This window comes from Lycorma delicatula, chromosome 12, assembly GCF_047948215.1.
Source record: "Lycorma delicatula isolate Av1 chromosome 12, ASM4794821v1, whole genome shotgun sequence".
Lineage (NCBI taxonomy): Eukaryota > Metazoa > Arthropoda > Insecta > Hemiptera > Fulgoridae > Lycorma > Lycorma delicatula.
The window spans coordinates 40,600,796-41,105,922 of record NC_134466.1 but is presented as its reverse complement, the minus strand read 5'-3'; the positions used below and the strand labels follow the sequence as shown (position 1 = coordinate 41,105,922).

The 505,127-nt window shown below is 31.1% G+C and overlaps 5 protein-coding genes and 1 long non-coding RNA gene across 11 annotated transcripts; 4 read left to right on the top strand and 2 right to left on the bottom strand.

Moving 5' to 3' along the window:
• Window positions 1-22,030: 22,030 nt before the first annotated feature.
• LOC142332955 (inactive ubiquitin carboxyl-terminal hydrolase MINDY-4B-like) lies at window positions 22,031-128,668 on the top strand. Of its 2 annotated transcripts, XM_075379674.1 has the most exons (11): window positions 22,031-22,368; window positions 57,031-57,181; window positions 108,700-108,788; window positions 111,699-111,910; window positions 116,087-116,252; window positions 117,782-117,847; window positions 120,708-120,778; window positions 122,539-122,686; window positions 123,716-123,918; window positions 125,986-126,138; window positions 128,380-128,668. In XM_075379674.1, the coding sequence occupies exons 2-11, from the start codon at window positions 57,043-57,045 to the stop codon at window positions 128,426-128,428; spliced, it is 1,296 nt and encodes a 431-aa protein (XP_075235789.1). In that variant the 5' UTR covers window positions 22,031-22,368; window positions 57,031-57,042; the 3' UTR covers window positions 128,429-128,668. The 2 variants fall into 2 exon arrangements, with proteins under 2 accessions (XP_075235789.1, XP_075235790.1); XM_075379675.1 differs by lacking the exon at window positions 57,031-57,181.
• Window positions 128,669-141,884: 13,216 nt separating this feature from the next.
• On the top strand, window positions 141,885-168,806 carry LOC142332886 (quinone oxidoreductase-like protein 2). Of its 3 annotated transcripts, none has more exons than XM_075379576.1 (7): window positions 141,887-142,252; window positions 144,597-144,693; window positions 148,320-148,522; window positions 154,701-154,892; window positions 166,486-166,667; window positions 167,449-167,598; window positions 168,449-168,806. In XM_075379576.1, exons 1-7 carry the CDS (start codon window positions 142,031-142,033, stop codon window positions 168,603-168,605), a joined length of 1,203 nt encoding a protein of 400 aa, XP_075235691.1. In that variant the 5' UTR covers window positions 141,887-142,030; the 3' UTR covers window positions 168,606-168,806. The 3 variants fall into 3 exon arrangements, with proteins under 3 accessions (XP_075235692.1, XP_075235691.1, XP_075235693.1); XM_075379578.1 differs by having other exon boundaries at window positions 141,894-142,042; XM_075379577.1 differs by lacking the exon at window positions 154,701-154,892 and having other exon boundaries at window positions 141,885-142,252.
• Window positions 168,807-200,857: 32,051 nt separating this feature from the next.
• LOC142332966 (uncharacterized) lies at window positions 200,858-433,920 on the bottom strand. Its single transcript, XM_075379689.1, has 13 exons — window positions 433,737-433,920; window positions 269,276-269,398; window positions 232,283-232,436; window positions 228,109-228,176; window positions 225,877-226,131; window positions 220,150-220,416; window positions 217,325-217,625; window positions 214,293-214,357; window positions 210,403-210,483; window positions 209,215-209,374; window positions 205,413-205,567; window positions 202,919-203,131; window positions 200,858-201,021 (listed from the first exon to the last, which is right to left on the bottom strand). The coding sequence occupies exons 2-13, from the start codon at window positions 269,346-269,348 to the stop codon at window positions 200,876-200,878; spliced, it is 1,938 nt and encodes a 645-aa protein (XP_075235804.1). The 5' UTR covers window positions 269,349-269,398; window positions 433,737-433,920; the 3' UTR covers window positions 200,858-200,875.
• Window positions 245,687-457,400, top strand: LOC142332967 (uncharacterized). 2 transcript variants are annotated; one of them, XR_012758458.1, is made up of 4 exons: window positions 245,687-245,803; window positions 364,396-364,540; window positions 403,504-403,780; window positions 456,242-457,400. It is a non-coding gene; the product is annotated as an uncharacterized LOC142332967 (long non-coding RNA). The 2 variants fall into 2 exon arrangements; XR_012758459.1 differs by lacking the exon at window positions 456,242-457,400 and adding an exon at window positions 436,439-436,580.
• Window positions 442,644-456,179, bottom strand: LOC142333309 (uncharacterized). The gene is made up of 5 exons (XM_075380333.1): window positions 456,136-456,179; window positions 453,772-453,871; window positions 447,050-447,151; window positions 446,793-446,841; window positions 442,644-442,813 (listed from the first exon to the last, which is right to left on the bottom strand). Exons 1-5 carry the CDS (start codon window positions 456,177-456,179, stop codon window positions 442,644-442,646), a joined length of 465 nt encoding a protein of 154 aa, XP_075236448.1.
• A 14,891-nt stretch (window positions 457,401-472,291) lies between the features above and the next one.
• On the top strand, window positions 472,292-504,251 carry udt (protein undicht). Of its 2 annotated transcripts, none has more exons than XM_075379543.1 (10): window positions 472,292-472,460; window positions 474,302-474,556; window positions 479,190-479,347; window positions 482,037-482,184; window positions 483,614-483,823; window positions 486,996-487,367; window positions 489,006-489,245; window positions 492,631-492,879; window positions 496,756-496,866; window positions 501,745-504,251. In XM_075379543.1, exons 1-10 carry the CDS (start codon window positions 472,391-472,393, stop codon window positions 501,747-501,749), a joined length of 1,818 nt encoding a protein of 605 aa, XP_075235658.1. In that variant the 5' UTR covers window positions 472,292-472,390; the 3' UTR covers window positions 501,750-504,251. The 2 variants fall into 2 exon arrangements, with proteins under 2 accessions (XP_075235658.1, XP_075235659.1); XM_075379544.1 differs by lacking the exon at window positions 472,292-472,460 and adding an exon at window positions 472,561-472,659.
• Window positions 504,252-505,127: the final 876 nt, after the last annotated feature.

The following is a 505,127-nucleotide window of genomic DNA, read 5'->3' as shown; positions in this document are numbered from 1 at the left end:
AAAATATAATTAGGAGATTGCATTCCTCTTTATTGTTGGATAATCTTTCAGCATATTGAACATTTCATTTTATTTAACTGAGTTTTGATATGGTTTTTATGTGTTTGTGTGATAATATTTCTGTTTACTCTTAAAAATTCAAAAAAATATTCATTCAGGTTTTTAGTTGTTTTTTTATGAATTTCATGGAAGGAAAATTTTACAAACTTTATAATTCGTTAATAAGTATGCATCATAAATTCATTCTGTAAATCCTAACTTTAGGCTTCTTTTATACCAAAAAAATACAGAAGCCTGAGATTTTTGATATTTAAGTTAGTAATTCCTAACCTCTTACTAATAAAATCATTTTTAAAGAATTGTTATGGTATTTATTTTTTAAAAATAAAAATACATCTTCAGTGAATTGTAAACTGCAAAAACTTCCACAAAGTATGTAAAAGTAGCTTTTTTTATTAAAAAGCTTGGGTAATGGAAGTTGTTGAATTAAGTAATGAGCTAATCAAAGAAAAGAATAATTGCTGCAGTTAAGAGGATTACTTACAAATATTCTAATACAAGATGATAAATCTACTTAATAACATTATGAGTTTAGATCTTAAGTTCTTCTGCTAACAAAGTAATTACTTAAGTTACTTCTCAAGGTCAAGCCATTTGATTTATTAAACAATCTGTAATAGTAGAAAAATGTACCAAATTGTATGAACTAAATTACATGTACATATAACTTATTAAATAATATGTCAAGTTTTGTTATCTGACATTAATTTCCTTTTTTAGGTTTAATGGTGGCCCAATACGATTTTGGTTTTTACATGAATTAGTTGTATTTCTAATAAAGCCATGCGATATTGAAATAGTTCTTAGTAATATGAAACAATTTAAAAAACCATGGCAGTATAATTTGTTAAGTCCGTTTATGGGTAAAGGGCTCTTTACTAATGATGATTATGGTACTTGGAGGTCTCATCGTAAAACAATAACACCTGCATTTCATTTTAATATACTTAAAGGTTTCATACCTATATTTTTTGAAGAAGCATCTATATTTGTTAAAAAGGTAAAATTATTTATTTAAGAAATAAATTAATTTAATTTAATAAATAGTTTAAGCCAGATTAATTTTTGTAACTACTGTTTTTAACAATAAAACTTTGTTATAGAAAATTTCAAAAGCTGGTTGTGCTTTTTTATTATTATGAAGATTGTCAGAATTCTTTCAAATTTGAGAATTAAATCTTTTCTGCAAGAGATTTAATGAATACTACTGATCATTGAAAATTTTTTTTTTTTTTATCTTTTACAAAGGAAATCACTTACTTGTTTTACTTATTATGCTTTTGGCTATTAGTGTTTGGTGATTGGTATTATTCAGATCATCTCAATCCATTTCTTGCTTCATTTGTCAAGCTAACAGATAAAATAATAATTAATGTAGCATTTGCTTCATCATTGGTAGTGACATTACCTGGCAGTCTGGCTCCAGATTACGTACTTTTGTAACTGGAGGTTGAAAAAAAGTCCTACTAAAAGCTGAGATGAACTAGGTAAGGCCAGGTTTCTTACTCCTTTATTATAATCTTGTATTTATGTTAAAGGAGGAATTAATAAATGTGGTTTTACTTAATAAACACAACCGTTAGGACTATGGTGAAGCCATAAAATAGGAAACACTGTTTGCTCAAGTCCAATGCAGCTGTCTATCTTCTTATTAGAACATTTCAAAATGCAGTAGGTCTACTGGTCAAATCATCTTCATCTTGGATTTATAAGTGCAGGTGGTCAGCTTACAACAGAGTTTATTGATGCAATTTTGTAGTGTAGTGAAGGGGGGGAGATCCCTATTTAAATTCAAACAGCAGAACAAGAACAAAACTTTGCGCCTTTTTTGAATAAACTCGATTTAAAGATTTTTGAATGGTTCAAGTAGCTTATTTGTATATCCACAGTCACAGCAGCAGCACCAACTGAGTTACGAGCTTTCCAGTCTCAATTGAGAGGTCTTGGTTTCGAGTCCCAGCCATTTTTTTAAAGTTTTATTCTCCTCTTACATAAAAATAATGCAGATTTAACTAATTTTAATTTAACTTTGGATTTTTATTATTTATTTTTTAAAGTGGCCCTTTAGGAACCAAGCCAATATCATTACTTTTTGTTTTTCTTCTTTTCTGTATTTCATTAATTTTCTTGGAGCACCTGTTTTTTCTTTTGCCATTCATTTTATTATATAGTATTTACAATAATAATATTTATAAGAATCTGGAAAAACTGTATGGATTTTATGTTTAGTGATTATGAATATGTGGAAATAGATGTTACATGGGGAATGAAGATTTATGAAATAGCCAATGAACAGATTTTGTTTTATAAAACTTGAACAAATTTTTAAAAAATGTTAATTTTTCAAATGTTATAAAATCAAATAACACTTTGATTTGTTATGTTAAAAATTGTTATATTCAAATAAAATAATAATCATTATTATTTATTAATCATTGTTATTTGAATATAACAATTTTTAACATAACAAATCAAAGTGTTATTTGATTTTATAACATTTGAAAAATTAACATTTTTTAAAAATTTGTTCAAGTTTTATAAAACAAAATCTGTTCATTGGCTATTTCATAAATCTTCATTCCCCATGTAACATCTATTTCCACATATTCATAACGATTTTTAGGTTAATAATTGTTACATCCAAATAAAATAATCATTGAACATGAATTGTTTATATATATTTATGTATCTTTCTAGAATTTTTTCCTGATTATTATTGTTATAAATAAATAATAAAAATCATCTACGTTAAATGTATGTGTAAGAAAAAAGTAAAAGTTGAAAAAACCTGTAGATCTCAATTATAAAACGAATGCTTGTCACTTGGCTACTGAAGCTGCTGTTACTTCAGATATATAAATAAGCGAGTTGATTCACTTGAAAATCTTTAAATGAAGTTACTTCAAAATGAAGCCATTTTGGATTAAAAGTAAGGACCTTCCTCCTAACACCTTATAAAAGGTCATCAGTAAACAAGATTCTAAGCTGACTGTCTGCCCTTGTTAGTGCTGAACTTCAACACACAGAACTTCTGAATAAGAATAAATGAAAGTTAAGATATTCTACTAAGCTAGACATCAAGTATAAATTTTTAATGGTACTGTTTGTACTGTATTTTTCAAATTATAAATATTTTTATTATAATTTTTTTACCTTTTTTTTAATAGATTATACCTGGAAAAGAAATGGATGTACATCAAATGACTGGTTTATGTGCACTTGATATTATTTGTAGAACTGCGTTGGGTGTTAAAGTACATTCACAATCAGGAAAAGGAAAAGATTTTGTAAATGGAATGGGAACTTTATTAGAGGTATCATTATTATTAATTTCTTTAAAATACATTGAGTGTGAATAAAATTGATGTCAATAAAGGATAGTTTAAAGCAGGATATTTCTCTTTTTTATAATAGTAGAAGTATTTATTTTAAAATAAAACTCAAATTTTAACTTTTTAATCAATTTAAAAATAAAATTAAGTAGTACTGCATTTTTTTTTTATTATTGTGAGATTTTTTAAAGTATTTTCTATTTTTAAGATTATTTTATATAGTGATGCAATTGATTAAATATTTTAATTCACTAAAGAAAGAAATATATCATTTAGTTATGAGGTCAGGATTATAAAAGTGAAATAGGAAAGAAAAAAAAACAATTGTCTGATTGATGATTGCTCATTCATGAGTAAGGACACAGAATAAATGAATTTGGAAGAGACCATTGAGATGGATGATTGAAGTACTATTTAGAAGAATAATTCATACTAATATCAACAGAATGTGAAGTGATGATGTAAAGAAGAATAGAAAGAGAGAGAGAGAGAGAGAGAGAGAGTGAGTGAGAGAGGGCAGAAAGAGGAAAAACTGTTATTATTTTATATTATACTAGCCGGTCTGTCTATTTTATAATATTTTATAATTTTATTGATATTTTATAATTATTATTTTTTATATAGAATTTTATACTCTTATTGATCTAGCAATTTCAACATTCTCCTGTACTCAAAGGGCTCTGTTCTTTGTCTGGCTATCACATTGTCAATATTTCATTGCCATAAGTTCTGCACTGGCAAAAATAAAAATAGAATAAACAATTTTCTGTTCAGCTTCCTTAATCTATTTTTTGATCCCAGCAGATTTTTTTCCATGAAAGCTCTTCCAGCTTGTGCAAATCTACCTTCAATATCTATTTTATTTTGTCCATCTACTGTAATTTATCTAATCTAAAAAAAAATAACAAAAAGGGGAAAATCTATGATTAAGGGCTAGTTAGTATAAAAGACAATAAATATAAATATTTAGAAAAATTGTTAATGAAAGTAATGAGTACACAGAAGAAGTTAATCAGGAATTGGACAAGTTAGGATAGTATTAAATAAAATGAGGAAACTTAGTTTATGTCCTAAATTCCAAATGTTGAGATGTTATGTTTTCTTGGTAATATATTTTGGGATGTAAGAACAGACAATTAATAAAGGTATTAGCAATTGATTTTTAAACATTTGAGATGGTCATATGGATGAGTCTTAAAATTGAGCTGGGTTGAGAAAGTTATAAACAATGAAGTTCTCAAGAGGGATGAAGAGAAATAAATTATAAATGTAATAAAATAAGAAAATTGCAGTATCTGAATCAATCAATAATTTTGGAACTTTTGATTTAAATGACAAAAGTCTGTAACTTTTTCTCTTTTATTTCCTCTCAGCTTTTTAATGTATTGTATGTATCTTTTTAATTCCTCATTTTGCTTGTTTTTTTTTTTTTATATTTTATTCACCCATTTTGCTACGGGAATTTTTTTTATTATTGTTCATTTTCTGCATTTGTATTTTAATTTACTGTAAAATTTAAATATGTAAAAAAAAAAATAATTAAAATTATACAATTTTGTTTTCAGATAGTTCATACCAGACTAGTGAGACCATGGTTAATAAACAATACTATTTTTTCATGGTCATCACTGAAACCAAAGCATGACAAAGCATGTAATGCAGTTTTGCAATTTACAGAAAATGTTATTAAAGAAAAAAAAAATAAAAAGATAAATAAGAATGTTGAAGGAGCTAATGGTAAATAATTAAATAAATAACTATTGTAATTTAAAAAAATAATTTTAAATTTAAATGGTGTACAAAAAAATTATTAGTGGATCCCGTAATAACTGGAAAAGCATAGAAGGAAAGCTGATTGGGGAAATTACCAGAATTAGGTGTAGTTGTAATTCATTTTGTTGATTAAAGATCAAGTTTTTTTTTAACATATTTTAGGAAGATAAAAATAATGTGAGCATAATATAACAAAGGGAAATTTGGTGAAATCATCAATTTTCTAAACAATCTACAATGGTAGTCTAAAAAATAATGGGATTACAGTTGTGGGACTTTATTCTGAATGTACATTTACATATTCCTTTTCAGTATACTGTTCCTTAAGTACAACACACTGCTTCCAGCATTTGATTCACTTTCAAACATGAAATCCAGGCTATCTTTTGAAAGCATTTTGCATTTTGCCTACACAGCTTTTACATCTAGATTTGTCTCAAATTTTCACTTTTTAGGTCTTTTTTCACCTGGGAACAGCCAGAAGTCACATAGAGCAAAATCTGGGCTGAATGGTGGGTGAGGAACCATTTTAATTTTTGCATTTAAAAATGCGTAGATTGTCTGAGCAACATGGGGGCATGCATTATTGTGATGTAACAGAAGGTCTTAAATTTTTTCCTGGGCATTTTTTTCTGAAGAGAATCAGCATTATCTTTAGCACACTGATGTACCAGAGAGTATTTACAGTTGTCCTTGTTGTTAATTGATGTTGGTAAATGAAACCTTCATGATTAAAAAAGATGATCATTATGACCTTACTTGCATTGCATGCAGCTTTCGCTCTTTTTGGAGGTGGTGAAAAAGTTGACTTTCACTGGAAGCTTTGTTGTTACAAAGGGTGTGTTCCTTCTTTCTTATAGCACAATTCTTTGCTGATAAGTATGCAGTATCCATTTTGTAAGGTGTTAAAAGCTGCAGAACCCAACAACATGAAACTCATTTCATATGCATTTGTTCACTCAGAGTACTGTGTGCATTGCTTTTTGACATGAGTAACAGTACCCAACTCCCACACATCATTGCAGTTATGTCTTCTTGAATGAAGGCATTTCTTGAGTATCCTCATTCAATGATTCGGAAGAATGTAATCCAACATGACATTAGTTATTCTTCAGTTAATAAATTCTTAAAAATAAATTTCACCCTTAGAAGCTTTACGAGAGTTTTCAGAAAAAAATTTGATTGTCATGTTGAATTTTGTGATATTATGATGCAAAAAATAGGCTTTAATGGAAAATTTTCTAATTCAATAATACTTATAGATGAAGTGTTAAATGTTCATGTGAACAGGGATAACTGTCAATACTAGAGCAATGAAATCCCAAATCGATGTTAGAGGGTCATATGCGGTACCTTGAGAAAGTTAACGTTTAAGCAGAAAATGTTGGTAATCAAATTGTAGGCCTTTTATATTAAATGGAAATTTTACTGGAGATTGTCACTGCAACTTTTTAACCAATAGGATTTTACCAAATATATAGGAAAATTTTGAACCACAATTGATAACTTATGGTTTCAGCAAGGTGGGGTGTCATCTCACTATTATCTAAGTGCAAGGAAAATTGCAAATTTAACATCTCCAGATCATTGGATAGTTATAGAAGAGCCACAGAATGGCCTACCAGGTCTTAAGATCTGTCTTCTCCAGATTATTTTTTTTAGTTACTTAAAACATAATGCATGCAAAACAAAACTTGCAAACATTGATAACTTGAAAGATTCATAATTGATGAATCTGCATGTACTGTGTTTATCACTAAACATGATACAAGTTCTAAATGGATATTACTTAGGTTTAGTACACTGCCAAGCTGTAGAGGGGAGGCATTTGAACATTTTTTATAGGATAGTATGCTTTCAAAATTTATTGTATTAAGTAATTTAGGACCAAAAACATTGAACTAGATTTAAAGTAATATATTTTTTTGTAAGGATGTAGATTCTTCTTGTTTTTACCACATAGTATACATCATTTTTAAATATGAAACCATTTACATACTTTAATATCACCTTGTATTTGTAATTACATTTTTGGTTGAAAGAGTCTGTGTACATTTTTGGGGGAATAAAAACTTACATGTATAATTATAATATTATACAAATTGTTGTAAATTTATAAATTACTCGATTTGTTTTAATTCATATTTTTTATTGTTATTTTAGATTCAGAACAGAGAGATACTGGTACATTTTTAGATATGATGCTCGGAGACGGTATTGAACATAATTTAACTGACCTTCAGTTAAGAGATGAAACTATTACTATAATAATCGGTGGTCAGGAAACAACAACTACCGAAATAACATTTACATTATTAATGTTGGCACTTCATTTGGACATTCAGCAAAAGGTATTACCATCTTGTGTGTAGTTCATCAGTGTTCTTAAAAAAAAGAATAGTTCTTAAATTAGACATAAATCTTTGTATTTATTTTCTTATTTATTTAAATATAAATGTATTAAAATAAATATATAAAAATATGTAGATTACGTCATGGGCGGGTAGGTATTCTATTCAGAGATAAAAAAAACTGTCCCAGCATGTGGTTGATGAATCAAGGGATATTCTGGTAAAACCTTGATTAGAGCAGTGTCACAAATTGTACAGTTAATTATAATATAAAAAATAGAACTTTGTTAAGTCCATATTAAAATTTACAATAAAAGGTGTTGAAATATTTTGTAATTTATTTAAAATGCTAATGAAAACATAATAAGATCTTTCACATAAGCTGAAATATTATGTTAAGTTACCCAAAAAGAGTTTTGTTGTCTTGCTTGATGAAGATGAATATTATTATTTTTTAAAAATAAGTGACTTGCCTTTAGTAAATATAAAGTGCACATTATTACAAAATTTAATTAAACACTAAAGTTTTATTCAATTTAAAAAAAGAGATTCTCAGTCCAACCCATATTTTTTTATTTTCCTGGTGAAAGTAGCTATAGTAGCTAATTTAAAAGGGAAAGTATGGTGATGATGATGTCAAAAATGGGTATGAGTTTTTTTTGCAAATGTTTACATTTTAAGGTACAACTAATTCATCTAGGCCAAAAAATTACATGTATGTGCATATGTATGGTACATATATCTGTTGCATTTGGCCTTAAATATCAATGTTAACCACAGTGATTTTCTTTAAATTTGGCCCAAATATTTTTATATATGGGACATTGATCATTTTAACTTTTTCAAAATTCATTAACAGACTGGGGAGATAATTTAACCCACTGGGTTGGTCTAGTGGTGAACTCATTATTGCAAATCAGCTGATTTCGAAGTCGAGAGTTCTAAGGTTCAAATCCTAGTAAAAGCAGTTACTTTTGTATGGATTTGAATACTAGGTCATGGATACCAGTATTCTTTGGTGGTTGGGTTTCAATTAACCACACGTATCAGGAATGGTCGACCTACGACTACACTTCATTTACATTTATACATATCATCCTCTGAAGAAATAATCCTTTATATACTTATAAAGTATATCTTTATAAGTATATCTTTAAGGGGGAGTTAAGATTTAGAGAAAAATTTACTTAAACAAATTTGTTAAGCTTAACTTATAAATGAATATTATTAGAAGACTTTTTCTTAAAATTTATTCCCTACCTCTGAAAATTATATTTCCTGTTTATTGAATCTCTTAACCTTTATTAATGAAAAAAATTAATGTTTCTTTTTCACTCTAAGGGAAGTTAAAATTTAAGTAGTTTTGGTCCCTATTATATACCCCAGATCAAAAATAAGAAGCAATATTTTCATTACTGTTATAAAAGTTGTATTTTATTTTTTCAGTATCTTTAAACAATTCTTTTTTTTCATTAGGATCACTTATTTATAAAATAATTTTTACTAAATTGTCCCCACAGAGTAAGGAAGGACCCTAAAAATCAGAAATATTTGAAATTTGGAAATTTTGATGCTTAAATTTTTTTTAATCATTATAATCAATAAAAAAAGCCTAATGGATTCAAGGATCCCAAAATTTAAAAAAAATTCAGAAAATTTGAGTTTGTTGTTACTTTTATTTAAACATTTATTGTGAAGATGAAAATAATATTTTTAATGATTGAATTACAAAGAAAGAAAAGAAATTGGAAAGAAAAAAATTGCAAAGATTTTAGATTGAAAAAGCTGTGCATCATATTGTATAACTTGACTGGGATAGCTTTTTTCTTGAAGTTAGCTTTTTTTTTAAAAAGTTTGGTTTGGTATGATAAGTATAGTGAAATTTTTACAGCTGAACAAAAATCAAATATTCTATTAAAAAAAAAATTAGAAATACAACCAAGTGTAGATTATTTTTTATATATATCATTTTTTTTAGATATTATGGGCATCAACTGCTATGATCACTTACATCTAATGGGAATTTGTAGAGTATGAGAAATGCACATGCCTGATCAGAATTCTAGTCTGGATGAAAAAAAAAGGCCAAGATACTACTACTCCACCACAAAGATCGAAGGAGTATTGTTATTAGTTAGCCTAGTATAATAAATATGAGTATACATATCTGAATAAAATAAAATATACTTTTATCTGGATTTGAATTAGGATTCTTTAACGTCATTAAGCAGATGAACAATAAAAATGGTAACTGTTTATAACCAATGTGATTTTTAATGTGTGAAGTTGTTTTAATGATTATGTGAAGTTTTTAATTTTATATTATGAATTAAAAATTGTCATTCGTTTTATTTTAAGGTGTTAGAAGAGATAGATGCAGTATTTCAGGGTGATAAAACTACTACAACAACATATGAAAATTTATTACAGTTAGAATATACTGAAAGAGTAATTAAAGAAGTAATGAGATTATATCCATCTATACCACTTTATGGTCGAGTTCTGGATGAAGATATCAATGTCAATGGTTACCTTTTACCAAAAGGTAATATTGTTATTCTTTTTATATTTTACATAAAAAAATGTGCATCTATTTAACAGCATGGAACTATACTCTATGTTGCTTAATTTTGGTGATCTAAGAAAAATTTATTTCATAATTTTTTTGATGATATAAATAATATTAATTTGATTAATTATTGTTTTTTATTTGTCCACATTATTTTCTTTCACCTAATATCTCAACTTCATCTGCTTAGAAACAACAGATTTGGCTACAATAGAGGAATGATGGTTGTTAGAAGTGACATGGAATCTCTTTTGACATTATAATTAAGACAATTACTGTTTAACATTGCTGGTCCTAACTGAAGTTATGTGGGGAATTTTTGAGTCAACAAAGTATCTAAAATTAACTGCTAGCACTAATTTTAGTTGAAATCATATTAACGGAACGGAACGCAAGGATGTCAGAGGGTCCAATACCCTCCTACTTTTCGCAGTATACGGGCTCACGGGCTGCTGGGTGATTCTATTGGACTGGCGGATTATTAATAACAGCTGGCGTTGATTCGGTTTGTGAAGTTTGGATTGCGTTTCGATCCAATGGAGGGTTTATCGGTAGGGACCCGACGGAACGATGTGCTAATAAGCTTATCTTCCGAGACGCGATCCATTTCAGCCTAGAATGGGCTGAAATCCTTTATTTAAGGGGTCGTCCTATCTTAAGGAAAGGACGCCGGAGGCGATTTTGGGCCTAAACTTTAACATTTAATTAAATTTGTTTAGAATTAAAAGAAATGAGTTTGGATGGATTGCTCTGAGACTTTGTGCCCCAGAGCTATCACGGTCGGTAGGAGAGTGGATTCGGGATGGATGTGATGGATATTTGTTGACGTGTCTGTCTCTCAAATCTTCATCTTAACCTTGTTAAAATCCAGTATGTTCCGGAGAGAAATAGACTGTCGAGAGACAGACTGTTGTCTTCTGTTCTTCTTCTTTTCTTCTTTATTCGCTTCGTTCTTCAGTGGATGGAAGGGAAGCCAGAAGGTTATTTGGGATCGTGGTAACAGCAGTTTTGGCGTGGGTGTTAGTAGTATTCGGTTTGACTAATCTAAGCGCGATACATCTCTATTAAGGATTAGATGTATGCCCGCCTTAAGGGCTGGCAGGAGAGATATATATAACGCAGGTTGTTTTCGAGCGCCCGTGCGCCGGGGTGGTGACAATTTTGAATAAGACCCCCTCCTATTATATGTAAAATTTGATTTGTTAAGGATGTTGGTCAAGCCCTACAAAATATAATGGTCCGTGGAGGGTTTGGGAGGTCTGGTGGTGTTTCGGCCAAACACGCTTTCTTCTAGCTGTCCTCGGAGTTCTTCGACTTTCACCTGAAAAACAAGTAAGGCCAAGCGCACAGCGGATTGAACTTTAGGAAGGTGGTGAAAAAGTAGGTTATGGAAATGGAAGTGAAATTGGGTAATGTGTCCGCAGAAATCATAGAAAACAACAGTTACGCTGGTATCACTGATGAAATGATTTTGATTCAAATTAAATTAAATTTGGTTGTTTGTCATTAGAAGGTGCAACCATATCGGAGAGGTATCTGTTGAGAGCCAGACTAAGGAATGATTCCTGAAAGAGGGCAGCAGCTCTTTCAGTAGTTGTTAGGGGCGTAAGTCACAATGACTTAAACGGCCATATCAACATCACTCAGTCCTCTGAGTACTGCGCAGCTGAAAGCAATGGAAAACTACAGCTGTTTTTTTTTCCAAGAAAATGTGGCTCTGCATTTTCAAAAGCAATAATGGAGGCGCCTTCCTTGGTAAAATATTCCGGAGGTAAAATAGTCCCCCGTTCGGATCTCCGGGTGGGGACTACTAAGGAAGGGGTCACCAGAAAAGTAAAAAATAACATTCTACGAGTCGGAGCGTGGAATGTTAGAAGCTTAAAAAAGGTTGGTAGGCTAGAGAATTTAAAAAGGGAAATGGATAGGGTAAACGTGGATATAGTAGGAATTAGTGAGGTTCGGTGGGAAGAGGAAGGCGACTTTTGGTCGGGTGACTTTAGAGTAATTAACTCAGCGTCAAATAATGGGCAGGCAGGAGTAGGTTTCGTGATGAACAAGAAAATAGGGAGGAGAGTGGAGTATTTCAAGACGCATAGCGATAGAGTCATTGTAATAAGGATAAATTCAAAACCTAAACCGACAACGATTGTTAACGTCTATATGCCTACAACAAGCGCCCATGATGATGATGAGGTAGAATGTGTATACGAAGAGATTGATGAAGCAATTAAACACGTAAAAGGAGATGAAAATTTAATAATAGTTGGAGATTGGAATGCAAGCATTGGAAAAGGCAAGGAAGGAAATATAGTGGGTGAATACGGGCTGGGCAAAAGGAATGAAAGAGGGGACCGACTTATAGAGTTTTGCACGAAGTATAATTTAGTAATTGCCAACACCCAATTTAAAAATCATAGTAGAAGAATATACACTTGGAAAAAGCCAGGCGATACTGCAAGGTATCAGATAGATTATATCATGGTTAAGCAAAGATTTAGAAATCAACTCGTGGATTGCAAAACTTACCCTGGAGCAGACATTGATAGCGACCATAATTTGGTGCTAATGAAATGTAGATTGGGGTTTAAAAACCTGAAGAAAAGGTGTCAGATGAATCGGTGGAATTTAGAGAAGCTTGAGGAAGAGGAGGCAAAGAGGAATTTTGTGGAGGACATCGCAAGAGGTCTGAGTAAAAAAGATAAGGTAGAAAATGTAGAAGAAGAATGGGAGAATGTTAAAAAGGAAATTCTTAAATCAGCAGAAGCAAACTTAGGCGGAATAAAGAGAACTGGTAGAAAACCTTGGGTTTCAGACGATATATTGCAGCTGATGGATGAACGTAGAAAATATAAGAATGCTAGTGATGAAGAAAGTAAAAGGAACTATCGGCAATTAAGAAATGCTATAAACAGGAAGTGCAAACTGGCGAAAGAAGAGTGGATTAAAAAAAAGTGTTCAGAAGTGGAAAGAGAAATGAACATTGGTAAAATAGACGGAGCATACAGGAAAGTTAAGGAAAATTTTGGGGTACATAAATTAAAATCTAATAATGTGTTAAACAAAGATGGTACACCTATATATAATACGAAAGGTAAAGTCCAAAGATGGGTGGAATATATTGAAGAGTTATACGGAGGAAATGAATTAGAAAATGGTTTTATAGAGGAAGAAGAGGAAGTTGAGGAGGATGAAATGGGAGAAACAATACTGAGATCTGAATTTAAGAGAGCATTAAAAGATTTAAATGGCAGAAAGGCTCCTGGAATAGACGGAATACCTGTAGAATTACTGCGCAGTGCAGGGGAGGAGGCGATTGATAGATTATACAAACTGGTGTGTAATATTTATGAAAAAGGGGAATTTCCGTCAGACTTCAAAAAAAGTGTTATAGTAATGATACCAAAGAAATCAGGGGCAGATAAATGTGAAGAATACAGAACAATTAGTTTAACTAGTCATGCATCAAAAATCTTAACTAGAATTCTATACAGAAGAATTGAGAGGAGAGTGGAGGAAGTGTTAGGAGAAGACCAATTTGGTTTCAGGAAAAGTATAGGGACAAGGGAAGCAATTTTAGGCCTCAGATTAATAGTAGAAGGAAGATTAAAGAAAAACAAACCAACATACTTGGCGTTTATAGACCTAGAAAAGGCATTCGATAACGTAGACTGGAATAAAATGTTCAGCATTTAAAAAAAATTAGGGTTCAAATACAGAGATAGAAGAACAATTGCTAACATGTACAGGAACCAAACAGCAACAGTAGCAATTGAAGAACATAAGAAAGAAGCCATAATAAGAAAGGGAGTCCGACAAGGATGTTCTCTATCTCCGTTACTTTTTAATCTTTACATGGAACTAGCAGTTAATGATGTTAAAGAACAATTTAGATTCGGAGTAACAGTACAAGGTGAAAAGATAAAGATGCTACGATTTGCTGATGATATAGTAATTCTAGCCGAGAGTAAAAAGGATTTAGAAGAAACAATGAACGGCATAGATGAAGTCCTACGCAAGAACTATCGCATGAAAATAAACAAGAACAAAACAAAAGTAATGAAATGTAGTAGAAATAACAAAGATGGACCACTGAATGTGAAAATAGGAGGAGAAAAGATTATGGAGGTAGAAGAATTTTGTTATTTGGGAAGTAGAATTACTAAAGATGGACGAAGCAGGAGCGATATAAAATGCCGAATAGCACAAGCTAAACGAGCCTTCAGTAAGAAATATAAGTTGTTTACATCAAAAATTAATTTAAATGTCAGGAAAAGATTTTTGAAAGTGTACGTTTGGAGTGTCGCTTTATATGGAAGTGAAACTTGGACAATCGGAGTATCTGAGAAGAAAAGGTTAGAAGCTTTTGAAATGTGGTGCTATAGGAGAATGTTAAAAATCAGATGGGTGGATAAAGTGACAAATGAGGAGGTATTGCGGCAAATAGATGAAGAAAGAAACATTTGGAAAAATATAGTTAAAAGAAGAGACAGACTTATAGGCCACATACTAAGGCATCCTGGAATAGTCGCTTTAATTTTGGAAGGACAGGTAGAAGGGAAAAATTGTGTAGGCAGGCCACGTTTGGAATATGTAAAACAAATTGTTAGGGATGTAGGATGTAGAGGGTATACTGAAATGAAACGACTAGCACTAGACAGGGAATCTTGGAGAGCTGCATCAAACCAGTCAAATGACTGAAGACAAAAAAAAAAAAAAAAGTTTGTCATTAAAAGTAATTATTTTCTAATACAGGGTCCGGCATATAAATCTGACGATTTTGTAGTAATTGTTATGTTGGCACAACTGTCAATGAGAAGGCGGGAGTGTTGTACATCGACAGGTCTATTCATGCTATTTCAGTAGCCAGTATTTCGTGGTCGGGTGAACAACGAGCGTTTGTGATTGAAGCCTATTTTAAAAATAATGACTCGGTTATTGTAACACAGCGTTTATTTCGCAGACATTTCAATTTAAATCGACACGCGTCTATTCCTAGTAGGAATACGATATTGTTGCGAGTGAAGAATTTTAGGAACACATCGTCTGCTTTAAAAGTGAAACCAACAGGACGAAAACGGATTGTTAGAACGCCTGGAAACAATAATTCTGTAAGGTTAGCTGTTACGCGGTCTCCACGACCTTCAGCAGCGAGATGCTGCTGCGCTAGCAAGTTATGATCGAAGTGTACGACGAATTCTTCATGCCGACCTGAAATTCTGATGCTGTTGGATATTGTGTTGTTGATGTTTGAGTTGGGTTTTTAAAGATCTTGTGATTTGTTTGAAGGATGAGTGAAATTTAAAGTATATTTATTTGTTTAGAATGTTTTTTTTGTGTAGAATGAAATACTTTTATGTGTTTTTTGTATTTTTCTGACATTCTGAACCTGTCTGCCCTATGTAGAACTTATTCCAATATGAGCAGTCAAGTTTTTGTACTCTAGTTGAATTATTTTACTGATGTATAATTTACTTAACTCGTGTTTCTATACGTAAAAAAATAATTTTTTTTCAGGTGTCATTGCTGCAGTGTTTATTTATGGAACACATCGTGATCCAAAATCATACGTAAATCCAGAAAAATTTGATCCGGATAATTTTCTTCCAGAAAGATGTAGAGGTCGATCACCATTTTCTTATCTTCCGTTTAGTGCCGGTCCAAGAAATTGTATCGGACAAAAGTATGCAATACTTCAAATAAAAACAATTATTTCAACAATATTTCGAAATTATACTGTATTACCTGGAGGAGGTATTAAATGTTTTGATGATGTTAAAGTAAAAATGACATCTTCGATTAAAAGCCAAAAACCTGTTAGACTTATTTTTAAACCTCGATAAATAAAATTATGCTATTTTAGTTTTGTGTATGTATTGCAGGTATTATCATAAGATTGTGTAAGTTAAACAATTATAATAATATTGATTTAACATTTATTACTAGTTAGTTTGTAAAAAGTAATGAAATGAATTTTGTACTTTCTCGTTGATTTATTGATGCTATGACGCAATTGTCTCTCTTCATTAGAGTCTGTTATTCCATTAATCAATCCACCTGCATAGTTAGCCTTACTGCATTATTTTCTAATGTATTAGTAATTCATTACTTATTAACTTCCATGCTGTATCTACATTTTGTAAATAACCATTTATATTTATCACAAACTGTTATAAAATATAAGGTTTAGTTTTTAGTTTTAACTGTTATTTATACATCAGGTATTATTTTATTTGCAATTAACATGAAATTGTAAAGTTCGACCTGGTATAGAGAAAATATATGTATTAGATATTTTGAATCTATATCGCTGTTATTATTTTTTTCTGGTTGTAATGCCCTCAGATCATGTTATCAACTGATAGTTAATTGATATTAATTGTATCATAAATTATAAACCTTCTGTAGTAGGTTTATTATAGGCTGAAAAACAAAATGCTTTTAAATAATGTGAACTAATTCCTAAATTTCAAAGTGTTTTGATTTCTATTTGACAACGTACACATATAACTATAAGTTGTAGTCTTCAATTTACTAATTAGTAAATTTGGAAAACCTAAATTATTTGATTTGGAAAAAAAAAATTATATGAGGTCTGTTCAAAAAGTCTGAGCATAATTCATAACAAAAGTAGTTTACTTAGTGGCTTCCAAATCTATTTTCCTTTGAAGTAGTCCCTTTATGGCTCCATACATTCAACCCAGTGGTCCTTCTATTGCCGGGAACATTGTTCATAATCCTTTTTTTGGAATGGCTAACCAGCTGTTCTTCGCATTGTTCTCCTGATTGTCAAATCTGTTCAGTTTCATCTTTATCTTGGGGAACAACCTGAAATCATTAAGAGCTGGGTCTAGTGAGTAAGGAACCTGGTAAGCATGAGTAATGCCATGCTTGACCAAGAAATCCTGGATTATTCATGACAAACGGTTGGTTGTATCATTGTGATGCAAGTGCTGCTTGCATAAGTCCTATAGGTCTGGTCTCTTACACCTAAATGCATCATAAAGATGACATAGAACTTCCAGGTTGTATTATTTGCTGACACTTTGGTCTTCTGGTCTGTATTTGTGATGCACAATTCCACAGTAGTAGAAAAAAACAATTAGCATGACTTTAACTTTATGCCTCACTTGTCTTGCTTTCTTTAGCATTGGAGATGATGGGGTTTTCCAGTGTGATGACTGAGGAAGCTCAGTTGTCAGGTTTATGGAACATAAACCCAAGATTCATCACCATTTATCATGGTTTAAGGAAGCTAGCATCATCAGTGATATGCACCAGCATTTCGTGTAGAATATTAAAATGAATTTCTTTGAGTTCAAGCTTAAGGAGTTTTTAACAAATTTTGTGGCTACCTCTATATACGCCTAAATAATTTGTTAATATTATTTATATGGAATTATTACTAATTCCAATATCACTTTGCAATTTCAGCTGATGTTTTTTTTGCATTATTAAACTAATATTGTTAATGATATTTGGATTTCAGCTTATTAGTTTACAAGTACAATAATCACTCTCAACTAGAATTCAGCCGTTTTAGAAACAGTTATTCTATTGTTTAATTTATATAATTTTCATAAATCTGTTCCTGAAAGCCTGCTTATTTGTAAAAATTATTACGGTTTTTAGTATCCAAGGTTGAATTAGTTCTTAAACAATGTATTACTCGTAATATTGTTCTGTCATTATGTACAACATAACAATGCGATAAACAAAATAATAATGTGTACATTAATCTGTTACACAAATGCACACAATGACTGCTGGATAACTGACATGCTGCATGAGGTTACAAAAAGCATGCATGCACGTGGCTAGATACTATTGTTGCGTCAGATTTTATTACTTTGCATTCAAAATCTTTCAAGAAAAAATACGTGGTTTGATACTTTTTGAGTAGCTCTCATCTTAATTTTCTAAGCTTCATAATATTACGAGTATATCTATATAAAATTAAAAAAATGGGATCAAAATTCTGAAAGATATAGGGTTCTTAAATGTTTGTAAAAAATAAATACTGTATCTATTTAAAATATCTTGATCCTCGAGATGCCCAAATGAAAGGGATCTGGATTAATGGACATGTAATTTAACTTTATGTGTTTGTGTGTGTGTGTGTGTATTAAAAAAACAACAACTTAACCACCAAAACACTGTAACAGAAAAACCTAAAAACTTTCATCGGATCCTGCATTATCAGTCGATACACAATTTTACAATTACATCAAAGAGACAAAAAAAAACTTAAAAAAGATTTTTAAGCTTTTATTTTTTTTTATTATTTGTTATTTGATGTAATTATAAAATTGTGTACTGACCGATGATGCCGGATACTGCGAAAGTCGACTTTAGGTCTTTATGTAACCGTGTTTTGGTGGATAATTTAGATTATTTTTTTAATTTAATTAGCACTGTGTTAAATATGTCGAAGAAATATTTGAGTTTTCAAAAAATATTATATATATATTATATATATATGACCAACATATTCTTTTATTATTAATAAAAGAATAAGTTAACCACATTAAATATATTTATACTTAAAAAAGTAATAATAAATAAAAATCAAAGCATGAGATGTGATGCATAACACTTTACGCGTTAATATCTATATAAAGTTTTACCATTTGTTTTATGCAAGGAAGTTATGACAAGGGGTGAGAAACCTTAAAATGTGTTTAATATTAACAACAGTAGTAAGCTGTATTGTGTTTGTTTGTGATTGTTATATGTTATATCTGCAAGTGGAGAGGGAGTTGGTGATGTTCATGGAGGGGGAATATATTGTAATCAGTACAAAGTTAGGTTAAATCCATCGTTGGAGTTAAATGGACTTGTTTTTCTAAGTTGCTTTTTGAATGTATGTATGTAAGTTTATAAACTCTGTTTTGATTATTTATTTATTTTTTTTATTATTATTTAACAAATAGAAAGCAATTAAAGAAAAAAATTATTTTTTAAACAAATTTTATATATTTTTTTATTATTTAACAAAAAGAAAACAATTAAAACAAAAAAAATATTTTTTAAATTTATAAATTACTCTCAGCATTGTTTATGCTATCATTAATCACTTTTTACGTAATAGTTGTTTATTCAATCACTGATTTTAGATTTGATGATTATAAAAGTAGAAGGGAAATGGCTTAGGTTTAGTAATAAATTCATAAAAAAATGATAATTTTCAATAATTTGATTTTTTATTTTACTCTAATTTTAATACGGTATTTAGTTATTTAAAAAAAAAATATTCTTTACCTTATAAAGTTAAGTTTTTGTATAAAAATATAACTTATAGAATTTTTGTAATGCATAGAATGTTTCACACTTGAACAGTATCTGAATCTAGAACATACTGCTTGTAAGATTTTTGGATCTAATAAATGAACATATTTCATGTATTACTGGTGAAAATGATATTGCAACTCTAACCTCTGTAATGGAGCAGTAGTGATTTTGCTTTTCATTGTAGGTTCTGGATTGCTGGATTGGAATCCCAGTCAGGTTGTAAATTGTTACGTGTTATAAAATTCATTTACTGTTATAAAAATGTAATGTTGGGTATTAGATTATTGTTTTTAAAGAAAAGAAATAAATAAATTTTTGTACGATATTACACAACCTTGAAAATGATTTTGTGTGATACTTTGAATATTTTTGCATGTAATTTTATAATTCAAATGGATTTCTGAAAAATAATGGATGATTTTTTTCCTAATCTTTGGTAAAAGGAGGTAAAGTTTGCTAGGAAGCAATCCATCATCTGGGAAATCTTTTGACATGTTGTTTAACATTTTTTAGACTGGGATTCTCTCTTTTATATATATATATATATATATATATATAAAACAATACTGATTTTATAATATTAATAATTATATTATTCTCATCCAGAATCATTTTTGACATTGTAATTTGAGTTTGTCTTATGAATGAGGTGTTTTTATATGAAAATATAGTAGAGAAAGTTTAATTTTCATGACGGCCAATTCCTTTTAAGATATAGATTTTCCTTACTATTTTCTTTCCACTTATTTAGATTTTTCCAAAGTTTATTGAATCAAATTCAAATTATGTAATACAACAGCTTCGCTAAATCTCATAATTACAGGTTAAATTATTTATGAAATATAGAACATAATAGAAGCCAACACACACACACATATACAATCTGTAAAAACTTGAAGTTTCAAATCAACTGACAATATTCCATTTTTGGGGAATTATTTTTTTTGTAAATTATATATTGGGAATTTTAATTTTTTTTGTAAAGAATATATGGTCTTTTCTTATCTACAGATGTCGATCATGGTTAATTATATCTTTTCCTATAAGTATTAGTTTTCTTTGTATAATTTTTAGTGATTTTCAAATATGCTTTTGTTTGCACTTAAAATCCGCTATTTTTTTAATTTATTTTTTACTCATATTGTACATTGATTATCACTTATCCAATTGAAAAAAATAATTTGATTGATACCTGCTTAATGAAACAAAGTAATTCATTCTTGAGTCAAATAGTAATAAAAAATCATATTATTTCAAAGCATTACCCTTCTTGTAATGTAGTTAGATAAAAGAAAAAAAAAATTGATGAACTTTTAAGTAATAAAACTCTTAAATCCATTTCTGTTCTTGATTTTTGTAACTTCTTTATTTTCTAGTTTCCTATACGTTTTTTTAGATATATCTTGTTAAAATTAAATCAACCAATCTGGGTTGTTCAGTATTAATGTCTTGGTCGTTCAAGAATGACCAAGACATTAACACTTTGTAGGATTTTTTTAATTGTTTTTTGATTTTGGTAGAGATCAAATTGTTTTTCAGAATTTCAATTTTTTAGAGTATTAATAAATCTCTTTTTATTTTATAAGCAGTGAATATTTAGAGGAATCGGTGTTAGCATATTTGTATTAAGTGAATCAACCGAATTAGACTCTAATTCTGTTATCAAAAAGGAGAACTCTTGGTAAAAAATTCCCAAAAAAATTAATTTATCTAAGAAAATGAGCAGGGTACCCATAATTGGGTTTAAATCTGTAATTACTATACAGAAAAGTAAATGATACGAGAGAGAGAGAGAGAGAGAGAGAGTGAGGAGAGAGATATTATAAAAGGGGGGGGGAATTATTCCTGTCTTTAGTATTACTAAATAGTAATATATAAAATCTTTTGTATAATAAAATTTTAAAATAAATATTGTAATATTTAAAGTAAATAAATTAATTTCAGTTGATACAGCCATTTAATTTGTTTTATGTTATTAATTATTAGTTATTCCTTTTTATTATCATCAATATTATAGTACTGTTTAAAGCTCGTTATTATATGGATTATGTTTGTAAAATGCACTAAAATTGTACATGCAGCGCGTTTTGCGTCGTTTTATTGTTAACACGATTTTTTCCGTCGTTGTAAATTTGAATGCTTATAATTCGATAACGAAGTTATTAACAGAAAAATGGATTTTACCATTGTTTTTCTCGTAAAATTTTAAATCGAAATCATGTATCATATGTCCACCTTCCTATTTAAAAAAAAAATAAGTTTGATTCAATACGGCGAATCCAGGATGCCGGACAAAAATTAAAAACCCACAATAATGCAGATTTTTTTTTCAAGTATGTAGAACCACATTTCTTTCCGCCTCCAAATATATCTCAGATACGCAGTATAAAACTGTTTCCATACTTAAATATAACCAGGTGTACACACACACAATGTATGCGCGCACGCGCGAACACACACATAGTTTTACAGTATACAATTTATATTCTTATAACAGAAGAATATATATATATATATATATAAACGTAAAAGAGATTTAATGTATGACGTGCATGTGTACGTAAAGAAGTGACGTGTTAGGCAGTTATTAGGGAGGGCTGTTATAGCTGTACGGTCGTCAAATAAACAAGGCAGCAGTGTGTTGTATGATACACGCAGAAGTGCGTACCTAAACAAAATCTTGTTTAATAGCACAAGTCAGCTTAGCACTATGGGAACAGTTATAAAGCTGAATGTTAGGTTATGCTTATTGTCTTTATTACAAAATATTACTATATTAAAAAGTTTATTTACTATATTAAAACACGTATATTTTTGTAATCTTGTGGTTTATAAAACGTTGTTGTTTTGTGTATAACTATTTTTATATTTTGATCTGTTTAAAAAATAAAATGAAACGTTTAAATGCTTAAATATTATACAACTTTAACGAATTTACTGATGTTAGTTAATCAACTGTTTTTGTAGTGTAAAAAGTCATTTAACATCGTAATCTGTAAGTAAAGATATTTATTATTTAAAAATATCTGTGATGATTTAATGTTCAAAAACTTAGAATAATAGACAACTAATAAGAATAATGTATGTACTTACATTAAAAAAATCCTTACAACCGTGTCTATTCAGAAATGTTTATTAGTTTTTAATTATAAATCTGCTGTATTGGTTAAACTTAGGTTTAAAATTTTTGTAGGTTAGACTCTTGATAATTAGTATGGATGTTTCAATTGCATTATCTGGTATTTGTTTGTTATCCAACCGCCACTTTTTCACTTTTTTATGAAACTTCTTTGTCAAAAAAACTAACTTATTAATGTATTAAACAAAAGATATGTCTGTTACCGTAGGCTGTTTTTTAGATTTCGTTGATTCCGTGAGTGTACAGATAAATCTTACGAATATCAAAATAACATTAAAAAATAGCATATATTTAACGTTAATTAGACGAGGTTAGCTAGTAAAGTGAGCGTAGGTTATGATAATATGCCGGCCCTTGTGGCGCGAGTGGTTGAATCCCGGCCTTTCACCCGGAAGTCCTGAGTTCGAATCCCGGTCAGGCATGGCATTTTTCCACACGCTAAAAAGCATTCATATCATCCTCTCCGGAAAAAAAATTGCTTAACTGCGGACCTGGAGGTTAAAAAAAAGGTTATGTTATTATATATATGATTTATTGGTACACGGTCAACATAAACTAAAAGTGTTTTGTAATTTTTATTTTTCGTTAAAAAATGTACTTTTTCTACTTTAAATAAAAGTTATGGTACTTAACGTATTAACGCCACCGCAGCTACAGCTTTATTTAAAAACAAAGTAGTCAGTCGGATTTCGGTGGAAAATGAACAGTCTCTTTATTAATTTTAATAAATGGTTATTTATATTTATTTATTTTATAAATATAATTTAACCAAACTTTACCTTGACTAATTAACACCGTAATTTTTTGAGTATTTATTTAATAAATTCAGTAGTTATTGCAATTATTTATTATTTAAATAATCAAAACACTCCTGTTAAATTATATTTATAAATATAAATAACCATTTATTAAAATTAATAAAGAGACTGTTTTGAATCTATGTTAAACTCTATATCGGCCCATTTCCCACCGAAATCCAATTGACTACTTTGTTTTTAAATAAAGCTGTAGCTACGGTGGTGTTAATACGTAAGTACCAAAAAAGCTATTGTAGACATACAGTTTTTGAAATTTTACACAAATAAATAAGTATAGAAGCACCATTCGTTTTGTTATGAACAATGTATATAATACATAATATGTAAATATATTAATCTTTTTATTTCATTATATTTCTGTCACCATGGCAAAAGAAATATAATTAAGTAAAATTACAAATATTTTTTTTAATCAATTTCTGTAAAATATTTAATAATCTCACAAACATGAGGATACGAACGCGTCGTGGGTCCAGGGGGCGAAGTCCCCTGACCGGCTAGTATAATAATATAAAAGAATATTTTTTGCCTTAAGCGGTTTAAAAGATGTAAATTTAAAAATTATTTTTTAATGAGCATTGTCATGTTATATCGATACCGATGAGTTTTGAAAAATTTAATAACTCAATCCATGATAACTGTAAATTGTATAGCATAATTTTCTAATAGCTTTTGCTCCTAATCTGTACAATATCACATTTCATTATTGATATTTGTTTTAAAAAAGTTGAAAAACTATACAAACTCTTTTACCTAAAATTTTATGCTGTTGGTAATATTATCAAACATTTTTAAACACAAATTGGTTATTAAAATTTATTTTTAGTTATGATTGTGAACTATTACGATTTTTTAAAATGATAAATTTCGATTCATTAAAGTACGCTCGGTAAATTAACGATACAAATTACAATTAGACTTTTTACTTTCCCGTCTATAGCAAAACTATAGCTCTAGAAGGGAAAATACTGTAATAGGTCAAATTTGGACATTGGGGTTTTCACCGGATCTTGACGTTTTGACACCAAAGGAACCCGAAAAACAGGATGGAAATTTTCTGGATGTTAATGTTCGTATGTGTGTGTGTGTTCGGTGGGTTTGGGGTGTGTGTTGGCCTTTAAATCACCTTATATTCCCAGAACTACTGGATTTTGACCAAACTTGGTCAGATTACTTTTGTATATGGGGCAACTAAAAAGGTCAAAGGAGTAAGGCTGTAGAGCAAGGTCACCCTCAGTATCTCGAGATTTCGTGTAATTAAGGTCATATATTTTTCTTAGGCACATTTGTTAATTAAAAAATAACTATCTGAAAAAAAATATTTTTGCAAAATCGCATCCCCCAAAAATGCTATTATTGTTGTCTGCTATGTTGTGACGTCACAGGTGAACGATATAATTAAATAAATGATTAATACTTAAAGTGTATTAAAGTAACTCTGTCTGGCGTGGTCCCGAACTCGATCGGCCGGTCGACTCGGTAGCTAGTGCGTTAAGCCTTGCGGCTACACTAGTCTGCCGACCTTACAAGCAAAATTTATTCTATGTAAGTTGTGATATTACATTAGTTTTGTACAGTTAAACCGTCTCCTCTGGTACCGCTCCACCTGTGCGAATTAAATACGGTATGCGCGCGCTATTTAATTAGAATCATTGAATTAAATGAACGAAAAAATATTATATTTAAATAAAATAATAAATATTTTAAATTAAGTTGTGTGTGTAAGCCGTGCATCAGAAACAACCCACAATTGTAGGATATTCCCGGAACGCGGCTTTAACCGCGTGACGGGAGAGTCCTACAGCTGTGTTGTCAGCTTTTTAAAAATCTTTTTTAAGTTATATATGATGGGTATTTATAAAACAAAAAAATAACAGTGAGAAATTTAACACAAATTTTGTTTAGCGTGCATGATAAACAAAATCGTACGTAATAATCTAATAAATTAAACGAACATATTTTTCATTACAATGATAGCGTGTTACTATTCTTATCAGAGATACGGTGTAATGTATAAACCAATTCAAACTGTAAGAGATGTTTTACTACTACAAAGTTTAATTGTGAATTGGTAGGATTAATGAAATTTCCCATTCCCTCCTGTTTTACGACACAGACACACACACACACACACACACACACACACACACACACACACACACACACACAGAGAGAGAGAGAGAGAGAGAGAGAGAGAGAGAGGCGCGCGCACCCAATAAATATACAGCTTATATTTAAGTATGGAAACAACTATATACTGCATATCTGAAAGGTATTTGGAAGCGGAAAGAAATGGGTTTCTACATATTTTTTAAAAAATCTGCATTATGGCGGGTTTTTAATTTTTGTCCGCCATATTGGATCCGTTATATTTAATGAAACTTCATTTTTTTAAAGGAAGATAGACATACGACACATGATTTCGATTTAAAATTTTACGAGAAAAACAATGGTGAAAACCGTTTTTCTTTTAATGTTTCGTTATCAAATTTTCAATGACGGAAAAATCGTGTTAATAAAACGAGGGGTAACGAGGTAAACGCGCTGCTTGAACACTTTTATTGTATTTTATATACATAATGTATACAATATCGAATTTTAAACTGTACTATAATATCAATAATAATTAACAAAACAACAATAAATTAAACGGCTATATCAACTGATATTAATTTATTATTTTAAATAAATGTTTTCAATCGTAAATTACTAATGAAATAAATTTTGAAAGCATACCCTTCTACAACAAATGTTCAAAATGCTTCCGTCTACAACTTATATATTTCCTAATGAGTAAGGGTGCTTAATTGTACGATGTCGAACCCTTTTTTATGTTTTCCTTTATCAATTTTCATCATTCAAAAAAAAATTTTTACACAAGAGGTAAACAATATTAAATACCTAATAATCCCATTCCCAGATGCCGCCCGCCAGGAGGGCCTAGCTGGGGAGGTGTGCCGTACCAGCCTTGCAGCTAGTTCTACAATAAGTGTTCAAAATGCTTCTCCTCTACAGCTTGGCGGTGTGCTAACCTCAAGTAATATCCGTTTATAAATTGTTGTATTGTGTCTGGTGGTACACGAGGACATTCGTCAGTTACTCTTCTTTTCGCTTCGTCAATGTTTGCAGGTTTTTTTTTTGTAAACATTATGTTTCAGGTGCTCCCAAAAAGAGTAATCCAGAGGAGACAGGTCTGGGGATCCGGTAGACCATTCTACGGCTCCTCTACGACCTATTCAGCGACTTGGAAATTGTTCATTTAAAATTTTCCGTGCCCGTAGATAATAATGAGGTGGTGTACCGCCTTGCTGAAACCGTGGGCACGGTTTCAGCAACAATTTCCCGCATGTTTGGTAAACTTCTATCGGCTAACAAATTGCAGTAAGTATCTCCTGTAAGACTGTCATCTAAAATAAAAGGCTCTACAAAACGATGACCGACGATTCCCGTTTAGATGTTCACTTTCTGAGGGCGCTGTGTATCAGTTTCCAATATCTATCTGGGATTATTATCGATCCAAGGTCGACAGTTTTTCTTATATCGAACTTTTTGAAATGTAAAATAACTGATTTCATGTTGGATAACAGCTTACGAATTGACGAGTGAGGATCTACATAAAAATCTGCAATACATTAATGAAATTTCATTAGCTGTGACAATTCTTAGTCTACTGTGCGAGGACGATTCTTTCCAGTACAGGTTTCTTCAAATCGCTGTACTATCTTGATCACAGTCGATTTACCTATCGGTCTTCTGTCTGAAAATCTATTATTAGATAAATCACATACCTCTTGTAAAGGCTGAACTTGTCATCACACCCGAACATCATCTACAGAGTTGTTTTTTCGGTTTCACGTAAAGAAGGCATTGTTATTTGAAGATCAAACTAATAAAACTAAATAAATGAACGAGGAAGCTAATAATAAACTTTCAAAAAAAAAACTTGAACCGCTAGGCCTGCAAATTAATTTTTACTAGATTTTTTTAACTGTGTAGAACCCCATTTCTTTATGCCTCCAAATACCTCTCAGATATGTAGTATACAGCTGTTTCTTTCATATATATCGAGTGATTCACGAAGAATGTGAAAGATTTTCAGGACGGGTTCTACAGGTAAAAATAAAAAAATAAAGTACGTATAAACATATTTTTGGAAAACTTTGTTAGCTAGAATCGGCTGGCGAAATATTTCACCTTGATTTTTGCGCCTTCGGTAAAATTAAACCAGACTGTAATTCTTGGCACCTAAATTAAGAGATAAATTTAGTGGTTTTATATGAATTATGACTGAAAAATAAAAATGAAATGAATCCTAGAAGTGTATTTTTAATAGTTTTCGAGAAATCTGCAATAAAAGAAAAGATATTTTGGTCGAAAATACATTATTTTATGTTTAACGTAAGATAACTTTGTTAAACGGGTAATAACCATATAAAAGTTTTAAACAAACCTTATAGAAAATTTGATTGGGAGTAAAATAATATAAAAATCCACAAAAATTATACAAAATTTGGAAGTTTATTAAAAAACAAAACATATCAAAATGTGACAAATTTTAATTTGCTAAACCTATGTACTGTAACTCAAAGTTGCCATCATTGGGATCTCAGAAACTTTAAAAAAGCAACCTTTTTAGAATTTTTTTTACATTAAAATAATAGTGTTAACATTTTTGAGATCTTCACAATTTTTCTAATATGGCAGCCAACTCTATTATTTCAAATGGAAACAATGATATCTGAAACCTGACCAGTACAGTATCTATCTTGGATAAAATATTACTTTTTAATCTATTCTAAAATTTTGGCCGTCATATCTTTCCTTTACATTGGACTAAACTTTATTTTTTCATCATGGTTCTATGGTGATATAACTCATAATTTCCATATAAAATCTAAGGAAAAAATCGATGGTGAATCGCGCATTGATATTTTTATTCATTTTCAAGATATTATCTAATAAAAATCTAATTGATTGAGGATGCGTCTTTGATCACTGTGATGTAAAAAAATTAAATATAAGTAAAAAACAATTAGATTAATGGAAACGTATTTATTTATTTTATATTCATTGATTTTCTTTTAAATCTGTTTGAACTAAATCGTCCGGCATTTACGAGGATTATTTTTTTTCAAGATCCGATCGGTCACGAAATTAAAACCACAGTGAAAATAAAAAACATTTTATTTGCAACAAGTACTTACATAGTTACGCTATTTCTCTACATAGTCGCCACTCCGATTTAGACATTTGTCATAGCGTGGTACCAACTTTCCAATACCCTCGTCATAGAACGGAGCCGCCTGTGTTTTCAGCCATGTTTCTATGCTGGTCTGCAGCTCGATGTCTGTGCCAAAATGTTGTCCTCCTAGCCAGCGTTTCATATGAGCAAAGAGGTGAAAATCGGATGGATTTGTATGGTGGGTGATCAAACACTTCCCAACGAAAACGCTGCAGGAGCTTCTTTGTTACAGCTGCAGTGTGCGGCCGAGCATTGCCATGGAGAAAGACAATGCCTGATGACAACATTCCTCTCCGCTTATTCAGAATTGGGAACCCATCACGCACACAGTTTGCGGTACTGAAGTCTCTCACTCACAATGGTGTAGATAGTTGACCTTGAAATTTCAGGAAACTAATCACTCAATACAGAAATTGTGAACCGACGATTTTCTCGAATTGACTCTTCCACTCGCTCAACGAGATCATCGGTTGACACTCGCTTCCTTCCCTGACCGCCTTTTTTTTCTTTTTCCTGTTTAGCCTCCGGTAACTACCGTTTAGATAATTCTTCAGAGGATGAATGAGGATGACATGTATGAGTGTAAATGAAGTGTAGTCTTGTACATTCTCAGTTCGACCATTCCTGAGATGTGTGGTTAATTGAAACCCAACCACCAAAGAACACCGGTATCCACGATCTTACACGGATTTGAATACTACAAATCCGTGTAAAAATAACTGGCTTTCCTAGGACTTGAACGCTGTAACTCTAGACTTCCAAATCAGCTGATCTGGGAAGACGCGTTAACCACTAGACCAACCCGGTGGGTTTCCCTGACCGCCTGCATCATGAACATCTGCACGTCCTGCTTTAGTTTTTTTTAAAGTTCCTGCACCATTGCCGCACTTTGCGGCAATTCACCGTACACATTACAAATTCGTCGATGAATTTCAGCCGCATTACACCCCTCAGCCTGAAGAAATAGAATTACCGCGCGCACTTCACACTTGGCGGGAGATGCTATTGTTGTAGACATGATTACGTGCTTGCTGCGTGTTCAGAACAAAACAAAGTGACGCGGCGTGATTGAAGGCCATACTAGAGACGCTGCGCAACACATATGCGGAAAGGACATCCGATATTTGCGCGGGTTTTTATTTCGCGACCGATCGTACCTTGAAAAAAGATAACCCTCGTATATTATCTAATAACTTAATAATGTTGAATGTAGACTTGTACGAAATGTTTAACACTTTTAGTGCATTTTTGAAACAAAGCATTCTGGAATTTGTTTTTTTTTTTTATTAAAAAAAAAAAACAGAAAGAAAACTTGTTATTATTGGTGTATGCTTGAATTACAGTTAAAATATAGTGTATGCTTGTTTGGTAGTTAACAAAAATTCCGATTGGATACATTAGGAGAAATTAATTAGATTTATAAGTCTGATAATGACTTTGACTTGAAGTCGGATAATGACAACCCAAGATAACTAGTCAAGGATTTTTGTGTATTGTTTATAGATCGCATTCCTGAATTTAACTTTCCTTAATACGTCATATTTATTTTTGTTATAAAAATAAAAGCATAAAATAGTTTGTGGTTTTTAAAATGTAAAAAATAAAAACATTTGGTTGATTGACAGAGTACCTGTCAACAAATAGTAGTTGTTGTATATAATAACATACTTGTATTTTCTATACATGAAAGAAAATGAAACAAGGTATTTATTTCTCACGCAAATACTCGTATTTTAACCTTTAAAACGATAGAATTTTTTACATCTTTCTTTTCGTTCAAAATTTAGTTCTTAGTAAACTGACAACACGTCAACAGTACTGAGTTCAGTTCGAAAAAAGAAAGATCTATTTTTTAGTTTATTTCATATCTAAATGAAAGTAAAAAATGGGTTTTATGTTTTGTTACATCTATTAATAGGTCAGTTATTTATTAATTATAATAGATCAGTATTAAATATAGTATTTATATATACTAAAAAAAAGGGCATACAGCCCACCGCGAAAATGTTACATGGTTTATGTTTCATGATTTTGTTAAATGTTTTTGTCAACTGTAACAAAATAACGTTCATGAATTTAGCGTACTAACAAAAACTTTTACGCTGAAAAGCTTCAAATTCTTGAACATTTTTAGTTGTTTCTTGAGTTGTGAATTTTTAAAACATCTCTAACCACAATGTTTTCCTTTTTTATCATCAAAACAAAAATATAATTTTAAATAAATCGTTCGAACGAATGAATCGTTGTAGAAGAATAAATTGTTCAAACGAATGAATCGTTTGCGTGCTGCGCGCAGCTGCTCGGCGCACCACGTGGTCCGCTCTGCGCCAGTACAGCTAAAATAAAAATGTGAGCACATACATCAAACAAATTAACTAACTAACAAACTAATAGATTAACAAAAAAAAAAACAAACCCACGTACAATCCTTTTTTATGGAAAATTAAACCCTTTTGGGCACATCTTACCTCTGCGAAAGGGATTTTCGTCTGTGGTTGAGCTAAAAACCAAATATAGGAATCGTCTTTTATCACTTGAAATTAATTTATTTTCGTATATTTCTAACACTGATCCATATATGGAGAATCTTTTAAATAAAAAAACAAATACAACCATTTCATTAATTTATTTTCTTTACATGTGAACTTGTAAATATAAGTAAAATAAATGATTTTTTCCTCATAAAATAATTTCATCATTGTTTACGCGTAAAGTTGGAAGATAATTTTGTGACCCCCTTTTCGTATCACCGCGATAACCCCAGGTTGAGAAACGCTGCTTTAGAATAATTAATATAAATTCTCTGAAAAGTCCCATTGCACGTTTTCTACTTACCCGAAACTTATATTTATCTTTTTTTTTTTTTTTTAAATTGTCTTTCTGTTTATAAAGTTCCATTTTTAACGTTATCCTAGTGTTTTCTAATTTTTTTTTTGTCTTCAGTCATTTGAATGGCTTAATGCAGCTTTCTAAGATTCCCTATCTAGTGGCAGTAGTTTCATTTCGGTATACTCCGTACATCCTAACAATTTGTTTTTCATATTCCAAACGTTGCCTGCCTGCACAATTTTTCCCATCTACATGTTCTCCAATATGAAAGCGAATATTACAGGATGCCTTAATACGTGGCCTATAAGCCTGTCTCTTCTTTTAACTATATTTTTCCAAATGCTTCTTTGTTTATCAATTTGTCGTAACACCTCTTCATTTGTCACTTTATCCACCCGTCTGATTTTTAACATTCTCCTATAGCACCACATTTCAAAAGCTTCTAATCTTTTCTTCTCAGGTACTCCGATCGTCAAAGTTTCACTTCCATATAAAGCTACACTCCAAACATATACTTTCAAAAATGTTTTCCTGACGTTTAAATTAATTTCTGATGTAAGAAAATTATATTTCCGACTGAAAGCTCGTTTTGCCTGTTATTCGGCATTTTATATCGCTCCTGCTTCGTCCATCTTTAGTAATTCTACTTCCCAAATAACAATCTTCTTCTACCCCCATAACCTTTTCTCTTTATTAAGTATTAAGTAGTCCATACTTTATTAGAACATATTACTACATTAACACAAAACATCTGAATGTTATACAACTTAACATTTAAATTTAAGGCAGCTAATTGAAAAAGTAGGAAGTTATATTTGTATGCTTGAAGCTTATATAACTTTCATTTATAAAAGGGGAATTTATTGGTAAATGTTTGGGGTCAATATTTCCAGGAGGGAGGGTAGATAATTTCTTTGGATTCATTATTTCAAAATTTTGCAAACATATTCCCATTTTATATTAAGCTCAGTACATGGGTACACGTTTATTTTACAATTTAAAAAAGAAATTTGCCCCTTAATTCTCCCTCTTTCCCAAAAATCGAAAAATCTATCTTTTTACTTCCTTGTATGAAGTAAAGGAAGTATTGTGATAGAGAAAAATTTTGGTTTTCAGATTTCAACGAAAATATCCATTTTGATAATTCCTGAATCCATTTCGACTAGTTTTGGCGTGACGTCTGTACGTATCTCGCATAACTCTAATACGATTAGCCGTAGGATGTTGAAATTTTGGATTTAGGACTGTTGTAACACCTAGTTATGCACCTTTCCTTTTAATTGCAACCAAAAGTGTCCAAAAAAGACCAAAATCCAAAATAAATTGGATTTTGGACTTAACTGCAGTAATAACCCCTCATTGAGAGATTTTTAACTATATATCATAAGTAGCACTTATTTTCATTGGTTTCAAAGTTATAGCCAAATAAAATTTTAATTAATGAAATTTTTGGATCTTAAAATGGGAAGGCACATCGATTCGAATCAGAATTCATCTTTTTTTAAATTTAGTTATATAGATTTATTAATAATTATTAACCTCTGATTGTAAAATTTTTACGATAAATTAGAATTCAATAAGTTATTAATGAAATAAGATTATATGTACTTTTCATTTAAAAAAAAAATTTGTGTTGTAATTTAATAGGCGTTCAAACAAGGAAGTCATGTGGTGTCCACATCAGATGCGTTTAATAGTATACATTATATTGTAAAATATGAAATTTAAAATTTACACTTATAACAAAAATAAAATACACAAACAGATAAAGAATTCTTTTATTAATTTTCATATGTTACTTTTTAAAATTATTCTTTGGGCCTGAGCCGAAAACAAAAACATAATTTGGGAATAAAGAAAAAAAATAATTTTTTTTCAAATATTCATGCATAAATTAAGCTTAATAGAATTGCTTAAATAAATTTTTCTCTAAATTTAACACTCGTTTAATAAAAGGTAAAATAAGAAAAGTAAAATTTTCTGCATTTTAGGTCCAGGGTCTATAATTTAAAAAAAAGAGAATTTAAAAAAAAATTATTTATATATTATACGCATTGTAGGTAAAAAATTTGCCTTAATAAAAGTTTTCTCTAAAGAGCCTCTCAAGAAAATCGAAATTGAATTTTTCGCAATAACCCCTCAACGAATTTAAAAAAAAAAAATTAATACGTTGCCTCATGTATAGAAATATGTGAGCCAAATCTGATGAAAATCGGTTCAGTTATTCCTGAGATATAAAACTAAAAGCAGTACGACAAACACACACAGAGAGAGTATGTACATATGTTTTTAGTTTCCCATTTAGATAACGCTATAGCAGAGCTACAGCTTTAGAAGGGAAAGTATTGTAATCGGTCCAATTTGGGCATATGCGGTTTTCACCGGATCTTTAAGTTCTGGTATCTAAGGAACCCAAAAAACCGGATGGAAGTTTTCCGGATATATTCGTATGTATGTGTGTGTCGATCGCGTGGTCGACTCGGTACTTGGTGCGTTAAGTCTCGCTGCTACACCATCTTGACAACCGTACAAGCGAAATTTATTCTATGTAAGTTATGAAATTACATTAGTTTAATTAGTGCCGACCATAGCCTCTAGTACCTCCACACTCGCGCCAATTAAATACTGTGTGCGCGAGCGTTTTAATTCAAACCATTGAATTAAATAAACGAAAAAGTATTATGTTTAAATAAAATGATAAATATTTTTAATTAAGTTGTGTGTGTGTGTGTGTAAGCCGTGCATCAGAAAAAAAACCCCATAGTTGCAGAAATTTCCCGGAACGCGGCTTTAGCCGCGTGACGGGAAAGTCCTACATCTGTATTATCAGCGTTTTTTTAAATTTAGATGAACTATTAGGATCTTGAACGTAAAAATTTGCAAAAAAGATCGGGTGGGTCTGTGTCGGGGCGCACGGCCATTGGTTTAACGAGAAACGTTACAGACCTTGGATGAAGTTCCTCCGAGCTACAGACCGGCCAATAAGAGAGCCACCATCGTATTATTTTTAACAAAACTGAACGATTCTAATGAAAAATTGTAATTCCATTTGGCTAACTCTACAGATAAATTGGTCGGTCTGTATGTCAGCGAGTCATCTTTAGTGTATCGTATTGAAATAAAAACGAGATCATTGACTGCGTATTAAATTTAATTTTAACATGAAACAGTCACTAAATGGTACATGATGTTTATTTTGACTAATATTCGACGATAATTTTGTTCTACATTGGTCTTTGATATGAAAAGTAAGAGATATAAGACATAATAAGCAGCGGTAGGGGAGCGCGCCGTGCCAGCTTTGCGACGCTCCCGAGTCTTGCTCGCTCGGCACCGGACATTGGGATAACTGTGCGTGGCTCATAACCTTCCCTTTCCAACGGTATGCGTAAGTTATATTTCCGGCTGGCTTTTGCGCGGGCTGAGGCTGATGTATTGAATTTTTATATTCTTTTAGATGTTTACTTTATTTTTTTACACGTAATTATTGTGCAAAATACACTTATTATTACTTAAATCGATCTATCTCGACAAACTCAACACAAATACATGAAACAGCGCGCTATCACATCTAAGTCGTGAGCTTCACTGAATGGAAATGAGCGAGAACGCCAGTTTTGGCCGATCTGCGCTGTGCCCCTCCCCTCGATAACCGACTCGCTTAGTGATGCATAGTCAAAGTCGTATCGGCGAGCCACTGCATTTTTATCTTTGAGGCTAATAGTTAGAGAGTTACTAAGGTAAGGCGATATAGACCTTTTCGTTACGCTGCAAATTTCTGTTCTGGTATTCGTATGTTTCGGTGTGATTTTAAAGACGATTCACATCAAAAATCTGATACCCCATTTTTGACATGATCACCATATTTTCTCCCTTATTTGTGACTATCTTCGCCGGGAAAGTAAAATTTTTAATTTAATATTTTATTTAATAGAATTAAAGAAAAAAAATACGATTTTTTCCCCTAAACATATCATGTACAAAGGCCATATTATAATTTTTTTCTTCGTTATTTTCACTTAAACATAATTCATGCCAAATAATAGTAATAAAAAGTTATTTGAATAAAAAAACAAACAAACAAAGAAACATTTTATTGTTTAAAAAAACAACTAAATCCGTATTATAGTTTTTAACATTGACACTACGGACTAATCATGGGATTTTGCCATTTGTTCATTACATGATTCTGCTACATTGTACGGAATCTTAGATTATAACTGTCTTATATTATTACAAAATATGATATGTGTTATAATATTTTCAATTTTTCAAAAAAGAGTTGCATGTGACATAGACATGCAATATAAAATCGGTTGTACGTGTTGCGTTTCTTCTACCTTTAACTTAGCGTCTATATCATTTCAGTTAATAGTATTTGTTCTTGTAAGAATCATTCTCCTTACTGTGATGGATTTACACCGAGATATAAACGTGTGACATATTATTGTAGCGTATTTGTAGGATAATATTCCTTAGTATTTATTTTTTTTTTTTAGAAAATATTTCATAATAAAATTCGCTTCAAAATTACTATATTATTATAACACTATAATGTTTTTATGGGTAAGTGATTTTATTATTATAATTATTATTGATCAAATATTTCATTTTGTAAATAAAAAACATAATTAAAATAAAATAGATAAATTTAAATAATAATCAAAATGATTCTTATTTCGAAAGCGGATATATTTCCTAAATTTCTATTATAATAGTAAAAAATCTGATGTGGACATCACATGACTTCTTTGTACGCCTATTAAATTAATTATACACATTTTTTTACAATCAGAGGTTATTATTTTTTTTTTGTTTGTCATCAGTCATTTGACTGGTTTGATGCATCTCTCCAAGATTCCCTATTTAGTGCTAGTCGTTTCATTTCGGTATACCCCCTACATCCTACATCCCTAACAATTTGTTTTACATATTCCTAACGTTGCCTGTCTGCACAATCTTTTTCTTGTACCTGTCCCTCTAATATTAAAGCGACTATTCCAGGATGCCTTAATATGTGGCCTAGTCTATCTCTTCTTTTAACTATATTTTTCCAAGTGCTTCTTTCTTCATCTATTTGCCCCAACACCTCTTCGTTTGTCACTTTATCCACCCGTCTGATTTTTAACATTCTCCTATAGCACCACATTTGAGAAACTTCTAATCTTTTCTTCTCAGGTACTCCGATCGTCCAAATTTCACTTCCATATAAAGCTACGCTCCAAACACATACTTTAAAAAATATTTTCCTGACGATTAAATTAATTTTTGATGTAAGCAAATTATATTTCTGACTGAAGGCTCGTTAAGCCTGTTCTATTCGGCATTTTATATCGCTCCTGCTTCGTCTATCTTTAGTAATTCTATTCCCAAATAACAAATTCTTCTACTTCCATAATCTTTTCTCTTCCTATTTTTACATTAAGTGTTTACATTCAGTATTTTTACATCTTCATTATCTCTATTACATTTCATTACTTTCGTTTTGTTCTTGTTTATTTTCATGCGGTAGTTCTTGCGTAGGACTCATCCATGCCGTTCGTTGTTTCTTCTAAATATGTTTCTCCTGAGCTAGAATTACTATATCATCAGTAAATCGTAGCAACTTTATATTTTCACCGTACACTGTTACTCCGGATCTAAATTGCTCTTTAACATCATTAACTGCTAGTTCTATGTAAAGATTAAAAAGTAATGGGGATAGGGAACATCCTTGTTATATTTCATTAATTGAACTTTTATTTGGCTATAACTCTGGTACCAATGAAAATAAGTACCAGTTTTGATATATCGTTGAAAATTTGTCAATGACAGTTTATTACTGCAGTTAAGAAAATGTCCAAAAACCAATTTTTTTTTTTTGATTTTGGGCTTTTTTGTACAATTATGGTTCAGTCGATTGCAATTAAAAGGGGAGGTGCACAACTAGATGTTACATCAGTCTTAAATCCAAAATTTCAACATCCTACGGCTAATCGTTTTTGAGTTATGCGAGATACATACGTACGTACAAATGTCACGCCGAAACTAGTCAAAATGGATTCAGGGATGATCAAAATGGATATTTTCATTGAAATCTAAAATTTTTGGCGGTCAAAGTACTTCCTTTACTTCGTACAAGGAAGTAAAAATTACTGATTCAGGACAAAAAAATAAAGAAAAAATTCGTGTGGACAAATTTCCTTATCTTTCTTCATTTTCCTTCTATCAGCCATTTTGTTTTTTTTTCAATCAAACTTTCTTTCTTAAAAACGGATTGAGGTATTTTAATAAAGTTTGTTGAACATTTACAAAAAAAAAAAAGTGTGACAAAATATAACAATTTTAATTTTAATAAATGTATATACATTTTATGTAGAAAATGGTTGGACTTATTTGATAAAATTTGGGGATTTTGTTAATGAAATGATTTGTTGCAGTTTTAACCTTACCAAGGACGTCATATCCTACTTTCGGGGTGGATACCAGTGCTAGATTGGGCACATGTCTAGTTTACATAACCTTTAACGATTAAGTAGGTTTCAACGTTTTGCTTTTATATTAATCTTTTATTATTGGTTGTATTTATATCAATGCATTAACAATGAAATCAGATTGTCATTGTAATTTATTCATTTCATTTCATTTCAATGTTTGACAACAAAGAAAGATTTTATACATACTCGTATATATTTTTAATTAAATTAATATTTTATTGTATTTTCTGTATGTATACAATTGTCAATTGATGATAGCCAATAATGAATTATTATTATTGTTACTTTTTTTTAATTCTGTATTTAATTCGATTTTTATAATTTAATGTAACATAAACATATGAAAATTTTATTTTCTTCTTTAGAATTACACTAAAGATATTAATTTAAAAAATTTGACAATCTTCGACTATTAGATTCATTTTATATTTTAATTTTTTAATCTTAAAATATTCGATATTAAATAATACGACACTGGAGACGCTAGTTCTATCAGTACCATTTCCTACGCGTGCCACTTCCAACGATTTTCAGATAGGAGGCTTTGACCTGTGCGAGTTTTCACGATTTAATGATGCAATAATAAATAATAAAACACATATTAAGTGATATTGGTGGTGTGTTAAATTTGATTTATATTAAATACTAATGTTAGGTTGAATTGAAATCAGTGAATATAGGAATGAGTTATGAAATTGCAACAATGAAAGCGATGAAGGATTTTTTCTAGTAAGTATAAATTTCCGGAAGTAATTTTCATTTTATGCTCGCTTCATGTAGTTCAAAGCAGGTGTTTAGACCTTTTTTTTGATTAAAGGAAATTAAGAGGTAAAGTGTTTAATGTTTGAATGCGTGGAACACTTCCTGTTAAATTATTAAAGGTATATAGATAATTTGGAAATAGCTACTGTTGTTATAGATAAAAAAAAAAAAAACTGGTTAAGTATTGCATGATTTTCCCGGTTATTAAGAATAGAAATTAAAAGAGGTATGGCATTAAAAAAAAAAAAACAAGACAGAAAAAATATTTTTTAGAGGAGGGGAATAATTTTACAAAAACATTTTCTAAAAATATATTCAGGTATCTAATGAAGAAACGGAGAAATTTTCAGGACGAGTTATACTGGTGAAAATTACGAAAAAAATTCATAAAAACATGGATCTGAAAACGCTTTGTTTTCGAGTTACGGGTAGCGAAATATTTCGCCCGAATTTCAGCTCTTCTAATAAAAACCAAGCTCTACTATAATTTTTGGGATTCAAATTAAGGAATAAATTTGGTGGTTTCTTATGTAATTTGAACTGGGAAATAGGATAGATCGGCCTGGGTTTATTCCGAGCGGCCCTCTAACCTGTAGCTGTAGTGGGAGATTAGAGGTTATACTCAGCTCTCGACGGACCAGACCTGAGGACCTCTGGGACTAGGTTTATTGTACTGGCTGTGCTCCAATCGCTTAAATTATTACGATTCCTTTGCGGTGACTGAATCTTGCAGATTGATATGCTGTCGTGGCATACTTGATGCATTTATGCACTAGGGGTGTAGTGTAGTTTAGGCTTATTGTGGTAGGCGCGGGGTTTTCTTTCTACCGCGAGTAGGCTTTTTGCTTAGTTCCTGAGGGCAACGTGGTAGCGTTAGGTGTAAGCTGTCTTCTTCGGAAGGCAGAGCTCAATACTATCTCTCGTGGCGGATTACTGATGTAGATGTCCCACGGGGCATCTGCATCGGTGGCATCTCACCGTGGCCGGGCTGAACACTGTGGAATGTGATCAGTTTGAGGGCAAGAAGATGTCCTCCGTTAAAGCCACTGCTGGCTCGGAACGGTGGGGGTGGTGTAGCGACCTGACACGCTACGAGGCGGGATCTTCTCCCCTCGGGGGGGAATTGAGATGGGAAATAGGATAAAACAGGTCCCATAACTACAACTTCAACAGTTTTTATGATTTTCGACGTAAAACAAAATTCGGTGTCGAAAAACAAATTTTTTTTAGGTTTGTAGTAAAATAGCTTTGTTAAATGAGTAAAAAATGAAAGATTTAGTAATCAAACTTGTAGAGAATTTAATTCTAACAAAATAAATGTAAATATAACCAATAAAAAGATAATAAAAACTTTGAAAAATCGTTTTTTTAATTGAAGCAAAATGGACGAAAAATAGACAACAAAAATCGTATTATTCTTTCTGTACCTAATAAATGTTCTTTTTAAAGAATTTTAAAGCCTTCTTTTTAAACATTCTCAATTGTGTCAGCATTTACGAACGAAGGGGTCATTTCCAATGTGTTCTTTTTCTGTTGAACCCCAAGTAAATCATTGTCTTAATGATGAAAATTATGTGATTCAACGCAGCCCAGGTACTAAACAAGATGAATTTCATGTCGCACTGGTTTGTTAAAAAAAAAGTGTGGCGCATCCTTCGGAAATAAAATCTTTATCCTTTTCGCTTGCAAAAGGTTCAAAATTTGCGGCCAACAGATTACCCCCAGCCTTTAAAATTTTGTCATTATCTTCTAGAAAACGCTGATAAGGTAAATTCAGTTTTATTTACCGATGAAGCAACTTTTATGAGAAACAGAGTCTTCATTTCTAAAAATAGTCATTTGTGGAGTAAAGACAATCCAGATTATACTCTGAAAAACTAGTTTCAAACATAGATTTTACATTCATGTTTGGCGTAGCATTATGACAAAATTCTGGGCTCATTTGTTTTCAATGTAAACCTTACAGGAGATGCGTGCGTTCATTTCTTTAAAAATAATTTACCGGCTCTTTTGGAGAATGCACCTTTAGAAAGTAGATTTCTACTAGAAAGTAGAAAGTAGATTGCAAAAGATTTTCCAGCACGATGGCGCAACGCCATATTTTTCTTTAGTAGTTAGGAATCAATTGAATGTTTAAAGTGGATTGAACGCGGTGGATCGATCGATTGGCTACTACGATCACCTGATTTAACGCCACTAGATTTCTTCTTTTGGAGCCACATGAAAACGATAGTATACCAACAAAACATGTTACTCATTAAAATACGAAATGCTAATGAATTTACACGAAACGATCCTGAGATGTTAACGGAAAGCCACCGGAAATATTTTACGTCGGGCAGAGTGTCGTTTGCATTGTGTAGGAGGAAATTTCGAATAATTACTGTAACTGAGTTTTGTTATTCTTGTATAATTTATCATTTCATGTATTTTATTTCTTTTTTTTCCTATATTAAGAATAATGTTTATTTTGTACAGAATAATATGATTTTCTGTCAATTTTTTCGTCTGTTTTTCTTTAATAAAAAACTGATTTTTAAAAGTTTTTATTTACTTTTTTAAATTGTTTTTAATTATTTATTTTTTTTTTTGGCTGTATTTACATTAATTTTACTAAGAATTAAATTCTTTACGAGTTTTTTTACTAAATCTTTCGCATTTATTAGACATTTAACAAAGCTATTGTACTACAGACTTAAAAAAAAAAGTTTTATGACACCGAATTTTGTATTTTACGTCGGATATCTTAAAAACTACAAAAGTTACAGTCATGGGACCTATTTTTCCTATTTTCCAGCTCAAATTATATAAAAAACCAGCAACTTTTCTCCTTAATTTGGGTCCCAAGAATTACAGTAGAGCTTTTTTTTTATTTCAAGAGCTGAAATCGGGGCGAAATATTTCGCTAGCCGTAACTCGAAAACATAACGTTTAGACGTATGGGTATATGAACGTTTTTCATTATTTTCATCAGTAGAACATGTTATGAAAGTATCTCCGTTGGACACTAGATAACCTTCACAAATATAGATTAAGCTTAAAAAATTTGCTTAAGTAAAGTTTTTTCTAAATCTAACATCGTCTTTAATAAAGGCTGAAGTAAGAAAAATAAAATTTTCAAAAAAACGTTTCTTCATTTTAGGTTCGGATTTATATTTTTTTAAAAATGTAGACGTTTCTTGATAGATCTATATATGAAGTATAAACTTCCAAAAACAAGAAGGTAGAACAAAATAGTAAAAAACATATATATATATATATATATATATACGAAGTGCTACAATAAAGTAATGAGACTGATTTTTCTTTGCAAGATGTGGCAACCCTGCAGCTTGCGTAGGCACACCATCTTTGATCTTGGTCTGTAAGCTACTTCTAGTCCAAGAGGCACATTGATGTAACTGCTCTGTCGTGAGTTGTGCTGTAATAAGTGAACACGTGTTTGTGTCTCTCGTCACAGAAATGAAACCGCAAAATATTGCGCAACGGTATGCCATTTCTTTTTGCGTTAAATTGGGTGAAAACGCGACGACAACTTATGGTAAACTTCAGAAGGCTTTTGGAGAGGAGGTTATGTCAAGAGCTCAAGTTTTTCGGTGGCATAAAATTTTTAGTGAAGGCAGAACGAAGGTTGAAGATGAAGACCGCAGTGGACGACCATCAACCTCACGGACAGATGTCAACTTGACCAGGGTGCATGAAATCGTACGATCTGATCGAAGATTATCCGTGAAAATGATTGCAGAAGAACTCAACATCGATCGAGAAACGGATCGTCTAATATTAACTGAAGATCTTGGTATGAGAAAGATTTGTGCAAAAATGGTCCCCAAAAATCTTTCACAACATCGAGAAACACGGAAAAATGTGGCAGCCGATCTGTTAGAGCAAACGGAAATCAATCCAGATTTGTTGAGCCGTGTTATCACTCGTGATGAAGGTTGGTTTTTTCAATACGATCCAGAGACAAAACGCCAAAGTTCGCAATGGTGCTCAAAGGGATCACCCAGACCAAAAAAAGCTCGCATGTCAAAGTCAAAAGTGAAATATGCATGCTTGTGTGCTTCTTCGATTCCAAGGGAATTGTTCATAAAGAGTGGGTGCCTCCTGGACAAACAGTTAACCGATATTTCTACAAAGAAATTTTAGAAAGACTTCGTAAACGAGTTCTTCGTGTCCGTGCCAACATTGCTGATAATTGGATTCTGCATCACGATAATGCGCCATCCCATACTGCTCTGTCAGTACAGCGATTTTTAACCTCAAAACAAATTTCAGTACTACCACAGCCACCTTATTCACCAGATATCGCTCCATGCGACTTTTTTCTATTTTCAAGAGTCAAAATGGCGGTCAAGGGACACCATTTTTAAACAACACAAGATGTCCAAAAAGCTGTGACGAGGGTCTTGGAGGATATTACAGAAGATGAGTTCCAGAAATGTTACCATCAATGGCAGAAGCGCTGGAATAAGTGTGTGTAATCAGAGGGGAAGTACTTTGAAGGAGACAACACTAAACATGACTAAGCAACATTTTTTTTTCACATCAGTCTCATTACTTTATTGTCGCACCTCGCATATATAATAAATTTTAAAAGGTGGGAGTTGATTTTTGAAAAAAAATTGGATTATTTTTTATATGTATTGTAGGTAACAAATCGTTCTAGTAAATCTTTCTCTAAAATGCCTCTGAAGAAAATTTTTGTATTTATTAAACAAATATCTATATGTCAAACATAAAATAATGTGTTTCGACCTCAATTTTTTGTCTTTTACTCCAAATTTTTCAAAAATTACAGTTCTGGGCCCTATTATTTTCAATTTTTCAGTTCAAGTCACATATAAAACCGTTACATATACACATTAATTTGGTTTCAAAAATTAGTCTGGCTTAATTTTAACGAAAGCGCAAAAATCAGGGCGATATCTTTCGCCAGCCACTCCAAACCTATGCTTCTATGAACTTCTTTTTTTTTTACCCTGAAGAACATCTCCTGAAAGTTGATTTAATACTTCGTGAATCATTCAGTATATATGAATAACTATAACTGAAATAGGAACTACTTGGAAAATTATCGAAAAATAAAAACCATTTTTTCCTAACAAACATTAATATTAGCGTAGATTATAAGGAAGGTACATTTTTTAAATAAAATAAAAATTAGTTAATAGGGCTATTTTAAAATGTTTTTTAAACGTTTCATGAACGTAAGAATGTAATTTCTTATTAGGTAAAAGGAATATTTTGAAAGAGTACTTTTCTTTAAGTTTTTGGAAAAAAATTTGCACTAAAATGAAATTATATAATTAACAGAAAACTGATTACGTAATAAAATAAGATCATTGTAAATCGCTCGTCAATATTATTTAAATGAGAAGCTTCAGTTTTCAAATTTGTTGGCAAAAGATATAACGCGACTTATGAAATTTTCTGGAGGGAACACTAATGTTGTTTGAAAGGTCAGTGATCTGAAACCATTATTCTTATATGAGTAATATTGTTTGTTACTAAATATTATTTAATTAAGTTAAAAGATTGTATTAAGTTTGTAATTATTTATTAAAATGAATAAACGAATAAAAATTGGTGTTTCGTAGCGGGATTAGGTGAGCTTAAAAAGGCTTTTACGTACATGGGGTACTATTTTGTTTGGTCAATAAAACAGAATTCACACCATATACACACACACTAAACACACACACACACACACACACACACACACACACACACACCGAAACGTTCGTAGACTTATTGTGAATTATGAAATATTACCTCTGTATAAATTTATATTATTATCTTTTTTTGTTTTTACGATATAATCACGTAACCTTGAAACTTGTGCGTTGTTATATAGAAATGGAATTTTTTAGCGTATGAAAACTGTCATGCCTAACCGGAATTCAAACTCGAGACCTACGGATTAAAGTGAAGACGCTACCACTCCGCCACGGATAGATTTTCTTTGTAATTCATTAATTCTATCATTTTTTTTTTTTTCAAGTAATTAATTAGAAATGAAGGAATCAATCTATTACTCTTATAAAAATACAAAAAAAAGAAAAGTAATTGTAAATGGTTTAAATAAAAAAGAATCCCGAATTTTACTAAATATAAATTTTGGGAAAAACAATTTATTTTTAATTTAAAAAAAATAACACAGGTCTATTTACAATAGGTCTAATTTGTTTTTATTTAGGGTTTTTTGTATGATGAATGAGAGATGAATTTTTGTAGCGTATGGAAAAATTCCAAAAACCAGAATTGGAAATCGTACACAGAACTTTTCAGATGTATGATGAAGATGCTACCACTGCTCAACAGAAATTAAAAAGAACAAAAAAAAAATAACTGTAATATAACAAAGAAAATGAAATACCCGAATCCCAAAAATTACTCTCTCTCTCTCCACACACACACACACACACACACACACACACACACACACACACACACGCGCGCGCGCGCGCGCACACATACACACACAAACACAGACAGTGATTTACAAGGTTATGCAGATACCTTCGCATAACGAGATACTTAACGCTGCGTTAACGAGTTACACCTGGTGGAAAAATTTCGCCCAGATACATAAATTCTTGGAACGCAAAAATCTAAGCTAATTTGATGGTTTCATATGAAATTTGATCTGAAAAATTGAAAAAATGAACTGTAACTTCAGTAGTATTGTAGATAACCGGCGAAAAATGCAAAAAAACGGGGAGTCGCAAAAAGGCACTTTTTTACGTTTGACTTGTAATAAATCTGTTAAAATTGCCAATAAACAGATAAAACTCTTCAATAAAACTTGCAGGAAATTTAATTCTAAACAGAATAATATAAATAAAGTAAATAGAAAGCGAATAACAGTTAAATAAAATGGACGTTTGTTTTCAGCAATACAAAGCTCAATTTGCCAACACACCGGGTTGGTCTAGTGGTGAACGCGTCTTCCCAAATCAGCTGATTTGGAATTCGAGAGTTACAGCGTTCAAGTCCTAGTAAAGCCAGTTATTTTGACATGGATTTGAATTCTAGATCGTGGATACCGGTGTTCTTTGGTGGTTGGGTTTCAATTAACCATACATCTCAGGAACGGTCGAACTGAGATTGTACAAGACTACACTTCATTTACACTCATACATATCATCCTCTGAAGTATTATCTGAACAGTAGTTACCGGAGGCTAAACAGGAAAAAGAAAAGAAAAAGCTCAATTTGCCGGCTTCCGTAGCGCGAGTGGTAACGTTTCGGCCTTTCATCCGGAGGTCCCGGGTCCGAATCCCTGTCAGGCATGACATTTTCACACACGCTACAAATCATTCATCTCATCCTCTGAAGCAAATACCTATCGTTAGTGTCCCGGAGGTTAAAAAAAAAGTTGAATTTAACTGGAAAATTATTTTATCGATAACCGATTTATTTTTCAAAACTGTGGAAAAATGATTAAAAAAAACTGAAATTTCTGGTTTTCAATAATAATAAAAGAAATTTCAAAATAAATTGTTTCATACAGGACAGTAGGCCTTCTGTATCAATGATCGTTGCAGTGTTTTTAAGTTCTGTTAAAAAAAAACGATGATTTTTGTTTAAATCAAATTAAAATAAGGAACCATTTTTTTTTGAGAAATTTTTATTTCATAAGTTGGCAATACAATAACAACTGTCCAACAATTAAGTTTTTAGAATTGTAATTGTGTTGTTTTGTAAGCGTATAGTCGAGTTTCATTTCATTAGTGCAATTTTCCTGTTAGTACAAGTAGACAGCTGTACTGCATAACCATTTTGAATCTGGTTGTTTATTAAAGTAATAATGCCATACTTATTTTCGAATGAAGAATATGCTGATATGGTTTTTATTTTATTTTTTATTTTTAAATTTAATTATTTTAATTATGATTTATTTATTTTTAATTTTTAATTTTAATATTTATTTTATTTTCTTAAATTGTGTGTGTGAAGGTAGTGCAAGGCTGTTGAAGAATTTCGACAACGTTATCCTAATCGCAGGATTCCAAATCCAAGAATTATTATTGGGACATTTAGTATATTTATTAAATTTAATTAAAGTAGGTTTACCCGTTCCTGAGAAATAATTTTTTTTCTTGAAAACTCCAAAATGGCGTCCATAAGGAAAGCAAAGCAAAATACGACTTATCTCGATATGAACGTTTTTGCTCATTTTGTCCTGAATTAGTTCCTGAAGTTCGGGTAATACGTCTTGCAACACTCCGTAAATAAGTAAAATAATTGTAATCATTTATGAACCATAAATTAATAATTTAATGAAAAAAATAATTCGTTTTCAGTCAGTTTTTTTTAACTTTTATCGTTACTACTGCATTTTCTTTTTTAATTTGTAAGAGAACAAGAAATCTGAATTTTTTTTTATTTGCCATTTGAAATCAACCTTGAGAATAGGGGACTTTATTCATTGTTAATTCCATCAATTAAAACAATAGGGTATTTTATAACTATACTTTTATTCAAATTTTCTTTCTTTTTTTAATTATATTTTTATTTAACAAGATATTTTTTCTAATTGATACGGCTTCTATAAAAATGATAACGTTATAAATACCAGTAAAATATCAAGTCACTTTTTATTGCATATATGGATGATATGGTGATTAAAATAAAAAAACATCCCTTTCGGCACACCGGAAGGCGGAGGTAGATTTCACTGATGCTAAGTAGAGGATAAAAAAGATTTCCACCTTAAAGTTAAGACTTCAAATTTACTCAATACGACAATGATTGAATGTGAAAAAAAGTTTCACGTGTTTAGCATACGACAAGCTCAATCTTCATACAATTCCAGCATCATTTTGGTCATCCTTTGCCTTAAGGGTTGGTCATATCAAAAATTGTTTCAGACAAAAGTATTAGGTAATGTTTAGAGGGCTAACGACCACTTTAAACCGATTGTGCATATTAAGGGAGGTATGATTTTTTGTTTGTTTTCGAAAACCCATTTTAACCACCCCCTAGACCGGTGAAAAAAAAACCCCTTGATATCAAAAAACTTTACTTACGTAAGTTTTAGGACCTTATCCAAAGAAAAGTAGGAACTTTAAACGAGTTCGATATTTTACTTAATAAGAAAGTTATAGCGATTTTTTTTTTCGAAAAAGACCTCCCCTTTTCATTCACATGGTCCGATTTTGCCCATTAACGAAATCGACCGAGATTTTGGGTCGTTTTATTTTATGTATTAATTTGAAAGTGATTGGGGCAAAATTACGGCAGTTATCGTGTCCACAAAAAAGTTAAATTATATATATATATATATATATATATATATATATATATATATATTTATTTATATATAAACTTTTGAACTGATGGTGGTTTTGGGGTCTGGGGGATGTGAAACGCGAAGATATGTCAAAACAATAAAATAACACAAATGGATTTCTACTTTACAAATGTGACACTTTCGGGATGTGTGTTGAGGATAAAGCAATGAAGTAATGTTTGAATTTTTCGGTCGGTTACAGAATATAGATAAATCTGATGTGGACACCACATGACTTCCTGGTATGCCTATTAAATTACATTTACACATTTTTTGCTGCATTTCATTTAAACTTATTTCATTTGAAAGCGAGATAAAATCCTCCAATTATTTAATAAAGTAGACAGTTGCACAAATGCTAAAATATTCGTTTTTATTAATATCGAATATTTATACAATTATTAATTCAAGGATAGAGTAAAAGTCCCTTTATTACTCTTTAAATAAATGTAAGTCTTATATCTATCTAATACTATGGTTTTTAAATTATTATGATGTAACCATGAACAAAATCAAAACAAATCAGGTGTTCCATCAAATCTGATGTGGATACCACATGACTTTCTTGTACGCCTATTAAAATGAAAATGAAATTTTTTTAAAATGAAAAGTACATAAATTTTTTTTCATTCATAACTTCTGACTTCTTATTTATTTTTATCATTAAATTAGTATTTATTGTAATTTTTTTACTATCAGAGGTTAATAATTATTAATAAATCAATATATTTAAATTAAAAAAAAAAAAAGAAAAAGACTTTCGCCGGTGTTTGTGCTCCAGGATTTAACCAAGCGCGGATTGACGCTTCGTTTACGGATAATACATGAAGCACCAGCTCTCATCCCCAGTTACAATTGTTTGAAAAAAAATTCGGGTCGCTATCGGCAGTTTCAACGAAGTCTTGAGCCCAAGAAAGACGCATCTATTTCTGTTTATTTAGTGTATATCAAAAATCGATATATTAAGCTTTAACATAACTCTTGAAACCTCTGCCAACTGTACATTACCCAATAGGCCAACACAGTTATTGATATCTACTGGAATAACATTCCCGATGGGACTTCCCCACTTTTCCAGTATGTTGCAGCTTCTTGTGAATTATCAGTAGTATTAATAATATAAACTCTTATTTGATATATCAGTCATACTATGATTATATTCATCGACTAATTAAATAGTTGGGAATATTCTTACAGAATTTCCATCTACAAATTCGTCTGTTAAAGGTTCCTTACTTCTTTTGAAAAGTATTTCCAATCAACCAGTTGTAACTTCGCCAAAACGCAAGGTATTTAATAAATCAATGAAATCCATGTCATTTTTTTGTCTCATATTTATTGTCAGTTTTAAAAATGAAAACCTATACCACAAATTTATTTCTGCTTCACACAAAGGAGGTTGAACAAAACATTAATGACCTGTAACTGGAGGCAGGAGCATTATAACACCAAAAAGAATCTTTTTAACCCCATTCAATAACTTATCTTTATTAATGAGACACAGAAAATTATGAAATAATTATTAAAAAAAAAAAAAAAAAATGGAAACGACATCAAAATGCGCTAAAATGTTAGAAATAATTTCGTTCGAATACTTAATTAATTTCTTAGACACATTTTTGAATCCGCGCCCAAAATACATGATCATACTTATGTGGTACTTGAATGGACGTATAGATGGCGTATAAAATAAAAAAACCAATAATCGCAAACGGAAAAGTAATCGAAGCACATAAATATGAATTCCACTGATGTAATATCGGTATTGGTTTTTATGAAGTATACGTGTATAGTATTTTAGAACAAATTTATATTTTATTTAGAAATTAATTTTGTAGAAGCAGGCGCCAATTCAAAAATGTGTATCAGGAATTATTAATTAAGTGTTTGGACGAAATTATTTCTTATTTTTTAACGTATTTTGATGTTGGGTCTATTTAAAAAAAAAAAATATATATATTATCTGTTTTTATATTGATGTGATCTATATATATTTTATTATGTTCTGGTCAGAATAAAATTTATTTATTTATTTACGAATATTTAGGCCCAACTTATGACATCTAAAACCAATTAACTAAAATAATTTAACTAATTTGAATAACGAGAAATAACGAACAGCTAAAATTTCTTAGAATTATTATCTTAGGTAATTTTCTTAGAAAATTATTGTAAATCTTAAAAAAGCTGACAATACAGATATAAGACTGTCCCGTCACGCGGCTAAGCCGCGTTCAGCGAAAGTCCTAAAACTGTGGATTGTTTTTGATGCACGGTTTACACGCGCAATTTAATTTAAAATATTTGTAATTTCTGGTGCATGACTTTTGATTGGGTCCGGCCGCTTGGTAAGGTTTGGGGCTCCCAATATAGTAAAGAATAATTTATATGCGTAATTAGACGATAATAAAAGAAATCACAATGAAAAATAACCATCATAAAGATCACAACAAAGCTTCAAAGTTTAAAGCATTTTGCAAAGTTTTGAGGTGGAAGTGAGATTTTGAAAAATTGTTTTTTTGCAAATATTGATATTTTTTAATTATTAACAAGTGTGCCTAAGGAAAATATGATCTTAATTAGGAGAAATATCGAGATACTGAGGGTGACCTTGCTGTACAGCCTCATCTCCTTGACCTTTTAAGTTGAAAATTTAATGGAATCAATGTCCCGTATATAGAAGTAATCTGATCAGATTTGGTCAAAATTGGTCCAGTAGTTCTGGAAATATAAGGTAATTTAGAGGCCAACACCGAACACACACGTACATATGAACATCCGGAGAATTTTCATTCGGTCTTTTGGGTACTTAGGTGTCAAAACGTCAAGATCCGGTAAAAATCGATATGCCCAAATTGAACCGATTACAGTACTTTCCCTTCTAGATCTATAGCGCTATCTAGATGAGAAAGTAACAGTAGTGGCTCGTAGCTAAAATTATTGGTGGTGCTGCTCCAGAAACTTTTTTTCTGAGCCTTTTCAAGGGTATGGTTAAAATTTTCTGTAAAATAAAAAAACCGAAAAAAATGAATCAAATAGATTAGCTGGAAGCAGGATAGTAATCTAATTCTATACTTTATCACATCCAAGAATATGGTACATGGGTTTTAAGCACATTGTGCTTAAAAACCGTATTCGGTTTAACCGAATAAATAATAAAATGTCCATACAGATAATATTTTTTAGTATTATTAGATAATAACTTAATAAAATGTCCGCTTAAAAATATTATATTCCGATGGTGCTTAATTTAAATTTCTATGTACACAGAAACAAATACATAATTAGTTTTTACTATTTACCTTCTCTTTCGCTTTTCCAGCGTGTTTTTGGACAGATTTGGCAATCAAAGAGCCTTTGCTTTACGCCTTCTTATGATCAGTACTGAAAAAAACAACTAACCGCTTTCATATTCCTTCCACCGACTAACATAGAAAAGGGAACGAACAAGAAACGTTCCATACACACGCGGAGTAAAAAACAACTTCCTTCCACCAGACGCCAGGGTCGGCACTGCGGGAGCGACAGTGCTCTCCTCCTTTGCAGCATCGCGTGCAGTTTCCTATATGCGCAGGCGCACAATAATCAAACACCACGCCACTGGAACTGTGAAGCGCACAGTTCCATACAAAGATTTTTGTATCTTTTTCATAAAGTGGGGTATGGTTACTCAAATTAAGTTTAAGGATTATATATTGTACGAGTATAAAGAAAGAATTAAAGAAAAATGGGCTCATTATATTAAATTTTATTGATAATATCAAGTGGAAACAGGCGTTGCTGCAGTTCTACTGGAAAGGGGGTACCTATACGCGAGTCACCACTGGAAAATAAGAAAGAAAGTATTGGGAGTTTAAAAACAGATTTTATTTTATTTTTAGATTTAACGTAACCTATCTTTAAATAAATTATTAATTAGTCTTATTTAATTAGTAAATAAATAATAACTCTGTAATAAAGTCTGTTGATATTTTTCTGTAACAATTAATGTAGTAAATAAATACAAAAACAAAAAATACATTTTAAAGAAGTCCAGATTTTATTTTAAAAAAAAAACAAACTATAACATGGAAAAATATTTAAAAATTGAAAATTATTTACATTAAACCAACTAGAAATTATAATTGTATTTACGTAATTAGACGTTATTTATTATTTTAAATTGCAGCCTGATTCTCAGTTTAAATAATAATATTAATCTCCATGGTTGAGTGCTACCGTCTCGGCTTTTTAACCGAAGATCCTGGGTTCGAATCCTGGACAGGCATTTTTCATTCAGTAAAAAATTCCAATTCATATCTCACGCACAAGCTTTTTAAGCTTATTTGGCGATATAAGCAAAAAAAAAATTTTTTTAATAATACTAAAAACTGTATAATAACAAAACTCTTTGAGCTCTTTCGATTATTTCGTCATTAGAGAATAAAACATTTAACATTCAGTAGAAGATAAAGGGAAAAAATTTCTTGTTAAAATAATTCAGTTAAAAATGGAACTAAAACGTTTACTACCACCTTGTATTTTAATAATTTTTAAATATCTCATACACGACGACGGTCATGATTCATGATGACGGCATAAATTGGCGAAAGCGCTTGAGATTTATTTTTTTATTTTTTTTATTGCACTTTATAGTCAAGGGGCTATTTTTAATTAATATTTTAGTATTATTTCATCATTAGAGAACGGATTATATGCAACGTAAAAAGCTTGAAATATGCATGAAAAGTGTCAAAATATGCAACTTTAAATAATAAAAAAAGAGTAACTTTTAGTGTTTTTATTTCAAAATCAGCATACAATTAGTAATTAGTTGAATAACAGATCGATAAATTCGATAATTAACAATTATTTAATGGAATGGAATGCAAAGTTGGCAGGAGTCTATTACTCCCTACTTTATCGCAGAACCTGGACAGAGTCCCTTGCTGCTGGATCATTCTAATCGGGCTTGGTTTTTAAAAGGGTTATTTTTTAATCTCGGATCTAATTTTTCAAGTTTTGTCTATTATTATTTTAGTGAATTTAAGACGGATTTAATTGCATTCCAATCCGTTGTTAAACCAGCGTTAAACCGACCGCGGAAGGCTAGGCTTATAAAGCCTGTCCTCCCGACGTAATTCCCCTTCAGACCGTCCACTGAAGTCCTTTCGGTGCTAACTCTTAATAGGCTAGCAGGAATACGCCACAACGGGGCACTAGCTATAAGGAGGGAGCAATGCGTCCCCTTTTACGGAGGAGTCGCGATTGCTGGGTTATTTTGTCTTACTGTAAGTTTTTTTTTTTAAAAAAGGAGAGGTTGTGTAGAAGCTCTTCATCCGCTTCTGGTATGGCTGCCCTTCAGGACGCATCTATGCTGGGCTCTGTTCCGGACTCCAGTCCGTGATGTTGAGACGAGTGGCTGGTCTTCCTTCTTCTTCATCTTCATCTTCTCCCTCTTCTTCTTCCGAAGACCTCTTCGTTCTTCTTTGGCCTGCACTTTCCAAGAATTGGTAGTAACCGAAGTTACATACCATTAACCTTGGAATACCCGAAGCCCCTAAGGGCTGAACGGGGGAAAGTGCAGGTTTCTTCGTTCTTCTATGCTGTCAGTGGCTGCTGGGCAGGTGACTGCTGGGCAGGTGGCTGCTGGGCTTGTGACTGCTGGGCTGATGGCTGCTGGGCTCGTTCCCTCTTTCTTATTTCTTGAAAGGAAAGGAAGGTAATAGGGAACTTACAATGGTGATACCTATTCGCGATCGCGATTTTGGGGCGGCGATTTTCTTAAAGAAGTAAACAGAAATTATTCACTCCACGTAATTATTAACCTTCAGACACACGTGTGTCTGAGAAGGGGTTGGGGGGACCGCGTGGCCGCAGTGAAGAAACCATTTGTTTTTGTGGTGGCTGTTGGTATCTGCAACAAAAGAAGCAGAACACATACACGAAAAAAAAAAAAAAAAATTTTTTTAATTTTGACCGCGTTTTTGTTTTATGCGCGACTTACCGTATTTGACGTCTTCAAACTATATAACTCGCGAAAACTATTCACTCGCGACCCCGGAAACGCGTCTGACGCACTATTCCGTTTATGGCTCATGCGATATGGAGGCCCCTAAGCCTGGTTTGTCGATTTTCGGCTACCGCACCGCACCATCACGGTGGTTCGTCCAGTACGGCGTGAGGCCGCCAATTATTTAACATTTTATTACTTTTGTAAACATAAACAATCAGAGGTACTGTTCCGCGGCTGCTAAGTACGCCCTAAGAGCCGTGCAGCTAATAGGTTTGTCCGGCTAAAACGTAAGATTTCATTTATTAACAAGGTACCCTACCGAAAAAAATATTGTAAATATAGCGAAAATATGCATCATCACTAGATATTAAGAAAAATATGCAATAACTGGTTAGAATGGGCTTAATATGCGGATGTACATGCAAATATGAAAATGCATATAATCCTGTCTGTATTCATCAGTATTTGGTGTTCTTCACGCTTTGTTGTCTCCACCCATTTCTGTCCCAAGCCTTCTCTTCTTTGTTCCCTTGTAGTTTTCAATTTTAACTTCATCTTTTAACTTTATCCTCCTTCTTTCTCGCTGCCTACTGATCCTTCCAATCCAATTACGTATTAATATTCCATATTCTCCAACCGCATGTTCTAATTAGGATCCCTTTCTTTTGTGCACTTTCGCATTAAGTGTTCATTCGTATTTAATCCTGTTCCTTACTTTTTCATTCCTCACTTTGTCGTTTATCTTATTTTCTCCATTCTTCTTCATAACCACACATCAAAATCCTCAATCCAGTTCATCATCTATGCTTCATTTTCGTAAAATAAGACACTTCATTCATAGCATTTGACTAATCTTAACTCTAAGACTACTTTTACTACCTAGTAATTTCCTTTTCTTACTAATGAATTTATTTTCCCATTGCGTTTTTCTCTGTCAATATATTCCTCAAATATTTGTATTTTTTACTTTTATTATTCTTCTTTAAGGTATTTTTACAACTAAATCCTCTTTGTTGTTTATTTCCATTTCTTTTCCTGTATTTATTTTCATTCAATACTCTCTCATTCCTTTCTCCAGGACTGTTCACAATTTTTGAAGCACGTCCGTGTCATCAGGTTGAACTACATCAGCGAAACTTATGTATTTTAATTTTCACCGTCTATTCTTATTCCTTCTTCTAATATATTTCTTATCATATCTTTAATATAAATGTTGAACAGTCCCGGTGAGTGGCGTATTCATGCTTAACACTAAGACCTACGAAGTCAACCACATTTTTACTTCGGCGTTGCGTCGTCAGTTTAATATATCGAGCAGCATTCGTGATGTCTTGGGCAATGATGGCAGGGTTTTGGAGCGAATGTTTCTCTTTTTTCATAGTACTGGGTTCTGCAAAGGATTTAATATACTTATATATGTTTTTCTGTAAGGAGAGTTTTTTAATAATTTTAATCTTTATTTTCGATTTGATTTTTTAGTTTTATGTGTTTAATTTTACTATCCGGGGTGGGGATTTTTGCACAACCCATCAGAGTTAGGTAAGTTTTTATACTTTCTTTATTCTATTATTTTATCTTTAATATTTTATCAACTTTGTCTGTGATATTAGTTTTGGGTTTTATTTGGCCTTCTTCGCTTGTTTTAGTAGATTTTTATTATATGATTAATATTACGTTTACACCTTGTGTAGCTTATTATTTTGGAGTTATATTACCCTTCAAATAATAACTACCGGGCGATGATAACGCCCAAGCGTTTTTTGCTCACAAACAAAAAAAAAAAAAAAAAAAAACATTTTTACTTATTTTAATTGTTATTGGTGCATTTATATTAACTTATTTACCTATGTTTGATAAAACGTATAATTCTGATTTATAATTTTTTTTACTTAACTAGCGTACCCTGTCGCGACTTCGCCCACAATATAGATGTAGCTTCACTCGCAATACTTTTTTAATAGCAAACTTATTTTTTTATAAATAAAAAATATTTAATCAACAATATTATATTTAGATTTTCATTAAATCCTCATAAAACGGTAAATAAAAGTTTTTACGAAAAATACTGAAGGATTATACGATAAACAATGAATTGTTGCCAAAACTTAAATAAAGGAAAACAAAAAAGGAAGATAAGAAAATTGTACAATATTTGTTAGACCAATCCATTTTATGAATGAATTAAAGTACTTTAATATAAAAATCCAATAAAGATAAACAAAAAATTAATATTACAATCCAAAATCTAGCATCCCCATCGCGGCTTCGCTCGTGCTCTATGGTTACTTGCGCTTCTCGTCACGATCAGAAGGTCATGGCTCGCTTCGATCTCCCTTCCCGTATTCTCCCGTTTCCCTTTCCCTTTCTTCCCTTTCTCCTTCCTCTTTTCTCTTTCCATTTATTTTCCCCGTTTTCTTTTTAAAATTTTTCCCTTTTTTCCTTTTACCCTCTTCCCTTTTACCTTTTTCAATTTTTCCCGATTCCCTTTTCCGATTTTCTCTTTCTTCCTTCTTCCCCGCGCGTAAATCGGTCCATTAGTTTTTTAGTCTATCGCGGACACACATATCAGAAACATTGCAATGGAATCGTAAAATATTTAGTATAGCGTATGTTGCTTTTACGTCCAACAGATAGCGCTGTTAACACGAAATTTAGTTTTTTATCGATTTGAACCACTTAAAAATTTAATTTCGCAAAATCCTTTCTTAGTGTACGCCTACTTAAAGAAACGAAGGTACCTTGAAAATTTCAGGTCTCTTCCTTTAATAGTTTTGGTTGTACGTTGATTAAGAGTCTGTGAATCAGTCAGGACATTATCTTTTATATAAGAGATTTTTAATATGCTTTTATTTAGTAAAATTCTTAATTATTAAAAATGTTATTTTACGTATACTTTTTGAGTTAATGAAATTATTCTTCACCACAGAATCTTTGGAAAGATTTTACTGGAATATGGAAGTGGAATTATGTAGCTTTTGAAAAATGCCATGCCTTACCGGGATTCGAACCCGGGTATCCGTATGAAAGGCTGAGACGCTACCACTCCGCCATGGAGATCGGCGGTTATATTTATAAATATTATTTATTTTATGTTTAAGGTTAAAAAGAAAATGTTCACTAAAGAAGAAGGTGAAGAAGAAGAAGAAATATCAAATACAGAAAATTCTTCGAGAAAATTTGAAATGCTAGCAAGAGCATTACAGATATCTGTTTTAAAAAATAATGAAAATCGTCACTTATCTACTGGCGGTAAGTTATTATGGTTAATTATAATTAGTTTGTGTATTAATAAAATTTTACGTTTCCACGATGAAAACATTACCTATTGATTTATCAGTCCAATAGTTTTTAGTTATTCTCTACTATGTAAAATAAAGAAAACGTCTATAAAAAAGGAGAACATGTTTCTTACGTAAGTTTTCTGTAATTTTCTTTAATATTTTTTTTTTATTAAAAACATTTTGAAGAAATAAAATAAATGATAGCACCATAAAGAAAACATAGTTTTTATATGTAAAAAAATGTGATATGAGCAGCACATAACTTCCTGGTACACCTATTAAATTACATTTACACATTTTTTTTCAAATGAAAAGTACGTAAAATTTTATTTCATTAAAAACATCTGATATTTTTTCATATATATATATATAATTTTTTTATAATGAGAGGTTAATAATTTTTGTAATAAATAATATATCTAAATAAAACAAAAAAGTTAAAAAAAAGGAGATGAAGTCTGATTCGAACCGATGTGCCTTCCCCCTAAGATCAATATAATATTTTACTTGGCTATAACTCTGGAATCAATGAAAATAATTACCACTTATGATATATCATTAAAAAGATCTCAATGAGGGCTTATTACTGCAGTTAAGAAAAAGTCTAAAATCCAAATTCTTTTGGGCGTTTTTGAACACTTCTGGTTCAGTCGATTGCAGTCAAAAGGGAAGCTGCACAACTAGATATTACAACAGTCCTAAATCCAAAATTTCAATATCCTACGGCTAATCGTTTTTTGAATTATGCGAGATACATACGTACGTACAGACGTGAGGCCGAAACTAGTCAAAATTGATTTAGGGATGGTCAAACTGGATATTTCCGTTGAAATCTGGAAACCGAAATTTTTCGCGATCGCAATACTTCCTTTACAAGGAAGTAAAAACGGTACAAACAAATTAAGTCAAATTTTCAGATATTTCTGTAAAGGTTAATATTTAATCATGTCTTCAAAAGTAATTTTCAGTGCATAAGCGTCAACCTTATTCTGTGAATTTTATTCATCTATTTTATTTCATTCTTCAATTTTATTCATCTATTCATCATCCGTACCAAATTAAATATTTTGCAATTTTATCCTTGAATTAAGAAAATATTTCGCTAGAAATTGGATAACTCTGTTTAATTTCAAGTTACATTTCATACGAAATCATTTAAGTAATTTTATAACAAAATATTTTTGGAGTATTTTAAATCTAAAAAAAAAAAATTACGTAAAACGATTCCTCAGCGCAAAACAAAAAATTGTTTTCCTGCCAAACTGGTATTGAACAGTATCCGTTCAGAACTACTGTTTTATTTCTAAACTGTTACGATTCGAAAATAAATAAAATTAAAATTTTTTTCTATTAATTCAAACCGGGAAGCTCATAAATCAGATTTGTTTAAATTTTTGTAACGACTGATACTAATTATTTAAGTACCTGAGCGGGCGCGTTCATATATTGTTACGTAATAAATTGTAGACGTTTATGAAATGAAAAATTGAAGATTGAATAATGTTTGGGAACATCATTCATTTTAATTCTCACAAAATAAATACCAATACATTAAAATTGATCGCTTGTCACCTTGTAAAAAGAATTTCATCTATATTGTGAAAATGAACTAACCTTAGCAATCGGGTCTTATACCATTGTTATTATAACATTGATTATACAAAACTAGTTTGGTTGTTTCCCCTTCTACATTTTTCATATACACGCACACATATATACTACCTTATCAATTTATTATTGTCATTTATCGTTTGTGTTAACTTATAAGTTCCTTGATTCAGTTTTCTGCTTCACCTAGAATGAGTAACTTGTGCTGTGTTGTGCGGTAGTAGAATTTGTGTTAAAAAACGATTTTTAAACGTGTTTTTTTTTTTACAAAAGAAATTTTATTTTATATTCACACATGTGTTAATTATTTTTAACATATATGAATTTTATAAATTAAAAAAAAAATGTTTATTAAAATTGTATGAACAATTAATATTTACATATTATTTTTTTTTTCTAGATTTATTTAAAATTGGTCGAAACATTGTTTGGAAGTTATCTGTAAAATATTTAATATATAAATACGAAAGATTGTGGCGACTCTGTCTGTTTACAACAGCAACACGCGAGAACCAAATGACCGATTATTAATAATTACTTTAAAATTTTTAGGATACATCCTTATTTTCCCAGGGAACATTTTAACCCATTGATGGAGGTCCTAATCCTGTTGGGGGTTGGTTTTTTCCTCTTGGTCGACGACCTAACACCGTTTTTGAATTTATTTTTCGACGTAAAACTATCATATATTCAGCTCTCGCTACCTTAACGCCTTTCGGAAGTATAAGGTAATGGAAAAGGGATATGTTGTCTACAGCAGAAGCTAACCAGGGTTCCTATGTCAAAAACCAGGAAAAAATTGGAGGAAAGGAAGCTTTTCAAGTTTTAATTACATGAGTATTATTTTCATAACTCTGAGGATTACGAACATAGCGGGGGTCCAGGGGACGGAGCTCCCTGACCGGATATATATATATATATATATTACTTGATTAATTATTATTAATAATTAGCCAAATAAATTTTTAATTAATGAAATATTTAGATCTTATAAGGGAAGGTACGTCGGTTCGAATCATACTTTATCTACTTTTCTTCTTTTTTTAATTTAAATTTTTTGATTTATTAAGAATTACTAACCCGTGTTTGTAAAAAAAAAGAAAAAAGTAGAAGTTATTAGTGAAATAAAATTTTATATACTTTTAAAAATGTGTATATGAAATTTAATAGACATTATTACATATATGTTTATATGTCATAGATTTGGTGAAACATCTGATTATTCAAAATTATAATTTGGAATCATATTATTTTTGGATTTTCTAATTTATTTTCTGTGTAATTTTATTTAATTATTCTGTAATTTCTGTTTAATTTTATCCACATTAAAGTTAACTACAGAGTGACTGAAAAATAGACCCTCATAATAGACATATACATTGAGGCATACCAGCCCGATCTTTGATAAATTGCAAAAATTTCTTATCTTTTAGTTCATTAGTCCTCTGATATTGTCGGACAATATTCTGCCTAAGTCGGAGTTGATCATCATTTCGTTTACTTGTTTTTTGCCAATCGTTTAATCGCTCTTTGGTTTGATATAATTCTTCTGATCTTAATTTATTTACACTTTCTCTAGTTTCAGCAATTGTATAACTGTCCACTTTATTAAAGAATTGAAGGATCGTATCTCACTTTCAAATGTAATAAGTTTAAATAATGTGCAGAAAAAATGTGTATATGTAATTTAATAGCCGTACAAGGAAGTCATATAATGTCTACATCAGATTTTTTATTCCCAAAACACAAATATAATTTTAGAACAATCGTTCGTATAAATCGTTCGAACGAATGAATCGTTCGTGCGCTGCGCTCAGTTTTCCAGCCCCCGGCGCACCACGTGGTCTGCTCTGGCCCAGTAACAGCTAAAATAAAAATGTGAGACATACATCAAACAAACAAACAAATCCACGCACCATCATTTTTTATACGGAGTGATTTGAATAATTTCACTTGGGATGAAAGATAAAAACGTTAATTTTTTTTTTTTTGTTATTATTTTATTTGATATTTTCAGTTTGGATCTACAGATTTTTATGAAATTTTGTGTAATAATTTCTAACTACTAATCATTGATATTCAGTTTTTGTTAACGGGTTGGAGAGATACGATCACCGTGAATCCCGTTTCTCAAAATCTTACTCAAAGAGTGGAGTAATTTTTTATTACATTAATTTTTAATAATTCGTATACTTTAGTTCTTCTCTTAATTAGTAGTCTACCGACATTCCAGAATTGTATAAATTTTCCCGGTTTTTTCAAAAGTATGACTTTTAAATTTCTTGTAATTATTTATTTTCTTTAGAAAAGATTACGGAGGTAGAAGAAGTGTTGTTTGGGAAGTAGAATTACTAAAGATGGACGAAGTAGGAGCGATATAAAATGCCGAATAGTACAGGCGAAACGAGTCTTTAGTCAGAAATATAATTTGTTTACCTCAAAAATTAATTTAAACGTCAGGAAAACATTTTTTAAAGTATATGTTTGGAGCGTAGCTTTATATGGAAGTGAAACTTGGACGATCGAAATACCCGAGAAGAAAAGATTAGAAGCTTTTGAAATGTGGTGCCATAGGAGAATGCTAAAAATAAGATAAAGTCACAAATGAAGAGGTGTTACGGCAAATTGATGAAGAAAGAAGCATTTGGAAAAATATAGTTAAAAGAAAATTGGTTAGCTGGCATCTCTCCCGCCACCACCCCATTCGGTCGCCCTAGAGCATAGACCAAATGTCCGTGCCAAAAAACGGCTACTGTGCCTCAAAAACAGATTTGCGACCTCGTATCCTAAATGCTCCTAATGAGCTCCTAACTAGCGTGAGCGGTTAAGCAGGGTGCCGTACAGCACCCGCTTAAGTGTCCCTACCACTCACTTGTCCACATTAAAACTAAATCGGGGAGGCGCACCCCTTGTTACAATTAAAACTATATAGTCATACAATAAGACGGTAATTTAAACCGCCACGCCGCGGTCGCTGTCAGCCAACTAGTGCCTGTCCACTATTTAAAGCGCTTGGAGCTTTTACTGGCTGGTGGCCAGCCATTATTTCGGATAAGGACTTCCCACAGCTCCGCTATAGGAATCAATAAATCCCATTTAAATTTAAAATCTAACGATGACGGTTGAACATCGCAACCTCATCGAGGAACCCTCACACGGTCCGACAATGCGGCTCCCGCCACATCGACTCGCCGTTTATGAGCGGCCAGTTTTCCCCCTAACCTCTAAGTTCCAGGGTGGCCCGGTCTCTGGCCCCTCCAAGAGCAGGGCAGTCAAACATCAAATGTTTGTTCGACTGGACCTCCCCGCAGACACACAACTCATCAGCCGCTAGGCGAAAAACCTGAACAGATATTGCATCAAATTCACATGGTTGGTGAGCACTTGGGCACCTGATGCCCTTAAAAATGAATTCGAGGCATACCATCCCCCCAGATCCTGTATAAATCTATTCAGGAATCTTCCCTTATTCTTGGTGTGCCATTTATGCTGCCATGCATCCATCGCGAGGCTCCATAGCCTCTTCCGCAGGCGGGAAATGGGCAACTGAACGAAATTTGGACCCGGTGCATTGTGATAGTCATTCCGCTCCGGTTCTAACCCGGCTCGAAACCGCATCCCAAATACCTCGGTTTCCCGACCTCTTCGCAACTTCCACATGGCTGCTCGAACTTTCACCACTAAATCGTTTGGGGGAGCCTTTCCCAATACGGTGGTAGCCTCGTTGGAGGTTGTTTTAAAAACACCAGTGCATACTATTAAGGCTCTGCGCTCGGCACTCCTTAAAGTTTGAAGCAGTGCTCTATTTCTATCCAACCTGTGCGCCCAAACTGGCGCCGCGTATGCGATCATACTCTCGAAGACACCTCGGTACACCAAGTACATTTGGCGACCCGACAGCCTGTAGTCTTTCTGAGCAATCCTTCTAAGTTTGTGCATCACAGAGAAAGCGTCCGTCGCAACTTGCTTAATGTGTTGCTAAAAAGCAACTTATCATCAAACAAAACACCTAGGTACTTATGAACCCTTACTCGGCTGATTACACAGCCTTTATTTTTAATTTGGGGGTTTCGACTGCATGATAATTTGTCTGCACCCTTCAGAAGCATAAACTTCGTCTTGGGCACAGAAATCTTTAAATTTTGCATGTCCATCCAGCCCTATGCCCGCAGGCAGTTGACAAAGCTGCCTGCGCTCTACTTTCCAGCTGCGGTCGTGAATTACCACGAACTAAAAGGAGACAGTCATCGGCGAAAGCCTGGGCCGTGACCCCTTCTGGGAATGTCAACCCCAGAAATCCATCAAACACCAGGTTCCACAGCAGGGGACCGAGAACGGAACCCTGCGGGCTTCCCCAGGTGACGGATTTTTCCACAACTAGGTGGGCATCTTTAAACAGTGCCGTACGGTTAGACAAATAGTCTCTTACCACGGCCTGCTGGGCTCTGAGAACATTACGGCGTTCCAAAGCATAGAGGACAGAACTCCAACACAAGGAAGGAAATGCTGCCTCTATATCAATAAAAATAGCCAAAACATATTTGCAGTCGGCGCTTTCCACCTCTGTAAGAGCACTTAAGATGCAATCCTCGGTGCCAACCCCTTTCATGAAGCCATATTGGCCTCGATTTAGAATACAGCTCATATCAATGTTTTCCTAAAGCCGTTCCACAACCAGCCTTTTAAGCAACTTGCCGAGAACCGGCAAGAGGCTGATGGGTCGATAACTGCCGACCTCACCGTGATCCTTTCCAGGTTTCAGGAGTACCCTTACCAAGGCCACCTTCCAGCAAGCCGGAAAGCAGCCCCAGCTTAGGCATCCCGTGAACAATCTGCCAAGCGGTTCTCTTATGACAGGCAGTAGATGGTAAAAAATATCCGGGTCAAGTTGGTCAATCCCCGGTGCCTTCTTCAGTGCCATTCGAGAAACCACTCGGTCTATATCATCGGGTTCCACGGTCCGAACGCCAGGGAATGGTGTTTCATCCGCCCTAACGCCGATTTCCGCTTCACCCTCCGGAGCATCTGGAAACAGAGTATCCAGGAACGCCCGGTAAGTCGCCACAGATGTTAAAGTGTGGTCACGACCACCTAACCCGCACCGAACGCTGGACAACACGTACAATGGTCTTGGCTTGTAACAAGTTTTTGCGAGCTGCCAGGGATCGCGTTGCAACTCGCGCATGGAGTCTTTCCAAAACTTGAGTTTGGCTTCCTTGATGGCGTGAACATATATGTTACGGGCACGCCGGTAGATCCGAAGACGCTCAGCGCGCACGTGGTTAACGATATTCGCCGTTAGGGGGCAGCGCTGGTACCTTATCCGCGCGGACCTCACTCTTGCGCGCAGCACTAAGGTCAGAGGTCCACCATTTCTTGCCGGGCCTCCGTCTGCCTTCCACAGACGACCCCCCGGAAAATGGGGTCATGACAGCTCCAGGCACGCTCAGATCAGCGGACTGGCTGCTTATGACGGGTCCGTCCATTGGCCTAGGCCGCCGTAGGACCTCGTCACAGCCAGTCTTGATGGCCTGGCCGATTAGCTCCGCCATCAATTCCACCTCCTCCCTACACTCCATGCGCCACTGCAATCCCTGCAGGGCAGCATCGCCCACACGCCTCAGCCTGTGTTGATCCAGGCCCCTTAGGTTGTAGCGACCTGGATTCGGTGCCCTAGGACCGCCTCCGTAAGCAATATCATAGGTTATAAGCCTATGATCGCTCACACTGGCTTGTAGTTAAAAGAAAAGACAGACATATAGGCCACCTATTAAGGCATCCTGGAATAGTCACTTTAATATTGGAGGGACATCTAGATGGGAAAAATTGTGCAGGCAGGCAACGTTTGAAAATTTAAAACAAATTGTTAGGGATGTAGGATGTAGGGGGTATATCGAAATAAAACGACCGGCACTAGATAGGGAATCTTGGAGAGCTGCATCAAACCAGTCAAATGACTGAAGAGAAAAAAACATTTTTTAAAAATATTTAAATGATAAGAAAAAAAAGTAGATTTAAAAATAATAGATATGTATTCTTTTTTTTTAACCTCCGGGACCACCGTTAAGTATTGCTTCAGAGGATGAGATGAATGACATTCAGGGTGTGAAAATGCCGTACCTGACCGGAAATCGAACCCGGGACCTCCGGATGAGATATATACTGAAGTAAAAAAAAAATTACATCAATTACATGTGTCTTTGATCAAAAAATGTCTTAATTAAAATAATTATTATTTTATACAAACATTTTTTTTCACCAGTCTCGTCTAAAACTAACCATGACCTAATACTATTTATGATTAGATTACAACCACAACATTCGTGCAAAATTTTGCATGTGTAAATAAATTAATCATTTAAATCTGTTCCTTCATGAGTTTTAAGATACAACAAACTTTTGGTTTATAGTTAATTACATAAACTAAGCGTAAATATAAAACTATAATAATTTACTATATAACTTGATATGTTTGCTTATTACACGTTTTTGTAATTATAAAGTTTTAACTATCGTGTAAAAGTAATTTTAATTAACTATAAACTTTTATAGTTTATACTGTAACATACTCGAATAACAAATATACTATAGTCCGTGATGTAAGTAACAATTTTATACAGTTGTATTTTATGTAATCTTGCGTGATTATATAAATGTGAGTATAACATGAAAATAGCTACATAAAAAGAAAGTAGTTGATAGTAAACGGATCAAAAAATTTTCGTAATCTTACAAAAAAAGTAAAAACTTTTATTAGATGACATAGAAAAATAAATAATCAATATTTATTAAAAATGTTAGAAAAAGATTTTGCGTGTAGTATTAAAACATTTATAAAGTTTTTTTACTTCCTTGTACGAAGTAAAAGAAGAATTGTGTATATTTAAAAGACTGGATTTATTTATTCTTTGGCTTTATAGATTCATCTAGAAATTCTGCTTTATCAGTATTAGAATTTTGATTTCCTGTAATCTGTTTCCATTCTTTTTATTTTGACAATCAAAAGGAACTGAAGCCAATTTTTAAATTATTAAAAGTACAAGTTAATTTAAACCAAGGTAATTTTTTTTTTTTTAATTATAAAATATAGAAAATCATAATTTATGTTCGAAAATGTTTATTTAACCTCAATTCAATGTTGAACCAGAAATTAGGGAAAATTGTTTGCTAACTTTAAATAGAAAATAAATCGTTTTAAATTCTATTTTTATTTTAATGCTTTTAATTTATTTCCACCAGTATAAAATATCCTAAATTTTTTCCATTTTTACTTTCTTGTACGAAGTAAAGGAAGTACTGTGATCGAGAAAAATTTCGGTTTTCAGATTTTAACGGAAATATCCATTTTGACCATCCCTGAATTTATTTTGACTAGTTTCGGCGTCACGTCTGTACGTACGTAAAAACGTGACGTCATCTCTTGTACCAGGTGCGTAGGTACCTCACATAACTCAAAAACGATTAGCCGTAGGATGTTGAAATTTTAGATTTAGGAATATTGTAATAGCTAGTTGGGCACCTCCCCTTTTGATTGCAATCGACTGGACCAAAAGTGTCCAAAAAAGCTCAAAATCAAAAAAAAAATCGATTTTAGACTTTTTCTTAACTGCAATAATAAACCTTGATTGAGAGCTATCATAAGTGGTACTATTTTCATTGGTTCCAGAGTTATAGCCAAATAAAATTTTAATTAATGAAATATTTGGAACTTACAAGGGGAAGGCACATCGGTTCGAATTCGACTTCGTCTCCTTTTTTTTTACTTTTTTCTTTAATTTAAATTTATTGATTTATTAATAATTATTAACCTCTGATTGTAAAAAAAATTACAATAAATAATACAATTATTCAATAATAACAATAAGCAAAAAAAAGGAAAATATCAAAGTTATAAATGAAATAAAATCTTATGTATTTTTCATTAAAAAAATATCTGTATATGTAATTTAATAGGCGTACAAGTCACACATCCTTGTAAATTGTGTCTGTTATGCAGCGTTGCGTCGGGTGTTTAAACTAGGGGGTAACTTCCGATTTTTTTTTTACTTGAATTAATATTAACTATCACAAATTATTTTTAAAAATATATATTTCGTTCAAATATTTGATAATATAACGGATGTCTTTCATCCGGAAGGTTCCAGTTCGATTCTAGATCAAACATGATATTTTTTTATCCGTTTAACATTTCCATACTTAATTCTTTCATTAAGGCTGGGATCAGGCCGTTAAAATCCTGACAAATTCCATTTAATCTCGGAAAACAACGGGACGATGTTATCGAATGTTTTACGATTTCTTTTGACCGTCCATTTATATTCAAATACTTGATTTTTACTATATGTTTCAGCTATTTATGCCACTTGGGGTATGGAATATGGTAATTTTATTGATTTAATTAAAATTATTAATGTAATATTTCATTGTGGTTTCATTTTGATTTTAGCCTACGTTATAGGCGTTCTCCATTTATGCTATTTTTTTATATTACTTGGTTTTAGTTTTTAATTTAATTTTTATCTGATAATTTTTAATATTTATTTATTTACTATTTAAATTTCGCATCCGGGGGCTGCTATCGTCCGCCCAGGAAAAAAAATGTTTTGTAGTTCTTGAAATCCATTGAATTTTTTTGATTTATGTCAAGAAATGTATTCCGGTCTTATGTTTCAATATCGGTGATGTTTATATCTTGTATATCATTATGGATGTCGTTGACTCATCTATTGTTCTTTTGAGTTTGATTTACATGATAATGTGTTTTTTGAGTCTTATGTCTTTCATATCAGAAATATATTTTTTTCAACCTCCGGGACCACCATTTAGTATTGCTTCAGAGGATGAGATGAATGACAAGTAGCGTGTGAAAATGCCGTGCTTGACCGGGATTTGAACCCGGAACCTCCGGATGAAAGGCCGAGAAGCTCGCACCACGGAGGCTGGCGAGAAATATGGCCGTGGAATTGGATCTTGCGTTTTAGGATTATATCAGTAGGATTATAAAAGTTTTTCTTGTCGCTTCAGAGTTTGTAGTTGTCATCAGTTTTTTTGGACCTAGGATTTTCCTAAGGATTTTTTTTGCGTTTAAATATTTGGATGTCACGTTTTTTTAAGCATTCTGTTGAAGACATGCATTCAGGTCGGATGAAGTTCTTGTAGTGGATAGATCTTGGCGTTGATAGAGATGTAGTTTTTATTGCTGATTTTTCAGATGAGTTAGTATGCGAGTTCCAGGTTGCATGCTTCTTTGTTCATCGCTTCTTTTTCACAGATATTAGGCGTGATAATATCCTTAAGCTGTTTGAATTTTCTGACTTTAGAGATTTGATCGTTGTCGATTCGAATATGATCGAGAGAGCTTTAATGATTCTAATAAATTCTGTTTTTGAAAGAAAACTTGGAGACCAGATTTAGTTGCGATTCTTTGAAGGGTCGGGCTACGATTTCTATGTTTTCATCGGTAAAGCAAGGAATTTGTTAAGTTTGTGCCGGACTCTGTGGCACGAATGATAGCGTCTCGGTCTTTCATCCGGAGGTCCCAGGTTCGAATCCCGGTCAGGCGTGTTATTTTTTTGATCTTTTAGATTTAAAATTTTATATTTTAATTTAAATTATGAGTATATTAGAAAAAAACTATTGTCATGTAAAAAACTTCGTAAGAAATGCAAAGGCGAGAATATGCGTCTTGATAAAAAGTTAACATAATGTGAAAAGTAACTTAAAGGACTAACCGTGAATTTGTTCATACTCACTGAAATAATGTTAACATTAAATTTTCCAATTAAGTTTCTTGAAATTTAAACGTAAATAATTTGAACATCATAAAATCTTCAGGGTATACATGTTATTCCTTGTGACTTCCTTGTGCGCCAATTCAATTTCATTTACACATTTTTGTAAAATGAAAAGTACATCAAACTTTATTTCACTAATAACTTCTGATTTTTTTCATGTTTTTTAATTGTTATTATTGAATTATTATTTACCGTAAAACTTTTTTACACTCAGAGGCTAATAATTAATAAATCAATATATTTAAATTAAAAAAAAAAGGTTAAAAAAAGAAGATGAAGTCTGATTTGAACCGATGTACCTTCCCCCTTGATAGATACAATTATTTCATTAATTAAAATTTTAATTGGCTAATTATTAATAATAATTAATTAAAATCCAAAGTGTAATTAAAATATAATATTTCATTATAATCATTTTTTGTATGATAGATTACCTATAACAGCAGTTTAAAGTAAATAATTTAAAACTATGTATGGTGCATACTGTTGTAAATGTCCTTGTATAATGAAGGGTGCAGAGTGGAGTATAATAAAACACTCCATTTGACAGTTCGGAATTTACTCGGTGTATATTTACATTTCCATTTCATGAAAAAAGTGCCTACTACGAATTTGTTCCAATATCCTAAACCAGATATCCTGAAATTTAATAAGAAAAAAGAAAATTATATGCATGAAGTTGGATGTAATCTGGAGAAAAAAATATTTACCAGGAAGATAATTCAGTAGAATAAATAATATTACCTTTTTTTCGTTCAATGACCCAACAAATATAAATAAATACATTTTAAAATACGAATAAAGAAACCTTGTCGATTTCGTGATCTTTGAATTATAGTTGAAAGTTTAATTTTACATTGGCACGATAAAAAAGTAAGTGTGAACGACACACCTGTTTAAGTATTTTATAGGTGACATTTTTAACACATCAAAAAATCGAACGATTGTACATCCAGACACGATTATGCTTAAAGGTGTTATAAATTTATAGAACACATATAACTTATGATATTACAGCGTTTTAAATTTGATTGTACTATGAAAAAGAAAATGTTTAATTTTACCTTTTTTTCCAACTGCAACTTTAATCATAAAAAGTACATTCGAATCGAATTGAAAATTTTATGATTAACTGATAAAAAAATAATTGAATGGCGATTAAATACTACTATAGTTTTAATTAACAGGATCTATGTTTTTTTGTTGCAAATTTAATCAACTTGAGATAATCAATTAACATTTTTTAAGGTAATAAATTTAGATATTATCACTTGAGGCTGTAAGGTGTTATAACCCAAAATCATATATTTAAAAAAAAGGGAATTTTATCGAATACTAGGAGACCCGGCAATGCTTTACTATTGCTAGATTTGAGTATATATATATATATATATATATATATATATATATATATTAAATGACCACAATTGAATGTTTGATAAAACATTAAAAAACTGAACATTACGGAACTTCCCAAATTTAACTTTATAAAAGTCAGAATGTAAATAAATCTAAATATTGAAACAACAGCACTACATATCGGATTTAATTCAAACCACTCTAAAAGTAGTCGGTGGAAAATAACTTTTTAACGAAAAGAAATATGGTTGCTAAATCAACACAATTAATACTGAACATTAAGAAACTTACAAAACGTTACGGAACTTCACAAAATTTAATCTTTCACTTAATAAAAGTCAGAATGTAAATAAATCCAATTACTAAAACAGCACTACCTATCGGATTTAATTCAAATTATTCTCTAAACACAGTAGCCGGTTCAAAATACTTCTAACTTACTTTTTACTGGTCTGATCGAGGATATTAACAGCTTTACCTTTTCCGGACAATGCGGACCATTTTCCAAAAACCCGCGCGTAAATAGGTCTAGTAGTTTCTTAGTTTATAGCGGACACATACGAACATTACCTTTTTTATATATATAGAAGAAAAGAGTCTGTTTGTATATTTTTTTTTTGTAAATATCTCGACACCGGCGCAATCTAGCGAGTATAGTTTTTGGGACAGTGTTTTTTAAATACAATTTTTCAAAATATCTCGACCCCACTAATGGAGTCCAACTAATTCAGAAACCTTTGCGGGCGTGCGCATAACAACTCACCAAAGTTTAATCGCAATCAGATGAATGGTATAGGAATGCATAAGGAACAAACAAACATCCATTTTTGTAAATATATAGATTAGCACTACCGATTTATTTGTTTATATATCCAGTTTATTTCTTTTAACAATATAGGAATGCTATTAAAAATTATATGCCTCGAACGGAAAGTATGTTTTCTTAGCACAATGACGTTAAGTCATCTCGGTATTTGTATATAATATATTGCATCCGGCTACCTAGAATAGATTCTCTGCGTTTATCATGAAAGAATTTTAATTTCGCTATCGATGTTTAACATGAATGCTTGAAATATACCGACTAACGAACACTATGCCATTGAATTCCTGCAACCGTATGGAATTCTACTGGGAGCCAGGACACATCGCAACGGTCATGCAATACGTCTTTACAAAATTTATGTACTGTATAACGTTGCAACAAACGTACTTGCCGATCGAAAGTCAATATGCGTGTTGGTACGTTGCTGAAAAATTCGAACCTCAGCTGTGTGACACTCATACGTTTTCTTTATAGTTGTGCGTTTGAGTTATCAAGACTTGTTGTTGAATCCGGTGTGGATCCGAATACACTAGTCGACTGGAATAATTTCAAGTGTGTTGGTTATGTTGAACAATACAGACAAGGTAAAACTGTGGTTATGGAAATCGATGAGACGGTATTCTCGAGACGAAAAAATCATGCTGATCGCGTCTTTACCCACAACAATGGGTTTTCGGCTATTGTTTCACTGCGAACGTTTTTGACAGACGATGTAAATTCTGCTGAATGCTATCAAAGATAAAGTTAATTACGGGAGTATATTAAACTCTGATTCCTGGCGTGCTTACCAAACCGATTCACTGGAAATGAAAGGGCTTCACTATTATACTGAGAATCATCGGAAACATTTCCTTGATTACATGGTCGTACTCAAACCATTGAACGCTTTTGGGGGTTGTAGAAATTAAGGAATAAAAAACACAGGGAAACTATCAGGCACCATGTGGAATCCTATTTCGCCAAATTCATGTGGTATAGGAGACGAAAATCCGTTAAAGAAAATACTTGGTACAAAAACGAACTCGAATAAGATAGGATTAGATTTCCTTATCCTTTTTTTCCCTGTTTAGCCTCCGGGAATTAATGTCACGTATTACTTCAGAGGATAAATGAGGATGATATGTATGAGTGTACACTTACACTCATACATAAATGATGTCAGGAAAATAAAATAATATTATAAAATAAAGTAAAAAAATTAAAATGATTAAGCAATCATGACTGTTTTCTTTCTTTTTCCTGTTTAGCCCCTGGTAATTACCGTTCAGATATTACTTCAGAGGATGATATGTCTGAGTGTAAATGAAGTGTAGTCTTGTACTCGTACAGTCTCTGGTCGACAATTCCTGAGACGTGTGGTTAATTGAAACCCAACCACCAAAGAATACCACGATCTAGTATTCAGATCCGTATAAAAGTATCTGCCTTTACTAGGACTTGAACGCTGGAACTCTCGATTTCCAAATCAGCTGATTTGCAAAGAGGAGTTCACCACTAGACCAACCTGGTGAGCTAGGTTTTCTTATCACAATGATGTAAATTCAACTCGGTATATCTGTACTTGATGTATTGCAGCCAGTTATCTGGAATTGATTCTGTGCATTTATCGTGAAAACAGTTTAATTTCGCTACTGACGTATGAATAATTTGAATTTGCAGACAAACGAGCAGGATTCTATTGAATTCCTCCAAATTCGTGGCATTCTACCGGGAACTAGGACATATCGCAATGGACATGCTACACGTCTTTATGAGAATGACAGTATTGTATGGCATTGCAACAAGTTTTTTTAATACTCGTACATTTGTTGCATGTCATTGAACGCTAGGAAGGTCGCTGAAATTCGAATAAAAGCACAGAGAAACTGCCAGGCATCACAAATGAATTCTACTTCGCCGAATTCATGTGGTAATTCGTGATGGGAGACAAGAAACCCGTTCCAGAATATACTCGGTGCAATAAGGGATAACTGGCTTCCGGAAGTTACAATGTAGCAGTCACTAAATAAATCTTTTGTGAAATTTAATTCGAATTGATGCAGTAGCCAGTAAATTGATAATAAATAAAAAGAAATTCGTTAAAAAAAGTTATCGATTTAAAGAGAATATGTGGTGGTGCCGGTATTCCATTAAAGTACGAAAAAATTTATACGATAAATCTAAACTAAATTTTGATGCGATGTACTTTAACAGTTGACTGATTTTTTTCTAGGGTTTCTCCTCAAAGCGCCTCAAAGATTATAATGAATACTTTTGAAAGTTGATAGTAGTATAGAAGTTGACTGTACTAAGTAGCAAGGTGGGAGAAATTACTACTACGGTATTCCCCTTCCACTTCGCACAGAAACTGCTTATATTCATCTCTTTTTTCTTTTTAAAAATTAATATTAACGAGTTGATTATACTTAATATAACTTTTACTTATTCCATTAAATCAGTTTAATTTTTTCATCAATTATTTTTGTAATAATACCTACCATGTAGTTTTATGTTGTACGTACATTAGATATAATGTAATGTTAAATGAAATTGAAAAGTCTGTACACCAGTAATTTAAGTTCATAACTTTTTTTTTTATTGAACTTTCTTTCTTTTTAATTTCCTTTGGTATCTGTCTAAACGTCATATCAGATTCTCTGGTAAACTATATATTTTTGACTTTACACGCGCCGATAAAAGTGGGTCAGATTCGTGGAATTCTGTCAAGTTGTGTTTTTTTGTTTTATTTCATTTTTAAAATTTTCTCGTAGTACAACATTTATACTATTGCGCTTAAAATGTGTTCGTTTGTTTATCATTTATATTCATTGTGAGTAGGCTACGTTGCTTTTATGTAGTGTTATAATACGTATAAATATATTAATTACTGTAAAATGAAATCGTTTAAAGATTTGTCTAAGGAACAAATTTTAAAAATGTGTCAGGATAATGGTCAGTTCAATTATTATTATAGCATATTTATTTATTATTTTATAAATTTGATTGTTTAAGTAGATCTTTCATAAATTTATTTTTTATTAATAACTGTCAGTTTTTCCGAATTTTCTAATGATAATTTTTTGTTTCAATTTTTTCTGTAAATGAAGATGATTTTGTATATATTAGTTATGTTATATCGTTACCGATGGCTTTAAAGTTTAATAACCCGTTTCATAATGATAACACTTTTATAGATTTAGTTTTATAGATCGGAAAAAAAATTAACGGGACAGAAATACCAATAAATTAATTTTGTTCTTTTTTGGTTGCTGAATCTAAAAATGAAATAAGTTTTTCTATATCACCAATCAGAAATTGCTAAATGATATGAAATTTTGAAAATGACCAAGTTTCTTGGGTAGCGTCTCGGCCTTTCATTCGGAGGCCCCGAGTTCGAATCCCGGTCAGGCATGACATTTTCAAACGCTATAAAATCATTCATCTCATCCTCAGAAGCAATACCTAACGGTGGTCCCGGAGGTTAAAAAAAAAAAAATGTGGCGGAGTGGTAGCGTCTCAGCTTATCGCGAAGGTCCTGGTTTCGAATTTTGGTCAGGCATGGTATTTTTCCATGTACTATAAATTTTCATTCTCATTGGTCAAAATGACCAAAGCACTCGATGCCTATCATCTCAAAAAAAATAAATACATAAAAAATATTTTGCTTATTAAATAAAAAAAACCTAGCTCAATTTTCTTGGGAGATGATTTTGGAGCTGGGGGAGCAGAAAAAAGTAAAAAATATAGATTTTTTTGAATTTTTAAAATTTTTTCTATGAATCATCATTATTTTTCCCCTATATATGAATAAATAACTAATGCCAGGAAAGTTTATTGTCAACTTTTTTTTTTAAGCTATGCCTAATTTCACAGAGCTAAATGTATTAGCGTGTTTATTATTTTGTTATAAAATACGTATACGAGATTCAAATGCTTATCTATATACCTACTAAAAAGTCGAATTTTTTTTAATGTTTAACTAGCAGTCTCGGCAATGCTTCACTATTGCTAGATTTGACTATATATATAGATTAAATGAACACAATTGAAAGTTTGATAAAACATTAACAAAATGAACATTACGGAACTTCACCAAAATTTAATCTTTCACTTTATAAAAGTCAGAATGTAAATAAATCCAATTGTCAAAACAGCACTACCTATCGGATTTAATTCAAACTACTCTCTAAACACAGTAGTCGGTTAAAAATACCCCTAACTTTCTTTCTCCTGGTCAGATCGAGGATTTCAATAGGTTTAAATCTTCTCCGTACAACCCAGACCATTTTGAAAAAAAAAACCGCGTGTAAATCGGTCCAGTAGTTTTTTGTTTATAGCGGACACACATACATAGCCTTTTGTATATATATATATATATATATATATATATATAGAGAGAGAGAGAGAGAGAGAGAAGATGAAAGACTGTTTTATATTTGTTTGTTTCGTAAATATATCGACACCGGTTCCACCTAGCGGGTAGTTTTTGAGAAAATGTTTCTTTTCACGTAACTAATTTATATTCTAATTATGAACCTTTGGTATTTTTAGCGTCTTATTTAGTATTTCAGCCTATCATCCGAAGGTCCTGGGTTCGAATCTCGGTCAGGCATGGTATTTTTCCATATGTTATAAATTTTTCATTCTGATAGGGCAAAATGACCAAAACAGTGATATCCATCATCTCAAAAAAAATTATTTCGCTTATGAAATAAATAAAAACCTTGTAGAATATAACTATCTGAAAGAAAACGTACGTAAAAGTTTTAATAACCGAAGTCATAAACGTCTGGCAGCCTAGTTTGTTTTTTTTAGTTCAACAAAAGATTTTGTACTAAAAATCACTATTTCTACTTTATTTCCAAAAAATAAAAATTCCTTTCGGCACGTCGGTAGGCGGAGATAGATTTCATCGGGGCAAATAGAGTAGGCGAACTTGGATTGTACGAGCTCGTATTAAACATTACTTTCCATGTTTTACGGACACAACGTTTTCTCATTAGACTACAAGCTATTGCTAAATTTATCAAGATTTCCTTATGATTTTTTCTGAACTGCTCGACAACCACCTATTTGAAGATTAGTGGGTTTTGTTTGTCTCTTTGTATTGATAAAAAAAAAGACAATGTTTTCAGAAAGTTTTATTTAAAAATATATATAAATGTAACAACAGCGATGATTTGAAAGTACAATAGGTCTACATTACCCACATAAAATATTTTTACATGCAAAAATTAAAATGTACACAATACTAAGTCACTGCAGTAAATGCGTTCACTTCAAATTCACTCAATACGACTGATAAACATATGTAAACAAGTTTCATATGTTTAGCATATCGGAAGTTTCTTCTTCTTAAAATTTCAACAATATTTTTGTTATCCCTTGGTGTAAGGGTTGATCATATCAAAGATAATTACAAACAAAATTTTTAGGTAATATTTAGAGGATTAACGATCACTTTAAACGGATTCAATCCTGTGCCTATTAAGGGAGCTATCATTTTTTTTGTCCTTGAAACCTTTTTTTTTTCCACCCCTTGGCCCTTATTCAAAGAATAGTAAGAACTTTAAACGAATTCGATATTTTACTTAATAAGAAAGTTATAGCGATATTTAGTTTTTGGTTTTGGTCATCCCTTGCCGTAAGGGTTAATCATATCAAATATTGTTTTAGACAAAAGTATTAGGTAACGTTTACTAGACTAACGATCACAATAAACCGATTCGATACTGTACCTATTAAGGGAGGTATGATGTTTTTTTGTCTTCGAAACCCCATTTTTTTCCACCCCCTGTATCATAATTATTATGTCTATTATTGCGAGAAAATTATTACTTAATTTGATACATACTAGAATTAACAAAAACAAATAATATTTAATCGAATTGAACGTAAAGTGAAGGACATGAAAACAGACACAAAATTACAACATTAATTTTCTGACAAAACTCGGCTATTTGTTAACCGATTTAAAAAAAATAAAAGGTCACTTTGTTCAAAATAAAAGACTTAATATTTTACCAAATAACATAAATTTTGATAAAACTAATATTTATGGAGATGTAACGGATTGAAAAATAAACATGGCCGCCATTTTGTATTTTGCTAAGGTATTTAATTCCTGATTTTAAAACTTTATTACCACGACAATGTGAATCACATTAATGTGATTCGTCTATTCGAACTTGAGATATAAATTTTCATATAAAAATAACAAAATGGCGGAAAGGAGGAAAACGAAGGAGAAATTGCCATTTTTCCTAAGGATATTTTTTGCTTAGGTTTACAAGTAGAATCCGAAAAAGTATAGCCAGCCCACGGTTTTAGAAACACTCTGTATATTTGTACGCGTGTGTGTATTGGGTGTGGACTGGAAACATAGCTTTTCATTTATGATTTCCTACGATTATTTTTGTTATCTTTTTATCATTCTACTAGCTTGTGTTTTTCTCACATTTTCTATCCATCATTACAAGGGTCTACAACTTATCTTTTTCCTTATTAAGATTTTAAATACTATTACATTTTATTCAACTTAATAAATTTATAATATATCTAATATTTTTTTTGTGCAGAATTAAAAATTATTATTTAAAAGAATTATTTTTATTATAGACAAAGACTAATTATTTCATGAATATTAAGAACTTTATTTATTTATCTATGTACAAATGTGTGAATATATAATTACGTGGTGAATCTTTTTAGTTATTATTGATAACGATTTTTTTTATTATATATAATAATTATGAAAAAGTATCAGAAAAATCTTATAGTTGGTACTAACAACGTCAGCAGATATGGTTATAAAAGAGGTAAGTTATTTTTCGTGGTTTTTTAGACTTACTAAGGGAGAAGCGGAGTAGAGAGAGAGAGAGTGAGAGAGAGAGAGAGAGCGAGAGAGAGAGAGAGAGAGAGTGAGAGAGAGAGTGAAAATCCACTTTAAAAGTAAATTAAATGTGTTTTTCTAGATCTTTCAGTCCTTAAATGATGTCAGGAAAATAAAATAATATTATAAAATAAAGTAAAAAAATTAAAATGATTAAGCAATCATGACTGTTTTCTTTCTTTTTCCTGTTTAGCCCCTGGTAATTACCGTTCAGATATTACTTCAGAGGATGATATGTCTGAGTGTAAATGAAGTGTAGTCTTGTACTCGTACAGTCTCAGTTCGACCATTCCTGAGATGTGTGTGGTTAATTGAAACCCAACCACCAAAGAATCCACGATCTAGTATTCAAATCCGTGTAAAAATAACTGACTTTACTAGGACTTGAACTCTGGAACTTTCGACTTCCAAATCAGCTGATTTGGGAAGACGCGTTCACTACTAGACGAACCCGGTGGGTTCATGGCTGTTTGCTAGTTGTCAGTATACTCCTTTTAATTTTTTGGCTTTATTTTATAATAAATAATTATCCTGACGATCGTTTAAGGACTGAAAAATCTAGAGAAACACATTTTATTTGCTGATAACTTGTATAGATTTTAATTCCCAAAATGGTGTAAGATAAGTTGAATAAAACAAAAAAAAATTCGAATTTTATTTACAAAAAATGCATTACTACCTTTGTCAGAAAAGTATTTACTTAATGTAATTTTGATGATGTGAAAAATTTGTAAAAACAAAATTTACTGTTAAAAATTTCTGATAAAAAATTTAAAAAATAGGAAATTACACAATTGTAAAATAAAAAAAAATAAATAATAATTTTTTTATTAATAACAAAAATACTTTTAGAAATTAATATTTCAATGTTGCCAATAAATTAACAATAGCTGATCAACAATGCGCAATGTTGTATTAGTGTTTAAATCATTTTGTATGGACACATTGATTATATCGGGTACTGTAAACTATTTTGTAGTTAGAAGTAATGAAGGCCATTGAAGTAATGCCGTACTTATTTGCAACAGATATATACATAGATATGGTATTCATTTTGTGTGTGTGTAATGGTAATGCTACAGCTGTTGCAGTAAAATATGAAATACGTTTTCCGTATCGCAGGATTCTAGATTCCAAAACAATTAGCGCGACTTTTCGTTATCTTCGGTGAAGCAGGTTCACTACTTAATATTCGTACTAGCTACGAACGATGTTCGTAGCTGTACGACAGCTACGAACATCTGTTGTCCCGCTGACATGCTACGTACAGCTGTTACTGTACGTAACAGCATCGTGCTGTTATCAGCACGATGCTGTTATCGATGCAATTCAGCGTAGTTCAGGCGTCAGTACCGACGTCTTTCTAAGCGGATCGGAGTTTCGCATTCGACGGATTGGAAAACACTTAAACAAGTAAACGATTTAAAAACGTTATTTGTACGTCAAACAAAAAAATTCAGGGTTTTTACCCCAATTTATTGGATTTTACCCCAGATTTTTCAAAAAATACTGCACTTACGGTTCTGGGACTTATTTTATTCGATTTTTCAGGTGAAAACCCATAAGATCACATCACTAAGTTTGCCCCTTAATTAACGTCCTAAAAATTCTAATCCTAAAAAAAACTTCCACTAGCTGTAACTCGCAAACGAAGTATTTTAGGATATATGTTTGTGTGAACTTCATCCATTATTTTCACGAGTAGTATAGGTTATGAAAGTCCCAAGAGAACTTCGTGATACACGTTGTATATCAACGTGTATCACGATACGTGTGTAATTATGATACAGGGGGTGGAAAAAAATGGGGTTTCGAAGACAAAAAAACATCATACCTCCCTTAATAGGTACAGTATCGAATCGGTTTATTGTGATCGTTAGTCTAGTAAACGTATATATATATATATATATATATATATATATATATATATATATATATATATATATATAGTCATTTTCTGTGAATATGTTATTCTTTCATGCAAAACCTACTCAACGGTTTGGGCAGAAAGTTTTCATGAATATAGCTTTTTAAATTGGGAAGAACATAGGATTATTATTGTTACGAATTGTTTTAACGTTTCAAGATGGTGCCCATTTTAATGATTTTCAGTAACAATCAAAATATGTTGCTTACTAATATTCAATTTTACTTTGGCCAAATTGTTGATAAAATCGAATTCGGAGACTACTTGCGATATTTGGAATAAAATTCTCTACAAAAGGTCTTTTTGGCTTTTTCGATATCTCTTCGGTTATCGATAAAAGTACATTTATAGGTTCGACGGTGAACGGCGCGACTGCTACAATATATTGTAACAGGACCAAGGTAACGGATTTCTTCCAATTAAGAAGAAAGAAAGAGAAAATAATAATGAAAAGAAGAACTCAGAAGGAACTAAAAGAGATTCTTTTCTCAGAGTAACAGGTCCATTTAACAAATTTGTTTTTTTAATGCAGATAATAAAGCTGTTGTTTGAGTAGAAGGGTTACCGGACCGGAATAAGAATTTATAGAAAAACTTAAGGGCGCAGACGATGAAAATTATTACGCTTCAACAATTAAAAGGGCGGGTACTGGTTCTGCAGGCCAGGAGATATAAATACTGCCAGGAACTAGCGGAGAGTCAATAGTTCTGTGAGGCCGTTTTCGGCGTAATCGTGATAAAAAAGTAGTTTCACAAGTTCGAGTTCGACGCGGTTGCGGTGACGGCAATATTAGTCAGCGTGTGGTAACAACAAATGAAGAGTACGTCACGAGAATTCCAGCGCGGACAGTGGATGAATGCAGGAAGTTGTTCGGTCAGTTATTTGTAATTAAAAGTGAAAGTAATATTATTATATTCATTCATAAAGTTAAGGTAGTTATTTTATAAACAGTAAAAGTAATAATATTTGCAGAAATTGAATTGTATGAACTTTTTTTTCTATATTTAAGCTTGAAGCTTGTGCGTGGGGCATGGAAATAGATTTTTGTAGCGTATGAAAAATGCCATGCCTGACCGGGATTCGAATCCAGGACCTCCGGATGAAAACCGAGACGTTACCACTCCACCACCGAGATCGGCTTTAGACTTTTCTAGTGTTATCTTGTTGTTAATGCAATTTTAAGTGTTAATATTGGGGGGGTCATTGTAACGTCTTTAGTAAACTGGATTGCTTTCTGGTTTTTATAATTTAGTTGTCATTAAATAAATCTTTTTTTTAATTACTATTCTTTATGTTATATCTATTTATTATTATTATTTATTTTGTTTTTTTATCTCTAGAGTAATAAACCGTATTTATAAGAAATTTTTAGTTTGTTAGTCTCTCAATATTCTGGTCGAACCACGATCATGCGACAATATTATCGGCAGCGATTTAACCTGAAGACATAAGAAATAATTATTAAACATAATAAGTAACTAAATAAACAAACAAATACTTGTAAAAATAAATCTTGAGTAATAATAAAATATTATTACTGCAGTTTAATTATATATTTCAGGAAAGAATTATTTTGTGAAAACAGATTTTACTCTATTGTAAGTTACGTAGGTAATAAAATTGTACGGTAGATGTTTAAACTTAAAAATACGATATCAAAAGGAAAGACATCTCAATAAAATTATTATTTATAATGCTAAGATTAAAAAAAAAACATAAAAGAAAAGAGAATTACTAGTTTTTATTTCATGACATTTCTTATTTATTTCTAACACGAAAAACAATAAATGTTTTTAATAGCTGTAAAATAATTTATGTAGAAATATTTAAATAATATTTTAGCACTCGTAAATTAAATATTTAAGCTCTTTCTTTAAAAAAAAGATAAAATAAATACTGCCAAAGAATTGGTGCAAGATAGAAAATAGACGAAGTTGACAATGAAGAAAATGAATTAAAAATATAATGGATTCGTCTTAGAATAGACTACAAAAAAAAAAAAACACAATAAGGATACTTAGTTTTAAATTTATTTTTATTTATAATATTTAAACAATTTAAAAAAATTAATTACTTTTAAAAAAATTTTGAATATATTTAAAGACTAGCCTGTGTAATGACCGTTTCAACTTTGAACTTGTTAAATTTTACCTCTTAACAGTACTCATTATTTTTTTTGTAATAATAAATTGTCTTTTACATAATCTTTGCAATTAAAACAACGAATATATTTGGCCGATACAGTTTGGATATATCAACTAAGAAGACAAAAGTATGGAGCTTCGTAGGAGAGAAACCCATGCGTACAAAGATAGTGATAAATAATGAGTTATTAGACTAAGTTACTAAATATGATTATCTGGATTGTCATCGGTTTTTTTTTTAGAATAAATAAATTTTGATAATAAGCTGCACAGATTTCAGAAGCTGCTAGGTACCATACAAACAACTTATCGGCAAAGTAAAAAAGGAAACGGTTATTAAATTTTACAAAGCTATGGCGGTACCGGCATTGCAGTATGGTCTGAGATTTGGACTCTTACTACACACGAAAGTCAAAGAATTGATTTTACTGAAATGAGATTTTTTCAGAGTGTTGGGTGTTTCATTGAGGGATCACATCAGTAGCGTCAGCAATCAGGAGTTGACAGCATTGGAAGCAGGATTGCAAAACGTAGGTAGCAGTGGATGATTCATATAGACAGAATAGATAGAAATAGGATTCCAAGGGTTGTGTGGGATAATACAGCATTTGTTATGAGAAAAATAGTACGGCCGAGGAAGATTGGAAGAATTGGAAGGAGCAATTATAAGACTTGAGATTGAGTTATTAAGTCTATGGCAATGGAACAGACTATATGACCTTACCCCATAGGCAAAGACATCCTCCATGTGACGGTTTTGGTCGCCACGCCTCCCCCTCTATACCTAGCCCTTATGGGCTTTACTGGAGGTCATCTTCAGAGATATCTTTCCACTGGAGGTGGCAATGACATCTTTCACTCTAGCCTGAGCTAGGATACCACTGATGAGAATGCCACAAGCGACGTTTTCATCGGTGTACTAAAACTCCAAACAAAACACGTCTAGCCAAGTCTCAAACAAGACTGAATCTAAGAACGAAGGAACTGAACTTTACCTACACGAAAGGCAAAAATGAGTTCGACATACAACGAATCATAAAACGCAACACAAAAACACTAACATAAAAGATAACTAACGAAAAACAAAATATCTATAACCAAACATATTGACAGTAACAGATTAGCAAACCATAAAACAAAATAACAATAAAACCAGACATAAATACAAAGAAGGAAAGTCTAAGCGAAACATCACATCCGTTCAACGATCCTTTCTTTCGGCAAATATGTGATAAAACTTTCTACGATCATTCATTCGGCTCAGTTTTTCCAGTTAACACGGAGATCAAGTGTCGATAATATCAAGTCGACAAGTGGTCTCCGTACTCATTAAGTCATACCTAGCCCATTCATATATCACATGATAAGCATCGTCTAATAATCCGCATTGCGGACACACATCAGAGTCCGCCAGGCCGAGTTTCTGTAGTCTGTCCAGAAAAGCACCATGCCCTGAAAGAAATTGCGTCACATACTTGTTCGGGTGTACCCAAGAGGCGTCCCGCAAACCAACAGCATCAGGGAAAAGGTCATGCGTATAACGCTCACACTCTGTCCCATCCCATCTGGCCAGCCACAGGGTGACATCATGCTGTTTTATCTCCTTTATTTTCTCCGAAGTCAATTCACCTGACTTGTTAGCAACATAACGTTGTTGCCTCTCAGACCCAATTAAGGTTATCGGTTTCACGTCTGCTATCAAAAAAATCGCCTCCCGTGATATTTTACGGTAACCACCCATTACCGTTAGCAATATAAGGCGTTGAGCCCTTAACAAAATATCCCGATAGCTTTTAAATTTTAGTCTATCCGTCCAAACAGGCGTCGCATATAGCATAATTGCCTCGCAGACGCCCTTATACAAGATATTCATGGTCTTAAAATTAAGACATTAATCAGGATTAACCACACGTCAAATTCCGAACAAGGGATTACTATTATGGCTAGGCTGTGTGATCTATCGATAACGTTCATGATGATGATGTTGACAACAAATAAAATAAAGGGCATGATTTAAAAGTACGATTTTGTTTAATCTTTTTTGTTGGATTGCACAATCGTATTCCACGATAACTAATACGTATATACAAGGCCTAGACAGCAATGTTTTTTTTCTCCCCTGCCTCCCAGAGTACCAGAACCCAAATTAAGCATGAACACGGTTCCGGAAGGTACTTTTGCCTCTAGTTGCCAGACGAGGGAAACGCCAGGCCCGTCTATGCCGTTCCCCGCCTCCATCACCCAGCAACCGGAACTCGGTCCTTTGTGCTTCGCATCTAACGGAGACACCCCTGGAGGAACGGCCCCGCCGGGATTCAGTCTTTTAGCTCAAAGGTTTGAAAGTTCCCGCACTTCATCACCACCGTCCACCCGTGCAAGCACGGGCAAACGGCAACTCCGTACGGAGCTGTCCCTCAACCCCTTGCTTCCCGATATTTCATTTGCAGTATTCCCGACACAAACCCACAATGTCGACGTCCACAATGTCGACGTCCACCGAACTGCGTAACATCGTTCCAGTGAAGACAGCAATGTACTAAGCCTACTACTTTTCGATAGTAGCCAATATTTTCTTTCTCTCTCTTAAAAGATTAATGCTTTATAATTATTGATGTATTAGATGCAGTTTTACAGAATCTAGATTTTAATTGACGTAAATTTTGAAAGAAAAATAGTTATGTTATTTTAAACAGGAAAGTGAAATATATATATATATATATATATATATATATATATATATAAACTTTTCGGGTCTGGGAAATTTGAAACGCGAAGATATATCGAAATTTTCCGGAAGTTTAATCATGTTTTGGTCATTAAGGTCGATAAACATCAATCAAAAAAGCTTCTGTTTTGTTAGAAATGCCTAAAACAAGTTTAAAAATATTCTAAAGCAATTTAAGTTTAAATTATGTAACTCAAGAATAATTTTTTTCAATTCACGAAGATGACTTTGATAAAATGATGGAATTTTTTAAGGAATTTATTATTTGTTGTGAAATAAATCTTCCCTTTTTCAGTAGGCTTAATGGTATGGTCTGATGAAGCATACTTCACATAAACGGTGATAATTATGTTAATTGTTTGTTGAAAATCCTCCACGTTGAAAATCATCCATTTTGGTTTGAACACAGATGTATTAAGTTCCTTAATACATCTGTGTTCAAACTTAAGGAACTTAATACATCTGTGTTCAAACCAAAATCAAACCAAACATGAATACAGATGCATTAAGGAACTTAATACATCTGTGTTCATGTTTGGTTTGATTTATATATATTTATTTTTTCAATTGATTTGTAGCAAATAATTCATATATAAGATAATTCTTGATCTAATTCTGATTCTAAAAGGTAATTCTTGATCTTTTGGTTTTTTACGAATAGACCATCAAAGGATCACGCAAATATCACTTTTTGACTTTTTTTCCCCCAAACGTTTTTCATCTATTCTGATTTAACCAGTTTTTTTTTCTTTTTCAGTCCTTTTTTATAATACTGGGTTTTTACTGTTCCACAAGAATGTTCAGATTTTACATGATCTTTCTAAATTCATCTCTGAAAAACTTTTCTGAGTTAGATTGAATTTTAGCATTTCAATTTTCATTTGTTTGATGTAATCCCGCTGGTTTTTATATTTCCTGATTTTTATTATCATTATCTTTTATGACCGCATAGAATCACTTTAGTCAGTCCTTTATCCAAGTGTCTTCTACGGGATTGTTTGAGCCTTCAGTCCTCCCAGTACTTTTTCATACATTCAGATCTTTATGTCCTTTCTGGTTTTGAAAATGTTCTTGTTGTGAAGTTTTTTCTTGTGAGTATAAAGCTAGTGTTTTTGTTCTTGATTTTCTTGTTTAATTTTATCTTTTCTCTAGTGTTTCTTAGTCTAAAGCCAATTTCCTTCAGATCCTTTCTTATTTCTCTGATCCATATTCATATTTTACGAGTAGAGATTGTACTGTACTAGCTGTTTCAGAAGTCTTGAATCTTGCATCCTCATGATACGTTCCGTTCAAAGAATTCTAGTCTTCTCTTACGCAGAGTATCAGTGATGGGTTCTAACTCTTTGTACAAGACTTTGCTAGGCACACCACTGTCCGTCTTTCTGGTTGTTTTTATTGATGCAGGTTCTTCTTTCGATTTTCTGGAATCTTTGATTGTTCGTTCAAGTGGAAGGTTGTTTCTTTTGCATAAGTTGCTTCTGCTTTTTATAACTGTGTAGTAGTGTCTTATTTTTGAGTTCATTGATAGTCATTTTTTATTGTAAGTGTACCAGATTAATTTTTGAGCTTTAGCTAGTTTGTTTTTTTCTGATTTGTGTCGAGGTTTTCGTTTAAGTTGTTATTTCTCCGAGGTGTTTAAATTGGGTTACTATTTTGAGTTTATTTATTTATTTTATTGATTTCCTGATTTATTAAACAACAGTTATTTTTTTTTTGCTTTTTTTTTAAATAGGCCTTGTTATGCAGCAAGATGGGGCACCTCTTCACTATGCTTTTCAACTTGAAAAAACTATTTACCTTAACCAAAATTTTCCTAAATGGATAGGAAGCCTAGGAATAATTGAATGGCTACCACTTTAATGTGATTTAATGTCTTGCAATTTTTTTTTTGTTCTGGCAAATCGAAAATATGTGTCATTTTCTTCATATTTAAATGACATGAACCGCCTCAAGTTGTCAATTTAAAATTCTGTTGATTTCAATCAGAATTAAAATCTGTTAGAAAAATTTGTAATTCAGTACGTAAATGTTGCCACAAATGCATAAGGACAAAATGATGACAATTTGAATACGTTTTGTGATGTAAACTTATTAAAAAAAAAGAAAATTTTTATGTTAATGGAAAAACTAACTTTTCCCTACATCTTTGTTTTCCTTAATTAAATATGATTATACAATTTATGAAAGTAACATTTCCTATTGTCAAGCATCGGTTAATCTCTTGATTATAAAACTTATGTTACTGTTTTATAAAACAGACCTTAAACAAGGTAAATAATTAGTACAAAAAATTCGCTGCTCAGAGATATTCAAAGAAACTGAAAAAGACTATTGCATGTTGGAAGTTAAATTGTAAGAAAAGGTGCATACATAAAACTGTTGTCGCGCGTCTACTGTAACATTTATTTATTTGTACGTTATATAAAAATAAAAAAGGGAAAAAATGAAATGATAAAACTTGTGACGTGGCTCAGAGAGACGAGTTAGTATATTGTATAACCTATACTGGTATCGGTTGTTGTTTATAGGGGGCGTTAGAGGTATTGTAAAAGTTCACGGGTATTACTGGTGAAGCGGTAAGAATAGGTTAGGTTAGGTCAGGTTAGGTTAGGTTAGCGGCAACAGTCACGTGATCGTATTCCGTTAAAATAGCACGAGTAAGGGGTTGGGGGAAGAATTTAAAACAGGGAAACATACTTCTCTCAAACACTTCTGGTACAATACGATATGTCTAATACTTCTAGCGATCAAGAACAAGAACAAGCAGGTCAGGTATCTCGTAAAATAATTTAATGTTAAATTTAATGCTTTAAATTTTATTTTTTATAAAAATTATTTTTCTTTATTATAAAACAATAAATTGTAGACTTATGCAAAAATTTATAAATTTATAATAATTAAGAATTTAGCTTTTATTTACGTTTATGTTAGGCCAATAATATTTTATATCTATAAATTAAAAATAACTCTACAGACAAATGACGATATTATTGTCGATCAATTTTAAAATCATTATGTTTTAATGCAGGGTGAAAGTTGAATTTTTTCAAATAATTAATTTACTTTTAATTGAATCTGTAAGTTTATAGTTTAATTTTCGTTACTGTTCAATTTACGGAACTGTCTCAGGACTTGATTGGATAATATCAACTACTGAATTGTAATCGGTAGTAAAATCCTTATGCAATGAATTAAAATCTACAAAAAATTTAAAATGAATGTTATTTGAACCTCATATAAAACTCCTAAACCGTAGAATGATTTGAATGATTCTTTTATCAGTGTATTTACTGAACTTTATAGATTTCTTTAGGCGTCAAATTATCCACATAATTGAATTAGTGTATGAGCAATAAAAATTATATAGAAATGATGTTGTAGTTTACAGCTTAATTTTTCCTATATTATTATTTTTAAATCGCTGATTAAACCAGTTCCGTAAGAGTTAGCTAAATCGTTTATGATGCCGTCCTTTATGGCGCGAGTGGTAGCGTCTCAGTCTTTCATCCGGAGGTCCCGGGTTCGAATCTCGGTCATACATGGCGTTTTCACACAAGCTACAAAATCATTCATCTCATCCTCTGAAGCAATAGCTAACGGTAATCCCGGAGGTTAAAAAAAAATCGTTTATGACAATAAAATTTATGAAAAAAATTTAAATTTTAAATCGGTATTTATCAAAATTGAGTGAACTATTTTTGAAATATCTTTATTTCATTTTAATATAAAATTGTTTGTATTGTTCCGTTATTTCTTTAGTAGAAGAGTAACGTAATTTATCGTAGCGAGTTATATACGAATACATACATATAATTAATGTTACGTCTGTTAATTTGTAAGATACATTTTATTTTTACACGTTTCATGTAAAACTGCATTAAAAAACGCTTTTACTTAAGTTGGTTTTGTTTATTTTAGTTTGTACTTATTATCTTAATTATTAAGAACTTTTTGTGTCTTTACAGAATTTTACATGAATTATCTGTATAAATGTAGTAATTTACAGAATTAAAATCTTAGTAAGAATGCTGCTATTTTTTTACTTAAAATGTATTTATTTTTACCAACGGGCCGTTCTACTTCGATTTTGTAATTTACTAGGTCAGGGGTAGTTCGGAAGAAATGTAATAGAAGAAAAACTTTCTTTTAATTTAGACTCTCAGAATGATGTTTGAAAAAATTAAGCTATGTAAATGAAAGAATATAGAATTTTATTTATAACTGAAATTAATTTTCTCTAACTTGAATAGACAGTTATATATGATTTACACGTTACTGATAAGTTTTATTAAATCATTTTAGACTAAAATTTAAGGAAAGTAATATTTTAGAGGATTTTCGTACGTAATATACAGTATCTCATGAAGAAACCAGTATACATCACAGGTATATTCCTTTCAAAAAAAATAATGAAAAAGTTCACATAAACATAGGTTTGTGAACTCTTCATTAACGAGTTAGCAAAAGATTTCGCCTGCAATTCTCCTCCCCCGGTGAAATGAGGTCGTACTGAAATTTTAGGACGTTAATTGAGGGGCGAAGTTAATTGTGCCCTATGATTTTTGACCTGACAAATTTAATAAAATAGGTTTCAAAATTTTTATGATATCCGAAGTAAAACTGAAAAATTAGTTGTTTGAAACAGTTTTTTACTTGCTTATACGAAGTAAATTAATTATTGTGATCGCGAAAAATCTCGGTTTTCAGATTGCAACGGAAATATCCATTTTGACCACCCCTGAATCCATTTTGACTAGTTTCGGCATGACGTCTGTACTTAAGTATGTATACATACTGTATGTGATATGTATGTATCTCGCATAACTCAAAAACGGTTAGCCGTATTATGTTGAAATTTTGGATTTAGAATTGTTGTAACATCTAGTTGCGCACCTCCCCTTTTGATTGCAATCGACTGAACCAAAAGTGTCCAGTAAAGGCAAAATCCAAAAACATCTGGATTTTGTACATTTTCTTAACTGCAGAATAACCCCTCATTGAGAGCTTTTCAACGATATATCATAAGTGGTACTTACTTTCATTGGTTTCAAAGTTATAGTAAAATAAAAATTTAATTAATGAAATACTTGGATCTTATAAGGGGAAGGCACATCGATTCGAATCAAACTTTATCACCCTTTTTTAACTCTTTTTTTTTTAATTTAAATATATTGATTTATAAATAATTATTAACCTCCGATTGTAAAAAAAGTTTTACGATAAAAATAATTCAATAATAATAATAATAATAAAAATGAAAAATTTCAGAATTTTTAATGAAATAGAATTTTATGAGCTTTTCATTTTAAAACCAAAAAATGTGTATTTCTAATTTAATAGGCGTACAAAGATGTCATGTGGTGTCCACATTAGATTTTTTAGGTTTGCAATACAATAACTTTATTAAATGACTAATAAATTCGTAAAATTTATCAACGAAACTTGGGTAGAATTTATTTCTAAAAATATTATTTTAAATAAAATATCAATGAAAATCAATAAACATTTAAAAAATCATATTTTACTGAAGAAGAAACAGAACAAAAAATAAATGAAATCACTTATCTTGGAAATTTTTGCGATCCATTAATTTATTTTTTTTTTAAAAACAGTTAAACTTGCATTTGAAATAAAAATCTAAAAAAATATTTGTTTGAAAATTAAAAATACAATTTTATTTCATTTATTTTCATCACTTGAAAGTTTTTTTAAAATTACCTCATACCTATTTAAAAACACGGTTTGTTGAAAGGATTGTTTTAAACCTTTGGTGCCCTTTGAAAAAAATATATTTGCAAGATATATTTAAAATTTTATTTTCATGAATTGAAAATTTTTGTTAAATGTTAACACTTAAATTAAACATTTTTACCGAAAGGAAAACCTATTTATTTTTTTAGAACTCTGTAAAACGCACTCGAGTGAGTAAATGCAAATATATTCTGAATGATTTATGAAAGATTGTAATAAATTTTTAGAACATATTCTACTGCTGAAAATAAAAAAGAAAATTCATATAAACAGGTTCGGTAATACTTCGTTAGCGAGTGTCGGCTGGCATAAGATTTCGCCCTGATTTTTACGCTTTCGGTAAAATTAAACCAGACTGTAATTCTTGATACTCAAATTAAGGGGTAAATTTAGTGGTTTTACTAGTTGCAGAGGCGTACCGTAGGCACGCCCTTCGGTCGGGTTGTCCTGGTGGTCGGCGTCTCGGAATGGGATTATTAGTTGTCAAAAACTGATTACCTCTTGTGTAAAAATTTTTTTTTTTTGAATGATGAAAATTGATATAACGAAAATTATATCAATTTATGGGACACCACGACTAAGTGAAGATTCCTGTACAAGTTTGTACGGGATCTGAGGGAATGGTGTGCCTCGAGTTCGTTTTTAAGGGCAACGGATGCCCAGGGTTAATTTGAACCAATATCTGTCGGTTCCGCCTTGCAGCTGATGTACTGTGCAGTCTGCGGGGAGGTCCAGTCAAATGAACACTTGATGTTTGACTGCTCTGCTCTTGGGGGAGGGGGGGCAGAGACCGGGCCACCCTGGAACTTAGAGATCAAGGGGAAAATTGGCCACTCACAAGCGGCGTGAGGGAGTTCCTTGATGCGGTTGCTATGTTCAACCGACCTCAATAGGTTACTTAAGGGAAAGACTCCGAACGCACTGCTGCGGGAAGCTAACCTTGAGATATATGGTTGACCACCAGCCAATTAGGCCTCTAAGCGCTTTAATATGGTGAACAGGTACTTGCTGGCATTCAGCGACCTAGGTGTGGCAGCGAATTGCTGTCTAGACAAAGTAAATTCTAATTTACGGATGTCATATATATTTTTAGTAGTTGACGGAGTGCGCCTACCCATTTTAGAAAATATATGACAAGTGAGCGGTTGGAACCTGTAAGCTGGTGGTGTATGGCACCGCTCTTAGTTCGCTCACGCTGTTAGGTAAACTCTAGGAGCTATTTAGGACACTGGTCGCTAAACTGTTTCGAGGCTCAGTAGCCGTTTGTGGCACAGACATTCGGTCTTATGTTTTAGAGCGACCGAATGGGATGGTGGCGGGAGAAATGCCAAGCAAACCAAATAACGAAAGTTAAATTAGAAATTTTATTTTGAAATTGATACTAACGAATCGGGATTTTCCGCTAGTGATCGGTACATTCCGGTGCCTACTTTTTGGTTATATTTCATTATTTTATGAAGAAAAACAATCACATAAATAAAGAAAATATATTATTAATATAATATATAATAATGTAACAAATATGCAACGTCCACCACGAAACATGAACTAATGAATCGGGGTTTTCCGCTAGTGTTCGGTATATTCCGGTGCTAAGCTAAGAGAGACGGACACGCGCGCGCGCGCACACACACACACAGCACACATACAAATGCCCTTTAGTAGGATAGGACGTTTGGAAATCTGACCTGAAAAATGAAAAAAAAAGCCCAAAACTTATTTTTATTAGTTAAACATGCGGTTAAAGACCGCATTTTAACCGTGTTTATTGGGATCAAGAAATACATTATTTTATTTTGACGTAAAATAACTTTTTTAAACTTATAGTAAACACATAAAATTTTTAAACAAGAGTTGCAGATTTGATTTTGAGTAAAATCGTAAATTGTTTCATTCATGTATTTAATGTTTCATTTTTTTAAATTTTGTTTATTTCTTTAAATATTTAATTCTTTTAATTTTGATCTTGAAAATTTTGTTACGTTTAATACGTAGTTAAAATCTGCCGATATGTTTTGTTTTTAATAATCTTCGAAATTGTTCTTAGTTTTTGTGGACTTCATTCTTACCATTTTCAATATGTTTTTTTCTGCGTGTAGGGGTGGGGGTGTTTTTTTATCGATATATTCCTTTTTTAATAATTTTATATTTTAATATTTTTTATTTAATTTTTATTAAAAATTCTGCTAGGTATACAAAAATAAGCCGAGCCTACGAAAAAGCAGTTTATAGCCTTTATACGAATTTTAAATATGAAATACCAGTGTCTTGACAAAAATAAAAGAAAAGGAATTCAGAGAAACTATAAAAAGAAATTGCTACAAAGTTTGAAGTAAGACTCTTTGAAATTTTGAAGTAAGTATTATTTTTCCTCTAATTTTTTTTTTTAAATTTCACGTGAAATATTTTATCATCAGACTTTATGGTTATTCCATATTAATCTAATACAAAACACAACGATCGTTTATTTAGATGACAATCTTTTACTAAAAGTAAACTTTCAGTTAAATTATCTAAAAAAAAAAACATACAACGTTCTAGAAGAATTTTTCTCCGTAAAAAAGTATCAAAGAAATTGATCCGTTTGTTGAAGTATTGATTGTATTAATTGAAGTTCGTTGAAGGCTTGAAAATACATGAAAAAAGATCTGAATTGAGAACCTTTCCTTTTTTGACGTTAATGAAAATGGTACCTCCAAAAAAAATTAGCACCTTATAACTATAATTATTTAAGATACGAGAAGTACTGACCAGAGTTGTTATCTCTGACAGTAATGATGTTCAGTATACAACCAGTCCCTGTGATAGAGATAAGGAATCACTTTAGGGTTAAATATCACCTCCATTTCAGTGGAATTTACATGCCTAAAGATAGGCAATTTATCTTTCACTTTCCCTGATTCACTGCCCAACAATGAAAATGTTTCGCGCTCAAAAATAACTTATTCTTATGTATTTCCATTTTTCCCTCCTTGTTGGAAAAAACAACAAGGAGGGAAACACCCCAAGAGCAACCGGCATCGTCGTTAGACCTAACATCAGTCGCTCTTGGGTGTCGTGTCAGTCGACTGCCCCCTATCTTCGTTCTCTGTTGGATGTTACCCGTCGGGGTCCCTCCCGCGTCAAGAGAGTGTACCGACCTCCTCTTCTGGACAGCCGAAACACTCCTCGGAGGGAGAACTATCCTACCCGTTCCAAATCTACCAGGATCCGGACATGCATTGCGCATATCCTTCACCCCACTACCCGCCCTCTTATATCTCGAGGGTCCCACCTGCTATTATCAGATACACTCCGACTTCTCCACTCTTGCGTGTAGTTTAGCCAGAGTATCCTAGGCGGATGGACTACCTCCCCGACCTATACGAAGCCACGTTTCATCCTTTTTTTTTAATAATGTAATGTTGAGCACATCTAAATAATACAAATACCAATGAATTACAATAGTAATCACACACAGTTCATTATTACAGTATCAATTATTCATCAGTTACATATCAATAAATATCAATTACAATTACAGCATCAATTACAATATATGTTATCATCATACAATACAACATGATCAGTACAATTACAAATAAATTACAATAGTCAATACAATTTCAATGATCATATCAATTACAGTCTATTCCAATATCAATTACTTTAAAAATATATATCAATTATAATTGCAGTATTAATTACAATATATGTTACTATCACTGTCAATTGTAATTATAGTTTCAATAACAATATAAATTATCATCATACAAAATACCATGATCATTACAATTAGAAATAAATTACAATAGTCAATCCAGAAAACAATAATTATATCAGTTACAATTCAATATGAAATACATATCAAATTGTATAAATACATATCAAATAATTTCTGAAATACTGAAATCCATACATTACAGTTACATAATATATACATAATATAATATATACAGTTACATAATATAATATATATATATTAAAATATGTATAGATAAACATCATACAATATACCATAATCAATATACTTACAAAAAAGAAAAATTACAAATAAATTACAATACAGATAAGTTACAATACAAATCATTTAACAATACCTGTAAGCCGATCTCATCAATTATGAGATGTGTTTCCATCTGCTGAATTCAAAAATTACCATAAAAATGACCGATTAGCTCTTGCTTTGAAGATACAATGACATGTCATTTTTTAACCGATCTACATTTTTATTTTGGGGAAATTATAAACATTATTACTGTTTCTGTGATTGTAACTTTCATATTGTTTGTGTTGTAATTTCTGGTTTTCGAGTGCTTTTGAAGTGAAAAATTTGTTAAATCAAAATGCCATGAAAATGCGTAAATTCAGTGAATAATTTTTGTTACATTTGTGGTGAAATAACATTTTCGTCACAGAAACACAATCTAACGGCTCTTGTGAAGACTGCCTATCAGCATTATTTTGGTTTGAAAGTAGGGGACCAGAATAAGTCATGGACTCCACATATATTTTGCAACTCTTGTTCAGTTATAGTACAAGAATGGCTGGAAAAAAATAACGATCTATGGCTTTTGCTCTGCCTATGGTTTGGCGGAAGCCAACAAACCATATAGATAACTGCTATTTCTGCTTGACTCCACCTATAAAGGCAGGATTGTCAATGAAGAAAAAAGGAACAGTTCAATTGACTGATCTTCCATCTGCTCTTCGACCTATTCCACACTCAGATAGTTTACCGGTTCCTACTCCACCCCAAAATTATGAGCTTGAAGTAGAAAATGAGGACAGTATGGAAGAAAAAGAACCCAACAAGTCTTCCACATCACATGATTCTGATTTTGACGAAAAAGCTGATAAACCGCACAGACTGACTTAAGTGGAATTGAGTGATCCCATTTGAGACTGATTTGTCGAAGGTGAAGGCAAAACTTCTAGGTTCAAGACTACAGCAATGGAATCTTCTCCAACGTGACGTCAGGGTCTCACAGTACAGATATCGTCATAGGGATCTGTTTTCTTTTTTTGAGAAGAAAAACAATCTTGTTGTTTGCTGCGACGTTTATGGATTGATGAAATGTTTGAATTATGGTCCAACTGATTGAAGGTTATTCATAGACTCCTCCAAGCTTAGTTTGAAAGCTGTATTACATAACAACGACAATCGTCTTCCTTCTATTTTGTTGGTCATGCAGTTTACATGGAGTCTCTTTTGCAAGTATGAAAATCCTCCTAGACTCAGTCAAATATGCTGAACACAAGTGGAAAATCTGTGGCGATCTAATAGTCGCCGCTATACTCTTAGAAATGTAACTGGGGTACACTAAATACTGCTGCTTTTTATGTATGTGGGACAGTAGGGTTAGGAAATTACATTATATTCAAGCAGACTGGCCTCCAAGAAATTTTAACATTTGTGAGAAAAATGTCGTTGCCGAGCCTCTTGTGGACCCAAAAGATGTTCCACCCCTACATATAAAGCTTGGTTTGATGAAAAATTTTGCCAAAAGTATGAACCGAGAAGGACAGGCCTTTAAATATTTAAGAGACAGATATCCTAGATTAAGTGATGCAGAAGTTAAGGAAGGTATTTTTGTTGTGCCACAAATTCGACAACTTGTAAAGAATCCTGCGTTTCACTATATTTTGGCGGGAAAAAAAAAGGAAGCTTGAGAAGCCTTAAAAGGGAGTCATTCATGGAATTTTGGACAACAAAAGGGATGAAAACTACAGTCAGTTAGTAAAAATACTTCTCCAAAAATACCATCAACTTGGATGCAACATGTCCCTCAAAATCCATCTTTTCCAGTCACGCCTGGACTTTTCCCTCCTAGTTGTGGACTCGTCAGTGATGAATACGGAGAAAGATTCCAGCAGGATATTCTTTTAATGGAACGAAGATATCATCAGGGTCGTTGGATGAAGTCAATGTTTGCGGATTACTGCTGTTCTGTGTGTAGGAATGCTTCGGAACTCACCTACAAAAGGAAAACCAAAATACATTGATCTCATGAAGCCATCACATGATTCTCTTCAGACCCAACCAACTGCCAGTTATTCTTCCATCAATTAAGAACTCTTAGAATGTAACTGTCATTAAAATAAATGTTAAATATACTTTCTATGTTGTTGGTATACGTAATTATCTCGTTTTCTCTTAATCCGTCAAAAAATAAAATATTTTCACCTACTGTATATCACAGAAACAAGAGCTAATAAAAATTTTTGTTTGTCTTCTTTTTTCTCAACCCAAAATTAGTTAAAATTTGATTCATGAAGTGAAGGAAACATTCAAAAAATAATTTTTTGTTGGGCAGTGTTATCCTGGCATAGAATCCCAGGGTAACCTGGTATTGTACCAGGATAGTGTGTTTTTTACCATAGTATTTTGTCTTTTATCCCAGATTTCTCGAAAATACTAAAAATACAGTTCTCATACTTTTTTGTTTTTCAATTTTTCAGGTCAAATTTCATATAAAATCTTAAAAGTTACCCCTTAATTTGAAAACTAAGAATTACAGTCTGTCTTAATTTTACCGAAGGCGCAGAAATCAGGGCGAAACCTTTCGCCAGCCGACATTCGCTAACGATGAGTTTTCGAACCTATGTTTATATGAACTTTCACCCTTATTTTCACCAATAGAATATGTTTTGAAATTTTGTTACAAACTTCGTGAATAACTGTATATGATATTGTAAAGCTGTACACTATAATTTATCTTAATTTCAGTATCACTTTGTGAACGTAATGATTAATTTTTTAATTTGTAAGATTTCTTTTTTATTTATAATTTTAGAAATTCAGTATTACTGTAGTTTAAATCAAAGTTGTCTTTTTCCCATTATCAATTTTCTACATACGCATAAAGAATAAGCAAACGAATAAACGTTTCATTAGTAATTGAATCAATTAAATAATAATTAATTAATTAATTAAATAAATAATAGCAATTAAATAATTAGTAATATAATTTTAACACTAGGATTCTGAAGAATCCTGAAGTAAATGAATCTCAAACGACTGCGTGTTAGTAATATTTTTCAAGGTCAACACGATAAACTTTTCTTTTTTAAATTAAACTGAATCGTTCTGATTACTAAATATTTTTATTTGGTAATGGAATAAAAAAACCTTTTTTTTTTTAATATCAATTTAAAGGGAAAAGTTTTTCAATTTACTCTAAGAATTAAAGTGAAATTGGAGATTTCATATTACGTGATAAAAAAAAAATCACGCAAACCTTAAAAAAGTAAATTATTACACTGTAAGCTATACAAATTCTTCTAATGAAATTTTTAAAATTGATAAACCTTGAGTTTATATAATTGTATTTCTTAAAATATGATGCACATTCTTTTAATTGAATTCACCGAAGATTGTTGTGCGAACTATATTTAACAGTATTTTATAATATTAAATGACCCAGCGGATCATGGTTCTATTTTATGAAACTTCATCTGTTTATTACACTTAGTTTTGACTACAGGCATTTTACTTTCCCGGCGAATATAACTAGAATATCTATATTTAAGGTGGAAGAATTGTGGTCGTATCAAAAATGGGGTACCGGGTTTTTTACAAATCATTACGTTTTAGGGTCCAATTGGTTCATCTAGACCATTCGTTCTCAAAGTGGGTGATAACACCCCCTTGTGGGCGCTGGAGACCTTCAGAGGCACGGTAGAAGGTCCACAGAAAATTGGAAGCGTTCAAATGGTCTAGGAAGGCGTTGGCTGTCCGCCTCCGTGGCTCGAGTGGTAGCGTCTCGGCCTTTTATCCGGGGGTCTCGGATTCGAATACCGGTCAGGCATGGCATTTTCACACACGAAACAAATCATTCATCTCATCCTCTGAAGAAGAAATACCTAACGGTGGTCCCGGAGGTTAAACAAGAAAAAAATAGGAAGGCGGTGGCTGATAAAAAAAAGGCAAAATTTATGTTTTCCTGATATTTCAAATTAAAATTAAATACATTAAAACAAAAAAATAAAGAGATACCTATATTTTATGATAAAAAATTATTGTATTTAAAGTACTTTAACTTTGCAACCGAGAGGCTTAGAGACGAATAAAAAAATATTAAAGCTTGAATACTCTACTTTTTGACAGTATACTTTAGATAACAAAAATCATCAAATTAAAAAAAAAATCCTTTAGCCACGCCGGAAGTAGATTTCACCTGTGCTAAGTGGGGTTAAAAAATATTTCTACCTTAGTTAAGAAAAACTTCAAATTTATTCAACACGGCAATTGTTGCATGTGAACAAAAGTTTCACATGTTTAACATACGACATGCCCCATCTTCTTACAATTCCAGCAATATTTTGGTCATCCCTTGCCGTAAGGATTGGTCATATCAAAAATTATTTCAGATAAAAATTTTAGGTAATGTTTAGAGGACTAACGACCACTTTAAACCGATTCGATACTGGCCTATTAAGGGAGGTATGATTTTTTTTGTCTTCAAAACGCCATTTTTTCCACATTCTGGGTTTTTTGATGATATCAAAAACCTTTACTTGGATAAGTTTCAGGCCCTTATCCAAAGAATCGTAGGAACTTAAACGACTTCGATATTTTAATTAATAAGAAAGTTATAGCGATATGTTGTTTTTTTTCGAAAAAGCCCCCGCTCCCTATTTTCACCCCAACGGTCCGATTTTAGTCGTTAACAAACTCGACCGAGATTTTGGACGAGTTATTCTTAAGGAACAATCTGAAAGTAATTAGCGCAAAATTACGGCAGTTATCGTATCCACAAGAAAATGAAATATAAGAGCGTTTCATAATGTTCTTAGGAGTTACAAAAATTCAGTGCAAAAAAAGTATTTCACTTACCTAAATGAAAGTTGTACGAGGTGATGCAGGGACTCAAACAGTTTTTGTTAAAATCTATAAATGTTCAATATGTGCTTCTCTGATGACACGGCACACATCAACACGAAAGTCTAGCTCTTGCCAAACTCGTTCTAACATGTCATTTTCGATAGAGTTGATTGCATTGATTATGCGATCCTTTAGCTCAGCGATATCGTGCGGCATCGGTGGGATAAACACCTTATCTTTCACGCAATCCCAGAGAAAGAAATCACATGGCGTGAGGTCTGGTGATCTTGGTAGCCACAGCATAATGTGTTGGTCTTTTTCAGACGCACGTCCTATCCAGCGCCGAGGTAATGTTGTGTTAAGGTACTGTCGAACTTCGTTATGAAAACGGGCAGGACAACCATCTTGCTGGAAAATGAAGTTGTTGAATAGCTGAGGCGTAAGCCATAATTGTAACATATCCAGGTGTATCATACCGGTTACTGTCATTTCCATAAAAAAGAACGGCCCATACACTGCCTCACGAGATCGCACAAAAAACGTTTACTTTCGGAGAATACCGAATGTGGTCCACATAACCGTGTGGGTTTTCAGTTCCCCAAACTCACACGTTATGACGGTTTACTTTGCCGCTAATATGGAAAGTAGCTTCATCGCTGAAAATTATCTTGTTTACAAAACCTTCATCTAATAACATCTTTTCCTGTAACTGGAAACAAAAATCGAGCCTACGTGTTTTACCTCCATCAGAAAGACGCTGGATTAATTGAAGATGGTACGGTTTGCATAATAAACGTTTACGGAGAACTCTCCACACTGATGTTTTCGGAATTCCTAATTCTCTGCCTGCAGCCGCAGTCGATTTTGACGGGCTGCAAATGAAACTTGCACGCACACGTTTGACATCGACTTCTGAGGTTGATGGACGACCGGTTGATTTTCGCTTGCACAAGCAACCGGTTTCACTGAATTGTTTATACCATGCACGAATTGAACTGTCACTTGGTGGCTCCTTATGAAATCTCAACCGAAACGCATGTTGTACAGAAATTACTGACCTTGACAAGTGAAATTTTAACAAACAAAACGACTTCTCGCTTCCCGTGGCAGCCATTTTCTCTACTGTCGACGCGTAGCGAGCAAATTGTTTACTAACTGCCTAGTATATGTGGAAAAAACAATTTGAAGTACTCTTTCGTACAGTACTTGTTTTATTCTTATGAATGAAATAGTTTTTTGTTAATGAATTTTCGAAACTCCGAAGAACATTATGAAACGCTCTGTATAAACTTTTAAACTGACGGTGGTTTTGGGGTCTGAGGGATGTGGAACGCAAATATATGTCGAAATTTTCCGGAAGTCGAATCATGGTATCCATTACAATAGGTAGCTTTCTTATGAAATCTACCTAAAAACGATAATAAATCGAACTAGGAAACAGAAAACAAGGTTCGGAAATAAAAGACTAACATCGTTATGCAATATTTAATTAAATTAATTAAGAAACTGTCTTATTTCAGATAGTTTTAATTTGTTTGAAAGTATTTTTCATGTTTTATAAATAGCCGTCATTAAAGTTGTCCAGTGATTAAGTTCTCGCCAGGTCTTATATCGGTAAGAAAATTTTGTCCTTCAACGAAAATATTTAAATGCAGTCGAAGGGATCTTTAATATAGAATAAGTACTATTCTGAGCTCTTTAATATAGGCCAATTTCTATTCAGAGCCCCCCGACTGCATTTAAATATTTTCGTTGAAGAACAAAATTTTCTTATCGATGTAAGACCTGATGAGAACTTAATTATTAGACAACCTTAAATGCCTGCTATTTTCTACAACGTGAAAAATATATTGGAACAAATTAAAACTGTCTGAAAGTTGATGATCACCCAATATTTTATTTAGTTAAATACTGCATAACGATTTTTAGCCCTTTATTTCCATATCTTGCTTTCTTTTTTTAGTTCGGTTTATTGTCGTTTTTTTTAGTCCAGTTTATTTTTCATTTATTTCTTCTTTTTTTTTAGCGATGTGTTTGTTAATTTTTGTAATTGTTTTTATTTTTTATTACTTTCAGTGACCATCGAGACAAATTTACGATTCCAACACTTATGGATGAAACGTATTTAACATACTGAGCCAAATTAGGAAACTGGAAATATTTCAATTTATTTATTTAGTTGGCGTATAACAGTCTAAACTTACTGATTTTTTTTCTCAAGTAATTGAGTTCTCCGAGAGACTTTTTATCGTGCGAATCACATAGCAATTTACTGGGATCCAAACATCCATAACTAGTTGATGGTGATGATTGATATAGCTTAGCACGAAGTGTTCGCGTCCTCTTACCACTCTAGCCTCACAAGCAGTACCCAAGGGAAGCCCATTATTATTAAACAGAATTATTAAAAATTTTTTTAATACTATTTTGTTTTATTTAACGTATATCTAATTTTATTATTTTTGCAATATTATTCATTCGATTGATTTGAATCATTCAATTCAAATCAGTGATAGGCTCACACTTCATAGTTCATTAATTCAAGTCATTAAAGTTTGTGCATCAACCGGCTAACACATATACATAAATATAAACTAGCAGACCCGTCAAGGTTAGCCAGTCAAAGATCGGTTCACTTGTCCTTCCCATCTAACCAGGAGGCTCTGCACCCTGGACCCTTCTGTATTCATTAAACTTATAAAAAATTAAAATCATTATAAAAAAAAGTATAAATAAATAATCTAAAACATCTTTTACTAAATTTAATGTAGTTGTGTATATCGAGAGATATCGTCTAAATTGATTATCATTTTCTATATCGATTATTGTTTATATCAATTTCGACTTCGTCATACAGTTATGTGATTAAATTTTTCTAAATGTTTCAACCTCAGCGCCACATGGCGGGTCCGCAAAAATATTTCTTTTCACGTAACTAATATACAAGTATATTCTGAAAATGAGCCAAATCGAACCATAAATGAAATTTATATCTCAACCTAAACGCCATCTAACGGGTTCAATTTTTTCAGAGGTATTTCTTTTCATGTAAGTAACACATATTCTGAATATGAGGCAAATCGGACCATAGATACAATTTTTCGAAATTTCTCGACCCCAGTGCCATCTAGCGGGTCCAAACTAATTCAGAAACATTCGCGGGTGTTCGCACAACAACTTACTAAAGTTTCAGTGCAATCGGATGAATGGTATAGGTACACATACGGGACAAACAAACATTCATTTTTTTATATGTAGAAAATATATATATACACTAGTACATATTTATGTAGCCTATGACACTCCCGGTAACGTAGGCATTCGAACGCTGGGTCGTACATCTAAATCGGTTCGGCCGTTGAGCTGCTATGGTGGAACAAACATACATATACCCTAAATACATTACACTCTGTTTTGGGCAGTCGTGTGAAAAGTGAGTTTTATTTTTCTTAATTAAATGGTTTTTATTGATCCTTTACAATTTATTGTGCTTTTTAGTAAGTTATTATTATTTTTTTTTTTTTCTTTATTGTGTCGGTTCTAAGTTGATCTCTGAACAAATTATCTAAGTAACATGTACAAGATGATGACACCTTCATTTTGTTTACTACACAATTTTTAATAAATATCATCATTACTCTCAGAGAAAGAAACCCTTCTAGAGAAAGAAACTTTAATGTAATCAATATATTAAGTATTCTATTGTGTGGGAAATAATTTATTATTATATAAAAAATAATGATGAATGGATTTACTTAATAGAGTGAACCAGCTGATTACTACTAACCCAGTTCACAACCTTTTCCCCTCCACAACTCTTCACCTTTTTGTATGTTGCTGAAATACAGAATTAAGTCTATTAAGTTTATTTTTATCTTTATCAGTGTTTAGTTATCTAAATTGGTTAATTTTTAACAGTTTTCTCTGAATTTATTTATTTTGTGATACAGTATTTACCTGTATTAGTATCAATGGAATGGTATAAAATACTAACACGATACATGGCATGCATTATACCAATAATGAAGTAATAAAATGTGTTAATAGATGGCATTGTATTGATAGCAGTTGAAATTTTATTTTAAATTAACAGTTTAGATAGAATTAAATTTATCACAGATATCACCAATCTTTATTGTTCTACTAAAGTAAGTAAATAGGTCATTATTTAGTTGTAAGAATAAATTGTTTTAAAAAAGATAAAATAGAAGTGTTGTTTTTGATTTGATAACATCAAATTGTTCTTTGTTTTTGTTTAATATTGATCGATTCCAATTTTCTTCTACCAGTCATTATCTCTATTGTGTAGTGTTTAGGTCTAGGCCAAAGTTTTTTTTTCTTTTTAGTAAGCCATTATAGTAAGAATATATCTGAAGTTTATAAGTTATTTTAAACTCTATTTCAAATTCTTCGGTAACCTAGAAAAACAAAAACAAAGAGGTATAAAAAGAAATGAAAACATAAGATATTTAGAAGAAAATTTGTTTTATAAATTTCAAGTAGCACGGTGTAACTGTTCACTTTATTTTAAACATGCAGAAATACATTTTTTTAAAGTCTTAATCCATGACTATTTTTAAGTAGAATTATATATTTTTTTTGTATTTTAAATGACATTGACTGAGATGGATATCAACCATTAATAAATATTAATTGCATTAATTAAAGTCATCATCATCCAACAAACCGTACTCAACATTCTTAACTTATACTGGAACCAGTACATTAAATGTGATTATGGTCATTAAAATTTTACTTACTCCACACCATTCAGTTTATAAGTTGTAGGATGTTACATCCTGAAATATTCTAATTGATCTAAAACAATTTGATCGCAATGAAATGCATGACGCATTCTTAATATCTCCCTACTATCAGATAATTGATACAGTCGTAATGAATGATACTTATCTTGTTTATAAATCTTCTAAATATGTGCGTTGCTGTAGAACTATTTTCTGCAAATTATTTAAACAGAAAATGTTTGATTGTCCAACATTATATTGGTCATTTATTTTTTGTTGTTATATTTTTCAGCAGCAAATATTTTTTCTCCTCTAACAAATGCCCTAATGAATAAAATTTTGTTAGGACTTTAAAATTTGTATAATTTAGTTTTTTAAAAAAAAACTTCTATAAACTGATTTCCATGATGGAGTGGTAGCATCTTGCCTTTCATATGGAGATTCTAGGTTCAAATCTCACTCAGGCATGGCATTCTTTATATGCTACAAATTTCCATTTCCACCCTCACAAGTTCAAACTTCTGTTATAAGTTAAATTAATTCGTCAGTTCAAAAAAAAATATTGACCTTAATTATTAGATCTTAATGTGGACCTTTAATATTTTCTTATAATACCATGCTTCTTTATTGAAAAAAATTCAATGTTTTTTGATATTATTTTGCTTTAAGGCCCATGATTGAACAATATCAGAAAATAGAATAAAATACCTATTATATAACAGTATGAAATATGGACGAAGGACATAGCAATTATAAAGAGCTTTTCTTATTATATTAAATAATAATTGTGCCATTTTAAAACAGCTTTTTATTACCTAAGTTGAGTCTCTCATTAAGCCAAATTCCTAGATATTTATAGCATATTAATGTAGGCTCTTAGTTGCCATATCTCCAATATTCGAAGGATTAGATGTTTCAATTTATGGTTCCAAGAAAGTAACGCTGATTTGTATCTCAAGTGCTTTGCATTCATTACAGCCATAAAAAAGATTGGAGTACACAACATAAAGCAGTATTATTAATATACCACTTTCATGTTTAAAAAAATACATAGTATTTTGAAGTATTTGACATAGTATTTTGAAATACATAGTATAGTGTTGAAGCAGTACACTGCTTCAACTCAAGGGAATAATTTAAAAATATGATGATTTATTAGAAAAGACTTTGAACATTTTTTTATTTTAAAACAATTTTTTAATACCATTGAAGGGACTGAGGTTCAAATCCTACTAAAAGTTGTTTACATTTTTATACAGATTTGAATCCTATACAGTTCAATTAACCATACATCGTACGAATGATTGGCCTCTTTCTCTTTTCTGTTTACCCTCTGGAACCACCGTAAGGTATTACTTCAGAGGATGGTGTGTATGAATGTAAATGAAATGTAGTCTTGTTTAGTTTCATGTCTACGATTCTTGAGATGTGTGGTTAATTGAAACCCAACCACCAAAGAACACCGGTATCCATGATCTAGTATTCAAATTCATATAAAAGTAACTGCCTTTACTAGGATTTGAACTTTAGAACTCTTGACTTCAAAATCAGCTGATTTGCAATGACAAGTTAACCACTAGACCAGCCCAGAGGGCTAGGAATGATTAGCCTGGATCTGCACAAGAGTATACCTCGTTTTCATCTCATACATATTATCCTCATCTCAGAGACAGAGAATATTCTAAATATACAATGAAAGTGAAGGTATTAATTATTTTGATATAAGAATCTGGAATATGACATTAAAAAAAAAAAAATATGGGCTTTACAGTCAGTGTACTCACAAGAAAAAAGGAAATAGACTGAAAAAAAATTGTGAGTGGGGGTCAATAGTGTTTTCATTCCAGCATTAATTAATTCAAAATAATACATACATTATTACATTATTTAGAGAATAATAAAAGAACTGTGCAAGAAATTTTTTTTTTTTTAAGTGTACCTACTAAATGTTTAGCTACAGTGAATGTGGATAAATACTGTACATGATTTTGTAACTTGAAAAAATCATTAATAAAAATTTAACAGAAAAGAAAATGGAAAATAGTAGTTAGGTATAGTGTAAGGGGAAAAGAGAATCCTGAAACAGGTTGAAGAAAGGAAATAGAAGGTATAGGTATACATCCAGACATAGGTTATCTGGAACAGGATTGAACTATGTGTGTATGTATTCTGTTCTTGAATTTTCTACAGCGCTAGATATAAATGTTAAAATTTTACCATTATACTAATCTAATACTATCAAACGTTTTATTAATTAGAAGGTTTTACCTTTTACATCAATTTTATAAGTTTTTATGGGTAGAAGGGAGGAATTTTTATAACTTTATATCCTTTGTGATCCTTTTCTGTTAATATCAGTACAAATGTAATGAAAACAATTGTTTTTATAAGATAAAATTTTATAATCTCAAGATTTGTGCCTGGCAATATGTAAAATTTATAATGTGAAAAGATTCTAACCCAAAAATCTTCAACCCAGTAATTTCAAGATGAAAGACAAAAATGTTCCTCTACAGAAGTTTTCTCAAATTATTTACAGTTCTTTCCTTCTTATGTTGTGCATTACTGAACTTTTCTTTTGGATATCAATATATTTATATTCTCTTATCTGTTAACTAGAAATAAAAGTATAGCCTCATCTACTTTACTAATCGAAGATTGCTGAAGGTCATACCCTTCCGTTAGGTTACTGACTGAAAAAAAAAGTTTTACTTTCATGTCTTCATATTGATTTAATAAAGTTTAATTAAAAATTATTGTAGGAAGTGTAACTTTCTTATTGTTCAATATTTGTGCCAAAGCTTTAGCTGACAGATGATTTCATTTAACTGTTTTATATAACAAAATGAATTTAGGGCAACATTCTGTAAAAAATATATTTATATTATTTATTTTTTTTACATTGTTTATTTACATTTAAGAATTATGCAATTTTTATTTTACTAGTTGATCAGCCTGCCAAAATTTATAACACTTTTTATAAATATTAAAAAAATTTTAAGAACTTGATTTCAAAATTACACTGAAATTGTACTTTTAAAGAATCTAAGTGTTCAACTTAAAAGAGGCTCCAAAAATAAATGCTTATTTTTGCTAAAATGCATATATTTGTGTGAGATGGGTAGAATATGTGGAAGATATTGGTACGACTAGAGCTGGAGTGAGGAGACTGTTTATTGCTTCCACATTTGAGTATTGCCAATCTGTGCGGACCATTGATTTTTGAACTAGGTTGCATAATTGTGTGTTGTTTGTTAAAATGTGATTAATTGTTGAAGAGCATGTATTTGTGATGGAGACTTATTTAGAGACGAACTGTCATGTTGTATGTTGGTGCAAGTTAAGGGAAAAATTTGAAAAGGAAATATCGTGAAAAGTGTTATTCAGAAGTTAGTTAAAAAATTTCATGAAACAGATTCGGTGTTAGACCAAAAATGTGCTCAACACAGGTCAGTCTTAACGATGCAGGTCATAAGAATTTGTAAATATTTGTGGAGACTAAGCTGGGAGAAAAACATTTCACTAGGTTCAGTCCATACTGCAGTGAGGAGAATGCTGAAATATTTTCTGTAATGAATGTAGGTTTTCTATGAGCTAACTAATAATATTGATTATGCTAAAAGGGTTCATTACTATCAATAATTCAAGAACTTCATTAGAGGCTAACTTAGCATTTTAGAATTATTTTTTACAAATGAAGCATGGTTTTACCTTGGTGGATATGTTAATAGTCAGAACTATCGAAGTTGGGGATACTGAAAACCTGCTTACTTTCTTTGAATATCCCCTACGCCGACAAAAAACAGGTGTATGGTATACAGATTCAAGGTGACAAATTATAGGATCCTTATTTTTTTTAAAAAACTGTGGATACTGCCGACTACCAAGAAATTATCCAACAGTTCATGGCTTTACTACAAGAGGATAAACGTGACTGCCGTTTAAAACAGGACAGCACCACTTGCAATACAGCTCACTCTACTAGGAGATGCTACAGGATTTTTTCAATTGAAAAATCATTTCCAAAGGATTGTGACCACTGAGATCGCCTGATCTGTCTAGTCTAGACTTCTTTCTTTGGAGTTACTTAAAAGAAATTGTTTATAGGAGCAATCTACACATTCTGAAGGAATTGAATGAACATTACCAATGCCACTCAGAAAATAGACAGGTTACAGCTAACAAGAGTAGTAATAGATACAAGAATAGTTAAAATATTAGGCCTGATGATAACAGTTTTATTAATATGTTTAAATTAAATTGGTAGATAATACAAAATGAAGTAAATTTTGACTTTTCTCATTGAAAAAAAATTTCACAAACAAACATAATGAAAAGTTAGATCTTCTGCAGTAGACATTTCTAGAAAAATACATATACTAACCGAACCTTTCTTTTTATTTTTTTTTTAGTCTCCAGGACCACCATAAGGTATTGCTTCAGAGCATGAGATGAAATTGCAGTTTTTTAGTGCCCACCAAGATTATCCCAACCCAACCTAACTTAATTCAACATTAATCTAACAGAAGTCTGGTTCTGTTATCTTGACAAAACAATCAACAACAAACTGATATCAATTAGTATTTATTTTAGTTGTCTTAATCAAAATGTATAACCATATTGTTTATTAATACACTGCCAGAAACATAAATACACAAACTATAGTTTCAACTTATACCTATTTTAAACGTTTGAGAAATGGGGCCATTTATTGCAGATCTGAAAAGTTAACAATAAGTGACATTATTTGAATATAACTGTAGTAAAATAATAAAGGCTATAAATAAAATTACATTTTTTTTAGTATTAGTTTTAATCTTTTATAGTGATACAATAAACGGTTACAAAATTAAACATTTAATAATTATAGATAAATTACATAATATACAATACTATGATATTTTATTTAAATCATTATTTTATTTTTCAGATCGTGTCATGTATCCTCGTAATGTCCAACGTGCTTTGTCTAGAACTGCTGTCTCTGGTGGTAATCCAATTACAGAACAATTAGCTTGTGTAAGTCTTTATATATCATATTTTATTTTATTATTCCAAACAAAAAATTAGGTAGAGCTTTGAATACAAAATGACATATCCATCAACAATTTTTTTTAATTTAAGTTGTTAGTTTGTTAGTTGTTTTTTATGGTGAATAAATATTTAACTTTAATTGAAAGTAGATAAATAACTAAATTTTTTTAGTTTTCTAAAATAGTTATTGCAATTTAAAGTTATAATAATAAAATGAATTGTAGCTGATCAAGTCTGGAAACACTCAGCTAATTCTTGACCGAATGAAACTCATGTCTCAGTTGAAGATTTCAGTCTATTTTACACCAAAGTTGTACAAAAGCTTTGCATTATGCTATATAAGGAAAAGTATCCTAATAAGGTAACATTTTGTATGTCGGGGTTTTTGCAGATCTTGAAATTTCATGATCCCTTTTAACCAAATAACACAATTTTAGCATAGAAAAATTCTTTAAAAATGTATGTGTACATTGTGTATATATATATTGGTCAAAAAGGCAGGAAGTTTTTGATATTATGCATTCCACTTTTCAAATTTTACTAAAAGGATAAGTAAATTTTTCACATCATTTAATCCCTTTGGTAACAAAAATACTTGTTTATTGGCCTCTGCTCTTATTCAAAACCCCGTAAAGGTGTGGGCAAAAAATATTTTTTAATTTTTCATCATTTCTGGATTCAAACTCACATTTTTTTCTAATTAGATGATGCCATTATTTTATTATATCAATTTTATTGAATATTTGCGCAGTTTCACTCAGGTGTACTGGATAATAAGCCTGATTTTTTTCATCAGTTGTTTTACTTGATATTTTCAGATTGAATTAACCAATTTTTATGATAGCTTGTGCGATGAATATAGATTATTAGTTTTGATCAAGGGGAATGGGCAGAAAGGTCAGCATTCTCAAAATCCTTCTGTAAATAAAAATTTAATGTTGTAAGCATTATTTTGTTTCTATCATTGTTTTATCACACATGTTATGTGATGTAATGCATTTAAAAAATGCACTTCTTATCTTATCTAAATATTATAAAATTTGAGGTTAGTTGATATAATCCTTATCTTTGTCATTTTTGTCAGTTTGTGTTGCTTCCTGCAAGTATATTTAAAACATATTATGTAACACAAATTAGAAGTGTGATGAAGTTCAAAATATTAATAAAAATTACAAATACAATACTGCTAACCCTTAAGAATATTTTATACATCCCATAACAAGGAACACACATAAGCAGCTATTAAACGATGTGGAAGGATTAAAGAAAATTAAACACTTTACTATTGCACAGCAAGAAGTTTATTCAAACAGCTTTTTGTGTATGTTCAGTGGTGATATATCTGTTACAGGTTATTGTTGTGGATATTGTAGCCTGTTGCTGTTGGCTAATAAAATAAGTTATAGGTCTCCCTCTCTCTCTCTCTCTCTCTCTCTCTCTCTCTATATATATATATATATATATATATATATATATATATAAAGTTTTTAAAATCCATTTGCAACATTTATTTTCATTAATACGTTCAGTTGGCAAAATTAGCAGTGGGGAGAAGATAATGGAAAAGAATTATTACTTTTATACAGAAATGAAACTACAAAAAACAGTTTGCAGTTTGAAAAGTGATAAGAATTATTTGTAACAAAAGTAACCAAAGTAAATTAAAATTGTAACCAAAACAGAATTGTGAATTTGTGACAATCATTTTAAAAGTAATTGTATTGTAAATTATTATATTGTAATTCTCTAAAATAAAACTACCAAAATACTTACAATATAATGATATGATGTGGGAGAATGAAGGAAACTTTTTTTTTGTCTCACAAGTAGTGTGTTTGCAATCAGTTCTGATCAAGGAACCTCAAGTAAGTGGCGTTATAAAAAAGCACATAAAGAACACCCTCAATAAAGTGCATATACAAAAAGTCTATATAAACAAACACACTCATATTAATTGGGATTAGAAAGATTCAAGAGATCACAATGGTCTAGTAAAAAACACAAACCAAGAATGAATTCCCAACATTATTAAAACATAGATATAGCAAACAATAGTATCAAAATGAGGAGCCTAATCTCCTCATTAAGGCTTATTAAAGATGTTTGTCTTATGTCTGACCAAACCAGTTCAAGTGTCACCCAGATATCTCAAGTCCAGCAAATTCTCGGTGTATATCTTCACTGTTGTCTAGAAAGTTCATATGACAGTCTAATCGTTGTCCGTAACTTTAAGTGAACTGTTTCATCTTATCACAAATATAAGGCAGTCCAAATTAATTGTGAATTTCTTCATTCCAAGTGAACCACGGTGCCTGTGCAATGGATCTTGCTAGAATGTTCTGAAACATTGCATAATTTTAATATTACTCTTGTACATTGTGCCCCATAGCTGTATGACATATGTCCAAATCATTTTTAGAATCACATAGTATATCAAAAGTTTATTGGAATACAACAGGTGCAATTTCCTTTCTATCAACCAATAAAGCCTTTTAAACTTAGTGTTAAGTTGCTTCCTTTTCTTTTTCACATGGTAATTCCACTCTAAATGATCAAGGTGAAACCCGAGGTATTGAACCTGGTGAGATGCGAGATGCGAGCTGATGACCTTGTCCAGATGGATTTTGGGACAACAGTCATCCTTCCTCAATGCAAACATAATATGACTTGACTTATTTGGATTTTCTTTTATCCTGCATTTTGCTAGCCACTACCAGTCAGGTCTAACACCAATTGTAGCTTCGTTGAGGAGAATGAAAAAAAAATGATAGAAAATTATTATCAACAGGTAGTGATTAAAGAATGAGATAAAATAGTGTAACAAAATCCAATAAATAGTTTCAACAATTGAATGGAAGTAATTAATTGTTGATCTATATTTTTTTATCATTTCAGGAATTAAGAACAATTGTTTTTGGCACATCTACAGCACCTCCAAGGGGAGAATGGTTAAGAACTGGATTTACCCTTAATAATCCAGAAAAAGAATTGGGTTTTGGATTAAAAACTACTAAAAATGGGACACGGGGATTAGCATCTGTGATTCAAGCATACATGATAAAGTTATTATTATTTGAGAAAAGAGAAACTACACTAACATCTGAGGAGTAAGTTTGTTTTTTATTTTCATTAAAACTATTAATTTTTTTATGACAACCTGATTTGAATACATTTTTATCAAATTTTTTAAAACTCATGCTGTTTTGCTTTCAGTAATTTTTGTGGCCACCTTCAGACTGTGCTGGTACTTTATTTTCTGGTCTCACTTGGTGCTGTTGTTAGTGGTTTCCTTGTATTAAGGAATTTGTACTCAGAATGTGGTTGAAAAGTATGTTAGATCTGAATTGTGTTGTTTATTTAGTATATATATATATAGTATATATATAGTATATATATATATATATATAAATTTCAGTATTTCTTGAGGTCTAGATAGTAATATAAATACTAAATTACTATCTTTGTATTTCATAATATTTAAAATATTATGTTATAGAGTAGTAATTTTTTTAAACAGATAGAATGCTAGTTTGTTGATAATTCAAGTAAAATTGTGATTTGCATCTATGAGGTAGTTGACAAATGTTTACTTTGCTATAGAGTGGTTTTATGAATTCATTTAATTATGTATACATATTTGAAGCTGTGGCCCTTTGTTCAATGTAAAATTTTGTGTTTTGTAATATTATGTAATATTATGTGTTTTGTTTTTTTTGGTGATTCTGTTTGCTATGTTTGTTTTGTCTTCTGTTCTGAAAAACTGTATTTATCAATATATTTAACATAAAAAACAAAAAGGTGGTGGATGTTCTTAATTTACCCACATTTTTTTCTTTTATTTACATTGAAATTGCATTTCACCAAATGAACTGACTTTTAAAAAAAAAATTCAGTTTTTTCTAGTGGAAGAATGGTAATTACAGAAAAAAAAATTAATTTGTTTCTAAAAAAGATATCAATATTAATTTCTATCAAAACAAAAACCAGAAATTTATTTATTTAGCGTATGGCACCAAAACACAACACCAATTATAGTAAAAAATTACAAACAAATATTTAAAAAATTAATATAAGCTACTAATTCTGGAGTTAACATCAGGAAATCTTCAGGAGTCCCTTCATAAGCTGTCCAAGGGCAAACATCTGTGATGTGTTGAACAGTTTGATTTTCACCACACTCACAAAGGGGCGTCGGTGTTTTCCCGCATTTATACAGGAAACAGGCACACCTACCATGCTGAGTTCGTATTTTGTTTACCATGTTTTACGTGGCAAGACAAAACCCGGCAGCTTTTGAGTAATACATGGGATTTGGTTATTCTGCTTTGTGATCCATTCTTGATGCCAGGCGTCAGTCAGTTAGGTTAAATCCTTCCTCTGTGGCAACAATTGCTGTTTTGATAGGTGGCTTTCTAGATCGAAGGCGACCATGATTGGCATCCTAAATGTCCTCATGTATTGGTAGGTTTCGATTGTCCATAACCTTCTTGTACTCTCTTATAAGAGCGTTCATACGTCACAGGTTTGGGGGTGGTATGTGGCTTAATACTGGGAGCCATTCCACAAGAGTAGACCTGATAAGCCCGGCAATCATTCTTCTAATGTTATTACGTTGAGCATCAATTCTATGTACATAAGGGCTGTTAAGCCACACTGGCGCACAATATTCTGCAGCTGAAAAGACGAGGTTCAGAGCTGATTTGCGCAAAGTGAAAGCCAATGCTCCCCATGTTGTTCTACAGAGCTTATGTGTAATGTTGTTTCTCGCTTTTAATATCTCTGCAGTTTTCATTTGGTGCTCCTTAAATGAAAGCGTTCTATCAAATGTCACGCCTAGGTATTTTGGTGTCTTATTGTGAAAGACCCGAATAGAATATTAATCTCCCTATTAGCGAACTTGTTATTAGATGGAAGCATGACACCTTTGTTTTACTAGCATTTGGTTGGAGGTGCCATCTTCAGAAATACCTTCCCAGTTTCTCCAGGTCAGCCATCAGTACCTCCTCCGACTCTTCAAATGATCTACATTTTGTTGTTAGCACCCAGTCATCAATGTAGCCATGCTTTTTTGATCTTGTCTGGTGTGTCTGCAACATAGAGGCTGAAAAGGATAGGCGCAAGTACCGACCCTTGTGGCAGGCCGTTCTGGAGTTTCCTTGGTGAGCTTATATTGGATCCCATGATAACGTGGAACATTCTGTTGTTCAACATATTATTAAGGAGGTGAGCTGTTAGTTTGCATGGGATTACACGGAGGACCTTACAAATCATGCCTTCTCTCCAGATAGTGTTGTAGGCCTCTGATAGGTCAATGAATGCAGCAGAGGTTTTAAGATTTCTTTGGAACCCCGCTTCTATGTGTGTTGTGAGCGAGAGAACTTGGTTGGTGCAACTTCGTTTTGGCCTAAAGCCTGCTTGTTCAATCAGTAAAACATCAAATATTCTCTGACAGATTCTGTTGTAAATAAGCCTTTCTAGTAATTTATATGTCACTGATAGCAATGCTATAGGCATGTAGCTCTTAGGTAAGTTTGCTGGTTTCCCTGGTTTTAAAATGGCTACTACCTTCGATTGCTTGAACTCTCTGGGTATGGTACCAGTCTGCATTATGTCAGCGAAGAATCTGGCCAGACAAAGTTTTGCATATTTACTGCAGTTTAATAAAAATTCCGGATTGATACCATCGAATCCTGGTGCTTTTCCAGGAGCGACATCTCTGACCACCGACTCAATCTCAAGTGTAAAAGGGTGAGTGTACTCACCTTTTTACACACCCCCTTTTTCAGGGGGAAGGCAGTCTCTCCTGCCTCCCTCCTCAAGTTTCTTAGTTTGCATTTTATCTCAATTGTGTGTGCCCTGTCTCTTGGTGCTCTGGATGTTGCCAGTATGTTGACGCTGTGGTGGGCATTTGCTTTTTGTCTTTGAATAGGAGATCTGCTTCCTAATTTTCTTAGCAGAGTCCATGCATGATGACTCAAGGTCTGAAAGTTCAGGCTTCCCACGTTTCTGACCATTTCTGTTGTCTTGCAGCATCGAGGCTATGGAGAAACTCGTTTGCTACCTCTTGATCGCCCATCTCAAGGAAGCTTCTTTAGAGAACTTCACTGTTCTGGGACCACTCTGGGATATAGTCTCTGCAAAACCCTCTAGGGATGCACTTCCACAAAACAGAAATATTTTAGTGCCACTCATCATCATCATCATCATCTACTTAGAAGCAGGTCCTTATGTCATTCTGTCTACATCCACTTCTGACCCAAGCCTTCTCTTTTCCAATCTCTCTTCCAATCTTCACCTCATCTATTAATTCCATTCTTCTTCTTCCTCACTTTCTTTTTCTTTCTACTCATCCTTTTAGTGTTGTCAAGATTCCACTCCTTCTAACCACATATCCTAACCATTTTCTTCCTTTTGTTGGTGTATTTTTTGCATAAATGCTCCATCTTCTTTAATCCTGTTTATTACTACCTCATTCCTTACTTCATCTGTTTATCTTACTTTCTCTACTTTTCTCCATAACCACATCTCAAAGTTCTCAATCCAGTCTCCCTACCACAGTTCACACTTCACTTCCATACAAGACACTACACTCCATATGTAGTATTTGTCAAACCTCTTCCTTAACTGTAGGCCAGACTTTTACTACATAGTAAAAGTCTAAACGCTTATTACTAAAGGCATCCTTTGCCATCACTATACTTCTTTTTATTTACTTTGTGTTCTTCCAGTTCTCTATTGCCATAGTCCCCAAATATTTAGTTTTTCTATTCTTCATTTACTTATTCTTAACTGTAAATTCTCTTTGTTGTTTATTTCCATTACTTCAATTTTTTCTATATTTATTTTATATTAACAACATTTGAATCATGTTGTGTGTGGTTGAGTGTAGCAATTGTTGAGTAGCAAAAAACATCTTAAAAATTGTTATTTTATTGGATAAACTTTAATTATTTATTATTTCAACATAGTTGCATTATTTTCATTTATAAAATAATTATTTTTATATATTAATATAGGTTATAACTACTTCATTTTTAATAATTAATTTTATACTTTGTATTGCAGTTCCAATTAAGGTATTTCCATAGTTTCTCTTGATCCTTCCAAGCAATGCTGAAGTAGTTCCTTTTTGTTATCATTGAGTATAGTTCCTCTACTATTCTTGATCCGATCCATGTAACATTTAGTTTGACAAAATATTTACGTTTTAATAATAATATATTTTCTATATTTACATTTTATGGTTTTTACTTTATTAACTATAATAAACATTTTTTTTTTAGGTTGTTGAAACCTTCTCGAGCAAGACAGATTGAAGTGATGACAACTGCTATGGCAGAGATATTATGGAAAATATCTGAACAATCAAGAGTAGTTGTATTATTACCACAAGAAAAGTGTTATATACAACATTCCCTTAACTATTTTCAGGATTCAATCACAGAAAAAGTAATTTTTGACTATAGAAAATGAAAATTAATTTTTTTAAATTTAATTGTGAGGTATATTATAAAACTAAGAGGGTTTTTAGGGAAAAAAAGAAATTGAAAATAATGAATCAAATGGCTTTAAGCTGCTGATTAGTAGATACCAATCATTTTATAAGTATGAGTAATTTGTTATTATTTGCCTTCCTGTGGCAGTGAGAAATTTTTTGTTTATTCTTTAGATGCATTTTGACACCAATCAAAATTTCATATTACTGATGAAAAACCTTATTATCAGAGAAGCTACTTACAGCTGATTAAATTCATACCTTATCAATCTTAAAGAGTCAGTTGAAATGTTATCTTCTAATGACATATAAAATATAGGTCCTCACTTTAGGTGTAAAATATGCAGTATCATAGTGAAATGTTTTTGGTCTTTTGTCCTTATTAGGAGTACACTGGTCTCAGAACATGCTGGAACGCAGTTCCAGTACTACTTTTTGGGAAAAATAAAGAATTGTTCTCTCTTTTAAACCTTTTTTTAACTTAAAAGACTAGGTTACTTTTTATTTTAATATAAAATATATAACCTAAATTATAAAAAAACAGGCCACACGAAAATGAGTCTTGCTTTTGAATATCTTTAGGCAAACAACAAAAAAATAAGTTGTTAAAAATCTAATTCACAAAAATCATTAAACATTTGACTAGAAAAAGATAAGTTATGCTTTTATCAATCTATACATCAAAAGGAATCTGCATCTTTCATAACATTGTCATGCAGCTAAACTGTGGCAGTGGACAATATTCTTGCGGCCTGCTATAATATAAAATCAAGTGTTATAGTACTGGGTGACTTATAAGTTTACCCCTGGTCCTTATTATTTTTTAATAATCTACCACTCAATCTTAAGCTTTTCATTATTAACCTCTTTGTAGATGTTACAGCTGTATCTAAAACTGAAGAAAATTATTTAAAAACAACAAGAAAATTTTGTATTAGCAATTATAGATTTTGTTCACTGTATGAATTTGTTATAAAAGATTAGCACTGGATGACTTTAAATATCAGTAAAACTATTGTATTGTACTTCTCAGATAGACGTAATGTTACAAAACCTATCTGCAACACTGTTACATCTGCAACAAAATAAAAAAAAATATTGTTTTGCTTTAAAGTTATCTTTGTAAAAAACTAGGATGACTTTCATTATTAATACTTATTTTGAATACGTATATTCCTATTTAAAATAAGATATTATCTCTTGGAACTGTATGTATTCAACACACAAAAATGTAATTTTTAAAATTTATATATATATATACACACACACATTTAATTTGCAGAGTTTTAATGTTTACTAAGAGAGTTAATTCCTAGGGGTTCATGTGCAAATACCTACACTAAAACTTGAAGAATTTAGACATTATTAAAAAAATTATTCACTCAACAAGAAGATCCAACAACAATTTTATATTTATATATAAAGAAACATATAAATTAAATCTACTTCTGCTACAGATTTTTTTTAAATTTTTTTGTTTCAGCTGCATGTATTTGAATTTACATCTGTAGAAGATATTCAAATATTTTTGAAACGTTATCTATATCTGGTAAGACTTGCTTCTTGTTTATATTCATTAAATTAATCATTGGTAGTGGATTTGCACTATTATATTTTTTTCTTTGAATATAAATTTTGATATTATGAGAGAAAATTAAGGACAGTTGGAGTTATAGATCCTATCTAAAGATATAGTTTTTAATGATCAAATTAAAACTAAGATTTCAAATTTTCATACAGTGGAACTTGGTGTCCTACAAGGTTCAATCTTAGGTCCCATTTTATTTTTGATTTTACACAAATGAGCTGTATAATTACTACTTTCTGAGCACATCTACTTCTTGTTATCATCCAGATTTTAGAGTCCTAACCAAGAAATGAAATCTGTTTGGCATCATTTTATTTTGTAATCCATTACTGGAGTTGTGTTTGTGATTATTTAGTAAATTGTTTTATTCATACATAAACATTATTTTATAATCACAGATGATTATTTATATTCCCATGACTTGCAGTTTTAAAGTTGCAAAAGAATTCGAAAAAAATGCAGATAAGATCAACAGCATAGATTTTTCCTTGAGTGGCTATTCTTTGATTTCCTGTAATAAAGTTATCAGATCTTTTTTTATGGTTAAGAGGATACTAAGATGAGGGGTCTAATTTCTAGGACTTATTAAGTAGATTAAATACATTTTACCGATACCAAGAACACAGCTATATATAATTCACTAAAGCAGATAACACTAGTAAGTATTTGTTCCTTCATGATAACAAATTTATTCTAGTAAAACTAACATATATATTAGATATTTACTAGAACACACAAATGAAGTGACTATAATTTGTATCTCACCAACTAAAAAACTGTGTAAAATCTGTATGCTTAAAAAATGAAAATGTTCATTATCTTAATCCTTTGCACTCCTGTGTCCTGCATTGCAGGCCATGGTGTTCAGTCAGTAAGCTCTGATTTGTTTGAGGGTTATCTGTACAGTCAGCTTTCATGTCCTGCATTGCAGGCCATCATTACAATTATTTCCTGCTCTTCTTTTAATTATTCTAGTTCAGCTGTACAACTCTGATATAGTTTTGCAACACATAGAACAACTGATTGTAAATGTCTAATTTAAGGTTCATGCTATTTAATCATATTTTAATTGAGTTATTTTAAAATGATCAGTTCTTTTAATTTGATATTTCTATTTTAAAATGATTAAAGAAATTGTACTATAGTTGCTATATATTACTGAAATAAAAATTATTAATAACCGCTGCCTAAAACAGGGTTTGGAATGAAAAATGGAAATATATTTGTTACAAATGAATTTAATGTTCTAGGTGGTTTAACAGAATTATTAAATTATTATTTTCAAAATATTAATAATAAAATCAGGTAAAAAAATAAAAAATCAATTTTAAAAATATACAAACAAAATTATACTTGCTAGGAAATTTAGATTCTCTCTCTCTCTCTCTCTCTCTTTCTCTCTTCGCAAATCAGCTGATTTTGAAGTCGTCGAGAGTTCTAAGGTTCAAATCCTAGTAAAGGCAGTTTCTTTTATACCGATTTGAATACTAGATCGTAGATATCGGTGTTCTTTGGTGGTTGGGTTTCAATTAACTACACATCTCAGAAATGATCGACCTAAGACTGTACAAGACTACACTTCATTTACACTCATACATATCAGCCTCTGAAGTAATACCTGATGGTGCTTCCAAAGGCTAAACAGAAAAAGAAAAAGAATAAACTTCATTATAGGTTACTAGCAGCTGCTGCACAAAGTTTATTTTTAACAACCAATTAGAAGTCAGCTTTGGAATAGCTCTTAGATTTAAAAAAATATGTTTGAAAGCAGTGACCTCTGTATTACCTTTTTAAAAACAAATATAAAATATTTATAAATATTTTAGTTGAAATGAGATACATTAACATTACAAATCAATATTCAGTATCTTATAATTGATAAGAAATGAATGTTTATTTCAGCCATAAGTTATCATTTGTTAATAAGTACAATAAAGTATTTCAAATAAATTGCAAATGATTTGGTTAATTTTACGTATATTACGATTTCACCCCCTCTTGCCATCGTGCCATCGGGTGCTGAAACCTAGCAGTGGCTAGGGTATCCACGGCAAACTATGGTTGCCAGACCATCACACCACTCTATGTCACAAGCTGCTCCCTTGAGCACTGTACGTAGCGTCTTCTAAGCAGTCTGCACTCCTACCTGACCCGAGGCAGTCGTATCCGGATCAATTCTTCTTCGGATGAACATTACTTTAAGTTTTATTTAGTTTATGTTTGCTGTCTTTAACGTTATGTTATAAAATTATTTTAAACCACCAGGACAGCATACAATTAAACAATCCTTCAATAACCAACACAGTGTTGTCTTCATTCATCACCTATGAACACATACAGTCCACCCTCGCTCTAAAATCTACTGCAACACTGTTAACCAAGGGTGTCCTATCGATGTTGCAAGTGTTTAATGTGGCAGTGTTTACAACTAATTTTCCCTTTTTTTCATTCTTTTAATGGTGGTCTCTTAACTGGATGGTTTAAGCATCTTAACTTTACAGGATCTATCTCTTAACACTTTACTGACCCTTTGTAATGATCATATGGACCTGATAATATATCAAGTTAAAAATGTGTAATTATTACATTTTTTTTTTATTTGTGTGTTAAAATTCTATTTTTTATTAAATTATTTTTATTTTATTACTTACTATTAAACATTGAAAATTATAAGGAAATATGAATTTGAATGAGCTCATAGAAAAGAAATAAAAAAAACATTGACAAAATCACAATTTTATTAATTTCTTTATATTATATGTATGAAATAAGGTACGTACAGAAGTATATGAAGATCTTATATAATGTAATATTTTCACAGTTTTTGGATGAGCCAGGACCAGGGTGTCTCTTATTTTTATACAGTGCTGTTGCAACTAGAGGTACAAGTAGGTGAGTACTAAGATGTATAACAGATAGATAGTATGATAATATAAGTATCATATTAAAGAAAATTAATGTTGAAAGATCAATTTCTCCAAGCATTTAAGTTCTTTTTTGACATTTAATTCTGAATTGTTATTTTTTTTTAATTCTAACTCTTGAAGTGATTGTAACTATAGAATGTATTTAAGGTGAGTGCATATGTGTCTTAGTATACTGTAACATTTTTTATACCTTATAATTAAAAAGTTTAGAACCTTCACTGTCGAATTTTGTATACCTATTTAAAATCATATTTAGATGTGAATAATCACAAAAAAATTATGTAAAAGTGTAATTGATGGCTTCTGAAATTATTTTATTGCATTACCAGTCTGATATGAAAAGCAACCATTTGGGAAATTAAATTTAAAATTAGGATTAAATTTTTAAAAAAATATATTTTTGGAGGAAATTAACTTAAATGGTTGTTGATAAATTTTAATAATATTTTGAGATATAAACAAATATAGGGTAGGTCTAACAAATTTTTCATTTAAACTTTTTTTAGAGTTAAAATTTACTCTTGTGTCATAATGAAAATTACTCTTATGTAGTATGACAGACAATTAACTAATAGAAACATTTGTTATTTTTTGAAAATAAAAAATAACAGATTGATGTAAATTGGGCCAAAGGGAGCATAAAGACAGAATAAGAGAAAATAAAATATTCATACTCAAGAACAATACAAATTAATTTGAGGTTATGTAATGGATTCTCATGTATTGGATATGTTGAAAATATCATAATTTATAAGCAAATCATAATCTATATTTTCCTGCAGTTTTGAGAATAGTAAAATCTGATAATTATTGCCAATTTCTAAGTTAAGCATAACTGGAAATTTGGAAAAGAAAATTGAATAAAAAAGAAATTATTGTAAGAACGTGGTCGTTCATGGTCACAATTTGTATGTCATATAATCTAACTTGGGAAAAAGTCGTCATTGATGAAAGCAAAAAAAAAACTCATTGGATCTTTTGTTTATAGCATTATCTTGAGTCAAATCAGTTAAGGGATTAGTATTCAATAAGTCATTTACATTTGATAGAAAAAAAATCATAAATATTTAGGTGTTGAAGGCATGAAGAAGAAAGTATGTTTAAGATCCATATTTATTAAAATAATGTTGTTTTTTTTTATCTAGACATTTAATAGTGAAATTTTTTGAATAGTAATTTATTTCAAAACGAGGCTATTTTTTTATTAGATTTACTTATATTTTGTTAACCTTGTTGCAACTACATGAGTCTTTTCAAAACCAAATCTTTAGCTAGTGTAAAATAATCTTATATGTAGCAATCATTTGAATAGTTTTATATTTAAATTTTATGCTGGTTTAAATTTTTTAACTAATTACTACCTTCAAGTAAGTAAAAAGTCATTACTGTTTTCATCAAAATATGACTGCATATTTCTAAACTAAAGTAACCACAGACAAAATAAACTGGATTGCAAAGCTTCAGTATCAGTTTTAGTCCCTAAGGAAGGCTACTCGTACTTCAGAAAATATTATTGTGGGTTGTTATCAGAGTGAGGGGCAAGTGATATCATATCTCCCTTTTATTTGGTAAGTCCTGAATAAAATCCCAACTAGGCTTGGCATTTATGATATACTGCAGAATTAATTTCTCTTCACAAAACAAATAACTAGGAGAATAGCTTGATTGGGCAAGAGCCTCTACTTGCCAGCGTTAAATAAATAATTTCTTCTTTTTTTTTTTTAGAATTGAAAAAGATCTAGAGGGAAGTAAAGGATATCTTGTAACAGCACAAGAAGAAGGATCAGAATGTATTGTAACATTATTATTGTGTGGACGAGCTACTCCTTATTTACATAATGGTGTTGTATATGTTGGTGATGAAGAACACTATGTAAGCAATTGTAAATACATACATTATTTTTTTTATATATTAAAAAAGTATATAAAATATTTTAATAGTTGAATTTTGATATCCTTTATTTCTTCGACAGTTCCTGGTTGGTAAAGTGTAAAGTTTTACTTCAGTATAATACCACTGGATACTCTTGCTTCATTTATTGTTTTTTATGTTTTTATAAAAAGTATATTCGTTACTGATAAGTAGTGTACTATAGAAACCCATTAACAGTAACATAAAAAATAAGATAATGGTAGGGAAAGCGATTTTGTCTTTACTAACCTAATGTATGTGAAATGAGAATGTGAATTCAAATCCCGGTAAGACTTGGAACTCTTTCTTCACTCACAACAGAATCCATTTAATCATATCATAAAAATAAATTGGGATATTTGTAATTGGGTACAGGCTTATTGTTACTGGTGAGAATAAATAAATAAATAGACAGTAACATTGAAGTTGATTGTAGTTATAGTACTTGTGAGTGGAGAGGGTGGAATATAGCAAAATGTCTTCTAGGTTAGACACAATTTATTTGTCTGTATCCATGAAAAACTGACGTGTAACATTTTATGCTCATTCTTGTGGCATACATTAAACATAAATTGGTGTAATATACATGAATGGATGATACTCCTCAGATTTATGATATCTGAGTTTGGCGATGTATGTTAATTGAGTTTCAGTGAGTTATGAAATCTGAGTATCCCTTAGAATTGGATGATGTAATAAATTGCTTTTAAAAATTTTCATGGACAGAAAAAAAACATAACCCAAGTAAAACTGAAATATTAAAAACAATAATAGATAATATGACTGAAATCCTTTTTTATATTATAAAAAATAAAGTTGAAAATTTGTTGGAGTGGAAAAAATAATTGGTCCAAATGAGTTCTGATTGGAATTATCAACCAGAAAACTCATTTGGGTTATTTTACAGTATTTAATTTATTTTCAATAATAATTTTATTTAACTTAATTATTTCAATTAAATTTCTTATATACCTCTTTTTACTTTTGAAGGCAGTGCCTCAGTTCGGAATTTTGAACAGGAATGAAGTTGGATTTTTAATATTTGAAGAAAAAGTGGATGAAGAAAGTAGAGTTCCAGGATCTAGACTTAAAACACCATCTTTGCCAGTCTGGGTGATTAGTTGTTTAGGACATTATGGTGTTATATTTAATACAAACAGGGAGTTATTACGGAATTATCATGCTGAACGAAGGTACGGTTGTTATTTTACAGTTTGTAATTTAAACAGTTTTTATAAAATATTATTCTAGGAGTTTTTTGAAACTATTTCATATATAAAACTAAATCTAAAATAATATATCTTCAATATATTGGCTCAGGAAATCCTTATACCATGATATTATGCTTTTTATATTAATTAAAGCAAAAATGTTAATTATCTTGATTTATGTTCGTTTGTTTTTGTATGATAAAAGAACAATTTAAATTAATTTTCAGGATGAATTAATTTACTCTACGGTAATTTTATTAACTCCAATAAAATTTATCTATAAAAATATGAATAACAGGGAGACTCAGCTCCTTTTGGCATACTACTTTATGTGATATATTTGATCCAGAAGCATTTTAGCAAAGGTTTCAAGAGCAAAAAACTGAAGCTAATAGAATTTTAAACAATTGTAATTCAATAAGAGCACTCATCCACCTGACAATATAAAAAATAGGCAAAAGTAAATTGATCAGTCAAGTAACTTAGCTTATTTTTTGCTAAAACATTACACTTTTTTTTATTTTTATAATGCATAGAAAATAATGGATATACCTCCACAAATATGAGTTCCAACACTCATAAATTCGATTAACTTGTGATGAACTCAAAATGAAATTTTGAAAAAACTATTAACTTACAGGATATGTTCAGATAATTTTCTGTGAAGTTTGACTGTTCACTTAAGTGCCACAACAGTTTTTTACTCCTTTTATTTTTTTCTACATCTAATGAACAATAAAATGTCAAATTCCTTTAATTTAATACCTATAACTAGTTTCTGATTTGTATCCTTATGATGTATGAAAGAAAGTTAAATAACATGAAGGTTCTATTAAAAGATGTTATTAAATTTAATTACTTTTTAGTTATTTTGTTTAATTGTTAATATTATTATTAATTTACAATGTTTTTATTTATAGTTTTATTCTAAATGTTTTATGAAGTTTCAGGACTTTATAGAGTGAAGGTAGGATGATAAAAAAAAAAATTATAAGTATATAGGGATTTTTATGACAACTTATAAAAGAATCTATTGAGTATCATTTTGTAGCAAAACAGATCAATTTTGACTCATGTAACACTATTGCACTAAACATCTTCATCAAAGTGCTGGTGGTCATACCATTCAAAATGGCTACTTCTACAGGTATGGAAAATGCAAATTGTTTTGATTTTCATGAAATACAACCTGTAAAAAATGTTAATGTAAATATAATTTTCACTCCCAGCATTATAAGGTTTATAATTTATTTTTGGCTATGAATATATTTTTATTTTTGGTTCAGAATTTTGTTGAGACCAGTTTTTCTTTTAAGCCTAAAACATTTTTACAACCGTATCTAAATTAAAGTGTATAGCCTATTCTTCTTTAGAAAAATGTCAATGGTATGATATTTTTTGATATGTTGAAAATGCCCTTATTCTAAAGCTTCAAGAAGGTAACTAAGAACAATTTCATTTCCAGTAAGATGATGATGATGATGATGATGCATCAGTGCATTTGCACACTTCTTTGTATACTCAGAATTCTGAGATTTCATTGATAATCTTTCTCTAATGGAACATTTCAGCAGAATTAACTTCATGACAGTCTTATTTCCCAAATTTGAAGTCACTTGATTTATTTATTCACTTTTATTAAATATTAAATATATGTACTGCCACTGCTTAGCTGAGTATGCAGTTTCAATTAAATCAGAAATTTTATCACTATTGTACACATAGAAGGGAGAGACCTGATAAGGAAAATTGAGAAAGTTTGGTGTAAATAAGTTTAGATGGAATATCTACTATATCACCAATCATATTTAAATTGAACCAAAATTACTGTTTCATGAAAAAAAAGTTTGTTTTGCTATAAAATTTATAAAAACAACTTATAAACACTTCAACACCTTATAAAAAAAGATTGTGATTACTGTAAACATGCTGTATGTGCAATGGTAATGTTCAATAGTACTAATTCCTTAGTACTAATTAGTTAAATACATTACTTTTGTGGCTGATAAAAAGTAATAACATATATATATTTTTATAATTTATCAATAGGTTTGAATTATATTACTATTCTTGCGGTGGTAGTTATTCTACAATGACAGTTGATACAAGACAGTCAACGGATGAAGCAGATGGATTGGAAGTACAAGAAGAGGAGTTAGTTATTTCAACAAATAATAACATTGAGAAAGTTATATTTACAAAGTAAGTAACATAATTATGTACAATAAAAACTAAAATAATTTAAATGAAAATCAATAAATAAAATTTATATTTAAAGAATCTACTGAGTGATAAATCTTGATGCTTTCTACACTAAGTATGAGAGATGTATGATGTAAGACTGAACAGAATTAGAATTAATATATTTAGATATAAATAAAATTTCAAGATGTAGAATTACTTAGAATGAGAAGAAACCTGTGATTAGAAAATAGCAAGATGTATATCACTTAACTTGCCTTATTATCAGCAAGCATTAATCTTTACTGCATGGAGGTCATTAGAAAGCCCATACCATTTGCCATAGTTTAAAATAAATGAATAAAATTATATAAGCAAAAAACAGAAGTTTTGTAGTTTTTTACAAAACTAATTTATTTTTTTAATTTTTAGTTTAGTTTTCTAGGTATGATGCTTGTTACAACCAGTTGTTTGTATTATTTATTGATAGAAGAAACATTTTTTCAATGATTTTATCAGGTTTTAGTCTTTGACTTAGAGTCTGAATCAGCATGGCTTAAAGTCATGGCTCCAAATAATGAGCAAAAATTCCATCCTTTTTTGTCACGAAATACAAAATTAATTATTAATAATAAGGCATAAGAATTTTTTTAAAGTTTGTTATCGGTTATCTGCCCTTAAAAAGGTTAAGGTTAGGTTAGCCCACCGGGTTGGTCTAGTGGTGAACGCGTCTTCTCAAATCAGCTGATTTGGAAATCAAGAGTTCCAGCGTTCAATTCCTAGTAAAGTCAGTTATTTTTATACGGATTTGAATACTAGATCGTGGGTACCGGTGTTCTTTGTTGGCTGGGTTTCAATTAACCACACATCTCAGGAATGGTCTGATACTGTACAAGACTACACCTCATTTACATTCATACATATCATTCTCATTAATCCTCTGAAGGTAATATCTTACGGTAGTTCCACAGGCTAAACGGAAAAAGAAAAAGAGAGGCTTAGATTAAGATAGGTGATTGGAGTAACTATTTACGCGAAATATGCGAGGATTTTCTATCATAAAAGGATGATCGAAAGATTGGTGGTGTTGGGAAAATAGTTAAGTTGGAATTCAATTCAATTCCTCAGCTTGTCCAACCATGAAGATTTTGACCAATAATTAAATTTGTTTGACCTAGCTGCTGAAGAATCTTGTGACTAAAGAAGATAGTCCAGCTCAGCAGTCATTTTATGTTCAACTGCTCTGCTCTAGCAGGGGTCTCCAGAGACCAGTTATCCTGGAATTTGAAGGTCAGGGGAAAATAACAGCACAGCTTTTTATCAAGAGCCTGTATGGGAATTTTTAAATGAGATTGTATATGTTCAACCATCATAGTTAAATTGGGAAATTGCTCTGTTTGTTATGGAGATAGATCTGATTATGTAGTATACAGGAAACTTTCTTTTAGGAGGAGGGATTTGTTGGAGGTCCACCTTATCCATTAGATAATTAAGCTTATTTTGCAACCATGCAGGAAATGCTTGGATTCCCAAGTTGGTCCAGAGACATTTACAAAAAGACAATTACAGTGCATTGACTACTTTTAAGGCCCCACCAATTTTTAAGTAGGTGATCTAGCAGTCATATCTACATCCACAGAACTGATACTGATGAAAAAGTTAATAAATTATAATAAAGAAATGGGTTAGTTGGTGAGAATGAATGATCGTCTTTTGGGATAGTTAAACCAAAAAGGTTTTACCCAAAACCAGTAGGCACTTATTAGTAGATGTGATCAACCAGTTCAAGATAAAATTTGAGTAGATGCTGCCCAGTCACACTGTTTATTGAAGGAAGTCTACCTCTGCATTATTTTATACTTATAATTAACTTAATTCATTCTTATATTGATACTACAATCAATATTGTTCAAGGTACAAAGGTGGTGGTTGTACAAATTGATTATTATGACCTAGTTGCTAATTTTTATCTACCAACTTAATTTTAGTTTTTAGTTTTATAATTTGCCTTGTTCATAAATGATTTTAAAATTAATAGAGTTCCTTGGCACACGTAGCCAAGTCTATGCTATTAGGCAGCTCTGAAGGGAGTTGAGGAAGTAATACCAGTAAATCAATTACCAATGTTTAAAATATGTGTAATTTTATCAAGAACAGAGGCAATTTACTGTTATTCATACCAATAAAATAGTACTCATTAATCTTAGTTATCATTTTTTAAACAACACAAATTAACAATTTTATTCCATTTTGTTTTTTCAGGTGGCAAGATGCAAATATTACTTGGCATGGTTCAGTTTTGTTTACTTAAATTATAAATACTAACATACATTATCAGTGAAGTAATTATATAAAAACAGTTCTGTTAAAAACATTACTATGACCAGGTTTAAAGTAATTCTTATACAGAAAGATAAAATATATACTGTAATGCTGTATAGTAATGTGCAGATTATATACTGCATAGTATGCAAAAAAAGTAGGTTTTCAATAATTTAAAACTTCTATTTACTTTTTAAATGATAGTTCAAGTACACATAGTAATAAAAAGAATCAGAAAAAATAAATTGTGTGCTAAATGACTTAATAAAAATTTGTTTAATATTTTATATTTAGGTTTCATTTCTTTACTTTTTACCAAAACATTTTATAATTAAATGTAAAGCGTTTTGTTATTTATTGTTAAATAATAGTCATTTTGTTATATTTTGATTTGTTAAATCTAAAATTTCTTGTTGTAAATGACACTAATGTAAATCTAATCTAATTCATTACAGAGCCTTGATGAAATCTGTTAGTATCCATTGTATCCATGTAAATCTGTTAGTATCCATTTTTTTTTTCTTATGAACTAATTTACCTCATAAGCTTGAGGATGAGAATATGGAAATCTAATTTTGTAGGATATGAAAAATGCCATGCTTGTCTGGTATTTGAACCCCAGACCCCCAGTTGAAAGACCGAGACGCTACCACTTTGCCAGGGAGTAAACTTTTCTAGAGAAGATTAATTAAAGAAGCAATTGAATCTGTTTTGAAGCACTTAAAATAGAGTAGGTAATGTTCAACAACTTGAAAAAATCTCAGAAAATTTTTAGAAACGGAAATTCAAGAACTGAGATACTTTCAGGCAGCTGATTAAACCTTATCAAGTAAAAAAATTCATTCTGTAATTAATCTTTTTTTGTTTTTTTTCATTTTGTAATGAATAAAACTGGATCATATGCAAATTTCATTATTTACATGCAAAACTAGAACTGAAAAATGGATTTTTAAGGGTTGAAAATCAAACCTTTTTTCTCTTTTTGATTAATGATCTTGTCATATAAGCTTGAAGTTTGATAGAAATGGAATTTTGTAGCATATGAAAAATGAAGCCGTGCCTGACCAAAATTCAAAATCAGGACCTCCAGATGAAAGGCCAAGATGCTACCACTCTGCCAGATGAGATCAGCCTTTCTTTTGAATGTGAACGTATAAAGAAGCATTTGTAGATGCCTGAAACAATTAATGTTTTGAGATAAACAAAATAACAAAAAAAATTTCAGACGAAAGTATTTTCAGATAATTCAAATTTTAACTCTGGTGCTCTCTAGAGAATTTAAATATAATTAAATTCTATTACAAATATAATTAAATTTAGACAATATATAAATAGTAATTTTGCTGATTTCTTGTTATTACCAAATAATTCAAATTTTGTAGGTAAAAAAATATTAAATATCAGATATATTATAAGAAATCAATAAAATTAAAAGAATTGCCACCATTAAATGTTAATGTTAATACATTACTCATATGATTTGCATAATATTTTTAATTATTTTCAGCCAAAACAAGCTTTTCTCCATTTATAATATACACATAAAAATGTAATTTCAGCCAAAAAATATCTTGTTCACAACCCAGATTTATTCAGACAATGTTCTGTCCAATTGACTGATGAGATCACTACATTTTAGAGCTGATTGAATTTTTTTTTAACCTCTGGGACCACCATTAGGTGTTACTTCAGAGGATGAGATGAATGACAATTTTTTTAGCGTGTGAAAATGCCATGCCTGACCAGAATTGAAATTAATCTAATGATATTTTTAAGGTTTTCAAGATTTGAGTTTATTTTGTACTGAATAATATGTCATTTTGAACGGTAATTTGTTAATCTTTTTAGATTATAGATATCTGTAAAGTGTTCTTGTATGAGCCAAGTAGTTTTTTTTTTAGTAGAATAAGTTGCTGGGACTGTATATGTTGCTTCTAACAATAAAGAAAGCCTGGCAGGAAGAGAGTTAAAGAAAAAGAAGCTAGACATACATGACCTAAGAAAGCTCTCGTGCTTCATAAGCCTAAAGAGCTAAAACGATTTCATGAAATTTATTATAAATTGGTTAATAAACTAGGCAGATATCAATTGGATGACTGTTTCATCCTTACCATATAAAATGGATAAGGCCTAGACCTACCAATTTCAACAAGAAACAAAAGCCAAGTGGTGAATATATGTGTAATCTTACTTATTTTTACCCATAGAAATTAACTGTAACAGCTTTTTATAAAAAAAAATCTGTACAACAGAGTTTGGTGTTAAACTACATTTAAAAATGTTATTTGAAGAGTGCATGCAGGTCAGGCGAAAATATTTTTAAAGTACATTATAAAGAAGAAATTTCAGGGAATTTATAAAGAAACTCAGAAGGACAGTCTCATTACAGTAGGAAGAAGTCCAAGAGGATGTATTTGAGTATAATATTTGTTTATTTTGAATAACAAATTGAAAACTACAGCAGTTATATAATGAGCTGGCTGATGAGAATATTCAGGTAAAGTGTTTGATTTTTTGAGAAGTGTAAGTAAATAAATTTAACATCCAACTCTGTGTAATTACATGTAGTACCTGTTTACTGAAAAAAACAAATTAAAAAACATGACTCAAATTCAGCTGAAAAATTGAAATATTTGGTTGAGGAAAAGACCAAAGACATAGAACTCAATCATTTTATAAATGTTTAAAAGATGTGCTTGATTCTATAAGTTATTCCTTCAACCTACAACAGAACCAGTTTCTAACAAAAACCGTTATACAAGAGGCATAATATGCCAGACAAATAACATTTTTACGATCGTACTATATTCAGTATCAACATAAAAGACTATATTTTTATACCTGGTGAGGGGAGTAATTTAGAAGTAGTCTCAACTACTTCACATAGTAAAAATAGATAGAATTCAGATTACTTAATGATGGTTGTATTCAACAAAAAAAAGAATGTAGTTCTTAGACCTTTTGTTCACTATCTCAAAACTATGTTTGTTTATTAGGATATGAAGGAAATTGGCCTTACATCAGAAGACACCACAGACAAGATAGTATTAAATAAAACATCAAGGAAAAACCATTTGTTTCACACTCACAAGAAAAAACTCACAACACGAACATTTTCAACCCTAGAAAGAGCACAAAGATCAGAATGTATGAAAAAGTACTGGGAGGACCGCAAGGCAAGCCCACACATTCCCATTGAAGAGACTTGGATAATGGACTGATTAAAGTGATCCTATGTGGTCATTAAATATAATATTAGTAACTGTCTCTTCCTCACTGGTATTTTTCAAAAGTTAATAAAATTGTGTTTAATAAAAAATATATTTGGTGAGCTCCTGAGCAAATTTTTCAATAGAACTAGTATTTGCCAGTCTCACAAAAAGTTGGTCTTACAGGGGAAATTACATACATACTTTGCTGCAGTGTAAGTGAAATTGGATATAACAGCCTATTCTGATTTATTTTATTTACATTCTTGAAATATTTTTTCTTAAGACTTGAAAATTCAGTCTTGCCACTTGGGAATAATTATCTTGTTTAGGTATTCTAACAGTTTTAGTATTTAAAAATTTTATCTAATAGGATATATTATAAATTCATAGGTTATTACGTGAATTAATCTTTTATAGAAGTCCTTAACATAGTAGTTTAATTATGTTATAATAAGTATTAAAAATTATTTTAAAAAAAGAAATAAACTGTAATTATATTATCTATAGATATTTTATTTAAAAAAGCTGGCAACATTTTGCACGATTTTCTGAATAGGCTGGTAAAATCATGATTACCAAAATAAGATTTAAGCAACAAAATTTAGAATGAAAGAATTCTTGATTTTAGTGGTTTTTCACTCAGTGTGGAAAATTTAGGAAAAATTTATTTGTAAAAAATGACTCGCTAATAAAAAAAATAAAAGAAAATTGTTTTAAAATATTGAAATTTTCAAAAGTTCTTCTTATTTTGGTCTGGAATATAATACACGTGCTATCAAAGCTGTTTTAATTTGAATAACACTTTAAATGATGTAGAAAAATACATTTTTTTTTTTTATAATAAAAATTAGTTATAAGCCAAAAAACAAAATATACATATATTTATATTTTATATATATATATTGTATTTTAGAGGTAGGAATAAATTTGAAGAAACATTTTTCTAAAAATATTCATATATACAAATGTTCTTAAGTAAAGTTTTCTCTAAATCTATCATTCCCCTCAATAGAGGTTAAAGATATTAGTTTTGAGTTTTATTTCACTTTTTTGACGTTTGTTTTAATAAATTTTTGTTATATGTTTTATATTAATTTTAAACCTTATAAGTTTTATTATTTTAGAGTTATTTTACCTTTTTATTAAAGAAAATAACGGCCGATGATAATGCACAGGCGTTTTTCGCCCCAAACAAGAAAAAAAAAAAATTAGAGGTTAAAATAAGATAAAAAATATTTCAAAAAGACATTTTCTAAAACCTTTCTCTAGGGAAAGGGTTAGCATCGAACAGAGTGCCTTAACTCAAAAACCTATTTTGACCTTTCGTGGGTTACCAGCAGACCAAACTTGCTTCACAACATTTTGATCGTCATTTTCTTGATACTAAACTTATCTAATATACTTACCCACTGGGTTGGTCTAGTGTTAAACTCATCATTGCAAATCAGCTGATTTCAAAGTTGAGAGCTCTAAGGTTCAAATCCTAGTACTTACTTTTCCTAGTAAGTTAATTTCATACAGATTTGAATACTAGATTGTGGATACAGGTGTTCTTTGCTTGTTGGATTTCAATTAACCACACATCTCAGGAATAGTCAATCTGAGACTGTACAAGACTGCTGCACTTCATTTACATTCATATATATCATACTAATTCTTCCTCTGAAAGTAATACCTTACAGTGGTTCTGGAGGCTGAACAGAGAAAGAAAAAAAGAATATCTAATATCTTTATTAAAATATGAACAAGATTGAAGGTGATCAAATAATTGCTCAGAAATTACCAAGAGGTTATCAGTGAATCATCTGAGATTTTTAGTAATTTTTTTTTCAGTGAATTTGAGATTATCAGACCAAATATATTTTTTTTAAAGCACACTATGTTTTTGTGTAGGTTAGGACCTACATTTTTATAGGTAGTCTTATAGAACACTACAATTTCAGTCAACTACAGTTGGTTAGGTATGACTTAAGTAACTATAAGCAACACCTATGATGTTATACTAAGCTTTTTTCCATGAATCATAACAAAAAGCAAGGAATTGTTCAGAATGCTTTATTGATCACAAAAAATACCTTTTTTTTTAACAGCGATAGAAATTTTTACCAAAATCATGTTTAACGTATGTCAGTGCATACGATTTTTTTTTTAAGTAGAAGTCTATTTGCATATTTTTTCAAGTAAGTTTTAAAGGATGAATTGCTATGAGGTTGAAATATAATTATATAAATTAGTTACACAATGTGTTTTATGAACAGGAATAAGAATGATTTAAGACAACTGGGAAATATTCTTATTTATGAGACTAATTTAAATTTTTAAGAATCAGTATTTACTGATTCTTTGAAAATGGAAGTAGGAATTTTAAAAATATCAATTTAATAATTACTTTTTATATTTTTGAATAAAATTCTACTTTTAAGTTCTAAGGTGTCAAAGGGAAACAAAAAGTTCAAATATCAACAAACTTTTTTATAGTTATTATTTAATTAGAATAGATCAAATATCTTGTTGGAAATTTTGTAAATAAAGAAAAGTTTTTGAATATTTTTATTATGAATTCAGAAAAATATGTAGAGCTGCAGATGTGTTTTCATACTTGATGGTATTATTTTATTAATTTTAATTGGAACTGCAATCACATTTTTGATATCTTATGTGGCTCTGATTTTATTTTTTTAAATATCACGTACTCTTTCTTTGGTTGGAAGATAAAAAGTTTTTAAGCTTACAGTTTTCTGTGAATGTGCCTTCTGAAGCTCAAAACCATTCTATATCTGTTATCATTAATCAATTTGAAAGTCATGTCAGTTTAAAGTTTGATATGTGATTTTAATGTATTGGCTTTCTAGTGTTGATATTTTGCCCTCATGCCTTTAAGTTTTAATGATATGGGTGTACAAATTTTAACTGCTTAGGGATGGTTTTAAGAGAGATTCTTAAATGTAGAATACATATTAGCTAAGAAATATTTTTTATTTTTTTTTTTAACATCTTGCCCACCTACTCCTCTGGAACGGATCTACACTCAAGTTTGACTCAAACCAGAAGAGTGTCTTTAACTCAAGCTCGCCTCCCCACCCACCGGCTATATGTCCGGCACGGTAGGTCAGCTTACCGGTTTGATCTTTTTTTTTTTTTATTTTATAGATGATCATCCAGTGAATCTGTTGATGTCTTCGTAGCAGGAACACCACTATAAATTACCCGTCGACAACGTTTACCTCTTTACATTACAGCATATTTTAACAAGGCTAAGAAATATTGGAATAAGTATTCCTAACAGATTTCAGTGTTGTATGAACTGGAGCAAGACATACTGTTTTGAAAAACTGGTGTGGAGCTGTTTTAATCCTATTACGCTAAGTTGGAGAAAAAAATCCGTTCTTAGCAATTGCTGTTAAACAGCAACATCCTTGCCAAGTTTCATTTTTCACCTCTTTCAGGGCTGGTATTCTTTTTTTTTATTTAACTCATAGTTATGAATTATGGTTATGTTTACTGTAGATCTCTTAAACAGCTACTCTCAACTTCTTGAGAAACAGAAAATTCATAAGTGAGTTAATAATGGATTTCACAGTTCAGAATTTATTAACAACCCTACAATTATTTATTAATTAGATATTATACAATTTCTTTGCATTACAAATAAATTTTGGATAAATTTTTTTGAAATTTTTGAATAAATTTGGAAATAAAGAGAAAGTTTCAACTTCTACATTTTCCATAAATTTCTTAAGGTAAATTTTTTAAAGTAAATCATGAATTTTCCTTTTCATCTGGATTGTATTAAGTGTAACATCATGGTTATTATAACATTGTGATAACCATATACTTAAACCAGTTATAATCCACACAAAAAGGAAAATTCAGTATTGCTAAAATATTTACAAAATTAACACTACCTTAAGGAATCTGCATGAAATGTCATAGATGAAGCTTTCTTTTAATCTCCAAATTAATATTTTGACCATCCAAAATATTTTTTTTTCTCACAAATTGTGTATTTACAATTGGTTCTGATTAAGGAATCGCAAGTAAATTAAATTACAAAAAGCCTTGAAGAGGGGTTTCCAGCAAACATCCTCAATAAAATGTATATGTATAAATAAATTTACATATACATAAAAAGTATATACAAACACACTTGCTTTAATTACAATCACTCAGATTCAAAGCATCACAATGGTCTAGAGAAAAGATAAAAAAAAAGAGAATCCACATTATTAAATAATAAAGATAAACAAAATATTTGCATAAAAAATTCATGGAAAGAAATAGAAGGATGCTAGTTCCTCACTAAGGCATAGAAAAGATCTTTATCATATGTCAGATTCCAAACCAGTTCAAGTGTCACTTAGATATCCCAAGTCCAGAATGTATTTGCGCTTTGTCGCTGGACATCTTCACAGTTGTCTAGAAGATTAACTGCTAGAAAGTTCACATGATTGCCTAATCATTGTCTGTAACTTAAACCAAACCATTTGATGTCGTTGTGAACATAAGGAGATCCAAGATAGTTGTGAATTTCCTCAATCTGAGTGAATCAGTATCTCTGCAATGGATCTCAACAGTTCCTTTTGAAATCATTGTATAATCTCAATGTTAATTTTATACATCATGCCCTATAGCTGTATGCCAGTATACTGCTGTATAGCTGTATGCTGGGTTTAGTATCACCTTGTATATAACAAATTTTATTGGACGTCAGTTTTGAGTTCAACAAACTTGAACACATTAAAAAGCAAGTAGGTTTATTTAAGTTGCTTCCTTTCCCGTTCACATTAAACAATAATCAAGATGGAACTCAAGTACTGAACCCAGTCAAAGTGCAGGATGACGATCCCAACCAGGAAGACTTCGAGACAGTCAGCCCTCCTCAATGTAAATGTAATATGATTTGACTTATTCAGATTTACTTTTATCCTCCAGTTTGCTAACCGCTCGCTGATCAGGCGAGCAGTTAGCCTGGTCAACTGCTCACCAATTGTTCAGGCAAAGTGCGGGTCTTCATCAATGGCCAGGATCGCTGTATCGTCCAAACAAGGCAATGGTGAGATCATCCAGAGGTGGAAGGTTCTTAGTAAAAATTGTTACAGGGCTGGTCCTAAGACAGAGCCTTGTGGAACCCCTGATTTAGTATCAAAGAATCCAGATAATTCATCATCACAACTGACCTGGCAGAGTGCTTATCAATATAGTTCTGCAAGACCAAGTAGAATGGATAAGGAAGGCTGAATTTTACTTTATGGAGCAGAGCAGGCAGCCAGACCTTGTTAAAGGCCTCTGTTGCTCATCCAATAAGGTCATCGAGCACAATTTCCTTTATTCAAGACACTGTGTGGGAACTTTAATAAATGTGTGCAATTGCTCAATGGTAGAATACCCACCTCTGAATTCAAATTGATGATACAGAATAACTTTCTCTTGTTCCAACATTGGTCACAGCCTTCGAAGAAACAGTTTCTCAAATAACTTTGACAGAATTGCTAAGAAGTTTATAGGCATATAGAAAGACACCCGTGCATAGGTTTACCTGATTTCAAAATCATAATTTCTTGAAACAGCTTCCAATCTGATAGGAAGCACGATCCGAAGGATACCATTGAAGATTTTTGTAATGTATTTGATGGCCTTGAATGGGAACATAACTAACATCCTTTGAATTACTAGGTCAGAACTTGGAGTTTTCTTTGAACATCCCTCTTGTTTGATTATACATAGCTACCTCCTAGGGTTTTTTTTGGGCAAAAGCGCTTTCGTCCGAGTAAAAAGTAACAAAAAAGCCCCTTTTCGAATATTAAAATATTAATAAAGTAAGTTAAAACTAAGATAGTAATGGAATTAAAAGGAAAATAATAAAAGAAACGTAACCATTAGGATAAAATATATAACACGAATAACAAAATAAAATTTATGACTGATTATTATTAAATTCTGCCCTCCGTGGCATGAGTGGTAGCATCTAGCCTTTCACCTGGAGGTCCTGAGTTCGAATCCTTGTCAGGCATGGTATTTTTCATATGCTACAAGATTGCATTTCCATATCCCATGCACAAACTTCAAGCTTATGTGTCGATATCATCAATCAAGAAAAAAGAAAATCTTATTAAGAATATTGATTCTTCTTAAAAGTAACAACACCCGGTCTAGTACATTCTTATCATTTCCTAGGATGTGCCGAGTGGCCCCGCATAATTTAAATTTGCGAAATAAGGCTGCATAACATATGCAGTTTCCAAGGATGTGGCATACAGTCAAGCAGCAGTCGCTTTATATGCATAGTGGTGCGTTTTCTGCCGACATCAGGCATCTGTGAGTAGTTCTCTTATGTCCTAATCACAATTAGCACAGGACTACTTCCTCTTGGCAAATCTTTCTGCATGAAGAGTCCCACGATAGCCCCATAGGACTCTTGTCGGCGACATTATTATCCGCTGTAGCAGTTCAGTCAACTTGTCACCTTCTTCGAAGAGTACATTTAATGGAATTAATAAAATTGGTAGTTGTAACTCAAGTGGTGAAAGACAGTTGGCTACATGCATCTTACCTGTTAGATTCATGTAACAGGGTGGTCTTCCACTCTGTGGTAACTGGATGACCTTCCCACCCATCCGGGTGGGAAGACTTGTGTGGAGAACAAATTATTATATATATGCAATATGTGATGAAGTGCTGAATTGGGAAGGCTTGAAAGCAAATACAAATGTTATCAGGTTCAGGGGAGGTCACATGAGTTTTTTAATGCATGTGTCAACTTGTTGAATGTAAAGGGAGTATTTAATTCACCAACCGAATCAGCAATTTTTAACAGTAATATTTCCATTCGCATCTTACATTTCTGAAATTCGTTAGTATATGATGAAGTTAGGGACACTGAACGAAAATAATCAGCTAGGTTAGTTGCAACTAGGTCACCATGTGGTCTAGTAGTGAACTCATCATCACAAATCAGCTGATTTCGAAGTCGAAAGTTCTAAGGTTCAAATCCTAGTTAAGGCAGTTACTTTTATACAGATTTGAATACTAGATCATGGATACCATGATCATGGATCATGGATTCTAGATCATGGGTTCTTTCGTGGTTGGGTTTCAATTAACCATATACTCAGTAATGGTCGACCTGAGACTGTACAAGACTACAATTCATTTACATTCATGAATATCATCCTCATTCATTCTCTGAAGTAATACCTTATGGTGTTCTGGAGGCTAAAGAGACAAAGAAAGGTTAGTTGCAACTGCAGAAGATGACTTAAGAAGTTCTCCTTCATGAATAAGGAGAATGATAGTCTAAGGACTATCCTTATTAGTCTAAGGACTGGATGGGTACAGTCTAAGGATAGACTGTTTGTGAGATCTGCAAATTGCACAAAGTTTTCTCCAGTAGATGTGGGAGTAAAGCGTGAGATAGTGTCTACATAATTTCTTCATGACTTCCTTCTAGTGTCTATGAATATGCGACGATGTACTGCTCTAGCTCTACAAAACAAATTCAGATGTTCATTTAATATAATAGGCTTACTATTAACATTTTGCAGTGCCCGCTGTTGCTTCCTAATTGCAATTTGGCAATCATCATTCCATCAAGGAGTGGAGGGACATCTAGGGTTTCCAGATGTTTGTGGAATGAATCTACTAGCATTAATAGCGCCAGCACTATTGTCATATTGTGATGGGAAGGATTTACTGTTTCCATTTGCTGTTTCAACAATCCATCTCTGTGGTATTTTGGTCACCATGCGATCAGTACCATAAGCAATGATAATTGATTTATGGTCACTGCTGTGAAAGTCCGTCACAAACAGACCAATTAATGTGAGAGAGTAAACTTGGTGAGCATTAAGGAGAGGTCTATGTTGGACAAAGTACCAGTAGATGATGACATAAATGTGTATGATCCATCATTCAGGAAACAGGTCCAAGTCCTGTCTCATTCTGCTTATGATATTTCCTCAAGGGAAGCAGAGTGTTGAGCCTAATGAAATATGGTGGGCATTAAAGTCTCCTACTATTAACGATGCAGATGAAATTTGAACGAGCGCATGGGGCAAACAAAATTTTTTCAGTAAATTGCATTAAAGTCATTTAAAAGCTTAAGACTTTAGCTTTAATTTCTTTTTTTTGTACGTCTCTCTACAATACAATTGTAATTTTTTTGAAAGCAGTTTTAATAAAAATACTTCCAAATATGATTAAATATGCGTTTTAATTGCTTTTATTTAAAATGTAACTTTCAACTAAGAAATAAGATATGCCATGTTTAAAAATAATAACTGAAATTGCTGTTTTTAACTGTGCATCTTAAAAATAGCAATTCCAATTATTATTTTTAACAGATTGTAAGTTTAAAAATTTTGGGGGGCACTAGAAAATGTTTGATTCTCAATGTGGGTAGTGGGCGAAAAAGTTTGAGAATCAATGCTTTAAGGGTATCTTAGTAGTGTGCTGTGCAGGTAGTGAAAAGGGAATTTTATTTGGCGGTGTAGCAATTAAAATGTTTTTCAGTAAACCACTGTTGGTCTTTCTACTAATAATACCCTTCTTCTTGCCTGTACTCTTAACTCTGAAATAGTTGCTGTGAGTGAGACAACCTGATCAAACAACATCTGAACAAGCTGTTTTAATTCACTGCAATTTCCACACTTTATTATGTGTATTTGCTGGGGCTTGGCTTGATGTAGCGGCAGCAAAAAAGACGTCTGGTTTAACCAGGTTTTGGGAGTTCAGTGTGTTTTTGTATCCTTTTCATGCATGCAGCTGTAAAAGATAGTTTCTGCTCAGTACAAATTTTGAGAATCACTTTTATCTTTAAAAGTTGGGCAATTTCACAAGTGAGCAGAATGCGATCCTCCACAGTTAATACATTTTTCTTCTTCCTGACAGTCAGTATCTTTGTAGCCTTCTTTAGCACATCTAGCACATACTGCAGTATTTGAGCAGGAAGTTGTGGTATGGCCATATCTTTGACACTGGAAATATCGCCGTGGGTTAGGGATGAATGGATCGTACTCTAACTGACAGATATCCTACTTTAATTTTCTCTGGTGGCATGGGAAAGTTGAACATTAAAATAAGGGATAGAGAAAGTTGTTCCGCCCCACTCTGATGTTTTATTCTCCTCATCTCTATAACACCTTTGGGACGAAGCTCTTCTGCAATTTCATTAACGTCCATCTCTAGAAGATCCCGGAAATAATTACTCCTCGGCTAGTATTCAAGTTCTAATGACATACTGCACTTATACCGCTCATACTGGTTAGACGTAAGAGAGTGATCGACCCTGCTCATAACTAAAAGTCTCTATCAGTATTGATCTGTAACCCAATTTTCTTGCATTCTTGGGGGAACTGCTTGAACTAGTTATTACCTTATTAATCAGGAAAGATCTTCCTAATTATTCCTAGAACTACAAATCTGACGTTTGCATATTGTAGGTGTGATTTGTCACTATTAAAATTATTATTAACTTCGGAACAATTATTGTCATCAGATAAAGCTGGTCTTTTCACAAGAATAATATTAGCGGTTTTTTCAGATGTATAGACGTACCAACCATCATGAAGTTTTTCTGTGGAGTACTAATTTTGGTCCCAAGTACCGGAGAAATACAGCACCACCTCTGCAGAGCCCACGCATACAGAGGCTAGAGCTTAATATAACTGGGTTCGCTCAGGTGACCAGAAGAACATCGTTCAAAACTCATTACTTAGAGCCATCCATCCATCGGCACAGTAGTTTTCACCTTGGGTTAGGGTTGTTTCGTAAGATGTCGCAACACCACCGAGTATAAGTGTAGGATGTTGTGTAAGGGTATATGTTGTAATTTGTGTACTGCATGAATGTAGTGTAGTATTCTGCAGCTCTGTGTTTAGTGGGACGAAAAGCTGTAGAGGCTAGGGCCACGGGAACACCAAACCCCAGTCTTAAAGAATAAAAATCCCTGTCGGGGACCAACCTAGCTGAGATGGACCTAATCGGAGGGTTTAAACGTATCGGCTGTCCAAGAAGTCAACTATATCCTTATCATCTGGACTCTCTCTCATGTAGGGCAAAACACATCGACCGAAATATAACCACGTTACATTTATGGTTATTTTGACGTGCCGTTGTTTTTGCTAGATACATCGACAGCTTTTTTCATCAGTACAATCGTTTAACAACCCAGTAATTACTTGTAGCATACTACTTCAGTAACTATCGATATACTGATCTGTTTTTCGTTCACCTTAACCTCCAATTATCGATATAGATTATTTTTGCGTTAGAAGTATTGTCATTTATATGCAGTGATGTCCTTTTATATTATTTCTCGTTAGAATTATTTTGACGAGTAGTAAGTGTTGAGAGGTTAATGTAAAAAATAATTAAATGCAAAGATGTCATTGCCGGTCAGTTATTTAATCAATGTTACTAGAAATATAGGATGTAGTTTACTAGAATATTCGGTGTTGAGAACGTTAAAATTCAAACGTTCTCCGTATTCAGTACATTATAATAATATTCGATCGAAATCTACATATAAAGCTGCTGTTTTAAAAGAACATAATAAATCGTTACAGATTGAAGAATTTAAACAAGTTCCTTTGAAAAAGAATCAGGTAGGTTAGTAAGTTTTACTCGGATCAATTCTTTTTCCTCACGATCTTTGATTTTATCCGTTGGTTTAAGATTATTTTTCTTCTGTGAGCTAATTTTTTACGTAAAAGTAAATTAAAGTTGAAATTGTGATTAACTACTTGTAATACTTTATTTAACTACAAGTAATTTCTTTTGTTATGTATTAAAATTATGACATTTTGCAAATCAACTTAAATAAACAGGTCACATTCTAGGACATCAAACAAATAAATTTTACACAAACCACACAAAAGCCAAGATGTCAATATACTTACTGTATGAAATTTACAACTACAGTTAATTGCTGAATTTAATATATTAAATTAAACTTTATTACATACTTTTTAAGATTACAACTTCATTTATAGTTTTTAAGATTACGATTTGAAGGAAATGGTGTTGGGAGTAGTGCTACTAAACTTTTTTATTTCAGATTTTAGATAATAGATATCTGCCTTACAGCTTTAACATTTAGTTTATTATAAAAGAAAAAAATTATGTGTATGACAGAAAAGAAAGTAGAATTTTTCTGTATATCATGTGGACCATATATAAACTGTGGTGACATTCATGACAGGACATTAAGTTGACACAATTTTCAACACATGATGACCACTCTTATGTATTTTATACACTTTACATAACAATTTTACTTATGATAACGAAGTTTTAGTTCTATTAAGAATAATATAAAAAAATTAAGTTCCTGAAGATTGAATTCATTTCCAAAAGCGTTTGAACACATAAAGAGATTTGTTGGTAAGTGGGTTTTATATTTTAATTATTATTGTGTTATCATATCAATGGGCCATATCTTTAATTAGTATACACAATTTATAACCTAATTATGTTTGTTACTGTTTATAATCTCCTTCATGCCATTAAACTATTTGATATTATAATATATTAATCTAAAACAAAAATTAACAATAAAGGAACATTTGTTTTAAGTTAAAAAATTATAAAAACATGCATAACTAACCTTAAAAATCATGTTTAAGAAATTTGAAAACATCTGTCCGAGGCAGTGTGTCTGGCTTCTGCTAGTGCTCATAACCTTTGTAAAGCCATGTTTTATTGCTTTTGGTAGGTTTGGATTTATGATTTATAGTCCGGATTGCATCAATGAAACATGAATTTGGCCAGATAGCTTAATTAATGAAGCTTTTGTTTACCATTACTAGGCACATTTGCTGGAATTTCACAACATTTTATTTCTATCATTTGCATATGAACTCCAGTGTCTAAATTGACAAAGTTTCCCAACTGGTTAACTGTTAGCTGGTTGTAACAACATTAGAATTGATAAGATCACCAACATTATATCTTTTTTACAGTTAGTAAAAAATATATACTTTTTACTGCTGTGCTAAATACCTCCAAAGATCCAGTTACCATCAGTCAGCTACCTCTTATCACAAAAGAAAGTAAATTGTAATTTGATTTTGTGTAATTTTATGAAAATAAAATTAACATATTTGCTTATTTTCTTTTGTTATGATGGATTTTTATGAAATAATGTCATCATCCATCATTTACCTCTATATTTTCTGTAATATATTTTAGCTCCATCTGTTTTTGCAGTTACAACTACACCATAAATCACTAAAGACTCCTGTGATAGAGAGTACACACAAACTTCACGAAAGTATAAATTCCAGCCCACACTTATATGGGAAGATATACCAATATCTTTACATAAGAAATCTTGATGTGGTTGTTTTATTGTAATAAAAAATGCAAAAAATCAACAAACTTGTGTTTCAGTTAAATTATGATGAAAAACCAAGTTTCTTTTATGAGTTTGTTTTGTCATATTGCTTTGTAACATTTTTCGGGTTAGAATCAATGATATTAATTCTATTGTGTCAACAAAACATCTCTTTTCTTAATTTAATTTCTGCAATATGGATATTTCTTAGAGTATGGTAAAACATTGTGCTCACTAGAAAGCCACACAAGGATTCACTATCTGCCAATAAAACAGTAAACTGTATTAATATAATCTTGCATCCACTTTATGAAAAAGCCTGATATCTGGACATGACCAAGTAATTCCAACTAAAATGTAACTGAATTACATGATCCTTGAACTTTGACCTTCAGATTTTCAATAAGTGTGTTATTACCTGACATTAATAATCTATTCAATCCTATACCTTTCTGTTCTTGACACCTCTTTCCTTATCAGTTGTAGACCATTTCACAGAATTTATCTCAATATCAAAGAATTTAAGAAGTTGGGGGAGATTAGTAAACAATTACCACTGCATTAATATTGTTAAGCTTTGTTACAATATCACTTTATTATATTTTCAATTTCAGGTGCGTATTGAAACCCATGCATGTGCACTCAATGCATCAGATCTTCTAATGTGTCAAGGAATTAGCAGGATACAACCAAATTTACCTTTTGTACCAGGTACATATTCTATTATATTGTGGTTTTTACTATACAGCTACCGATTCTGTTTATTGTCTTTCAATAAGAACGTCAAATATACAGTTCCAAACATACTGAAATGAATCTTAAAGGCATATTACTGAGTTCCTTAAGTTTTAATCTGATGGTTGTACTTAAGAGCGAAGTCACTTCCAAGAACAGTACCGATACCCTCAAGAATAGAAAGCATTCCACAACAGAATTACACAGGAAAAAAATGAAAAGCGAAGCAGTTTGCCATAGTTTCCTGACTGAGTTGAATATATTGTTACATGTAATTTGAGTCATCTTTATTACTTTAGATTCACACTTTTATTTTCATCTTTTATGACCCATAGGATCACTTTAGTCAATCCTTTATCCAAGTCTCTTTGAAGGGACTGCTCAGGCCTTGTAGTCCTACCAGTACTTTTTCATATGTTCTGATATCTGTGCTCTTTCTGGTGTTGAAAATGCTCGTGTTGTGAGTTTCTTTCTTGTGAGTGTGAAGCGAGTGTTTTTGTCCTTGATTTTTTGTTTAATTCTATCTTGTCTGTGGTATCTTCTGGTGTAAGGCCAGTTTCCTTCAGATCCTCTCGTATTTCTCTGATCCATCTGCATCCGGCCTTGGTGATTTTTGAGTCATGATTGTATCATACCACTGTTTCAAAGGTCTCAAATCTTGCGTTCTCATGATTTGTCCAAACAATCCTGGTCTGCTCTTACATATAGTATCAGTGAATGGGTTCTAACTTTTTGTACACAACAAAGCTGTGTACATCACAAATCTATCATTGCCATCTTCCTGGTACTTTTTGTTGATGCAGGTTCTTCCAGTTCTTCTTTTGATTATCTGGAGTACTTTGTCATTGATTGTTCATTCACGTGGAAGAGTGTTTCTGTTGCATTTATGGCTTTGGTTTTATAACTGTGTTATAGTGTCTTATTTTTGTGTTTATGGGTAGACATTTTTACAGTAGGTGTACCAGGTTAATTTTTGTGCTTTAGCTAGTTTGTTCTTGTTTGTATTCAGGATTTTTCGTTTAGGTTGTTTGTTATTATTTCCTATTTGAATTGGGTTACTATTTACTTTAATTATATTTAATAATTTCTGTCTTTTCGAATGATATTTTGAGACCAATTTTATTTGCAATGTTTTGATATTCTAATATCTGTATTTTAGCTTTGTTGAAGTCGGTTGCTAGAAGTGCCAAGTCATCAGCAAAACCAAGGCAGTTTGTTTTGATTTTTTGGCATATTTTTATTTTTGTGGGGGATTTTTTGAACCATTACCTCTTTACCATTTCCATAGTGCCATTGAATAGTAGCGGTAAGAGTCCATCGCTTTGGTGCAGTTCTGTTTTATTCTCAAATTGTTCTGGGAGTTTGCCTTTGAATTTCACTTTTGACTTGGTGTTTATGAGGATCAGTTTTATCATATTTATTAATATGGGATGAAGTCTGAGGTGTCTCAATTTTTAATAGGATTCTCTGTGGATGAATTGAATGCTGTCTTGAAGTCTACAATTGTTATTCCCATGTCTCTGCTTCTTTTTTTGTTGTAATCTATTTAGCTTGAAACTCATGATCTGGTCTGGACTGCTTCTCCAGGATCTGAAACCTCCTGGATCTGGTATTCTTCTAGTTCTTTCTCAAGTTGTAAACCAATCCTGTTGAGGATGATTCTTGAAAGTATTTCGTTTGTTGTACGAAGGAGTTAGATGTTAATGTCTGTTTGGTTCAGACATTAACATCTGTACAATTTTTATGTAGTTGGATGAGGCTTGTTGTCCACTGTTCTGGTAGTTCCTTGATCCAGATGTTGACAGGCTTTTGATGAAAGTAAGATTTTTGCTGATCTTCCTGCATGTTTCCAGATCCCTACAAAGCTCTGATCTTCTCCTGCTGCTTTGTAATTCTTCATCTCACCCAATGCTTAGTAGGGTTGATGTTTTTCGGTGTAGAGCACCTCGACATCATTGTCATTCTGGTGTCGAGGTTTATGAGTTACATCAGTTCTTCACAATTTAGGAGTTTCTTGAAATATTTAGCTAGGATCTCCACATTGTCTTTATTATTATGAGCCAAATTATAGTTTTTATCTTTCATTAGTAGGGTTGGGAGTTCATATTTTTGAAGGTTTTGTGGTAGTCTCTTGACTGCATTATTGTTGAATTCTTCTATTGATTTCAGTGTGTCATTATGTTGTGATTTTATTTTCCTTAGGGTTCAGGTGGTTTCTTTGCTGTTTTACTAGATTTTGGAAGGATATTTTGATTTTTGGAATTGTTATATTCATGCTTGATGTCTCTCCATTGTTTCGCCGCGTTCGCTGTTGCCCCATTGATGATTTTTATGTGGTTTTATTGAGGCCAACTCTTCTGTAATGTGTTTAAGGTTGTTGTCTAGGTCTTTAAATTTATCCTTGATTGTTTGTTTTTTGGTTCACCCTACTTATATTAATAAAAAAAATTTTTTTTTACTTTTGATCAAACTTTAATTGTACACTAACTTAATTTAATTCTTTAATACCATTTCCCTGATTTTTATTTTTTCCTACCTCATAAAGTTTATATAAATAAATAAATAAATTTTCAGTATCCATTTCGTAAACATTGTCGAATCATTAAGTTATTTAGCTGTGATATTCTGTATTGGCAGGTTTGGTCAGTGGGGTAACCCACCCAAGGTCAAAGTCTGCACTGCATTATCAGTACTCTAGTCTGTTAGCAGTCAGTTTTGTAAGTTATGGTGACCTGTTCTGATACTTATCCATTCTGTGGAGAGAGGTAGGGTTGAGGTTAAAGTTAGAAAGTTAAGATCATCATTAAATCTAAGAGTTAAGGTGAGAGTTTTGTGGAAAGAAGGATAAACCGTAAACTAATCTTAATAGTTGTCATAATCTGTATTTGAATCAGCCATTGAAGATGACTGATGGTGCTTTTCGTAAGGTGATCATCTGTCGTAGACATGACGAATACCATGGAACATGTGTAGTGTAGTCTCTCTCTGTAATGGCTATATTTTGTTAAAACATAAATTCGTCCATTGTCCAAGTGATGGTATTATATATTGCCATATTTAGTTAATTTATCCCTGTCCTTTCCACAGAAGAAACTGTAACTTTAATCTAACTCTAATCTTAATCTTAACCTTATCTCTAACCTCTTACCCAGAAGGATTAGTATCAGAACTGGTTGCTAATTCTTTAAATTAATTGCTAATTGACTGGAGTACTGATAATGTTGTGGGGATTTTGACCTTGTACAGTCAAACTCTTCAAACCTGTTTTCTGACATTTAAATATTGTGTTCTGATCCCTTAATTACTGCCTATAGAACCATGACCTATGTTAAATAAAGTTAATGTTTGAAAATGAAAATGTAAATTACATTTAGAACTGAAGTAATGTTTAGCAGTAAAAGTTTTCATCTGTGTAGAATTAATTATTGATTAAAATTTGGTAGGCGTAGTATGTTGATGATAAATAGTATATTCAGTCCTGAAGAAGACAATGAAAGATAATTTTATTTTTCACTTTCCTTAGTAGACACATTCTACATTTATTTTATGTTATATTGGAATGATATGAAGTAGTTTGTTTGTAAACTGTTTTTGAATTTCAGGTTATGAAATAGCTGGTGAAGTATTAGAAGTAAATATTGGTGATAAAAGTCAGAAGAAAAAAGATGAAGTTAAAAAACGTGAAAATAAGGATGATGAAGACGACGATGATGATATATTTCCATTAGCTGTTGGTGATCGTGTCATCGGTTTAAATAGAGAACGTCTTGGAGGGTTTGGAGAACAAACTGTTATTGATCTCAAGGTATTCTTTTATCTGTACCAAACCTCCTTTACTCCTAAATAGAAAATAGTAATTCTTAATCCAAAAATTATAAATTTTCAATAATTTTTACACATTTTTATATTTTAAAATAAAAGAATACTATATTGATAAAATTTCATACTTCTGCACTTCAAGAAAGCCATTAGTGAACAACTGCACTTTTCCTGTTAGGCCAGTCAAGTTATACAATATATATTTTTTTTATTTCTATAATTTTAAGCTTTCTTTGTTTCTTTATGATTAAATAATTCCTTTTATTTGAACACAATAACCAAAATTGTGAATTCCTTTTTTTAATTTTTATGTAAAGATATTTATTTCTACTTTTATGATATAGTTAAAATAAATATTTAAAAAAAACTGATTATTTCTATACTTGTGGAGGGCTTTGAAAGTTGAGCAGTGGGCTATATAGTTGACCTATTGATTTGTGTTCTTGAAAAATGATAAAATTTTTTTTTCTTTTTAGGGGCCTGTACTCAAGGGAAAGTATTCAGCTAAAATTAATTTTTAAGAAAATTATTCCTAAGTGATGATAATAAATTTAATGTAAGAATTTTTTTAAATTGTTAAAAAAAATTAGAGCTGTAATTTTAAATAAACTAATGTAATTTTGTAGTAAGGGGTGAACATTTTTTACTAATCTTTTTTTCAAGAAATACAGAAATACTTAAGGGTAAGGGCTATCAAAAAACTATGATTTTTACATTTCAAATGCAATTGGTAACTTGGGAGATAGATTTAACTTTAAAATAACTTTTTTAAAAATTAAAAAAAAAAAATTGTAATTGTTATTTTTGCTCATTGAGTGGATGGGCAAAAAACATGCCCATCCAAAAAACATGTGTGGTTCAAAGGCTATTGATGTAGAAATTATAGATTGAAAAAACTCCCATTAATGCATTTTCTGAAGCAAAACATAAATAAAAAAAGAAAAATGCATAGTCTTTTTTGGGAAGGAGTGAATATTAAATAAAACTTTTTGGTAATTTGTTATCTTGATTAAAAAAACTTAAACCTCTTTAAGAAAATTTTTTGCTCAAGTGCTCCAGTAAAGAAAAATTTGAAATTCTATTTTGGCTAAACATTCCCATTCCTTTCTTTCAATTTTTGCAAAAATTTATCTTTATACTTGAAAGCAATTTTGCTAAATTTCCGCACATCTCCAGTGGTCTGCAATGTATCCACTCATCATTCCAGTGATAGCTCCGATTAAAATTACGTAGTAACTTCTCACACAACTCCCCAGTCCTGCAATACTGATCAAGGCTATTTTGCTCCAATACTCCGGTTGCCTGCTCTGCAGGCTCCTATCCTTTGCATTTTATTTCTTTTGTACTAAATTATGTGTTCATAACATGATGCATTATATTTGGCCTGTTTAGAAATGACACAGCTATAAACCTTATTTGCTGTAATAAACAAAATTTTTATTACTTTAGAAATGTATGTAGTGTGAGCCACTATTTATGCCCTCAAGAGATTTGTTAGGATAAACATCGTTTAATAAATTTCATCTTTACTGACATTAATTTTTGTTTTTCTTATACTACATAAAATTCTCATTTGTTTGTAAATAAAGAGTATAGTAGTTTGCTATTTTGACATTCTTAACTTGTGAGTAATCAAAGTGTGAATAATATACTTTGGTAAATAATCTACAAGGGTGTGTTTTTTCTTATTAAAAAAATTATTATAAGTAAAAATGTGCTTTAGTATTATTAGAGATAGAGTATATATGTCTCCTAGCAAGTATAATTTTGTTTGTGTATTTTTAAATTTTATTTTTTTATTTGTATACCCGATTTTATTATTAATATTTTGAAAATAATAATTTAATGTTTTTGTTAAGTCACCTACAACATTAGAAAGTTCTAAATACCTACATAAAATTAAAAAATTGTATATTTATTTTAAATTTATATTACTTGTTTGTATATTGTTAAACTTGATTTTTTTACCCACGGTGAAACAGAGTCAGTATATATGTTTGGGGTAAGAGGATTGTGTGTATGTGTGTGCGTTGCACATGTCACCATTTTCCTCAAAACCTACTGGACTAATTTTGATTTTTGCATTACATAGGTATAACCTTGTTGCATGCATTATATAGGTACTACCTCAGAGCAGGTTCTTCGATTATTTTTATGGTTATAAGCTGTCAGGGGGCGCTGCAATAGATATGTTTCTTCAAAACGGCTTTGTTGGTTTTTAAAATTTCTTATTTTATATCACTTGTTATTTGTATTCCTGATTTTATTCATATTTTAAAAATAATTTAATGATTTTGTTAAGCTACCTAGAACATTAAAAATTTCAAAATACCTACATATCAGGCATTGAGTCACTGAGGGAGGGGCCGATAATTTGTATTTCGATTTCTCTGTTTTTATTCTTACTAAATTTTTGTATGACTCATTGGCCAAAAACATTGTATATTTATTTTAAATTTATATTACTTGTGCGTATATATTTAAACTTGATTTTTTATTTGTATACCTGATTTTGTTATTCATATTTTATAAACCACCTGTAACATTAAAAAGCTCATTTGTTATAAGTATATCCCAATTTTTCATTCCAAAACCTGTTTTAAGCAGCTGTCATTAATAATTTTATTTTAGTAACATATAACAGCTGTTCTTCTTTTTAAAATAGAAATATCAAATTAAAAGGATTGATCATTTTAAAATAACGCGATTAAAAAATGATTAAATGACTGAAGTTTAAATCAGGCATTTATCACCAGTTGTGCTCTGTGTTGCAAAAATAAATAAGAGTTGTACAGCTTAATTAATTTAATTAAATAAACAGTGGGAGAGAATTTTAATATTGGCTTGGAATGCATGACACAGGAGCTGACAAGATGATAAATGATCAATAAAATTAGAGCCTATTATCAGAACGCTGCGGTCTGCAATGCTGGACTTGGATTGCTAAAACTTAATACATTCTTTTCCCTTGAAGGTAGTACCTGTCTACCAACTTTGAAGAAAATCTGTTAACGGGATCCATAGTTATAAGACCAAATACAGGTGAAAATGCATTTGTGCATTGTGTAGATATACGTACTTACGCACAAATGTCTCTTTTTCTTTTCCTGTTTAGCCTCCGGTAACTACCGTTCAGATAATACTTCAGAGGATGAATGAGGATGATATGTATGAGTGTAAATGAAGTGTAGTCTTGTACAGTCTCAGTTCGACCATTTCTGAGATGTGTGGTTAATTGAAACCCAACCACCAAAGAACACCGGTATCCACGATCTAGTATTCAAGTCCGTGTAAAAATAACTGGCTTTACTAGGACTTGAACGCTGGAACCCTCGACTTCCAAATCAGCTGATTTGGGAAGACGGGTTCACCACTAGACCAACCCGGTGGCTCTACGCACAAATGTCTGTCTGACAAAATACATTTTTTGGACTTGGGAGTATTGGAATAAAGTTGTTTTAAAAATATCTCCTTTAGGCACAAACTTAAAAAATACAATTTTGTTTTTTTTTCAATCTGTATACTTTCCCATTATTGCTTATAGCGGAGTATGTATCACTAGTCAGAAAAGTAAAAATCTCATAGATAGCAAAGTATTCACCGGTGGATAAACCTTGCCACATAAATACCAATGACACATTTCTAATGGTCTCTACACCAGAAGCAGTGTTAAAGTTATCATCCACAGTGCATAACTAGTGAAGAAGAATTAGTCAGGTTTAAAGGAAAAGGGTGAATAATAATATGAAAGGGATGGTCATTTACCCAAAAAAGAACTTTAAATCAAGGCAAATAACCCCATCCAAAGAAGACTCCTGCAGTAAATATATTACCATATTACCCAACATCCACTGGCAAAATTAAAAGAAAAATTATTTTATATTTTAAACCAATAAATTCTTTTTTTTTAATTTGTAATTTTAATTTATGTATTAATCATTGATTTTAAACAGTTTTAATAATAAAGAAAATTGCTGATCTTCATGGTAGAGTCTCTGTATTTCACGTGGGGGGGGGGGGGGGGTCCCAGGTTCAAATCCCAGTTGTGGATAGCATTTTCATACTTTACAAAATTCCATTTCCATATTTCCACATACAAGCTGCAAGTTCTGTGTTCTGTGGTTGTGTGGTTTTTGATCAATTTAATTCATCAAGCAAAAACAAAAGTCGTCCTTAGTTCAACAGGAAAGGAAAAGTCAATCAGTATTAATTAATTAATAATTTTCAAGTTTCCTGTTTGAATTTATTCTGAAATTAAGATTAATGAATATAATATATAAATTCATTAGACAATAAAGGATGACCTACATGCATACATGCACGCTAATAGATGCTTATTTAATATTATGCAATTGATTTTCAAAGAAATTAATGCAGAAAATTGAAAAATTAGTTCCCATTTAAACATGTTAAAACCTAAAATAAATATGCAAAAAAAACAGATATAACTTGAAATTTTAATTTACCAAATTACTTATTGAAATTCCCAATATCTGTATAAATACTATGTCATCTCAAAGTATAATTGTTCAAGTCTATATTAAGAGGATAAATGTAATATTTACTTAATTTTTATCTTTGAAATAGTTATTTGATATATCTAAGGTTTCTATAATTTTTTTAGTTATATTTATATGCATTATTTGTAATCTATTTGGTAAGGTTTGCATTTTTCATTTAATTGTTTTTGTTGTCTGTATTGTATTCTCTAGTTCTGACACTGAATGAGTAGATAGGTCATTCATTAATACTACATAATTTGATGTGAAGTCAGGTTATACAGATATTTGTTATGTTTCTTTTACGTTTTTAACTTAAGGCATAGTTTATTAATACTCTTATTCATACGAAGGACATTCAGTAATTAATGAGACAAATTGATATAGAGAAAAAATGATTTATTCAATGACAATGAAACTTACACTACTTTTCAACATAGTCTCCAGCAATATCCTGTCCCACTGTTCTGTGAGCTTTCTGATTCCTGCAGCATAGAAATCTTTACCTTGCTGTTTGAAATATTCATGTACCGCTTTTTTACCGCTTCACTGAAGTCGTACTTCTTGCCGCATAAAGATTTTTTTGGGGTCAAACAAATGAAAATTGGATGGGGGAGGTCTGGGCTATAAGGAGGATTTGACAACACCTACCAACCCAACTCTCCAGTGTTTCTACCGTTCTCTAAGTGACGTGGGCGCATCCATGTCATGCAAGAAAATCACACCTTTGAGAGTGCTTTGATGTTTTCGCCTTATCATTTGTCTCATTTTCTATTGGATTATTTCAAAATAGCATTCATTATTCATGATATATTGTTCTTCTAAATAGTCACTAAAAATTGGGTCTTGTGAATCCCAGAAAATTGTCAGCATCACTTTACCGGCTGAGGCATGAGTTTCGAATTTTTTTTGGTGAGCAAATCCATATGTTTCCACTCAAGACTTTGCTGTTTGGATTCGGGATCAAAATGGTATATCCATTTTTCTTACATAGAAAGTCTTTTATGTAGCTGGAGACTATGTTACCTTCCACTTCAAACCGTTCTTTGAGCTCTGAACAAATACGAATCTGGGTGTCTTTATTTATGAGCTTAAGTCAACTGTTTTTGAATCCATCTCGATCACGTTTTTCAATAATTCAGTAATCATGAATGATTAAATGCACAGTTTCAACACTAATATTATACAAACTAGCTATTTGGGAAATTTTGATTCCCCTATCTTTGCGAATAAGATCATTTATGTGATTTTGCAGTACATTAGTCAAAACTTCAACTGGTCTTCTAGAACGATGGATATCAGTCACACTTGTAATGCCCAAATAAACTATTTTACATGTTACTGCATATTAAACACTTTTCACTATACTGTTTTAGCATTCTTGATTAAATTTCTCCCGGTTTCACAACTTCTGATAGAAAAAAAATCATCATTGAACGTTGCTCTTCCAGTGTACATGTTTCAGGTGGAGCTGACATTCTGATATCAACAAAAGAGGTTATGTTATGATTAATTATGATTGAACAGCTGACTAAATGTGTTCCCAAAATTGCCAGCTTAACCCTCAAAAAGTCTCATTGTCATTGAATGTACCATTTTTTCTCTACATTGTTTGTCTTGTTAAGAACTTCCCTCATATTATCTGTAAATTATTTTTTATTTTAGGATGTATGGCGACTGCCATCTTCATTAGATTATAAAACAGCTGTTGCTCTGGTAGACACATATGCATTAGCATTACTTGGTTTATTCAGAAGAGCTCAGATTCGTAATACTGATTATGTTTTGGTAACAGCTGGTGCAGGCGGCTTGGGTGTTGCTGCTGTTGATATTGCAGCTAATGTTTATAAATCAAAGGTGAGCTCATTTTGATTATTTAAGATTGTCATTTTTAACATCTTTTGTTAAAATGTCATTTTTTGGCTAGTCTTCTTGTCAGTTAAATTGTGTATTTACTTTTGAGTTAATATTTTATTTTAAATTACAAATTATGAAATGAATTCTTAATTGTATTATATTAAAATGAACGTTAACTCAAATTATTTTTTACATACCTCACAGATGTTCAATGTAAACCTTTGTAGATCATGATATTCTACTTTATCACATTGTGTGTGTGAGAATATCACTATTGATTAGTGTTCCAGTAGTAATGATTTCAAATTTCCATGAGGTCAGCAGGGAGTGGAGTTACAAAAACAATGTTCTTCTTGAATCCCAAAAGAAAAATTTATATAATACTAAATCTGGTGATCAAAGCATCTGCTAATAATGTATCTCATTATTTGTGTTCTGTCCATCCAATCAAAAGTTGTAAGAAATATTCGTAGAGATTCTGTCTTTATGGTAATAGAATGAACAGCTGTCTTGTAAATAGATGAAATTGATCAGTCTGAGCTGCTGTTTTCTACCATGTGTTGTTATGGAGAAGGAGGATGTTTTGAATCAGTTGCCGGCATTGTTTGTTGCAATAAGTAGCCCTGACATCATCCAACAACTGAGATAGTAGTATGCTGAATTTATTGTCCTTCGTTTGTGCAGGAATCGATCAGCAGTACACTTTTTAAGTTTCAAACATAGTTGTCAGAACTTTCCAGCTGACAAGCATTTCTTAGCTTTGACTGGTGTCCCTTCCCACTTTTCCATCAGTCTATACTTGTTCTCTTGCTTTCTGGGGGGCAGTGGTGGACTTACGTTTCGTTGCAGGTCACAGTTCAGTCCAAAAAATGCCTCTTCTTCCTTAAAGTGATTCAGAAGTCACTGAAAGATGTCTTTCTGGACATTTCTCTGTGCCTCAGTGAGAAGATGTGGAACCCACCTCATTGATACTGCAGTTGGCAATTCAGCATTTACGAATGAAAGGGTCATTTCCAACGTGTTTTCTGTTGAATGCCAAGTAAACCATCATATTAATGATGAACATCATGTGATTTCAGCATTGCCAGGATCTAGTACAAGGTGAATTTCATGTCACAGTGGTTTGTCAAAAAAACAAAGTGTGGTACATCCTTTGAAAAGAAAATCTGGTACTTGTGCAGTAACCGGCATGCATATTATTTTATATAATTTTAGTATTATTATGTATTTTATATTCTTCTAATGCTACTCGTAAAAGTAATTTAAAAAAAAAATGTTTAATTAAAGAGTTTATAAAATAATCATTTCATACTGAATCATTCGGGCCAGAAAATTGATATTACTTTCAGTATTTCTCCAAACAGTGCATTTTTTGGAAGTTTTGAAACATGAATTCAGCTCGGTAGGATTCCAAGTGTTGTTGAGCGGTACCCCAGTGTTTTTTGTTCCTCCACTTAGCTGAAACCCATATTCTTTCAATATGCTATGTATGTGATCCTGTGTCTGGGTCGATGAAATTATAATTATGGTTTACTTGTAAATGTGTGTAACCGGTCACCTCTTCTTCATCACACTGAAAACCACACCTACAGTTTGATACAACGATCAATCCTAATTCAACTTTTTCTGTAATAATTCCCAGGAATGTTTTTGCATAATGATCAGGAACTTTGATAATGAACATTTGGTTTAGTTCTTTGCAAAAAATCATTGTTGTAGAAGAATCCTGCCTGCATTATTTTTGTGTTGTGTAAATAGACTTTCATCAATCTCCACAACTACCATCATTAGCATATATTTCTTTTATGGACATATTCCAGTCGACGCACTGCATTGACTTATGTTCAATTGTTGATTTCAGAAGTCTGCTGAAGTCAGTTCCTTGCACCATAAGTGAATCGTATAACAGTAACTTTTTTTCATGTTTAGCTTCTGGGAATCACCATTAAGTCTTTAGAGGATGAATGAGGAGGATATGTATGAGTGTAAGTGAAATGTTGTCTTGTACAGTCTCAGTTCTACCATTTCTAAATTGTATGGTTAATTGAAATCTAACCACCAAAGAACATCAATACCCATGATCTATATTCAAATCCGTATAAAAGTAGCTGCCTTTACTAGGATTTGAACATTGGAACTCTTGACTTTGAAATCAGCTGATTTGTGAAGACCTGTTTACCACTAGACCAACCCGATGGGTTGTATAACAACTGTCAGAAACCTACTACCCTCCAGCCAATTTTCAACATGAAATTACTTAGTTTTATTACAAGTTCTTTTGTTACATTTCTACTTCACACCTTTAAAATATTATTTCATGTCGTGATCCTGTCTACATTTTCGAGAGTGTAACACTACTCCATATTCCTGTAACAACTGTACCGCTGCCCTTTCAGTATGTGGTAGCTGCCATAAATTTATTACTTGTACGTCTTGTTACAATGGAAGAAAACTGAATTACAAAAACACGACAGCTTAATAAAGTAAATAAATTTTTAAAAAATATACAATAACAGGCAGATAATGATAATAAAGTAACTTTGATAACAGCATGCACAACAAAAATAATGCGTAACAATAATGTATAATAGCTGTATATGTAACAAAAATATGCAGTTCATAAGGTTTTTCAATAAAAACCTTACGGGAGATGCTTATGTTCATTTCTTGAAAAATAATTTGCCTGCTCTTTTGAAGGATGTACTTTTACAAACTAGATTGTAAATAATTTTCTAGCACGATGGTGCAACGCCACAATTTCCTTTAGTAGCTAAAAATCATTTACATTGTGATTTTTTAAACTGGATAGGACGTGGTGGACCAATTGATAGGCCACCATGATCACCTGACTTAATGCCACTAGATTACTTCATTTCAGGCCATATGAAAACAATAGTATACTGACAAAGTGTTAATACTAATGAAGAGTTGCTCGTTAAAATATGAAATGCTGTTGAATTTATACAAAACAATCCTGAGATGATAAGGAAACCACCGGAAATATTTTATGACAGGCATATTTTACGCCAGCCCGGAGGACCAAAATCATCGATTCTTCAAAATTGCCGATGATAATTCTTCAGAATTTTCAAATTATATCCGAGGTTGTAGATTATTTCTGTGGTCGGAGGACCAGAATTTTTAGAAACTGATCCAAATTTTGTTTATAACACCTGAGGAAGAAAGTACTATGTACTGAAACAGCTGTCATGATTTTTTTAAAATAAATTTGTGAAATCAAATAACATATTTTGTTTGTTTTCTTTTGTGACTCATAATTGTATAAATTTGTTATTATTAATTGTTGCATAAATTAATCCAGTTAATAAAACTAGGCAGATAACTAGAAGAGTGGAGAACGTTACCGATTAGCTATTACATGATGCTGGATTCTAGATTAAAATCTACCTAAAGATACAGTTTTTTAATTGAATTTGAATGCCTATAACTATATATGCATATGAGCAGATTATGTTGAACAATAACAAAAAAGAAATGTATAATTCTATAATCAGTAATATGACAACAGCAAAGAGATATTTTACACTTAGATACATAATTTACTTTAAATTAAAATAATTGAATATTTATACATTAAATTTACAAATTAATACTTAAAAAATGTTTTCAGGTTTCAATTAAAAATAAGTAAAACAATTGGTAAATTAATTTAATGTGATGATGACAATCTAAAGTCATACTCTTACAAATTCCAAAGATATTCTTTTCATTTATAAATGTAATTTATATATATATTACTGCCCTAACACAAATGAAACACTTGTTATTTTGATAATTAAATCATTGATATTCACTTGTCTTTTAAATAAAAGAGTATTCCTACAAACTCTGATAATTAGCTTCCAAAGTGGTCTCCTAAAGTTTAACCTAAGGATAACATGTAAATTTATAAATTTAGGCATATCAAAAGCCTTTCTACCATGCATACATATGATCTTCATGTATGTGTATGGGTGACATGTACATTGTGAAAGAGGGAATTTCCAATAGTTACTGTAATTGAGTTTTGTTATTCTGTTACCATTTATCATTTTATTATTTTTTTTTTTTTGTTTTGCTATGTTAAGAATAATGTTTATTAGATACAGAAAGAATAATATGATGTTCTGTCTACTTTTATATGTTTTGCTTCAATAAAAAACCAATTTTTAAAAGTTTTTATTTACTTTTTATTGGTTGTATCTACATTAATTTTCTCAGAATTAAATTCTCTATAAATTGTGTTAATTAAATTTTTTGCAGTTATTAATCAAACAAAGCTATTCTACAAACCTAAAAAAAAATATTGTTTTTTGACACCAAATTTTTTTGTTTTATGTTAACTATCTTAAAAAATAATTGGAGTTATTACAGCTCTGGGACCTGTTTTGTCCCATTTCCCAGCTCAAGTAACAGTAGGGATTCCTTTTATAAGAAGAGCTGAAATCCAGGCAAAGTCTTTAGCCGCTAGCTGTAACTCAAAAACAAAGCATTTCCAGAGATCTGTGTTTATATGAACTTTTTCATTATTTTTACTAATAGAACATGTCCTGAAAGTTTCTCTCTTTCTTTATGGGATGCTGTACATCAGAGAAGTCAGTTAATAAAAGCCCTTGCTGACTCATTAATTCTCCCATTTTCCAAATAGCTAAAAAATTAAACAGTTGAAAAAAATTATTAAGAAAAGCAAGTGAAAATTATGAACTTAAGTAGATTAATAACCCTTAAGCATTAAAATAAAAAAGCGTGTTAAGACTAGAATAATTAGAAATGTGGGTGATCCTTTTAGGTAGTAAATTACTATAGCGGTCTCTTTCTTAACAGACTTTTGATGGTACCAGGTCATGGTTGGATTACAAAAAATCTGGTTAATATAATGGTAACTCACCTGTGACTCTTTAGAAAAAAGAATTAATTAAATTTGTAGCGAAAACCCACTTCATATCACCAAATTTAGCACATATTACAAAACTGGATAAATATTATATAGTGTATAAGCTGAGTAAATAAATAAACAGTTACGAACCCAGCGCATAACAAAATGAGTTTAAGATCTTACTCTTACAAAAATAAAATGTTGTCAGTAAACATGAATGACATTACCTTAATTATGCAAACAATTCAGAAAACAAGGCGTAATTTTTTTGCCCATTGGTTAAAAGTTAAAAAAATTTAACTTTTTAATTTTGAATGAATTATGTACTATATATTACAATTTTAGCCTAAACATTTTACTTTACTGTTCAGTTATGGTACAAACAGGTTACTTTGTACTGAATGTGGTGATTACAGGAGAATGTTAAAAATCAGATGGGTGGATAAAGTGACAAATGTATAGGTGTTGCGGAAAATTGATGAAGAAAGAAGCATTTGGAAAAGTATAGTTAAAAGATGAGACAGACTAATAGGCCACATATTAAGGCATCCTGGAATAGTCGCTTTAATATTGAAGGAACAGGTAGAAGGAAAAAATTGTGCAGGCAGGCACCAACAGGATGTAGAGGGTATACTGAAATGAAATGACTAGCACTAGATAGAGAATCTTGGAGAGTTGCATCAAACCAGTCAAATGACTGAAGACAAAAAAAAATTATACTGAACACTTAAAAAGGTTAAAACCTTCTTTTATGAGAAAAAGTGTAATTTTTTTTGTTTTATGTAACTCTTATGTTTGTCTGCTGCATAATCACTACATCTTTTCAGATTAAAAACATCTACTAGAGTTCAGATTTGCTATTGTTCAACATTTCAATATCATTTAATAATATTATATATTTTGTTTAGAGCATCTTTTCTTTCCACTTGAGAAATTTTTCTTTCTTGATCATCATCAGATTCATCCTCACTTTCATTATCCTCTTTATTATTCTTTGCTGCAGTAATAATTTCATCATCATAGTCATCCGTTTCTTTCTCCAGATTTTCTTCATTTAACAATTCAACTATTTTTTGTTCCTCAACAGCTTTGCTCCCAGGTTGTCTCACTATTGGTCTCAGGGCTGTCTCAGGGCTATTCATCTTCCTCAGGGCTGGTGTTATATTATTTGTGACAACCACTGGCTAAAAGTTTCACTGTGTAATGTCAAAAATTGCATTCCATATGATTTTGACTTTTATCATGTAAATAATGTTCTTGATCATTTTTTTAAAAATAATGTATTATATCAGTGTTAATGTCATCATTAGTATTTTGAAAATTGTAGTTGGTAACTTTTTTCATATAGTTTTTGTAAAAAATGATACAAAAAGCTTTTTACTTTGGAATCAGTAATATCTTGGTCTAAGAATACCTTGATCCATCAGTTGTATTAACATTGTAACATTTGGTGGCAAGAACATAGCTTTAATTTCATTATGTTTGAAGGAATCACTGATAGATGACTTGGAGCATCTACTTGACTGGAGCATCTTATGACTTGGACCTCTACTGTAAATTTTTTTGATTTCAGAACTGTTTTCACTTTCTGAATAAATTCAGTATCAAATCAATCTTGAAGTAAAAAATTGCAAAAAAATTGAGTTCAATAATAAGTAGGTAGAGGTGATAGAATATTTTTAAAGTTCTTAGGCTCTACAGATCTTTGTGTGACAAAAAGTGGTAATTTATGTAATCCTGAATCATTTGAACAAACATCAATACTAATTCTGTCTTTAGATAACTTATGACCTGATGCATTTAGTTTTGCTCTTCTAGCAAGTCTGTCAAAGCCATTCTGTAATTCAGGCCTGCTTATTGTCTATTATAAATCCGATCTGCCACTATGTTTTCATCAGTTATGATTTTTATGAACTAATTAGAAAAATTAGTAGCAGCCAATGGACCAGCTGATAACTTTTCTCTATAAATCCATAAAATGTGTTTACTCGTGTTGTCTTTACCATTTCATTTACCACCAATCACTACCCAAGGAATTCATATATATTTCATATATTAATATCAACAAGAAGATAGGGAGGAGCGTGGAGTATTTCAAGATGCATAGCAATAGAATCATTGTAATAAGGATAAAATCAAAACCTAAACCGACAACGATTGTTAACGTCTATATGCCTACAAGCGCCCATGATGATGATGAGGTATAGTGTGTATACGAAGAGATTGATGAAGCAGTTAAACACGTAAAAGGAGATGAAAATTTAATAATAGTTGGAGATTGGAATGCAAGCATTGGAAAAGGAAAGGAAGGAAATATAGTGGGTGAATACGAGCTGGGCAAAAGGAATGAAAGAGGGGACCGACTTATAGAGTTTTGCACGAAGTATAATTTAGTAATTGCCAACACTCAATTTAAAAATCATAACAGAAGAATATACACTTGAAAAAAGCCAGGCGATACTGCAAGGTATCAGATAGATTATATCATGGTTAAGCAAAGATTTAGAAATCAACTCGTTGACTGCAAAACTTACCCTGGAGCAGACGTTGATAGCGACCATAATTTGGTGATAATGAAATGTAGATTGGGGTTTAAAAACCTGAAGAAAAGGTGTCAGATGAATTGGTGGAATTTAAAGAAGCTTGAGGAAGAGGAGGTAAAGAAGATTTTTGAGGACATCGCAAGAGGTCTGAGTAAAAAAGATAAGGTAGAAAATGTAGAAGAAGAATGGGAGAATGTTAAAAAGGAAATTCTTAAATCAGCAGAAGCAAACTTAGGCGGAATAAAGAGAACTGGTAGAAAACCTTGGGTTTCAGACGATATATTGCAGCTGATGGATGAACGTAGAAAATATAAGATTGCTAGTGATGAAGAAAGTAAAAGGAACTATCGGCAATTAAGAAATGCTATAAACAGGAAGTGCAAACTGGCGAAAGAAGAGTGGATTAAAGAAAGGTGTTCAGAAGTGGAAAGAGAAATGAACATTGGTAAAATAGATGGAGCATACAGGAAAGTTAAGGAAAATTTTGGGGTACATAAATTAAAATCTAATAATGTGTTAAACAAAGATGGTACACCAATATATAATACGAAAGGTAAAGTCGATAGATGGGTGGAATATATTGAAGAGTTATACGGAGGAAATGAATTAGAAAATGGTGTTATAGAGGAAGAAGAGGAAGTTGAGGAGGATGAAATGGGAGAAACAATACTGAGATCTGAATTTAAGAGAGCATTAAAAGATTTAAATGACAGAAAGGCTCCTGGAATAGACGGAATACCTGTAGAATTACTGCGCAGTGCAGGTGAGGAAGCGATTGATAGATTATACAAACTGGTGTGTAATATTTATGAAAAAGGGGAATTTCCATCAGATTTCAAAAAAGTGTTATAGTCATGATACCAAAGAAAGCAGGGGCAGATAAATGTGAAGAATACAGAACAATTAGTTTAACTAGTCATGCATCAAAAATCTTAAATAGAATTCTATACAGAAGAATTGAGAGGAGAGTGGAAGAAGTGTTAGGAGAAGACCAATTTGGTTTCAGGAAAGTATAGGGACAAGGGAAGCAATTTTAGGCTTCAGATTAATAGTAGAAGGAAGATTAAAGAAAAACAAACCAACATACTTGGCGTTTATAGACCTAGAAAAGGCATTCGATAACGTAGACTGGAATAAAATGTTCAGCATTTTAAAAATATTAGGGTTCAAATACAGAGATAGAAGAACAATTGCTAACATGTACAGGAACCAAACAGCAACAGTAACAATTAAAGAACATAAGAAAGAAGCCGTAATAAGAAAGGGAGTCCGACAAGGATGTTCCCTATCTCAGCTACTTTTTAATCTTTACATGGAACTAGCAGTTAATGATGTTAAAGAACAATTTAGATTCGGAGTAACAGTACAAGGTGAAAAGATAAAGATGCTACGATTTGCTGATGATATAGTAATTCTAGCCGAGAGTAAAAAGGATTTAGAAGAAACAATGAACGGCATAGATGAAGTCCTATGCAAGAACTATCGCATGAAAATAAACAAGAACAAAACAAAAGTAGTAGAAATAACAAAGATGGACCACTGAATGTGAAAATAGGAGGAGAAAAGATTATGGAGGCAGAAGAATTTTGTTATTTGGGAAGTAGAATTACTAAAGATGGACGAAGCAGGAGCGATATAAAATGCCGAATAGCACAAGCTAAATGAGCCTTCAGTCAGAAATATAATTTGTTTACATCAAAAATTAATTTAAATGTCAGGAAAAGATTTTTGAAAGTGTATGTTTGGAGTGTCTTTATATGGAAGTGAAACTTGGACAATCGGAGTATCTGAGAAGAAAAGATTAGAAGCTTTTGAAATGCGGTGGTATAGGAGAATGTTAAAAATCAGATGGGTGGATAAAGTGACAAATGAAGAGGTATTGCGGCAAATAGATGAAGAAAGAAGCATTTGGAAAAATATAGTTAAGATTAGAGACAGACTTATAGGCCATATACTAAGGCATCCTGGAATAGTCGCTTTGATATTGGAAGGGCAGGTAGAAGGAAAAATTAGTGTAGGCAGGCCACGTTTGTAATATGTAAAACAAATTGTTAGGGATGTAGGATGTAGAGGGTATACTGAAATGAAACCACTAGCACTAGATAGGGAATCTTGGAGAGCTGCATCAAACCAGTCAAATGACTGAAGACAAAAAAAATATATTAATATCGTAGAAATTCATATAGAAATACCAGAAATGAAAAATTTATATGTTAATACCATTAAGTGAGTGATGTAAATGTTGCTGAATTATTGGGCCACTCAAAGGTATACCTTTATGTCTTTGTTGAACAAACCGCTATCTAAAGTTTCTAAGTTTGGTTTCCTCAATGTAAGTTTGTCACTGGAACAATAAGACTTGATTCCATTTTATTCCCGACCCTTTACTGTAGTTTCCCTGACCTCAAAGTCAAGCAAAATTTTTTTAACCAACCCGTTTTTTAAATTTTTTTCTCTAATGATGCATTTTCTTTTATCACCCATATTTCCATTATGAATTGTAATTTAAATTTAACACATGGAAGCTTAAAATGTTTCAATTTAGCTATAAATTGAACTATGATTTTTTTGAAAATGCTGTTAACTGCACAATGTTTATAAAAAAATTGATGGAAGTTAATGAAAAGTGGTAAGTGATTGCTTGTTGTTTTATGCTATGTTGATATAAGTGGGTGATACTATCAGACGTGACTAATTGCCAAGCATGAATAATATTCACTCTACATCATTTTCAAGACTCCAGCTTTAATCAAAATACTTCTGTACAATACATTATTATATATAAAATCTTTACTATGCTTAACCACATACTGTATTATCGTATTTTATTACGTATAATAATAAAATATTATATACGTACATGGTACATTAATGTTTATTAATAGAAAATTGTTAATAAAATATTTCATTAGGTATTCAATTTTTCCTTACTCTTGTGAAAGAATCTATTAATGGATTGGTTGATTCAGACAACGTTCATTGAGAGGCCATTGTACTAAGAATATGTTTTTCCTTACGTATTTATAAGTAGGTGAAACGGGAGTGCAAACTGATTTTTCAAACCCACTTTATATCATTTTGTTTTATTTTTTATTTCATTTTGGTACAATAAATTTGTCAGATGTTTTTACTTTGTTGGTATTCAAAGTAACATTTACTGTTACGCTTATTAATTTTCCTTAAAACCATACCTTAGAGGGTTAAATGGAACTGAAATTGTGTTCTCTAATCTCCATTCAATTTGTGAACTTGTCATATAACTGGCTGTAAAAGTAACAACAACAGTATAAAAAAGATTTCCTTCTAATTATCCCTGTCGTATGTACATTAGTAAGTCATTGAAATGAAATAAAAAATTCTGTAATAGATAGTAATGTATAATTTAAAAAAAAAAATTAATATTTCCTTTCAAATTATCTGTATAAAGACTAGATAAAGGGGGTTTTCATTTATATTTTATATTTTGTAAGTGAAGGAAACATTTAATTATATCATGTGAAGGACAAAACATTTAACTTGAGGTACCCAATCATACATTCCATTCATAGTTCTCAAATTTATTTGACTGCAAATTAAAGTATTTCAATTTGCAGTTACAAAATGTTTCTTGAGTTTTTGAGGAAAGAAAACAAGTAAATTTCTACATTTGGCTGTACAAAAAATACTTCAGCTTGTTTCTTGTTATATGTTGATACTTTCTTGTTTGTATAAATATTATTTATGCCAACACAAGTTTGGAGTTACTGGAAGCATATTTCTATATATATATATATATATATATATAGAAATTATATAGAAATATGTAATGGAAATAAATCAAATGAATCATTTTTAAGTTTCATTAATTTCAATTTTTTTTAAATTTTTTTATGAATTTATGACTTATAGTGAACATTAATTAATTTCCAAATAATATTTTAGTTATTTACTAATGGTTTTCTTCTCAAAACTAAATTATGAAATCACGTGTTTGCAAAGTATGTACTTATGTAAAACTTGAACATTTTTTTTTTAAAGTTTCATCTGGTTTATAAAATTGTATAAATTACTTTGCCCTAAAATTGTTTTGTAAAGTTGCTACCTTGTGCTACAATAGTAAATTTGGCATTGTGTTAGACAAATGATAAAGAAAAATGAAATATTTTCATTTGTGTATGTATTTTTTTTTTTATAGGTTATTGCTGCTTGTAATGCAGAAAGTTGTACAGAGGAGTTAAGAAGTAAAGGTGCATGGTCTGCTTTGAAATATACTGACAAGAAACTTAGAGAAAGAGTACAAGAAATTAGTGGTAGGCATGGAGCAGATATTGTATTTGAAACAGTTGGTGGGGATTTATTTGAGAGTGCAATTCACAGGTATTATAATTATTTTTCTGTATTTCTTAGTGCAGTGTGTGTGTGTGTATGTATGTGTGTGTGTGCGTGCGTGTGTGCATGCGCACCCATATATATATATATATATTTCTTCAATCAAATCATTCATTTGGCATCTGAAAGCTTACATTGTTATTTAGGAACTTAACCCTCTCATAATTAGAGTTAGATTAACCGGTAGACAAATGTCTACTGGTTAAACAAATGTCATTATTGTCAACTGCTACAATGTCTTTAATTAAAATACCATCTTTTCAAATATGATCTGTTGGTTCATCATTTCATACATTGTAAATTTATAAATATAGAATTTTTAAATGTATTCATTTTTTATTATTGTTACAAATTTACTAAATTTCAAAATTGTTTTTACAATCAGTAATATTATGCTTATATTGCAACAGATGGTCAGCCACATTAGACACACCTCTGTTTCTGTTTGTGTTTTATGTTCCATAAACCTTTTTTTGAAAGAATTATTAGTTTTACCGAAAATAATTTTACTACATTTAATTATATATGTATGTACAGCTTTAAAAATCATTTGATTTGGTATGTATATATATATATATACATAAAAGTATATACCAAATGTAATGCTTCACTCCAGTATTACATTCTTATGCGGTAATATTGGCATGTTTGTTATGGTAATAACAAACAAAAGAATACCTGTTTCACGGATTCAGCTGCCTGTTTTATTGCATCAAATTATTATTTTGTAATGTAAACACATTCATTCATTTTGGTTAATATTTTACAGTGTTGCTCCTGAGGGTAAAGTGATTATTGGTGGATTTGCTTCGCAACGTATACCAGATTTACAAATGTCTGAATTGTTGACTTTGCCTTCATTTAGTTTAATTGGAGTTTCTTTACGTAATTATCGTGAAACTAATTATAAAATTTATAGGTAAGTAAGTTTAAGGATAGCTTATTTAAGTATAAAAAATTAACCTTCTGTATTATGAAAGAGATTCTTTTGTAATGTATTGTTTTAAGTAAGGTAAAGGTAAATAAACTTTTCCTTTTTTGAAACGGCCTTATAATATTTATCTGTTTGCTAAAACATGATAAAAGATGTCTGTAACTTTGTATGATATTAAAAAATAAAAACATTACTGATTGAAAAATCAACATTTATTGATTTAACAGCATTTAAATAGGAAAATCTCCATTACTTAATTAATTTTACAATGCTGTTCTTATAATCCTTTGTAGTGCCTAGAATATGCTTTCCTCTTGCTACAGTAAACATTGCACTATGCTACTTAAAATTTTGTCACAACACTGGTAAGATTGCATTCCGTGATAGTCATAACATGTTATTTGCTTTGCATTTCATTTATAATTACCTTTAGATGTAGTAATTTTTTTATAGTAATATTCACGGATTTATTTTTAGTTGTTGCTGTTGGTACTAGAGGTATCTGCAAACATAAAAGTTTATATGATATAAACTTGTACTGAAGAGCTGTTCAACATAAAGTTGAATCCTTCTACATAATACAAATTAATTGGATAAATGTATCGAGATTCAGCTAATTTAGTTAAAGAAGAATGTTGCATGTAATAAGGATACATTACATAGTAGTTTTAACTGTTTTAATCGTGCTCTAATAAACATTAATATTTATTTATAAAATAAATCAAGATAAACACAAACAGAACACTGTTTGATTATTATTTGATGCAATAACTTCATTAAATGCAATAGAATTTTTAATGTAATAATAATTTTTTTGTTTTGTTCTGTTCAACAGGCAAATAGTGAGCGATGTTTTGGCTTTACATGAACAAGGTCTGATTAATCCATTAATATCAAAAACCTTTGAATTAAGGGAGGTTAATGATGCATTATTTTATGTTAAAGAGGCTGATCTTATTGGTAAATTGGTTTTACAGGTCAAAAATAATTAAGACCAATCAATAAATTCATGTGTAAATTTATTTGATTTAGTTTTAATTTTATTTATTTAGTTAATTATATTTAGAAGTGTAATCAAAGAAAATGTACGTAAACTGTTATTTTTTATTGTTCATTTTTCAGCAAATTATATTTGAATAACTTATGTAAAAATGATAAAATTGCTGTTATTTTTAATTAAAACATGTACAGTATTTTGTTTAGTATCTTTTTTTAAGAGTATCATTACGCAACAGTTGGAGTATATTTGGTTGAAAACTAACTTACATGGTCATTTTTTATAGTAGTGTATGTTATTTTAATTTTTGTATTGCCAAATTTTATGATTTCCTTAAATTCTTTAATCAATATCATTAAGCAATACTGGAATAAGTTAAGCGAGTGCAAAAGATTTTCTACAGTGAATTTAAATTTAGATGAAGATTATACAAACTTTATCTGATTCTGAACTGGCTTTTACTCTAAAAATTGCTTCAGAGACTGTCACCGAGAGCACTAGGTGTTTTCATGCCGTTGAATGCACCGCATTAACTTTTAAAAAAAATTTGTTGTTAGTGATGTGTTAGTTAAATATGCATAGATTAAATTGTGTTTGTTAGGTGAGAATATTATTTTATTTGGTTATATTTTTCAAATAGCTCAGGACAGGCTGCCGTTTTTGCTCTTATGTGTTTGTTATAAGATTTGCGTGCGTATGTGCGCACGCTTGCATGTGTAACTTGAAAATCTATTTCGTATAGCTAAAGGATGAAGAATAGACCAAACTTGAGCAACCCAAAATTTGCAAAAACATGATTGTTTTATTTTTTTAAATACAAACAACTTATAAAAATGTATTTCTTTAAATATTATCTTTTAGAAGTCGGCAGTGAATTAAAAAACTACAGTTATGAACAATACATTTTTCTGCAAAGTTTTGATACCATAGATTATCATAGAATTAAATTCTCTAAATAACTTTTAATCAAATTTTATTTGTTTATTAGCAATTTAATACAACAAATTTACATCAAACCTGAAAACAGTGTACTTCGAGCTGCATTTCTTTAGCTTTGTAATAATTTTGTTAGAAGCTACTAAAGACATTTTTGGGTCACATTTTAAAATTTACTTTAGATTAAAAGGCACGAGTTTTGTCCCATAACTTCTAGAATTTCCATATAGATTTATTTTACCACTTGAGTTGCAATCTGGGTGAAATTTTCACTACCCATAACTGAAAATAATGTTTCTGAACCAGTATGAACTTGTTTTAATCACAAGAATATAACTGAATGGTTTTACAGTCGCTTACCGAAACTCTCTTCATTCTGTAAATTAAATTTTAAGTTTACTTACTCCATCTAAAACAAATAATTTTCTGAATTCATTGAACCCACTACATTAAAATACAATACGTTACTTTTTTTATTTATTAAATATTTTTAAAAATATTTCATATTTTTGTAATTTTGTTATAGGTATTCTAAGATATTTGTATTGTACAGCCTTTGGTATATGTAGGACATCTTGAAAGTACAGATTATGAAATTATTAAATAAGTCAGCATTTTAATGAAACTATATAACTTTGTTTGTCTATGCAGTTGATAACAGCAAAATACTTTTTGTAATTCGCATTAAAAAGCTTTTTCCTATTCACAACCTTGACAGCTTCATTCAAAAATTAAGGTGGATGTTACTTTTACTAAGAGATATTCTAGAAATATCTGGAAGAATTCAATTCAATTCTGAAATTGTAACTGTGAAATTTGATTTATTAATTTGAAGATTGCCTGAAATGCTTACCATCATGCACATTGTCATAATTTTTATAGATTTTGTTCATCTGTTTTAGTAATATTTTACACAACCATTTGCCTATGAATTTAAACTTTATCATGTTTTGAAAGTCATAACTTTATATCAGTGTTTGTTTGAATTTTTTAGCGGGCAACAATGTTAATCATCTTACTTATTTTAAAACTTTATAACACATCGCAGACATCACATATACATGTGGCTGAATTTAGAATGTAATAAACAATGTCAATCTTAATTCAAGACTAAATTTTTCTTTTGCAAGGGAAATGACTGATTGTTTCTTTCTAAATAATTCTCATTATGTGTATGTGTGTATGCGTACACATGTGTATGTCTTATTCATCAAATATTTATGAATAGCTAAACATTTTTAATGATATTTGCACAAATTTCAATATTGGTCAGATTCAAACTTAAGTCATAAAAGGGGCAAAGATTGATGTATTTCAATTAAAAAAAATAGTTAAAAGTTCAAGCACATTTGAATTAATTTTCAAATTGGGGAAATTGAAAGAGAAATTTGATGTCTCATCACTTCATCTTTATAATGGTAAAAAAATTGTTTGCCTAGATATTTATTTTAATACTTCAGGGTAAGTTCTCTGACTGTAACTTCATCAGTACTCAGATATAAAAATGGCTATTTATCTATTTGACTTAATTTATTATCTGGTAAGGATAAAAATTGGTTTCAACTGTTATAAAAGAAGCATTATCAAAACCAAAAAGATAGCAATCTACAGCAAGGTTAAATTTTAAGATATTTTTAAATATCATTGTTTAGATATATCGTATATACTTTTGTTGTCGTGGAAACTTAAAAAAGTAAATTTATATGTTTTTAACTTATATGTTTTTAACTATTGGGTTTTGGAATCAAAATTTTAATGTTTTTTTTTTTATAAATGTAATTTTTTTTATATATTTAAAAATTGTTTGTTAAATTTGTTTATTTTAAATTGGTACACAGTTTAGAACAAAATTATTGTAAATATATTATAATGGCTCGAAGTGGTCCCTGTAAGAGAAAAAAAAGAACTAAGTATACAGGATTACGAAGAAGATACTGCTGTCCAGGTAAAAGACGTCCTAAACGTAAATGCAGTGGTAGTCGTACTAATAAAATATCATTATCAAATAGAAATTGGCGGCGAATAAGTGTTCATCCGTTTATCAATTTCTTAAGGTGTGTGAGATCTCAATTATGTTTACAAAAATCACCTGTATCTGACTTATTGTGCATTGGGAAAAAATTATGGAAAAGGCTAAGATGCTGCGAAAAACAGGTATATTTTGATGAAGCTAAACGTGCCAAAAAACGAGGTTATAGAAGTTAAAAAAAAAGGAAATTAAAAATTAAACAAGTTAAAATAATTAAATCATTTTATCCCAAAATTAAGTTGTGTAAATATAGTTTTTTTTTGTGAAAATTTCAGTAAAAAAATTAATTGTTATAGAAAAAATAATTTTACTTTGACATTAAAATTGATTACTCAGTCTCAAAAAATAAATGAATTAAATAAAATAATGAGTCTTTTTTAATCATCTGTAAGATACTTATTTTATTAATCTTTTTTTAATGTTTATTTAAAAATTTTATGTTTTGTTGGTGGGGGTCATAGGATTGTTTATTTCAGATAGAGCACATGTACAGATGTGTTTTTAGGTATAATTGACCAAAATAATCAAGTCATTTAAAATTCAACCACATAATTTAATTTTTTATCTACTGATCTTATTTGCATTGCTTACTGTTACTGATGTCATGTTTACAGATATCATTTGTCAGAAAAGATATTTATAGACCTCAAGTAAACATGATGTATTTATGACCACAGATTCCTTTTCTTTTTTTTTTTGTACCGTATATCGTAATTTACTGTGTTTCAATACATCGATATGTTGCTAGTAAGATAAGCTATTTTTGTAAATAATAAATAAATCCGTAATCCTTAGCAATTATAATACACCAGTCTCACACACACACACACACACACACACACACATACACACACACACACATACATACACACACACATACATACACATACACACACATACATACACACATACATACACACAAGCACATTTCTGAGAAAAAAAGTGGTCCATATTCTTTCTAGTCTAAATAAAACATTTTACATTGTATAAACGTTTTTCAAATTGTGTAATAAAACTGATTCCTTATGAATATAAAAAAAAAATAACAGACTTAGATGCCATATAAAATGATTTTGTAACAGCATTTTAAAACTGACGCCGTACATAACCAGTTCCAAGGCTACATGATCTGAAAAGGTTAATCAATCTTTTTCTTAAAAAAAAAATTTCAAATTAATCTCTGCAGACTACAGTTTGTCTTAATTCTTATACCGTACTATGTATCTGCTGCTTTTGTTAGTATGAACTGAATGTAAGACTGAAGTTATATCAGTATAAACTGTATGATTCTTTTTCTGCTGTGAGACGTTTTTATCTAATAGATTTATATATTCTGTTAAAGCTACTTGCCCTCTTCATCATTTATTATTTGTATTTTTAGAAGATTAGGAGTTCTGGTTTTAGTCAAACTGTAGCTACCAGATGGTAGATTAAACTCCTATTTGATCTACAGAAAGCCACTACCAGATGATACCAAGGATACACAGTCTCTAAAGATCTGAATATCTTTTCTACAGAATACTTAGAACGGTCAGAAGGAAGGGATTAAAGATAAGGGTAAAGGGTGTGTGATCTACTCTCAGAGGAGTCAAAGTATTAGATAGAAAGCTACCCTACTCAGACAAGCCAGTTATCATCTGGCAATAGATACCCATACCGCTCACTAAACTTTCTGAAATATAGACATATTTATTAAAAAGAGAATATTAGTGATCAATAAAACCTTGACTTAGATTTTTTTTAAATTGTATCCAATCTATCTGATGAAAAACAAATTTCATTTGATCAAAGTGAAGTAATAACTATATAGTTTGGGAGGGTTTTTTTATATTTTTATTTTTTTATAATATTTAATAGTAAAAATGATATCTTTGATGTTAATGATATAGGCCTAGGAATTCTTGCAGTTGTGGTAAACTTACTTTGCAATCAGTGGTTTAGGTCGTTAATCATTACGATTTTTAGACAGAAGTTTATTAGAATATTTTAAATCTCAACTTTTTATTATATTTTATCTAAGAGTAAAAAGAATACTTTTTTATTAATTTCTTGTAATAATTACAGTATTAAAACAGGTGAAATAGTGAATATTAAAATGATGAGAATTTATTATCTCATGTTAGTATTTATAACTTAATTGTTTTTTTATTTAACTGAATACAAATGTAGAATAAAAAAATATATGATTTGTCATACAACTGTTAACATGCAAGTAGGGGATTTAGAATATAAATTTAAAATATATTTTAAAAAAAATTGTAAACCGATTAAAACGTATGTACATATATATACATTAATATTCCATGCAAAAAAAAATTGTTGTTCTTTGGAACAACTTCATGAGAAACATATAAGCATTACAGCAGTGGCTCTAAGAAAAAAAAACTGGCAGTGACTATTTCATGGTGGAAGTTGATAAACTCAACTTTACGAACCAGATAAGTAACAGTAGATACTTACGATAGTGGATATTCTGTGAAATTTTAACCACAAACAAGAGTCCTTTCTAGAAATTATTCCTTACAAGATGCTTTGTAATGTATTACACCACTACAATAGTTTATTATTAACAAATCAATGTCTGTTATTATTTTCACCCAGTAATACATATACACAAAACATCAAAAAGTGATAAAATACAAAACATCTAACATCTTTAATCACTTAGATTTATATTTAGTAGTAATGCTGTTAGCAGTGTGTCAGGTACAAAACTTTCATAGTGATACTCTTTTTCTGTTTAACCTTTGGAACCACCATAAGGCATTACTTCAGAGGGTGATATGTATGAATATAAATGAAGTGCAGTCTTGTACAGTCTTAGGTCGACCATTCCTGAGATGTGTGGTTAACTGAAACCCATCATTAAAGAACACCAGTACCCATGATCTAGTATTCAAATTTGTACATATGCTGTTGTGGTTTTCAGTTCATCACTCGTGAGTGGTCTGTTACGATACACTGCTTGTTTCACTGCCCTCCATAAACGCTTATCTGGGTAAGTTGGATTAGGTGATGGTGCAAACCGAAAACATTTTGTAAAAAAATCATTGTCCTGTTAACTGTGTGCACTGTGGCACCTTCTTTTTGGAACAAACTGTGATTGATTTCCACTTCTATTAACTAAGTAATGAAGTTTGGTAATACAGCACGATAACTATCAATATTAACTTTATTTTCAAAAATGATTGAATTGAATCTGCAATGCATATTTACTCACACTGACCTAGACTCCAACTTTTGCTTTGTGTGAAGATTGTTCACATAATTCATGGGAATTAGTTGTTGACTACAGTTTTGTATTCTGTGAATTAATATATCCCCCCAAATGAAACCACACTTATTCTGTAAAATGCTTAATGTCGAGGATACCTACAGAATTTTGATCAATAAAATGTTTAAACCTTTAACAATAGTTTTATCTTTTGGCATGATCTATTTAGTTTCACTTCTTGAACACACATTACTTTGTTGTAGTAACTGAAACAAAAGTTTCAGTTTTTTTCTTACAGATTTATGGCAGTAGCATGTCTGATATCTTACTGCTGTGCTAACCTACACATTGATTTTGATAGACTTTTGGCCACAGCTTCTGAAATATCAAGCCGCTTCTGTTTGTTTAGTGTAGGTGGTCTTCCACTTTGATCAGTTTCTTCAACAGATCTGTTGTCTGAAATCTTTTAATAAAGAGTTTGAACTCCATTGTGGTGAGGAACATATTAGGAAAATTTTCAGAAAACTTGTACTCCACTAAATCAGCATACTTGTCATCTTCATGAAAGACATGTTCAACAAGAAAAATGCCTTTCTCTACTGAAAGAATAACATGTTTCTCTTAAGTATTAATTCCGATAAACGAAATAACACAAAATGAAATAAAGCATGTTCAATCACAACTCAGAACTGACATCTTGATTTATTACTGAGTAATGTCCAACAAACCTGCAGGGCAACCTATCTAATGTCAAAGAACAGAATATACCACATAATTCTAAAGCATACTGCACTGCAGTTTTCCAAACGCTCTATATTATCTTCATTACTTTTTCTTTTTTTTTGTGAAATGAGAAAATTTTAAGTGCGTATGTGTGTATTAATATACACACATATACTATACTATGTACTGGTTGGACTATACTATACTGGTTGGACTAATGTCCAACCAGTTTCCAGCTACTGCCCAAGTGTGTGTATATGACAAATCCAGTTACTGCTTCCGACTTGCAAGGTCCTGACATAGTAGCTGTAGATGTAGTGCAATGTAAGTGTAATGGAACAGACTCAGGTCAACCACCAAAGAACACCAGTATCCACGATCTTGCATTCAGATCCATATAAAAGCAACTGCCTTTACTAGGACTCGAATCTTAGAACTCTCGACTTCAAAAATCAGTTGTTTGCAATGACAAGTTTAACTATTAGATTAACCCGGGGGTTATTGAATATATTATAATTTCATGTTTGTCTTTTTAAATTTTTTATATAAACAATCTAATATTTTTTTCCATTAAAAAAATAGGTCAATTCTAAAATGGATTTCTTTTTTTTTTGTCTTCAGTCATTTGACTGGTTTGATGCAGCTCTCCAAGATTCCCTATCTAGTGCTAGTCGTTTCATTTCAGTATACCCTTTACATCCTACATCCCTAACAATTTGTTTTACATAAATGGATTTCACTCACAAAAATTTCTTCATGTTAATTTGAAAAAAATAATTGAAAAATACAATATTTTCAAAAGTTCAGTTTCATATTTCTAGTTTTTCAGAGGGGGTAGGTTTAAGCGATAACCAGTATGGTTTTTGCAAAGGTAGGTCCACGGTGCATGCTATCGACCGAGTATTGAAGCTGATCGATGAGACTGCCATTGGTTCCTGGCGTACCAAGAGGATTTCATTGGTTATCCTCCTGGATGTTGAAAACACTTTCAATAGCCTGCCCTGGTGAGTGATTCATGACAAAGTGGAGAGATTTGTGAATGTGTACCTCTGGCAGATCATAAATCAGTACCTATCCTGTAGGTATGTAGTCGCCTACATGGAAGGAATGCAAATTACCCACAAGGTGGAGTGTGGTGTGCTGCAGGACTCAGTTCTCGGTCGTCTGCTATGGAATATCGTGTACAGTGGTGTGTTGAGGATCGGGTATCCAGAAGGGGTCATGGCTGTAGGCTTTCCAGATGACCTGGGCATGGTAGTAGTTGGCAGTACAGAACACAAAGTGGCTAAATGGGACAATGCAGCAATTATCATGGCAAAGGATTGGCTCGAGTCAAAATTGACTTAAATTAGCAGAACAGGAGACTGTGGCAATGGTCATGGCTGGCAAAAGAAGGTTTGACCCCATCGTTTTCAGAATCTGTGAAACTGCTGTTGTGACCTCCACCAAGGCTAAGTACCATGGTGTTTGGTTGGACAGGCGATGGACTTTTCTTGAGCACATTCGGGAGGCGATTAGCAAGGCTAGGAGGACAGTTAGTGCCCTAGCCAAGCTAATAAGGAATCGTGGCGGCCCATCTACCAGCAAGAGGAGACTCCTTGACTCTGTGGCATTGTCAGTCTGTTTGTATGAGATTCTGATATGGATTAGAACCCTTACCACCAGGCGGGCCAGGGAGCTCCTAGATGGGCTGCAGAGAATGCTTGCCCTGTGGATTGCTTGTGTGTACAGGACTGTATCCAGTGAGGTGGTGTTTTGTCATTGCTGGAGTGCCACCCTGGAGTCTTATGGTGGAGGAGTGGGGTACAGCGATCAGTGAAGCGTGTGCATGGCTTTTCAGCCAGTGGCAGGAGAGATCGAGAGAGTCGAGGATGGGTGAATGGAACAGATCCCTCATCCCAGAAATTAATGTCTGGATGAGGAGGAAGTTTGGAAAGCTGTCTTATGAGTTGACACAGTTTTTGAGTGGCCATGGTTGCTTTGGAGCATATCTTCATAGGATTGGGAAGAGGGCAACTCCCCTATGCTAGTATTGTGGAGTATTGTTCTAGCGACTCACCCAGAACAATACCCCACTATGGTGTGGGCAGTGGCGTGATATAAGGTGCCCAGTTATGGATGAGTTTGGGGAGTCAAGGGTCGGGAATGTAGTCCCTAAGATGCTTGCCTTGGAAGCAGCGTGGCAGGATATAACTGCCGTGGTTAAATATATTATGTGTGGAAGAAAGGAAGAGGTCGGCGAGTAGGAGTACCTCGCACGGGTCATAGTTGATGTGCTCTTTTTCAGTTGAGGCTTGTGTTTTATTGTTGTGTATTTCATTATTACTCATTGTATTGCATATATGTAGTTGGGCGAGATTTGTTTCTGTATGTATTATGTGTATTGACTTTTATGTATATAAGTGATGTTGCATTGTCGGTATTTATGTGTGTATTTTGTGTATTTTATTATTCATGTATTATGTAGGCAAGTATTCGGATGGGGGCTTGTGTTGTGAATTTTATTGTTGCATATTATGCGCTTATCATAGTAGTTTTCAGTGTTATTATGTACAATTCCGTAAAAGGGTATTACCATTTTTTATATATAAGAAATTACTTTTGGGAATAAGTTAAGTAGTTAACCCATGCAAGGGAATAAAGTTTGAGCATAACATTGTTCAGTACATGAAAATTGTACTGAACAATTATTTGCAACTGTGTGGCTGAATATTAATCCATATATATATATATATGTAACTAGCTCCTTGTCACAGCTTCACCTGCACTATATGGTTACTTGCGTTTTCCATCGTGGTCAATTTTTTTTATTTTATGTTCTTTAGTCAAGTAACCAGAGGCAGGTGCTGCCAGTCCCATATACACTAACGGTGGCCAGTGACTGTGTTGGTTGAGCTGCTATGTCATATACCATTGCACCCCTTAAAAAAATTGGAATTCAAAAACATCTGAAAATGGCTTTAAGATATTTGAAGAATATTTGCTAGCCCAACTCTAATGAATATCTCGTTTAGTATAATCAGGATTGGGAAAATTTTCAATCATTGTTCAACATTTTTTTTACACTTCTTCACCCTTTTTCAAGATGGAATTTCAAAAATCTAGAAATTGGTTTATTCACATTAAAAGTACAGTCAAAAATTAGGGTGATATGTTCATTTGTTAAGAAATTTAAAAAAATAGCTGGGTTTTAAAAAAATGGAAAAATCCATTTTAACCTTGTATTTTCAAAAAAATTAATAATTGCTTTTAGATATTCACATAAAGATTACAAAAAATCAAGCTGTTATCTTCATTTATTACCGAGAAATGAAAAAATAGTAAATTTCATTGTTACTCCATTTTACTCCCTTTAAAGTTGGAAATTCAAAAAATCTTTTCTTAGTGTGTACTTATACCGTAAGAAGAAAGTGTATACAAATTTTCATCAATTTATTCTTAGTAGTTTTTGCTTGGCGTTGATTATGAATCATTTTGATATGTTATCTTCCACTTCAATAAGACCTCTATTGAAAAATATCTTGGGAGCAGCTCGCCATAAGAAAGGAGCATGAGAATTTAGCAACTCACCACCTAGCAGTCCAAATGAGAAGTGTGGTGCCATAACGGATTATTTATTATTTACATGTATTAGTAAGTAATTTTTTATTTTAAGATAGCTTATGACATTTCAGATTACATAATAAAGCTACTGTTAAAATTTGGTAGCGATTTTTTTCACAGTTCTTCAGATTTTTGCTAAATACAAAACCTTGCTAACAAAAAAAAAATCTTAATAATTAAAGAAGTTCATGAACTTTCGAAATAACTTTATAAAAGAGTAATGGTTGGGTATACATCAAGAAACTTCCCACAGGGTGTGGTCTTGTTAATATCACTAAACCTTGGTTTTATTGGCCTATAACTATTGCAATCTGGATACTCTTTTGGGTTGCTTAATACTACAGCAAAGAATTGAAGAAAGTTAATTTTGATTTTTAAAAATCCTATCCTCATTTAATTTTGCCCAACACTCTTCTAAGATAACTCATTTCTTGAGCTTGCAATTTACTTCTGCTCCTCTCTGAAATTGTTCAAGTCTCACTGGAATACAGTAAAGTAGAAACATTAAAGATAGTTATTTTAGTTGCCACATTCCCTCCTTCATATTCAAGAAGCCCCCGGGTAGCAAGTTATAAAGCCTGCCAACAGCAGCAGTTCTATTATCAACTGCCTCCATACTACCAGCTTAATATTTACTCCCAGATATTTAAAGCTGGAAACTTAAGTACTTGTCTATCAATGGATATTTTCATATTTTTGAACTCAGTTGGGATATCTATTACCTTAATCTTATTTAGGCTTATTTTCATCATTCTGTTGTCTATCTCTTTGGTTTTTTTAGGTACAAAGTTTAATAAAAACAATGTCCAATTGTTTTTTAGGTGGTAGATCTTTGTTTTCTTGTATTTTTTTTATAAAGGTAAATTGAGTTGTTTGTGCACCAGTACATAGAAGTATATAATGTAAGAAAAAAGTAGAAATGAATAAGAGCAGATATTTTTTCTGATTTTTCGTAGAGTGATAGGTGATGTTTAATATAGTTTGGGAATTTCTTATCATGTACAATACAATGGTGCATAGCAAAATGGTAGCTCTTTATCTTTCATCTGGAAGATTATGGGTTTGAATCTTGATTTTTCATATGTTACAAAATTTATTTTATCATAAAGCAACTGCACAGTAATTGAGAGAAAAAAAATTTCAGTTATTTGGTGATTATCATCTAAATGATATTCATCAAATGATTATCATCTAAAAAGGTTTTTAGCTTACAGTATGAAAATGTAACAAAAGAATTACATATTTTAGAAAATTAATTAATCAAGATTTTAAAAAAAATTAAAAACTCAAAAGCACAACTTATTACGAAGGATATCTCTAAATTAAATACCACTGGAAAATTAAGGTTGATGAACCTGTGTAGTTCGAGGACCTGTGGAGTATGAAAATGTGAAACCATTACTTAATCTTTTAAATATCTATAATTACTGACAGAACTTATATTGTTTATATATGAAGCAATAATCAACAGTAGGAAGATGGATTTTAAAAAAATCCACTGTCATGATTAGGATTTAAGTATGGAATAAGTAGCTTTATGGAGGTTTGTAGAATATCATTATTTGAATGTAAGTTATTTTTAAGTTTGTGGAAAAATTACCGTTTGACATTACTATTAGTAATGATACAAACGTTTTTGTAAAAAGTGTAATACAAGAAGTTTTTAATTTAATAATGATTTTACCCCCCCCCCCCCCCATTGAAGAATTACTTTCCACACCCTGTAATTACTAAGTGTAACTAACTACTGTGTAAGGTTTAGGTAATAAGTTAAAACTCACCATGACGATAGATACTATTAAATAAAAATTCTTAAAACATTTATATGTTTTTATTCTAAATGTTATTAAGATTGCAATAGTTTTAAACTTTTTAACACAGGGAAAGGTTTGAGAAAGTTTAGCTACAAGGGTGGTCATAATGATCCTCACAAAAGTTAAACCTAATAAGAATAAAATTACCTACATGACATTTATAGATATGGAGAAACCATTTGATAATGTTGATTGGCCATGACATCTTTAATTTTTTTTTCTCTAACAAATGTAAGGAAATAAGTTATTTACAATCTGTGTAACTCTTAGGTTGCATCATCCTTCAACAAAGGATGGTGAAAGTTGAACTGTGATTCAGAAAGAGGGAGACTAAGATATAATCTGATCATATTACTTTTCATCTTATACATAAAGGAAGTATACAGCAATTGGAGAGTACAATAATATCCAAGATAGAAGATTAAAAGATTAAGATTTACTAACTACATAAGGATGGATGATGTAGATCAAAAGCAGACTGAATAAGCAAATAGAGTTTCATGCAAAAAAAGAAGTCTACTAGTATCAAATACAGATCTAAAAATTCTAAGAGAATATAAAAAATCCTTGAAAATATTTGTGTAGTGCATTTTGTCAGTGAAACCTGGGAAATGATAGGGAAAACTTTTAAAGGAAAAGAATATAGAACTTTGAAAAGTGTTACTGTAGGATGTTGAAAATTAGGTTGGCCAGTGAGATTCAAAATGAAGAGGTCTCAAAAATGAACAGACTAGAAAAATTAAATGTGAAATCTTTTAAAGATTAACTAGGCTGATTGGCCATTATCAAAATATCCAGTTTTAATTTAGTTAAAAAAAGAGATTTGTACAAGGTAAAACCTGTAGAAGACAAATGAAATATACCAGGTTTGATCAAGAATTTTTAACTTTCTCCAAAAGTATTTATTCAATCTTCAGTGTTTATCCCACCCCCTTATGATATACATTTATGACAACATAGCTTCCAGTGTGAAAAACACTGGTGTTTTTCAAACACTTGAGCCCAAAGAAGCTCAAACGCTTCTTTGGGCCTTGAGCTTAGTTTGCATTAATACCTTTATTTCATTTATTGTTGAAAAACATTTTCCCCTGAGTGTCCTTTAAGATTGGAAAATAAGAAAAAGCCGTAGGGAGCCATGTCTGCAGAATAAGGTGGTTGTGGCCTCACAACAGTGTTATTTCACCATGAACTGTTGGATAAGAAAAGTGGTAGCATCAATGCATTTTGGTGCAAAATCCACGAGTTGTCTTTCTAAAGTTCAGGTCATTTTCTCTAGATTGCATCATGCAAATATTGTAAAGTTTCCAGCTGGTACACTGTGTTGACTTTTGTTATAATCTTTTAGTAGAAAAAGCCTTTATCTTAATGTCATAGCTATACATCCATGTTTCATCAACATTTATGACGCATTTGGGCAAGTCTGGGTTGTGAGCGACATCTAATAACTTTGTTCAATGATGGTTATGCACTGCTTTTTTGATGAAAATTTAGCAACTTCGGAACAGATTTGGCTGCTACCCTTTTCATGTTTAAAACAGAAGTAAAAATTGCTTCGCATGAGCCATATGAAATTCATATTTCTTTGATATCATCCTCTCTAATAGTAATTCTGTACTTAGCAAGCACAATCTCTTTAATTTTTTCTACATTCTCATCAATTATTGTTGTGCTAGGACCCACATCCAGACCTTGTGTCCTTTTCAATGTCTTCTCAGCCTTCCTGAAAGCATTTTTTATCACTCAAACTCGTGGTTGTGACATAGCATTGTTGCCAAAGACCTTTTTTAACATTTTAAATGCTTTATTCTACTTAATTCCATTTTTAACACAAAATTTCAGACAAATTTTCTGATTGACTTTTTGCCACATAAAAGATTGCCAAACACAGTAAAAGCACGTCTTGCTTTTTTGCTCGCCAAACATAAACTAAGTGTTGCAACTGAAAATTAACACCTGCATCACTGACAGTACTAGCAATATAGAAAAAAAATCAACTCAATTGATGAGATATAATGCGCACAATTAAAAAAATTTTCTCATTACTTTTTAATCAGACACACAAACCATAATTGTAATAGTATTTGGTAATTGTATTGAATTTAAAATATTATTAATCAGCAGTAAGGAATGGAGTATAAAATTAATCACTTAATTGTAGAAAAAATGCAGTAGACAGAGGGGTAAATTTTGAAATTTTTTGTTAATTAACCAAAAATAGTGTGATTTTATATACCTTATAATAAGTTTATTGAAATTTTAATAGCTGTTTACTGATTTAACAAATTGATCACATGACATATAATAGAATATTCCTGAAAAATGTTGTTTATAGCAGCAGAAACATTTGCTCAACATTTAATAATTCAGTTGGATATTAATATATTCAAACAGTTGTTTGGATTGATGGGATCTTTCTTAAGAAAATATGAATTTGTGTCTGGTGGCTGTTACGGAATAGCAATTTTTTGTAACATGTGAGAGCGATCTTGCCTATTAATTAGTTTTTATTTAAAAAGTTCATCTTATAGGGCAGAAGATTGATATTGTTTGCTGTATCCCTTTCTCATAATTTAACAATCAATTTTGACAGTTGGAGAAGTTCTAATACCAGTTGATTAAACCGTCATATTTTTTTTATCGTCGGGAACTTCCAATAACTACACCTTGGTAATTACTGTCTTTTTGTTATGAATTACACAAATTAAATACATTATTTTATTTATTTAGTTATAACGTAATAGTTATATTTATTTAAAGAAATTTTATCATTTAAATATTTCCTTTCTTACACATACATTATAATATATTACATACATCATTTCATCCAAAAATCTATCTTTTCTACATTATTACCTTATATACTTCCTTTTCTACACTTTTTATTTAATTAAATTTTACATTATTATTATTATTGCTATTATATACAAATTAATTAATTGTATACAAATTAAATTACACATTTCTAACTATTAAATTTTTTTTAAATTTTATTTTATGAATGTGTGTACTATATCATTATATAATAATATTATACAAGTAATAAATATTATAATTGATTATTAATGTTATTATATCAGTATTATTTTTTAAATCACATGAATTATAACTAAATTTATGTAGTAATAAAAATTATAATAATTATTATTTTAGACACCATTAAAATGATTGTTCTTATTAAAAAATGCACTTTAAACATTTTGAGGTATATCTGTTAATGCTAAATTATATTTTTATATACAATACAATGTTTCAGTATTATTAATGTTATATAAAATAATAAAAAAAACAACAGATTTCTTATTCTTTATTGCTTTTATATTTTTTTCATTTTCATTGTGCATAAATTATTTTTTTATATATATTGTATCTTTTTAAAAATATATACCTATACATACCTATTCTGTTTAGTAATTAATTATCATTTTTGCTTGCTAAGTTAAAAGAAATAATAGTTTGAATGATTGAAGAATGATTTTAAAAAAAAGATGATGGTTTTTTTATTTAACTATTCATGTTTAGAGAAGTTTGTAAAAATATTGAATAATGACAATTATTAATGAAAAGATGGATTTAAAAAAAGAAAAGTTATAGTATGTATTATAGGATTTAATAATTAATATACTTGATAAAAGAATCATTTTTTCCAGGTGTGCTGTTTATTCTACGCTGTGTTTAAAGTTTAATTGGAAAAGTGATTGTAAAGAATTGTTGTTATGTAGATAAAGGCTGTAACTTATTTGTGGGGAGTACAGTGGAGTTGAAAATTACAATGCAACATCTTTATTAAGGAAAGTGTAGGAATTGTAGATAAATGAAAAGAAAACAAAGGTAATAAGTAAACAGAGCTCATCGTTATTTAATGTGTAAGTTACAGAGAGTTTTTCTACTTTCTTAAAAAACATGCTGTCAGTTCATTGTTTGGTTTAGTTAAGTTTAAATCATATGCTTTCCTTTACTGAGTGGTGAAAGTGTATATAAATGCATTTTCCCCCCACAGAATTATTCACATCAATTTATTTCTTTACAATATCTGTCCCAGACCTTTTTCTTAACTCTGACGTACCTGAAATATAAATGGCACTACTCGAGTTGCTTTCTGTGAGACTAATAATGTTTATTATGTAGTCGGTTCCATTGTTTTATAGAGTAAAACTGTCATTTTTACGGTTGATTTATCAGCTATGTTTCACACGGCTTGTGTTGATATGTAAATAAAATAAATGAAGAAAACAATAAAAAAACACTTCATTTCCTACTTTGCTTAATAAGTCTTCCATGAAGTTCGTTTCTTTCTTGGGAATGGTGTATCATTTTTATGTTTGTATTGTTTGGATTACAGTATCTAACGTATATGTATTATTTCATAAATAAGTTAATAAGCTTTCCATGAATTTATATTTTTAATGTGATAACATTCAACTTTTAAACAAATCTTTTATTAAAAAAAATATCAAGCAATTTCTTGTTGCATTAAATAGAAAAAAGATGTATTTATCTTATGTAGAATAAAATGATGAGAAAAGGTATTTTTTCCTCCATTGCCATTATTAATAAACAACCTAACCATGTAAAAGATCTTTTGGAAAATATGTTTAAAATTAAATTATAATTTTTTTTAATCATCTGCTACCATAATTAATTCCAGTGTATAAAAAATGCCTTACATTTAGTGAAACTGTATCGATCATTTTTAAAGGTTGATTGTGTGTGATTAATGTAACTTAATTATTAAATAGGTCTTTGATCATTGAGACTTTATCCTTTTTCACATACTTCAATTTTCAGGATATTACACTGTAATACATTCAAAGGGTTTGTTGAATTATCAGTTTATAAAGGTTCAGTTTACCATCTTGCCCAAGATAAAATGAAAATGTTTATTATTAAAAAAAAAATATATAAATTTTTCTCTACTTATTAATTTCACCATTTTTATTTATTAACTTTTATCATTTGTGATACCGTTTGAATTGAAGTTATTCCTTATTTTAACTTTATTCATTGAATGTGAAAAGGATTCTTTTTATTGTAAAAGGTGCCTAATCATTCCTAAACATGAACTTCATAATATATTAGACTACATAGTTGTCTGAATAAAATATTTATCGTTACTTATAAGGAAGACAGAAGAAAGAAGCATAAGCGTAAAAAGGCAATTAATAAAGCCAACTAGTAAACTGGCTGTTTGGGGAATTGAACTTTTGGTTTTTTTTGAATTTGATGACTATTGACTAATATCTAGTGATAAATACATTGTTATAAAAGTTTTTGTACATGATGCCCTTTTAGTATTATTTCATTATTTATTGTGAGAAGTTATTGTTATTTTCAGAAATATATTAATAAATTAATGTAATCCAATTTATTTCTTTGAACTTTATTTATTTCTAAGCTGGAAAGAAGGATGCATAAAATTATAGATGATTTAGAGATTGGAGAGAAGAATTTTCTAGTACAAAGAGAATCATAAGAACAGAATGGTACAAAAACTGGAGGTGATTTCTCCAAAAAGGACCTGAAAGTTCAGAAAACAATAATGAATATATTGTTCTAGGCAGTTGGAGCATAAGTAATAAGTTATTTGTATAACATAATGGGTTAACAGTATAACAAATTAACCCAATTTGTTTAACTGTTTTATTCTGTTTTTAATGTTTAATAAAAATCTTTTTTTCATAATTTATCTTTAAGGACAAAATTTAATACTTTTGCCAACTACAGAAATTAGAAATCCAGAGAAATTGTAGTATTGTTGAATAAATCTCTATTTGACACTATGGTAGTTAACTAAAATTTCAACCGTATACCTAATTAAGATATATATCTTAATGCAGTGTTGTATTAAGATATGAAGTCATTGCTTACTTGAGATGAGTTTAATTAAAAATATTATTGTCAGCTTTCATCAATATGAACAGTGAGATTGTTATCATTGTATGGCCATTTTATGGAATTTTTGAAGTATTTATTGTCATAATTTTTCTTTACTTAAATAAAAATTTCATTTGATTCTAATGGAAATCGCTGTATGTTGTTTATTATTATTCTTTATCTGCATTCATAAGTTTATAATGTATTTTTCTATGTAAAAAAAAAAAAACAATTCCTTAATGCTTTTAAGAAGCTGTTACAAAACCCATATTGGTGTTCTGTGTTACAAATGAATGCAATGAGACAAATACGAGGCACAAGAGTATTGCTATCAGTATCAATGTTTTGGCTTTAATATAATTTAGTGTATATTCAATAAAAATTAAAATTGGCTAGTGATAACAATAGCATGTACCTTCCTTATTGTTCAGCAGTGTAAACTAGTATTTTTAAATATAATGCAATAAATCCATTTTTCATTAACCCTTTTAATTTTCTATCTTGTTTCATCATCATCAGGTATTAAATTCAGTTCTAATGGATAGGTATGTTATTTTAAAATTCTTAATTTTGTAGGGCTATTGATGTTAGATATTCATATATGGTTGGAGCATTTTATTTATGTACTTTTTTTTTACATCTCAATCTGTAAAAATTTTCACAATATTTCATATTTCCACTGGGATTATCATAATTGGTTGAGTGTTATTTTGTGCACTTCCTATCGTTGTCACTCTAACATTTGTAGTTGATGTGTTTCCAGATACCTCCATTCTCAAAATTCCTTTTAGTACTGAGTCTTCCTGAGTTGGGATTGTTGAATAAATAGGGATGTTATGCTCCTATCTATTCCTACTGTCATGGCCTCCTCTACATTGTCTTACTTGCTTTGTACCCTTCCTGGTTAGACCTCCTGCTTTGTATAATGTTAGAGCGGGAATTAGTTAATCTAATCTGTTAATTTTTCTAATTAATCTTTCTGTTTTGGGATAAACTAATAGTTTCAGCTAGAATCATAAGACAATAGTCGCTGCTGTGTGCCAAAAAAATTGACTGGGTATAGATAAATTTGAATCAGTTATTTTATCACAGAAAAATAAATTGTATCTAATTAGTGCTAACTTTTATTTACTATAAATCATTAAAACGTATCTTTTTGCTTCTACTTTTAACAATTATATTAAAAATATACAAGTGTATACATAACTCAGCAGAAAATTACCATGCAATTATAACATACACATTATTGTTAAGTTTTTCAAACTTGACTGATTGTTAATTCAGAATCCAAAAAGTTCAGAAATTCTTTATTATATTGATAATCTAAAACGATTGTAATCAAAATACATTGTCATATCATCACTAATTTTAAATTTCCTTTGAAATCGGCGTTCATTTCATTAAATTAAAGAAATTTACTACTGTAACTATTACATTTATGTTATAATAAATATTTCTAAATTGATTACATGCTAAAAAGTTTAGTTATTTATAATTTTAATTATTATTGTAATATATACATATATTTTCTGCAGTATTACACCAACTTAAGGAATCATAAAATCATCTCTTTGATTATTATTAATTAAAATATTAGTATTAATGATTTATTTTTAATTTATAATACATTATTTACATAAAAATATATTTTATTATAATTATTAATTGTTATAATATTATAATTATTGCTTTTTTATAGTTCATAACCTTATTATATCAGTATTGCATTAAACTTATTTTTATTATATTTTACAGTATTTTTTTGTTTTATTTCAGTTTTTTTCTATACATTTGACACTAACAAATAAAATAGAATATAGCTGATTCAGAAAGTTCTTGGAATTGTTGCAGCGTATATTTTACTTTTATGATCACGTGATGAATAATTGTTGTTTTTTGGTTAATTAAAATATTAATGCTTTTAGCATATATTTTATTTTACTACATGTTTTAGTGTATAACAGAAGGGAAAATATTATTGGAAAATGAAGAATCCTAGTTAGATTGTTTAATGGTTTAAGGTTTCTTAAATTCAAAAACATTAGAATCTTGTTTATAAAATTTGGTATGAATCAATGTTTATTGGTTTATTTGACTATAATTCAACATTTTTGGCTGGAACATTGAGATATGGTAACTTTTGATAACTTCTATTAAATCTTTGAATCACAGATGGTATAGTAGTTTGATACTGAAGAAATCTGAATGTCAGAGTTAGACTTTAAACAACCTATGTTATTGAATGATCACAAAAAATAATAATTGTCTTCACTTGGATCATAAAAAAATTATGATGAGTTAAATTTTATGAATCACGTGGTATTAAATCTTTTGCATTTATTTTTATATTTTTCAATCTATTTAAAGAAAGCCTATGTTTATTAACTAATAGTGTAATTTAAATATTTTTCTGTTGTGAATCTATGAGTGTGTTGTAAAATTTTTGAGAATTTACTTTCAGTATGTTGGTCATTTCCTAAAACTTGATATTTGAAATTTTCTCTTTTTCTGTCTAGCCTCTGTAACCATCATGCATATCTTCAGAGGATGAATGAGGATATGTATGAATGTAAATGAAGTGTAGTTTTTTTATAGTCTCAGTTCGACTATTCCTGTGATGTGTGGCTAACTGAAACCCAACCACCAAAGAACAGCAGTATCCACAATATAGTATTCAAATTCATATAAAAGGAAAATTTTTTACAGTGAAATATATATTATTGTTCTGAAAAGAGTTGTGGCAAAGAGTTCTGAATAAACTGCTGGCAATCATCTTAGAAAAGTATTGTCACTTCGTGTAAGAATAGAACACAAGTTTTATTCATCTGAGCAGGTGTTTTATCGTAGAACACTGTCAATTGGTTGTATATCATTTTAAACTGATTATCAGTTTTATTGGAAAATTTTTCTTTCCTTCATAAACTTATTTTCATCTTGTTGTAAATTTAAATTGCAAAAAAACTGTTGTAATTCGAGTACAGGACCTTTGATACATCATCAATCAGCTGTTCTAATAGCCGAGTTATTGAGACCACTTCTTGTTTATCATTACTTGATGTTTACCATTTTCTATTATTATGTGTTTTTGTAAGTTAAAACATCAACCAAAACAACAAATTTTTTATACTTGGGTATGTTAGCAGTGGCATATTAATTTAAAATTAAATTTAAGAATGACTAATCACAGATTCTAGAGGATTCCTTAATAATTTAATAGTTGTTATATTATTAAAAAAATGCATGATAATTTATTTGAAATGTGTTTGAACGCATGATAGAATATAATGATGTACAAATCTGGCTTCCAGCGCCTATCAGCAGTATCAAGATTGAAATAATATCATTTATTAGTTCAATTGTAATTATTCACAGAGAATGCTGGTTCAGCAGTTTGTTACAGTTGCTAATCAATATTGTATTTATTAATAAAACAGACATTCGTCTGCTGTTCATACAGATAAGCTGCTTTAATAAACATTAATTATAGTAAACTTTGAATTAAAAACAGTATCTTGTATCCAGCTTTCTATGTGAATGCCCATAACTGACAACAATTGGCTTGAAGTGCTGGAAACTAGCTTTGTGTATGAATGTACGTATCCTCATACTTTATTAATTAATCCTAACTTTATCCATACTTAATCCTAATTTTCACTTTAATTAAGCCTCTTAAGTTACAGTGGCATGTTATTAATAGCGCCTATGGTAAAATGGTTAGGAAGTCCATCTTCTACTGTAATTTAATAATGTATTTAATCTATATTGTGCTTTTTCCAGCTTTTATATTGATTTTTTCCAATTTAATGAATTTAGCAATTTACTTATCAATTTTTTTTTTTAACTGAATTTTGTTCTTGCATTTTTTTAAAAGGGACACTGAAAATTTCAGTTTATTGCAGAATAAAAAATATTTCTTTTAAACATTTCCAGGAAATTTCTGAAAAAAAATTATAGTTAATTGTTTATTTTTCTATTTTAACTGCAATAAATTAAGAATTATTTAAAATTATTGTACTCTAATGCAATGAATATTTACAATTTATGGTTCTATATACAGTTTAATCCTTTATAATATATATAATAATATTATAACAAAAAATCATAAGGAAATAATTAATTACAATTTGATATACTTTCTTAGGATTACATGTAGAAATATGTTACACATTATTATTATTATATATATATTTTTTTAATAAAGCAAACAGAGAATAATAATTATATTACTTTTTTCTTTTTTTTTGTAAAGTGATTGTATATCTGTAATTGCCTTCCATAATTTTATATGGTTAGTTTCGAGTAGTTTGTTATGTTTCATCTACAAGTTAACAATAGGCATTACAGTTTCTTTTTAGTTTATATTTTAAAAATTACTTTTATATATAGTATAGTAGCTTAATCATTCTATAAAAGCACATTCTTCACCATTTTTAACATAAGATTTACTTTAGATTGAGATTGGCCTTTAAAAAAAAGCCTGCAATTTTTTTAATGTAGTTAGTTATTTATTAAACATTAAAACTTCTTCAAAACCTGAATATCTCAGGGAAAATTAAAGTTGAATAGTGAGATAGAAGCAGAAAGTATTTACTTTATAAAAATTTGTTTTCTTATTCAATTTATTTCTTATACATCCATCAATTTAGTATGTGGGATTAAGAGATAAAAAGATGTAAATACAGTTAGATGTTACTAAAAATAAAATTGATAATGACACTAATGACTTTTAAAATTTGATATCTATAGTGATATTATGAATGACTGTATTAATCTTGATAATATTATTGTAATTGATTTCATTAACAGTAGTAGGTTGATGGCAACCAATACAGGTTGAGATGAAACAAAAGACAATCAGAGATGCACAAAAGTAGTTTTTTCTGTAAGGGAAATGCCAACATCTATTTTGGCCCAACCTTCACATAATTTCAATGGGTTATCTTTCAGTACTGAAGGAAAAATTAAAGTACCAGGAGCATTATTTTATACTTCTAGAAGGTAGTGGAATTTACAGTATAAAAAGACAAACTGTTATTATCGAGCGTATTTCCAAACATACACTCGATAATTGTTAATTACTGTCTGATGTTGCAATTGAGAAGATGAAATAGTTTATTGTTATTATTTTAAATGTAGGTAACCTTGTACTCAAGAAATGACTGGTCAGTTAATGAATTATTTAGAATCAGTTGTAGAATTATTTGAGAGAATCTTTCTAGAAATCATTTCTTTCCATGTGTTTTAGGACTGCAGAAAATCCTAACTGTGATCATCTGCGATATTTTTATTGACCGCAAAATAGAATAGTATTTGATTGTTTAAAATACTTCATATATTGACAGAGAACTTCCCATCAGTGAAGTAATTACTGATTTCAAAGAACAGGTATATTTTAAGCATTTCATGTTATAATAAGAGGAAAATGACTAGAATTTAAGTTTCTAAAAAGTAATTTGTGTAGCTAGATGCAATTATGATCAGCTTGAATAATAGCCATATGCTTGAGATGAAACTTTGTAGCCTTGTAATTATTCTGATAAGTTGGAAGAGGTTAATCGTCACCTTTATTTGAACAACTTTTCAGATCTCCATTATTCTTTCGATTCTAAATTGTAAATGTTCTGTGTACTAGAATATCAGCATTTTTAAGAACATTATTATTATTTAATTGCAGTAGTATTATATTAACATGTAAGTTATAATTTAAGTATTTTTACTTTCCTGACTAGTGCTATAGCAGAGCTTTAGAAGGGAAAGTATTGTAATTGGTCCAATTTGGGCATATGCAATTTTCACCGGATTTTGATGCGTTGACTTCTAAGGAATCCAAAAAATTGGATGGAAATTTTTCAGATATTGGTACATACGTGTGTATGTTCAGAGTTACCATCTAATCACCTTATATCTCTAGAACTACTGGATCGATTTTGACCAAACTTGGTCTGATTACTTTTTCATATATGGCACATTGATGCCAATAAATTTTCAACATAAAAGATCAAGGGGGTGAGGCTGTAGAGCAAGGTCATCTCAAGATTTCACCTAATTAAGGTATTATTTTTCTTAGGCACATTTGTTAACAATTAAAAAATAATAATATTTGCAATTTGTTGCTTTTAAGATTTTGTAACTTAAATTGCATCCGTTTAAATTTCTGTCGGAAATAGAGACGCTTAAATATCTCTGATTTCAGTACTTATAAAAAATCTAAAATATTTGAAAAAGATTTTTTGTAAACTTCTATATTTTTAAATTTTAACTTTATATTTTAAGGAGCTAAAAGTGAACATTCTCAAAAAAAACTGATACAAGCTTAAATTTATTATGTAAGATTTAAAACAAATTAAAAACTATTTCTAAATTAAAACAATCATAATATTATGTTCAATTTCTAGAATATGACTCCATTGTTTTTCTATTTCATTTGCATTCTAGAAATTAAACATAATATTATGTAGTATGCACATACAATTTGGTATACATGTTAATACTTAATCGAACGTTAAAAAATTTTTATTTATAATGTACCATCTAATTATTTATTATTTTATTAAATTCAATACAACACATACTTATTAAATAAAAGTACATCTTATTATCCCATAGTTATACATTTTATTTTTATTACAATCTAGTTAATCTTCCACTTAAATTAATTATGCAAGATCTAAAATAGCGATATTCTGATTCCAGTTAAGGTATAAATAACTGATAGAATGATTTTATTTCCCACTCGTTTCAAACATTAAAATGAAGCATTACATTATGAATAACATTATTTCCAAGCTGTACCAGCATTTAACCTTAATATTTATGCATCAAATAGCCTCAGAGGATCAGTGTTCAATTTCCGGGTTAGAGGTAGATAGTTTGTGGTCTGGATGAAGCAGTTACATTTTAATGCTAATTTATCCTTATTAATGTCTTCTAACCACCAATTCTGTTGTTTTGGTTCTATTTATTAGCACGTCCTGACCTGGTGTTGTAAATATATAACTTGCTACAAGTTACATGAATAAGATTACACTACTCTTATAACAAACAAAGTTGTCTATGAATCCTGAATCAAGAAAATTACTCTAGTTATCTGAAGATCTACAGAAAATCATGTCATTCTTATGTTAATATGACACTATAACTTTCACTGAACATCTGTTTTAAACAGTTTGGCTACACTATCCATAGATAAGAATAACATACTTCAAGTTTTTTTTAGTTTGATATATTAATTAACAAAAATGTTATTAATATTATAACCGATTTTGGATTCCTGATCAGAAATTAAGTTTTAAAGAATGGGTTTAGAAAATTACTGTTCCATTAAAATGGTGCTACTTTTTATCGGGATTATCCTGTAATACTGAGTGATCCTTAAATTTTATTTTACATTAATAAACTTTTAAACAGGAATTTTTAATGTGACAAACAGGAATAATATGGAAATTATAAAAAAATAGTTCAGGCATATTTTCTCACTAATTTTGTTTATTTCATCATTTTTAATAAAAAATATATATAAATTCATTAATAAACCTGTAATATAAAAAGAAATTAATTGGAAGCATTAAAATAATGAAAACATGTATATATATATTTTTTTTTATATCTAGTTTTCATGAAATGGGTACAGTTTATCTTAATCATAACAGACTATGTATATACGTATATAATTATTTGAATAAAATAAAATTTTATTTACTAGATGTTATTTTATAAAATAAACAAAACTAATTTAATTGAAACCAGTCACATGGGGTATCAAATAAAGACCTTGAAAGTGGTGTATATGTATACATCTACTCCCAACTATTTATAAGTGATTATTTGAATTGTGGCTTAACTGTGATTTACCTGGATAAAAAATGATTTTATTTAAAAGTAAGTTAAAAATCAAAAGTTCATTTTTAAGTATATTTTGTTTTACAGAAACATTGGAAAAATTCAAATTCAGTATTCTTACAAATCATGGAAAAAATGATTAAACATAGAAATAAAAAAATATAAATTTATTTACTCAATCTCTTTGGAATGAAGTAGAAAGTTATGGGTGGTGAAAATGTAACACAGGAGATGAGTGGCTAGAATTAAATAAAAGTGACCCAGCTATTGAGATTATGACTGGCAAAGAGATAATCAACAAATTCATGATTGCTGGAAGGAAAAATAATAACACTGAAACTAATGTTAAGAAAGATGAAAGTGAGGGAAGAAATGTAACATGGCACCGCACTCCAAGTACTCATAGGCCTTCTCAGTTATTTGAAATGTTAGAAAGACAATTCATTGTGCAGTATAATGAATTTTACTTTTGTTAGGTAATAACTTCCTTTGTAACTTTCACTATAACATTATAGTGTATATTTATACTAAAGTATATGGAATTAATTTAGTTTGGTTACTTTGTCATGATTTTTGGATTAGCTGATTTTGCTACATTTTGGTTTATCCAAATTCTCTATGATCATTATTGCATTTAATCAGGTCAGATGTGTATCGTTTATTAGAACATTTCTACAAAAGAACAGTAAAACATTTAAATAATTCAATTTTGATGTTAAGTATGTCATATGTATGAGATAAATTACCTGTTATAGGTAATTATTGTGTATTATCTATATTCATGTATATATATATATATATATATATATATATGCAAATTATTAAAAAAAATTGATTTTTAATTTCAGCAATATTTACTCCTAAAGCCCCTAAACCATTTCTTGTCTACAGAAACTTATCATAAAATAATCATCTGACATTACTTCTTTTATAATAAAAATAATTTAGTTATTCTTTTGATAGATGAGTTAAATAAAAAAAAAAAATTAGTTAAATATTATTTGCTAATTTTTAATATCCAGCTTGGTTTTAATTATAATTCTTATTTCTGAAAAAAAAAAAACTATAAAATAATTTTATGAGTATAATTATTTAAAATGTAAAATAAAATGGTAGAAGGTTAACTGTATTTCATTATTGATAATTAATTGTGTTTTAAAGTTGAACAAGGTATAAATTTTGAATATTTGTCTAGTTAAAATTACTATGTTCTGAATTTATCTTAATGTAAACAGTATGACTGTACTAATTTATCATTTCTCTTAAAGCTGTTCTAACAGCAATCAAAATTATAATAAACGAATTATAACCCCTCTGAGTAAGTATGTAATAATATTAACTAAAAAAAAAAAATGACCTTCAGTCTCTTAATAGTTGCACATTTCTGTATTTGTTATTCGGCTCCTGCAGTGTTTAAAACAATCTTACATCATTAACATTATTCTGGGCTGATACATAAATGGTTTTTTTTTTAATATTCAGTTAAATAATATAAAATTTCTTATAAATACACAGCCATCATGTTGTATCATTTGAAAAATATTTCTTTTAGTTTATTTTAATGGTTATAAGTTTTTCTTACGTTATCACAATTTTTCCTACTGCGTTTAAAAAATAATTAAGAAATAAGATTTTATAAATATAAAATAGTAGTCCTAACATTGTATTTAGTCCAAAATATTAACACTAAATTATTCTTAAAAATAAAAATTACAACACTCAGTACAATAGAATCACATATGTAAACCAAAGCAGTTGACATCAACAACAACAGAAACAAGACTTTATAAAATATCACAACTATGCTATATATGGAATATTTTAATTGTTCCTTTATCCCTATAGATTTACACCAGATTGCAAGTATTTGTAAAGTACTAAAGAAGATTTCATTCATTGATAAAATCAGACCCTGCTCAAATATAGCTAGGCAGTCATTTTCAGGGACTTCAAATTAATTTTTTAAAGAAATGAAATATAAGGGTATAAATCTTTGTTGCATGCTTATAGGGCATGCCAAGATTCTTTTCACAGATATTTACAGTCACTGGTTTCTAAGTTGTGAGAAGAAGATTGCTGTCTGGTTCTGTCTTTAAAATTCAGCAAATTGTATTAATCGGGTACCATAAGTTATTAATTATTAAACCATTAAGTTCAAGAAGGTGGAAAAAATAAAATATAATCATAAAATGTCATGACCAAATTCAAGTACATTGACGTTACATTTTTCATTCATTTCACTGGTGCTCTTGAAAAAGGTAATTCTATTTGAAAATGGTTAAGGTCACCATTGGATGTCCCCCTCCTATCCACAACTTCTGTAAAGTTATTTTTAATATAATGTCATTTATATTAATATAATATAATTTTACCTTTAATATAATGACTCTTTTTAATAGTTTGTAAGAGAAATAGCCTGGAATATGAATATTACATTGTATGATCTTCAAAAACATGTAACCCATGTTACATTATCATCTGTATAACACTATCTTTGATTGTTAGCTGTATAACCTTCAATCAAGTTTTAAGGTCATATGTGTGACCACATATTCCAATGTAAAATTCTCTTCCCTTTTCATTGGTGGGGTCAAAAATAGGTATTACAAATGCAATTACTGCTACTGGCTTGCCAGGACCTGACATAATAACTGCAGATGTAATTAATGGAACTCAGGTTGACTCAGGCTGATACGTGTTGTTAATTCAAACCCAAAGAATACCGGTATGCATGATCTTGTATTCAAATGCGTAAAAAAGCCTTTACTAGGATTTGAACCTTAGAACTCTCAACTTTGAAATCAGCCGTTTTTTGATGAGTTAACCACTAGACCAGCTTAGCCTGGTGGGCTAAGAAACTATGCCTGGCCTGAATCAGATCTCTGTTACTACAAATATGATGAATAAAAATTAATTTTCTAAACTATACTTATTTTTTATGAGTTCTGTTTATTTCCTGAGCGGAAATAAAATCTTAAATAAAACATGTTGGAGTTTAGTTTCATTCTAAAACAAGAATTCCAGTATTTTTTGTACCCTAAATAAACTATGGGAAGAAGCAGTCTGAAAAAATTCATCTTTTGACTGTCATAAATCTTACATTAATCAAGATAAAATGTTTATTTTAATGGCCTAAATATTCAAATAATTATTAAACAGACTGTATATTAAATTTCAAAAATCAGTGTGAGTAATCAAATTACAAATCATTTAAAATGTTAAACTGTTTTTTTGCAGTTTACTGTTGTATATACTGAAACTTCTCAACCAGTGGCATATCCTGGGAACTTAAGAGTGTAATATAATAATAAAATGCAATTTCCAAAACTACATTAAGCAGTCCCTGAAGATCATACAAAAGTTTAACAACAGGACTGGATCAACTTTCGCTGTATGCTGTTGATGCTACTTAAAAAGGTATAAATTTAAATACATTACTTAATATATTTGATAATTTATTCAAAAATAGGATTTTTGTAAATAACTGTTATAAAAACACAGCTCAGTTCTTCAAGGAATGTTATGATAAATGTTAAATATTTATTATATATAATGTTAAAAAATAGCTTACCAATATATTATTTGATTTCTTCAAATGTTTTCGGCTATTCTGCCATCTTCAGTTGATCACCATAGGATAACATTTTGTAAGTTTTTTTATGCATTTAATTTTATCATGTGAATTTTATATTTTTATATCTTTTTAATTATAAATTCCTCCTGATGATGGCAGAATAGCCGAAAACATTTGAGGAAATCAAATAATATATTAATAAGCTGTTTTTAACATTATATATAATTATATTTTACTAATGATGCCATGTTTGAAAAACTTAAGTTAAATATTTAGTTACAAAATAAACTCAAATCAATTATGATAAAGGGGTTAATAGAGGTGACCTTAGTAAAAAAAGGGTTTGATAAAGGTTGTTTTATATTATAATAATAATAATAATAATAAAGGAAAGACATTAAATCTTACGAAAGAATCGTATAAATATCACAAAATATTTTAAAATCTCGTTATATATATTTTTTCTGTTATTCATTTCCTTTTCTAAATACTTTAACTACTTTAAACAGTTTTCAATTTTCTTAGCAGTGTATATTTTTATACCTTACTTACATTCTACACTTATTGTACATTTACAACTATATTGCAGAAAGTAAATACTGTGTCTTAGATTATACTAACTTACAACTATACTTAATATTACATATTACATTACATTTTAGAGATAGAAATCACAATACTATATTCTCCTTCTATAGAAAGAATTTTATTTTTTGAGGTAATACCGCTCCAAAACATGCTGTAAGTCAAATTAAAATTCGAATGACTCATTAACGGTTGTCCAATGTTTTTAATTAAACCAGAACAGGTTTCACATCCAAATAAAATTATGTACTGTACTTTAAAATGGATTTAAACCTTGGTATTGTGGTATGCCGGAACAGATAGTCAGTGAATATACACTTAATTGTTAGAGTATTGTATATTGTCACTGCTATTGAGATTATTCTACTATGTTACTAGTCTGATACAAAAAGTCAGTTGGAAGATTCATTATTTTGGCCAATAATGTGCAGGATCTGAGCCTTGAGCTTTGACAAACAATACAGATGATGTTTATTTCAGCCAATACTTTGTGTCGACTCAGCCAATTATAAATCCATTGTTGTTGCATTCCACCAGCTATATAAAAACTGTGCTTGCATAATCTGTCTAAAATGCCCTTAATGAAATGACATCTAAGGAAAAAGGGAAAATGCTCAATGCAAAGGAACTTGGCTGCTTCACCATTGCTGACCACCCTCGTCAAGCTTCTGACTTTGGTGAATCAAAATGTTCTCTTCAGAATCAGTTAAAGGTTGAAGCCAACCTCCTAGGTATGCCTTACAGGCTAGATGCTTTTTTCAGGATCAGTCTATAAAAGAAGATCCAAGCAGCAAAAAAAAGTAGTCTATAAAAGTAGTTTGCCCTAGCAGCAAACTTAATAAATAGTCTTTCTCAATGTTCAGGGTGGTCCCTGTAATTGTCTAGTAACATTATTTATTTATTTAATTTCTTTACTTATTCTCTTAATAGTCTTTTTTACATTTAAAAAAAAGTATTGTTGATTCTTTTTGAATACCTTTTTTTAATATTATTATTATTTTTACGTTAAATCTTAAACAAGAACAAACTTGTTACATAATCTTTTAGTAATTATTTCAAAAATGTGCGTATCAAAAAAAAAGAAAAAAAATATTTCATAAGAATTTAATCAAATTATTTCAATTTTACCATACTGTAATATAATTTTTTTCTCACATCAGTTAAACCTGTGAATTAAGTTAATATTTTTCAATATGCTATAAATTTTCAAATATTACTTTATTTCATAATTAAACTATTAGATAGGTTTCATGGTAAAAACTTATGATGAAATTGAGGATCTGATGTTCAAATTCTAGTAAAGATAAGTTACTTTTATATAGATTTGAATACTAGACAGTGAATGATAATATTAAAAATGTTATATAAAATTTCTTCACTATTGGTTTAATCAACTATTGATATTAGGATTATACATAATATATCTTCTAAAATACTTTGAAAACCGTAATTTGAATCCAGCTATAACTATAATTGCTATCAACAGTAAAATTGTTGATGATCAATTGATGGCACGTCTCAAGAATAGTTGGCCTAAGATGGTTAGATTAGCTGCTAAACTACAGTTGATCTTATAGCATATTGTAAAGCGGTATAATCTCCAATAATGATTTAACAGGTTTCAAATTATGTATATAATTAAAAAATATGTATAATATTAAAACAATCTTTAAATGCAGTTATTTATCGCGGACAAAACAGAAATTTATAGCGGAGGTGATTGTTTGATGAAATGTGAATAGAATTGTAAGCGACAGTTATATAAAAAGAAGTACTATTAATAGGGGAATTATTTTAAAGGATAAACCTAGATCTAAATATCTTTATTTCTTCAATTCGTTTCTATAAAAGGATCAAATCCTTTAATACATTATCTTTAAAAATAACGATCAGTAACACATTATTTTACTGCTCATTATGTGGGGTTTAAAATATGAACATTATTATTGTTATAAATAATTCTAAAATATAATAATATTAATTTTAATCTGTTATAATAATTATACATTTTATTTATAATATAATGTAAATTAATAATTTATTTAATATTTATGCCTAATTAAAACCTGTATTAAAATCACCTGACCGGTAAATTATGATCCAGAAGAGTTACACTGTGATGATCTCTTTTAAATAATGTAAACATTAGTATACCTAACAGTATTAATATGTATGTTACATTAGGTGTTATGTGATGTGAACTGTTAGTTTCTGTACATTGACCTGTAAATAAAAAAACAAAATAGATTAGTAATACTTATTAATTTTTTAACAGGTTGAGTTAAAAAATTAACTCAACCTGTTAAAAAATAACAGGTTGAGTTATTTTTTAATAGAAATGAGAGACATATTTATCTCTCGGGGAACAAATCCAAGACTGATTATTCAAAAAAAAAATTTTTGGGTTATTTCTTCTGAATGTTTTTTTAAATATTTGAATTTATTGTAAAGTAACATTAATCAGAAATATGTAAAGTATTATTATTGTGTTTTTTGGGCTATTTATAATCAAAAAATGGCATGGTTGGCAAATACATGAAAATACGGTGTAGCACTCAACCTCTTATACTAAACAAATAAAAATGTAATCATCATGACATAATGATAAATTTATAGTAATTAGTATCTGAATATATATATATATATATACACACACACACACACACACACACACACACACACACACACACACACACACACACACACACACACACACACACACACACACACACAACACACATACACACATATATATATATATATATATATATATATATACACACACATACACATATACATATACACAAACACACACATATTTTGAAGTGCATGAAATATTAATTATAAACTATCATAATCATTTTTTCCCTGTTGAGTTTAGTGTTTATTATAAGTTATTTCGCAGTTGAAAGTAGTTAAATCAGATTTACTTTCTCTAAGATTTATGGTATTTATATTCAGTGATTTAATTCCAGTAATTTAACAAAGAGAATGTGTTACTTATAGGGGGATACCCTATAAGTAACACCTTTGGCACCCATCTGACATGGAATTTTTTATAGTCAAATTTTTTTTTTCAATTTTTTTCTTTTTAGCTTACATTAATAATTTTAACCAATTAAAAGTTGAATTTGAGAACTAAATGTAATACTAACTCTTGCTAAATGTTTTTGGTTATTGACAATAATGAACCAGTAATTATAGTTGTCAATCAGGTGATTAATAAAATTAAAGTCAAAAGTGAAAGAACTGATGTTAAAGACACACTAATTACAATTTCAGCTCATTAGAAACGCCAATAAAATTATTCAAAACACAGATAAACACCAGTTTATTGGATACATTGTAATTTAATTTAAATTTAATCACGTCATAATTACATATTAAAAAGCAAACTTAAACTACAAACATTTTCAAAAAAAAAAGTATTTCTCTTTTATTAGTGGAGATCAACTTCAAGAATTCCTGTTTGTTTTGATTTTTTTTTTTAATCATAAATTTTTAATTTTAAATGTTATTTTGTGTTTACTTGATTTATGTAAAGCATTTTTATTAATTTTGAATTTTTGATCTCAGGATCAAACTTGAAGAGTGCAATGTCAACTGTCCCTTAATATTATGCAGATAACAGACTAATCTTTTGCAAACCACATATTGCTCTGTAGGCCGTAGAAAATGTATTATCATTTACCTACCAGTGGTTATTAGAGATCTTTTGATGTGATTTATAGATTTAAAGTATGCTTTTATTTTTGAGAAGCAGTTTTTTAGAATTTAAAAAAATAGTCTATCTAATATGTACTTTTTATCTTGATTTCATATCTTCTTTATTTCTCTTCATTAGGGCGAATCTTTTTTGAAAAATTAATGTTGAAAAAATGATATCCCATCTTTGACCATAATACCATTGCCTATAAACACTATTTACATAAAAAAATTCAAAGTGTGTGATAAATTTGAAAAGAAGTAAATCAAATACAGTGTTGTGATGATTCATGTTGTTAATTTGTGCTTCATGTAATGTAGAATAATATTTCAGTAATCATAAAAAGTGTTAAAAAATTTTAATTTTTGTAAATTTATATTGAACTTTTATAAAAAAAAAAATTTAACAATTTACCTAGGCTAGTTATGTTGAAGGCTAACACACTACCAGAGCCAGATGAAATATCTCTCATACATGTATCTGAACTTGTTGAGAAACGAATTGTTGTAGCTGTGTTTGATTCATATACAAAACAGTATCTCCTTGCACCTCTTGAACTGCGACTTAGTGGAGTCGTTATGAGAAAATGTGTATTGTTTTCAGACCAGCCACCATGACATGTATACACTGTAAATAACATTTAAATATTAGTAATATGTTTGGTTAGTAATTTTATTTTATCGTCTATCATAAAATAACAATAAAAATGAAGATGACAGTGATTTAGTAATTAATGAATTTGTAATGTAGCATTCTAGTAGTATTTAATGATTATAATAAATAAAATAATATCAGTTACTGCTTATGTTTTCAAAAATTCTTTCACATGTGAAAGAATTTAGCAATTTATATAAATATTCATCAAATTAAAATAGATAATTTTTTATAGTTTTATCATAGTTCAAACTCTTCATAGTATTTTTCAAATATAATTCATTTTCTTTTTTTACTTTCCCCTTGTAATTTAAATTTTTTCTTCTTCTGTTTTCTAAAATTAATTTTGAAAATGACATATTTTTTGGTATTATATTCTTATTTGGTCATCATGATGACTGCTCTAAAATATTACGATGATTGTGTTTTGGCTTTTACATCATAACTAATTACCCACATTTCATAATCTTTATCAATATTATCATGTGCTCATAATTCGACAAGGATATTGAGATATAGCAGATATAAAATTTTTACAAGTACCATTTATTTACCTTTAAATAACTTGACAGTTTATAAAATAAGTCAATTGTAAATTGCAAAATACAGTTCTAGTTTTAATATATTCTTTAAATAGGTAAAGAAATTAATATAAAGTTAAAAGCAATTTTATTGCAATAACAAGTAAGATAATAACTATCACAAAGTCAACAATTCACTGTATGCAAAAATTATTTACTTTTAATGTTTACAAAAAGAAGCTAGCTTACACCTTTGTTAATCAATAATACTTTGTCCCCTCTCTTTTTTCTGTTTGGCCTCCACAACCACCATAAGGTATTGCTTCAGAGGAGGATGTGTATGAATGATGTGTAATCTTGTACAGTCTCAGGTCGACCATTCCTGAGACGTGTTAATTGAAACCCAATCACCAAAACACATCGGTATGACAATCTAGTATTCAAATCCACATAAAAGAAACTGCCTTTACTAGGATTTGAACCTTAGAACTCTTGACTTTGAAATTAGCTAATTTGCGATGATGAATTTAACTACTAGATCAACCTGGTGGGTTAATACTTTGTCCCCTGATCACAGCAAACTCACCAAATAGCTTCTCATGCCTAATCAGCAATAGTATCCTAAAACAAATACTTATGATGCACTTTTTGCTCATTTTTTACTGCACTCTTACTCTGAATGCTCCCGTATATTGTCCTTGCATTTATGGTAAACCCTACTCCTATTTAATACTGTACTGAACTGAAGTTTGGTGGCCTTCAGCAGTATTTATTCCTCCAGGCCTGGGGTTATCTATAGCAACAGCTATGAAATTATAATTTCTGAAAATTCAAAGCATAATTTCTGTAAATTCTTTCTTGAAAGGATTTCTTTGTTGATTCTTCTGGATCTTTCTTTTTCAATTTCCATACTTCATTTTCTCTCTCTTTCTTCTTCAGGTACTGTTGTTTGAAGCTTCTTTAACTGTTAACAATATTTTTCAAAAAGTTTCATCTCTCTCACAAATTCAAAAAATCCTGAATAGTAACAGCAGTCAATTTTTTCCTTTTGTTATTTGGTAGCCACAGCAATATAAATTTTGTCATAATGTATGTTTAATTTTCAAGTAATATAAACATTTAGTAATTACAATATATTCTAATTTCTGTTTTTTTCTGCACTAATGAACAGCAACAAAGATGAGATGCTATTAACAATCATTATTCATAAGATTGTGTATCTCGTAAAACACTGTACAATACTGTAAAAATTTCACAATCTAGTATTAGATCATGGATATTGGTGTTCTTTGGTTGTTGGGTTTCAATTAACCACACATCTCAGAAATGGTCAACCTGAGATTGTACAAGAATACACTTCACATACACTCATACATATCATCCTCATTCATCCTGTGAAGTAATACCTGATGGTGATTCCTGGAGGCTAAACAGGAAAAAAGTTAGATATATCTGGAACGAGTTTATGAAAGTTTCTAAAGGAAATGAAATTTAAATTTTATCAGCAAAGATTACTTCATGAAGATCATAATCATGGTGAAAAAAAAGTATATTGCACAAGGAAAATATATTTAAAATTAACTTTGAAAAAAAAGAAGAATAAAACATTTAAATTACAAGAATAAGGGTACAAAAAAAGACAATGAATTATATTTAATTAATTAGATAAGAATAAAATATTATCAAAAAAAGTGATTGTTTTAAAGAATAATAAATATATTATAATTGTTTACCAGAAGTTACTCTTGGTTTATTTGAATTATCACAGTCAGATCTAAATTCCATTGTATCAGTTGCTCCACATCCGACTACTAAAGTATTTACATCTAATGAGCATCCTTCAACAATATCACCAGTAAAACTGTGAAGTTCTCTTCTTTCCCTAAAACTAATCGGAAAAAATAAAAATTATAATCATAATAATTATTATAAATATTTATTTAGTTCTGATAAAAGTTACAAAACCTTTATACATCAACCTTCATACATCAACTTTATACATTCTTTCAGATTTGAAAATTACATATAATTAATAATAAAACAAAAAAATTATCCAAATAATGCATTTTAAATTAATTCATTGATTACCATAAAATGATGTTTATTATTAGGTGGTGTAAAAATTATAAGATTATTAGCTTTAATAGATTGCTTATTTCTTAACATTTTGATTGCTACAATTGCACTGATGTAGACAGATGTGATCAACTAATGGATCAGAAAGTTTGGAATGATTTGTTGGTTAACATACTTGAAAAATGAGTAATTTTATCATACTGTATATTGTGATGATTTGGTGGTGATGGTTGCAGGCAGATATGAGGACAAAGTTAGTGCAAGAGGAAACGAGGCCGTACAGTCCATTGACTAATGGCCAAGGCAAAATGGTCTTGTGCTGTCGTTTGAAAAATGCCAGTACATATTATTAACTGGTAGGCATAAGGTGCGGCCTATTAGGTTCGAGGTTGGTAACCAACTGATACAGAAGACGGCTATGGTCAGATACCTGTTACCTTTGACAGGTGTTTTTTGACACCTGAGCACGTAGTCAGAATTTGCGGAACAGCCGAGAACACCTTGGTGAAGTTGAGCAGATTGAGCCCCAAGAGCCTCCAAATGGCAGATAATTATGACAGCAATATCGTCTATGTTGTTGTATGCGGCACCTGCATTGACGAACACAATTAACATCAAGAGGAGTCTGGCTAGGCTCATCAAAATACGTAGAAGATGGTGTTAGATGGTGTAGATGGCTACTTGGTGTTATTGCAAGATATCGTATGATATCCTATGAAGCAGTATGTGTCTTGGCAGGAGTTCCTCCTGTAGACCTATTAATTATAGAATGAGGCCAAAGATTTACAGGAACCTCTAAAGGGGAGGTGAGGTTTAATATCACTCGCATGTGGCAAGAAAGATAGCAGGTAGGCAATAAGGGTGCCTGGACCAGGAAGATGATCCCTGACCTGGAAAGATGGAACAGCTGGAGTTTTGGGAGATGAATTTTTCACCTATCTCAAATGCTAACAGACATGGCTGTTTTGAGTCATAACTACATAAGATGGGTAGAAGGAATGCATCGTTATGCTTGTTTTGTCGGAAAATCGACACAGTTGAACAGTCCGTCTTTATATGTAAGAAATGGGATCAACTGAAGAAAACTGCAGGGATTGCGCTGGTTTACAGTCTGATGATTTGATTGGCTCCATGCTAACATTCGAAGCCAACTGGCGAGCTGTTGATGGATTTGCTACAACCATGTTGAGAAGGAAGACTAAAGAACATTGACTAGGTTTCTAGGACGTGAGATAGGGTATGGGTTGGACAACTCCAGCCAGGAGGGCTGGCATGCCACAGTGTGTTGATTTCATTGAGTGGCTGGGGACTCCAAGGGAGACCGCCATGGTGAAGAAGAAGAAGACAGAAAAAGAACAAGAAACAAAATAAAAAAGAAAAAAGGGAAACCAAAGAAGGGAAACAGGGTGAAAGAATTATAAGAAATAATAATTCAAAAGATGTAGTTGCGCCGGGCTGACCTGCCATGCCGGACATACAGCCGGTAGGCGGGGAGGCTCAGATGTGACATGGACACGCTCCTGGGTTGTGTATACTTAATTGGATGACTGACTCAGGAATGTAGGGAAGAAAACCTATTACAATAGTTAAATAATAGTAATAGTTAAAATATATATACTACATATATTAAAATGCTATATAAAATTTAATGACTATATCAGTATATTTTGGAAAAATTAGTATTTTATGTGCCTAAATTATCTAGAGGTAGATGTTTTTCATTTTTTATTCCTTGATCAGCATCTTACTTGATACTAGCAGTGTGCTAATTCTCCATTAAATTCCGTTCTTAACAATTCAGTATTGTGAGTTTAATTAACAGGAATATTGATCTGTTTAATGATAGTTTGTGATGGGTATTCAGAAGCATTGATGTAGCTAGTTGGTTTTTTGTTTCTTTAAGTAAACCATCCTGGTGTTTTTATAATTTTTTTATTTTCTTAATGCATTTCTTTTTTTTTATCTATTTGATTTTAGGTGTGTTCAAAAAGTAACGAGAATTTTTGTTTTTTGGAAAGAATTTTATTTATTTGTCTACATTAATGTTATCCCCTTCAAAATAGTCCCAATTAGATATTATATACTTATGCCAGCACTTTTTCCATTCCCCGAAACATTTCTGAAACTTGATCTTTGAAATAGCGTTTATTTAGCTCTTTGGTGTTTAACTTGTAGGTAATACTCCTTATTGATTGTTTGATTTGTGGCAAGAGATCTTGCCACATGAGATTATGATGCACTATACCATTAAGATTGAAGAACTCAGTGAGCATAACCTTCACATTCGACCATACTTGTCGAGTTTTTTTCAGTCTTGGTGATCCAGAATGCCTCCACTAGGATGAGACTTAGTTTCGACATTATATCCATAAACCCATGTTTCATCACCTGTTATGACATGTTTCAGTAGTTCTGCATTGTTGTTGACTTCATTTAGCAACTTCCATTTGCCATTGTTTCTGTTCGAAATTCAACAATTTTGGAACAAATTTTGATGTCACACGTTTCATACCCAAAACATCCAAAAACTTTTCATTGCATGAGCCAATTGATATCCCAACATCATCAGCGATTTTTCTTATTATGATTTGGCAATCATTCATAATCATTTCTTTCACTTTTTCCTTGTTTTCATGGGTTGTTGATGTGCTGGGGGATCCGGGGTGCTCGTCATCAACGTCTTCACGACCTTCTTGGAAACTCTTATACACCTTATGAGTAAACTCTTACTTTACTCATAGTAGACTCACAAAAAGCAATATTTAACATTTTTAAAACATTGCTATACTTTATTCCATTCTTATAGCAAAATTAATACAAATTCTTTAATCCATTATTTATATAAATAAAAAATTGCTGATCGTACCAAAACACGTGTTATCCTTTTGACAGCTGATAACAGACTAAACATCCAACATGGTTAAAAATGTACAGATACTTTTCAGATGTTTACCAATACAACAACGAAAAAATCCTGAGATTTGGACTAATATAACTCGTGAAATTTCAAAATTCTCGTTACTTTTTGAACACACCTCATATATTATACTTAGTACTTTTGAGAGAAACTGTATATTTGTTTAATGTTTGAAAAGGTACATTTTGGCTGATGCCTGTAACCTTCAAAATAATTGAATCCAAATAAAATTTTATTGAACCCCATAAGTCTTTTTATCTTTGATTACTATTTACCAAAACTTATAAGTATTATCTAATGTTGAAAAAATGGTCTAAATTGGCTTACCAACTATTATGTGGAACTTATTAATTACCAAAAAAGGTGATAAATTTTATACTTTAGCAGTTCCTTTTTTTTGCCAAAAAACACATTTTTCTGACTAATTAATTAAATAATTTGAGGCTACTTTTTTCTGATTAACAAATACTTTCAGCCAATCTTATTGGTTCAAAATTAATGTAACCTGTTATATTATTTATTTTATCCTGTACTCTACTCACTTTTGACTTTCCTGTAGTCTATGCGAAATAGTACCTATGAGATCAATTGGCTGAGAGAGATGTGGTTGATATTGTGATCTTGTGTGGCGCTCTCTACGAGTAACTCCACTAACTGAATATTTACCAAAATGTGGACATGTTCGTTGTTCTGGATTTGTTGCTAAAACAGAAAATAATCAGTTTTAATAATAGAGGAAAAGGTAAATAAAATGAAAATACTAAAAGAAAAATAAACAAGTTGGTGGAAGTATTTTAACATAACAGAAAAAATTAAACTATTCATGGTTAAAATTGAAATAATTAAACTTTTTTATTGAACTATTTAAAATTTGTCAAGTATCTCATAACTCTTAACCAGTGGTTCTTTGAACTGACCAGAAATAGTTCTAATTTACAAAAACAGTCACTAAACTTAAGTCACAATATATATATTTATTTTGTACGCCTACATACAATTTGCATACAGAACACTGTACTACCATAACTGGTTTATTATGGATTTCCAACCACTATGTAGAATTTATTCAGCACTAGTTAGGTATAAAAATTTATAATGTACTGATCAGTTCTATTCCTATCTCAGAAACAAATGTTTCCACTAACTGGTAAATTTAGTTGACTTAGTCAAATTTAGAGAAATCTCTAATTGCTTAATTTGACTTTATGGAGCAGCTCCATAGCTGCTAACTCTTTTTTCTTTTGTTTCAAGCAAAATTTCATGTTTCCAATCAAAAATACTTTAAACATTGTGTATAAAGCAAACATATTTAATATTTCTGCTGGAAAATTGTTCAAATCTTATGTAGTTAACAGATATTTTAGCATGTCAAAGATAATTGAGGATTTCTGTTTGAGAAACCTGTTCTGTTGTTGTTCTTCTGGCACATATATGACGAGGAAAAACATTATTTTCCTGATAAGGGAGTGGACAGTATATTTAATTAATACTTCAATTAAAATTGATGACATATCAGAAAAACTGGAGTCCTGTATCTCCTAAATTCTTCATGTAATTATGTTTAATAAAAACTACTTTAACATACATATAAGGTTAGATTTAGGTATTAATTGGGTAGTTTATTATCAGATAACTATTTCTTGCTGTATAAAAAATTTAAAAAGAAATTGCTGTAATCCAGACACCAATTTTAACATACTAGTGTAAATGTTTTAATACAATCTACTTACTGACTAATGTAATGTATGGTATTGATGCTCTGTCAAAATTTGTGTTCATACATGCTTCCTCAGGTCTTTGGGTTGGTAAACCTTTAATAAAAAAAAAAGAAATTAATAAATTAACAGATTATATAACCAAAAAAAAAAAAAAAAAAAAATAGCACTCATTAATTATTATAAATTATTAAATTTATCTTGATGAATTTTTTCTGCTAAATATCTTTTAAATATAAATTACAACTTCTACTAATTGTTCTTCTATAGATTGAGGTTTTTTAACCGATATTATGTTTTAGATTTAGGTCATAAGGTAATTAGATAGGACAAGTGAGTGTGCATACATCCATACAATGTTCTAAAACTGATGAAATTTTTTTTAAAAAAATCAGAGGGAACATAGTGATGCTTCTGTGTTACTTAATGATCCTAATAAACTGGTATGATTGTACAGTAGTGGTATGTGTGATTATGCTTTGAAAGAGTTACAGAATTTTTTTTAATTACATCCAAAGAACATATAAAAACTTAATTTACGATTAAAAAAATATTCCCATACATTTAATTTACATTTATTTAAGCTGTGTTTTCATTAAAGCTTACTTCATTTTCTATATACATGACTGTTTAAAAAGTTTTACTTTTGATAGCCTGTTTTTTGTTTATAAGTAATTTTTTTTTAAATTGGTTACCATAAACTTTATTTTTTAGTTGTAAAGATTATATAAAAATTTGACTTATATCTTAGTTAGCTTTTGTTCTATTTTAAGCTTTTTTAAATAGCTGTTGATTTGTGGTGTTGATGTCATTGTTTGAAATGGATTCAGAAAGATGTTTTTGTTTAAGCTATGTTCAAAGAGTATGTTTGAGATGATTTAAATTGTATTTATTCATTTAGAATCTTGTTTTTATATGTTAGTATAATTTAACTTTCATCTAATTTGCATTCTTCATTGTTAATGAGTAAGATTTTCATATGTTGATGTTGAGTACATTTAGTTTGTTTCAATGATGCGGTTTGTGAAAACAGATTACTGATTGACAAGATGCACTTCAGCGATTTGAAATATACAAAAAACATGGTCTAAATAAGCAAATCAAACTTTAATCACACTCACTATTTAAATCACATCACAGACTAAAAAATCGTTCATTATGCAATTCAAATCTAGTGCTACATCTACTGGCACCACAACATTTATGGCTCCTTGCATTGATATCTGAAAAAGCCTAACATTAAGCAAAAGCTAACATAACATATTTTTTTAATAATTGTTGGAGTAGAAGTTGAACTTTCTAGAAGTTGTGTTGTCGCTATGTTTTAAAGAACCCAAAATTGGTGAAAAATATAACAACAAAATAAAACGTAAAATAAATAAGGGCTTTTATTTCCATCAATTATTGGATTGGTGCTTATCAAACTGCTTTCTATTAATAATTATCAAAATTAATTTTTATTATGACTAATCAGGTAGTTCAATCAAAGGAAATCTTAAATAAAATATTTCATGAAATCAATTAATAAAAGTGTTTTAAATTAACATAGATATGTTAAAATTGTATATTTGTACTGTGAGATTACTTTATCATCATTTAAAAGCTGCTTTATAAATCAACAATATTTGTAATAAATCTATGTAAACAGTTAAATCAATTTGTTAAAGAGTTTTTGAATGCACTGTACCCATAATATTAAACCTTCCACGATGCTGGCAGTACATAAAGTGTCACTCACCTTTCAGTAATTTTTCAGAAGTAATTCAGTAAGTTACGATAAGAATGATATATAACTTCTGTTAATTTTATGCTAAAATTAAAAAAGAAAAAAAATTATGTTGTAATTAATAATAAATGATAGTAGTATAAAGTTGGAGTGACCAGTTCAGTCTTTTTTTTTCTAAAACTGAAAATATTGAACCAAGTTTTGTTACACGTACTTTCTGCATTTCTTACTTATAACATAATATAAACTAAAACGTATAACTGATAATTATAAATTGAATATAATGAAGTAACTAACATATTTTTTTAATATTGTCTCCCGAATCTAGAGAGAACTTAATAATTTTTTTAGATAAAAATTTATCCATTCTTATGTAGTGATCTCGTTTAAATCAAATTTCATCTTCTAAAAATTCCTTAACTGTCCTGAACAGGTGATAATCTGTTGATACTAAAGCTTATATAGGATGGACCACACTACTACATCTTCTCTAGCATTTCCAGAGTTAAAATGGCAGTGCGAGAGCAAGCATTATCTTGAAGGAAACAAACAAAGGATTGGGTAACTCTTTTCTTGGAAAAAATTAAAGGTTTCAAAATATGGAATTGAACAAAATGATTCTTTTTTGTTCTTTGAGAAGTTCAAAGTAGCATAATTCCTGTAAATCCTGAAAACAGATTGCCAATATTTACTCAGTGAAATAGTTTTTACTTTCTGTAGTGAGATAAGCTTTAGTGATATCACTATGCATTGTTATTTTGGTTCTATTGAAATAATAAACCGTAGGTTTTTCATTAGTTATTATAGAATCTAAAATACTTGTTTTTATTTTATTTTTTTTTATATATCAGAAGCTGTATAACAGCAATCATTCTTCTTTTACATGTTCACACTCCAAAAAATTCACTTTACTTAATTTTAACAGATCTCTCATTGTTTCTATTCCCAATATATTTACAATATATTTCATATATATATATATATATATTGTTTCTTTTCCCAGTTTATTTTATACAAGAAGTAGGCACTTCACGTTAAAAATAATCATTAACCTTTCGGTATAAGATGACATGTTTTATACATTCTAATATATTTTGGTTCATTGTCAAAAGGATGTTCTGTAGAATGGGTAGCATACACTTTATTGATTTCATCACCAAAATTTATATATATATTTTTTTAACGTGTTCTTTTTATTTAAGCTATTATCAAAAAGAAAAAATAGTGATTTTATTTTATGAGTAAATAATATTATTATTATTTTATGAACCATTTTTATGGATGGAATGAACCATAAAAGTAATTTGTTAAAATAAAATCTTTTGCTTTAATCGTACAATTGATTTAAAAATGACAAAGCAATCTCTATAACAATTGTACAGTTACACTACGGAGTTACAATTAAACATTTTTAAACCCCTTTTTAGTAGTATTGTCTATTGTAATCATTGGCACAAATAAATGTCAGTAAGGTTCTCAAAGAATTCCATAGTAGCAAGTTTCTGATTTTTGTGAGTAAATGCGTTATCTTCAAGTACGTAATCTTCATTGGCTAAAGTTCTGGGCTGATGAACATTTTGTTAATTTTCAACTCTCTCCCAATTCTCATTTTACATATTCTGGACTGAAGGAAGATACATACAATACGTGTGCGTGCACATATACACATACTCACACATACACACACACACATATACACACACGCACGCGCACACATACACATTACTAGATTGATTTATAACCTTCCTTTCTGGAATGTCCTTTCCATTTATCAGAAATTTAATAATAAGTTGATTTACAGCACTGTGTTGTATCTCCAATTCAGATATGTTGATTACAGTGACAGCAGAAAAGGCGCAGATTAAGGTATGTAAGTGTATGTCCAGGAATCTTGTGCAGGTTGCACTTATAAAGAGCAGAGAATGAAAATTCCTGTTTTTTTCTTTATAAAGAGACTATTTCAGCAAAAAATTTAATATAAATGAAATAAAACTTTGAGGAACCCAAGTAATGAGGAATTCAACTCAGTGAAAAAGATTACGGATGAATTTTCACGCAGCATACAGAGTTAAAAATTTGATTAGAAGAAGGTTATTGTTTATACCAGGATATATGAACTGTATCAGTAAACAGTTTAAGTCAATTAGTAGTATGTTAATGTAATATCAGTTTTACAAACCTGTCTGAAGTTCAATTACATGGTCATCTCTTTTATAAAACATCATACAAATGAATCCATTTTGACTGTAAACAAAAGTAAATTATAATTGAGTATTTTTAATTTTAACAGTATTATTTAAGATTGTGATAATTATAATTAATAATTGCATATTAAGTTATTTTTTTAATAGGAAAAGAACTTGAGAAAGTTTCCTGGTAAAGAAAAAAGCAAACTCTGTATTACATTTCTTATATTTATATTAATTTTTCATCATTTGATGAAACTTACAGTTTAATAATTAGTTCACTCAAATTGGGATGAATCATTTAGATGCTACCAGTGCTTGTTAATGCAATCTTCAAAAATATATTTTCTACAGGAAGTAAACATTTTACATTAAAAATAATCATTAACCTTTCTTTATAAGATGACATGTTTTTTTTACATTCTAACATATTTTGGTTCATTATCAAAAGTTTTGTGGGAAAAGGATGTTCTGTAGAATGGGCAGCATGCACTTTATTGATTTCTTCATCAAAATTTATATATATATATTTTTTAATGTGTGCTTTTATTTAAACTATTATCAAAAAGAATAAATAGTGATTTTATTTTATGAGTAAACAGTATTATTATTATTTTATGAACCATTTTTATGGATGAAATGAACCATAAAAGTAATTTGTAAAAATTAATTCTTTTGCTTTAATCGTTCAATTGATTTAAAAATTACAAAGCAATTTTTATAACAGTTGTACAGTTACACTACCAAGTTACAATTAAAAACGTTTAAACCCCATTTTAGTAGCATTGACTGTTATAATCATTGGCACAAATAAATGTCAGTAATCTGAAACTGCACCCATTACTGTTTAAAATCTTTGGTTATGTATGGAAATCAGTTTATTAATTGTGGTTTCACCATAATTATTTTATGCATGAAACACTTCAAACATTCTTTCAAGATATTACAAAACATCCTTTTCAGAATGCTATTCTCGAAGACATTTCAAGTGTTACATAATCAAGTCATAAAAATGCAGTATACCATCTTACTAAAGATCCTATTTGTTAATTATTTGAGGTTAGTTTACCATTTACAAATGTCCAGCTTGTATATTTTATAATCTAATATATGATCTCTTATTTCAGTATATCTACTGATTAATACTTCTTTTTATTCAAAATTCTTAAGGTTAAACTTTCATTGTTTATACACTATTGTCAGAATATTAAAAAAATAAAACGTAAAATTAAAGTAAAATTTTAGGAAATTCCATGCTTGTATTAGTATGTTGTTTGTATAGTTTGTTGCTAGAAAACAAATAGAATTGTTAACCTACAAGCTAACCATAAATATCATCTAAATTATTATTATTGTAATAAAATGAATACACTTTCCATTTTTAATTTCATATCAAACTTTAAACAAATTAAAATAGAAAGCAAAATAGTTTATTTGAACAAAGATTAGGTAGTTAATTTAAGATATTTACTAAGTTACAAAAAATTAATCAAAGAAAAAGTTTAATTACTAAAAAGAATTATAATTATGATCTAAATTAATAGATTTTTATTTATTTATTCATCTCCCTCTATGCCCAATTACACTTTCTGTATCCTAATAAATTTATCATCTTAGTTTTTTCAAGTACCTTGGAATTAAATCATTGTTATCAGAATATTGCAACTTGGATAATTTTTTTTTTCATTTTGACTAATAAGTATTTGAAAAGAAAGTAGTTTTTTTGAGCAAAATCTTGTTATTTGTAATTATGGCTAAAAAATACAGGAGAAATGAAACATTGACTTAATAAGCTGATCAACTATTGCATGACTTTCTTGGCTATTAATAATAAAAATTAAAAAAGTAAAAAAAAAAACAAAAAAAAACAGAATAAATTTTAAGAAAAATTTTTCTCTAAATCTAACTCCCCCCTCAATAAAAATTAAGATAATTTTAAAATCTTCAAAAAACTTTTCTGAATTTTAGGTCGGATCTACAATTATAAAAAAAATGTAGACATTTCTTGATAACTCTATATATGAAGTATAAAATTTTAAAAAATATTTGAAAAATATTTAAATTGAAGAGAGATAGAGCAAAATAACAAAAAACATATATTTCAATTTTAAGAGTTGGTGGTTGATTTTTTAAAAAAAACTTTTTTTGGTTATTTATATATGATTGCAGATAACAAATTTACTTTAATAAATACTGTTTGTTTTCTCTAAAATGCCTCTGAAGAAAATCAAAATTATTTTTTTCGCAATATCCCTCTGTCCCCTTATAAATTTTGAAATAAGTATGATCAGTGTGTCCCATAAATAGAAATATTTGAGCCATATTTAAAAAAGATTGGTTCAGTTAATCCTGAGATGTAAGGAAAAAGCAATGTGACACACACATACTTGTGTTTACATATTATGTACATACATATGTTTTTTTTTGTCTAGGTGAGCTAATTGGACTCTAAAACCTAAAGATATGGAAAAACTCCATACCCCTTTTTGACATGATCATATACTTTCCTTTTAATTCCTGGTTATTTGCCAGGAAAGTATAAATATTTTTACTACTAATTAATCCATATATCTTTTTTTATTAGGTCAGACTGATTTAATTATTTTACCTTTTTTCATATCTTACATTTGAAAAACATTTTTATTTAAAACATTAAATATTATTAAATACATGAAAACATTTTAATTTATATGCAAGTTAAAATATATTTAATTTGTAATTTTTGTATAAATAGCGGAGATACAAAAGGGAACAAATGTACTTGTCTTTTAGGAATAATCTGCAGAGATCTGTATGCTTTAGAATTGCACTTATAAACTGGTAGTTCGAACTCACTCCAAAACTGTTAAATTTTTATAACCAGTCACTTATTAGAATACTTCAAATTACATATAATTAATATACAACTTTTTGTAAGAAAACTACCTGAGAATATTTACCAGAGTGCAGTTAACTTGACTAAATATTTACAATAAGTTATGCATGGGCATGAGAGTCAAAATTTTAAATAAAATAAGTTACATACCAGCCCATTGTATAATGAGCAACCAGATGTGCTAAATCATTTGTTACAGTTTTAATCTCAGTACATACAACTCTAATATCTTGTTCACTATTTAATGCTGACAACTGTTGAGGATTAATACTCCCACTTCCTCCATTACCACCACTAGTATTATCAGTCGGTACAGTTGGTGCTGTTGTGTTGGCGATATGTAATGTCGTGTTACGATGATGAAATAAATATGTTCTTTGATAATCAAGTGTATGCCAATGGGAATACACAGTCAACCATGATGGAAATTTACATTTAAGTAATGTTGGTGCTGTAAATAAGAGAAAAGTAAAGATTAATAATTATTTTTAAGTAAAGAAGTTATTTAAATCTAGGGTAGTTTGAATATTTATTCAAGGAGTAGGATTTGTGCAGCAAAACATATATTACTTAGTTACTCGATAGACCTTTATAATTCTTGATTTCCTTCACCAGCCTATGCATTCTTCTCTATTACTTGCTATAAATGCCACTCTACCTTCTGTAATAGTTTACAATATTTTTATAAACTCATCGTTTTATCTCATTCTTGGTGTACTTCTATTTATTCTCTTCATTTCTTGTTACATACATAGGTTGTTTTAAGATATTATGTCTTTTTTTTCTGTTTAGCCTCCGGAACCACTATCAGGATTACTTCAAAGGATGCATGAGGATGATATGTATGAGTGTAAATAAAGTGTAGCTTGTAGAGTCTCAGATTGATCATTCCTGAGCTGAGATGTGTGGTTAATTGAAACCCAACCATCATAGAATACCAGTATTCACAATCTAGTATCCAGATCCGTATAAAAGTAACTGCCTTTACTAGGATTTGAACCATAGAACTCTCGACTCTGAAATCAGCTGGTTTGCAAAGACACATTCACCACTAGAACAACCCGGTGGGTTTAACATATTATAACTATCCTCATTGATTCTTACCACATGATCCATTATAGAATTAAGTTTAACAATTTGGAGAAAGGTTTTTTTATATAATTCTCTCTTTTTTCTTTTTTTTCATGTTTTCATTGTTTTCTTTCTTCATTTTGCAACAGATTGGAAATCTTCTTCAAAACTATTTTGTCTAATGTTTATAGTTTATGCACTATTTGTTTTTTATAATTGGTCATGTTGTGGTTGAATTTGTTAGAATAGGATCTTTGATAGTTTTGTTTAAGTATGAAACTGGTGTTAGTGGTGAAGTGAAGAATAATATTGCATATATGTACCACACATAAAATAATATATAAATTGTCACTCAGAATATTCACTTATACTATTCAACAATGTTGAATTATCTAGGGTATACTTGGCTGATCAGACCCTAATTATTTTTACATAGCAAGTTTTCACAGCAATACAAATTACACATACAAACACTGGAAGTTTTTTTACTACTTTCAGTTTTAAAAATTCTTTTGTAAAATTTACATGATTTTTATTTAAATTTGATGAAAATAATGGTGAAAACAATATTTTAATAACTTCTCATTTTGAAACATCAGCAACCAAAAATGCACCAACTGAAGTATGGAAAACATGTATTATGAATTTTTCTGTTCTCTTTTGTCATCAGATTGCTTTCCATAACATATTTCTTACAGTTAATACAATAAAATAACTCAAACATTAATCCCCAGTACCATCCAGATGCAGATTTAGCCAGCTGATTGTTTCTTCATTTTTGTAACATTTCCTTCATTTTTTAATAGCTACAGTAACTTTAAGATAATAAAAAAATAGGATTTTATGTTGACACTTTTTAAGATTTTATAAATTGTACTATTTAAAATATTTTTTAATTAATCTAATATATTTGACCATCACATCAACACTTTACTCTCATTATTCAAAATATATTAAATTAAAATTTGGCATTAAAACTTTTTTTGTAAAAATCATACCTCAAATCAGCCCTCTAAATTACTCCTTCAGAAATTCCCAGACTAAATTTCATTAAAACTAGAAAAAACAGTAAGATTGAAAACTATTGATCTGATTTTGATATGTTTTAGTGTTCAAATTTTTAACTCTTTAACACTGTAAAACACTTTTTTTTTGTTTTTTGTTTAGAGTTGTTCATCATTTAAATTATAATTGTACTTTTTTATATATATTATTTTACTGGAATATTTAATTTTTTTAAGATTCATATTATTACTACTCTATACTGTTAAATAATATTTAAATTCTATTAAATAAACCACCTGGTACAAAATATTGAGATAAGACATTTCTTATGTTAATTTTTCATGAAAGTACTTTTGCGGATCCTGCATCCTAAGTCATGAATGAAATAATTACATTATTGCGTAATAAAATACTAAAATAATGAAAATTGCATTTTAATTTAAATTAGTGCTGTTATCTGTTACAGTTTTTATAAGAATATCTCCTTCAAACATTGTCTAATGATTTATCAAATTGAAATTTTGTTTGTATTTATTTACATAATATTTTTCTGATATTTTAATTTTATGTCATCTTTACTAATTTCTAATATTTCTAAATTTATGTTAATATCAGAAATAGAATGTTTATTGTTTATTAAATTGTTTTCTATATTAGATAATCTTACCAATACTAAACCTATACTGATTTATACAAATGTAATTTTTAATGATCATTCTTGTTAAAAAAATAGCAAAACCTCCAGCCAGTTATGGTATTTCAAGATATGACCAAACAGTCCAGTATGTCTTAAGTTTTGACTTTACCTTCCACATAGAACAGCAAATGCCCTAGATAATGTATACCCTAAACAGACTCAAGTAATTAAATAGTTATTAAAATTTATCAAGTTATTTTACCTTTTTTAAGTGTCATTGTACGAGATCCTTCCATAGGACTAAAAAGTCCATTACAAGTCGCATCACCAGATTGTGCTACTTTATATTCAACATCATCAGCCCTTTGTTGTCTGATGTCTCCATCATATAAACCATTGATTGATACTTTTTCATATACAAAACACCTGTATCTTTCTTCATTTGATGTCGCATGACTGTGATGCATTTTACCAACAAGATATCGTAATGAACCTTCTTTCCATGTTGCTAGGCATTGCAGTTCTTCAACTGGAAAACAGAAAAGAATGTAATTTTGTTTTTTTAAATTTATAAAAAGTAGAATTATCAAGATAGTTTGAAAAGTTTCAATTCTGATCTTTAGTAGTAATAAACATACAGCTTACTTGTTTAAGTGCACTTGTTTCATTTAGCCAATCTAAAAAATTATGTATTCAATTGTGAAATTTTTTTTGTGAGTATCATGATGGAATTAAGGCTGAATTCCTTCAAAATTTACTGATTTAATGAAATATATATATATACATGTTAAATATTTTTTTTTTATAGTTAATAAAAAACCAATCTTTTTTGACAAAACCATGTAGATTTAACGTTTATGAATCTCTATACATGTTGATTTGACTCTCAGCTGAACACACTGGTACAGTCTGCTACTAACACAGATTCTTCATTAATTTTTAAAGGGTTTTTTAAGTATCTTTGACGTAAATCTGTCCACTTAACAGTTAATAATAATAATAATAATAATAATAATACTAATAATAATATAATCAATTTTTTCAGGTAATTAAAATCTGCTCTGATTAATAATGAAGATTAAAAAAAAATTCTTGTGTAGTTCTGCACAAGACCAACTTTTTGTTATTTTATTTTGTTTACTTTTGAAAAACTATCCATTCATTCTAATATAAAATTTTACAAAAAAAAACCTTTGATCCATAAGAAAATAGTTTCGCATCAAAAAAGCACTACAATAAAAAAAAAATAAGCACGAAATTAAATATAAATAATTTAAATAAGCATTACAATAATTATACTTCATAGTTTAATAAGAAATTCACAAAATTGAATTTATTTGTAATAAGTTTTATAAAAAATATAAATTACTACATTTTCTGAGAAAAATGTCAGTTAACTAAATGAAATAGTAATTACTGAAGGTCATGTAGTTAATTTAGTCATTTTATAAATTAATTTCATTAAAAAACAATCTAATTAATGTAAGTAATTGGAAATTATAAAGAGTTTATAAATTTGAATAATGCATAATTAACCAACGCATAGGTAAAAATTCAAGTGGCCTATACAAATGTATAATATACATATATACATACAGCTATATATTTATTCAAAATACATATATACAGCTTGAAAATGTAAATAAATAATGAATTTTGAATGCAAAGCTAAAAAATCCTTAATGAAAATGTAATAATCAATTTGTAATTCCAGTTTTAATATTACACATTAGTTTATAGCTCCGTAATGTTTGTACAACCTCCTTACAAATATTAATGAAGAACATTGTGGGTTTAACCAACATGCAAACTTGGCATTTGAATCTGAGCTTTCAACTTGTATTAAATTGCGGCTACTTTCATGTTAAAAAAAAAAAAAACATGGAAAGTTATCTATAACCATTTTTCTTTCCTGGCAAATAGGTAGAATAGTTATATTAGAGGGCAAAGTTTGATGATCATGTCAAAAATAGGGTATCTGGTTTTTTCTAATCTTTATGTTTTAAGGTCCAACAACTTCATCTAGACGAAAAAAAAAAACATGTACATGTATGTATGTATATATGCATGCATGTTCCGCCGCACTGTATTTGGCCTTATATATCTCAGGATTGACCAAATCAATTTTCTTCAAATATGTCTCAAATATTTCTACAGTAGAGTGTAAATTAATCTGAATTCAAAAATTTTTCGTTTATTTCTATGTTGTGTCTATACTGCTTGATCACGTCCATTTTTCAAGTTGTCTGTTAGTGTGAGGTTATTGTTGTTTGGTTAATTAGTAATTTTCATGTTATAGTGTTTTCTGAATGTTTATTTCTTTTTTTATTATAAAATCTTATTTTCATATCTTTTATTGTACGGTCTTGAATATATAATAATGGACATATCTCCAAGAAAGCGTTCAAAAAATGTTTCTCTTTCTGAACATACCAGTATGATACAGTAACAAATAGCTTCTGAGTGTGGTGTTGGACTAGGAACAGTGAATGCTATTTAAAAAAAAAAAAATTAAAGAAACTGGTTCCTTTTCACTTCAAAAGAAAGGAAAATGTAGCTATAAAAAAGAAACTTCTCCAACACAGGATTGGTTATTAGGGAGAAAAAGTAAATTTGATCCAAAATTATCTGTTTAGCAGCCAATGGAACAGATGCCATGTGACAACTGTTAAGAGCCGATTTCTTGCAGTTGGATGAAAAGCTCATTGACCGGCTGTTAAGCAGCTTTTAACACCTGCAATGTTCAAAAAAAGTCTCTTGTAAGCCAAAGCTCATGCTAACTAGACCAAAGAAGACTGGAAAAATGTTTTGATTTCCAATGAGTCACATTTTTAAGTTCAGGGGCAAAAGGTTCCACATGTTAGAAAAGCACAGATGAAATTACATCAAGCTCATATCTAACAATCAGTTAAAATCTCTAGAAAAGAATGTTTTGTAATTGTTTCACATTTGAAGGCTCTTGTTCATTACTTCTAGTAGAATATATCAAGATTCTGAAGGAAAAGGTTGTGAAGCAACTTCAAAACAAATTCCCACAAGGCATCGGTTTGTTCCAGTAGAATTTAGCGCCATGCCATATTGCCAAAAAAGTGGAAAAAGTTTTTGGAAAACAAAACATTAAAGTGCTCTTGTGTTCAGGCGACTTCCTAGACTTAAACCCAATTAAAAATCTTTGGGCAGTAGTCAAAAAACGACTCTAAAAATTGAACTGTACCACAGAAATTGACCTCATTCAAGCAGTAATATCAGTATGATTTCATGATGAAAAAATCAAAAGAATGTGTAGTACATTTGTTGAGTCGATTTCAAATTGTGTATGTCAAGTGATTAAGAATAAAGGAAGACATATTAATTACTAGATATACATAAATTGTATAGGTTTGATTTTTTTTTTTAGATAATGTTGCTTTTTTAAAATAACATCTGTGATTGGATTAAGTTGCTGCTGTTGTATATATGGGGCACTGATCATTTTTTTTTTAATTCGTTAAGGGGGATATTGTAAAAAAACCAACTACGATTTTCTTCAGAAGACATTTTAGAGAAAATTTTATTTAAAGCAGATTTGCTACCTACAATGTATGCATAATTAATAAAAAAATTTTCAAAAATTCAACTCCTATCTCTTAAAATTGAAATATATGTTTTTTTATTCTTTTGGCCCCTTCGGTTAAAATATTTTTCAAATTTTTTTTACAGTTCATATTTAGATCTATCAAGAAATGTCTACAATCTTTTTAAATTGTAGATCCTGGACCTAAAATGTAGAAAAGGTTTTTGAAAATTTTCTTTTTCTTATTTTAATCTTTATTGAAGGGAGAATTAGATATATAGTAAACTTTACATAAGCAAATTTGTTATACGTAAACTTTATGTAAATATGTTTAGAAAAAAATTTCTAATAATTATTCCCCACTTCTAAAATATATGTATTCTTTTTTTGGCTCTTTTTAATTTTTATGATTAAGAACCAGAAAAATCATGCAATACATTGCCAGCTTTTTAAAAAAAATATATGTACTTTTTTAAACCTTTCTAAAAAGTTATGATACAATTTTGAAGCTACATTTTTAATTTGTTAGCTTTTAACATTCGCAAAATTTTGAGTTAATTGCGTTTTTATGTTTATAAAAATGTCAGATTCAGTTTGCATTAATAATTTTTAAATAAATAAATTTAAAAAAAATATTTTTATAATATGCTTTTTCATAAATCATTTTGAAATTTTAGTTTAAATAATTTTGAAATTTATAAAAAAAATTTAATTTTTCTTAACTGCTACTTATTTACACAGTAGAGTTCAAAATGTTAAGGATTGTATTAAAATTCACATTTACAGACTATTTTATCATGAAAGGATGACATAAATTATTAAAATGAAACCAAAAAATCTATATAAATAAAAATGTAAATGTTCATTTGTTCAGAATCTTAAATCTCCAAAAGTTCTTCACCGATTGCTTTGAAATTTGACACAACATTGCATTCGAATACATGCATGATTTTATATACCTACTATTTATTTATATACCTAAGATGTCACACCTGTAACAGGTAAAAACATGGTTTTTTTAAAAACAGTGCTATCTGTTGGACATAAAAACAACACATGCTATACTAAATATTTTAATATTCCATTTCAATGTTTCCGATATGTGTCTCCGCTATAGACTAAAAAACTACTGGACCGATTTACCCGTGGGGAAAAAAGGAAGAAAAGGAAAAATTGGAAAAGGGAAAGAAGGAAAAATTGAGAAAGGAAAAAATTGAAAAAGGTAAAAGAGAAGAAGGTAAAAAAGGAATAAGGGGAAAATGGAAAAAGGGAAAAGGAAATAGAAAGGGGAAACGAGAAAAAAGAAAAGGAGAAAGAGGAAAGGTGAAAGGGAAATGAGGAGAAGAGATAGGGGAGAAGGAAAGGGAAAGGGGTGGAAAATGGGGAAATGGGTGAAAGGAAAAGTCAATATACATATGAAATAAATAAATAAATATATATATATTCAAATCTAGCAATAGCGAAGCATTGCTGGGTCTGCTAGTTATAAATAAAATTAAATAATGTCAATACTATGAGTATTATACTATATATCATATAGTATAATATATACTATATTGTATTACTTACTGTAAATACATACCTGTAAATACATGTTATCAGTATTTTATTATTTTACTACGCTAATTTTATACGTTGATTATGTTTGAAAATCATTAAAGTATTAAATTTATTTAATACTTTATTAATAATAATTCTATTAATAATAGTAATAATCATTTGCAAAGCAAGCAAATTATTATTACTATTATTTTACAATTACTAAGCAAATCTTTAATTTTAATTATCAAATTACAGTGAGAAAGTAAAAATGTTACTTTGTTTCAATTTCCAATACCTGATTGATAAACATGATTGTTTAACCATAAATACAAAACAAAATTTGCTACCTAAACTAGCTTTTTTTTCCAATAAAACCAAATCATGAATAATTTGTTACTTTTCAAAATGGTATAGCCATTAAAAACTTTTTTGTGATATATTTATTTGAAAACAAAAATAGCTTTTAGTTCTTAAAATATACATTATTTGTAATTTTCAAAGGAAAAATATTAAAGATATAAAGAAAAATTAGTCTGTTGATGTCTGCAATAGAACAGATTAGACTAGTCATCGTTTATATTTCATCAAGATATAACCAATTAAGTCTTTTATTTTATTTATGTGCTTTATATTAAAAGCTTGTTTTATTAGATATTGTAACACTTTTAAAATTTTAAGTCAAAACCAGTAGGAAATAAGGAGGGATAAATAGACACATGTTTAATGGGAACACTGTTGTCAACAGCGGTAAATGGGGAATTATATTATGAGCGCATATTGATGGAATAGTTTTGTTAGTGAATACAGTACAAAAATTTGTTGGTAAAATATATCCCTTACTAAAAATCACAAATTAGAGCTTAGGTTAATATATATGTAGCTTAAGTTTATTACCTGCACTTTCAGTAGAGTGTACATCAGGGCATGCTTGGTATCTTAAAAGAAGTCTAGAATCATGAGTACATGAATCTATTGTAGATAATGGGTATCTACATTCACCATAACCCCTATTATAAGTGAATGTATGTCCTCCACGAAATGGACATGGTACTGGTATTGCTCCTTCTCTGAACATAGAATATAAAAGAGCATCACCTGTGATCAGTGAACATAACGAGTGAAGGCTGTCTCTTGTGTGTACACAGAATGCTAAAACAAAAAATTAGAACAATTTATTATTATTTCTTTTTATTGAGATGATCCTCAAACATACACGTACACGTAACAATATAATTTTCATTCAAATTCAAAACAAAGGACTATTGTTTGAAAATTGTCTTATGTAAGGTCTACAGTTATCGAATCTAGGGGATAAAGATTCAAAATACTTTAATGTGTTTGTTTATTCAGTTTAAAATAAATAAAGAGTAAAACGAAGATAATAAAATATGATATAAAAGAGGATAATAAGGAATTAAAAATTAAAATAACTGAATATAATATACTGTCGGTTACAGAATTTTGAAATTTAGGAAGGAAAATTATGAAGGATAGACTGGAACCTTCAAGGAGATTTTTCAAGAAAAAAGAAATTGTTAACATAAATTACAGATCTAAGAAATAAAAACATACACTTAAAAATATCTGTTTGTAATGTAGTTTTATTAGTAGTGATATATGAACATTAGAAAAATTAGAACAGAAGGGATTAGAAAACAAAGATATGGTGTTAAAGGGCAATGTTAGAGATTCAATTGGTAGATAAAATTTGAAATGAAGTCAAATAAAAGAAAAAAGTTTATGGAAATCTTTTAAAATTATGAACCAGGTTGGCAAGCTATGTACAGGCTCATCAAAAAAAGATTACAGGAATTTAAAAAATCTAGAGATAATCACAACTTTTTTTGTAAATTCACAGACTCATGTTGGTTTTATTTACGTACTTTAGAATGTTTCAATTTGAGCTCCATTGGCTGTTCTGCAAATATCCAGCCAATAATCAATTTCTACCTAGGTTCGATGGATCAGCACAGGCGTAACTGTGACAATAGCAGCGATAATCGGTTGTCTTAATTGTTGTACATTTCTGATTTTTTAACGTATCCCCATAAAAAAAAAGTTAGAGGTGTCAAATCTGGGCTTCTCAGAGGCCAAAGCACAGAACCAGTCTTACCGATCCAATGATTAGGGAACCTTTCAATGAGAGTGTGTTGAACACCTAGGCTAAAGTGTAGGGATGCACCATCTTGTTGAAACATTACTTTCTTGTTCATCTTTCTTTTTTTTTCTATTTAGCCTCTGGAACCACCATAAGGTATTAATTCAGAGGATGATATGTATGAATGTAAATGAAGTCTAGTATTGTAGAGTCTCAGGTCGACCATTTCTGAGATTTGTGGTAAAGTGAAACACAAGCACCAAAGAACACTGGCATCCATGATCTAGTATTCAATTCCACGTAAAAGTTTACTAATCCATGTAACCTTTACTAGAATTTTAACATCTGAACTCTCAACTTTCTTGTTCAATTTGGTCAACTTGTGGGAAAATGTACACCTGTGTAGCACGTTAAATAGACATTCCCTGTGATAGTTAGTTCATGGACAAAGAATGGGCTGCTGAGATCCATACATTGTACAATTATGTCAAAACATTAAGATAACGAATCACCACTGCTATTTCCAAAGTTACATCTCCGATGATCCAGCATAAATCAATTATTGGCTGAATGTTTGCAGAGTGATTAACAGAGTTCATATTGAAGCATTTTAAGGTATGTAAAAAACTTTTGAGTTGGTGAATTTAAAAACAAAGACTCATCTGATTATCTCTAGTAGTTAATGAGATATGATTTTTTTAAATTACTGCAATCTTTTTCGATGACCTTGTCTATTAAGATAACCAGATTTAATTAATTTGGTAATAGAAAGATATATACAAAACTGTAGAGAAAAACAAATAATGGATGGAATATACATTATAAAAGAGATTATTGAAGATATAGGATGTAATAATTATGTTGAGATTAAAATATTTGTACAGAACAGAAAGGAATGGAAGATAGCATCAAACCAGACAAATAACTGATTATTATTTAAAAGAATTTTTATTGTAACTTAGTATGAATGCATTAATGATGTACTATAAAATCATTCAGATTCAAAAAATTAATAAATAGATACTTACTCTCTTTATATTGAAGAACATTTTCATGTTTTTCATGAATAACAACACATCTATAACATATTCCTTTACTGTAAAAAAAAAACACACACAAAAAACCAATAAATAAATATGAAAGGAAAGTATTACATATGTAAAACTTAATTAATTGTAAGTTAATTAAAATGAAAAACTCAATAGATTGTTTTCATAATATTGTTTTTCATTACATATTTTGTAGACCAAATGAAATAAATGAAAGCCAGCAGTAGAATTTTGTGCATGTTATAGTGGAATTTTGTGTATGCAATTATTAAATAACAAGAAAAATGAATTTCATTAAAATCAGTTTGAAATGTAATGAAAAATGCACAAAAAAAAATTCCAATTAATTCCCTTTAAATTTTATTGATTTATATTTTCACATTTTCATCACTATTTTTATGTACAAAAATTACAAATTTTCACAGTTTCTTGTTTTATTACTTTTGAATAAGTTATGCTTAGCTGATCAAGATTATCCGTAATTCTTTCAAGTATATGCTGAACTAGTTTCTTAGTTAATCTGTAAAATAGCACATACCCATTCCTAACATTATCCGTAATGAAACATTTTATACTTATCTGAATAAAACATTTGCTTATTACAATCTGTTTATCATTATCTGTTATTTCAGTAAAGAAATCTTTTGTTTTTAATAAATGGAAATTTCATAATACGGATCCTAATTTTACTTTAATATTATATGATATGGTGGTCATGTTTTTTTTCACAATAGGCCCCTATGATATATTTCATATAATGAAAGCAATATATACATTCCAGTAATTACAACCAGTTTTTTCTTATATTACCTTCACCTGTCAAGATTTTTATTTTAAAAAAAGTATTTTAACGTATGCATATATATTAACAATAAGTAAATTATAAAATAATTTTATTTAAAATGTAAAAAAATTTACATTATCAACAGATTAAAGAGCTAAGTAAAGTATTTTCACTGCTTTAAGAAATTATTAAAATGATGGCACGCTCACCAAGTATGTATGGAAAAATTTTTGGTTACCTCTAAAGATCAATTTTACTTAATGTGAAAGGAATGTGGTAATGTTGAGTATTATTTGCATTTATGAGGAATGTTTTCCTTTATTGTTGAATTCATTTTTTTTAACATATAGTTTTTAAAACAGACTAATAGTAGATTATTTGAAATACTAGTTATAAAAACTGTACTTGAGTGTAAGCTTGCTTTTATTTTAATCAAATGTTTTTAGAATTGTCAATTTTAATTTTAACTACTGTTTGGTGTGATGCTGGAATTTTTTTTAAGATGATTATTCATCACATTAACTCAAAAATTGTACATGAGCTTACAGAATAGAACTTCTTTTATGTCTGAAAAATATCAGTCTGATGGGGATTTGAAACTAGGACTTTCCAAATGAAAGACTGGTATGCTACCATTTTGCTACATAGTCATTTGAATCAGGATTTGTATAATCTTTGTTATTACAAATATGTTCAAATATTATTGATTTAGAAAATGGCCGTTTTTTTTTTTGACATTTATACTGAGTGAAAGGTGTTATGCACCAAAAGGATTATAACAGATCAATATGAATCAGAAATTTTGTAAAAAAAAAGAAGCATATTTCAATAATTGTGAAATAATTATTATGCCCATTTAAATATTTTTATGCAATAAATTCAAAATGTTTGTCTTCATTTTTGTAAACACGATTCTATTTTGAAACTGTGTGATTCCTGATTGCATTTACAGAGGAGTGTTTTCTTTGTAATTTCACACCAGTTTATTGTGATTATTGCGTAAAAGTTCTTGGGTGTTTGTGATAGATAACAGACTTCAGATGGCCCCACAATTAAAAAAATGGAAGTATAAAGTTCAATAACCTAGGAGGCTATTCAATAGGATATTGTCATTAAATCCATTTGTTAGGAAATGTTCTGTTAAAAAGTCTTGCTTAATGAAATCAAAATATTGGATACACTTTATTTTAATAGTTGATTTATTATGATAAATTCATAATTAAGCTTAACATAGTGTGTTCCACATATTTTGTAAGGTATATACCTTGTTTGTGTTATTTTGTATGACTTCTAATATATTGTGTATCTTAATATATAATTTCTAATTATACTTCTTTCTGACACATTTCGTTATCTTTGGTATACTTATTTAAAGAATATTTCTCTCCTAGGAATAGTCATGCTATTTAGTATTTCTTCTAATTCAGTTTTGATGTCTGGAAAAACAACATTGCCATCAGTAAATCTTATATCAATTTTCTCTCCTAGGGTATTTACTTTGTACTCAGATTTGTCTATTTCTTTTTTTTTTTGTAAATCTAAAAAGAATTGAGGTTGATAACATCTTTTCCTATTCCTTTCTGAACTTGTTTTTTACCTTATAACTGCTACCTAATTCTTATACAGCTAAATAACTCTTCTTTCCTTACATCAAAATTTTGATTTCTTTTAAAAAGATTTTATTCCATTCTACATTATGTTAAGAAATGCTTTCTTCAGATCTATAAATCCCATGTCTTTTTAACCCTGACCTTTAAGATTAGTCAGATGGCCAACATGGCCTTCCTTATACCATGCTCTACCTAAAACTGAACTGATCATCAAATATATCTTCTAGTTTGCATTCTTTTTGGTATGGTAACAATTATTCTGTTTTTAAAATCTGAGGATGTTTCCCATAAGTTTTGCCTTTCTAATGTGTAAAGTTTACTTAGTTCTGTTTCTCCCAGACAATATAGTAATTCAAATGATTTATCATTAATTCATACTGTTTTGTTCTTGTTTAAATCTTTCAGAGCTGTATGAAATCAAATAAAATGAAATCATAGCATACAGTCTCCTCTGAAATCATAAATTTCTTTTATGTTCTCTTGAAAATAATCAGATAATTTTTTTAATTGTTCTCCATCTATGTAAAGTAGGAAATCATATGTATTCTTTCCACTTAACTCTTTGATCTCTGTATCAAGAATTTTCCATTTGTATCTCTGATATTAATACATTTTGGCATCATTTTCCTAAAATTCTCATTTTTCTTCATGCTACATCTACTTTGTACTAATCATATTTTTCTGTACCTCATTTATCTCTCCTTCAGTCAGTTTCACCTTCTTGTTTTTTTCATTTTAATACTTTCAGTGTTTGTCTACAAATTTTAGTGCTTTTTGTTGGCTTTATGAATTAATTCATCATAGAAGCTCAAAGCTTATATGTGGAAATATGAAAATGGAAATTTGTAGCTCGTGAAAAATGCCATGCTACCGAGATTCAAGCTTGGGATCTGTGGATGAAAGGTCAAGATGTTACCACTGCCAAGATTGGAATTACTTATTTTCCAAAGTTCCCTATTTAATATCTTCTCTCATTTCTTAATTTCCTTCTTTATTTTATCCTTTGCTTAACTGAAGCTTCTGTTAGAGTAATTATATTTTCATATTTCTTAATTAAGATTTTTTTATTTTCAGGTAATAGAATGACTTAGTGTTGCAGTATATAATACTTAATTTCAGCTGCTGATGAAATGGTTGTGAGTAAAACTTAAAATTATATACTGTTATACCATAATTTATAGTTAAATTTTCAGTCATTAAGGGCATATTACAAATTCATATGTATATTAAAGTTAGATTTTATTTCATACTTTTTCATTTGGTTAAGATGTTTTAATTAATTTATAGGATGTAGCAATTTTTTTTACACGAATGTATGTTTTTGATAAGCTCTCTAAAAGGTACAATTTTATCATCATGTCTTGAAAATTCAGACCCTAACTAGGAACAAAAATAGGATATTAAGATATTAGGCTTATTGCGCAACTACTAGAACTGAAAATGGATTTTGTGAATCACTCAGTTTTTATCTTTTATTAATGGTGCACTGGTTCTTTGAGTCCTGGCATCTTCAGGATGAAGAACCTAGCATGGTCAGGTCTATACCCACTGAATCAATAATGAAGAAAAAGAAAAGGGATGAACAATAAGGAAAAGGGTGGTCGATGAGAAAAGGAAGAACTTTTATTTTTAGAAGATTGTTAGTAAGTGGGTTTTATATTAATTATTTATAACGGGCCCTGTTTGATAAAATTATTATAAAAGAAAGAACTACGTCACAGAATAGTTAACTATTTACCCAGAACCAATTAATACATACTCATCTATAACAAGAAATTTATCACCATCAGAAGCAAGGCATCGACCCTTTGTACTAATCCTATTATCTTGTACTATTATTGGTTGTCTAACACCGCTTTGGAACCAGGTGCCAGTCCACCTCTCTGGAATTTGACATCCTCCCACCAGTTCAACTGTAAAAAGAAAATAAGAAAATTAAATTGAATATTTGATTATTGGAAATGTATATAGTTTTATATTGAATATTATACCATTGTCATTATTATTATTATTATAAGTCTTTCAGTTATGAAATATTAATTAAGTGAATATAATAGGATATCACTTCGTTTCTTATTTTTCTTTGTAAATCTGCTATGGAATTTTTTGTTCTTAAAAATAATTATGACCTTTTTGGAAATGAGTTCATATCAGATTTTCTACAATAATTTATGATTATTACAACATACATTTACATATATAATGAAATTTAATTTATGAAATTAAAATTATTTGAAAGAATATCTGGAATTTATTATATCAAATGTTGAATATTTTTTAATATAATGTTAAATTTTTTTTCTTAATCATTAAACTGACAATGGACACAAATAAATTTGTAATAAAATATAAAAACTTTTAAAAATGTTATTTAGTATGTAATTTGAAATCTCTTTAGCAGATTACTGTTGCAGAGAGTCATATCATAAGAAATAATATGATTTTCTACTTTCTTTCATTTCAATGTAATTTTTTTTTTTAAATCCAAACTTTATCCTGACACCATTTTGGATATATACGTTGTACCAACTTTTTATTTCTACCATTTTTCTTGTCTTAAAGAAACGTTTAAAATATTTCAGTTACAATCCCTGGAACACCCCCTCCCCAAGAAGAGATTGAAATTTTATTTCTTGTCAAAATACAAAGTAGTTGATTGATAACTTATCCTGAAAGTTACAGTAATCTATCTAGAACGGTTTTAAAGTTGTTGAGGGTTCCCATACTTTTGACTCACTGTGTATGCCCCTTTCTGTGTGAAATATTGTATTCACAGTCTATATTCAGTAGGAGACAAAATAAAAATACAATTATAAAGCTGTTTAGATTGTGTAGACTTTAAAATTACGCAATAATTCTTTTCAGTATTTTACAGTTATAATTCTAAATTAAGATATTTTATAAATAGAATGTTCCTCAGAAAAGTGTAAGTTTAGAAATATAAAAGTACGAGTAGTGTGAACAGCCAATTTCTCCTTGAACTTCAAAATGCATATAAAATTTTCAAAATATATTAAAGATGACTTTGATCATAAAAAAAACTAGTTGGTGGAATTTTTTGTCATCTTTTCTATTAGCAATAAAATTTAAAATTCTATGAATAAAAACCAAAAAAAGAGATGTACTTACACTTTTAATGAAAACATATTGCCTATTTACAAAAGAAATACTCGTTATTAATTATTATTATTATATAAAAATATGTAAATAAAGTACAATACATAAATTTTATATGTAACTAGCCAGTCAGGGCTCGTTTCATTTGCTCTTCCAACTGAACCAAAAGGTCCATCCCCTGAAAAATAACAATTAATAAAAACTATCAATGTATTGAAATTTCTTCTCAGCAATAGTTTGGTCTATACAGGATTCAAAACTTTGAGTTATGTGAATTACGCGGGTTTCAGAATAGTTGGCTACCATCTTAAAAATAAGAGTTATAGCTGGTTACCCATCCTTCATACGGGTAAAAAAGTATTTTGCATGGTTCTTAATGTTACCGTACATTTATGTTACAAAAACCATAAGAAGGTGACCTTTGTTTCTCATTTTTAATCTTTTTGTTTTTGTTTTTTTTTATTTTATGTTTTTTAGTCAAATAACTGGAGGCAGTTGCAGAAAGTCACGATGCACACACAGTAACAGTAGCAGTGGCCGTGTTGGTTGAGCCACCATGTGTACACTGTCTTATTTTTAAAACTACTTTTCTTGATAACAGAAAGAGATTTCTAATAAGACAAATTGAGACCTTTTTTTGTAGAAGATTTAATTTCAATTACTAAAATTCGATTTGACCATCAGTTTGACCATTGTAAAGTTGAATATCGTCAAGGAACATAATCCAGTTGTTAACTGCAAGCCATTAAAATGGGTACCATCTTGAAATAGTAAAATATTTTGTAACAGCAATAGTCCTATGTTCTTTTCAGATATAAAAACTATGTTCATGCAAAATTTCAGCTTAGTTAGACGAATAGTTTTGCGTAGAAGAGTAACAGACTCACAGAAACCACTAGATTTTTATTTGCATAACATATTATGAATACAACAATTTTCTTATTATTATATAAAAATTCTACAAAATAAAAATACTATCTGTTAATATTTATGGATAAAATTATATAATTTTTTTTTTTATGTGAAAATTTTGAATGTATTCTAATGAGGGATTGGCTACAAAAAAGTATTTCCACCAGAATATGAAATAATAAATAAAATAACATCATAAGTTCACACACCCTACCTGTGAGTCATGTGATCATCTCTCCCTTCCCTTCCTTGCTTCGACCACCAGTTGTCTGTTTAGGTTGTCGGTGAGGCTGTTTTTTCGCGGCCCACTCTGAATTGTAATATTGTTTGATAATATTGATTTGTTATTTCATATAATAGGAATATTTGTTATGGAACAAGAGTGGGTGATAATGAAAACCTATCAAAACAGCTACAAAATTATTGATTTTTCATTAATTTAGTTCTGCAAAGTGATATAAATAATCTCATTGAATTGGCTCACCATAACCAATGAACTTCCAAAAGGTCAAGGTCATTTTTCTTAAAATATAACCTCTCTTTTAATATAAGAATACAGAATACTTTCCTAAATTCAGTTTAGTCCTAATGGTTATAGATGTTAGGCTATATTCTGTTAGGTTCTAAGTTTTACATTTCAAAGTGAAATCTGTAGAGATAAAGGTGTAATCATATGGATTTCTAGACTTTTCTATTATCTGCAAATGCATTTTACTGTTCAAATCTCTCATTAGGAGTCATTTAGAGTATAATAACACCATCTGGAACATTGAACATTCATACACTGAAGTACTTATTGAGAATATACTTCCAAACTGGTTTTATTTTAAATTTAACATCTTTATAAACTTAGTCAAGCCAGTAATCTTCAACTGATTGGTTTAAATCTTATTTAAAAAGAAGAATAACATATTCTAAACTACTATTTTTTTAACAGAAATCTTAATAAACTTTTTTAGTATTTTTTGTTTGATCTTTGCCAACCAGTTAAAACACTAAGAAATCATAGAATCATTGTGATTCCCATCGCTTCAAGACTCATCTTGGTACAAAGATCCACCTTGTATCTGAATAGTACCAAAAAGATTTTACTTTTGGTATGAGAATAAAAGTATTTCAAGTCAGAACTTAAACTTTTATTTAGGAATAATTAATTTATTATTTTCATGCCAATTGAACATATTTGTTAATTTAGTTCTTAAAATCCTACCCAAATGATTCTCTTTTAGTGATTTAGTTTTGGAATTACATTCTCCAACAACATGTTCATTATATTAAGGCCTATTAGCTATTCTAATGCCATGAAATTTTCCCCACCTAAGTTGCTAACTTTGCTTAAAAAATAAAAATATAATTTGATTGCAATATCATTGAAATACTGTTGGAAAAAATTTTCCAACAGTATTTTTTTTTTTTTGAAGAAAATTCATAAATGTTTTATGGTAGTAAAATCTTTGACTGGTTGAAAATTTAATTTCTTTTCAATTTTCAGGTTTAAAATCTTAATTGGTTAAAAAAAGTAGGAAATTCTCAATCTGTTTTGTATTTATTTAATTTTTTATAGTGCTGTATTACATTTTTCACTAAATGATTAAATTTTATTAATGACTAATTTTTTTAAAAATTTATAAATCAACTTCCAATTTCCTCTGTCGCTCCACATCATTTAAATGAGAATTTTTTTAAAATTTATGTAGACAACTTAGAAATTTATTTTTCATTCCTATTTTTATTTTGCATCACTGAACTATTATATTTTTTATAATATCTGGCCTGATGTCATTGTGTTATTTAAAGTGTTTTTTTTCTTTTTTTTGCAAGTGTTCAATAAAAGTAGTTGGAAGACTTAAAAATATACAATCCTGCATTTTTTTATATTGTTTCTCTGCATTTCTTTCTATATTTATCAAGATTTCTTGATTTTTCTTATGATTATTATCATTTTTTGTACCATTTTTTCAGTTTTCCTCAGTTTAAATAAAATTAAAAAAAGGTAACAGACAATAATCAATGTAAAAAATAAAAAGAATAATTTTAAAAAAATTTATCATTGTGAAATATCCTTGAAATTAAGAAGTAACCTGATGGTACAGTTGATATTTTTAGATTGATCCCAACCCTTTCAATATATAAAAAAAGAATTTAAATAATATTAATTTTTATATTTTACAGTAGTATTTTTTTGTTTGTTTGGTTGATGAATTAATTCACCTCAAAAGCTTGTATGTGGGAATGTGAAAATGGAAATTTATAATGTATGAAAAATACATATGAAACATTTTATCTTTGTTTATTTACTTTTAAAAAATTGTTTTAACTTATTAACCTCATGCCTGGATTTGCAGGATGGGAACAGTTTTCAAACTTTATCATAGAAAAGGATAATATTTACAATAATAATACTTAATTTTTTACTGTTATAACATTGATTTGAAAGTTTTTTATGATATTGAAACGTTTAATAAAAAATGGAGTTTTTACCATATTATTTAAAACATCTCCTGTCTGGGATTTGAATCTTAAATCTTCCAGATGAAAGATCAAAACACTACTACTACTCCATCACAGAGATCAGTGAGTGGATATCATATAGAAATGTTATCTACCAGATAATAGGTGTCACTAGATCATTGTAATATATGGCATATAATGTTTTTATTTTAATTTATTTAACTGAAAGGTTATTATAATAATAATAATCTCAGACAGTAAAGTGTTAATAAATATAGTATCAGACAGTTTGACAGTTTTTAACCCAGTAGTGACTTTTATTTCTGGCACAAGTTCATCTAACTGTTATTTATTTATTTTTATTTTGTTAGTGTTTGCTCCCTACTGTTTGCCTCTAATTTCTTTTTTTACACCTTTTAATGACAAGATGTTCATTCCCCTCTTGTATGTTTCCTCCTCATCACTGCTTTCATAGTTATTTACTGCGAAGAATTTACATTGTACCTCATAATATGTGTAGTCTCTCTCTCTCTCCCCTCTTTCTGGATGTGTGTGTGTGTTTTTGTGGAAAGTAGAGTGTGATTAATTAACTTTAAATATTTTAACGTTTAAATATAACACACATTCCAATGTTAACATTTTATATATATATATATATATGTATTTTTTTTCCCATTTATTTTTGTATAGTACATATTTTAGTAATGAGTTAAATGGTATAGACTTGACAGTTTAATAAATCTGTTCTGTTGATAGAATTATTGTTCATTATATATTCTTATGTTTTTTTTGTGTTATTTTTCTTCTTTAAATACTTTTTTTGATTAATGAGGTATTTATATTAAACATTTTGTTTTTTGTAAGATATTTCTATCTTGTATATGTTTTGTTTAATTAATTTATTTTTAATAAAATATTATGTTATCTTATAATTTATTATTTTTCAGGAACGGAATTATTTATTTAATCTCTTGTATATAAATAAGACTTATTTATATAAACTTATATCTGTCATTTTAAGAAAATGACATAATTCTTTTTTATAACCATTATTTAATTTTTATGTACGTTTTTAAAAAAGTTTCTCATTTACAAAATAGATTTTTATACAAGATAAAATATTATAATTGGATCAAAGTTCCTTTTTAAGATTTTGATGGATATTAATATATTAACGTACCTGTTTACCAGTGGAATTTGATTGTTTCTAAACACTGAATCACTTCTGATAAATATTTTATAAATTTTATATGCCCTGTTACTGATTTATGTCTATTTACTCTATCGTTTTTGTACCCTCATTTTAATTTATTTTTCTTCTCAAATAAATTTTCCCTTCTGAAGCATTTCAGTTTGTATATAGAGAAAAAATTAGTGAATTCTATTTATTGTGTTAGACATATTTATTTTATGCATTTTATTTCAATTAATTGTTCTAAATATACAATGCTGATGTCTGTAGTGGATTGGTAGCATCTTGACTTTTTATTTAGAGTTTCTGAGTTTGAATCCGTCAGGCATGGGATTTTTACTGCAGTACAAAATTTCCATTTCATATCCTTACAAGCTTCAAGCTTATTTGGTGAATCAATAAAATAATTATATACATATTTATATTTTTTTCTTTTTCATCTGTTAAGAAGATTCTGCCACAGATTTCTTTCCTCTCCTATTCTTCTTAAGACCTCTTCATTTTGAATTCTATTACTTACTTAATTTCTAACATCTCCTGTACCACCACTTAATGTTTAAAATACTGCTGCTTAATTCTACTTAATGTAATAGAGATGTGTGGTCTCTATTACGTTTCTGTTCCTTTCTGTTTTTCCAAATGTCCATTTTTTATTACCTTACACTTCACCCAAATATTTTCAAAAATCTTGTTCTAATTCTTAAACCTGAATTTTAAAATAGCAGATTTCTTTATTTCCTGCATGAAAGCCTGTTTTTTGTATCTGTGCTGGTGCGCTTTTGATGTCTGTTTTACTTTATTCAAGATTTGGAATTTTATTACTTTTTTTTCAGCTCCCCTGGGTTGATCCTGCAGTCAAGCATGTGGAATAACTCAACCCAGAGTTCTTCAATTCAGGCCTTCCTACCCACCAGCAGTATGTCCGCCATGGCAGAACGGCCCACCGGTTCTGGGTTTTTTCTTTTCTTCATATGCCTCCCTCTAATTGACAAAGCAGGGGTTAATCCAGGCCCGGCTATGCCATTCCCAGGGTCCCCACCCTACCAGCTGGGACTTGGTCTTGATTAATTGTTTTGCCTACCGCAAGCTTTGGGATGGGAGGTTTGTGCCTGGCTATGCCGTTTCCAGTTCCCGATCCATCATCACAACTTGGTTTTGATTTTTTTTTGCAATTTTATTACCTATCAAAAAACTTCTAGTTCTGGTATTTTTTTTTTTTTTTGATTATTTTTGTTTCAGTTTTATTTCATTTCTAACTTAATTTCTCCCTTAGCAATAAGTCCATTCCATTCAGTATTTTTTTTAATTCAGTTATGATTTCTAGTAAAGAACATGTCAGCAGAAAATCGTAATATTTTTATTTCTTTACCTTGGATGATTTTTCCATCTGAAAATTGTTTTTCCATTTACTATATTCCTTCTTCCATGTACAAGTTAAAATGCAAAAATAAAAATGACGTTATCTTATTCATTTATTCATTCTGAATGTTATCTCTCACTCAACTGGATCTTCATTACCTCCTGCAAATCAGTTTGGACTGTTCAATTTCACTATTGCTGCTTTATCTCATGGTCATAGCCATAAACTCATGATTATTTATCAGAAATTTGGGTTCTTTTAGCTTAGTGCAAACTAACACGATAGTGTTTTTATTCAATGTTGGTTAGATATGGAACAAATTTTATGGCAGTGTACCACACATTGAGCTCCTTTAAAAGAATTGACTGACATTCATTATATTGTAAGCATACAGTCCAACAAATATGATTCTTCTCTTTCAGTTTTGCGGGATGGCTGCACCGTTTTGATACATTTTGAGCCATGCTTTTAGTTAAAGAACAATCAGAATGTTTGTCATCATTAGTTAATTGTTAACTGTTTTTAAAATGCTTGTAGCAGCCATGTATTTGGATTTCACAAAGGGGTGACCATATTCCTAGAGAAGCATTTCCGAAGCCATATTGCCATATTTGATGCAAATTCATTACTTTTTAACGTCATTTCATTTCTCCATTGAAAAATAAAAAATTGTTGTTGAATATAGTTCCCCTAAATTTGAATCAGATTTTTCTTATAATTTTGAACTTTTTTTTTTATTTTATAGCCTAAATATTTATTTTATAACAAATTTGTTTTGTGTTTTGGAATTTGATCGAGATCTTCAGTAAAATGTGGATTTATTTTATGACATGAAAATAGACTTACCAGGTTTTTTTTATAAATAATAATAAACCATACCTGATTGAAATTACATACTGCTTATAATGTAGCAGAACTAAAAAACCGTTGGTACAAGAATACTAGAACTATTTAAGAACAATGAGAAAAGAATAGTTGTTAAGCAATGCATAAAACTTATTCATAGAAATTTCTTCTGTTTTGTATAGGCATAAATTCAGTTGATTAAAATGTATACATAAGCAGGCTACAGGTTATTTTATAAGGATTTGAATACTAGATTGTGGATACCGGTGTTCTTTGGTGGTTGGGTTTCAATTAACCACACATTTCAGGAATGGTCGACCTGAGACTGTACAAGAGTACACTTCATTAACAATCATACACACCATCCTCATTTATCCTGTGCGGTATACCTTACACTGTTCTGGAGGCTAAGCAGAAAAAGAAGAAGAAAGAAGATTATTTGAATAAAAATTTCAGATAATGATAAGAAATTTAATAAGAATACGGTATTGGAAAAGGAGAAGAAATAAAATAGATCCATCATGGATATTTACTATAATTATGAATTAAGCTATTAAGAGTATAAATACTGAATTCATGTCATATCATATTTTAAAAATTGAAAAGTTTTTAAAAATCAGTTATTGTATACTTGCATCTGGGCTATCTTTGATCTATGTCAATTTCTTCAGAGACTGCCACTATAAATACTTAACATTTTGATGCTATTGATTGTATTTGATTAATGTTAACACTAGACAAAATTCTAACACACTAACAAAATTCACAAAACATTACTTTCATTATCAAATACATAGACAGAAAATCTATCACAACTGACATACTTGAATAAAACTTTTTTAAATTATACCATACAATATCAAAACTTGCAACTCTCAGAATCATGCTAAAGATCTTGCAACATTCCACAAAAAAACTATCAGACTAAACAACAAAAAAATATTTAACTGAAGCAACTGCGTATAACAGAAAACTGATGATAACCTTTAGAAAAAAGACGAAAAAACAACAGATTTATAACAATGCATATTAATAAAAATACTGAAAAAATAGAACACAAATTAAAAAAAAAGTAGGCTAAAGCATCGCAATATAAAATCACAAATTATTTGACAAAAATTCAGACAAAAGATTCAAAAATTTTAATTTATATGGGATATATAATCTTAAATGTTCTGACTGTAGCAAATTACAGAGGATTCAAATTTTCATAATAATACAAAGAATACAAAATGGATAAAAGCACTTCACTCTGTAAAAGAATCTACATTCACAAACCACTTCATCATTCACATCACTTGTGCATAAATATCATCTAAATGAAAATCTTACATATCAACTATAAAACAATAAACTTAGTTCATTTTAGCAGCTCAAAGTACATAAACACATAAAAACAATATAATATACTAAATTAATAAATGCCAAAAAATTGCATTCAGTCCTTAAGACACATTAGAAACAAGAAACATTTTTCAAAACGTGATTCAAACATCACATTTCATCAAGTACATCACAACTCCAAGTGCCAGTCTCTGAAGAAGTTTACAACTATTTCTTTTAAATAAAATATATTGTAGTTAATTTTTAAAAACTTTTCAAGATTTATTTAGCTTGTAACTTGTCAGTAAATATATAATGTGATTAACACAATTCAAAGCTACAAGACTCAATTTTTAAGATGTTTCTAAGCTCATACTATAGATCTTGATAAAGTACTTATTTGTGTGAGTGTATGAATATGTGTATGTTTGTATGTAGATCTTTTATGCATTTAAGTTTTAGTCTTTGATAGAAGAGACAGAAATAATACATATATTAAAGATACTCAATACATTTAGTATTCCATTGCTGTATTGAATCTTTCCTTTCAACACTTCCACACCACCCATGAAATTTGTGCGTTATATGAAGTACTCGTGTTATGTAAATTGTAACCTTTGAAACACACGTTAACAAGTTACTTCAATGTAAACGCATTTATGCATAGTAATTATTATGTACGTTATTTGGGTGATGTTACAGCAACTATTAAGTACGGGAGATCTTTTGTTAAACTTCTGCAATGTGAATATTCAGTAATTTGAAATTTTCAATTACTGGAATTTATAGTATGATCTCTACATCATTTTCCCATCAAGTAATTAGGATATCACTTAAATTTTACGTAGACTTCTTTTTTTAATTGTTGTTTTTTTACAAAATCTATGTACTCAGGTTACCGAATTGAAAACAAAAATCTTAGTTTGATGATTCTTGAAATTGCACAGAAAATTATGTATATTAATGGACATCACTTCCCGCTAAAATACAACATGAAGGAATTTTTGCCATTACAAACGATATGACTCTTTGAATGACAATGTAATATCTTGGTGACATTTTTACAGAGTGTGATCATTTATGAATGCTACTCATTCTTGTACTGTCTACAGAATAAACTACAGTTCAACCAGAACTGTAATTTGTAATTAAGCAATTATATACAGGTAAGATGTTATTGTTATACATGAAACACTAATGTTCTTTTTTATTTGACTGGTGGATTAATTCACCACAGAAGCTTATTTTGAAGAAGCTTGTGCGTGGGAATATTAAAATTTTTAGAATATGAAAAATATCATGCTTGATCGGGATTCAAACCCAGGAACTTCGAATGAATAGTCGAGATGCTACCACTCCACCATGAAGATCGGCTCTTTAGTTTATTTATTTAACATATTAATATGTTATGTTTAAAGTTATTAATATGGTGTTTAACCATTTCTATTATTTATTTTGTAATTAATAGTAAATTTTTGACGCTGTTCTGATAAAGGTTGTTTTACAGTTTCCCTTGATTCTTCCAAGCAAGTATTGAGACAATTTTCTTTTTATCCTTGGAGTAATACTTACCCATTCCTGTCTGTTTTTATATATTCATCAGAATAAAATATTTATTTTTTCACCCGGGGACTTTCCAGTCTGGTGACTGTACAGAAAGGAGAGTTTATCGGGTAAATTCACCTCTTCAACTAATTAATAATTTTTTTGTGGGCATTACTTTATTTAAATTGACAATACTGAAGTGAAATTTTTGAATAAAATTTTTATACATAATACATTCCGAGGTGCACTAATGCTGGAACGCCGTTCCGGTACTATTTTTTGGGAGAAATAAAAATTGGACGTTCTAATGGCTTGTAATAACAACCGGATAGTGGCGGCTCAGGTATAGGCACTGTGGAACTGCAGAACTCCCTATTTTACTTGATATTATCGATAACATTTAATATGAGTCCTTTTTTCCTCTAATTCTTTCTTTATACTTGTACAATATATAATCTTTAAGCTTAATGTCAGTATCCATCCCCCAGTTTATGAAAAAGATTTTCATAAAAAAAATTCCAGCGGCGTGGTATTTGGCTGTTGTGCGCATGCGCATGTAGAAAGCTGCACGCGAGGAAGAGAGCACTGTCGCTCCCGCAGTGCGACCCTGGCGTGTTGGTGGAAGGTAGTTTTTTTTACTCCGTGTGTATGGAACATTCCTTGTTCGTTCCCTTTTCTAGTTTAGTCGGGTAAGGAATATGAAAGCGGTTTAGTTGTTTTTTCACTAGTGGTAAGAATATGGCGGAAAACAATGGCTCTTTAATTGCCAAATCTATCCAAAAACACGCTGGAAGGGCGGAAGAAGGTAATTAGTAAAAACTAATTATGTATTTGTTTCTGTGTACATAAAAATTTAAATTAAGCACCATCAGACTGTAGTGTTTTTAAGCGGACATTTTATTAACTAATGATTCTAAAAAATATCTGTATTAACATTTTATTATTTATTCGGTTAAACCGTGTACCATATTCTTGACTGTGATTAACTGTTATGAGTAACAGAAAATTGACTAAACAAATGTTTGATTTCTTGAAAAGTAAAAAAATTAAAGGCAAATGGTTCACACAAGTCGACCTAAAAGAATTGAAGAAATTATTAGCGAAAGAATATTAAAAAATGAAAATAAAAGGTTCCAAAAAGCGTCAAAATGCAAGAACAATTGAACTGAACTTTCTGAAGAACGAAAGAAAGAGATATCAGAAAGAATAAAGAGGTACTAGGCAGTTAGGAAAACGGAAAAAACGAACCAACCGCAAATAGATAAATGATCTAACGTGTTCCAAGCTGAACAATTCGGGGAAGGGAGGAGAAAGGGTTTTTATAGATCTCAATTTCTGACAGTTCATTATTTAGTAATCTTTTTTTAAAGAATTTTTTGTATTTTTTATAAAGTAATTTCTAAACTTAAAATTGTATTTTAATTTTAATATATTTTCCTTATAAAGCAAGACAATTATTGACAAAAAAAAAACAATTTTTAGCACTGTCGATAAGTTAAAAAAAGGAATTTATTTAAAAAAAATAAAATTATTGATAAAATAAATCTAAGTGTCCTTGTCTGAGACCTAACATTCTATCTTGCATGCGAAATTTCGATTTGATATTTTGTAATTGTCTAAATAAATATCTACCATCGAGTGCGAAAGCTAATATTAAAAAAGTGGAGTAATTTGAATTTGATTGTAAACGGCTTTTTCCAGTCACATTACAGTAACTGGTAGTTTGTGGTCGTGACTCACGATATTGTGAAAGAATTGTTTAGGAAAGGACTTATTTATATTTTCAAAGGGTTATATTCAATTTAATGGAGATTTTATATTTTCTTCCAATCCTTAAACCTGAGACGTTTAAAATGAGAAATTATCCGTTGTTGTACGATATGTTCAACTACCGTAATTTTGAATTTAATAATGAAATCCTTATGTTGTTATAAAATTAGGTGCGATAAAACCAGAAGATCAAATATAGTATTATATTACTTTACGTTGAAGCAATATTTAATGTACGGATTATACAATACTATACAGTAGTAATCAATAATGTTATAATACTAGGCCAGATGTGGAATGCAGGTTACTGGATAACTTAAACCAATTAGTAATCACACATACGCGTGCATTTATGTTTAACACGCATAAATAAAAGGTAATTAAAAATAATGAAATTTGCTCTTCCGGACTGTCAGAACAAGCAAAGGTTTTAATAAAAAATTTCGCATATTTAATCTTACGGTACCATGTGTCAAATCTTACAGTTATTTATTGGACTTTTTAAAACGGTTATCTTATTTCGTTCCTTGATTCAAATAAATTGTGTTTTAGATAACAAAAATAACAGTATTAAGTCTCTGTTATGTGCTGCCATCTTGTGATGATTTATGAAATATTACATTACCCAATGCTCACTTCGGTTGTTCATAGTCTCATCGTTTTTGTGTTTACATTCTTAATCTTTATAAAGTGATATTTCTTTTTTTGTTTTTAGTGAAGTGTGTTTATTTCTTATTTGTGTGAATTTTCTTGTTTTAAATGAGGTAAATAGATAGTGTTTAATCTTTTATTAATTCAATTTTTATTTAATGGAAGTATGTATAATTTTAGTATGTTTTTATACTTTGTTTTCGTTTGAATTCTAAGATATCTTTATAAAAGTGTTTACTTTCGTAGCTATGTAGCTATATTTAATTATACAATTTACTACAAAAGAGAAATTATGCTAATCGGATAACATTTTTCATGTCGAGGGTTTTGTAGTTCTTGACGTTCATAACCTCTTTTTAATAAAAAAAAAAAATTTCTTGAAAAATTCGTAAAGAATACTTGTAAACCCTACTGTAAGTATGTATGCTGGTCTATTTTTGCTTGATTTCTTCTAGCTAGATGGACCGATTTGGATGAAATTTGATATGAGAGGTACTGTTTAATTTTAGTCAGAATCGATAAAGGTAGCACGGAATTGGTTAGAACTTTGTCGGTAAGAGTCTTTTTTTTCTTCTTGTAAATCCCTGGACTACCTTTAGGTATTGCTTCAGAGGATAAGATGAATGATTTGTAGCTTGCGTGAAAATGCCATGCCTAACCGGGATTCGAACCCAGCACCTCCGGATGAAAGGCGGTAAGAGTCTTTTTTTCCTTTTTAGCTTCCGGTAATTACCGTTCAGATAATGCTTCAGAGGATGATATGTATGAGTGTAAATGAAGTGTAGTCTTGTACAGTCTCAGTTCGACCGTTCCTGAGATGTGTGGTTAATTGAAACCCAACCACCAAAGAACACCGGTATCCACGATCTAGTATTCAGATCCGTGTAAAAATAACTGACTTTACTAGACTTGAACTCTGGAACTCTCGATTTCCAAATCAGCTGATTTGGGAAGACGCGTTCACCACTAGACCAATCCGGTGGGTTAAAAATGGCGAAATCAACGAATGACGTTTACAGTTCTAAACATGATCTAACCTAACAGTGAAATGAAAATGGGAAAAAAATAAAATAAGCGTGAAAACATTACATTTCAGTTCAGTTAGATTTATAATAAACAATACTTTCAAAAAATACCTTGAATTTTGTTGGATAACTTTCCATTTGATTTGAATTTTTTTCCATTTGATGAACCGCGGGACTCGAAAATGTCATCATTCATTTTTTAATGTACCTTTACGAATTTCGTCGCTAGATAGCAGTAATTTAGTACTAGGTAGCATACAAAAACTTGATATGCAAAAGAAAATATACTACAGTTTGTTTTATTAGTAAATGCTGTTATGTAAATGAAAGTACTGAAGATGAAACATTTTTTTAAAATTCCTATAATTTCTTTCTTTAAAAAAAAAATTATTAAAAACGGAATAAATAAATTCGATTGGTAAAATCGAATTTAACGATAAAAATCGAGGGTTACACTTAAAAAGTAATAAGTGCAATATTACATCACGGATATTAGATTCGTGAAAGTCATACTACTTTTAATAAAAAAGAGAAATATGTGGTATGAAGTGAATGATATGACTATCAAAAAAAAAAAAAATCGGCTGTGAAATTCAATTTATTTGTTCTAGAAAGGCAATAAATTTTAATAATAAATCCTAAGATAACAGTAATTCATAAAAAAATAAAATAAAGAATAATTTAACAAAACGCAGTGATATCCAGAAAAATACAATGAAATTGTAAACCGTACGGTAAGAGTCTCGCAGATATTTCTTCTCAAACCCACCGGGTTGGTCTAGTGGTGAACGCGTCTTCCCAATTCAGCTGATTTGGAAGTCGAGAGTTCCAGCGTTCAACTCTTAGTAAAGCCAGTCATTTTTACACGAATTTGAATACTAGATCGTGGATATCGGTGTTCTTTGGTGGTTGGGTTTCAATTAATCACACATCTCAGGAACGGTCGAACTGAGAATGTACAAGACTACACTTCATTTACACTCATACATATCATCCCCATTCATTCTCTAAAGTATTATCTGAACGGTAGTTACCGGAGGCTAAACAGGAAAAAGAAAAGAAAAAGATATTTTTTCTCAAAAAACAAAAATTTCTGTAATATAAATAAAACTGTTTTTAACAAAACGATACTGTTATCAAAAAAGGTAAGACACTGTATATGTACACTACATCCGTCTTCAGAAATCCGTGTGTACAAATATATATTTATTACGACTCAATCTGTTATGTTTAAAACACGTGCTTAATCACTTAATTGCATTGAACGACTGATTGAATTAGACACTACACGCATGTACGTGCAAACTGATCCACCTTTTTTTTTTCTTTTTCTTGTTTAGGCTCCGATAATTACCGTATAGATATTGCTTCAGAGGATGATATGTATGAGTGTAAATGAAGTGTAGTCTTGTACAGTATCAGTTCGACCGTTCCTGAGATGTGTGGTTAATTGAAACCCAACTACCAAAAAACACCGGTTTCCACGATGTAGTATTGAAATCCGTATAAAAGTAACTGATTTTACTAGGACTTGAACTCTGGAACTCTCGATTTCACCACTAGACCAACGGGGTGGGTTCGAACACTTGAACTATGCCTTTGTAAAGACACTTCGTGGTGACTAATTGAAATGTGTGGGATAATAGAGATATTTTTAATAATGGGTCAATAGAGATAATTTGAATAGTTATATATATGTATATATTTAAGGTTTGTCAGTTTGTTTGTTCTCGTACGCACGAGCCAACACAACCGACCGATTGCTTTCAAATTTGCAGGATACATTCTTGTTATCCCATAGAAAGTTTTAAGTCATAGACCGTAGCTCCTAGCTCCCTTGAAGGTTAAGATATTAAAAATATTCATTATTTCTTCATTCCCAAGGAAGGTGAAGTTGTGAAGTAAAGATATTCATTAAAGAAGAAAAATATTAATCCGTTATTTCATTATTATATTTCTGCCACCATGGCAACAGAAATAAGTTATGAATTTTCATCGTTAAAAGGTAGTGTACTTAAGTTACCTTAGTTAATTATTATTTTCTCTTTTTTTATTTATTTTCTTTTTCATGTTTCTATTAAGGCTGAATACTTTAATTTTTATTTATCACTATTATTCTCACAACCGTGAGGATAACGAACAATGCGAGGAATCCAGCGGTTGGAGCCGTGGGCAGACGGGAATAGCGACCGAAGCGCCGGACCTCCTGGCAACACGAGAATGGCGAGCTTGCGGCCCTGGGGTAGGCTCCGAGGAGCCCCTGAGCTGGCTCCGAGGATTCCCTTAGCTGGCTCCTAGGATCTTCTGAGCCCCGAAAATGCAGATCCTGGCTAAACGGACTAGTTTTATATATACTTTAAATAGTATAATCATCTGTAAAACAATGTTCGAGTACGGTAAAAAAAAAAAGTCATTTGTTAGTATACCTGCCCGGCAACCTTATTAACCATAGTAAAAAAAAAGTGTTAACAATTATTTTAATATTTCTATTTCACTGTGAAGGTTGTTTTTCTATTTAAAGAATTTATTTTCATGGCTACTTAAGGCGATAGTTATTTTCATGGATAGATAATTGTTTCCACCCACTTGCATTTGGTAACTAGCTGTACTCACTTCACCATTGAGTTTGTTATGTATGTGGATTTTAGACGATCCCATAAAGGTTGAATACTACTCGTATCTTTACTCTGTTAAAGTCTTGGTTATAAAAAAGTAAATAGATTCCACACAGACATAAAAGTTGTAATCTGGCAATGATGCCGTCCTCCTTTCATATTTATTTCAAAATGTAATATACCAAATAAAAAAAATTGTAGTAAAATATATTGTCCATCGTAATTATGCTTTTATATTTAATTTATAACACTAATTTCGTAAATAAGATAATTTAAGAGCGTTTCGAATCTCTTTTAGGTTTAGTTTCGAATTATAAGAAAAGTAAGAAGGCCATAATTTAACATTTTTGATAGCTCTTATATAAAATACTGTATTTTAGTCAATCTTGGAGTATTTTATGTATTTATGGATCAGTCAAAGTAAAGATTTAGTGAACAGAACTTAAAAAAAATAATTCTTTTATAGAATAGTTTATTAAAAAACTTAAGTTTAAAATTTTATTTAAAACTTTAAATTTTAATTAAGTTTTAAAACTTTATTTAAAAGTAAATAACAGAAAATGTTTTTATAGGCAGTCACACATTATTTTTCCGTTTAGGCATTTTAGTACAATTTTTTGTTGTTATCAGATCAGGTAAAGGGATCTCGGATCGATCAACGGCTTTCAACCTCTTCGCATAATATAAAATATATAGTTACACTACAGGTTTAGTTCGGAGCAATAAGGTTCTGACCTATAGCTTTATAATCCAAAATAAAGAAGGTTCAAGGATAGGAAAAAATCGTAGTAATGAAAAAAGATTATCTAACCATACACACAGTACGAGACATAATCTCACTTAAAGGATTGGTCAAGCATCACTCAGTAGATACGTAATTCATCCATATTCCCTCGGGAGATCGGGCTTTTTTTTACCCTGGATTGAATGCATCCAGAAACACCTACCAAAAAATAATCCAATTTTCCCTTAACTTTTACTGCTTCTAAAGGGAAGCTATGTCAGTAAATCGTTTATTTATTGCTCTAGTTTAAAATAATTCCTTATCTAAACCTAAAACTTGAAGATTTTCCCTGTCCGTTTACATCGACAGATTGTTCATCTTTTTTACATATCATCAGATTTTACAGCTACTACCTGTAACAGCATCAGAAAAGCACGGTAATGGAAATTAAACTAAGCCCTCCCTTAAAATACTTTATCAAGATCAAAGGTTTTTATACAAGTTGTAACTTTTGAACTATCGAAGGAAGATGAACGTGTTAGATATTAACCAACGATTTTACGTTTATTATCTTAAATACAACTTACAATAAAAATTGCTTTTCTTCCGAAGATTATTCGGAAGGAAGTTACCCAGGATAACTTCCTTTAATCGGGTATTATTCTCGAAAAAATGTAGAATTCCTCAAGAAACATCATTCTTCAACCTTGGAATTATGTATTATGTACAGCTCATTTAGCTGTGTTTTAAACCTTTTCGTCAGACAATTCTGGAAGTTTCACGTATATTTAAAGTGTTTAATAAGAAAAGTCTTAAAAATGTCTACCCAAAACCGTAGTTTATCCTTATATTATAGTTCTTAAATGTTTAGGAAGTCTGATGATTTATGTAATTTACATGGAGATTTTTTAGATATTTGAAATAATTGCATTTTTTAGGCTTTTATTTTAATTTATTAATTCCACCTTAAGTTTCAGTTTTTTTACATTATTTCCGAAGTAATATTTTACCCAAATATTTCAAGTTTTACATATTTGAAATCTGAGCATGAAGAAGAGATTAGAAATTAAATGGACAAACATAATGAAAAGTGAACAAATTGTAATAAATGAGGAATAATTTTTAGCAATTTTAAAAGAATTTCAATTTTTTTCATACTTTAATATACCATAATAGTTATGCTTAGGATCAGAGAAACACAGAACTAAATGTAGGAAATTAGTTTTTTGGACAGTGGGTGACCCGTGCAAGGTCGAAGTCCGCGCTGAGTAATCTGTACTCTAGACCAGTGTTTCTCAACCTTTTTTTTATGGCGGTCCGGCAGACCCTCAGCTTAGATTTTTTGACGAGCAAAAAAATACTTATAAATCATATCTTTATTTTCTCAAGGGTGCAGACAAATTATCGTACAGTCGTAACCCCCATATTAAGTATAAAGGCTGTGTAATCAGCCGAGTTAGAGTTCATAAATACCTAGGTATTTTGTTTGATGAGTTGCTTTTTAGCAACCACATTAAGCAAGTAGCGGCGGACGCTGTCTCAGCGATTGCTCTGAAAGACTATGAATTGTCGGGCCGTCAAATGTACATGGTGTACCGAGGTGTCTTTGAAAGCATGATTTCTTACATGGCGCCCGTTTGGGCGCATAGGTTGGATATGAATAAAGCACTGCTTCAAAATTTAAGAAGTGCCCAGCACAGAGCCTTAATTGTATGCACTAGTGTTTTTAAAACAAACTCCTACGAGGCTACCACCGTATTGGGAAAGGCTCTCCCAATTGAATTAGAGCAACCGTGTGGAAATTGCGAAGAGGTCGGAAGGCCGAGGTATTTGTGGGATGCGGTTTCGAGCCGGGCCAGCACCGGAGCGGAACGGCGATCACAATGCACCGGATCTAAATTTCGTTCAGTTGCCTGTCTCCTAGCTCGGTAGAAGCTGCAGAACCTCGCGATGGATGCATGGCAGCTGGAATGGCACACCACGACTAAGGGAAGATCCTTGTATGAATTTATACAGGATATGGGAGGAAGGTCTCAAGCTCGTTTTTAAGGGCAACGGGTGCCCAGGTGCTCACCGACCATATTAATTTAAACCAATATCTGTTTCGGTTCCGCCCGGCCAGTTGATGAGCTGTGCGTCTGTGGGGAGGTGCAGTAAAATGGAACACCTGATGTTTGACTGCCCTCCTCTTGGGGGAGGGGGGGTGGCAGAGACCGGGCCACCCTGGTACTTAGAGGTCAAGGGGAAAACTGGTCACCCACAAGCGGCGAGTCAGTGTGGCGAGAGCCGTATTGTCGGACCGTGTGGGAGTTCCTTGATGCGGTTGCTTTATTCAACCGACATCAGTAGTTTACCTGACGGGAAAAGACTCCTACCGCACTGCTGTGCGAAGCTAACCTAGAGATATATATGGCTGACCACCAGCCAATTAAGGCTCCAAGCGCTGAAAATGGTGGACAGGTATTTGCTGGCAATTAGCGACTTAGGCGTGCTAGCGAATTACTGTCTAAACGAAATGAATTTTAATTTATGGATGTTATATATATTTTTAGTAGTTGACGGGGTGCGCCTACCCATGTTAGCAAATATATGACTAGTGAGTGGTTGGGACACGTAAGCCGGTGGGGTACGGCGCCGCACTTAGTCCGCTCAGACTGTTAGGTAAGCTCTAGGAGCTATTTAGGGTACTGGTCGCTAAACTGTTTCGAGGCTCAGTAGCCGTTTGTAGTACAGACAGTTGGTCGTATGATTTAGGGCGACAGAATAGGGTGGTGGCGGGAAAAATGCCAAGCAAACCAATATTTTGTTAGTAATAAATTTTCATATAAGTAATATTAATTAATATTATTTCTTTTTATAAACAACGAAATATATAAATGAAAATCAGAAAATAAATAATAAAAAATAAATGTAGGATGTTTTATTAAAAAATACGAACTACAAACAAATTATATAACAAAATGTAAATAATGAGTGAGAAACTAGCTGCAGGACGTGCCTACGGCACGCCCCCGCAGCTAGGTCCTCCTGGCGGGTTGCCCAGGCAGGCGGGGTCTTGAATTGAGATTATTAGGTGTCCAAAATTGATTATCTTTTGTGTAAAAATTTTTTTTTTTTAATTATGAAAATTGATATAACGAAAGTTAAATTAGAAATTTAACTCTAGAAATTGATTCTAATGAATCTGAATTTTCCGCTAGTGATCGGCACATTCTAGTGCCTACTTTTTAGTTATAAATCATTATTTTATGAAGAAAAACAATCACATAAATAAATAAAAACATGTAAAAGAATTTTTAAAACACCACTCTTAAATTAAACGCACTAAAAGGTAAAAAATAATTTTAGAACGGTACCTCAGAGTTGTTTTGACAATAAGCTTTGATATTGATATGTAAGATTATGGAAATTTATAGCTTCAGATTAAAAGTTTGATGTTTTTGACAATTTTTTTCTTATGCGTGTTTTATTCCACACTCATTAGATCATTCAACACGCATAAGAAAAAATTGGAAAAAACAGCTTCAAATTAAAAATTTGATGTTTTTTCCATAATGATTACTATCACATAATCTTACATATCACCATTAAAACTTGTCAAATCCATTCTGAGATACCGTACTAAAATAACTTTTTTTACATTTTAGTGCGTTTAATTTAAAAAGATTGGTGTTTTAAAAATTTGTTTGTTTATTACTTTTTAGTGCATTTAATATGAGTGGTTTTTAAAAAGGTTTTTTATATATTTTCTACATTTTAGTCTTCATAAGGCTATATTTTGCAGCTGCGCAAGTGCACAGGTTTGAGCGTATTTATCGAAATATCGGATTAGTACGTTTTACGGTGGGTGAGTGGAATCAAAACATAGGATTAAACAATTTAATTTCCGGATAACCAAGATCCGGTCGATCAAGAGTAGTATATCCAATGGGTTAACCCGTTAGCGCTTGATCTGCTGATACATACACCGTTTGACTCGAGAAAATCGGACGAGCGGTTGCTGAGATATTATAGTGGCACCCCATCTCCTTCCCAATTTCCGAAGTGCCTCGTGGGCACTTCAAAATATTATCATCCAACGGGTAGTACTGGGAGCGCATAGACATGTTGTTGAGGGGTTCGAAAAACATTTTCAGAGCGGTAGGATCGATCGTTTTCGAGATATTTGCGATTTTCGTTTGAAAATTCGGATCCGATTAAAAAGTATTAAATTTTCCCAAAACTTCGATATATATAACAAGTATACACCTTACCACCACGAGACATGTAATAACGAATCGTTATTTTCCGCTAATGATCGGTACATTCCGGTGCTAAGCTAAGGAGGGACGCACACACAGACACACATACAAATGCCGTTTAGTAGGGTTGGATTTGTTGTTGCTCATTTTGCACAATTGTTTCAATGTTGGGTTGTAAATTACTTAAACTTAATCGAAGAGATGAATTTATTGATAATCGATTTATTATTTTGATTATAATAAGTATCATACTGAGAATCCAGTTTTACACAAATATATGGTTGCAAAGGGAAGTAGCATTTTCATGGCTTTGTTTGGATATTCATTTTTTATTGCAATCCAAAATTTAATTAAATTCACAGTTGAAAATTTGTTTTTTAATCTAATATCTGGACTCAGTTCCAAGAGAACTTCTTGATCTTCGTTACTTAAATTTATATTATTGTAATTATTCTCAAAAAAAAAAAAGGGATTACTTATCCATAAATTCATCTTCTGCAAGTTTGTTTGTAGAGAAATATTTTTCAAATCCATCATACAACAACTGTAAATGAACTATTACCCTACTGGGTTGGTCTAGTGGTTAAATTCGTCATCGCAAGTTCTTCACTGATTGCTTTGAAATTTTGACACAACGTTGCATTCGAATACGCGCGTGTTTTTATATACCTAAGATGTCACACCAGTGACAGGTAAAAATATGCTTTTTTTAAAAAAAACAGCGCTATCTGTTGGACGTAAAATCAACACACGCTATTCCAAATATTTTACGATTCCATTTTAGTGTTTTCGGTATGTGTGTCCGGTATAGACTAAAAAACTACTGGACCGATTTACGCGCGGGGAGAAAGGGAAAAATCGAAAAAGGTAAAAGGGAAGAAGGAGAAAATAGTAAAAAGAAAAAAGGGGAAAACGGAGAAGAGAAAAAACGGGAAAAGGAAACGAAAAGGGAAGAAAAAGGAAGGGGAAAAGGGAAAGGGAATTTGGTAAAAGTGAAAATGGGAAAAAAGAAAAGGTTAAACTTTGTGAAGTTCCGTAATGTTCATTTTGTTAATATTTTATCAAACTTTCTATTATGTTCATTTAATCTATACTCAAATCTAGCAATAGCAAAGCATTGCAGGGTATGATAGTTTGAAATAAGAATTGATCTGATCTGATCTGATCTGCAGTAGAAGGTTCAAACATTTCATTGGAAACATCAATTAACAACGGTTTAATTAAATTTTCTCTGGTTTTGAACGATTTTTTTTTGTTTTGGCTATACGTAGTGCAACTAAATATGAACTTTTCAATTCCAATTTATTATAAATAAAAGTTTCTTTAATTTTTTTTTTTTGGAGATTAAATTTTTGTTTTTGTTAATCAAAACATTCCGATGGTTTCTTTTCTTGTTCGGGATGTCTTGATTTTAAATGTCGTAACATTTTTATCGGTTTCATGGTATCATTATTCTTAATTTCATTGCAGGACGTATATCGTCTTCCGTAGAATACGGCCAAAGTATAAAACTATGTTTCAAGTACTCATTATTGTAGTGTCTTGTGAAAAGCAAATTTATTGTTTGGTTGACATTCATTTTCTGTTTCACCCGGTTTTTCTATATTTCAGTTTCCTGGAGTAGAACTTTCAGATGCGGAAAAATGATGTAAAGTTCCTTGTCATATTTTTTAACTCATTTTATGAGGAATAAAAATTTGTGTTTTTTCAATAATTAAAAGTAAACCACTTCACTATAATACTAGTAGTAGACTGATTCTTTTCTTTTCTATTTAGCCTCTGGAACCACCGTAAATTATTACTTAAGAACGACGAATGAGGTTCTTGTGGATAGATAACAAACAGTACGTTGATTTCCAGTTATAAAAATAAAAGTAAACTAAAATTTTCATTAATCGTTTTAGAAACTCTCTGAAAGAAATTTAGGGTTGGGTTTTCTTCCTGATAATAGTTTTCCCGAAGGAATATCCCGTATAAGCGGTAAAATGTGGTAAAGGGTAAGGCCATAAGGTATTTGTAAAACTTTTGTTTTATTGATCTTGGTCATTATAATGTTAAGCGGAATGAGGAAGTTTTATATATAACAGCGATGTTATCGTTGCAGTTTGATCCGTAACACCTAGTTGCTTTCAAATCTCTCTCGCCACTCCCCTTATCGGATTCTCTTGTTCTGTACTCCCCCCGTTCGACTGTTTCATCCTATCTGTTGTGTATTTTAACATCGAGAACATGAATAATCAATTAACGTCCCTTCTAATTGAACCCTCACACCCTGTACCGTCTTTCTACCACAATTCAACCACTCCAGCCGCCCCACCATATAACGACTAGCACCACTAAACTTCTGAATTGTCAATTCTTACTCGACACTGTTAACTCTATTTTGTCCTGCTGCACATCAACATCGCACTCCCTTCGACCGCGACGAATCAGTACTCAACCGCTTATCTTCTTCCCTCTCTTACTAAGAGGGAGGTGATTTCCCTCTTGTCATTCTTCATCCTCTATACTGGTTTAAGAACTTTTGGTTCAGAGTATTAACCCCTTCGAGACTACTAATTCTGAAACTGGTGTTGCTAAACCTAAAACTAAACTATATCGAAACTCAGTAACCTAGGCTACGTATTTTTGTTAAGGATTTGCTTAAAATCAAAGGCAGTAGATTTTTTTACAACGCACATTAATCGAGTTTTTTTAATTACGATTTTAGTTACTATTCTATTTTGGCCACATAATCTTATTATTGATTACTTTGCTTAAATTATACGTTGTTCATTCGGTTACCCGGATAAAGTTTAGTTTTTCCTCCGATGAAATTTCTCGATAAAATCAATCCGTTGTTCACCAGAAGGATTAATCGATCGGTATCAGTGGTCCTGTATATATATCTATGTATATTGTAGTCTTTTCTACACTTTAGGTACGTGATCTATAATTTAAAGAATTGTAGATAATTCTTTATAGCTTTATATAAAGTATAAAAGTTCAAATAATATTTGAAAAATATTTAATTAATTTAATATTATACAATAATATATGTGATTGTATAATATTGTCTAATCAATTGTATAAAAAAGAAATACAAAGATCGCTCAAATTTTGCAAAACACATTTAATTATGCTCTAGTAGTGCATATGAAAATTTGATGAAGATTGAGTCGTTCTTCAATTACACTCATAATTATAATCCAAATAAATTCATAGAAGTATTGGATTACTCTAATAATTTTTATAATACCTTTAATCTAGAAAAATACCACATAGATAATGACAGTATCAAATTAATAAATGAACAGATTAAATTCGATGATGACATTTTATATAAGCAAATAATAAACTATTATTAAGTTGGCTAAACTGATTCTACAAACGATAGATATTTCATAACAATTGTGATACTCTTATAAAACGAGCGTAGTTACTTTATTTAACTTATATAAAATACCGATCAATTGTTATGTATTTAATTTTATTATGTGAATTTGACATTTTTCATGTATTTTAATTATAAATTCCTCCTGAAGATGGCAGAATAGCCGAAAGCGCTTTAGGAAGTCAAATAGAATTTTGGTAAGCTGTTCTTAAAATTATGTATTATAGTTATTTTACCAACGGTGCCAAGTTCGAAAAACTTAATTAAAATCTTTAAACTGAAGGGAAGTAGAATAAATAAACAAAAAATATATATTTCAATTTTAAGAGATTTTTTATTTTAATTTTATATATATATTACATAATTTATTTGAAGGCCTATGTATTAAAATCTGTGGCTCGAAAATCCTTAAAACTATTAGATCAGTTACGTTGAAATTTAATTTTGCTCTAGTAGTGTATTTGAAGTTGTGCATATGAAAATTTGATGAAGATTGGTTGAGTCGTTCTTCAGTTACGCTCAACTTAATGTCGAAAAACTTTAAGCGGGGTAAGTTAGAAGCGTAACCCACCGGGTTGGTCTAGTGGTGAACGCGTCTTCCCAAATCAGCTGATTTGGAAGCCGAGAGTTCCAGCGTTAAAGTCCTAGTAAAGCCAGTTATTTTTACTCGGATTTGAATACTAGATCATGGATACCGGTGTTCTTTGGTGATTGGGTTTCAATTAACCACACATCTCAGGAATGGTCGAACTGAAAATGTACAAGACTACTACACTTCATTTACATTCATACATATCATCCTCAATCATCCTCTGAAGTATTATCTAAACGGTAGTTACCGGAGGCTAAACAGGAAAAAAGTTAGAAGCGTAGTTCATTATAATGCTGCAAGTTGAAACGTTGGCGTTTCTTTATCTGCGGTATCTATTAGCAATATTGTTCGGCGTTGATTCAGGTTGAGAGTTACCTATTTTGAGGGTCATGATGACGTGTATTTGAGGGGTAAAATGAAAAAAAATTTAAATAACAAAAAGTCGGACTTCTTACGCAGAACTACGCAAAAATTTTTATTTAGATTCCAGTAACTCCTTAAGTAATGTAACTGTTCCCATATGTTAGATTGTATTATTGCACGATATTCTATGGAGGATCTCCTTTACTGTAACCTTATCTGTCAATATCTGGGTTTTTTGTTGTTTTTTTTTGGTTTTTTTTAAAACCGCGTATAAAGATACAAAACGAAACCACTAATTTTTGTTCATCAATTAAGTTTAATATATTTTTTATTTATATGTTGTAGTTTAGGCTGTCAATTAACAGCATTGATAAATGGGGATGTTATTTATCATTTTTACACCAAAAAATTATTTATTCTTATAAGGAAATCGTTTCTTTTTTCTGTTTAGCCTCTGGTAATTACCGTTCAGATAATACTTCAGAGGATGAATGAGGATGATATGTATATGAAGTGTAGTCTTATACAGTCTCAGTTCGACTATTCCTGAGATTTGTGGTTAATTGAAACCCAACCACCAAAGAACACCGGTATCCATGATCTAGTATTCAAATCCGTGTAAAAAATAACTAATTTACTAGGACTTCAACGACGGAACTCTCGACTTCCTAATCAGCTGATTTGGGAAGACGTGATCATGACTAAACCAACCTTTTGGGTTTATAAGGATATCCTGCTTTACGTAAAAACAACATAATTTCCAATTAGTTAAAAATGTTTTTACTTATATTCGATATTAAATCGGCGCTAATGATTGTAATTGGTAAATAAATAGATTTCAAAACAACATTATTGTTACTAAATGATTCAAAGAAATTTTGGGCTGTAACTAATCACTGAATTAGTTTGTTGTAGATAGTTACAAAAATATAGATTCAATAAACAGACATTAGATTGTTCGGAAATTTAATTTTTCAAGAGTGATGCATAGATTTAATCCTTTAATAACGATAGAATCAAAGAGGCTTTTTTCAATTTAAATTTATTAAAATTCTTTTAGTGAAAGTTTTAATTCATAAGAACATTAAAATTATTTCCTTATCGATAATTTTTTTTTATCCCTTTGAGTAGCTTTTAAGCCACTCGTGCTATATTTATTTTTCATTATATAAAATTTATCAACAAAAAAGATAAAATCGTTGAAAATCTGAATTGGAGGATTTTGCGGTTTAAATTTAAAAAAAAATAAATTTAACCTTCTTATTCGGATTGCCTTAATGTTTAATTTTTTTTTTACTTTTTAAAAAAAAAATTAAATTTCGGCTAAAAACATTTGTTCTCTTTTATTTAAATAATTTTGCCCGTTTTTTTTTATAGTACTGTTTGTTTAGTAATTAAAATTTATTTCTTTATATATATATATATATGTGTGTGTGTGTGTGTGTGTGTGTGTGTGTGTGTGTGTGTGTGTGTGTGTGATTCACAAAGATTGTAACGGGCTTTCATAACATATTCTTCTGGTGAAGATGGGGAAGAAACTTCATATAAAAATAGGTGAAAAAAATGCCGATCTCTGTGGCAGAGTGGTAGCGTCTCGGCCCTACATCTGGATGTCTCGGATTTGAATCCCGGTAATTCTTATACACCAAAAAATCTCCATTTCATATTCCCATGCATAGACTTCAAACTTATATGGTAACTTATCACCAAAATGAAAAAAAAATTCGGAAACGCTTCGTTAATGAGTTGGCGAAAGTTTCGCCCTGATCTCTGGACCTTCAGTGGGATTAAACCACACTGTAACTCTTGGCCCAAATTGAGGGATAAACTTATAGGTTTGTATGACATCTGACTTGAGAAATTAAAATGAATAGGTTCTAGAACTTTACGGTAAAAGACAAAAGATTGAGGTCAATAACGTACTATTTTATGTTTGACTTTTGTTAAACGGGTAATAAACAAATAAACGTTTCAAAGAAAATATTTAAAGAATTTGTTCTTAGTAAAATGATATGAATGGAAACTAAATACGAATGTAAGACTTAAAAATATAATTTTGGGATATATTATTTTCAATTTTTCAATCAGATTTCATATAAATGAAACAAACCACTAAATTTAATTTGGATCCCAAGAATTTCAGTTTGACTTAATGTTATTGAATGAGCAAAAATCAAGGCGAAATTTTTCGCCAGTTTAATGTCACTAACGAAGCGATTCCTAACTTTTGTTTATATGAACTTCCTTCTTTATTTTTACTAGTAGAACATGTCCTGGAAGTTTGTTACATTTCTCGTATATCACTCTGTGTGAGTGTGATATATATATGTATGTGTTTGATCACGAAGGTCTCCCGCGACTTCCATAACTCCTGAAAATAATGGAAAAAGTTCATATAAACATTTGTTCCAAGATGCTTCGTTTACAAGCGGCTAGTGAAAGATTTCGGTCGGATTTCAGCTACCTCGGAGAAATGAGGTCGTACTGAAATTTTTAGAAGTTAATTAAGGAACATAATAAGTGATTTCTTATGGTTTTTCACCTGAAAAATCGAATAAATTGGTCCTAGTACCACATCTGTAATACTTTTTGAGAAATCGGGTGAAAATCAATAAGTTGGGGTAAAGAACCCTGTTTTTTATGTTTGACGTACAATAACTTTGTTAAATGAGTAATGTAAAGAATTAAATTCTGAACAAAATAGTGTAAGATAAGTTGAATAAAACAAAGAAAAATTCGAAGTACAATATACCAAAGTTTGCCAGTTAATAAATGTTCAAAAATAAGCCATTTTCACCATATTTCTTGGTACGCTTCTTTACTGCTTTTGTTACTCTTTTTTGTTCTTCACGGTTGTCCTGCAGTTGCTCAGCCGTATCCACAATGCGGAAAATTAATTCCTCTCGAGAAGGTACTTTTGTTTTGTATAAAATAATTTTCAACCAACCTCAGACGCAAAAGTTTAAAGGTATTAGATCAGGCGATCGTGGTGGCTAGGAATTCACACTTCACGACCGATCCATTTCTCAATGAAATGATGATTTAAGTGAATGGAAACGGCACAAGTGAAGCGGGGAGGCGCGTCATCTTGCTGGAAGTACTCTTTGCGTCTCAGCGTTAGAGGAACATCTTCAAGCAGCTGCGACAATTCCTTTTTAAGAATGTACAAGTAAACCTCAGAATTTAAGCAATCCAAACAGCTGACTGTGAAAAAGCTCGCACCATACATTGATGCTAAATCGGTGTTGACAATTGCCTTCCACCTATTCATGAGAATTTACTTCTACCCGTAAGTTGTTGACGCCATCTCCAGTTTAATTTGCCTAATTGGTAAAGAAAACATACTTATTATCGATTTTTTACCATCAGTTACAAATTTCCAAGCGAAGCGGATCGTCTCCCGGGTATAGATATTAAACCGGCTATTGATGATAAGGATAAATATATTTTGTTAAGTGTCCTTCAAAACGTTGAATGCGAAACTGCGATCCGCTTAGATAGACGTCGTTTACTGACGCCTGGAGTGCGCTGATTAACAATGTCGTGTTGGACAGAGACATTTTCGTCCTGTTTCCCGAAAATTGTAAAAAATCGCGCTAATTGTTTGGGGATCTGGAATCCTGCGATTCGGAAAACGTATATCATATTCTGCTGCAGCAGCTGTAGCATTACTATTACATACCCATAATGAATACTATATTAGCGTATTCCTTTGTTGTAAATAAGTACGGCATTACTTTAATGGCAAACTAATCACGTTCAAAGGAAAATTCATAGTAAATCTTCGCTAACGACAACACAGTTCACAGTACTTGATATACTTAATGTACTTTACAGAATGATTTAAACACTAATACGATATTACGCATTGTTGATCAGCTTTTGTTATTTTATTGCCAATTTTGAAATAATAATTCTTGAAATAGTTTATTATATTTCTGTCATTAATAAAAAAAAGTTATTATCTAAGTAATTTCTATTTATTTATTTTTATTTTACTATTGTTGTTGTGTAATTTCCAGTTTTTTCTTTCTAATTTTTCAAGATAAAATTTTGTTTTTACAAATCTTTCATATCACAAAAAAGAATTTGATTTTTGTTTACATTAAACAAATACTTTTCTGACAAATGTAATAATGTACTGTTTTTAATAAAATTCCAATTTTTCTAAATTTTCTTTGTTTTATTCAACTTACACAATTTTGTTCAGAATTACATTATCTACAAGTTTTATTTAAAAGTTTCAAACAAGTTTTTGTTTATTATCTATTTAACAAGTAATTGTACGTAAAACATAAAAAATATGGTGTTTTACTTCAATTTAATGGTTTTCATTCCAGGTTTCTTAAAAACTACTGCAGATACGGTTCTGGGACTTTTTTCCATTTTTCGATTGAATAACCATAATAAATAACTAATTTTGACCCTTAATTAACGTCTTAAAAATTTCAGTACGACCTCATTTCACTAAAATAGCTGAAATACGAGCCAAATCTTTCACTAGTGTAACTCGCAAAGGTAACATTTTAGGATATATATTTATATGAAATTTTTGCATTATTTTCACAAGTAGAATAGGTATTGAAAGTCCCAGGAGAACTTCGCGGCGCACACACACACACACATATGACTAATAATCGAAAGGAATATCTATGTTTTTGGAGCGTCTCGTTTTTACTTCCTTGTACAAAGTAAAGGAAGTATTGTGATCGCGAAAAATTTCGGTTTACAGATTTCAACGGAAATATCCATTTTGAACATCCCTGAATCCATTTTCACTAGTTTTGGCGTGACGTCTGTACGTACGTACGAATGTATCTCGCATAACCCAAATACGATTAGCCGTAGGATGTTGAAATTTTGGATTTAGGACTGTTGTAACATCTAGTTGTGCATCTCCCATTTTGGTTGCAATCGAATGAACCAAAAGTATCAAAAAAAGCCCAAAATCCAAAAGAAATTGGATTTTGGACTTTTTCTTAACTGCAGTAATAAACCCTCATTGAGAGATTTTCAACTATATATCATAAGTGATATTTATTTTCATTTGTTCCAGATTTACAGCCAAATAAAATTTTAATTAATAAAATATTTGGTTCTTAGAAGGGGAAGGCACATCGGTTCGAATCAGACTATATTCTAAGACTACTTCTTTTTTTTTTTAACTTTTTTTTAATTTAAATATATTGATTTATTAATAATCAATATACATTACATACTCACATGATTGATACATACATACATTGATTTATACATTTACATTTGATTGTAAAAAAGAATTACAATAAAAAATATATGTATATGAAAAAAAATATCAGAAGTTATTAATGAAACAGGATTTTATGTACTCTTCATTTTAAAAAAATGTGTATATGTAATTTAATAGACATATAAGGAAGTCATGTAATGTTCACATCAATTTTTTAAAATTTATTTTTATAATTTTTTAGCGTAACTTTTTATTTTTAAACATTGCCTTTCATTTAGTTTAACACAGACCTTTAATTTAAGCCCACCAGGTTGGTCTAGTGGTGAATGCGTCTTCGCAAATCAGCTGATTTCGAAATATATTACAGTTTCAACGTTCAAATCCTAGTAAAAACAGTTATTTTTATACGGATTGAATATTAAATCGTGGATACCGGTGTTCTATGGTGGTTGGGTTTCAATTAACCACACATCTCAGGAGTGGTCGAACTGAGACTGTACAAGACTATACTCATACATATCATTCTTATTCATCCTGTGAAATATTATCTGAAAGGTAATTACGGGAGGCTAAACTGGAAAAATAAAGAACCCATAACGTAACCGCTCCAAAAGCTGATTTGGGAAGACAAGTTCACCACTAGACCAACCCGGTGGGATAAAATGATTAGTGTCTGTAGGTACTTTTTGTTTACAAAAATTTGTTATTATAGCAATTTTTATTTTAATAAAATTAAATTTCAGAATACATTAATATAGAAAATGGCGATCGACGATCAGACTTTTGTAATCATTATGTACGGTGATAATTCTGCGTATGTTTGTTCAGTTTATTTAATATTTAAAGTAATTTAAAAGATCGTTGGAATAGTAGTATTTAAACTACATAGGATTTATACGGATTTGAATACTAGATCGTGGATACCGGTTGTTCGGTTTCAATTAACAACACCTCAGGGATGGTCAAACTGTGATACACTTCATTTACATTCATACATATCATCCTCTGAAGTAATTTACCTGAACGGTAATTCCCGGAGGCTAAAAAAAAAACGAAGAAAATACGTTCCTATATTGGACAAGTAAATGTGGTGGGGAGAAAGTCTTCTTATCAAGATATATTGTTGGATGGACAAAGAGTGGATTAATATTTTATGATTATCAACTTGTATTTTATGACGTCATTGGTTATCGAAGTACAAACTGATAGAAAATGTTATTGAAATTGCGATATGGCGTAAGCTATAGAAATAAATTAGATTGATGTGATGATTAGATAAACGGATTACTGAATAAATTTAAATAAATGCTGATATAGAAGAAAAAACCAATAAATATTAACTGTAATACTATACATATTGTAAAAAAGTGTTTTAACTGGAGGAGAAATACTAAATTTTAAGCTTTTGTAAGTAAGCCAGCAGAGTTATAATAAAATATTACTTTTTTCAATTATTTTTTAAAAATTAAATAAATCCATACTATTTAGTTGAAAGCCATCTATTGTTTTATATGTGTATAAAACTATATTACTTGGACAGATATGGGTCATAAATAGTTGAAGGTTTTACAGATATTAATAATAAAGACTGTGCTACAGAAAGTTCCAATTTATTACTACAGAAATATGAAAAAATAAAATTTTCGTTAAATATTCATCTTCATTTCCTAAATACTACTCTAACCTATCTTGAAGATCTCTCTTACAGAGTCATACACGACTTTCTGTAAGAAATCCAATGGAATATCACCTATAACCTCTTGAATAGCTCCTTCAGTTCATGATGTTGACTGGCCGTATCTTCTAGACTTTTAAAAATATATCCAAAAGAAAAAAATCGCTGCCGAAAAGTCTAGTTTAAGAGCTGGTTAGTTAACATCACTATACTGCGACGAAAAAGGCGTCCAAAGAACTTTCTTCTTAATATGTACATGTTTTCAACGGCCTGTAACGTGTTGTCTCATTTTCTTTCTTTTTCCTGTTTAGCCTTCGGTAATTACCTTTCATATAATACTTCAGAGGATGAGATATATGAGTGTAAATGAAGTATAGTTTTGTACAGTCTCAGTTCGACCGTTCCTGATATGTGTGGTTAATTGAAACCCAACCACCAAAAAACACCGGTATCCAAGATCTGGTATTCAAATCCGTGTAAAAATAACTGTCTTTACTAGACTCGAACTCTGGAACTCTCGACTTTCAATTAAGGTGATTTAGAAAGACGCGTTCACCATTAGACCAAGCCGGTTGGTAGGGTTGCTTCATCTTGTTGAAAAAAAGTTTACGCCTTTAATCCATTGAAATGTAATCAAGAAATTTATTTAATAAAAAATTTTTTTAGAGTGGCGAAATAGTATTCATTAATTTTTGGTTGCAGAAATACCATCGTCTATTTTGACAAAGAAACGTTCGATAATCCGATGTGAAGTCTGAAAAAAATATTTTTCTGCTGTTTAGTGGCTTTTAGTGTTAATTGCCGAGGGTTATTCTCTGTCCGATAGGGAAAGTTCTGTTTGTTTACTATACTATTCAGATTAAAATGACTTTATCAGATTCGCAAGATAATCAAGCATGTTTAGATTTTTATTCATCGATGCTAAAAACTCTTCCCAAAAGTTAACTTTTGATATTTATCTCTCTTCATAACTCGTCAATTTCATATGATGAAGATTTAACTTACTTTAAAGAATACGGAGAAAATTTCGCTGATATTTCGATAAAACCTCGAAGATATAATGAATGGGAACTTTCTGGCAGAAAGGATCTAGAAACAGAAAGGTTGAAAAGTAGGTGGGTCTACAGATTGATCCCGGACCTTGGCTGTGCCGAAAATACGGGGTACGGGTTGACCCCGAGTACTACCCCAAGTACGAGTTGACGGTGTACCCAGTTCCTGACCGGTCACGGGTGTTTTAAGGTGCGTGAACGTTTTGATTCTCTACGTATGAGTTGACTTCCGAAAAGATTTGGGAAATCGAGCAACATAGTTATGATATATATTATACAGCATCTAGATGGGATGAGACTATTGATAGGCGATATATGTACGATCTCTTCCCAGATATTATATGCTTGCGAGGAGCCTCATGGGTTTCCCCTAATAAGCAAATAACTCAGTTTGTTACCGGTTACTTCAAGGGTAGACTGACTGGGTTCGGCCTGCTGGATTCGGGTCTGAGCTCGCAGTGTAGCGTGCAGGACGATGCCTTCCACGTATTGTATGAGTGCGCCAAATACGATCTGGAGTGCACCGCAGTAATTTTCCAACTGAATACCGTCAGAGCAACGTTTGAGATCAGTCTAAACTAGAAGGACCAGTTTGAATGGTCAGTGGTTGCAGAATTTATGCACTATTTGGGTACGGAACGGATTTCGGAAGGAATCTAGGATGTTGCTTGGTCTTGTTCCTACGTAATTTGTTTTTTTTTTACGGTTTCTTGTTAGTGTTGTTTTTTTTTTGTTAGTGTTATATCGGTTTTGGTTTTTTGTTATTAATTTTATTTTGGTGTTTTTCCGCGTTTGTGTCGTATGTGAACTCACTTTACCTTTCGGGTGTTTCAGTTCCCTCGACGATTATAGTTTTCAGTCTTGCTCGTGACAAAAGATGTGTTTTGTTATTTTTAGTACTCGTTACATCGGTGGGAATGTCGTTACATCGTGGGAATCCTGGGCCGAGGCGACTGGAGAGATGTCTTAGCCGAGGTTTATAAGTTGACCTCCGGTAAAGCCCATCAAGGCTAGGTATGGAGGGGATCAGGAATGCGATTATTACGAGAAGATTACCGCAGGACACACAGTAATCGTTTGGGATCGGATCCTGTAGCATAGTGAAGCATGCTGGAGAGAATTCGGCGTGCTTATTCCAAAGAACATCATTGGGAATATGCTGCAGACCGAACGATCGTTGCACTCACGCGGTGTTAATGATGTTAGTTAAGATCATCTCAACCAAGTTTGCGGAAGACATCCAGGGATGAATAACTCCTTCGAGTCTCCCTTGGAGCAGATACTTGGCTCCAATGTTGACTTTAAAAAAAAAATAAACTGCAGGATCCCGATGGGATCAAGTATATGAGGCCAGCAATGGAGATGCGGATGGAGACAAGGCACAAGGGGTGCTGTGATAATACCGTAAGATGGACCCAGGATCCCATTTTGTAGAGGGGAGGGGTTTTAGTGAGTAGGCCTACAATGGAGCGTCCCACACTACCATGGAGTTAGAAACCATATGGTGCCTTTAAAAGGTTTCCTCTCTTCCGACAAAAAAATATATATATATATATATATATATATATATATTGAGTTTCATGACGCTGACATCGAGCAAACCTTGACCGAATTTGGTAGCTTGCACACATACGGTTTACATTTTCAGGCGTACAGATTGATATATGACGTTTAGACGAGCTTACACCTTGCAATGACCCTTCTTTTTGTCATTTTTTAATCCACAAAAGATTTTCTTTAGGACACATTTCGCGTATTAAAATGTCTCCGAAATTCTCGCCGATTAGCTGTTACAGTGTTCGTTTGAACCAACAGATTTACGGCTAATAGATGTTCTAATACAGAACAACGTTCTATGGTGAATAATATCAAAAATGCACTCTTAGAAAATCAATATAACATACATTCGGCAACAAAGCGGCGGTCAGTAGTAATAAAACCCACCGGGTTGGTCTAGTGGTTAACGCGTCTTCCCAAATCAGCTGATTTGGAAGTCGAAAGTTACAGCGTTCAAGTCCTAGTAAAGCCAGATATTTTTACATGGATTTGAATACTAGATCGTGGATACCGGTGTTCTTTGGTGGTTGGGTTTCAATTAACCACACATCTCAGGAATGGTCGAACTGAGAATGTACAAGACTAACACTTCATTTACACTCATACATATCATCCTCAATCATCCTCTGAAGAATTATCTAAACGGTAGTTACCGGAGGCTAAACAGGAAAAAGAAGAAGTAGTAATAAAAAAACAATCAGCAATTTATAAGAGAAACCTACTGTTTACGAAAGTTATTCGTAACATTATTTCCGTTTACGGTTTATGAAAATTTTGATGAAAGAAATATCATATACAAGTAATCGTAATACAAACAGTTAACAAGAAATTGTATCGTTCCGTTTAATAAAAGCCCAATTTTGAATATTGTTTTTTCGAGACTGTTTTTAAGATGATACGAAGCACGTTTAAAATAAAAGCTTAATGTTTTTTTTTTTTTTTAATTTAAAATATCTAAAATTCTTGATTTAGGATATGAGTTTGGGAAATTATGGGTGAAAGGACGGTGACTTATTATTTTCCTATAGAAATATCTGTCGGATTTAATTTTTTCCTTTTGAAATATTTGATTAAAATACTTTTTTTTTCCAAAGTGGTGTTTCAAAACTCTAGAAAAAAACAAAATAAAAGATTTATTGTAAATTATTATAAATATTACCATTAGGTCTCGCACCTCTCAATAACGGTATCCAACACGCAATCAACAAGGAAGGTAGAGCCCAGCAGAGCATTCTGGTGGTCTAACTGCTAACTGGGAAATCTCCGTTGCTCCTTCACCATTCTAAAAAAAATAAATTAATTAAATTAAACACAAATATTTTTTTATTTTAAGTTTTATCTCTTATTTTCCCCGATTGTTTAGATAATAAAATACAATGCTATTAAGTCTTTGATATGTGCTGCTATCTTGCGACAATGTAATAATAACATTGTCTGAATTTTCACATCAGCTATTTGTAGACGTATTTGTGATTGTTTGTTTTCATTTTTACTGTCTATAAAGAGATATTTCTCTTTTGTTTTTAGTGTAATTTGTTTGTTTGTTAATCTTCTTGTTTAAAATGATATAAATAGATATTTTAAACCTTGTCAATTTAATTTTTATATGTTGAGTGTATGCATGTATCTTATTTTTATTGCAATTTTACATTCCCAGCTGTATATTAATATTGTATAGCTATACAGAATTCAAGAGAAAGTACCCTAATCTGATTGCATATTAATGTCGGAGTTTTTGTATATTAAAACGATTTCAAAACTCCCTTATAACCGCTAAATACAATTTTAGAATTGAAAAACGTCTGAGTGATGTATGTATACGTATGTTGGCCTGTTTTTCTTGATATTTCCAGACTGGATGAACCGGTTTGGATGAAATTTGGCACAATTATATATATCATGCATATATACATATCAATATATATAGCATATATTGATGCTATTTAATTTTGGTTACAATCGCTCAAGAAGGCAGGGAGGTAAAGATCTTACGAATACCGTTACGTAAAAGTTTATTCGAAGGGTAGGTAAATTTTTTCTAATTTAAATGCCTTTTAAATATTTAAAATACTTTCTGATTGTCTCTGACTGTCGTCTCAAAAACAAATTTTCTCTTTTTTGTAATTTCTGGGGTTAAAGTTAGATTCTTATACTAATTAGATTGTAATTATTTAGAAAGATGACGCGCGTTTAAAAGTCTATAAATTTTGTACACGTTGTTTGTTACCGAGCTGATTGTAAATTTAATTTAAAAAAAGCGTCAGTGTATTATAGTATTTGATTTATAAAAAATTTTAAAATCAAAAAAATCACATAAATAATTACGTAATTGGTTAAAATTAAGGTTAGGTTAGGTCAGGTAACTAACGATTTCGTATACTGACGTACGATATCATCAAAACGTAACGAATCCAAAATTCAAACTTTATCCCGCCGCCATTTTTGGTTCAGACATCATACGAACTTTTAATTTGGGCCTTTTTTCTTGTCCATTTCTCTTAAAAAGTATAACACAGAGAGCGTTACCATTTAAAATATTTGTTACAATCCCTGGGCCCTCCAAGAAGAAGTTGAAAACCTATTTCTCGTTATAAGGTGAAGCAATTAACCGATACCTAATCCTGTAAGTTAACAGTATTGTATCTGGAACGGTTTTAAAGTTGTTGAGAGGTTTCCATATTTTTTGACTCACTCTATATATATATATATATATATATATATATATATATATATGTGTGTGTGTATAAAAATAATTTCTTATCATACAACACTAGAAAAGTTTTTAATCTTACTTCTAACGTAGACAAGGCTGAATTTTTTCTTTCTACTAAGGTTTTAAATAATAAAACATATATTTACATTCTCTTTGAACTGAAAATGGCTTCAGGGAGGTTTTCTTTATTTGAAGCAAGATGGCGTTGAGGTCAATGAATTGTTTACAGGAGGATAATTTTTATACCTTTTCATCCTTAAAAAAAAATGATTCAGCTTGACTGAAAATCCTTTATAAAAAAAAGAATAATAATTTTTTTTAAAGAAACCGTAATAAAAGAGTGTTGTTAAAAGCCAGGCGCCAAATATTTTAGATCGTATCTGAAATTTATTCTTCTTTGGTTTCCATAACAGTCTTGCACAAAATTATTACTATAGCTATAACAGATAATTACAAATACTCTATTTTGAATAAATAAGAATATTTTTTGTATGTTTAGATTTTGTTGCATTGTAATCTCTAAAAATATTGTTGAGTTTCATGCATCCCAGTCCTAAGAAATATCATTCATTTTTTCTACATTTTATATATCTTGTAACATTTCCTTTTGTTTGATAACATCGCCACATAAGCTTGAAACTTGTGCGTGAAATATGGAAAGTGTAGCGTTTGAAAAATACCCATACCTGACTGGGATTCGAACCCAGGACCTCCGGATGAAAGGCCGAGACGCTATCACTTGCGCCACGGAGGCTAACATTTGAATGTATTTGAGAAATATGTTTTGTCTTCGACGGTAAACTAGTGGATTTTTGCACCCAAATTGGTGAATTTAGTGGTTACATGAAATTTGAACTAAAAATTTGAAAATAATAGTTCCTAAAAACGTATTTTTAGTAGTTTTTTGTTTAATATCTCGTTGAAATCTGGTAGATTTTAATATGATTTTTTTTTAATTAACTTTGAAATTTTAATATTTTTATTCAGTTTCTATAGACTTTATTCATACCATTTTACTCAGGATTTAATTCTCTGAAAGTTTTGTTTAAAGCTTTAATGTGTTTATTATCCATTTAATAAAATTATTTTATGCCAAATATAAAATAGTATATTTTTCGACCCCCAATCTTTTATCCTTTACCCCAGATTTCTCAAAAATACTAAATATTTAGTTCTGGGATTTTCTTTTTCAATTTTCCAGTTTAGATTTTATGTAAAATTTCTAAATTTACCTCTTAATTTGGATCCCAAGAAATCAGGACGGAGAGAACAAGAGTTCAGGACGAAATCTTTCGCTAACCGACACTCGCTAACGAAGTGTCTCCGAATATAGTTTATAGGAAATTTCTTCTCTATTACACGACTACAAAAAAAGGAGTATAATGTAAGTATTTTTGTTCCATCCGTAGCATCAACGGCTGAACCAATTTTGATGTATGACCCCGTGTTGGAATCATTACGTTACCGGAAGTGCCATAGGCTACATACATATTTAAATATATTTAAAAAATCTGATGTGGACACCACATGACTTCATTGTACGCCTATTAAATTACATATGCATATTTTTTTAAAATGAAAAGTGCATAAAATTTTATCTCATTAATATTCTTTCTTTTTTATTGATATTATTGAATTTTATTATCTACGTAAACATTTTTTTTTTACAATCGGAAGTTAATAATTATTAATATATCAATACATTTGAATTAAAAAAAAAGTTATAAATAGTACAAAAAACACAATAATAATACTTTAAATATTTCTGATTAATTGTTATTTTAAAATAAATTCAAATATTAAAAAAAAAAACATTCAGCAAAAATGACCCCAAAATTTTTTTTTTTGAATAATCAGTTTTGTATTTGTTCCCCGAGAGATAAATATGTCTCTCATAGCACTCAACCTGATTTAATTAAAATTTCATTTGGTATAACTCTGGAACCAATGCAAATAAGTACCACTTACGATATATCGTTGAAAAGCTCTCAATGAGGGCTTATTACTGCAGTTAAGAATAAAGTCCAAAATCCAATTTTTATTTGAAATTTTGGACACCTTTGGTTCAGTCGATTGCAATCAAAATGGAAGATGCACAACTAGATGTTTACAACTGTCCTAAATCCAAAATTTCAACATTCTACGGAAAATTGTTTTAGAGTTATGCGATATGCACGTACAGAAGTCACGCTGAAACTAGTCAAAATGGATTCAGGGATCGTCAAAAATTGATATTTCCGTTAAAATCTTAACCGAGATTTTTCGTGATCACAATTCTTCCTTTACTTTGTACAAGGAAGTAAAAATTTGAAAAAAATTATACATATACAAAATTGTCGCTCCACGCTCTTTAATTATTCTTTATTAAAGAGCAGTCTTTTTTTTTTTGCAGTCATATTTTTTAATTTTTAATATTTCTCTCTTGGTTTCATCAGTAGAACATTCTTACTTTGTACATAAAAAAAAACAAACAAAAAAAATAAATATTTTTTTGTAATTATTACGTCAGGATATTTTAAGTTTTTAATATTTTTTCTGTTGCCAGTAATTTATTATTTATAAATAATAATAGCTTATATATTTCCAAATTCAGACAGCTTTAGAAAATCTTCTCAATTTCATTATTTCACGGAGTTCGTTAGAACTTCGCCGTCCTTTTTTTTATTTTGCCTTTGGGTCCACCGTTAGGTATTGCTTCAGAGGATGAGATGAATGATTTGGAAGCGTGGGTGAAAATGATATGTCTGACCGGGTTCCGAACCAAGGACCTCCGAATGAAAGGCTAAGGATGCTACCACTCGCGCCACGGAGGTCGGCTAAGAGTATGCAGACGACAAAGTCAACGAACTACGTTGACTGTTCTAAACATGACGTAACCTAAAATTGAAATGAATTTTTTTTTTCTTCAGTCATTTGACTGGTTTGATGCAGATCTCCAAGATTCCCTATCTAGTGCTGGTGGTTTCATTTCAGTATTGTTTTTCTTTAATCTTCCTTCTACTATTAATCTGAGGCCTAAAATTGCTTCCCTTGTTCCTATACTTTTCCTGAAACCAAATTGGTCTTCTCCTAACACTTCTTCCAATCTCCTCTCAATTCTTCTGTATAGAATTCTAGTTAAGATATTAACTTAACTTAAGATCTTAACTAATTAAGATTCTAGTTAATCTTAACTTGAAATGAATATGGGGAAAAAATTAAAAACTAAGCATGAGAACATTGTTCAGTTAGATTTGTAATAAAGAATACTTTTTGAAATACCTCAAATTTTGTTAGCCAAAGTATTTTTTCCATTTGATGAACCGCGGGACTGGAATATGTCTTTTTTTTTCATTTTTTAAAATGTATTTTTACGAGTCGCGCCGCTAGACAGCAGTACTTGATATTACTAGGTAGCGTACAAAAACTTGATAATGTACTTGAAATAATGAAATGTAAAAGAAAATATACTACAGCTTGTTTTAATAGTAAATTCTCTAATGTTAATGAAAGTACTGAAGATGAAACAATATTTTTAATTCCCATCACTTCTTAAAAAAAAAAAGAAATAAAAGTATTAGTTCACAAGAGATTATACTAGTTTTATTAAAAAAGGAATAAATAAATTCGATTGGTAAAATCGAATTTAACGATAAAACTCGAGGGTTACACTTAAAAAGTAATAAATGCAATATTACATCACTGATCTTCGATTCTTTGTGAAAGTCATACTACTTTTATTAAAAAAGAGAAAAATATGGTATGAAATAAATGATAAGACTAAAAAAAAAGCATTGTCCGTGAAATTCAATTTATTTGTTCTAGAAACGCAAAAAAAAATGTAATAATAAATCTTAAGATACAGTAATTCATAAAAAAAAATAAAAGAATAATCTAACAAAACGCAGTGATATCAAGAAAAAAATACAATGAAATTGTAAACCGTAAGGTAAGAGTTTTGCAGATATTTCTTCCCCTCAAAAAAACAAAAATTTCTGTAATACAAATAAAATTGTTTTTAACAAAAGGATACTGATATCAAAAAAGGTAAGACACTACATTTCTATTATCAAAATCTGTTATTAATTTAGAATTTTGCTTAAAAACAAATACATGTTAAATATATGTAACAGACAATATACTATAATAAATAATAAACAATCTTTAAGCGTTTCCACATAATAAAAATTAGAAAAATTTGTTAATAAATTTTTCCCAGCCCGATCATTTATTAAAAAAAAAAATCATAGAAATTTCTGTAAATGTGATATGTATTACATATAAATGAAATCGGGCAGGTAAGAGTTTTGTTACAAATTTTTATTTTTTTTCTTCTTATTACATGGAACGCTTAAACACTGTTTATTATCTATTATTGTAATCTATTGTTTATTACATATACAGGGTGTCCCATGTAAAACCCAACCCAACCTTATATTGGTAGGTATTGAAATAATAAAAAGGCATGTAATGTAAATGTAATTTTTATTACCATCCATTACCTTACATTTAGAGTAAATGTTGGAAGTGGCCGCCATCTTCTTGAATACAAGATTCAATTCTTTTTACAGCGTTTCTTGCAACTTTTTTCAAAGTTTGTGGCTGAATATTTAATACAACTTGTTCAATATTGACTTTCAATTGTTCAAGTGTTCGTGGTTTGTTGCTGTAGGCTTTTTCTTTGAGGTAACCCCGTAGAAAAAAATCCGCCGCAGTCGAATCTGGAGATCTTGGTGGCCACAAGCCACCGATAACACGGTTACCAAAGAATTCCTCGACGAAATCAGAAGTTGAACCTGCGTAGTGCGATGTCGCATCGTCATGTTGTAGCCAGCAGTGTCTGTCTTCCTCTTCCAAGAGTGCAATGAATTGAAATAAACAACCCTGATGTCGTTCTGCATTAATAGTGTACTCGAAAAAAATAGGACCGATTATTTTCTTTCGCGATATCGCGCATCACACGACCAACTTCTGCAGGTGTAATTGTTTTTCGTGATAAACGTGGGGATTTTCAGCAATCCAAATTCTACTGTTTTGGCTGTTTAAGCAGCCATCCATATGAAACCGTGCTTCAGCTGTGAAAAATAACGAATCCATAACATTAATTCCCTCACGCAGAGATCGACGGAATCGTTAACAATATTGTAGCCGTTTTTCTTTGTCGGGCTCAAGAAGTCAATGAACCGTTTGAATGCGATAAGGTCGTAATTGTAATTGTTTGGTCGACCGATTAACAGTCGATTTAGACAAATTAATTTCAGCAGCAAACGTTTGATCGATTTATTTGGCGAGGCGAGTAATCGGTCTTTGATTTCAGTGACTTTATCTGTATTCAACACTGACGCAGATCTTTTGTGTTCCTTGTTATTAACAGAACCGGTCTCTCTAAATTTTTCAACTAACCTTAATACTGATATTTTGTTAAGAGCTGGTTTATCTGGGTACTTATGGCGAAACAAATGTTGCACTGCAACCACTGATTTCGTACTGAAGTACGACTCAACAATGAAAACTCGTTCATCTAGCGAAAACACCATCTTGTCTCTAGCAATACACTGAACGTTATGATTGAATTGTTGTTACTATCGGTAGTGTTCTACTGCGTTGCCGCGATGTTCAGATGTTGGACGAGTCCATTTCAGTAACGAGTAGCGGAGTAAGTTTGACTTTTGAAATTTCATGGATGAATGATGATTGATGGGTTGCGTTTAATATGGGACACTGTATTTAACATTTATTGTTTTTTAAAGAAAATTTTTAATTAATAACAGATAATAGAAATGTAGCGTCTTAGCTTTTTTCATATCAGTATCGTTTTGTTAAACACAGTTTTATTTATAACTCAGAAATTCTTGTTTTTTGAGCGGAAGAAATGATATCTGCTAGACTCTTACAGTACGGTTTATATAATTTCATTGTAAATTTTTGGGATATTAACTACTACTGTTACCTATCTGGAAATCATGGTAACTGTATAATTTGAAGAGTTTATTTTCGTTTAAATTAATTAAATTTAGTTTTCCTTTCAAAATTTGCGAATAGAGATATTTTAAATATTTCAGACAATTACGAATAACCAAATTTAATTTATATGTAAAAGTTTTAATAATAAATCATTGCGGCAATCGTTTTTTAAGAAGAAATATGTTTATATTGTTTCGTTGGCCGTGACCAAAAATATTGGGATAGGATTGTAAAAGTCAATGCATGAGAAAGGGATCCTGTTGATTGTTCATACAAAATTTAAATGAAATCGATTTCATACTGTCTGCAGTTTCCACGGACGGACAAGCGCTGTGAGTACAAACTAACATAAAAAAGTAGTTTCTTGGAGTAGGAGAATATTAAAATTTCAGAATCTGTCAAATGAAAATCTGATCATTAAATTTTAATAAGTTTTCTGTATATATATATATATATATATATCATTAAATTTTCTTCGATTATTATTACTATTTTTTTAATTAAAACGTTAAAAATATGATTAAAAAACAAGTTGTGACGCTTGCGTTATCGTCAATGAAATAATGATGTTAAGAGCAGAATGAAAAGGTTTTAAATGTTGAATAACTAACTTTTTAACGTATAAAATCCTTCTGAAATAATTAAAAACAACTTAATATTTGAAAATCTTAATGATGCTTGATAATCCTGATTATTTAAATATGAAGTTGAGTAATTTGTTATTATCCAATTAGATTATTTCAGTAATCGGTGTTTTATAAATGTACTGGTATTTTTATCGAATACTGATGTCTTTAATTATTATTTTTTTTTAGTACCCAATTTATTTCTTTTTAACAATACTAGGGTTCGCTTCGCTCGCCCGACCGTCTATCCAGAGGGCTCCGCTCCCTGGATCCTCGACGCATTATTTATAAAAGAAAAAATCTGATGTGGACACCATATGACTTCCTTTTTCCTGTTTAGCCTCCGGTAATTACCTTTCAGATAATACTTTAGAGGATGATATGTATGAGTGTAAATGAAGTGTACTCTTGTACAGTCTCAGTTCGACATTCCTGAGATGTATGGTTAATTGAAACCCAACCACCAAAGAACATCGGTATCCACGATCTAGTATTCAAATCCGTATAAAAGTAACTGCCCTTATTAGGACTTGAACGCTGGAACTCTCGACTTCCAAATCAGCTGATTTGGGAAGACGCCTTTATCACTAGACCAACCCGATGTGTTGAATAATAAATATTTAGAATAATTAAACCTAACCGAGATATTGAACCAAGGCGATATATTATTCGACAACTTCTACGCTATTTCATACTCGCCGATTTGGATTTGGGAATAAAGTGTTGGACCCTTGTCTGAACACATGTGATCGGGGTCTGACCTTTGCATCTTCATATTGTACGATTAAGTTGACTTCTGCATATATGATAGCTAAAAGTCGAATCTGGTTTTGAGATTCGTATGGCGTGAAAGAATTCTTAAAAAAACATATATAAGAGTTAAAAAGAATAAGTTTAACAACTGAACAAATTTAAATTTGGTAAAATAATTATTATTTAATATGTATTAATATGGAAATACAGAGTTGTTTTTTTAACATAAAAATACAAAAAAAAAAAAATAAATAAATAAATAAAATACAAAGATAAAATATATTCTCATTAATCAGAAAATATTATTTATATTTTGTTTTTTGTGTTTTTTTTTTTTGGAGGGGAAAGGTTTACAGTCTTCACGAATCTTCTAGTATTCAGAACCTTGCAATAAAAGTTATGAATATAAAAATAACTAGATCTGTTTCAATTAAAATTCAGTTAGATTTTGTTTAAGGTAATTATTTAGGTTTTTCTTTGTTTTTAATGAAACTGTGCGTGCATTTTCCCCCTAGTCGTTGACCCCTCATTTCCCACTAGTAGCTTTTGTGCTTTTAACGAGTCGAAGTTAATATTCTTTACCGTTAAAGGTTAACTTAGCGTAATCCAATGTGCGTGAACATTAATCCTTCACTGTGTAATGTAGACTATTTTATTACGTTGAATAGGGATTAATTGAATCAATCATGCTATTTTATATATATATATATATATATATATATATAATATTAATTTACATATTTTTTGGTCGTCAAAAGTATATTCAAAGATTAAATAAAAATCAAGACAGTTTTTTTGTTTTTTAATGTACGTCCACTTTGATTTAGAAAAAAAAAACGTTTACCATATTTCTCTTAAATATTTTTTCTTCAACCTTTCCAACCACCAACCAGAAATTCTACATTTAGTGTTCACTTTTCATTATTTCATAATGGCTCGCTGCTGTATAAAAATAATGTAGTATCCTTAAGAAAAAAAGAAAATAAAACTATAAATCTGAAACGTTTCGTAATAAGTATATAATTACAAGGGCCGTTTACTAACTAAAGAAGTAATGATAGAAGTGGAAAAACTGTTATTTAATAAATTAACTGAATACTGAAACTGTCTAAAGTACAAGTCGGAAACTTTGACAAAAAAAAAATAAACTTGTCGAAAAGAATTTTCGTTATTATATCCTCTTATGTTTATTTCAAAATGTCGGCTCCGTTTGAAACGTTAACAGTGGCAGTACAGCGCGTGTGTTTGTTTCTAAAAGTATAAAACCGGCCGAAATTCACTGGCGTAGCGTCTGGAGTCTTTCATCTGGAGGTTCCAAGTTTAAATCCCGGTCAGGCATAGTATTTTTCATTCGTTACAAAAATTACATTTCATATTCCTTAGCACAGGTTTCGGGTTTCTGTAGTGAATTTTTCAAGCCAAAAAAACCAGTTCAATTGCAAGTTTGAAAAATGTAACGATATTTTTTTTTTATTTTTGAATTTTTCAAAATCTGGGTGCGCATGGTGATAATGATTAGCCATTCAGTCGTGTTCGACTCTTGTTGATTCCATAGGCGAATTCTCTCCACGATTGTCCGAGGGATATCTCTAAAAGCCGCTGGGAAATTTGTCTCCTTAAGATTGGCGAACCTGTGTCGTTCATGGCCCCACTAGTAATGTACACACTGAATTGTTGTATGTAAGTTGTCTCGAAGTAGTATCTTTGATTAGTAGTATCTTTGAGTTATTATGTTATAAAGTGAATAGGAAAATCGATGTTGCCGCCGACTGTGAAATACGTGGAGTCATACGTTTTTTAAACCATCAAAATGTTCAGCCGGCTGAAATTCATTGGCAGTCAGTTGGTGTATATGATGATAATGTAATGAATGAAAGAAACCTCCCAAAATGGTGTGAAAGGTTTATAAATAACAGAATTAATGTGCACGATGAAGAACGTTCGGGGAGGCCCTCCATAATCACGGAGGACTTGTTAAAACGAGTCGATTAAATCAGAAAAGATCCTCGCTCAACGAGGACTGGCCCTGGCCCTTCTTTTTCCTGAGCTGTTAAGAGCTGTTAGCGCACGTCTTAACGGAATGTCTTCTTTTTCCGCTGACCATACTGAACAATTAGCGATTAGCGTCCATGACGTGGCCAAAGTATGTCAGTTCAAGTCTTGTGATTTTAACGTCGAGTGTAATTTCTGGTTTTATACGTTCGAGGACTTCTTTGTTTGTGATTCTGGTGATTCATGGGATTCTCAACAGTCTTCGTCAGAACCATAACTAGAATTTTCCGCCGTTCTGATTTCCTGAAAATCCAGCTCTCAAGATCGTACATGGTATTTCGAAATACTAGCGCCTGCACGAGTCTGCATTTTGTGTCCGGTCTGACATCTCTACTTTTCCGAATCTTCTGCATATTAAGCATCGCGGTTCGTTCAAGTGCGTATGGTGTTTAATTTTAGGTGTAGATTGTGCATCGCGGTGCCCATTGTACATGAATCTATACGGTATTTCACTTATTTAATAATCTGTACGTAATTCAAATTTTATTATGGCAAATAAAGATAACTCGTTACTTATACCTTTGTGTAGCATTATGTCATCATCCTGTAATATATTCTGAATGCACAAACTGACAGATCTGCTTTCAAACCTTAGTAATTTTTTTTAATATTCATATTATAGTACATATTCAAATAATAGTTTCGTATTATAGTACGAGAAAGTAAATATTGAAGCCGGAAAACATAGGAATCAAAAATTCCCATTCATCCAGTTGAATCAGCTGTCATGTGGTTACTAGTACAGACGGGTTGCAAGTTCTATTTTACAATTGTTCATGTATTGTATATGACGCATATAACCACGGTTTTTTAATATAGAAATTTGTCTCCGAATTTATTTTCAAAATTAGTGATCATTCTTTTTTTTTTACAAAAAAAGATTATTTATGAGCAAGTATGATTTTATCTATATGGGATTCTACGAAATCTTAAACTCTATCGAAAAAAAATGAAATCAAAACATATCTGTTAAGCTTAAACTTTCATTCGATTATTTTCGTGCTGCTTGAAGTTTCTTTTATATTTCAATGTAAGACATTTTTTCTACATACACCTCTATGCCTAAACATATTTATGTTGAGCTAATGTTTTTTTTTCAAACCATCACCTGATCCAAAAAACCGGTTGGAAATTTTCCGGATGTACGCGCGCGCGCGTGTGTGTGTGTGTGTATTCGGTGTTGCAATCCTTATACCAGGAGAATTGTTGGATGGATTTTAACCAAACTTGGTCAAATTATTTCTATATATGGGACATTAATGCTATTAAATTTTCAACTTAAAAGGTCAAGGAGGTAAGGCTGTACAGAAAGGTTATCATCATTATCTCGAATTTCCTCTATTTTTTATAAGATTTCGTCTTATTTTTCTTAGGCACTTTTATTAACAATTAAAAATAATATTTCAAAAAATGTTTTTTACAAAATTGCACTTCCACCCTAAAAAAAGCTCTAAAACTAGTACCCAAGTGGGTAACTACGTCAATATCTTTCTTACCTTCAAGGAGCGCTAGTGTAGCACTGACGTAGAGTTGTTATATTTAAATAAAATTATAAATATTTTTAATTAAGTTGTGTGTGTGTGTGTGTGTGTGTGTGTATATGTGCATCAGAAAAAATCGCGTGATGGGAAAGTCCTACAACTATGTTGTCAACTTTTTTGCTTAGATTTGAAGATGGAATTGTCCATAGAGTTTCACGTTGGTAAAGTCATACTCGCTCCTAAATAATCTTTTTTATAAAAAAAAAGAAAAGTTTACTAATTTTGAAAATAATATCGGAGACGAATTTCTGTTTTGAAAAAGGTTGTTTATATGAAAAATGTTCAATATAAATACGTATTTAGTAAATCATGAAAAATACTTGACTAAATATGTTTTTTATATATATATATATATATATATATATATATATACAAACACACACACACACACACACACACACACACACACACCTACGCATAAAAATTTGTGGCTCAAAAATCTACAAATTACTACATCAGTTTCATTGTAATTTAGATAAGCATGTTAGCGTATTGGTAGCGACTCGGCATTTCATCCGGAGGTCCCGGGTTCGAATCCCGGTCAGGCATGGCATTTTCACACACGCTACAAATCACTCAGCATCTGGAGTATGCCTAATGGTGGATCCGGAAGTTAAACAAAAAAAAAAAATATTCATGTTAAAATTTAATAAAAATTGTTTGAGTCGTTCTTGATCGATCAGAATCAGCTGATATCTGTCGGATCACTTCTGAAATCTGAATACTTTTACTGTGGGACTTTGATGCGTTCCAATAAAATAAAAAAAACCAAAAAACAAAAGCTAATCGAAAAATTGTTTTGATCGTAAGATAACATTTTTTTTCAGGATTTTTAAACACAATTGATAGATCCAAAACCATTCTTATTTATTTAATAAAGTGAACTTGAAGGTACAAAAGATGTCGAAAAATCCTATGTTAGAGATAATAGTGGAAGCGTCACCGCCTCATACTTGTCATACTTGTTAGAAAGGGACGCTAGCGACGTTCCTCGATTAAAGAATGTTATTTTCTTTTACTTATTGCCAATAAATACAACAAATCATTATTACTGTTTGAATTCTGCACAGATTGGATCTTTTATTTACGGAATTTTCAGTTATTATTAAATTTAATCTCATAGTTATTTCGTTATTTTATCTTCTATCTCATTGTCTTTATTGTATTGATTTTACAACGCTTTACACTTAAACAAGGACAAGTTTCAAATAAAGGAAAACCTTATATTCAAAACGAAGATTGAAATATTATTATCAGTGTTTAATTACTTTGATGAAGAGGAAAACACAGGTAGATTACTTTAATCATAGGTTATTAGTTCACATTTTTCCTATTTGGTTTCCTATTTGGTATTATTACTTTGGTTGCGCCGTAATTTATATTAATCCCAGTGTCCGGTCCAGCTGTAATGTAAATTTGGTCTTGCGGTATTATTTTTAATTTAGCGCCGTCTATCAAAGTAGAATTTTAAAGAATAATTGAAGAAAAAATTTATTTTTTTGTAAATTTTAGCTTTATGAACTTCTTTTTTTACGTGTGTTTCATCGTATTTACTTATATTTTTATTATTTTTATGGGATATGCAGGCATCTACTGTTGTGGTCATTTAGCTCAAATTAAAATTTGAAAAATGCTATGCCTGACCGGGATTCGAACCCAGGATCTCTGGATGAAAGGTTGAGACATTACCACTCGCGCCACTCAGGTCGGCTTTAACATTTTATTGGTCTACGGTTTACTTAAATTTTAAAGTTATTTTAACACCCAATAATGAATACCTGTTTTAATACATTTTTTTCAAAATACACTTTTCGAGTTGCATGTATGACAGTCTAGTCAACAGAAACTAAAAAAGATCTTAACATAAAAAAAAAAATCGCTACAGAAAATAAATTATTGGAATGGGTTCGGAAAAGTATGTAGAATAAAAAATAAGTGGCCTTAGCGGACATGAGCGAATAACTATTTAATTTGTTTATTAGCAAATTAAGGGAAAACATTTATATTTACCCAGTAGCGGCTTTATTTTTAATTGCATGTAAAAATAAAAAAAACACTAATAGATAACTGAGAAAATTTCGCGTAAAAAATCTTTCGTGTAATTCTTTCTACGTGGAAAACTACATGCGCTAGCAAATTTTACAATAAGTACCAAAATCGCACTTTGGTAAAGTATCTTGGAAAATTGGTACCTTCTCGAATACAGTAAGAAACTTACCGGATAAATTAATCATTTATCCTTAATGTCTTAATTTTTCTCGTAGAAAACATTGTTCGGGAGCTTTTTCATGCAAAATTATCTTAGTTTTTTACTGGTGGTATTTGTATTTTCATAAAATTAAAAATAAACAAAATACTTTATATTTAATAAATAAAAAAATTTATATTTAAAAAAAAAACACATTTTTTCCACAAACAGCATAAAATTTGCAAAATCAATCAAATCTAAGGTTAAATATTGATAAATGACTTATTTTTAGATAAATCAATGAAGTTTCCAGTAGTATCTCGCGTATAGACACTGTGGAACTGTAGCACTCCCTATTTCCACTTGTTATTATCGATAACATTTAATATTATAATGAATCCTTTTTTCTTTAATTCTTTCTTTATACTTGTACAATATATAATCCTTAAACTCAGTGTCAGTAGCCATCCCGCAGTTTATGAAAAAGATACAAAAATATTTGTATGGAACTGTGCGCTTCACAGTTCCAGTGGCGTGATGTTTGGATGTTGTGCGCATGTGCACATTGGAAGCTGCACATGAGACTTCGAGGGGGGAGAGAGAGCACTGTCGCTCCCGCAGTGCCGATCATGGCGTGCTGGCGGAAGGTAGTTTTTTTTTTTACTCTGTGTATGTATGGAACGTTCCTTGTTCTTTCTCTTGTCTAGTTTAATCGGTGGAAGGAATATGAAAGTGGTTTAGTTGTTTTTTCAGTAGTGATCAGAAGATAGCGGAAAGTAAGGGCTCTTTGATTGCCAAATCTTTCCAAAAACACGCTAGTAGGGCGAAAGAGAAGGTAATTAGTAAAAAGTAATTATGTATTTGTTTTTTTGTTCTTAAAAATTTTAATTAAGCACCGTTGAACTATAGTGTTTTTAAGCCGACATTTTATTAAATTATTATTTAATAATATTTAAAAAAATATTATCTGTATTGACATTTTATCATTTATTTGGTTAAACCGAATACGGTTTTCAAGCACAGTGTGCTTAAAAACCGGGTACCATATTCTTGAATGTGATAAATTGTAGAATTAGATTATTATTCTACTTCCAGCTATTTTAATTAATTCATTTTTTCGGTTCTTTTATTTTAACTTTAAACTTTAACCGTGACCTTGAAAAGGCCCAGAAAAGAATTTTCTGGAGCAGCACCCCCACTAATTTTAGCTATGAGGCGCAACTGGAAGTTGCATACCATAAAAATAACTGTTTTCATTAATTTTTTTAAATATTTTTTTTGTTGCGTCATTTTCAAGTGTTTACGAAGTATACTAACACTTACTTCCTAAAACTCATTGAAAAATTAAAGTTTTTAAAAAACCCTCTCTACTATCTTAGAGATTTACATAGAGTAAATGTTTTACCTTACAAATAACAATTAAAATATTTTTATATTTGTAAAAAACAGAGTTAATAATGATTGGTTTTTAACGTTTGCCTAGGTACCAAAACACGCCTTTTCTAAAAAAAACTGCAGTTTTCATATGTCGATAAATAAATAAAATATATTGATATCCCTTATGAAATGAGTAGGTAATAAGCTGAAGAACAAAATGTTAATTGATTTTTATATTTCTTTGCAATTTGTTTACTGTAATAGACGTTTTATCAACAAATTGGATATTTTCACAGTAGATCCAGATTAACGGACAATCAGAAATTAAAAATACTTAGACAATTTGACTAATTTATAATCTTCGGTCTTTTGAATCCGTTTATTATCTCCAATAGAAACAGAGTTATGGAGGTTTATTTATTGCGAGTTACGCTACCTATTTATGATAGGTATAGCGTGATTTTGGTACTTATTGTAAAATTTGCTAGCGCCCTTAGTTTTGGTAGTAGAAAAAAAATACCCGGAAGGTTTTTTATGAAAAATCTCCTCAGCTGTCTATTAGTGCTTTTTTTATTTTTACATGCGATTAAAAATAAAACCCGCTGCTATTGGCGAAAAACTAAACATTTTTCCTTAATTTGTAAATTAACCAATTAAATAATTAATCGCTTATTTCCCGCTAGGGCACACGTTTATTCTATATATTTTTCCGAACCATTCCAATTATTTATTTGCTGTAGTAATTGGTTTATCTGGCAATTCTCCCACCCCCACCCTATTCGATCACCCTAAAGCATTGTACCGAATGCCCGTACAACGCATGGCTACTGTTCCTTTAGCGAACAATATCCTAATTAGCTCCTACAGCTTACCTAACTGCGTGAGCGGAATAAGCGTAGTGCCCTACACCACTCGCTTGCGTGACCCGCCGCTTACTTGTCATGTATTACTACAATGGGTAGGGGCACCCCGTGTCCATACTAAAATATATGACTTGTCAATAAATTAAAATTTATTCCGTCAAGAACAGCAATTTGCTGCTACGCCTAGGTCGCTGAATGCCAGCAAGTACCTCTCCACCATCTTATAGCGCTTGGAGCTATATTTGACAGATGGCCAGCCATTTCTCGAGGGTAGCTTCCTACGGCTAGCGGTAGGAGTCTTATATCCCTTAAACTACTGATGCTGGTTGAACAAACTCAAGGAACTACCACACGGTCCTACTATGCGGCTCACGCCACATTGACTCGTCGCTTATGAGTGGCCAATTTTCCCCTTGACCTCTAAGTTCCAGGGTGGCCTGAGTTCTAGCCCCCCCCTCCAAGAGCTGGGCAGTCGAACATCATGTGATCGTTCGACTGGGCCTCCCCATAGAAGCACAGCTCATCAGCTGCCAGGTGGAACCGAAACAAATATTAGTTCAAATTCGCGTGGTTGGAGAGCACTTGGGGTCTCGTTGCCCTTAAAAATGATCTAAAGGCGTACAATCTCCCTAAGTCCTGTATAAATCTATGCAATACTTGCTGTTCAATATTTGCTGTAGTAAATATTTTCGAGCTTAAAATCTCTGTTGACTCAACTATAACTTTGATAATTTCTCTCCCCTGTAAAAAAATGAAATACCGAATTCGCTGTCGAGATAAAAGTAAACAAATGGAAAGGTAAAATTTGCCTATCAAAAATCCCGACTATAAAAAGAAAGATCATTTTTTCTATAGATCTTTGTTAAATTACTTCAAAATCCATTAAAAGTATAAATAAATAATTAATTACGATTACGAAATAACAAAACTATGATCTATGATAGGGCGAGTTTTACTAGCTGAAAAAAAAAATTAAAGAAGTTTGAATTTCTTAAATTTCTCTTTTTTTAATTGACTTACACTCAGTGATAGTCACAGGAATCCTGTCGAGTACGGGAGGCTGTCCGAAACTTGACTCTATGACCAGCAATCAGTGTCAGAAAATTGGTTATAACGTCTAGTGCTACGGTTTACATTAGTCTCTAGTTACGAAAAGATATCATCAACACATTCATTGTGTCAGTAGATTGAGTTTGGACATTTTGGAGTCAATTGTACCCTTTATTACCAACGGTAGGCAGAAACTGGATTTTAAAACCCTGAGCGTGATTTGCTGTACCGGAGTCATTTCATTTTTTAACCCTTAGGTATTAAGATTTGTTTACATCCCATACCGGGTGGCCCTAATATTTTGATCAATTCCTTTTGTCGATTGGTCATTGGAAAAGCAGTTCTACTTAGTGCGATAATTCAATTCTATGAGATAATTTTGGGCATACGTGAAATCTTTAATGGGATCGGACCAGTCAGCTCTAAAGAAAATTCCATCGCTATCGTGGGAACCTGGTTAGAAATAAGAAGAATTGATTCACGGACCCCAAAAATAAACGCAGTTTGATTGATTGCCAGGAATGCTGGTACATAAACAGTACTAAACCTTGCTCCTTGTACGGGTAACTGAAGGGTAGTCGATGACCTATCAAAGCGACAGCTGGCGCTGCGATTGTCAGTTATGAGTGGCTCATTCAGAGATGTGTAAACGATTATGATACTCCAATCAGAAAGGAGGAGTATGAAGCTTTATAGATCCTACAAAGCTAAGTTCAAGCTCATTATCTTTCGTTTACACAACTGTCTTTTAGCAAGGGGAAGTTCGAAAGGGTGTATCACCCTGCCACACTTAGGATAGAAAAACAATTTGATAAATTATTTATGAAATAAATTATTTATCGCATTTTTTTAAAATTTTATATATCATAATACGAGTAAAAAGAATAAATTTTCAACCCTTGAAAATTTAGAAAAAATTTAAGAGCGAAATTTTGTGTTGATAATTTAAAAAATATTTTCAAAGTTTTAATCCAAACATTTTGATTATTTCAAACGGTTTAAGAAGTAATATCACGTAATTTTATAGTTATTTTTGATGGACTGGAATTTAAAAAAAGTACTACCCCAAATGGCTTCTTGCACCTACTGAGCGAAGGGTTGGGCGGATTTTAATTTTTTCCGGGTTGTCAATTAATGTAATTAAATGTTAACATTGCCATTTCAGATTTTTGAGTTGGGGTATATGTATGGGAAAGGGTGGGTGCCACCCCTTTGAAAATAATTTTAAAAAGGTTTCCCCGAGAATGGTGTACATGCCTGCGAACAAAAATACAATGGGACTGATAGCTGTTGAATAATAAATGTGGTAACTTTTCTAATGATCACTCGGTATATTTTTAACGTTTAGCTATATATTATTAATTTTTTTTGTCTTCAGTCATTTGACTGGTTTGATGCAGCTCTCCAAGATTCCCTATCTAGTCGTTTCATTTCGGTATACCCTCTACATCCTACATCCCTAACAATTTGTTTTACATATTCCAAACGTTGCCTGTTTACACAATTTTTTCCTTCTAATGTCCCTCCAATATTAAAGCGACTATTCCAGGATGCCTTAATATGTGGCCTATAAATCTGTCTCTTCTTTTAGCTATATTTTTCCAAATGCTTCTTTCTTCATCTATTTTCCGCAATACCTCTTCATTTTTCACTTTATCCACCCATTTGATTTTTAACATTTTCCTACAGCACCATATTTCAAAAGCGTCTAATCTTTTCTTCTCAGATACTCCGATCGTCCAAGTTTCACTTCCATATAAAGCGACACTCCAAACGTATACTTTCAAAAATCTTTTCCTGACATTTAAATTAATTTTTGTTGTAAAAAAATTACATTTCTGACTGAAGGCGAAACGAGCCTGTGCTATTTGGCATTTTATATCGCTCCTGCTTCGTCCATCTTTAGTAATTCTACTTCCCAAATAGCAAAATTCTTCTATCTCCATAATCTTTTCTCCTCCTATTTTCACATTCAGTGGTTCATCTTTGTTATTTCTACTTCATTTCATTACTTTCGTTTTGTTCTTGTTTATTTTCATTCGGTAGTTCTTGCGTAGGACTTCATCCATGCCATTCATTGTTTCTTCTAAATCCTTTTTACTCTCGGCTAGAATTACATCAGTAAATCGTAGCATCTTTATCTTTTCACCTTGTCCTGTTACTCCGAATCTAAATTGTTCTTTAACATCATTAACTGCTAGTTTCTATGTAAAGATTAAAAAGTAATGGGGATAGAGAACATCCTTGTCAGAATACGTATTATTATTCATACGTAACACAATTACGAAATCTGTACATGTATACTTATTTTTAATTTGTTTTTCTGGCAGTTATTTTATTTGATATCCAAACTTAAGTTTTATTCAAGTTTTTTAAGGTTCTTTTGGCTTTTACAAAATGACAGTTTATCTTCTTCAAATCGCATATAAACATCACTCATATAATTAAGACGAGCTGTATTATATATATATTTGATATAAAATTTGAACTCAAGAATTATTGCGTTTGGATTGGTGAGATAAAATGTACATAATGTTATTAAAATTTAAACGGTGTTTATTACTGAAGACGTTTCTTTTTTTCTATTAAGCCTCCGGAACCACCGTAAGGTATTACTTCAGAGAATGAATGAGGATGATATGTATTAATGTAAATGAAGTGTTGCAATCTTGCACAGTCTCAGGTCGACAATTTCTGAGATGCGTCTATGTTACGAAGACGAAATGAAAATTTAAAAATTCAAATTGAGAATGTGTGATGTGATCACAGGTAATTTTTAAATTTCCTGGAAAAGGACATTAAAATCCGTGTAATGGTAATGGCTTCGTGAAATTATTAATTCGTAATCTTTCTAATGGGATTTTAAGAGAGTTTCCTGTATTTATGTTATTGGCGGAATCAGCAAGAGGAATGGAGATTATGTTAGAAACACTATTTAAAGTACTAACAAAACTTAAAATGAAAATTAATAAAGAGAACACAAAGATTATGGTTGTAGGAAAAACAAAGGAAGGTTACAAAGGTTGATATTAAATTAGTCGGTACTGTTATCGAGAAGTTTGACAGTTTTTGTTATTTGGGAAGCACCGGCACTAGCGATAATAAATGTGCCACAGAAGTAAAAAGAAGAATAACGCTGGAAAAACGAGTTTTCCAGGATAAAAAGAATATACTGACTGATAATCACATGAGTATTCAAGTAAGGAAACAGTTCGCTAAAACTTATGTTTGGAGTGTTCTAACCTATGGGTGTAAAACATGAACGCTTGGGAAAGCAGAAAGAAGAAGACTGGAACCAATGGAAATGTGCATTTGGAGAAGAATAACAAGAAAATGCTGGGTGGATAGGAAAAGAAATGAAGTGTTAGCAGAAGCGAGTGAGAGGAAGTCTTTGCTAGATGTTATATGAAGAAGAGCAAAATTGATAGGACATGTAATACGACATGACCAGTTCTTGACGAATATATTTGAGGGCAAAGTTTTGGGTAAAAAATCTAGAGGTAGACCGAGAGCAACCATCATCAATAATCTTAAAGAAGAGTTGAACCTTGGTTCATATAATGACTTGAAGAGAGAAGCGGAGATGAAAATGACGTGGCTAAATCGACAACGCGTAGCCTTTAGTGAGTTAATATGACCTATATTTTATTGTATTATTTTTTCAAAAATCATCAAATATTTGTTTGGTTTTAAATGATTGTTTTCTTTTTAAATGTTTAAATGTATAAATTGATTTTAAATTTATAACAGTGTTTTTGGATTTATAAGGAAACAGTCTGTTTGTACTAAAACCAAAGTGTTTTTTCCCATTATTTAAACATTAGGTTAAACAATAAAATTAATAATAAACATTTTGTTTTTTCCCCTGTTCTGCGATATGGTATAAAAATAAATGTCTAAATACAGTATTATTCAATAAAATACTTTATTTATTATTATTATTTGTGTTCGTTATTTTGTTTAAACTTTTGTGTCAGAATCCTAAATAAATTTCATTAGAAAATTTAATTATAATTATGTAAGTATTTCTCTAATATTCCCTTCAATAGTCAAAAAATAAATACTGTATTTTCTTTAATCAGTTGAAATTAGACGAATATAAGTATGCTCTGTTTTTTCATAGTCCTGTTTCTTCACTGTTCTGTTCTTTCATTGTTCTATTCTTTCGCTGTTCTGTATTGTCAAGTTCTGTTCTGTCATAGAACCTGATGGGAGATATCCTACAAAACTTGGAGCAATATTTTCAAAAGAAAGCTGTAAATACTATGTACCATGCGGGGGATCCTACAATAAATTATTAAGGTACAGATCAATTTGCGGTAAAAGGTAAAAAATAAACAAGATTTTACTTCATCAATCTTGGGAAGAGATGGAGGTTCGAATAATTGATAATTTACTAACATATATGCATTTACTGACTTAATTTGGTTTTTATTGTGGAAAAAAATTTGTTCTTTTAAAAATTAAAATTTTGTCGATGTAGATATAAAAGTACCAAAATTTTTCTGAATAATTCTTCATGAAGGACCAAAAAATAGGTGGAGAGTTTCTGAAATTTATACATTTTTAAAAAATTAGGCCAATTTTGAACTGAAGAAGATTCATATATATATATATATATATGCACGAGGTGTATGAGAAAAGTAATGAGATTAGTAACACTGCGAGCGATCTGGCAACGCTGTGTCTACCGGTCTGTGCTAGACCGGTTTGTTCATCCCTTCCACATGCTCAGTACGAGTTTTAACTCCGTTCAGCCAATACATTATTTTTGACAGCGCCAACAGTGAAGTTGTATTTTTGTTGTGTGTTACGAAAACGGAGCATCGGAATTTAGAGCGACGTTGTGCAATCAAGTTTTATGTTAAACTTGGGGAATCCGCGAGTGTGACCAAGTTGAAACAGACCTATGGGGAATATTGCTTATCAAGAGCACAAGTTTTCCGTTGGGAAAACCCATTTTTGGAAGGCCGAGAACACCTTAAAGATTAATCTCGCTCAGGGAGACCTTCAACTTCAAAAACTGACGATAACGTTGAGCGTGTGAGGGTTCTTGTGAGATCAGACCGTCGTTTAACAATAAGGATGATAAGTGAACAGTTAAATTTAAACGGTGTCACCGTACATCAAATTTTGACAGACGATTTGGACATGCTAAATTGGTGCCGAAAAACCTTACAACGGAACAGAAGGACAACCGAAGAAAGGTGTGTGTGCGTTGATCTTCTTGAGAAGATTGACAATGACCAAGAATTCTTCAATCGTGTGATCACACGTGATGAATCCTGGATATTTGAGTACGATCCTGAAACAAGGCGGCAAAGCGAAGTGGCACACTCCGTCATCTCCTCGACCGAAAAAATGTCGAATGAGCAAATCAAAGATCAAAACTGTAACGATTTGCTTTTTTGACAGGAGGAGTAGAATTTGTTCCTCCAGGACAAACTGTCAACCAAGTGTTTTACAAAGGTGTCCTTGAAAGGCTCAGGAAAAGACTGATTCGCGTGAGAGCAGACACTGCAGACAAGTAGATGCTTCATCATGACAATGCCCCGTGTCACACGGAATTTTTGACCTCAAACGCATTCCTACGGATCCTCAACCTCCCTATTCATCTGATTTGAGTCCTTGTGACTTTTTCCGGTTCCCGAAATTGAAACATTTCTTAAAAGGACGTCATTTTGGAACTCTGGAGAACATTCAAAAGATTGTGACTGACAACTAAAAAGCCCTACCAGTTGAAGCCTTCCAGCGCTGCTATCAGTGGGAACAACGACTCCACCGGTGTATATCTGCCCAAGGGAACTACTTTGAAGGGGGTAATATTGTTGTTTGAAAAAAAATAAGAACTTTGGTAAATAAAAAGTCAGTCTCATTACTCTTCTCACACACCTCGTATATATATTTTCAACTTTTTATCTATCTTCTATCCTACCCTACTACAGGGCATTTGTATGTGTATGTGTGTGTGTGTGTGTGTGTCTCAGTTTAACACCGGAATGTACCGATCACTAGCGGAAAATCACGATTCGTTAGTATCAATTTTTAGAGTTAAATTTCTAATTTAACTTTCCTTATATAATCAATTTTCATTATTTAGAAAAAAATATTCTTACATAAGAGGTAATAAATTTTGAACACACAAATAATCCCATTCCGAGATGCCGCTCGCCAGGGCAACCCGCTCGGAGGGTCTAGCTGCAGAGGGCGTTCCTACGGCACGCCTCTGCAGCTAGTACATATAATAAAATGTTAAATATGGTTGACCCTGTACGCTCATCATGCTAAAACTACTGGACAGATTTTAATAAAACTTTGTAGATTTATACCTTAAAATTATCTCCATTTTTAATTATCACGATATTCCTAATTGGGGTTAAAATATTAAAGATAATCATTAAAGAAACAAAATTAATCTTTTATTTCATTATATTTCAGTAAAATATGTGATATTTTATTAGTAGATTATTATTATTGTAATTACTTTAAATTAGCACATTTAACAAACTTTTATTGATTTTGTTTGTTTATTTTAATATTAGATTCGTTTATTTCGATATTAGATTACCAAAAGTTAAAAAATACGCCTTAAAAAAAAAAGTAATTTTTTTTATTATTCAAAGTTTGCTAAATAAATGAAGAGTATTTCGGTTCTTTGAAAAAGCTGACGTGCGTAGCTGTTGACCGAGAACGCTACGTCCAGACTGGAGATGTAACTTCGTGTACAGCGTGAGCGTATTAGAACTTCTACGTTAACGAGAGACACGTTAGAGGAAAGAAAGCTTTTCAGGCTTTAATTTTTATTTATCAGTATTACACTTACAACCATGAGGATAACTAATACAGAGCAGATCTGGGGAGGAACCCCTGGTAGATGGAAAGGGCGTACAAAATGAACCCTGATCGGCTTGATATAAAATAAAATAAAAAGTTATATTCAACAAGAAATACTTGCAGGAGTCGGAAAAAGGTATGGTGGATTTGAAATCAATTAAGAATTTTACAGTTTTTGCCAGTAATATTAAAAAAATAAATAAATAAAAGCAAAGGATTAGTTATAATAATAGATTATTCATTAATTTTGTTTTAATAAAAGAAAATCTTAAGATATGTATTTCAATACTAACGTAAGTCATTTGGAATTCAGACATCCAAAATTGTAATATACGTAATGGAACGTGTATATATGTATATATATATACATACCAAAGGTAGTATGTGATTGTGTATGTAATGTGCACAATGAAAGGTGTACCCCCCCCCCTTCTGCTAGTAATAGCCCCCGGCGGTACGGCGCGCGGAAATTCAGGAAGGGATATGTTGGGGTAGGAGCGCTAGTCTATAGAAGGTGGAGGGTTTGTGAGTAGGAAGGAGATGTCTGATAGAGTAGGAGATGGAGGGGTGTAAGCCACGGTTGGAAGTTGGTATTTGGAGGGGGTTTGAGGAGTTAGAGCCGCGCCACTGTGCTTCGCTAGCTAGCTCTGCGTCTGTGTACAGAGTATAAGAGCAGCATTGAGCAATGTAAAGGCTCCATCCGTCCAAACGCCGCGCGTCTGGTCTAGAGAGCTGTGTTGGCTGGTGGTAAATGGAGAAGAGGGGAGTAGAAATAATCGATATAGCGGGTATGCCACCGACGGGGGTGGTAGTCGCAAAAGCACGAGCTGTGACCAGTTAAACAATATACACCGTGTATATATATATATATATATATATATATATATATATATATATATATAAATATGTGTGTATATTAGCTAAATACCCGTACCTCGCGCGGTACTACATCGTTCTAATCCGTAGAAACTTTCATTGCCTATATCCAGGGCAAATTTATAAAAAGAAAAAAAAATGTAAAAAAGAAAACCAATAATAAATTTAATATCAATTTTCTCTTTTAAAATTTTTTGAATATCATCTTTTCAAGATAAATCAGTGAAATAAATAAAAGTTATTTTGGTTTAGAATTCATTAAAAAACAAGTTATTTTTAGTTTATATTTATGTGTGTGTGTGATAGTATTGTTTGTATATGTATAGGTTGCCTTGAAATGATCTGGAAAAGTTGTAAAGTGCAACAAATCGAAAATTAAACTACCCTTCTCTTTACACCTGTCAATAAAATAAGTTTCATTTGAAACTTTTTTTTTGTGAAATAAATTTATATTCTTTTTTTATTAGTATTATAAAGGTATAAATATATTTATAAAATAAGAAACAATAAAAAAAACATGTAGCAGTTAAGTTAATTTTTTACAACCAAAAATAGAATATTTTTCCCGGGTAAAAAAAGAAACGGTTTCTTTCCCGGGTATAGCGATACAAGTTCTATATCTATAACGGAAAAGTATATAAATCGGTAAAGAAAATTGGTCTTATTTATGTTTTGTGCCCTTAGTTGACTTAAAAAAAAAAGATTCAAAGCTATTGTAAATTATTTGCAAAAAAAATTATTCCAGCGCTCTCATGTGCGTATGTTGGCCTGTATTTGGTTTTATAACTGGAGACCCCGTTGACCGATTTTATTCAGACTTAATCTACCAAGTCGAAGGTAATACCTGTAGACGGGGTGACCTCAATGGTAGCGTATCGGCCTTTTCATCCGGAGGTCCCGGATTCGAATCCCAGTCAGGCATGGCATTTTCACACGCTATAAAATTATATTTCCTCTGAAGCAATACCTAACGGTGGTCCTTGAAGCTAAAGAAAAAGTAAAAACCTTGAATGTATTAAATCTTTGCAAAAAATTGGGATAAGGGTTGAAGTGTTATGGTCGAAATAAAATTTCTAATCTTTATTTGGGATACTTTAGCAAAAAATTTCTCAAATAGAAACACATGATGGGGGTTGGTTTGTTGTATGCATTCACATTTTTACTTTGAATGAAGACCATCTAGGTCTTTCTTTTGAATGAGGACCGTTTTTATTTTGACCATCTAGCGGAAAAAATGGAAATAATAACTGTATAATAAATTGTAGTATAAACAGTAAGTTGTTTACTTTAATATTTATTATGCTTATTATTTTTTTACATTTTGTTTAAAAAAAACTACTGTTGACGTAAGTTTTTAAAAATTTAAGTATAGAAGTACCATGCTTCTTGATACGAACGATGTATATGTAAATATATATTAATCCTTTCACTTTATATTTTTGTACCGTGTCAAAATAAATGTAATTAAGTAAAATTTCTACTCTATTTTTCTTTAATAAATATTTGTAAAATACTTAATATTCTCACAAACAAAGATACGAACGCGTCGAGGGGCCAGGGGACTCCGCCCACTGGCTAGACGGTCGGGCGAGCGAAGCGAGCTCTGATCGCCTAGTCTTTCTTAAAAAAGCTGAAGTTTTTTTTTACCTGGATTAAAAGATTACTAAAAAAATTAATTTAATATTCATCCCTCTCCAAAAAAAAGGCTGTATATTTTTATTTTTTTTTGTTACATCTTGCTTCAGAAAATGAGTTAATGGGGTTCTATATTTACCTCATCAATAGACCTTGACAAAAATCTTTTGCCTATCACAATCCAATGGTCTGTGGTAACAAAAAGTATTTTTTTTTTTAACTTTTCTGTTAAATTTAAATCAATTTAACAAGTTATCCATTGCATTTAACATTTAAAAGTTTCGTATTTTAATAGCCCTTACTCTTTAGTATTTCTTGAGAAAAAAAACTATTATCGTTTTTGTATCTTTTCGGTTACACGACCAACAATATTTTTATGAATTATTTATGAATTGTTATTTTTTTCCATATATTCGCTAAGTTTTGCACTTACCATCATCTGAATATAAAACTAGCAGTTTTCAAATCGGACGCAAGAAGTTAACAATAAAATAGGACAACTTTTAGCTCATATATTCGTGTCACCCATAACAATTTTACAACGTACTGTTACACGGATAACGAAACATCAGCTTAACTTCACAAAGAAAATTTAAATATTAATAAAATTCAAAATTTCACTTACCATTTGTAATTAGGTCATTTGAAATCAGACTTTCCGTTAAAAAAAGTAATCTAAAAAAATTAAAATTAAATTGTAAATCGTACGGTATGAGTCTCGCAGATATCATTTCTTCCGCTTAAAAAACAAACATTTTTTTAATATAAATAAAATTTTTTTAACAAAACGATACTGATATAAAAAAGGTAGGGCACTACATTTCTATTATCAAAATCTGTTATTAATTTAGAATTTTCTTTAAAAAAAAATACATGTTAAATATATGTAATCGACAATGAACAATGTATAAGCGTTCCATACAACAAGAAAAGAATAGAAATATTTTTACGAAATTCTTACCGGCCCGATTTCATTTATTAAACAACGAATAAACATAAAAATTGTATTATTTCTGTAAATATGATATTTTCTTAACATCTGGCACCGTTGGTATTATACAATTTATATAAAAGTAAAGTATCCACTTACCAACAATTGTGTTGGTAAAATATCATTATCAAATCTGATTTGATAATGATATTTTATTCAAGCAAATTATACAATTATTATTAATTATTAGGTTGGCTAACTGATTCAATTTATACTGCATAACAGTTGTAAACTGTTAGACTGTCAGTTATCAGTTGCTGACAACTTTCTTGTCAGTTGTACTAACAAGACGGTTTTCTTTTAACGTTGACCTAATTTAACTATGAACATAATAATTAAGTATACTTTAATTATTAACAATAACAATAATTATTAATTAAACGTTAATTATTAACATAATAATAATTAATTATGTTGTGAATATAATTTTATATTATATTTCCATTTTAATTCTCATTTATAAAAATTTATATACACAACTATAAAATTCATAATTAATCAGTAACCCCTGATGATGGAGGAATAATACGAAAGCGCTTGGCTAGTCAATACTCGCAATTGTTGGTAAGTGATACTTTATTTTTATATAAAATGTGATATATATTATATATAAATGAAATCGGGCCGGTAAGTTTTACAAGAAATTTTTCTTTTTTTTTTGCTTAGACGCTTAAATATTGTATATTATCTATTATTGTATATCTATTTTCTAATACACATATTTAACATTTATTGTTTTTTAAAGAAAATTCTAAATACAGATTTTGATAATAGAAATGTAGTAGTATCTCTTATCTTACCTTTTTTGATATCACTATCGTTTTGTTAAAAACAATTTTATTTATATTACAGAACTTTTTGTTTTTTGAGTGAAAGAAAATTTTTCCGGTTTAGCCTCGGGAAACACCGTCAGTTATTACTTCAGAGGATGATATGTATGAGTGTAAATGAAGTGTAGTCTTGCACAGTTTCAGGTGGACCATTTCTGAGATGTGGGGATAATTGAATCCGAACCACCAACTAACACCGGTATCCGCGATCTAGTATTCAAATCCGCGTAAAAGTAACTGTCTTTACTAGGACTTGAACGTTGGAACTCTTGACTTCGAAATCACCTGATTTGCGAAGACGCGTTCACCACTAGACCAACCCGGTGGATGGAAGAAATGATATCTGCGAGACTCTTACCGTACGGTTTACAATTTCATTGTAAATTTTTTTGGATATTACTGCGTTTTGTTAGATTATTCTTTTATTTTCTTTTTTATGAATTATTTTTTGTTATCTTATGGAATTATTATTATTAAAATTTATTGCCTTTCTAGAACAAATAAATTGAATTTCACGGCCAATTTTTTTTGTTAATAGTCGTATCATTCACTTCATACATATTTTTCTTATTATAATAAAACTAGTATAATGACCCTTACGAATCGAAAATCCGTGATTGTTTTGTAAGTGTAACCCTCGATTTTTATCGTTAAATTCGATTTACCAATCGAATTTATTTTATTAATTAATTTTTCAATAAAACTAGTAAAATCTCTTCTAAACTAATACTTTTATTATTTTTTTTAAAGAAGTGATGGGAATTAAAAAAAATGTTAATCTTCAGTACTTTCATTTACATAAGAGCATTTACTATTAAAACAAGCTGTAGTATACTTTCTTTTAAATTTTATTATTTCAATTACATTATAAAGTTTTTGTACGGTGCCTAGTACTATCAAGTACTGCTATCTAGGGGCGCGATTTGTAAACGTACATTAAAAAAATGAATAAAATTACATATTTGAGTCCCGCGGTTCATCGAATGGAAAAAAAAACGTTATCTAACAAAATTTGAGGTATTTTTTGAAAATATTCTTTATTACATATCTAATTGAACTGAAATGTAATGTTTTCACGCTTATTTATTTTATCATCTTCATTTCACTGTTAGATTAGGTCATGTTTAGAACTGGAAACGTAGTTCGTTGACTTCTTCGCCTCTTACCGAAGAACTTCTAACGAATTCCATGATCTAAAAAGTACTTTTAAAAGATTATTGTAGTGGGTAGAGAAGCTTTCAGAAGAAGAAAGAGAGAAGAAATGAAGAAAGAAAAATTTAGAAGAAACAACAAAGAAGAATATATAGAAAGTCGTAGATGGTGCGGACAGTAGAAATCATTACGCGTGAACAAAGAAAAAGGCAGATCGGATACTGTTACTGTAGGTCAGACCCTAAGCCTGGAGACATAAATAAAGTCTAGGATCAGCGGAGGACAGTTCAGTACAATGTTCGTAAAACACAAGTACGATTTGCGGAAAAGTGGGATCAAGTGTGCGAAGCATTCCGTAACAAACAAGCGGAAAGTGGGTCAAGAGTATTCCATTTTGGATAGTGGTTAAGAAAGAAAAGTTCGGTGAATTCTTTGTGAACAGTTGTCAAAGTGCACTATTCCTTTATAAAGTGTAAAATAGTTTTTTTGTAAAATTAAAAGTAATTCTTACATAAAGTGAACTGTTAGTATTCTGATGTTTTCTTAGAGTTGTAATTTTTTGTTAATTCTCTATTAATTATTGTAAACATTAATTGACATATTCTGTTCATTATAAGGTGTTATTTAAGGGTAATAAATTGTTTTTGTAGGAATTTTTTATGTGATTTTCTCAATACCCTTGTCGATTCGCGAACCCGCGAATCATTTAACACACTCTACACCAATGTTTCTCAAAATGGGGATCGCGAAATTATCTTATAATTTTACATGTAAACAATAATGAAATCACTTTATGAGAAATAAAAACGTCAATTCAAACATTTCTTTTTTTCCTGTTTAGCCTCGGAGAATCACCATCAGGTATTACTTCAGAGGAGGATATGTATGAGTGTGTAAATGAAGTGTGGTCTTGTACAGTCTCAGGTCGACCATTTCTGAGATGCGTGAATAATTGAAACCCAACCACCAAAGAACACCGGTATCCGCGATCTAGTATTCAAATCCGTATAAAAGTAACTAACTGCCTTTACTAGGACTTGAGCGTTGGAACTCTTGACTTCGAAATCAACAGATTTACGAAGACGCGTTCACCATTAGACCAACCCGGTGGGTTCATTCACATAAAAATAAATTGTTTTCAAGTGATAAAGACGATTTCTATATTTAGTTAATAGCGCAATCATAGACGATAAACTCTTTTTACAGAGGTAAGACTTTGTGAAATGGATTAATATTTTCAGTGCTTTGTTGACTAAATTTCCATATTCACTTCGAAGAGCAAGCCAAAACGTATCTAAATTTTCAGATGTGAATTGTAGTTTTAACGTTTTATCGGCAGACATTTCGATGAGCCGGTCGTAAATCTCAACCGGTAATTTAGCAGCTGCATCAAATTTTTCACTAAATAATAGAGTACCCATATCTTCGAGAAATAATTTTTATATACCGGGAAATACTCCGCCAACTGAATTTTTAACTCACGCAGATATGTTTCATGCTATCCAAACTGTGGTGAATAAATAGTGTCTTCTTCATCTATATCAAAATTTTTGCTTTGAAGGCGAGTAATCCAGTTATCAAGATTTTTAATGAAAGCATGATCTTTGTTATAATAAAATATTTATAACACGTCCTTGTAAATTCACATTCAAGCCGTTTAAATGCGAAAATACATCAGCTAAGTAAGTCAACAGCAACATATATTCATTATTCTCTAAAAACATTGAGAATTGCGTTTGTTTAGCCTTGAAAAATATTACTAATCCATTTCGCAATTCTAATAATCGGATTAACATGTTCTCCCGGGATAATCATATGACTTCTGTATGGAAATGATTTCATTTCCAATAGAGAAAATATTTCAATAGAGAAAAAATGTATATTTTTTTCTTTTCGCCCAAGTCATAGCGAAGTTTAGCAAACAGTCTATTCTGTAATGGTTGACTTTTAATAAAATTAACAATTTTTACAGTTTTAAAAAGAATTTGTTTAAGAATTTCTAGCATATTCTTTTATGACACGAGCATATCTGTGAAGGAAGCAATGCATCCATTCCGCCCAAGGGCGGAATGGATGCATTGCTTATACCAAGGTATCGACTTATACCAAGGTATAAGTCGATCTTTTAACTTTTTTAGAAATCCACTGTTCTTTTCTGTTATCGCTTTTGCACCATCAGCAGATACTACAATACATTTTTTCCAATCTACGTATAGTATTTAGTAGCTTCATAAAAGACATTATCCTGTTACATGACCAGGTGTTGATTTGAAAAACAACACATTTTCTTTGACTGATCTGTCCATTCTTTCTTTTCCTGTTTAGCCTCGGAAATTACCGTTCAGGTATTACTTCAGAGGATGAATGAAGATGATGTGTATGAGTTTAAATGAAGTTTAGTCTTGAACAGTCTCAGTTCGACCTTTCCTGAGATGCGTGGTTAATTGAAACCCAACCACCAAAGAACATCGGTACCCACGATCTAGTATTCAAATCCGTATAAAAGCCTTTACTAGGACTTGAACGCTGGAACTCTCGACTTCCAAATCATCTGTCCCTATCTTATTCATATCTCACAAAACTTAAGAACTGAGAAATGTTTGCCACATTAATCGATTCATCAGATTGAATACTAAACATTTCACTTTAACTCGTTTGGTGAATTATCTTATCGAGAATATCGCCAATCGTGTCATTGACTCGTCTTGATACTGTATCGTTAGAAAGCGGAATTATTTTCAATTTTTTCCTCCTTCCACGTCTTTTGAAACATTGACCATATCTACTGGAGCAGGCAGGTATGAGGTTTTCTGCGATTGGATGGGTTTTGGACATAATAGCTACTTTTAATAGTGTGAGATAAGATGCTTACGCTTATAAGTATGACTTGATTCACAAATAGAAGCTTGTTAATTTCTCAAAGAATGTAATTTTCTTACGAAAAATTTCTAGGGTTTGCTTTAATGACCCAGATGTTTAGTTTTCAAATGTAGAATTAATTTTTACGGCTTCATACTTTCATCGGAGAGAATTTAAAAGTTAAATAAAAGGCACCAGAAGCACGCTTTACATTCGAAACTAAACTGATGTTCTGCAATTTCTTATGCCTATTTTATAATTCAGCAAACTGAATGCGCAGTTCTTCCACCTGGAAACAATGTCGCAGCTATTCCAGACGAAGCAAGAGCTAAGGCTATGTCATTTTTTTATCGAACCGTTGCTAGAATCACTCTAATGAGGAATGTTTTCCCAGTCCTCCTGGCGCATCCAAGAAGAAGGTCCCTCCCAACTCCGTCATTTATCATTTGCATTATGTGATCATAAATGCCTTTCTGTTCACGCGTTAATTTGGAAATGTTTGATTGGACATATGACTGAAGATCACCAATGTTGTAACTCTGTTCACGGCGTAAATCCACATCAAATGAAGCAATCGCAGCTCGGGTGGGTGCTGGCATTCCCAATTGACTAAGAATTTTATTTGCATTAGCTAAGCACTTGTCTTCAATATTTATCAATGCTTCGTTGTAAATGCCTTCTGTAAAAGTGAATATTTAACCTAACAAAGGATTTTTTGGTCATTATGTAGGGATATTATTTTCTATGTATTTGGTTATTTCGCCTGTTTTTGTTTGTATAATCTTAAGTCTATCTGGGCTATAAGAAAGTTGGGTGTTTTAATTTATTTACTGTAAGTCATCCTTCTTGGTGGCTTTTCTTTTTGTTTTCGTGTTTTTTGTGTTTTTTTAAAAATAAAATACAGATGTTTTAGCTGTTAAATATAATTGAAAGAAATTTGTTACTTAATCAGTTGTGATTTTGTTTACATTGGCAACGGCCATACAGGCTCTTTGTGATTGGTCGTTGTGTTTGATAGCGGCCATCTTGCATTGATCTGATTGGTTTTCCTTTGTTTACATTTCCAAATTAAAAATGTACAAATCAAAAATAGATAGATAGATTTATTAAAAATAGATGAAAAAAAAGTCTTTGATCCAGGTTATATATCGTGATAAAATTTTTTTATCTTGTTTAAAAAAAAAAATAAAATACAGATGTTTTAGCTGTTAAATATAATTCAAAGAAATTTGGTCGTTGTGTTTGACAGCGGCCATCTTGCATTGATCTGATTGGTTTTCCTTTGTTTACATTTCCAAATTAAAAATGTACAAATCAAAAATAGATAGATAGATTTATTAAAAATAGATGAAAACAATCTTTGATGCGGTTTATATATCGTGCTAAAATTTGAGCTCAATCGGTGCAGAACATTTTGAGTTTTTGAAGCGTACACAAACGAACTTAACATTTTTATATATATAGATAGGAGTACGTACATATCAAGTTGGAACCTGTAAATTGCTTTTGTTTTTACCCTTCATACACGCATGTTCTTACCCGTCGCTATCAACGCAGCTAAATAGTTTTAACTAAGTTTCATTAGGTTGGGTTTTGGGACTCGCGAAATATTCATTTTATTTTTTCAGTTTTTTTTTTGGGCTCGTGGTGCTAAAACGGTTTAGAATCACTGGTGTACACACTTATTAACCAAAAGCCAGCTAAAAAAAATAATAGAAAATTATTATGCAAGTAAATTAATTTTTGTGTACAGAACGAGATATTAACATTGCGTATAAATAGACAATAGTAGATCGCTATCTTAACTAACCGGGTTGGTTTATTGGTGAAGGCATTTTCCCAAATTAGCTGATTTGGAAGTAGAAAGTTCCAGCGTTCAAGTCCATGTAAAGTCAGTTATTTTTACACGGATTTGGATACTAGATCGTGAATACCGGTGTTCTTTGGTGGTTGGGTTTCGATTAACCACAAATCTCAGGAATGGTCGAACTGAGACTACAAGACTACACTTTATTTACATTCATACATATCCACTGAAGTATTATCTGAACGGTAATTACCGGAGGCTAAACAGGAAAAAGAAAGAACGCTGTCTTATCTGTAAGCCGTACTGACCAATATTGGTTTTACATAGTTTTTTATCTACAGAATATGTTCATTTAATATGATGATTTAAACGATATTATGTAATAAGTTTTTCCGTGAAAAATAACCAAAAACTCGGGCGCTGGGCGCATAACAGATAAGACCTAATAATATTTTTGCAGATGAATAATTTTATACCTTTTATATTTGAAATCTTTTTTCAATAAGCGTTTGATATAGTTTTTTTTTTTATCTTTCTATTAACAAATGAAAAAGTTATTCGAAATCGTGTTATAGAAATTTTAAATTATAAAAGTTTGACGTTTATTAATAATATTTACCATAAATGATTGTAAAATTTATATGTATATGTAAATTTCATATTTTCTTCAGACTACAAACTACTGATATGACCAATAAAAACAATAGAATATTATAATGTCTATTGTTACAGAAAGGAAGCCAAACCGGACGAGTGGGTCGCCTATAAATTATGTTATTTTATTTTTTTATTTAGGACAGGATGGTAGTTCATGTCTAATATTTATTATGATACTCTGTGCTATGCTATCAGAATTACAATGAATCAAACTTTAAGTTAAAAACAAACTTCTAAAATATTATACAACAGTCCTGTACTCTTTAGTACGGGGACAATCAGGCATTGCAGACAAAAACTCGTCATTGGTTTTACTATTGTACCTAACGTTTTTGTTATAATGTTTTACACTGGTCTTTATACATTATATTTATCTTAATGTGGTGCAATTTATATTGTAAACATTAAAATGTTACTAAATATTAATAGACATGATATTTCGTATAATTTTATGGTTTTGATTTCGTTTTCTGTCTTCTCTACTTGATGTAAAAATGATGTTCAGTTTGTAAACTGTTTAGTTTATTCTTTTATTTATTCCGAAAAAGAAGGTTTTTCATTCGACTCATATATATATATTATTAGGTAGATTTCAAAAGAAAGCAACCTATGTTATGGGTGCCATGATTTGACTTCCGGAAAATTTCGACATATATTCGCGTTTCACATCCCCCAGACCCCAAAACCACCGTCAATTCAAAAGTTTATATGTATATAATGTTGTAATGTAATGTATACAATGTTTATATGTATGTATATATATATATATTTCACTTTCTTGTGGACATGATAACTGCCGTAATTTAGCGCCAATAACTCTCAAATTGATACATAAAATATAACGACCCAAAATTTCGGTGGAGTTTGTTAATGGGCAATTATAACTATAACTTTCTTATTAAAGAAAATATCGAATTCGTTTAAAGTTTCTACTATTCTTTGGATAAGGGCCTAAAACTTACATAAGTAAAGTTTTTTTATACCACTGATTCAAGGGGTTTCGAAGACAAAAAAAATCATACCTCCCTTAATAGGGACAATATCGAATCATTTTAAAGTGTTCCTTTAAACATTACCTAAAACGTTTGTTTGAAATAATATTTGATATGAACAACCCTTACGCCAAAAGATGACTAAAATTTTGCTGGAATTGCAAGAAGATCAGGCTTATCGTATGCTATACATGTGAAACTTTTTTCACATGTAACAATTGTCGTATTGAGTAAATTTGAAGTTTTCGTTAACTTTAAGGTAGAAATCTTTTTTATCCTTTAATTAGTACCGGTTAAATCTATCTCCGTCTTCTGGTGTACCGAAAGAGATTCTGTTTTCTTAAATTATTACTCTGTTGAGAGTTTATCAGGATCAGGGCCGCACGGTGTCGGAACGCGGGCCGGTACTGCTTTTTTTGGGCGAAATAACAAATTGTTTACGCTTAAAATTTTACCAATTCCAATATGTGGGATCCCCTATCCAGTTATGTAGGGATCAGTTGTTTATACGAACGTCCTTCTTTATTTTTTACTAATAGAACATATCTTGAAAGTTTGTTGAAAGAGAGATTCCTCATGTATCTCTCTACAGATTATTAAAATTTGTTTTTTGTCATTTATAGCTTATTATGGAACTGTTATAATGTAACATTATTTACCGTGTCCGGGCAAAAGTAACAGCCCAAAGTATCCGAAAAAGCAATTTCTTTTGTATCCAAAAGTAATAGCTTGTATTAAAAGAACCAGTTATTATAATTTTTTTTTTCTTTAAATAAACACAGCAAATCACCAAGTTTTAATATAGGTTAATTCAATATGTGCACCTTTTGTAGCTCGGCAGACGCCTAGACGACAATCTGACATCTTGCCAGATGTTTAGAAGCATCTTCGGTGTTACCAGACCAACAGCTCCAACAATTGTCTCTTTTAAGTCGTCCAAATCTCCAAATTTCTTTGGTACACACAACTTGTAAAATCTCCAATCAAAAAAGTCACTCCTTTGGACTTATATCTGGGGATCTAGGTGACAATGCAGTTGGACCTCCTCGAAATCGTTGTTCAAGAACATTATAACATTCGATGAAAGTGTTGTGGAGCACCATCTTGTTGGAAACTGAACTCTGCAGGAATCTGAAAAAGAGCTAAGTTCTCAAGTATGTCGAGGTCTTGGCATAAAATGGACCGATGACGACATTTTTGTGCATTCCTAACCAGACATTGATTTTGGGAGTGTTTCTTTCATTTTCGATTACTGTTTTGGGGGGTTTCCCAAAAACCCCCATACAAATTTTGGTTTACCCAAAATTCGACAAACTCTGTTAATTTACCCGAACGTATGAAAATTTTCCTTTCATCAAATAACAAGTATCAAGATAATTAGAATTGTTTTTGATGCGATGCTTTACCTCTGCAGCAAACTGTTATCGTAGGCGGTGATCGTTTGGTTTAATGTGATGAAGGAGTTCTAACTTGTACGCTCACAAATGGAACCGCTTTTGAACAGTAGAAAGAGGATTTTGCGGTTCGTAACTAACCGGCCTAATTGACTTTCCAGGACTGGCAGTGAACGCATCGCTTACATGATCCAGAGTCTAGTCATCGGTTGAATGTTTTGTATAATTTCCTGTTTGTGAAACCAAGCTTCTAGTCTCTCTCTCTTAAAGTCATATTCCGCTGGCGAATATACAGGGTGTCCCATATAAAACGCAACCCATCAATCACTCATCCATGAAATTTCAAAAGTCAAGCTTACTCCCCTACTCGTTACTGAAATGGACTCGTCCAACATCTAAACATCGCGGCAACGCAGTAGAACACTACCGATAGTAACAACAATGCCATCATAACGTTCAGTGTATTGCTAGAGACAAGATGGTGTTTTCGCTAGATGAACGTGTTTTCATTGTCGAGTCGTACTTCAGTACGAAATCAGTGGTTGCAGTGCAAGATTTGTTTCGCCATAAGTACCCAGATAAACCGGCTCCTAACAAAACATCAGTATTAAGGTTAGTTGCAAAATTTAGAGAGACCGGTTCTGTTAACAACAAGGAACACAAAAGATCTGCGTCAGTGTTGAATACAGATACAGTCACCGAAATCAAAGACCGATTACTCGCCTCGTCAAATAAATCGATTAGACGTTTGTCTGCTGAAATTAATTTGTCTCAATCAACTGTTCATAACGGGCGACTAAACGATTACAATTACGACCTTATCGCATTCAAACGGTTCATCGACTTCTTGAGCCCGACAAAGAAAAACGGCTACAATATTGTCAACGGTTCCGTCGATTTCTGCGGAGGGAATTAATGTTATGGATTCGTTATTTTTCACAGATGAAGTACGGTTTCATTTGGATGGCTACGTAAACACCCAAAACAGTAGAATTTGGAGTGCTGAAAATCCCCACGTTTATCACGAAAAACAATTACACCTGCAGAAATTGGGCGTGTCATGCGCGATATCGCGGAAGAAAATAATAGGTCCTATTTTTTTCGAGTACACTATTAATGCAGAACGATATCAAGATATTTTATTTCAATTCATTGCACTCTTGGAAGAGGAAGACAGACACTGCTGGCTACAACATGACGGTGCGACATCGCACTACGCAGGTTCAACTTCTGATTTCGTCGAGGAATTCTTTGGTAACCGTGTTATCGGTGGCTTGTGGCCACCAAGATCTCCAGATTCGACTGCGGCGGATTTTTTTCTACGGGGTTACCTCAAAGAAAAAGCCTACAGCAACAAACCACGAACACTTGAACAATTTAAAATCAATATTGAACAAGCTGTATTAAATATCCAGCCACAAACTTTGAAAAAAGTTGCAAGAAACTCTGTAAAAGAATTGAAGCTTGTATTCAAGAAGATGGCGGCCACTTCCAACATTTACTGTAAATGTAAGGTAATGGATGGTAATAATAATTACATTTACATTTACACATGCCTTTTTATTATTTCAATACCTACCAATATAAGGTTGGGTTGCGTTTTATATGGGACACTCTGTATTTGGATGTAGAAGAATCGATATTCCGTTCGGTTCGTACGCGCGGAACTGAATGAAACTCCGCTAACCAAAGCACGCACTGAATCTTCTGTTGTGCGTCTACATCTTGAGTAACTACAATATTGCTGTGTAAGTCGGCTTGACTGCATGCGTATCAGCTGACCTTGAGTGTATACAGAACAAATCTTTGAGATATTTCCTTTCGATTGAGCCTACGTTTTAGAGATTACAACGTTTAAGAGATTGTTTTTTAAATTTAGACCGTTACATTTGGGTACCTTTAGCCCGGACGCTGTGTATAAGTTTATGTGATTCGATATTAAAAAGTGTTTTCGCACGTTAAACGTAAAGATAAAATTAGACGTTGTGAAATAAATATATCGATTCAAAACAAGTAAAAGGTTTACGGTTCTTTAAGTTTGTAGAATTTCAGAATATTAGTGTTTTAATAAAAAAATAATATTAAAATAGCCGTATTACAGAGATAGATGTAGCGTGCATTCGTTAGTGGTTTTTCACATCATTTATTAGCACTTTATTAATTTTTATTAAAGGCAGATTTTTTCCCTTTTTATTTCTTGTATACAATTTGTTTTTTCATACGGTAGCGCTTTTCATGGCATAAATCATGTTCTACGTAAAAGTAAAACTGAAAACTGCAAAAGAAAGTAAACTTTAAAAAGTAAATCGATAAATAAATTCTATAAAAAAACCGTAATAAAAACTAAATATATAATATTAATAACTTTTGAATTCTGAAAGTTTCTTTTTTATATAATCTATATGATAAATTAATCTATTTTTAATTATACTTCACTTGTAAAAGTTAAACAAATTTTGATGAAATAAAATTTGTTTAATTAGTGTAAATATTATTTTAAAAATCTTATTTTAGGAGAAAAATATTTATTCATTTTTACTTCCTTGTACGACGAAGTAAAATAAGTATTGTGATCGCGAAAAATTTCGGTTTTCAGATTTCAACGGAAATATCCATTTTGACCGTGCCTGTATCCATTTTGACTAGTTTCGGCGTGACGTCTCTACGTACGTACATATATATCTCGCATAACTCAAAAACGATTAGCCGTAGGATGTTGAAATTTTAGATTTAGGACTGTGTAACATCTAGTTGTGCACCTTCCCTTTTGATCGCAACTGACTGGACTAAAAGTGTCCGAAAAAGACCAAACTCCAAAATTTGGATTTTGGACTTTTCTTGACTGCAGTAATAAGCCCTCATTGAAAGATTTTCAACGATATATGGTAAATTGTATTTATTTTCATTAGTTTCATAGTTATAGTCAAATAAAATGTTAAATTATGAAATATTTTGATTTTACAAGGGGAAGGCCATCGGCTGGAATTCGAATTCATCTCTTCTTTTTTTTTTAATTTAAATATATTGATCTATTAACAATTGTAAAAGAAAATTACAATAAATAATAATTCAATAATAACAATAAAGATTATAAAATGTATTAAATTTATATAAAATCTTAATATACTTTCCATTTCAACAAAATAATATAATAAAAAAATTAATAATAATACATTAGCAATAATATAATAATAATAAATTAATAATGTAATTTTTAAAATTAATTTTTATTATTGAACGGTCACCTATTTGTAAATTTCCAGCTTACGTCACTTATATTTTTTTTGTCACATTTTCATAATTAAAACGGCAAGATATATCAATTACTTCTTTTTTTTCCGAAGTTATTACTGATAATGATTGTTTAATAGTCGAAATGGTCATCTAAATCTAGATTTAAAAATAAGGTTATTTAAATTGGTTTTTGGGGACGTAATCTTGTTTTTAATTTTATTTTAATAACAATTTACGTTAAGTGTTTATTTGTATTTTCAACTTAAATTTAATATCTCAATCTGTCTTATTTTATCATGGTTGTATCATTGAGTGTATATTGGTGCAGTCAATTATTTCAACCGTTTTATACTGTTTGCTGCACTACTCGTTATTCGTCGTGAAATGTCTCTTTCGTTAAGCGACAGGGAGGATAAATGCTGTTGTGCAAAGCCGAGTTGTCGCAATTATGCTCGTTAAGAAGTGGTACGTGTCTCTAATCCAACAAATTGAATTTAAAAGTTGTTTATTTCCTGTATGTGTGGAATAAGGAATATATTAGTTTTAAATTATATAACGAAGAGAATTTGGTGCGGTAGTAGCGCTGTAGTTAACATTTTTTAAAGCATAACTAGAAACAACAATATGTTGTTCCCATAAATTACTAAAACTATTTGTGGAAAAAAATACTTTTATTTTGGCAATTAGATTATTTAATAGTTAACTAAATAATATGAAATTACTTTTTAATAAAAACATTTCTATCAAACGAAAACTGAAAACAAAGGGTTAATCTTATATATATAAATGAATGTTTTCTTGTTTGTCCCGAACGCGTTCCTATATCATTCATCCGATTGCGATGACACTTTGATGAGCTGTGCGCACGCCGGTAAAGGTTTAATTTGAACCCGCTAGGTGGCGCTGGGGTCGAGATATTTTGAAAAATTGTATTTATGGTACGATTTGGCTCATATTCAGAATGCGTATTAGTTTCGTAAAAAAAAAGTTTTTGCAAAATGTGGACCCGCTAGGTGGAGCTGAGGTTTTGATGTTTAGAAAAATTGTATTTATGGACGGACCGTTTTGGCTCATATTCAGAAAATATCTTAGTTACATGAAAAGAAAAATTTTTGCAAAAACTATTACCGCTAGGTGACGCTGGTATCGAGATATTTACCAAACAAACAAACAATAAAATATACAAATAGATTTCCTTCTTCTATATATGTAAAAGGCAATGTTCGTATGTGTGTCTTTAGTAGACTAAAACACTACTGAACTTATTTACGCGCGGGAAAAGGGAAAAAGTGTAAATAGGGAATGGAAAAGGGGAAAGACGAGAAAAGGAAAATTTAAAAAGAAAAAAGGGATAGGTGAAGAGGGAAATGGGGAAAGAAATAGGGAAACAGAGTAAAAGTGAAAGGTTAAATTTTGTGAAGTCCCGTTATGTTCAGTTTTTTAATGTGGTATCAAAATTTCAATTGTATTAATTTAATCTATTAATTTTATCTATCATTTGCAAAATGGTTCGTGTTGTCCGGAGAAGGTTTACAGCTATTGAAATCCTTGATCTGACCAGTAGAAAGAATGTTAGGAGTAGTTTGAACCGTTTACTGTGTTTAGTTAGTAGTTTGAATAAAATCCGATAGGTAGTGCTGTTTTGACAATTGGATTTATTTACTTTTTGATTTTTATAAAGTGAAAAAATTCAATTATGTAGAGTTCCGTAATTTTTTGTAAATTTCTTAATGTTCAGTATTAATTGTGATGATTTTAAGCCATATCTCTTTATGTTAAAAGTTATTTTCCACCGACTACTGTGTTTAGAGAGTGGTTTGAATTGAATCAGATAGATAGTGCTGTTGTTTTGCCAGTTGGATTTATTTACATTCTGAGTTTTATAAAGTGAAATGTTAAATTTTATGAAGTTCCGTAATGTTCAGTTTTTTAATGTTTTATCAAACTTTCAATTGTTTTCATTTAATCTCTATATATATATATATATATACTCAAATGTAGCAGTATCGAAGCATTTCCGGGTCTGCTAGTATAAAATAAAATTTTGTATACGCACTATTGTTATTGGGAAATGAAATATTTATTATGTTTTTAAATTATATCATTTTTATTTTGTAATTTTTTTATTGTACAATTACCAAACACAGGTTACTTGTTAACCTCGGTGGATTACATGAAAATATAATGCTTGGTTGAATAATAAATTGTAGTATTTATTAATATTAAATGTTCATTGTTATGCATATAAATAGATCATATGATATTCCGAAACAATCAATTCAGTTTTGTAGAATAGATGCCATTATACACCTGTGTACTACGTTCGTGTATATTGTGTATTTGTATATTAACTAGTTACATCTATGGATCGCCATGTCAGGATGATATGTTGTTAATTAGAACCTAACAATATAGTAGTAACCGGCATTTAGTTTCGAGGATCGATAGTGTTAAATATAACTCATCTAGTTTGACCTCAAAATTGTTTCAACGTAAACCTTCTGCACGTAAAAGCAAACTATAATTATTTGCTTCCCTCCCGACTAATTTTGTATGTAATTTAAAATAAATTATGTATAAAAGCAATTAAACCTATAATTTTAGACATCTGTAGTATAGGTCTTTTTAATGTATCGTAAGTTTTTTATACAACATGATCTTATACCAATATAAAATATTATTTTATTTTTCGACAAAATAATATTGTAATTTTTATGTAGTTAAAGCAAAAATAAATCATTTTTAAACGTTATTAAATGAATAAATTACACTCTTGGCAAAATCTACAGCTTAATATTTTAAGTAAAATATTTTTTTTAACTTAAAATACACGTTGAAAAAATTGAAAAAGAGAAACCGTTTTAAAAGATTACTTATAATTTAAAACTAAAATGACAATTTTACTTTTAAACAATCATCTTAAGTAGATACTGAAGAATTAGTATAAATAAAAAAAATCGGAAAATAATAAATTACAAATAAACGATTTGGATGAGACTACAAAATTTTTATTTTAACGGGTCTTATTTCGAAAGCGGACATATTTTCTAAATTGATATTATAATAGAAAAAATATATGTCTTATATTTACTGTTATGGAGAGCAAAACAAGGCGACATCCTGCAAAATCTGATCGAAGGTGTTTCTGTGGATGTTTAGTTACGTTGGCGCCTCATGAATTCCCATAAGTAGTTGTTTAACGTAGATATCTGTATTCCGTTTTTTCGTCGGCCGCAGTAGCGTACACTGCTCCAACTTCGCCATCATAGTTGCTGAAGGGGGCACCCATATGTCCCTGGAAAAGACGGCAGTAGTATCTAGCTCCTGTTTCTCCAATGCTTAAAATTGAGGATCCTTCAGTCTAGACGTGAATCCACTCATCCTCCGGAAATTCCTCGTGGATGATGGTTTGTAGGGTTAGCTGCTTCAATTAATGTTGTATGGAGGCGTGTTTTGGCGACGTATGGTTCTTGAGTTCGTAGAGAGCTTGAGGTAAGTGGTTGAAGAAGTCCTGTCTCGTTGTCCAGGGCTGAATATAATATCTCCTTATAAGTTTTTCACGTGCAGTGAGTGGAGATGTCTGTGTCCTCAGCCTCAAAGCAGCTTGCTGGTAGTTGGTCCACTGATGCGTATAGACTCGCCTAAAACCCTCCCAGAATCTCAATGCAACCCTTTCTTGGTATGATTGTATGCGTTCAATCGTAGTCTGTGCCTCCATCACCAAGTTAGGAACGACTTTACCCGAACCTAGTTGCCCCGCGTACTTGCGGTTATCCAGGGCACTGGTCGTTGCGGCGGTTGACAGACGGAACGATCAGCGCCTCTCCGAGACGGCTGCTGGTAGGAGATGGGAGTCTTTTGTCACTCACGGTCCTATCAACCCCGGCCTACCGAGTGCGGTCGACATCGCTGCCTACCGACTAAAAACTGGCCATTACTATCTAGTTTGTCACCTTCACTGTATCCGTGTGCTGCCATCTCCTGAGTATCCGTTGTGTGGTTGCGGGACAATAGATGGTGGAACTGAGAGTTTGTCCGGCCCTGGACCGCACCCAGTTGGACAAGAGACCGGAGTTCACAGAAGCCCTTCCTTATTGGTCAGCGTGTCACCAAATGGCTCAACAGCCAAGGGCGGGCGTTGGTTAGTAAGTAAGTCTTTTTATTGGTACTGATAAATTGTCCACTGTGTTTATGTGGATCCAGGTAATTGTATCTGGAAAGTTAAACGAGTAATTATCAGTTTGATGTGTAAAATTGTAACCTTGTACATAGGTACATCATTATAACTTCTCCAGTAATCAGAAATTATGTTCGTCGCAGGTCTAATACATTCCTTTGTAATACTTAGTAAAGTTTATTTCGTTTGATCGGGCAGCATTTACAAATTATTGTTTTGTTTTTCTGCCAATTCCCGCAAACGGCAATTTCCGTTTACCCGCTGCTGAGGTTAAACCGTTTTCACATTGAAAAAAGCTGACAACAGAGTTGTAGGACTTTACCGTCACACGGCAGGAAAGTCCGACTGGTGTAGTCACGAGGCTTAACGTACCAGATACCGAATCAACCGGGCGATCGAGATCGAGACCCAGCCGGACAGAGTTACTTTTTTACACATTAAATATTATTAATTTATTTAATTTTACCGCTCACCTGTGACGTCACAACATAACAGACGACTACAACAGCATTTTTTTTGGTGTGGTATGAGGTACACATTTTTTTTTTTTGTAAATATTGTTATTTTTTAATCGTTAACAAATGTGCCTAAGAAAAATATGACCTTAATTTGCCAAAATCTCCAGGCACTGAGTGATCTTGCTCTACAGCGTCACCTCCTTGACGTTTTAAGTTGAAAATTTCATGTCATCAATGCCTCATATATAAAAATAATCTGACCAGGTTTGTCCAAAATCGGTCCAGTACTTCTGGATGTATAAGGTGATTTAGAGGCCAACACTGAACATACATATATTTACATCCGGAAAATTTCCAACCGGTTTTTCGGGTTCCTTAGGTATGAAAACGTCAAGATCCGGTGAAAACCGCATATGAAAAAATTCTAACGATTACATTACTTTTCCTTTTAGAGTTGTAGCCCTATCTAGAGGGAAAAGTAAAAGAAATTCGTCTATTTTCACGTTCAGGCCATTCCTCTCTTAACTAGGTTATGGAGTTAAGACGTCCTTACACTCTTCCCTTATAAACTTTTTCCAATCAATTACAGAGGTACTACCCAGACCAGATTCTTCGTTATAAAACTTAAAACTGGAATATCCTCTACTCTACGCGAACAAGAAATAACAACTTCCGATTTCAGTTTTCTGTTTTACAGCCATTTATGGCTCCTTAAACGAGCGGACTTGCAACTCGCCTTTCAATAACGCCATTTATCTTTCCTGTCGTTTAACGAAAGATTTTTCATGAACCTTTACTAGGAAATCCTAGGATTATATATAATCACTTTGAACTGTAAAAAGTGAACAGCATGTTTTTATCTAGCATTTCTTGGATTAAGTAAATAAAACCCATGTCGTATGAAAATAACTAATAGTGACAAATAGATGCAATACAGGATTGAAATAATTAACTGCAACCGCTATTATATGATATGACATTACATTACTGCACCAGCGATGTAATTATGACAAGATAAGACAGGTTGTAATATAGTAATTACTACTACGACAGGTAAGATAAACATTAGCAATTTAATATTGTATATTATTACATAATCCATAAATAATTTTTACATAACGAAATTAGAAATTCAAAAAATGAAAATTAAGGATATGTCCGGTTTCGAAATAAGATTTTTTGTTACAATGTTTATAGTAGAAAAATATAAATAACTGTTGCCAAAATAAAAATTAAGTAGTATTTTAATTAATCCGAATCAAAAATGTAAATTTATCTTAAACTTAGTCTTAAGCAGTGGTTCCCAAATTTCAGTCAATACTTTTTACTTCTTTTTGGATTATAGTAGTTTTTATTTTTTTATAATTATTCAATAAATATTGGTAGAAGTAGTATTTGGTAAATATTGTTTATTTATTGAAATTTTTGCTACTGTTATTTTTTTTTTTGACAGATGAATTAATTCACCATAAAAGTTTGTATGTGAGAGTTTGAGGATGGAAATTTGTAGCGTATGAAAAATGCTGTGCCTGATCAGGATTCGAACCCGGAATCTCCGGATGAAAGGCCGAGACACTACCATCCCGCTACGGAGATCGGAAAAATCTATAATTTTTCTTCATTTATTTATTCATTTTTGTATCTATGTTCCTCGGTATCGGCTGATGATGGTTATTTAACTAGGTAAATTGGCTTTAATTCATTTATTTATTAATAGTTTTTGAGTATTTATTATTAACAAATTGTTTCAAAAATCGCTTAGTATAGTTTTACGTACATTTAAAATATTTTTACTATTTGCTATACATTTTTGTTGATACGTTTGAAGCTTCGCTTCACAATTACGGTAAAAATTCTTCGGCGTTTTTATTTCATTCCCCAGTTAATTTTCTCTTAACGTGTATTGTGAATTCATAAAAAAAATTTCTCCATCCAAGGATGGATTCCATTCATGACATGGAATAAAACGATCTGATGGCCGATACATGCACGGTATTTTCCTGGACCTAAAAGGTTTACAAGTAGCTAAATGGATTTACCCCAATCAGCATATTTTTCAGTTTCTTTCTGGACATGGTTTCTTTTAGGTATAAGTTGGAGTTAGGTTTGGCTTGATTTGTTCAGTTCAATATCCGAATTGTAGAATTGGTAAAAATGTACACCGTATCCTGTATGTCTCTCCAAAGTACGAAGTTGAACGTACTAGAGTAGTTAGAGATATTGAGAGAATTAATTCTTATTTAGATTTCCATGTAAGTTGGAAAACCCAAAGGGAGTGGAATATAATAGATGGGTTCCTTAGGTTTCTGGCCCTGCAGAAGGTAACTGAAGGGTTTGATGCTCTAATAGATAAGTAAGTAATGAGTAGTAACCCGGGTGGATAAGGTCTTTTTTAGCCTCCGGGTCCACTATTATTTATTGCTTCAGAGGATGAGATGAAATAACAATTTTTTAGCGTGTAAAAATGTCATGCCTGACCGGGATTCGAATCCAGGATCTCCGGACTAGAGGGGCCGTTTGAACGCTTACTTCACCAAAATAAGCGTTTTGGCATCGAGTCTCGGATAATTGAGGTTTTTTTTTTCAGGATAGAGGTAGATTGTGTTAGGGTGAAGGCATTGACCTCGTTCCCGAAAGCGGACCAGATCAGAGAGAGTTAGTTTTTGCTTTTTGTTAAAATTTCTTTAATTGTCTTTGACAAATTACAAGGTCAATTTGAATATGTGTAGGTCAGAATTGTTTTTTTTTGCAACCAAAACTTGTGTAAGAGATATGAGAATAAAATTTAAATGTTTCCAGTAAATTCAAAAAATTAATATTTGATACTACAATCTAGTTTGAAATCCAGTTGGAATGGCTATTTTACCTTATTTAGACGACTTCCGGTAAAGCCTGTCACGGTTAGGAACGGTGAGGATGATGTGGTGAACGGGTTTGTTACAAAGCGGGTTTCTTCCCCTATTGAATCAGGATGTACTCAAATTCATGATGTGCTTACCATGCCGATGCACTGGAAAAGGAAATGTTCCGCTATTATACTTATAATCATTCATACCGTTTCGTTAATTCTCATATCTGTGCTCATACTCAAAACTGTTTAACGCTTGTGATGGTCGGAATAAAAAGCACAGGGGAATTACCAGGTACTATAGGAATCCTATTTCGCCGAATTCATGTGACGTATAGACGAGAATATGTTTTAGAAAATACTTGATGCAGTAACAAACATCTGGCAACCGAAATTCGCCATTCAGTAGTTAGTAAATTTTCATTTATCTTAAAGTTGAGATAATTCATTAGATCGTAAATCAATATATATATAAAAATGTTAAGTTCGTTTGTGTACGCTTCAAAAACTCAAAATGTTCTGCACCGATTGAGCTCAAATTTTAACACGATATATAACCCGCATCAAAGATTGTTTTCATCTATTTTTAATAAATCTCTATCTATTTTTAATTTGGAAATGTAAACAAAGGAAAACCAATCAGATCAATGCAAGATGGCCGCTGTCAAACACAACGACCAAATTTCTTTGAATTATATTTTACAGCTAAATCATCTGTATTTTATTTTAAAAAACAAAAAAAAACACCAAAACAAAAAGAAAAGCCACCAAGAAGGATGACTTACAGTAAATAAATTAAAACACCGAACTTTCTTATAGCCCAGATAGACTTAAGACTATGCAAACAAAAAAAGTAGAAATAACCAAATACACAGAAAATAATATCCCTACATAATGACCAAAAAATCCTTTGTTAGGTTAAATATTCACTTTTGTCTGAATTTACAGAAAGCATTTACAACGAAGCATTGATAAATATTGAAGACAAGTGCTTAGCTAATGCAAATAAAGTTCTTAGTCAATTGGGAATGCCCGCACCCACCCGAGCTGCGATTGCTTCATTTGATGTGGATTTACACCGTGAACAGAGTTACAACATTGGTGATCTTCAGTCATATGTCCAATCAAACATCCCAAATTAACACGTGAACAGAAAGGCATTTATGATCGCATAATGCAAATGATAAATGACGGAGTTGGGGACCTTCTTCTTGGATGCGCCAGGAGGAACTGGGAAAATATTCCTCATTAGATTGATTCTAGCAACGGTTCGATCAAATAATGACATAGCCTTAGCTCTTGCTTCGTCTGGAATAGCTGTGACATTGTTACCAGGTGGAAGGACTGCGAATTCAGCTCTGAAGTTGCCATTAAACATGCAAATCATCGAGACTCCCACGTGCAATATTTCCAAAGCATCCTGTATGGGAAAAGTATTACAAAAATGTAAACTCATTGTTTGGGATGAATGCACGATGGCACATGAAAAATCGCTTAATGCTCTTGATCGATCGTTACGAGATTTGCGTGGAAACGTTCAACCATTCGGGAATGCTTTGATATTGCTCGCAGGAGATTATAGGCAAACATTGTCTGTAATTTCTCGATCGACACCAGCAGACGAAATAAATGCTTGCCTGAAATATTCAACACTGTTGCGAGAAATCACGATCGGCTCAGTGAACGCGCTATCCTTGCCGCAAAGAATAAAGATGTCTATCAACTTAATAATGTTATTCAATCCAGCATTCAAAGTGAGAAAATTACATATAAGTCGATAGATACCGTTGTGGAAGCAGATGAAGTAGTTAATTATCCAACGGAATTTTTAAACTCACTTGATCTGCCAGGGATGCCACCACACATTAAAATTGAAAATAGGTGTGCCAATATTAATCGCGTTGCGGAATATTAATCAGCCAAAACTCTGCAATGGCACGCGACTTGCAGTTAAGAAATTGATGAATAACGTATTGTAAGCAACGATTTTAACGGGGCCTTTCAAAGGTGAAGATGTCCTTCATTCCTCGAATACCCATGATCCCGACCGATACACCATTTTAATTTAAAAGATTGCAATTCCCAATTCGATTGGCATTTGCAATCACAATCAATAAAGCTCAAGGTCAATCTTTAGAATTGTGTGGTTTAGATTTAGATGCTGATTGCTTCTCACATGGACAACTGTATGTGCGTGTTCCCGAGTCGGCAAACCAGATAGCCTTTATATCTATGCAGACAGTGGAAAAACAAAAAATATTGTACATCCACAAGTATTGCAAAATTAAACTTCTATGAAACGTATGCTTTGTTTTGTTTCTCATTTCTCATCCATGCAACCACAATGTGCCACAGCGAAGCGTGGCGGGTACTGCTAGTTAATAATAAATAAAGAAATTCGTTCCAAAAAAAATAGCGATTTGAAGGGAACAATGATGGCGCCGGTGTTGGATAAAAATATTAAAAATGTAGTATTAGTAAAACAAACAGAAATTATAATAACAAGTAATTACTGGGTATAAACATTACAGTTTTTTATTAAACCTCCGAGTCCACCGTTAATTATTGCTTCAGAGGATGAGATGAATGATTTGTAACGTGTGTGAAAATGCCATGCCTGACCGGGATTCGAATCCGAGACTTCCGGATGGCTGAGACGCTACCACTTGCGACACAGAGGCCGCCAATCGTTACAGTTTGTAGAAAGAATAAATCACGTTATGTTTTTAACATATCTGAACAAATCTTTTGCAAAAATTTCAATTAATTCTATTGTAGGAAATTATTTTATTATTTTAAAATAATTTTTTTTTTTTTGGTTACTGTAACATATGATGCAATATGTTGATGAAAATGTTATCGAGCGAATTAACAAAGTACAGGAAACTTAATTAATTTAGAGTACTGTACTTACTAATAGACCTTACATTAAGCTAAATATTACACTATGTAGTAAATAATCCATGTATATAGCGTATTAGGCTTTAGCTATCAAATTATTCAATAATCTATTTGTACATTATAAATTCTGTTATTATTACTATACTATATCGTACTGAGTGATTTAAGTGTAAGCAAATCTATTTGTATGGCGGTGTCTCGATTATAAATTATTATCAATAAATAAATTAATTATTTTAAAACTGCACGGACTTTTAAACTGCAACATAAAAAAGTGGCCATGTCTCTTATCAATTAAAAACTCTATGTGTTGAGGTAAAGAATATTGAAAAAGCCCTTGATATTATTTGTTGAAGATTTATCGTTATTATTTTTATTTATTTGATTGTTAGTTTTTTTTTTAAAGGAGGAAATAAAATTTATTATACAATGAGAGAAACAATTAAAGGATCTTTTTGATGAAATTTACCTCAAAAGACTTATGAGAAACAGGTCTCTTAATCTTTCTCTATGTATATTTTATACTCTGTTCCTTTTATATATTAAAGGGCTCGTATACAAAGGTGAGTCCGCACTATTCAGAAACTAAAATCCGACGTATTATAGTAGCAATATGGGTGTAAAGGTATATACTTCAAAGGATTCCTCTCTAAGTCTGATGTAGTAAGAGAAAGCTAACATTCATGAAAAGGGAGACATTTTCAACACTAAGCAAAATTACGAGTGGAATAAGACTGATTTTTGTAAGAGAGTACTTGTATAAATTGCTACTGTAATTTAATGAAAAATAAAGGATTAATTTAAAAGCAGACATGCTTTTTGATTACAATTTACTTTGTCTTCTTTTTACTATTATTATTATTTTTACTTGTTTTTTTTTAACTCGCAATGTTTTTTTTCTATGTTTGTCCTCAAATCATGCATCCTTAATTTTACATACTTTCTAACATTGCCGATTGATGAAATTTTTGCACAGTAACTAATTTTGAATGACGGTACAACATTCCACCGTTACTTTTGCAAACATCCTCCCGTACGTGGATAAATTAAGGGTGTAGGCGTAATAATTAATCCACAGGGTTGGTCTAGTGGTAAACGCGTCGTCGCAAATCAGCTGATTTCGAAGTCGAACCAAGTTTTAAATCCTAGTAAAGGCAGTTACTATTATACGGACTTGAATACTAGATCGTAGATACCGGTGTTCATTGTTGGTTGGGTTTCAATTAATCATACATCTCAGAAATGGTCTACCTGAGACTGTACAAGACTATTCTTTAGTTACACTCATATATATCATCCTCATTCATCTTCTTAAGTAATACTGACGGTGGTTTCGGAGACTAAACAGAAAAAAGAAAAAAGATGTAATAATTTAAAATATTTCCTGACATTGCCTATTAATAAATTTTGTACATTTACTAAGGTCGGGTGACAATACAGAATTCCACCATTACTTTTGCAAACATATCCCCGTACGGGAGTAAATAAATGGTGGGGGTGTAAAAAATGACAAAATCTGCAAAACGACTATGCGGGGTTTTTGGGGTTGTACATGACAAAACCGATAGCCGTTTGATATTAAAAAAAAATGACAAAAACTTGGTACGGGAGTTTTTGTGGTTTCGAATTTGACAACATTTCATCACTCATATATAAATATATACAGATGATTTTTGGCAGGCAGTATGTTGAGACACAGCTCCTTAATTAACAATTCAATTAAGTAAATGAAATAAAAACTTCACTATTTCGTTACTTTTTAGAATAAATGTTTGATTGGAAGTTTGTTTGATATTTTATTAATGTATTAGAAATTTCAATATACGAGCTCTGCAAATAAAGTAATAGAGACTAGTTCAAAAAAACGTTTTATTTACAATCAAATTATACATGGACTCTATCACCTTCGAAATAGTTCCCTTGAGACCCTTTTTAACCTTAACGGTCTTCCAGAGCGTGGATCGTTCGCAACTGATTCCCGACCATCTGAAAATGCTTTTTAAACCATCTAAAAACTTGGGCTCGTGACTGAGCGTCATCTCCATACTCCCTTTTCAATTTTGAAAAAGTTTCAGTAGCATTATCACCGAGTTTAACACAAAACTTGATTACGCAAATTTTTTTTTCACCTCCGGAACCACCGTTAGATATTACTTCAGAGGATGAGATGAATTGACAATTTTTGTAGCCTGCGAAAATACCATGCCCGACCGGGATTCAAACCTGGGACCTCCGAATGAAAGGCCGTGACGCTACCACTCGTGCCACGGAAGCCGGCATATATTACTCATAATTAGTATCACTCATTTTTGTAATGCACAACAAAAATTCGTTTCACGAAAAGTTTTTTTACATCTAACGTGGCAACATTAGACTAAAAATATTAATACCTAATATAAATCAGCTGTTAATTTAACCATTTGTTTACTAGTAACTTTACAGTTTTGTCACTCTGGCTGCCAAAAAACTAATCTCAATATTTTATTTACACACTTCGTATGATGTTATCTTTTGAAATCCAAATTAAGCTACTAATTAAACTCGTGCAATGTATGATAATAATTTCATTAAAGTATGACAAAAAAGTATAAAGCTGTTTTTTTTTAATTTTGAAAAATGTTTGTAATATTATTTAATCTATAAATTGAAAATTTGTTATACGTTGTTATTATACTTTTATTTTTTGTCTAAATCGTTCACACTCGCCAAACGAAGCAGACAAACAGTGGAATGTACTCTGTCCCTAGTGTTATCTCTAAGGGATAAGGGTTAGATCCCTGAAGGATTAGGTACTTTTTTTTTCACTTTACTACCAACACTGGCCCGTCGTATTCCCATGAAAAACAATTCTGAATCTGGTTATACTTTTCCCCTACGTAAATATATAAAAAAAAACTGAATATATACATAGGCCTGTATCTTACCTAAATCTGTGATAACATGACAGTTAGGGTTAAGTTTTGTAATGAAAATAAAAGATTATATATATTTATTAATTATTCCTTGTGGGAATCACGGAAATGAAATTTCTTTCCTTTTGTTGGTAACACTATTTCAAAACTGTTAATTTATTTCTCTAACCTGACAGTTATACCTTCTTGTAATTTTTAAGTTTTACGGTACTAAAACTTACTAACTTGGTCTTTAATTCAAATTATTATTGTTACTTTTGGTTCTGTGATTTTAATAAAACGGTGTGGATATGAGATGAAACAGGCAGGATATTATAATAATATGATTATTGCTAAAAAGATGTAGTGCTTTTCAAAGAGATGTTTCTGAAATTAAATTAAAATTTAAACTTATTAAGATCTAAACAGGATATAAGTATTATTCGCAAACTGATCGGTTCAAAACATGGGCGGCACAATCAGTAGTACTTTGGACTACGGCAATTGATCGATGTTTTACGACAGGCAAGTACACAGTCCCAGTATAGGAAGCATCTGCACACGCTAGTACTGTTGATGTGATCAACCGGATTAGTCTAGTGGTGAACGCGTCTTCGAAAATCAGCTGATTTTGAAGTCAAGAGTTCCAACGTTCAAATCCTAGTAAAGGCAGTTACTTTTATATGGATTTGAATACTAAATCATGGTACCGGTGTTCTTTGGTGATTGGGTTCCAATTAACCACAATCTCAGAAATAGTCGATCTGAGACTGTATAAGATTACATATCATTAAAACTCATACATATTATCCTCAATCATCTCTGAAGTAAACCTGACTGTGGTTCCGGAGGCTAAACAGAAAAAGAAAAAAGCTACTGTTATTCTGTCTTTTGTAATTTAATTTATTTTTCAAGTTTCTAAAGGGTGATTCAAAGAAACGGGAAATGTTTAAAATTAAATAACGTTAATGAACATTTTTTTTTAGAAAATGAATTTTATTTCATGTAATTGTAAAAATGTTTCCATTTTAGGATACATACATTTTAGTTTATTTTTTAAACATGACATCTTCCAGGTGACCTCCTCTTCTACGTAAACACTCACGAAGTCTCTTCGTTAAATTGTTCATGGTTTGACGTAACATCTCGACTGGAATTTCCGCAATTGCTTCTCGGATCTTTACCTTCAGTTCTTCCGTTGTAGCAGGTCTACTGTGGAACACTTTGCTTTTAAGGTGACCCCACAAAAAGTAATCGCAAGCTGAGAGATCAGGCGATCTGGGAGGCCATCTAATCTCACCATTTTGTGAAATGACACGTTGTCCAAACAATCGGCGTACAGCTGCCATCGATATTCGTGCAATATGCGACGTTGCTCCGTCTTGTTGAAACCAGGCTGTGTTAAGGATCGCTGGAAATCTCTTTTGTTGTTCCACAACAAAGGTTTCAAGCACGGCTACGTAACGAGCCGACGTCACTGTAATAGCAAGACCGTTGTCATCCTCAAAAAAATAAGGCCTATAACACCGTAAGATGACATAACACACCACACGGTCACTATCGGGCTGTGCAACGGACGCTGGTGTAGCTGCGTAGGAGTTTCTGGTGCCCAGTATCTGAAATTTCGCTTGTTAACAAATCCACTGAGGTGGAAATGCGCTTCGTCTGACATCCACAGTTCGTGAACAAACTCTTCGTTATCATTTATCTTCTGAAGAATTACATTACAGAATTGTGCTCGCACAACTGCATCGTTCGGTTTCAGTTGCTGGACGATCTGCAACTTGTATGGATGGTATTGCAAGTCCTTCACTAACATTCTTCGAACACTTGAACTATGCAATTGTAAAGATGCTGAGAGACGACGGATTGACCGATGTGGACTTCGTGTGACAGCATCTTGTAAAGCTTGAACATTCTGTGGTGTACGGACGGTTCGCTCACGGCCTGGAGGTTTCTTTTTCATTACCGAACCGGTTTCCTCAAAATTAGATATCAATGTTTTAATTGCATGTGCTGATGGAACACGGTCGTGCCGTCCCAGTTTAAAATGACGGCGAAATTCTCTACGCGCTCCCTCCACACTGTCATTGTTTTTGTAAACGGCTTTGATAGCAAATGCACGTTGCGCACCACTCCAAGGATCCATGACAACTAAATGGGAGGTTAGGTTAGAGAGGCTGGCGCCACTTATCAAGTGGTACCAATCGCTCACGGCTACTAACACAACTTTCAAAATTTCCCGTTTCTTTGAATCACCCTTTATAAAGCCTGAATACTATAATTATATATTTATTATTTATCAGTATTATTCTCACAACCATGAGTATAACGTACAGTGCGGGAGTCCAGGGGATGGATGAGAATGACGACCGAAGCAAGCTCTGTGGATGTCCAGGGCGCCGGTTCCCCTGGTAAATTGGTAATGGCGAGTGAAGAGAGCTCTGCGATCATGAAATAGGCCTCTTGGGTCCTTGGAGACCCTCAGTTGGCTCCGGGATTCACCTGAGCTGACTTGAGCCCCGAGGGTCCAAGTTCTGGCTAGACGGACCGGCTAGTAGTATTCTGATAAAAAGGGCTTCAATTTTGTAAGAAACGTTTTTTGATGAAATACTTAAATAAAATTTTCTAAATTTATTTTGGTCAAACAGCCCACCCCTTTTTAGAATTTTTACAAATGTTTAAATTAATAAATTCCCTAAAGACGGCATATTGCTACCGAATTTGAAAAAACTGGTTTACAGAGGCTAGACTTTCAAACAGACCAACATATACGTATATAAAGATTCACATATAAAAACGGTTATTTTGGGCTTAGAGGTAAGTTTAAAAATTCTTTTTGCAATTCTAATGTTTAAAGTTAGGTTTTTTTTGTGAAAACTTTTTTTACAAACTGTCCCCTTGAAGCATTGAGACACAATTTAAAAAAAAGTAAGGTATTTGTCATTTTTTGAAATCGATTACCATACTGTCCTTTAATATATCTATATTAGCTGGGAAAGTAAAAATCTATTAAATTTTTAATCATGAATGATCTCTTCAAGCATTTTTATCGTGATTGATTAGATCTTTCAAAAAACCTTTCTGTTGTTCTGCTCTACATAATATTTTAAAAACTATTCGTTAAGGCCAGGATTTACATTGCAGATTAACCATTAATTTCTACTGGTTTAAATCCAATAAAAAATATTTATTTCATCCGCTAAGAAAAATTCAGAAGGATTTTCAAAGAAAACCTAATTATTGTGTTAGTAAAAATAGAACATCATGATGAAATAGTAAGCATTAAAAAAAATCTGATGTGGACACCACATGATTTTCTTATACGCCTATTAAATTATATATATACATTTTTTTTTACAATCAGAGATTAATAATTATTAATAAATCAATATATTTAAATTTAAAAAAAAGTTAAAAAAACAAAAAGGAAATTGAAGTCGGATTCAACCCGATATGCCTTCCCCTTGTACCATCGAAATATTTTATTAATTAAAATTTTATTTGGTTACAAGTCTGGAACAAATGAAAATAAGTACTACTTATGATATATCATTGAAAAACTCTCAATGTGGACTTATTATTACAGTTAAGAAAAAGTATTTTTTGGACACTTTTGGTCCAGTCGATTGCAATCAAAATGGGAGATGCACAACTAGATTTTACAACAGTCCTAAATCCAAAATTTCAACATTCTACGGCTAATCGTTTTTGAGTTATGCGAGATAATACGTATGTACATACAAACGTCATGCCGAAACTAGTCAAAATGGATTTAGGGATGGTCAAAATGGATATTTCCGTTGAAATCCGCAATTTTTCGCGTACACAATACTTCTCTTACTTCGTACAAGGAAGTAAAACATTCAGACTTTATTCTAGAAAGTTTAACAGGTTTAATTAAATATAAGTGTGATGATAATCAATTGTAAAAAAAAAAATTTATTTTTTTGTAATTAAAACAATCTTAAAGAAAGAAAAATTTGTCTGATGATTAGATTAAGTGTTCGTGGATAACAAAATATTAGCTGATACTCGTATCTCAACGCGCGCCTACGTGAGCGCATATACACAGGAGTAAATAAAGATCATTAAAAAAAAAATCATTTAATATTTTTCCTTATTAATAGTAATAAAAATTAATTCTAATATAAGGGGTTTAAATTGTAAAAAAGGGTACATTTTTCTATTAAGAATAGTTTTTAGGGTGATGGTTTATTAAATTCATAATCCTTTGAAACTAGTTTAAAACTTTTCACATCGTGATAGTACGTTGTTAAAAGAAAAAATATAAACTTAAATAATTCCCGAGTCAACAAGTAGAAATAGTTGTAAAAGTATATGCAACTCTTAAGTGTATGGTGGAGATGTAGATTATGTTACATCGTCTCAGATAAAAGTTGAAAACTACTTTATCGTAACATCGCTGCATTCAAAGAAAATAAATAGATCATTAAAATTTTCATTATAAAACAATTAAATGAAATAAAAATTAAATTGTTTTTAATTAGGCATATTTTAATGTAAATTAAAAATAAAGTATAATTATTTTTAGCAACATTTCTAATTACAGTAAAAGTGAAAAAAGATTCTATGCAGAGATGCAAAGAATAGAAAGAAGAATTCTAAGAACATGCATAAATAAAAGACGAATTACTGATGTGGGAGAATGGAGATTTATACTAAAGCATGAGGGACATAAAGACGTAGAACTAGCTCTAAACTACTTGAAAAAGAAAAGAATCTCCTTCTTTGCACACATAATAAGAACAGAACCGAACAGGCTTGTCAGGAAATTGGTTGAGAAATATTGGAAAATGTCAAAAACACCGACCTGGATAACCGAAATTAAACAAGATATGCAAGAACTAAATATCACAATACAGGATTTACGAAACAAAACTGATAATATAAAAATACTAAAAGGAAACAAACTCCAGATTTAAAATTAAAGAAAACAACAACGAGGGTTTGTTCAGAACTCAAAAAAAGTAAGATCTGACAGAAGTACTGGGAAGCATTCAAGAAAAAAAAATAATAAAAAGAAAAGATGAACCCAGAATTGACTAAAGTGTTCCAATGTGACCTCAAAATTCTCAAAAAGAAAAAAGGTTAAAAATGTATTGCATGAATTTCCCTGCTAAGCCGGTCAAGTGATGATTACAGAAATAACATTTAAGCATCAATATTTCATATATATATTTTCTTATTTATTTTAGGGCCTTTATTTACTCTGTAGAGAAAATTTAGGATATATTTATCCTTTAAAAAGTTAATTTAAAAGAGAATTGTTTAAAAATATTAAATAAAACTTAACTTTTATTAAATTAGCTATCAGACCTGGCAATGTTTCCTATTGCTAGATTGGAGTATGTATATATATATATATATATATATATATATAGATTAAATGAACACAATTGAAAGTTTGATAAAACGTTAAAAAACTAAATATTAAGGAACTTCACAAAATTTAACATTTCACTTTATAAAAGTCAAAATGTAAAAAATCCAATTAGCAAAACAACAGCACTGCCTATCGGATTTAATTCAAACCACTCTCTAAACACAGTAGTCGGTGAAAAAAAACTTTTTAACGAAAAGAGATATGGCTGCAAAATCATCATAATTAATACTGAACATTAAGAAACTTACAAAACATTACAGAACTTCACAAAATGTAACCTTTCACTTTATAAAAGTCAGAATGTAAATAAATCCAATTGTCAAAACAGCACTACCTATCGGATTTAATTCAAACTACTCTCTAAACACAGTAGTCGGTTAGAAATACCCCTAACTTTCTTTCTCCTGGTCAGATCGAGAATTTCAATAGCTTTAAACCTTATCCGGACAACGCGGACCATTTTGCAAAACTCCGCGCGTAAATCGGTCCAGTAGTGTTTTAGTCTAAAGCGGACATACATACGAACATTGCGACCAGAATATTGGTGGCCAAGAATGCGGACCTTTAAAATCGATCCATTCCTCAGGGAAATGATGATTTAAGTAAGTGGGAACGGCACAGTAGAAGTGGGGAGAGCCCCACATCATGCTAGATGTATACTTTGCGTTTCAGCGAAAACCTCAACATTCTTTTATATATATTTTTTATATATATAAAAGAAGAAAGTCTTTTTATATATTTTTTTGTTCGTTTCATAAACATCTCGACACCAGTACCACCTAGCGGGTATAGTTTTTGCAAAAATATTTCTTTTTACGTAACTAATATGTATTCTGAATATTAGCCAAATCGGTCCGACCATAAACACAATTTTTCGAATTACCTCGACCCCAGCGCCACCTAGCGGGTCTAAACTATGTCATAAACCTTCGCGGGCGTGCGCACAACAACTCACCAACGTTTCATCGCAATCAGATGAATGATATATGAACGCATTCGGGACAAATATTCATTTATATATAAAAGATGAAAAAAATTGCTTCAAATTTTGGGTCTGGAATGTAATATATATGCTAACGCTGCTTTAATTTTAATAGCACTCTAAATTATGAGGAAAAATATTAATGTAAATAAAAATTCAAGACAACAAAAAAACAAAATATATATTTTTTACAGGTGGAATAACTTTTAAGGAAAGTTTTTCTAAAAACATTCATATATTGATTAAGTTTAACAAATTTGATAAAGTAAAGTTTTCTCTAAATCTAATACCTCCTTCAATGGAGGGTAAAGTAAGAAAAAGGATATTTTTAAAAAAAATTTCTGTTTTAAGATGGGAGGATTGTAATTTTGGAAAATTGTAGACATATTTTGATTACCATTATATGTTATATAAAATACCATTTTTTTTTTTTAAACCAAAGGGAGATAGAGCAAAAGTACAAAAACCCATATTTTTCAATTTTAAGTGTTGGGGTTGATTTTTTTTTTAATATTTATTTTGGATTACTTATGTTTGCAATGTAAGAAACAAATTTGCTTTAATATATTTTTTTCTAAAATCCCTCTGAAAAAAAAATCAAAATTGGTTTTTCCGCGATTTCATCTAACCCTCTAAACAAATCTTGAAAAAGGAGTTAATACAATTAATGCCCCATATATGAGTCAAATTTCAAGAATCGAATCAATCATTTCCGAGATGTAAGGCAAAAATCAGTGCGATATACTACATGCCTTTTTTCCTACTTAGCCTCCGGCAATCACCGTTAGGTATTACTTCAGAGGATGATACGTACGACTGTAAGTGAAGAAGTGTAACCTTGTAAATTCTCAGGTAGACCATTTCTGAGATGTGTCGTTAATTGAAAACCAACCACCAAAGAACATCGGTATCCATGATCTAATATTCAAATCCGTATAAAAGTAACTCTCTTATTAGGACTTGAACGCTGGAACTCTCGGCTTCGAAATCAGCTGATTTGCGAAGACGCGTTCACCCCAACCCGCTGGGTTGCGACATGCGTACTTACAGGTATACATACATACTCGTAAATACGCATATACATACATAAGTTTTTTGGTCTAAATGAACTAGTTGGATCCTAAAACATAATGATTTGCAAGATTACCACACTTATCTCTTTAATACAGTTATCCTAGCTACAACACAGAGTGTATCTCGAAATTCTCCCGGGACTTTCATAACATCTTTTACTCCTGAAAATAATGGAAGAAGTTCATATAATCATATGTCCTAAAACGCTTCCTTTGCGAGTTACGGCTAGTGTATTACTTCGCTCAGATTTCAGCTAGCCCGGTAAACGTACGTCGTACTGAAATTTTTAGGACGTTAATTAAGGGGCAGAATTAGTGATTATTTATGGTTTTTGATCTGAAAAATCGGTCCTAAAACCATATCTGTAGTAGTGTTTGAGAAATCTGGGGTGAAATCCAATAAATTGGGGTAAAAAAACGTTGTTTTTTATGTTTCACATACAATAACTTCGTTAAATAGGTAATGAAACATAAAACTTTTAAACAAAACTTGTAGAAATTTTAAAATTCTAAACCAAATCGTGTAAAATAATTTGAATAAATCAAAGAAAAGTTAGAATTTTATTTAGAAAAAGTACTTTAGATCAAATTGCATTATATATATATCAGTTTATAATAAATTTTCAGAAATGAACTCGCCATTTTCAAAACATTTTCAAAACTTAGCACGCTTCTCTGCTGCTTTTTTTTTGTTAGCTGTACTGCTCTTTTAATTCTTCAGGGCTATCCTTAAGTTGGTCAGCCGCATACATAATGCGGACAATTAATTCCTCACGAAAGTGTATTTTTCTTTTATATAAAATATTTTTCATCCATCCCCAGACGTTAAAAATCTAAAGGTGTTAGATCAACGACTTTGGTGGCCAAGAATGTGGACCTTCACAATCGATCCATTTCTCAGGGAAATGATGATTTAAGTAAGTAGGAACTGCACAATAGAAGTGGGGAGAGCGCCATCATGCTAGATGTATACTTTGCGTTTCAGCGCAAACCTCAACATTTTAGCGGCCAGATAACATCAACAGTCCAAACAGTTGATTGTGAAGAAGGCCGCACCGTACAATGATGCTAAATCAGTTTTGAAAATTGCCTTCCACCGTTTCATGAGAATTTTCTTCTATCCGTATAAGCTCATTGCGTATATTGTTGGCGCCATATCAAGTGAAATTTTCCTCGTCGATAAGAAAGCATATTTGTAGAGTTGTAGATTTGTATTACACGTTGCAGAACTCCAAGCAAAGTGTGCAAGCAAAGGACCGTCTTCTTGGTGTAGATGTTGAACTGGCTGTTTCTGATAAAGATAAAACTTGTTTTGTTTCAAGTGTCCTCTATACTATCGAATGTGAAACTCCGATCTCCATAGAAAAATTTCCTGTATTGACACCTGAACTGCACAGAACTGTATCGATAATAATTTCACCAATAGCAGCGTCGTGTTGGACAAATCGTTCGTAGCTAGTATGAATACCAGTTTGTGAACCTCTTTCCCGATTGCGAAAAGTGGCGCTAATTGTTTTGGGATCTGGAATCCTGCGATTCGGAAAGCGTATTTCATATTCTCCTGCAGCAGCTGTAGCATGACCATTACACATACCCAAAATGGATACCATATCAGCGAATTCCTCTGTTGTAAATTAGTACGGCACTAGTAAACGGCAAACCGATCACGTTCAAACTAAAATTCATAGAAAACCTTCGATAACGACAGCACAGTTCATAGTACCCAATATACTTAATTTCAAAATTATTTAAACACTAATACAACAATGCGCATTGCTGCAATAGTGATACTGTTGCATCAGCAATTATTTTATTGCCAAATTTGAAATAATAATTTTTCTAATAATTTATTGTATTTCTTTCAATAAAAAAATTATTATCTAAATAATTTTTATTTATTTATTTCTATTTTACAATTGTGCAATTTCCAGTTTTTTTTTTAATTTATTAACAGTGATTTTTAAAAATAAATTTTATTTCTACAAATCTTTTATACTACTAAAAAGGAATTTGGTTTTTGTTTACATTAAATTAGTACTTTTCTGACAGAGTAATATACTGTTTCAAAATAAAATTTGAATTTCACTAACTGTTGTTTGTTTTATCCAACTTATAGCTTTTTTCTGTACAAAATTAAATTCTCTGCAAGTTTTTTTATAGGTTTTATGTGTTTATTACCCATTTAATAAAGTTATTGTACATCAAACATAAAAAAAAAAAACAGGGTTTTTTACCCCAATCTATTTGTTTTCATCACAGGTTTCTCAAAAACTACTGCAAATAGGTTATGGAAATCATTTTATTTTTCAGGTCAAAAACCATAAGAAATCACCAAATTCTGCCTCTGATTTAACGTACTAAAAATTTTAGTACGACCTCATTTCACCGTTTTCGGTTAGCGAAATCTTTCACTAGCCGTAACTCACAAACGAAGTATTTTAGGACATATGTTTAGATGACCTTTTTTCATTATTTTCACGAGTAGAATAGGTTACGAAAGTACACGGAGAACTTTGTGATACAACCTGTACATCAGGTTTTAAAATTATATCGTTAATTAATTTAAAAATACTTACTAATAGGTTATTAAAGTATATTAGTAAATATTTAATAACGATATATAGTGTATAATTAGTAATTGGCATGTCAACAGATTTCCTCTTTCATTAGAACTGTCAATAACATTTTAATTTCAGTAATATTATAAAGGAATGGGTAACTTAATGACTTTACATTATTTGATTGAAATTGATTTTTTAATCAATTAATGTTTATTGTTTTATTTTATGCGTGGGAAAGAGTTATATTAGCGGATGTGTTAGCAATTTTTAAGCCATCGATTATTCTATTAATTTCCCGGGGAAAATAGCTGGAACAGAGAGAAAAGTATGGTTATCGTATCAAAATGAGGTTTGGGGAATTTTTGTAAATTGTTTTGTAATTGTCGTTTTAAGATCCAACTAGTTCTTCTTTTTTTGTCCTGTTTAGCCTCCGGGAATCACAGTCAGGTATTACTGCAGAGGATGAATGAGGATGATATGTATGAGTATAAATGAAGTGTAGTCTTGTACAGTCTCAGGTCGACCATTTCTGAGATGTGTGGTTAATTGAAACCCAACCACCAAAGAACACCGGTATCCACGATCTAGTATTCAAATCCGTATAAAAGTTACTGCCTTTACTAGGATTTGAACGTTGGAACTCTCAACTTTGAAATCAGCTGATTTGGGAAGACGCTTTCACCACTAGACTAACCCGGTGGGGTAACTAGTTCATCAAGATCAATAAAACATATGTATGTATATGCATATGTGTATCGCACTGATTTTGGCCCTAAATCTGAGGATTGACCGAACCGATTTTCTTAAATTTTGGCTCAATTTTTTTTTCCTATATATGGAGCATTCATTGGTCATATTATTTTTTTTTTCAAAAATTGTTCAGAAGGTTGTCGCGGAATAAAGCAATTCATTATTCTTCTAAGGTGCTCATGAAAACCTTCACTTTGGCAAATTTGTTACTTATATTGCAAATATAGTAATCCAAATTTCTTTTTAAAAAATCATTCTCCACCTTCTAAAATTGAAATATGTTTTTTTGTTCTTTTGCCCTGTCTAGCTTCGGTTTTTTCGAATAGGCCTACAGAGGACCGCACAAATATCATTTTAATTCCATCTGTTCTGGTTTTCCTTCTTCCTCCTACAGAATTCTTTCATTCTTTCACTACGCTGTTTTTTCTTTTCCTTCGGTTTTAGTATTTAAAAAAAAATCTTTTTGGTATTTTATACATCATATAAAGAGCCATCTAATTGTCTAAAATTAAAAAAAAAAATAATAAATAAATGTAAACCTTGACCTTAAACATATAAATTTTTTTGAAAATTTCTATGTTCTTATTTTAGCCTTTATTGGAGGGGGTGTTAGATTTATAGAGCACTTAAACAAATTTGTTAAACATAACCTATATATGAATTGTTATTATTTCCGATTATTACACTTTAGGAGAACACGTTAACTTGAGCCAATTATGTCTTTACCTCCTTCTCTTTTCTTTTCTTCCCAAAACCTCTTCATCCGTACACTGTGTTTCTTCTTCCTCTCCTCCGTCCATCTTCTTATCATTTCTCTTTTTTCCTTTTGTTCAATATTCTTATTTTTAACTTCATTTCCAAATTTCTTTTTGTCCTTGAATTTTTTTGGATGTTCAGCCGTTCCAGGTCGTCTTGTGTTTTTTCAACCAAATGGACTTTAATTTACTCGCCTTGAAGATGTTGAACTTTTCTTCGTAAGTATATCTTCACGCATACTGCATAAGTGTCCGTAGAATTGTAGACGTCTTTTCCTAAACTTTTCAATGATGGAATCTGTGTTTTCATATAATTCCTTTGTGTGTCGTTTGATCCAGGTTCCGTCTTTGAGGATTCCCGTTCTTGCTTCTCGATTTCATGAATTTTGGTCCTTCCTCTGATTACTATGGTTTCTGCTGCATACAAGACCTCCGACAAGACAACTGTGTTGTAATGCCGTAGTTTCGCATTGCGAGACATTGCCCTTTTGTTATAATGATTCCATGTAAGTTTGTACGCCTTTTGCAGTTTGAGTATTCTTTCTGTGTTGGATATTGTATTCAGTTCCGTGGATGTGGTGACTTCTCCCAAGTACCTGAAGTGGGGTGATTATCAGATTTTGCCGTTCTGTGTTTGCAGCGGGAATTTTCCAGTTGACTTAGTGTCCATATATTGCGCCTTTTCATAAGAAATTTGGAATCCTATTTTACAGGTTATTTCATGCAGTTTCTCCAATGCGAGAATCGCTTCATCTTTTTTGTTTGTTAATATAGCCAGGTCATCTGCAAAGGCCAACCATTGCCCAGAAATTCTATTCCCTTTCTGTTTTCCGATTTGGGTGCCTTTGACTTACTTCTCCCACTTTCCGATCACCTTCTGCAAGACGATGCTGAACAAAAGTGGTGATAAGCCGTTCCTTGTCGGACTCATGTGTGAACTTCGAATAGGTTTGAGATTTCCCCGTGAATTTGAATTTGGCGGTGGTTCCTTATAATGTTTCCTGGATGATGGCTATAGTCTTTCTATCGATGCCAAATTCTTAGATCTTGTATGTTGTGTTTCGAGATCGTCTGATGTATAGTATGTTCTTGAGGTTCCAGATTTGTTCGATACAGGACCTTCCTTTTCTTAATCCTGCCTGATACTTGCCAATCTGCAGGTCCGCTTGGGATTCGATCGGTGCAGAAAGGCTCCAAAGAGGATCTTATAGGTTACTGGGAGAAATGAGATCCCTCTATAATTGTTCAGATCTGTTCTGTCTCCTTTCTTACGGAGTGGGTGTATCAAGTCACTCTTGCATTCTTTCGGGGTTTTCTCTGTTTTCTAGACTTCCAATATTATTCTGTGAATTTTAGGCGTTATGTTTTTGTGGTCCGATTTCCAGAATTTCCCGATAATTCCATCTTCGCCAGGAGCCATGTTGTTTTTCAATGATTTGACTACATTTTCAATTATTTCTTCGGGTGTGAGTGAAAGTGAGTCAGGATTTGGTGTAGGTTTTACTAACCTTAGTTGTTCCGAGGGCGCTTTGCAGTTGAGCAGCGTATTGGAATATTTGGCTAGAATTTCACAGTTATTTTTCGTGTTAGTTTCTGAGGACCCGTCGGGTTGTTGGAAGCACAGGCTAGGAGGGTGGTAGCCGGCAATATTTTCTCTGAACGTCTTGTAAAAATTCCGGGTGTTGGTAAAGTCCTGTTCTGTTTCTTTCAGCCGATTATTATCGTTATTGCGTTTTTCTCGTCGAATATTTTTGGACGACTTTTTCCTTACTTTTACAAATTATTGCCTACTTCCTGTTGTTTTATGACTATTGAAATTAGTCCAGGTTCTAATCCTATCCTCGACAGTTTGATCAGACGTGATGTTTCACCAGCTATGTTTTCTCTTTCTTAAAGACTGGCCTAATTTTATGGTTTCTTTCCGTTTCTCTGCGAGTTTAGACCAATTCGTGGTATACACCATATGGAGTTTATCAGTGACCTTCTTCTTGTGTCCGTTTTCTATTCTGAAATTTTACCTTGATTTGGAGTAGGTGGTGGTCAGACTCGAAGAATACTTTCAATGTTTTTACATTGAGCACTTCTTTGATATTTTCCTGGAGATGGCAATGTGGTCAATCTGGAATTCTCCTAGCGTTTTACTGGGAAGTTCCACGTCTTGGAAATTCCTGGGGTTTCAGGAATTGCGTTGATGTAATTTTTTTTGAGTTTGAAGTTATAACAGAATTTTATGTGGCGTTCACCCTTTTTATTGGTCCTGTTGTGGGCAGTGTATGGTCCTGTGATTTTCCTGTATTTATTTTCTTTCCCTAATTTCCCGTTAAAGTCAACTAGTAGAAACTTGATGTTTGGAAATTTTGTTCGTGGTTTCTTTCAAAAGTTTCCAGAAGTTTTATATCACCTGCTGGTTTTCTTTGTTGTAGTCGTTTGTTGGTGCGTACACATTAAACAGTGTGTACGCCTGGTTCCCTGATTCTACTAATAGCGTCGAGATTCTTTTCAATGGTGAAATAAAGTCAGTGACAGAATATGTAACTGACTTGTGAACCACAAAACCTGTAACAAATTGTTTGGGTCCTGTGTTTATCTGCACTGCGGGTTTTCCCTTATGAATCGTGTAATTTTTTATGAATGTTTGCAGCATTCATCTGTAAACTGTGCCTCTTGTACTTCCAGAATTTGCTGAATCTGTCAAGTGTATTCATTAGTTGTTTCAATTTTCCTGGTTTCAACAGTGTTAAGAGCTTTCGTTTAGTTTGAAGAGTTTTTGAGAAGGACCGATCCTTCTTTACATGGCATGTCTGGTCCGCCAAAATCCTATGAGTAGAACGGAAGTTCAGTCTACTGACTGGGGCTTGAGGTAGCGGATTTCTTTCCTGTTGTTCTGCCGCGGTTGTTCAAGTTGAACTTTGTTTTTGGTGAACTCCGATGGAGATCACGTGGCTTAACGACTTGATTGTTGAGATCAGGACGTATGTCTAACAGCCGCACCATCTAGGTGAACATACGCTGACTACAGCCGCTAGATACCAGAACACACTGGTGGATTTAATTAGTGTTTGGTCCGCTCTGCGTATTTCATTTCCCTAGTACCACCCATATCTGGGAGGCTTTACCCTATCAGCCACCTGGAGAGGCGCCCAATGGAGGATCTAATAACCCTCCACGGGCCTAAATATGAATATTTTTACCAAAACGTTTTTAAAATTACTTTTTTATGTCAAGGATCACTTTTTTATAAAGAATTTTTAGTAAATCGTCCCTACAGAATAAAGGAGTTCCCAAAATCAAATTTTTTTTTTTATTTGAAATTTTGATAGTTAAATCATATTTTGGTAATCATTAAAATTAATTTAAAAACCCATTGATACGAGAGCTCCAACATTTTAAAAAATTCGGAAAACTATGTTTTTTATTTATATTTAAACGTTTATTATGAAAATAAAAATAATGAATGAATTGAAAAGATTTATAAATACTTGCAAATACTCAAAGGTTTTGCAATGAACAAGTTATGCAAAATATTGTATGACTTTCCAAGAAAGTCTTGCAATACTTTGCTAGCTTTTATTATTTTAGCTAATTACAATTTATTTTATGACAAAGATATTAAAACTCATAGATTCAAGGACCAAAATGGCGAGAAATATTAAAATTAAGTTGTTGTTTTAATCGAATGTAATCATTCCCTCTTATACAAAATAATTTCCTCTTGTGTATACACACACACACACACACACACACACACACACACACACACCACACACAAACAGAGTGAGTCAAAAGTATGGAAACCTGTCAAAAGCTTTAAAACCGTTTCAGATAGAATACGGTAACTTTCAAGGTAAGTTATCGATCAACTACTTTACCTTTTGACGAGAAGTAGAATTTCAACCCCTTCTTGAGGGGAGGTGTGGCCCAGGGATTGTTAGTCAAATATTCTAAATGGTATCACCCTTTGCGTGATAAACCATTTTAAAGGTCTTTTTAAGATACAAATAAAAATATAAATAAAAGTAAGTGTGATATTTGAATTTCTAGTGCGTACAACTTCGACACGATTAAGGTGACGTCACAAGTAATGCCAGTACATGAAAATAAGAAGTGGTTTGGTGATTTACTGTTAGACTATAAGTGAAAGAGATAATGAACTAAATTTCATTCGGAAGTTGTTAGGGTAGTTTTATTTGTAGACAGCACGGGTATTTACAGTGAAAGAATTTTATACTGTCTTATCTATTGCACTATTGTTATTAATAGAAGACTAGTGGTTAAAAATGTTAGACTAGCGATCATGCTATGTCTTTTGTCAATGGGACTGAATTCTGTTTTTCATTATTTATCTACTTGTGAATAAATCCTGACGATTACTTTAAATACTGTTTTGTATGTAATCTCTGTTTTTTATTATTATTATTAACATATAATATTATTATTGTTTACTGTTGCCATTATTTTGTCATTATTGTAATTATTATTGTGGGATTTTTTTAATTGTCTGTTATTATTATTACTGTTATTCTGATTATTATTGTGGTTGTGATTGCTTCACTTTTTTTAATTATTTTTTTACACCTTCATTTACCCCGCCACCGGAGCCGGAACAAGCATTCAAGGATTACTCAGCAACGGGGGGTGCCTCCACCTCAAATTACTTCGACAGAACACAAGGTCCCGCCCAGGTAGCCGGGACTCGATCTTGCAGTATATTCCACGCCTCTAATGAGAGGACCCCAAAGGGTCCCCCCACCGGGGGACTCCCCAAGGGGATCCCCACCGGAACTACGGTATTACATTCCCAGAGGCGCTGCGAAGGAGTCCCCGTCCAATCATTGAAGGTGGGACGCCGGAGCCTCTCATCCCTCCTGGACGAAGCTGCCCCCCAAGATACCCATCAGCATAGAGCAGGCACCGCATCTTCATGTCGCAGGTGAATTCTTACATCCACTATCTCCGGGTGCATATCCAAGCAACCGACAGGAAGGATACCGAGCCTCTCGCCGACAGTCCTTGATTGTTATGTCCGGCCTCACCACAGGTGAAACAGTGACCCTACGATCTGGTACACGAATTGGTCATGTGGCCTGGCTTCCAGCAGCGAAAACAAAGTTCGTGAAATGAACGTCTCATAACCCTACAAGCCACCCATCCGATACGGATACGTCCATCAGCCAATAATTAACCACAAGGATGGGCGGCACAGACACAGTGACCACTTGCGTCGCACCATAGGCCGGTCGCATGGACATAACTTCGATCGACACTGACTCCCCCGTGATTTTGCGAAATTTTGTAATGAACTCATCCTGAGTGGTGAGTACATCCACATCCTTAATAAGGACGTGGATTCTCCTACCACCCCTCCCTGTCAGAGCCGTAGTTGTACCCTCGACCTTCGTAGAAATATCCGATCAGCTATCGACCACTATCGGCTCGCACTCGGGTGTAGAGGTCCTCACCCTGACCCTTACGCGCGTAGAGGACCCCGCCTCCACCTGGCGACACAGCTCCTTTCACCGAGCGGAGGAGGTCAGCGTAAGTTTTTCCCTCCGCTTTGACCACCACTGACGTCTTCGGCGGGCCTACCGGTCGTTTCCTGCCAACATCCTTCTGCATCAACGCTAATACGTGCACAAAAAGTTTCTTCCCGAACCGTCGGAAATATTTAACTGTGCGGCACAATAGTTGCCTAACTCGTCCAGATAGTCCTGAAAAATACACCGCCCGACTGTGCTCCTTCATCACCTGAGGAATCGACCGTCAGACGATGCAGGCCATCTCACGGTTCCCAGCCGCTGAGTTAAATATTAGGGCGTAATCAGTACGACCAAGGTCAGTTTTTGAACCACCGCCGTCCCCGAACAGGTCTCGAGCAGATGACTGTACAAGGACTTGGCCCACCTTCAATTTACTCGAACGAGCCAGGTCATCAATCCATGGTGCTTACGAAATACCGCAGTGGGATTTGGGTTGCCGATCCCATCCAGATCAATAATCCATGGAAATCCAGTACCCTCTTCTACTCCTGCGGTGTCCTCCACCGGGACTGACGATTGGAAAACAAAGGACCAGTCTCCGAAGGCCTTCGTCAGCGACACCATCATCAATAATTTGACGGAGCTCCGCATCTGTCCAGGACGCAGTCCAGTCAAGACCAGCGGCTGGAGTCTGCGAAGCCATGTCCGTGACAATGAAATACGTCTGGGTGGATTCTTTCACCATGCCCGGTCGAGTTGATTGTCCCTCCAGAGGCTCTACGATTATTTCATCAAGAACATCCTGAAACATATTCATTATACGAACAGAGGCATCCATACGTTCGGAACACTCCTTGATTTCTGCTTTTTTGTTTGTATCCTGCCGCACAAGCGAGCTTAACTCCCTAACTTGGTAAAACAAAAAAGTGATGTTATTAATAAAACATCTCTTCCGAAGTGTAAAACTATTTGCAACACCTTTACTCCTCTTCCCCTCCGTCTCAAATGGAATAACCCACACTTCTCCAATCCATAGGCCTCTCCTGAGGAGTAAAAGGAATTCCTACCACCAGCCTTGGACTTCTTTTTTTCCTCTGCAACCGGTAGAGAAAGGTGCAATCTCCGTTTCCCAGATGTCTTTCGAATCCCTTGCCTCACTTCCGTATCCTCATCAGACCGTAGTGGAAGAGGCGGGAGTCCTCCCCAAGCTGTCTATCACTTACGAAACAAGTAACGACTAAAATCGATGAAGCGACAACCTGTCGCCACCGAGCCGACGTGCCTTTCTTCTCGGTTTCTCTGCGCCTTTCCATCAGTTACTTCCCACCACGCCGATATTCCGTAATATCCATTCCCGCTGCTGTCCGAGGGGACCTCATTTGCCATCCGAGAAGCACCAAAGTATTCTCCAACCGGTTGGGAAGCGCCCCCGAACCGATCTAGCTCGGTCATAGTCTAACATCCCAACCCCGTAGGGAAGACACCCACCTTTTGACGCTTCCGGTCACCACCCACGTTGTGGCGCTTCCGTTCCTAGCCTTGATGGGCTTTAACGGGAGTCATCTTTCGCCCTCTAACTTTTTGTATCTCACAGTAATAAGCCAGGCCTCGTTGGAATGCCACCGATGTAAATGCCTCGGTAGACATTTACATCGGTGATTTTTAAATTCAGCTTTTGCCTTCGCTGTAGGCCTCGTCCGGACATCTGTAATGTCCCACTTCGTTGCCCTCTGAACTAGCTAACCGAATTCGCGGAAGTACGAACCCCGCGCCTAGTACTACTTTAACTGAGCCACTTTCTTGTAAATGTCTCATAGATTCGAGGCAAATTTAAAAACAACATACCACCAAAAATGTAGTTTACAACGAAAATTTATTCCTAGTTCCCTTAGTGAACTTAACTTAAATTCATACCCCCTGACTTGATTAATTTACATACTCCGGTCTGGTCTACAAGGGGGAGGCGGACAGACCTCTTACTCCCATTTAGCTCCATCGCAGAGTCCTGCGTGACATTTACTTTCTTCTACCATCGTCGAAATGCTGCCACACCTCACGGCTGCATGGGATCCATGCCCTCGGCAGTCAGTCGCCGTTCCTGTCATAGTCCAACATCTTAATTCCCCCCCGAGGGGAGAAGATCCCGCTACGTAGCGTGTCAGGTCGCTTCACCACCCCCTCCGTTCCTTGCCAGTAATGGCTTTAACGGAGGAAGTCATAGTCCAACAACAAAAATAGATTAAAGAAAAGAAATCTAAAATGAAACAAAACTAACCAACGAATTTAAACAAACTGAATAAATTAATACTAACAGCTGTGTAACCAAGCAAACATTCCTTGGTTACCGTAGGCAAACATCAGAAAATAAAATTTAAAACAAACAAAAACGAAACAAAACGACTGACAATAACATAAAACAACAAAAGTTTTTTTTTATTATTTGTTTTGTGTTTGTCGTACTATTATTATTATTATTGCCATTATTATTGATTTATCTGGTTTTACTTATGTTTTTAAACCAATAAATTGTAATTATATAAACATTCTCAACTGTCAATCTCTCAATATCCTGATCGAGCCGCGAATACGCGACAGTATATTTTATTAAAAAAAAAATTGATTAGTTCAGAATCTATCCATTTTTAATTAAACTCCCTGAATGATTTCACTGTGTCCTGATTGAAATCTTTTTAAATAATACTTTAGATTTATTCCGAGGGTAAACGACCTTTCTTTTTTTCTATTTTGAATTTGTAATATAATTTTTAATAAAATTGATAATATAAATTAATTTTTATAAAATGTTTTGATAATTTTTAGCACGTCCCAGTGTAGAGATGTTATACGAAAGGATAACACTTCAACTTGTCAATAAAAGTTATATTATTATTATTATTGTTGTATCATTATTAGCTTGTAAGCAAACCTTTCGATTTGTACATCGGTATGTCTATCTGTCTCATAGTACAGCTGTTTTATTTTTAAGGCATTTTTGCAGCATTGCTTCCAATATTCAGACGGCTATAAGGAATTTTTTTCAGCCGTACCTTCTATTATATTTTTCCGACGTGACAAATTTTCTTTCGCAACTTGACATTTTTTTTCTCTAAATCAGTGCAACTGGGTAAAATTCAGAGTGGTTTGTTGGCAATTTTAATACGTTGTGATTGTAATCTTTTAATAGATCTGCTGAGCACGGAATATTTCTGCTTTTTTACCGTTCTAATTGTTTTTTTATACTATAATTTGTATTCAGTACCTTGTATAATATTACGTTATATTAGCCAGCGGTTATCAATTAATAAAACAGAACGAGGTGGAAGGTTTGCTATTAATTTTGTTTCTAGCTATTTTTCGTAGTTTCATAATTCATATTTTACCGATATTCTCCTTGCTTCTCGTGATTCTATTTAAAAATCAAAAATACATTCGTAATTTTTTCTGTAAGATTGCCAATATGAGCATCGATCCTTTGGATACGACGAGGTTTTACTTTCCTGAATGATATCAGAGCTCTAAAGCTATGCTTAAAGAAGGAAAATATTAGTCAAAGAATGGAGTATGGGTTTTTGCATTTCTCGGTGTTTCACGACTCGGAATACCAAAACCCACTAAAAAAAAAAGCTGAAAACACAGTTGTAGGACTTTCCCGTCACGCGGTTTTTTCTCATGCACGGCTTACACATACCTTAATTTTAAAATACGTCAGTTCTATAGTAACCCTCCTTGTGGTGACAGGGTGTATTATTGACGCAGTATACCAACTTAGCCACTAGTTTAGAGAATTTTTTGGGGTCGGGTTTTTGCAAGGCGATTTTGCAAACTTTTATTAACAAATGTGCCTAAGACAAATAAGATCTTAATAGGCGTAATCTCGAGATACTGAAGATGATCTTGCTATACAGCCTCACCCGCTTGACCTTTTAAGTTGAAAATTTAAATTCATCAATGCTCCATATACAAACGTAGTCTGACCAAGTTTGGTCAAAATCGGTCCAGTAGTTTTGGCGATATAAGGTGTGACATATCGAACACACACATATACAAACATCAGGAAGATTTCCATCCGGTTTTTGGGTTCCTTAGGTGTCAAAACGTAATATTTTGCGTTTATGTGGTTGTCGTGTCATCGTTTATGCTGACGACGCGCTGCTACTGATTGAAGGGGATTCGCGAAACGAGGTAGAATTCCGAGCTGCTCGTGCTTGTGAGAGACTCCGACTGTGGAGTCTCCAACATGAGATGATTTTCAGTCCAGAGAAAACAACAATGATTTTTCTTAAGGGCCGATTGAATGCTTCCCGACGAATCCAGGTGCGGATGGTTGGTCTCCCCATTCGGTACGTTACGACTCAAAAATATACCTGGGTGTTGTCCTTGATGAGAATTTTCGGTTCAAGGAACATCTACAGTATGTAGGAAAAAAGGTCGCTGATGATTTTTATGGAATCCGTAGAGTCATTCATCACGATTAGGGATTGAATTTACCGTACCATGCGTATCTTTTACAAAGGTGTCAGCGAAGCTATTATGCTGTATTCTGCGCTTGTCTGGGCTCACCGCATGGCTTCTAGGTATTGCGCGGACATTTTGCTGCGGGCCCAGAGACTCTTCTTGGTGGCTGTTATAGGCGGTTATAGGCGGTCAAAAGGTAAATATCCGGTGAAAACTTCCCAAATTGGATCGATTACAATACTTTCCTTTCGACAGCTATAGCGTTACAGGGAAAGTAAAAGTAGGGGTTAATGTTCCTACGTATTTTCGTTGTTGGCGTGTTTGAAGCTTTCATAATTTTTGATTGGATTAATCGATCTTGATAAAATTTGGGTCAGAGGCTCTAATATATGAGGTAATTTGTTTGTGCAGATTTTGGTTAAGTATCTTTAGGGGGTGGATAAATAGTTTCTTTGGGGTCAATTTTCTAAAAATTTTGCAAACATATCCAGACATTATAATAATCTCAATACATGATTATAATACCATTAAAAAAAAATTCCCGAAATTTTTCCCTTCCCCAAAAAATCAAAAAAGCTATCTTTATTTATTGCATATTTTTTAACCGATTTTTTTTTATCTTTTCCTAAGCATAGAAATACTGAAAGTGGTCTCAAAAATATTTTAGGGTAATATTAGGTATGGGAAAACCGATCAAAATTCAAAAATATCGATTTTTTTAAAAATCTTTTTAAAGTTTTTTTTTCACTATATAAAAATAAGTAACCATTGCCAGAAAAGTATAATAACTTTTTCGTCATCAGCGTTTTTTATTATACATTAATAGATTCATAGTTTTCAACTGTAACGTTTTATATGCATTGAGTGAATGTATGACTCTTCTCAAAAAAATAACTAGCCTTCCTTCCCATCATTATAATTCTATTTATTTATTTTTTTTAATTTACTTGTTGAAAAGCACATATTTTTTTCAAAATTTTTATAAAAATTTTAATATCATTTTCAGTCTTTTACCTTCTATAACCCAGATTTTCTAAAATGTTTTGTTTAATTTTATACATGCAATCAATCTATTTGCAGATCCTAGTGTTCTTAAAAGCATTAAAAAAAAGGTGTTAACATTAAAAAGGTGTTTTTAAAACCTTTTTAATGTTATTATATTTTATGAGAATTGTATATAATATTTCTCAATGAACATGTTTGAATGTTATCAGTGTTAATTTTCATCTTTGATTTTTTACGAGTTTTTCCCAGCGTATTTAAATTTAAATTTTTTTTTTTTTAGTTTTACGAGTATCAATTGCTATGGTCATTAGTTCGATCGAAATTTTTCCCGTATGAAAAATTCTATGTCTATATCTGTGTTCGAACTGGGGACCTCGGGATGAAAGACCGAGACGTTACCACTCCGCCACGAAGAATGGCGGAAATGAAAAAAATTCATTTTTATCAGTTTATTTGATTATTTTATAATACATCTCATATAAGTAGATGTGCTTTAAAGGTGTAGCTTGAAATTTCTGACGTTATAACATACAATTGCTTTGATTTTTTAGTCAGACTTCGTTCTAATTTACGGTTAGATCTTAATTCAGGCATAACGAAGTTAATCTAAATGAAAAGATATATTTTTTTAAAAAAATACTGTTGTGATGTGTATTGAAAGATGTTATTGATAATAATTCCTAGGAAAAGAAGAAAACAAAATTAATAACACCCAAAGCAGAACTACTTTCTTTTTCCTGTTTAGCCTCTGATAACTACTGTTCAGATAATACTTCAGAAAATGAATGAGGATGATATATATGAGTGTAAATGAAGTGTAGCCTTGTACAGTCTCAGTTTGACCATTCCTAAGATGTGTGGTTAATTGAAACCCAACTACCAAAGAACACCGGTATTCACGATCTAATATTCAAATCCATGTAAAAGAGAACTATTGCGCATGTATTATTAGCATTGCGTTTTGTTTGTTTTTTTTAATCCATAATTAATTCCTAAGTAGACGTGACTGATCTTTAATTAATGGATTACATATACTAAAACTGGTAAAAAACTATGATTATCTGATAAAAGTGACCTAAACATTGACGTTTTTGTCGTTAATAATTTTTTTTTTTTTCTTCGACTTAAAGTTTTGTATAATGGAACATATATTTTTAAAAATACTTGAAGAAGACCAACTTTTCATTATTTTATTTTGTGTATTTTTTTTTATAAAATTTTTGCGCAGAAATATGTAAATCAAAAATTAAATAAGAAAAATAAAAGAGGTATAATTATTTTTTTATTTAATACTCGTAGACCCGGCAATGCTTCACTATTACTAAATTTGAGTGTATGAATTAAATAAATAAATGTTAAATTTGACAAATTATATTACGAAAATAATAAAATTAACAATATCAATTCAATATTAATTTATTTCAATGAAATAAATCAAAATCATTATAATGCTCTGAGATATACGATGATTTTGGTGATTCTATTTGGGGCGCGTAAACAAACAAATCACTAGGTTTTCCTACAGCGTCTAAAAGGAGGGTTGTTGCGTCCTCGGTTATGTCATCGATATTATATGCTGTCCCGGTATGGTGGCCTTCAGTACGGATAAAGAAGAACTTGGCACGCTTAGTTAGGACCCATAGGAGACTGTTGCTAGGCGTGGTTTCCCCGTACAGGACAGTCTCCTATGAGGCGTTATGCGTTTTATCAGGAGTGCCTCCGATCGACCTTACGGCTCATTTCAGAGTCGAAAGAGATCAAGGTATTGAAGTACATGAAGCGAGGCATAGGCTAATAGAGAGATGGCAGGAGAGATGGAGCACAGCAGGCCCTGGAGACAGGACCAGAAGGCTAATCCCCAATCTAAGGAACTGGATATATAGAAAACACGGTGAAATAAACTTTTACACGTCACAGTATTTTACAGGACACGGTAGTTTTAATTACTATCTGCATAGAGTCGGTAGAAGGGAAACTGCAGCCTGTATGTACTGTGACTGTGATGATGATGTCGAACATACTTTCACTGTATGTCATAAATGGAGGGAAGAGACAGACGGTATTGACCTGTCATCTGATGGAACTGGGAGACTAATCAATAACATGATAAACAGTGAAGAAACTTGGAAAAAAGTCGAGTGGGTCATCAAAAGAATACTTACGCAGAAAAACAATGATGAGAGGAGACTAGGTTTTTAAACTTTAGCATAGGGCAGGGTGGACGGCCTCAGTGGTGAGGGCTGACATGCCGAGGTGTGTCGGTTCTGATGATCCACTGGGGACTCCTAAGGGTTTTATCGTTAGGTTAATATCAAGATCTGAGAAGTCCCAATCGCCGCGTCGCGACAATGCTGGTATTGTCGTGACGTGGCGATATACGGATGGGGCAAAAGAACTCAAAAGAACTGACCGGTGGGCCGACCTGCCATGCCGGACTTATAGCCGGTAGGTGGGAAGGCCCATTAGAGTAGAACAGGCATTCCCCTGGTTGGCGCAATACCAACCAGTCGGACCGGCCCAGGGGAGTAGAGTTTTCCTACACGTATAATTGACCGTGAGAAAAACATGGATTTTGCACATTAGGGCACACAAAAAACGTAGTTTGTCGTTTATTTTCATAGATTCACGACCATAAAAATAGATACTACTTTAAAATTTTTAAGGTGTTTTCATAGTCATTCCTATACATAATAAACAAACATCTTATGCCAGGCTAACAAATATATGAAAATAATAACATGTAAACACCCCCGGATAAATAATAATAAATTGTGAAATTTTCAGCGAAATCGGTTAAGTAGTTTTTGAGTTATTAAGGCATACATAAAACGAAAATTGTTTTTATTTATACAGATTAAAATATTTTCTTTTATAACTAATCTGATAATTAAAAATAGCGACCTACACAAGCATAAAGCTTAAAATCACTCACCAGTGTGATCCACTGCATAAGAGCGTATAACAATACATAAATACAAAAAGGTAACATAACCTCAAATTGAGGTTAATTTGAGGTTATGTTTGTTGTCGACCTAATTGAGCGTAACTGAAGAACGACTCAACAATCGTCATTAGATTTACACAAGAACATATTCATGTACACTACTCTAGTATATGTGAATTTCAATTAAATTGATCTAGTAGTATTGGAGAATAGCTCACCTAAGTTTTTATTTAGATAAATAATAATTGTTTTTATAAATAATTTTTTTTTTTTTTAACTATAAACTATTTCAGTTAAAATAACTTTCTATAGTAAAATGTTTACTGTTTTTTATATATGTTAGTGAATATTGGATTAAAATAAATAAATATTGTTTTAATGAAAATTTTTATTTTTATTTTCTAATTTAAAAAAAGATGAAATAAAATGTTAACCTTGTTAAAGTTAAAATTGTAGACTATACGTCAATTTTATTTCATTCTTATTTATTAAATGAAAATTATAGGAGGGTAATATTACTGATATATATTAATTTTAATGTGTTTTTGCGTACTCGTGCAAAGGCTTCAATATTCCGTAATAGATTTATATTAATAGAAAATATCAGAGTTTATTTACACTCTATTTCTGTATTCCTTTTCTTTATTTTTTATTTGTTTTAATGGAATCATTTCCCTTTTGTTTTAATAATTATTCTATTACAATTTACTGAATATTATTATAGTTTCATTTTATTAATCGATTAGAAAATTATATGATTTTATTTTTATTACTATTTTACACTAATAAAACAATAAAAATAGTTTGATAAATATAGGATTATATTGTACGGATATTTTATAAATCATTTCCTTAACATATTTATTTTTTACTTCTTTTTTTTTAAATTCATAATTAATTAATTCGAAATTAGACGTTACTGAACTTCGATTAATGGATTATATACATTACTATGAATAAAAAAAAATAATAATTACCTGGTAAAAATGATTTAACAGAGCAATGACTTTTACGTAAATAATTTTTTTCTTTTGTTCGATTAAAATTGTCATGTTATTTTATATATGTTACCGTGAAAGATCAATATCTGATCAAGTCGATATTCTCCGGTGAATATCAAACCAAATACGTCGGCGAAAGACCAGAAAATATTTGCTTATTCGGACCTTTGCCGATTTATCTTGACAAACGCAGATAAGCTTTGGTAGGAGTCGAAACGATAACTAGAAATTGAAAAAAAAATCACCCAATATCAATCTCTAAAACAAAGTTTAAATTTAAACCAAACATAACCTATGTGCAAGTACCTGTCCACCAATTAAGCTCTTGGAGCCTTAATCTGGCTGTAAGCCATATCTCTCGGTTAGCTACCTACAGCAGTGAGGTGGGAGTCTTTACCCTTAGGTAAACTACTGATGTCGATTGACGGACTGCTGATGTCGCACTGTTTGACCGTGTGGAAGTTCCACACACGGTCCGACAATGCAGCTCTCGCCACATTGACTTGCCGCTTGTGAGTGGGCAATTTTACCCTTGATCTCTAAGTTCCAGAGTGGCCCGAGTTCTGCCCCCCCCCCCCAAGAGCTGGGGAGTTGAACATCATGTGTTCGTTCGACTGGACCTCTCTCCCCGCCGTAGACGCACAGCTCATCAGCTACCAGGCGGAAGCGAAACAAATATTGGTTTAAATTTACATGGTTGAAGAGCACTCGGGCTCCCGTTGCCCTTAAAACCGAAGGAAAGGCATACCATCCCCCCAAATCCTGTATAAACTTATACAAAACAGGTAGATAAAAAAAAAACACCGCCTTTTTAAGTAAAGGTTATTGGTAAGAAAAGCAAAAACCTGTGTCTTTAAAACAATAAGAAAACGGTACGCAGAAAATTTATATGTTATGAACATTAATGAATTTGTACTTTTCGGTAAAATTTTTCCGAAATAGAAGGGATTTTAAATTTATAAATTCACCTAAAAGGTGAGGACAAAGGAATTTTTTTTCAAATAGTTTTTAAAATTATGTTTTACATTTATATATATTAATTCAAATTTATGATAAATTTTTTTTATAATTTCGGGTAAAAATTTATGGAATATGATAATATCAGATTATATAAAATGCTTATGTTTGTAAAATTTTTTATAATATAAAATAATTTTTTTTCGTTTGGATCCCCTAAGGATCACGATGGATCGCATTCAATTCCTTTCCTTCCAAATAGTTAATCATCTTTTTCTCATTAATTCTTTCTACTGTCCATGCTACACTTTTTAAGATGTTATTTTCCCTGGAAACTTAACTTCTGAAATCAAAATCCTGAAAAGAGAACTGTCCAGTACATATTCTTTTGATATCTTAAATAGTTTAAAATCCTTTTCGACTTCTTGAAACCATTTTTTTTCCTGTTTAGCTTGCGGGAATCACCATCAGGTATTACTTCAGAGGATGATATGCATGAGTGCAAGTGTAAGTGAGTCTTGTACAGTCTCACGTCGACCATTTCTGAGATGTGTGGTTAATTGTAACTCAACCATCAAAGATCCACCCCTGGGGTGAGTAGGAAGGGAAAGCGCAAAGCCCGAGTCCCGGTCGGAGGTCCCCTGTTTGGGGGACTTCTGATTTGAAGCAGGCAAATGAAGAACGAGACCCGGTTAGGGGACCCCTGATTTGAGGCAGGCGATTGAGAGGACTTAGTCCCGGCTGACCGGGTAGTACCCCATGCCGGGGACGGCATAGCCGGCTCCGACATGGTTGCCCGGAAGATTAGAGGCAATGGCACCCCTAGCACCGAGTGTGCTTCCGCGGCGGGTACGGGCTTAGGTGATGGGGGAAAAACACCAAAGAACACCTGTATCTGCGATCTATTATTCAAATCCGTATAAAAGTAACTGCCTTTACCAGGAATTGAACTTGGAACTCTCGACTTCGAAATCAGCTGATTTGCGAAGACGCGTTTACCACTTGACCAACCCGGTAGTTTTTTGAAAACATTTAGTTTTAGTTATCTTGTTTTCAGAAAAGTTAAGTGTTTGTTTTGTTAATCTACTGTTTTCCATTCTATGCAGATGTCAGTAAAATTTTAATCTTCTTTTCCTAAAAAGATGATTATATCTTTTCCAGTTTTTGTAACGATCTTCCTCTTTCCTAAATACTTTAGAATCGGACCATGAATGTTTCTTAGTATCTTTCTTTCCACTTTTCCTATCTGTTATCTTTTTTTAAGAAATCCAACAAGTATTTAGATCCGCATAAAGATGCAGATAAAATATCTTTTAGTCTAAGTTTAGCATTTCTCAGTATTGATTTTTTATTATTAATTTGTGTTGTTGCATGATAGGCTTTTTCAATTTTTTGTACTCTTATTATGAAAATAAAAAATCTAGTGGTTTCAATGAGTCCATTACTCTTTTTCATAATAACTACTCAACCAATTGAGCTGAAATTTTGCATCTTCTTTGTTTTTATATTTGTAAAGAATACCTGAATACTACTGTTACGAAATGTTTAGAACGGAATGTGGCCACCGTCTGTTCCAAGATGGTGGCCATTTTAATGGCTTGGGGTAACAACCGGATTATATTCCTTACCGATATTCAAGTATACAATTCCCGAACCGTTAATCAAATCAAATTCAAAGACCACTTGCATTATTTGAAATTAAATTTTCCACACAAAATACTGTCAACACAGTTGTAGGACATTCTCGTCTCGCGGTTTTTTTTCTGATGCACGGCGGCTTACACACGCAACTTCATTAAAAATATTTATTATTTTATTTAAATATAATATTTTTTGTTTATTCAATTCAATGATCCTAACTAAAGCGCGCGCTCATACCGTATTTCATTCGGGTGGGTATGGCGGAACAAGCGGCCACTTTAAATATTATCCATTTACTAGCAGACCCGGCAATACTTCGCTATTGCTAGGTTTGAGTATATATATACATATATATATATATATATTAAATGAACACAATTGAAAGTTTGATAAAACATTAACAAAATGAACCTTACGGAACTTCACAAAATTTAACCTTTCCCTTTCCGTCCCCATTTTTCTTTCCCTTATTTCTCTTTCTTCCTTACTAATTCCCCCTTTTCCTTTTAGTTTTTCTCCTTTCTCCGTTTTCCCATTTTCATTTTTTCAGTTTTCCCTCTTTTTCTTTTCCGATTTTTCCCTTTCTCCCTTTTTTCCGCGCTTAAATCGGTCCAGTAGTTTTTTAGTCTATAGCGGACACACATATCGGAAACATTGAAATGGAATCGTAAAATATTTGGTATAACGTGTGTTGCTTTTACGTTAGCGTTAGATAGTTCTGTTTTTTTTTTTAAATATATATTTATTTACTTGGTACTGGTGTGACATCTTAGGTATATAAATAATAAGTATATAAAAACACACGGGTATTCGAATGCAACGTTGTGTAAAAATTTCAAAGCAATCAGTGAAGAATTTTCGGAGATTTAAAATTTTAAATAAACGAACATTTACATTTTTATTTATATAGATTTAATTCTACCGCTCACCTGTGACATCATAACATAACAGTCGACTACAATAGCTGCGCGTCAGTGCTACACTAGCTCTCCTTGTGGTGAGAGGGGATACTACCATTAACGCAGTATCCTCACTTAGTCACTAGTTTATTTTTTGGGGATATTTAGATTTAGAATTTTAGGAAATTTAGATTTAGTCTATTTTTGAGAGCATTTTTTGGGATGGTACTGCGATTTTGTAAATTTTTTTGCGTATATTGTTTTTTTAATTGTTAACATATGTGCCTAAGAAAAATAAGAGCTTAATTAGACGAAATCTCGAGATGATGGCCTAGCTGCACTGGTGACCTTGTTGTACAGCCTTACACCCTTGAAAATTTTACATTGATAATCTAATGGCATCAATGCCCCATATGTACAGGTAATCTGACCAAGTTTGGTCAAAATCGGTCCAGTAGCTCTGAAGATATAAGGAGTGTGAAATTGAACACACAACCGTACATACGAACATCAGGAAATTTTTCATCCGGTTTTTTGTTTTTAGGTTTCTTAGGTGTCAAAACGTAAAGATCTGGTGAAAACCGCATATGCCCAAATTGGACCGATTACATTATTTTCCTTCTAAAGTTATAGCTGTGCTGTAGCGCTAGATGGAAAAGAAGAAATTTTTGTAGACATTGTACAGAAGTTCATTTTTTAGATTATCTTATCCCACAAAAAAAAATAGAAAAGAAAGGTTAACAACTTAAAATTAAAAAAAAAGGAAAAACAAAAAAAATAAACGAAGTGCAGCCCCTCCTCGTAGTGATTGTTGGGTAACCATAAGTACCGAGAAAAATAATTTTTTACCTTTACTAAGGACGGGTAAGCAGTTAAAACTACTATTTTTATGGTAGGGGCCCCAATTATTCTAAAACCCGCATTCTTCAGATCATTCAATCTTGTGTTGACAAACTGTTGCTCTGAAGAAATCCCAATAAAGTGATAGATTTTTTTATAAATTTAACAGGTTTAAATGTTAAATATCTATCAGTGTTATTTTCGCAAGCATTAAAAAAATGGAAACAGTGCGGGTCAAGACAGAAAGGTCAAGTGAAGCGAGCCCTGGCCGTCTAATATATGATGAAATCCACTAGAGTCTGTAAATGTTCTGAAAATAAATAACGAAATTTTTAATTTAATAAATTCTCCATGTAAAACACATAGCTACATATTTTCCAGATTACCTGAGGAAATTTCTCTTGAAGTTAAAAAATCCATCGAATTCCGGATACATTTATTTTTTACATTTATTTACGTAACTAATATTTGAATATATTCGTATAATAAAATTTGAAATACCGTTTTAATTGAGAACCTACACGTTTTTGAATCTTTTAATAAATTCTAATGATAAAATGTTTGTATTCATTAAGTATTAATGAAAAAAGTATGATATTAAAAATAAAATAAAATAAAAAGAGAAGGTAAATTATTTTCATTATTAAAAAAACGGAATAAAAAATTAAATGTTATTTCATAGCGATATTTTTCAACCCGTACATACTTGTATTACTTTTCATTAAAACAACAGAATGTAGATAGATATCTGTTATTTGTGTAAATTTATACATTTATATCAAAATGAATTATTAAATTTGATTCTTTATTCTTGAAAAATACATTTTTTCTTAAATTTAAAATTATTTTTATTCATAACATAATATTATAAATGTCATTGCTTGCAATAAGTGGATTTTTTTAACAAACTTCAACAGCCAGCCTCCGTGGCGTCTCTACTTTTCGTCCGTAGTTCCCGGATTCGAATCCCGGTCAGGCATGGAATTTTCACACATGCTAAAAATCATTCATTTTATCCTCTGAAGCAATACTTAACGGTGGTCCCGGAGGTTAAAAATTAAAAAAAAAACTTGAAATTACTTTTATACGGATTTGAATACTAAATCGTGGATACCGGTGTTCTTTGGTGGTTGGGTTTCAATTAACCACACATCTCAGGAACGGGTCGACCTGAGATTGTACAAGACTGTACTTCATTTACATTCATACATATCATACTCTGAAGTAATACCGTATGGTGGTTCCAGAGACTAAACAGAAAAAGAAAAAAAAACATCTTCAATAATTGTCGGCCTCCGTGGTGCGAGTGGTAGCATCTCGACCTTTCATCCGGAGGTCCCGGGTTCGAATCCCGGTTAGGGATTGCATTTTCTCACGCTAAAAAATTATCATCTATCTCATCCTCTGAAGTAATACCTAACAGTGGTCCCAGAGGTTAAAGAAAAAAAAAACTTCAATAAGAGTTTTCAATTAGATTTTTATTTTTTAATTCAAGCTTTGATATACGTTTTTTTATTCTGTAAAGAAATTTCCTCCGGAGGTCCATTTATAAGTTATTCTAAATAATTTAAACACTCAAACGATTTATTAAAACGAAAAATAATAGTATAAAAATTTGTAAAAAAACTTGCTTTATACTTTTTAGTCATACTTTAATCAAATTATTATCATACATTGCAAGAGTTTAATTAGTAGGTTAATTTGGATTTAAAACCCCGCATAGCCGTTTTGTAGATTTTGCAATTTTTTTATTCCCGCACCCTTAATTTCCCCCCGTACGGGGGGGATGTTTGCAAAAGTTATAATGAAATATTGTATTGTCACCTGACCTTAGTAACTGAGCAAAATTTCATCAATAGGCAATGTCAGGAAGTATGTTAAATTATTGCACCTGCACCCTTAATTTCCACATTAATTCACCCCCATACGGGGGGGGGGGGATTTTTGCAGAAGTAATGGTGAAATTTTGTATTTTTACCCGACCTTATTGCAAAATTTCACAATTAGAAATGTCAGGAAATGTTAATTTAAGGATGCAAGATTTGAGGACAAACAAGAAAAAAAATTGAAAAAAATCATTGTGAGTTAAAATAAAGCAAGTAATAATTATATTATTTATTTATTTGTACAGTAACAAAAGACTTACGCCTCCTTACAGTTACAGATAAATGATTACGAATTTTGTAGCGTGTGATAAATTCATGCCTGTCTGGAATTCGAACCCGAGACCTGTGGATTAAAGGCCGAGACGGTACCATTCCACCACGGAGATCGGCGATTTGAATATATTTCTGACGTTTGTCATAATTGTTTAATACTTATTTAAGTTCGGAAATTTAAACTGATTATCATCTGTTGTTCTGTCTGACGATAGTTCCTTACGCCACTGGTGTCTCCATTCATTTCTGTGCCAAGCCCTTTCCTTCTAACCCTTGTATTTTTCACCTCATTAATTAATTAATTCTTCCTCTTCCCCCTTCTTCTTCAAACATGCACTCCTCCTTCTTATCCATCTATCCTTCCTTTCTTCTTCTACTTACCCTTCCAATGAAACTGCCAAAATTCCATTTGATTGAACTGAGGTTTTTTGAGTTGTAGATACGCGTATAAAGAAGGATGGAGAAAGCAAAATGGACGGATAAATAAGGAATTACGAAGTAATTAACAGCATTAAAAATGAAAGAGCAGTTACAGGAAAATACAAAAAAAAAAAAGAAACTGGTTATGAGATTTGTTCATAAGGAGTCCTTTTCTTTTTTGTACTTCTCCCATAAGTGTTCTTTCTTCTTTAATCCTATTCATTACTTCCTTTTTCCTCACTTTCTTCCATCTTACTTTCTCCATCCTTCTTCATATCTCAAAAATCTAAGTTTAGTCTCTTCCCTCATCTTCATCGTCCTTGCTTCACTTCCTTACATTACATTTCCTTTTCCTTAACTCTTAAGTCCAGACCTTTATTACATAGTAATTTCCTCTTTTTACTAAACATTTGTTTTGTCAGTGCCATCATTCCTTTTATTTGCATTGCGCTCTGTCAACCATAAAATTTCCTGTCATTTTATTAAAAATAAATTATGTAACATATGAAAGAAAAAGATTCCAAGTGTGACCGGGATTCTAACCCAGGACTTTCAAGATAAAAGTCAAAAAAACGCTGAGTCTGAGATTATAGGAGTAATAGGAAGTTGATTTGGGACATCAATATAAGCAAGGAGTTCCTTCCTGTAGGTATATATAATCGAAATCGCTTTGTGTTTTTGAGTTAGCGAAATAGTTCTACTAGATTTCTTATCAGGATGAAATGAAGCCTTATTAAGATTTTTCGGATCCAAATTAAAGGACGAATTTGGTAATTGTACGAATTTAAATCTGAAAGATTTAATAAAACCGGATAAAAAACTTTATATGTCGTATTTTTCGAAGAAATGGTCAACTGCTCACACGAGAACCAACCGACCGATTTCTCTAAAATTTACAGATATTCCTGTTACCCCAGGGAAGGTTTTAAGCTATAGATCGAAGCCCTTTGGGGGAGAAGTTGTGAATTAAAGATATTCATTAAAGAAAGAAAAATGAATCCTTTTAATCCATTATATTTCTGTTACTATGGCAACAGAAATATAATAAAATAAAATGACTAATTATTTTTTTTTTATTGAATATCTGTAAAATACTTAGTATTTACACTACTATTCTATATTTTCTAATTTAGCTTTTTTTCAAGTATTTGTAAAGTCTGTATAGTTCCTTCTTTGTCGTTTCCTTTTCTCTTTTCTTTTTCTTGTAACATAACATCCCATTTCATTATTAATTCTATTTTCTTTATAGTTTTTTCAATCTTTTTCATTATGTCTTCTAAGAAGATATCGAATCTAGGATGATTATCAAATGCCGCTAAGCGTAACTGGGTTTCAGGAGAACTTGTCTCGGCCTTTCACCCGGAAGTCCTGGGTTTGAATCCCGGTCAGGCATGTCATTTTTCACACACGTTGTTACAAAGCATTCATCTCATCCTTTGCGGAAAAAAATGCTTAACTGCGAACCCGGATGTTAAAAAAAACAAAAAAAACAAAAAGGGTTTCACGAAAACAAGAGACCAAAAAGGAAGGAAATCAGCTCCTGGAGGTTGAACTAGTATATAAATGCGAAAATGTCTCATAACCATGAGGATAAAGAACGGAGTCGGGGTCCCAGGAGGTGATGCCTCTTGGCTAGAAGGTCGGGCGAGCGAAGCGAACCCTGACTGACTCTACTAGCCGGTCAGAGTTCAGAGCCGGTCTTTCAATCTTTCAATAAAGTTTTACTGATAAACTAAATTAAGGTTTAGTAAAAATTGAAAAAAATATGACATATTTAGTATAGTTTAAATTTAAGTTAACTTTATTGAATTTCCAATATTGAACTATATCACGCAGCTTCTTTCTGGGCATGGCAAGTTTGAAGCCTACTTGCATCGATTTGGCAGGAGAACGTCTCCACTATGCAGGTACTGCGATCTTAAAGATACTGTTAGGCACACCATCTACCAATGCCAGCGTTGAGACGCGGTCAAACAAGACCTCGGGTTAAGCTGGCTTTCTCCGGAAGAAACAGTTCGATATATGTGTACAAGAAGAGCGGAATGGGACATGGTAGTACAGCTAGCAACAAGTACCCTGAAAAATAAAGGAAGAGAAGCTCGTGAATGGGATGGTGCCTGATTTAGAACCCAGATCAGTAAGAGGATTGATGATCACCCAGCAAGGAATCAGAGATCTGTATAAAAGACCTGAGATTCAGGCTAAGAAAGGGACCTGAGAAGAAAGGGTTAAAGGACAGCACCTTGTGTAGCCGTAGCAAGTCTGCACTTGTGCGGATGGGCGACGGTGATGAAGCACGGGGACTCTGGACCCTAAGGGAACCTCCTGGAACCGCGCAATGCGTAACTGCAGGACCGGCTCCGGAGGGGTAGAAAGGATGAGATTACTCGGTAGGGTGCGGGTACACATAGGCTCTTAATAACATCTAGCCGAACCCGTGCGAGTCCGACATTCCTCCATATATTCCTCCAATATGATTTCTTCAATTCATGGATAACAAAAAAAAAAATTGAACTGTTTGACAAATTTCATGACTATAAAACTGTATTTCTTATAAAAGAAACAACACGCTTATGTCTATATAAGTATAGTCACTTAATACGTATAGATGAATTTTGTAGCATATAAAAATATCAAGATCGACCGGGATTTTAACGCAAAACCGGTGTGGATTAAAAGGCAACACCATTCCGCTACAAAAGCCAGCATTGTATTTTTATTAATTAAGTTTATTTTATTTTTATTTTTTAATTTATAAATTATTTGATAACAAATTGTTAGGGATATAGAATGTAGGGGGTATACCGAAATGAAACGACTACCACTAGATAGGGAATCTTGTAGAGCTGCATCAAACCAGTCAAATGACTGAAGACAAAAAAATAATTATTTAATTAATTCAACAAATATTTGTTTATACTCTTCTGAGTATAAGAGTACTAGAGCTACGCTGCAAGAAGGAAAAAGTATCGTAATCAGTCAAAAAATGGAGTATAGTTTTTTGCACGTCTTGCCGTTTCATGACCCAGGGAACTCAGAAAATAAAAAGAATTGGGGGGGGGGATGTTTGTACGTAGTTCGTATTATACGTATGGCGTATTTGAAGCTTAATAACCTTTGACTTTATAAACTGATTTTGATGAAATTTTGTACTGAGACTCGTGTATATGGGGAAATCTGTTGGTAAAAGTTTGGGATCAATATCTTCAGGGGGGAGTAGATAGTTTTTGAAATAAATTTTGTCAAAATTTTTCAAACATATCTCCTCCACTTTATATTAAATTCAGTACATGCGTGCATGATTATCTTACCATTTTTTTTTCTCTTAAATTTGGTCCCAAAATTCGCAGAAAGTTATTTCTATCGGTTGCATATTTTTTAATCGAATTCTTTTTTATGTCTTCCTAGGCATAAGAAGATAGGTGGAGGTTTAGTCGGTAGTGCGCAGGTACACATACGTACTTAATAACTTCTTGCGGAATCTGTGTTAGCCAGCCCGAAACTACCTTAGCCCCCACAAATGGGGTTCCTCCATCTCGTTAGAAAAAAAAGAAGCATAATAGTGTATGCAAATGATTAAAAAAAAAAAAAAAAATACGGAGCAATATTTGGAAGAGGAGCAATCGAGCAATCATTTAAAATATCGATTTTTTTATTTTTAAACTTTTAATATTATTAAAAAGAAGTCGTAGAAAAAATGTTTTATTCCTGTCTTAATTTAAAAAAATCTTTTAAAAAATAAATAAATCTTATTAAAAAGAAACCACAAAAAAGGATCTCGGGTAACGCTTTATTGTTAAAAATTATTAAAAAAATGAAAATCCACCTTACCAGCAAATTAAATGTGTTTTCCCCGAGATCTTTCAGAGCTTAGACCAGCGTCAGAAGAATAAAATAATATTACATAATAAAGTTAAAAAATTAAAATGATTAAGCATTCAAGATTGTTTGGTGTTTATCATCATATTGAATTGAAATGTAAAAAGTAATCTAGTGAAATAAAATTAAATTAACGGGAACCATGTTGTTAGAATGATATTTTACATTTACACTTTATGATAATACTAGGTAGCGTACAGAAAATTCATAATGTACTTGAAGTAATAAAATTTAAAAGAAAATATACTACAGATTCTTTAATAGTAAATTCCTTATGAAAATGAAAGTACTGAAGATTAAACAACTTTTTTAATTCCCATCACTTAATTAAAGAAAAATAGAAGTATTAGTTTACAAGAAATTATACAAGTTTTATTAAAAAAGGAATAAATAAAACAGCAATAAATTCGATTAGTAAAATCGAAGGTTACGCTTACAAAGTAATAAGTGCAATATTACATCACAGTTTTCAGTTCGTAAAAGTTATTATACTAGTTTTATTTAAAAAAGAAAAATATGGTTTGAAGGGAATGATATGAATATCAATAAAAAAAAATTGGCCGTGAAATTTAATTTATTTGTTCTATAGTAATAAATTTTAATAATAAATCAGTAAGATAACAATCTGTAATTCATCAAAAATAAAAATAAAAGCATAATCTAACAAAAGCAGTGATATCCAAAAAAATTACAATGAAATTGTACACCGTACGGTAAAAGTCTCGCATATATCATTTCTTCCGCTCAAAAAATAAAAATTTCTGTAATACAAATAAAACTGTTTTTCACAAAACGATACTGATATCAAAAAAGGTAAAACATTACATTTATATTATCAAAATCTGTTATTAATTTAGAATTTTCTTAAAAAAAAAAATACATGTTAAATATATGTAATAGACAATAGATATGCAATAATAGATAATAAACAATGTTTAAGCGTTCCATATAATAAGCAAAAAAAAAAAAAAAAAAAAAAATGTTAACAAAACTCTTACCAGCCCGAATTTATTTATATATAATAAATATCACATTTACAGAAATAATACAATTTTTATGATTATTCGTTGTTAGGTAGATTTTATAAGAAAGCTACTTATTGTAATGGGTACCATGATTCGACTTCTGGAAGATTTCTACATATCTTCGCATTTCACATCCCCTTAGACCCCAAAACCACCGTTAGCTCAAATGTTTATAAATACATTTCACTTTCTTGTGGACACGATAACTGCCGTAATTTTGTGCTAATCATTTTAAATTGATACATAAAATATAACGACCCAAAATCTCGGTGGAGTTCGTTAATGGACAAATGCGGATCATGGAAGTGGAAATGGGGATGCTTTTGTAAAAAAAAAACCTTACAACTTTCTTATTAAGTAAAAAATATTGAACTCGTTTAAAGTTCTTACTACTCTTTAGATAAGGGCCTAAAACTTATCTTTGTAAAGTCTTGTTAAGTTAAAAAATTAAGATGAGTAAGCAGTAGTCATGATTGTTTGGTGTTTATCATCATACTGAATTGAAATGTAAAGAGTAATCTGGTGGAATAAAATGAAATTAACGGGAACCATGTTGTATGAATGATATTTTATATCAACATATATTATAGTATTTGATATCACCGATCATTGGTCCAGGGGGTGGAAAAAATGGGGTTTCGAAAACCAAAAAAATCATATCTCCCTTAATAGGCACAGTATCGAATCGGTTTAAAGTGGTTGTTAGTCCTTTAAATATTACCTAAAACGTTTGCCTGAAACAATTAATGATATGACCAACCGTTACGGCAAGGGATGACCAAAATGTTCCTGGAATTGTAAGATGGGACTTATCGTATGCTAAACATGTGAAACTTTTTTCACATGCAACCTTTGTCGTATTGAGTAAATTTGAAGTTTTTTTAACTTTTAGGTGGACATTTTTTTCATCCCCTACTTAGCATTGGTGAAATCTACCTCCGCCTTTCGGCGTGCCGAAAGGGATTTTTTAATAAATGAAATCGGGCCGGTAAGAGTTTTTAACAAATATTTATTTTTTTCTTTCTTAATATATAGAACGCTTAAACATTGTTTATTATCTATTATTGTATATCTGTTGTCTATTACATATATTTAACATGAATTTTTTTTAAAATAATTCTAAATTAATAATATATTTTGATAATAGAAATGTAGTGTCTTACTTTTTTTGATATCAGTATCGTTTTGTTCTTCTTCTTCTTCTTCCTTGCTTTATTAATATGCATAATGATTAATATTAGATATATAATTCCTGTTGTGAGACAAAAGTCTCCAGGGTAAGCAGTAAAACAGTAAAATTTCAATTCAATTTGGTCTTATTGAACGGAGTGTCATTCTGGAGTTCATTCTATCGTCCCTCTCTTGCTGGGTCAAGCCATGCTTCAATTGTCGATCTTCCAACTGCCTACACCAACTGTTCTTCGGTCTTCCTCGTTTCTTGACTGGCGGGATATCAAGAGCCATTATATTTTTTGTAACACTTGAAGGGTGCAGAGAATCAACCTTTTCGAACCAATGGTTTCGCTCTCGAGAGATTTTCTCCGCCACTGACTCTTTTATTTGAAGGGAGCCTCGCATTCGTTCGCTTCTGATGTGGTCCAACTTAGTCACACCAAGAGACATTCGACACATTTTCATATCTGCGGTCGTTAGATCTCGATCAAACTGGTCGTATCGTGTCCAACACTTTGCTCCATATGTAAGTGCGGGTCTAACCATTGTAGTGTACATTCGGCCCTTAAGTTTTGGAGGCATACGCTTGTCGCAAAGAACAGCTGAAATCTGCTGCCACTTCAACCATGTCACGGTGATTCGATGATTCACATCTTGCTCACAGCAAGACTATTACTGTACGGTTTACAATTTCATTATAATTTATTTGGATTTTAGATATACACTTTACTATTTCAATTCAGTATAATGATAAATAGCAAACAGTCATGACTATTTTAATTTTTTAACTTTAATTTATAATATTATTTTATTCTCCTGACGATGGTCTCAGGACTGAAAGATCTAGCGAAAACACATTTAATTTGCTGGTAAGGTGAATTTTCACTTTTCAAGTAATTTATTAACACATCAACGGTAACCATGTTTGAGAAATTAACTTTTCATTTTTTATACATTTTTCAGTAGAATTTTATTATTTTTTTTATTTTTTCAACTATTTTTTGGTTTATTTAAACATATAATGATAATTTTACAATAAAAATTCATCATAAATTACCTCCACTCCAAAAACTAAACCTTAGGTAATTTTTTTCATACTCGTATCTCATTTTTTTCTACTATTAAAAGAATAAATAACCGATGCCAGAAATATACAACTTTGTTATCAGCGTTTTTCTTTCTGTAAAAACGATTTCTACAATTTACAATTTCTTTTAATTTTTTATTGTTTCAGGTATCGTCACGTAAGCTGTATTATACACGTGATTGAAACGAGTAGTTTGATAACCTACTTCAGGAAAATCAATTTAGTCGTTCTGATTTACAGAGCCACTCAACAAATAAACGACCGCAACACATCCTCCTAATTGAATATTCAGGTAAAAAGAAGTGCATTAGAAATATAATTTTATGTTTCTGTGAATTCATTATAATCACTTTTGCGCTTGAGAATCTTGTTATAAGAAATAATATGCAGTATTATCATTCGAATGGACTGGACGTGATCCGAATTAATGAAAATCTAAATAATCCGGTAATGTCATTTAACCTGTTAAAATCACAATAAAGAACAAAATAGAAAATTATTTTTTTCCTTTTTGCTTGATGATATCGCCACATAAGCTTGAAGCTTGTGCGTGGGATAAGGAAGAGGATTTATTGTAACGTATGAAAAATGCCGTGCTTGACTGAGATTTAAACACAGGATCTTTAGTTGAAAAGCTAAGATGCTACCACTTCGCCACGGAGATTGACTGTTAATGGTCTTTAATGGATATTATTAATTATGCATTCAAATTTCACTTTTTTTTAGATCAGTTTTGGAAAACAAGGTATGCAAAAATGACAGGTTATCTGTTATTATTACAGTTCTATATTACTTACTTTCCTAACAATGTATGCGAGAAATCTGTTTTCTGTTAGGTAGATTTCATAAGAAAGTTGCCTATTGTAACGGGTATCATGATTCGACTTCCGGAAAATTTCTACATATCTTCGCGTTTCACATCCCCAAAACCACCGTCAGTTCAAAAGTTTATATCTTGTTTATCACTTTCTTGTAGACACGATAACTGCCGTAATTTTGCGTTAGTCACTTTCAAATTGATACATAAAATATAACGACTCAAAATCTCGGTGGAGTTTGTTAATGAGCAAAGTCGGACCATGAGGGTGAAAATGGGGGGTTTGAAAAAACAAAATATCGCTATAACTTTCTTATTAAAGAAAATATCGAATTCATTTAAAGTTCCTACTTTTTTTTGATAAGGGCCTAAAACTTATCTAAGTAAAGTTTTTTCATACCGCTGATCCAGGGGGTAGAAAAAAATTGGGTTTCGAAGACAAAAAAGAATCATACCTCCGTTAGTAGGCACAGTATCGAATCTGTTTAAAGTGGTCGTTAGTCCTCTAAACATTACCTAAAACGTTTATCTGAAACAAGTTTTGATATGACCAACCCTTACGGCAAGGGATGATCAAAATGTTGCTGGTAATTGTAAGAAGACTGGGTTTGTCGTATGATAAACATGTGAAACATTTTTCACACGCAGCCATTGTCGTATTGAGTAAATTTGAAGTTTTTCTTAACTTTAAGGTGGAAATATTTTTTATTCCTTACTTGGCACCAGTGAAATCTATCTCCGCCTTCCGGCGTGCCGAAAGGGATTTTTTTAACTGTAACAGAAATATGTAAGTATGTTACTATATACAAATTATTAAATAAAATATTAAAATTCTTAAAATCTTTATTTTTGGAATTCCTTGAAAAATTCCTTTGAAATCCTTTCAAAATATGTAATTTGCCTATCGTCAAAAATTACCCTAATAAGAAAATTAGTACAGAATATGGAAATCTTAAAGTGATGTCTAATTTAAAATATCTAGGGGAAACAAATATAACAACAATACGGATAGAGCGGAAATAGAAGAGAGAGAAAACAAACTGGAAAATTACGTTTCCTGACCAAAGATATTTACAATAAGAAATACATTTCAAAAACTACTAACTCTAGATACTGTGCCACAGTTGTGAGAAAGGAAATGATGCTATACGGAAATGAAACTTATAACTTACCGACCTGGAATCGTTAAATAAAGTAAAAAGAACACGTGAGACAAAACTAGGCCCGAAGAAAACAACAGAAGGATACAAATTGAAATCCAACCGAAAACTGTATGAAGAATTAAAGGACATCGGGATAAGTAGAAGGAGAGATGAAATTTTGGAACCTTGTGTAAAAAATGAATGAACACATACTAAATAAACAAATATTTGTTAAACTCTAGGAATAAACAAATAACCACTTTTATCTACAATAACTGACGAAAGAATTATAGAATCTAGGGATCCAAGAATAGAAAATGAAAGAGAAAACTATTAAAAAAAAAATACACGAAGTTGAGTTTGAAACGGTGAAGAAATAAACGAATCAGATCAAAGTGAAATGGTCAGAAGAAAAAACGTCCAAACATGGAATGATTGAAAGAATATTGGAAAAAAATAAAAAGTAAATCTGAAGAAAAATATTTTCGTGGGCCATAACTGGCGAAATTGCAAAAAAAAAAGAAATAAAAATATTAAATAAAAAACGTTAATATCTCAAAATATATGCATATAAAATGATGGTTTTTAATTAAATAAGTTAATATTTTAAGAAAAATTTATATTTTTCTGTTTGGAAAAAATTCTAAAAATTAAACTCATTCTGTTAAGTGTGCAGTAGTTAGCTTTTGCGGAGGGGGATTTACATTCCAATAAAATTTCCGTAAAATTAAAAATTAGCTAATACAAAATTTAGATGAGTACTGAATAAAAAAAAAACCTTTCGAGGATATTTAAAATTTATACGCAAAATTACTAGTTATCGTGTTCACAAGAAAGTGAAATATATACATAAATGTATATATAAACTTTTGAACTGACGGTAGTTTTGGGGTCTGACGAATGTGATACGCGAAGATATGTAGAAATTTTCTGAAAGTCGAATCATGGTCACCATTACAATAGGTAGCTTTCTTATGAATTCTACCTAAAAACCAATGCGTCAAATTGAAACCTTCTTCTTTTTTTTTTAACAATAAAACTCATACAACAGTTTCGTTGATAAATAGTAAAAATAAACAACAGATTTATAAGATATCAGGAGTTTTGTAATATTAATTTTTTTTTTAATAAATAATTATATTAAATAAGTTTATATTGACAATGACGAATGCGTTCATGTAATAATAAGTTTTTATGAACTTAAAGGAAAAAAAAATGATAACGTTTTGATTCGCTAAAATAATACTTTTAAAATGTTTTAAATAATATATTTAAATGTCACTACCTTCACCCAGGCAAAGCCCTGTTCAGACACCTAGTTATTATTGTATTATTAACCCTTTTTACCGCTTGTAATATATATATATATATATATATATATATATGGAGCTTTTTTCTTTACTGATGTATCATTTTTTAATGTCATACTTTTCTCACCAAAATTTTTAAAATTTATTTTAATATGATAGACGTAAGCTTAGTAAAGTTATATGAATCAGCTTTTAGCGTGTATTATGCAAGTGTATAGTATATGTATATGTGTGCGTGTTTGTGTGTGTGTGTGTGTGTGTGTGTGTGTGTGTGTGTGTGTTATTTTTCAACCCCAGCTGTGTTATTGATTTTTTATAAGAGTGCTGCTTGCAAGGGTGGTCTACCCCTGTATGTTCTGTTCTATGCAATGCATTGCTCCACTTTAACTATTTACTAAACGTTCTTATTTTCTTAAAGATATTAAAAACAAATAATAGATATATATTTTATAAATTAAAAAAATATATATATATTTTTAAATATATTAATCATTATTAAATCATTAATCGTATTATTTTAATTTTTTTAATAATAATTATTTCTTTGTACAAAGTAAAGGAAGTGTTGTGATCGCGAAACATTTCAGTTATCAGATTTCAACGGAAATATCCATTTTGACCATCCCTAAATCCATTTTGACAAGTTTCGGCGTGACTTCTGTACGTACGTGCGTATGAGCGTACATATGTAAGTCGCATAACTCAAAAACGATTAGCTGTAGGATGTTGAAATTTTGGATTTAGGACTGTTGTAACATCTTGAAGCTAGATATCTTGAAGTTCTCCTTTTGATTGCAATCGATAGAATCAAATGTGTCAAAAAAAACCCAAGTACCAAAACAATTTGGATTTTTGACTTTTTCTTAAGTGTAATAATAAGCCCTAATTGAGAGCTTTTCAACGATATATCATAAGTGGTACTTATTTCCATTGGCTCCAGAGTTATAGCCAAATAAAAGTTTAATTAATGAAATATTTGGATCTTACAAGGGGAAGGCTCATCGGTTCGAATCAAACTTCATTTCCTTTTTTTTACATTTTTGTTTTAATTTAAATATGTTGATTTATTAATAATTATTAATCTCTGATTGTAAAAAAAAAAATACGTTAAAAATAATTCAATAATAACAATAAAGAAAAATATGAAAAAATATCAGAAGTTATTAATGAAATAAAATTTTATGTACTTTTCGTTAAAAACAAATGTGTATATGTAATTTAATTGGCGTACAAGGAAGTTATATGGTGTTCACATAAGATTTTTTTTAATTAAAATTTTGTGAATAGAATTATAGTTTAAATAGAGTTTGATTTTAATTAGATATCGGATAGTAACTAACGGATTTTATAAAAAAATAGCAAATAATATTTTAATTTTTGTCGATTTTTATTTTTTCATTCTCTTTTTATAATATTTATCAAAGAATACGTTTAAAAAGAAAGTAAATCAACACAGCGGAACTTAGAATATATTGAGTAAATAAAAGAAACATAACTATTTAATTCTTGACGATGTATTTTTGTCGATAAGTTTGAAACTTAATTATTTACTTCATAATAAAAGTTAATTATTAAGAATGAACTTATTTTATTCACCATCCAATATTTTGCCAACCTAAACAATTTTATTACATTTTATTGAATTTTTTTTTAAAGAACAAAAAAAAAAATATTATTCATTAAAGTTTGGAAAACTTAGTTGACACACGGAGGGGAAGATGGGTTACTCGATCTCGGCAACTGTATTTTTCCTGGGTACGATGCTCTGTAGCGATATACTTTCCCCTCCGTTGTGCTATATTAACTGTGCCAGTACTTCTTCCAGGTAGAACTATTGCGCATTCATGCGTTTACACTTTCTAAACTTTTATGAATAATATCCTTTTTAACTATTTTTTTTTTTTTTTTTTTTTGCCTAAGTTGACTTTACATCATTGGAAAACGGGTTAATCTTCTAAAGATACTCCTTTCAAAGATTAATATATCAACTTCTCTTATTTTTTCATTTTTTTTTTTTTTTTTAAGTATTCGGCTGTTTCCATCAGGAATATTTACTATTTATAAACTAAAAACAGAATAAATTAAATGTTTTTTTTCTTAATTTCTATATAAACTATTTATAATGTAAATCATTATTGAATAGTATTTGAAAAACATAAAAAATATTAAAATATTTAAAAAAACACGCATGCTTAAAAAAAAAATTGCTGACAAACTTTGCTCTTTAATATTGGGTAGTTAAAGAGGGTGACAGTTTCATAAATAGTATAAATTTGTTTTAAAAGTTTTTAAATCTATTTAAACATATATATATATATATATATATATATATAATTTTTTTATATATAAAAAAATTATATGACCGTGATTAAAAAATTATATAAATTTTTTATATATAAAAATATGACCGTGAGTCATATGCGTATGAAATTACCAGTAACGTAAGGATTCCAACGCGAGATTGTATATTTAAATCGGTTCAGCAGTTGAGCTGCTATGGTGGAACAAATATACAAACACCCAAAATACACTCCTTTTTGACCGATCGTATTATAAATTATTACAGTATAAACCAAAATGAAATGAAATGTAGTAGAAATAACGAAGATGGACCACTGAATGTGAAAATAGGAGGAGAAAAGATTATGGAGGTAGAAGAATTTTGTTATTTGGGAAGTAGAATTATTAAAGATGGACGAAACAGGAGCGATATAAAATGTCGAATAGCACAGGCGAAACGAGCCTTCAGTCAGAAATATAATTTGTTTAAAATTAATTTAAACGTCAGAAAAAGATTTTTGAAAGTATATGTTTGGAGCGTAGCTTTATAAATGTGGTGCTATAGGAGAATGTTAAAAATCAGATAGGTAGATAAAGTGACAAATGAAGAGGTGTTGCAGCAAGTAGATGAAGAAAGAAGCATTTGGAAAAATATAGCTAAAAGAAGAGACAGACTTAAAGGTCACATATTAAGGTATCCTGGAATAGTCGCTTTAATATTAGAAGGTCAGGTACAAGGAAAAGATTGTGCAGGCAGGCAACGTTTGGAATATGTAAAACAAATTGTTAGGGATGTAGGATGTAGGGGGTATACCGAAATGAAACGACTAGCACTAAATAGGGAATCTTGGAGAGCTGCATCAAACCAGTCAAATGACTGAAGACAAAAAAAATCAATTTTCTCAGAATAAAATTTACGCATTTATTAGTCATTTAACAAAGGTCTTGTACTTCAAACCTAAAAAAATGTTTTTCATCACCGAATTTTTGTTTTAAGTTGGATATCATGAATACTACGGGAAATACAGTCCTAGAACCTGTTTTATTCAATTTCTCGGGCCAAAAAAACATAAGTAACCATCAAGTTTACCTCTAATATACTGAAATTTTACCGGGGAAACTGAAACCCGCGGGAAATTTTTCGCTAGCCGTAACTTGATATCAAAAGGTTTTCGGATATACGTATGTTTGTATGAACCTTTTTTCTAATTTCAAGCTGTAGTATCAGTTTCCTGATTATTTCACATTCCTTTTAAATCGCCTGCATATATATACACATATTTATGTAGCCTGTAACACTTCCGGTAAAGTAAGAGTTCCAACACGGGGTCATATATCTAAATCGGTGAGCCGTCGAGCTGCTACGACTGAACAAACATGCGTACATTATAAATACGTTACACTCCTTTACGGGCAGTTGTGTAATAACGAATATCTTTACTTCAAAAGAACTCAAATTGGAATAGAATGACTTAAAAATTAATGTGCTATTGAACAGTTAATAACTGCGTATTTTTAGAATATTTTTGCGTTTTTTTTTTTTTTATTACGGAGGTGAAGTCGAGCAAAGTTGAAAAGTAGTAAAAAGATGCGATTTTATTTCATTTTTCTACATTTTAACTTCCTTGTACGAAGTAAAGGAAGTATTATGATGGCGAAAAATTTCGGTTTTCTGATTTCAACGAAAATATCTATTTTGAACATCCGTGAATCCATTTTGACTAGTTTCGGCGTGACGTCTATACGTACGTATGCACGTACTACGCATAACTAAAAAACGATTTGCCGTAGGATGTTGAAATTTCGGATTTAGAACTGTTGTTAACATCTAGTTGTGCATCTCCCATTTTGATTGCAATCGAGTGAACCAAAAGCGTCCAAAAAAGTCCAAAATCAAAAAAAATTGGATTTTTGACTTTTTCTTAACTGCAGTAATAAGCCCTCATTAAGAGCTTTTCAACTATATAAAATAAGTGGTACTTATTTTCATTGGTTCCAGAGTTATGGCCAAATAAAATATTAATTAATGAAATATTTGGATCTTACAAGGGGAACGCACATCAGTTCTAATCAGACTTCATCTATTTTTTAACTTTTTTTTTTAGTTTAATTGTATTGATTTATTAATAATTATTAACCTCTGAATGTAAAAAAATTTACGATAAATAATAGTTCAATAATAATTAAAAAAAATATATGAAAAAATATCAGAAGTTATTAATGAAATAAAATTTTACGTAATTTTCATTTTAAAGAAATGTGTGTATGTAATATAATAGTCGTACAAGGAAGTCATGTGGTGTTCACATCAGATTTTTTTTTGAATTTGTTAAAAAAAATGAAATTGGATAGGTATTATAAAAAATTGATAGGTTTTAGAGTCTAGATTCTTTTCCGTTTTTATTAAATGAATAACTATGCTTTAAATTTATTGGCACAGGTATGATTAGTATAGATAGAACTGTCTAGAAATTACGTCGTGAATTTGTAGGGAGAGATAGCAGGAATTTATCAGTGGAATGACAGTTTGTAATGCAAAAGGGTAAGTTGATCTCTATGACGCACACATCACTCTTTCTATCCTATTCGATTCTACACGTTTAACATCATAATGAAGTAATAAATTTTAGGTTCGACCACAACTTATAATATGATATGAAGGAACCTTATAATTTTGGGATTATAATAAATTACGTTTTCTTCAAAATTGTCAACTAAAAAAAAGGAATTTCAATAATCCAGAGGAAACTTTACAGACAACCTGTTACGTATGTTCATTCATAAAGCAATTCTTATAAACTAGTCTATCAGAAAAAACTATCAAATTTTATAACTTTCAACGGCTACGCCGATGAATTCATACAATACCTTGCGCAGTTTTTTTCATTGCAAAATCTTTCCGGCATAGTCGGAATTTACTTAATAATTACTAAATTAAATGGCTTTAAAAATCAGTCATTAGAAGTCTAATTTTTATTTTCATAACAAACATTTCAGTATAAGTAACGGAAAAAAAATTTCTCAATTTTTTTTACGGGGGGCCGTATTAATTCGGCTTTTTTTATTGTGTATGATTATCAAGGTAAAATTTTAATAAAATTTCTAAATTTTAAATAAAAAACTTTTTAATTTTGTGGGGTCTCTTATTTTATGCGGAAAATTTAGTAAAAAAGTCTTCTAAAAAAGTAATCCTTCACGAGAGATAAATACTAAATATTAAAAAAACACGACTGCCACAAAAAAAACACTCCTGATAACTATTATTGTTTAATATACGATAATTAAAGAACGTGCCGGTGACAATTTTGTGTATATTATTTGTATCACAAAAGCACGATTCCTGCGCCTTCCTCTACACCGAACGTTTCACACAAAAACTCTTACTATATCAGCGGGGAGGTCCAGCAGAACGAACACATGATGTTCGACTGCCCAGCTCTTAGGGGGGCCAGAACTCAGGCCACCCTGGTACTTAGAGGTCAAGGGGAAAATTGGCCAGACACAAGCGGCTAGTCAATGTGGCGAGAGCCGCATTGTCGGACCGTGTGGGAGTTCCTTGATGTGGTTGCTTTGTTCAACCGACATCAATAGTTTGCCTAAAGGAAAAGACTCCTACCGCGCTGTTGTAGGAAGCTAACCGAGAGATATGGGTGGTTACCAGCCAGATTTAGGCTCCAAGCGCTTTAATGGTGGATAGGTACAAGCTGGCATTCAGCGGCTTAGGCGTGGCAGCGAATTGCTGTCTTTGACGAGGTAAATTTAATTACTTATAGTCATATATGCTTTAGTAGTTGACGAGGTGCGCCTACCTACTTTAGTGATATATGTCAAGTGGGCGGTGGGACACGCAAGCGAGTGGTATGTGGTACCGCGCTTATTCCGCTCACGCTTTTAGGTTAGCTAAAGGAGCTAATTAGGACACTGGTCGCTAAACTGTTTCGAGGGCTCAGTTGCCGTTTCTGGCACAGACATTCGGTCTTATGCTTTAGGGCGACCGAATAGGGTGGTGGCGGGAGAAATGCCAAGCAAATCAAAACCAAGTACTTCCTGTATTAAACTTCAATTAGACTATACATTCATATCATTACTTGATTGAGTTTTTAAATATCAAATTTACTATTCTCATAACAACAAAACCACAATTTTTTCCTACAATTCAATTTACTCAAAGTCCTCTTAACTTACTTAAAAATCAAGAAACAGATTCACAAAATTTAATAAGTATCTAATGAAAACATACCCTTCTCTCTTTGCTCCGGTCTGCCTGCTGGGAGCGATCTGCCTGCTGCTAAAGCTCTAAGAAAGCCAGCAATTATATTCCATTCCCTTTCGGTTTTCCAATTAACTTGCAGATCAGAACTACAATTAATTGATCTCGCAAATTCTTTAACTACTTTGGTAAGTTCAGCTTCGTACATTTTTTCTTTTTCCTGTTTTGCCTCCGGGAATTACCGTTCAGGTATCACTTCAGAGGATGAATGAGGATGATATGTATGAGTGTAAATGAATTGTAGTCTTGTAGATTTCGACCTTTCCTGAGATGTGTGGTTAATTGAAACCCGATCACCAAAGACCACCGGTATCCATATCTGGTATTCAGAACCTTATAAAAGTACTGCCTTTACTAGGACTTGAACACTGGAAGTCTCGACTTCCAAATCAGCTGATTTGGGAAGACGCGTTCACCACTAGACCAACTCGGTGGGTAAAAGTTTCGTACTTGGGGCAGACGACCTCCGGTAAAGCCCATCAGTGCTAGGAACGGAGAGAGGTGTGGCGACCGCAATCGCCACAAGGTGGGTGGTGTCTTCCCCTATGAGGGTCAGGATGTATTATCGTGAAATTTAAGAGTCGTAGAATGAATTCTTTCCGGTTGCCGCTACATTCGACAATGACAATAAATTTAATAAAACACATTTTATTTTTTTTTAAATAAATACATTTTATTTTATTTTTTTTTATTAAAACACATTTTTGAAAAAATCAAAATCGATATCGAAATTCAATGGTCGTCAAACCATCAAAACGTTGTTAAATTATTAAATTCCTTTTAATTTTGCCAGACTAATTTTGTTTACATATATTACGATAAGAATTCAAATCGTTCTTTCATAAATTTAGGAAATCACCTAACTGTTGGAGAAAACGATACTGACATAGACAATGATCGATGAAGATAGTGACCATCGATGTATACAACGACATTAAATTTAGTAAAAAAACGTTTAACTTATTTATTTATACATTTGGTTTTTTTTTTTTTTTGAAGCGAAGCTTCTTAACGCAGGCTTCGGGATGGGGAACCAACTGAGAAAAAACAAGAGTCACGAAAAAGCGTCACGCGCTAGCTGATTCCCTCACTATCCCTACCGCGTGCTGTATATAGATATTAACACGCGTATTCGGTAAACGCGCTCTCTCTCTCACTCTTATACACATCTTATGCGTATACGGCGTTCTCCTTCTCTTTTTCTCTCTCTCTTTCACACACACACGCACACACACACACACACACACACACACACACACACACACACACACACACACACACACACACACACACTTATATACAGCTTATACACAAGATTATCGTTAAATCTTTAGAGACAAAAGTTAAGACGAGCATTGATTTTATCTGTAACAAAAAAGGTGTTTCAATATTTACCTTCAACTGCCAAAGCTTTAAAATTCACAGATTGGATTTAATCGATACAGTCACTCAAAATGTTAATGTGTCTTATTACTCACTGAGACGTGGATAGATAACAATCAACAACTGGACATTTCTAACTTCAATCGCATTGCTAAATTTAAAAGAGAAAAAAATTCGTATTCCAGGAGTTCCGATATATCAAAACAAGAATTACATTACAAATGTGATAACCTGAAATTTTGAAGTATGACAAATAAAAGTGAAATAAGTCGATGAACTTTAAATATTGAAGATTTTTGTTCAGTTACATGCAAGTTGGAAAACGGCATCGAATTGGTTATATATAGCAGCTGTCCAAATTTCTGTAAATAAAAAAAAATTTATGGAAGAATAATGTTCCTTAAGAAAATATTAGCAGAGTATAATGAACAAATGTACTCAATAGATGGGGATCAAACATCATGAATTACAACTTATTTAGCGACTTAAAATATTGCTATACGGGAAAATCTCGCGGAAAATTACAATGTGCTTCCGATTTGAGGCCACTGCCTTCTTAATAAATATCTGAATAAACTTTTGCTTAATTCTTTCATAAGATTTACACATAAATCTTTTCTTAAATTTAAATAAACTAGTAGTGTAAAATAATCAATCAGTAAGTCCATTGATTGTTGAATTGTAAGCTGTGTTGCTAATAAATAAACCAACATTCTGAGCTTATTTAATTTTTCAGTAATGTTAGTTTAATTCCGACAACAAAATCTATTGAAAAAAATGTTACAGTGAATGTGAGAACGATTTAAATAAAGAAGCTAACGTATTATTAACGTTTTATTGGTCATTATAAATTACATTGTACACCAATTTATAAACCGTAATTCACTTACCAACATCTTATTCAACTACGAACGGGGATTGTTATCTGTTAATAGGATTATTTCTATAAATGTTTTAAGAGGTCAGCAACACTACAGATCGGACGAACATTTATGTACGTAAATTTAGTAGCTGAATTATCGGGCGTACCTCAAGGTAGCATTTGTGACCTCCGTTACTTATATCGAAGAAAACATTCGGTAAAAATTATATTAAAAATAAATCTTATGAAGATTTTTTAATTTAATTTTTTTTTCGCTTTTCCAGGTTTTGTAGTGACCTATATAAAAAAAAATCTTGCTGAAATATTTTATCCACCCTTTTCATACATCAGAACAAATACAATAACCTCTCCTGCAATCATAAAAGTTGAAAATATATACCCCTTTATAATTTATTCTTATTATTTAAAAAGTAATTGAGTTATTTCCTTTTCATTAATAATTCTTAAATCACAGAGTACTTACTGATATCATTCTCTTCTTTTAAATTTACAACGTGACTTATAAAAATTATTAACCTTTGGTTATCTTAATATATATAGGTTTATTCGCGAAGAATAAAATAAACTTTCTGTACGTAATTGGTGAAAATAATTTAAAAAAAAAAAGTTTAATAATCAGTCTTTTATTGAATCAAAATAGACGAGAAATAAATAGAAAATCGTATTATTCTATCTATATCTAATAAACATTCTTTTTAAAACAAAAACGCTAATTACTGAAAATAATTTTAAAGGAAATAGAAAATTTATAAAACAATATTTTAGTTGTGTATATTAAATAATTTAATAAAACGAAATAATTACGTAAAAGACTAAATTGAAATATATGTTACCATTAATGCAACAGGAAACAGGAAATTTAATGAATATAAATTAAATACTACTTGAGATATAAATAAAATAAATAACAAATGCGACATTAAGATATTTTGATCAAACGAAAAGAGTTAGAATTGACTTTTCATATTAATTTCAAATTACTTCATAATTTTCAGATTATTCCTTACTAATTACGGATCTTTTAAGAATCTAGAGCGGAAATTTACTCAGCTTTTCAATCTTCTTACGGAAAGAAGAATTATCGGATAGGAAATCATTCTCTTTCACAAGTAAACTTTGTCAACTTATTATCATCTACTTTACTTATTTCACCTACTTTACATGAATCAATAATAATTTAAACCCACCAGCTTTGTTTAGCGGTTAAACTCTTCGTTGTAAATCAGCTGATTTTGAAATCGAGAGTACTCAGGTTCAAATCCTAATAAATGCAGTTGATTCTATACGGATTTGAATAGTAGATGGTGTATACCGATGTGCTTTGTCAGTTGGATTTCAATTAACCATACATTTCAGAAATGGTCGGTCTGACTTTGTTTACGACTACACATTTATCGGTACAGTTACATTACACACACCCATACGTCGTTAATAACTTTAATTGTTGACGCGAGTATGAATAAAATTATTAAAAAATAAATAAGAGAAATAAGCTGTTTTTTTTAAAAAGAAAAAAATATTGTGATAAGTTTACAGGGTATTTTTATTACATTTTTTCTTTTTTTTTCTTTTGGTGTTTGTGGTTCTTGTGGTGTTCCTGGGCGTTATCATCGTCCGGTAGCTATTAGTAAACGGATAAAATAATTCCGAAATAATAAACTATACAAGGCGTAAACGTAATACCAATCATATAATAAAAATTTACTAAAACAAGCTAGGAAGGTAAAATAAAACTGAAAACTAATACCACAGACAAAGTTGATGAAATATAAAAGTTAAAATAATAAATTAAAGAAAGAATAGATATAAAACTTACCTAACTCCGATGGGTTGTGCAAAAATCCCCTCCCCGGACAGTAAAATTAAATACATAGAACCAAAAATCAAATTGAAAATAAAGGTTAAAATTATTAAAAAAACTGTCCTTACAGAAAAGCATATATGAGCATATTAAATCCGTTGCAGTAACCCGGTACTAAGCAAAAAGAGAAACACCCGTTCCAAAATTCCGCTATCGTCGCACAAGACATCACGGATGTTTCCGGGTATATTAAACTGACGACGCAACGCCGCATAACAGATGCAGTTCACGAGAATGTGGGGCACAGTCATGCGGCAGTTGCATCGTGTGGACAGGGGTGGGTCTTCTCCTGACGTTAGGTATTCGTGTGTGATCCTCGTATGTCCCAACCGTAACCGGCACAGGACCACTTCCTCACGACGAGAGTTTCTGCAAGAGGAACCCCATGGCAACACTGAATCTTTAATCCGTCGGAGTTTATTATCGACGGTACCCGTCCAGTCACTTTGCCATCTTGCTCGCAGTGATTGTTTTATATGATAAAATCAAAGGTACTACTAACTCGGGTGGTGAAAGTAGGCTGAATACACGCTTTCTTAGCAGCAGAATCTGCTCTTTCGTTACCTAGAAATCCAACGTGGCTAGGGATCCAGCAAAAACCTACCTCCCTGTTGCGTTTATTTAACTCAGCGATTTTATCATAAATGCCAATGACAACAGGATGTTGTCATTGTCATTGTCAACGTCATTGTCATTGTCATTGTCATTGATGTTGTCATTGTCAACAGGATTGTCAAACAATACTGAGATCTGAATTTAAGAGAGCATTAAAAGATTTAAATGGCAGAAAGGCTCCTGGAATAGACGGAATACCTGTAGAATTACTGCGCAGTGCAGGTGAGGAAGCGATTGATAGATTATACAAACTGGTGTGTAATATTTATGAAAAAGGGGAATTTCCGTCAGACTTCAAAAAAAGTGTTATAGTTATGATACCAAAGAAAGCAGGGGCAGATAAATGTGAAGAATACAGAACAATTAGTTTAACTAGTCATGCATCAAAAATCTTAACTAGAATTTTATACAGAAGAATTGAGAGGAGAGTGGAAGAAGTGTTAGGAGAAGACCAATTTGGTTTCAGGAAAAGTATAGGGACAAGGGAAGCAATTTTAGGCCTCAGATTAATAGTAGAAGGAAGATTAAAGAAAAACAAACCAACATACTTGGCGTTTATAGACCTAGAAAAGGCTTTCGATAACGTAGATTGGAATAAAATGTTCAGCATTTTATAAAAATTAGGGTTCAAATACAGAGATAGAAGAACAATTGCTAACATGTACAGGAACCAAACAGCAACAATAACAATTGAAGAACATAAGAAAGAAGCCCTAATAAGAAAGGGAGTCCGACAAGGATGTTCCCTATCTCCGTTACTTTTTAATCTTTACATGGAACTAGCAGTTAATGATATTAAAGAACAATTTAGATTCGGAGTAACAGTACAAGGTGAAAAGATAAAGATGCTACGATTTGCTGATGATATAGTAATTCTAGCCGAGAGTAAAAAGGATTTAGAAGAAACAATGAACGGCATAGATGAAGTCCTACGCAAGAACTACCGCATGAAAATAAACAAGAACAAAACAAAAGTAATGAAATGTAGTAGAAATAACAAAGATGGACCGCTGAATGTGAAAATAGGAGGAGAAAAGATTATGGAGGTAGAAGAATTTTGTTATTTGGGAAGTAAAATTACTAAAGATGGACGAAGCAGGAGCGATATAAAATGCCAAATAGCACAAGCTAAACGAGCCTTCAGTCAGAAATATAATTTGTTTACATCAAAAATTAATTTAAATGTCAGGAAAAGATTTTTTAAAGTGTATGTTTGGAGTGTCGCTTTATATGGAAGTGAAACTTGGACGATCGGAGTATATGAGAAGAAAAGATTAGAAGCTTTTGAAATGTGGTGCTATAGGAGAATGTTAAAAATCAGATGGGTGGATAAAGTGACAAATGAAGAGGTATTGCGGCAAATAGATGAAGAAAGAAGCATTTGGAAAAATATAGTTAAAAGAAGAGGCAGACTTATAGGCCACATACTAAGGCATCCTGGAATAGTCGCTTTAATATTGGAAGGACAGGTAGAAGGGAAAAATTGTGTAGGCAGGCCACGTTTGGAGTATGTAAAACAAATTGTTGGGGATGTAGAATGTAGAGGGTATACTGAAATGAAACGACTAGCACTAGATAGGGAATCTTGGAGAGCTGCATCAAACCAGTCAAATGACTGAAGACAAAAAAAAAAAAAAAAAAAAAAAAAAAACAGGATGTTTGGAATAAAGGTTTTCCAACGCCTGGAGAGCACTGTACGAGTCACTGCAAATAAGAATGCTCCTATATTTAGGGCCAACGATACTTAAAGCCATATTTTTATTACGAACTATGGAACCCCAAAAAACAAATAAACAGGGTAATGTTCCTGTTACGTATGTATGTTTGTTGTGCGTTTGAAGCTTAATAACTTTAGTCTGAATGAATCGATTTTGATGAAATTTTGTACGGAACTTGTTTATACGAAGTAATTTGTTGGTAAAATTTTGGGTTTAAAATCTTCAGGGAGTATATATAGTTTTTTGGAACCCGTTTTCTGAAAATTCTCCAAACATAACCCCACTTTATATTAATCGCAGTACATACGTGCATGCCTATGTTACCATTTTTTTTTTAATTTGCCCCAAAATTCTACCTTCCCAAAAATCGGAAAAGCGCTATCTTTTTTTATTTATTTCATATTTTTAACCGAATTTCTTTTAATGTCTTCCTAGGCGTAGTAATATTGCAATCGAAACCAAAAAATATTTTGGGGTATATTGGGAGAGGAGGAGCACATAAAAGTTTAAAAATGTATGTTTTTTAATTTTTTTAAACTTTTTTGGGTTATTTAAACTTTAATATTATTAAAATAATAAACTTTTAGTAATAATATTACAATACAATTTCATTGTAATTCACCCCCTACCCCCACACAACATCTTAAGTAAATTTTTATTGGGTGTACATTTTTCACTGGATATTTTTTAGTTTCTTTCATTTAACGTAGTAAACGTAAAAAAAATCTTGAAAGGTGATTTTGGAGTTAGGGTGAAGAAAAAATTTTTAAAATACAGATTTTTTAAGTTTTAACATTTTTTAAAATTATTTAAAATGATAATTTTACAATAAAACTTCACTACCACCCAAAAAAATAAATTGAAGGTAACGTTTTTCAATTTTTTTTTTTTTACTCTATAAGAATAAATAAACAATGCCAGGAAAGTATTACAACTTTCTCAGCTTTTTTTTTCATTTATTTACCACATTGATCACTTTGTTAAAATATTTGAAAGTCAGACTTACTGTACAAAAAAGTAGGTAAAAAATAAATTTTTTAAATTTATTAAAAAATAAAAAATACAGCCGTAATTATAAATAAACAAAATTGTAATATTTTAGGAAGGGGTAAACATTTTTGGCTAATTTTTCTTTTCAAGAATATTAAAAGATTGAGATCTTTCATTGTATTTTAAACGCAACGGATAACTTACGATATGGATTTAAATTAAACATTTTTTTTTATATTTTTTTTACTATAAATCATTGAAGAGGGATGTACAAAAAATTTATATAATGATTTAAAGGCCTACTGATGTAGAAAATATAAATGCAAAGAAACTCTCATTAACCCCTTTTCTAAAACAAGATACATCTAACAAAAAAAATTATAATTTATATCCTATCCTACCCTACTAAAAAGCATGTGTGTGTGTGTGTGTGTGTATGTGTATGTGTATGTGTGTGTGCATGTGTGTGTATGTGTGTGTGTGTGTGTGTGTGTGTGTGTGTGTGTGTGTGTGTGTGTGTGTGTGTGTTTCCCTTACCTGACAACATGCTTACATGATCGAACATACTGACCGTCTAAAAATCATATGATTTTTTTTTTTCTCAAATGTTTATAAACAATAAGTAAGAAGAAACAACACCAGAAAATAAGAGCAAAAAGAAAGAACATGATTGAACATACTGTTCGTAAAAAATCATAAGATTTTTTCTTACTTTTTTTTATTCTAACTGCGACAGTAGTGGTAAAGGCGGCGGGTCGCACATATGCGGACCTCCTTCGTTCAATGGACACCATGTCGCCGGGCGAGACTAGTATTCTCTCGGTAAGAAGGGGTCAGGGTGAGGACCTCCATATCAGGATCCAAGATACTAGCTGAGTAGTTACGCCGGAAAATAATGGATAATGTGAAAGGAACTACAGCTACGGCCGGTAGGGGCGTTTGACGAGTCCATATGTTGGTTAAGGATGTCGACGCCCTTACCTCCGAGGAAGAACTTGTGTGTGATATACAGAAGACGGCGGGGGAATCAGTCACGATTGATCTCCTATCCCTACGGCCCTCGTTTGGGGATGCAAAAGTGGCAACGGTGGCGGTTCCTCCGCTGCTGGCCGACAAATTGCTGAAGGACGGCCACATCCGCGTTGAGTGGGTGTCTTGCCGAGTTCTAAGGAGGTCTGCGAAGGAACGTTGTTATCGGTACTGAGGGATCAGTCACCGGACTGGGTCCTGCAGCGGTCCCGATGAACGAGGTCATTGTTTCAACTTTGAGGTTATGAGACATCTTCAAGCGGATTGTCCGACAGAAACCAAGTGTTCCCAGTGTAATGTTCGGGGTCACTCTTCAGGGGGACATGACACAGGGCCAGCTCCGGTAAATGAGACCCGTGATCTTTACCTTGGAGAAGTACTGTGTTCGGACAGTCCGTTCCAGGGGTTGCCGCTTAGGGGTCCCGCTGCCGATGATTGGGCGGGGACTCCCCTTGGAATTTCTTGAACTTCGTATTGGCGGAGGGGGGGTAAATTAAGACCGAGTCCCGGTGGAAGGATTCTTTTGGAATCCCCTCATTGAGCCATGGCGCATCTTAAGACCGAGTCCCGGCTACCTGGGGAAACTATGGTTCTCGACGTGGTAGCTTGAGTCGATGGCATCCCCTGGAGCTGTGTTTATGTTTAGTTGCTTGTCTGGGTCCAGGGGGGGGATAAAAATGACGATCTCAAAAAAAAAAAAGATTTTTTTCTTAAATGTTATAAACAAAAAATAACAGCAGTAGTAAGAATTTTAAAATAAATTAATAAATTTTACTACCGTAATTCATTCACTCAATATCGTAGCAGATCTTAAAACACCGCTATTTTTGATACAAATAAATAATAATGAAAATACTATCGATTATCGATTTAGAATCTTATATGATTTTTTTTTTTGGCCTTGTAGTTACAATTAAACGTACATATAGGCGTCGGCCTCCGTGGCGCGAGTGGTAGCGTCTCGGCCTTTCATCCGGAGGTCCCGGGTTCGAATCCCGGCCAGGCATGGCATTTTCACACGCTACTTGTCATTCATTCATCTCATTCTCTGAAGCAAATCCCGGAAGTTTAAAAAAAAAAAACACATAGGCAAAAACACGTTGGTCAAATCAAATGATAAACAATAAAGGTCAAAATTAGTAGAAACAATAATGATCAAAATTAGAAGAATTTTGAATCCTCCTTAGCGATTTATTGATTTTGAAGCCAATAAAAGCGAATTGTGTCAAGGAAGGTTACTTTTGTATTCGATAATTTGTTTCGTAAATTGAATATAATATATAAATTAATAAATCCTATTTATATTTAAGCTTCCAGCTCTTGTTTTGAGTGAATTTGCATATGGATATTATGAATCTTGATGAAATTGTTAAGAGGTGCAATCTTTAAAGAATGCCTAAACCGATCTAAATCAAATTTATCTGAAAAGATTTGCTGCTATTTTCTCGCTTTCCCTTGCTCAATTTTCATCATTAAAAAAAAAAATTTTACACAAGAGGTTGTTAATTTTTAACAGCTAATAATCCCATTCCGAGACGCGACGCTCGCCAGAGCAGCCTAGCTGCGGAAGCGTACCGTAGGCACGTATTGTAGCTATTATATATTACAATCAAATAAAATTTTTTGGTAATTTGCGATCTTGATAAAAAGAATCTTTCAACTTTCGTAAAATTTTCTTTTGAAGTGCCCCAATTAAAATTTGAAATTCTATTTCAGCCAAAACACCCCCACCCCTTTTTCCAATATTTGTAAAAATTTAATACATTTTTCCCCCCGAAGGTAACTTTCTACCAAGTTTGAAGAAAATCGGTCGACGGGGTTCAGAGTATAAGATCAATTACAGACCAACTTATTCACATACGTTCGCACAATTCCTTCTGACAAAAATAGACATTTTCGACTTGGAAGCATTGAAATAAACATTATTTTTCCCAAATTATTTAAAATATAATTTTTTTTATTTTAATGTCTCCTTAAGGAACAAAACTATAAGCAAGCCGATTATTTAGACCTTTTTTTTACCTTTCCGTATACTTTCCCAGCTATATAGCTATACCAGTACATATCGCTATTTAAATTAAAAATCTGACAATACAGTTGTAGGACATTCGTATCAAGCGGCTAAAGCCGCGTTCCGGGGAAGTCCTACAACTGTAGATCGTTTCTGATGCATGTCTTACACAACTTAATTAAAAATATTTATCATTTTATTTAAATATAATATTTTTTCGTTTAATTCAATGCTTCTAACTAAAGCGCACGCGCAAAACATATTTAACTCGCATGGGTGTGGCGGTACTAGCGGCGACGGTCGGCACTAATTAAACTAATATAATTTCATAGAACTTACATAGAACAAATTTCGCTTGTACGGTCGGCAGACTGGTGTAGCCGCGAGGCTTAACGCACCAGGTACTGAATCTACCGGGCGATCGAGTTAGAAATCTAGCCAGACCGTGTTACATTTTTACACTTTAAATATTATCCATTTATTTAGTTCTACCGCTCACCTGTGATGACACAACATAGCAGTAGTTTAGAGCATTTTTTGGCGTGGGGGTGCGACTTTGCAAAAAATATTTTTGCAAATATTGTTATTTTTTAATTGTTAACAAATGTGCCTAAGAAAAATATGAGTTTAATCAGGTGAAATCTCGAGATATTGAGGGTGACCTTGCTCTACAGCTTCACCCGCTTGACCTTTTAAGTTTAAATTTTAATGGTATCAATGCCTGATATATAGTAGAAATGTGACAAAGTTTGGTTAATATCGGTCCAGTAGTTCTGGAGATATAAGGATATTTAAAGGCCAACACCCAACACAGACATACATACAAACATCGGGAAAATTTCCATCGGGTTTTTTGGGTTCCTTAGTTGTCAAAACATCAAGATCCGGTGAAAATCGCTTATGCCCAAATTGGACCGATTACAATATTTTTACTTCTAAAGCTATGCCATAGCGCTATCTAGACGGGAAAGTAAAAATTTTTATTTAATTTGCAATCGTAAGGTATAACAAAATTGTTTTTAAAAAATTTAAATATAATGTTGCCTTTATGTTATCTGGAAAACTGGTTCATATTCTTGAAAATGTTAAAGATAAAAATAAGCCAGTTGAGAAAGAGGGTATCAATATAATTAATTTGAAAAAGACTGGCAATCTTCAACTGACGTTTGTTTCAGATTTCACTAATTATAGTAACAAGAAGAGATGCTAATTAGAATGGTAATGTATACAAATAATTTTATAATTGACAACAAAAATAATGAATTTCTGTTTTATTTCTATTGTTATCTATACCAACTGTAAATCCCGTTGATGTTCTTTATGGATTCACATCTATTGTTCTCCCTACGTTATGGTATTGAATTTCAAGTATGTATTTTGTAACAGACATGGGGTCTATCAGTAATCAATTTACATAGCTTAATATTGTAAGAGAAATTGGAAAATAATTCTATTCATAATAACAGGACGTATAATGATTACACATTGTAGAGGAACGTACTTTATATTTTCACCATTATTAATTAGTATTAATTTGTTACAATGTTATATGATATAATTATAATTAAAGATTGAATATTATAATATTTTCATGTGTTATTTCAGGAAATTTTCAAGGTAAGAAACTCAAGGTAACAATTAATATTTATTTTCTCATAAAAACCTTAGTTCAAGCCAGACAGTAATATGTTTAAGTGACTCCGTTTTATTAAGACGCAGGTTTCTCGCCCTTTGAGTATCATGATAGTAGTTTTTTAGGGAATTTCTAAAGAATTTGTAGAAATCGTTATTCCGCCCGATCAAAGTTTCTAAGGGGTTGTTATGTGGAGGGGGGACCAACTTTTCTTTACGTTTTTGAAGTGTCGGAACACGATTCGAAAATATTTATATTTAGAATGATCAAAAAGTGACATACCCTTATGGAAGAACACCGGTATCCACGATGTAGTATTCAAATCAGTTACTTTTATACGGATTTGAATAGTAGATCGTGGATACCACAGTTCTTCGGTAGTTGGGTTTCAATTAACTATACGTTTCAGGAATGGTCGACCTGAAACTGTGCTAGACCACTTCATTTACGTTCATTCATAACATCCTCATTCATCCTGTAAAGTAATACCTTACGGCGGTTCTGGAGGCTAAACAGGAAAAGAGAACCTTAGGGAAGCATGTATCCTTTTTTTTTGAGGAAAAATGGGTTACACAATGTAGCAAAGAATACTCATTGTTTCCCAATAAATTAGATATGCCAGTTATGCCCAGACCCAAATGCCTTCACAGAAAGGTATGGTGTGGATGCACCAAACAAATCCTCCATCAAGCGGACAACTTCCAAGAGATAAGGAATGTGACAAATGCAGCGAAAAGTAGTTGACCGAAAGTGCTAACACCAGAAAAGTTGATCTACATGCAAACTGCATATACTGCTGGTCCCAAAAGGTTTGTGCGATGCCTATTTAGTAAGTCTGATGTCTTTATTGGTAGTTTCCACACGGAATTGCGCAGGTGTTTAAAGATGCATCCGTACAGAATTCGTGTTGTTCACAAATTGTTACATGCAGAAATTAGAAAACGTGTAACTTTCTGCCAGCGGTTCATGTCATCTGTAACGCCAGACGGAAAAAAACTCGATGACTGGTTTTGGTCTCACGAGGCATGGTTTCACCTTGATGAATACGTGAATGCTTAGAATTCACACATTTGGTGTACGGAAAATCCACATCAGCTGCACGGACAAAAAGTGATTGTTTGGTGTACAATGTCACATAGGCGAATCTTCATGGCATTCTGTCATGGCACAGTGAACAGGGCGCACAACATACAGATGGTGCAACAATTTGTAAATACTATACTTGCTGACCGGCTAGAATTTACTGACTAGCCTGTGGCTTCTCGTACCTGTGTTGGCGCTTGCGGGGCCTTGTCCCGTAGGACTCTCGGGTGGCTAGGGCACCGCCCAGGCAGTTTAACTGGCCAGAGGTAGGCGCTTAGGCACCGGCCTCGGTTAGATTAGTTTCAATGGAGGTTGTGCTCGGGGGGTTCGCTCCCCGTGCACGATTTACTAACTTTAGCATGGCGATTTGTCTGATTGGAGTGCACACGTAATGGGGGTGATGGGTGAAATTGGTTGCGATCGACCAGGGTGTATTCCGAGAGGCCCTTCTAACCGGAGCTGTAGTGGGAGATTAGAAGTTATACTCAGCTCCCGACGGACCAAACTTTAAGACCTCTGGGACTAGGTTTATTGTTTCGGCTGTGCTCCAATCGCTTAATTCTTACGATCCGTTTGTGGTGACTGAATCTGCTGATAGATATGCTGTCGTGGCTTTCTTGATGCATCTATGCACTAGGGGCGTAGTATAGTTTAGGCTGATTGTGGTAGGCGCGGGGTCTTCTTCTCTGCGGGTTAGGCTTTTGCTTAGTTCCTGAGGGCAACGTGGTAGCTTTAGGTGTCAGCTGTCTTCTTCGAAAGGCAGAACTCAATACTATCTCTCGTGACGAATTACCGATGTAGATGTCCCTCGGGGCATCTGCATCGGTGGCATCTCCCCGTGGCCGGGCTGTACACTGTGGAATGTGTTTCAGTTTGAGGGCAAGAAGATGTCCTACGGTAAAGCTATTACTGGCAAGGAACGGGGGGGGGGGTGTAGCGACCTGACACGCTACGAGGTGGGATCTTCTTCCCTACGGGGGTGGGGAGGGGGATTGAGATGACTGGATAGAATATACGTGATTTCAACAGGACAATGCTGCTGCTCATACAGCTAACATCATTATGATCATTGTTTTCATGGACAAGTGATTTCGAAGGGGTTGTGGCCTCCTCGGTCTCCTGATTTATCCCCTCGTAACGTTTTCTTGAGAGGATATCTAAAGGATGCATACAAAACTCATTCTCACACTGTTTCCAGATTGATAGATTTGTAGATGCAATTCCTCAACAATTGTTACATGTGTTTAAGAGCGTGCAACGTCGTATTCAATTGTGTGAATCGCGTAATGGAGGCCATTTTCAACAACTATTTTAACTTGCTCATTTTCCCATAAGTTTGTGTCACTTTTGAACACTGCACTTATATATAAATATATATATATATATATATATATACGAGGTGCGACAATAAAGTAATGAGACTGATTTTTCTTTGCAACATGTGGCAACCCTGAAGCTTGCGTAGGCACACCATCTTTGACCTTGGTCTATAAGCTACTTCTAGTCCAATCGGCACATTGATGCAACTGCTCAGCCGTGAGTTGTGCTGTAATAAGTGAACACGTGTTTGTGCCTCTCGTCACAGAAATATATCCGCAAAATATTGCACAACGGTATGCCATTTCTTTTTGTGTTAAATCGAGTGAAAACGCGACGAAAACTTACGGTAAGCTTCAGAAGGCTTTTGGAGAGAAGGTTATGTCAAGAGCTCAAGTTTTTCGGTGGCATAAAATTTTTAGTGAAGGCAGAACGAATGTTGAAGGTGAAGACCGCAGTGGACGACCATCAACATCACGGACAGATGTCAACTTGACCAGGGTGCGTGAAATCGTACTATCTGTTCGAAGATTATCCGTGAAAATGATTGCAGAAGAACTCAACATCAATCGAGAAACGGTTCGTCTAATATTAACTGAAGATCTTGGTACGAGAAAGATTTGTGCAAAAATGGTCCCCAAAAATCTCACACAACAACAGCGAGAAACTCGGAAAAATGTGGCAGCCGATCTGTTAGAGCAAACGGAAATCAATCCAGATTTGTTGAGCCGTGTTATCACTGGTGATGAAGGTTGGTTTTTTCAATACGATCCAGAGACAAAACGCCAAAGTTCGCAATGGTGCTCAAAGGGATCACCCAGACCGAAAAAAGCTCGCATTTCAAAGTCAAAAGTGAAATGCAAGCTTGTGTGCTTCTTCTATTCCAAGGGAATTGTTCATAAAGAGTGGGTGCCTCCTGGACAAACAGTTAACCAATATTTCTACAAAGAAATTTTAGAAAGACTTCGTAAACGAGATCTTCGTGTCCGTGCCAACATTGCTGATAATTGGATTCTGCATCACGATAATACGCCATCCCATACTGCTGTCAGTACAGCAATTTTTAACCTCAAAACAAATTTCAGTACTACCACTGCCACCTTATTCACCAGATATCGCTCCGTGCGACTTTTATCTTTTTCCAAGAGTCAAAATGGCGGTCAAGGGACACCATTTTCAAACAACACAAGATGTACAAAGAGCTGTGACGAGGGACACAAACACGTGTTCACTTATTACAGCACAACTCACGACTAAGCAGTTGTATCAATGTGCCGCTTGGACTAGAAGTAGCTTATAGACCAAGGTTAATAATGATGTGCCTACGCAAGCTGCAGGGTTGCCACATCTTGCAAAGAAAAATCAGTCTCATTACTTTATTGTCGTACCTCATATGTATAAGATTTTTTGTTCGGTCTTTTGGACGCAAATCTTAACCGATTTTGACGAAACGTGATCGCATTGTGTAAACCTATTGGGAATAGAGCCATGATTTCCAAGCGAATCTGTTCACAGGAGCCGTAGTTAGAGGCAAAAAGCAGGATTTTTAGGTATATATTTAGCTTTTTTTCGTTTTATTGAACGCAATTTTTATCCGATGTTGATGAAACATAGTAGGATGATGTAAACCTATTAGAAATGGAACCCTATTGATTTTCAAGCGAATTGGATCACATTAACCGCGGTTAGAGGCAAAAAACTGGGTTTTTAGATACTTTTTCTTGTTGAAGGGTGACATTAAAACCAGAAAATTAGATTTTTGCGAGCCCTAATGGTCCCAAAACTTCACGTTTATAGCTAAAATCAAATTTTACGAGCACCTTCAGGTGTGAGCTGGTTTCACAATGATTTAAATTCAAAATATCATGTTTTAAGACAAGATCAGACCTTTGAGAGCACCGGCAGATGCGAGTTAGTTTCTTTATAATACTTAAGTTTCCCAAAAATCCAAAATGTGATCTGGTATAAAGAAATAGAATAGGTGATCAAAAAAACAGTTTTGAAGTTTTAGTCGTTTTGGATCTGTTTTGGGTCAATTTGAACCTTTAATTTTTTTGTGACTAAGGCTCAAAAACTACACAAATTATTGGTAACAGTATCAAAGTGTATTGTTGGCAGGTAACAATGTAAGCAATTAAATCTGTCACAACTTGACAACTATGTGAAAATTAGGAAGGAAAAACACAACTATACAAGTATTATGGATTTATTGGAACAGTAAACAACAATACACAACGAGATAGATGATGCTGAGCACACCTTTTTTGAGTGCAATACGTGGGACACACTTAGACATAGTAAGGCACTCACAGGTATAAGTCCAGAGACAACAATTGAATACATGCTAAGAAGCGAGTTAAACTGGAATAATATTACTAGTTTCGACAAGTCGTACTACAGAAATACTCCGATGAGAGAAGACAAGGTGTTGGCTAGAATAGGACTGGGTGGACAGCCTTGCTGGTGAGGTCCAACATGCTGCGGTGTGTTGGCACTGATGAGCCACCAAGGACTCCATGGGTAACAGTCAGGTAACAGCAAACTGAATACCGAAAAGACCCGGCACCACGTCACGATACACTAGGTATGGCGTGGTGTCCAAAAGGGCAATACTCTCAAAAAGAGCTAACCGGTAAGCCGACCTGCCATGCCGGTATATAGCCGGTAGGTGGCGAGGCCTATTTAAGTTTAAAGACACTCCCCTGGGTGGCGTAATACCAACAAGTCGGCCCAGGAGAGCTGAGAGAAAAAAAAAGTACACAACACCTCGCAGTATTATAAAAAAAACAAAACACATGATACTAACATAACTTGAAATTTAAAAAAAAACCGAAAGATAGCTAAAACATGGAAAGGAAATTATTTTGATAAAGAATGTTGCAGTGCACCATCCTTTCTTTCTTATCTAAAACCGGAAATCCGCCCTTCTGATTCACTTAATGAGATAGATTTTTTTTTATATGAGGGTTGTTTTGTAAATTTATATATTCATGTTTTAAATAAAAATAAAATTTTTGTTTAAATTTTTTTTTAATCAGAAAAGTTTAAACTAGCCGTTTTCAATTCGACTGTAAATTTTAACTTTTGAATTTAAAATTAAAAAAAATCTCTTGAACCATTTATTTTTAAGACCAGGTTAACAAATTCGAATTTAAAAAAAAAAATTGAAAAGTTTTTTTGTTTTTATATTTAAGTTTTAGTACTGATGATGATTGTTTAAAATTTAAAATGCGCATTTAATTTTCATTTCTATTTTTAAAAGCGGTTTTAAAACTTACGCTTAGTCATCTTATTCCTAATATTTGTCTGCGTTTTTAAAATGTAATAAGAGTATATTACACAAAATGAAAATAATAAAGAATGCTTTTCATCATAAATGAAAAATTATTAAGGAAAATAGATAAAATAGTAATAATAAAAATACTCGTACAGTCTTAAGTTGTTGTTCTTTGTATGATCTTAAATACCATACAAGGTAGGACAATTGAGATGATTGTTGGAAAAATACCACTTACATTTTTCAATTCTTTTTCATTAGCAAATAATGAAAAGCAGAAAATCTTTTCCTTTACTCTTATTTTTCAATGTTTTTCTTTCATCTTCTATTTAGAACGTTAAAATAAGATTCTAATACAACACTGATTCAACTACATTTTTCTTTCTATCCATATATGTCGGTTCGAAAATTCAGTTTATAGAAAATCTCAGTTAAGAAGTTTGGAATTTGGTAACAAATATTTATTGAACATACCGTGAAATATTGAACACGCGTGACCTACAAAGAAACAAAGAAACTTTCAGGACATATACTGGTGAAAATAATGGAAAAAATTCATATAAACAGTTCTGGAAATGCTCTGTTTTCGAGTTACAACTAGTGAAAAATTTCGCCCGCATTTCAAATCTTATAATAAAAAGAAGGTTTAATGTAATTTTTGGAACCCAAATTAAGGAGAAAAGTTGATCGTTTCTTATGTAATTTAATCTGAGAAATAGGATAAACAGATAACTCCAGTAGTTTTTTAAATATCCGACGTAAAACACAAAATTTGGTGTCGAAAAACAAATTTCTTTTTAGATTTGTAGTAAAGTAGTTTTGTTAAATGGCTATTAAATGCGGAAGAAAGTTTAGGTAACAAAACTTGTTTAGAATTTAATGCTGAGAAAATTACTCTAAATACAGCCAATAAAAAAAAAGTAAATAATAACTTTCAAACATCTGTTTTTTATTGAAGAAAACTAAACGAAAAACAGACAGAAAATCGTGTTATTTTTTTCTTTACTTAATAAACATTCTTTATTTTTTAAAAAATACCGATAATTACTGAAAATAATTAAAAATAAATACAAAATTTATTAAAGAAATATTATAGTTGTGTATATTCAATAATTTATTAAAACAAAATAATTGCGTAAAAAATTAAATTGAAATATATATTTCTTTAAAAATTTGATTGTGTAGGTTGGCAATGCTAACAGCTAGTCAACAATAAAAATGTTCTACTTCGTTTGAATTTGTTGTCATAAATTATCATACAGATAAAGGAAATGTAATGTTATCATATCGTAGTGCAAAAATACCGTTCAATTTTTAACTAGGAATATCGGGATATAATTTTTGTTTATGAATTTTGTAACGGAAATTCTGAAGTTGCTCAACGTGACTATAAGTGATTCCAGGAAGATGGACTCCAAATACGAAAATATTTTCTTGGCGCATCAGCATTTACAAGCAAAAGGGTCATTTCCGACGTGTTCGTTCTCTGTTGAACGCCAAGTAAATCATCATGTGATTCAGCATATTCACTGTAGCACAGGCACTAGTACAAGGCGAATTTCATGTCGCATTGGTTTATCAAAAAATAAAGTGTGGTGCACCCTATGGAAAGAAAAATCTTTATCCTTTCCGTCTGCTGAAGGTTCAAAATTTTCTGCCAACAGATTACCCGCAGCAGTTAAACTTCTGTCATTGACTTCTAGACAACGATGATAAGGTAAATTCAATTTTATTTACTGATGAAGCCACTTTTACGAGATACGGAGTCTTCAATTCTAAAAATAGTCATTTATGGAGCGAAGACAGTCCATATGGTACTGTGGAAACTGATTTCCAACATAGATTTAACATTAATGTTTGGTGTGGCGTTATTTATTTACAAAATTCTGAGATCATTTGTTTTCAATGAAAACGTTACGGTAGAATCTGCATATTAAATTTCTTTAAAAATAATTTTCCGGCTCTATTGGAGGATGTACCTTTACAAACTAGATTACAAATGATTTTCTAGCACGATGATGCAACACCACATTTTTCTTTAGTAGCTAGAAATCATTTGAATGTCAATTTCTTAAACTGGATTGAATGTGGTAGACCTATTAATTGACCACTACGACTTAACGCCACTAGATTACTTGATTTAGGCCCAAACGAAAATGATAGTATACCAACAAAAGATTAATACTGAAGAAGAGTTATTCATTAAAATAACGAAATTCTACTGAATATTTTACGTAACGGTCCTGAGATTATACGAAAAGCCACCGGAAATATTTTACATCTGGTAGAATGTTGTGTACATTGTGGAGAAAGGAATTTCGACTATTTAATGTAATTGAGGATACTGCATCTTAGCAGTGTTTTGCTAAGTGCATACTAAGTTTTAAATTTAAAAAACTTAACCAACAAAGAAACGGTTTTATTTTTTCCCATAAGTTTTTTCGAAAGTGCATTTTGAACTAGTACATGCTAAAAATCTATTTTACGTCTAGAGTTGGCTTGTAGTACACATCAGTTAGATTGTAATATTTAAAAATTGGTACGGATAGTTAAAACTACTAATATGTCCAAATAAAATACATTCCTAAAATTTTATTAAAACAAGTTGCCGTCTAATATTTTTGCAGACTGAGTACAGATTGAAATAAGCAAAGCCACTGAAGCTTTTAATAACATTAAATTTAGTAAATCACATACGAGTAATAGCTTTCTGAAGAAGTCGATATTGATTCAGACAATCTATATAGATAATATTAAATTTGGTAAAAGAAGTTCTAGGTTAGTTATTTATAACTAGCAGACCCGGAAATGCTTCGCTATTGCTAGATTTGAGTATATATGTATATATCTTATATAAAAGAGAATGTTCTGACTGATTCACTGACTCATAATCAACGTAAAACCAAAACTATTATAGGTAGAGACTTGAAAATTTCAGGGTACCTTCGTATCTTTAAGTAGGCGTGCACTAAGAAAGGATTTTGCGAAATTTTGATTTTAAGGGGTTCAAAGCGATAAAAAATTAAATTTCGTGTTAAATTAAAAATTTAATTTCCAACAGCATTATCTGTTGGACGTAAAAGCAACTAAATATTTTACGACTCCATTGCAATGTTTTCGATATGTGTGTCCGCTATAGACTAAAAAACTACTGAACCGATTTACGCGTGGTGAAGAAGGGAGAAAGGGAAAAATCGAAAAATGGTAAAGCGAAGAAGGTAAAAAGGGAGGAAGGGGAAAATGGAAAAAAGAAAGATGGAGAAATGGGAAAACGGGGAAATTAGGAAGAGGAAAGGGAAACGAGTGAAAACGGAAAGGGAGAGCGAAGCGAGCAATGACCGTCTGATCTTGCGGGAAGCGCAAGTAACCATAGAGCGCGGGCGAAGCCACGATGGGGATGCTAGATTTGGGATTGTAATACATTTTTTGTTTACCTTTATTGGGCTTTTATATTGAACTATTTTAATTCATTCATAAAATGGATTGGTCTAACACTGTTCAATTTTCTTATCTTCCTTTTTTTGTTTTCCTTTATTTAAGTTTAGGACAGCAATTCATTGTTTATCGTATATTCCTTCAGTATTTTTCATAAAAATTTTTATTTACCGTTTTATCAGGATTTAATGAAAATCTAAATTTAATATTGTAATTGTATAGCGATTGTAAATAAAAGCACTAAAAAAATAAAATATTATAGGTTGTAAAAAGTAAAATTGTTAATGAAATAATACTATCCACGAGCTTTTTATTATTATTATTATTATTATTATTATTATTATTATGAAACAAGTAATTAAAGTTTAAATACGTAGATAAATTACACCAATCAACTGAAATTGATATTGCAACATTATTTTAATTACCTTTATGATACGGGTATTGTAACTTTTAAAAGAAAAATAATATAGTTTATAAATCTGGATATATATCATTAAATAATTTCAGATTATTTAACAAAATATCATTTATTTTTTCAATAATATCTGTTATTGAGCTCACTAATGCTGCTTTACTGAATAAAATTTTAAATGGTTTAAACAATATCTCAATTATTTATAAAAGAAACATTTCAATCACGTTATTGAACGTAATGTGAAAGTAAAACGCAATAAAAACATTTCTATTCTATTTTTCCTCGTTTAATTTCACGATTTTTAAATATTTTGCAATTTTGATTATAAATATTTTAAAAAATAAGAGTGTTATAAAAAATGAGGAAGTCTTTTCTGTTATGCGCCCCGGACTCTTTTTTTATGCATTATTTATGAATTTTTGTTGTTTTTTTTTCCATATATTCTCAGAGTTTGGAATCTACGACCATCAAAATACAACATTAACACTTTTCCATTCGGATATTTCGAGTTTACAGTAAAGCCAAGACAAGTTTTAACTAGTAGCTATCTCACTCGTAACTTTAGCTTTTAATTAAGCACCTTTCCTCGTTAGGAAATAAGTTAATGTAAGTTAAAATAATAACTTATTTTAACTTAATGGATATCTAATAGCCAGTCTGCGTGGCGCGAATGATAGCATCTCGGCCTTTAATCCGGAGGTTCCGGGTTCGAATCCCGGTCAGGCATGGCATTTTCACACACGCTACAAATCATTCATCTCATCCTCTGAAGCAGTACATGACGGTGGGCCCGGAGGTTAATCTAAATGGATAATCGATAATATTTTCAGTATCGATTTACTTTTATCGAAATAGTTGTGTTTTAAAATCTGCTACGGTATTGAATGAATGAGTTACGGTAGTCAAATTTATAAAATTTACTTTATAATTATTATTACTGTTGTTATTTATAAACAATAAATATTTCTTTAAAAACAATAAAAATTTCTTTATAAACAATAAAGAAAAAAATGTATGATTTTTTGACTGGCAATATGTTCAATTATGTAAGCGTGTTATTTCTTTTTGCTCTTATTTGTTGGTGTTGCTTCTTCTTACTCATTGTTTATAAACATTTTTAAAAAAATTCATATGATTTGTTGACGGGCAGTATGTTTGATCATGTAAGGATGTTCTCAGCTAAGGGAAACGCGCACGCGCACACATACAAATGGCCTTTAGTAGGATAAGATTAACGAAGTACAAATTTTCACTTAGCATTTTGTAATTTGTAGATCATCCAAAAGCAGACTTGCTGTACGGAAAAAATTAACTAACAATCTACTTTTAAAAATTACGCTACACTTATAACATATTTTATACACTTAATTAATTAAACTTAACCTAAAACATATTTCAAATAAAGAAACATTATTATGCTGGCACATTAACCCGTATTTTGTCGCGCTCTGATGCATTGCTCGTTAAATGTTTTGTTAGGTTAATAGATGCTTATTAATAATATACATGATTTTTGACCCTCAGGTATGTTTGTTTATCGATTTATGAAATGTTGCTGAAAAGCAACTTCAACAGGAAAGAGTGTCTTAATTAACATAAACTGGTTTAGCGTAATATTTTTATTTTTATTTTTACGAATCTAAATAAAAACTGAGCAGAAAATAAATTTTAGTACAATATAAATGAAATCTTTACATTTTATTTCAGTATACAATGAATATATTAAAATTATTTTTTATGGTTACAATAAAACATTTTGGATGAAGTCCAACTTTACTCTTATTATACGAAAATACCGTTGTACTTTTAAAATTATCGGCAGGCGGATTCTTCTATTATTTATATTTTTCTTCAGGAAGATGTTTGTCAACTGAGTGTCGCTGAATTGTTGCAGTTGAAAATATTGTTTGTAGTCAAAATTTTTGCATTTGTGAAACAGCAATTTTTTCCACGTTATTTACCTTTAATGATAATTATGCGATAACTACATGTTGAAATGAGTCACTCGACTTGTTCTTTGTAGATGTTCTTTGTAGATGTTAAAGCTTCCACGAATTCACTAAAGCTACATCAAGAATGTTTGAAAACAGTGACCACCAACATTTTTTTTTCCTTTCATTGTTATTCGATAGTTGCTGATACCATTATCCAGTCAATCAACCCTACCCGTATAGCGGTTTTATTGTATGATGAGATATGGCTGTTGGATTGACATTTTCATTTGTTTTTTACCTTAGAATATCTTTGAAGATTATTCAGAGGTTCATTAGACTGAAAGTTTGTAATGAGAGTAACATTACAATAAAAAAAATCTGATGTAGACACCACATGAGTTCCTTGCACGCTTATTAAATTAGATATACAATTATTTTTTTTTTAATGAAAAGTACATAAAATTTTATTTTATTAATAACTTCTGATATTTTCTCTTTTTTTTTATTGAATTATTTTTTAACGTAATTTTTTTTACAATCGTAGATTAATAATTATTAATAAATCAATGTATTTAAATAACAAAAGGTAAAAAAATGGAGATGAAGTCTGATTCAAATCGATTTGCCTTCCCCTTGTAAGATTCAAATATTTCATCACATAAAGTTTTTTTGGCTATAACTCTGTAACCAATGAAAATAATTACCACTTATAATAATCGAGCTTATTACTGCACTAAACGTAAGTCCAAAATCCAAATTTTTTGGATTTTGGGCTTTTTTGGACACGTTTGGTTCAGTGGATTACAATCAAAATAGGAGATGCGCAACTACATGTTACAACAGTCCTAAATTCAAAATTTCAACATCCTACGGCTAATCGTTTTTTAGTTATATACGTACAAACGTCACGCCGGAACTAGTCAAAATGGATTCAGGAATGGTCAAAATGGATATTTCCGTTGAAATCTGAAAACCGAAATTTTTGGCGATCCCAATACTTTTTTTACTTCTTGCAAGGAAGCATACACAACATTTTCTCCGATTGTAGAATAAAATATTTTCTTTAAAATATATCTTTCTAATCCAGATATTGTTGGAAATTCCTGTAACCCCATAAGTAAGTAATACTTATAGTTATCCCAAAAAAGTTTTCCCGATCGTAAATTGTATTCTATTAAAGGAAAAATGACCTTTAAAAGTTTAAAATAAGAGCGTTTGCTAAAATAAAAAACCAAAAAATTAACATATAACGTCAAATAACCTCCTAAATATATATAAGGTCGATTTATCGATGTAATACTAATTAAATTGTAGCACTAAGGACTCTTTTAATCCAACTCTTAGCCACCATATCTATATATATATATATATGGTTAGTTTTTGGTTGAAATTAATAAAATATATTAACTTGGTACATGTATGGTATGATACGTTCATACTATAACTTCAAGAACAAGGATCATCGCAATTTACGGGTCTTGACTAAACGAAGCTGCATGTACTAAACTCCTTTGGAGAGCTTTACTTCTAATTTATTTAATTTGGAAATTACTTCTAATTTATGCAAATTGAGTTGCTTGCTTATGCATACCCATACACACGCATACTTTCTTACATAGACTTATACACAAGTTCATTCAAACAAACGCATCTTCACTAGTTTTGACAATGAACACGATTTTATAAGTTTTACAAAGTGAGAAACGAAATATTAGTTCAAAGATTTATTTATGAAAACTAACTACAATTCCATCTTTCGCTTGTTACTATGTGTCGATTACATATATATATATATACTATCCTATAAAGAGAGAGAGGGTTTTTGTTTGTTCGGTGTAAATAAAAAACTACTCGCTCAACCGCAACGAAATTTTTACCCGTGTTCCGTGGTATAACTGAGAAGGTTTTTAGTTATATTTCTTCTCGAAAAATCTCATAAAAATAATATATGTATATATATATATATATATATATATATATATATATATATATATATATATATATCGTATATCAACCAGATGAAGAAACATGGTGTGTTGGTTTGTTTGCTCTATGTGCTCACATTTTTACTTCCTTGTATGTATGAAGTAAAGAAAGTATTATGATCACGAAAAATTTCGGTTTTCTGATTTCAACGGAAATAATCATTTTGACAAGTTTCGGCGTAACTTCTGTATGAACTTACGTGTGTATGTGCGTACATATGTATGTCGCATAACTCAAAAACGATTAGCCGTATAGGATGTTGAAATTTTGGATTTAGGACTGTTGTAACCCCTTTTGATTGTAATCGACTGAACCAAAAGTGTCCAAAAAAAGCCAAAGTCCAAAAAATTTTGGATTTTGTACTTTTTCTTAATTGCCGTAATAAGCCTTCATTGAGAGATTTTCAACGATGTATCATAAGTGGTACTTATTTTCATTGGTTCCAGAGTTATAGCCAAATAAGATTTTAATTAATGAAATATTTGGATTTTACAAGGGGAAGGCACATCGGTTCGAATCAGACTTCATCTGCTTTTCTTTTTAACTTTTTTTTTTATTTTAAATATATTGATTTATTAATATCTGATTGTACAAAAATGTTCGATGAATATAATTCAGTAAGTACATTAAAAAAAAAAAAAAAAATGTGAAAATATATCAGAAGTTATTGATGAAATAAAATTTTATGTACTTTTAATTTAAAAAAAAAGTGTATGTAATTTAATAGGCGTACAAGAAAGTCCTGTAGGGCGCACATAAGAACTTTATTTTGAATGGAGCGAGGTTTCCGAATCGTTCGGAATGAAGCGTTAAGATGCAAGTTATTGAAAAACAACCCACTAATCTGATCAAATTTTTGTTTGCTGTATATGCTCACAATTTTATTTTCAATGAAGCGCTTCTTAGAAAAGTGCAAAAAAGTAGCCAACTATATTTGCTTGGTTTATTTCTTTGGAAAATTAACTTTTTTGTGTTGATTAAGTAAATAATTTTATTAAGCAAATTAATTAAATTAAACAAATTTATTTAAATTCTTTTTATTATTTTTTCATTGCTGTTGCAAATTTAAAAAAAATAATTTTAAAACGTTTGTTGTAAAAGTTTATTTTGTTATTTGTACGCTAAATTCATGATCGTTATTTAGTTACAATTTGCAAAAAAAAATTAACAAAATCAGATTTGCCGGTTGAAGCACAAACTTTAATGAATTGAATTAATGAACTTGAGCTGTAAGTCTCTATCACTGTGTGAGCTGGTTTGATCTGAATGATTCGAATCAATCGAATGAGTAATAATAATATTACAAAAATAATAGAATTAAATTTACGTTAATTAAAATAATATTAAATAAATTTAAAAATATTATGTTTAACAGTAATTGGCTTCCTGTGGGGACTTCGTGTGAGCCTAGAGTGGTGTGATGCGGGTACCTCGTTTGAGGCTAGACCGATCATTACCATCAACTGGTTACCCACGAGGTGTCCTTGGGGCACTGTTTTGGGAGGTGTAATGTTATAATATCTAAACAAATAATCGTCCGATTTTCAAAATTCAAACGGGTATTTGTTAGTAGGTTGAAGACTAACTTTTGCATTAATCCGCTACACTCTATCTAACAGATCACGGTTATTCGAAAATGTATATATATTTAAAGTTTGTCTGTTTGTTTGTTATCGCATCACGCGAGAACCAACCAATTGCTTTCAAACTTTCATAATAAATTCTTGTTATCCATGGAAAGGTAAGTCTCTGAATTGTACAAAGGGCTTTGAGAAATAAAGTGTGACAAAAAACAAAACTTATGGTTATGGTATTGCATTAAAACCTGGATACTAGTGAGGAAAGTCGGGTGTATGTAACTGAGATGCAGTTCTTAAAAGTGTTTGAGGAATTTCAGAAACTAAATAGAATTCGTAATAATTTTATTAGAGAGGAACTGCAAATGTTAGCAATTAATGAGACAATTAATTGTATAAAATGTTCTAAAAACAGCATATTGAAGAATGAGAAAGAGGAGAATATCTGAACAGCCTGTATTATAAGCAGCTTGGTAAGTGTGATATAGGTTGACCTCTGGGAAGATAATATCAGTCAATTTAGTAGTTTGGGAACGGCAACAGGCAGTAAGACTTGTCCATGGATTTAAGAAAACAAAATTAAATTTTTTGATATATTATATGGAATGATAAACGAAGAATGACTTTTAGGACATGTTCTACTGGTGAAAACGAAGACAAAAAATCTTAACGCATCATTTGCGAGTGTCAGCTGGCGAAACATTTAACCCCGATTTCTGAGCTGTTGTTAAAATTAAGCCAGAGTATAGTACTTAGGATTCAATTTAATTGGTAAATTTAGGTTTTTTTTAAAGAAATCTCACATGAAAATTTGAAAAAAAAATACTATAGGTCTCAGAATTGTATTTTTAGTAGATTTCAGGAAATTTTGGGTGAAAGACAAAATATTGGGGTCAAAAACACACTATTTTATGTTTGGTGTAAGTTAAGTTTGTTAAATGGGAAATGACACAGAAAGGTTTTAAACAAAACTTGTAGAGAATTTTATTCTGATTAAAATGGTATGAATAAAACTTCAGAGAAACTATATTCTGTCGCCGAATGGCTCGACAGCACCTTAAACCCTTATGGCAGCTCTGAATTGAGTTTTCTGAAGTGATGGCCCTGAAAAGGGTCGTTTGTAGATTTTGCAAGGTAGCCCTAAGAAGAGCTGTTGGGTCTGGAAGCTGGTTTCCGGCAATATCGGCTGGGCTGTAGTCAAGGAGTTGCGGTTCATCCATTGGAATCGGATCGTGCTTCCCCTCAGGAACAGTTGGGTTTCCACTACAGGATGGCAGTGGTGAACCCAGAGCCCTGTAGGGTCGGCGTCGGCTGTTCTCTCTGGACGGTGCTCAAGCTGCGTTTGAAATCCGGCAAGCTGGAGCAAGAAGAGAGCGGTCGCGCCCAGCGGCTTCTTCGGCAGGCCGGCGAGGCCTGCTGTTCCGGCGGGAATGTTGACATCCGCCAGATGGTTCCATGTTGGGCCGGCCAGGAAACTTCTTCTCTTGTTGAAGTCAGCGACGGAATGCTTTCGCCGGAACGGAACAGAACTCAAGGATAGCGGGAGATTTAAATATCTCTCTACTAATCGCAGAATCTGGAAAAAAGTCTCTTGTTGTATCTTTCTTTTATCGAGTGGGTAATTATTTAATGGACTTGCTGGCATCGGTCTTTTATAGGCGCCTGTGAGTGAAGGAGCTGCATCGCCGCTGTGGTGGGAGAGTTGCGCGATCATCCCAACCTCCGTAGGGGAAGACCTTGTGACGATTCCGGTCGCCACACCAGTCCCCCTCCGTTCCTGGCCCTGATGAGCTTTAACGGAGGTCGTCTTTTTGACCCTCTAACTGATTACATCCTACAGTCACCAGCCAGGCGTAGTTGCGCGATCAGCTGGCTTGGAGAGGAGGAACGTGCGTGCAGGCGTGTAGGTGGATTGCATGTCCTTCCAACATCTACCGGCTAGCATCGCGCTTGCCGATAGTAAGCACGGCATGTGGCAACAATGCACATGTAAGAATTTCGAAGTTTATAAAACAATACATATCAAAATTAAAATCAAAACATTTTAATTGGATTTTACACTAAATTTGTTTCTGTAAGCCTTATTCATATAAATTTACTAAGAATTAAATTCTCTACTAGTTTTGTCTAAAACGTTTTTGCGTTCTTACCCACTTAAACAAATTTATTTTATACTCCAAACATAAAGTTGTATGTCTTTCGACCCCCAATCTTTTGTCTTTTACCCCAAATTTCTCAAAGACTGCTAAAAATACAGTTTAATATATTTTTTTTTTTATTTTTCAGGTCAGAATTTGTACAAAACCACTCCTCAGAAGGCGCAGAAATTAGGGCAAAATGTTTTGCCAGCTGATACTTGCTAACGAAGCGTTTCCGAACCAGTAGAACATGTCCTGAAAATTTGTTACATTCTTCTGAATCACTCTGCATAAACTCCCGAACTATTTGAATAATTCATTATTATAACTTCTATAGTTACTTTGTAGTATCCTGCTAAACATTTTTGTTTTATTTGAAGTTTTTCTCAGGATTATAAAGCAAGAGAAAGGAGCTTATCCAGATGGTTAGTATAATATATTAAAAATGCAATAATTTTATAAGTAATACGGTTAGTTGTCACCCTTAAATATATATTTACAAAGAGTAATACCTCCTCCTTTATAAAATTTATATCTAAGGTAGAAAAAACGAGAACACTGAATCAGAATGCGTAGAAATGTTTTAAATAATGCAAGCTTATTCAATGCATTGTTCATCGATTTTATAAATTTCCATCTTCTTTGAAATCATTGTTAATATAAATTTATATGGCTATTGTTTCCCCGACTACTTCACAGCCAAAAACATAGAAATGTTCCATAAAAAGTGTTTTACAAAGGATCTAATAAAAAAAATTTTAAGAAAGCGAAATCAGGATGGTAGGGAAGTTTGGGTATCATAGACCAACCTGTGAAATTTCCACTTAGATGTGGAGGGAGGCTATAGACAGTAAAAAGTGGAATATCCTGACTTCTCTTTCTAATAGCATTCATAAGGTGTTTTTAATATTTTACTTATTAAGCACACTGTTTATATTTGTATCTAATTCAAGGAAATCAGTCAAAATAGTGACTTTTCCAGAAGATTTATACCATCACTTTCTCAAAGGATCGAGTTGATTTCCCTTTTTTTCAGTCGTTGTGAAGAAGTACAATGATTTTCTATTGGCACAAATTTTTATTTTTCTAAGACATGTAGAAATACCTTCCCCGTTAAAACATTAGAGAGAATCCTTCATCCTCCCATTCTTAACAGTCCAGAACGAAATAACTCACCGGGTTGGTCTAGTGGTGAACTCGTCATCGCTGATTTCAAAGTCGAGAGTTCTAAGGTTAAAATCCTAGTAAAGGCAGTTACTTTTATACGGATTTGAATGCTAGATCGCTGACACCAGTGTTCTTTGGTGGTTGGGTTTTAATTAACTACACGTCTCAGGAATGGTTTACCTGAGGCCGTATAAGACTACACTTCATTTACACTCATACATATCATCCTCTGAAGTAATACCTTAAGGTGGTTCCGGAACTAAACAGAAAAAGAAAGTCCAGAATGAAGTTTCTGGCACGCGTCCATTATTTTCTTCCGTTGTTCACTTTTTAGTATCTTGATCCACTTTGAAAATAAAAGATCAGCAGTAATCAGTGTTGTTTTCATAGCGGTAGGATCTCAATAAATTGCATCACGTAAGGACGATCACCAGATGAAACGGTCATTCATTCGTTGTCTGTTCATATCATTAAAATTGCTGGTTTCTTTAATTGCGTGAAACTGAATTTTTCTCTTTCGATATTTTTAGCTATTCATCTTTAAACATGTTTTATTTGGAGTGTGATATTCTTTGAAGTTGAAACATGGACGAAGAGAAAAGCAGACAGAAAACGAATTGAGGCTTTTGAGTGGGTGTGGCGCAGAATGATAAATGTCAGATGGCAGCACCGTGTAACAAATTAAGAGGTGTTGAAGAGAATTGGAGAGAACAAGAAAATGCTAAATGTGATTGAATAGAGGGAAAGTAACTGGCTAGAACATTGTAAAAGAAAAAGGTGTTTATTAGTGGATTCGATAGAAGGCTTGGTAAATGGAAAGAAAAGAAGAGGAAGGAAGAGATTTCAAATGATGAATGGGATTATGGAAAAGGGGAAATATGTTGAAACAAAGATTAGTTAGTAATAGAATGAGGTGGAGAGCAGCAGCCGTGACAGGACCTGCCTTAATGACAGAACACTATGAATGAATGAATCTTAAAAACATTACTGATGTCAGTTGTTCGAGTAGCATCTTTGCACACCGCCAGGAGTCCTCTATAGATCTCTAATGTGTGTCTGTCATCTTTTCCAGGAATTCAGTCATTTCTTTCCTACTATATTTAATGTTGTTTATTTATTAATATGAAAAAAAAATTCTTTATACTGGGTAAAATATCTTATTGCACATTAATTAAATCAGTTAAAAATTACAGAAGTTATTATGGAAGAGGTTGTCCTATATATCTTAAAGGACCTCGGAGGAGATTGTCATAGATTGATGGTGAATTCTTCACATATCATTGCTACAGTATAATTAATTTATAATTATATTTATGTTAAAAAAAGATATTGAGTTAATTCTTCAAAGTAAAAATTTGCTACATTGTACAGTGTTTTTTTTTTTTTATAAAACTTTCTTTCATCTTGACCCTCAATGAATCAAAACTTTTGAACGATATAAATAACTTTCCATTAAGTGTTTCGTAAGATATAAAACAAGATTTTTTTTAGTGACGGAATACTGTAATACTTTTTGTAATATTACTATAATAGCCTGTGTACGTGCGCACGCGTGTGAGTGTGAGAGTGTGTATATGTGTGTAAAATTGTCTCGTATGTACGCGGTAGCTGTGGGTAATCGATTGGATTGGAAACATGCATTATTTCCTAATAAATTGGATTATGCCTAAACTTGAAAGTAGATAATTGAATTAACTTGTGTTCCACTTTGTACCAATTTCGTTTTTACTCACGTTAATCGATAAAAACAAATGCAGTAAGGGTTTTTTTAAATCATATTTCAGTAGATTTAAGATAGTAAATATAATTACAAATAATAAGAATGTGATGTATATATAAATTATATCACCACTCCACCGATCTCCGTGGCGGAGTGGTAGCACCTCGTCCGTTCATCCCAGGTTCGAATCCCAGTTAGGCGTGGAATTTTTTCCAGGCTACAAAATTCTATTTCCATACTCCCATGTACAAGTTTCTCTATAAAAATCTTTGGTGAATTAATTCATGAAGAAAAATGTAGAAAGCCCAGTCTTGAGACAATAAAAAAAAATCAACTTAAAAATGCAAGTCGAAATATTATTGTATTTTTTAATAAAGTTGATTAAATCTTAATATTTTCATTATTAGAAACGATTTCAAGAGGTTAATGTTATAACAAAATTTGAAAACTTTTTCTTTCATATCACATCTTCGAAATGAAAGAAGGTATCAGAGTTCTTTTTCAACTACAGTATGGTAAATTAAAGATTTTACAGATAAAATATTTAAAAATTTTAACTTTTTACACGACTACCCAAAAGGGAGTGTAATATATTTAGGATGTATGTATGTTTGTTTCACCGTAGTAGCTCAGCAGCTGAATCGATTTCGATGTATGACCCCGCGTTGGAATCGTTACGTTACCGGGATTGACATGAGCTATATAAATATGTATGCATATAATTATGTAGTAGTAAAGATATTTGCCTGTTAAAACACAAACAAGCTTTAATGAACTGTGAACTGTGAACCTATATCACTGTGTGAGCTGGATTTAAACTGAATGATTCGAATCAATCGAATGAATAATATTACAAAAATATAGATTTAAATTTACGTTAAATAAAACAAAATAATATTAAATAAATTTAAAAAAAATCTGTTTAATAATAATGGGCTTCCCGAGGGGACTGAGTGTGAGGCTAGACTAGCCATCACCATCAATTGGTAACAATTGGGATGCCCCGGGGTGCTGTTTTGGGAGGTGCTCTTATAATATCTCTGCAAACAATCGTCCGATTTTCAAAATTCAAAAGGGGTATTTGTTAGTAGGTTGAAGACTAAATTTTCATGCATCAGGTACATTTTCGTTATAACAATTGACGGTTATTACACGACTGCCCAAAGAGGAGAATAATGTATTTAGGATGTTTATGTAAGTATGTTTGTTCCACCGTAGCAGCTCAACGACTGAACCGATTTAGATGTATGACCCTTCGCCGGCCTCAGTGGCGCGAGGGGTAGCGTCTCGGCCTTTATACGGAGGTCCCGGGTTCGAATCCCAGTCAGGCATGGCATTTCTCACGCTACAAAAGTTGCCTTCATCTCATCATCCTCTGAAGTTTATACCTTTCGAAAGGTATAAAGGTTTACAACGGTGGTCCCGGAGGTTGTATGACCCCGTGTTAGAATCCTTACATTAGCGAAAGTGTCATAGGCTATATTAATATATAAATTTAAAAGAATTTGAAGAAAATTATATTATTTACAAAATTGTCACCCGCATGCTCTTTAATTATCCTATATTATAGAACAATGTCACCATTCTTTTTTTGGCAGTCATGATTTTTAATTTTTAATATTTATCTCTTGTTTAAATAAATAACTTACTATATCTTGATGATTTAATTCACCACAGAATATCTGAAGCTTGTAAGTGGGAATATGCAAATGGAAATTTGTATCTAATTAAAAATGCTATGCTTGACGGGGATTCGAACCTAGGACCCCCCTTCGGATAAAAGGCCGAGACGCTACCACTTCGCTTTAATTAAAGCGAAGTGGTAGCTTTTATTTTGGTAATTTGCTTTAATTTTTTCACAGTAGTAATATTTTCACAACTTAAATCATGAAAATGAATGGTCCATTCATTAAATAATACTATTAGAAGAAAAAATATACGACCTAACCGAATTTTTTAATTTTAAAATGTACTGCAGACATGAAATTACGTAGAATGTGAAAAAACATGTTTTATGGTAATCTCTAACAAAATAACTTTAAAAATGCGCCAAGAAATAAAACAAAATATATTAATATCATTGAATTTAAAAATGTTGTTGATACCAAAGGGTAATCATTTGTAGGTAGTGGTTTTTAATCTGACTTGAACATTTTGAAATTTAAAAATTTTAAAAAAAAAGTATTATTTTTAAATTAGTTATTTTATCAAATTTTATTCTATCTTAATTTAAAAAAAAATCCCTTTCGGCACGGGCGAAGGAGGTATTTTTCACCGATGCTAAGTAGGGGATAAAAACGAATTCCACCTTAAAGAAAAACTTCAAATTTACTCAATACGACAATGGTTGCATGCGAAAAAAGTTTCGCATGTTTATCGTAGACTAGCTCCATCTTCTTAAAATTCCATCAATATTTTGGTCATTCCTTGCTGTAAGGGTTGGTCATATCAAAAATTGTTTTACACAAAAGTTTTAGGTAATGTTTAGAGAACTAACGACCACTTTAAAACGATTCGATACTGTGCCTATTAAGTGAGATATGATTTTTATGTCTTCGAAAACCCATTTTTCATCCCCTACGATTTAATAAGTGATGCGATAACAAGCAAACAGACAAACTTTATATATACAGAGTCATTCACGGAAACCGGATGTTTCTAAAATAATCATAAAAAATTGAATATTTACTTTAAAAAAGTTTTATTGGTACTGAAACACTTGTTAAATCAAAGCATTTGTTACTTACTCATGAACGAAAAATTATGTCCGGCAAGTGATGTCCATTTTGGGCAATACATTGTTGTAGCCTTTTACGGTAACTGGCCTCAATTCGATGCAGCATGCTACATCAATCTGGGTGACGTAATGACGAATTGCGATCTTTAGGTCCTCCAATGTACGCGGTTTATTGCCGTACAGACGCGATTTTAGAAACCCCCACAGAACAAAATCACAACTACTCAAGTCGGGGGACCGAGGGGGCCAAGGAATATCGCCGAATCTGGAAACGATCCGTCCCGAAAGCAAGTTATGGAGAACAGCCATCGTTGCCCTCGCTGTGTGCGCTGTAGCTCCATCCTGCTGGAATATCACATTTTGAAAATCGATTCCCTGGTTTCGTAACTCGGGGATGAAAAACGTATTCAACATCGCAATGTAACGATCAGCTGTTACAATTACGACAGCGTCATTTTCTTCAAAAAAATATGGTCCAATAACACCGATCTTTCCTACTGCACACCAGACAGTCACATTTGGGCTATGAAGTGGTCTCTCGTGAAGCTGATGTGGGTTTCTTTCTGCCTGATATCGGCAATTCTGTTTGTTGACGAAGCCATTCAGATGAAAATGGGCTTCGTCACTCATTAACAATAACAAATTTTCATTTTCTTCAAAAATGGTAAGCATTTGTCGTCAAAATTGTAATCGCTGCGTGAAATCTTGCTCGTTGAACTGCTGCACAATGGCTATCTTGTAAGGATGGAATTGCAGGTATGTATGCAGAATTCGTCTTATAGTACTTGTGCTCATTTGAAGCGCTGCTGAATGCCTCTGAATAGAGCGGCGTGGGCTTCTGACAATGGCTTCCCTTACTCGTTCGGAGTGCTAGCAGTTCGTCGGGGACCCGGTGGTTTTTTCTTCAATATTAAACCACTTGTTCGAAGGTTGTTTACCCATCGCAATATTGTGATACGAGAAGGGACACTTGCATTACGATGGATATTAAACTGACGGCGGAAATCTCGCTGAACAGCAGTTACGGATTCGTCATTTCGCACAAAACTGTCATACGCGTACAGGCGTTGGTCTAGCGTCCACGGCTCCATCTCAACGACTAAAATGTAAATGCTGTGACCAAAGGAAACGTCAGACACTAGCCACGTGCCCCTCCCACCACGAACCCCCGAAAACAACCCACTTCAAAAACATCCGGTTCCCGTGAATGACCCCTGTATATATATATATATATATATATATATATATATACATTTCATAATATCCATGATATGCAACATCGAGAATATACCTGATGCGTGCAAAAGTTAGTCTTCAACCTACTAGCAAACCCCGTTTGAATTTTGAAAATCGGACGATTGTTTGTAGAGATATTATACGAGCACCTCATTGCACTTCCTAAAACAGCGCCCCAGGGATATCCTGTTTGTTATCAGTTGATGGTGACGATTGGTCTAGCCTACCAGGAGGTGCTCTCATACTTCATCACTCTACCTCAAACGCAGTCCTCACGGGAAGCCCGTTATTGTTAAACAACTTTTTTTCTTTTTTAATTTATTTAATATTATTTTATTTAATGTAAATTCAATTTTATTATTTTTGTAATATTATTTTTCGAATCATTTAGTTCAAACCCAGCTGATTGAAACTCACAGTTCATTAATTCAATTCATTAAAGTTTGTGCATCAACCGGCAAATTTCCACTTCTATCTTTTTTTTCAGAGATGAAATATATATAAAAACCTCCTCAGTTATGCCAAGAAACATGGGTAAAAATTTGATCCCGATTAATCGAGTAGTTTCTTTGTTTATCCTGATAAAATAAAAATCCTCTTTCTCTTTATATAGTTGTATAGATTAATACTTTTAGATTCCATTCAAAATTTTTAAAAAAATTAATAAAGATTTTTGTATATAACATTTTTCCTGTAGAAAACTGGTGATGACAAACAAATAATAATTGAAAGGTAAATAAGAATCGTTCTACAAAAAAAATTGAACTTCAGTGAGATGGTTGAATGAAAATAAATTGACCAGTAGATAAAATTTGTATTATATATAGGATGACCTAGAATCTAATTTAAATTCATATTTATTGATCGCATACGATGAATTAAACTAATATTAGTTTAACAATTTATTCTGTGAGGCATAAATAGAATTTTATTAAAAATATTTATTTATTTATGCACGTTTATTATTTTTTTTACTTATAACAACTTAAAATGCCATACAGTTTTATTTAAAATAAAAAATAAATTGTTAATCTATATTCGTTAATCGTTAAACTGACTCAGTTGTATTCACAATACTTCTGTTTAACATAACAAATTTTCCGGAAAACACTTTATATAGTTCTAGCAGCTCGTAAGTAATGAAATAAAGGGGATTCACGCCAAGTTAAACAACAAAAACAGGTGGAAAAAGAGAAAAAGGGTTTATAGATCCATTACAAAATTACATTTATTCAAGAAAAATTTTGTAAATTTATTACTGCTGTAATTTCCCAGAATTTTTATCGAGTGTAAAATTTAAAACCATTTCTTTTTTTTTTTCTTTTTTTATTTGTAATGATTTTAATTTGTAAAAACCATGAAAATTATTTTAGAATAAAATTAGTTCTGTAAATACTATAACAAAATGTATTTAAAAACGTTTTAAATAGTAATAACCGACCTCTGTCGCTGAGTAAATAGCGTCTCAGCATTTCGTGCGGAGGTCTCGGGTTCGAATCCCGGTCAGGCATGGCATCTTTCTATACCAATTTCCACCGGGTTAATGACCTAACTGTTTATAACTCTTTCACAACTGCAAAAAAAAATAATAATAATATAAGAGAAAAAACAGCTGACAACACGGTACAATTGTGGGTTGTTTCCGATGCATCACTTACATACACATACGCACGTAACTTAATTAAAAATATTTATTATTTCTTTTTTTTTCGTTTATTTAATTTAGTTATGCTAACTTGAGCGTGCGCACATACCGTATTTAATTCGCGCGGGTGTGGGGGTTCAAGAGGTGACGTTCGGAACTAATTAAACTAATGTAATTTTACAATTTAAATCGAAAAAAATTCACTTGTTCGGTCGGCAGACTAGTGTAACAGCAGGGATAACGCACTAGGTACCTAGTCGACTGGGCGATGAGTTCGAGACCCGATCAGATCGAATTCCTGTTTTACACATTAAATATTATTCATTTATTTAGTTCTACCGCTCATCTGTGATGTCATAAAATACCAGTATTTTAGAGAATTTTTTGGCGTGGAGGTACGATTTTGCAAAAAACCTTTTTTGCAAATATTGTTGTTTTTAATTGTTAACAAATTCGCCTAAGAAAAATATAACCTTAATCGGTTGAAATCTCGATATACTGAGGGTCACCTTGCTCTATAGCCTCATCCCCTTGACCTTTTATGTTGAAAATTTAATGGCAACAATGCCGGATATATATTAGAAATCTGACCAATTTTGGTCAAAATTGGTCCAGTAGGTCTGGAGATATAAAGTGATTTAAAAGCCAACACCGAACACACATACGTACGAACAGTAACATCCGGAAAATTTCCATCCGGTTTTTTTAGTTTTTTGGGTCCTTAGGTGTCAAGATTCGGTGAAAACCGCATATGCTCAAATTATACCGATTACAATACTTTCGCTTCTACAGCTATAGATCTGCTACAGCGCTATCTTGATGGGAAAGTAAAAATACTCCCGATCAGTATGTGTAATAAACTCAAATGTTACGAAGCCCACAAACCAATTTTCATTTCATTGATAGATTTTAACGAAAAGCATGACTCTGTAGATAGTGAGAAACATAATTAAATGTTTAGAAGAATATGAAGTTGATCAAAAGTCAGTTAATTTTTTAAAATTTCCTCTTACTGATAACAATATTCAAGTTAAATTCTGAGAGAAATCAACAAACCTTTCCAAATAAAAACAGGATTAAAATAGAGAGATGGTCTATCACCCATACTTTTCAGTATTGTATTAGATAAAAAAATCATGAAAACATTTCGGGAGAAAAATAAAAAAGGAATATGATTGGGCACGCAAAAATGGGAATAAAAATTAAATGTTTAACATTTAGCTTTACTAGCGGGATCAGAAGTAGATGAAATTCCCCAAATTGAAGATATTAAAATTATAGTTGAACAGGCTGGATTTTCATGATTTTTTTTTTTTTTAACAATACTGAAGTTATGGCAAACATTCAAAATTTCAGCAAGAAAATAATCCATACCAGATTTGGAAATGTAAAAACAACTAAAACCTTTAAATATATATATATATAGAAGTAATCAACAATAATGGAATAAACAAAAATGTTTTACGAAGTAAATTGGAAAAATTAGAAAAAATAGCAAGTTTAAAAAAGAAATTTATCCATCAATACAAAAATTAGACATTAAAGTACGGTAATTAAACCTGTCATTCTTTATAGTATGGAGATCGTATACTTTAACAATTTAAAAGTAGAAAAGAGAGTCCTCAGAAAAATAAAATCGAACTAAGACCAAAATATTTGTAAATTAAAATCAAAGAAAGAAATTTATCAAAATATCAATACATTAGAAACAGATTGTATAAATAGAAGATTAAGATTCTTCTTAGCCATATGATGAGGATTGAATCTAAATTGAACAAACAAATCTTTGATAAAAGTTTTTGCCATAGTTTTTCTCGTAAAAATTAAAATAGTGAATCACATGCCCATCTTCCAATTGAAAAAAAGAGAAGTATGATTCAATGTGATAAATTCAAGATGTCGGAAAGAAATTTATTTAAAACCCATTTTAAAGAAGTATAATTTTGTAATTATCTTGATCAGCACTTGTTTCTAGCTCCCAGTATCTCTCAGTTTTGAAATAAGAAGCCGTTTACATAGTTTAATATCACCTGCACGTACTATCGTCGTACGTGTCACTTTACTAATCTTGTGGTAGCCCTGAAAAGGGCTATTTGGGGTTCTGCAGTGGTGGCCCTAAAAAGGGCCATTTGTGCGTTTGATGAGGTAGCCAGGAAAAGGGCTGTTGAGTCGGGTCACTGCTCTCCAGCGTAGTTGACTGACTGGACGGGTTGTAATCGAGGAATCGCAACTCGTCCTTTGGAATCATACCGAGCTTCTGCTCGGCAAAATCCCAACCCCGTAGCGGGAAGACACCCATCTTGTAAAGTTACCGGTCGCCACACCACTCCCCTCCGATCCGAGCCCCGGATGTCATCTTTAGACCCTTTAACTGATTACATCTCACAGTCATCAGTCATCGGGATGCCACAGATGTAAGTGCTTCGGCAGACATTTGCATCAGTAAAATACAAATCAAATTTTGCCTTCATGTAGGCCTCAAACGGACTTCACATCCAACCTAACATGATTCCCTCAAAATAACTAACCTAGACTCTCAGCAGCAGTTGAGTCCCCACTACAGCGTGGCAGTGATAACCTCTAGAGCCCTGCAGTGTCGGGTCAGCATCGGTCGTCTTCCGCTCGGGGATCTCCATTCGTTGGAAGATCTCAATCCCACGTGGCCCGGCCAGGGAACTTCTTCCCTCTTCTTCTTCTTCTTCTTGATCTTCTCCTGGTGGTGATCCGAGAGTGAATGCCTTAGCATTGCCGTGTCGCTGCTTATAAAGCCCCCGATGCGTGATGGGGTGCTGCGCACTCAACTGGTTTGGTGGGGGAAGCGCGTGTGCAGGTGTTTGTGTGTAAACTGCAACTCCCCCTGATATCTTACTGGCTAGCGTCACTCTCATCGATATGAAGCACAGCATGTGACAACATCATATAAGATTACTTTTAACTGCTAAAACACATTGATCTCGTAAAGGATTTCACAAGTTGTACAATTTATCAAGAGCAACTGTTAGCCGTATGATCAATTTTACTTTCACGATTAGATGAATTATTGGACAAATACAAATGTGCTACACATATATAAAGTACAGTAAAACTTAAAGTATTTATATCAAACAAAATGTAATACAAATGGTAATTAATAACATAAATACAAATAAATAAAAACAGCAATAAAAAAAGCATAATATTAAAAAAGATTATGTCAGAATTATAAATTCTATCGTTACTTTCCTCCTTTATGCTGAAAAAAAAACCAGTCTTTATAGTAAAATAATAAGAAAATAAAAAATTTTTGCTTATTTTTAATAACTTCTCGGCTAGATAGTAATACAATATAGTTATATAAGAAAAAAGATGTTTATAAAGTCAAATTTTGGATGTCGAGGTTTTTTCGGGACGTTCCAATCCCAAATACATATTTGGCATTTTAAATTTCCGGATGTTTGTATGAATACACAGTGTACTGATCTATTTTTTATTTGATATCTCTAGACTTTTTTCCTATATAGCCTCCGGGAATTTCCGTCAGGTATTACTTCAGAGGATGAATGAGGATGATATGTATGAGTGTAAATGAGATGTAGTCTTGTACAGTCTCAGTTCGACCATTTCTCAGATGTGTGGTTAATTGAAACCCAACCACCAAAGAACACCGGTATTCACGATCTAGAATACAAATCCGAGTAAAAATAAACTGACTTTACTAGGAGTTGAATGCTGGAACTCTCGACTTCCGAATCAGCTGATGGGAAGACGCGTTCGCCACTAGACCAACCCGGTGGGTTAATCGATCCTTAAACGCTGTCGAAACGCACGCTGAATTATTACTACGGATGCAGTCTTGCTAAAGTGTAGAACATAAAACGTCTTGTATTGTAAAAATCCCAAGTTGTTTACAACTGAAGTTAGCAAACATTTGAGCGCTAATACTGCAATATGGCGCCCGATGTTTGAAACACTTAGGTACTTTCAAATGATGTAAATTTCATTCACTGATCATATGTAGGTGTATGGGTATATAGTTTAGAAATCGGGTCATTATTTTTTATACACGCTGTATTGTACAAAAGAAAGTTTGTAAAAGAGTTAAATCTATGCTATCAAAAAACAACTCGTAACACTTTAAAAAAAAAAAAAAACTTATTTTAGTCTATTAAAGGACATTTGTAAAATGCCCATATGTAGAATAGTTTAATTATTATTAGTTTTTATTTGTACGACACACCAGAAATCTGAAACTTGTACAATCTCAGGTCGACAATTTCTTAGCTGTAGGGTTAATTGAAATCCAACCAGCAAAGAACATCGCTGTATCAAAGTATTCAAAGATATCTCTAAACTGGATGGACAGTTTTAAATGAAATTTAGCAGGATGATATCTGTTCGTATATGAGACATTGAGCTACTTAATTTGATCAAGGCGGCAGAGAGATATCGTCCATATGGATCCCATATCTCAAAATTTTATTCAAAGAATAGATATATTTTTCAGATAATTTAATGCCCATTAGGTTGCTAAGATTCTTTTCTAGACGGTATTTGATTTTATTCAAAAATAATTCAGGATTCAGGAATAATAAAATTGAATATTTCCGTTGAAAACTGAAATTTTTCGCGATCACATACTTCCTGTACTTCGTACAAGGTATTAAAAATATATTATTTTAGCATAAGAATGTAAATAGAAATTAAAATTACTGAATTGAAATTCAAAAATGAATTACATAATTCGACTGGCGTAGCCTGAAATGTTATATATTCCATTGCCGGTTTATTTTTTAATATTCTTGTGCATATTTTTATTGCCTTATACGAAGTAAAGGAAGTATAGTAATCGTGAAAAATAGCGTTCAGATTTCAAGGGAAATATCCATTTTGACCATCCCTGATTCCATTTTGACTAGTTTCGACGTGATGTCTGTACGTACGTTCGTACCTATGTATCTCGCATAACTCAAAACCGATTAGCCGTAGAATGCTGAAATGTTGGATTTGTAACTGTTGTAACACCTAGTTGTGCACCTCTCCTTTTTGTTGCAATCGATTTGACCAAAATTGTCCAAAATCCAAAACATTTGGATTTTGGATTTTTTCTTAACTGCAGTAATAAGCCCTCATGAAGAGCTTTTCAACGGTATAAGTGATACTTATTTTCATTGGTTCCAGAGTTATAGCCAAATGAAATTTTAATTAATGAAATATTTGGATCTTACAAGGGGAAGCCACATCGATTCGAATTCGACTTCATTTCCTTTTATTTTTATTTTTAATTTAAATATATTGATTTATTAATAATTATTAATTTATGATTGTAAAAAAAAAATTACAGTAAATAATAATTTAATAATAACAATTAAAAAAATATGAAAAAATCATAAGTTATTAGTGAAATAAAATTTTATGTACTTTTAAAAATATGTATATGTATGTAATTTAAGAGGAGTACAAGGACGTCATGTAGTGTCTACATTAGATTTTTTTACTATTATAGAAGTAAATTTTTACAGCAAAATGTATATTTTCGCTTAGAAAATTAAATTTACTTCTTATCCGGCATTTAACTACTTACTATCTAAAATCTATCAAACTTAATTTCTTTTTAAATCCTGCCGTTAAACGGTAGTGGGCTTTGACAACAGTATTACATATAACATCAAAAGCAGCTTTGCGATAACATTCTAGTGAATTCCCCAGAGGAGTGCTGTATAATTCTAATTGATCTGAAAGGTCTATTGATGATTTCCCTTTATTGTAACCCAAAATTACTTTAGGTTTCAATAAACTCTTACTTTCTTTATTAACTTCTACCGTTTCAGTTGATTCGACAGGATTTAGTATATCAGAATTTATTTTTTGTCTTTCCAGTTTATAACTCTTATTATGTTAATTGAGCTCTCCGCCAACATTTGTATTTTCTTTTTTCCAATCTTTTTCCGTTGATTTTTAAAAATTCTATCTTTTATTTGTATCTAATGTATAAATTAAACGTTTTCTTGTTCGGATGATGGGTTAGATCAATACTTGAATAAAGCATATCTATGATGAATACTTTTCTAAAACCCAGAAACGGTTCCGTTAAATCCATTATTATATTTTGTGTTAGAAAATGGTGTTATAGAGGAAGAAGAGGAAGTTGAAGAGGGAGAAACAATACTGAGATCTGAATTTAAGAGAACATTAAACGATTTGAATGGCAGAAAGGCTCCTGGAATAGACGGAATACCTGTAGAATTACTGCGCAGTGCAGATAAGGAAGCGATTGATAGATTACACAAACTGGTGTGTAATATTTATGAAAAAGGGGAAGTTCCATCAAACTTAAAAAAAAGTGTTATTGTCATGATACCAAAGAAAGCAGGAGCAGATAAATGTAAAAGAATACAAAACAATTGGTTTAAGTAGTCATGCATCAAAAATCTTAACTAGAATTCTGTACAGAAGAATTGATCAGAGAATGGAAGAAGTGTTAGGAAAAAAACCAATTTGGTTTCAGGAAAAGTATAAGGACAAGAGAAGCAATTTTAGGCCTCAGATTAATAGTAGAAGGAAGATTAAAGAAAAACAAACCAACATACTCGGCATTTATAGACCTAGAAAAAGGCATTCGATAATGTAGACTGGAATAAAATGTTCAACATTTAAAAAAAATTAGGGTTCAAATACAGAGATAGAACAACAATTGCTAACATTTACAGGAACCAAACAACATTAATAATTGAAGAACATAAGAAAGAAGCCGTAATAAGAAAGAGAGTCCGACAAGGATGTTCCCTATCTCCGTTACTTTTTAATCTTTACATAGAACTAGCAGTTAATGATGTTAAAGAAAATTTAGGTTCGGAGTAACAGTACAAGGTGAAAAGATAGAGATGCTACGATTTGCTGATGATATAGTAATTCTAGCTGAGAATAAAAAGGATTTAGAAGACACAATGAACGACATGGATGAAGTCCTACGCAAGACTACCGCATGAAAGTAAACAAAACAAAACGAAAGTAATGCAACGTAAAGTAGAAATAACAAAGATGGACCATTGAATGTGAAAATAGGAGGAGAAAAGATTATGGAGGTAGAAGAATTTTGTTATTTGGGAAGTAGAATTACTAAAGATGGACGAAACAGGAGCGATATAAAATGCCGAATAGCACAGGCAAAACGAGGCTTCAGTCAGAAATGTAATTTTTTACACCAAAAATGAATTTAAATGTCAGGAAAAGATTTTTGAAAGTATATGTTTGGAGTGTCGCTTTATATGGAAGTGAAACTTGGACGATCGGAATATCTGAAAAGAAAAGATTAGAAGCTTTTGAAATGTGGTGCTATAGGAGAATGTTAAAAATCAGATGGGTGGATAAAGTGACAAATGAAGAGGTATTGCGGCAAATAGATGAAGAAAGAAGTATTTGGAAAAATATAGCTAAAAGAAGAGACAGACTTATAAGCCACATATTAAGTTATTCGGCAATAGTCGCTTTAATATTGGAAGGAGAGGTAGAAGGAAAAAATTGTGTAGGCATGCAATGTTTGGAATATGTAAAACAAATTTTTAGGGATGTAGGATGTAGAGGGTATACCGAAATAAAACGACTAGCACTAGATAGGGAATCTTGGAGAGCTGCATCAAACCAGTCAAATGATTGAAGACAAAAAAAAAAATATGTGTAAATTTCATTATTGACTTATATTTTTCCTTGCATAAATTTTAATACTAATAATATACCAACAAGATGAAGGAACGTATAAGCCTATTTCAATTAAATTTTCCAAATTTAAGACTAATACTCGTATGTTATTCTAAAAAATAAAAAAATTTTAAATCGCTTCAAAAATGTCAAAATGGCGGCCATCTTTATTTTTTAATCAATAATATCTTTGTAATTATTTGTTTGATCAATTTTTTACTTATTACAAAATGTATTAAGCATTTTATTTTGAATAAAATGATACCCCATTTGTAAAAATCCGTTGACAAACAATCGTGTTATTGCTGACAGTTAACCCGGCAGTACGCTTGGACACCGTAATGCAAGGTGATAATTTTTATTAATTTACTATTATTAAACATTTTTATTATATTTAATGGAGGAAATAAAAACAGGCAAAATATTATCAGCTTGCATTACGGTGTGCAAGCGTTACTGCCGGGTTAATTGTCTGCAATAACTCGATTTTTTTCAAGCGATTTTTACAAATGAGGTGTTATTTTGTTCAAAATAAGTGCTTAATAAATTTTGTAATAGAGTAAAAATTTGATCAAACAAATAATTACAAAGATATTGAAATTAAAAGATTAAAATGGCCGAAATTTTGAAATTTATGAAGGTCACGTTTTCAAATTTTTTTATTTCTTTAAAATAAGACAGTAGTGTTAGATTTGTCAGATATAATTAAAGTAGATAATCCTTTTCCGAGAAATATTTTTTTTGTTGTTGAAAATCACAAAATGGCGTCCAGAAGGAAAACAAAGCAAAATAATAATTATGTCAATATGAATATTTTTGCTTATTTTGGTGTCCTGAAGCGGTACCTGAAATTCAAAGAATACGTCCCGGAATACTACATTTTGTTACTCGTACGCTCTTAATTATTCTATATATATTAGTAGTTATCCTATATCAAAGAGAAATGTTTGTCAGCTACGTTTTTATTGGCAGTCATGTTTATTTAACTTTTAATATTTATATCTTGTTAATAAATAATTTGAAGCTTAAACAATAGAATAAATAATTTATTTTGAACGGAATAATAATTATACAGGTAACGTCAGGAATGAGTAGGTAAGCTACTACATGTATAAAAGATCTGATGTGGACACCACATGACTTCCGTGTACGCCTATTAAATTACATATACACATTTTTTACTGCACTTCATTTAAATTTATTTCATTTGAAAGTAAGATACGATCCTCTAATTCTTTAATAAAGTGGGTAGTTACACGATTGCTTAAATATTAGTTTTTAACACCAAATATTTATACAGTTATTAATTCAACAATCTTACATGAAATATTAGGATAGAGTAAACGTCCATTTATTGCTCGTAATACTAGGTCAATATTATTCGTATCTTCGTGAGTTGTTGATTAACAAAAGTTTCAGATTTCTGGTGTATCGTACAAATAAAAACTAATAATAATAAAACAATTCTATATATTTACATTTTACAAATGTCCTTTAATAGGCTAAAATTAGTTTGTTTTTTTAAAGTGTTATGAGTTGTTTTTTTGATAGCATAGATTCAACTCTTTTACAAACTTTCTTTTGTACAATACAGCGTGTATCAAAAATAATGATTAGATTTCAAAACTATACACCCATACACCTACATCTGATTAGTGAATGAAATTTACATCATTTGAAAGTACCTAAGTGTTTCAAACACCGGGCGCCATATTGCAGTAATAGCGCTCAAATGTTTTCTAACTTCAGTTGTAAACAACTTGGGATTTTTACAATACAAGACGTTTTATGTTCTACACTTTAGCAAGACTGCATCCGTAGTAATGGTTCAGCGTGCGTTTCGACAGCGTTTAAGGATCGATTAACCCACCGGGTTGGTCTAGTGGTGAACGCGTCTTCCCATCAGCTGATTCGGAAGTCGAGAGTTCCAGCGTTAAACTCCTAGTAAAGTTAGTTATTTTTACTCGGATTTGAATTCTAGATCGTGAATACCGATGTTCTTTGGTGGTTGGGTTTCAATTAACCACACATCTGAGAAATGGTCGAACTGAGACTGTACAAGACTACACCTCATTTACACTCATACATATCATCCTCTGAAGTATTATCTGAAAGGTAATTATCGGAGACTAAACAGGAAAAAGAGAGAAGAAGAATCGATTAACCATCGACTAAGATCACTTGTCGCTGGTATAAACAATTTGAAGAATTGGGATATTTATGTAAGAAGAAGAAGATCTAAAGCGACTAGGCACTTCATAAGAAAATGTACAACGAATTCAAATGTACACCGAAATTCCCTCGTCTTGCTAGCATAGAACTTGCGATCCCTTATATAACTGGCGTGTGTTAAGACGACGCTTGCATTCAGGCCGTACCGATTCCAACTGGTAAAACTCTTCGTATAAAAGACAAAAGAAACGTAAAAATTTCTGTGAATGCTTTTAGTGAATATGGAAGACGATAGATCGATTCTTATTGCAGTTATTTTTGGCGATGAAGAAAAAATTTTAGTTAAGTGGTAAAGTTTCACGTTATAATGTTCGCTTATATTATCAACATTGGAAATCGCTTTGGACTTTTGTTTTAACGCTTTGATCTTGAGAATCCGCACGAGATTATACAGCGTAGTGAGATTCACGAAACATATTTCTTGTGAGGCTCGTTTACAACAATTTATGATTCTTTTTTTTTTTTGAAGGAAACACAGTAAAAGAGCATCCTTATCTTGAAATGCTGCAGGACTGGACTTTTGTACTGCTAAATGAAGACCGAAGAATTCATTTTTCAGCAAGAGGGTCCCTGATACATCTGCAAAACCTTGTTTTTCGGTTTGTTAGTAAATCATTCCTTCGATACTCGACAGAGCGTATGACAGCCAACTACACTCTTGGCCCCCAAGATGTATAAAACAGTGTTTATGCTCCACATTACCCAATTATTTGGATGAGCTGAAAATCAGGACAGTAACTTCTATAATAGAAGACTTTCTGCAATAAGTTATGGAAGAATTCAACTATCGTGTTGATGTTATCCGCGCAGAAAATGGAGGAATATAGAACATTTATAACTTGGTTAATGAAATTTTAAACATTTTTGAATAGTATGTAATTTTTTTTTTGTAATTGTAATACATTTTTATTATTAAATATATCCTCTTGAAATCGGGTCATTCTTTTTAGCACACGCTGTATATTACTAAAATTTAAATTCCAAATTTATATATTTAACATCAAAACTAATCGCTTTAGTACTAATTTTTTAACTCTTTATATTATTAAAAATATTCATATTTATTACAATGGAAATAAGTAATTAATTAGCTTTCCCCGGGTTGCCTACGGTACGCCCTCCGGGCGAATTGCCCTGGTGGGCGGCGTCTCGGAATGGGATTATTAGTTATCCAAAATTGATTAGGTTTTTTTTTTAATAATGAAAATTGTTCAAGGAGAACCTTAAAATAATCTGATTATTTTAAATATATTTAAACATAAGAAAATATTATTTTCATAAAAAATAATATTTATAGATGATTTTAAAGGTTAATAACTAATTTCTTTCTTAAAAGAAATTAATTGAGAATTGTCTTATTCCTTCTGACACCATTTCGTAAATAAGATGTTTATTCTATAAAACAATTTGAAGAAAATTAATTTTAAAAAACTTTTGAATGATTATTATACACAGTTTGAATTTTTTCGTTCTCGGTCAGCATAAAAATGTATTCCTATCTTCATACCAAGAACTAAAATATGCTTTACTGGTTCTTAGTGCCCAGTGTGGACAATCTGTACCATCGATTTTTGGTTATTGCTCATTTTTCAAGCTACTGCTCCTGCTGGTTAATTTCAGAGATGATAATAATAATTAATATTTCTGATTTCATACATTTAGTAAAAAAGAAGGTTTTGTAACAAAAAAAAAAACCTTACTTCTTAAAGAAAAGAAGATATTTAACGATAGAATAAGAATTCCTTTAACAGGGAAAACCTATACATAATTCAGTCAGAGTACTCTGTAATGGACTTTAAATAGCCACCGAGTGTGTCTAGTGGTGAACGCGTCTTCCCAAATCACCTGTTTTTTTTTAAGTCGAGATATCCAGCGTTCAAGTCCCAGTAAAGTCAGTTATTTTTACACGGATTTGAGTACTAGACCGCGGATACCGGTGTTCTTTGGTGGTTGAGTTTCAATTAACCTCACATCTCAGGAATGGTCGAACTGAGACTGTGCAAGACTACACTTCATTTACACTCTTACATATCATCCTCTGAACTATTATCTGAACGTTAATTACCGGAGGCTAAACAGGAAAAAGAAAGAAAGAAAGGGCTCTAAATAGAACTATAAAAATGTATTTAAAATTAATAAAAATTTAATATTTAATAATAATAGAAAATTCAAATCAATTTATAAGGTGAATCAAAACATCAGTATTAACAATAAAAAAGTGTTAGCAGTTCCTTTTAGGTAGATTTAATAAGAAAGCTACCTATTATAATGGGTACAATGGTTCGACTTCCGGAAAATTTCGACATATCTTCCCGTTTCACATCCCCCAGATCCCAAAACCACCGTCAGTTCAAAAGTTTATATATACATTTTTTTTATCTATATATATATTTCACTTTCTTGTGGACACGATAACTGCCGTAATTTTCCGCCAATCACTTTCAAATTGATTCATAAAACATATAACGACTCAAAATATCGTTCGAGTTTGTTAATGGGGAAAATCGGGGGGCTTTTTCGAAAAAAATAAAATATAGCTATAACTATCTTTTAAGTAAAATATCTAATTCGTTTTAAGTTCCTACTATTCTTTGGATAAGGGCCTAAAACATATCTAAGTAAAGATTTTAGATATCACCAACCACTGGCCCAGGGGGTAGAAAAATGGGGTTTCGAAGACATAAAAAATCATACCTCCCTAAATAGGTACAGTATCGAATCGGTTTATAGTGGCCGTTAGTCCTCTAAACATTACCTAAAACATTTGTCTGAAACAATTTTTGAAATGACCAACCCTTTCGGCAAGGGATGACCAAAATATTGCTGGAATTGTAAGAAGATGGGGCTTGTCGAATGCTGAACATGTGAAACTTTTTTCACATGCAAACACTGTCGTATTGAGTAAATTTGAAGTTTTTCTTAACTTTAAGGTGGAAATCTTTTTTAAACCATACTTAGCACCGGTGAAATCTACCTTCGCCTTCCGGCATGCCGAAAGGGATTTTTTTTTTTTAATTAAAATGAATATTCGACTAATAATGAATATGAAAATTAAATGAAATCAGTAAAGGATGGTCAGAAGAAACAGTTTACCAGTTGTATCGTGGTTAATTTGAGTAATTACTTTTCGGTTATAGTCCATTATTTTTTGAAGAAAAACAATCGTATAAATAAAAGAAATATATTATTAATATATATTTCGCAAATATATCGATTAAAGAATTATATATTACAAGCATAAATAACAAGTACAAGTAATAAATATATAATAATATAACAAATAAACACCTGACCACCACAAGACATGTACTAACAAATCGGGGTTTTCCGCTAGTGATCGGTACGAATCGGGTTTTTCCGCTAGTGATCGGTACATTCCGGTTCCTATTATCTTAGCTAAGGGGGACGGTGGCACATACAAATGCCCTCTACTAGAATAGGATTTATATCTGTAATTTATTAAAAGAAAGTTTTATTATTTTAAAAATTTAAGTATTGCAAAAAGTGATATAGTTACTTGCTTTTAGTATTCAATATAAAATAAAAGTACGGAAACAGAAATTCTCCATTAAAATTTTGAAGTAAAAAAGGTTCTCACAACGATGCAGACCGTATATGAGAAAGCATATTTTAAAAGTCTTTAAAACATAGTTCGTGTTTAAAAAAAAATAATTCGTTTATAAAATTGTGTTAGCGTAATCCTATATATAAAATTAAAACATAAAAGTAAAATTAAATGTTTGATTGAACAGTTAATTCAGTCGGAATGTGAAGGCAAACTTTGGGTCAAAGGAAGAAATTAAAAGTAATATATATATTACTATTGTAAAAACATGCAAATAAAAAACCAATAAATATCCCCCTTATCTTTGTTTTCCCAATCACTAATTTTTTGTCAATAAAAGGGGTCGTTATAACGAGCGGTCATAGAGTTCGAGGGGTCGTAAATCAGAAAGTCTGCTTTACCAAGGTTTTTTTTTACTTTTACGGCTATCTCAGAGATGTATCCTACTATAGCTATAACGGGAAAGTATATAGATTGGTAAAAAAAAATTGGTCTTCCTTGAGCCTTAAGGAGACATTTAAAAAAGTGTTAACAAAAAAAAAAAAAAAAAATTAAATAATCTTTAAAAAAAAACGTTTTATTACAATTCAAAAATTTATTTTTGATAAAACAACATTTGTGCGTATGTATATTAACCCGTATTTGTTTTTGTAACTTTGAATCTCACTGATAGATTTTCTTCAAACTTGGTTGACAGATACTACCTTCGGAGAGAAAGAATTTATTTAATTTTTTGAAAAAAATTGGGAAAAATGGTGAGGATGTTTTGGTCGAAATAGTTTTTTACTGGGGCACTTTAGCAGAAGGTTTTCTTACAAAAGTTGAAGTTTTTAAATCAAAATCATAAATTACCAAACGTTTTAGTATTTTTTCATTTCTCCTCCCCACCGCAAAAGCTTGCAAGATTTTCACATGGAAATAACTCAAAATAGCAGGAAATATTGATTTTAAAAAAACAGGTTGGAGAAATAACCCTATAACACATTAACTTGCTGTTTTATACCGGTCATTCTAAACATTCTCTATATTAACATATTAAAAGTATAAGCATTATTACTTATAATTATAAATATAAACTAACCAAACCACGCTCGCTTCGCTCGCTAACCTCGATTAATTAACAGTAATGTTTTGATTATTTAAATAATAAATAGTTGCAATACTTATTGAATTTATTATTTAAATACTAAAAACATTACTGTTAATTAGTCGAGGTTAGCGAGCGTGGTTTGGTTAGTTTATATTTATAAAATAGATAAATATAAATGGTTTTATCGGGTTATTGGGTTTTTTCTCCAACCTGGTTATTGTTAATATCAATATTTCCTGCTATTTTTAGTTATTTCCAGGTGAAAAACTTGCAAACTTTGGGGGAGGGAAGAAACGAAAAAGTACCAAAGTTTTTATTTAGTACTCACACCCCCTTTCCAAAAACGACTTTATGTATTTTTATTTTTCAGTTATATCTCGCTTCAGAAAAGAAGTTAATGGGTGTTTTTACATCTATATTTTCTACATCAATAGGCCTTCAAATCACTATAAAAAGTTTTACGTATCCTACTCTAATGGTCTTGAGATAATAAAAAATATTTTTAGAATTTTTAAAAACTTTTTTTAAAGTTTAAATTCATGACGCAAGTTACCCGTTGCAATTAAAATGTAACATTCCTAAGTTTTTGATAGTTCTAACTCATTAATTTTTCTTGAAAAAAAAAATATTAGCAAAAATATTTATCCCCTTCTTAAAAAAATTACAAATTTCTTTATTTATATCTTTATATTTTTTTAAAACAATTTTAAAAAGATATTTTTTTTTTAATTATTATCACCAGTTAGGGATTAGGTTCTTAAAGATGAATTTTCGGGGATGAGGGACAGCTCTCTACTGAGCTGCCGTTCGCACGTGCTTGCACGAGTGGGCGGTAGCGATGAGGCACGGGGACTCCTCGCACCCCCGAGCGAAAAAGACCGAATCCCGGCGGGGATGCTCCACTCGAGATGTTCCCGTTAGAGGCATTGGCATAAAGATCGAGTCCCGGCTCCCGGAGTGGGGACCCAGGGATGGTATAGCCGGGTCAGGTGCATCCTACTTTGGGGGAAATTAATTTGTCTAAATCAACTGTTCATCGGACGATCAAACAATTACAATTACGACTTTATCGCATTCAAACGGTCCATCGACTTCTTGAGCCCGACAAAGAAAAACGGCTACAATATTGTCAACGGTTCCGTCGATTTCTGCGTGAGGGAATTAATGTTAGGGATTCGTTATTTTTCACAGATGAAGCACGGTTTCATTTGGAAGACTACGTAAACAGCCAAAACAGTAGAATTTGGAGTGCTGAAAATCCCCACGTTTATCACGAAAAATAATTACACCCGCAGAAGTCGGGGGTGTGGTGCGCGATATCGCGGAAGAAAATAATCGGTCCTATTTTTTTCGAGTACACCATTAATGCAGAACGATATCAGGATATTTTATTTCAGTTCATCGCACTCTTGGAAGAGGAAGACAAACACTGCTGGCTACAACATGAAGGTGCGACATCGCACTACGCAGGTTCAACTTCTGATTTCGTTGAGGAATTCTTTGGTAATCGTGTTATCAGTCGAGGCTTGTGACCACCAAGATCTCCAGATTCGACTGCGGCGGATTTTTTTCTATGGGGTTACCTCAAAGAAAAAGCCTACACCAACAAACCACGAACACTTGAACAATTGAAAGTCAATATTGAAGCTGTATTAAATATCCAGCCACAAACTTTGAAAAAAGTTGCAAGAAACGCTGTAAAAAGAATTGAAGCTTGTATTCAAGAAGATGGCGGCCACTTCCAACATTCACTCTAAATGTAAGGTAATGGATGGTAATAATAAAAATTACATTTACATTTACACATGCCTTTTTATTATTTCAATACCTACCAATATAAGGTAGGGCTGCGTTTTATATGGGATACTCTGTATATATATATATATATTTGTTTTAGTCTAGATGAACTACTTTGATCATAAAATGTAACGATTTTCAAAAATTTCAAAAAGACCTGATAATATACCATTTTTGACTTAATCACCATACTTTCCAATTTAATATACATGTTTTAGCTATATTCGCCAGGAAAGTAAAAGTATTCATTTAGTGCAGTTCATTTTGAATTTTGTAAAATCATTGTAAAATCTTTTGTAAAATTTGAAAAAAATTTAATTGTAAAAAATTTTTGTAAAATCTTTTTTTTCAAAATTGTTTTTGTTTTATTACAAAAGATACATTTTAAAACACACGGATTCAGAAATGTCTCCTCCAAGTTGATAACGTCTCATTTAAAGAAATTTATGAACACGATCTATTACAATCTCAAGAAATGTGGTAATAAAGACCACATTAAAGAAATAATAAACCACATGAAAGAAAAAAAAAATAATAAAATGTAAAAGTATAAAAATTAATATTGAGTATTTAGCAAATATATTTAAATTAATACGATAAATAACGCGTTAAACAGCGTAATAAAACGTGATAATTCGCTAAAAATTCAATAAAGGTTTGCGTATTTTTCCCGGCTTCGACCTTGAAAGATTTTTAATAATAACGACTTTCTTTATTATTTACAATCGAAGAAATCAAATGAAAAATTATTTTATAAATTTAGTAAACAATTTTTACTAAGTATAAATATTTCATTAGGTGATACAGGGCCCTGAATGCAAGAATTTACCTCACGTAATTTTTTTCAGCCTTGATTTCCTTATAAGGAAATATTTAAATTAAATTTTGCGCTTTTATATAAAATCTTTTTATTATTATATTACAAGAAAATTGATAAAATGTGAAGTTGAATTCCCATTTACTCATTTGTCTCAACAAGCCAAAAACTTTACTATTAATTTCTTTTGCGTTGATTTTGTCCTAATTTGATTCTTAATGATTAAACTGGTTTAAAAATATTAAAATCTACAAAAAAAAGAATGATTTTGGGTATAGCTATACCTCCTTGACAGATTTATGCTAAAATTTAACTTAGGTTACAACTTATTTAGACAAATATTTTTTTCATCTTGATTTAAGTGTTATTCTCTGCTCTTCCCAGCATTGTCACTCCAACATTCGTAGTTGACGCGTTTCGGAGTACTTCCTTCTTAAACCTACCTTTAGCAGAGCTTTCCTGTGTTGGAATCGTTGAATAAATAGCGATGTTAATAAGTTTCTCTCATTCCTATCCCTATTGACATGGCCTTTTCTGCTTTGTTTCTCCCGCTCTAACAGTTAAACAAATCCTTCCGATTCTTTATTTTAACAATTTAAATTTTTTAAATATTACATCGGATTGCATGTTTATTTTCTTATTAATTATCTCCTGTCCTTTTAATTTTAGCTTGAATAATAAATTTATTTAAATTAAAAAGATTTAATTGTTATTTTTCAATATTATTCTCACAACCATGAAGATAACGAATACAGCGGGGGGGGGGGGGTCCCGGGGAACCGGGGTCCCGGGACCCTTACATTATAAAAAAAAGTAAGTGGTTTTGTACTTAATACAAATTTTTATACTTTACTAAAATAATCATATTAATTTTTTTTTTAATTTAAAAGAAAAAAATATATATATACAGAGAGAGAGAGAGAGAGAGAGAGAGAGAGAGCACATATCACAACTGCTTGAATGTATCGAACAAATCTTTTCCTCTCAAAATCAGAAGAGATCAAAATTTTAAAGTTTTATCAGAAAGTTAAAAGACTCTATATCCCCTCAGTTAAAAACTAATGGTGTATATAAACTTTTTATAACTTTTTACATTTGCAACTTATTGACATGTTGTTTTTTTTCATTTCTCTCAAACATTTCATCGTATCGACAAAAAAACAGATTTCATACAATATCAAAAGTTTACGGGTTAATAAACTGCACTGCTAAAGACATTCCTGTGGATTCATCTACGTAAATCAAACGAATTTATTTATTTTTTTTTTGTAAAAGTTAAAAGATAAAATTAAAAAAATGATTTTTCATTTATTCTTTAAATACCAATTTCTTTAAATTTTAAATACCAAATTAAATCAACTAATCTTTCTTTCTTTTAATTTAATTTAAGTTAAAATTTAAACAAAATTTGAAAAATATATTATATATATATTTTTTTAACTTAAAATGCGGTTACTTTTTTATTAAATATTAAAAGTGCATTTAAAAAAAAAATGTATAATTTTATTTAAGTGGCGAGTACTAAAAAAAAAAAAAAAAAAAAAAAAATAATAATAAACGATGCCATATACAAAACCGGTTCATGAGAAACCCGTCATCTTGAAAAATAAATAAAGAAATTAAAAAAAAAACATAAATTTATTAAACGCGTAAATTAAAGCTCTATGGAATATCTTGTGAAAATATAAACCGTTTTATTTGTGTAATTCACACCATCGCTGAATTCACTCACCTTAATTTTTTTTTAAATTAAATGCTCAGTCAAATAAATAACATTTTCTTACTGGTTATCAAGTTTTGTCTCATAAACCATATAAAATCATTTCCTCACTTATATCACGCATCTACCTTTAGATAAAATATTTTGGTCAAAAAAATGCGTGAATTATCTAATTAAATAAGATATATGGGTACAAAAGAAAATACATGTAAATTTCCTTTACATTTATAATTATAGTTTGAATAGAAAATATTTTGAAAAAGATTTAACTTCTTTATACTCCTACATTTATCATAAAATGCCTCTTTTGTTACAATGATAAAATACTATTAACTTTACTACTCATGCATTAAAAATCTTAACTAGAATTCTGTACAGAAGAATTGAGAGGAGAGTGGAAGAAGTGTTAGGAGAAGGCCAATTTGGTTTTAGGAAAAGTATAGAAACAAGGGAAGCAATTTTAACGCTTAGACTAATAATAGAATAAAAAAAGAAGAAAAACAAACACTAAATATATGGCATTTGTAGACTTAGAAAAGGCATTTTGATAACGTAGACTGGAATAGAATGTTCAGCATTTTAAAAAGTTTACGGTTCAAATATAGAGATAGAAGAACAATTGCTAACATTTGTAGGAACCAAACTGCAACAGTAATTATCGAAGAGCATAAGAAAGAAGCAGTAATAAAAAAGTGAATCCGACAAGGATGTTCGTTATCCCCGTTTTTAATCTTTACATAGAACTAACTGTTAATAACATTAAAGAACAATTTAGATCCGTAGTAACAGTGTAAGGTGAAAAGATAAAGATGCTACGATTTGCTGATGATGTAGTAATTTTAGCCGAGAGTAAAACAGATTTAGAAGAAACAATGAATGGCATGGATGAAGTCCTATGCAAGTATTTGCGCATGAAAATAAACAAAAACAAAACGAAAATAATGAAATGTAATAGAAATATAGTAGATGTACCACTGAATATGAAAATAGGAAAAGAAAATATTACGGAAGTAGAATTTTATTTGGGAAGTAGAATTACTAAAGATGGACGAAGCAGGAGCGATATAAAATGCCGAATAGCACAGGCGAAACGAGCCTTCAGCCAGAAATGTAATTTGTTTACATCAAAAATTAATTTAAATGTCAGGAAAAGATTTTTGAAAGTATATGTTTGGAGCGTAGCGTTATATGGAAGTGATACTTGGACGATCGGAGTACCTGAAAAGAAAAGATTTAGAAGCTTTTGAAATGTAGTGCAATAAGAGAATGTTAAAAATCAGATGGGTGGATAAAGTAAAAAATGAAAAGAAATTGCGGAAAATTGATGAAGAAAGAAGCGTTTGGAAAAATCTAACTAAAAGAAGAGACAGACTTATAGGCCACATATTAAGGCATCCTGGATTAATCGCTTTAATATTAGGTCAGGTACAAGGAAAAAATTGTGCAGGCAGGCACGTTTGGAATATGTAAAACAAATTGTTGGGGATGTAGGATGTAGGGGGTATACCAAAATGAAATGACTGACACTAGATAGGGAATCTTGGAGAGCTGCATCAAACCAGTCAAATGACTGAAGACAAAAAAAATTATTTAAAAAAGAGCAGAATATTTATTAATTACTGTATTACTTTATTAAGAAAATTAATTTTATGAATAATTGTGGTACTTACGTATTAACGCCACCGCAGCTACAGCTTTATTTAAAAACTAAGTAGTCAATCGGATTTCGGTGGAAAATGAACAGTCTCTTTATTAATTTTAGTAAATGGTTATTTATATTTATTTATTTTATAAATATAATTTAACCAAACTTAATCTACGCTCGCTAACCTTGACTAATTAACACCGTAATTTTTTGAGTATTTATTTAATAAATTCAGTAATTATTGCAATTATTTATTATTTAAATAATCAAAACACTCCTGTTAATTAGTCAAGGTTAGCGAGCGTAGATTAAGTTTGGTTAAATTATATTTATAAAATAAATAAATATAAATAACAATTTATTAAAATTAATAAAAAGACTGTTTTGAATCTGTGTTAAACTCTATATCGGCCCATTTTCCACCGAAATTCGATCGACTACTTCGTTTTTAAATAAAGCTGTAGCTGCGGTGGCGTTAATACGTAAGTACCATCATAATTGTATTATGCTACTGTGTTGGAATTAGCTGGAATATATGAAATATATAATACACCAAATATTCTATAAATTTTTTTTTTTATATAAAAATTAATTAGGAAAACCTTTTCGTATCTATAGATTTATTTTATACGAATTTTTTAATCCGTTTTATATTTTCAACTTCAAATTTTAATATTATGATCTTGAATATATTTAACAAGAAAGATAAAATTATTAAAAATGGTAGTAGACGAAAAAAATTATTGGGAATCGAACCTAAGACCAGCTAATTTAGAAAATAAGCACTATACCAATAATTATTTGGCCGGTAGAATAACGTGAGAACTTTATAAAGATATGCTCGGATAAACGAGAAAAAAGTAATAAAATATTAATAATTTAAAAATTATAAATAAAAAATATATTTCTGATGTAAAATGCTTTGCTCTTTAATTTAAGATGAGTAAATAAATTAATAAAATTCAAAACAAGTATTTATGATGAACTGAATAAAAGTAGAAGTTTGCGGTATTCCTAAAAAAAAGGAAAGTAGATTGGAGGTTTTACGTTTAAGTATTCAGGGTTAATTAATCCCGTAAAGAAATGTAGAGGAAGGGATTGTAAGGACACGTAAAAAGAGAATATATTAAGTCTTTATTCCAGGATATAAACTTCAGAAAATATTTTGAGATTACAAAAATTTTCAAAGATTAGAAAGGAATGAAGATTTCATGTTAAATAACGGTCGACTAAATATATATATAAATTTTGTATTCAAAATAAGTAGAAAAAAATAAAGATAAAATAAACGATAGTATAAAATTAATATTATTACTACTTTAATGTTTAAACGTACTTGTAAATTGATCGGTAGATTTGTAGCGCTTTGCTGGTTTTAATAAAAAATAAATAAAAAACACTATTAATAATAAACAGTTAACACTAAAAATAAAAAATAAAGAAATAAATACAACTGCCGAGATATTGTTAGTAACACCATCTACGAACACCATATAAAAATAACAACAAACTTATTCTAAACCCTGGCTGGCATCAACTGACCGAACAGGGTTACCAATTCAACCCCCCCAGTTAATAGAGCGAAATTTACCTTACAGTTTAAATATTCCCTTTAATAAAGTCATACGCTGCGTATATTTATTAATACAATAAAAATATTAAATTAAGCGTTAGTTTGTTTTTTTTAAGAAAAAAATTATTTATATTTATTAAAAAAAATAAGACTGAATTATTTATTTAATTATATAAATGAAATTCATCATTATTTTGATACATATTTCAAAAAACATTTTCTGGGCAAACTGGTTTTTCCTTGTAATAAACCAAAGAAAGGTTTTTAAGGGAATAAATAAAACAGGTTATTATTATTCTTTTTGACTGAATCTTCCTTTCAACAGGTAAACAATTCTCCATTTTCAGTTTTACGGTTTTTTGTTTTCATTACTTTATGACTTCTTTCATTCATAATGCCTGTATGCCTCATAATACTTTTTTCCACTTCTCCCTCTATGATCTGTCACAGAAGACAATTTATACTATTTATAAATTCTGCTGCTTTCTCATTTTTCTCAATAATTCTTTATTTCTTATTTTGTCCCCTCCATTATTTTTCATAACTACAATTTACAAAGTAATCACTACTTTTCTCCTTCTGTACTTGCTTTCTGACTATCATGATTCAAATTTATATGGCAATACATTTCAGACAAAATTTGACAAACATTTCCTCAGTTCAAATAGGAATCTTTTGGTTGTTAGTAATCTTTGATCTTATCTTTTTTTTAAAGATATGCAGCTTTTTACTTCTCATAAATAGCTTCATCCTTGGTCACCAGATCCCTGAATAAAAATGACCAGAACAAAATAAGAGCCTGTGTAACCAAAAATTTGTTTCATTATTACTATGAATAAAAATGTAATCTATAAATAAAAAATAAACTTATTACTTATTATAAATAATAAGTAGTCTATAAATATAAAATTAATTTACTTTTTAAATATTAACTCACAATTTTAATTATTAGAAATAAAATAATAATGTAAAATCATTTGAACATGTAAAACATAAAAAAATGGTAGTATATTGAATTTTCCTGGAATATATGTAACCCAAATCTCACTGTAAGTTGAGAATTAAATTTATCATTAGATCATACTTATTATTATTTTTAATACATATAAAAATTATAATTTGTGAATAGATTCTAGAATCTATGATTTTATTAATAAAGTATGATATGACTTATGAAAGCAAATAGACATAGAAGGTGTCTGGTTGATTCATCCAGCCAGAAAAGATTGGGGTGGGATGTAGTCCAGATAAATAGAAATCTGGATAATCTAATATCATAAAGCCTATTGAGATGGTAGTATATATGAAGTATAAAACTCAAAATACATTTGAAAATATTTTTAATGTTTGTATTAATAAGAAAAATTCAAATTTCACTTACATCAATTTTGAAGAAAATATGCCTGCAACTAGTTAATCAGAATAGTTTATGGGGTCAGTATGTCACTCGCAATTTCTTTAAATAAAGTGAATGAATTTAATTATCTGTTATGGCTACAAAATAATATGTTTTTATGTATGGGAAAAAATCAATTATTTGATAGGTCTACAATTTAAGTCTTTAATTTCTAAAATAAATATGAAAAATTAATGGTTTAAATTGATACTATTATATGTATTTCATAAAACTATATCAAATTAAATTTAAATATTTAGAACAAAATTATAAAAGAAATGGGTTTTTAAAAGTTAAATAATGTGTATATTTAAAATATCGTGATGTAAAATCGATTCAGATGTCAATATAAATAGGATCTGGTTAAATGAGGTGATATTACATCAAAAAATTTACCAAGTTTTCAAAAAGTTAATTGAATAACTGCTGTAGTTTTTGTAGAAGCAATATTCACTTAGTTGTTTCTTCTATATGTAAAAACAATAAATAGAATGAATGGTGTAACTAAATAAAGTAAGATTTCTTAAACACTTTCTCTGTCATTAATTTGCAACACAATTTAATCTTATTGCTAACTTCATAAAAAATAGATATGTAACTTTTCAGTTCTAATCTAATAAACCTAAATTAGTAAGCCCAAAGTTTTTATATGTTGTTCATCCAAGAATGTATAAAAATATAATGTTAATGGCCGCAAATTTTATAGAATTAAACATTGGTTTGACACTAAAGATCAGAGATTGTTCAGGAAATTTGTGTATATATATATATATCACATGTTTACTTCTTAAATGGTTAAATGCTCATATAACCACTATTTAATGTTATAAGAAATATCTGATAAAAAAACTGTAGCTGCTCCACTTTATTTGATATTTTATTAGGGTTGAAATCTCTGAAACTTATATACAACTACACAAAGTTTGATGCACAGACTCATTGAATGGAAAATGAATTATGACTAAATTCAAGTTTAACACATAACCATCCCCTTGATGTAAATCTTTATATCTTAATTTGTGCTTATTTTTCCTGTTAGAGTTCTAAAAAATGAATATGTCTATTTTAGCTTTCTAGGCGTTCAGGAATGGTCGATATGAGACTGTACAAGACTACACTTCATTTACATTTATACACATCATCCTCATCCATCGTCTGAAGTAATACCTTACGGTGGTTTCAGAGGCTAAGTAGAAAACGAGAGAGGCATTCAGAAAGTAAGTGGGTGATTGATTGAGTAAGGGCTTGTTTAAAAAGGACATATATCAGGTTGTTTAAAAAGTATTGAGCCTTTGGAAACCAAAATTGATATTTATTGTCATTTAAAAACATTTATTGTTATTGTTATTGGAAAATAACATTTGAGACCACATATGCACCATTTTCTCTAATGACCTCCCAATTTTCTGCCAATACCATATTCCCATTGCTATAGAACTTCTGTGGATCTAGTCAAAAAATGGTGACACATGGTTTTCACAGGCCTGTTTTGAAACTAACTTAACACCATTCAAGGAGTTCTGCAGAGACCAAAATAAGTAATAGTCTGACGGTGCGAGGTCCACGCTACACAGTGGATGCATTAAAATCTCCCAGTCAAGTTCTCTAAATTTCTGATGGGTTGTTAAAGATGTATGCAGTATGGCATTATCAGCGTGGTATATGATACTTTTTTTGTTGACCAGTTCAGGCTATTTTTTTTTAATTTCTTGGTGCAATTGCGATAATTACTGACAGTACACGTCTGAGTCTGTCAGGTGCAGCGTTCCACCTGGAGCAGCAGCTCATGATGCATAATGCCCTTTCAATCTCACCAAATATACAGCATAACCTTCTTGGACGTCAGTGTGGGCTTTGTCACAGTCTGTGGAGCTTCTCCTCATTTAGACCATAATCTTTTTTACACAGTGTTGTCATAGGTTATCAACTTTTCATCATTCATGATTAACCACTTCAGAAATGGCTTGATTTTATTTTGTTTCAGTAGAGATTCGCCGATAGAAATTTGATAGAGTAAATGTTTCTGAGTCAGATCATGTGGCATCCATACATTGAGCTTCTTTTTGTAGCCAGCTTTCTCCAAATAGTTTAACACTGTTTGGTGGTGTGTGATTAGGTTATTGGTGATATCATGACTGCTTACATGCTGGTCTTTCTTGCCAAAGTATCATTCACTTTTTCTGTGATTGGTCGCCCACTGCAAAGAGCATCTTGGACATCAACATTTCAGAGTGAAAGTGACTGAACCATCTTTTTGATTACAATGTACTGAACCAACATTATCAAAAAGCTGTTACTTTTGATAGTATAGCTTGCCCATAAACAGCACAAATTTCTTTGCAGGGCTACACAGCATTTGCACCTTTATTGAAATAAAATTGTAAAATGTGCTGTTTTGCAGAAGTTTAAGGTATAAAGTCACCTACATACAATCCATACAATCATACAATCCATACTAGAATTACACTATTTTTGTACTCAGCAGCTTCAAAAAGTAAGTTATATAAAACTGGTTATGTATGTTGAGTTGGGGTTATTTTTTACCAAAAGTAAACAGTTTTCCTGAAAAATGTTTTGAAAAAATTTTGAGGCTGAAAAAACTATAAATTAATTTTATTTTTAAGTCACATCAACTTCTAAGGTCATTAGCAACTACTATGAGTTTGAAACTGGAGTTTCTTTATTATATATTTTTATCTTAACAGGGAATCAAACCTGAAATTGTGTTTAAATTTCTTTACTATGAAAATTACTCATTCATACTGCCATTTATAAAAAGATTAGATTAGATTCTACAGGGAATAAGAGGGCTGGTGTATCCCAATAAGCACCTTGGTTACTAGTTTGCCTGTTTGTCCAACTTCTAAAAAGCTGAAAGAGTTTTTGAGCAATTCCACTTTGTAAGAAGTAAAAGAAATGGACCACTGTCTGAATAATCTTGGCTTAATATAGTTTTCTTTAGTGCACATTAAGTTTTAGCACCTGATCATTAATGTAGGACTGAATTAAGTCTTTAAATAGATATATCTTAATTCAACTTATATTCTTTAAAATATTTTCTTAATTAAAAAATTAAAAACTAAATTTTTTTTCTTAAATATTTTTTATTGATTAAGGCTCTGTACCTCCTACCTTGATGCAATTATGATTATTATTATTATTTTTAGTATTACTTAATACCAACAAAATTTCTATATAATATTACTCATGTATTTGAATGCTCAATTTATTTACTCTAATTATAAAGTGCAAGATTATTTTTAACAAATACTGCTTTGACTATTAATATTATTTGACATCAATGTAATGATTTACACATAATGTGAAGTGGTTGATCCATCTGAATAAATCAGTAAGAATATTTTGAGGTCTATACATCTGTAACGACCACAAAATATTCTTTCCTGTAATAGTAATTTAATAGTTTATTTTTTGATTTAAAGAGTGCATCAGATTAAAATATGAGTATGCTGCTTGCAGTACCTGTAAAAAAGAAAAACTTTTATTTATTATTTAAAACAAAACAAGAAAAATTAAAATTATTAAAAAATAATTCTAACTATGAATTACAATTTTCTCATTCTTGAATTTGAATATTTTATTTTGATTAATACATAGACTTATAAAAATTAGGATATCAATATATATGATTATAATTAAAAATAAAACTCAGAAACTGCTGAAATGATTTGAATAAATTCTTTTATCGCTGTTTCCACTGAGGTTGGTTTTATGTGTAAATTTTTTCAGATAAATGGATAAATGTACAAGCTATCAGCAACTTAAAAGAAAATTTTATTGTATTACAATTTTCATAGTTACAGTAGTTGATGTTATTTTTGTTAGAGAGTGCTGTCTGTAAAGTGAACATAATAACCAAAGTTTGATCTGTAAGAAATTTCTAAGAAGCAGTTCTTTTATCTTTTTGCATTCCCTACCAAACAAAAACAAAATAATCTCTGATTCAGTCTTTTTTTTTTTTTTTAATTTTAATTCTTCCCATTATCTTGATTTTAGACATTCTGATATTGCTAAGTGACTATGCTTGTACAACAAACCAGTTTCAACAGAACTTAAAAAATGAATTTATTTTAACAAGATGTAGCAGTTAATACAATTGAAATCTTGTCAATGTCTGTTTTGTTTACAGTGAAGATTTATCAGTGGGTCATCTCTCTTGACAAAACATATTGTTTTAGCATTTACTCGCTGCAATGCTAACAAAAAAAAAAAAAAATATGGTAATTTTTTTTATAACATACTCAGGATGTCTTTTAAAAAAAAATTTCAATGGATAAAAGTAAAATACGAAACACTTTCCTAGAAAGTTTTCTTCTTATTTTGAACGTACTTCTGTCCATCTATTGTATTACTGTTTTTTATGACAATATTTGGAGTTAAGCGAAAAATTTAAAATGATGAAAAGTAAACCCAATCAATCATAAAAAGTCTTCATAGAGCTTCTGAAATTCCAAACAGGGCTCTTTTCTCCATCCATCCATCAAGGAAAGATTTTTGTGATTTACATGCTATGGATTTCTCTTTAGCTGTTATCAATCTTCAGACTGATTTAGAACAAGTCTTCAAAGTCTTACCTTTGCTTTCATTTTCATAGTTTGTATTACAGTCTGTTTATGACTCAATGGTTCTTTCCCGCTATAATTCCTTCGATAATGATTTTTGACAGCTCATCGTATTTTAAAATGTGACTAATAAATCACCCTTCTGTAAATTAATGTTTTCCTGAACAATTGCCTTTCATGATTTTTGATTTTATTTTTTTGTTACTTCTTCTACCAGGGGTGATGATATTACCCAGATATTTAAATTCAGATATTTGTTTGAACAACTTTGCTATTGAAAAATTTTAATAAAAGATTTTAGGAGAAGAATTAAAGAAAAAAAATTTAAATAGTATTTTTTTAAATTTTTTCTCATGTTTCCTTTTGAATAACAAAAACAAATTTGATACCTGGAGGAAGACCAGTTAGTTCAAGTTGTTATACAAATACAAATCACATCAAGAATAGGTAGACATGCTACTACATAGGTAAAAAAAAGAACTGGAACATAGTTAAAAACCACCAGGGTAGCTGAAATTTGAAAGAAATCTTTCAATAGCCATAACTCACAAAGTATTTTAGTACATGGTTTATATGATTTTTTTCCATTATTTTCACAAGTAGAATAGGTTATGAAAGTCCCAGTAGAACTTTGTGAAACACTTTAATATCAGATAAGTTTGATAATATCTATCAGATAAAAGTGAAATAAAGTAGATAAATTCCCTTCTTAACTTGCAGAAACCAGAAGATGTAAAAGGCTTGCATTAAATTAGGTAGATAGAAATAAATACTTAATTATTCTCCTTAGGTAGCTAGTTTTAATTTGAATGATAGTTTTTTTTAAGTGAAGTAAAGAACCTTTTCAACTTAAATTTTAGGAGTGAAGGTGGAAATTTAATTCAAAGTAATAGGGACAACTGCAAAAAAATTTGCAGAATATTTCAAGAATTATTAGGTTGTGAACTCTCCACAGAAAGACTATAATTTGAAAATTCATGAGTAGAGGAGACCTCTTCAAATCCACTTAATGAAGAAGAAATAACTAAATTAATCCAGCAACTAAAAAAAACAAAACAGCTGGAGAGGACCAAATAATAGTTGAATTCCTGAAACTAGCTGGTGATAAAGTAACTAAAGATTTAGTGAAAATAATGAAAAATATCTGGACAGAGGAAAAAATCCCAAGAGAATGGAAAACATCATTAATCTACCCAATATTAAAAAAGGAGACAGATTTGAAGTGAAGTACCACATAAGAATTTCACTGCTCTCAGTCCCACACAAAATTCCATCATTAGCACTTAGCGAGGATCGAACTATATGTGGAAAACTTTCTGGGAGATTACAATGGGATTTAGGAATGCTAGGTCATGTGTAGATCAGATACTTTCTTTGAAATCCATCCTGAGACACAGGATTAAAAACGAAAAACATAGTTGTGAGATTCATAGCTTCAAAAAAGCATATGACTGTATCAATCGAGAATCACTTTTTAAAATATTAGAAGACGTAGACACTAAACATAATTTAGGAAACTAACAAAAACATTCTCAAAAGTTAAATTTTTGGTGGAATTGTTAGAACCATTCGAATTTGGAACAGGGAAGAGTCATGTTGATGGACTTCCACTACTCTTATTCAACTGTGTCCAGGAGAAAGTTATCCAAGAATGGAGAAAGACTTGAAGGGAAAGGTAAAAAACATCTGCTTGGGTACAAAAAATAAGAAGATAGAAAATTTTCAGACAAAATTAAGGATGCTAAAATCCAAATAGAGGTACTAAAAGAAGTTGCTGAGAAAGTTGGCCTAAATATATCTGTTGAAAAAACTGAGTACATTACAATAAAAAGAGTGGAGAACGGGGAAATAAAAACAGAATATGGAACAATACAGCCAAGAAAAAAACTTCAAGTACTTGGGAAAACAGATTCAATTAAATAACCAAGAAAAAGTCAGTGTAGAACAAGAAAAAGAGAATGGAACTATTGCATATACTATTTAAAAAATCTAGGATAAAAAACCATTTCTATCAAGGTAAAAATGACATTATCACACAGTAATGCGACCAGTTGCAATAGTATGCCGTACTCTGAAAGGCATTGGATATATTCAAAGGATTAAGAATCTGGAGAAAAAAATACCAAGAACAGTTCTAAAGTGAATGAAAGGGAAGAGTACAGATTGTGACAAAGAAGAACTGTTTAAAATAGAAGTAATGGACAAAATAGAAGATGCAATGTGAAAAAGAAGGCACAATTACTTTGGACATTTGTACTGAATGAATAGAGAAAGGCTGACTAAAACTACCATCAACTTCTTCTATAACAACAAAAATAAAAACCAGTTGATGGAGAGAATGATTGAGGCTATTGAAGAAATAGACATTGAAGAACAAACAATATTGAACAGAGGAAAGTACAAAGAAACAATTGGAAAGTTTGAAGATTTTCAGTATAGTAGCAGAAGAGAAGGAGTAGGCTACTCAGAGGAACTAATGAAAGTAACAAGAATTAGAAAGAATTATTGGAAGGATATAAGATCATGAAGAAAAGTGAGGAGGGTAAAACCTAAATTAGGGTTGTTATAAATGGTTTATAGATTGTCTAAAAAAAAATAGTAGATAATTAAGGATGTTGAATGTAGCAGTTACATTGAGGTTAAAAGGTTGGGCAAAAGAAAAATGAATACCAATGTGAACTGTGAAGTAATTCAATCAAATAACTGTTGAACAAATAAAATTATGATACTTACAGTCATGATGTTTTTAAAGTTCAGAGCATATAATCTTAATGGCATTATTTGTAGAATATGTTTGCTAAATAATAAAACTATGCATAAATTTTTTTGAAACCATTTTGGCTTATTTGTCCATGAGCAGTCTGTAAATGTTACAAATAACTTTACACTCTGAAATAAAAAAAAACAGTATTTATTAAATTTTTTTTTTGTTTATTTGTCATTTTATTTCCTTTATTTTCTCTAGAAACAAGAGGCTAATCCCTATTTAATTTGTTATTGTTAGATGAATTTTGTAGTGTATAAAAAATTTTCAGCCATGACTGGGATTTGTACCCAGAAATATTTAGAATAAAGATAGAGATGTTAATGTTTTGCCACTGATGTTGGCCTTTTCAAAGAGGTATTTGAGAAATTTTATTTCTCAATTATGAACCAAAATACAGTGAATAAAATTAAAATACAGTGTACAGTTGAACAAAATTTGATTTAATATTTTTATTATCTACAGTTCAGAGATCAATTAAAAATAGTCTGCATTAGTTCACTGATAGTGTAATTTTTATCTTAAAACCAAGGTTAACCCACTTGCTTAGGGGTTTCCTAATCATTTTAAGAAATTTGGTAGTAGTATTAGTGGTATCTGATACTCTACGGAAGAACTGCTAATAATTAGCTACTAAAGGCTTTCGGAAGAAAAATTCCGTTTATTTGAATATGATTTATTTAAAATTTACTAATTCTAAAGAAGCATAATGATAGAAAATGGTGAACAGAAAGACAAAATTAGTATCACATAGAGAAAGGTCACCTTCAATAAGACCAAACAATTGTTTGAAAAGAATTAATAATTTTTTTTTATTTTTCAATCAGAAAACTCCATATGTAATTCTTAGAAAGGGCAACAGCTTTCCTTAGGAAGATTTAAGCCTTTTATCAGGTCCTTTACAGTATCTAGAGAAAAAGTTATTTGTTCCAGTGTAGATCTGAACTGATCAAGGAAAATTGCTGAGCAGTTCAAATGTAAAGTTGTTATTAGTGACATATTGCTCTTATTCCAGATGAAGAAACCATGATTCCCAAGGAATTATGAATAAAATGGATGGCCATTATCAGCAAAGAACCCTGAAAAATTGTCAAACCACCTAACGGTGATCCCGAAGGTTAAAAAATAAAAAAAAATAAAAATATATATATTCACTGGAATCAAGACGAGTGAAAGAGCCTCTGCATTCTTGATATTTATGTACTTTGTTGGTTCTGGCACTGCCTTTAGGCTTGTTTTCCACTTGATTGCTGTATAAAACCCCATTAAAATTCTACTGGGTAAAACTAAGATTTTTTTAATACACAACTCATACAGATATACTTAATATAAATAAATAAATAATTAAATAAAATTTTCTTTAGTTCAAAATTGTTTTATTGATATTTAAAACTTAAACCCTAAGAAAGAAGAAGAATATTTATATTTTGAGTTCAAGATGAAAATTTGGTTGAAATTAAAGAGGTTTGAGGAAATCAGTAGTGAAGATTTGCGGTGAATGGTTGAGGGAAAACTATGAATAAAAGGAAAATTGAATAAATGAAGCAAAGGAATTGAATAAAAGCAAAACTATTCCAGTGGCCCCAAAAATTTTAGGTTTTACATAATATAAGAATAATAGGTTCTCTTTTGTAGAACATCCTATTTCTCTAACTTTTAAAATGTACTTTGGTTATAAACTAATAATTTCATTATATTCATTTGACTGTCATGACTCTCAACATAGAAACACAATACGGTCAACTTTGCAATTCATTCTAGTAGAATAAACCTTCATTGTGTTTGACTGTTGTGACAGTCAATGCAGATAACATCATGCAGTCAACTTTGCAATTCATTACAGTTGAATGACCTTCAGTCGCTATTCATAAGATAAATTTGATTTAATTTGCATTTCTATCCTAATTTTAAATTCATGTAATCAATAAATATAACACAGGAGAGAATGACAAAAGTAGAATAGTAGTAGAAAGCAATATCAGCAAAAGAGGGGAAAAAACAAATATAAACTAAGTGTCCTCATAAGAATATGAGCAGATGGAAATAATTAATGAAATGACACCCATATATATTACATCGAAGTTATAATATAAGCAAGGTTACAAATATTAATATTTTAATGTATAAATACATTGTATAAATACATGTATAAATACATTGTATAAATACATTGATTAATTTGCTGAAGGAAACAGCATTTTAACAAATATGAGAATATATTTTTGTTATTTCATTCTTTATTTATTATTTTCTTTTTTACTTAAATTAAAAGAAAAAATGTAGTAATGCTGAATTATATTGGCGTTTGCCAAGAGTTAAAAATTTAACTCTTACCTAGAAATAAGATTGAAAATTATGACCATTCTTCTATGATAATGGCTAAATTTCTCATCTGTAATATACCTCAGTTAGGGGAAAAAAGTTATTGTTTGAACAGTAAAATGTTATTTTAAAAATATACATTTTTTTTTTAGTATTTCCAAATATTATTTTTATATTATATAAAATAAATAAAAAAAACAAATAAGAAAATTTTTCACTCATATTTTTTACTTTATTATTATTTTTTTAAATTAATATAATCTATCTCCCTTACTGTATATATTAAATTTGACTACATATTTTAAATTAACCTTACTTGTAAGGTTTAACTTTAACCTATTTATGAAGAAACCTTTTCAATACAATATGTCTTCATGAAGCTGTGTGACTCAGTGCATTTAATACTCTGTAACATCGGTCCTCAATCTCATCCCTTTAATAGACACAAAGAGCATTAGGAAAGTTTTGCAATATGACAAAACAGATCATCACAGGCGGTTAGCTTGTTTAGCCTGTTAGCTTGTGTTTGTTGAAAGTTAACCTGAGCTTAAGTTTGTTGAAAGTAACCTGAAAGTTAGCTTGTGTTTAGACAGGTCCCAGTCTGTGCTGCATCTGTTCTAGTCACTATCTCAGTGTCATTTAATTTTTAACTGTGTTAGTGAAAAGAAGTTGTGATGTGATCATGTTCAAAAACTGAATACCAGGCAATTTTGCACTTTAGTTACATGTTTATCACCATTTAGAGAGAATGACTTCTGCGCTAGGAGAGGATTGTCCTCATCGTACAACAATATTTAGATAATACTGACAGTTTGAAAGAGGAAATTTTGGCTTTGAGGACACTCCAAGGTCAGGTTGACCGTCTTTGTCTGTGACTGAGGGAAACATTGCTGTAGTACAAAAATTGCTTGAGACAGACAGGCATGTGACCAATGTAATAATGCAGCACCAGTTGGTGCTATTATGCAAGATCATTTTCAAGTTAGAAGCCTTTATACTCTTTGGGTGCCACATAACTAGACTGATAATCAGATAGCACATTGTGTTTCATGGTACAGTAAAATGCATAAAAAGTTTGAAAATGGGAAATCTCACTATTAAGCAATATTGTGATAGGTGAAGAAGCTTGACTATACTATTATGATTTCCTGATCAAGGCTCAGAACATAGTGTTGGTGATTGAAGATGAGGAGAACCTCTTAAGCTGTTTGGAAATCTATATCAATGAAGAAGAGAATGGTGGCCATATTTTTTTAATGTGAGAAGAGTTTTAGAACAAGTTGTTTTGAAAACTTAGAAGACAGTTACAGGGAAGTGGTACACTGAGGAATGTCTGCCTAAAGTCATTGGAAGTCCTCAAGAAGCTGCAATGAAGGATAAGCACATCGTTTCTTCACCACAACAACGCTCCAGCATATCACTTCAAAGTTTGCTGCAAGTATTTAGCGAGTACTGGATTAAAACTTTAAAGCACTTTCCATACAATTGTGACCTCACCCATGTGACTTCATGCTGTTACCCCAGATGAAAAAAGAATAAAAGGGAGGCATTTTAAGAATGATGATGATCTCCGACAGCTTGGGACAATGAGTGTGCTCAGATCTCCAACGAAACATGTCAGGGTTTCTGTGAAGACTGGTTTCAAAGGATGATGAAATGTGCAATTTATGGTGGAAATTATTTTGAAAAATTACATAAAATATAGTTGTCCTGCAAAACTATCTTTATTCATTGCACCAAACTAAATGTCACACCACATGAAATTTCATGAACATAAGCTGTATCATATTCTTTAGATATAGCCTGCAGAATTTGATATACAAAGATAATTTTGCTACCAAGATTTTAGTATTTTTGAATTCAGAGATCTCAAGACATTCATAAATAAAAAAACAATGTGTGTTCTTTTTTTATTTGTATAAATACTTACCCCCAGTTTCTTCTATTATTCTTTTAACAAGCATAACAGAAAATTATAAAAATTTTTAAAAATTATTAAACTATGACTTACAGCATTTGTTAACTGTTGGCCATACCAACAGAACAATGTAAAACACCAAAATACTGGTATCATTAATAAAAGGTATTTTATTTTTGAAGACATGTCTTCTCTCTATAAAAATAAAATAATCTATTATTATTAATTATAAATAATACTTATTAACTATTATTAATATATTATTAATTTGTTAATTAATTACTGTTAACTGTTAAAGGAAAAGACTGTAATTTTCTTAACACCTTTTAAATCAATTATAATATTTTTTTTCAAAAAGCAGCACTCATCATTCTTTTATTCATTAACTGTTCAATTTTAAATTTTGTTTTTAAAATATATTTTTTTAAAAATAATTCCAATTGTGCATTCTTCCAGCCTTCTTACTGAAGAAATGTCCAGTTTTTCGGCTATAACTAGTACATTCTATGTAATAAATGTAACAATTTACTACAAAAAATCCATACAAAGTTAGTCGTGAATTCATATCTAAAATAACCGCGCCACACTAATCTATTTTATTAGACTAGTTTATATTAAATTATTATCTACTAGCTGGTATCCATATTATTTCATAAATGAATATGACAACTCAGAGAAGAAGGTCTTTTGATTGTATTTGAAAGATTAATTTTTATCAGTAAAATATTTTCAGTTGTTTAAAACTATAAAATACCGAAATGATAAATCTAACCAAATTTTATAAATAGTTTTTAGTCACACTTAACACCACTACCTTCAGTAACTGTTGCTGTTTTTCTCACCCTGGTATCAAGTTGTAATTGATGGCAACTTTTTATTTACTAATTTTTTTTTAGCACATTGATTGTATGTAGTTTCTATAAATGTTTTGTATTTGAAGTCTATTTATTATATTGTTGTGTTTTATATTCCTATGTTTCATAATATTAAAGTGTATTAAGATGTGATGAAAATAGCAACTTGTAATATACTAAAGATGTCTGCAAAGGTAACTTAAAACATTTAGAATTAAGTTATGAAAAATGATTATATTTAAAATTTAGGTCAGTTTGTAGTTTGGTTTTTTATAGATTTTCTGATCATTATGGACAAAAACATTGCCAAAAAAAAAGTAAAAAAAAAGTAAGTCTACCATCTTAAAATGTTAAAATTAACATAAAATTATAAATTATAAACCAGTTTATGAGAGAACAGATTATATTTATGATTGTAAAGAATAACTGAAAATTCTATTGCTTAAATATGCTAATATAATTCCAAGATTTCAATTGAATACCACATATCTAAGAAAACATTCAAAAATAGTTTATTAAAAAAGAAAGTTAGATAAAAAATAAATTTGATAAATAAAAAAAGGTGTTATTCCTATTAAGTTTTTCATTGAATATAAAATAAGTGAGAAAATGAAAACAGCCATTTTTTACCATAAGCGTGTCAGAGCTCCAAAACAAGATTTCAAAAAGTGTTTTAGATTTTATGACAAAATAACTGATGTTAAATAATTTGCTACTTAAAATTTCACTTTCTATCTGAGTAAAAATGAAGAAAAAACTACTGTCCTTTTTATAAACCGATTGTGTTATATAATACTGGTTTCCTCAAATGATATGTGTTATTATCAGATATTAATAATAATAAACCAAAGAACTTATTGTATATTATTAGCTATACTTATATTACAAGCTATATTGTAATAAGCTTATTTATTGTTATAACTTAAAAACAGTAGTGATCAAAACATGGTAAACGTGTAAGTTATCCTATATTTTACTCATAACTACATTGATATACCATGTGATATTTCTCAATATTACAAATAGGGAAGTTGGTTAATGTTTGTACAATCATATTTTTTCCATTGAAGTTCTATTGTTTCTATCATTAGATGAAGGTGGGTATATGTCATCTGAAAGAAAGTAAGGAATGAAATGATTTCCTCTTACTCTCTTCATTGAATTAGATGTATTGTTGCATATTGGCATAACAAGCCTACCAAAATGTATAGCTTTATGTAGTAGTAATACCTTCAATCTGTACATACAGGGACAATGACTATGTATTGAACATCATCACTCTCAGAGAAATCAATGTCAACTGGTGCCTTTTATCTCAAGTGCTTTACATACACAATATGTCTGAAACAGAACTACATCTGTAGTCTGATATCGACTACAGAACTAAATTTCTGTAGTCGATACAAGTAGCGCCATCTTTCGGACAACCAAGGAACTATGTAGTATGATGTCTGACGAGTGTGTGTTCAAAATTTCATCACGTTTCGTCACTCCAGTCTTAAGTTGTGTACGTTCGGCCGGGTACGTTGTGTTCATGTGACCTTTTGCGAGCTCGCGATATGGAACAGAGCACAGAGATATGGAACAGAGAGAAGTGCGAGAAAATTTTGTGTTCGACTTCAAAAATCTTTCATTGAAACTTATTCTATGATACAGCAAGCATTCGGTGACGAATCCGCATCTCGTAGTACACCTTACACGTGGTGGAAGCGGTTTAAAGACGGTAGAGCGTCGTTGGATGACGACGAACGAAGCGGCCGGCACTCATCAGCTGTTTACGACGAAAACGTTGCGAAAGTGCGCGCACAACTGTTCAAACCGTGAACTTTAAATTCTATTTGGAAGTAATGAAACGCCTGATGCGTTGCATTCGTCGAATCCAGCCCGAGTACCGGGATACGGACAGTTGTACTCTCTTGCGCGACAATGACTTGGGACACATGGCAACAGTTTTAACACGTTATTACGCCGCAAATCAAATCACCGTCTTCTCCCACCTGCCCTATTCACCCGACTTGGCTACAGCAGACAATTTTTTGTTCCCGAAACTCAAGTTGAAGATGAAAGGCCGCTTTTTCAGCGACATTCCGGCCATTCAAAGGGCTTGCACCGAGCAGAGGCGATCCCACACATAGATTTTTACGGAGCGTTTGACAGGCTCTACCGGTGCTACAACAAGTGTATAACTAGAGAAGGGTTCTATGTAGAGGACTGATGTGAGCAAATTTGTTTATTTTTAAATCTGTATTTTTATTTAATTTAGTTCGGGAACTTTTCGGACATACTGTGTACATCATCGCTGTAAGAAAGTTTGGAAGAGATAATATAAAATTAAACATTAATTACTACATTTATTAAAATGTATTATAAGACACACACTGTCTTGAAATAGTAGAAAATTAAACAAAAATATAATTTTTATAGTAAAAAAATATTTATTTAATCCTTAAATAAATTTGAAGTACATCTTTTAGATGATTAGGTATTTTAATTAAAAATGATAACTAAGATATAATAAAATTCTTTCATGTAGACTTCAATGTTATGCTTTGAAATACATTTTGAAATAGTTTTATTGATTGATTTTATAGGAGAGGATATTATTATTTTCTTTTTAGGGAAAAAAATGTAATGAAGGTAGCATATCTGTAAATGTATGGAACTGTTAGAATTTTTGCTTTATTATCAATTAGTATGACACATTTACTGGTACCTATCTTCTGACATTTCATTTTTCTAAATTTAAAAATCATTATGATTTTTAAGGACCCCAAATATACAATATAATTTAGATGTTAATATATGTAGAAATAATTCAAATGAATTGGTAATTTGAAAAATATAATTTTATTGTGGCATTTAAAAGTGGAAACAGCACAGTTTCTTATGCAAACATAATCAATTTGGCTGTCCCATGGACATTTATAATCCTTTATGATAAAAAAAATGTCAAGTGGCTAACAAGAATACTATTACTCATAAAAATTAATGCAATCTACATAATAACAATAGTAGATCTTCCCAATAGAAAGAGTGATAATAAAAGTGTTAATAATGCATAAATGATTTTACCAAATAAAAAAAAGGTAACCAAGAAAAAATAAATGTAGAGAATGCAGAAGCTGTTGCTTTCAAAAATACAGAAAGTGCATTAAAAAGGATAGAGAAAGCAAGATTAAGTAAGTAAATGAAATATGGGAAGAAAGAATTTGCTGAAAATGTATAATTGAAAGAAAAGTAGAAAAAGACTCTGAGGTTGACCACTGAAAAGATAGCTGATGTATGTTTTCATTTATGTTACTAAATGATGAAATTTTTAAAACATGTAATGTTTTTCAACAACAAACAAAACCAAATTTAATAAATATAGTGTTTTAAAAACATATCATATGCCTTAATGTTTTCAGTTTGTCTTACAGCAGCTATTTTCAGTGATTGGTGATGCTCTTATCCCAGCACAAATAAAAAAAGATATTACTGCTACCAATAACATCTATTTTATAGTTAGATAGGCAAACTGCCAATAAAAAGTTAAAGTAATTTTAGAATAAGATCAACAGCATCACTCACTGAAAATGATTGCATGAATGACTGAAAATACTAGAATATAAATTTTTAGCTGAAAATACTATATTTAATCATTTAGGTTCAGTTTGTTATTTAAAATGTTTACACTTTTAAGTAAATAATTTTAGCCACTTCAAACCAGAGAATCGATTAATACATAATTAACACAGTTTAATCAAATTATATAAAAAATATAATAATGAGTTCTTTCATATGATTCCCTGGTGACTTGGTAGGATGAGTCAGAAGTTTAATGTAAATCTAACCCTCAATCTTAAACTACCTAAAAAAATATTTATTGTTAAAAAGACAAAAGAATTCTAAAAGAGTAAAAACATTTTTTTCATTAAAATTTATTTTTCCTTTGATTTATTTTTATTTTCACTAGAATTATAATAATATGGAATTGATCTATAAACTTCAGTTCTAAAGATTGTTTACAATCAAGTAACATAGTTCTAAGTACTTCCATAAACTTACGTTTTATATTTCTTCTGTTGCAATCATGAGAGGATAGATTTCTTTTAAATTTTTTTTATTTATAATTGACCAACCATAACTTCATTGATTAACAATGTAGGAGCAGTCATTAAATAATTTTAGTTCTTACAGATCTCATATCACTACGTATTTATTTAATGATACTTTGTATCTAATAAATTTTTTCTGAAGCCTAAAACCAAATTTTATTTTTGATAATGATCAAGAAAGTAGTCTACTACTTAATGTGAAAGATTATTAATTTATATTGTCCTGCTCATATCAATTTTCTCATTACCAATCCCACACATACTAGTCTAACTTAACCTTAAAACAAAGATGTTTGTGCTTAGTTCTCTTTCATGTATAATCAGTGTGGCTATGCAAAGAGATTTATTATCAAATGCATTCTCACGTAATGTTAGATTGTTGTAAATTTCTAAAAGTTTATTTGTTTCTATGTGTAATACAAGTGACACAAAAAATGGAACTTTTGTAGCGGCAGTCATATACAGTTGGCAGCACTGCTTTATGCAGAGGCAATCTTGCCACTTAGTTATCATGGAACAGTAGAATGGTGTACAGTACACTTTCGCCATAAAAATGTTGTACAAAACTAATGATAGTTTGAAAGGTGCACAGAGGGAGTTGCAATGGCATTAAAATTTTGGGTGTGTTCCATCTAATTACGTCATAAAAAAGTGGATTAAAAACTGAAGAGACTGGATTGGCTCTGAAAAAGAAACTGACAGGACGGCTAAGAAGTGCTCATACTCCACACAATATTAGGACTGTACGTGTTTCAGTTGTACAGAGCGTGCGGTGTTCAATTCGAAAACAAGCAGCTGTGATCGGGTTGTCCCAAAAGAGTGTTTAAAAAATTCTTCATTTTAACTTAAAATTTCATCCTTACAAGTTACAGACCTTGCAAGAACTTGAGGAGAATGATTTAGTTCCACTTTGATTTCTGTTAAAAAATTATGGCAAACATTAACTAGAACAACAAATTTCTGGATGTCGGATGAGGCACATTTCCATCTCACAGGGTATATGAATAAGCAGAACTATTGTTACTGGTCAGACAGCAACTCTAATGAACTTCATGAATATCCTTTACACAGCAGCAAGGTATGGTATCCAGTTTTGACACATGAGGTCATCAAACCATACTTTTTCGAAAATGAGGAACAGATCATAATAACTGTCACTTCAGATGAGTAAGTTTAGATGCTGCAATCTTTTGTTATTCCTTCATTGAACAATTTCCCACATCAGCATGAAGCTTAGTTTCAACAGGATGATGTGATGTCGCACACTGCAAGGCAGTCAGTGGCAGCTGTGCAAGAATTGTTCAGTAACTGTACAACCTCAAGATTCGGTGACATTCCCTGGCCCCCAAGATCACCAAATTTGTCAGTTTGTGATTTTTTCTTGTGGGGATGTCTTAAGAGTGTGGTAATAAGAGTTGGCCAAAGATACTGGATGAATTGAAACAAGCAATTCAAGATGAAATTTCTGGCATCCAGCTGAGATGATGAAGCGAGTAATGGGGAACCTCTGTGTGTGATTGGCAGAGTGTCTATGTAGAGGAAGACAGTATCTACCTGACATAATTTTCAAAAACTAATATTAGGTGTTTTGATATTTTACATATATTATATTTTTTAGTTGTAATGGTTAGGTTTCTGTCAATAATTTTTTTGTTGTATTCTTCAAAGTTCCTGTATTTTATGTCATTATATTTAATTTTTTTGAGTCAATGACCAATTAAATATTTTCAAAGGTACAAACCCTATGAGGCTGATATTCTTTGAGAAAACATATATGAATGAAGCCATGAGCTTATTTTCTTTTCTTAAAGAACCATAAACCCAGTTGAAAATAAATATTGATTTTAGCATTAAATTAATTTACCTCAAAGAATCCATAAAGTGATAGACAGAACTGTACACAACAAACTTGATTAAAAATCAGAATATTCCAAGTCAATGAATCATTAAGCATTTTAACTGTTCTGCGAAAAGTAAATTAAGAAATACATTAAATTAGACTTTTAATTAATTAACTAAATCTTATTATAAATAATAGAACAATGATTTTCTGGAAAAAAGTTGTGAATTGTGTTCAGCAGCAATGGTACCTGAGGAAATTGTTTGCCAAATGATTTTTGTTGGAAGTATGTAATCATACGGATTTGGATCATGAATATTCAGATAAAATGAAGAAAAGTACTGGATAGTTTTGAAATTTACTTATGGAGAAAGTGAAATTAATAGACCACATGAAAAAGTATCTAGAAAAATAGGAGAGCAGCAGAATTTGATGAAGATATAAAAGGAAGAAATAAAATCTTAATTAGGACATATTCTACTTATAAATTGACTTCATCCAAGGATCATAAAGGGGAAAATAGAATGAGGTAGAGGAAGAAGCTTAAGCAAATGAAAAAAGGTATTAAGAATTGAGAAAAATGGGAACAGTCATTTGAAATCTTCAAAAGAAGATTTAAAGAAGGCTCTTTTAAAAAACACAAGAAAAATATTTATTAAAAAATACCTCCATCCCTGATTTCTGTATTTCTTAATTTTTTAAGAAATTATTTACTAGGAATTTCATATTTTCTCCCTCAAGGGAGAAAATATGAAATTCCTAGTAAAAATAACAAGTTATGGTAAAGTGTATACTACTAAGTAGTATCTTCTGATTTTAATGTAGTACGATAAAAAAAATTAAACAATCTTTACATCTAGATTAAAGGATAAAAACTGAAATGCAGTCCAAAATGTGTTTTTCCTAAAAATAAAAAAATAGCATGAGAAGGAAAAAACATAAGAACATTTTTTACTGTTTATTGTTTAATCTGAAATTTCAACACATATAATTAATAAATAACATAAAAAGATAATAATTTATTTTTTTCTAAGATAATGTTGACAAAATTATGTACAAGAGTACATAAAATTCTAAGAATATTATTAATTTTTAGGAATAATTTGTATAGTTTTTCTGAAGTTCAAAATAATTACAGCTATGACATCAGGCATAATTTTTATTGCCTTTCTTTATTTGAAGGCAAACTTTTACAATGTACTTTGAAAATATACTCCCAAGAATATTAACGGTATAAAAGTTTTAAAAATGTTTTTAGATACATTTGGATGATCCTTGCACAGTTTCTGTAATTTGTTGTCTAAATTTGGCATTGATTTTTTAATGCATTTTTAACATAACTCATGCTTATTAATATACGTCAAAAAAAAAATCAGTTTATCTTGTACTGATGGTGGCTCTAATTATATGGAGATAATGTCATCAAAGCAACCATTTTGTCACCAAGTTAAGGTTTGGAATCATAAAGGCAACAATAGTCCAGCTCATGTAAGAGGAGGATGGCTACAATTTTACAGCCTGGAAAGATTCTGTTCTTCTGAGTTTGTCCGATGTTCAACTTATCTTAATTGTGCTATTGTCAGACTGGGTTATGTTATTATAACTGGTTCTATTTAATAGAATTGTTGTTTTGTGTAGTGAGGCAACTGGAAGTAGATGAATCCGGCTGTTCCCAAAGCCTAACATGAAACTTGACCAGACTGCCTGCCAACAATAATGCATTTATTGGTCTCAACACAATACCATGAATGCAGATAGGACAAATTCAATTATCTCTCAAGCAGACAAAATGGACTTTGATTTCCTGCCAAAAGTAGTTAGGGGAACAGATCTTTATTAATTTTTTTCCACAACTGATGTCAACAACTGAATTATAGAAGGAAGAAGGATTGCCTATGGCCTATTAAGGTGATAGATGAAATTGTGTATGCCACCTTTATAACTACAAGAGAAGTGCAGGAAGTTTATACTACCCAAAATACGTGACAAATTTAGAATTTCTCTAAATGAGTTTTAATATCTATAAATTCTTGTAGGAGTAGATATGAGTTGCTTGTTGCTGCCTACCACCATGTTAGCATGATACTTTTCATCAGGAAGATTCTGTATTCAAATCCATTTTTCAAATTATAAAATTAATTTCAAATGGCTTTCCATTTTTCATGTGCTAAAAAATTTATTTATCATTAAAATACTGTAATTTCTTGACAGAATTTATTAATACACCATACTACAAGTGTTGCTAACAAGAATGAATGCAAACTGATCATGATATGGAATTACTATAAAAAGTAAGTTTTTTATGAACTAAGAAATCATAAAAGAATAATAAAAGCAATTATAATTTATTAGTTGTTCATAATAAAAAAAATTATTTACATTAATTACCTTATTATAGTTTGATGATGTCGTACTATTTGTCGAAGATACATTTTTAATTGTTTTTGATATTCTTCATTATTTATACATAACATTTTACTTTCTCTGGTTTCAGACATACTTATTACAATATCGATATCAAGAATAATAGCATCAGAAGTAATTTCATTTTTAATAAAACTTATTTCATTATCGATATCATCAAATGAAATGCAAAGCGATTCAATTTCAGAAGTGACTGAAACTAACGATAATATTGTTGATGTAAACCAGCAGATACAAGTAAATGAAAAATCCAATAAAAAATACATCTGTATCACTAAAAACAGTAGATATGATGATACAGTATTTAATGTAAATGGCAACCAACATTCAAATGGAAAAAACAAATCATTATTTTTTACTTTATATTTATCTGATGTATTTATTAAATAAATTACACTGAATGTTGCAGGTAGCAGACCATTAACTAATGCAAACATTAAAGAAATAATCTGAAATATGTATTTTATAAGTTTTTGTTCATTTATATATATTTTTTGTAATTCTTTTTGTTTTTTTAAATCTTTATTATAATAATTATCATATGTTTTACCATCAATTACAAGTAATTTATTTATAATATTTATTGGAAACTTGTAGGTTTCAATTTTAAGTGATAATGCAAATATTAGAACAACAGCATCTTCTATTGCTTGAAATCTTAAGTTTATATTATTCCACTCATTTATTATCGATAAAAAACAAAGTATTAGCATTAATAATGATATTATTGCTGATATTATTCTATACACCTGCATCTTAATGACACTTTTTGTTTCATCAAGTGGGCTTCCAACATTCTTTGCTAGGTTGTAAATATATTGAGCAGTTTCATTTTCAGTTGTCATCATACTTGTCCCTTCCTGCAATAAATAAAAAACCATAAACATGTTAATTTTTTATGTATAAATTAAACTTAGGTTGCTATTTATCCAGAGTACTGGACAGTAAAATTACATGTACGTATATAATATCATTAAAAATTTCAGAATAGAAAACATTATAATTTTGGAAAAAAAATGGCAAATCAGTAAAGAATATGTTTTAATGTAATAAATGTAGAATTTGATACCAACTGAAGATACAGAATGCTGCAAAAACCTGTTAATGGAAATAAATATGGTAAGTTTAACTTACCCAATTACTGTGTTTTTGGTGGTTTACATTTCATGTAATATTAATTATATTTATATTTTTTTGTAATACATACTCAAATAAGATTCTACAGTTGAAAAATATTTTATTTGTATGGCAGTACTTGTATTTGGTTATTTAGTAATCTTATTTAAATTTTAAATTACATGTAATTTATAATATAATGCAACTGAAAATACAAATACTTAAAAAAATGTTTCAGTACATAAAGTTCTTATATCTTATTTATCTATATTAGATAGAAAATAATTTGTCTGTATAAGATAGAAAATAAATATGAATTTATACTTATTTATTCATAAAAAATGACAATTTTCTCTTTAGTTTTCTTTCTGTCTGCCATTCTTTTCTTTTTAAAGAAAAATGTATTACAAGATTGGATTGAAGAATCATTTTAGATTTGGTACATATATTTGCACCAATTTCTCTAATAAATAAAAAATTATAGTGTATACACATTTACAAATATTCAAATGACGACCATGACAATCTTTTACTTTCCTGACTATAGTGATGTATGCTGTTTGATTGTCATGTCATTTCCCATCATAGCAGCTATGCTATAATGGGAAAGTACATAGATCGGCAAAAAAAAATGTTTAAAAGGTTGGTCTTTTTTTAAGTTTTGTGCCTTGAGGAGACATTTAACATTTTTTTTAAAATTGAAAAAAAAAATAGAATTTTTATTTTAAAAAATACATTTAAATGAATTGTAAATAATCTGCCACCACTGTTCCAATGTTCTCAACTCCAAAATATCTATTTTTATCAGATGGATGTTTGTGCATATGTACATATGTATTTTGACCTGCAAGGATCCCAATGATCAATTTTCTTCAAACTCTATTGACAGGTACTATCTTCAGGAGGAAAGAATGTATTAAAGTTTTGCAAAAATTGGAAATAGAGGGGGGTATTTTGACTGAAATAAAATTTAAAATCTTTACTGGGGCACTTTAAAAAAAAAAATTTCTTACAAAGTTGAATTTTTTTTTTTAAAGACCACAAATTACCAAAAAAGTTTATTTATTGTTCACACTTTCCCCCAAAAACTATTTATATATATATATTTTTCATTTTTAAGCTAAATCTTGCTTCAGAAAAGGAATTAATGGGATTTTTGCATCAATATTTTCTACATCGGTAAGTCTTCAAACCACTTTAAAATTTTTTTGCTCATCTTACTCCAATAGCAGTAACAAAAAATATTTGTTTAATTTTTAAATAGTTTTTTAAAATTTATTTTAAATTTAAATCCATATTGCAAGTTACCCATTGCATTTAAAATGTAAAAAAAATTAATTTTTTGATAGCCCTTAGTCTTTAGAATTTCTTGAAAAAAAAATTAACCGAAAATTTTCACCCCTTTCTAGAAAATTACAACTGTTTATTTAGAATTATTTGTATTTTTTAAACAATTTTAAAAAACTTTTTTTTAAATTTATATTCTTTAGAAATAATTCTCTACATTAAAAAACTGTTATATTATATATGTTTTGTTACTTAAAAGTTTGAATTTTGTTTCCCACAATGTATTTTAAAACTTTTAAAAACTAAAAACCTTTTAAAAATATCCTCAAACGTTTACTGTAATTAATTTTAAAAAATGTTCAGTTTTGAAAAGTGGTTCTACAGGAGAATGTTAAAAATCAAATGGGTGGATAAAGTGACAAATGAAGAAGTGTTGCAGCAAATAGATGAAGAAAGAAGCATTTGGAAAAATATAGCTAAAAGAAGAGACAGACTTATGGGCCACATACTAAGGCATCCTGGAATAATCGCTTTAGTATTTGAAGTACAGGTAGTAGGAAAAAATTGTGTAGGCAGGCCACGTTTGGAATATGTAAAACAAATTGTTAGGGTTGTAGGATGTAGGGGGTATACCGAAATGAAACAACTAGCACTACATAGGGAATCTTGGAGAGCTACATCAAACCAGTTAAATGACTGAAGACAAAAAAAAAGTTCAGTTTTTGTCATATCTGTTAGTCACACTGTATTACACAATAATGTGTATCATTCACATGTAAATCTTTTTAAACATTTTAAAATTAATGTCTGTACTAATGATGAATTTTTGAAAGATGAAACTTGTCCTGATTTATAATTAAATATGTATGAAGTCTTTTTTTATAAATTATTAAAAATATTGCTATTTTTAATAATAATTAGTAATATAAAGTAATTCCTTATATTCATATTGACAAATTTAAACAATTCTATATTGATATGACACTTAATGAAAATATTTTCAAATTAATAAGAACAATATTTTTATTTCAATTTCCATTAAGAGGTGTGTAGGTATATTAGTAAAAACACGTAAAAATATTCAATACCCAGTTGTTAAATCTTGTAAAAAAAAAATCTTGTTAAAAAAGCATTATCTTTGTCTAAAACAAAATGCCTATTCTGATTAGACATTTCATTGTGCTTACTCTGATATTTATCATTATACTTACCATTGGAGTTACAGTTAACTTGTTGGAGATTTTTATAATCTCTTTTTGTAATTTAATTTCTTTTTAAAAATTGTTTCATGCTCTTTGAACTAGTTTTATAAGTTAAATGGAACTTTTTGAACAATTTATGTGCTTTATATAAAGCATTTTTATCACGTTTTAAATTTTAATATCCCATGATAGGTACAGTATAGTAAGTGAGGTGAGACATGGGTAAGCTGTGAAATGAATAAATAAAATAAGGGTTGGTACTAATGAACAGTGTAAGAGATATATCTACTACTCTTTTTCCAAAGTATACTGCTCATGCTTAACTTTATCTGTTATTATCATTTGTTATTAAAAGATGTCTTCGGACCTAACTTAGCAGTTAAATATTTTATTTTTTTATAATACAGGGCAGTAATAATTGTGAGTTCTTGTAGTATTAGTACATCATTTTTTCATATTTTTGCAAAAATAAATTTGATCGAAGAAATTGAAGTTAATAGTATAATTATTGTAAAAGAAACATTATTTACAGTTCAATTAAATGTTACTTTTTATTACACTTTTTTCTATTTTTAGAAAGATACAAAAACGTAATTTGTGAAACACGTTTAAATATTAAATAAAATATGAAATGTTTTAATTTATTATTTAAAAATATTTCTGAATTTTATCAGAACTTTTTAATTTCTCAATGAATATTAAAGGGGAAAGTATGGTAATCATGTCAAAAATATGTTATCAGTTTTTTTGCAAATCTTAACATTTTAGGACCCCCTACTAGTTCATTTATCTCAAAATAATAATGAACTCTAAACATTTATCTCAGGATTGACCACACCAACTTTCATCAAATTTGACTTTATATATGGGAAATTAATTATTTTTCATTATTTGTTAAGGAGGGATATTGTGAAAAAACTAATTTTGATTTTCTTCAAAGACATCTTAGAGAAAACTTTATTAAAGCAAATTTGTTACATACAATGCAAATATAAATAACTAGCTCTACCCGCCACGCTTCGCTGTGGCACATTGTTGTTGCATGGATGAGAAATAAGAAACAAAACAAAGCATACGTTTCATAGAAGTTTAATTTTGCAATACTTGTGGATATACAATACTTTTTTTGTTTTTCCACTGTCTGCGTAGATATAAAGGCTATCTGGTTTGCCGACTCGGGAACACGCACATACAGTTGTCCATGTGAGAAGCAATCCGCATCTAAATCTAAACCACACAATTCTAAAGCTGATTTGAGCTTTATCGATTGTGACTGCAAATGCCAATCGAATTGGGAATTGCAATCTTTTAAATTAAAATGGTGTATCGGTCGGGATCATGGGTATTCGAGGAATGAGGACATCTTCACCTTTGAAAGGCCCCGTTAAAATCGTTGCTTACACTACGTTATTCATCAATTTCTTAACTGCAAGTCGCGTGCCGTTGCAGAGTTTTGGCCGATTAATATTCCGCAACAGGATAATTGCCTATTTTCAATTTTATTTTCATTTACCTATTTTCAATTTTAATATGTGTAGTGGCATCCCCGGCAGATCAAGTGAGTTTAAAAATTCCGTTGGATAAATAACTACTTCATCTGCTTGCACAACGGTGCCTATATCGACTTATATGTAATTTCCTCACTTTGAATACTGGATTGAATAACATTATTAAGTTGATTTATACTTCTTTATAGTTTAAGTTCTTTATACTTTGCGGCAAGGATAGCTAGTTCGCTGAGCCGATCGTGATTTCTATGATTAATTTGAATATCAGGAAATACTTTTTCGATCAGTTCTTCTTTCGATGTTACTAAATTACAAAAATTATCAGGAAATGATATTAGTCTAGACGTCTCATCGACTGGCAGCTGTTCGTTTCCAATGTCCAGTAACTGTCGTGAGAATACCTCAGCTGATGGATCATTCTGCAACTGGACACGCATATTTGTAGCCAACTGCAATGTACGTACGTGTCGCCACAGTGTTGAATATTTCAGGCAAGTATTTATTTTGTCTGCTGGTGTCGATCGAGAAATTACAGGCAATGTTTGCCTAAAATCTCCTGCGAACAATATCAAAGCATTCCCGAATGGTTGAACGTTTCCACGCAAATCTCGTAACGATCGATCAAGAGCTTTAAGCGATTTTTTATGTGCCATCATGCATTCATCCCAAACAATGAGTTTACATTTTTGTAATACTTTTCTCATACAGGATGCTTTGAAAATATTGCACGTGGGAGTCTCGATGATTTGCATGTTTAATGGCAACTTCAGAGCTGAATGCGCAGTCCTTCCACCTGGTAACAATGTCGCAGCTATTCCAGACGAAGCAAGAGCTAAGGCTATGTCATTTTTTGATCGAACCTCGAACCGTTGCTAGAATCAATCTAATGAGGAATGTTTTCCCAGTTCCTCCTGGCGCATCCAAGAAGAAGGTCCCCCAACTCCGTCATTTATCATTTGCATGATGCGATCATAAATGCCTTTCTGTTCACGCGTTAATTTGGGAATGTTTGATTGGACATATGACTGAAGATCACCAATGTTGTAACTCTGTTCACGGCGTAAATCCATATCAAATGATCTTGTATTCAAATTCGTATAAACTTAACTGCCTTTACTAGGACTTGAACGCTGGAACTGTTGACTTCCATATCAGCTGATTTGGAAAGACGCATTCACCACTAGACCAACCCGGTGGGTTAAAGATGTGCGGCACCCAACGTGCACAAACCTTCCTGAAGCCTAAATGATCAAGAACAATGCGACCGATAACAGCTCTTGAAATATCAGGAAAAAGAAGGGCCAGGTCGGAAATCGTTGAGCGACGATCTTTTCTGATTTCATCATCGACACGTTTCAACAAGTCTCTCGGTGATTATCGAGGGTCTCCGCGAACGTTCTTCAATCTGCACATTAATTGTTATTTCTAAACCTTTCACTCCATTTTCGGACGTTTCTTTTATTCATTATGTTATCACCGTTTACAGTAACCAACTGCCTATGAATTTTAGCCGGCTTAATATTTTGATAGTTTAAAAAATATATGACTCCATGTATTTTACAGTCGACGGCAACATCAATTTTTCCTATTCATTTCATAATGTAATAACTAATACGCAATCAAAGATACAATGCACATCTTACAGACAACAATGCAGTGTGTACATTACTAGCGTGGCCATGAACGATATAGGTTCGCCAACCTTAAGGAGAGAAATTTGCCAGCGGTTTTTACTGTAGGAATATCCCTCGTAATTCTGGCTTTGTAGAATTCTGTAGCAATTGATTAGTATACGAGGGCAGTCCACAAAGTAATGAGCAACAGCTGGACTTCAAAAAAGTTTTTTATGAATCAACGTTTATATGTTCCTTTTCAAAATACTCTCCTTTAAGTGCAACACACTACTTCTAGCGCTTTATCCACTTTTGAAACATAAAATTCAGGCCATATTTCGAAAGCACTTTGCATTTCACCTCCACGGTTTTTACAGCCTCTAGATTCGTTTCAAATTTCGCCCTTTCAGGTACTTTTTCATCTCCGGGAATAGCCAGAAGTCGCAATTAGCTAGAGCTAGTCTATTGTGGATAAGAAACTTTTTAATTTTTTCCATTTAAAAATTCACAGACTATCTAAGCGAATTGTAGGCGCGCACTATTGTAGTGGAATAGAAGTTTTCAATGTTTTCTAAGGTGTTTTTTTTTTTCTGAAATGAGTCAGTATTATCTTCAACACATTGCTTTATCAGAAAACATTTACAGTCATCCCTATTGGTGCCTGTGGTTCATAAATACATCCTTCATGATCAACAAAGATGAGTATCATGAGTTTACCCATGCTGCATGCAGTTTCCGCTTTTCTCGAAGATGGCGAAGAAATTTACTTCCATTGGCAGCTTAGTTGTTTCATCTCAGGTTCATAATGGTACATCCAAGACGTCATCATAATATACCACATTATGGAAAAAGCGTATTTCTTTCTTCTTGTAGGGAATCAGCAATTCTTTGCAGATGAATATGCGGTACTCCATTTGTCAAGTATTGTTGCGAAACCCGACATGTTTCACATGAATCTACTCGCTAGAATATTTTGTCCAAAGCTTTTTAGATGTGTATCAGTTTCCTCACCTACTGCACATCAATATGACGGATCTTATTGAACTATGACGTTCGCTGTGCTCAACATAACGCCGTTAATCGACATGCTGGACCCGCTCTCGATACGTATTCCATGCTTTCTCGTTTAGCCAAAAATACGGCATATATATTTTCAACGAAAATATATTACACGTGACACACACTCTTCATTGAATCATTCAACATTTCGGAAAGAAAAAAGGACACAAACACCTGAATCTCGTAACGGTGATTAATATTTTTTTTCATGATAGGCATTATTCAATATATTTTATGCGAACGGTTTTTGATACTCAGTAATTAGAATAATCAACTAGAAATCGATACGGGAAGTAGGCAATACATTTGGATACTTGCATGCATGCAGTACTGCCACTTTGTGCGCCTCAAATTTCCCTGCAAAAATCAGTTTCATTACTTTTCGTATTTAATTTTTTCTGTCATAATTATATTAGGACTGCATTGAAATCCATTTAATTTTATCGCTTAACATAATATTTTGTATAATGTAATAACATTTATGAGTTCCAAACTAATGCTACATAAAATTATAAAAGAATGTTGAAATAAATTTGTTTTACAATTTAATTAACTGGAATTTTTTTATCTTTTATTAATTTATGTAAAATTGTATTGTAAATAATCTTACAGGATTATTAATATTATAAATACAATAGTCTCTCAAATGTATGTTCATAAATCTGAACCAGAGAGAATCCTTTGCTGTAACTTTCATTTTGTTGAAGTTTGTTGAATGATAATTTCAATTAATTATCTCCAAATAGACAAACTCTAGCATTTGTAGAAGGTACAGAAATGCCAATAAAATATGAAGTACAAGTAAATAAATAAGAATATTGTCAAGAAGGAATTCTTTATGCTAATTAATCTGTTATCAGCTCTATAAATGATGTTTGTGATTAGGATATTTCTTGAAACCTATCCTACTGCAGATTTTGGAAGTTATTACGGAGCTTGCAGTTTAATTAAGTAACTTATTATATTTTAAAAGAAAATAAAAAAATTCAATCTTTTAACAAGAGCGGTTAAAAAATGCCTTTATTTAAAAACATAGGTATGGCATTGATTGTTTCTTAAAAAATAAATAAACTGAAGATTTAGTAGTAATAAGAAACATTCGCTATTATTGCTTGTTTATTTTCTATATTTATTTAAATTAAAAAAATGAATATATGTACAGAGTGGGGCAGAGAAACGGGAACATTTTACATAGTTAGAAATAATGAAGTAAAGTTACTAACCTTTATTTGATGTTGAAAATATGTTCTAGAAAAGTGGAGATTTCAGTATAGATTACTTTTAAAAATTATTTCGTTTAAGTGCTGTCCATTTTTGCGTACACAATCAATTAAGTCGATTCTGAAAATCTTTCATAACGCAGCGCAATGTCTTTTTGGGGATGTTGGCGATTTCCTCTTCAATCTGTGTTTTGAGCTAGGCAAGGTTTCTTGGTTTAGTCTGTTACACAACGCTATTCAGATATCTCCATACAGATATCTTCATAAAAAGAAGTCGCAGACTGAAAAGTCTGGTAACCGGGTCGGCCAAGCGATTTAGCAGTCCTTGAAATTATGCGATCTCCAAACAAACGTCTAACTGCTCCCATATACTGTCAGGAAATGTGTGAAGTGACTCCGTCCTGTTGATTTGAATACAAGATCGTGGATACCGGTGTTCTTTAGTGGTTGGGTTTGAATTAACCACACATCACAGGAATGATCAGCCTGAGACTGTACAAGACTACACTTCATTTACATTCGTAAAAATCATCCTCATTCATCTTCTGAAGTAATACCTTACGGTGATTCCGGAGTCTAAACAGAAAAAGAGAGAGCTTGGCTCCGTCCTGTAAAAAAGGTTTACGAAAGTACAAGATTTGGAAGAGAATGGAACCTAGAAGCAAAAAATGTCTCTAGCGTGTCAACATAACGTTGAGACGTCATAGTGATAGCAGAGCCCCTTCATCTTCAAAGAAGTAAAGACCTATCACCCTACCACACGAAACTGCACGCCATGCAGTAAGTTTAGTACTGTGTAACGGACGCCGGCGAAGCTGAGCAGTGTTTATTTGTGCCCAGTAACGGAGGTTTTGCTTATTTACGTATCCACTTATGTGAAAATGAGCTTCATCTGATAACCGAAGATTTTCAATAAAGTTAGCATTCTCATTTATTTGACAAGTTTTTCACAAAATTGCAGACGCAATACACGATTGTTAGGTTTCAGTTCTTGGACAATTTGAATCTTGCAAGAACGAAATTTCAGGTTATGAAGTATTCTTTGTACGTTCCAACGTCCGAACTCCAATGACAAGGCAATTTTCCGTACCGAACGATAAGGACTTCTTATCACTACAACTTTCACGGTATCAGTGTTTTCGGGCGTACGTACAAACAATACATGCCCATTAGGTTCGGCTTTGGATCAAAGCCTAACGAATCTCTTCAAAGTTACGACCCAAGTTTTGATTGCATATGAAGAAGGAACTTACCGCGGTGCGGGATCTAATAGTGTCGCCGAAACACTCTTTGTGCAGCTGTTACACTGCCACCATGTCGGTAAAACGCCCTTACCGCAACCGCACGCTTTACACCATTCCACTGCTCCATCACTACTAAATATCCGTTACTGTTTTACAGTTTAATGTCTTTCTCCCATTTATGGTACAGGGCTGCCAACATCAAATTCAAAATTTACCGTTTTTCTACGCCATTTGTATATAGATATCTTATCTAACAAGCCATAATAGTAATTATTTAAAAAGATGATTCGGATTCAAAAGTCATTAATCTGGATATATGTTGTTTTCATCGCGCTGATTGTAAATATACAAAAAAGTGTTTCTTTATTGTATTTTTTTGACTTTTAAAGATCTTCTCACGATCTTTTGAACTTTAAAGATTTTAAAATCAAAAAATGACATTACCCATAGCAGCGAGTATTATTTTTGAATTTGTATCAACAGTCTTGTGTTTACATATTTTTCCCGTATAATCCATATCTAATATTTATTATTCGTTCTTAAATACAAGGTGATTCAGAAGGAGAGAATCTGTGGTATACACAGATGGATCGAAACAGAACGATACCGTTAGATGCGTATTTATTGTTAATGACGAAACCTAATATGTTTGGTCTACCTGGTGTTCCGAGTGTCTTTACTGCTGAATTATACGCTATAAATAAGGCTTTGAATATCATTAACCCTAAGTACCGTCATATCCTTATTTGTAGCGACTTGTGTAGTACTCTCCAAGTCTTACAGAATTTTGACATCCTATCGTCATTGAAATCTACAATGCAATCGCCGAGTTGAACCATCGCAACACACGGATGAGTTTCTGCTGGATCCCTAGCCACGTGGTGATTCCGAGTAATGAACGTGTGCAGATTCCGCTGCTATAGACGCATGTAGTCAACCATCCTTCACTACCCGCGTTACTACATCAGACTTTATTACCTGTGTACAACTCACTTTTTGCGCATAGTAGCAAGATGACTAGACGGCTACAGTAAATAACAAACTCCGGCACATTAAAGGTTCTATGTTGCCGTGGGACTCCTCATACAGGAAAATTAGTCGTGAGGAAGTGGTTCTCTAGCGATTGGGGATAGGACAAACGAGAGCTACTCACGGGTTTCTGATGCCAGCAGTAAACACACCAGTATGCATCTGATGCAACTGCCGCTTGTCTGTGCACCACATTCTTGTGGAATGTATACGTTATGCGGCCTTACGTCGTAAATTTAAATTGCCCAGGAATATTCGTCAAAAGCCTGGAGAATAATAAAAAAGTTTTGCACCAGGTGTATTGTTTCTCCGGAGTGCTAATATTTTACATACTTTTTAATAATGTTTTTAGATTTTTTTACAGCAGTTTGTTTTGTGTCTTAAAATTTTAGTTTAAATTTTTGGTTTTGTCTTTGTTTTAAATATTTTAGTTTTAATTTCAGTTATTCTATTAGGTTTTGTATTTATATTTCATTTTTTGTTTTCTGGCGTTTTTATTTAATTTTTAATTGTGAATTTTTTAAATTTAGTTTTTTGAAACACATACTTCGTGCTCGAGCGATGATGACGCCGAAATGTTTTTCGCCCAGAAAAAAAAAACAAATAAAAAAAAGAGGAGGAGAGAAAATAATTTGGGAACTGGTTCTAGAGCTTAAAATAAGGAAAAAGATTCACAAAAACATATGTCCGAAAATGCTTTGTAATCGAGTTACGTCTAGCGAAATTTTCGCTGAGTTTTCAGTTCTCCCTGTGAAATGCGGTCACAGAAAGTTTTAAGGCATCATAGGTACATAGAAATATAAGGATTATAAGGCATTTTTAAGGCACATAGGAATTTTAAGGCAATTTTTCTTATGTTTTTTACCTGAATAATGGAATAAAATGGATCCCAGAACTGTATCCTCCGTAATTTTGTATGATATCAAACGTAAAATAGAAAAATTCGGGACAAATAAACACGTTTTTTTTTAGGTTTGAAGTATAATAATTTTGTTAATGACTAATAAATGCGTAACTTTTATTATCAAAACTTATAGAAAATTTAAATCTGAGAAAATTGACGTATGAAGTCTATGAAAAACAAAAAATAAGCTCGTATGTACTTATGTCCGCACGTAAGAAGATATACTTCTTTGGCGTGAATAAAAAAAGAATGTTTTTTTACGCATTCAAACAAATTTGAACTGAGTCAAACGATCTATAGACGATATTAAATACCATGAATGAAAGTTTGAATAAATAACGCTTAAATTAAACTAAATAATATTTATTTTTTACAGTTTACAAAATATTGAAGTATTCGTTGTCACATAAAACAAAGCTCAAGAAATATATTTCAATTAGTTTTGTTCCGTTAATTCTTCGGATGATAATTGATTAGGCACGAGGGTTATCAGCGGCTTATGATATGAAAAATATGATACAAATAATTTTATTTTAGAATAGTGTATTTTATCAAAAATTTTGTTTTTTGTAAATTTAAAATTATGTATGCAAAATCAAGAATTTATTTGATGTGTGCTATTTTCTGTCATTAAAAAAAATATAATTTTACTCAAAAAATAAAAATAATACCTACATAAATATAACCTTAAATCTTGATGCATAACTTTCACAAAAAAATAAATAAATATACGCTGAAATATAAATAAATTTTTGAATATGAACAACAATATTCACAGTTTAAAATACGTGAAATATAAATACGTGTATATAAATATATATTAATTACGACTGAATATATGTTATGTTTACAACACGTGCTAATAACTTAATTGCATTGAACGACTGACTAAATTAGACACTCTACACGTAGTACGTGCAAACTGATCCGCTTGAGCCTGCGCAAATCTTCATGGTGTGTTACATCGGCGCGCGCAACTTCCGTAACTTGCTGAAAATACACTCTGATCAGTTTCTCCTAACGCGCCAAAAGAGTTTAACTTCAAAAATGTTATTTTTTTAAATTTAACCTAACAGAAAAGTGTTATGAATTTGAAAAAAATAAAAACAATTGTTTTTAGTACAATAAATTGAAAGCTTTGAAAAATTTAAGTACTCTAAATTTACCTTTAAAAAAAATACTATGGTTAATACTGTATTAATTAACAATAAATGTTCGAAAATTCCATCATTGACATCGATTCGCTTTTCTACTCGTTTCCTTGCATTTTCTGACTAATGCGCTTTCCTTGACGAGCGCAGCAGCATTTAGAATGCAATCGATTAGTTCATCACGTGTGTCTACTTTTTGCTTGTTCATTTCATCCATCTCCATAAAAAGGGAGTAAATTAAAGTAAAAAGGGAGTAAAGTTTTGTGATCTAGGTGGCCAGTTTGCCGGCTCTCAAAATGCAATCCATTAAATAGTAAATTTTGTATCTAAGAATTGTCTTACTTCATTCGTGAAATGTGTTGGTGCTCCATCAAGTTGAAAGTACATTTAATTCGCCAATGAGAAATTTTCAAGCACTATAAGAAATTCATTGTCTAAAGATTCCAGTTAATTTCTCCCCGTGGCATGTTGTTCTAGTATGAAAGGGCCTACTAATTGGTTGTCGATCATGTCACACCAAACGTGCACCGAAAATGTTTGCTGGAAATTTGATTCCCACTACAGCATGTGTATTTTCTTCAAACCACTGATGTGAATTCCGTGTGTTGTTATGCCATTACGGGTAAAGGTAGCTTCGTCCGAAAATAGTTAAAACGGAATTAAGTGGTAATTTTTGTTAACTGATAGACAAAACTGCAGTCGTCTGGCACGGTCACCGAGCTAGAGATGCTGAACTTTCTTAATATTATAAGGACACACAATCCGTGAGCATGTAATGTCCTTCATACTGTACGTACTTTGTGAAATGTTGAATATTGTAGAAATTTTTCGCGTGCTTGTTGTACGACTAAGCTGTACCATCTGAAAAATGTTTTTCCATTCATCAAAATATACCGGTTGACGTTCAGATGATACATGAGAGTAGGAAAGTGTACTATTCTCATGAAGATTATTAAAAATTCTACAAAATACTTTTCGGTTTCGATCTACTCGTTCAGGATATCTATGTCGGTATTCTTCCACCGCAGCCGAAACACTTCCATCGCAAAAGCTGTGCACAAAAATCACAACAGCAATGTAATTTTTTTTTCATAAACTTTATATATTAATTTTCTTAGAATTAAATTATCAACAAATTTTAATAATAAAATTTACGATTTTATTAGTCCTTTAACAAAGCTATTATATTTCAACCTAAAAAAGTGTTTTTCGTGATCCAATTATTCTCTCTTTTACGTTGGATATCATGAAAACTGCGGAAGATACAATTCTGGGACTTATTTTATTCAATTTTTCAGGTCGTTTATCATAATATTTGTTAATATTTAATTTACAGGTACCATTATGTTCTGTGTTATACGGTACCCAGAGACATGTTGGCTTACTTACTACAGGTACGACCCAATTGTTTGATATTATTTACCTTTACTCCTGAATTATATTGCAAATTATTTCCCTTATTTCTGAGTAACTCTGTATATTTTATTGAAATTTTTTGTCGACTGATTTCAGTTATTGATAGTAATGAATAAGATTGAATCTCATTAAGACAGTAATAAAATATTAACGTGATTAAATTACAAAAATGAAATTAACAAGTCTATGAACTTCGTACGATATCAGCAACATATTCTAACGCTCGCTTCGTTCGCTAAAGTCGTCTAATTAACCTTAAATATTAAATTGGTTGATTATAGGCTTAGTAATTGTATACGATAACCAATTATTTAATCCGAAAATAATGTATTTTACATATGTACATTACGAAATGCTTGGTGAGGGTACTTACGAGGGATAAAACTCGGGTAAAAAGTGTCAATATGACGCTTTTTACCCGAGTAATTTCGATTGGAATAGAGTATATTAAAGTATAGTTATCTGAATACTAATATTCGTATCATAATTGAACTTTATTCCCTTCTCATATGTTAAGAAAAAGTAAAAAAAAAAATCATTATTATTATTACAACATAAAGGTTGGGAAATTTAAAAACTACGGTAGGGCTATACTTTTTCCTGTTTATTGATGATTAATGCGATGACTATAACGACATATGCCAAGATTACTGACTTTTGAATGCGTCATCTTTCTAAATACGAGTAATTACCGCCATTATTTTTACAATGCTATTACTGCTGAGGGTTTAATGAAATAGGCAAACATCTAACATTTTTCTAGCAGATGTAACAATAGTTTATAATAAATATAAAGAATGAAAATAGTAAATTCAAATAATGATATTAATTCGTGTTAATATTTAATTTGCAGGCATCAGTGTGTTCTAAATTATGCGGTGCCTAGTGACATGTTGGTTTACTGTAGGTATGCCCCAGTTGTTTGAATATTCTGCTTAATGATATAATTTTCATTTCTGAAATGGATATTTTAGGTTTTACCTGTATACTCAATATTCCCGATAATATATAATAAATCTCTACGCACAATAACTTTATTTTTTAGGAACTACTTACGCGCGGAAATTTAGTTTAATTTACTCGGAAAAAATTAGCTGAATTTAAATTTAATGCTTAAAGTCTATCTGTGTATCAAGTATTTATCTGGAATTAGAGTTTGCCACAATTATTCTTACCACCCGTTTAATCATCTTAATTTTAATTTAACTAATTGGTGCCCAAGGATGTCGTCTCATAATAACGTTTAGTACATTCAGCACGTCTGTACATTCGGTGGAGTTGATAGTTGTACATTAGCTCAATAGATAGCGCTGCTTGTACATATTATGAAAAGTTTTACGCTAAGGTAATAATTTGTTTAGACACCTGTAAGTCATTAACTACTATCGCCATATTGTTATAACGGCTGCACGGGTAGAAGTTACGTTTGTTTGTGTGTGTGTGTGTTTAGATGTATTTTAACGATTTGTCATGATTTGTGTAAAGATTAACACTTTTAATTTACAGATTTTTATTTTTTGGACTATTTCATTTTTTATATGTGAGTACTGATTCACGATGTTTTAACTTATTTTCCTGTTACAGTACATAGCATGATTATTCATTCGATGAATGAGCCACGCCTCTTGTGCAGTGCTTTTGATTACTGTATAATTTTTTTTCAAATAAATGGATAAATGACTTAAAATAAGAATGTTTTAAAATCAGAAATAGGTGTCATCCATTGGATGAATACGATTGTAAGATTTGTTTAATTTGTGTATGTATTTTCTTTGAAATTTTGTTGCGAATTGTTTGGGTATTGAAGATGTTTGGAATTTGAATTTAATTTTTGGTCATTATAATCTCTGTACTTGAATTAAATCAGATAGAGTGGTATATAATTATATTTCTTACTTTGCTGGACTATAATGACATTATTTAATTTACTCTGAGGATTTACATTGAATTAACCTCAGTATTTTTTGTAAAAATTGTTCATTAATGTATAGATATTAATTACTTGATTTATTTAGTAATTATGACTGAAGAACCAAATAAAATTAGACAGTGTAAATTAAACCATAGTTTTTTTTGTTTTATATTTTTTATAAATTTGGATTACTTTGTTTTTGAAAATCTTAAAACAATCTGTCGAAAAAAGACATAAATTGATTATTATAATTAAAGACAGCAAGAAAATTTTAAGTAAAACAGATATTTTTATTTGCAGCAGAATGCTTTCAATTAGTAATAGTCTTATTATTTCTTGGAAGCAGTTTGATTTTGAAGAATTATATGTAGGATTTGAAAAAGTAAATATACTATGTTGTCTTTTTTTTGCAATCGGTGATAAATGTTTTATAATGTAAGTAAAACAGTAGGTGTGGTATGTGTACTGTTATTATGGTGTAAAGTATTTAGAAACATTTACACATAATTATAAATTACAGAATGGTTTGAAACTTGTACCACGCAATGTAGTGTTACAATGTTTTATGTAATTGTTTGCTTTCACAATTTGACTTTGATTGTCATTTTTAATTAAAACTTAACTAGATATGTTTAGTTTTGTATGATACCATAATTAGCAGTATTTAGATTCAACTTGTTTTCAAATGAACCTCTTCTAAAATGAACATTTTAAATTTTACTACTGTCCTATGAGGAAGCAGCATTTGTATTCCTACAAGAAAGCAACGTAAAACAGTTAGCAATGATGTTTTTGTAAGGGAAGTTTACAAAATCATGTAAACATGCCAGTAAAGTTAAGCCAGATGCATGTATCAACAAATAATTAATTTATATTCGTTGAAACCTGCAGGTAGACAAAAGGGTCCTTTTTGCAAATTATTCCTAACAGATCTTTTAGTATAATAATGAATGATGTCAAATTTAGCTTTAGGAAGGATCAGTCATTATTCTGATTTATGGAAAATATATTATGCCATTCATTTTGAAAAGCTGGATTGCAAGATTACTGAGTCAACCAGAAGAATAACTGTGGAATCAGAGAGCAGTGCACATAAGGCAACATGAAAAGGTTATGAGAAACCAAAACATGGTAATAACAACACCAAGGCACAATGAGACACCATTTAGATTGGTATCTAGTGGATTATCAAAGGCAGCACATTAGAATAGAGCCCTTTCAGAGAAAACCATTATGATAATGAAGAATTCCAGGTGATCTTGTCATTTGTGGATTATCATGCTTTTTTATTTTATTATCCAGTATAATAATATTGTATCTAAATTCTAAAATGAAAATTATGACCACTAAGTCAGTCATACAGTATGTATGTGGGAATGTAGAATAGAAATTTTGTAGGTATTACAAATGTTATTTTCAACATATAACTATCATTTCAAATTGGATTAAATTAATAATCTTTTTTCCAGGTGGCATAAATGCAAATTGTACAATACCAGTGGTAATTAGAGGTTCATGGTTTTCTTGGGAGAATGGAAGACAGACTGAAACAGAGTTTAATGCAGATACAATGCGACGTAATTCACTTGGTGAAATGACTTGCATTGATAGTAGAGATGAATTCCACACGAATTATACATTGATATTCCATCATCATGCTGATAATTGTTATTACTGCACAAAATTACTTGTTAGGACCGTTAATGTTTTGGAAAAGGTTGAATGTAAGTAATTTCATCTATAATGGTTAACTAATTTTTTTTTTTTTTAATTGTATTTCTAAAAATCTGTCTGGCCCTTCAGCATTTATTGAATGCTTTATTAATTTTAAATAAAACTTGCTGATTGATTCATCCTTTGCTTAAACTGAAACAGAATCATTTTAAAATATATAGTAACTAAGAGCAAGTTAAGGAATTGTTTTTTGTAAAGTAAAAAGAATACAAAAAGTGGTATTAGTAAACAATAACAATAAAATATAAAAAATAAATTTTACAAAAAATAGTTTCTTATGAAGCAGTACAAAAATATTGCCCAAGTGGAATCTCAGTAGTCTGTATGGGAATATATTTCAGTGGTAGAATACTGAAATGGTGTGAGTACTGTCAGTCAAGAGATTTAAAAAAATGAATGGTAATTCAGGGAATAAATATGGACTTATCCATAGTTAAGAATTGATATTTTTAAGAAATGTGATTACTTTAAGGTTTATACAAGGTTTAAGGTTCAATAATTAAATAAAATGCTAACAGCAGAAAAACTCTTTAATAGAATAAAGTGAAACTGTCTGAAATTCAAGTCTTCATTCCTGCCCTACAAAAATCAGCTGTTCGAAAATATTTTCTATTATAACCTCTTTTGTTTATATCAAAATGCCTTCTTTCTTTTTTTCTGTTCAGCCTCCGGAACCACCCTAAGGTTTACTGCAGAGGATGATATAAATGAAGTGTAGTTTTATAAAGTCACAGGTTGGCCAGTCCTGAGATGTGTGGTTAACTGAAATCCAACCATCAAAGAACACTGGTATCCATGATCTAGAATCAAAATGTCTGCTTTGCTTGAAAGTGTACAGTGGAATATGCTGTGATAAGTTTTTCTGAAGGTGTAAAACTGGCCAAAATTCACTTGCAAATGTTAAAACAGTATTGTAAAATGCTTATTAGTTGTGTAGATTTTTATTAGTGCCTCATTTAGATCTGGCAAAACAAGTATCATAAATTTTCAGTGTAGCAGAGGACTTGTGGTCCCATTAAAAATCTTATTCACAGGAGAAACGAACAGAAGTTTTAAAAATTACAAAAATTGTGTTTTTTAGATCGCATAATATCTCAGATGAACTTTTAATTTATCATTTTAAGGTGGGATCCAAACATCAAGAGTATAGAATGGAAATATCCAAGTTCATCTGCCTAGAAAAAAATTAAAAATCTACACATCAGGTGGTGAAGTGATGCTAACATTGTTTTGGGATTGTAAAGGTTTAATTGCAATTTTTTAAAGAATAATGTACAATCAACATAGAGTACTATTGGGACATGCTAGAAAATAAATTAAAATTTGCAATAGGGAGAGATCACCCAGGTTCCTTCTCAAAAGGCATAATTCTTTTGCTTGTTAATATTTATCTCATACCTCTCAAAAGTCAGGTCAGGAGGTGGTGCCACATCCGTGTTACAGTTCTGATTTTGCAGTGTTAGATTTTTTATTTGTTTGGTCCTCTCAGAATTTTTATGTGTCACCAAGTTTGACACCAATGAGCAAGTCTAAGATGTGGTACAAGAATGACTGGAACATTAATATTCTTTACTACTAGAATATCAGAGCTCACAGAAAAATGGGACAAATGCCTAAGTGTAGTCTGAGATTATCTTGAAAAGTAACATTGTCCTTGAACAAATAATCTTTCTGTAGTCATTTGCTCTCTGTAATTGCTGAATGACTCTTGTATACATAACAATTTATAATGGTGTTCGACTTAACTTTGTAGATGTATGGAAAGTGGTGCTGTCCTGTTGCAACCAGCAGTCACACTCATCCTCTTGCTGTAAGGCTATAAACTGTTATATAATTTCTTGGTAGATGGCAGTTTTTAAAAAAAACAAAGGCCCTATTATTCATCGCTTTAAAATCGCATACCATGTGTCTACTTTTTGTGAATGTAGGGGAGATTGAAAAGAAAATGTGTAGGTTCTCAATAACTCAGGTCCGTTAGTACTGAATATTAACTAACCACCAAGGTGAAACCGTGCTTCATCTGTGAAAAATACTTCATCTAGAATGCCAATGAAGTTTTTGAACCATTGACAGTAGTGAACCCTTTTAGCTTAATCAGCATTACTTAGCTCATGGAAAACTTGCATTCGATATGGTTAACATTTCAGCATTCTCCTCACTATAGTGTGGGCAGGACCTAGTGAAATATTTTTTTCCCAGCTTAATCTCCACAGAGCTTATGGGGAGATTTTGTAACTGTCGCTTTAATGTCCTGTATGAATTGTGTCATTAAAACACCTGTGTCAGGTCTAACCAAGACAAGAAACCATGTTTCTTGTTTAGCATCAAACCTGTTTCAAGAAATTTTTTGACTAACTTCTGAATAAACATTTCACTGATGCTTCCTCTTCAGATTTTTCCTTGAAATTTTGCCAACACATGACATGAGATTTTCATCTCCAAATAAGTTTCCATCAGAAATACAAGTTCTGGCAATGCTCAAATGTGTAGGTAACAAACAATCATTGTCCCTACTTCAGCTCCAGTTGTACCAACATCTTCCACATTATTTTACCCTTCTCACACCAATAAATACATTTAGTATGAACTATTGAGTGATGGTACCTTTTAAAATTGAACACCTGTGTAACACTAGTACAAAATTTGGCCACCAATGTTATTAAATATGGATACATTTACTGGTATAGAACATGCTTGCTGTATGTTTTGGTTTAATGATTACAGTTAAATGTAATTTTCGTAGGGAGTACAGTGGGAGGCTTCTAGTAGGCATACAATTTATCCTGACATCAAACCTTCATTGAAACAAGTTGTTCTTCCAGACAGAATGGCCTGATCTTCCTGGAAGCAACCTTAAATGGTATCGTTTATCTGGACATGCTTCAAAATTTTCTAATTCCTCAGTTAGACAATGATGACCAAGATGGACGCCACTATTATCAGCAAGATGGGGACATTACCTTACTACCACCTAGAAGTCAGATTTTCTTATTACTCAATTCACAGGTCAGTGAGTTGGTCATAAAAGTCCAATTGCAAGGCCACACTGCTCCCCAGATTTGACCCATCTAGATTTTTTTATGTGGGGGGTTTCATTAAAGATTGGGTTTATTTACCATCTTTGTCTGCTGATCTTGTTGAGCTAAGGCTTCAGATTAATTTCACAGCTGGAGAGGGTGTATGTCACATTACAAATGGAAGCTATATTGAACCAAAGTAAATGTTGGGTGAAAAACTTGATGTATTTTTCTACAAAATGAGACTTCATCCAGATCAATAAGTTATCTCAATAAGTTTTATATGCTTTTAAAATTGTGAAGTTCTTTTCACCTTGTATATGTTCATTTATTTGAAATTGTTATGAAATTCTTTTTTGGTGAAAAAAGTAGTTTTAAAAGAAGGTTTGACTGTTTTCTACAATTTTACAGTGATATATGTATTGTCTTGTTCAGCCCATTTACAGCATGCATTGAAGTTCAACAGTTTCATTAGAACAAATGAGCAGTGACTGAATTATAATGCAGAGTCAGTCATTAGTTATAAATGAAAAGATATAATGAAGTGAAACAAATATGGCATAAAAGTATATTTATTTTTTTATGTATTCACCATTTACAAATATATTTTCCCAATGGTGAACCACTTTTCTCATTACGTCAATAAAGAATGCTAGGGTCTATCCTTGATCCAAGATTTCAGTGTGCCATTCATGGTGAAATGAATATCCTTAATACATTCTTTAATTGTGAAAATAATAGGGCATCAAATCTGCTGAGTGTGGAAGGTTTAAATTGGTTCAAATTTCCACCTCACAAGGCCTTAACGGCTGCTCACATTAAGGATTGTCGAACACATACACATATCGTAATGTGGTTTAACATCTCTATGTATCCATAGAATTTATTAGTTGTTTCCAGGTAGTTATGTACATATATTTGAAATCACAGAACATTGTCAAGAGAATTTTGATTTGAATTTTTTTTATTGTGATAAGCTATAGGGTGTTTAGCTATAAAGGTATTCCATGTTCTGCCATTTTCCTTATGGATTATAATGATGCATCCGAGTTCCCACCATAATATAGAAAAGAAAGACATCCCTCTTTCTCCCTGTTCTGTCTTCAGTGAGAATATTATGGATGTCAACATACAATATTAACTCCTACATTAACAGCTCTTAGAGAAATCCTTCACACATTGTCTATCATGTTCCATTTTCATTTAAACTTTTGAGTCCTCAATAGTTCATTTTTTTTTATATAATTTTTCTCTGTTCATTCCGTCTTTAATTGAACTTTTATTTTCCTTTGAAAAATTTTTCCTGCCTTTAATCTAACACTAATACCTCTTTGCAGCCCACTATTTCCCAGAATGCGCGTTTCTTAATATGTAACATCTTGAACGCTCTATTTATCCTTTTTTTTTATTATATCTCTCTTGTCTCCTTATTTATTTATTTTTTATATGTTTTAAAAGTCTGTAGTTACATCTAACAATTTGCTGTCAATTTTTTTTTCATTATCACAATATCATCTTTTTTCAGAAAAATTGAATTATTGAAAACAGAATATCAAACAATCAATCAGGTTATCTTGATAACATTTTTTTAATGTTTCTTTTTCAGCTGGTTGTGTTAATTTATCTCCTGGTGAAAAACCAACTGTTGAAAAAATTTGTCGATATCAAAAATCAGATCAACAGCTATCAACATTATTCTCTGAAAATTATGTACCTGTTAACTGTCGATCTAGTTTAGAAGGTGTATGGAAATTTGCTTATCAGGTAATTAAATCTTACAGTTACCTAGGATTTTTAGTTGCATTTTCTCTGCTGATTCACAATTATGATGTGATATATTCTTTATTATGATTTATTTCTATAGTATGATAAAATATTTATTACCTTTGTATATATATATATGTGTGTGTGTGTGTGTGTGTATGTGTAGTGACAAAGGATTAAATAGATAAAAAAACAATATGTGTTACGAATAGGTTTATCTTTATTATAAGTCTGTTTTGGGGTTACAATGACAAATGTTTCAGTATCTCAGAAAGGTGGATGATAATGTAAGTAGCAAAAGCAAGAAGGTTGTTATAAAGTTTTGAAGCAAATCAAGTTTTGCTATAAAGATTTAAAAAATCTTTGATGAATGCTTTATTTGTTTGGAAAAGAAAGAGTATGCTATTCTAATCCTGTGCATGACTGAATTTCAGTGCTATTCCTTAAGTCACCTCCTTGCAACATGAAATTTTTTATCAAAAAATGTGATAAAAAATTTTTTTACCACGAAACAAGTATTTTAAGACTTAGGTAAAATGGAAAAACTTGTTCGTTGTTATACTTTATTTTAATCTTTTATCTTATAATTAGCTACAAATTACCCTCTCCCACAATAACAGTTCCTTAGCTGAAGTTTTTTAATTACAGAATAATCAGTTTTAAGAACAGAAAATTGACAAATGTGTTAAAAAAATTGTTTTTTTTTTCATTTTTCCAAATCTCATGTTTATGAAAATGCCTGTGCCACCTTTTAATTGTTAATTGAATGTAGGTAGATTTTATCTGATATTATTTCTTTATCATTATTGCTCTTTAACCTGGCCAAAGTCGTGCTGATATGCATCACGTAAAGGGTCGCTTATTGTGGAAAGGAACAACTATCATAAATAAATCAAGTATAATTGTGTTTTTTCTTTGTAATACTGTTTACTTTTTATTAGACAATCTTTTTAATGTGTTCTTTATTACAATTATAAATTCTTATTTCTTTAATTATATTATACAGTTATACAAATATTTCAAAATCATATTACAACATACATTATATTACGGTACATTAACATTCAATAAAACAATATATTACAGAGAATTAGCTTAGTTACTACAGAAGAAATTAAAACATTATTAGAAATAATCTGAATAATATAAAATTGAAAAAACAGTTTTGTCCTCATCACCTACCTTGGGATTTTCGTTTTCATTTTTAGCACATCTAACACATGAATATAGGTAGTTTTATTTTTTCTATTTGTTGAACTGCTACAGAAATTCCTTTATTTTTGAACAGACCCCGTACAACTTCACTGCAAATCTGGAATGATGTAAATTTAAAACGTCACACAACTACATTTGTAAACACTATTGCCAACTGCTACAGCCTACTATGTCGTAATTAAAACATCATCTTCAAAAACGATCTTGTCGGTTAATCATTTCATACGTTTGTTTAAATTTATAAATATAATATTTTTCAAGTATACTCATTTTTTTATTGTTGTTACAAACTCCAAAATTTCAAAATTATTCTTAAAATCAGTAATACCATGCTTACATTACAGCAAATGGTCGGCTATATAGACGCACTTCTCTTTTTGTTTCTGTAAGCCCTATAATGTTCCATAAACCTTTTTTTTAAAAATCTGTTAGTTATATAAATTTTATTGTATTCATTACATTTAATTTTATATATTCCTCTTAAATCCTCCTATCATTTTTATTATTATTACTCCTTAAATATTTTGTAGTATAGTTATTTGGTTTGTAAACTTTTTTACATTTTATCATAAACATTAGTAATGTTTCATATTATTTTATTTATTGTAAGAAAAAGCTATTGCTAATCTCTGTATTGTTTTTTTTATTGTAATTTTGTAAAACTATCTTGATAGGTTTTCTCTGCTTTTTATATTCCTTTTCTATAATTTCACTATTTAAACCGTTAAACACTGCTAGGTTTTTTGGGTTGTTTTCCTACTGTGTTTGGTGGTTAAGTTGATATATATATATTAGTGACATGTATTTGTATTGTATGTAGAAATAAGAAGAAAATATGTCTGATGATGAAACTAAAAATCTTTTTGAATTGTGTGTATCATATTGGTAATATCCATAACTTTTTCCTTATATTAAATAATTAATCCAGTTAGTGGTAGAGACCTGCAAGTGGTTTTATAAAGTGTAAATTGCATTGAATATCTTTTCAGTTTTTGAATGTTACAACTACACCAAATAATTGTGGTATGTTATTAAATATATTGAATGATTTAACTTTAATTTAATTTGCTGCGTATTTTAAACAAGATAAGAATTTTAATTTTCTCAGATTTTTAAAAGACTGTTGTATTACAATGCTACTAAAATACTTACCAATCTAAGTTGAACAGTTCCACTTATAGAATTAAAAACTGTAAAGAGATTTTAATAGTTTTGGTTAATTCTTACTGTAAGCATTGATTATTGATTATAATATTTGTTTTGCTTTTAAATAACAAAAATATATAGACTTTAAATTATACTAATATTTATTATTTAATTGTGTCATCTAGTATACATTTTTTGGTGGTTCTAACTTATTCAGTTTATTGTTTGTCAGTTGAATCTGTATAATTTTAATATATTTTTTTAATAATCAGAATAAGTTGGAGTTAAATGTTTTACTACAGTTATTTTTTTTCTTTTTTAATTATAGAATCGATTTAGGTTTACAGGTGAATGCGCCCATGATGATGCATACATTAAATCATGCCAGCAAGCTGGTACTCAGTTCTTGATCACAAATCAAAAGTTTAATATTACTTACAAAAAATGTGAAGGCATGACTGGAACTTTTGATGGAGGTAATCGCTCTACATAAGTTATTATAATTTTATTTTATATATAATTCAACTGCCATATTCCTTTTTTGTGTGAGTAGTTGATAATATTTACTGTTAACCTCTGAAGCAGAATAATATTGTATCCAGAAAATAATAGAGCTTTCTTTACTAAAATGATAGAACTTTCTTTACTTGATAGGCACTTAAATTTAGGTTTCTTACAGGCACTGAATGGGAAATAGAATCCTGAAATTGGTTCACAGACAGCTCTTCACCAGATAACACCTTGGATTTAGATAAATGAATAACCTTATCGAGAAGAGAGGCAAACAAACAATCCTGTGGACGGTAACGCAAGCACTGCTCCCAAAGAAGCCAATGCTTATTTTATCTATCTGTTACGGAGATCGGGATACTTGATCTAGAATAGGTGCAGAACATTATTAATAATATTTTTATTATGTAACCTTAAATATATGCTGCAACAACAATTGTTATGGTTCTTAAATTTTAGAGACACCTAAGAAACAGTACAATGTTCCTAAAGGATAATATAATATCTGTTGCCAGAGTGTATGGCATGTGGAAAAATATTTTCTTCTGTTTTAAGGAATAATAAGTTTTCCCAAAAGTGCCAGATTTCCATTCCCTTGCACAGAACTGTTGGAATCAAGATGTGGCAGAATTTTATGTGGATGCTGTACTTAATGTTGAATAGACATATGTTTTTTAGCTTATTCGTTAGTCATGCAATTCCCTACAATTTCTATGGTCATTTTAAATGTATTGGTTGTACTATTTTGTGTGCAAAGATAGTATATATTGAACAGTACTACTGTGCCAAGTTTTGCTAAAAATTGAGTTATAAACTAGATAAAATGGTTAAGTCAGCAAGGGTTGGCCTTGTTATGGGATTAAAATAGTATAAAGGATTTAAGAATGTTTGAACTTCTATACAAAGAAATCAGAGTTCTGATAAACCAACAAGTGAAAATCGTGATGTTTATTGATAAAGGTCATAGTTTATTATTTATTTATTTATTACTATTAAAACAGTCTGTCTTCATTAAATTTCATTCATGAAGAGACTGCACCTTAACTACGTCCCCATGACCATTCCTTTACACCTAATTCAGAACAGGTAAGTAAAAATCTAATTTTCCAGGTTCACCAAATACTTGATCATGGTTTTGGTACAAAAAGAAAATTAATAACAATGACATAGTCGGATATCTTTCTTAAGAGGCTTCTAGAAATGTTTTGAAGTATGAGAAAAGTGTATTAAAGTCAAAAGAATCATATCTTAATTAAAATAACAGCTGAAACTGAGTAAATGAGATAATTTTAATTCATTTAGGTGAAACAGGAACAGATATATGCATTTTTAAGATCAAATTTTTTATATTGTCATGGAATTAAGTAAATGTCATGTATCAATTTATTTTTGCAGTTGTTGAGTACAGCTGTCTTGGAGATTGGTTTGTTGATAAAAACCATTTTTTTGCTGTCGCTAATACAAAAGAATCTCGTAAAGATGAGAAATATCGTTGCTTTTTAAAGAATAGAGATGATGATTTATATATTGGTGTTTCCATTACAGCTGAATGTAATACATTAAAAACTGTTGAAAAAAGTCCTGAACGTTTAAGAATAACTCCTGGTAAGTTAATATTTTAATTATTTTTAAGAATATTTTATCACTCAAATTTCATTTTTTATTTGATAAATACTAAATCTTGTGTAATTTTTTTCAGATTTCAATTTACTTAATGCGATCTAGTTAATTTCCAATATACGAGTATGAATTAAGTATTCTTATAAATTATTTTACATTAATTTCATATGACAACTGTTTTTTCTTCTCCTTTTTTCCCCGCCCTCAGGAGCCAGATCCACAATTATGTATAAACTTGGCTCCGAGGGGTGCCATAGTCTCTAACTATCTTGTTGGGAACAAAGTTCCCACTGTGCCCAGTACTGGTTGTTCAGGCGCCATGCCTCTAATGAGGGGACTCCAAAGGATTTCCACACCTGGATTCGGTCTTGCCGTGCCTCCGATGGAGAACCCTCGAAAGGATTCCCAGCTGGGACTTGTTCTTATTTTCCCCCCCAACAGTACTACAAGGGAGTCCTCACCGGATTATCGTAAGCGGGAGACCGAGGCCTCCACCCCTTCCCGGATGGGGTTGTCCCATATGACAACTATTTCTTTTACTGCAGTGCACTATCTTTATTTTTCTTCTTCTAAGTGCCGTCTTGTTAGCAAAGATTGGTGGTCTATATGGACAGTTCTAAATGTGATGAATTTTACATTGAACCGAGCCATGCCATGTGACCTCAAAGGGATATCCTTCAGGGTCTTTAACATCACTATCTTCATTACATTTTAGCATTTAAAGTTTTGTATAGCATGTTTTACTTCATAGTACAGCATTTCTACTATAATTCATATCTTTAATATCTTTAAAATCATTGACCAGAGATTAATTCTATTATTTCTTGCATTATTCTGTACTTTCTTTTGCTGTGTTCCTTTTTAATTACTTTTTTCTGTTATCAATTCAGTAAATAATGGTTGATTGTAGCTCTACTCATCAAAAATCAGTCAATTACTAGTAGAAATTCATCAAATTGGTAATTGAAAATTTTTTGTGTTTGATTTTTTTAATTACAACTGAAAAAACTAATTTTAAAAAATATTGATACATTTAACAATTTTTAATTCAGAGAAATTTTTTGTTTAATCTTTTAGTTAATGTTCAAAGTTTCAATTTGAATATTATGAGGGTCATTCAGTACTTACACACAGAAATGGCACAGTGGAAGAAAGTTTAATAGAATTAACTGAAACTATCTGAATTTAATTTTTTTAAGTTGGCATCTCTGACATAGAAAATAAAAGCCATTCAGAAATAATCTCTCTTTTTTATTTTAAAATGTTGGCTCCACTTGAAATATGCACTGTGGTAGAACAGCATGCTGTAATAATATTTTTATTTTCTGAAGTTGTGAAACTGGCCAAAATTCACTTACAGATGTTAAAACAGTAAAGTAAAAAGTATATTAACAGTAAAAAATGTTATAAGTGGATCAAACAGTTCAAATTGGCCAAACAAGTCACTGATTTTTCTTCGTTGTGAAAGACCTGTGGAAGTTTTGGCTGCCTTTTTGCAAAATTGAAATTAATGATTTTATTCACTAGGACAGATGTATAAAGATTTGGGAAATTTGTAGCATGAGTTTTGGCACTGTCCATTGCATTATACATTATAACCTGAATTACCACAAAAAATGTTTAAGATGGGTTGCAAGATGGTCAACTCAAAATCACAGACCCCAAATTAACATTGTACAGAACTGAAATGACAGTTTTAATGAACGCTAATGTTTTTTTTTTTTTGGATCATATGGTAACTTGTGATGAAACGGGTCCATCATTTTGAACCGGAAACCAAATGTCAGAGTATGAAATGGAAACATCTGAGTTCATCTGCCAGGAAAAAATTCAAAATCTACACGTCAGCTGTGACATAGTGTCATCAAAATCTGATAACAGTGTTTTGGGACTGTAAAAGCCTATTTTAGTAAGATTAGATTAAATTAGATTCACCTGTAAGGTCATACAATCAATGCCAGGTACTATTGTGACATGCAAATAATAAAATGAAACCTGCAATAAGGAGGGAAATTCTGGTTCTCTCTCAAAACATGTAGTAAAAATCTAAAAGATTTTTTGGGTGCTTTGTAAATTTACAGTCTATCTTACACCATTTGTTTATTTTTAGTCTGCAGAGAGTTTTTATGTTGCATCAAGTTTAGCAGGTCATGAATGCAGTGCAGGAATGCTTCAGACACAAAGGTGAACAGTTCTTTATTACTGGAATAAGAAGTCCTCAGAAAGATTGGACAGGTGCTTAAATGTAGACAGGAATTATGTTGAAAAGTGATGTGCTAGTTTCATTGTCATTGAATAAATAATCATTTTTCAGCAGTGATTTTTCTCTTTTATTATTGAATGATCCTCAGTAATAGTGTTAAATTATTATTGGTCATAATTAATTCTACGCATTGCGTTGCTATTATAATCGTTGTTTATTGTTTTTTTTTTTCAATTCTAACCTGAGAAAATATGATGATTTTTCAAGAGACTGCAACAGTCTACTTTTAATGTTGCCAACAATCTTGATAATTAGCATTAAACGTACATCATAGATTTTATTATCTTTTACTCCACCATTTTTAGAAAAGCAATAGAGCAGATGTTTTATCCTAGCACTTTTCAGCAACTGAATATAAGGAAACATTCCCAAAATAATTCTTGAAGCTGCTTATAAGAATTTGTTCATAGATGTTGATTTAAAACAAAATTATTTTATTATGAAATACTCATTTTATAAATCTACACAACAAACAATCACAAAACAAGTATGGTTGAGTTTTTAATTAAAGGAAAGCAGTGTACCACATTAAGAAAAATATCCATTGTTACCAACAATTTTACAATAACTTCCCTACAAATTCCTGCATGCCAAGAGGAATATTTGTTAATTTTTATGTATTTTGGATTATCAGTTGTACACAATTAATCCAGTAGCCGTATGCACTAGCCAATTAATTATTCTTTGTTTTCCCAGAATTTTGAGAAATAATCATTTTAACTAAAGCAATTTCATTTAGAATTTAGGGCTTATAAATAACAGTAAGCAGGTTATACTGATTCTGTACATGATATCAGTACTTATTTTTGTATTAGTATGCAGCTTTTTTTTTTTGTTATTAACTTTCATGATATTTAATACAATATTTTTTAAGAATGCTTTTTTGTATTTCAGTTAAAGCAGAAGTTGTTGAACCTGGTTGTCGATTACCACAGAATTTCTCTGGTGATTGGATTAATACAGCTAATTTAGATGCTGACGTATTTATTAATGAAACGCACATTATTGAAACATGGTATCCTGATGAAGGAAGATATCGAAGAACTATATATGTTTGCAGAGAAACGAGAGATTCACGTTATATGATGGCACGTTTAACTGTTGATGGTTGTCAAAAAGATTATATCTGTTTTGATTTTGTACCTAGACATCATAACGTTATTAGGTATAGAAAGGGAATTGCTGTTATTAAAGATAATTTTCATACAGTTTGTTCGTGGGTTCAGTTTCCAAATAAACGAAGTTGGAAGTACGATCTTTTCCTTTGTAAGTTTTGGCATATGTTTTCTTATTTACTTTTATCTGTTGAAACTAATCTTAATTTATTGCAAGTTCGTAAATTATATTATTTGAAAAAGTACTATAGAAAAATAATGATTAAATTTTCTTATGTGTGATATTTGTCTCAGAATATTGACTAGAGATATGTTTTTGAAGTCAAACTATGTTAAAAGGTTATTAGTTTGTATTTGGCCATGGGTTGAGTGAGTATAGGTATACTGTTTTGCAAAGTTCATATTGACATAATTTATCTAAAATTTGAAAAATTATATATAAAAAAAATTTTATTGATTGAATAATTTTATTCATTGTTAGTAACTTATGTTTACGTGCCTTCCTCTGGTCATTTAGGATTCAAGTGTTTCAGTTCCATATGTTAATACTTTTATTTTTCACTATGATTAATTTTTATATTAACTACTTACAAGGTGTGTGAGAAAATTAATGAGTCTGACTTTTTACTTACCAAAGTTTTTATTTTTTTCAAACAACAATATTATCCCCTTCAAAGTAGTTGCCATGGGCATCTATACACCGGCGGAGTCATTGTTCTTACTCCTGGTAGCAGTGCTGGCAGGCTTCAACTGGTAGGGCTTTTAACTGGTCGGTCAGAGTCTTTTGAATGTTCTCCAGAGTTCCAAAATGACGTCCTTGTAAGACATGTTTCAATTTTGGGAAACGGAAAAGTCACAAGGACTCAAATCAGGTGAATAGGGGGGTTGAGAAACCGTAGGAATGCATTTTGAGGTCAAAAATTCTCTGATGGAAATGGCCGTGTGACACAGGGTTTTTCATGATGAAGCATCCACATGTCTGCAATGTCTGGTCTCACACGAATCACTTTTCCTGAGCCCTTCAAGGACACCTTTGTAAAAAGGTGTACTTGGTTGACAGTTTGTCCTGGAGGAACAAATTCTTTATGCACAATACCCGTACTATCAAAAAAGCAAATCAACATGGTTTTGATCTTTGATTTGCTCATTAGATATTTTTTCGGTCGAGGAGATGATGGAGTGTGTCACTCTTCGCTTTGCCGCTTTATTTCAGGATCGTACTCAAATATCCAGGATTCATCACCTGTGATCACACGATTGAAGAATTCTTGGTCATTGTCAAATATAATCACTCAGCATTTAGTCCAGACTTAGCTCCTTCTGATTACCATTTGTTTGGGAAATTGAAAGAATTTTTGAGCGGTAAGCAATTCGCGAGTTCATTGTGACGAGGAACTTAAAAATTCTCTGTATCAGTAGGTAAATGGACTGGTAGCAGAATACAACAAGAGTATATTGAAGCTGGTGTATCGCTATGATGTCTTACTTCATGTGGTGATTTTATAGAAAAGTAGTATAAGGTACATAGTTTAAGAGAAATAAAAAATATTTATAAAATTTTCAGAATAAATTTTTTTGCAATGAAATGGTCTTTACTTTAAAGATAACCTCTTGTATAATATATTGGTGGAATATTCTATACATTCAGTGGAAGCCTTGAATTTAACTATTGACGTTCACATTTTGTTAAAAGAGTTGGTAACATACATTAATTATATTAATCACTGAAAGTTTTATATTGAGACAAATATTTTGCTGTTTATCATAAGTTAATGATTTTTTTCTTTAGCTAAGAATCCTGCACCAGTTCGTTGTCCAGTTGCCGGTAAATTTAATTTCACACAGCGTGGTGACGTTAAATTTGAGACAAGAATCCTTGGTGGTGTAACATTATCACCACGTCCGAACATCTATTGTAAGGAAAATATATCAGATTTCAGTGTTTGTGATACTGATCAAAAGGAGATTACTATCGATGAAACTTATTGTCTGTCAGTGGATCATCTAGGACGACCTGTTGATATATATAGTCAGTATTTACATTCAATTTTTATTTTTAACTAAAATGTCCATTGTCTGAATAAATTTATATCTCTTTAATTTTTAATTATTTTTACTTTTCTGGTGAATATAACTAAAATAGCTTGTATTAAAGGGGAAAGTATAGTGATCATTTCATAAAGGGTATCGGGTTTATTTTTTTTTGTAAATCTTATCTTTTAGGATCCAGCTGTTTAATTTAAAACAAAAAGACATATGTAAGTGCGCATCTATATGTTGCACTACTTTTGGCCTTATATCTCAAGATTACCAAATCAATTTTTTTCCAAATTTGGCTCAAATATTTGTATATTTGGGGCATTTTTCATTTTTTTTTTAAATTTGTTAAGGGCAATATCGTGAAACAGCCAATCTTAATTTTATTCAGAGGCATTTTAGAGAAAACTTTATTAAAGAAAATTTATTACTACAATGCACATTTAAATCCAAAAAAAAACTCTTAAAATTGTAATTTGTATATTTTTAAATATCTATGTATAATATTTTTTCAGCATTTGCAAAGTACAGAATTAGAAAACATTCTTACCTTTATCTTTCATGTTCAAAACATTTTTGGGCCTAAGCCCATCTTCAGTGATATTTTTTAATAATTCTTCATCTGTTTACATTTACACATAAAATTTTATCTTTTTACTTTTATTTCTTAAAAATTGTCATTAATAAAATTTAAAATTCAGAACAAATTTGTTCAGTCAAGAGAATGAAAAAATATTGCAATAAATATTAATTTATTAATAATATCTTACTTTGTATGCTAGCTTAAATAATTTTAATAAGAATGTCCCCCATCAAATTCTGTTTGCAGATTTATAAGGCTGAATTTATGTTTTTATCTATATACAATTTTTCTAAAATTTCTAATTTTTTATTACTAATTTCATGTTCAATATTTACTCTTTCGATTATTTCTAAATTAGTTATATTTTTAATATTATTTATTAAATGGTCGGCTACATGTGAAAAACTTATTTTTTTATTTTTAAATCTAAAATTCTCATTAAATCTATCTTTATAGGACCTATTCATTTTACCAATATATATCTTTTCACAATTGTTCCATTTTATTTTATAAATACCGGAAGGATCATATTTATTTTTTACTTTTTAATTATTATAATATTTTAAATCTTTTGTTATCTGATTATCAGGTTTATAGCAGGCTTATATTTTTTTATCATTATATGTGTCAGTCAAGTTTTCTCTAATTTTATTTGTATAAGAGTACTTAATTTAAATATTTTCACTTATTTTATTTTTATTTATAGGTATTAATGTAATAATTTTTTTGTTATTGAAAAATTCTGTATTATTTTTTTATATATATATATATTATTAATCAATGACGTATGATATCCATTTTTATAGCTATATTTTTTTATATTATTTATTTCATCATACAATACGTGTTTATCGTTTATGTATTTTATTGCTCTATCATGTTTTTGAAAATATTAATTTTTTGAGAGCAAGGATGATTAGAATTCTTGTTTATAATGATTCATTTGAGGTAAGTTTTTTATATAGTCCAGTTATTATTTGATTGTTTTTATTTATTTTATATTTACATCTAAATAATTTATTTTTCTATTATGTAAATTTCATTTGAAATTTTAATGTTTATGATACGAATTTAATTTATTTAAAATTACTTCATGTTTATTATTTATAACTGGTTCATATATAATTAAAATATCATCCATGTATCTGATCCATAATAAAATTTTATGTGCATGATTTATTCCATAGACTATTCTACTCTCAAATTCCTGCAGATAAATTTCCGACTTTACAAAAAAAATTTATTTATATATAGTTATTTAACATAAAGTAAAAAGAAAAAAAAAGTAATATAAAAAATTTAATCTAAATAAATTACTTTTTAAATATGTATATATATTATATTAATCTGATCAACTTAATTACAGAATTAATAAAATAAAATAAAATAGGATGATACCTGCTTTATTCCATAATTCAAGCAACAGCAGTTTCGCAAGTTCCTTACATTATCAGGTGCTGTATATAATTTTTCAAATCGCTCGTACCAAATTACACATAAAAATTAAAATTAAAAATCCTATACTGTATAAATTTAAAATTGCCGTCAGTCTCTGTTTCATCATTTCATGTAGAGTCCACCCAGATCCATACGCTCTACGCCTTTCAACTAAGGTTTTAAAAATATTATATTTATTTTTTATTGAGTTATGGCTATTCCACAAAACCAAATGCAACCTTCTTACAATTCCCTTTCCCTTTATAATCTTATTCATAATATCTAGTATCTCTTCCATCATATTTTAATGTTATCCCAAGATATTTAAATTCATCAGAATTCTTCACAGTTTGTAACAACATTTCTAAATTCTCTTCTTTTCCTCCAATCACCATTTACTGTATTTTCTGTATTAATTTCCAATACCCACTTGTATTTAGTAATTAAGCTCTTCGTCATGTAAAAAATATAATCCATATCCTCTGCCAAAATTGCCTGATCATCTACAAAAAATAAATTGTAAATAGAGTTTTCCTCCATCAGAACTCCCAATTGACTACATTTACAAGTCCAATATTTCAGAGCCTTCTGCAAATAAATTTTAAATAACATACAACCAGCTCAATAACATTCTTAACCAGCTCAATGGGTATCCCTCCAGGACCCAGTGACCCCACTTTGTTTTGCATACTCCTCAAATCGTTCTTCATTTCCTCTATAGACACACTAATGGAACTAGAATTCACCATTTCTGGGGCATAATCTAGCTCTTAAAATGCATCCCTTTCCTCTTACAATAGCTGTTGATAATATGTTTTCCACTCTTCAATGTAGGTTCTATCCTTAAATTCTGAATGACATCTAATCTATTTTCATCGAATTCAACACCCTCCTTACCTCTCTTGGCTGATAGCTTCCCAACAAAGTATTTATTTTCTTTGTTGGTATTAAAGTGCTATTTGGTATTTACTTTGATAATAATCATAATAAAAAAAAGTGAGGTATTGTATGACATAGTATTGAGGTATTTTACCTCAATTGAGGTAGTAAGGTAGTGAGGTACTGTATTCACTACATTGAGGTAGTGAGGTATTGTACTGACTTACACAGGAAAGTCATGCAAATATTTGCCAGTTTTTTATTAATAAAAATAAAAGTACCATTCTGAAGAAACAGAAATCTGTGGTAGATTTAATGAATATAATGGATAAAAACAGTGTGTAAAATTGATTTTTAATAAAATAATTATGATTGCTGCTAGGTAGCTAAACTACATTTATTAATTCTGTAATATGGTTTTTAGTGTCCTTATTTTAAGCATCTTATTATCTTTATCTTTATTTATTTATTTTTTCAGGTGATCCTGATTATAAAATGAAATGTATTGGCTTTTGGAAAGAAAACCTGAAATCATATCTTGTTACTTACGATGAATTAGATGCTTTCTCAAAATATCGTTGTTGGGTATATCAACGAGCCGATTTGAATCGAGTTCTGATGTCCCAAGCTATCGGACCGTTTTGTGATTTGAAACAAGACGTTACATCATATAATTATACAGAAGGTGCTGCTGTAGCTATTGAAATGCAAGAATATGAAAGAGAACGTGAGTTATTTATTCCATTCTATATTTGAATGTAATTTTATTAATGTTTATCAATCACTTGCTTAATGATTAAAACAGATAAATCTTATACTCTAAAGGAAGTTCATATACGTCTCATCTCCAAAATTTGTTGTATTTCTTTGTCATGTTTTTTTATGAATTTACTGTTGACAGCCTAGTTCCAAATTACTTCTGGCATATACAAGGGGACTGATAAGTCCGTGCAAAAATAGAGGACACAATTTTTTTAGATAAATCTTTTTTATTTCTCAGTATAATCTTTCAAGCATATGTATTGGTCCATTGAAGCTAATGTTTTTTGAGCATTGAAACATAGTATGATTTAATCAAATCTTCAAATTAGGCCGATGTTTTGGCAATAACATCATCATTTTGCAAAAGTCTCTCTTTCCAGCAACTTCATATTTGAAAACGGATAATAGTCCAAAGGTGCTAAATACTAAGTGGTAAGCAGCAGGGGAAGTAGAAGACTTTTGAATCGTAATTTGAACATTTTTGTTGTTGCAATTGTAGAATCTGTTAATATATTATGTAAAACTGGGGTTGTTTTTTTTCTTTATTTTCTCATTCAGATAATCCAGCAAAGAGTATCGAAAGTTAATGATTATTCCACAAGCATCCCAAAAGACAGTGGCCATCACTTACCTGTTAGTAGAACAGTCTTTGAGTTCTTTGGATATGTTCCACAAACTGCAATCCACTGTTATAATGGTTCCTTGGTTTCAGCATGGTGGTGATATATTCACATTTTATCAACTGTTTTGAAGCAATAGAAAAATTTATTTTATTATGTTACCCCAAAACTTGGAAAAAGCCAGGCGATACTGGAAGGTATCAGATAGATTATATCATGGTTAAGCAAAGATTTAGAAATCAACTCGTTGACTGCAAAACTTACCCTGGAGCAGACATTGATAGCGACCATAATTTGGTGATAATGAAATGTAGATTGGGGTTTAAAAACCTGAAGAAAAGGTGTCAGATGAATCGGTGGAATTTAGAGAAGCTTGAGGAAAAGGAGGTAAAGAAGATTTTTGAGGAGGACATCGCAAGAGGTCTGAGTAAAAAAGATAAGGTAGAAAATGTAGAAGAAGAATGGGAGAATGTTAAAAAGGAAATTCTTAAATCAGCAGAAGCAAACTTAGGCGGAATAAAGAGAACCGGTAGAAAACCTTGGGTTTCAGACGATATATTGCAGCTGATGGATGAACATAGAAAATATAAGAATGCTAGTGATGAAGAAAGTAAAAGGAACTATCGGAAATTAAGAAATGCTATAAACAGGAAGTGCAAACTGGTGAAAGAAGAGTGGATTAAAGAAAAGTGTTTAGAAGTGGAAAGAGAAATGAACATTGGTAAAATAGACGGAGCATACAGGAAAGTTAAGGAAAATTTTGGGGTACATAAATTAAAATCTAATAATGTGTTAAACAAAGATGGTACACCAATATATAATACGAAAGGTAAAGTCGATAGATGGGTGGAATATATTGAAGAGTTATACGGAGGAAATGAATTAGAAAATGGTGTTATAGAGGAAGAAGAGGAAGTTGAGGAGGATGAAATGGGAGAAACAATACTGAGATCTGAATTTGAGAGAGCATTAAAAGATTTAAATGGCAGAAAGGGTCCTGGAATAGACGGAATACCTGTAGAATTACTGCGCAGTGCAGGTGAGGAAGCGATTGATAGATTATACAAACTGGTGTGTAATATTTATGAAAATGGGGAATTTCCATCAGACTTCAAAAAAAGTGTTATAGTTATGATACCAAAGAAAGCAGGGGCAGATGAATGTGAAGAATACAGAACAATTAGTTTAACTAGTCATGCATCAAAAATCTTAACTAGAATTTTATACAGAAGAATTGAGAGGAGAGTGGAAGAAGTGTTAGGAGATGACAAATTTGGTTTCAGGAAAAATATAGGGACAAGGGTAGCAATTTTAGGCCTCAGATTAATAGTAGAAGGAAGATTAAAGAAAAACAAACCAACATACTTGGCGTTTATAGACCTAGAAAAGGCTTTCGATAACGTAGACTGGAATAAAATGTCCAGCATTTTAAAAAAATTAGGGTTCAAATACAGAGATAGAAGAACAATTGCTAACATGTACAGGAACCAAACAGCAACAATAACAATTGAAGAACATAAGAAAGAAGCCCTAATAAGAAAGGGAGTCCGGCAAGGATGTTCCCTATCTCCGTTACTTTTTAATCTTTACATGGAACTAGCAGTTAATGATGTTAAAGAACAATTTAGATTCGGAGTAACAGTACAAGGTGAAAAGATAAAGATGCTACGATTTGCTGATGATATAGTAATTCTAGCCGAGAGTAAAAAGGATTTAGAAGAAACAATGAACGGCATAGATGAAGTCCTACGCAAGAACTACCGCATGAAAATAAACAAGAACAAAACAAAAGTAATGAAATGTAGTAGAAATAACAAAGATGGACCGCTGAATGTGAAAATAGGAGGAGAAAAGATTATGGAGGTAGAAGAATTTTGTTATTTGGGAAGTAAAATTACTAAAGATGGACGAAGCAGGAGCGATATAAAATGCCAAATAGCACAAGCTAAACGAGCCTTCAGTCAGAAATATAATTTGTTTACATCAAAAATTAATTTAAATGTCAGGAAAAGATTTTTTAAAGTGTATGTTTGGAGTGTCGCTTTATATGGAAGTGAAACTTGGACGATCGGAGTATATGAGAAGAAAAGATTAGAAGCTTTTGAAATGTGGTGCTATAGGAGAATGTTAAAAATCAGATGGGTGGATAAAGTGACAAATGAAGAGGTATTGCGGCAAATAGATGAAGAAAGAAGCATTTGGAAAAATATAGTTAAAAGAAGAGGCAGACTTATAGGCCACATACTAAGGCATCCTGGAATAGTCGCTTTAATATTGGAAGGACAGGTAGAAGGGAAAAATTGTGTAGGCAGGCCACGTTTGGAGTATGTAAAACAAATTGTTGGGGATGTAGGATGTAGAGGGTATACTGAAATGAAACGACTAGCACTAGATAGGGAATCTTGGAGAGCTGCATCAAACCAGTCAAATGACTGAAGACAGAAAAAAAAAACCCCAAAACTGTACTTAGAACTCACACTTTTTCAGCACATATCTTGTGGGCAGTTTTCCCATATGTAAATGTTCGTGTAAAATATGATGCACTTGTTCATTTTAGATGCCTATTGCAACAATTGCATGTACTTTCAATTTTCTGTCTTTTTATCACTATTTAAGTTTATTTTTTTCTTATTCTTTGCAGTTGTAATCTCAAAAGGCCATTCAGAACGTTTGTTGTTGTTTATGCTCAGATGACTCGGGAAATAACTGAATCACTTATAAACTGATGGAGACTCGCTGTAACTTTTATTTAGCTTCCTACGTAGTTTTATACTTCAAAAAGTAATGTTTCATCACTATATATAAAGTTCTCTTTTGTCCATTTTTCACAAATCACAATATTTGATTACCAACAACAGAATTATTTACGTATCTGACTGAAAATTGGTGTATACTCCTAGCATAAATCTAATATATCCCTAAAAACTAAGAATGAATTCAACATTGTACACAAGGACCATCTCTTGACTTTCCAGAACTTATCAAACCCCAGCATGACATCAGAATCATTTCTGTATATGTCAGATCAGAAGCAATCCACATTTCACTCTTTATATCTCTAAGGACATTATCGTATAACTTTCAATTATCAATTAAACATTAGAATATTATATATTCTGCAGATTTCTACCTCTTATATATCTACACTCTGCTCATTAAATCCTCTTTTTCAGTCCTGCAAATAAATTAATCTAAATGTTAGTTTATGATTTATGTTTCAGGTGATCAATGTCCAATGCACTTTGATGATGGTTCAGATCCGTGGCTTACAAATGAAAATTTCATTAAAATATTCCAATTTGATATCTTTTCTGGATCATCATTTTCATCCTGTAATATATATTTATTATTAATTTTATTTATTTTATCAGTATTATTTATTACACGATAATTATTTTAGATAAGGGATTTATTTTTATATTTGTTCACAGTATTGTTTGTTTTTAGATAAACAATTCCTAGACTGAGATTTTTTTTTATTAAGGTCTCAATTAATATTGTTAGAATGAATCTTTTTGTCTTTGTAATATATATTTTTGTTTTTAATAAGTTTTGTTATTCATAGGTGTTATAAAAAACCTAGTTTTAGGGAGTATCAGTCAACATTTACAACTCTGATGATTCCAAATTTTCTTTATTGTTAATGAATTAAATGGGGATATTGTAAATGTTCAAATATTGTTGTATATATCAATATTTGTTGATTGATTGTACCTTATTATTAAAAAAAAGTATATTTTTTTTGTACCCACAAGTTATACATTCACAGGAATATATTTATTTCTGGAAACAAATTTTGATAAGTTAATATATTAACATTTGCTTCTTAGCTTTAGCACAATGCTTCAACAATATGCCATACAGTCTAACCTGTCTTCAACAGACTCTGTTTGAAACAAAATCCTTTATGCAATGAAATTATTGTTTTTCAGTCCCATGAACTGAGTATGAAAAATAATTTAAATTTACTTGCAATTAACAATTTTTTTAATGTAGACACAGAGGTAAAATACATTATATCATAGAAATAACTGAAGAGCAAGTAAAACTTTGAATTAAATTGTCTTAATTATAAGACAGTATTTCCTCTAGTTGGTAAAGAGTGAATTAACCAAAGTAACCAAAATTAAGAATTTAATATTATTTCTATACATTTTTCTGAGAAATATAATGTGAAAATAAATTTTTTAGTTATCGCATACAGTTTTTTTTATGTTTAATTTACATAAATTTTGTTTTGCCATAAATTTAGTAGATTATTAGTAGTAGTTAGTACTGTTGAGGAAAAAATATATTGTAGGATTTTAGTTGGGTGAAATAAAAACTGAATTCTTTCTCATAAATGTACTATATTTTTATGAGCGTATTTGTTATTAAAATAGATAAATAGTATACACAAAACTTGTGTGATGATGACCTATCGATAATCTAATTCTAGCATCCATATTACAATAAATGCAGAACTTTTCTCTAAATATTTATTTTTGTAAACTGGGTAAACAAGATTTTTTCCTTGACATTTCATTAAAGACAACTTAGATTGCATTATCCTTAAATCAATTTACACATGAAAGTTTGTTTAGTTTTCAAGCAGAAGGAAGGTTGATATTGTTTTTATTGAACATAAATACAAAAATTAATGATTTCATTGCATTTCATTGCGAGCTTACTTCCAGATTAAAAAAAAAGAAAATTTAATTTGAAAAGCTCATTGCAGAATCAATATAAAGTAAAAGCTCAATCACAAAACAATTCAAATTAAGGGGGAACAACGAAAAAATGTACTAGGGCTATGTAGTCTGATCACATGTATATTATTAAAATTAAAAAAAAAATAATTAACATTAACAACACGAAAAATAATTTTTTAACATAAATTGAACATATTAAGCATATCAAAATTATTTTTAATCATATTTTGAATCATATATATGGAATCATAGAAAACACATTTCCACACTACTCGTCTGTCATATTTAAAAAATATATAAAAAAACGTAATTAACGTTAACAATACAAGAAAATAATTTTTTTTTAACATTAGTTAAACATATTTATATCAGAATTATATGGAATCATATATTTCGAATCATATCATTAATTTTTCTCTTCATATACATAAGGATACTTTCCTGCACATATAAAAATAATGATGACCTCTCATCGAATACACCTGTTTACCCAGTCTCACTGTCCTGTCTCATCGAACAAAGAACACATCACCACTTCCGTGTGAGCCAATTCAAATCATGTCTCCACTCCATGACTGCTAAATTCACACTAGCCCCGAAACAAAGAATGTCAGTCTGGGCTCCCCCGCCAGACGCTCGTTCGTATTTTATGCACGTACACACTTTTTTCTGAGAAAGTATACGCACTCACCAGTCCACGATGACATCACCGTCTGGCTATCCAGACCATGTCATACATCAAAAAACAAAGTTATGTAATACAATTTCTTATCAAACTAATTACGTTTATTTAACTATTAAAATAATATAATACTATTGCCTATTTTCTGTTTTTAATATCAGCTAAGCCAAATGAATAGTAACTACTTTTGAAAATATTGAAACTTTTTTCTTTATGACATAATATATATATTGTTCGTAACCAACAAAATTTAGAATGGTTACATATTGATTGAATTGTGTAGAATATTGCATAACTCATTTTGATTTTGTTTTTATTATCCTTTGAATTGTGTAGAATATTACATAACTCATTTTGACATCATCTTTAATATCCTTTACCAGATCTCACCTAGCATTATTAGTGCATTTTTCCCTTTTTGCTGCAGGTCTTCACTATTACTTGCTTGAATTATTGAAGATGTTCATTCACTTGTACTTAATATGCATTAAAATTAAAGCAATGGAGTATTCCCTAGAAGCAAAATATTACTTAAATAAGGATTAATTAGAGATAGGAATGTTATTGTATGTTTAATCTATTTTAATTTTTAAGAATTGAATTTTGCAGAAAAAAGTTCAAGAAGACCTTTTTGATAAAAGCTGTTGTTTTTTTGTCATTCAATCCTTTAGCTTTAAAGCAAAATATTGTGAAATTTCATCTAATATTTCCTGCTATTTTTATAGAAAAAGATCAGGGCAAACAAAGCTTTTGATAATCAGATAATTTTAAAGATGTAGTAGTTCAATACTGATTTTTTTCCTCTATGTGCTCTGATTTTAATCTGTGATTTTTAAATCACAATCATCTGTGGCCATTGAAATCGTAAAGTTTACAGTTTTTATGCTTATCTATTTTTACGTTGCTGAAGTTGTGTAAATATTATGTGAAAATATTCACCTCCTAGAGCAATAAATTAAAAGATTATATCCTGAATGGAAATGGAACTACGACGTTCTTTGGATCTTTTTACTATATAAAATATGAATAGCAGGAAAAATAAAAAAGTAGAGGTTTTTGTAATGTGTTATTACAGAAGGATATTGATAATTAATTAGATTGATAAACATTGAAATGATGAGGTCTTGAGATGAGATAAATTTATTAAGATTAAAAAAAATTTGATTATATAAAATGTAACCAGCTGGATTGGACCTAGTGGTGAAATCATCACAAATCGGCTGTTTAACAGCTGATTATCGAAGTCGAAGGTTCTGAGATTTAAATTCTAGTAAAGGTAGGCTAGATTTATACAAACTGGAATTTTAGACAAGTGGATATTAGAGTACATACTTTAGTTTAACCATACATATCAGCCTGAATCTGTGTAAGACTGCACCTCATTTACATCATAATATATATATATATATTATGAATTATATAATAATATATATATGTATATATATTAAAGAATTGGGAATTTCCCTGACTGACCTACAGAATAAAACTGGAAAAATTACAAAGCTAAAAGATAAAAGCATTAGATTTAAACAAAAGACAGACAAACGACAAAATACAACGAAGAGGGTGTTTACGGATGAAGAAAAGAAAGCAAGATCTGAACGGATGAAGAAATACTGGGCAGCTCGAAAGAGTAAATAACACGCTTTTCTCAGAAAAGATCCAACTAAAATTGACTTAAGTGGTCCCATGTTGGCCGTAAAAGCATAATAATAATAATAATAATAATAATAATAATAATAATAATAATAATATATATATATATATATATATATCATTCTCATCTCATTAAACCATGATATTGCTTGTTTTTCATAAGTTGAATGTACACATTAGAATGTGAAATATAAAGCATGATTGAGGTATAGGGTGTAGGAAATATGTTGAAATTAAAGTGATTAGTGCAGAACAGGAAAGAATGCAGAATATGTTTTTTAACTTCTAAAATTAATTAGTTTTGTTTAAATCATTAAAATAAGAAAAGATCAATTTAAATATTATTTAAAATAATATTTTGTGATGTACAGTCTTAAAGATAAATCATTGTATATTGTTAATTTATATATATATATATATATATATATATATATATATATATATATATATATATATATATATATATATATATAAAGTGTATGTAATTGTACATTTACTTTTTGTATATGTTTATACAAATATCTGTTGTTGACTATATACTTGTTTGTGTGTGTATGTTATTTTAGTTTACATTAAATTGATTTGGTTATATGTTTATACATATAACCAAATATATATATATATATAATCAAGTGGATGGGTGATTGAGTAATCTCTCAATTCAGATGGGCATATTTTATCTTTCTCTCACCCGCTCTCTTTCTCATGTTGCAAGAATCAACAGAAATTAAGTCTTTTTACAAACATAGCAAGGACATGTATTGTTGCTTATATATATTTTCAACATTAAATATGTCATATTTAAACTTCAATCCTTTCTGAAGGGTCTTGTGATCAATCAAAATTTTTTGAAAGACATCCCCCCTCTGAGTTTTGATGTAGAACACAAATCAGATCTCAAAATCCAGAGGCAAATATTCTGGATTCACCTGAACTGAATTGATAGATTACTCAGCATTTATTGTATGTACATGTATATATATATATTTGTCTTAAAAAATGTTTTACTTTGTATAATTTATTGTTACAGATCTGCAATTTAAAATAGTTTCTCAATATAGTTTAACTTTTATCTTCTTTTTTTTACATTGAAATATAAACTTATATTTAAAGTGTGTTTATTAAAGTAGTAATTGCAATAATTTCTGTAAAAATGATTCTTGTGTTTAATTTTTATACAGCCTAGTATGGTAGCATCAATACAAAATGAACTGTATGTTGTTAACAATACAGTTTTTTCTTCGTATAAACTTCTGGCTTCCTGGACAAGACTTTAAACTACTTTCACAACTGCTGCAATATATTCAGTAACAGAATCTTGTAAAATATAGATAAAATGGCAGCAGCCAAATTTATGTTTAAACCTTTGGACGCTCTCTCCAGTACAGTTAGTTGGTGTTTCCACAGACTCACTTGCAACATAACATGGTTGAGATACAAAATCTGTTGTTATCTCTAATCATCTTCATTTTTAACTGTAAAATTTCTTTAAAAAAACAGGATTTTCAACATTCATATATAATTTTAAGAAAATTAAACATAACTATAATCTCTTCATGATTTCTGGATAAATTTATAGACCTTTTTATAAATCCTTGATGTCATAAGTTATGAGAACACAGTTATAAATAATGTATATCATGTAAAGTCTTTGATAGATGTTCTCTACAAAAGTTTTTTTTACAATTTGCCCTTTTATTTATATATAGTTAATTAAATTTTAAATTCCCATGAATAAAAAAACCAAAACTTTAAATATTTTTTTTTTTTTTTTGCTGTAAGTTTCTATATACATGTTAAGGTATAGAATTGAACATGTTAAAAGAATTGATGAATGACTCTTTTGTAATAAATATCTTTGTCATTAAATTTTTGGTAAGTGTATATTAATTTATAACATCATTCCAAGGATGCATTTTACAGTCTTATCCAGGACCCATTGCACCATATTGGAATGCTGCATTATTTTTAATTTCAATGTTGTATTTGATTTTTATTATTTAAATATTGTGTTTTTAACTGGATTTTCATTGGCTTTTCCGAGTTAAGGCAATATATTTATAATCAATGCATTATTTCATAACCAAAAGGGATATATTAATTTTTTGGTTTACTCTATTATCTCAGTCGATCTTTTGGCTGTGGCACATAGAGCAGCTGAAGTACAAATGGCACAGCAGAGTTACTTTTTTGAGAGTTATGATGTTCACTATATAGCTATTCTGTCCTGAACAGAATGGAGAGTCATTTATATAGCTAATTACATTTCATTATGATGTTATTAGTAAGCTTATTTACAGTTTAATATTCAGTCTACTGAAGAACTGATCTCATCTCAGGTCACATTTTATAGAATTTTACATACAAAACAAAAAAAATTGTGTTCGTGTGTAATATGTAAAAATAGTGCCTTTATATGTTTTGTTTATGTCTGTATATATATATTTTTTTTTAATAAAATGATTTGTAAATGTTTTTTATCTTTAACAGTTTTCAGTAAAACCTCTGTTATGTAATACAGTGTAAAACAAATAATGTAACGAGTAGTAAATTTAAAAAAAATTATTTAAATGCAATAAACTAATAGGTGAAATTATAAGATGTATGCCGTACTTTTGTTATTTTTTAAATCGTCAGTCCCTTCAAATTTTTTTAACACAATTGTCATAGAAAAATTGATTAATGTCCCAAATTTGCACTGCAGAAGCAAGAATGTAAAACTATAGTGATATACGTTACTGATTTATGTCTTGTTTGGTTCACAACATTTCTGTATTTACATACAAATCAAGTTATGCTGAGTTATATCAAAATAAAATGATGTTTTTGTGATTTAATAAATCACAACTAGTGGTTTAACTAGTGGTTCAGAGAACCACTAGTATTATATAATAGACTAATTAAGTAAAAATTAAAATAAAAAACAAAATAATGTAATTGTAAATCATAACTGATTGTAGAAGCTTTAGTCATTATCATAAGTAATAGCAATAATTTAAGCTTTAGTTCCAGGATCATTGGACATTATTGATTAATGACTTTTGAGAATGTACTTGTTTCTCTACCCTCTTTTTTACCTGCAGTATATAACATAAATATACAACAATGATAGTGTTTACAAGAGTGGCCATCTACATCAAGTTGTAAGGAAACTGTAGTGAATGCTCTTTGCACAGGTCATCTAGTAACAGAAAATTTTATTTAAAACTTGTTAAAAAAATATCATTCTACTTAACAGTGAGAAACCCTTCTGCAGAATTTAATAAAAATTCACAAAAATAGTTTGACTCTGATTATGCTAAAAATATGAAATAAAAAAAAGTTGATTTTAAAAAGGGGCTCTTGCTTCATTTGACAATTAGAAATAAATCTATATTAATGAAATTTTGATATAAATAATATATTATTTATTATATATTGTTCATTGTGATGAATTTTGTTGAAATTTATTACTACAAGTATTATTGTAATAATAAAACCATAGAACAAAGAATCAGCTAAATGTGTCTGCACACACTTGTATACTATAGTTTTGGTGATTGACCCAAGTAACAGATGTTTTACTGTATTAAAGTTTTTTTTTGTGTTCTTATTTTGTTTTATAATTATTATAGATTAGAGATATATACTATATATTATATAAGCAGCATGTTAAGTTTTATATATTGTTTCATTTTTTTTTTTTTTTTTTTAATAAATTTGACCAATTTGTTTAGTAATCTCCTTCCGTCCACATCTTAACAATATTATACTTAATAGTAATTAAATTTTTTTTTGTAATTTTATAAAATTTATTTTTTTTTATAGTACACTAGATATTTTAATAACATACTGTTATTTTTATAAACAAAATTTTTTTGAATAAAATTTTGTAATTTTATTTTGTGTTTTTTATGTTAAATAGCAAATTTGTTATCTTTTTTTGTTTTCCTCTTCCTTCCCTCCTCGCAGAAGTTTCAAAAATAATTTTTCCCTGATTATGTATTTATTTTTACTTCCTCTAACTCATGAATCTTATCCAATATTCAGAAAACGATAGATGAATCTTTATTATAAACCTCTTTTTTTTATCTGGAAAAGTTTCTGGTGATCCAGCCTGTTCACGTTAAGTAAAAGATATTTTTAAAGAAAAGAAAATTATGTACTCTATATAGATAGTTTTAAGATATTTGCGTTTATTTTTTTTATATATTTACAATGAAAAGAAAACAAAACAATCACAAAAAAACATAAAAAAAGTAATATCAATAGTCTACTTTTGCAGGATCCTGCATCATCAGTCTATACATAATTCTACAATTACATCAACAAAAAAAAAAAGAAGAAATAAAAACTTAGAAAACTTAAACCCTAACAGTCACAAAATTTGAACATAACTTTACTAACTTTTTAAGTTTTTATTATTTGTTGATGTAATTGTAGAATTATGGTACTAATTGATGATGCGAGGTCTTGCAAAAGTCGACCATCGGTATTACTTTTTTTTAATGTTTTTCTCATACTATCTGGCAGTTAAATTTTTTTTTTTTTTTTAGTTTAATTGGCACAGTGTCAGTATGTTGAT

Excerpts from the sequence above, each read along its gene's own strand:
- LOC142332955 (XM_075379674.1), top strand. The coding sequence starts at position 57,043 with ATGTTCACTAAAGAAGAAGGTGAAGAAGAAGAAGAAATATCAAATACA. Across the intron at positions 108,789-111,698 it reads TTACAGAACAATTAGCTTGT|GAATTAAGAACAATTGTTTT; the intron begins GTAAGTCTTTAT and ends TTATCATTTCAG. Across the intron at positions 116,253-117,781 it reads AGGATTCAATCACAGAAAAA|CTGCATGTATTTGAATTTAC; the intron begins GTAATTTTTGAC and ends TTTTTGTTTCAG.
- LOC142332886 (XM_075379576.1), top strand. The coding sequence starts at position 142,031 with ATGTCATTGCCGGTCAGTTATTTAATCAATGTTACTAGAAATATAGGA. Across the intron at positions 148,523-154,700 it reads AAACTGTTATTGATCTCAAG|GATGTATGGCGACTGCCATC; the intron begins GTATTCTTTTAT and ends TTTTTATTTTAG. Across the intron at positions 167,599-168,448 it reads ACTAATTATAAAATTTATAG|GCAAATAGTGAGCGATGTTT; the intron begins GTAAGTAAGTTT and ends TCTGTTCAACAG.
- LOC142332966 (XM_075379689.1), bottom strand. The coding sequence starts at position 269,348 with ATGCTCTGCTGGGCTCTACCTTCCTTGTTGATTGCGTGTTGGATACCG. Across the intron at positions 210,484-214,292 it reads TGTAATTGAACTTCAGACAG|GTTTACCAACCCAAAGACCT; the intron begins GTTTGTAAAACT and ends TTTTTATTAAAG. Across the intron at positions 205,568-209,214 it reads AGACTACAGGAAAGTCAAAA|TTTTAGGGAAAGAAGAGAAC; the intron begins GTGAGTAGAGTA and ends TTTTCCGATTAG.
- LOC142333309 (XM_075380333.1), bottom strand. The coding sequence starts at position 456,179 with ATGTATCTTCGACAAATAGTACGACATCATCAAACTATAATAAG. Across the intron at positions 447,152-453,771 it reads CACTTTATGGATTCTTTGAG|AGAGAAGACATGTCTTCAAA; the intron begins GTAAATTAATTT and ends TTATTTTTATAG. Across the intron at positions 442,814-446,792 it reads TGTTCATGAAATTTCATGTG|ACTGCTCATGGACAAATAAG; the intron begins GTGTGACATTTA and ends TAACATTTACAG.
- udt (XM_075379543.1), top strand. The coding sequence starts at position 472,391 with ATGATTTGTGTAAAGATTAACACTTTTAATTTACAGATTTTTATTTTT. Across the intron at positions 472,461-474,301 it reads GACTATTTCATTTTTTATAT|GTGGCATAAATGCAAATTGT; the intron begins GTGAGTACTGAT and ends TCTTTTTTCCAG. Across the intron at positions 482,185-483,613 it reads GACTGGAACTTTTGATGGAG|TTGTTGAGTACAGCTGTCTT; the intron begins GTAATCGCTCTA and ends TTATTTTTGCAG.